This window comes from Malaclemys terrapin, chromosome 10, assembly GCF_027887155.1.
Source record: "Malaclemys terrapin pileata isolate rMalTer1 chromosome 10, rMalTer1.hap1, whole genome shotgun sequence".
Lineage (NCBI taxonomy): Eukaryota > Metazoa > Chordata > Testudines > Emydidae > Malaclemys > Malaclemys terrapin.
The window spans coordinates 52,245,828-52,686,794 of NC_071514.1; the positions used below are offsets into that span (position 1 = coordinate 52,245,828).

General features: G+C 49.6%; 4 protein-coding genes across 7 annotated transcripts; 2 read left to right on the forward strand and 2 right to left on the reverse strand.

Annotated features, from left to right (window-relative positions):
• The first annotated feature begins 37,553 nt into the window (after positions 1 to 37,553).
• Positions 37,554 to 121,902, forward strand: SBK1 (SH3 domain binding kinase 1). 2 transcript variants are annotated; one of them, XM_054042467.1, is made up of 4 exons: positions 37,554 to 37,934; positions 115,556 to 115,758; positions 117,175 to 117,377; positions 120,499 to 121,902. In XM_054042467.1, the coding sequence occupies exons 1-4, from the start codon at positions 37,873 to 37,875 to the stop codon at positions 121,285 to 121,287; spliced, it is 1,257 nt and encodes a 418-aa protein (XP_053898442.1). In that variant the 5' UTR covers positions 37,554 to 37,872; the 3' UTR covers positions 121,288 to 121,902. The 2 variants fall into 2 exon arrangements, with proteins under 2 accessions (XP_053898442.1, XP_053898441.1); XM_054042466.1 differs by lacking the exon at positions 37,554 to 37,934 and adding an exon at positions 75,134 to 75,693 and having other exon boundaries at positions 120,499 to 121,900.
• An 84,465-nt stretch (positions 121,903 to 206,367) lies between these two features.
• On the reverse strand, positions 206,368 to 358,402 carry DNAAF8 (dynein axonemal assembly factor 8). Its single transcript, XM_054043183.1, has 32 exons — positions 358,346 to 358,402; positions 355,385 to 355,586; positions 352,195 to 352,308; positions 350,866 to 350,982; positions 344,713 to 344,815; positions 337,375 to 337,516; positions 335,151 to 335,297; positions 333,963 to 334,058; positions 330,114 to 330,485; positions 329,658 to 329,817; positions 314,163 to 314,357; positions 311,599 to 311,754; positions 304,388 to 304,582; positions 290,178 to 290,294; positions 286,563 to 286,707; positions 283,020 to 283,335; positions 280,523 to 280,629; positions 274,954 to 275,108; positions 260,224 to 260,371; positions 252,958 to 253,089; positions 251,351 to 251,545; positions 249,311 to 249,637; positions 246,878 to 246,940; positions 243,934 to 243,987; positions 239,753 to 239,922; positions 233,218 to 233,413; positions 225,132 to 225,226; positions 216,389 to 216,509; positions 214,483 to 214,700; positions 212,851 to 212,933; positions 211,326 to 211,395; positions 206,368 to 206,574 (listed from the first exon to the last, which is right to left on the reverse strand). The coding sequence occupies exons 2-32, from the start codon at positions 355,529 to 355,531 to the stop codon at positions 206,497 to 206,499; spliced, it is 4,734 nt and encodes a 1,577-aa protein (XP_053899158.1). The 5' UTR covers positions 355,532 to 355,586; positions 358,346 to 358,402; the 3' UTR covers positions 206,368 to 206,496.
• A 581-nt stretch (positions 358,403 to 358,983) lies between these two features.
• On the forward strand, positions 358,984 to 394,790 carry ANKS3 (ankyrin repeat and sterile alpha motif domain containing 3). Of its 3 annotated transcripts, none has more exons than XM_054043012.1 (17): positions 358,984 to 359,058; positions 367,303 to 367,478; positions 367,881 to 368,079; positions 368,305 to 368,426; positions 370,231 to 370,312; positions 372,806 to 372,941; positions 373,456 to 373,617; positions 374,826 to 374,951; positions 375,606 to 375,721; positions 378,072 to 378,248; positions 383,645 to 383,769; positions 384,185 to 384,326; positions 384,890 to 385,062; positions 388,873 to 388,985; positions 389,935 to 390,018; positions 390,739 to 390,833; positions 391,156 to 394,790. In XM_054043012.1, exons 2-16 carry the CDS (start codon positions 367,306 to 367,308, stop codon positions 390,819 to 390,821), a joined length of 2,013 nt encoding a protein of 670 aa, XP_053898987.1. In that variant the 5' UTR covers positions 358,984 to 359,058; positions 367,303 to 367,305; the 3' UTR covers positions 390,822 to 390,833; positions 391,156 to 394,790. The 3 variants fall into 3 exon arrangements, with proteins under 3 accessions (XP_053898987.1, XP_053898989.1, XP_053898990.1); XM_054043014.1 differs by lacking the exon at positions 358,984 to 359,058 and adding an exon at positions 359,131 to 359,571; XM_054043015.1 differs by lacking the exons at positions 358,984 to 359,058; positions 367,303 to 367,478 and having other exon boundaries at positions 367,993 to 368,079; positions 368,228 to 368,426.
• Positions 394,791 to 397,934: 3,144 nt separating this feature from the next.
• Positions 397,935 to 436,374, reverse strand: LOC128843960 (glucagon receptor-like). Its single transcript, XM_054041125.1, has 14 exons — positions 436,035 to 436,374; positions 421,322 to 421,484; positions 418,865 to 418,961; positions 417,223 to 417,330; positions 409,834 to 409,955; positions 409,065 to 409,171; positions 408,556 to 408,712; positions 407,263 to 407,422; positions 406,463 to 406,523; positions 405,294 to 405,363; positions 404,312 to 404,400; positions 402,842 to 402,980; positions 401,884 to 401,925; positions 397,935 to 401,235 (listed from the first exon to the last, which is right to left on the reverse strand). Exons 2-14 carry the CDS (start codon positions 421,397 to 421,399, stop codon positions 401,164 to 401,166), a joined length of 1,302 nt encoding a protein of 433 aa, XP_053897100.1. The 5' UTR covers positions 421,400 to 421,484; positions 436,035 to 436,374; the 3' UTR covers positions 397,935 to 401,163.
• Positions 436,375 to 440,967: the final 4,593 nt, after the last annotated feature.

Below are 440,967 nucleotides of genomic sequence, written 5' to 3' on the forward strand. Positions count from 1 at the left end.
CACCTTAGAGACTAACAAATTTATTACAGCATAAGCTTTCGTGGACTACAGCCCACTTCTTCGGATGCATATAGAGTGGAATAAATATTGAGGAGATATATATACACACATACAGAGAGCATAAACAGGTGGGAGTTGTCTTACCAACTCTGAGAGGCCAATTAAGTAAGAGAAAAAAAAAACTTTTGAAGTGATAATCAAGATAGCCCAATACAGACAGTTTGATAAGAAGTGTGAGAATACTTACAAGGGGAGATAGATTCAATGTTTGTAATGGCTCAGCCATTCCCAGTCCTTATTCAATCCTGAGTTGATTGTGTCTAGTTTGCATATCAATTCCAGCTCAGCAGTCTCTCGTTGGAGTCTGTTTTTGAAGTTTTTCTGTTGTAAGATAGCCACCCGCAGGTCTGACATTGAATGGCCAGACAGGTTAAAGTGTTCTCCCACTGGTTTTTGAGTATTATGATTCCTGATGTCAGATTTGTGTCCATTAATTTTTTTGCATAGAGACTGTCCGGTTTGGCCAATGTACATGGCAGAGGGGCATTGCTGGCACATGATGGCATATATCACATTGGTAGATGTGCAGGTGAATGAGCCCCTGATGGTATGGCTGATGTGATTAGGTCCTATGATGATGTCACTTGAATAGATATATGTGGTCATTCAATGTCAGACCTGCGGGTGGCTATCTTACAACAGAAAAACTTCAAAAACAGACTCCAACGAGAGACTGCTGAGCTGGAATTGATATGCAAACTAGACACAATCAACTCAGGATTGAATAAGGACTGGGAATGGCTGAGCCATTACAAATATTGAATCTATCTCCCTTTGTAAGTATTCTCACACTTCTTATCAAACTGTCTGTACTGGGCTATCTTGATTATCACTTCAAAAGTTTTTTTTTTTTCTCTTACTTAATTGGCCTCTCAGAGTTGGTAAGACAACTCCCACCTGTTTATGCTCTCTGTATGTGTGTATATGTATCTCCTCAATATTTATTCCACTCTATATGCATCCGAAGAAGTGGGCTGTAGTCCACGAAAGCTTATGCTGTAATAAATTTGTTAGTCTCTAAGGTGCCACAAGTACTCCTGTTCTTTTTGCGGATACAGACTAACACGGCTGCTACTCTGAAACCTGAGGGAACTGGGATTATTTAGTCTGCAGAAGAGAAGAATGAGGAGGGATTTGATAGCTGCTTTCAACTACCTGAAAGGGGGTTCCAAAGAGGATGGATCTAGATTGGTGGTAGCAGATGACAGAACAAGGAGTAGTGGTCTCAAGTTGTAGTGGGGGAGGTTTAGGTTGGATATTAGGAAAATCTTTTTCACTTGGAGTGTGGTGAAGCACTGGAATGGGTTACCTAGGGAGATGGTGGAATCTCCTTCCTTAGAGGTTTTTAAGGTCAGGCTTGCCAAAACCCTGGCTGGGATGATTTAGTTGGGGATTGGTTCTGCTTTGAGTAGAGGGTTGGACTAGATGACCTCCTGAGGTCCCTTCCAATCCTGATATTCTATGATTCTTTGATTCTAAGCTCATAACACCTTCAGTTCAGGACAAGCACATCCATGCATAGGTTAGTTTTTCCATCTTACAGACCTGAGCCTTTGATCTTCAGGTTCTAGGATCAGGTAATCAGTAGACAATGGTCCCTTCTTTAGTGCATAGCTTCAAATGGCTGGGTTTTTGCATAACTGGGGTAAGGAGGAGTGTGGAATTTCCATTCACCTCCTAGCTAGTTCCCAGGAAATCCAACTTGCACATATTTGTCTAAAAGATTATTCTTGTCTGCCACATTGTTCAATATAGCACTTTGACCATCCCGGCCCACAATAATACCATAACTTTTGCATTTACTATAATGGACTCCAAAGATGATAAGGTTTTTCAAAGATATTGCAGGAAATTGCTACCGCTGTCACACCCCTCATGGCTGGTTATTCCACAATTGTCTACTCTGGGTTTTCTTGCACCTTCCTCTGAATCACCTGGTTTTGGCCACTGGTCAGCCAGAGTACTGGATTACCTAGATCACTGTCTTGATGCAGTATGGCATTTCCTGTGGCTACTAATATGAGTTCATTTTGCAGAATTTGGCCAGTTTTTGAAACTTATGCCTGGGCCACCACATGGCGCAGAGTAAGTGTGTTTAAGCCATGTAACCAGGAAGTGCATCTCAAACTGGTTCAAAAACATGATTGAGTCCCTGGTGTGGAAGGAGTCTTTGGGCCTTTAAGTGGCAGCAGAAAAAACACAGAAACCAGATTTTGTTATCATAATCAACCATGGCACAGCAAAGAGACTTGCCCCAACTGCAGCCATGCTCTTATGAAGGCATGGCTGAGCTGCATGTAAAAGAAATCCTTTAGCAGTATTCCTCATTTGCCAAAGAATTAATCTGTGTATTGCATGGCAGAATATTAGGATCCATTAAAGGTGAGGCTGAACTGAGCTGTGAACCATGTTTACAAGAGTATTTAATGGTCTGAATCACCTCAAGCTGCCATTTATTTCAATGATCATTAAATCAAGATATTATAGCAGCATTTTCAGAAGACAGGTTACCATGGTGACCATTAAAGGACTAATCTTATTTTCATAGTTTGTTATTCCAATTAGTTGTTTGTTTACAAGCGCTTCAGGTTGTATATTTCAGTCCACAGAAAACACTTCTTTCCAGTACAAATCTGTTTTACTCAGCACTCAGCTTCCAATTGCATGTTAGTCTGGGGAGCCATGGAAACCCTGTTGTTTTGGCATTGGGTTTGTCAAGGGTTTTGATTTTAGTGCCATGAAACAAGATAAAACTCAGCCCACTTGCACAAAATGTAAATGATTCAGTGTATCAAAAGCAGAAAGAAGGTCAGGGAGACCCAGCAGAAGAGACCAACATCAGCTGGTCATTAAAAATGACCTGCAAAGGAGAAAAAAAGAATGTATCCGTTTTTATGGTGCATGAAGAAAGCCTGAAAGATTTGTGGAGTTTCTCCTTTTTTTCCCTTCAACATCACCAATTTCAAGCCAGATCTTCCCTAATTTTGCTGGAAAGCCTCAGAGAAGTGGACCAAGAGCTCTCTCAGCCCTCAATCGAAGGAGTGAGGTAATGACTCTTTAGAGAGAGATTTTCTCCTAAGTGTTCCTTAGTCATTGGTGCTAAATGGGCACAAACAAAAACAATTTTGAAAGTCTGAATAAAAATCACTTCCCTTCATTTTTCTTCATTGGGATCTGTGATGTCAGTTCAACAGTCATCCACAGAGTCTTGTAGGTTAAATTACACTCCAGTTTCACCTGTAAAATACAAATAGAGAAAAAAAAAATCTTTTCAGTCCTTCATACATCATGAAGTAAAAAAAACACAAGTGCAGAACCCCCCTTTTTTGCTTTGCCTTTTACCTTTGAAGTCCAAACACTTGGGACAGCAGCATTCTTCTCTGAGGCAAAGGGCAGGGATGGTAGGAATAGGTTTTACTGTCACAAAGGGTCTGCCCCCGTTGCCATATGCATTATTAAGCGCCAGATAAATGACCTACTGAAAATAACTGACTTTTGTTAGTTTTGTCCAGGCCCATACATTGTCTACACTGTAAATATCTTAGTGATAACTAGGACTGTAGCAACAGAGGCTAGTCAACCATGTCTGCTCACCCTTGCAACAGAACCAAGGGACCTGCTCAGGGGCAAGGCTCATGACTTATTGCAGCTGCTACATGCAGAAGAGCTGCACCAGCTTCCTCCAGCCAAGCCCCCAGGTCCACTGGAAAACTGAAGTAGCAACAAGGCAGCTGTGGGGGAGGGGGCAGGGGAGGTCAACAAAAACATGTCTGAGCCTCTGGATTTTTCCTTCAGTTCTCCTGATGTCACAGCACCCATCTTTCAGCATCAGTCCCAACACGCTGCTAGCTCACTAATGCCACCTCTCTGTAATAGTTTTTAATACTTTCAGTTGTCTTTCCCTCATCTCCATTCTTCTGATCCTTACAATGCCCCCCACACTCTTCATCTCCCTGACTCTCCTGCTCTCCATCCTCTTGCTCCAATTCCCTCGTCATCCCTGGTTTGATTACCTTGGTGTATAAAGAACCCCAATAAAATTCTTAAACTATACACTAAATATATTTTTCAAAGAGGTTGTATGTGTGGATACCTATCTTGGGCACCCCTATTAACTTCAGGCCGTATGCATGGGAGCCAATTTAACTTCCAGGACTTCCCTCAGCAGATTAGGATGTAGGGAGCCATTATGGATCCTTCCTTGAGGCCTGTGCTGCTCCAATAATTCCCCACATCGGGAAGGGGAACTGCCCCTGGTCCACAACCAGTGGATTCCTCCGAGCCACGGAGAAAAGGTCAGGATTTGGCACTAAGGCCCAGATCCACAAAGGTATTTAAGCTCCTAACTTGCATGGAAATAGGAGTCTAAATACGTTCATGGATGTGGCAGAAGAGCCTTTACTAATGCTGGCAAGATGGAAATCCTGCTCCCCCAGTTTAGAAACAAACATCTGCTCCAAAGCAGGAAGACCTCCCCGTTCTATTTCACAACACATACTTGTAGGAAATTAAAGGCCTAATGCTTACCCCCATTGTTGCACAGGTGTAGGTCACAACACAGGTTACAAGGCAGCGGAGAATCAGGGTGGAATGACCTATGGGAAAACCTTTTCCTAGCACCCACTAGAATTCCTTCAGTTATAACTGGTGGACTCACGGGATTATCAGCACAATACTCATTCGCCCCTCTGCTGAAACTGGCCCTGTGAGGCCTCATCTTTGCAGTGATTTTGAAGAGAAAATGACGTCACAATTGTATTGCAAGAACTGTCTGTTTTTAAAGTTCACCAGGATGAGCAAATGTAGAGATAACTACAGGCAAGACTCAAACCACGCAAGCCTGTTATGTTGCATTGCTTTGTGTGCTGATGCAGCACGGGTTAATCATTTCCAGCATAGGTGCTGACTCCATGGGTGCTCTGGGGCTGGAGTACCCATGGAAAAAAAACAGTGGGTGCTGAGCACTCACCAACCACCCACCGATTAGCTGTTCTGTGGCAGGCAGAAGGCACTGGGAGGAGGGGACAGAGAGGGGGCAGGAAAAGGGGACGTGAGAGTGGGGCCTTGGGAGAAGGGACAGAGTGGGGGTGGGGCCTCGGGACAGAGTGGGGGTGGAGCACCCACCCAGAAAGAATAAAGTTGGCATCTGTGATTTCCATTCTTTCTTCCTATTGCTTTCTCTCTCTCTTGATCTAGCTGGTGCTTCTGGGTAGGTTAGAAACTTGTGAGTTTTGGCAAGGGAAAAGCTCTAGCACTGGAATAGCAGAGGTAGCTGCTGAGCAGGCTTCAGGGGCCTCAACAGGACTGGGTGGAGACCAGGGTGACCAGCTAGCAAATGTGAACAATTGGGCCAGCGGATGGGGGTTATAAGCACCTATATAAGACAAAGCCCCGAATAGCGAGACTGTCCCTATAAAATTGGGACATCTGGTCACCCTAAGGGGATCCCAGGACTAGGGTACATGAAGTTTCTGCAGGTTATGAACTAGGGGGGAATCGCACATTTCATTGCTTTTGTGGGCAATGCTTCTTGTTGTGCACTGCAGGGACAGCTTGCATCCCTCGTCCTCCCACACATGTTTCCTGTGCCACCGTCCCATCCCCCTCTAATTCAGGGATTTCCTGCAACCCATCCCTGCCCCCTTCCTTATGTCAGGGGTGGTGTGTCCCACATTCCCCTTTCCCAGCATGCTAGGGTCTCTGTGTGCCCCCTGTGCCAGGGGCTCTGTGTATGTCTCCATGCCTCCCCCCTACCTTTCTTATTCTCCTTCACTTTCTCTTTCTGGGTGGGATAGCTGAAATGCGGGATATCGTTACGCTGGAGGGTGTTGGGATTTTCTAGGCACCTAAAAGTTACGGCTTCGTGCTGCTTAGTGTTGCAATGCTAAGTCCATTTGTGGATCCCTCCCAATGGCCCATTACCAAAACCCTGAACCATCTAGTCTTTCCCTAGGGGTTAGTTGCAATCCAAGCAATAAGCCATGCCAGAGTGTGAATGAAGGGGCCGGAGGTGTGTGCGTGGGGGACATTTGGAGGCATAGACGGTGACACCAGGTACTGCTGTCACTGCATGCCCGGCTAGGAACAGCCCCACTCTTCAAGACCTAGTTAACAAGAGCCTGTTGTGGCTAGCACAGGTGCCTAAACCAGCCCTGTTTGCTTCTATAATGAATTCCTTGCTGACCTACTTTCTTATTCCTGTTGATCGGGTACAATCTGGTTCTGGGTAGCGTGTCTGACAGTGAGGGGGTTTCTCTTCCCTTGGCTTTTGCTCTCGTCTCACTTTAATAGCTGGATCAGAGGGATGCTGGCTTGGATTCATTGGTTACTACTGAGGTTTCGATGGTGTTTTCTTTTCCCCAACAACCTCCTTAGTACATTTCGTCATGTCACTCATTACACAAAGAGAGTCCATCAAATGCCAAGGCAGACAAAAAAGGAAGATGCTTGTTGACATTGCTTGTTATCAGAGAGGGAGAGAAGGTGCTTCTGTGTAGCTCCTTACACTGACACAAAGAAGACAAAGGAAAACAGCACAGGCAGAGAAAAGCAGAGGTGGAATCTATGGAATAATGAGGCTCAAGGGGACCAGAACAGCCTCCAGTAGGTAATAGTAATACTAGTGTCTCTTCTCCAGAAAGATCCCAAAGCCACTTACAAAGTGTTTAATTACAGGAATTCCTTTACACCCACCCCTGAAAGGTAGCCACTTCTAGTGTAGAACATAGCAACTCTATACACACTGGAACCAAATAAGAATATAGAGTAGCCAGTTGACAAAGCAAGGAGAATTTAGGTAGGATAATGGTAATTCTTCACATTTATTGTCTCACCAGTATTTGAAGGGTGATGCCTGTACATTCATCGTGTCACCTAATCACTGTCTCAAACAGCCTCAACACCTGCATCTGGAGAGTGATATAGGAGTTACACTCTGTCCTGGTCCCAAGAGGACTGACTAGTTAATTCTGGGGGAAGGGGGAGGGAGAGAGAGGAGCAAGAAGAGAGAAAGTGAGGGAAGAGGGATAATAATGCGGAGAGAGAAAATGCAAGATGAAGAAAGTAGAGGAGGAAGAAATACCAAACAAAGGAGATCTTGAATAGCAAAGAATTATGTCAATAAAAGGTGTTTTAAAACCAGTAAGACAATATAGAAAAGTTTGCTTGAGGGCAAGGATGGGCACTGGAAAAGACTGAAGAGAAGATGTTCCAAACTCAATGGAAAAGTGGAGAATGCTGCAGGAAGAGAAAAGAGGAGTGACACAAACATTGAGGTCACAGTAGTGTTTTGAATATGACCAAAAGTTCTCTTAACACAACATTTGGACTTATAGTCAGGAGTGATTTTGCCTATTTCTAGCAACAACAACAAATTTCAGACAAATTTTTGTACCCTTCTCTCCCCTCCCCCGTACACATTGCAGTGCTAGATTGCCTCTTGCTTCCTTTTGAAAAAGCGGTAGGCATGGTATAACCCTAGGGCACCAGGATTAACGCCATTGCTTTCATATAGCAATGCCCCCGATCACTCGCCAGAACCTGGGTTTGATATCTGCTCGGAAAGACAGCATCTTCCACAGCCCAGCACCTCCTTAGCACTGGGCTGGAGTTTGGGCCCAGGCTGCACTGACTCATGGGGAAGAGTGTTATCTACTGAGTCATCAGTGCCACTTCCTATCATAAGACCAGGCTTGTCCCTAGAAGACTCCCATTCAAATGGTAACTAGGTCTGGTTCTGCTCCTTTGGGATCTACCGGCTGGGACAGATCTGCAGCATTCCAGGAAAAGATAAACAGGCCCTGCCTTGGAATCATAGAATCCTTTGGGTTGGAAGGGTTCACACAAGCTGGGTCACCTTGTCTAATCCACATCCGTACACCTAGGCAGCAGTGCAACCATTTCCCACCAAATAACGTACTGGGCAACTCGGGTTTCTCTCTCCAGAGGTTAGTGAAAAGGCTCAGCCACCCTTCCTCCTCCCTTCACACTCACCTGATCACTGCAGCCTTCCAACCCTTTCAGTTAGTTTCCCACTATCATGATGGCATTTCATTGGCCACAACCAGCAGAGAGAAGCGAGTACTGGGAGGATCTGAAGGATTTGGCGTTCAGCTTACAGGCACCAGTTTAGCAAGCCCCAAACTCAACGCTGCCGTGTGAACAGCTGCAGCCCAGAAGAACCAATGTGTTACTCTTCTAAGCCAGCTGGGGGAGAATGTCCAGCCATATCCTTTTCTCTTCTGGCCACTGCCAGGATCCTGCAGCACAGTGGGTGACCCAATGACACCAAGTTAAACCTGCAATGTTGGGCTGTGGGTCTCCACAGATTGTCTGCAAATGTCTCTCTACTAACGGTTTGGTACTATTTAATGTCCTTCTGGTGCCTCATGTACAACAGCCTAACAGGAACCCCAATAAGGCAAGGGAGATTGTCATGTGAAATACAGGCTGCTGAGATACATTGAAAAGAAGGGATGAGACTGACCATTTTGGCAGCAACTTGGGAGACTATGAACTCTGCTTTCCAGGTGCCTTCCCAGGTGATAGTTACATACCTGGGCATGTTTTGCCCAGGCCCATACATTGTCTACGCTGTAAATATGTTAGTGATAACTAGGACTGTAGCAACAGAAGCTAGTCAACTGTGTCTGCTCATCCTTGCAACAGAACCAAGGGACCTGCTCAGGGGCAAGGGTCATGACTTATGGCAGCTGCCACATGCAGAAGAGCTGCACCAGCTTCCCCCAGCCAAGCTTTCACACTGCGTTTCACACTCAGTCACTCATGCAGCTGATCAAGGTGGGAAGAGCCAGAGAAGTTCAGGCATTGGTTTGCCTAATGACTCACAGGCAGGATCCATAGGTGTGACCAGGAACACGTCAGTTACACTGCGGTGGATATCTGTTAATTTCCTATGGGCACTGGTAGGATTTTTGTTCTACAGCCAGTCTTCTAGATCTTGGTCTACCAGCACCTACTTCATCTGCAACCGGGTACCATGTAATGGCACATCTGCCTTAGGCGTGACAGAGGTACTGCAGGCAAAGGTCAACACATCAGTGGCAGTGTGTGTGTAACCAATCCATGTACTTTAGACCACACACACACGTGACTGGAGTCCTGATCCTTCAGGCCAGAAAACATGGGTCTCTCCCACGCCTGTCAATAGTAATAGATCCAGCGTGCATGCACATATGTGTATGTTCACTACAGTCCAGGTGAGAGCTGCTCTCCCTTTAGTTGGAAGAGTCCCGTTTGTAAGTGGCTATTGCTCCGCTTTTCAGGAGAGCTCTTTCCGGTCTGTGTGCTCTGTTCCTGAAGGTGGGAAGGGACATGGAACAGAGGCTGCGCCTGCTCTCAGGTGTGGGGCAGCGGGGAATGAAATGATCAGTCCAGTATTAGATCTCTGTGTTAGTCTCATAGTTTAACATCCTGGGAAGGGAAGGAGAAGTCTCCCTCTGTCTTTGGGAACAGGCTGCATCCTTTGCTGTAGCCCTCTTTCCTCTTCTCCAGCCTCTCATCAGAGATTCAACATGAACCTGGGATTAACTCCAATAAGTCTGCCCCCCCACCTACCAGACTGTTGCCAAGGAGACAAGGAACAGGACAAGGAGGGAGGGAGGCAGATTTAAGGGGACTAGCACAGACCAATTTTTTTATCCCTGCTTGAAGTCCAGCCTCAGGGGTTTCCTTTCATTTGCAGTCAACCTGAAGCCTTCAGATCCTCTCATTTAGGAGAGTACAATACAGAGCTAACGTTCAGCCCCATGCAGGCTGAGGATGTGCTGCAGATCCAGCTGGGCTAGGGGGTCTGCACGTGATATCCCCTTTCTTTCTTTAAATGGCAGCCCCCGATTATGGCTCCACCGCTTTGCCCGCCTAATCAATAGGATCACATTTGCCCAATGCGTTGGGATCTTGCTGTTTTTCATCCTCATTCCGTAGCGAACCCCTCTCTAGAATCTGCTTCAGCTACTCAGTTCCCATCTATGCCCTGGGGTGAGGCAGCACATTACCCAGTAACAACAGCCCACCAGGAACTTTGCTAAACACTTTGCTAAATTACCTGGAGAGCAGTGGTGTCATTGCATGTGAATTACAAGGGACCATTACAGATCAATCCCGAGGCAGAGGTATTTCCTACATGTATTGTAATTATCTTTTTGATTTGCGTTTGTACAGTACCTAGCATAGTGGGACACTTGTCCCTGACTGTGGCTCCTAGACATACTATTTATGGGTACTACAGCAGCACTTAGAGAAGACCCCATTGTGTTAGGTTTTGCACAGACAGTCCTTCCACTGAAGTTCTTACAATCGATACAGACAAAGGGTGGGATGGGAAACTGAGGCAGAGACAGGGGGACTGATTTGCCCAAGGCCACAGAGCAAATTAGCGATGGAGGTAGGAATAGAGCCCAGGTCTCCTGACTCCCAGTTAGCTATCCTATCCTCTGGATCGCCCTGAAGCTCCTGTTGTCTAGTGGCCCAACATAGTATTGTGGCTTCCAGGAGGAAGTTTACAGCAAACACTTGTACTGTACATGTCACAGCATCACAACACAACAGGGGAATACAATGGTTGTCAGAATCTTAACTCACAAGAGGATCCTCACTCAGTGTCAGACACACGTCTGACCCAATTCCTTCCAGTCTCAGTCCCTGATTCCCTGGCACCAGCATTGACTAACTTGATTGTAGAGAAAGTTGATGACAATAAGGTACCAATGAGCTATATGGGGTGTGCATGCTATTTCTACAGGTTAGTGGCTTCTAGCAAACTTAGCATTGGCCACTACAATGCAGAGCGTAGACCAGACAGTCCAGGAGGGACTCTGCACTGCTATTATACTGGCACTTTCTGCCCATACTAGCCCTTAACGAGGACTGGCATGGCGAGGGCCGCATGGTGGTTGACTTTGCCCAGAGCAAGTCTACTCCAAATGGTGACATGAATGCCTGTGCACCCCTGGGAGACGTGTGTGTGGACACAGAGTGATTTATAGGCATGCCAGGGGCCTTAGGGGTGCACAGTCACATTTCTCCACTGCAGAGAAGGCCAAAGGCTGACCCTGAACCATATTTTAACTGTGTGTGGGGCGGCAATCATAGAAATTGTAACTGGTTTCACCTTTGTCCTCTTGTTTTGTTGACTGTCGTCCCACATGCATGGTGTCTAGTTTAGAAGAGAAACTCCACCTTGTCTTCTCAGTTTGTCTGCAAAGTGCTGGGCTGTCAGGGAACAGGGCGTGTGTGGGTGGTCCAGCCTTGTGATTGAAGCAGGAGTCAGGAGCCAGAAATAGAAGCCCAGGGTCAGAGGCAAAAGCCAAATGCCAGAGCCAGAGTGAGGAATCGCAGATGAAGGTTGGAGCTAGAGTTGCCAACTTTCTACTCACACAAAACCAAACACCCTTGCCCCATCCCTCCTCCAAGGCCCCGTTCATGCCTCACCCCTTCTCTGAGGCCTCACTCCCCACTCACTCCATCCTTCCTCCCTCTGTCACTCGCTCTCCCCACCCTCACTCACTCACTCACTCACTCACTCACTCATTTTCACTGGGCTGGCTCAGGGGCCTGGCATGTGGGAGGGGGTTCAAGGCTGAGGCAGTGGGTTGGGATGTGAGAGGGGGTGAGGGCTCTGGCTTGGGGTGCGGGCTCTGGGTTGGGGCCAGGGATGAGGGATTTGGGGTGCAGGAGGGGGCTCCGGGTTGGGGCTGAGGGGTTTGGAATGTGGGAGGGGGCTCTGGGATGGGGATGGGGGTTGGGGTGAGTGGGGGGGTGAGGGCTCTGACTGGGGGTGCAGGCTATGATGTGAGGCTGAGGATGAGGGATTTGAGGTGTAGGAGGGGGCTCTGGGCTGGGGGGTGGAGCCAAGAGATTCAGAGTATGGGAGGGGGCTCCGGGTGAGCAGGGGTTGGGGTGTGGGAGAAGGTACGGGCTCTGGGCTGGGGGTGCGGGTTCCAGGGTGGGGCCAGAAATGGGGGGTTCAGGGTGCAGAAGGAGGCTCCAGGATAGGGCAGGGGGTTGGGGTGTGGCGATGTGTTAGAGCTCTGACTGGGGTTGCAGATTCTGGGGTGGGGCTGGCGATGAGGAGTTTGGGGTGTAGGAGGATGCTCCGGGCTGGGACCGAGGAGTTCGGAGGGCAGGTGGGGGATCCAGCTGGGGCAGGGGGTTGGGGCCCAGGAGGGGATGAGGGGTGCAAGCGCTTACCTCAAGCAGCTCCTGGAAGCAGTGGCATGTCCCCCCTCCGGCTCCTACGTGGAGGTGCAGCCAGGTGGCTCTGTGTGCTGCCCTAGACTCAGGTGCCGCCCCCGCAGCTCCCATTGGCTGCAGGGGCAGCGTGCAGAGCCCCCTGGCTGCCCCTGTGTATAGTAGCCGGAGGGGGGACATGCTGGCTGCTTCCTGGGAGCTGGGTGGCACAGAGGCTAGCAGCCTCCCTTAGTCCCCCTGTGTGGTGCTGCCAACCGGACAGTCAATGGCCTGGTCAGTGGTGCTGACCAGAGCTGCCAGGTTCTCTTTTCGGCCGTGTGTTCCAGTCGAAAACTGGACACCTGGTCACCCTACCTTCCTGACCTTCTAGCAAGGAACTAACCAACCTCCCTCCCAAGGAGAAAGGAGAGATTCTCCCCTATTAGATGGGCCAACGGGATGGGCTTGCTGGGAAGGACTAGTTTAGGACTGTGACTTCTCTGTGTGCAGACAAATCTATGTGCTAGGTCATGAAACAGTCTGGGAGCTGAAATGGAAGGAGTGAGCAGGGGCTTAGGAGTGAGACTCCATGCCTGGTCCCGTCAGGAGGGCTTTGGCTTTTCTCCATAGAGGCAAATGCCTCTTTGTATGCCAGGCTGGCGTTGGGTCACAAACCATTTACTCAACTTGAATAGAAACATATGCGAGTGCAACAATGTTTAAAAACACTGGGTCACATTAAGGTTGTCATATGTCCAGTTTTTGACCAGAATGCCCAGTCAAAAAGTGACCCAGCCGGCTTCGGTCAGCACTGCTGATTGGGCCATTAAAAGTCGGGTCGGCGGTGCTGGAGGACTAAGGCAGGCTAGTCATAGAATCATAGAATCATAGAAGGTTGGGGTTGGAAGAGATCTATCTTGATATATCTTGACTTTAGCAAAGCTTTTGATATGGTCTCCCACAGTATTCTTGCCAGCAAGTTAAAAAGTATGGATTGGATGAATGAACTATAAGGTGGATAGAAAGCTGGCTAGATCGTCGGGCTCAATGGGTAGTGATCAACGGCTCGATATCTAGCTGGCAGCCGGTATCAAGAGGAGTGCCCCAGGGGTCAGTCCTGGGGCCGGTTTTGTTCAACATAGAATCATAGAATATTACGGTTGGAAGAGACCTCAGGTGATCATCTAGTCCAATCCCCTGCTCAAAGCAGGACCAACACCAATTAAATCATCCCAGCCAGGGCTTTGTCAAGCCGGGCATTAAAAACCTCTAAGGATGGAGATTCCACCACCTCCCAAGGTATTTTCATTAATGATCTGGATGATGGGATGGATTGCACCCTCAGCAAGTTTGCAGATGACACTAAGCTGAGGGAAGAGGTAGATACGTTGGAGGGTAGGATAGGGTCCAGAGTGACCTAGACAAATTGGAGGATTGGGCCAAAAGAAATCTGATGAGGTTCAACAAGGACAAGCGCAGAGTCCTGCACTTAGGACAGAAGAATCCCATGCACTGCTACAGGCTGGGGACTGACTGGCTAACACTGCTCTACAGCCAAAATGCTTCTGAAATAAATTTCAGAGTAACAGCCGTGTTAGTCTGTATCCGCAAAAAGAAGAACAGGAGTACTTGTGGCACCTTAGAGACTAACTAATTTATTAGAGCATAAGCTTTCGTGGACTACAGCCCACTTCTTCGGATGCATCCGAAGAAGTGGGCTGTAGTCCACGAAAGCTTATGCTCTAATAAATTAGTTAGTCTCTAAGGTGCCACAAGTACTCCTGTTCTTCTTTCTGAAATAAATGTAGTCAAACTTTACTAATTCTGGGTCACTGAGAACGAAAATGATACTTAAAATTGTTGATTGGCTCTAGTTTTCAAGATATGCTATTGGGTCAGTATATATGACCTTTGACTTGGGAATGGTGGAGGATAAGTGAGTTATAAAGGAAAGGAATCTCAATTTAAACCAGAAATGACTAAAATACATCTTTGACTGGATTTTTGAATAAATCTATGACTGGGTTTGGACAGTACTTGCTTTTTAGGCAAAACAATGAATGATGCAATCTGAAACTCGTATTGCGTCATACATGATAGGAATTGCATCATGTTATTCCTAGAAGTCATGGATGATGCAATCATAACAAAGCTTACATCGCTCTGCTGAACAAATTGCCCTATATCAACTCTAGAAATCATACAGTGTCGTGCTCTCTTATTTGTCAGTGTTTGATTATGCAAAGGGACACATTTCTGTTTAGCCAAAGTGAGCAGAGATGCCTCATACTTGTGTGAACAGTGCAGATAACTTCTGCTATGTTTGTGGTGAAGTGACTTTTGCATCACAAAAGCGCAGTATAACCACTATGGTTAAGAAAGCCTATTGCCTTTATTTTGGCTGCAAAATTGGAGATCAGGACAAGAGGTGGGCCCCACACATATGCTGCAACACTTGTGCAACAAATCTTCACCAGTGGTTGAACAGGAAAAGGAAATCTATGCCTTTTGCAGTGCCAATGATTTGGAGAGAGCCAACAGATCATACCAGCAATTGTTACTTCTGCATGGTGCCTCCAGTTGGGAAAGGTGTGTCAAAGAAGAAAAAGTGGACTGTGCATTATCCAAACATTCCATCAGCTATACGCCCAGTACCCCACGGAGAAGGACTGCCGGTTCCTGATGCACCAGAATCATTCTCACTTGAGTCAGATGAGGAAGAGGAAGAGGATGAAACTTCTGGTCCTGAACCATCAATGTCAGAGGACTCACATTTTCTCCCATCCTCCTTCTCTGAACCACACCTCATAACACAAGGTGAACTGAATGACCTTGTCAGGGATTTGGAACTACCCAAGAGTAAGTCAGAGCTGTTGGGCTCCAGACTACAGCAGTGGAATCTCGTGGCAGGTGATGTTAGGGTTTCCATGTTCCGTGACCGTCAAAAGGATCTTGTCCCATTCTTCTTCATGGAAGGTGATCTTGTAGCCTGCAACAACATCGATGGTGTGATGGCAGTCCTCAACATTGTTCACGATCCAGATGAGTGGAGACTGTTCATTGATTCATCGAAGACAAGTCTTAAAGCTGTTCTACTGCATAATGGCAATGTTTTGCCATCAATTCCAGTTGGTCGTGCAGTCCATATGAAGGAAACCTATGACAACATGAAACAACTTTTGAGGTGCATAAACTATGACCAACATTAGTGGCAGCTTTGTGGCGATTTGGAGGTTGTTGCTGTCTTGCTTGGTCTGCAGACTGGATACACAAAGTACTGCTGTTTTCTCTGCGAATGGGATAGAAGCACCGAAAAGACACTGAATAGGACTAAACTATGTACATAATAGTTTTTTGCCTTTTGTTTCATAATACATTTTATTTATATAACCCCTTTGCTGATTTTTAAAGTGTTACATACACAGGATAGGTGAAATATTATCATGTAAAGCAACCATAAACATATGAAAAGACCTAGGTTTACAATTTATGATTAAAACTCTACTATCTACACAATATACATAGACATAAAATGTAAAAACTTAAATATCTTAGAAACAGTAGCCAATCAGTTGTTTTAATTGTCATATTTGAATTCAGCACATCAAGATACATAATAAATAGCACATTTTATCTCTGAAGCAGACGACTTCTCAAAAATTGTAGACCAGTGTAAGTGGCAGTTCTGCAGAAAAGGATCTGGGGATTACAGTGGTCAAGAAGCTGCATATGAGTCAACAGTGTGTCTTTGGTGCCAAGAAGGCTAATGGCACATTGGGCTGCATTAGTAGGAGCATTGCCAGCAGATCGAGGGAAGTGATTATGCCCTCTATTTGGCACTGTTGAGGCCACATCTGGAGTATTGTGTTCAGTTTTGGGGCCCCCACTACAGAAAGGATGTGGACAAATTGGAGAGAGTCCAGCGGAGGGCAACAAAAATGATTAGGGGGCTGAGGCACATGACTTATGAGGAGAGGCTGAGGGAACTGGGTTTATTTAGTCTGCAGAAGAGAAGAGTGAGCGGGGATTTGATAGCAGTCTTCAACTCCCTGAAGGGGGGGTTCCAAAGAGGATGGAGCTCGGCTGTTCAAAGGGGTGGCAGATGACAGAACAAGGAGCAATGGTCTGAAGTTGCAGTGGGGGAGGTCTAGGTTGGATATTAGGAAAAACTATTTTAGTTGGAGGGTGGTGAAGCACTGGAATGGGTTACCTAGGGAAGAGGTGGACTCTCCGTCCTTAGAGGTTTTTAAGGCTTGGCTTGACAAAGTCCTGGCTGGGATGATTTAGTTGGTGTTGGTCCTGCTTTGAGCAAGGGGATTGGACTAGATAATCGCCTAAGGTCTCTTCCAACCGTAATATTCTATGATTCTATGTTGAACAAAACCGGCCCCAGGACTGACCCCTGGGGCACTCCGCTTGATACCGGCTGCCAGCTAGACATCGAGCCGTTGATCACTACCCATTGAGCCCGACGATCTAGCCAGCTTTCTATCCACCTTATAGTTCATTCATACAATCCATACTTTTTAACTCTGGGATGCATTAACAGGTGTGTTGTGAGCAAGACACGAGAAGTCATTCTTCCGCTCTACTCTGCTCTGGTTAGGCCTCAGCTGGAGTATTGTGTCCAGTTCTGGGCGCCGCATTTTAAAAAAGATGTGGAGAAATTGGAAAGGGTCCAAAGAAGAGCAACAAGAATGATTAAAGGTCTTGAGAACATGACCTATGAAGGAAGGCTGAAAGAACTGGGTTTGTTTAGTTTGGAAAAGAGAAGACTGAGAGGGGACATGATAGCAGTTTTCAGGTATCTAAAAGGGTGTCATAAGGAGGAGGGAGAGAACTTGTTCACCTTAGCCTCTAAGGATAGAACCAGAAACAATGGGTTTAAACTGCAGCAAGGGAGGTCTAGGTTGGACATTAGGAAAAAGTTCCTAACTGTCAGGGTGGTTAAACACTGGAACAAATTGCCTAGGGAGGTCTCTGGAGATATTTAAGAGTAGGTTAGATAAATGTCTATCAGGGATGGTCTAGACAGTATTTGGTCCTGCCATGCGAGCAGGGGACTGGACTCGATGACCTCTCGAGGTCCCTTCCAGTCCTATAATCTATGAATCTATGAATCTATAACTTGCTGGCAAGAATACTGTGGGAGGGGAGACCATATCAAAAGCTTTGCTGAAGTCAAGATATATCAAGTCCATTGCTTTCCCCATATCCACAGAGCCAGTTATCTCATCAAGGAAGGCAATCAGGTTGGTCAGGCATGACTTGACCTTGGTGAATCCATGTTGACTGTTCCTGATCACCTTCCACTCCTCCAAGTGCTTCAAAATGGATTCCTTGAGGACCTGCTCCATGATTTTTCCAGGGACTGAGGTGAGGCTGTAGTTCTGTAGTTCTGTAGTTCCCCGGATTCTCCTTCATCCCTTTTTTAAAGATGGGTACTACATTTGCCTTTTTCCAATTGTCCAGGACCTCCCCCAGTAGCCACGAGTTTTCAAAGATAATGGCCAGTGGCTCTGCAATCACATCAGCCAACTCCCTCAGCACCCTTGGATGCATTAGATCCGGACCTATGGACTTGTGCATGTCCAGCTTTTCTAAATAGTCCTTAACCTGTTCTTTCACCACTGAGGTCTGCTCACCTCCTCCCCATACTGTGCTGCCCAGTGCAGCAGTCTGAGAGGTGACCTTGTCTGTGAAGACCGAGGCAAAAAAAGCATTGAGTACTTCAGCTTTTTCCACATCATCTGTGCAGGGCTAGTCCCTACCTGTCCTGGTACTGCACTGCGCCCCAGAAGCGGCCAGCAGGTCTGACTCCTAGGCGGGGGGGGGGCCACGGGGCTCCATGTGCTGCCCCTACTTCAAGCACTGGCTCCACACTCCCCTTGACTGGGAACTGTGGCCAATGGGAGCTGGGAGGGATGTGGTGCCTGTGGGCGAGAGCAGCGCATGGAGCCTCCTGGCCACCCCACCTAGGAGCTGGACCTGCTGACTGCTTCGGGGGCGCAGCGTGGTTCCAGGACAGGTAGAGACAAGCCTGCCTTAGCCCTGCAGCACCGCTGACTGGGAGCCGCCCGAGGTAAGCCTGTGCCCGAATCCCCTGCTCCAGCCCTGAGCCCCCCCAAACCCAGACCCCTCTCCTGCACCTCAATCACCTGCCTCAACCCACAGACCCCTCCCACATTCCAAATCCTTCAGCCCCACCCCCCAGCCTGGAGCCCCCTCCTGCACCCCAACCCCTCATCCTCAGCCCCAGCCCAGAGCCCTCACCCCCAGCCAGAGCCCTCACCCCCTCCTGCACTCCAACTCCCTGTCCCAGCCCAGAGCCCCCTCCCTCATTCTGAACCCCTCATTTCTGGCCCCACCCCAGAGCCTGCACTCCCAGTTAGAGCCCTCACCTCCTCCCGCACCCCAACCTCCTGCCCCAGCCCAATGAAAGTGAGTGAGGGTGGGAGAGAGCGAGCCACCGAGAGAAGGGGAATGTAGTGAGTGGGGGGTGGTGCTTTGGGGCAGGGGCAGGGCAGAGGGCAGCACCTCAGGGGAAGGGGTGGGGCTAGGGTGTTTGGTTTTGTGCAATTAGAAATTTGGCAACCCTAGGCCACATTCAGGCCTGGCGTAAGCCCACGGAAGTCAATGGAGTTACACCAGGGATTACAGGGGCTAAATGAAGACTAGACAATTTCACCCACCTTCAGCTAAGGTCTCGCAAGGAGAAAGGCTGGTGCATTAGCTCACACCAGCACTTTGCCCCCTGGTTGGGAGCGGCCCAATCTCCCTATTATAACCAACTCAGGCCCCTTCCTTTGAAGGCCTTCCTCCTGCAAGAGGTTGCCTGGAGTCCTTTTAGTGCTGTTTCTTCCAGGCAGCAGTTAAGTATGAGATGCTGCTTGTCCGCAGGGGTTAAGCATCTTCTTCGCCCTTGTCTGCTTGGGAGTGAGCTCAGTACCCGAACCTGGACCCCTAGGTACTAGCAGATCAGCTCTACCAGTTGCTTTCTCAAAGCATTCCCTCTTGCTGTGCCCTCTGCTGGTTTTGTTAGTCCCATTTGGAATCCACCTTTCATCCCAAAGGACGCTGACACAGTGACATACATTGCCAACTTGGAAAAAAAATCACATTTCTGCCTGAAAACGTTGCAGCCACTCTAGCATCCAGGAACCTCAAAGATTCACTGAAAACAGTTTGCAAACCAATCAATCAACTCCTCTCTCTCTCTCATATCTGTATAGCTGTTTTTTCCATTTTGTTTACTTTGTGCATTTGCCAGTACTTTGTCTCTTGACAGTTTCACTGCATACCTTGTATAGGGAGGCCCTGATCCTGCAAACAATTAAACACATGCTTTGCTTTATGGGGGTATTCCCATAGACTTCAAAGGGACTAACCACATAAATAAAGTGAAGCAGGTTTCTGAGAATGAAGCCTTTGGTTGGGTTCTTCCTTGCTGAAATACCCTATAAATATCAACAGGGGAGTTCCTCCTCCAAGGATCTCACATTTTATCCAAGGATGCAGGCAGGGCCGGTTCTAGGATTTTTGCTGCCCAAAGCAAAAACAATTTTGGCCGCCCCCCCCCGCTTATTTAATTACCCCACACCCGGCCCCGCCTCAACTCCGCCCCTTCCCCAAATCCCCAGCCCTGCCTCCTCCCCCCAGGCTCTCAAGCCTAGGAGGGAGGAGGAGAAGCAGCGCCGCGCCGCGGCCACTTGGAGTCTCCCACTCCCTCTCAGGTTTGAGAGCCTGGGAGGGAGGGGGAGACTCCGAGTGGCCGCGGCGCGGGCGCCGCTTCTCCCCCTCCCTCCCAGGCGCCCAAGCCTGGGAGGGAGGGGGAGCAGCGGCGCGCGAAACGGCCGCTCGGGATCTCCCCCTCCCTCCGAGTTTTGAGAGCCTGGGAGGGAGGGCGAGTAGCGGCGCGTGAATCAGCTGTTTCGCGCGCCGTGGCAGCAGCAGCAGCAGAGGTGAGCTAGGGTGGCCGGGGCACATTTTTAGGGGCGGCATTCTGGTGCCAGTCATGCCACCCCTAAAAATGTGCCACCCCAAGCACCAGCTTGTTTTGCTGGTGCCTAGAGCCGGCCCTGGATGCAGGGGTGGTACCGTGCAATTAGCAAAGGCTGAAATTCTGTGCTGTGCCTGGAGGAGCTGCAATGCAGGATGAAGCAGCCCAGGGGAGTTGGGAAGGTGCCCTTGGGGTTCTGAGCAGCTCCTGGAGACACTACAACCCCCAGGCATAAATAAAACCAACCAAAGGGCTGCACCATAGCCCGTAGCAGCCCAAAATCTCCATAGCACCATGCATTTAGAGACTCATCCACCTGCCCTCTACTTTTGGGCTTGCCAAGCTACCACTATACGGTCATATCTTATATGGTCATATCTGGCAGCCATGCCTGTGCCTGGGGAATTTTTCCCCACTCCCTTGGGGCACAGTTCTGGCCTTATATGCCATTGTAGATGCCTATAGGCGCTGGGTCCCAAAGAGATTTCTACTGGTGTGCTTCACCGAACCAATTAGTTGTGAGAAGGGGATTGAAGAAGGCAGGTCTGGGTTTGGTGAGCAAATATAAAGTCTGATGTGAAAAATGGCACCAAGTTGGGACAGGGTGCAGATGATAGACGGGAAGAGTGGTCAGGGGAGGGACATACTTACAGGATGGGGGACTCTATCCTGGGAGGCAGTGACTCTGAAAAAGATTTGGGGGTCATGGTGGATAATCAGCTGAATACGAGCTCCCGGTGCGACACTGTGGCCAACAGAGCTAATGCGATCCTGGGATGCGTAAACAGGGGACTCTCTAGTAGGAGCAGAGAGATTATTGTACCTTGGTGTCTGGCACCGGAGAGATTACTGCTGGAACCCTGTGTCCAGCTCAGTCCCCCACAATGCAAAAAGGATGTTGATAAACTGGAGAGTGTTCATAGAAGAGCCACAAGAATGATTAAAGGATTAGAAAACCTGCCTTAGAGTGATGGACTTCAGGAGCTCAATCAAAGAGCTTTACAAAGAGAAGTTGAAGGAGTGACTTGATCACAGGTACCGCTAAGTGGGGAACAAATATTTGATAATGGGCTCTTTTATCGAGCAGACAAAGATCCAGTGGCTAGAAGTTGAAGCCAGACAAATTCAGACTGGAAATATGGGATACATTTTTAACGTTGAGAGTAATTGACCAATGGAACAATTTCCCAAGGGTCATGGTGGATTCTCCATCACTGGCAATCTGAAATCAAGGTCTGATTGTTTTCTGCTCTGGGGAAGGTCTCTGGCCTGTGTTACACGGGGGGTCACTCTGTTCACTTCCAGTCTTAGACTCTCTGACTCTTGAAGACACAGGGCTGCGGTGTGTGAGCAGCAGGTGTGAGGTAACAGAGAAGGCCAGAGGAAGCAGTCTGTAGCAGCTCCAGTAACACCACCTGGCTAGTGGGACCTGCCGGCTAATCCCTAATTGCCTTCCACTTCACGGTGGACTATAGGGGCAGCTAAGACACTAGGCTTGAAGAGCTCCATGGAAGAAGGCTACTCTTAGGCCAGATCAGGAACTTCTCTGCTTCTCTCTTACTGTAACCAAGCTCTTATGCCCAAGGTATTTGCGCCTTCTCTCTGCCAGCCCATGTGAATTATCCTTCTTTACTTACTGGGCATGTAATGGGAACCCACCCTGAGGTCCCATCTGTCAAGCCTACAGCACCTGTGTTACACTGCCCCCGAGTGGGTTGTCGGCCTTGGGGATTGAACTTGGCACATCTGGGTCTAAACACGTTGCCTGAACTAGGAGACCCCGCTCTCTTAGCCAAGGCCATAGCAGCCTCATCAATGTAGGCATGTAGCCCAGCCACCACTCAGTGGAACAGACCACAGCAGCAAGGGAGTTGTACCTGCCTCTGATCTCAGGGTGCACAGAGCACAATGGCGTATATTTACCAGGACCACACAGCACTCACAGGGATGGGGCCAAAGGGCCAGGACCGTCAAATTCCCTCTTTCCCTTCGAAAGTGCATCATGTGACCATAGTCTTTTCCCCTTTTGTTTATCCCCCAGCCTCATCACCCTACATTTCTCAGTGAGGAGTTATTGAGTACTGTATTGAGGAGTATAAGAATACTTATCTTATTGAGTTCTGACTTTGGAGCCAGCTTTCAATCAGTGTCTCCCTACTGTCTCAAAGGCTTAGCACTCCCATGCCATGTCATATTTGTCCACAGCTATGCCACTTCCCAGCTGTCACGGCTAGGTCATAGGCAGTTAGACCTAGTAGCCAGAGTACATGGTCACAAGACAGGAGTTTGGGAGTCAACTGGGTCAGGATACCAGGAGATCAGGAGACAAACTGGGGATCAGAACCATGAGCCAGGAACCAGAGTCAGGCTGGGTCAGAACCACAAATCAGATGCCAGGAAAGCAAGCAGCAGAAAGCATGCACTCCAGAGCAGGGTAAAGCCCAGCTGCTCAGACAGTATATTTATGGCTGCATCTGTAATTTTCACTCCATGCATCTGAAGAAGTGGGTTTTTTACTCACAAAGCTTATGCCCAAATAAATCTTTTAGCCTTAAAGGTGCCACCAGACTCCTCATTGTTTTTGAGGATACAGACTAATACGGCTACACCTCTGATGCTGTTCAGACAGCTTCTTGGGCCTGCTGCTGGCTTAAGTAGGGTCAGCCAGCCAATCAGCTGCTCCAGGACTCTGCCAATAGGACTGTAGGGGGCAGAGCCTCAAATGGGTTGGGGTTCATGGTTCCTGGGTATGCCAGCATCAGTAGGCTGCTAGATGAAGGGCTGGAGCTGCTCCTAGAAACCCTGCAGCCCCAGCTTTGAGACCTGTGGGTCATGATGCTAGCCTTTGTTAGCTGAAATCAACCAGGTTGCTCCCTGGAACACTCTCTCCTTCAAGCCACCCAGAGCTTCTCTTTTCCTTTTCAAACCAGGGAGGGGGCTGGAGGCAGTGTAAGCCCCCTGCCTGTGGAATACCCCAGCCCTGGACCTGGGCACGTTCTAGGATGGATCTGGGACAGGCGGGCACTTGGCTGGAGGGGGTCTGCACCCTAGTGATTCTGCACCCGTGCAAAGCCCCATCAGGGCCAGTGAAGCAGGGGTGCAACGTGAGGCTACCTGAATAAGGGTGGTGCAAGCTGCCTCCACTCTGCCAATGCACCTGCACAGGGAGGGATCTGCCCCTATGTGGGTAGCTACTCTGGGGCCCAGGGAGGACCGGGGCACTGTCTGTGCCCTGAATCCCCTTTGCACTCAGTGCCTCGTCCTCACTGCATGTGAAAGGCTCCCTTGGGGTCGATGGGCTCAAGGGGGTGCCAAGTGCTAACGACCATCCGTCATGCTGGGTTTGATGCAGGGCGAAGGAAGGAGACAGGAGGGGGACGCTGATCCTGAGCCACCAGCTACAGCCTATCCGGAGGGGGGCTCCTAGGAGCTGGAACAGTCCACCCCACACAGTGCAGATGCACTTCATCAGGGTATCCCCCAGGGGACCAGCCAAAGCCTGGTGAGGCGAGATAGCAACGACTGTGGCTTCCTGCGGACGTGTCTGGCTGCTCCTTCCCCAGTAGCCTCTGGGCTGGCAGGGTCTGAACTGCATCACTGCTGCCTGCTCCTGGATGCTGCTTTGCGTCTTCCATGGTAGCTTCCAGCATTGCGTTGCCACCAGCCTGAGCCCTCTCCCCGGACAGAGTGCCTTCTCCCATCTGCAGGGGCCCAGCAGGTAACCCCAGGGCTCTGCAGAGTCCCCCAAGAGCAGCACTGCCATGAGGGTGGCGTCTCCTGTTCGTCAGGAGTTTGTCTGAACGGGGACAGGGGCAGCCCCTTCAGAGTGTCCATCCTACACAGCCCTGCCTGAGCCTGTCTCTCCCACACAAACCCTCCCCCCGGGCCCATCCCCGTGGGGAAGCGCCCAGTGCCAGCTGAACCTCAATCCAATGTTTGGAAGCATCTCAGCACCTTGCCCCAACCCTGTGGGCTCTAGGGTTGTCTCCCCCAGCCTCCTCCTCAGTGCAACCCCCTCCCCCCAGCCTCTACCCCAGCAGCTAAGTTACCCGTAATTATGCCTGACTGGGCATGAGTAGAAGTTGTGCCCAGCCAGGCAAAACCACAGGCCTTTTCACCAACGGGTCATGATGCAACAGCATGGCCCAGCCTCTCCATGATTATTTTACCCAGCCTGCTTTGCCTGTCCCCAATTTACACAACACCCTGACTTGATGGTGTCATTTGAGACATCTCAGCTGAAATTCTCACCATATAATCCCGAGTAGCCACGAATGCAGCGTTAAAGGAACACCATGTCACTTACACTGCTCTCACCCAAACCCTTCACTAGTAAAGTGACAGTGCATGAAATGTGCTGGCGCAGAGCAAGGAACCATGCGACCAGCTATTACATCCCATGTCTCCTTGGAGGCTGTGCTAGAACCAATGGGTTTTTATTGAATTCGGCATGGTATTCATGCCAAGGGTGGGGCTGGGTTCAGCTGCTCCGGCGCCTGGCGTCAGATGGCAGGGCCCCTGTGCTGCACAGAGTGCTTCTTGGAAGAGTCTCCATTTTACATTCGCTAATCTGAAAAAAAATCACATCAGTTGACATAGAGCTTGCTGGATTTCTATCCCCTTAGATCTGTAGGGAAGGGGATGCTGCCTCTGAGCCCTCCCTCAGCCAACAACGCCGTTAGCCCTTCCCAGAACTCATTAGTTGTCTCCCAGGGGCTCCTGCTACATTCTTTTGTTCTCTTTGTTGGTAGACTCTTTTCCCCCAATTGCCGCCCAGATTTCTCTCCATTGCACTGCCTCCCATTGGCCCATTAGCTGACACATGAATTTTTAATATTTTGGTGCTCCCTTGACTGCCTGCGGCATGTGCCTGGGTGAGTGTCTTTCTGAATTGGTGCCAAGGGCTGGATCCAGCCGGCATGGCCAAGATGCAGGATGGGTACGGAACAAGAGAAGGAAGAGAGTAGCTGAGACGTGGCTCACCTAGCACCAAGTGCCCCAACTGGCTCCCCCGGATGGCTGTAGAGTGAGTATTAGCCCACATGGTGCACGTCCTATGAATGGCTTCCTGCTTTCTGGATGGACACTAAGCTCTTGATCTGGATAGATTTCCATGTCTCTGACTCTGATTGGTCCAGCCCTAGCTGCACACTCCTCACCTGGCTCAGCTGGAGGCTCTGATTCGCCATCGCTCTGCCCCCTGTAGTGCTTTTTGCACCAGCGCAAAGTAAGCATCAGGCCCTGCCATGTGATCTGGTGGGACTTCATACCCACAGGGCACTAGCTGCTCTAGAATTGGCGGCGATGCAGGATTCATAGAGCAGAAGTCCAGAAAGGACCACTGGGGTCATCTACTTGTTCCAATGGTTCATTACATGCACTGTTCAAAATCTGAACCTTATTTACACCCCAAGTGAAGGGCAACAGAGTAACAGGGTGCTGGGTTCCTTGGGACAGGCCCCCCACATACAGGGAAGTGGGGCCCCCCAGGGCTGTTTAGGATAAGTCCCCCCCCTCAATACAGGGCAATGGGGGCTGCCTGGGGCCAGCTGCCATAAGCCCCCCAAATATGGGGCAGTGAGCCCCCCAGATATGCACCCTTGGGGCTAGCTTGGACAAATCTTTCATTTTCTCTCTGCCTCCCACCTGCTCTGTTCCTCTCTCCCCTGCATATGCTCCCCTGGCACCTGGTTCATGGCTCTTTTCCTCTTGTCATACTGCATGGCTGCCTCTCCATCCCTGCTCCCCAGGACGTCCCTTTCCCCCAGTCACTGGAGGCTCCAGTTGCTGTTTCCTTTGCTCTTGGGGAGTAGCCGTTCCTGGTAGAGGCCAGGTCCTTCCTTCTACTGCTCCCAGTGCTTTCACAGACACACAGACTGTGCTTTGCGGCAAACAGCTTCTCACCTGGAGCACCCAGGAATGGGAAGGAGGAGTAGCTCTGGTCCTGTGACCAGCCAGCCCCACGCAGGCCACCTGTGCTCCTGGGCACGGCTGCTTTGGAGCATCGTTCCGGGATTGTTCTGCCCATTAAAATAAGGGACGTGGTGCTGTCATGGCAACAGCCTTCCCACATGTCACTGCGGGGGCCTCTGCCCAGTGGCCAACGGGCTACATCGGTCTCATGGGATCCTTCCATGTGGCCAGTGGTGTCGTTGTGTGGGTGGCTACTTTGCAGCCTGCTCCTCTTTCACCTGCCTTGGCAGCTCCTGCACTGTCCCTGCTAGGAATTGTTCTTAGGAGAGGAAGCCAGGAGAAGGGCTCCCAGTGAGGAGCCCATGTGGGCGGGGGGAAGGGACAGATGTAGAGGCAGGCGAGTGATGGAACGGGGCCAAGACCATGACAGCCCTTCCGCCCCGCCCTGAGCCAGCTAATGGAATAGCCATCAAGGCCTCAGCACGGCAGCTAATGGAGCAGCCAGCTCCCAAGTGGCCCATGCTGTCCTTGAGATGGTTGGCCCAGGTACCCAGAAAGCTTGGAGGCCTCTGAGCTCCCACATTGCAGCTAAGATTCATGACTGAACACAGCTTTGAAGCGATGGGCGGACTAATAACAATACTCACAACAACACTAGAGCACACAGGTGCTGGGCAAGTCTTCATACAAGTCTGAATGCCCCTTATCCCCAGCCGGCAGCCTCTGCTACAACCCACAGCTCCCATGCTTCTAACCCAGGGTCCCTGCTCAGCTCTGCAGATGCCCATCAGTCATGACCTGTAGCCCCTGCAGTTGGTTCTGGTTTGGGGCAAACATGACTGGGAATTTATCTCAAGGACATGCTTTTCTCCAGGTTACCTAGCTAGCCTGTTATTGCAGGAAAGCAAGTGCCAAGAGCTGGCTCTGAGTGTGAGACTTGCACCCATCAGTGACTTCTGAGGGAATGACAGTGCCCCAGACTCTGCTGCCACTGTTCATCTAGCCTTTCAGCTCTCTTTCCTCTAGGGTGACCAGATGTCCCGATTTTATAGGGACAGTCCCGATTTTGGGGTCTTTTTCTTATATAGGCACCTATTACCCCCCACCCCCTGTCCCGATTTTTCACACTTGCCCTCTGGTCACCCTACTTTCCTCACTCCTGGGTCTGTAAGGGCAGCACCCATCACAGATGTACAACCTAGTTTAATTGCTAGGGAACTTTCTATGACATGGAGAAACGGGGATTCCCCTCTCCTGGATACCACGCTCCACAGCTCTCTCTCCCCGGGATCAATCAACTCCCCCTTCCAGAGAAAGCCAGGGCTACTCAACTGCCTTGCAGGGAGAGAGGGGGGACCCAGGGTTCCTCTGCCGACAGCAGTGGAAATGGAGCTCATGGGGAGATGCCTGCAGGAGCGGCGCCAGGGTTTTTGGCGCCTTAGGCAGGGGTCCTTCTGCACCCCGGTCGTTGTCGGCAATTCTGCAGCGGGGGGGTCCTTCCGCGCTCCCGGTCTTTGGGGCACTTCGGCGGCGGGTCCTGGAGCAAGTGAAGGACCCGCCGCAGAATTGCCGCTGAAGACCCGGAACGCGGAAGGACCCCCCCGCCGCCGAATTGCTGCCAAAATTGCATTTTGCATTTTGCCGCCCCTCCCAAATCCTGGTGCCCTAGGCAACTGCCTAGGTCGCCTAAATGGAAGCGCCGGCCCTGGATGCCTGCCCTTCTCCATAGTGTCTGTGGACCCAGTTGTGTCTTGTCCCTGCCCTGGGAGGGGGAGCAATCGCAGTCCCCATGCTCTGCCGAGGGCACAAACTGCCCCAAAAGGGGTGGGGAGGAGACACTGCGCCCTAAGGACAGAAGTGGGAAGTGGCGCATATCTGCACTGCATGCCCAGCACAGCCAATTCCAGACACCCTCCATCAGCGTCCCCCATTGGTCCAATTGCACCGGACAACGAATGGGAATCTCCTATGAGCTGCAGCATTCTACCACCTGGCTTCACATTTCCCTTATTGATGCCGGAGAGTTAAAAATGTGAGATGAGAACAAGAGATCCTTGAACAGCCCAGTGATAATGCAGATGGCTTTACAGTATACGCCTGCAGAGTAAATGGCCTAAACGCCTGGAGAGGCCCTGGGTGATGTAATCTTTGAACTGCAATCTCTCTCACGATTCTGCAGTGCAGCTCTGGAGTCCTTGGTGGAGTTAGAGAATTGAACCATTGAATGTACACGTCCCAACCCCGTGTAGTTGCAGTGGGTAGGAGGGTGAATTCGGAGCAGGCAATTCAATGGCCCAAAGCTTCTTTAAGAGCTTTCTCATTCCACCAGTACCCTGTGGTGCATCCCGTAATGTCTACCCACATTGCTAAGAGCTAACTGGTCTTTTGGAATGGCTTTTTCTACCTTCTGGGAGAGCAGCATGATGCCTGATGGGCTGTTCACACAACAATCTAACACACAGTGACAGTGCCCAGCCTGTCCTAGCCCCAGCTTTGAAGGGCTGCATTTGAGTGAGGCCAGGGCACTGCACAATTAGGGGCTGGGTGCAGAGCAGACAGGACATTGTAGATAGTATTTGGTCCTGCCATGCGGGCAGGGGACTGGACTCGATGACCTCTTGAGGTCCCTTCCAGTCCTAGAATCTATGAATCTATGAATGAATTCCCCCGTAGTCAGAGAGCATGGTGGCAGCATAGGTGCCGACTCCGTGGGTGCTCCGGGGCTGAAGCACCCACAGGGAAAAATTGGTGGGTTCTCTGCACTCACCAGCAGCTCCCCGCCCTGCCCCAGCTCACCTCTGCCTCCGCCTCCACTTCCTCCCCTGAGCGCCCTGCTTCTCCCCTAGCTGGGGAAGAGGTGGGGCCGGGGTGGAGATTTGGGGAAGGAGACCAATAGGGGCAGGGAGGGGAAGGCGTTGGGGCGGGGACTTTGGGGAAGGGGTTGGAATGGGGGCGGGGCAGGGGCTGGGCATGGGTGGAGTCAGGGTGGGGCTGGGGCGGGGGGGGGCGCCTATGGGTGGCAGACATTGTCACATTCTGGAAAGAGATCCCTGGTGTTTAGCCTGGGTCAGCCCTAAGGGACGTACAGAGCTTGCTTATCATAGAAACCTCTATTATCTTTTGAAAGTTAAGACTATAATGCATTTGTGTGTATATGTTTACCTGCTTTAACCTGGTAAATAACGCTCTAATTTCCTTTTCCTACTTAATAAACCTTTAGCTAGTTTATTATAGGATTGGCTACAAGTGTCTATGGTGTGAGATCTAAGGTGCAACTGACTTGGAATAAATGACAGGGAGTAACCTGGATATTGTTGTGATTTTTGGTGTAAGGGCCCATCTATCACAGAGGAAGGCTTGCCTAGGTGACAAGGTAAAGCGGAGTACCCAAGGGGACTATCTGTGATTCCCTGTTAAGGCTGTTGTAGCGCCAGAGGAGTTTATGCTTAATACTTGGTTGGTGAAATCTCACTGTAGAACTCACAGCCCTCACAATATAGAACTCACAGCTTGTGCCCTGCCTTTTAGCAGTTTGCCCTGACATTGGCACTCATGGGCTCTGCCTGACAGCTTGCCCAATGTACGCTCAGTGCTTTGCTGATAAAAACAAAGCGCAGGTCTCTCAGTCCAATTCTTGGGGACAATACAATGAGGAAAGTTCTGGGGCCTGATTCTGCACTACATTGCACCCATATTACCACAGACACACACTAGGCACCCAACCCCCAAGGTGCAAGGCACAGGAGAATCACAAGCCCATAGGAAAGGCCAGGCTGGATCAGACCAATGCTCCATCTTGTCCAGTGTCCTGTCACTGACAACAGGGGCCAGGGCTTGACTTTAGCAAAGCTTTTGATATGGTCTCACAGTATTCTTGTCAGCAAGTTAAAGAAGTATGGATTGGATGAATGGACTATAAAGTGGATAGAAAGTTGGCTAGATCATCAGGCTCAACAGGTAGTGATCAATGGCTCAATGTCTAGTTGGCAGCCAGTATCAAGGAGACTGCCCCAGGGGTCAGTCCTGCGGCTGATTTTGTTCATCTTTATTAATGATCTGGACGATAGGATGGATTGTATCCTCAGCAAGTTTGCAGATGACAGTAAGCTAGGGGGAGAGGTAGATACGCTGGAGGGTGGGGATAGGGTCCAGAGTGACCTAGACAAATTGGGAGGATTGGGCCAAAAGAAATCTGAAGAGGACTTTTGTCAACAAGGACAAGTGCAGAGTCCTGCATTTTGAATGGAAGAATCCCATGCACCGCTACAGGCTGGGGACCAACTGGCTAAGCAGCAGTTCTGCAGAAAAGGACCTGGGGAATTACAATGGACGAGAAGCTGGATATGAGTCAGCAGTGTGCCCTTGTTGCCAAGAAGGCCAACAGCATATTGGGCTGTATTATTAGGAGCACTGCCAGCAGAATGACAGAAGTGATTATTCCCCTCTATTCGGCACTGGTGAGGCCACACCTGGAGTACTGTGTCCAGTTTTGGGGCCCCCACTACAGATGGGATGTGGACAAATTGGAGAGAGTCCAGTGGAGGGCAATTAAAATGATTAAGGGGCTGGGGCACATGACTTACAAGGAGAGGCTGAGGGAACTGGGGTTATTTAGTCTGCAGAAGAGAAGAGTGAGGAGAGATTTGATAGCAGTCTTCAACTCCCTGAAGGGGGGGTCCAAAGAGGATGGAGCTAGGCTGTTCTCAGTGGTGGCAGATGACAGAACAAGGAGCAATGGTCTCAAGTTGCAGTGGGGGAGGTCTAGGATGGATATTAGGAAACACCATTTCACTAGGAGGGTGGTGAAGCACTGGAATGGGTTACCTAGGGAGGTGGTGGAATTTCCATCCTTAGAGATTTTTAAGGCCCGGCTTGCCAAAGCCCTGGCTGGGATGATTTAGTTGGTGTTGGTCCTGCTTTGAGCAGGGGATTGGACTAGATGACCACCTGAGGTCTCTTCCAAACCTAATATTCTATGATTCTATGAAGGTACAGGAAACCCTGCAGGAGGCAATTACAGGATAACTGCCCCCTGACCCTGGGAAATTACCTCCTAATCCCCAATATCTAGAGGCTGGTTTGTACCCTGAAGACAGGATCCAGGAGTTCGGATTCTTGGTCCCCTAGACATACTGTTTCTGCATACATAGCCCACCGCTGCATCCCCGGGTTGGACAGTGGCAAGTTGATGTGAGTGGCCAACTCATTATGAATCAGTTAGAGAGGGCAAGGGTGGAGGAGGAAGGTAAAACATCCTGGACTGTATCCAAACCAAGTCCCTAGCTGGGCAGCACGCCTCCTCCCACTTTGCATGAGCTGTCCCCTGTATGCTGTCTCCCCTTCTGGGGAACAGCCGACTCTACAGCCTGGCGAGTGTTCTCAGCAAGCTGGCGCTGGGAGCCTTCCAGCCACTGTAAATTAAAAAGCTATTGATTTTTCCCCTTTGCCTGGGCAGAGCATTTCAAACAGAGTCATGCTAAATAATTCACAGGGAGAAATGACAACACCAGCGTTGGGGATGGGCCAGGAGCCTGCTGGCATGCCCCACCCAGCAGCCACTACAAGGACAGGGCTACCGCTCTCTCCCTAATTGAAGGCATCATGCGCACTAAATGGATCACATAGCGGGGCATGGGGCCTTCCCTCGCCAGCTACAGTCTGACGGCCCAGCTCTGCTCTCAGTTACAGACCCCATGTCTCCCTCAGCAGCACTCCCCATGCACAGCATGGTGACTCAGCCCTGGAGCTCCCATTGGCTGTGCTTCTCCGTTCCTGGCCAATGGGAGCTGTGGAGTCTGTGATGGGGGCGGGGGCAGCGTGAAGAGACCTCCTGGACCCTCCTGTGCCTAGGGGCCGCAGGGATGTGCCAGCTGCTTCCAGGAGCAGCTTGGAGCCAGGGCAGGTAGGGAGCCTGCCTTAGCCCTATTGCGCCGCTGGACTTTTAGCAGCCTAAAATCTCTCGGATTGACTTCAGTAGCCTCTGGGAGATCAAGCCCAATTCCAGGAGAATCCTGTCCAAACCAGGAGGGTTGGCAACCCTAGTGAGAGGTCCCTGTGCTCCCCACAGCTGGATCTCTAGGGAAACACCCTCAGCAGCTGCTCCCCATGTACAACAGGCCAGCTGGCTCAGTTATAGGAGAGAGGCCCCATGCCCGGACGTGCCTTCCAGGGGCTATCCCGGGATCAGGCAGATGGAGCAGGGAGCAGAATACAGAATTTGATGCTTGGCTTATACTGAGCATGTGCATATGGACAGAGCATGCTCAGTAACATCTGCTGAAACTGCTGCCCTTGCTATGCCCTTACTTGGGATTAAAAACTGCTGCCTGCTGTTCACAGGAGTTAAAAGGGGGCAAAGAGGTCAAGTCAAGAGGTGGGATGGGCAGAGTCTAGCACAGGGTGGAAACTGATTGCGCCGGGGAGGACAAACAGCCGTAGGCAGCAGGGGAAGGAGAGGGGCAAAATCAGGGAGAAGGGGTAGGAGCCAGGGTTAAGCCTAGGGGTGAGCAGCTGCCAGATGGTGAAAAAGGGCAAAACCCTGCACGGGGGGGTGGGGGGGCAGAGGGGGTAACAGATACCCCAGTGGGATGAGTCCCCTGCCCTGTTTGCAAAAATCGGGGGTGGGGGCAGGGGGGCTTTTTTATTTCCCCTCTCACATAACAGTACATCTTAGCACCCGCTTCCCAGGGCTGTGTCATTAAAGGCACAGGGCATCCCCATGCCTAGCTATGGCAGCTCTTCCCTATCTGGTACAACGTACTGAGGTGCTACAGGAGAAAATATTTTACATACACCCCCAAAAAAATACATGTCACACATCTGGAGTATTTAAAAGAATCCCTTAGCTGAGTCTTTGCTACCGCTGGATCAGAGGATGATAAAAGTGAGAGGTAGCAAACTGGGACAGGGCAGCAAAAAGAACCTCCCTAGAAGTCAGTAACTGCTACTGGCAGCAAAATCTGTTGGTAGTGGTTTTTGACATTACACCCTGGCAGCCTCAGAGTAGTGCCACAGAGCTGCCCTGTCCACAGCCAGGCCGTGTGGAGGGTTAGGCTGACAGCCAGGTCTGCGTGGGACTGGCTGGGAGGGAACACTCCCAGTGACTGGCATGTTCAGGTAAAGCCGACGAGCCCCAAAGCAGGAAGGGGTTCCCCCATGCTGAAGCCAGGATCCACGCCGCCCATACTGCCAAACACTCCCTTGGGCATCCACACTCAGCATAGCGCAGGGCTCAACCCCATGCTCCCCACATCAGCTGTAATCTCTGTACCTGGGACTGCGGGAGACACCCAGATTGTGAGAGCACCTATAGAGATCAAGTACTCTGAGGCTGATCCCCAATGGTTACCAGTGGCAGCGTACATTTTGAATGGCATCTCATGCTCAGCCAGCCCTATCCCAGAGGCTGGCAGTGCGGAGGCACATGGCTGCTGCTATTTATAGCCTGCCTTTGCTTAACCTCACAAAGAATTGCTAATTCACTGCCATATTTGCGCAGCAAACTCCAAGCCTGCATTTAATTAATCTATTGTTATTGTAGGGCCTACCTCAGATATAGATGTTTAAATTACAAGACTGTGGAGTGGCTGGCACAGAGTGTTTAGACTGAAGTCAGCAAGTGGCCCGGAAGGCCAAGCAGGAGTTTTCCAGCCTCTATGCTTATTTCACTCTAAGGACCCCCATAGTGTTCTCAAGTGGGTACTGAACACTCTCACCCCTGCTCTATTCCGATTTCATCAGAAACAATGGCTATGTCATGTTACGATGAGGCTGATGCTGAATTTATATTGTAGTGGTGCCTAGACACCAGCCAGGTCAAGGCTCCACTGTGCTAGGCGCTGTACAAACATATAGAAAGTGACAATTATACATGGGGTTTGCTTAGAACACTGCAGCAATGAATGTTGATGGTAGGTTCAACCTCTGGAATGGAAAAAAATGTGAACTGGTGCTCAGACACTAGGGTAATGGGTGCAGTATGTAGCAGGAATCATCACAGATTGATGGATAGATAGTTAGTGTAATGCTGATTTTTTTTTAAAAGGCTCCAGAGGCAATTCCAGCAATTACAGGCTGGTTAGCCTAACTTCAATACCAGGCAAATTGGTTCAAACTATAGCAAAAGAACAGAATTATCAGACACACAGATAAACACAATATATTGGGAAAGAGTCAACATTGCTTTTGTAAAGGGAAATCATGCCTCAGCAGTCTATTAGAATTCTTTGAGGGGCCAGCAAGCATGTGGACCAGGGGGATCCAGTGAATATAGTGTACTTGGACTTTCAGAAAACCTTTGACAAGGTCCCTCACCAAATGCTCTTAAGCAAAGTAAGCTGTCCTCGGATAAGAGGGAAGGTCCTCTCATGGATCAGTAACTGGTTAAAAGATAGGAAACAAAGGGTAGGAATAAATGGTCAGTTTTCACAAAGGAGAGAGGTAAATAGTGGGCATCCCAAGCATCTGTACTTGGACTAGTGCTGTGCAACATATTCATAAATGATTTGGAAAAGGGGGTGAACAATGAGGTGGCCAAATTTGCAGATGACACAAAGTTACTCAGGATAGTTAAGTCCAAAGCTGACTATGAAGAGTTATAAAGGGAACTCACAAAACTGGGTGACTGGGATACAAAATGGCAGATGAAATTCAGTGTTGATAAGTACAAAGTAGTGCACATTGGAAAAAATAATCCCAACTATACATATAAAATGATGGGCTCTAAATTAAGAGATCTTGGAATCATTGTGAAAAGTTCTCTGAAAACATCCACTCAATGTGCAGCAGCAGTCAAAAAAGTGAATTGAATGTTAGCAACCATTAGGAAAGGGATAGATAATAGAACTGACAATTTCATAACACCTCTATATAAATCCATGGTATGCTCACAGCCTGAATACTGCATGCAGTTCTGGTCATTCCAGCTCAAAAAACAAAATTAGAATTGGAAAAAGAAGAGAGAAGGGCAACAAAAATGATTAGGGATATGGAACAGCTTCCATATGAGGAGAGGTTAAAAAGACTGGAACTGCTCAATTTAGAAAAGAGATGACTAAAGGGGGTTATGATAGAGATCTATAAAATCATGAGTGGTGAAGAGAAAGTGAATAGGGAAGTGTTATTTTCCCCTTCACATAACACAAGAACTAGGGGTCATCTGATGAAATTAATAGGCAGCAGGTTTAAAACAAACAAGAGGAAGTGCTTCATAAAACACACGATCGACTCAGGGAACTCATTGCCAGGGGATATTGTGGAGACCAAAAATATAACTGGGTTAAAAAAATAATTAGATAAGTTCCTGGAGGATAGGTCCATTGATGACTGTTAGCCAAAATGGTCAGGGATGCAACCCCATGCTACAGGTGTCCCTATGCCTCCAACTGCCAGAAGCTGGGACTGGACAACAGGGAATGATCACTTTATATTTATCATGTTCTGCTCATTCCCTCTGAAGCATCTGGCATTGGACACTGTCAGAAGACAGGCTACTGGGCTAGGTGGACCATTGGTCTGACCCAGTCTGGCCGTTCTTATGTTCTAACTGGGTTCCTCTGCTCACCTGAAATGCCCAATCCTTGGGAGAAGTAGAACTGGAACTGGAGTCTTGGACCCCAGTAAGATCAAGGCACAGGTGTCACAAGGAATGATCTAAGGAGCTCTGACATGCGCATCTTCCCTGTTGGGCCTCCAGGAATGTGGACCCTCCTGCCTTCATCAGCTAACTCTAGTGGCCTCTCGGGGTGGGAGGAAGCTGCACGCTAGCCCATGGCCAGCCCTCTACAACAGAGTATGGCCAACAGGGAGATCTGGGATTGTTCTGTGCCAGGGACTAGGCTGCGTTTCCTCCACAGGAGTTTGTGGTAAGCTGTGTGGTTGATCCTGTGAATCTCCCTGCTAGCCCCACACATGAGGTGTCCCAAGGTCAGATAAGGTCACTGCCATACCCGCATTGCAGAGAAAGGAGGGGGAGCATGTCTAGTGCAGGAAGATGAGATTAATGTCCACCCCAGCTGAGTCCCCCATTTAATACAGAATGAAATCCAAGGTCCTGGCCCTGATCCTTAGAACCCCGATGAACTGGGGTCCATGTACCTAAGAGACCAGCTCTTCAGTTCTGACACCCACAGCAGCACTGCTGCAGAGGACAGAGCCCGAAGTGACACTGTGCAGGGGAGAGGAGCCCTGGGTGGTGGGACTCCATGCTGGAAGGAAACAGTTTGAGTCTGAGCTCAACCGATTTGCCCCAACCGTCCCCAATGACAGGGGCTGGCTTGCTAGCACAGAGGGAGAAAGGAGAGAGATTATCAACACTCTAGCAAAGGGAGGGCAGCTGGACTAAGAGCAGGGGGAGGCTAGGGCAAAGTCAAGCAGAGGGTCTGTGATGCTCAACTCTGTATGGGATCTGGACACCATGGGGAGGGAGGAACTAGAGCCATCCAGCTGGCTGGATGAACAGGGGGTGGCCGGGTGGGTGGTAGTGTGTCGTAGTTGGGCTGCGTTGGGAAGGAAGTTGTCTCAATGCAGTGGGCCTGTGATGCGGGACAGCCCTGACCACCTAAAGTCAAGCCAAAGGGGAACAGCCTGGGGCTGTAGCTGCTCAGCGCAACATCTCCTGTGTGAGTAAGGGCTGGGACTGGCAGCTAAAGAGTTAACCTTTCCGCATGAATCTGGAGCTATTAATACCCGCACACTGGTTTATCTGTCAGAGCGAGCTGGCTGCTCTGTCATCCAGACAAGCCCCGCAGAGCTGTGTCTCGGCAGGGCCAGAACTTTTCTTTGTGTGAGCTCGCGTGTACCCGCCAGCCCGGGCTGCTCCCCCACCCCTGGCTCCAAACGCTGTCACGGAGTTCCACTCCCCCACGCACACTGCTCCCCTCCCGCCCCATGGAGCCGCCGAGAACCACGGCTGATGCTGGCTGATGAGGAGATCGGAGGGAAGGGGAAACTTTCCCAAGGGCAGATCGTGCTGCAAAGTCCAGCTGAGGCTGAGCGCAGGGCACTGAGGATCTGCCTTTGGGCACCGGTGCCCTCCATGCTGGAACAGCGACAGCAGCTCCACTGATCCAGCAAGAGGATGAGATCCAGCACCAGCCCCTGGAGATGGGCGGCCAAGTTCCCACACTTCTGCCTTTGAGGAGCAGCGGGATGCTTTGGGGTCTCTGTGCTGGTGCGTCCTCCAAAATTCCTCAGCTCAGGTTCTTCCACCTCAGGCTACAGACTGAGCCCTCCTCGTCCTTCCCCAGCTGCCCAAGGAGGGAGTACTTCTAAGGGGCCAGCCCCATCTTGTCCCACAAAGAGAGCGCGACAGCAGTGGCCCCAAAGATGGCCATCAATGGGAGCGAGAGTGCAGGGTCCTGTCTGGCTGCTGAGTGAGGACGGCGTGGGACAGGAGTCACAACGGCTGGGTGGGATCGTGCTGTCCCAGCGCACACCCAGTCAGACGGGCCGAGGGCACAGGATCACCTCAGAGGGCGCGGGGCAGGGGGAGCCGCGACCTCTCCCTGTCAGAAGGAGCAACGGGTAATTTAGGAGACAAAACACACGATGACGCTTCCCGGCAACTGGTCCAGGAGACTGAGGACCTGCTGACTCTGGCTTCACTGGCCTCCAGGCAGACTGGTGAGGGGCAAGAGGATGCCAACACCTATGCAACGTGCCCAAGCCTGGAACTGCCCCCACTTTGGTGCACTGGCTGTGGGAGCAAGGAAATGGATACCTTCTGCTTCGTCTGCTTCCAGAAAGAGGAGCTACAGCCCTTGCAAATGAATAGGTCAGTTCAATACTGCCTGCTCTCCCTCCCTCCCTCCCAACACCCAGGGCCAGAGAGGGGCTGGGGCCTTGAGTCACTCAGAGTTTGGGCAGGGAAGGGCTTCCGGGCATTCTCTGAAGGAGGGGTGTGGGCCTACATGTGGGGAAAGCCAATGGGACTGCCCAGCTGATCTAGGGAGGGGATGCGTGAGTGTCCCGGGGGCAGCAAGGCCAGCTCACAGGGCGTTGCCCAGGAACAGGTCCATAAACCTCACTTTGTCAAAAGTTTCTCTCAAGCAAGTGCCCCGTCTTCCCTCAGGATGCGGCTTCAAGCAGCTGGGACCTGGGTACCTTTCCAGCTGGAACAGGGGAACCTGCAGCATAGGGGAGAGAAGGGAGAGGTGTGTATGTGTACACACGTCTGTGCAAGGGCATGTCAGAGTGCATGTGTGTGAACATCTCTGTGTGTGCGCACATCCAGGCTGTTTGTACAGAGCTGCCTGGGTGTGTCTGTCTCTGGGTGTGCCCTTTCCAGGCTGTCTGGGGGTACACAAGTGTACATCTGGGAGCACTCACGTTCAGGCATGCAGGAGTGTGTTTGTGGACAGGTACATCACTGTCTCGGTGCCCCTGTGTTTATCTACGCATCTGCTTGCCATGGGGTCAGATGTTGGAACAGGAGCCCAGCTCTGGGTGTGGCAAACTATGCAGGTCCTATGTAGAATTTATCTAATGCAACAAGTATCAGTGCGTGTCGCCTTTCCTGTGTGTGTCAACGCCTTTCCGGAGGCTGGGACAGTGATCCCTGTTCAGGGCCTGATCCTGGGGCATTCCTGGCAAAGTGGCACCTGGGTATTCAGAGGTCCTGAGCCAACCCCTTCTCAACCCAGGACTGTATCAGTTTCTCCTCCTGCCATTTGCAGTGCCCAGGCAGACAGACCTGAAACCAGGGGAAGGGCTCTGGCCAGCCCCTTCTCCTCCATGCAGGTTCCAGCAGTCTTGCATGGAACCTTTGCAGGGGTGACTGTGCCCGCTTGTTGATTAGACCCAACCCAGTGTTCCCCCGGCCTCACCCTTCCTCCACACTGAAGCCTATAGTCACTTTGGGATGTGCCTTTTCCCTGGGGGCAACTCCTGCAAAGCAGTGCCCACTGGGCTGTGCCACATGGCTCTGCTCCTCTACGCTGCAGCCTGGCTTCAGCACTGCCCCCTCTGCCAGTGATGCAGATGGCATTGTCTGCTCAGCCCCCTATGCCGCTCTCCAGCCTGCCCTGGAAGGTCCTGGCCTCAGACAGGGTCAGATGGGTTACTGAGGGAATGACTAGGTCTGTGGTGCCGGCTTGCTGACATAGCAGAAGTCAGGCTGTGTTTCCCAGGGTACTGTGGATGCATGTTATCTGCCAGGCTAAGTGTATTCCAGAAAGCTCCAGCCTTGGCTTCTCCAGGTGTGGTGGTTGCTCACTGTGGATTTACCTGGTGGCAGGTGCAGCTTGATAGGAGATGGGTGAAATGTAGCCTCCTCCAAGCTGGGATGCAGCAGCCCCTGTTTCACAGAGCACAGCCAGCTAGGACAGGAAGTGAAGAGACCATAATCATTTGCACCGGGCTTTTGGGAAGGTGGAGTGTAATCAGTCCCAATTAGATCTGGGCCAGGTTAACCCACTCTTCCCTTGTGAAAAGCGCCGCAGGACCCTTAACCACTGCATGTGACTGAGGCTGGAGTTTCCCATCTTACCCACAGTGCCCCATAGGTATTGGACCAGTACTGATTCAGGGGCAGGAATCCGCAACCCTTCTGATGCTCCTAGACTTTCCTCCGAGGTCTCCCATCTAAGGGCTGGGCAGGCCCTGCCCTCCATAGCAGGGGAGAGGGGAGGAGAGCCTTGCTCGAGGTGGCGAAGATAAAGCACCAAGCAGCAGAATGGAAACAAAGCTGGATAATTCACTGCTCTACAGCCAAAATGCTTCTGAAATAAATGTAGTCAAACTTTACTAATTCTGGGTCACTGAGAACGAAAATGATGCTTAAAATTGTTGATTGGCTCTAGTTTTCAAGATATGCTATTGGATCAGCATATACGACCCTTGACTTGGGAATGGCGGAGGATAAGTGAGTTATAAAGGGAAGGGATCTCAATTTAAACCAGAAATGACTAAAATACACCTTTGACTGGATCTATGAATAAATCTATGACTGGGTTTGGACAGTACTTGCTTTTTAGGCAAAACAATGAATGATGCAATCTGAAGTTGGTATTGCATCATACATGATAGGAATTGCATCATGTTATTCCTAGAAGTCATGGATGATGCAATCATAACGAAGCTTACATCGCTCTGCTGAACAAATTGCCCTATATCAGCTCTAGAAATCATACAGTGTCGTGCTCTCTTATTTGTCAGTGTTTGATTTTGCAAAGGGACACATTTCTGTTTAGCCAAAGAGAGCAGAGTTGCCTCGTACTTGTGTGAACAGTGCAGATAACTTCTGCTATGTTTGTGGTGAAGTGACTTTTGCAGCACAAAAGTGCAGTATAACCACTATGGTTAAGAAAGCCTATTGCCTTTATTTTGGCTGCAAAATTGGAGATCAGGACAAGAGGTGGGCCCCACACATATGCTGCAACACTTGTGCAACAAATCTTCGCCAGTGGTTGAACAGGAAAAGGAAATCTATGCTTTTTGCAGTGCCAATGATTTGGAGAGAGCCAACAGATCATACCAGCAATTGTTACTTCTGCATGGTGCCTCCAGTTGGGAAAGGTGTGTCAAAGAAGAAAAAGTGGACTGTGCATTATCCAAACATTCCATCAGCTCTACGCCCAGTACCCCACGGAGAAGGACTGCCGGTTCCTGATGCACCAGAATCATTCTCATTTGAGTCAGATGAGGAAGAGGAAGAGGATGAAACTTCTGGTCCTGAACCATCAATGTCAGAGGACCCACATTTTCTCCCATCCTCCTCCTCTGAACCACAGCTCATAACACAAGGTGAACTGAATGACCTTGTCAGGGATTTGGAACTACCCAAGAGTAAGGCAGAGCTGTTGAGCTCCAGACTACAGCAGTGGAATCTTGTGGCAGGTGATGTTAGGGTTTCCATGTTCCGTGACCGTCAAAAGGATCTTGTCGCATTCTTCTTCATGGAAGGTGATCTTGTAGCCTGCAACAACATCGATGGTGTGATGGCAGCCCTCAACATTGTTCACGATCCAGATGAGTGGCGACTGTTCATTGATTCATCGAAGACGAGTCTTAAAGCTGTTTTGCTGCATAATGGCAATGTTTTGCCCTCAATTCCAGTTGGTCATGCAGTGCATATGAAGGAAACCTATGATCACATGAAACAACTTTTGAGGTGCATAAACTATGACCAACATCAGTAGCAGCTTTGTGGCGATTTGAAGGTTGTTGCTGTCTTGCTTGGTCTGCAGACTGGATACACAAAGTACTGCTGTTTTCTCTGCAAATGGGATAGTTGTGCAAGAGTTTCCCACTACATCAAGAAATATTGGCCACTCCGACAGTCATTGGAGCCTGGGAGGAAAAGTGTTCAGCATCCACCACTTGTTGAATCAAGGAAGATTTTGTTACCACCCTTACACATCAAGCTGGGTCTGATGAAGAACTTTGTCAAGGCCATTGACAAAATACAAGCAGCTTTCAAGTATCTCCGTGGAAAATTTCCAAGGTTAAGTGAAGCTAAGATAAAGGAAGGTGTCTTTGTTGGTCCTCAGATTCGTGAACTTCTTCGAGATGATGCATTTGACCATGCACTGCTTGGCAAGGAAAAGACAGCATGGAAAGCCTTCCAGTTAGTGGCAATAAATTTTCTCGGAAACAACAAGGCAGACAACTACAGGTTGTTGGTGGAAAACCTCCTCAAGGCATACAAAAGCCTTGGTTGCAAGATGTCACTAAAGATACATTTTTTGCACTCTCATCTAGATTTTTTTCCACCCAACTGCGGAGCAGTGAGCGACGAGCACAGCGAGCGATTTCACCAGGACATTGCAACAATGGAGAAATGCTATCAGGGCTAGGGTTACCATATTCAAACATTTAAAAAAGAGGACACTCCACGGGGCCCTGGTCCTCTCCGGCCCCGCCCCAACTCCGCCCCTTCCCCGCCCCCTGGCCCCAAGCCAACCCCACCCCTACCATTCCAACCCATTCCCCAAAGTCCCTGCCCCAACTCTGCCCCCTCCTCTGAGCACCCCACATTTCCCCTCCTCCCTCCCACTTTGATCTTGGTTGAGGGTTGCTAAGTGCTTCCCTGCTCCCCACTGGCCCTGGAGCCCCTGCGCCCCCCCGTCCCTGCAGCCTCTATGCCCCTGCCTCCCCTGCTCCTCCTCACCCTGCAGCCTCTGCATTCCCCCCGCCTGCCCTGCTCCCCCGCTCACCCGGCAGCCTCTGCCTGGCGGGGGGCTTCGGATGCTCAGCGGCGACCGGGGCAGCGCGGGTCCCTGCAGCCCCGGCACACGCCGCACTCCTGCCCCATGCCACAGCCTTCTTCCTGCCATGCGGGGTGACGGGGCCACAGGAAGGGTCCCCCAGTGGCCGGTGAGTCCCGGCCCGTGAGGGAAGCCCGAGCCGCTGGCTGGGCCCGGCCTCCCCGTGGTCCTGCGGGCTCGGCTGGGGCGCGCAGTCCGCCCGGCCTCCGGGGGCAGCAGCGGCCCCTCCGCTGCCTTCTGTGGCTGCGCACCCTTCCTTCCCCCGCCCGAGCTCGCTACAATGTAGCCAGGCGGCTGGGCTGCGCTGCGGACCCGGCGGGTCCTGCTAGGGCCGGGTGGACCCTGACTTATGTTGCCTCCCTATTTCCCCGGACATGTCCGTTTTTTTGGCAATTCCCCCCGGACGGGGATTTGAGCACCAAAAAGCCGGACATGTCCGGGGAAATCTGGACGTATGGTAACCCTAATCAGGGCAAATGGAGCCCATCAATGCTTGCAGACTATTGCTGGACAGTGACAAGAGATGCTCCATTTAATGAATACAAGAGACAAGCCAAGAAGCGCCGAGTAGACACTGAATAGGACTAAACTATGTACATAATAGTTTTTTTGCCTTTTGTTTCATAATAAATTTTATTTATATAACCCTTTTGCTGATTTTTAAAGTGTTACATACACAGGACAGGGGAAATATTATCATGTAAAGCAACCATAAACACACAAAAAGACCTAGGTTTACAATTTATGATTAAAACTCTACTATCTACACAATATACATAGACATAAAATGTAAAAACTTAAATATCTTAGAAACAGTAGCCAGTTGTTTTAATTGTCATATTTGAATTCAGCACATCAAAATACATAATAAATAGCACATTTTATCTCTGAAGCAGACGACTTCTCAAAAATTGTAGACCAGTGTTATGGGTAGCAATTAGCATCCTGCCTCTGCAGGGGTTGGTGTCAGGACCTCTGTTCCATGCCTGCATGCACTGTGCTCCAGCAGGCCCCACTCTGTGTGCAAGGGGTCCTCAGGCTGCAGCACTAGGGGGTGGGGATCCTTCAGCGCACACAGCTGGACCCAAGAGTATAACCTGGCCCATCCCAGAAAACAGCACCCCCAACAGGCAGGGCCCCGGGATTCATGCCAGCCTGGAGGAGGGGGCAGGGCAGTCCAGGGAGAGGGCTGCTCCTGGCAAGACAGTGCTCAGGGGACAGAGGGAAGCAGGGCTAGCCGGCACTGTACTGCTCTGTGGCTGGGAGGAGGAATAAGGTCCTGCCAGGTCCATTGCCTACTCGGGTTGTTAGGGCTTACAGGTGACCTGCCCATCAGGCCTTGTGCTGTGGGGCCCAATCAGCAGGGACAGAGATGTTGGGCACAGAGGTGTTATCGTGCAGGTGCCGCTGCATATTCACAGGTGGCCTCTAATTATTGAGGCACCAATTTTCAGTGCCTATGCGAGACCCCTGGTTTTCAGAGGTGCTGAGTGCCCACAGGGCACATTGACTTCAGTGTGGGACCTGGAAGCTCAGGCCCTGGCCCCAGCCCCTCAGGCCCTGGGCACCCAGCACGCACCAGGCTGAGCCATCACAAAGACCGCACAGCCCCTGATAGAGTCAGCACACCCCTGCACAGGTACACAGCAAAGCTACAGCAAATGGAGTAGCCCCTCTCCCCGGGCAGCTCCAGGCCCCACCCAGCTTCTCCACAGGATGCATGCTGGGCCCACCGCTCAGGATCTGGAGTGGGCTGGCCACAGCTTTGGGGCTTCTAGAGTGAGTTAGCTGTAGATTGTATCCCCTCTGCTCCTCCTCCTCACCCGCTGCTCCCCCCAGCACAGAGACTGCACTGCTGGATGATAGCTGCTGTTCATTGTCATTGTCAGATTCCAGCAGTGCCCAGGGCTCCAGCTGAGATCAGTGCCGCACTGTGTTTGGTGCTGCGACAGAGTCCCTGCCCTGCCCTTACAATCTCAACAGACAAACCAAACGGAGGGGGCAGAAAGGAGGGGTTGTTATTCCCATTTCATGCTGGGGACCTGCAGCCCTGAGAGACTGGGGCTGTGTTTCTCTCCAGCCAACGGAACACCATTAACCTCCCCAGAGCTTCTCCCAATCTACGGCAGCATGACTGAGTCCTAAGTGACATGGCCAAGGTCAGGCAGGAAGTCTGGCCCCTGGTCTCCTGAGTCCTGGCTTCCCCACCAGCCTCAGCCGTTCCCTTCCCCACTCCTGGGCTGCATCCTCTCCAAAGCACTACCCCAGCTCCTCCCCCTCCCTAGGGTTACCTTCCCCTCCCTTGCCCAGGGTCACCGCCCACAGCTTTCCCTTTCCATCTCCCATGGGGCATAGTCTGATCCCCTGCCCACAATGCAATCAGAGGAGTTACTCTGGGTCAATTCCCGTGGCAATGAGATCAGAATCGGGCCCCGTTCACGTTAAGGTGGTGATAAATGGGGAGTGGAGGGGTGGAAGGAAAGCGCACACCTGGCTTTCTGGCCAGAACCCAGTTCTGCTCTCTGAGACGCTGCTGTTAACCCAGAATGAGTGAGGCTGCTCCAGACAGACCCAGGGTAGGTGTGTGGCTTCCTGGCCTTGCAGAGCTAGTCACAGGCTCGGGGGAGATCCCTGTGAGCAAGCGCTGGGCTTGGGGGTATCCCTTTCCCGGAGGCTCTGGCGCTCCCCTCCCTTGTACTTTCCACTCTGCTGCTTTGAGAATTGTTCTCCCCCCCCCCCCCCCCCCCCGACTGGCAGCCAAGCCACGTGCCCCAGCTCCCCAGTCCCCAAATTAGCGGACCAGATGGCAGGGATGCAAGGTGCGAACGCAGGCATATGCCTTCTCCAAGCTGCTCCTCCCAGGCAGCAAGACTCACTGACTGCCAGGAGCTGAGCAGGACCAGGTATATGTGGGGTGGGGGCATCCTTCCCTCCCCCCACCATGGGAGCTGGCCTACAGCCTGCCATTTCCCTTTAACTCCCCCACCCCAGCATGCCTGCTCCTCCCACAATGGTCTGCGGAGGGGACAGTCACTGAACCAAGGCTCACTTCTACCTGGGGGCAGCTGCAGTCTTTCTGCGTCCTTCAAATGACATTGGCCCCTCTCCAGTCTGCATGGGATTGGGGGCTGCATCTCTTTATTTTCATCACTTTGCTGCTCCATTTCCTCAGGCTCTTGGCTGTCATTCCCCCCCTCAACACCCCTCACTCCCCCCAACTAAGGAGGAGACTTTGTGCCCATAATGTTGGGGAGCTATTGGCACTGGCAGGAATCAGCACTTTCCCCCACCCATACCCCGCTCTGCCGGTGCCCCTCAATCCTGACCCGCAGCCTCCGGCTACTCCAGGCCTGCCTTCCCCACCCTCTCTTCTTCCAATGCTCCTCACTCCTGAGCTGCAGCCCCCTGCCTATCAACCCAGCACCTTTCACCACCATGACAAACCCTGGGCCTGGGAGAGCATCACTGCAGACCAGTAACACATCTCGTGCTCTGAGGTCATCTGCGGGGAAGGTCACTTGGCTCCGGTGCTGGGGCTCAGTGGGACTAAGCTGAGGGCAGCCAGCTCCCTGCCAGCTCATGCAGGAAATGGCACAGCAGTGGCAGGGCTGAGTCTGGACTGTTTGCTTGTTTCTGATGAGGTGCCAGAAGAAATGTTGAGCTCTGCGATGCAGGCGAGTGGAAGGGTCACATGCCCTCCGCTGCAGCCTTGGGTCCAGAGTCCTTGCTCCAGCAGGCAACTGCAGCCACCTTCACACTGCTCGCCCTGGCCTGTCCGCTGGGTGCCATGAGCTGACAGAGAGTTTCTGAAAGCTCCCCAAGGGCACCACTGTTAAGGGATTTGTTGGGCTCTTTAGACAGCAGGGGATGTAAAGAAACGTCTGCCCTTCTCCAGCGGCTTGATGCTGAGATGCCCAGCCCTGCTGGGAGATTCACACTCGGCGCAGGCTACAACCAGCCGGCTGCAACATTGGAAAAAGGGTCAGCTAGGCAGAATAATGGTGCTACTGCAGGCAATGTGCTCAGGGGCAGATCTAGGCAGTCCAGCAGGGTCCCTTGGCAGGGGGCAGTGGTGTGGTTCAGCTACAGAGAAGGGTGTGTGTGTATGGAGGGGGGGCAGAGCTGTGCAAAATCAGACATGGCATGGCTGGGAAATCTTCCCATCCCCACTACCAGCACAGGGAGGATATATGGGGCACACAAGGGCCTGTGGAGCAGCCCTGCCTCTGGCTTAGGATAGATTCTTCCCCTCCCCTGGCTACTCAGAACAGCCTCAAGGCTCCAGGCTTGGAGCCCAGCATTGCAGCCCATGAGGCATGCTGTAGAGGAGCAGACTCACCCCTGCGGTGCCCCCTACTGATTGCTTCAGGGGAATCAGCTCATCCACTGTCTGGAGCACCCTCTGCAGGCCAGTGAGCCACCTGTCCTCTTCTGGCCCCCATGTCCCTCCCAGGACCCAGTGCCCCTATTACTAGGATGCTGCCCCCTGGCAGTACCCCACAGATCTGGCTCTCCCCTCCCTGGGGAACCCCCACCCACTATCCCCACCTTGCCTCAGGATAAGGCCACTGCCAGTCACCAACTAGCCCCCACTCTCTGGGGCAGACTACAGTATAGGCCACTCATCATCAGCAAGGTTGGGTTTGGACCTGCTGCCTTGGCCTAGCCCTAGGCTGCCCTCTGCAACCCCCAGTAGCCCTTAGCCTTCTCCTAGGCTGCAGCCTGGGGCTTTCCAGGCCAGAGCACCCCAGCTATTCAGCCTTTCCCCTGCTCCACCCAGGTACTCTGTGTCTAGCTCCCTGCAGCCAGTCCCTTCTCTCTCTGAAGGCAGAGAGAGACTTCTGAGTGCCTGGCTCCCAGCCTCTTTATACAGGCCAGCTGGGCTCAGATTGGGGCATGGCCCAGGTGCAGCTACTTCCCCAATCAGCCCAGTAGTTGCTTCTCCCTGCCACAGCCTTCTCCCAGGGCTGTTTCAAACCCCTCAGGGCAGGAGAGGGTAACTATCCCGCTACACATGCACAGAGGAATTGGGCCATGGGAGGGGCCTGGTGAGGTGTTGGTCCCTAGCAGGCAGCGAGGAACCGCCGGCTGAGCTAAGCTGGGCTTAGCTATTTTCAGGCCTATCTCAGAGTCTCAGCAGCCAGCACTTCTCACCACCTCAGCTGCCACAACGCCACACTCAGCAGAACAGGTGCCGCTTCCCTCAAGGTCACGAGACCTAAAATTAGACCTGCCAGCTGCTCATTGGTACACGAGCCTGCCTGCCTGCAGCCCCATCCCCTCTGCTCCGATCATGTGAGCTGGGTGTGTGCTTTTGGAGGGGAAGGGGAATGTGCAGGCCCCCATGCCTGCCAGGGCTCTGGTGGCATGGGAAGGAGGCATATCTGCATACCATGCCTGCTCCGTGTGTGCCAGGACCAGTAGACCGTGAGGCTCCCTGGGGTTGGGTGGTGGAGCCAAGCTGTGGAGGAGGCTTTCATTCTTGGGGCGGTATGTGTGAAATTAATCACAATCAGGGGGCTTTTGAAAATCCCCATGGCTGCCCCTTCCACCAAGGAGCCCCAAGCATCTCTCAGCCTTTCATCAATCCTCCTCCCATGCATGTGTTCAGTGTAGCTGGGCAAGATCCTGGCCCCCGACTAAGGCTCCTGTATGAAAATATCTACAATGCCCCCCAGGGAATTCCTACAGGACAGAGACAATATAGGCAACCCTATGTCATCTATCAATCCATCCATCCCCACTGCTCATCCCATGGGATAGGTGGAAGGGCAGAGCCAGGGTGTGTTGGGGACTGGTTGGAGAAGGCAGCTGCCATTCTCTAGAGCAGCCTCCAGGCTGCTCTAACTTACATCCGGGGCTCTATCAGCCAACAGAGCAGTCCAGAATTAGGGAAGCATAAAGGTGACGCACAGCCCTCCCCTGTTCCACACCTGCTGGCATAGGCATGGACTCCGTAGATGCTCTGGGGCTGGAGCACCCACGGAAAAAATTGGTGAGTGCTCAGCACCCACCGGCAGCTCCCTATGGCTCCGCCCCCTGCTCCAGCTCACCTCCGCCTCCTCCGTGAGCCCGCCGCCGCTTCCTGCTTCTCCTCCCTCCCAGCACTTGCACTGCAACACAGCTGATTTGTGGGGCAGGGAAGGAGGGGGAACACGGTGCGCTGTGGGAAGAGGTGGGGCTGGGATTTGGGGAAGGGATCCAATAGGAGCAAGGAGGGGGCGGAGTTAGGGCAGGGATGGGGTTGGAATGGGAGCGGGGGCAGGGATGGGGTGGAGTCAGGGGGCGCAGGCACCCACCAGCACTGAGAAAGTTGGCGCCTATGCCTGCTGTGACATACAACACAGAATCTGGCCTTGCACCCTAGAGGCACGGACAGGGGAATGGCACCCGCCTGAGCTCATATAGCAGGTCAGTGGTTGAGCCAGGAATAGAACCCAGGCATCCTGTCTCATACTACAGTGATGAGTGCAGTATCCACCAGACCATGTATTTAGGGCTAGAGGTGCCCAGGGCATCTTGCCCTTGCATGCTCACTATCCTTTAGCGTTCCACACACTGTCAGCACACAATAATCCTGCCCAGACACTGAGAGCTTAGTGGCTTCTTTGCAGTAAAAGGCACAAGTGCCAGCTTGCCCAATAGTGGTGGGCCCATCATACCTTAAGCAGGAAGCCCCTATCCTGTTCTCTGTATCCCAGTGGCCCGCTCAGTCAACTTGCCAAGTGATCCACTATACCAGCCCTCCCTGCTCAGCCAACAGCTGCCTTCCCAAACAGCCCCCATCTTCCTCTGTGCACCCCCTGGTTTCACTGCAAGGAGGGCCTTGTGCCCATCCCATATGATCCTTTGAACCTGCAGCCCCGGGTACTTTCCCAAGATTGGCCAAGCTGTAAGTGGCTCACTGCACACTCCTTGCACCTAGCATCCTCCCTAGGCCCCTGGGAGGATGGCAAGTCCTCTCAGGGAAGTTACAGCTTCTTTGAAGCAGGTGAAGATGGAAGAGGCTGGGAGAACAGAGCAGCTGAGCATGGAGTCAGCAAGCCTGGGCTGGCTGCCTTCCCAGAATATAATGACTGATTATTCCAGGTTGGCACTGGGACCACCTCCCATACCTGGCAATGCTTTAAATTTCAACAGGCAGATGGAAGGGAAGCAGGGAGCAGCCAAGCCAGGCAGCGTTCAAACAGTGCAGGCTGAATGGGAAAGCCGGGCAGCCAGTCCCAGGCTGGGGGACCAGCCTCCCCCAGGTCACATCCAGACAGGAGCTGACTTTCCTCTAAAGGTCTCCACCCGCTTCAGACACTCACTCCTTTAGCCTTCTGCAAGGAGAGTTGGTATTGTTATCCCCAGAGTACAGATGGGGAAACTGAGGCACCGAGCAGCGGCGTGACCTGGCAAAGGTCGTCCAGCAGAGCCAAGAATTCAGAGTTCCCTGCTCTACCCAGTAAACCACACCCAGTGAAGGGCCCAATTCTGAACTGCAGTACAGCTGCACTCAGTGTGGCTCAGGGACCGTAGGGTCCTTCCTTTGTGACTCTGAATTCTGGGGCTACATGGAGAACAGTCCAGTTCCTGGCATTAGTCAGAGCAACCTCAGGATCACACCCCTTGCTGCTACCCCAGCTCTAGGCCACCTGGAGATTCCCCAACAGCTGGTTAAGCTGGGTTTCAGACGTCTTTGCACTAGGGTGACCAGATGTCCTGATAAAATTGGGACTGTCCCGATATTTAACTCTTTGTCCCATGTCCCAACCGATGTATGATCAGGACACCATTTATCCCGATATTGTAGGGTTGCTTGCCAGGTGTCCGGTTGGTGCAGGGCTGGCAGGCTTCCTACCCAGCTCGGCGCAGCTCCCCAGAAGTGGTGACAGCTCCTTCTGGGTCCTAGGCACAGGGACAGTCAGGGGGCTCTGCGTGCTTCCCTCGCCATGAGCACCTGCTCCGCAGCTCCCATTGGCAAGGAACTGTGGCCAATGGGAGCTGCGGGGCGGCGCCAACCTGGCTGCACCTCCCCATAGGACCCAGAGGGAGCTATCACCACTTCTGGGGAGCCACCTGAGTTAAGTCTCATGCGGAGCCCGCCCCCTCTCCCACTCCTCAAACCCCAGCCCTGAGCCTCCTCCCACACCCAAACTTCCTTCCGCACCCCAACCCCCATCCCAGCCCTGAGACACCCCCCCTTGCAGAAGGGGCCAGAGCCGGGGCCGTGCGCCTCTGACTGATCCGTGGCTTGTGGTGGGGGCTGAAGCTTGGGCCATGCACCCCCAACCAACCCACGACTTGCAGTGGGACTGTAGCTGGGGGCTGCAGCCAGGGCCATGCGTCCCTGATTTACCTGCAGTTTGTGGTGGGGGCCAGAGCCTGGGCTGTGCACCCCCAACCCACAGCTTCCTAGGACTGTGCACCCTGCCCCCCAACTTCAGTGGGGTCTGTGAGCCTGTGGCTGCCCCCCCCCCATGTGTCCCAATATTTTATTCTTGCAATCTGGTCACCCTAGTCATTACAGACAGTGCTATCTGTGTGTTGAGCCATGCCCCGCTCTGAGTGCTAGCCCCACCCCTGCTCTTCCTGGGTACCGTTTGCTGTTGGGCTTGCTCCTTTGTGTGTCTTCCTCCTAAGCATTAACAGAAATGGGAGGACCGTGTGAACAGAGCTCTTGTGGGGGTCTGTATCCACACCCTTCTCTCCTAGTCCCCACCTGCAGTCCAGACTCCCTGGGAAGCAGCGTTATTGATTGGGTGTTGTTTACTCCCCAGCTCGCTCTGTCCCCAGTGCTATGAAGGATGCTCAGAGCCCCTGTTATTGATAGGCATCTTGGAGCAGCCCAGCTCTGCGGTTGGCCCCATTAGCTCTGTTTGCTTTTGACAGCGTGGTAATTATGAATCTCTTCCTCGCCCCCTTCCCCGCTGCATTATTTACAGCTGTCTCGGTGCCGTTGGGCTGGGTGCTTGCGCTCGCCCAGCATCGCATCATTTCCCAGGAGATTTGTGCCTTATTTATAAAAACAACAGAACCTTGGCGCTTCGACTGTACCTTATTTACAGCCGGCCTCGTGTTCCACCCATTTGTTGTTCGCCAGCCCCAGGCTTCAATCTGCTGCAGCCGGTCCCCCCTTCCGCTAACCTGCCAAGACCCCACTGCAGGACTCAGCCCAGCTCAGGAAGCTGTGGGATTCGTTCCTTTAGTGTAAATCCCATTTTTTGGCGCCTTGATCGCCCTGAGTCACCGTTTGTGATGACAGTCCTGCCCAGGAATAAACACCCAGGTGGCTGTTTGCGTAGGACGGGGGCAGCGTCTCTCTAGAAGGAGGCAGGTGCTTCCTAAGCGAGGGCTGATTATAGAGACATGTGGGTCCCAGCACCCTTGTGGGATCTGGGGCTGAGCATTGTGGTTCAGGCCTGCCTCTGATCCTTGCTGCACCTAGGGTTGCCAATCCTCCAGGATTGGCCTGGAGTCTCCTGGAATTGGCAGCGATCTCCTGGTGACTATTGAAAGCAATCCAGGAGATTTTAATAGGATATTTTAAGAAAATGACATTACATCATGTTGGAAAAAAGTCTCTTGGAATAGCTTCAGTCAGAGTTGGCAACCCTAGCTGCATCCTGGGCCAGACACTCTTACCTGGATGGCTGCTTTCCCTTGGACTCAGATTACACGGTTAACTGACCAGCTTGGATGCTCTGAGCCTGGCCCTGGCCGCAAGGAACATGAGTTTGGTGTTCTGAGCCTGGGGAGGAGAGGACAGCCCACTTCCATGGAGCTGTGATGGCTAAGCTCTGAAGGGCTTAGGAGCCCAGGATCTTCCCTATGGGGAGGGGGTGGCCTGGATTATTGTGCTCAGCGAATGTTGCCTGTTTCCTCCTCTCTCTCATTTCTCTTTTCCCACGCTCTCTCACTCAGAGGCAGCAACTCCATGGGTGCTCCGGGGCTGGAGCACCCATGGAAAAAAAAAAAAAAAAAAAAAAAAGCACTCACCAGCAGCCAGCTCCCCCACAGTGCCTCCCTTCCGCTGGCAGCCCCGCCCATCAATTCCTCCCCCTCAGTGCCTCCCTGCTGCCGGCAGCGCCACCAATCAGCTCCTCTCCCTCCCTCCCAGCACCTCCCACCCACGGTCATCAGCTGTTCAGTGGTGGGGAGAGGGAGGAGCAGGGAAAGGAAGAGATGGGGGGAGGGAGCAGGAAGAGGTGGAGTGGGGGCTGGGCCTGTGGCAGAGCGGGGTGGCGGGGAGAAAGGTCAAGCACCCCGCAGGATTTGAGGAAGTCAGCACCTATGCTCTCACTCCTGGTGCCTTTCTAGAGGCCTCATGCGGTTCATTTCCCCTGCGTGTTTAATTCCAGTAAAACTCAGGCAACGGGCAGCTCTTCAGCCTCAAATTATTCATAGCACAGACCACCTCAACACGAGCGTCCACTCTGCCATGCCTTGGACCTTCCATTTCCAAGGCCAGTCGCTGTTGTGGCCCTTCTTTGTGGAGACTGCTAGCATGGGGGCTAACAGTGCGACCTCTGACCTGAACATGGGTCCCCCGCGACCTGGAGTAAAGCCACCACTGAGGCCAGGATCAGCTGTTGGATGTAAATGGATTTCAGCTGCTACTGGCCTGGGCTGGAGTTGTACTAGTTGTCCTTATACTCCCTCTTATTTAACCCCCCTTTAGCCCATTACCATTCTGGCCCCATCACTGGGGACTTGACTGTGTTTAATGGAGCTGAAGTGGATCCGCTTTTGTCTCCTTCCCCGTGCTCGTCCCCCAGCACCATCTATGCTGCCATCCCAGTTCTGCAGCCGTGCTGCGGCTTTTAGTTAAGTCCTTTCCACAGGGTGGCCGGAGAGATTAAGTTTGAAGAGGACCCAGGTTGCCACTGTGATGCCTGGTGAAATGGAGGGCAACAAGGCTCCGGTCCAGGGATTATCTGGTGCGTTGGGTTGCTCCCGACAGTATATTCCCCAGGGCTTTGTCCTGCCCAGGATAAATGTCTTACATGCTGGTGGTTCTGCGGTTTAACAGATCTCACTGGCAGATGAAGGTTCTGCTGCAGTCGGATCCATAGAACCCCTGTTGGGATCAGGCCAAGATCCTCACAGGAACGGCCCAGGCACTGAAGATATTTCTCTCCTCTCCTTGCTCTTCGCAGTGTTGCTCTCATGCGAGATAATCCCCTATCTGGGGATTGCAGGTGTCTAGGCAGGCCCAAGGCAGAGATTAGCTCCACACAGGCCACTGCCGCCTGTCATGCATGGATGTTCAATGAGACGCAAGCGCACATGCCTTGTCCTGCCCCCATGGCAGGTGGGCTTGGCTGTCTACCCAGCAGGCATGGGAGGTTGCATTTCCAGTCCTAGCAGAAGGTTTAGGAGAGTGCATCCTCCTCTGTTTAGTCCTGGCTCCTCCCTGTAAAGCAGTGATTCTCAAACTTTTGTACTGGTGACCCCTTTCACATAGCAGGCCTCTGAGTGCGGCCCCCCCTTATGAATTAAAAACACTTTTTTATATATTTAACACCATTATAAATGCTGGAGGCAAAATGGGGTTTGGGGTGGAAGCTGACAGCTCATGACCCCCCACATAATAACCTCATGACCCCCAAGGGGTCCCAACCCCCAGTTTGAGAACCCCTGCTGTAAAGGGATGGTGATCGTGTTTCCAAGGCCAGCTGCAAGGAAGCCCTCAGGGAATGGGGATGGATGGCCTTGCAGCTAAGGGTGCAAGTCACTGAGTGACCAACCCTCTCTATGCAGTGGGGCTATTCCTATGGCCTGACCATGGGTGATCCAGCAGGTGACACAATAGGCTATAAGTCAGGAAGAGCAGGTTCTAGGCCCCACTCTGCCACTGAGTGGCCTTGGGCCTATCACTTCATGCTCTGTGCTTCAGTTTGCTCACTGGTGGAAGGGGGATTGATTATGCTTCTCTGCCAATAAGTGCTACGTGGGTGTTGTTTGTTAGTATGTCTGTCCCTTTAAGTAGCCAAGGCCAAGCCAGGCTCTGATTGAGCCCCATATGCAGCAAGGGGCTTGCTTGCTTGGGAATAGAAGCCCAAGACATTATTACACATGATTAGAATTTGTAGATGGCCAGTTGTTTGCTCAGTGCTGTCCAGGACACAGAGACACAAGCTCTCTGCCCTGGACAGCTGGACACACCAAGCCCTGGGCACAGAGCGGTTAGAGAGCAGTGGATTTTGTTTTGACTAGAATAGATGTTGCAGAAGCAGGATGAAAGGTGGCACTAGGCATGCTGAATTAGGGAGATCCACAGCACAACAGCCCACAGCCAGGAATGGGATAGGATGGGGGCTGGTGAGCCATGCAGTGTAGTAAGCAACCCATTCCAGGCCAGACCCCAGCTGGTTGGGTAATTACTGTGAGAACCACGAGGTCTGTCTGTGTCCTGCAGCACCAGTAAAAAATCCTCATTAATCACCCCGGAGAAGTCCTGTCTCTTCTCCCCCACCAGGGGGCACTGGTGGAGCTAAGGAAATGAGCTGGGGAGTGGGAACAAAGGGGATTGGGGACATAGGCTGTGGCAGAGTCCTGGGGTGAGAGGCTTGAAGAGAGGGGAAGATGCTAGTACAGGGATGCAGCCCAAGCAACAGCAGCTGGATCTGGCAGAGAGCAGAGGCACTCCCTCCACTCTGGGCCCTGCAGCTGGGAAGGTGCAAGTGCCTGGCTATTTCTGGGCTGTGAAGTGATGCTTGCCACCTCTGTTGAAATAAAACACCACTTGTTAATGGGGCTTGAAACTAAGTTAAGCAGCTGTTTTCTCAGATCCTGTAACAGAGCCTCCAGGTGACTCACCATCTGCAATGCCTGCTCACAGCTCCACTCACACTCCAAGAATAGCTGGGGATTCCTGTTAAAAGGAGAAGCACTAAAACAGTTAACAGGGCTATCAGCATGAGGCCTCAGGGTGAACACCCCATTGAGCTGAACAGGAACAGCTCAGTACTCTCTCAGAGCTATTGTTTCAGGCTGCCTGCAGACTCAGGTCTAGCCTACAATGACAAGTTATGACAGCATAGCTACATATATGGAGATATACCTATCTCATAGACCTGGAAGGGACCCCAAAAGGTCACTGAGTCCAGCCCCTGGCTTCATTAACAGGACCAAGTACTGATTTTGCCCCAGATCCCTAAGTAGCCCCCTCAAGGGCTGAACTCCCAATGCTGGGTTTAGCAGGCCAATGCTCAAACCACTGAGCTATCCCTCCCCCCATCAGCCAGGGGTGTGAACACCCCCCCCCCCATGTCAGCCTGTGACCCCCCAGCTTAGGCACAGCTATGGCAATGGAAGAATGCTTCTGTTGAATTAGCTATTGTTGCTCAGGGAGGTTCCTACCCCACAGGATAGCCCTTCTGTCTGTGCAGGCTTCATCTACACTCCAGTGCTATGCAGGAAGAGCCTCCCTAGTGTAGCCACAGCCTCAGACAGGCAGAGCTGCAGGAGACCGGCAATGGGACAACACCCTCACACCCACCCCCTGGTGACCCTGAAGTTGCATTTCCCCAACCTCCCTCAGTGACTTATTCAGACCCAAGTACTTCAAGCAGAGACCCCCTTTTGTGGGGCTCTGATTTATGAACTCCCAGACAGAGTCTAAGCACCTCTTCTTCAGACCCTCAAGTCCCAGCTCCTCCAGAGTCCATGTCAGGGTTCGGTTCAGCTTCATAAGAACATAAGAATGGCAGTACCGGGTCAGACCAAAGGTCCATCTAGCCCAGTATCCTGTCTACCGACAGTGGCCAATGCCAGGTGCCCCAGAGGGAGTGAACCTGACAGGCAATGATCAAGTGATCTCTCTCCTGCCATCCATCTCCACCCTCTGACAGACAGAGGCTAGGGACACCATTCCTTACCCATCCTGGCTAATAGCCATTAATGGACTTAACCACCATGAATTTATCTAGTTCTCTTTTAAACGCTGTTATAGTCCTAGCCTTCACAACCTCCTCAGGTAAGGAGTTCCACAAGTTGACTGTGCACTGTGTGAAGAAGAACTTCCTTTTATTTGTTTTAAACCTGCTGCCTATTAATTTCATCTGATGACCCCTAGTTCTTGTATTATGGGAATAAGTAAATAACTTTTCCTTATCCTCTTTCTCCACATCACTCATGATTTTATATACTTCTATCATATCCCCCCTTAGTCTCCTCTTTTCCAAGCTGAAGAGTCCTAGCCTCTTTAATCTCTCCTCATATGGGACCCGTTCCAAACCCCTAATCATTTTAGTTGCCCTTTTCTGAACCTTTTCTAGTGCCAGTATATCTTTTTTGAGATGAGGAGACCACATCTGTACACAGTATTCGAGATGAGGGCGTACCATCGATTTATATAAGGGCAATAATATATTCTCAGTCTTATTCTCTATCCCCTTTTTAATGATTCCTAACATCCTGTTTGCTTTTTTGATCGCCTCTGCACACTGCGCGGACATTTTCAGAGAACTATCCACGATGACTCCAAGATCTTTTTCCTGACTTGTTGTAGCTAAATTAGCCCCCATCATATTGTATGTATAGTTGGGGTTATTTTTTCCAATGTGCATTACTTTACATTTATCCACATTAAATTTCATTTGCCATTTTGTTGCCCAATCACTTAGTTTTGTAAGATCTTTTTGAAGTTCTTCACAGTCTGCTTTGGACTTAACTATCTTTAGCAGTTTAGTATCATCTGCAAACTTTGCCACCTCACTGTTTACCCCTTTCTCCAGGTCATTTATAAATAAGTTGAATAGGATTGGTCCGAGGACTGACCCTTGGGGAACACCACTAGTTACCCCTCTCCATTCTGAGAATTTACCATTAATTCCTACCCTTTGTTCCCTGTCTTTTAACCAGTTCTCAATCCATGAAAGGACCTTCCCTTTTATCCCATGGCAGCTTAATTTACATAAGAGCCTTTGGTGAGGGACCTTGTCAAAGGCTTTCTGGAAATCTAAGTACACTGTGTCCACTGGATCCCCCTTGTCCACGTTTGTTGACCCCTTCAAAGAATTCTAATAGATTAGTAAGACACGATTTCCCTTTACAGAAACTATGTTGACTATTGCTCAACAGTTTATGTTTTTCTATGTGTCTGACAATTTTATTCTTAACTATTGTTTTGACTAATTTGCCCGGTACTGACGTTAGACTTACCGGTCTGTAATTGCCGGGATCACCTCTAGAGCCCTTTTTAAATATTGGCGTTACATTAGCTAACTTCCAGTCATTGGGTATAGAAGCCGATTTAAAGGACAGGTTACAAACCTTAGTTAACAGTTCCGCAACTTCACATTTGAGTTCTTTCAGAACTCTTGGGTGAATTCCATCTGGTCCTGGTGACTTATTAATGTTAAGTTTATCAATTAATTCCAAAACCTCCTCTCGTGACACTTCAATCCGTGACACTTCCTCAGGCCTTGGCTACACTTACCAGCTAGTTCGACGGCTGGAAATCGAAGTCTAGTCTGGACGCGATAAGTCGAACCCGGAAGTGCTTGCCGTCGACTGCGGTACTCCAGCTCGGCGAGAGGAGTACCGCGGAGTCGACGGGGGAGCCTGCCTGCCGCGTGTGGACCAAGGTAAGTTCGAACTAAGGTACTTCGACTTCAGCTACGTTATTCACGTAGCTGAAGTTGCGTACCTTAGTTCGAATTAGGGGGGGTAGTGTAGACCAAGCCTCAGATTTGTCACCTACAAAAGCCAGCTCAGGTTTGGGAATCTCCCTAACATCCTCAGCCGTGAAGACTGAAGCAAAGAATCCATTTAGTTTCTCCGCAATGACTTTATCGTATTTAAGCGCTCCTTTTGTATCTCGATCATCAAGGGGCCCCACAGGTTGTTTAGCAGGCTTCCTGCTTCTGATGTACTTAAAAAACATTTTGTTATTACCTTTGGAGTTTTTGGCTAGCCGTTCTTCAAGCTCCTCTTTGGCTTTTCTTATTACATTCTTGCACTTAATTTGGCAGCTTTTATGCTCCTTTCTATTTGCCTCACTAGGATTTGACTTCCACTTTTTAAAGGAAGTATTTTTATCTCTCACTGCTTCTTTTACATGGTTGTTAAGCCACGGTGGCTCTTTTTTAGCTCTTTTACCGTGTTTCTTAATTTGGGGTATTCATTGAAGTTGGGCCTCTATTATGGTGTCTTTAAAAAGCACCCATGCAGCTTGCAGGGATTTCACTTTAGTCACTGTACCTTGTAACTTCTGTTTAACTAACCCCCTCATTTTTGCATAGTTCCCCCTTTTGAAATTAAATGCCACAGTGTTGGGCTGTTGAGATGTTCTTCCCACCACAGGGATGTTGAATGCTATTGTATTATGGTCACTATTTCCAAGCGGTCCTGCTATAGTTACCTCTTGGACCAGCTCCTACGCTCCACTCAGGACTAAATCTAGAGTTGCCTCTCCCCTTGTGGGTTCCCATACCAGCTGCTCCATGAAGCAGTCATTTAAAATTTCTTGATACTTTATCTCTGCATTTCGTCCTGAAGTGAAATGTTCCCAGTCAATATGGGTATAATTGAAATCCCCCACTATTATTGAGTTCTTAATTTTGATAGCCTCTCTAATTTCCCTTAGCATTTCATCATCACTATCACCGTCCTGGTCAGGTGGTCGATAATAGATCCCTAATGTTATATTCTTATTAGAGTATGAAATTTCTATCCATAGAGATTCTATGGAACATGCGGATTTGCTTAAGATTTTTACTTCATTTGACTGTACATTTTCTTTCACATATAGTGCCACTCCCCCCCACACGACCTGTTCTGTCCTTCCAATATATTTTGTACCCCAGAATGATTGTGTCCCATTGATTGCTCTCAGTCCACCAGGTTTCTGTGATGCCTATTATATCAATATCCTCCTTTATCACAAGGCACTCTAGTTTACCCATCTTATTATTTAGACTTCTAGCATTTGTGTACAAGCACTTTAAAAACTTGTCACTGTTTATTTGTCTGCCCTTTTCTGATGTATCAGATTCTTTTTTATGTGAATGTTTATCATCTGATCTGGCCCCTACTTTATCCTCTTCCATCCTCTGCTCCTGACTATAACCTGGAGATTCTCTATCATTAGACTCTCCCCTAAGAGAAGTCTCTGTCCGATCCACATGCTCCTCTGCAGCAGTTGGCTTTCTCCCATCTCCTAGTTTAAAAACTGCTCTACAACCTTTTTAATGTTTAGTGCCAGCAGTCTGGTTCCACTTTGGTTTAGGTGGAGCCTATCCTTCCTGTATAGGCTCCCCCACATTCCAGAAGCTTCCCCAGTTCCTAATGAATGTAAACCCCTCCTCTCTACAGCATCGTCTCATCCACGCATTGAGACTTTGAAGCTCTGCCTGCGTACCTGGCCCTGCGCGTGGAACTGGGAGCATTTCTGAGAATGCCACCATAGAGGTCCTGGATTTCAGTCTCTTCCCTAGCAGCCTAAATTTGGCCTCCAGGACATCTCTCCTACCCTTCCCTATGTCATTGGTACCTACATGTACCACGACCACCGGCTCCTCCCCAGCTCTACACATAAGTCTGTCTAGATGCCTCGAGAGATCCGCAACCTTCGCACCAGGCAGGCAAGTCACCATACAGTTCTCCCAGTCATCACAAACCCAGCTATCTATGTTTCTAGCAGCTTTTTATCAAGACCAGGTGCTCATTAGTCAATTAGCTGCCAAGCAGACACCTAGGCAGTCAATTACTACAGGTAGGCCAAGATGGCCTTGTTCTCTCTCGCCCCCCCACGGCAGCGTTACATTTGGAACCAGCCCGTCCTGGCGGAGTCTGACCCAAGAGCCTCTGTCACATGAGGTGGGGGAGCCTTCCATGTGCAGAGCTCTGACTGCAGGACAGGGTCACAGTGTGTCATTCCGGTGCCACAAACTGCAACCCCATATGCCCATGAACCCCCTTCCTTCCCCGCCTGCCCACCTTCTGTAGGACAGCCCCTGTTACAGAGGGTTAAGCCCCTTGGTCCAAGGCTGAACTGGCAGATGGAGGGTTGTGGGCACGCAGATCTCACCCCTCCTTCAGAGCTCTGGGGAGCCCAGGGGCATCTGATCAGGGGTAAGGCCCCACCCTTTGCCCTGGGAACCCCTCCATGACTTCTCTAGGACTGGGATGAACTAGGACCCATGCATATGCCTGTGGGGATTGCCAGAGCCTTTCACCTGAGCTGGGAGGCAAGAATGCTGAGATCCTCCCCAGCCCAGGAGAGCAGGGCCTGGATAGTTTCTGGCTAGTGCTCTTCCCTGCATGCAGCAAAGCCTGCTATGGGAGGTGCTGCAGGCCCTGACCCAGGGGCATTGCAGAGCTGGAGAGAGGCAGGGCTGGAGCTGCCCAGAGTATGGGCAGAGCTGTGTGTGTGGTATTCAGGGAGGATGAAGCTCTCCTGTCACCTGTCTGTGCTAGGCCTGGCTTTCCTGAGCTGTCGCTCAGTGACCTAAGAGCCAAACTTTCCATAACTGCCGAATGTACAGCACAGAACAGGCCGGCTTTTGGCTGTAGGGACCAGGAGAGTTGGCTGAGCAGGCTGGGAGCACAAGGCCACATTGCTGCACGGCAGGATGCACACTAGAGGGCGCTTCAACCTCAAATTCCCACAGTAGGAGAAGTGGGGAGGAGCTGAGCACATGTTGCTTTACTGAAGGCATCTCCTCTGCCCACTCATTGGGGAAGGGTCAGTGGGTGCCCCAGCTCACCAGGAAGGGCCAGCTCATACCATGTCCTGGCAGAGGGTGATGAAGGCAAAAGCTCCTCCTGCCGGACCAGAGTGTTCTCCATTCCCAGAGCAACCCTCCATGCTGGCAGCCGGTGCTTCTTGCCTCTGGTGTTAGGAGCTGCCCTGGTGGGGGCAGCCTATGCATGGCAGGGGTGGGACAGTTTGAATATACCATATTTTGCACATGCACCATTCCGGCAGATACATCTGCTCTCTAAATGGTGATTGGCCCCTCCAGCTCTCTCCAAGCTCTTCACAGAGCAGGGACCTCTAGGCTGGCGGTGCATGGCGCATACAGACAAATGTCTCCCTGAAGGCCCAGCAATCCCCCGCCTGGCAAGCTCTCCAGGCACCGTGTTCTGTCCCAGACAAGCTGGGGGCTGTAACGGTCAGTATTGTGGCCTGCGGAATTGTAACACATCTAACCCATTTTATCCTTTGGCTGCTGGGGGTTCTTTTCCTTTGGAAAAAATTCTGCCAACAAGATGCAGAGCATTTGACTCCAGGAGTAGTGTAATAGAAATCAAGGGGGCTCGCTGTGGAGTAAGATGCCACTCGAGAGGTGTGAGCATGTCGGGATCTGGCCCTTCATTCACCTTCTAATCCTGTTCTGGGGCTAGACTGTCATGAGATTCTGTTCAGTTGTAAAGTGGCCTGGCATCTGAAGAGTTAACAGAAGGGCATTTGGGAACTAAAGGGGGCTCTAGCAATGGTAAGCAGCAGGCACAAACACAGGGCAAAGGGGCTAGTTTAACCCCTTAAATTCCCAGCATGGCACCATTCATCTGTAACCATCACAGCACTTTGCAAAGGTGAGAATCCCCATTGTATTGAAGGGGAAACTGAGGCACAAAGCAGCTACATGACTTTGCCTCACTTTGTGACCTTGGGAGAGAACTCAGATCTGTGACTCTCCAGCTGCCTAGCCCCCTGTCCCATGCACTGAGCCACCCTGCCTTACATCATTACTACCCATCAAGCCCGCTCAGCCTGTTCTCCCTTGAAACATGCAGGTTAGTGCGTCATTGCACTAAAAAAACCCCAATCAATCATTTCCCTTTAGCCAGGGCTGGTGCACCGATGTTTCACGCCCTAGGCAAAACTTCTACCTTGCCCCCAGCCCTGAAGCGCCGCCCCCGCGTCAGCTCCCCCCGCCCTGAGGCGCCCCCCCCCGCGTCAGCTCCCCAGCCTAGGGAGCTGTGTGGCAGCTCCCAACCCCAGCTCACCTCTGCTCTGTCCCCTCCCCGTGCCCTGCGGCAGGTCCCCACACACCCCCCTCCACCCTGAGGCACCTCCCCAGTGGCAGCTCCCCCCCACCCCAGCTCACCTCTGCTCTGCCCCCTCCCCTTGGAGATGGGCTGCCTTTTCGTGTGATGGGGAGAGTAGGACTGAGGCAAGGGGGAGGGGCACCCTGGTAGAGATAGGGGGAGTTAGTGGAATTCTGTAAAGGGCCCATTGTTTGTTTGGGGTTGGATCACTGAAGTGTTTCAGAGGTCTTTCTCAGCTCCCCCCGCCTCCCCTGTGATCTCAGGTGTGGATCCGGGCTGTAGCATGACCAGGCTGTGCTCCAGTCTGCTGTCCCCCACAGTTCCTACAAATTCCGCTCCACGGCCATCTACCAGTGGGGCTGAGCTGTCATCTGTAAGCCACTCCTGTGCTGCAGACTCATCACCTGCTGCTGCTTTCTGTGAGCGGGAGGCAGAAAACCAGGGTGAGTAATGGCCGGAATAGCAAAGCAAACCAGCTCAGTGCTGTCCTGGTCAGGGGGCTGCCCTCAGCCCACACACAGTCACATCCCAAGAGATGCTGTGGTGGATGGTTTGCGGCTCCAGCACCGCGACAGGTCAGACTGGTTTCTATTGAAGGGGCATAAACAGCTGCGAGATGGGATTTGGAGTTAGGCCCTCACATACAAGGCTCCACTGATCCCCCAGGGAATGTGGCCTCCTGCTGGAGGTCAGTGGCACTGTCCATGGGACACCGCCCTGCTCTGGAGGGCGAGTGAGTGACTCAGTGCTGAGGCCAGGGATAAGAAGGGCAGGGAGGCAGGTGATGAGTCAGCCTTAGCGAGGGGCATGCTAGGAGACATGGTGATTCATAGATTCCAAGGCCGGAAGGGTCAGTCTAGTCTGAGCCCTAGAGAACACAGGCCAGAGAACATCTCCAACACGTGCCTTGGAAGTGCTAAGGAGAGGAGGTAGCTAGATCTGACGTGAGCAGGGCCAGAAGGGGGCAGCTGGCTGTGATGCCCCAGGACACAGGATGTGAGCAAGCGAAAGCCCCCATCATCTCAGTGGGTGGAGCACATTGGGCTGGTGTCCAGTCACTCTTCTGCTCTGTTAGGCTGTGCGGGGGTGGGCTGCCAACACTGTATTTCAGAAACTGTTTTCTTAGCATCCCTGCTCCACCCCTCCCCTGATATTGTTATTATCATAGTTATTAATACTAATACCAATAAGCAGGACTCACCTATACTCACCAGGGCTATTTCTTGCAGCTTTCTGCAGCGCTCAGCCACTCCCGATCTTCCTGTATAGAGATGAAGGCATAAGAGACGTCCCTTGTAAGGGGTTGTTGGCCGCCCTAGTGCAGGGGGATTATTCAACTGGAGCTGGGCAGCCTGCAGCTCCTGGCTAGCACCTCCCGCCCAGTGCAGCAAATCAGGGGCCACCACACCCGAGCCCAGATCCCATCCCAGCAGCACCCTGGCAGGAGGAGTACCTGGTGCTCAGAGCAGGGGCCTGCCTCCTAACTTCCATTCCTGGGCTGCTAAGGACTCCCTGGGTAAGGGCAAGTCACCTGGAGCCTGCTTTGCAGTGGGGCGAGCCCCTGCAGCTCCCGTGAACTCTGACAGATTTAGGGTGCTCAGCACCCATGGAAACCAGACCCCTTTCCCCTCTCGATTCCTATGTCAGCAAAATGGGGGAAAAGGCACTCGCATCCCAGGGAGGCTGGGAAGTTACTGCAGGTTTGAGATCCTCAGAGAGGAGGATCCAAAGAAGGAAAGGCCGGTGAGCAGTAGGGACTGTTACAAAAGGCTGGGTGTGATGGCTGCCACCTCTGCTGGCACCAGGCACCTCCAGAGCTGAACGCACTAGTCTCTACTGCTTGCCCTGAAGCGCTACTCACAACCTCTACGGATCCAGCAGAGAGTAGGATGCATGACAAACACTGGCCAGTGGGTTCTATGCGTAACATGTGTAATCCCATGCTTGCTCAGAATGGTGCTCTGACCCCCGATAGTGATGGCTAGGCCCCCTAGAGGAGGGGAGGGCAAACTACAGCCTTGTGGGCAAGCTACAGCCCACCAGCCATTTTAATCCTGCCCTCGAGCTCCAGCCGGGGAAAAAGGGTAAGGGGCCGCTTCACATGGCTCCCGGAAGCAGTGGCATGGCCCCACTTCAGCTCCTATGTGTAGCTCTGCACGCTGCCCCCGCCCCAAGCGCTGCCCCCTGAAGCTTCCATTGGCCAGGAACTGCAGCCAATGCGAGCTGCAGGGGCAGCGCCTCAGATGGGGCAGCACGCAGAGCCACTTGGCCACGCCTCCGCATAGGAGCTGGAGAGGGGACATGTTGCTGCTTCCGGGAGCTGCTTGAGGTAAGTACCGCTTGGAGCCTGCACTCCTGAGCCACCCCGCTTTCTCCAAACCCCTCAGTCCCAGCCCGGAGAGCCCTCCTATACCCCAAACTCCTCATCCCCAGCCGGAGCCCTCACCCCCTCTGCACCCAACCCTCCCACCCCATCCCAGAGCCCCCTCCCTCATCCTGAACTCCCATTTCTGGCCCCACCCCAGAGCCCATACCCCCAATCATAGCCTTCACCCCAACCCCAATTTTGTGAGCATTCATGGTCCACCATAGAATTTCTATTCCCAGATGTGGCCCTTGGGACAAAAAGTTTTCCCCACCCCTGCCCTAGAGAATGATGAGCCTGCTACAGTCTTGGCTAACAGACATGTTTTTTTTATAGCTCATGCATTTAGCTCCAGGGGTCGCAGGTTTGATCCCTGCTGCTGACGCCCATGTGTGGGTTGGCATTACACATAGTTCTGATGTCTGGGCTCAGTTACCTTTAGAGGAAATTCCCACTGAAAGTTTCCAACAGGTTCCAGTTGGTCAGCTAAGTTTTGGGATAGAGCAATGGATCTATGGGGCTATTGGGGTTCCTGGTTCCGCTAACAGAGACCCACCGAAGGACCTTAATGGCACCTACTGGACTTTCCCTTGGGGTCTTTCTCCCATATGTTTCCCCTCTAATCAGTTTTAGTTTGTACAGCCTCTGCCAGCTCCCTTCCCAGTCCCACTCCTGGTCTGTGCCCATCCCCATCCATTTAAGGGGTAGCTATTCCTCAGCCAGGGGTACTGTAATATACCTAGCAGTTTTAAAATTCATTGCTAGAACAATGGATAGATTTATTCCAAGAGTAACATGCCTTCTATATTCCTTGGTACAGATTCACTCCGAAGTCATCTGTCTATTTCATTCCATGTCCCTGGGATACTGCCTGTGTTATTAGCAAGGCTGAGGTCACAACAACAGGTGCCAACTGACCAGCAAGATGCCTTTAGGTTCTGTCCATTCCTCCATGTCTTGAACCCTGATCAAAGCTTCAGGCACCTGTTTGCTAGTGCACGCCCTAACTATCAACAGCTAGGACCACTATTGCTAACACACTGTGGGCAGGAAGTTTCTTTAATAACTCTCCTGGCTGAAACTGCTGAGAGACTGTACTAGAGTCTGGGTTTTATAACATGGTTTAGGTGCAGCCTCAAACTGTGTTAGGTGGAAAATGTGTTTGAAACAGCACTGGTGAGAACATGGGCTTCATGATCAGGCCCCTTTCATCTCTTTGATCTTAATTAGTTAATGTTTGTAAAGTGCTTTGAAGATGGAGCGCTCTATGCGAATGTTAAGTGCTATTATTATTATTCAATCTATGCATGACCCACATGCCTGCTCCATAGCAAAGTACGTTGTGCAGGATGACAGCCCCAGCTGCTGCATGAGAGCTGCTCAGGGGAGAAATTGCTAAGCTGGTGGGGGCTGAGCTCCGGTTTAATTGCTCTAAATGAACTGCTTGGCTCTGCAACCAAGACTTAGCCACTTCCTGGAAAGATTCTGGTCCCAGGGAGAGGCAGCCTGCAAGGCCTTTGTCTGAAGAGGGGAACATGTCACTCAGCATGAGGGTTAGCCAGCCGGAGTGACACCAGGAGGGCTGGTGATGCAGGTGCAGAGGATTCACTATCTTAGATCAAACCATTAGTCTGGTAAAAGCAGGATCACTGGGCAGCTGGCTAGGCGCATGCTTGGCTTTGTTCACCGTCCTGTGTGCAGGGGAAAGATGCTTTCCTGACCTCTGTGGAGAGGAGTTTATGGCTATAATTACTCTGATCTTATCGTTGTTGTGACCAATATCACATGAACCAAGATCAAAGCTTCTTAGTACTCCATGCTGAACATGCCTAGTAAAGATCACTGCAGGCCCTGGGGAGCTCACAGGCTGAGTAGAGATAAGGCACAGAGAATCACAACTTGCCCGAGGTCACACAAGAAGTCTGGACAGAGCAGGAAATGAAATTTCCTGAGGGCCATTCTAGTACCTTCACCTCAAGGCTAGCTCTTTTTCCAGCATGCCTGTATACGCATCTACTCAGACCTGATCTAGAAACAACTAAACACTTTAAATGGGACATCTGGTGAACCAATCATAGCCACCCCTTGAAACACAGAGGAGGCGGCTTATGGCAGCACAGAAGGGGGGGGAACAATTATACAGATGTGGCTAAAAAAAAAAAGTGGGCCTATTCCCTTCTAGCTAGGGGTGTCTGGCACGTCTCTGTGCTGGGTCTAAAATGATTTGCTTTTTCCATTTGCTCTACAGAATGTTATTGTTTTCCTTCCAAGTAACAGACAGGATGATCTTGATTCAAATCAGTGGCTGGGAGGGGAGCTGAGAGGTTGGTTATCAGCAGAACGTTTATTGTCTTGTGATTAAGAGCAGGACCTCAAGGAAACCATTTTGAAGTACTTGGAGAAGAGGAAGGTGATCAGGAACAGTCAACATGGATTCATCAAGGGCAAGTCATGCCTGACCAACCTGATTGCCTTCTGTGACGAGATAACTGGTTATGGGGAAAGCAGTGGACGTGACAGATCTTGACTTTAGCAAAGCTTTTGATACAGTCTCCCACAGTATTCTTGCCAGCAAGTTAAAGAAGTATGGATTGGATAAATGAACTATAAGGTGGATAGAAAGCTGGCTAGATTGTTGGGCTCAACAGGTAGTGATCAATGGCTTGATGTCTAGTTGCCAGCCAGTATCAAGGAGAGTGCCCCAGGGGTCGGTTTTGTTCAACATCTTTATTAATGATCTGGAATGGATGATGGGATTAATTGCACCCTCAGCAAGTTCGTGGATGAAACTAAGGGGGGGGGGGGCGGGAGGTAGATATGCTGGAGGGTAGGGATAGGATACAGAGGGACCTAGACAAATTGGAGGATTTGGCCAAAAGAAGTATGGTGAGGTTCAACAAGGACAAGTGCAGAGTCCTGGATTTAGGATGGAAGAATCCCATGCACCGCTACAGGCTAGAGACTGACTAAGCAGCAGTTCAGCAGAAAAGGACCTGGGAGTAACAGTGGATGAGAAGCTGGATACGAGTCAGTGTGCCCTTGTTGCCAAGAAGGCTAATGGCATATTGGGCTGCATTAGTAGAAGCATTGCCAGCAGATGGAGGGAAGTGATTATTCCCCTCTATTCAGAACTGGTGAGGCCACACCTGGAGTATTGCGTCCAGTTTTGGGCCCTCCACTACAGAAAGGATGTGGACAAATTGGAGAGAGTCCAGCAGAGAGCAACGAAAGTGATCAGGGGGCTGTGGCACGACTTATGAGGAAACTGAGCTTGTTTAGTCTGCAGAAGAGAAGAGTGAAGGGGGATTTGATAGCAGCCTTCAACTACCTGAAGTGGGGGTTCCAAAGAAGATGGAGCTTGGCTGTTCTCAGTGGTGGCAAATGACAGAACAAGGAGCAATGGTCTCAAGTTGCAGTGGGGAAAGTCTAGGTTTGATATTAGGAAACATTATTTCACTAGGAGGGTGGTGAAGCACTGGAATAGGTTACCTAGGGAGGTGGTGGAATCTCAATCCTTAGAGGTTTTTAAGGCCTGGCTTGACAAAGCCCTGACTGGGATGATTTAGTTGGTGTTGGTCCTGCTTTGAACAGAGGATTGGACTAGATGACCTCCTGAGGTCTCTTCCAACCCTAATATTCTATGAAAGATGGTTTTGTGTGTGGGGGGGTGGGGGTGTCTTTGTGCTTCAAATTCCTTTAGTAGCTCCCTCAGGGAGGATCTGAGCATGGAGAGCATAAGGAAGGCTAGTGTGGTTTTACAAGCCCTTATCTTGTGTATATTTAAGTGCAGAGAATGTCTTCAGTGCCAAGCTGCCTTGCAATTTTGCCTGTCTATACAGAGGAACAGAAACAAGCATTTGATCTGCAGGGTGAAGCAAGTGTATGCGTTTGTTTCTGCTTCTGTTTAAGGTGCCTAGTCATTTGCCTGCTGTATGATGCTGCTCTTCTCTCATTCCCTAAATAGGAACAGTGCAGGAACAGATCCTTCTGCTGTTTGAGTTAATGTGAGTCAAGCATGGGCGGCACATGAAGTCCCTAGCCCTGCCCCTTCTGCCCGAGGCCCCTCCCCTTCTCCCCCACTCCTTTCATCCCCCTCTCCCGCCAGAGCCCTCAGCCCCCTACCGTGGCCGCCGGCTCCCCTGCCCCAGCTGACCCCAGCATTGGCCCCCGTCCTGGGCCGCAGGCCAGCCCCCCCTAGCCCCGGCCCACTTGGGGAAGAGGAGCAGCCTGCCTGGGGCCACGGAGAAAGCAGGAGGGGACCTCGGAGCATGGGTAGGGCCACGGGTGGCAGTTTGGGGAGGCTCAGCCTCCCCTGGCCTGCAATACCCTTCGCCCATGGAGTCAGGCCATGGAAATCAGTGGTGCTGGGATTTGGAGTCAAGACACAAATTAGATGGGTTTTATCCTATGTATGAATCACATTGGTATCCGAGCTAAGCCCATCTCTGCAGCAATAAGGGGGTAATCTTGGTTTGGTTGGAACCAGTTTCCAGTGGTGTGGGCAGAAATTTGGGCCAGAGTCCCAATCCCAATGTCCCTAAGATACCAACGCTACAAGGGCGAAGCCTAGAGTCACTCAGTCAAAACAACCAGCTGCTCTTAGCCCAGGTATGGCAGCCTGTCGGTGTGTGCTCCTGGGGGGGGTTGTGGCATTGCTCACCCTTACTTTGACCAGGATGGTCCTGAGGTTGAGGAAGAGGCATGGGCATGAGATGTGGGTTCAGTCCCTGGCTCTGCCACACACTCCCTGTGTGACCATGGGCAAGCTGTATAGTCTCTGTCATCTGTAACATTTCCGTTGTCCATGTCGATTGTAAGCGCCTCAGGGCCAGGGTGATCTCTGGCTAAGTGTCTATATAGTGCCTAGCACAACAGGGCCCTGATCTTGTTTGGTTCTTACAGATGCGACTGCCATAGAAATAATAATAACAGATGCCCATCAGTGTTGCTTGGAGCAGGGGACTGCATAGTGGGATGGAGTGAAGGGGACTGACTGAACCAGAGAAATCAGGAGGTTCCTGACTTCTCAGCTACATGGGGGCCAAACAATTGTAGCTCTTAGTTCACATGGGCCTGGGCTACAAGCCTCACCCCAGCACAAGCGCTGCATGGGGATGCCCAAGTGCTGAAAGCACCGAGTCATCCAAGAAATGGTTGGTTGGCAGCGCCTCTTTTACCTAGGCAGACAGGCCCTTGGTGTCATAGCAGTGCTTGGCAGTAAATTAAAGAGAAAACTGTCAGATCTTGATTCAGCCTCTTGGTTTAAAGTCACTCATAAAAAACTTAACTGCTCTGTGCACTAAACCAGACGCAGATTAGAGCCGAGGGAGAGATCTCCTGCAAGCTTCGAGTGCAGGAGGAGGTCCCAGCATGGGAAAGCACATGCCCCCAGGGTGGAGTTAGGGGGAGGTAAAGAGAAACTCCCGCCTCCCCTTCTCCAGCAGGGTCCTCCTCCTCCCCTTTTCAGGCTACTTCCCTTAATTCAGGAATGTCTATGGACATCGCAGGCCTTGCAACAGTGCATAGAACAGTGAACATTTTGGCTAAGAAACGGCTGAAGGGCCAGGCAATGAGAATGATAAAGGAACCCTGATTTGCACAATACATGTGCTGGGAGCCATCTGTTTCATTATTCACTGGAATTTGGAGGACAGGCAGAGGTCACAAAAAAATGTTCTCAAAGCCTGAGCATGTCAGCAGATTTTAACACCAGTGATGTTCCCAACCCTCCTGTGGCAAAGTGCATTATTAGTTATTGGCCATCCTCTTGCTTAAACTATTTCAATCATCCAATTGGGGAGGGAAAAACACCATGCACATTAGGGGCGGTCATCAACTCACCGTCCTGCAGCATCCCCCGTGACATGGTGTTTCAGCAATTCTGCCTTGCTCTCGTCCCCAGGACTTCAGTGGTGAGCTTGTCCTCCAGCAGGAAACACTGTGATTCTATCCCATTATCTGTGTTCCAAAATAATGGCAATCAACACAACTTCTGGATTATCACAGGGGGAGGGATAGCTCAGTGGTTTGAGCATTGGCCTGCTAAACCCAGGGTTGTGAGTTCAATCACTGAGGGGGCCATTTAGGGATCTGGGGCAAAAATCTGTCTGGGGATAGAGGACTTCCTGAGGTCCCTTCCAACCCTGATATTTTATGATTCTATCTTCAACTACTCCTCAGTCCCAGGCTTCTTCCAGGACACTGGCTAGTAGGTCCCTTGCAAAACCCCCAGATTAGATGAAATACAAATTAAGCAACTTTGACCCATCTCAGATTTGAGCCTTTCATCCATCTCACATTCCCCCCAGTTCTTGACTCTTCTACTGAACACTAACCCACAAGGCACCTTCCCTAGAACCTCACTCCTTTTTCAAGGCCCATCACAGCAGTTAATACTACTCCTATACATTTCTCCACAGCTCTTCCTCCAGCCAACTTCAGTCAGGTTCTTCCCATAGAGAAGGCACTCCTGAGTCTCCACCACCCAACTGCTCTCAGCTCCTTCCTTTTAACTCCTCCCTGAGCCTGACACACCCTCCAGGTGTAACAAGGTGCAGCTAATAGAGCTCTCAGGCCTTCTCAGGTGATGTGGGGTTTATATATCCCCCTAAGAGAGACCAACCACAGAATGTGAATAATGAATAGAAAATAGTTGGAATGAAGCATTTGTGGACAACACATGGCATGAAAATGGTTGGTCCAAATTTTTCAGCTAATACTTACAAAGAGTAAGCTTTCAAATGAGTTAAAACCAAACACAGGTCTGCATTTGTAACAGATCCATTGCCATGTTCTCAGCTGGGGGAAATCCATGCAGTTTAACTGACATCAGAGCAATGCCAGTTTAAACTAGTTGAGGATCTGGCCCATTATTTGTAATGAATAGTTTGACCAGATCGGTCAGTCATTCCAAGAATGGTAGGGTGGGAAGGAGACATAAAAGGAAAGAGAGGACTTGTCTAGGGCTGGCTCAGGAAGGAATACCTAACTGCCTTTCATCTAATCTGTTATCTACAGTTATAGGCAGAGCTTGTACTACCACCTCTAGTTAAGATTGCCTTTATAAAAGACCTTCTTGTTGGCTGTTTGAAAACATTACCAAACTTCAGCTGTTTGGACTGAAATTTTCCATGCTGGGTGTCTGCCTCAAGATGAATTTTCTTTTCAAGGTTCAGCTAAGATGTTCCAGTCATTTCTAAGAACAAAATTAGAGGAAGAGGTGTTGTTTTGCCATGTTAAAAAAAGTCTTTCAGCTGTTTGGTTGAGAAGCTTGAGAGGGTGGGTCACCTTTTTGCCATCCCTGCAAAAATCTGCCCAAATTTGGGCAAATTATGAATCTTTTTTGAAAAAACTCTCTTTGCACATGCTATGTAGAGACTCGTCAGACTCTCTGAAGAGTCTGTCTGCATTGAGCATGCTCCAGCCCAGGGATACAGCTATTGAGTAGGTCTCTCCCTGCAGTTGCTGCTCCCAGGTGCTGGGGTATGCTGTGGCACAAGAACTGGGAAACTGTCTTTCCTGTGCTCTCAATGCTCCCCATGCAAAGTGTGTCTCTCTTCCCCCTTTTAGTGCTGATTCATAGAAAGGATGACAATCTATTACTGCTGCAGATTACGCCTGTAGCTGAACTGGCAGAGATCTGTTTGGTGGATCTAAAAGTGATCATGTGATGAACTGTCAGCATCATTCTACATGATGGAATTTGTTCAGTTTGCTTTTTTAAAAACCTAGGAAATTACACACATAAAACTATATTGAAAAGCCACAAGTAAGGTGGCAAAATCAAGCACTCAAAAATTAGGAAATGCCAGAATTAAGGTAGCCTGTGCAACCTTAATACTGTCCCCTTGTGTGTATGTATTATGCTAAAGTCTTTAATGATGTGATCAGATACTATTTTTTCCACGGGCTCCCTGCCTCATTCAGAGCACAGGATGGACTGTGAATGTATCAGAACTAGGTAGTGTAGGAGGCTGCAATCTGTAGGACTCCTGTTCCTTTGTTGCAGAAGTTGGAAGATGTTTAGTGACTGAGGCAGGAGACTGTAGGAAGAGAAAGGAGGGCCTCATGGTTAAGGAACTTGAATCATAGAAATGTAGGGGTGGAAGGGACCTCAACAGGTCATCAAGTCCAACCCCCTGCACTGAGGCAGGACCAAGTAACCCTAGACCATCCCTGACACGTGTTTGTCGAGCCTGTTCTTAAAAAACACCAATGACGGGGATTCCACAACCTCCCTTGGAAGCCTATTCCAGAGCTTAACTCCCCTTATGGCTAGAAAGTTTTTCCTAATAGCTAACTTACATCTCTCTGGCTGCAGATTAAGCCCATTGCTTCTTGTCCTATCTTCAGGGGACATGGAGAACAATTGATCACTGGCCTCTTCATAATAGTCTTTAGCAGATGTGAAGATTATTAGGTCCCCGCCTCAGTTGTCTTCTATGAAGACTAAACATGTCCAGGTATTCAACCTTCCCTTATAGGTCAGGTTTAATAAACCTTGTTATCATTTTTGTTGCTCTCTTCTGGACTCTCTCCAATCAAGTATCGATTTTCTTCAAGTGTGGCGCCCAGAACTGGACACAGTACTGCAGCTGAGACCTCACCAGAGCTGAGCAGAGCAGGACAATTACTTCCCGGGTCTTACATACAACACTTCTGTTAATACACTGCAGAATATTAGCCGTTTTTGCAACTGCATCACATTGTTGTCTCATATCCAATTTGTGATACACTATAACACCCAGATCCTTTCCAGCAGTACTACTGTCCAGCAGGTTATTCCCCATTTTGCAGCTATGTGGTCAGGCTGGGTTTGCTTTAAATCAAATTAGTGATTTAAATCATGATTTAAATCACTAGTCAGGAAGACTCGATTTAATCATGGATTTCTATATAAAAGTGCATTCTTGTTGGTTGTTATAACCTTAATACATCTTCACAACTCAGAGATAGATGTAGTTTTCATTTTTAGAAAGTACATACTATACATTTTTAAAGTGATTTATTTTGAAAACTTTTCAGATTAGTTTTACAGCTATATGAGAAAATGAATGATTGTTTGGCTGTTTCATTTACCAAAGGTAATTGACCATTTACCAAAGGATATTTATGAAGTCATTGGGAGGTGAACTATCTCCAATTCAACAGGTTAATCATTAATATATGGAGGATTTTCTTGCCATGCTGTATTAGGAGGAGAACATCACCAGACAGACATTTAAATTGTTTTATTTAACTAAAACAACAAAATTATGTATTTTGGATTTTTTTCTTCAACAGCAAACATAATATTTTAACAAAATATGCATATGAATTTTTGAATTTAGTTAAACGTTCAAGTTTTTTAAAATCAGGGTTGTTTTTGTTAAAATTGTTTTTTACTAAAATAGATGAAATATTTAAAAAAACAAAACAAAAATTAAATCGACTATGTCAGCTAGGTCAACATGAGACACTTGAAATATTGGGGACAAAAGGGGCAGTGACGTTAAAGCCCTCTGCCCTAGGATGAATTCCATCAGGCCCTGCTGACTTGAATACATCTAACTTATCTAAATATTTTTAAACTGTTCTTTCCCTATTTTGGCTTGCATTCCTTGTCCCTTATGAATATTGTTTTGAGTATCTGGTCACCATAAACCTTTTTAGTGAAAACTAAAGCAAAATAAACATTAAACACCTCAGCCTTCTTAAAGTCATCAGTTATTAGTTCTCCTTCCCTGCTAAATGCAGGGCCTATACTGTCCTCAGTCTTTCTCTGGCTCCTAATGTATTTAAAGAACCTCTTCTTATTGTCGTTTTTGTCCCTTGCCAGCTGTAACTCACTTGGGGCCTTAGTCTTTCTGCTTTTGTCCCCAGGTGCTTGTGCTGTTCTTTGTACTCCTCCATAGCAATTCCTCCTTGTTTCCACTTTTTGTAGGGTTCCTTTCTGAATAACTGGCACCCCCAAATAACTTGAGTTCTGCCCCCCATCTCCTTTGAGCAGGAGACTGCACTGCCTGAGCTGCTCCTCCTGTTAGCCATTCGCAGCTGGGGTTGTGCTCACTACATCTGTCCAGGGACAGGGGAGCTGAGCGACTCTGCCCACACCAATGGGTGTCTCCTGCAGAGACAGCCAAGCTCATCTCACCCATGCTCTTGAGTCCTACAAGAGAGTGACACCGCTCCAGCCAAAACAAATCCAGCCGCCCCCAGATTAACTCCACCCCGTGAGCCGAGGCGAGCCCGGGCCTTTGGCAGCCTATCCAGGCGTGTGTGACCTACATACTCGGACGTGTGAGGTGAGACGAAGGCGGCGGCGCAGGAGCGCTAGGACCCGGCTGGCTCGGCCCGCCGGAGGAGGAGCCGGGGCGCGGCGAGGAAGGAGGCCAGTGGCTGAGCTCTCCAGGCAGAGACGGGGGGGACGTACCCAGACATACACACGCACCGAGCCAGGACAAAGCGGGGAGCTGGCTGTGCGGCTGGGGCGCACGGATCCCCGCGGGGCTGCTGGCCCAGAGGCGAGGCGGCTCTGGCTGCTCGGGGACCGTCCCTCCAGGGGCCGGGGGGCGCCGCGATGGAGCGGAGAGGTGGCGGCGGCGGCCGGGCTGCGCGGCGGCTGCTGTCCGGGGACAAGCGAGGACCCCGCCCGGCGCCGGCAGCTGTAGCAGCCCGGGGCGCTCGCCGCGCCTGAGCCGCCCCCTCCATCCCTGGCCCGCCCCGCGCTGCGGACCCGACCCGGCGGTAGCCCCTGCCCGGGGCCATGAGGACCAGACCCCCCTAGCGGAAGCCAGGCGAGCGGCGGAGGGGGGATGTCCCAGCCCCAGTCCTCCCGCGAAGTCAGGCGAGGCGGAGACCGAGCCCCGTCCGGGGGCCCCCCAGGGGCACAGGGAGCGAGCCTCGCCCGGGCACGCAGGGGCGATCGTCGGCGGGCGAGAAGAAGGGAAGGTGAACGTGTGTGAGGGAGCCGGGGGCTCGCCCCAGCCCCCACCCAGGTAAGGCCGGGCTCCGAGCCGCCCTGGGGCCCCGCAGATCTCCCCTTCGCGGCGTGGGTGCGGGTCCAGGTGGAGCCCAGCACAGCCGGACAATGCAGCGGCAGCCCCTCCCTCAGGGCCGCCGGGAGCCCCCAGCCCGGGCAGGGCCTTGCTAGGATAAGGAGGTCGCTGTGAGTCTGGAGACACCCCTCCCCCGGCCGATCTGTCTGTCCCCCATTGTGCAGCTACAGACGGATGCTCCGGGCGGAGGCAGGTGCAGGGAGGGCTGGGCTCTCCTTCCGCAGCTCGCTCCACTCCCCTGTTGTTCGTCTGAAGGCCCTTTCCTTTGTGTCTCTCCTGTGTGCAAAGCCTAGTCCCCCCTCCCCCCCTCAATCGCTCCCGGGGGGGCTGCATGCGCTCGGCGGTACCAGCCCCAACACAGCCATCCACAAGGGTCTGCATACACGCCCTAAATGCGCTAGATCGGGGCTTTGTATGGGGGGCGAAGCCTCCCCCTGATTGTCCTGCTCTGGACCCCCCCCCGCCCCCTTTGCTACTGGCATGGAAATTGACATGGTGGGGAGTGGCGGTGAAACAGGGATCCAACCTCTTTTTTTTTTATCAATGGATGTCAATCTCGTCTAATCCTGATTCCCCCCTTCACCCCAGGTGTCCCTCCCCCTGCCCTGTAATGGGTACTAGAGTAAATACACAGCAGTATCGGATATGGCTTGGTTCTGGCTGTGGTTCTGTCAGGCCCTTTCTCTGTGAACACAGAGGGATGTAAGTGAGCTGGTAGCAGCACCAGGAGCAAATTCTATTGTCCCTCCACCCCAGAGCTCTCCCAGAGTTGGCACAACCTCAGCGATTGAATTGATCTCATTCCATAGTACCTGTATCCAGGGGCCAGTGCTTGAGGTGACAATTTCCCAGCAGTGTCAAGATCCTACATATTCTGCACATCTGTCTCTCACAGCAGCCTTCTTCTTTGCCACCTGTACTTCCCCTATCAGTTTAGGGTCCTTCTAGCCAGTTCTTAGGTACTCTTTCCTCCCCTCCCTCCCCCCTTGTTGCCTTAAATCCTCACTCCTGTTCTAGGAGGGAAGCCTAGGGCTACTTATTTGATCCCTTGTTTACCTCCCTTCTGTGAATCGCTGAAACTTTCTGACAGATTGCTGCATGGATTTCAGGGCTTGGCTTTAGGCAGTATGGGGGCGGGAGAATGTGAAGAGCAGGAGGAGGGATTATATTTTGAAGTCCCATATATCATGCACTGCCTCCCCTGAGGCTTTCTAATGCTTTCAGAAGTGCTCCAATGTCATGGTGTTTGTGCTGTGAAACCCTCCTGGAAGAATCCTTTGCTATAGGCAACCCTGCTGGAAACACTGTCCCAAAGATGGCCTGTCCTCTACCCCCAGGTAGATAAGTGCCGAGGTAGCAATCTCTCTTGGGGGAGGAGTGCCGATTTTCAGAAGGTGGTGTATCCCCTCCCTCCATAGGCACAGAGCAATATCTCCATCATTACACATCTTGAGAACTGGCCAGGGCTATTTTCTCCTGGCAAACAACATGCTGTAAATACTAGTTAATGGAGCCATTTAACGGTGGCGGTCCTTGTGAGCTGAGGAGATAATATCTTGTCCTGCTGACATCTCCTGATGTCATTGGCCTTAAGGGCGGGGGGGGGGGGGGGCGATTCACCTGTCCTTTGGGCCTCCCAGCACCTTCTATAAGCATGGCAGGATGATCACCTCCTGGGACATGTGTCGTAGAGCTAGACAGTTCTTGGTCTCCTCTAACTTGGTTCTTAGGCTCAGCCTTTCCAGGTGGCCCAGCTATTCTGTTGCTTGGGGTAGCTGGTTAGACAGGGTGCGCAGCTGGTGTGGCTGTGACGTGCATGGCCATTTATTTTCATTTCTGCCTGATGGGCCTGCTGTTGCTGGAGTCTTCTCTTCTGGCCTGGGTGTGCTGCTTGTCATTCAGCTTTGCCTGTACCCTAGGGATGGCATCCCAGGTTGGGAGGGGACTAGAGCCCAGTTGCTTGATTGTGCTGTATTGTCAAGGAACCAAATGATCTCAGCAGGGATCAGTTCCTGCTGGTAGCTTATAGAAACTCTGAACCAGAGATGGAAACAGAGTGAGTCATGCTTGAAAGGAGTTGGAGCCTGAGTGGCAATGGAAATCCAGGGGTAAGGACTGGTGAAGAGTTTAGTGGGCTTTAGTTTTCCAAATGTGCCTTTTGAATAGTCACTGTGCAGCAGAGCCGCGAGGGAGAGCGTGGCTGTAATGGCTCCTGAGGACAGGAGAGTGATTTTGCTCTGGAGTGATTGATTGAGGGCTGTGAGTAGAGGTGACTCTGTTGACTTGACGAAATTGATTGCTGGGATAGAGCTGATGGATTGGGCTAGAAAAGGCAGGAAAAATAGAGGAAGCAAGAGGCCATCTCCAGCAGTGAGATCGGAAGCTAGGTAGTGGTGGGCCAAGTGGCAGGCAGTGGAGGGGTGAGCTGCCCACCTGAACTGGACAAATAGAGGGGAGTGGCAGGAAAGGTGAGAGCTGATTGGGTTTTGTTTTTAATCTTCATTCTTAGTGGGATGCAGTGGAAAGAACCTGTCATTGAGCTAGAGTCTAGGGCTATGGCTACACTGGCGCTTTATAGCGCTGCAACTTTCTCGCTCAGGTGTGGAAAAAACACCCCCCTGAGTGCAGCAAGTGACAGCGCTGTAAAGCGCCAGTGTAAACAGTGCCCCAGCGCGGGGAGCATGGCTCCCAGTGCTGTAAGCTAATTCCCTCGTGGAGGTGGAGTACCTGCAGCACTGGGAGAGCGATCTCCGAACACTGGCATGCGACCACACTCGCACTTCAAAGCGCTGCTGTGGGAGCGCTCCTGCGGCAGCGCTTTGGAGTGTCGAGTGTAGCCACAGCCTAGCTCAAGAATCAGCTATGCTTTAGGAAGGGTGAGCGTGACCCAGTTAAATACCCATTGACCACCTACTTACCATGTGGCCAAATTGTGTCTGCAGATGGTAGAAGCAACTCAAGGTGCCCTGAGGCCAGGGCTGCTGACCTACCAGATGGACAGCAGGGTGCATGATGTGCCTATATGGGGCTGGCTCCTCAGCTGCTATAAGTTGGCATAAGGCTTTTGTTCTGATTGCTATACTAGCTGAGAATCTGGTTCATGGCATCTAGAGACCTGCTGGAATGGGCCTGCCAATTACCTTTAGTTGAAGCCAGTGTTGGGATGGAAGGAGATCAAAGAAACATGAAGAGATGGGTCCAGGGAGCCACCATCTGGCATAGGCTGAGGAGGATAATAATTCCTCCTAGACTGAGCAAATCCCTCTGGGGGGAAGAGAAACAGTTTGTGCATTGGATGCATGTTGTTTTTACCAGGCGTAGAGAGAGCTGGGTGTGGGGTGATCAGAGGGGGGATGTTGGATCTCATGAGCTGTGTAGAGTCTCTTACAGAGACTTGAGACATTGGTGGGCACAGTAAATGGCAGCACTAGTGATAGGCACTAGCAGGAGATGGCACCTGGGATCTGCCTGTAGATGCTTAGAAACAAGGCTGAGGTTAGGGACTTTGGGCTCTGAGATTCTTCTAGTTCCACATGCAGGGGGATAGAAGAGCTGAAGTTTGTGGATGAGGGACCGAGTTTATTAGGCTGTGGGGAAAGGAGGGCTCTTAATCACTGCTGGCAATGACAGCAAAGAAGAGTTTGGAGGCTGTTTAAGAGGGTGGAGGGGAGGGGGAAAGCTGGCAGGTATAGAGACGCTCTCTAGTCAGACAATGGACATCATCTGCTGGGGACATCAGAGGTACAAGTTCCACTGCAGTATGTATCCAGTAGAATGGGCTAGGATTGCCCTGCGGAAGGGTAGGGTGAGGACAAGGAGGAATAATCCAATAAGGTATAACAAGAGTTTCAGGTAAAATGGGCTGTCCTGTTACAAATCACAGCTGCAGATCAGCGTGGGATGTTTGAGACATACCTGGGTGAGCTGGAAAGGCTGGGATTTGGGGAAGATCTTGACACCACTGGCATTTCCGTGGTGGGAAGGGAACAATTAGCGAGATGCTCTGACGAACTATACATGGGGGGAGCAAGGCGAATACCTATCATGGGGATACTCTTTACAGGTGGTGAAAGTGAGACATTGCCAGAGAAGATGGAAGAATTGAGGGCGGTGGGGTTGAAAGGAGACTAAAAGATGGAACAACTCAAATAATTAAGTTCCCATAAATCACCAGCACTGGAAGTCACTCTTCAGAGCGTGCTAAAGAATGGAGAAATGAGCTAGTAACAAAGATTCATAATTTATCATTAAAAAGTGCTGAGAAGCCGGAGGACTGGAAGGCAGCCAGTGCTGTGTCATCTTTGTAAAAAGGTGCCATGCTAAGGGTGTGCTTGGAAATAATAGGCCAGGGAAAACAGTAGAGAAAAACTATGGAAGAGAGAATTGCAAAGCATTGAAACGAGTGTAATAGTTTAGGGATGGCTTCCATAAGAAGAAAGCTGTTTGTCTCACCTGTTAGTACTGAATGATCAAACTAGTGGGTAGAGCAGAAATGGTGGAGATCAGTTATTTGCTCTTTCCAAAAGCTTCTGGGGAAGAGCCTCATAAGATGCTATTCAAGGTACCTGATAACCATACAGAGAATGGTGAAGCCCTGTCGCTGATTAATAGCTGACATGAGACATGACGGGATCTCATTGGGGGGGGAACATTACATATGACTGCCCTAAGGGTCTGTACCAGGACCCGTGTTCGATATATTTATTAACCTAGAAAGGGGGGCTGGGTACCGAAGTGGAAAAATTTGCACCCAACACAGAGCACGACTGAGAGCTCACATACACCTGTGTAATTGCATTAACTACAAAGAAGTCACACCAGATTTACAGCGATGTATGAACTGAATCAGGCCCTATATGGTTTAACTTAGTTCAGCAGCATTACGAGGCAGGCGCTCCAGAAGAATCTGGAAAAATCAGGTGACATGAAATTCAGCGTAGAAAAATGCCAAAGTTGTGCCCATTGGAAGGAACATAGGAAAGTGCCCTGCTATCACAGGCAACCTGTGATTCCTGTCAAGGGATCGTTGAAACTACTCGTCCACTCCTTGAGGATCTGAATTGGTTGTAACTTCTACAGAGAATTATTTAGGCATCATTGTGGATAACACAATGAAGCTGCCTGCTCAATGTGCAGCAGCCATGAAAATGGAGTGGATTAGGTGTTAACATGACATAGGAAGAGGATGGAGAATGATGCAGAAAATGTTATAACATCATTACCTTGAACAGCATCACATTCAGATTTAGTTTTGTCTAGTGAGCCACGTGCATGCTCCTAGTTCTTCATCACATGAGAACAAAAGGCCACTGGAAATTAAAAGGCAGCGTACTTAAAATGGATGAAGAGAGCTGCTTTTTGAGGGGAAGTTGTGGAACTCCCTGCTGCAGGATATCACGGAGGTAAACAGGCTAACAAGATTAAGGAATGATTAGACCTTTATACAGGGTGAGAAAGATGGTCTTGGAATGAGACTCAGTCACTGGATAGCAATCTGATTTCCGTTTATGGCTCTGCCACATGCTTCCTATGTGACCTTAGTCAATCACTTAATATTTTGGTGGCTCAATTTCCCATTTGTAAAATGGGCATAATATTTCCCTACCTCCCAGGGGTTTTTTGAGGATAAATCTTTTGAGCTGCTCAGATATGAGTGACAGGAGCCATATATGCACCAAAGCAGATAGAAGAAGAAGAATAGCAAAGGTTGTGACAGTGGTTATGAGGACTCTCAATCCAAATGCCTCATGACATCAGCTTGGGTTAGGAAGAAATATTGCCCTATGGGATATTGCGTCTGTAGATGCTCTCTTTGGGTAGTGATGGTTATACCTTCCTCTGAGTTACCTGATATTAGTGATATGGACCATTTGGCTGCCCCAGTGTGGCAATTCCTATGAATCGGCCCCTGTACAAATATTGAATCTCTGCTGAGATGCAGTCTAGTCATGTTATCTATATAACATGACCTGCCCTGGTGAGTTACTTTGCTGCCCACAGTACTGCTCATGACCAGCCAAGCTGGCAATTAGTATCCATGACATCTTACTGACCGGGCTTTCATGACACCATAATTATGAACTGAAGAGGTTTTTTCTCCTATGCTCCTAATCAGTTAATTAAGTACAATATCCATTGAATGCCTATGTTTTTCAGGGGCTATCCTGCAATATTTATGCTTATGGCTGTTTACACTACACACATTCTGATCTTTGAGGGTCTATTATGTAGCTGTTAATTTTTGCTTTTGGGATAAATCCTATGGTACAAAAGCCTTATTGGAAATTGCTTATGCTGATTCTGAGTTACCAGAGGAAGCAGTGTAGAAAATGGTATTGGCAAATGACAGGTAGAGATCCTATAATCCATGAGCAGGAATTGAACCCAGATACAGTGGCCAGGGAGCTAGCCTAGAACTCAAGGTATGTGGGTTAAATACCCTGCTCTGCCACAGACTTCCTGTGTGACCTTGGGGAGGACACTTAATCTCTCTGTGACTCATCTGCTATCTATAAAATGATGGCACTTCCCTCCTCACAAGGGTGCTGTGAGCATAAATACATTTAAAAATCGTGAGGTGCTCAGGTACTATGGTAAGGGGCCAGATCTGTACAAGAGACAGCTGGCATGGCCTACCCAGGGGTGGGTTAGAGCAGGATCTTTGAAATCAGGCTTGTGGTGGCCTCAGAGAGACCATATGGTAGGGAGTCAGTGAGAAACCAAGGGCCAAATATCCTGCTGGTTTAAATTGGTGGAGCTCCATTAACTCCCATCAAATTGTGACAGATTACAGCAGCTGAGACTTTTGTCCCCAGGAATCTGTCAGCATGGAGATGGGGCTGGAAGATTGAAATCAACGTGCCTGTTGGATAAGGATTTAGGGACAGAGAGGGACAGTCTCGGGGGTTTGGTGGCAGGACATAGTGTGCTGAATCTGTCTTAATTCCCTCCAGGAATTGCTCTCATGTAATTTTTGCAGATTACTAGATTATTATTGTCTGTATTACAATATTGCCTCGAGGTCTGCATTGAGATCGGGGCCCTGTCATGTCAACTAATGTACAAACATTTAGGCTACGGCTATGCTTTCAGTGGCATGTAGAGTACATACTCTGCAAACTCAGCTAGCACAGGTGTAAAGAGCAGAGTGGAGGGTGAGGCATGGCTTAGGCCAGTTAAGCAGAGGCCCTGCTTGCCCGAAGCCAAGGATATATACCCCACATGGCTCTCTGCATGCCCAAGCAATGCTTCCCATGTCTACACTTCTATTTTTAGCTACGTAGTGCCCCACTGTCTCAGCCTCTCCCTGCCATAGTGAAAGACTCCAGCAGTGGGGAAAGGCTCCGGCAGGTCCCTGCTGCTGGAGCCTTTCACTGCCGTGTGGACTCAGCCTGCCTTTCACTGCAGAGCATAGCTACCTGTCACCATGTGTAGGCAAGGCCTTATGGAGGGATGGTTCTTGCCCCAATGAGCTTGCAATCTAAATAGACAAGACAAAGGATAGGAGGGGGATATAGAGGCAGAGAAGTGATGTGACTTGCCCAAGGTCAGGCAGCAGGTCAGCAATCCCAGTACTCTAATCACAGACCACACTGCTTCCCTGATAGATGCATATAGTCCCTTTCTTCCCCACATTGTAATTTGTGTTGTTTTTTTCAACAAAGCAATCAACACTAAAGGTTATAGCTGCAGCCGTGGAAAAAAGAGGATGAAAGAAAAACACAAAGCATTATACAAAGAACAGATATGCTGAGGTGAACTAGAGTGAAGGTTGCTGCTGAAAAGGAAGATGGGGATGTGGTTTAACAAATGGAGTGGCCCAGCAGGACTCCTGGGCTCTGCTTCTGTTTCAGCTTGTGACTTTTATGAATGACTTTGCCACTCTGGGCCTCAGTTTCCCCATCTGAAAATTTAACCTAGCTATTGTGAGATTGAGTTAATTAATGTGTGTAATGAGCTGTCAGATGGAAGTTGCTAAGGAAGTGAAAAGTATAATTATTTATTTGTGGGGGGCGGGAAGGGAAACCCATATTTGTGGAGGGCTAAGTCAATTATCCATGTACAAACCTACCTAGCTACTGACTGCCCCTTAAGACAGAAAAGAGCCCAAGAATATCCATCAGTAAGAATATGAATATAACTAGTATTTACATGGAAAAATTAATAGAGCTGGTTGGGAAATTTTTCATCAAAATAGTTTTTTGACCAAAAAATGGGTTTTTTGGTTTGAAATCAAAGCATTTAGAAAACTGTATTCATTTCAGTGAAATATTGTTTAGAAAACAAAACAAAACATTTTGATAATAGCAAAACTCCTGTTCCATCCTTTTTTGGAACATGACATTTTGATATTTTTTTTTTGGTTACAAAACAAAATCAGGGTGTTTTTTTTTATATATATATATAAAAAGATTTTAAAAAGTTGAAATGTGTTGATCAACCTGAAATAAATTTTTTTCCCCAAAAACTTCAAAATTTCCTGCAAAACAAAATTCTGGGGAAAAAAATATATTTCAGTTTGATCCACACACACACACATACATACAAGCAACATTTCCCCCAGGAACACTTTCCCTAAATGAATTGTCGACATTCCCCATAATAGCAACAGTCGCTTAGGAGCAACATAGCAAAAGGGCACAGATATGTTTCTACTAATGAGCATCTACTGTATTTCCCATATTTCAGAGTGGTAGCCATGTTAGTCTGTATCAGCAAAAAGAACGAGGAGTACTTGTGGCACCTTAGAAACTAACATTTATTTGGGCATAAGCTTTTGTGGGCGAAAGCCCATTTCCTACTGTATTTTCCACTGTATTTTATATATATATTTCCCCATGCTAATTTCCCTAATTCTAATTCTGTATGTGTGTGTATATATAATATCTTCCTACTGTATTTTCCACTGCATGCATCTGATGAAGTGGGCTTTAGCCCACGAAAGCTTATGCCCAAATAAATTTGTTAGTCTCTAAGGTGCAACAAGTACTCCCTGTTCTTTTTATATTTCCCATATGCGACTGTTGCTGTTATGGGGAGTGTCGACAATTCATCTAGGGGAAACTGTTCCTGGGGGAAATGTTACTTGTAAGTGTTGGTTGCACTTACAAAGTGTTGCTGCAAACAAGCGTCAACTGTAATGGTATTTCCCATAAAGTGGAATATCCAGTTTTCACACAGTTTTAAAAACTAATGCTGGATCGACTGATTTGGATCAAACAAAGCTAAACTGAGGCAGGAGGATTGTAATTGGATTCAGGAGACCTGAGTTCTAATCCCATTTGTGCCTCAGATCTACAGTGTAACTTTGGGTAGGTCACTTTGCCTGGTCCTACTTCCATCATTTGTTTCTCTTGTCGGTTTAAACTGAAAGATCTTTGGCTCAGGAACCATCCCTTGTTGTTTGTTTGTCTGGTGTCTAGTGCCGTGGAGCCCTGATCTCATCTCAGACCTCTAGGAGTTTCTGTAATACAAACATATATTGATTATGTGTGTTGTGATGGCACCCAGGAGTTCTAGGCATGGCCTGCGACGCCCATTGTGCTAGGTGCTGTACAAACACAGAACAGACAGACAGTCCCTGCCTAGATAACGGAATCTGTTTGGAGGTTTGACATGGGTTATATTTTTTCCTTGTTTCATTTGTGCAGTTCTTGGTTCCAGCCAAGACCAAAATTTGAAATCTAATCTAATCTGGTCCCTTTGTCTAATCACTCTGTGGTCTGACTTCACTGGTTCCAGTCCTGTTCCATATAGACAAGCAGCCCCATAACTAAAACCAACATGCAGGCATTGGTACTGTTGAGCAGCTTTAAAGGAGCCCAAGAATGCTGTGGCTAATGGAGAATGACCGACCCCTTCTCATCCCAATGGCTGGTCCCTCTAGGTCAGGACTGAGGCACTGGCAGAGGCTGGTGTTGTGTGAAGTGTTCCCTGCACGTGTTGAGAGAGACTCCTCCAGACACTCCAGGGTGTTGCTCTGGCAGCTTTCCTGAACACTCAGTTCACACAGACACCCAAATTAAATACTGATTTACACAGCCCTGCTACCCTACAGAACAAGGACTCGTGCTCCAGGAGATGAGCTGTGTGATAAACTGTCCTCGGTCTTTCTCGTTTCAGCAGGAAGCGAAGGGAAATGTGCAGACAGCTCCGGGTGGGGGAGCACAGCTGGGAAGCTGGAAGGGCTGCCTGCTTTGCCTGTTATTTCTGTTACTGCTGGGCTCTGAGCACTAGGAGCTGTCCAAACCCAGCATAAGAGACAGCCCTAAATAGACAAAACAGAGGAGCAAAGCAACTTGCTTCAGATCACGCAGTGGGTCAGGGATCAAACTGGAACTAGAACTCACATCTGCAGAGTCCTAATCTAGTGTCCAACCCCCTAAGCTAGGCTATGCACTCCCTTCCCTGTCCCAGTGGGGTCTGAAGTTGTGCAGTAAATACCTTGTAGGTTCCCAGCTTTTGCTGGACTGGGTTCAGGTCAGTCAGTACAAGCAGATGCCCTGCCCGTGAGTAATTAGCACCTCAGAGGTGGGGCAGCTCTAGGAGGGTGCGTGAGGCTTGTATGCTCCTATCTCAGGTTTGCTAAGGGGAGTGGATCGCTTTACATAATCCCCTGCCTTTCAGATCCACCAGGTGGGGCTGCAAACCGGCACCTCTGGGGGTCAGGCTGATGGAGGAAAGCTGCTATCCAAGCCATGGTCATGGAGCAGCCTGATGCACAGCTGGTCTTATACAACAGGCAGGTGCTTTGTTTAGATCCCCCGCAGGGAGTGAAATTCATCCTGTGCAGAAGGCTAGCACGAGGCCTGGCCACTTGGAAGCTACCCAGACACTTCAGTGAGTACAGAATGGAGCTGCCCACCTCTGCCACTATTCCACTGCCCAGGCCCCAGAACAGTGTCATCATCTCCACTTGCATTTAAATACAAACCTATGGGGGACAATTTCAAAAGTGCCCTGGAGAGGTGGGGCACTGACCCATTGAAAGCCAAGGGGAGTTAGGCACCTGGCTCTAGTTTTCCACAGAACTCATCCCCAAGAGGTGTCACTTACTGCTCACCTTCAGAGCTTTCCTGCAGGCAACTTTCTGTACTCCCTCCTCTGTTCTCAGGCAGCTCTCCTGATGCTCTCTCTGCCGGTCTGTCTCACTTCTGGATGCCCAGATGAGATCTCTTAAGCCCAATTAGGGGGCAGATGATGAATCACAGGTGCACTGGTCCCTGCTGCCTTTTACAAGGGGTTAGTGACCCTAGCCCACAGGGTCATCTGCAAACATCACAAGAGCCAGCAAACCAGTTTAATGATGCTGAGGAACTCTGGGGTTCTGCTGTGGGGTCTGGTCGATAAGGCACCACCTACAGGCAATGTAACCAGGGACACAGCTCATTACACCAGCATCCAGGACTATGGACTAGCCAGAGATGCTCGTGGTTCTTCATAGAGCAGTATGTGTTCCAGGGTCCATTGATCTCAGGGACCCCTCACTCTCCCATGGCTGTGTCCGAACTAGGGTCCGTTTGCCATTCAGCTCCAGGGGCGGGAGCGTTGTCTTAACAGGGCTCTAAGGCAGCAGCCCTGCTCAAGGCAAGGCTACACAACACAGTGCCTAAACACCAGCCGCTGTCCAGAGCTCTGTCCAGTAGGACTTCCACCACTGCAGCTCCACCAGTGATGGCAACAGAGGGAGGTGGGAGCAAAGGGGTGCTGGTGCAGATGGAGCCTCATTCTCCTCCCCTCCCCCCAGCCACTGCAGTTAGCAATGGCACTTCTGCCATCAGCTTCCCTGGTGGACACGTGCGGCGCTCTAGAACTTGCACCTGCTGATGGGCCATCAGAGCCCAAGTCTTCAACAGTAGCTTTAGCATGGAGGCAGGGGCTGCTGATAGCAGAAGGCTCAGAAGATGCTGGTGGGAGGCTGTAGGAGCAGAGTTTTGCCTGGGGCTGCGGGCCCCCTGGAGCTGGCACAAGGGTGAGGCACAAGAGAGTCCATCTTTGGTCAGGCTGGCCCCTGATACAGCTGCTGCTATCCCTTGGGCCAATGGTCTCTGATGTTTCCCTGGCTTTGGGTGGGGTGACAAGGGATTGTGCTGCATGGCCTACCCTAGATAGACAGTGGACATGCTAGATTTCTTCATCGTGTGATCAGTGGGGAGCAATAGCCTACCTATAAAATAATTTCACCAGAGAGATAGATTAGCAGGAGGCCAAAGCATGGGACAAGGAACTGAGACCTCTGGGTTCTATTCCTGGCTCACGGTTCTATTCACTGCCTCACTGTGTGCTTTGCTAAAGTGCTTTGAGATCCTCAGACGGAAGGTGCGTGAGAATCACAGAGTATTTCATTATTGTTATTGCTTTGGGGATGGGCACCTAATAAGTGGGTGTAACAGAGACCGACCATGAGGTGAGTTCAGAGATGAAACCAAAACCCCACAGATGTTAAACAGAACGGGCCCGATCCTAGTGTAACCCATCCTCTGTTGACCCAATGGAGCTGCAGCAGTTCACACCAGCTAGGGCTCTGGCCCAGTTTCTGCCCCCTCCCACGGCACAAGCTATAATTCACACCGTCTGTAGCAGGTTTCCAAGGCAAGTGTTTTTTCCTTTCATTCCCTTCCCCAGGGAGCTCTCACCCCAGATGCAACGTCTGATTTAAGCAGCCAGGTTGTTGCCTTTAACCCAATTTTTTGACTGGATTGATTGAGGGCCGAAGAGCTCAGGCAATGTGGTGGTTGATTTATTTCCCCTTGCCCAAGGTCACCTGGCGAGGGTCTGGGCAGTGCCACCCTCATACAGCGAAGCCTCACTGAGATGTTTCCATTAGCATCTGCCTGCTCTGCTCATGTTCGATCCAGTTTTGAACCCATTGACTTTGACTCCATTTAACAATCAGGTTGTTTCCTGGCCTGTAATTTTTTGATTGGTACTGAGGTTCCCCCCTGTAATTGACAAGCAGACGCTCCGCCCCTCCCTGCTGGTGTCCTGGGGGGAGCTTTTGTCACAGGGTCTCCAGGGCTCTCAACGAGCTGTTAACGAGTTGCCAATTACTTATTGGCAGAGCTGAAATACTGTTGCACCTAGAGGTAAAAACCTGTCACCTCTGAATGCTGGGGAATTGATCCTTGGGGCTTAATGTCTGTCTCTAACCCACTGCCTCATCCTTCACACCAGCACCTTCTGTGGGAACCAAGCTGCTGTCCCCTGAAATGGAAAAGCCTATTAGGGAGTCCAGGCCATCTCTGTGGAAGGGATAACTCTCGGCCTGTGCCTCTGAGCTCTTGGGGATCTGAACCTGTGTGGGGTAGGTGGCCTTGCTGCCCAGGAGCAGGCTCCTAAATCCTGTTAACTATCCCAACAGCCTTCCTCACAGCCTTCTTTCCCAGGGCATCAGGGTGGGGGTGAGATGAATACAGTGCAGTGATGATAATGCAACAGGTGACAGGTGCACCTGGTGCTGGTCAGAAATGGTCAGCCCCAGACAGGTATCAAGTCTCAAGGCACAGATGAGCACAACAGGGCAAGACAAGGCAGAGAGTGGCCTGTGTAGGAGGTGGCAGGAGTCTTGATTTGTCCTTTGGCAGCCAGAGGCGTCGTTTTACTTCTATGTTTGTGGGGGCAGCTACAGCCAGGCCAATGGGATTGGGGGGGGGAGGGGGAGGGAAGTTCTGTGCCTCCCCAAGGCTTGCAGGGCTGGGCCCATTGTGGGGTCTCTGCTGGCCTGTTGGGCCGGGCACCTGCCCCGGTGTTTGTTTGGATCTTGCACAGAGACCTGTTTTTTTGTTGTTATCATTTTTCCACCCCTGTGGCTTTGCGCCCTGGGTGGCTGCCCTGCTCGCCCTGCCCTGGTTATGGCCTCATGCTTTCTCATCCTCCCTCACTCTGGGTTTGGCGAACAAAAGGCCTCATTTGTGTCTTTGTTTATGAATACTTAACTGGAGACTTACAAAATGTGGAAGGTGGGTGGGGGGTGGAGCCACATGGGTGAGTTATTCTTCCCACCATTCCTCATGTGAATCCCCCTTTCTGTAGCTGCTGCTGACTAGAGGTTGCGGGGAGTGGACTTTTTTTCAGAGTGGGGAGCCCTATGGACAATTTTCAAAGGAGAGTTTGTGTTTTCTAACACACAAGAAGACTGATTCAAGACTACAGAATGGCAGGGAGAGATGAAAGGGGCTTGTGGGGAAAGATTTGGTACTAACAAATACAAAACAGGGCTTCTAGCTTTCCCATGCTGTTCATTTCCACTGCTACCACAGAGCTCTGTACCGCAGCAGTGAAAGCAGCCAGTCTCCCAAGTTTCATTTGCTGCTGCTTGGGAAAACTCTGAGCAGCAGCTGGGGCTGTGATGCTCTCTGCAAACCCGGCATGACACCACTGCCTCACGTTTATATTTAGAACACTCCTCGCAACTGTAAAGGTTAGAAACATTGTAAAATTAAACAGCAGACAGGCGGAAACCATGCGGCCCCAGTTACTGAATTAAAGCAAGCTGATTTGGATCCTGTATCTTTAATAAGGCCTTTCCATGACTTCATGTAACCATGCTGCAGGGAATTAGTGGCAAGTGATCTGGGAAGGGAAGTGTTTGTGAGAGGCCCTCTCTTAAGCAGTCTACAATATGCACATGTTCGAAAACTATTTAAAGGCCACCTGTAGTTGGCAAATTATTTTTTCCCTTGGGCCCTTGGAAGACAGTTCAAAAAAGAACCACTTTGTGTCTGGATCCCAATTCTAATGCTATTACTTGCACTTAAATAGGACTTTTCATCAAGAAATATCCCAGGTCTTGACAAATTTCACATGTTATTCCCCTATTGCAGATGGGGTAACTGAGGCAGAGTTTCAGACAAAGCTTTAAAGAGTGATCAGCAGGGATCCTAGAAATCTGCTTGCCACAGAAAAACGTGGAATTAGCTTTTTTATAGGGGGTTTGGTTAATGTGGAGAGTCAGATAATGGAGGCTCAGATAAATGAGGTTCTGCTGTATATCAATAAAACATTGTGTTCAACTGACACCTCTAGATATTGTGGCCAGGGATCCAAAGTTCAGCATTTCATTTTAATCGTGGAAAAATGCAGAATGTTGTTGGTTTTTTAATTGGAGAATTTTGGATTTTTTTTATCATGGGAAAACTAGGATCCCTGGTGATCAGCCCTGGCCTGCGCGGGACACAGAGACTAGGAAAGACAGAGAGAGAGTGTGCGTGTAGCTGCTCCCATAGCTTTGTGCCCTGGGCTGCTGCCTCACCCGCCACCCTGCAGTTGGGGCGGGGAGCAATGTCCCCCGGCTCTTCAGGCTATGCCCATGTTGGCAGCCCCAGCTCAGTAACCAGCAGGGCTATGGGATAACCCCATAAAATGTACCTTTTGCAGATCCTCTGGAGAATTTGTAAGGAGAAATCTGGCTATGGAGCAAATAAAACTCCATTTCTTTGGGGGTGAATTTGGCTTCCACTCCAGGCAAACAGAAACACAGGCTGCGATGTCTTCTACCAGCAGGACATGCCAGCCAGGTAGAAGAACTGGGCACCTATGACTGCTAATTAGGGCTTTAGCTGGGTAAAAGAACATAAGAATGGCCATACTGGATCAGGTCCATCTAGCCTAGTATCCTGTCTTCCAACAGTGGCCAATTGCAGGTGCCCCAGAGGGAATGAACAGAACAGGTAATCATCAAGTGATCCATCCCCTGTTGCCCATTCCCAGCTTCTGGCAAAAGTTTTTCAACTGAAACTTTTTGCTTTGGTGAAAAATGCAGATTTGGCCCCACTGACATGGTTTGCAAATTTGTGGCAGCTTTGTCAAATGGTTTCAGTTGAGGGGAAAAAAACAACAAAACAAAATCTGAAAAAAAAAAAATTCAAAATGTTTTGTGACATTTTTTGAACAAGACTTTGATTTTTTTCAATTGAAAATGATTTTTTATTTTGAAATTTACTTTAATGCAGTTTAATTTTTTTGTAAAACATTAAAAAATGATCAAAATGGATATAAAATGTTTTGTTTGACCTGAAAAAGATTTTTTTTTTTATTTCCTTTTGGGGATGACCCCAAACAATTTTTTTTTTTTTTTTTTTTTAATTCTTCGGAATTGCCAATGACCTGGAAAATCTGTTATTTGCCTAGCTATGCTCAGTGCCCGTTCTCAGCAGCTCTGTGGGCTCACCAGCCTGAGATTAGCAACTTCCGCTCCCGCTTGGCCTGGAGTGTGGCTGGTGGTGACCTGAGCAGGCCAAGCTGCAGGGTGGGTATGCAGGAATGTCTGTGCAGGAGGCCCAGCATAGAGCTAGGGATGGGGAAAGTCCAAAGTCCCACCAATTTTCTTGTATCAATCTTGGCCACTGTGTGGGGGTTGGGACCAGGGGTGTCACTCATTTGATTGACCTGTATATAGCCTTTCTCTGGGGGTGCTCAGAGCAGTCACAAATTTGCCCTAGGCCCCTGCAGTTGGGGGTTGCTCTGATACCATGTGCCCATCTCTCATTACCCAGCTATGTTCCCTTCCGTCTCACACAGGCTCACTGTGGCCTGTCTCCGTTATGCATGTGCCTGGCTGTGACACTAAAATAGGGAGACCGCTCTGTCAGCTAGCAGTGGGCAGGTCTATCTATGGGGACAACAGGGGTGGGTGGGTCTTTCCTTTCTACTCTGCACTGGGGAGGCTGCTTCCAGGCTGCCATGGGGTAAAGTTGGGCACTACCAGAGAGAGCTGGATAACAGGGACAACGCCAAAGCAGCATTGGGAAATGTGACTCTTGGGGAGAGAAGAGACGGCTGCTGACAGGAGACAGTCACTGTCTATAAATACATACAGCAGCCATGGAGTGAGGAAGAAGTGGGTGGATTATCCTCCCTAGTCAATGAGAGAAATGATTCCTGTGCTTAAACAGAGAACAATTTCAGTCTGACTAGTAGGAAGCTCCAATCAAGCCATTGAGCCCACAGAGGGAGCTGCCACATGGGAGTTATAGGATCGCCATCGCTGGAGAGTGTGAAGGGGGTTAGCCACAGGCTTCAGAGCTGGGCTTTAAGGGTGACGTACGGCATTTGTCACTCACGTTCTGTGTATGTTGCCAGTTGCCCATTCTCAGCTGAGCTGGGATGGTATGATGGGGTGTGTACCCTGCACTAACTGTGAGAGACTTCACTTTTGGTGAATGGTTCCCCTGAATCTAAGAGAAACCCCTTCAGGCTGAAACTGGAGGGTTGATCTTTGAGCGTGGAGCAAAACTCAGGAGGAGAGATCGATTTGTGGTTAAGGCACTGGACAGGCACTCAGAGGTGGGTTTGATTTCTGGCTCTGCTGCACATTCTCTGTGCACCCTTGCAAGCTGCTTACTCTCCACCGCTCTTGGTTCCTCCTTGGTAAAGCGGGGCTACACTTCCTATTTCCATTGAGAGCTCTTTGGGGTAGGCGCTGTCTAGCACTATATGAGTGGCCAGACTCCAGCAAGAGCTTCCCAAGGAGAAGCTGTCTGGCTGTCAGCAGGCACAGGCGCTCTGTCCTGCTTCTTTTTGAGTCTGCTCCCGTGTTCCTTGCGTCCCAGTGAATGTGTCCATGGCTTGCTCGTTTTGCCAGCTAGAACCGTGGTACTGTCTCCAGCCGGTGAACAGTTCCCTTCATGTGTGTAGAACTCATTGCACCAGGGCCATGCTTTTCAGATGCGGTCTGTGATGTTAAGGGGCCTTATTTCCTGGGGGCTGAGGAACTGCTTCCCTCTTCGTTGGCAGTATGGTCTGGCAGCTAGTGCACTGGGCTCGGACTCGGCAGAACTGAGAACAGAACCTGGTCTCCAATAGATGTGGATTGGGGCAAGTCACTTCACCTTCCTGGGCGTCAGTTTCCTCATCTGTAAAACAGGGACGATGATTCTTCCATTCTTGGTAAAGCACTTTGAGGTCTGCTGATGACAAATGATGAGCCTGGAGCACTACCATTACATCTGAGGACTGCTCCAGTGGAAATATTCAATGGGGAGTGCCTAGAGTTGTCTTGAGGCTGGTTGGTGCAGTATCAATTTTGTCCCAGAATCCAGGCTCTTGGGCTTTCTTGGCAAGTTAGCCCGGGCTCCGTTTCCCCCATGTGCATCTCTGGCAGGTGATGTAGAAGGTTGCAGATGCCTCTAACCATAGTGGAAAGCTGAGCCTGGGTTAGTGGCATGCAGCTTGCCCACCAGGAGGCATTGCAAGAGGGTGGGAGTGCTGCCTGGAAGCTACTGTAGTACCTGTTACAGCCCACAGGAGGTGCTGCAGGCAATGGTGCAGAAGCAGCATAGCTGAGAGGATGCTCCTAGCTCCTGCTGTTCCACCTCTCCCAGCAGGAGGTGCTGTAGGGTCAGCTAGTGCTGCAGTAGTGCTGGCCCCACTTGTGATCTCAGGGAGAAGGTACAACAGTGAGGATTCAGGGAACAGCAGGAACGGATGGAGCTTGTGCTATTTTTAGCAAAGGACACGGGGACCGTAGACAGGTGCAGAGTTGCAGGCAGCTGCCGGGGCTGACGTATCCAGAGCAGGGAGATGGATGGGGCTTGTTCACTCTGCTCACCTTGCTTTTTGGAAAGTCATTAATTGTGGCATGGCAGCAGCACAGCACAGCCCCCTCCTCGCCCCCCTCCCCCAGCAGGAGATTCAGAAGGGATATTTGGATAGGGCCAGGTGAATGGATCCTGATCAGACCCAAGGTCTGGGGCCATTTGGAAACACCACCTTCCCTAGCTGGGCTGGGGCTGGTGGATTTACACCCAATTATTCACCTAGCCCCACTCTGCTGCAGCTGCCGAGGGGGCAACTCCTAGCTAGACAGGGAGCCTGGAAGCTAACCCAGGACTCCCTGCAAACCCCCCATGACAAAATGGGGACCGCTGGGACCCACTACTCCCCATAGCTCGGAATCCACATTCTCCCCACCCTACAGATGGGAGTGAAGCCTAGTGGTTAGAGCAGGGGACTGGGAGTCAGGACCAACGTTTTTTGACCCAAACTGTTTTTCAATGAAAAACTCAGATTGGTGACACTGAAACAGTTTGTGGCTTCGTGTTGCTTTCGGCAAGCTGGTTTGTTCGAAACCGCCCCCCCGGGCTCCCCCCAAAAAAACATTTTGACAAAATAGAACCTTTCAGTTTGACTTTTTGTTTGAGATTTCTTTTTAATTTTATTTTTAAAAAATTGCTCAAGAATAAAAAAAATGCTTTCGATCTCAGACAGTTCTCCCCCGAATTTTTGATTTGCTAAAAAAAAAAAAAAGTAATTGTTTTCTGTTTGACCTCAAATGAATTTTTCTTCCATTTTCTAGAATTGCCAATGAATGACAAAGTCCATTATTCGCCCAGCTCTGCTCAGGACTCCTGTGCTCTGCACCTAGCTCCGTCACTCACTCACAGCGTGACCTTGTGCAAATAATTTCACTTTTTGCGACTCAGGAGGTTCCCCCGTCTCTAAAACAAGGATAGCACTTCATACCCCATCGGAGGTGTGGGAGGGATTGTTAATCGTTGGCCCGAGGAAGCATGGCAGTGCACAGTATTCTAGCAGCCAGGAGTACCCATAGAGTCTGGTTTTTCTCTATGGATTGAGCTTTTATCCTCTGCAAGGCATTTGACACAGGGTTGCTAGTGACTAAGAACTTGCCAGGAATTTCACAACAGTAAATTGTCGGTCACTTACTCTATTACTTTAATAATTTTTCCCTCTAAGCCACTTTTCCTGAGATCATTCGAGTGTGAGACTTCAGCTGGGGTCGAGTAAAACCAGGGAAAGCACATTCCTTCCGCACATTAATAACTCAAAACTGGCAGAGCTTCCAAACTGCCCTCCAAAAGCAACCCATAGGCCCCCAGCCTGCAGTTGGGTCCGTGCGGGTGGATTCCTGCCCCGCCTGCAAGTACGTTTGGGCACCCGGGGTTAAGCAGTGCAGCTCTGATTGCAGGATTGGGGCCTCAAGCTGCAGCCAAGCTCCATGCAGTGCTGCAACACTCAAGGCAGCTTGTGGATAATGTGACAAATAAGGACCCACAATCAGTGGCAGAGCTAATAGCGGGGGAGGGCGGGGGGCAGCAGCAGCACCGTCCTCCCCAGTGGCCTTTAGGTACATGTCTGGCATCTTTTCAGTCCAACAGGTATAATTGAAAATGGCACCACCAGTGACCCATTGCCCTCCTGCCTGCACCCCTGCTCAAAACCTGGCTCTGCTGTTGCCCACAATGGTGGCCGCTCTCTGACTTGAGGGATGGTTGTGCAGAGCCTGGTTCGCCAGAGTGTTTCAGGGACCAGTCCTGGGAGGAAAGGCCTGCAGGCCCTGGTTGAACCACTGCAGAGCAGTGGCAGTGTTTACACTGGATCCAGAAGCAAAGATCTAATGGAAGTGTGTGTTCCTGAGCCTTTGGCCAAACCACGTTTCTCTCCCTTTGGGGGTGGAGGTGGGGTTGGGGGGTCAGTTCTGGGCTGCATTTGCCCGAGTCAGTCCAGTGGACATGGTGCAAAGCCATCTTTGCAGGCCTCCAATTTGGGGCTGTTCCAGGAGTGGGATCCCCAGTGCAACCTAGCCCTTGTCTACGTGCAAACTTGACTGGAAAACACACCTTTAGTAAACCACTGCAAGACTGTGTGTAGGTAAGACCTTGATCATCCCCGGGACTGCTCTAGGTTATGGCAGCCTTCCCAGGGCAGCCTATGTGCTCTGGCCCCCACTTCTCCCACTCCTTGCCCTACCCCAACATGACCCCTATACCGGGGCTTGTGGGACACTAGCCTAGACACCCTGGATCCAGTGAGTTCTCCCCCATCCCCTTGTGGGGTCTTCAAGCCCCTAGTGTTTTTGGAGTAGCACATAAGAGGTGGAATCTCTTGCCAAACCTGCCAAATGTCATGCATCTAATGTGACACTCATGCACGGTGAAGGCCTGTGCCGCGTTCCTGCAGAACCAATGAACTGTCCACACAATTGCTGTAAACAGGAGAGAGATGGTATTCTGATTTCATGGGCGGGGAGAGGGGTAAATATCTCCCCACGGCTCCTCTGGTCTGCGTCACTGCAGGCACTGCTGCATTCCTGTTCTCTGCCACCAGGGAGCCCATGGTTTGTCCCTTGTCACTTCACTGAGAGCTGCATTGTATCCATCCACTTAGCCATCCATCACTTGTGGAGAGTGTGGGATTCAAACACCTTGAGAGAGAGGCTTTGCAGAATTCTTAGTGAACTTTGTACAGCTCTTGTCTCATTACCCCTCCACAGAGGAAATACCATCGGGGATACAGAGACAATCCAGAAACCACCCCATGTGTCTCTTGTCCATACTATTTCTTCTTTGCCTTTTCACTGACCTGACAGAGCGCAGCAATGGCAGGAGACAGGTGTTTTTCAACAGAAAATCACTATTATTCACTTGATGGTAGTGGCCTAATTGAGATCAGGGCCCCATTGTGCCAGGTGTGGTACAGACACCTAGCGAGAGAGAGGCCTTGCCCCAATGAGCTTACAATCTAAACAGACAAGACAGACAAAAGGATTGTTACCTCTATTTTATGGATGGGGAAACTGAGGCACAGCGCGAGATTAGGGGGCTTTGCTAAGGTCACACAGAGAGTCAGTGGCAGAGCCAGGAGCTGAATCCAGATATGGATCAACCCAATCTTCTCAGAAGGACAGGAAAGTGTGAAGAGAGGAGGCTGGTGGGAGAGAAAAAGAAACGAAAGGAATGCCTGTGAATTCTTTGCTCTCCCCTCAGTTTTCTGTTCCAGCGTGACTCCGATTCTTTGCTGGGAGATAAGACAGTTCAAACACAGCTTAAAGCAGCCAGCCAATTTATGCTCATATTAGTGCTGGGCAGTCCAAAGAGCAAACATCAACAGTATTTCTGCATTAAGGTTCTTGCTTGTCAGATCTGAACTTCAGTGTGTGTAGCTCATTGGTGTTTATCACCTTGAAGCGGTATATCCCTCTTCCCCTGGCCTCAAGGCCCTGGCATGGCAGCTGCCATCTTTCCACCCCAGTAGAGACTGCGCGCAGCTGTATAGTGAAAGTGCAAGCATAATGGCTGCCCCTTGGCCAGCATGCTGAGGATTGAACCAGGGATTGCCAATGCAAAAAGGGTGAGTTGCTAAAGGTCTCCAGCTGGAGACTCAGATGCTCTGCGAGTCAGACACTGAGGGAGACCGTAACACACGCTGACCAGCACCACTTCTTCATCTGACATGCCCCCGCTCAATAAAACACAGCACTTCACCTGCGTCTCAGGATCTCAAAGTACTCCCCGTGCTTCCGCCGGGAGCCAGTTCCTAGCTCCCCTTCAGCCCACCCAACTGGCTGTCCTGGGGTCATGGCCCTGGAGGCTGGACTCCCAGGCTCCACAGCAGCAAAGCAGGCAGGTTTCTGTCAGAACTTGGCCTGGTTTGCTAGGTGAGGCAAACAAAGCAGAGCTGGGATTAGAATTCTGACTGTTCAATGCCCTGCCCAGGATTTAACTACTAGAAGGGACCCGCTGTCTCTGCAGGCAAAGTGGTTATGGACACTGTCATCTGGACCATTCCTAGGGCCCAGCCTGAGTGGGACCCACTCGGGGCCCTGCAGAGTGTGGCTAGTTGGAGTCCAGGCATGTCAGCAGCCTCTCAGACTGTAGCATCCCTATAGCCGGCTAAGAAGGGAGCCCAGCTTGACAATCAGACCCCACCTGAGCTGGCAATGATGGGAGACTGTCCCGGCTTGGGGTGAGGGGGTTGCACTGGTCCTGGGTCGGGGGATGGGGAGGTGGACTAAATGCCATATTGTTATTGCAATAGATTGCCCAGTGTATGTGTGCACTGCTGCCCTTTCCTGGGTGGAATCAGCTTAGCAATATGGCTTTGCCACGCATGCGCTAACAGCTAAGGGAGATTTGCCTTCCGCTTTTCCAGCAGGAGGCCCTGAGTTCTCACTGTGCTGTCGTTGACACTGGGTGTGCAGAATAGCACAAGGACAGCTATGAGGGAGTGAGAGACTGGTCCAGGGCCCTAGCCTAGGCCTTAGGAGATCTGGGTTCAATACTCTGCTCTGACACAGACCTCCTATATGACCTTGGGCAAGTCACTTAGCCTCTATGTGCCTCAGTTTCCCAGCTGTACAATGGGGGTGACTGCCCTGCCTCTCAGGGATGTGTGAGGATAAATCCATTGAAGATTGAGAAGAGTCCAGTTACTATGATGTACAAGAATCTAGACTTGGTCCAGGCGAGAAATGAAGAGGCAGAACAATGCAGCCCTTGCCTATGGAGATGAGGAGGGACATGAGGTCCCCAAGGCCCAGAAAAGGTTCCATTGCTGGGGCTGGCGGAAACGAGTGGCAGGACTTGCTGAGAGCCTGTGACTTCCCAAGCCCCCTCTGCCCCCCAGCCCTGTCTGTTTCATGGCCTCAGGTGCAGGTGGGCTGCCATGCCAGGCAGAGTATTCGGGACGAGACCCACATACTGCATAACTAAATATGCTCCAGATGAGCAGGCTGGGGCTGCAGCAAAAAGGCCCAGTTCCTAAGGGAAGCTCTTTCCCTCTCACACCAGCACCAGGCTTTAATATGTAGTGACAAGGAGCTGGCAGCTGCTGAGACAAGTGGAGCTATTAACCCTGCCAGCTCCGGCAGCCACCAGCCCTCAGAGGGGAGCGCAGCCCAGCAGGCATCTTGGCATACAAGCAGTCAATGAGGCATGGCCAGGCTGCTTGGGGCCCCAGCAACATACAATGGGTTTGTTGTGTGAGATTCTCTTCCCCCCCACCACACCCAAGGGGAGGGGACAGGGTAGGAGACTGAAGCCCTTTGTTCCCCCCCACTAGCTAGGTCAGCTATCTTGCTCTCCATTGTCCTGTGGGGCAGATTCCCCTTTCCACTGAATCACCAAAGGGAGCGACTCATAGGCACAGACTTCCCCTCTGCCGGGTGGGTGCTTGACCTCCCCAACTGTGCCTCGCCCTCGCCCCACCCCATTCCACCCCTTCCCCAAGTCCCCGCCCCTGCCCTGCCTCTTCCCCCGTCTCCTCCCCTGAGTGCGCCGCATCCCCGCTCCTCCCCCTCCCTCCCAGAAAGTCCTAAGCGCTGCGTTTGGCAGGAGGTGGGGGAAGGGGGAAGTGCTAGGAGGGAGTGGGGACACAGCGTGCTTGGGGAGGAGGGGAGAAGGAAGCGAGGAGGGGGGAGCTTGGCTGCCAGTGGGTGCAGAGCACCCACTAATTTTTCCCCGTGGGTGCTCCAGGTCCAGAGCACCCACGGAGTCGGCGCCTACGGCACAACTCTGCAGGGCTTCTGCCATCACTGCAGCCCCCAGGCCTGCTCGGCACTGGGTGAGCTGAGGCAGGGGGACTTAAGGAGCCCTATGCTGCTTGCTGAAAGCCAGTGACTTGGGGAACTGCTTGCCAGCAGCTAGCAGGTTAACCCTTTCCTGCTGGCCCCTCTCACCTGGCAGGCTTCGTTGCCCTTAGCGATGGCAGGCCTGGTGGGGGTCTGCCACAGACTTGCTGTGAAGCAGGGCTCAGTCCCTCAATTACTCTCAGGCTCCGTGTTCTGTTGGTAGAACAGGGATGCTCCCTTTGTCTTGTCTGTTTCGATGGCCAGCTCTGGGCAGGGGCTGGCTCACTCTGCGTCTCTACAGCACTTTGCACAAGGAGGCCCCGACCTCAGTCACAGCCCAAGCTATAAATAACGGTGATAACATTCGTGTAGATAACTGGACTCACCACTATAGCATCTCCTTGTGGCTGGGCATGGCATACCAGCTTCATCTTCTTTAGGGCCCCCTGCTGACGGGTGCTCGGGGCCTGCTGTGCTGCTCCTCTTCTTGCAGCTTGGCCCTCCGGCCAGGTGGTGTTTAAGCCCTGCCCCTTCTGGCTGGGGTAACAGAGTCCAACCCAACAATAAGCCCGATGTCCTTATGTCAGGTTTTCTGGCCCTGACTCTGGATCTCGTGGTCCTCACGCCCTTCTCCCAAAGTTCGGTCATCGTCATCCCTGTCCTTTGCGGGGGATCTCCCAGCCCCTTCCTTAGTGACTGGTGGCGGAGCCCAGGACCTTTCTCTCCTCTGGATTCCAGCCCAGGGACCCTGAAGCAAGTAGGAAAGGTCTGCCCATATTCAGACCCATCCCTTGCTTCCTCCCTAGGCTTCTGCTCCCATGAACCTGGCAGTAGGTTTCTCCAGAGCCTCCATCAGCTCACCCGGACTCCCAGAGCTCTCCTGGAATCCCCCCACTAAATCCCAGTGGGACATTATGAATTCAACCCTCTTCTCCCTCCTTAGCCTTGACCTTTCATCCCTCTCATGGGCCCCACCTGACTGCTTCCAAGCCCTCCCCTCTGGTGATAGGTCAGTGTCAATTATCCCCATCACACAGATGGGTAAACTGAAGTCAGAGAATTAAGTGACTTGCCCAAGATCACCCAGCTGACCAGCAGCAGAGGTGGGAGCAGAACCCAGGTCTCCTGGCTCCCAGTCTCCTGCTGTAACTACTCGGTGGCGCTCCCTCTCTCCTTTGCCATGCGACCACTGCTGTTTCCACCATGTGGCTGGGGCAGTAAGAGACAGTTGTCCTGCGGATGAAGGAAGGCTTTATTGCACCCAGTCCTGGTGTCTCTCGCTGCCATGGATTCCACTTATGCTGCAGTGTCTCAAAGAGGGCCTGGGTTAGCTGTTGGCAGGATGGTTAGTTTGGGATTTTAAAAAGTGACTAAAGTCCTTCTGGATCACCGTCCAGCAACCTTCAGTTCTAAAGCTCTGGCTCTGTTAAGCCCATTATTAGCATTAGACCTAACTTTTGGAACTCCCTGCTGCAGGATAGCTCTTAGAACCACTGCTGGGCTAACACTAAGGGCTCATATGTTGCAGGGTGTGCTTGGCTGAGCTTTTGTATTTTTCTTGAAAAACAAAGATTTAGAGAATGTGAAATTGGGCTCTGTAGTGGTGTGAAAACAGCTCTGTATGAATGTGACATCCCAGAAAAATCCTAGCATGGGATGGGATGGAGCATGGGACATTTCAGGAAGCTCAGTTTCATTCTGAGGAAGCAGCCCTATCTCTAGTAGTAAAGGAGAGCATTTTGGATTCATAGATTCCAAGGCCAGAAGGGACAACTGTGATCTTCTAATCTGACCTGGGTAACACAGGCCAGAGAACTGTCTCCAAATAATTCGTAGAGCAGATCTTTCAGAAAAAGAGCCAGGCTCTGTGGTTACCCTGGATAGAATGCACCTGACAAGGGCTCTCAACCATGTCTTCGGGCATGAGCTGATCACCAGATGGGATCAGGCGGAAGTATTCCCCCGGGGTGGAGCATTGCACACTTACGTGCATTATGAGTGTTTAGTGTCTTCCTCTGAACGGTCTGGCATTGGCTTCTGTTGAAGACAAGCTGGGCACAGATGGACCATTGGTCTGTGTCAGGGCGGTAATTCCTGCAGAGATGGAAACATCCTATTAGAGCAGAGCCTCTCCTGCCAATGCAGGATTTTCCCCTACATGGTATAACTGCTAATGTTTCACCCAGTCTAGTTTGACCTGGGCCAAGCCATGGGGTCTCCACCCGTTCCCTTGCAAAGCTTCATAGATCTCAGTTGGGACAGATTCTTGATCTTCAACCTAAATGTCCCACTACTCCTCCCTATACACCTTTGCTCTACTCTCCCCTTCTTGATGTTTGCACCCTGTTTGTCCCCCTGCTTAGCCATGCAATCTCATCAGCTTTCCTCATGTCAGTCCCTCTAGAACCCGGATGGTTTGTATTGTTGTTCATCAGTTTATCGATGTCTTTCTGATAACCAAGAACCAAACCCAGGATTTCAGGTGAGGTTGCGCCAAGTCCCATTGAGATGGACAGCTGTCTACTCGTCCTGGGAGTGCAACCCTAAAATTGCACTGATTGGCCACTCCTTTTGCCATAACACTCGTACCTAAATTGCTCTCTGGTATTGCCCCTAATTCTCTTTTACTGATCCCAGCTTCCTCCCTCCCATCCAGGATCCTGGACTTTGCACAATTTTAGGATATTAGCTGCATTTTTACAAGTGGGATTGCTTGCCCATGGCCCTGATCCCAGGATGGGATCCATGTGGACAGACCCTTGTATCAGAATGGATTGATTGCAGGATCGGGCCCATGTCAGTAACCTCTCTGGGTCCCTCTGTATTTATCAGCCCTCACTTATGGTCACAGCACCTCCTAGTTCAGTATCAGCTGCAGCTCATCCCTAGAGAGGAAGGATAGGCCAGTGGTAAGGGTAGAAGCCTAAAATGACTCTGAAGACCTAGGTTCAATTCCCTGAATTGCTAAAGGCCTTCTCTGTGACCATGGGCAAGTCACTGAGCAGCTCTGTGCCTCAGTTTTCCCCCTCTGTACAATGGGGACAATAGGCTTGCCTCACAGAAGTGTTGTGAGGGTAAATACATTAAGGACTGGGAAGAGCTCAGATATAGTGAGTGCCATGGAAGTGCCTTAGATATGTAGATTACTGTGTGGTGTCTGTGTGGCTTGCTGCCAGAGTGCCCCCTTATGGCTGTGCATTGCAAGACAATCCCCACAGCCTGGTGGGTCATTTCTTCTTGTGGCTCGGTCCTCTGGGCAGGTCACATACAGCCCCATGCCTTCTGGGGTAAACCAAGAGTCCAACAAACAATAGACAATTGACCTCCCCTTGGGATATCAGCCCAACTCCAGACTCCGTCGTCCTTGCCCCTGGTATCAGGGGGGTGCAAGGGTCCTTACCCTGGTGCCTCACCACCCCCCTCAATGGCCTTTTCTTTCCTCTGGCGTCCAGTCCAGGGATCCTCTAGTAAGCAGCCAAGGCCTATCTGCGCAGATCCCAACGGCCTCCCAGGACCACTTCCTGCCTCCACCTTTTGCACAGGCTTGGGGTGTATTGGCAGCTCTTTTTCTCCTCAGGCTCACTGTAGAGCTTCAGGGCACTTTCCGCCGCAGCCCAGCTGCAGGAGAGTTTTCTCTGCTCCCCTGGCAGGCCAGTCCCTGACCCAGCTGGAGTCTTCCTGCAGGCCCCTCCACCAGCACAGAGAATGCAGGGCCAGCTGCCTTCCCTCCAGCCTTTGTGTCTAACTGCAATTTTATAGCCCCACAAACCCAAGTCTCCCACAGTATTCTTGCCACCAAGTTAAAGAAGTATGGGCTGGATGAATGGACTGTAAGGTGGATAGAAAGCTGGCTAGATCGTCGGGCTCAACGGGTAGTGATCAATGGCTCCATGTCTAGTTGGCAGCCGGTTTCAAGTGGAGTGCCCCAAGGGTTGGTCCTGGGGCCGGTTTTGTTTAATATCTTTATTAATGATCTGGAGGATGGTGTGGACTGCACTCTCAGCAAGTTTGCAGATAACACTAAACTAGGAGGCGTGGTAGATACACTAGAGGGTAGGGATCGGATACAGAGGGACCTAGACAAATTAGAGGATTGGGCAGAAAAAAACCTGATGAGGTTCAACAAGGACAAGTGCAGAGTCCTGCACTTAGGATGGAAGAATCCCATGCACTGCTACAGACTAGGGACCGAATGGCTAGGTAGCAGTTCTGCTGAAAAGGACCTTGGGGGTCACAGTGGACGAGAAGCTGGATATGAGTCAACAGTGTGCTCTTGTTGCCAAGAAGGCTAACGGCATTGCCAGCAGATCGAGGAACGTGATCGTTCCCCTTTATTCGACATTGGTGAGGCCTCATCTGGAATACTGTGTCCAGTTTTGGGCCCCACACTACAAGAAGGATGTGGAAAAATTGGAAAGAGTCCAGCGGAGGGCAACAAAAATGATTAGGGGTCTGGAGCACATGACTTATGAGGAGAGGCTGAGAGAACTGGGATTGTTTAGTCTCCAGAAGAGAAGAATGAGGGGGGATTTGATAGCAGCCTTCAACTACCTGAAGGGGGGTTCCAAAGAGGATGGAGCTCGGCTGTTCTCAGTGGTGGCAGATGACAGAACAAGGAGCAATGGTCTCAAGTTGCGGTGGGGGAGGTCCAGGTTGGATATCAGGAAAAACTATTTCACTAGGAGGGTGGTGAAACACTGGAATGCGTTACCTAGGGAGGTGGTGGAGTCTCCTTCCTTGGAGGTTTTTAAGGCCCGGCTTGACAAAGCCCTGGCTGGGATGATTTAGCTGGGAATTGGTCCTGCTTTGAGCAGGGGGTTGGACTAGATGACCTCTTGAGGTCCCTTCCAACTCTGATATTCTATGATTCTATGATCTATAAGTCAGCTCTCCTGAGCCAGCTATGGGTGTTCTGTTGCAGCGTAGACGCGCACCCCTAGCTTCCCGCTTTAGCTCGGCTTCTCTCCCTGAGTGAGAACCGGTATCTGCTCTTCGCCCTCCCAGGACTGACTGTCCACAGGCTCTTGTTAACTCCTTCTTGCCCAGGGCGGGCTTTGTCCACCCCATCACATGTGGTTTATCCCTGGGGCACGGCAGCAGGCACTTCCCCACGATTTGTGGTTTTGCTATTTGTTACCCTTGGCTCTTTGCTGCTGTGATAACACTGGTCTACAATTTTTGAGAAGTCGTCTGCTTCAGAGATAAAATGTGCTATTTATTATGTATTTTGATGTGCTGAATTCAAATATGACAATTAAAACAACTGATTGGCTACTGTTTCTAAGATATTTAAGTTTTTACATTTTATGTCTATGTATATTGTGTAGATAGTAGAATTTTAATCATAAATTGTAAACCTAGGTCTTTTCATGTGTTTATGGTTGCTTTACATGATAATATTTCACCTGTCCTGTTTATGTAACACTTTAAAAATCAGCAAAAGGATTATATAAATAAAATGTATTATGAAACAAAAGGCAAAAAACTATTATGTACATAGTTTAGTCCTATTCAATGTCTACTCGGCGCTTCTTGGCTTGTCTCTTGTATTCATTAAATGGAGCATCTCTTGTCACTGTCCAGCAATAGTCTGCAAGCATTGATGGGCTCCATTTGCCCTGATAGCGTTTCTCCATTGTTGCAATGTCCCGGTGAAATCGCTCGCTGTGCTTGTCGCTCACTGCTCCGCAGTTGGGTGGAAAAAAATCTAGATGAGAGTGCAAAAAATGTATCTTTAGTGACATGTTGCAACCAAGGCTTTTGTATGCCTTGAGGAGGTTTTCCACCAACAACCTGTAGTTGTCTGCCTTGTTGTTTCCGAGAAAATTTATTGCCACTAACTGGAAGGCTTTCCATGCTGTCTTTTCCTTGCCACGCAGTGCATGGTCAAATGCATCATCTCGAAGAAGTTCATGAATCTGAGGACCAACAAAAACACCTTCCTTTATCTTAGCTTCACTTAACCTTGGAAATTTTCCACGGAGGTACTTGAAAGCTGCTTGTGTTTTGTCAATGGCCTTGACAAAGTTCTTCATCAGACCCAGCTTGATGTGTAAGGGTGGTAACAAAATCTTCCTTGATTCAACAAGTGGTGGATGCTGAACACTTTTCCTCCCAGGGTCCAATGACTATTGGAGTGGCCAATCATTCTTGATGTAGTGGGAATCTCTTGCACGACTATCCCATTCTCAGAGAAAACATCAGTACTTTGTGTATCCAGTCTGCAGACCAAACAAGAGAGCAACAACCTTCAAATCGCCACAAAGCTGCCACTGATGTTGGTCATAGTTTATGCACCTCAAAAGTTGTTTCATGTTGTCATAGGTTTCCTTCATATGGACTGCATGACCAACTGGAATTGAGGGCAAAACATTGCCATTATGCAGTAAAACAGCTTTAAGACTCGCCTTCGATGAATCAATGAACAGTCTCCACTCATCTGGATCGTGAATGACGTTGAGGGCTGCCATCACACCATCGATGTTGTTGCAGGCTACAAGATCACCTTCCATGAAGAAGAATGGGACAAGATGCTTTTGATGGTCACGGAACATGGAAACCCTAACATCACCTGCCAGGAGATTCCACTGCTGTAGTCTGGAGCCCAACAGCTCTGCCTTACTCTTGGGTAGTTCCAAATCCCTGACAAGGTCATTCAGTTCACCTTGTGTTATGAGATGTGGTTCAGAGGAGGAGGATGGGAGAAAATCTGGGTCCTGTGACATTGATGGTTCAGGACCAGAAGTTTCATCCTCTTCCTCTTCCTCGTCTGACTCAAGTGAGAATGATTCTGGTGCATCAGGAACCTGCAGTCCTTCTCCGTGTGGTACTGGGCGTATAGCTGATGGAATGTTTGGATAATGCACAGTCCACTTTTTCTTCTTTGACACACCTTTCCCAACTGGAGGCACCATGCAGAAGTAACAATTGCTGGTATGATCTGTTGGCTCTCTCCAAATCATTGGCACTGCAAAAGGCATAGATTTTCCTTTTCCTGTTCAACCACTGGCGAAGATTTGTTGCACAAGTGTTGCAGCATATGTGTGGGGCCCACCTCTTGTTCTGATCTCCAGTTTCGCAGCCAAAATAAAGGTGATAGGCTTTCTTAACCATAGTGGTTATACTGCGCTTTTGTGATGCAAAAGTCATTTCACAACAAACAGCAGAAGTTAATCTGCACTGTTCACACAAGTACGAGGCAACTCTGCTCACTTTGGCTAAACAGAAATGTGTCCCTTTGCAAAATCAAACACTGACAGATAAGAGAGCACGACACTGTATGATTTCTAGAGCTGATATAGGGCAATTTGTTCAGCAGAGTGATGTAAGCTTCGTTATGATTGCATCATCCATGACTTCTAGGACTAACATGATGCAATTCATATCATGTATGACGCAATACCAGCTTCAAATTGCATCATTCATTGTTTTGCCTAAAAAGCAAGTACTGTCCAAACCCAGTCATAGATTTATTCAAAGATCCAGTCAAAGATGTATTTTAGTCATTTCTGGTTTAAATTGAGATCCCTTCCCTTTATAACTCACTTATCCTCCGCTATTCCCAAGTCAAGGGTCGTATATACTGACCCAATAGCATATCTTGAAAACTAGAGCCAATCAACAATTTTAAGCATCATTTTCGTTCTCAGTGACCCAGAATTAGTAAAGTTTGACTACATTTATTTCAGAAGCATTTTGGCTGTAGAGCAGTGTAATGTAACCCTTAGCCTAGGGCCCTGTAGACCATTTTCCATCTACAAGACACTGTTTATATGCCAGCTAATTGGAATTAATGTTGAGAGATGTCGTGAGCCACTGTATTCACATCTAACTGTATAACAGCAACTGCTCTCCTCTTGCCCAGTGATTTTGGAAATCTTTTGCAAAAGAAAAGCCATCAGCCTTATCCGGGCAGATCTGTTCTTTGCAAACACCCAGTGCTAGTTGATTTTTGTGTTTCCATCCTGCCTTTGGGGTCTGATTGGCCATTGCACTAGTGAGACCATTTACAGCCATGCAGAACCAAAGTGGATGTGAAGCAGTACTGTTCAGAGTTGGGTAGCATTGTACACCCACTTGGGGACTACACATGGTGCAGGTCGATAGGGAGGGAGGCCTTGGATGCTTTACTATTTTTGTTTCATTATTTTACTTGAAAGCCAGGTGAGATGTAGGGGCCAATTATAGTCAGGACCGCTCTTCTTTTTGTTCTGAAGATTGCTACAGCATCTACTTTTCTGCAGTACTCTGGCACTGCCCTGGTTTCTCCCACCTGCTCTGCACACAGGTTTTGCGCCAGTCTAATTGTGTGTTAGGGTTGTGATTTTTGTTACGGCTATAATTATACCGGTTACAACTCCAAGTATAGCTGCAGTTGTACCAGTATGAAGCTGCCATATATCAATATAACTTATTCCCCTTCCCATGTGGGAATCGGCTATAAGCACCTTGATACCAATATAAGTGCATCCACACATGGGACTGGTACTACTCGAGCTGTTTTTGTTTCTAAACCAATATGGTGAAAGCAGTGCAAAAACTGTGTGTAGACCAAGCCCATCCATTTATTTGTTAATAGCTCTCCATCAGGGCTGTGTGGCTGTCCTGCCTTTCTGGGGTCGCTACTGCCCTGATATGGACTCAGAGCAGGACTTTGGAAACACCAATGAAGAAACAGTCCCCAGCAATCCATCTCAGGTTTGCTTTAAGAGCAAGTCAGCATTGGTAGGAGATTTTGGGCTAGCCATGTTGGATGGATCCATCCAGTGTGGTTTCATGTAGATGTCAGCTTGGTCTCAAGGCAAATTACAACTGCGTGACCTTCAAAGTGGTGCTTAGAAAGTCTTCCCTGCCCCAGCTGTGCATGAGATCCACTTGCTGCATGGATGCTTCATGGGCTTTTGTATCTTTTATATCCCAAGGCTGGCCTCCTATTGCCTGGTTGTATGGCTGGGACCATGCCAGTTAGATCCAAGCGGCCAGGAGGAAGGATGGGACTTAATTCCCTTTTGTATTTGGCATCGTTTCTTGAGGTTGCCCTGCAGTATGCATGTGGGGCTGCTGGGTGCCTATGTCACCCCAAGGAGTTGCCAGGACTGTGTGAAATCCTGCTGTCCCATCACAGTCGGTGATATAATATAGTGACTGTAATTATGCTGTAGTTGCACTACAGTCACAATGTAGTGGTGTGGTATTTATGCTGCAATGACAACGTAGTTACCTGTAGTTCTGCTGCAATCACTGTGCAGTCAAACTATAGCTACACTGTCAACACAGTGAAGTTATGCAACAGTTATACAGCAATCACTGAAGTTCTGTGGTTGTTGTGCTTTGTGTACCTTGAATTCTCACCAGTTCCTGTAACTGGAAGGCAGTTGCTACATGACAGAGTAATTCCAGTGTAAACTCTATGTAATCAATGTACCTGGATTCTAAAAATACATGTATTATGTATGAACAAGTGTAAGGTGGTCACTCTTAGCACTCCTTGTGGCCAGGCATGGCATAGCGGCTGTATCCCGTGTGGCGCCCCCTGCTGTTGCTTTATTGCTGTGGTGGTCTCTCCTCCACCAACTTGGCCCTCCAGCCAGGTCACAAGATTTATGTCTGCTCCTTTTGGGATAACAAAGTTCAACAAATAAAAGTCCCACAAATAATTTCTAGACCTTAAGTCAAGGCTCTGGTCCCAGACTCTGGGCTCATGGCACTTTCCCAATGGGTGGTAGGGGAACCCAAGCCCTACCTTTACACTGGTGTCCAGCCCAGGCACCCTGCAACTGGCAGCCAAGGTCTGCACAGTCCTACTTCTAGATGCTGTTTCCCTGGGCTTCTTTGTACTCAGCCTCTCACAGGCCTTCTTCCCCATAGCTTCTCTGGGTTGGCCCTTCTTTCAAGGCTAGACTTCCAGGGCTTATTCTCCTCCCAGGTTTCCTCCTCACCCGCTGTCAGTTCCCAGACAGTGACTGCAGATTCTCTCCTTGCAGCCCCCTTCTGCTCTCAGCTTCCTGGCTTTTTACTAACCAGCCTGCTCCTTCCCAGTTGGGCATCAAGATCAGTTAAACCTGGCTCCCCCTCCATGTGCAGCCACATAACATCATTGGCCTCCCAGGCCTCATTAACCCCTTCCGGGTCTGTGCGGGGTACACACCCCATCATGATCAGTAATTAAGTCCTGGAGTTCACCTGTCTGTTGTGTGAATGAGTAGCAATGGTAACTAGTCATCAGACAGCACAACCACAATGGGATAACAGTCCCCGTGAGATAACATGGAAGCTCACTATGGGGTGGGGAAAAGGGGGGGTAGTGAGAGGCGTAAGTTCCTCTCTCCACACCCTTCTCTTCTGTCCCAGTAAAAGTGCTGTCTAGTTCAGCTGGGCTGCCGAAGCTGGAGGTTTGGCTGGAGACAGATGTGCCTGGGGTGGATTATAATTGTGGTCACCTGTGTTCTTATAATGCCTAGAGGCCTTGGTTATGGATTGACACCCATTGTGCTTGGTACTGTACACACACATCATTAGGCTTGGGAGGATTGGATTTTTATCGGTAAATGTCCATTTCACCGTACACACCATACACACCCAAACCGACTAAAAATATTGCCATGGATAATAATTGAAATGTTCAGAGAGGCACAGTAAGAAAAACATGGCTTGAGAACTTATTAAAGTTTGATTGAAGGATCTTTATTTTGATATGTGATGTTGACAATGTGTTTTAATGGTCCTAAAGCTTTAATTTTTTGAATCTCAACATCTCCTATCATTAAATAATTATTGTATGACACCCCCCCCCCCCCAATTTCCCATGACTGTGAAAATTTAAATTGATTAAAAACATTTTAAATGCTTAAAAATTCACATACCTGTCATCTGTGGAAAGGGTAAAAAAATACAATTGAATTCTGCCCAGTCTGTATAATGAAGAGACAGCCCCTGCCACAAAGAGCACTCAGGGGAGAGGCACCCGGCCGCAGCGATGTACTCCAGCATCCAGAGCTCTCGGCAGTGGTGAGGGCAGAGCTGAAAGTCAGCGCAGAGCTTCACTGGGCATGTCGGTGCCTGGCGATGGAATCTCACTCGGTTGTTATGGAATGAGACAGCTTGGACATCCCCTGCCCCTTTGAGGCTTCTGGGCAGTGGTTCTGGTACTAGGCAACAGTGGCCGAGTGGCTGCCGAGGTGGAATGGTCTATTTGCGCCCATTGGGGATCAGTGTGTCTGCCTCACCTGCACGTAGGGCCTGTGGGAGACAGTTCCAGAATGCTGATGTCCCAGAAGGGTGCTCATGCCAGGCTGGCAAAGTGCAGGGGAGTACAACCTGAGGGGTCCAACATCAATAAACAATCCCAAGTGATCCCACCATGTTTATTATTTAGTATGTGTTTTGTAGTTGCACCTAGGAGCCCTAGTCATGGACCAGGCTCTCCTGGCGCTGGACGCTGTACATTTATTAGGTGTAATACAGTGGCACGTAGGAGCCCCCAACATGGCCCAAGACCCCGTTGTGCCGGGTGCTGCACAAACACAGAACAACCAGCGGGTCCCTGCCCCAAAGAGCTGACAATCTAATCTCAACATCCAGCCTGAATTTCTCCTCCGCCCATGCCCCTCTGTGCCCCAGACAATCCCCACCACTGCCTCAAAGCAGCATCAGAGCCTGGGAAGAGCAAGAAACAGCCTGGCAAACACCCCAGCACAGTGGTGGTTCCCAAGGCTTGATTCCCTTCCTGCGGAATACCAGTACTTCCTGCTGATGTCATCCCCTGGGGGTGAACTGGCCCCATGTTTGCCAATTGGACTTGGCCACTTCCTAGCCCGCTCTCGCTCCACAGAGCTCTAGAATGGCAGGGACCATACGGTACTACAGCAATCACAGGCAGCCCAGCCACTTAGGCCAAAGTGGCCACTGAGCTTGGTCACCTGACTTGTGATAGCTTGAGGCCTGATTTCCCAGGGGCTGAGCACCTAGCGTTGGTTTCTTCTGCCCAAATGCTGTTAACTAAAGCGATTTCCAGAGTGAATTCTGTGCAGTCGATGGGCACCCAGCCACAGGACAGTCCTGGAGCATGAAATGCTTGGATTATCCTCAGCAGCTGTACAACCCTCTCTGCAAACCACCCCTGTACCCGTTGCTCGGGCCAGGCAGTAGCTCCCTCTTCAGTCCTCATTTAACCTTTGGAGACCACCAAGAAGGGGGCAATCAGTGGTGGTTTTGTGATATGGGAGGAAGTGGCGGAGACCCCTCCTCAACCATTTCACGGGATAAGCACAGATCTGGGCTGGATTTGAACCAGTAACCCAGTAGTGAAAAATTCTACAGCCCATTACTAAATCCCTAAGCCAGCCAGTAAACTGAGAAAGCAGCTTTGTCACATTGTATACAGATGGGCCATGAGCTACAAAGCTGGCCCTGCAGGGGCTGATTGAGGTCTCCTGTAGCAGCAGCAGCACAGTATGTGTGGAGCGGGAAGGTCCATGGGACGGGGCACAGACTATTTTCCTTTATAGGAAGCACACCATAGCATCCAAAGTCTGCAGCACATCAACACTAGTCCTTGCTACACTCAAGCTGGTGAGAAAATCATTGTAGGTGATTGAGTATTTAATGCCGTGAGGCAGGATGGTCTAGTGGTGTGAGCACAGGCCTGGAAGCTGGGCAGTCTGGTTCTCTGTCTCACCCTCGGTGTGTGAATCCAGGCAGTTAACATCACCGATCTGTGCCTCGGTTTCACTGTGTGCAGAATGGGGATAAAAGATCCCATCCTGCTTCGGAGGGGTGATGTGAGGCTTAATTAGTCTCTCTTTGTCCGGTGCTATGAGATCATAGGCGGTACCAGCTGTCCTAGGGGAAGGGATTAGGATTGTGTTGGAGGCAGCTCTCTACATAATCAGGTCCTATCTTTCTGTGAATGAAAACCCGTTGGCATAGCAGGGGGGTTTTGCTCTTTAAAACTCCACGCACCAGCTGGCCTTCATCGTGCATTTGCTGCTGCACAAAGGCTCCCCGTTTATAACCCAGGATCTCCTGGATTTCAGATCCTGGCCAGCCCCAACTGGATCTGCCTGAATCAGCCCCCCTCAGAAATTGTCTGTGACTATGGGGGGGGGGGGGGGGGCAGCTTGGGCCTCCATGCCCTGACTTGCTTTCAGAACAGAAATGCCGCCAGTTTCGCGGGGATAAGTAACAGCATCTTGTTTTTTGCTGTGTGCTGCTGGCATCTGGATCCTCTCTGCCAGGGTGAGGGTAATGCGGTGTTATGGGAAGGCTAAAGAATTGGCAACGACAGCTAACCCAAATGACAAGCAGCAGAGCTGTAACTTTCTCCTGGTGCCTAGATCCTCTGGTATGTGGGCCTCTTAGGAATCCACCTCACTAGCCTGCCCTCCTCCCCAACGCCGGGCATCTTCCCCTCCACCCCCTTTGCCCCAGCAGAGATTGTATAGCAAATACTAGAATGATACTTAGCTCTTCTTCACACACAGATCTCCTAGTGCTCAGGAGGTACAATTACCCCTTTGACAGCTGGGGAAGTGAGGTGAGGAGATGTGCTCGAGGTCACACAGCAAGTCCGTGGCAGTGAGGAACACAGCTCGGGCCCCTTCAGCCCCACTCCAGCGAGCTTTCCCCTGCATCAGGGGGTCAAAGCTTGAGCCCATACAGCTACACAGTTCTTTCTAGTGCCACTGCACAGGCCTGAAAACCCAGGCTCTGAAACCCTCTGGTGTAGGCTGCTCCCTGCCTTACAGCTGTACCTTGTTTGGGTGGAGAACCGAGACACAGAGGGGTCAAAGGAGCTGCCCAAGGTCACCCAGGGAGCCCATGGCAGAGCAGGGAATTGAACTGCAATCTCCTGAGACCCAGTGCCAGACCTTAGCCACAAGAGCATCCATCCTGCTGGACAAGAGCATGGGTGTGGGCATGCACCACTGCCCCCTGCTAGATGGAATCAGACCTGCTCAGACAGCTGCTCTCTGTAGGCTACCCTTAGTAAAGATGCTCCTCTAGTGCTTACACCAATGCCTTTCCAGACAGCCTCATTGTGGTATCCCAACATTCACTGTTTGGTAAGCAGCCACCTCTTCCTCCCTGCTCTGTCCCACCTCAGCACAATGAGGGTGACAGTAGAGCATTGTGGGTGATGCTATGGAAATCCCCAGCCAGCTGAGACATTGCCACTGGTTGGGATTCTGCTCTCCCCTCTGCTAATAAGCTCTCCCTGACCCTCTGAGTTCCCCACTGTCTATGGCGTGGCTCACAGCGAGCCCCAGGGAGGGGGAGATGTGTGCAGAGTGATACCACAAGATGCAGACCCCAAGAGAAAGCCCTGTCACAAGGCACTTGCAACGTAGTCCACACTTCCAAACACAGCCAGGGAGGAGCTGACAGACTGAAAAGCCGAGGGGAGAGGGAAAGGGGTGTAACACACAGGCCGAGTGATCCCGGGACATGGCCGCTCACTTACAAGGGGTTGGGAGCTCTATAAAGTCAAACACACTGAACTCTTTGGGAGCAGGCACCACTGTTTTGTTCTGTGTTTGTACAGCACCTACACAATGGGGCCAGGGCTACTTGGTGCTACCATAATACCCCTAATAAATAATGTAAAGCACCCAGACAATGAGGCCAGGGCTCCACGGTGCTGCCGTCACACCCCTAATAAATAACATGGAGCACCTAGTACAATGGAGCCTGATCCATGATGGGGCTCCTCGGTGCTACTGTAATACCCCTAATAAATAATGTACAGCACCTAGCACAACAGGGTCCTGGGCACTACCACAATACACATCATATTACACACTTCAGCCCTCCTGTGCCCCCCACCCACCAGGAATTCCCTGTATCAGTCCTGGAATCCTAACTCCTCTCCCAGTGCTTGACCTTTCCCTCTGTGGAGGTGAGCGGTTGACTCACAACAAGTGCATTGGATATTGGCTACTGCCACGGCAGGCCCTGTGGGAGGAAGGGGGCCATTGGGGGCATTTAGAGAAGCTGGCCAACCTTGGTGCAGGGGGCGCTCCATGTATAGGGGGTGGCCTGGAAGGAAGCACGGCCACGGGGGATGCAGACGAAGAGGGCAATGGGGCACCATGGACAGAGCTGACGAGATGGCACCTGGGCAGATGAGCAGGGAGGGCAGAGCTCTGAAGCTCTGGAGCTGGCGATGGAGAAGGGGGAGCCAGCAAAGGGATTAGAGGGGTGAGAGTGATGGCAAAGACCAGTACTGCCACGGAGGGAGTGGGTGGGAATTTAGACTGATGACAGGAGGGCCTGTTTCTGTACAAGGTGGGTGGGGAATTATCCAGCACAGTGGGTGCCCTTCCCAGACCCCAAAGGACTCCCCTAGTGGTTCATGAGGCTCCCTGGGCAAGGCTCCCCTCTGCTCAGTGCCACACATGACAGCGAGTGCTTGGCTGGGGGCCAGGCAGTGTGCGTGGCAGGCCCCCGGGCGTGGCAGCATATGGCAATGCCCCTGATCACATCTCTGCCTTGCAGTGCGACAATGAGTGCTGGCTCGATCGAGCAGGAGCCGTCGCGCAAGCTGGCCTGCTGCGGGGTGCCCCTGATCACCGAGGACATGCAGTCGCTGGCCATCCGCACCCTCTCCGGGACCGACATCAATAAGCACTATGACCTCATCCGCGAGCTCGGCAAGGGCACCTACGGCAAGGTGGACCTGGTGTCCCACAAAAGCACAGGTGAGGCCAGCTCAGCTCCTAGTGGCCAGGCCTAGGCATTTGGGCAGGCAAGGCTTGTTGGCAGCTCAGCGAGCCACGGGGTGGGAGCAGCTGGATGGGGAGGGGAGAGACAGCTGGGGTGGAGGAACCGAGCAGCCATCTGAGGTTCAGCCCAGACCTGTTAGCAGGTCGGGGAGACTAAGATTCTTGTCCCTCTTGTTTGGCTTGATGCCTGTCTGCTGCAGGCTGACTGATGCCCACTGGGAGTGGCTCACCTCGGGGTATTTCCAGCCACGCCAGCTGCAGGAAGTGTCAGGCTCCTGTACCCTGGCTTGGGTTCAGCTCATGGAGGAGTCAGGAGTTGCTCAGACAGGGCCCCCTGAAGCAGGCTGGGTCTCGGCTCATTATCGCCACATCTCCAGTCTAAATCAAATGGTTTTGCTAGCAGAAATTGCACTGGCATGACGGGTGCACTCCCCAACCCACAGCCGGGGGCATCCAGCTACTGGGAGAGTAGCAGGAATGGCCTGTTGCTTGCCTCTTACCAGGGCCTGTGGCCTCAGGGATCCACTCTGTGTGCCATTCCACGGGCTATTCTCTGGCACACCCACAGTCCTCTGCCCCCGGTGAGCTGACAGGATAGGCGTGGAGGTCTCCATGGTGTGCTGAGGCTCTGGTGGTCCTTTCTGTACAGCTCCCAATGGACCAGGCTTGCTGCTTTGAGACTGTTCTGTAGTTCTGGGGGTGCAAAGCCCTTTAGAGAGAATGCCAGGTGCTCCTGTTAATGTTCCTGCCCAGCTACTGTCCCCGGCAGAGCTGGTCAGGAATTTGTCAATTAAATGTTTTTCATCCAAACGGATACGTTTCCTGGGAAAGGGGTGTCGTCGATGAACTTCTCCACTCAAAACGTTTTTGAAAAAAAGAGTTTAAAATTCGACATGAAAAATTCCACTTTTCTGGTTCAAAATGACTTTTTGTTTAGAAATTTAAGCTAATGAGAATTAAACAAAAATTGAGAAAATGGAAATGAAACGATTCCACTGACCTGAATCAGTTTTTTTTTCCAGATTTTCAGTTTGCACATTTTTTTGAAATTTCAAGTCTTTGTTCTGATTTGGGATGGGAATATTTTTTAAAATCTTGAAAATGGTCAAGGGACAGGAAAATCTCAGTCCTTGTGCTCAAAGGCCAGTGTCTTCTGCACAGGCCTCTCCAGAGGTCTAGTGGGTGTGGACCAGGCCCTGACGAGCCAAGTAGGGCTGGGTTGGTACGGAGAGCAGCACCTGCTGGGACCGCACTGCTAGGATGGGTGGTGCCTGAGCTGGGGGCCATGACTTTGGGAGCTCTTGGGAGAGCGTTGTGTCCGCCGCAACCTCCCCACTGGTCTGGGAGGAGTCCTATGTTGCTGAGCCTTCTCCTGAGCCTTTTCCTCTGTAGGCACCAAAATGGCATTGAAGTTCGTGAACAAGAGCAAGACGAAGCTGAAGAACTTCTTGCGGGAGTTCAGCATCACCAACACGCTCTCCTCCAGCCCCTTCGTCATCAAGGTCTTTGACGTGGTCTTTGAGACTGAGGATTGCTACGTCTTCGCTCAGGAGTACGCGCCTGGCGGGGACCTCTTTGACATCATCCCGCCACAGGTACCGGCTAGAAAGCTTCCCTGGACTGTCTCTCTCCTGCCCCCCAGAGTCTGAGCTTTAACACCCATGGCCCTCAACTGGGGCTGCCCCAGCTCCCCTGCACAATAGACCCCTTTCCTACATTAGAAGACCTTCTTCCCCATTGACCCCCGTCCCACCTCTGCTACTGAGAGACTTAAAGGCAGACTCTGTCCTCCAGCTGTGATCTCGTGTGCTAAGCAAGGGTGCTGACTGGAGTCAGCATACCAGGCTCAGGCCTGGGAGGTGCCTGAGTGCAATACCTCCACAGGAAAGCCCTGACATTCCCATATGAGAGCGCCTGGGTCTGGCTCTCCTCTTGCTAGCACCTTGTGGGTTCCTTTACACCTGGGCAAGGTGAGTGAGTGGAGAGCTCTGACTTGGGAGCATCCCGGGTGTTAGTGGCTCCTGCATATACAGGGTGTTCAGTAGGTGGTGTTCTTCCCTCAACTCTGCAATCAGACCTCACCCCTGGGGGCAGCATGCCTTAGATGAGACAAAGCTGAGCCCTTAGCCAATTGTGTCCTGTTAATGAGCCTGTAGCAATTTTCACAAGAGCAGGGCTGTTAAATGCTAACTGGGGTCACTACAACCTTCCTGCTTATGCTTGCCATGCAGTTGCAACTGGGTGCATTATGCATCACTTCCTGTCCTAAACCTTTGCCTAGTGATGCTGTGCGCTGTTAAACTGCTGGCATGTCCCACCCCAGAGGGGGCTGCATTTAAGTGATTCTTGTCTCCACCATTTGCAAAGTGCTTTGGGATCCTGAAAGATGCTAGATGAAAATAAGAAATTAATGACTATGATTCATTATCCTTACGAAAGCAGGGGGGGTTCAACAGTGACCAGGGGTTCATAGCCATCTCCTGGGGCGAGCTAGTCCAACGGCACACATAGTACTGCTTGCTCTGATCATAAAACATTTCCCCTCTCTGCACTGAATGAACAAGGCAAGGGGGGAGGGGAGGAATAAGCAGACAGAACTGAGAGAGAACCAAGGAGAAAGGATGACCAAAGAGGAGAAAGAGATCTCCCCAAATATAATTAGACATAATTGAATTGGAAGTGTAATGAAATCGTAATGTAAAGCGAATAAAGGAAAATGTGATTATACAGCTTCAGCGGGTGCTGTAGCAAAGACAAGAGACAGGGTGTACAAGAGACAAGTGTGTGTGTGTGGGGGGGGGCAGGGTGAGTCCTTGAAATGCCCTCCGCGTTGTGACCCAGGAAATTCTAGCCCCTGTGTGCCCCTCACCAGTTTGATCTTTGGGAGGCTGGCGTTGGTGTCTGCCATTGGCCCAGGGATTCAGACTAGCCTGAGCTCTGGCTAAGATCTCCACTGTGGGATGGGTTCTGGACTGGTTTCACCAGGCCTGCTCTGGTCTCCAAGGTGGTGGTGAGGGATAAGGAACTTGCCCCCTGGAGAAAAAGGGGAACTGTATCCCCACCCCTGCTGAACTTCACAGCCCTGCCCAAGTGGCTGTGAGCCACCCGATCGCCCCCTCAAACCCTTGGTGTGTGGGAGGGAGGGAGACAGTTTGTTGGCTGCCATTTCAGGATGATGACGGTTTCCAAATTTCCACCCAGCTTCTGTGTTGCACTTCTGTGTTGGATAGGGACCCAAGGCAACACTGCCATCAGAGATGCTAGAGGTGGAGAAGGCCTTTTAGGTCACCTAGTCCATCCCCTTCCCACCCAGGGGCCAGTGTTGGGTTGTTCTCCAGGACCCTGGCCCGTGCTAAATGGAGCTGCCACCACTTCCTGTAGGAGCTTATTGTATGTCCCTCTGGACCTCTCTGCCTTAGATATTTCTCCTGAAGCTCAGCCTAGACTTTCTTTTTGTCAGTCTCCTTCCTCTTACCGTGCCCAACCCCAGAGCACCTTAAGCAATTCCTCTCCCTGCTCCCACATGGGACACCACGACCTCCTCTCCTCCCTTTCACACCGCCTCGGCCAAGCACCCTTCATCTCGCCTCCTCAACCAGCCCCTCTAGCTCCATCGCTCTTCTCAGCCAGCTTCTTCCAGGCGTGGAGGATGCTCAACCCTCCGCTCCACCCCAGACCCTGCTCCCACCCCACCCCTTCCCCCAAGCCTCCATCGCCACCCTGCCCCTTCCCCGCCCCTTCCCCGCCTCTTCCCACCCAGTTCCACCCCCTCCCTCCCAGCGCCTCCTGTACCACGCGATTCTGTGAAACAGCTGATTGAGGCAGGCAGGAGGCGCTGGGAGGGCGGGGGAGGTGCTGATCGGCGGGGCAGCAGGCAGGTGGGAGGCGCTACAGAGGGGAGCTGGCTGCCAGTGGGTGCTGAGCACCCACTAATTTTTTTCCATGTGTGCTCCAGCCTTGGAGCACCCACGGAGTCAGCACCTATGCCCCCTCCCAGGGTGTCGCGGTCTGTTGGGGATTAACAGGCCCTAGAGAGAGACCCAGGAGGAGGAGAGGCTGAGGTGGATCTCCAGACTTAGCCTCTCTCAGGAGAAGGTCCTCAACTGAGATCCTGCTGCCAGTTGACTTCTGGGTCCAGCACTGGGAGAAGGGGACCGTACCTGGGATTGGAGGGTGACAGTGGATGGGGGATGTGCCCTCAGAGGAGAGCCATGGTTCCATGTCATGGAGCATGGTGCAGCCAGGTCTGGGCAGCTTGTTACCAGATACTGACCAGAGAAGAGATACATAGTGCGGCCAGGTCTGGGACAGAGCTCGGAGTGGGCGGTGATCTCCGCAGTGACCAGGGGCATGGGGCATGTGCCATGTCGGAGTGACACACTTCCATCTGTGTGAGGGCACATGGAGGCCTGGGGAAGGAGGAGCTTAAGCACTGATAAAGGAATTATGGTAGGACCTCCTTAATTCAAGCTCCTAAGGGGAGAGTCTTTGTGTGACCTGAAATGTGCCAACAGGACATGTCTGTGATGGGCCCCATACACCTTGTGAGCAGCCTGGCAGTCAGGGACAGTCCCCAGGAGAGCCAACCTGCTGTTAATCCATTCACTTCTGTTGTTCTGTGGCTTAACCCCCAGTGCCTGCCTGTCTGACTCCACGTGTGACCCCCTGCCCCTCATCCCCATGCCCGGTGCTAATATGCAGTATCTACCCTTATAGGTGGGCCTCCCCGAGGACATGGTGAAGCGCTGTGTGCAGCAGCTGGGCCTGGCCCTGGACTACATGCATAGCAAGAACTTGGTGCACCGGGACATCAAGCCGGAGAACGTGCTGCTCTTTGACCGCGACTGCCGCCGGGTGAAGCTGGCCGACTTCGGCATGACCCGCAAAGTGGGCTGCCGGGTGAAGCGCATCAGCGGCACCATACCCTACACGGCGCCCGAGGTGTGCCAGGCCGGCCGGGCCGAAGGCTTTGCCGTGGACACCAGCATCGATGTGTGGGCCTTCGGGGTGCTCATCTTCTGTGTCCTGACTGGCAACTTCCCCTGGGAGGCAGCCTCTGCCTCAGACACCTTCTTTGAGGAGTTTGTGCGGTGGCAGAAGGGGCGCCTGGCAGGTCTGCCATCCCAGTGGCGGCGCTTCACAGACAACGCCCTGCGCATGTTCCAGCGTCTCCTGGCCCTGGACCCCGAGAAGCGCTGCCCCGTCAAGGAGGTCTTCTACTTCATCAAGTATGACCTGATGTCAGAGGTGCGCCGCCGGCCCTCCTACCGCTCCCGCAAGCATGCCGGAGATAAGCTCTCTGCTGGCCCCCACCGCCATGAGACGCCCAGCTCCTGCACCCCTACCCCGCTCAAGAGAACCATCCTGACGGAAGGCAGTGGCCCCCGGCTCTCTGCCTCCGAGCCAGGCCTGCCCTCCCCTGGGGGAGCTAGCCGGACGGACGGGCGGCAGGACAAAGGCAAAGGGCAGATGGTCCTGGCCACAGCAATAGAGATTTGTGTCTGATGAGGGCTCAGTGGGAATGAGGGGACAGCTGGTCCTCACAACACCGCTCTGCTCCGTACAGCCTGCAACGATGATGTCAGCCCCCCCGTCTCCCCGCCCCACTGGTGAATGGGGGTCAAGGGGGGATGGGGATTCCTTTTTGTGTGAAAAGGGACCAGGAGCCGTGTCTCCCGAAGCAAAAAATACTCACACTGCTAGTACTCACTGATACTGAGGATGCGACGTACAGCTAAACCCTGGAGAAAAGGCCAGAGTGCAGACACAGCCAGGCAGAAAGGCCCCGGCTTGGTGGCCGGGAAGGACCATGTGTGTCATGGCGGCCCCTCCCCGTCACGTCTTCCATGATTGGGTTGGAGGCTGCTTCCCCTGGCACTCTGCACTGTGCCCCTGCTTTGTCAGTGGGGCCTGGGAGGAGCGCTGAGGCTCTTCCCATTGATGGGGGTGGGCTGGGACTTCACAGGGATGAGAGCAGGAAGCCACAGGAGGGAGGGAATCGGCACTGAGTCTTGGACACACGGATGGGTGACCATCTTGCGGGCAGCAGGGGCTCAGCAGGGATGTCACAGCCATTGGGTGTGTGGGGGTGGGGGGTAGGATGGGGTGGGGCTGCCAGTAATGAGTGGTTTGTAGTTAATAAGCAACAAGGATGGCCATCTTGCGAGCAGCAGGTGTGGGGCTCTGGGGTCATCGGGGGCCCCTATCACTGTCAAGGCTTGATATGCAAACTGGTGCATTGTTCCCTGGGGCAGGGTGGGCGCTGGGGCTCGGGATCTTGCTACAGGATCCCTGTGAGAGAGCATGGGGCCAGCACCATCCCAGCGGGCACTGCAGCAGCATTGCCCTCCAGCACTGCCCGCTGTCACTCTATTGTTCGCTCTTTGTGTCCGTGCTCAGACCCGGCGACTCTCCTGTGATTTCCCTGGAGGGAGGGCTGGCGGGGCGGACTCCTGGGGTTTGGGTGGAAGGCTCATGAGCCCAGTCCATGGAGGAGGCCTTTGGAGAGATTGGGGGGGCAGCGTGCACCAGCCTGTTTAATACCAAGCAGGCTATGGTTTGCCCCTTTTGCCCCATCCCCCACTGCCATCCTGCTTGGAGGACGGTCTGTGATGGGGAGCAGGAGATAAAGCGGAAGCCAGTAAGCCTGGTTGAGCCACTGGTCTGTCTGTAAAGGGGGTTTCCTCAGGGCCAGTTCTCTGACAGCCTGAGCCCAGCCATGTCCAGGGCACGTCCCCCAGGGGTGGGGACTTGGGCAGCCCCAGCTCCTGCTGCTCCCCTCCTTGCTGCGGGATCCTGAGGGCACTTCTCTCTGTACCAGTGGGGGAAGCAAGCGCTAAATGTAGCAAATGTCAGTGTGTTCCATGTGTCAGTGTGTGTCGAGCCGACTGGGCCCGGCTGTTGTCACCATCACCCTTCCCAAGGAACAGCCTCTCCCTGTCCCTGGCCCCAGTGGGCCAGCTGGGCACTGGGACCCATATGGGGAGCAAGAGGGCATAGCACATGATGCCTTGTGAGGAGCAGAGACTTAACCCATTTGGTCTTAACTGGAAGGACATGGGCAGCAGGAGAGCCGCCGTCAGGCTCCAGATCCCCTGCTCCGTGGGGTTTCTGGTGGCTGCATTGGTTAGGCTCTCATCAGCATGCAGTGTTAGGCCATATGCGGCTGGGGCTTGGATGGCAGGCAGGGGCCTGGGAAGGGGTGCTCACAGATACCCCTGATGGGCTTGGCCTGGCACCTGCTTCCTGGGCTGGATGGCTCTTGCTTGCGTCTGCCTCTGGGGAGGAGGTGCACACCAGTGGAAGGTGCAGGGGACAGGTGAAGCCAGCCCGAAACAGTCAGCTGGTGGGGTTGCCCAAGGCAAACCAGTAGGCATTGGCATGGGGGTTGGCACAGCACCCACCCATTAGATGGATGCGTTGGAGCCAACCCCCAAAGTGATGGCCAGAAGGGAAAGCTATTAACTGCCCCCAAAGTCTGGCCAGTTTCCATGACAAGCTGGAGGCAGCAGGGGGTGCTGGAGAGAAGAGACGGAAGGCGGTGGCGCTGTCAGGGCAGGCGAGAGCCCTGTGTCCAGGGTGTTCTGGATGACTCACCATGCACTGCAGCCATACTGCACTAAGAGCGGCGTGAAGGGCTGGGTGGGGCTGCAGGGAGGCAATGTCCTTGGTATACCAGGCGCTGCTGCGCCATGGACCCCTGGGGAGATGGGCTTTGCCGCTGAGCTGCCCTGGCCTCTAGAATGCATCCACTTAGACCCAGTCCAATCCAAGCTGCCGGCCAGCTCCCAGCCCTAACCCTCTGTGTCCCACCAGTGCCACGGTGAGCCCTGTTCAGCCACTGTCACACCCTGTGCAGCTAGCTCTCCCCTAGCCAGGGCTCTGCTGGGAGCCCACTCACTGCCAACAGATGCCCATGGCAAGGCTGTTTGATGGAGGCACAGACACCTCTAGGGCAGTAGCTTCAGTGGCTTGGGAACAGGCAGGTGGAAATGACCCCCCCAAGCCCTCTGACATGGTTGCCTCTTAATGTGAGCCTTCCACAGCCATGGGCTGAGTGGGGCAGGCGGCTGTGTTTCCCTGGCATGCTGGAGCTCGCTAGCACCCCACCCCCCAAAGCCTGTATATAGGCCAGTGATGGCAGATGGGCTTCATCTCCCAGCTGTGCTCAGCTGTTCGCTAGCTGTGGTATCAACCCCCCCACATACCTGCATTGCTGGGCTGTGTTGTGGCAGGAGCAGGAGGCTGACTGGCATCTGCTGACTCAGCTGGTCCCAGCTCGGTCACTGGCAGGCAAGGTTCGCAAACCCCGGTGTGGCCAAAGGATGGTGGGAAGTCCCCAGCCCTGTGGTAGTGGCAGGGTGCCACAGGCCGGCTCCAGGCACCAGCGCAGCAAGCAGGTGCTTGGGGCGGCCAACAGAAAGGGGCGGCACTTCCGGCTCTTCAGCGGCAATTCGGCGACGGGTCCCTCAGTCACTCTTGGAGGGAAGGACCTGCTGCCGAATTGCCGCTGAAGGATGAAGCAGCGGCGGTAGAGCTGCCGCCGAAGTGCTGCCGATCGCTTGGGGCAGCAAAAACGCTGGAGTTGGCCCTGGTAATAGGAGGTGGTGTGGGTGTGTTGGGGGGGGGTGTGAGCTGGGATATGTATGTGGGGTGTGTGCATGTAGTATGTGTGTGATGGGAGAGGTGTGTTTGTGTGTATGTGTGTAAGATAGACGGGAGGGTGTGTGCATGTGAGTGAGAAAGATGGGAGGGTGAAGGGGGGTGTGAGCTGGGATATGTATGTGTGTGTGTGTGTGAGAGAGAGAGATCTGGGGGTGGGAGGTGGGAGGGGTGTGTGTGAGAGAGAGAGAGATGGGAGTATGTGTGTAAGCGAGGGATGGGAGGGTGTGTGTGTGAGAGAGAGGTAGGAGTGTGTGTTTAAGCGAGCGACAGGAGCGAGAAAGATCGGAGGGTGTGTGTGAGCGAGAAAGAGATCGGAGTGTGTGTGTGTGTGTGAGATGGGAGTGTGTGTGAGAGAGATGGGCTGGTGTGTGTGAGGGGCAGGGTTGGATATAAGCACTTCTCTGGTCTCCTGTTGAATCAGACCTGGAGGCCGGAGTTGCCTTCTCCATGGGCAAGTTGGGGAAGGGCCTTAGCAGATCCAATCAGTAACTAACCCTTCCCTTCCCTTCTCCCCCCGCCCCCCGGCTGGCTCTGGAGCAAGGGGGCTGAACGCCCAGCCCAGGGCTGTGGCGGGGGATCGAATTAACACTTATGGGTGCTTCAGAGCCAGAGACGGTCCTGTGGGCATTAGGGGTGGTGAGGTGGGGAAGCAGTTCATTGCAGAGCCCTAGGCCATGCACAAACGGGACCCAGGCCCTGAGGGGGTGTCTGGGGCTCTGGCTTCTGCCAGGAGGTGCCCACAGGGTTGGCTCAGCTGCCTCCTCCAGACTCGCTTCTGCTGCCTCCCAGCTCTGGCCCTGAGCAGAGGGTACCCAGGGTACTGGAAGAGCAAGGCATATGGGCTCTTTCCCAATCAAGGGCATGCACCAAAGGGACTTCCTCCTGAGATCAGGGACTACAGATCCCTGCCATCCCACAGGGGGGCTTCACTTGTCCCCATGGTCTGCCATGCGCCTACCCCACCTGCACCTCAGGGCAGATCTTCCCTGCAGAGCTAACACGCGATAGGTGGGGTGTTCTCAGTGCCCAGATTCTAGCCCGATGTGAACAGCCACTGTGCAAAGCCAGATGCAGCTGCATCTGGTGCTGCGCTCGCTGTGTGTGTCGCTAGGACTTCTGGGGTGGCCCGTCCCATGGTGCTTTGCACTGCAGCGAGCTGAGCCACTGTCTATGATGCATTCCCAGTGAATTATGGGGAACCTGTCTGCCCTTCTGGGCACATGGCGGGGAGGGGATTGTGGGAAGGTCGTCAGAGGACTAGCAGAACATGAGTGGTTTAGGTGGCGTCCTCACTGCAAAGTGGGCAGGTTACCAGTCCAAGCATAATCAGCACCCGGGTTTTAGCTTATAGCCCAGGCCAGCTAGTGCAAGTGTAAAGCACCATCAGGCTTGTGTGGGGATGGGAAGGGAGGGTGATGCGAGTAGGCGCTTGGGTTAGCACTGCAGCAAAGACAGATCCCTGTCGAGCATCTGGCTCGGCCCCCTTGCCAGTGGCTTGCAGTGTGGGCACAGACATGGTCAGTCCTGCCACCCGGCTTGCTGTGGGCTGGGCACTGTTGGTGCTTTAGTGACACAGAGCTGTGCTGTCCACCCTTCTGCTCCCCCACCCCGCCCTGTCCCAGACTCCCCAGGGCTGGCTGTGCTCCCCAGGGGCCGTAGCAGGGGCCATTTCAGGGGAGGGGAGTTGGACTGGCTGAGTGGAGGTGTCGCACTGGCCAGCAGCTCCCGCCTCCCAGCCCCGGCCTCTGGGCACGGCCCAACTCACTCACTACTGCAAAAAGGGCTATCACGCTATTAAGCAGCAACAGCAGTTTACAAACAGACACCAGGTGGGCGGGCACGGTCTGAGCCCCGCACCCAACACGCAGGGGACACCCGACAGCCAGTGCCACTGGACTTCAGCAGAAAGCAAAGGTGTGTCTTCTGTATAACCATTGCCGACCATAGCACACACCCAGCCCTGGCTTCCTTCCCCACCATTGCCAGGGCACCAATGGTGACTCTCTAGAAACTCTGGGTACAGTATCCAAGGGGCACCATGTCTGATAGCCCATTGCTCCATCCCTTGGCAGGACTGATCCATCCAAACGACTACCTATCCATGGTGAGGAAGGGACAGCATCTGAGAGGCTTCTCCTACCCTTCAGACTAGCAGCCTGCTGACCCCTGAATCTCCTGACCTTCCTTGGCATCACCAATCCCATCCATTGGGCCTCTCCCCCCATCCCCAACATTACAACACCCAGCGTCGCCCCCTCCTCAGCAGTCCACGTTTTGGGTGAACGCAATCCGTTTGCCCTCCTGTTTAGGTGTCACCCTGTGCTCTGGGGAAAACCAGGGCTCGAGTATTTTTTAGAGGTAGCATTGCACAGATTTAGATAATAGAGTCGCAATTTCTCCTTTTTGCCTTAGGTCCCTCAATGTCCTTGATCTTTCGTGCAATAATGTAGATAAGGAATAAGAACACCACATAGAACTTTTTTTATTTTTCTGGTTGGTTTGTTGATTTTCAGGGTGTGTGTGTGTGTGTGTGATATTTTTTCTGTTGCATTGTTGTTATTAGGTTGTCGAGGGGGGTGGTAATTCCTTTGGCTGTCGGGTTGTGGATATTCTTCCTGTAGGAGAGGTTATAGTGTCACAGGTGTTACCTCAGTTCCTGTCACTGTTAAAAAGAAAAAACAAAAATTAAAAATGACAAAAAAACCCACAACAACATGGATATATTAAAAAAAAAAAAAAAAAAAAAAAGCAAAAACTCAATGGATGTGAAGGCCTTTTTTAAAAAAAAAAGAAAAAAATGGGATTCTCTGTTGTAACAATGCAGTGATGTTTCCCCCAGGGCTGTCCCATTTGAAGGGAGGGGGCTGGGTCTTTGCCAGCACAAAAAGCGCTGAATGTATTGGCTGCTTTCTGGAAGGGCTGGACCTTGTGTTTTGACTCTTGGTCCAAAAAAGGGCTGTGATTTTTATTTATTTAGCAAACATTTTGCCCTGGGTTTTTTTTCAGCGAAAGTTGAAATGTCAGCCAAAAAAGTTGAATTTTCCAACCAGCTCTTCTGACAACCTCCCTGAGTCTTGTTGTGGCATCACTCAGAGGAGAGTGGAATGAATGCATGTGCTGCAGAGAACAGACACTGTTACTACATATATTACACACCTGCCCATGCAGACCCTGGACTAGAATCCAATTCCTCAGCTCCACTGCACAGACCCCACTTGAGTTAGAGAAGGTCTCCCATGACTGGCAAATGACTAGCCGCTTATCCAGACTGGCCAGTGTCTGACCATCCAGCTAGAGGTGTCCCTGGAACAGTCTTTCTGGTCAGATTCCCAGTCCACCCCAAAATATCCCAAGAAGAGTTTATCCTTTGGCTCCCTTGCAGACTGAGTCCAGTACATGAGGCTGGCAGCCAGTAATTGGCCTGGTCTCACACCAGAGCAGCTCAATGGCCCATCTAGCCCTGCATTCTGGCTGCTAAAGTTCCAGATGCTTTGAAGCAAGGTGTCAGTCCCGCTTCCATAATGCACCTAGCTGTGCAGTCCTAGCGCACCAGGGGAAATTCTTCCTGACCCAAGCTGTTGTCCTAGAGCATGAGGATTGAGAGTCCTCGTTATTTCAGTGTGGGGGAAGGGTTTGTAGGGAGAAGGCAGCTTCCACTAGGACAGTCCATCCCTCCCCATATATGGGTTTCTCCGAGTCAGCACCCATTATCCCACCTGCTGTAAAGGTGGCCAAGCAGAGGATCAATCACTCCCTTCCCTAACCCCTGCTGCAGCCCTTATTGCAGTGCTCTGATTGGTGAGATGACAATAATCCAGAGGTCTTTGCTTCTTGTTTAGGCAACACCAAGATGAAGAAGGTGTCTCTTACTCTTCTCCCAGTCAGTGGGATAGTTCCACCCACTGTCCCTGGGCATCAGTGCTCCTAAGAGCTTGGATGTTCTCCGAGCTGAACCATCTTTGGAGCAGAAACCAGGCTGGGAATCTCCCACAAGCAGGCTGCCCCTGGTGAGAACCCCATTCCATCTGGTTGAGACTATGTTAGGGTGTCCAATTGGGATGAGGATGCGGGGTAATACGTGCCTCTATAAGACAAAGCCCTGAATATTGGGACTGTCCCTATAAAATTGGGACATCTGGTCATCCTAGACTATATGGATGCCATGGATACTTCCTTGGTGGGGGGTGGTTCAGCCCTTCACTTGGACAGCGAGCCTTGGAAAGTTGAGGAATTTTGCACAAAGGTTCATGACATTATTTGATCTGAACCTGTGAAAGAAATCCATGCATGGAACCCCTCAAACCCCTCCAGACATTCAGCATGCCAGCAACCACACCAGGAAACTCAGAGCAGGTAGGACAGTGACCTTGCTCCTTTTGAAGCCAACTGGTGTTTGGCCATTGGCTTCCATGGGAGCCGGATAAGGCCCTTGCATGTGTTAAATGGACACAACTTACTGAGCAAGACTGACAGATACAGATGGATGGATCAGGAGACGGTGAGAGTAGATGTGACAGGCTGGACATCCCGTTTTCCCCAACTGAATCTGAGCTGTACAGCAGCGTGGGCATCTCCTCCATCAGCTGTTTTTGTTGATCTCCCCATGAAGCATCACTGCATCCCGTTGGTTGTGTTTTGACTTAGCCTTGTGAACGGGTTGGGTGTATAGACTCCATGCTTGCACGGTGCGCTGGAGAGGGGCAGTCACTGAATGAAAATTATCAGACATGGCGCTGTTGTTGGATTTCTCCCGCCCCCTCCTGGAAAAGGGAAAACAAATAATCAAAAGAGAACACGTGGCTGTAAATTCTTTGGAGTTCTTTGACTTGTGAGCAGGAGATTTTTAAATGTGTTATTTAATTCTATATTGAGGACAATTGCTATAAAATAAAGCCAAGGGGAAAACACACCAACAATTCATCCCAATAAGTGTTTTGAGTTTTTCCTGGGTCAGGCGGGTTCTGTGGGGAGTGGGTGCATTCTGAGGGCATGGGGGTGCATATGTGTATGTATTGGACACATGGGCAAATGGCCTCTTCCCTGCCATATCGGAATGGACCATTTTAAAGGGTCAAATTGAAGGAAGAGTTTTTCTATGAACGAGAATGTTTCCTCTCTACTGGAATCATCGTCATTTATATTACAGCTATGCCTAGAGGCCTCACCTGAGCTCACTGCTCCAGGTGCTGCATGAACACAGGTTGAGAGATGGCCCTTACAGTCTAAACACACACAGGCAGGTTGGTTATCCCCGTTAGTATTGTCTCTGGAGGCCCAGAAAGATGCTGTGACTCGCCCATGGTCATCCAGGGACTGGGAAGTGAAACTACATCTCCCGATTCCCAGTCCCATCCCAGCACAAGACCATCCTTCCTCCCCCACGAGGGGACTGTGGCCCAGACCCTCCCAGGTAGTCAGGGAGTTAGGCACCTAAATACCTTCTAGAATCTGGGCTCATCATTCTTCCTGCTGCTCCCCCTCGCGTCTAGCTCTGTATTCCCAGAGCAGGTACAGGGCAGACAGTGGCTGTGTAGGTATCCCCGCTGGGCTTTAGCTTTGGCCCCAGGGAACCCCTAGCCTCCCTGCTGACTCGGCCAACCAGTCGCAGTGCAGATTCAGAAGGGCACGGACACCTGGACCGTCATCAAGCTAGACTGAGTCTAGCAGCCCATCTCACATAGCCCCTAGAGGGAGCTGCTGTCAGTCATTCCCACCCTGAGCTGGGATCTGAACCAGCGACCCAGCAGTGAAAGGTTCAGACCATCATCAGCCCCCATCGTACGAGGCACTGGTAACTCTGGCCCATGACAGAAAGGAGCAGTGAGGGGTGGAGGCAGAAGGCAGTGGGGTGGGAAGGCCTTACAGCCAATAGTTTATATTGCAGCTGGGACAACGTAGCAATGGCAATATAAGTTCTGCCACACATTCATGCCAACAAACCCAGAGACTGCTGGGTACCCGGGTGGTTTCCCATTACCACCCGAGACCCTGGCGTCAGGATTGTCCCATGGAAGGAATCACCCAAACTACGGGGAAGGCATCACCCAGCAGCTTGTCAGGCTCATTTGCCATTCGTCACTTCCTGTTTGATTCAAGTACATAGCGACAGAGGCGAATTCCTTCTCTGTGCAAGTCAGAACAGGCCAGAACCACAGCGGCAGAGGCACCTGGCTCACGTCCTGGGGCAGGTGGGTTCCCAAGCTGTGACATGCAGCACACTGGAAGAAGGGGACAGATGTGGCATCCTGCAATTCATTAATAAATAATGGGCCCAATGAATGATGACTGCTTGGAGCGCCTAGCATGCCTTTCATCCTGGGTCTCTCAGAGCCTTATTACCATTGATGAATTAACCCTTACTCACATGCCAGGACTCTGGGACAGGATCATTACAGAGAGGGAAACTGAGGCAGAGAGCAGGGAAGTGCGTGGCCCAAAGAAAAGCCAGGGGCAAAGAAGCAGGAGTAGGATCCTGGAGTCCTGGCAATAGCTCCAAGACTCGATTCCTCACTGCAGAGATGGCGTCTCTGTCTGAGCAGTCAGTACTCAACAACCTTCAGCAGCAATAAAAGACTTCACATTCAGGAGGCAATAGCATGAAGCACACAGCATACGAGCTCAGTTATCCTTCTGGTAACATGAGCAGCCCCCTAGGCATGCTATCAGTGGGGGGTGCTACCCGGCTTTAGGTAAATGGAGTAACCATAGCTGGGGACAGGGAACCAGGCTGGTCTTGTGGAATCATAGAATATCAGGGTTGGAAGGGACCTCAGGAGGTCATCTAGTCCAACCCCCTGCTCAAAGCAGGACCAACCCCAACTAAAGCAGGCTTGGGGGCACACACCTCCCACCTGGGTCCTTGCAGCTCCTTTCTCTGGCTACTTCTGCCCAATTTGGGGAGTAGAGCTGTGGCTTTGAGGTCTGGATTCAGCGCCTAGCCCTCAAAGCCCTGTACAGCTACCCTGATTACTCCAGTGCTCCTCCAGGCAGATGGCGTTTGCACTGTTGGAAGCACTGTTTGGGCCCTATTATCTCAGGAATCGGGGGGACTCATGGATTCTTGTGGCTTTTCAAAGTATTTGTCCCCGTGGAGATTATTGGTCCTTGCTGGGGGGTGGGAGAGGTCTAAGCTAATAGCTATCCCAGAACCAGTGATCCAACGCAAACAGCCTCTGCCAGCAGACTGCCAGTCACTCCAACCCATTCAACCCCCCCACCACCCTCGGAAGAACCAGTTTTGCTGAGCGCTCGAGCACTGCCAAGTGCCTTGGGCTACACTGGAGGTTAATAGAAAGCAGGAGCACACCACCACCACCACAAGGTTAGGACAAGTGCCAACATAAAAGACTACAAAGGGGCTGCACATTGGGAGTGAGGGGCACCGGCAGAGCGCTGTGGGAAGCCCAGGACCACAGGGAGGATGTAAATCAGGAGTGAGGGGCGCAGGCAGAGCTGGGGGGGAATCCAGGGCTGGAGGAGCAGGGGGGCTGCAGGTTGGGACTGATTGGTATCGGCAGAGCAGTACGGGGAGCCCAGTACTGGGATAGCAGGGGGGCTGTGGGCCAGGATTGAGGGGGACTGGCAGAGTTGTCGGGGGTCCCAGGGCACCTCCATACACAGCTACCCTACCCGGAACCAGCCGAGTGTGTCTGCCACGACTCAGCCCCCACATCATACCCCTCTGCCCTGCATAATGGGAATGATTGATAAAGCCTAAATGTATTCCAGCCACGTCCACAGGCTAATTTCAATTTCCTGGTAATTATGCAAATAAATGTGGATTTAATTAAGGGCAGATTTCATTAAAGGCTTCTTGGGAAAATGGAAACAGAGAAGGGGAGACGGAAAGAGAGAGGGGAAGGAGAGAGACAAAGGCTGTGTCAGCCCCGGAAGATAAATGATGGCCCGCATAATGAAGGGGATTGGCCAATCCCACACTCCAATTTGTGCTCACTTAATTGGGGGGGCTTCTTCCTAGGGGGGCATTCAGCTGAGGCTGAGATAGCATGGCAGCAGGTGACAAGATAAAGAGAAGCCTGAATTCCAATGAAGGCCCCTGCACTCCTTTTTGTGTCTGTCTCATTCCGGTCTTACTTCAAGACGCCTCCCTTCTTCTTTAGCATAAGTGCAGGCATCTGCTGTCTGTCCCTCTCTCCCCATCTCCCTGACAGGCATTTCCTGGGACCGTCCTGTCCCCGCCCCTCTTCTGCTCTAGCAGGAGCCATACAGCACAGCCTTGATGCTGCTTTGGCATCACATCATGGCTCTCGGATGCCAGGGCTCTGCCATTGCCTGTGTTTGAGCCTTCTGTCATGTGCACTATAGATCCGCCTGCACGCACAAGCATGCTATGCATTAAAGGTATATTATACACCTTACACTAGTGTAGTGTGTGCGCAGAAGTGTACATGCGTTACAGGCTAGATCCACATAGGGCATGGGCATTACAATGCCTAATGCCTAGGTACCCTGCTGCCTAGTGGAATTCACACCCCTGAGTTAGCCACCCAGGATCCCCCTACGCATAGAGACTGAGGCAGGGAAAGGCATTCTAAGGGGCTGCTGGGGCTGGGCAGGAGTGAAATGCAGAGAAAAGGGGTAGGGCTTAGGATCCAGATTCACAAAGGTGTTTAGGTGTCTAAGTCCCACTGATCTGGGCCTTGGGCACCTAACTGGTGGGCAGAAGGGACGTGCTCTCTCTACTCAGGCTTCTTGGCCAAGAACCCTCTCCTCGGGTTAGAGCTAACCAGCAAAAAAAAAAAAAAAAAAAAAAAGAGAGAGAATGAGACCCCATTATACCCAATAGGCCAGTAGTTGGGAAAGTCATCTGGGATGTGAGACCCAGATTCCAATCCCTGCTCTACTGGATTGGGAGCAAGGACTTGAAGCCAGGTCCCACCCCGCAGGTGAGCATGGTGACCACCTGGGCACGTGTGTAAGGGCGTCTCCTGCTGGAGCTGTTCCAGTTTGTCTAAATAAATTCAATGTTCATCGGGAGAAAGAGCAAGGCTAGCCCAGTGGTCACAGGGGCTGTGGGACAGTTAAGTTCACGACCCTACTCGCCGCTCCACTAACTATTTAATTAGCTCTGCCAAGTGCGATAGCTCCAACACGCCACACATGCATGTCTTTTATGGGGCCCGATCCCTGCCGGGAGACAGGCGAGGGAACACCTCGTTTGAGAATCCCTCTTCATGTCCGCTGGCCCTGCAGCTTGCACTAGGGCTGAGCAGGTCATTCCCTGGGGGCCAGGCAGCTGTGCACATGCCTGCCAGCAAAGGGCTAGGCAATACCTGAGAGGTGGCTTTGAAAATGTCATTGGAACTAGATGTTGGATGTAGGCTCCTAAAGAGGCAGTGAGGCACCAAAGTCGCTTTGTGGATCTACCTCCATATTAACCCCCCAACTCCCACCCTCAGACATGCTATGTTAAGAATCAGAGGGGTAGCCGTGTTAGTCTGAATCTGTAAAAAGCAACAGAGGGTCCTGTGGCACCTTTAAGACTAACAGAAGTATTGGGAGCATAAGCTTTCGTGGGTAAGAACCTCACTTCTTCAGATGCAAGTAATGGAAATTTCCAGAGGCAGGTATAAATCAGTATGGAGATAAAGAGGTTAGTTCAATGGCAGTCACGACTGGAACGCAGGTATGGAGGGGTATGCGCTGTTTAGGAAAGACCGGGATAAAGGTAAAGGTGGGGGGGTGGCATTGTATGTCAATAGTGAAATAAGCTGTAAAGAAATAATAGTGGATGGAATAGATAACACGGAGTCTGTCTGGGCAATACTCACACTGGGTAAAAGGACTACTAGAGCCTCTCCGGGGATAGTGCTTGGGGTGTGCTATAGACCGCCGGGATCGACCCAGGATATGGCTAAGGAACTATTTAATGTATTAAGGGAAGTAAATACTAATAGAAACTGTGTAATTATGGGGGACTTTAACTTCCCGGATATAGATTGGGGAACAAACGCTAGTAGCAATAATAGGGCTCAGATGTTCCTAGATGTGCTTGCGGATCAATTCCTTCATCAAGTGGTAGCTGAACCGACGAGGGGGGAGGCCATTTTAGATTTGATTCTGGTGAGTAGTGAGGACCTCGTTGAGGAAGTGGTAGTGGGGGACAACTTGGGCTCCAGTGATCATGAGCTAATTCGGTTTAAACTAAATGGAAGGAGTACCAGAATTAAGTCAAAGACTAGGGTTTATAATTTTAAAAAGGCCAACTTTAACAAATTAAGGGGACTGGTAAGGGAAGTGGATTGGGCAAACGTATTAAGGGATCTAAAGGCAGAAGAAGCCTGGGATTACTTTAAGTTAAAGATGCATGAGCTGTCAGAGGCCTGTATCCCCAAAAAGGGAAAAAGATTACTAAGCAAAAGATTTAGACTGAGCTGGATGAGCGACCGACTCAAAGGGGCGATTAGGAAAAAACAGAAAGCGTACAGAGTGGAAGAGGGGAGGGATCAGTAAGGAAACTTACCTTAGTGAAGTCAGAGAATGTAGAGATAGAGTGAGAAAGGCCAAAGGCCGTGTAGAGTTGGACCTAGCGAGGGGAATTAAAAGCAATAGTAAGAGGTTTTACAGCCATATAAATAGGAAGAAAGCAAAGAAAGAAGAAGTGGGACCGCTGAAGACTATAGCCAGAGAGGAGATTAAAGATAATCTAGGCATGGCGCAATATCTCAATGAATATTTTGCATCGGTGTTTAATGAGGCCAATGAAGGTATTAGGGATACTAGCACTGTTGCAGAGGGGCATACAGGATGGGGGATTACCGCATCCGAGGTAGAAACAAAACTTGAACGCCTTAATGGGACTAAGTCGGGAGGACCGGACGATCTTCATCCGAGAATATTGAAGGAATTGGCGCGGGAAATAGCAGGCCCGTTAGCGATAATATTTAATGAATCTGTAAACTCGGGGGTGGTCCTGTTAGACTGGAGAATAGCCAACGTGGTTCCTATTTTCAAGAAAGGGAAAAAAAGTGATCCGGGTAACTACAGGCCTGTTAGTTTAACATCTGTAGTGTGCAAGGTGCTGGAGAAGATTCTGAAAGAGAAACTAGTTGAGGACCTAGAGGTTAATGGCAATTGCGATAAATTACAACATGGTTTTACGAAGGGCAGATCGTGCCAAACGAATCTGATCTCCTTCTTTGAGAAAGTAACGGATTTATTAGATAAGGGAAATGCGGTGGACCTAATATACCTGGATTTCAGTAAAGCGTTTGATACTGTACCCCACGAGGAATTATTGGTTAAACTGGAAAACATGGGGATAGAAATGAAAATCCAGAGGTGGATAAGGAATTGGTTAATGGGGAGAATGCAGCGGGTCGTATTAAAGGGTGAACTGTCGGGTTGGAGGGAGGTTACTAGTGGAGTGCCTCAAGGTTCGGTTTTGGGACCCATTTTATTTAATCTATTTATAACTGACCTCGGAACCGATTGCAGGAGTGGGCTGATAAAGTTTGCGGATGATACGAAGGTGGGAGGAGTTGCAAATTCGGAGGAGGATAGGGATATTCTGCAGGGAGACTTGAATGAGCTTGTGAATTGGAGTATCAGAAATAAGATGAAATTTAATAGTGAAAAGTGTAAGGTGATGCACTTGGGGATGACTAATAACAATTTTAGTTACAAGATGGGGACGCATTGGTTAGAAGTAACGGAAGAGGAGAAGGACCTAGGGGTCCTTGTAGACCGCAGGATGACTATGAGTCGACAATGTGACGTGGCGGTGAAAAAAGCCAATGCGGTCTTGGGATGTATTAGGCGAGGTATATCTAGTAGGGATAAGGAGGTCCTGCTTCCGTTGTATAAGGCGCTGGTGAGACCTCATTTAGAGTACTGCGTGCAGTTCTGGTCTCCCATGTTTAAAAAAGATGAACTCAAATTGGAACGGGTGCAGAGAAGGGCGACTAGGATGATCAGAGGAATGGAAAACCTGTCGTATGAAAAGAGATTAGAGGAGCTTGGGTTGTTTAGTCTGACAAAACGAAGGCTGAGGGGGGATATGATTGCTATCTTTAAATATATCAGAGGGATAAATACAAGGGAGGGAGAGGAATTATTCCAGCTTAGTACTAATGTGGACACGAGAACGAATGGATATAAACTGGCCGTGGGGAAGTTTAGGCTTGAAATTAGACGAAGGTTTCTGACCGTCAGAGGGGTGAAATATTGGAACGGCCTTCCGAGGGAAACGGTGGGGGCGACGGACCTGTCTGGTTTTAAGATTAAGTTAGATAAGTTTATGGAGGGAATGGTTTAATGGTTAAACATAGTAGCCGAGGAAAACCAAGCAATGGTACGTAAATAGCATAATGGCCAACAAGGGCCAGGCTAGAGACTCTTGCCTACATGCTCGGGGTAGTACTGATCGCCATATTTGGGGTCGGGAAGGAATTTTCCTCCAGGGTAGATTGGCTGAGCCTCTGGAGGTTTTTCGCCTTCCTCCGCAGCATGGGGCAGGGATCACTAGCAGGAGGGTCTCTGCCGATTGAGGTCACTAAAACACAGGATTGGGGACTTCAATGGCAGAGTCCAGGGAAGGGTCATGTGGCCTGCAGCATGCAGGGGGTCAGACCAGATGATCATAATGGTCCCTTCTGACCTTGAAGTCTATGAGTCTATGAGTCTATGAGTCAATCAGGGAGGGTGAGGTGCTCTGCTAGCAGTTATGTTAAGAGAACATTAAGGTTGCAAGTCAAGTGTTCAACTTAGGAAATGCCAGAGTGAAGATTCCCCATCAGACCCGTGCATCAGCTTTCTGTAGAACACTTACAGCTCCTGGCCCGTGGTTCAGTATCCTGGAGGCTGCGTTCTAAACAGCCCTTAGCTCCCTCCCCCTGCTGGATATGCTGCTGACTTGTCCTTCTGGCTCCATGGGCTTCCTGTTCTAACTAATGGGATAACCGATGCTTCTATTCTCTCCTACTACCCATGGCTGTGCAGAGAGGGCTTGCAAGCCAAGCCTTCTATCCAGGGCTGGCTCTAGGTTTTTTGCCGCCCCAAGCAAAAAAAATTTTGGCTGCCCCCCGTCCCAGCCCTGGGCTCCTCACTGCACCCCCCTGCCACCCCAGCCCTGGGCTCTCCCCCCTCCACACACACACCCTGCCGCCCCAGATCTGGGCTCCCCCCTAGCCCCCCACCATTGCCCCCCACACACACACCTCCTGCTGCCCCAGCCCGGGGCTCTTCCCCCCCCCACCTGCACCCTCCTTCCGCCGCAGCCCTGGGTCACTGGTAACTCGCTCCCAGGGCAGGTCATTCAGCAGGAATTTTAGATGTGCACAGAACAGAGACAGGTTTGGTTCCCATATGGTTACAGAATTGCAGTGAAGTGGAACAATTTTCAGCTTGTGTGATTGGAGGATATCTGGATGCATATTATAAGACTGTCCTACATAAATGAGGAAAAGTTGAGGTGCCGTTTTTATTCTTTTCTTCCACTCTTTCTTTCTATGGGGAATTTGCCAATGCATATCACTGTCTTCCTTTTAAACAAACAAACAAACAAACAAACAAACAAACAAACAAACAAACAAACAAAAGGCAATGGCTGTTGAAAATAGCAATTCCAGTCCTAATAACCACAGGGAAGCATTTCTTGCTCAATTTTATCCTACTTTTTCTACAGCAAGTTACAGTGGATCAGTATATTTGATTTGGGAGAAATGAAGTAACAGCCGCACAAACTGAGCTTGAGCACTCCTGAATTTTGAGGTGTTCAAATCTGGAAGGCAGGTGCTGGGGGGGGGGGGGGGGGCTGTAGCTCCGCAGAGGAGCACGGCAGCATGTATGCAGCAGCGTGTCTGGCGCTGCGTGAAGCCAGACACGCTGGTCTGAGTGGCATGGTAAGGGGGCTGGGGGGTTGGAGAAGGGGTAGAGGGTTCGGGGGGGGCAGTCAAGGGACAGGGAGCAGGGGGGGTTGGATGGGGTGGAGGTTCGGGGAGGGCAGTCAGGGGCAGGGCGAAGGGGGGGTTAGATGGGGCAGGGGTTGGGGGGGGCAGTCAGAGGAACAGGCAGCAGTTGGATAGTCATGGGAGTCCCAGGGGTTTGTCAGGGGACAGGTAGGGGGTGGGGTCCTAAAGGGGAAGTTGGGGGGGTCTCAGGAGGGAGCAGTTGGGGACAAGGAGAAGGGAGGTTTAGATAGGGGGTAGGGTCCCGAGAGGGGGCAATCAGGGGACAAGGACCAGTGGGGCTTAGATAGGGGGTGGGGTCCTGGGGGGCAGTTGGGGCAAGGGTCGGATGGGTTGGGGTTTCTGTGGGAGGCAGTCGGAGGGAGTGGATGGTGGCAGGGTGGGGCTACCCTCCCTCCCCGTGGAGTGTCCTATTTTTTGAATGTTAAAATATGGTATCCCTACTCAACAGTGCAGCTCTCCATTCATAGCACGCTGCAGCATGAGGTCTCAGCTTCCTCACTCCCTCCCCCTTTCCTGTTGGTAGTGGCCAAGGGAATGCTGGGAAATGTAGTTCTTTCCCTGCTCCTGGGCTGGCTCTATAGGCAGGGAGCTAACCAAGGAACTACAGCTCCCAGGACCCCCTGTTGGGTCTCAGCTCCCATGCTGGATCCCTGCCGTCCCTGCAAATGGGCTGCCCCAAGCATGTGTTTGCCTTGCTGGTGCCTAGAGCCGCCCCTGCTTCTATCACTTCACTGCCTGCCCCGAACATCTTTGAAACCTGCAACTTGAACAGAGCAGCCACACACCACATCTTGTTCACAGCATGATATCCAACAGATGCTTAGGTATGTCTTAGGCATCCATCACCACAGGGCCACCCACAAACTGGCACTGAACCAATGAAATTGGGTTTAATTCCCACCCCTAGCCATTCTGGTGCAATGTGATGACGTAGAGTTACCATATCTAATAAATAAAAAAGAGGACCCTCCACGGGCCCTGCCCCCGCCCATTTCCCCACCCCTAACCCCTCCCCAACTCCGCCCCTTCCCCGCCCTAACTCCGCCCCCTCCTCCCTCCCACTCCCAGCCACGGGGAAAGGGCTGCCCCAGCGCTACCGGCTTCACGGTTTGCCGGGCAGCCCCCAGATCCTGTGCCCCCGGCCAGCGCTTCCCCAGTGCAGCTGGAGCCCGGGAGGGGAAGCGCCCAGCCGGGGGCGCAGGGTCTGGAGGCTGCCCAGCAAACCATGAAGCCAGTAGTGCTCGGGCTTTGGGCAGCCCCTATGCGTCCGGACCCTGCGCCCCCAGCCGGGCACTTCCCCTCCCGGGCTCCAGTGGCGCAGGGTCCGGAGGCACGGGGGCTGCCTGAAGCCGGTAGCGCTCGGGCAGCCCGGCTCTTAAACAGAGCCGAAGAGTCGGGGAGGAGCAGAGCCCCCGCGGCTGGAGGCTCTGCTCCTCTTTGGCTCTGTTTAAGAGCCGGGCTGCCTGAGCGCTACCGGCTTCGGGCAGCCCCCGTGCCTCCGGACCCTGCGCCGCCGGAGCCCGGGAGGGGAAGTGCCCGGCCGGCGGCTGGGGTCCGGAGGCAAGGGGGCTGCCTGAAGCCCATAGCGCTCGGGCAGCTCGGCTCTTAAACAGAGCCGAAGAGTCAGGGGAGGAGCAGAGCTGCCATTTTCCCGGACATGTTCGGCTTTTTGGCAATTCCCCCCGGACGGGGGTTTGACTGCCAAAAAGCCGGATATGTCCGGGAAAAAGAGGACCCTAGGTAACCCTAGATGGTGGCCATTTGGGCTGACACGCCAGTGACTGAACTCAATGCATGAGCTGCCAGGGCTCTGTGGGTAGGGGCCATCACAACTCCTGTTCTCTGTGAATCAGCACAGAGGGGGAATCGGTCACACAGAGTCACCAGAGGGTTCCACAAGGGCATGTGGACACTTTTGCTTCAGATTAAGAGTGATTTCATTCAATTACATTTAAACCACTTGTAATATGAAACAAAGCCATCTGTGCCCAGGTTTGTGCTGAAAGAACGCCGGGGTGAGTTCAAGCCACATTAGTTATTTCAGTGCTTGCCTGGGCGAAAACAAGTCCTAAAGAAGTGATTAGACAAAGAAATTAGATAGGTAGAAATTATACAGAGAGAGAGAGAGAGATTAAATGAAAGGGAGGGAGATCAGAGAGAGCAATTAGATATAGTGATCAGATAGCAAGAGAGTAGAAAGAGGGAGACAGGACACAACCCAATTTGCCATTTGCCTGTTTGGTGGCAGCTCTGCCTGGTTGACTCTGATTCCATTTATCATCTGCGTCAAGCACTGAAATGGGCTAGGCAATCACAACTGCCTGGCTTTGTAATCTATGACTCCATTTCTCCATCCCATGATTTATGCCATTAGAGGCACCCCCCCACCCCCATGCACTGCTCCCTCCAACCATCTTGTTTTCCTGATTTCTCATGAGCACCCATATGTTTTAATTATTGCCCAGCTCCCTAGCACACACGGCACTGTCCAATGCACGAGAAAGGGTGCGGGCTCTGCCCTGAGGTGACTGGCTAAATCAGACAAGCCCCCCGGGGTAATTTTCAAGCTACCTTACCCTGATCTCTCCCAGCTTCCCAGAGTCCGCAAATTTGATTAGGGCCATGGTTTGAAATGCAAGTGTTAAACCCATCTCAGCCCATAGCTCAAGCCTCTCTCATGCATGGAATCAGCTAAGTGAGCCTGGCTCGGCCAACACATTGCATATTAAGTGTTGGATATAAATGGAAGGGGTCAAGGCACCAGGGACCCATGATCAAAACTTTCTTCCGTCCTACAGTATAAGAACCTGTAAGAAACCCTGAAACCAGCTGCTAGGATGTTCCCACAGGACTAGAAAACCCTGCATATTCTTCATCTCATTTTGTGCTCTCCTGTAATCTTTCCATCAGTTTCCCCCTCCCTAAATTGACTGGGTTACAAGTGTCACTTGGATCCTTGGTAACACCGTGACCGTGATCATCCAGCTGGCTCTGAATCATACTCAGCCAATGCTTGTTCCAGGCTGGCTGCAGCTGTGCAGTTACTACCCCTGCCTCTCCCTTTGCAGGGGTGCAGGCATCTGATAGGTACCTCCCAGCTGTCCCTTTGGAAGGCATCTCCTCCATTGCCGGCAGAATGGCGGCCGTGACCTGGTTTGGATGAAATTGAAATAAGTAACAATGCCCTTAAATTTCTTACCCCGGAGAGAAGAGAAGCCGAGACTACATTTCCTTCAAGGCAACCTTTACCCATGGCTTTGTGCCTTTCATTTGCTTCTTTGTGATGAAGGGAGAAAGCCTGAAAGCTTTGGGAAACTAAATAGATTGAGCTCTTCGAGTCTATCACTATACGGCATATTTTCTAATCCTCTAATCATTCTCTCATGGCTCTTCTTTGAACCCTCTTGAATTTATCAACATCCTCTTTGAATTGTAGGCACCAGACTTGGACACAGGATTCCAGCGGCGGTCACACCAGTGCCAAATACAGAGATGAAATAACATCTCTACTCCTATTTGAGATTCCCCTGTTTATGCATGTCATGGACCAAGGCACAGGCAGCCAGGCCTAGTGGCAGGAGCCAGAACTAGGAACCAGAAATCAAAGCTGGGGTCAGGAACCAGGAGTCAGGACCAGAGCAGAGGAGCAGGTGTGGAGTCCTGGAACAGGACTGGGAACCAGGCCCAGTTTACCAACTGATCCAGATCGCTCAGTAGCAGTGACCTGTCCTCGTCATTATTTACCATGTCCCCAGGGTTTGGGTCAGTGATGATTTTATATTTATTTGCAGGTCACTGATGAAAAGGTTAAATAAAGTGTAGGGCCAAGAACTGATCCTTGTGGGACCCCACTAGAAACAAATCCATTTGACAATGATTTCCCATTTTCAGTTACATTTTGTGACCCATCAGTCAGACAGTTTTTAATCCATTTAATGTGGGGAATATTAATTTTGTGTCGTTCTAGTTTTTTAATAAAAATGTCATGCAGCACCAAGTCAAATGCCTTACAGAGGCCTAAGTCTATTACATCAACCCTGTTACCTTTATCAACCAAACTTTTAATCTCATCAAAAAATATATCAAGTTAGTTTGACAGAATTTATTTTCCATATGCCCATGTTGAGGGGCATTAATTATATTACACTCCTTTAAGTCTTGATTAATAAAGTCCCATATCAGCTGCTCCATTATCTTGCCTATGATCAATAACAGGCTTACAGGCCTAGAATTACCTGGGTCATCCTGTTTACCCTTTTTAAATATTAACATGTTAGCTTTCTTCTAGTCCTCTGGAACTTCCCTCATGCTCCAAGAGTTATTGAAAATCAGCATTAACTGTCCAACCATCTCTTTTTACCTTCTGTTTAGTAATAGCCTGGCGTAGGTGGCCAAAACAACTACACCTTTTGCAACTCTGTTGTGAGTCTGTGATGAAAGAGGCAGCCAAAAGCAATACCCTACCCAGCCCGCTGCTGCTGGTACAAGTTTGCCAGGTCTTGGAGTGGCTGATCAGACCGTGCGCTGGGCCCGTGTTTCTCCAGCGCTGAGGCTGCAAGTCAGAGCCAACATTCAAGACAGAAGCTGCATGTTCTGTCTTTGCTGTTCTTTTCTCTCCCCTTTTGGGTGTGTTTGCTGTGTTTTGTCTTAAAGGAAGCAGGATCAGACTTAAACAACAGCTCCAGACCATCTCGTCTAGTTTTTTCCTCCTCCCCCCACCCCAAAGGACAGTTATTATGTCTTTAATACCATCTAAATGACTGTCCAATGGTGGGGGGAGGAGGGGTCTCTATAAACACTTGCTGCTGCTGCTGCTAAAAGGAATATTGTTAAAATGAAAGACTTAATACTTGTTTGCAGTGTTGTTGTAGCTGTGTTGGTCCCAGGATATGATAGAGATGAGGTGGGTGAGGTAATATCGTTATTGGACCAACTTCTGTCGTGAAAGAGGCAAGCTTGTGAGCTCCATAGAGCTCTTCTTCAGCTCCGTGGGGCTCGAAAGCTTGTCTTTCACCAACAGAAGTTGGTCCAATAATGATATCTCACCCTCCTTGCCTCTTTACATTTCCAAGTCTTTAGCTGTTTTGCCTTCTTTTTCTGTATCTTTAATAAAAGGTTTCAAAGATTTTGAAGGATGTGTTTGCCAAGGGAGTGTGGACTGAGGTCTTTGTACTGGAAACTCTGAACCAGTGCTTAGTGTTGTACAGTGACAGGGTCATGTTAGCACCTTTGATTCTCGGGCCTATTTATGCCATCAAAATTAACACCAGTCCACACCCTACAGGCCTGGCTGTGCTGCAATGGTCCGGCAGCATCTGTGCCGCTGTCCTCTGCTGTCTTTCCACATAGCTTGCCTTTATTTTCCTGTTATTCCTGTCTGTTCTCTTGGTCCCTCCCTGCCCAGCATCAGAGCAGTAGAAGCCAAGCGCGCAAGGACCTCTGGTTTCAATGCTATTCCCCTGCCCTCCTATCCTTACGCCTCACGGAAGAATCCCTCCTGGACCGGCTACTGGAGTCTGTGGATACTGACTCCTGCCCCAGGATGGGGAACGAATCTTTCATAACCCCAACCCCTGTCAGCTGACTGGGGCTGGGAAATGAAAAACAGCACCTGGGGTGTCACATCCAGATGGCAGCCTCCATTTTTCCGCTCATGAGGATCCAGTCCCGTCTCCCATTGTATCAAGGCTGAAGGGAAAGGCCCTGGGCCGCAGCGCCCTGAGGTTCAGAGGCAGGAGAACAGGAGATCGCTGAGCACCTTCCCAGTCCCTTCCTGCAGCCATGCACAGCACAGGCAATGTCTGCCCCCATTTGCTGCTCAGCAACCCTCACGCTCTCCTCCGCTCCCTCACTCGCCCTCCGGTTCCCTCTGCCACAGCCCAGGGATGAATGGGTACAGGAGAGGAGGAAATGCGAGAGGACGGGAGACACGGATGGAGCAGGAGCAGGGAGAGAGAGACACACATGGGGAGAAGGCAGACCCTTGCAATCAATCAGAGATGGTAGGGGCTAGGGAGACAATGTGGTTGGCACAGGGGTGCCGGCCTCACAGAATGAACTAGGGCAGGTGCCGACCCAGAGTCTTACGGAGGCTGCAGGTCAGGAATGAGGGGCACTGGAATGGCAGGGGACTGTGGGCCTGCAGTGAGGGGCATCGGCAGAGCTATGGGGAGCACGTTTATTCTCACTCGGATATCCCAGCAGCTGGTCTTGTCCCAGAGCAAGCCTGCGAGATCCCTGTTCAGGACGTCTCTCTACTAGGGGCAGCAACAGGAGCTTGCTGGTGCGTAGGGAGATTATGGAGGGTTGGTGGCTGCACCGTTACAGAAGGCTCTGCATAGCCCTGGCTTCCAGCCCCCAGGCACCGATCCAGGCTGAGGACTATGCTCCCTGTGCTGGTCACATCTGCTCCGGCACACTGCCCGTCTGAGGAGAGCGAAGATGGGGAGGGCAGAGAGCACACACCACCCACTCTGACGGGGTCAGGGCATCAGAGAAGGGGTGGACAGCTGAGCTGGGCAGGCGAAGGGACAGCAGCCCCTGACTGGGCAGGAACAGACATTGCACTGAGGGAATGGTAATTTGGCTGGTGTCTGTCTGGCACCTCCTAGGCCCATCCCTGTCACAGCAGCTGCTGGTGCCCTCGGCTCTAATCACTTTGAATTTCCAGAGCCTCGCTGGATGGGATTAGATAACCCAAAGCAGCCCAGCCAAAGCAATGCCTCTCCCCAGCCACCTTCCCGCTCTGCTGACACTTCCCAAGGGGCCTGTACGGTGGCAGGTGCCTCTCAGGTCCCTTCCACAGGGCATCGCAGGGGGGCAGCCCCAGATTTAGGCAGCTGTGTGCCACACTCTGACTGGGCCCTGTAACTCCTCTAGCCTTAACCTTGCCCCTCTCCAGCAGGCGCTGGGGGATTTGCATTTCTGGGTTGATCTGGGCCAAGTTGAAGCTCTCTCTGGCCCCAGGTGACTTGCTCCCTTTCATTCAGGGGCATCTGTTCTTCAGCTCCTCCTCCGGATGATGGCCCGTCAGGCGCTTCACCTGCTGGAACCCCTCCAAGCCTGTCTCTGGGTAAGGTGGGGGGGAGGGGGTTGAGTGGATCTTCCTCCTGTCCCTTGTGTGAGAGACGGGCAGGGAATAGGGTGAGCCCAGATACTCCCAGTCTGCAGGTGACATAACTCCACATTGTCTTTCACTACACCCAGAGAAGGCAGGTCCTGGCTTCCCCACTGCCTGCTCCCAGGCAGGGGTGTGGATGAGCAGCTGAGGCTGAGTCCAGATAAGAAAAGGGATACTGGGAAGGATGAGGGGGATATTGTCCCTTCCTGACTCACCCTTCCTTAAGGGAAGTTGCTGTTTAGGAGGTGAGGCTGGGCCTCCTCCCCATGGCATTCGTGGGCAAACGTAGTTTTTTTTCATCCACGCTTAGCACTGTGGCCATTTCTCCCAGAGCTGGAGCTGGCTTCATGACCCAGGCCTCTGTCAGCTCCAGGATGAATTGCTGGGCTGGCTTCGCTGGGTGGAGTGACCTCACCACTGAGGGAGCATGTTGCACCAGCACCCCTGAGCCTGTACAGCTCGGTTTCCTACTATCCCTTTGGTCTATATGCTGGGTACCTGCTACCTGGGATCCCTGGATTAGGACATCGGGGGGCTGGGGTTAGGGCCATCTCCCATGAAACTCATTCCCCACCTGGTCCATGTGCCTGAGGTCTCCATCTTCACTGTTCATGGAGGCCTCTCTGTTTACTCTGGAGTTAGCCTGGGTCTGGTTGCTGGGGAAGGCTATGTCATGTCTTTGCATCTGAAGAAGTGAGGTTCTTACCCAAGAAAGCTTATGCTCCAATACTTCTTTTAGTCTTAAAGATGCCACAGGACCCTCTGTTTCTTTTTACAGATTCAGGCTAACACAGCTACCCCTCTGATACATGTCTTTGAGGATGGCTTTTGTGGCTGGCTGCGAATGCTGTCTCAGAATCTAGACTGCTCACTGTAGGAGTAGCTACCCTAGGTCCTGTATCCAGACAGGTGCGGGCTGTACAATGGTCCCAGGGGATTGCAGGTGTGGTAACTGTGGATGTGCTTGGAAGTTCAGGCAATGGTAGGGAGACCAGATAGCAAGTGTGAAAAATCGGGACAGGGAATGGGGGGGTAATAGGCACTTATATAAAAAAAAGCCCCAAATATCAGGACTGTCCCTATAAAATCAGGACATCTGGTCACCCTTGGCAATGGGCACGTGTGGTCTGTTTAACTGCAAACTTCAGGGCAATGCTCAGATTGGGTCACTTCACTCCCAGTGTCCTTGCAGTTCTGGCTGAGGGATGTCACATCCCCACCCTCCGTCAGCAGATGACGGTACAGGAGCACTCGCTGAGAGGGGAAGCATAGCCCCTCCTGCTGGCCTCTTCCACCAGGGGCGCTATGGAGAACAGTGGGCAGACACAGGAGGATAGCATTGGAGGAGGAAGGGAGGCAGGCAGGGCTGGAGACTCAGAAGCTCACATCTGCCCAGAATGACAGCAGACAAGAAGTTACCACAGCTGTAAAGCATGATAATAATAAGTGATACATATTTCCATGCCAAGTTCCCTTCAGGATGGGAATCTGGCTGGCTTCCTACAGGGCCGCCCTCAGGGGCCAGAGTTCTGAGGAGATCCTGGCTGTTTGGAGAAAGCTTTACACTATCCTCCATCTCCGATGGACTGTGGTGGTCCCTGAGGCCTCACTCAGTGATGGCAGCGTCCAGAAGGGCATCCAGTTCTGCCGTGATGAGCTGGCAAAAAACCTGCCCAGCCTCTCACAAAATGGCGAAGTCAAATGGCTGTCGCTGGACTTGTTTTTAGCCTCACGAGTTTTCTTGTTCCTTTTCCTGAGTGCTGTGCTCTATATACAGCGCTGGTCAGCGTCCTGGCTGTGACCCTTCCCAGCAATCTGCTTAGGGATGCCCGTGAACAGTTTCTGATTGCAGTGGTTGCTAACAAAAGCTTGCTGCACTGTCACGTCTCCCCAGATTGTAAGGAGAACAAAGATCTCTGCGTGTCTCCAAGCAGCTGTACGAGGCAGGGAGTAATATCACTGCAATACTGCTATATTTGAATCCGGAAGCAAAAGGGCCAATCCTGACCCCACGGCAGGATTTAAACAGTGGAGGCCACACAAGCAAAGAGTTAGGTCAGTCATGGAGGCCTGCAAAATAGTGTGGGATAGCAGCTGGAGAATTGCCAATGTAGCACACAGAAGCATTGCATGCAGTCGGACAACAGATGGCATTAACTCAAGTCGCAGTGACCTTACTCCACTTCAAAAGTGAAGTGCAGAATTTGCAGCAGATAGGCAGTTTGCGGGGTATCTACACACAGGCATTTTCAATGAGCACACTAGCTCCAGTAAGTGTGAACTAACGCCCCCATGTAGACAAGCCCAGACTCTCCCAGCAGGAGGCGCTGTAGGGATTGGTGCAGGAGCTGTGGCTGGAGGAAGCTCAGTATGAAAGAAGCCACTGGAGTCAGGAAATAAAGATGAGTCTCTTATCCCCATCTGCCAAGCGTTTGTTACAGAGTGTCAGAAGAAAACAAAATATTGGCAAAAAAAAGATGATCAAAACCTGAATTTCAAAGTAGATCCTGGAGCCAAGTGCAATATAGCACAAGATTAGTGACTCCCCAGTGCTGCAATACAAATTCAGCTCGTCTCACGTGGCAGGGACAAGAGCCCCGTGGCAGACCCATTCTGGCACCTCTGTATGAAGGCAGAACCGCTGGTTTGAAATAGTGCTACAGGAAGCGCGTGCTTGGGTTGAAGAGTCACCTGCAAATGCAGATGATCGAACAGGTGCATAACTTGCTTTCAGGTCAGGATGCAAACGATCTTCTTCAAGAATGTAATGAGCAGCTTAATGGATTGAGATGTATTCTGGACATAATACCAGGGCCGGCTCCAGGCACCAGCCGACCAAGCACGTGCTTGGGGCGGCACCTTGTAAGGGGCGGCCAATCTTCGGGTGGCAGGGCAGCGCTCAAGGCTTTTTTTTCCGTTTGTTTGTTTCAGCGGGGCAGGGCGGCGCTTGGGGGGTGGTGGGGGCGGGAAGGTTGTTACGGCGGAGTGCTGCTTTTTTTTTTTTTGGTATGTGCTTGGGGCGGCAAAAAAGTTAGAGCCGGCCCTGCATAATACAACACTTTGTTATAGATCCCAGGGCACCGTCAAAAATACATGCCCCACATAAAGTCTCATTAATGCTGAGAAATACAGTTAAAAATACTTGACCAAATGATAAAACTAGGTGTTATTGAGCTCATGCAGACATCAGCTGACTAGGTTAACAACATGGATACTAATAAAATCAAACAAGTTAAGGATTTGTAAAGATCCTAAAGATCTGAATTAGGCCTGCTATGAACCTCCCCATGAGATGGGGAGGGGGCACACACAGATTTCAAAAAAGAAGAGTATTATCAGTTTTGGATGCAAGTTAATGGTTTGGCAGCGCCAACCAGATAGACAAAATGTAAACTTACACCTTCAACTCCCCTTTTGGAGAGACACGTCTAAGCAACGTCCTGTCAGGATTATTTCAGCATCTGATGTGCCGCAGAGTATCAGGTCCCAGATCTTTCATAGATTTTTAAAGCCAAAAGGGACCATTCTGACTATCTAGACTGCCCTGCTGTATAGCACAAGCCAGAGAACCTCACTTGCTGATTTTTGTATCGTGAACTGGAGGATACCTACCTGCCGCAGAAAATTCAGCAGGCGATCGCCAACATGACCTGGCCTTCCAGCTAAGCTCTGAGTCCTACAGCCCCGAATGTCATCACTGCCTGGTGGGTCATGATGACCTGACTACCACAGAGAGTGCCATGGGGGAGGGCACCAGAAAGAACACAGGTAGAGCCCTGCAAATCTGCAGATATCCGCAGCCCATGTTTATGGATCGCACATGGATGTGGATCAAAATTTTATATCTAGAGCCATGCAAATCTGTGGACATCCACAGACCATGTTTGTAGATCACGGATTGGATGCAGATTCAAATTTTGTATCCGTGCAGGGCTCTAAACATATGAGTACTTATAAAAGAGTGGTTTAGTATTTAGTTTATCATCACCTCCACCCAAAGTCTTTAGTCCCATTTACCCATAAATTCTCTTACCTCTCAAGCAAGGGCAAAGTTTGCTAGGGAGGCAGGCCCCAGCCTGTGCCTACCTCCTCCCAAACTCAGTACCTTTCCCCCTGCTTCTCCTCCTGCCCCTTTCTAGAGAGGTTTTCTCTTGGCACGCCTTCAGCCTCCCAATCTTAACTGCTGCATCTCCTCCTCCCACCCTGTCCCTCTGGAATGAACTGGGTCTGGCTTATATAGCCCCCAGACCCCTCCTACTCCCAGCAGTTTCTGAGAGGAGTGGTTAATTGGAGTCATCTGTGTGGGGTTCCCCCCTCCCCATGTGACAGTTCCTAGTTAAAACGGTCACAGGCATCAAGCCCATTACTTCTGTTTGAGCTACAGCAGGTCTATTAGAAAGATATCCAGCGACAGAGAAGCCATCGCCTGCCTAGGTAAAACCTTTCAGGTTCTGGACGGGGTAGAACAATTGATAACGATCTACTTTGGAGCACAGCTTAGCAACAACAAATGAAAGTTCTGCTGCCGGCTAAACCAATAGCTCTTAATTTAAATTATTTTGAGATTAACATAGAACCTACGATCTCAGATGATGCACGAGCACATGGGCTGGGGACAGTCTTTCTGCAAGATGAGTGCCCAGTCACAGATATCTAAAGCACTGACTAAAACACCACAGACTGAAAAAGACAAGCAACATTTTTTGGTTGTGAGCACTTTCATGAATATGGCTACGAGCAGAAATCAGTTAAGTCAGTAGCTGTTGGAAGTTATATCACAGAAGCCCTTGCGCAAACATCGCCTAGACTTCAGAAGACGATGCCACAAAAGTACTCATTAAGCACACTTCTTATAGCTGACATGCTTTCAAGAATCCCCCAAAATAGTGAAAGCCAGGAAGAGGCATTTGAAGTAAATATGACTCACACATGACCCAGTTCTGAAACAAAAATCTGACAACCTCAGACACAAAATACAGAATGATCCAGCCTTACAAAAGCTTGAGTATAATTCTACAGAGATGTCTCCCCAGCCACTTCCACGCTTAAAAGCTGATTGGGACAACAGAGATGAAATTGCTGCATATGATGGTATTCTATAGAGGTCAGGGTGTTGGAATATGACAGCATTAGGTCATAAATGCTAAGCATATTCCAGCATGCTCATCTGGGTATTGAAAAGTGTAAGAACATGGCCTGAGAACACAGGCACAAATGCTAGCATTGAAGATAAGGTGTCCAACTCTGAAATTTGTGATAAACACAGAAAACAGATGGGGAAAGTACCACTGAAATTATGGGAGATTCCAGGTTGCCCTTGGCTCAAGGTTGATGCAGATCTAGAGTATCTGAATTAAACAGGAAAGATACTTTATTTAACCACCGTGGTTGCACAACACCTTGAGTAACAATGTAACAGCATATGGTAAATTGGAATTTGAACAACACAGGATTCCCAAAGGACTAATAAGAGGTAATGGTCCGCTATTCACAAGTGGCTCATTTCAGCCATTCTCTTTGAGATAGAAGTTCAAATGCCCCACCCTGTTTACTAAGCTTACTGAATGGGTAAGGACAAATAGCAAAGAACTTACTAACAAAAAAAATCCCTGGTGGATTCAGGGATGAATATTTAGCATTGTTACAGTTTATCAGCACACCTCTGTGTGCTAGTGTTAGACACCACACTTGAGAGATTTACAGGTAGAAGATCCATAACCTCAACACCTGGTAAGTTTTGGGGCCAGTACAATGAACTCTGAATTACACCTCTACCCCAATATAACGCGACCCGATATAACACGAATTAGGATATAACACGGTAAAGCAGTGCTCGGGGGGGAGAGGGGGGGCTGCGCACTCCAGCAGATCAAACCAAGTTCGATATAACATGGTTTCACCTACAACGCAGTACAATTTTTTGGCTCCCGAGGACAGCGTTATATCGAGATAGAGGTGTAGTTAAAAAAGAGTGAATGCTAGTGGGAAGGGGGTAGGTTTAGCGGATAAAATAAAAAAAGAACAAGTTAAACATCACTTAGAAAAGTTAGATGCCTGCAAGTCACCCGGGCCTGATGAAATGCATCCTAGAATACTCAAGGAGCTAATAGAGGAGGTATCTGAGCCTCTAGCTATTATCTTTGGAAAGTCATGGGAGACGGGAGAGATTCCAGAAGACTGGAAAAGGGCAAATATAGTGCCCATCTATAAAAAGGGAAATAAAAACAACCCAGGTAACTACAGACCAGTTAGTTTAACTTCTGTGCCAGGGAAGATAATGGAGCAAGTAATTAAGGAAATCATCTGCCAACACTTGGAAGGTGGTAAGGTGATAGGGAATAGCCAGCATGGATTTGTGAAGAACAAATCATGTCAAACCAATCTGATAGCTTTCTTTGATAGAATAACGAGCCTTGTGGATAAGGGTGAAGCGGTGGATGTGGTATACCTAGACTTTAGTAAGGCATTTGATACGGTCTCGCATGATATTCTTATCGATAAACTAGGCAAATACAAATTAGATGGGGCTACTATAAGGTGGGTGCATAACTGGCTGGATAATCGTACTCAGAGAGTTGTTATTAATGGTTCCCAATCCTGCTGGAAAGGCGTAACGAGTGGGGTACCGCAGGGGTCTGTTTTGGGACCGGCTCTGTTCAATATCTTCATCAGCGACTTAGATATTGGCATAGAAAGTACGCTTCTTAAGTTTGCGGATGATACCAAACTGGGAGGGATTGCAACTACTTTGGAGGACAGGGTCATAATTCAAAATGATCTGGACAAATTGGAGAAATGGTCTGAGTTAAACAGGATGAAGTTTAACAAAGACAAATGCAAAGTGCTCCACTTAGGAAGGAAAAATCAATTTCACACATACAGAATGGGAAAAGACTGTCTAGGAAGGAGTACGGCAGAAAGGGATCTAGGGGTTATAGTGGACCACAAGCTAAATATGAGTCAACAGTGTGATGCTGTTGCAAAAAAAGCAAACATGATTCTGGGATGCATTAACAGGTGTGTTGTGAGCAAGACACGAGAAGTCATTCTTCCGCTCTACTCTGCTCTGGTTAGGCCTCAGCTGGAGTATTGTGTCCAGTTCTGGGCGCCGCATTTTAAAAAAGATGTGGAGAAATTGGAAAGGGTCCAAAGAAGAGCAACAAGAATGATTAAAGGTCTTGAGAACATGACCTATGAAGGAAGGCTGAATGAATTGGGTTTGTTTAGTTTGGAAAAGAGAAGACTGAGAGGGGACATGATAGCAGTTTTCAGGTATATAAAAGGGTGTCATAAGGAGGAGGGAGAGAACTTGTTTACCTTAGCCTCTAAGGATAGAACCAGAAACAATGGGTTTAAACTGCAGCAAGGGAGGTCTAGATTGGACATTAGGAAAAAGTTCCTAACTGTCAGGGTGGTTAAACACTGGAACAAATTGCCTAGGGAGGTTGTGGAATCTCCGTCTCTGGAGATATTTAAGAGTAGGTTAGATAAATGTCTATTAGGGATGGTCTAGGCAGTATTTGGTCCTGCCATGCGGGCAGGGGACTGGACTCGATGACCTCTCGAGGTCCCTTCCAGTCCTATAATCTATGAATCTATAAGAGCTACAAGCCAGGAAGCTATAGCTGAAGAAACTAGTCACCCACATTGCAAGTGGGAGAAAATAACAGATTCTAACCAAAAAGTGTCTGGTAACCTACTAAATAACAGCTACCCCATCCACACAGTCCTGGGGGGGGGGGGGGGGAGGGGGACAGCAAACAGCTCAACATAACCAAGTAGGAGCATAGATAGCTCTGTTTCTTGAGGACATCCACAGTGCTTGTGCATGGACAGACGTGACATACACCCACTCAGTCAGTGACAACACCAGAAGAATAAGCACAGGCTCCATGACTAAACAGGCCATGTAAAAGCAACAAGAAGCGGCTTTGTGATCAGAAAGCCAGGGAGGATCAGAAATGGGGGTTACCGACAGAGGGCCAGTACTGTTAACTTCATCCTCCTGCATTGCCAACTCGCACTTTTTTTTAAATTCAAGTCTCACAATATTTGGGTCTTTTCATAAAGTCTGGATTTATGCGATTAGGAGGGAACCTCAGCTTTCCTTTTAAAATATAAACACATTTCCTCAGGGTTGTAGAGAAACGTTTAAAAATGTGAACCCTAACGGCTACAACACAAGCAAAGAAGAGAACCCGGAAGTTATTAGACTAGTTTTTCATCAGCACTTCTGTATGCCAGACATCCAGCCCCCATTGCCCCAGATGGAGGGCCAGCAGCGAACAGTATTGTAGGGCTGGCAGTGGGTGAAATTACAGCTCCTTCTCCCAGCAGGAGGCACTGTAGGGATTAATTAATTGCTATTATTATGGGTGTTGTGGTAAAACTTCAGAGCACCAGTCATGGGGCGGGACTACACTGTGCCAGGGGCTGTACAAACACAGAACAGCACAGGAGTAATGGCTGTGGGAAGCTCAGAGCTCCTCCTCCTGACCTTTCTCAATGGGAAGAAAGGTAGGGGATGGTGGAGGAGTAATGCCTGTATGGGGGAGGTCTCAGCTACTCCAGCCCCAGCTTCCCCCAGCAGGAAGTGCTATGGAGCATTGTAGAGGTGGATAATATGCCTCAAGCTCCGGGAGGGAGTTTGGGTACAGGAGGGGGTGCAGGCTCTGGGCTGGGGGTGCAACCCACACCCCCCTCTGGCAGCAGCTCCTAGGTGGGGGGGGCGGTAGGGTGACCAGACAGCAAATGTGAAAAATTGGGACGGGGTGGGGGTAATAGAATCCTATATAAGACAGACAAAACTTGGGACTGTCCCTATAAAATCAGGAAGGCAGTGAAGACAGGACATCTGGTCACCCTAGGGGGTGGGAGCGTCTCCGCGTGCCACCCCCACAGCTCCCATTTGCTGCAGTTCCCAGCCAATAGGAGCTGCGGAGTCAGCACTTGGGGCAGGGGCAGCATGCAGAAACACCCCCCACCCAAGGCTGTAGGGCTGTTCTGGCCACTTCTGGGAGTGGTGCGGAGCAAGGGCGGGCAGGAAGCTACCTTAGCCCTGCTATACTGCTGGTGGTGGCCGGGCCCTGGGTCCTTTTAAATTGCCTGGGGGCAGCAGGCGGGGCCGGGACATGCTCCAGGGGAGGCACGCTGGGGTAGCAGGCAGGGCTGGGGGAGAGACCCAGCCCCAAACATTGATGGAGCCGGGCCCTGAATTAGGGTTACCATATTTCCTCATTAAAAAAAAAAAAAAAAAAAAAAAGGACACTCCATGGGGCCCTGGCCTCGCCCCTTCCCTGCCCCACCTCCGCCCCCTCCCCTCAGTGCCCCGCATTCCCCCTCCTCCCTCCCAGCCACGAAACAGCTGCTCGAGCGCTACCGGCTTCATGGTTTGCCGGGCAGCCCCCCGACCTCCAGACCCTGCGCCCCCAGCTGGGCGCTTCCCCTCCTGGGCTCCAGCTGCGCTGGGGAAGCACCTGGCCGGCGGCACAGGGTCTGGAGGTCTGGGGGCTGCCAGCAAACCGTGAAGCCGGTAGCGCTCGGCAGCTCAGCTCTTCAGCTACACAGAGCTGAGGTGTCTGGGGGGAGCAGCAGCAGCCGCCATGGGGGAATCCGCCTGCAGCTCGCAGCCTGCGGGAGCCACAAGGTAAGCAGGGGACTGGGTCAGGGATGCCGGCAAAGCTATTTTCCTGGACATGTTCGGCTTTTTGGCAATTCCCCCGGACGGGGATTTGAGGACCAAAAAGCCAGACATGTCTGTGGAAAACCGGATGTATGGTAACCCTACCTAACTGCCCCCCAGGACTCCACCCCCTACCTAAGCCTCCCTGCTCCTTGTCCCCTGACTTCCCCCTCCTGAGACCTTCCCCCCATCTTAACTGGCCCCCTAGGAACCTACCCCCTACCTATCCCCTGACTGCCCCAACCCTTATCCACACCCCCATCCCCAGACAGACACCAGGGACTCCCATGCCCCATCCAACCACTCCCCCCCCAGACAGCCCCCCCAAACTCCCGACCCATCCAACCCTGCTCCCTGTCTTTTAACTGCCCCCTCCAGAACCTCTCTGCCCCTTCTCCGACCCCCTGGCCCCTTTACTGTGCCGCTCAGAACAGCGTGTCGGGCTCCTGACACGCTGCCGTGCTCCCCCACTGAGCGCATAGCCCGGTTCCTGCCCCTGCAGAGTGCTGCTGAGCAGCACGCTGGGCAGGGGGAGGAGCTCCAGACTGCTGGAGGCCCGAACGTCCAGTGATCTGGGAATGCAGGGAGGGAGGGAGTGATCTCAGCTGCAGGGGAGAGGAGGGGGAAGCGGAGGAGGGGCTCTCTCTGGCTGCCGGAGCCCAGTGCAAGTGGCACCGTCTGGCTGGCTGCCCTGTCAGCTGCATGCGTTCTGCATGAGGGGGAGGAAGTCCGGACATTTACAAATTCCCCCGGATGCTATTTTTAACTCAGAAAAGCCGGACATGTCCGGGGGAATCCGGACAAATGGTAACCCTACCCGAATATTCCCGGAGCATGGGCACCACAGGCCCATATAACTTGCCGCCCCCGGGGCATGCGTCTCACTGTGTCTCTTTCCTGTAGTCGGTGTGAGCGAAAGTCAGAGCAAATGTCTGCAGGCTGAGCTGGCTGCCTGAGCACTCGTGGGGAACAAACACCCCAGAGGAGACAGGTAAGGGAGGGCAAAAAATCCAACCCACTGTCATTCGCTAAAGGCCTTGGCTGGTCAAGAAGACTTCAGCTCGCTTTGCAGCTGGTGACCCAGGGGCAGGATGGGTGGGTGAACATTTGTGTGTGGAAGAACCTGGGTCATGCTAGTAAAAACCATCTTGTTTCACTCCTTGACTCTTATCAAATGCCACTGAACATCAGTATTTGGGACATTTTGGCCAGTTCTAAGAGAAAGCCCTATAGAAATGTGAGGGCTCATCAATAAAGGGAATGTGATGTTGTTTGGATCTAGGGGTTAACTCATTCCCAGCTGTTAACATTCAGAGGTCTTGGGCAACCTGCCTACCAGCATAGAGATTCTCCCTTAATACCCTGTGCCAGCCAGCTATACTGAGGGCAGCAGCCTGGAGGAGAAAGCTGCCTCTGTGGGGCAGCTGCATATCCCTCATGCATGTTGGTGGGGCATGGGCAAGAAGGGCTGGGGCCTGGGCCACACCCCCCAACATGCCAGCCTGCACAGCCACACCAGGATGCTGGGGGACCTTCCCTGCACCAGCTATAGGGCTGGCACAGGGGATGCCCCCTCATGCCCCACTGAAGCAGGAGGCAGATTGTGACCCCAAATCAGCTGTGTGCTGCCCCCTAAATGGGGCTTGTGGTAAAGCTAATTGCCCGTTAACTGATTGAATAATTACTTTATAGCAAGCTGGCCTGTCATGCTCATCAGGCTATTTTCTCCCCAGCTGTCTAGGAACAGTTGGATCCGGTCATTACTGTGTGGTTTAATCGCCTTTTAGATTTTAGCAAGTAGGAAATTAATCACCACCCAGACACTAACTTCAGAGCATGACAAATGGCCTCACCTTGCTCCCCCATTCTAAGAACTGATATGCTTACTCCCAGCTGAGGTCTGTGGCTCAGGGCTATATCTGGAGCTCTGGTTTGTCGTCACCATGGGTGTGTTGCTGGAGAAAGGTGCTGGGTTGAGAGTGTTGGAGATTAAGGCTCAGATTGTCAAAGGATTGAAAAACCTGATTCCTGTGACTTTGAGCAGCTGAATCCCCAGGGCAGCTTTGGCAATCTCAGCCTGATGCCATCTCCTCAAAGGCTGGGTACTGCTGGGGGAAGGGGTCCTGCAATTATCCTTCAGCCCACCCAATGACCCAGTCTCACCCCTTCCCTGAAGGGTTCTTGCTAAGGTGAGAGGAAAGGGTCAGTCTCCTGAGCCCATTCAACCCTTGGCTTCTCTGCTGAGGCTGCCAGCCTGGGGGCTCATTCATGCCATCTGTGAGGGTACTGTGTGCTCTCTGGGACACTCCCCTCTTGAGAGCTGAGCTCATACCATAGAGGTCACCTGCAATGGTGTGGGAACCACCTGTCACAAGTGCCCCTTTCTGGTCAAGTGTGTCTGCAGACAGTCCCAGCCCCCGTATCAGGCCAGCCCCCAGGGCTTCCTCCCTGGAGGCCATGGTTTCACCCTCTGGCTCTGTTCTGGCCCCAGCTGGGCTACCTGACAATTCAGTCCCCTTCTGGGGGGTTTACTGCTGTCCAATTATAGGGCCTTCCCTAGTGGCCTCAGGGGGGAGGGGAGAAAGAACCAAAGCCCACTCTCTATTCCAGGCTCCAGCCCGGGGACCCTAAGAACAGCAGCCATGTGCTACCATGTCCCCCTTCAGTTCTCTAGGCCACTTACCCATAGCCCCAGCATTCACTAATGCCTTATCCTTAGTTCAGGGCTCTTCTAAGCTCAGGCTCAGCAGCCAGCCAGGAGCCCTTCCTCACTCCCTTTGTCCCTACTAGCACTGAACTGTCCATTAGGCTGCAGTTCCCTTTAGCCAGACAGGAGCAACATCTGCCTATGCCCACCCAACGCCCCCTAGCTCCAGGAAGGAACTGCTAGTCTCTGTTGTGGGCGCTGCAGTTCCTTTTTATAGGGCCCCCCTGGGCCCTTATTGGCTGCTTCCCGCAGTCTCTCTCATTGGATGCTTCCCCTCAACCACTCTAGGATGCTTGGGGGACTTCTCTTCTGCTCCTCTCTGGGATGGGTGTGGCAGGACCCTGAGGCCTCCAGCAGGGAGCCTCTGGGCCTAGTCCACCCCATCACATCACCCAGGAGCAACCAGGTGGTAAGAATGTCTGATCATGACAACCACCAATCATTTCTACTCCTGGCACTGATCTGTGTAGAATAATGAAAGAAGATTCTGTAGAGATACTCCCACCTCTGCCAGTGCCCTATACTCCTGACCTGCACCCCCTGCTCTTCCAGTCCTAGGTGTCCCACACACAGTTCTGCTGATGCCCCTCAATCCTGACATGCAGCCCCCCCCCGCTATCCCACAGAGCTCCCCGGGACTTCCCCGCAGCTCTACACCCCAGCGCTTGTCGGTGATGACGGCATAGTTCAGACTGGTCCTACAGTGGGACATCTGATGTGAGAGCTGAGAATGAAGACATTCATTCCTGCCATGGCCAAGGCTGCAGTAGCACTGGGCTCCCACGCCAGGTGCCCTTGGTGCCTGGGCCTAGCCTTGGCTTGACACGGCCAGCGCTTTGAACGGATTCATTTTAATAGGATCTCCTGCTCCCATCCCGGTTACCATGACAACAGCAGCAGCAAAGCATTGGAAAGGAGCTGAGGTTTGCTTTCCCCACGCTCTGTCCGTCCTGGTCCTTCCAGGGCCTGGATCCCACACCTGGGGAAGAGAGGGGACTGGCCAGCTGGCTGGCTTGCTCTGGGTCAGATACCTTGGGACACCCTCAAGGTTTTTCCAACCAATGTTCCCCCTGCGGGGAAAGATGAAGAGGAATCTCCTTCATGCTGACTGCAGCCTGGCCAGATAGGACCCCCTTCCCCCGTCCCAGGCTGTGGCAATTTGGAGAGGCTTGGTCCTTCTCCGGGCCCAGTACCCAGTGACAGCAGGGTTGGATTTCAGCCTAAGAAATATATCTCCTCAATATATGTTCCATTCTATATGCATCCGAAGAAGTGGGCTGTAGTCCACGAAAGCTTATGCTCTAATAAATTTGTTAGTCTCTAAGGTGCCACAAGTACTCCTGTTCTTCTTTTTGCGGATACAGACTAACACGGCTGCTACTCTGAAGCCTAAGAGGGTTTTTTTTAGCTTCTGACAATCGACCATCTCCAGCCACAGAGGTTGCCCCCTTCAGCACATACCAGGAGCCCCCTGTTTTCATATCTGGGGCCACATCTGCTGCTCCCAAACTGATAACACTGCCCTACCATCCCCCTGCCTCCTGGCTCCCCCCACTCCATGTTTGGGTCTCAGTCCCTCTGCCAGGGAGGGGCTGTTCCCCACCTGTGCATAGCAGGGAGAGGCTGTGCAAGGATTAGTCAGACCTCCCCCACCCCCAACCATCCAAAATCACTTTGACAGGCCTGAGGCACTGGTCAGGAGGCATTATTTACCCTTTTTGATATTTTGGAGTGGGTGGAGAGTTTAAGGAGGCCTGAGGAGGGAAAACTGAGGCAGGATGCTGCAGAGCCACCCCAGGCCAGGAAGAGGCACTCTGGAGGCAGCAACCAAGCACAATCTCTCCTTCTCAGGACTCCTTAAACTCCCCACAGTCCAAGGAATTGAAAACAAGATTCTTGGGAGGGAGAGGGGGGCTAGTTTATTTAATCTGTCACATGGTTTCCAGCAGCCCTGTAGGGCCAAACCTTTTCCTCTTGACTAACGGAAATTCACAGCTCTCCTTCCAGGGCTTGGGACTCACCCTCCGCTGGTTCCACCCAGGCTGGCAACAAAGTCTTTCAAAACCAGTCTCCATGGTGTCTTTCCCCTGCTTGCCCCAGGCAGCCTTCACCCCAGCCCCATGAGCTTCCTCTGCCCCACCTGGGCAGGTGAGCTGTGTCACAGGTGGGGCTGGGCCCATCTCCCCTTAAAGGAGCCAGCCAGCCTGGAACAGGGGACAACAGTCCCATCAGGCTGGTGCTCATGTTGGTGCTCACAGGATTCTAGGGTTTGGTGTATCTCTGGCATAACTAGACTGTTCACAGGCTGCTGTAATTTATGGCAGCCTCCCAATGGCTGCCTGTAGGCAGATCTGGGGTCTGGAGCTGCCTAGAATCCCAGCCCCCAGCCTGCCCCCTGCACTGGGATTTGCAAGGAGAATAGTGGGGTCACCAAAAATATGGTAGCACCAGTGGTGCTAGTCAGCAGGGAGGATCTAGTTTGTGTGATAGCCACTAAATACATGGACACAGGGGATTTGGTGACCCTAGTCAAAGAAGGCATAATCTGGTGCCTGGGGATGTGGTGTCCCCAGCCAAGATGTCTAGGGAAAAATTAACCCATCACTGAAGTGCAGCTGCTTCTGAAGTGGAACGTGGCGGCTGTTTAACAGTGCACAGTAACACAGAGGGTGGTTTAAGAGATGTGTGGGGACTCCTGTATTCAGGGGGGTATCTGGCTCAGCAGGATGCTGTGTTTCAGAGTGGAATGGGATGTGGCTCTAGGATTAACACTGCTGCTTTTGCACACACATGCAAAAAAAGTGCCCCAGGCTCTGTGTTGATCACAGGGCTTTGGGCTATGTCCCAGCTGAAGGATATTACCACCAGCCCACAGTGGGCTTTGGCACAGGGCCCAGAGGGAAGAGCACCACCTACTGCATCACCGGTTCCACTTTCCTGTAGCAAATGTCTACACCACAGCGGAAAGCAAGCCTCCCGGTCTGGGCAGACACACTCTGTTACCCACACAAAATTCTCTGTTACTCGCACACTCTAGGGGCACCCTCCTTTACCCAGTTCCTAGGGCTCAAGGTGTAACACTCTTAATTTAGACACCCACTCTTACCCAATTCCTAGGGCTCAGGGCATACTCTTTGCAGGTCTGCAGGACCTTTTACCAGTGAAAGAGCCTTACACAGTAATATCCTTATCCTCTATTTATTAACAATTACCAAGCAGAATACACATGCTAAGCATACAGTGCTATTCTCACCAATCCTGATCAGGCAGGCAGACTTTCCCTGTTGGCCAGGCAAGGTCAGTCTCGTCTGGGTTCTAGTTGTTGCACGTCACGGTCATGCAGAGGATTCTTAGCAGTTCTGATCTTAGGCTGTGTCTTGGAGGTGAGTTCTTCTTCTTCCAGATCTTTTCTTCTTCTTCTGTTCCTTCTGCTGGTCTCCTTCTTGGACCCCAGTTTATATAGTGAAACTTGAGTCCTGCTTAGCTATACCTTAACCAATCATTTTACTAAAATTTTACTAACCAATCCTAACATATTGTAACAAAATTCTCTAACCAATCATACCCCACTACCTTAATTGATTTATGCCTAGCAAAATTAATTATGTAACAGACAGAAACAATCAAAGAACCAGACAGAGATCATACAGACAAACAATAGAGAAGTGGGGACCATAAAGATAAAACAATAATGAAATGAGGATTTCACAACCACAACTATTAATAAGTGATTTCTTGCCAGGCAGAATGCTATCAAACTAAGTTTTCTTTAACCATCTTAAGATCTGTTTCTTTATCTGGTGATAGTGGGTACTATTAGGACGGGGTCTCCTTCTTAACAGCCTGATTGGTTTAATGTAATTTAGATGGAATATGAGGATGTGACCTCCTGCTTCTTTGCTAATGTCTGCTGCTCTCTTAATATGGCTGCAGACAAAGGCCTTACTATAAGGCTACAGGAAAAGGCCTTGTCCTTACATCTCGCGCTAGCAGGGTTCCAGCTAGCGCGCCAGAAATAGCTATGTGGCTGTTGTGGCACCTGCAGAGGCTCTTGCCTAGCCACCCGACTCCTGAGTGGGGCCACACAGCTATTTTTAGTGTGATCGCATGAGCCCCACTACCACAAGTCTGTACTGCCTATCCAGTGAGGCCATGAGCAGGCCCAAACCTGCCTAGTGTGGATGAGCTACCAGCTCAAGGAGGGGTGGCACAGGCTAGACAGGGGAGGGAGGAGCATTCAGCTCTGCCCACCTCCCATTTGTGGTTGATTTGCCTTACTGGTGACGTTAACATTGGCATGAGACCCTGGGCTGAGAGCTGGATGCTCTGTATAATCAGGTGTCCCTAATTAGACAGCACATTAGAGCAGCCCGTCGAGCAGCGGCTCACGGCATATTGGAGGGCTTGGAGCAGCGCTCAGAGCTTATGTCCCAATTAGGGCTGAGTGGGGCTTTGATGTGTCTGAAGGGCCAGAGCCCAGGTGCAGAGAACAGAGGGGACAGCGTTTGCGATCCAAAGGGTGGAGAAGTATGTGAAGTGCCCGGGTTTGAGTGAGGAAGTGGTTCCAGTTAACCAGCAGCTGAGATGCAGGGGCAGCAGTGCGGGATTTGGGAATAGCTCTGGGGACTGGCTGGCACTGAGCCTGATTTGGAGCACACTCAAAAGCCAGGGAAGGAGAAAGGAACTGAGCAGGTGGGAATGGCTCCCCGAGCTGAGACCTGAAGGGCTGTCCAAGGCGATCCAGGACTGGTGTAGGATTGAGGTGCATTGGCTTGCCCCCAGAGTGCCCAGTTCCCCCTGCTGGCCAGCCTGTAGCGCTGCAGAAGCAAATGATCCCAGCAGCCAAGAACCAGGTCTGAGGATCCTGACAGCATGCAGGTTCCACTGGTGCTGCCACACCCCTGGCGTGGTGGCACTATGCACACCTGTGCTCCTCTGGCCATTCTCCCTCCCTGGGAAGTGGGGTTCCTGGTGCATGGTCAGCGCGGCAGAACAGCGACTCCCCTGCCTGCTGCACCTCTAGGGCCACGTGGAGCTGGTCACAGACGCAGGGGTTGGGGGATACTGCCCCCATGACTAGGGGTACCCTGTGATTTGGCTCTCCTCTGCCACGTAAGGAAGTGGGCAGCAGACGCCTCCTGGGAGAGAAGCAGCAACTTTCTCCGCCAGCACCGCCTGCTGGACTCTTCCTGCAACAGCCATTGGGGAGGGGAGTTCAGGGGGCCCCTGAGTGGAGGAGGGAAACAGCCTCCAGCCCCATGCTGTGTGGTGGGGCCAGGCTGCAGCAAGGCACAGGCAGCTGCAAGCAACATGAATGTATGGGAGTGAACTGGGGGGCAAAGGCCCCCTTCCTTCTGCCCCAGTAATGACATTGTTCAATTCTGAGCTCTCCCCACTGCTTCCAGTGAGGCTTCTGCTGCCCGCGGCTGGAGGCGGGAGGGGACTTGGAGCTCTTGCATCCAGAACCTGGACTGGGTTGGTGGCTACGGTGGTGAGATGAACGTCTCCCTCTGTCCCTGAATCTGCCTGTGTGTGGGGCTGGTACAGGCCAAGGGAGGGCAGAAGAAGGTGGCTGTGATCTGAACAGGACTGGAGATCCCACCATGCCTCTGCTTGCTGAGTCCTGAGTACAACGCCATAGGGCCGCTGCTGCTGTCACTGCCCATTGCCACCCGGCCTGGCTTATACAAACAGACATTGTCACGCTCTTCCCCTCACCTCCCCGCCCTCGCTGCCCCCTCACACCCCTCCTGCTACGCCCCAGCGCTTGTCGGTCATGGCGCTGTCAGGGCCCATCAGCTCAGCGGCAGATGGGTTGTCATGTCGGCATTGCCCTACTTTTCAGGGCTGATGCAAAGAGACAAGGTGAACAGAACTGCATACGTTGCGTTTCCACTCGCTCTGCGGATCACCCCAGAATGGGGAGGGGCAGGGATACTGGCTTTCTCTGTGCCTCCCCTCACCCAGGGCATTACCTGGCCACACTGGGATCCACCCTCCCCGCATGCCCCCCATCAGTGCTGGCCCAGTCATGGCAGCTATTAGACGGCACAGAGGTCATGCTGAGAACATAGGATTAGCCACAGCAGATCAGATCAGGTTGCTGGCCCATCTGGTCCAGCCTCCTTTCTCCCCAGGACCTTCGCCCCATGCGATTCCAGGCCTGCTGAGGTGATGACCCCAATGTTTACGGGCCAAGTGCTGGGCTATGGGAGAACGGTGCTGGTAGTGCTCTGCACAGCCCAGCATGTGCCCAGGTGCCATGCCGAGCAACTGCTCAGATGGCTCAAACACGGCAGATCTTAACAAGAACAGTCTCTGCTGGCTGGGAACCCTAGCAAGGAGATGAGCCAGGTGGGCAGGTACAGGGGCTCTAACTGCCGGGTGCACAGGGACTGGTACCTGCGCTATGGACCATGATCTCATGTACTGTGTCATTGGCTGTTCATGGTGCTGACATGCTGCCCTCCCCCCCCCACCCCCCCAGCCAGGCTCACCCTGACATCACTATGTGTCCCCATGCATGGCTGATGGGGCATGCCCAGGAAGGAGCCTTCACTCCCTGGCGGTGCATAGCATGCTGGGAGCCTGAACTGGGCCCATAACATTGCAGACGCAGGCAGCTACAGAGGCATTTCAGACAGTAGCCGGCAGCCTAGGTGAATCTAGGGAGTGTGACGTCTAGGTTGAGGGCTGAGAGCCCCCGTCATTATATCTCTGCTCCTGTCACTACAGAGATCCACACGCATATCAGATCCTTTCTTGAACCTCAGCTGTTCTTTGCCTCAGTAATGCCATACAGCAGTGAGTTCCACAGCTCAATTCCACATTACAGAAACTTCTTTCCTTTTAGTCACTGTAAGCTTGTTGCCTTTTACCAGTCACTTTTCCACTTCTAACACTTGCATCACCACCCCCAGCTCTGCCAAGCACCTTAATACAGACCTGCGTGATCCCTTATTCCATTTCTATCCCCTGGTCTACAGATCTGCCAGTGCCCTTCATTCTGGCATGCAGCATCCCTGAGCAGGCACAGTCACGAACCAGGATGGGGCAGTCAGGCCTAGTGGTCAGAGTAGGACCCAGAGCCAGGCCACACCTGCTCCTGCTGGGCTGAGACCAGAAGGACTGTGTCAGAAGGTTTTTATGAAGAGCTGTCAATCAAACCAACCACGCAAAGTGCAAGGGGAGGAGCTTATTTTTCCCAGAGCTCCTCCCATGCAGCTCCCCTGGCCGGGTGCAGAGCCATGACAAACTCCACCAATGGGGCTGAATCCAGAAGCACTGGATTATGCTGTGGTTGCTTCTTCACAGCCGATTAACTCTTTGTGCAGGGCCCTTCCACCCGCCGTCTCAACAAAACTCCCCGCCACACAGACCTGACAGCAACTGGGTCTATTGCCAGCTGTGCAGCTCCCATAACCCATGCCACGTATTTCAGAGTGCATTCAGCAACCCATCCATCCACCAGGAACTAGCATGGATAGGTGGGGTGGGAGCAAAGATCCTCCATTCCACCCTAGCCTCCTCCTCGTGCAGCCTCATGGCCTGGGCTCCCCTCCCAGCTTGTAAGACATGATTTGACCCTGGCCGTGCTCCCCAGCCATTCCCTCCTGCCAAGCCAGGGCACTGAGCCCGGTTTCAGTGCTGGGACAATTATTCACCTGGACTGGAGTTTTCAGCAGGAAGGCTGTGGCGCGTTGCAAATTCCATTAACGACTTCCAGCATCACTCGCTCCTGAGAGCAAAAAGCACCAGCTCCCAGGAGTGGGAGGGAGCTGGGGGAGGTTTCTTTCAGCTAATCCGCTTTGCTCTCGTTGGGGTGGAATATCCAGGGCACGCTGGTGGATTGAAGCTGCCCAGGAAAGGCAGCAGAGCATCCGCTCTGCCACGTCCCCAGGGGCTTGTCTTTCTGACCGCCACTTTCCAAGCAGAGCTGGTTCCATTTGATCGGCTGTAAATGCAGCTTCAAGGGGGCTCCTGGTGCATGGAGCCCGCGGCATGGTGCACCCAGGATTGAATCTGTCAAAGGAGCACCCTGCTTCCTGCCGGCTCAGAGATACAGATGAAGAATTTTTCTCTTATCCCCATCGGAATGGATGGGGAGGGGCAAAGCCTCCTCCCCCTTTCAGAGGGCAAAATCTGCGCCCCCTTCATATTGGCATTGATGCCTCATCCATGATACCATGGCACATGTCAGGGCAGGCGGGCTTTGGCCTGACGAGGGACCACCCTGGGAAGGGCATAACATGGCACACATTGTGCCCATACTTTGGGCTCCATTTCGATCCCAGCAGCCAGCCTTGCTGCCCAGGGGTGTTTAGCCTGCATCTCTGTGTTCAGCCGTGGGTTGCTTTCGGGAATGTGGAGGGCTGCATTTGGACCAGACATTCCTGTCTTGAACTACAGCACCCTCTGCAATTCCGGTCCTGAGGCCCAAATAGCTCTGCCAAGGCCCCTCAATCCCAACCCACAGTCCATCCTGCTGCTCCAGCCCCGGGGCCTCCCCCAACAGTTCTGCCAATCCCCCATAAGCCTGACCCACTGCCCCCTGCTAGTCCAGTGCTCAGCCTCTCCAGGACACCCTTCAGAACACCAACGGCGCAGACCTGCTCACTGAGGCGTGGCTTTGGGATGATACTGAACATCCCCTGGGAACCAGGCGGAGACAAAACCATTCCATGTCCCTTGGGACAGACAGCAGGACATGACCCCTCTCTGGGGCGGAGGGCGGGGGGCTGTGCCCTCAGTCCCTGTGCTCTGGTGCAGCAGCCCAGGCCGGTGTGCTCAGATTAGGTATCACAGGCAACCCTGTAACTGCTGCTGCTTTTTTCCCCCTTGGGCAACGAAGGCAGGGTCTGTTTAATCCTCTCTGTGTCAAACAAACTGTGGCTCAGGCTTTTGGCTGCTTTTCCATTGCCTTGTGTGGCTCTCCTGGCTATGAGCACAGCTTCCCTGCCCTAGCCCATTACACAGCATGTCACTCACCGTTAGGGCGCCCCCCAGGCCACTCTGGGGATTAGCTTTTTCCAGGGCCAGCGCCCCCTTTTGCCGCTCGCTGCGTGTCCTGCTGCCTCTTTCTCACTCTCTGTGACTCCGGGTGCTCTCCCTTCATGGCTTGGACCTCCGGCCACGTCACTGTTGTCCTTTCCTCCTTCCAGGGTACCAAAGTCTTTCCGAGCAAATTGTCTGAGGCAGTCTTCTCATTCACTGCCTGGCCGGTGTCACTTCCCCAGTGGCTAGTAGGGGAACCCAGCCCTGCCTTCTACTCCCAGTTCCAGCTCAGAGACCCTCTAATCAGCAGCCAGGGTTTGTACTATCTTAACCTGCTGCCATTTCCCTGAGCCTTTTCCTACACTTTCTCCCCTAGGTTTCCTCCCTTTCCTCTCTAATGTCAGAGAGTGGCTACAGGCTCCCTCCCTGCAGCTCCCTTCTGCAGCCAGCATCCTGACTCTATCTTAGCCCTGCCTCCCTGTTCCTTCTCAGCCAGGCTCCATCATCAGTCAAGGGTTTCTTAGGCCACATAATTCCCCTCAAGCTATGGTCTGTATGGCTAATTGGCCCCTTCTCTGCCTTACTAGCTCCTTCTAGGCTAGTGTGGGGGTGGACACCCCATCACATGTCCCATCCCTCTGTGGCAGAGGGTGGGGCTCAGACATGGCCCGAGGGAGTCAGGTTGCAGTGTTTCATGCTGGGAGATGGGGGTTTGGCAGACTACAGCCAAATTTGGAGATTGTGGGTGTGGCTTTGATGTAAAGGGAAGCACCACCCAATGGGCATGGCAGATTGATGAGGCCTGGGGCTGGGAGAGGGAGAGGTAGAGCCGAGCAGGAATCAGGGCCATTGGCAGGTGAGCTGCAGAGGGAACCCTGGACTGGAATAGCAGCTGTGGAAGGCTGTGTGTTGGGACTGAGCGGCACCAGCAGAGCTGGGGTGGGGGGGCACAGGGCTGGAATAGCCTTGGATGTGGGTCAGACCTGAGGGCCATGGGCAGAGCGGGGGGGAAGAGCTCCTCCCAACATTGCCATGTGTCCCTGCACCCCTCCCCCATCCCCATGTGTCCCTGGACCTCTTCCCCCTGTCCCCAAGTGTCCCTGGACCTCTTCCCCCTGTCCCCATGTGCATAGGCTCAAGCACCCATGGGAAAAAAATAAGGGGTGCTCAGCACCCACAAGCCACAGCTGTTCGGCATGACCCCAGGGCTGGCCACCAATCAGCTGTTCGGTGGCCATCAGGAGGCTCTCGGGGGAGGGCGGAGAGGAGCCAGTGGTGGACAGGGAGGTCCTAGAGGAAGGGGCTGAAAGGAGTGAGCGAAGGGGGGGCAGGGGAGCCTGGGAGAGGGGACAGAGCGGGGGTAGGAAGAGGCGGAGCGAGGCTGGAGCAGCTTCTCCAAGGAGGTGGACTGTGGTTAGTTAGAAGAGATGTCTTCTCCCGCAGAAGAAACCCCAGCGTTGTCCCCAGGGCTGGATCGCAGCCAAACCGGAGACTTGAAATCACCCCCACAAAGAGGGTCCCAGCAGGAGCTGGGGATCAGGTTACAGGTGCTGCGTGTCAGCCAGGCCACCTGCCTAGCGAGGATAGGGCCCAGCTGCCTGTCACCGACTGGGGGGGGGAGAGGGGAGCCCGGGTGTTAGTCACTCAGGGCAGGGCTATGCTTACAATGCTGCACCCGTGCAGTTGCGCCACTGTGGCACTCTAGGGAAGATGCTATTCCGGAGCGTCTCCTGTCGGCATAGCTAATCCAGCTTGGCAAGAGATGGTGACGGGAGATGCTCTCCTGGCGACATGGCACTGTCTGCACCGGGGTTAGGTAAGTACAACTTCATAGCACAGAGTTGTGGATATTTCACCCCCGGAGCAACGTAGCTATTCCAGTGTAAGTCTGTAGTGGAGACCTGGCCTTGGCTTCTAGTCTCCAATGCTCCCATCTGCCAGGCGCTCTGGCACTGCCGCTCCCCTGCCCGCCTTGGGCACTGCCGCTCTCCCTGTCCTGCCTAAGGAACTTGATTGCACAACTTGGCACCATTCCCAAACAAGCGGGTAGAGGCCAAAAGCCAATGCAGGCTGACAGTGGAATGCATTTGCTGGGGCTCAGCACTGCTCCTAGCAGTCAGGTCTCCACATGCAAGTCCCTGGGCAAGCAGCACTGACTGGCAGCCTCAGCAGAGAGACCCAGGCCTAACCAGACCACAGAGCCTGAACTCTCCATAGCTCCAGTGGGACAGTGAGGGGGAAATCTCCATGGGTCATCCCTGGTCTGTTGCAGAGTAGAGACCTTTGGTCTCCAGCGCTGCCCACCTGGCACCTTTCACAGCTCTAAATTCACTCACAAGCCCATGCCCTCAGTATCTTGCTGCTGCTGTGATTTTCCTCATGGAGCTGAAGCGCTCTCCAGTGCTGACCTGCATGGCTGCCCTGCATGGCTGTGTGTGGGCGACTGGGTGCTGTATTGGGTTCGGTCACAGAGACCCCCTTGGGATTGTCACCTGATGTGCTGAAATTACCTCTGAGCCCATTTCCCCTGCCAGCTTGGGACTCCAGAACCCTGCCTTGTTGAACCAGACATGCTAGTCTGCTGCAACACAGACCCAGGTCTGGTCCACACCCCCAAAGCTGCAGACTTTAACCAAAAACAGCTCAGCAGGTTACCTCTCCAGCACCCAGACACCCAGTTCCCAATGGGATCCAAACCCCAAATAAATCCGTTTTACTCTGTATAAAAGGTAAATTGTCCGCCCTCTGTAACACTGATAGAGAGATATGCACAGCTGTTTGCTCCCCAAGGTATTAATCACTTACTCTGGGTTTATTAATAAACAAAAATGATTTTATTAAGTATAAAAAGTAGGATTTAAGGTTTCAAGTAATAACAGACAGAACAAAGTAAGTCATCAAGCAAAATAAAGCAAAAACACGCAAGTCTAAGAAACTGATTACAGGTAATATCTCACCCTCAGAGATGTTCCAATAAGCTTCTTTCACAGACTGGACTCCTTTCTAGTATGGGCCCAATCCTTTCCCTGGTACAGTCCTTGTTAGTTCCAGCAGACATCTCAGGTGGTAAGCAGGGGTTTTCTCATGACTGGCCCCTTTTTGTCCTGCTCCACCCCCTTTTATAGCTTTGGCACAAGGCGGGAATCTTTTGTCTCTCTGTGTCCCCACCCCTCCTTCTAAATGGAAAAGTACCAGATTTAAGATGGATTTCAGTACCAGGTGACATGGTCATATGTCACTGTAAGACCCCTAGTCTCCATTCCCCATGGGCTGGCCCACATGTACACAGGAAGGTTTGCAAGTAAACAGAGCCATTTACAGTTCATTGATTCTGAAGCACTCTTAATGGCCTCCACTTAGTATGTTTACATCAGTAATACAAGTTTATATCTTATTCTCCTAACTCCTGACACAGAAATAATACATGCAAACAAATAGGATGAACACACTCAGTAGATTATAAGCTTTGTAATGATACCTTAACAAGAGACCTTTTGCATGAAGCATATTCCAGTTACATCATATTCACATTCATAAGCATATTTTCATAAAGCATATGGAGTACAATGTCACAGGGGCAACAGCCCTTCAGCAGCCAGTTGTGCCGTGAGGGCAGCATCAAGGGGGAGGAGGATGGTCTCATAGCCGCTGAAGACTCCTCCATACAGCAGCCCCACAGTACCCCGCATGCACATACTCTGAGCCACTCAAAAGGACGCTTCCTTTCTGTTCCTACCAAGGCCTGTGGCTCGGCTGAGCTCCTTCTCCTTCCCTGTTCCTGTATGTAACTGCCTGCCATTAAATGTCACCTGAAAGGTCACCTGCTAGAGGTGTATAAATAGAGTGCATACCATGGTAATAGAGCAACTAGCCTTTAAAGGGAGGGCTGCGGGCCAGAGCCAAAGCCTGTTCAGAGCCACGTTTCCCTGGGTGGTGTGGAGTTGCTTGGCCTGGCAGACACCTGTTTCCCTGTCCCCCCCCATGTGGGCTCTTTCCTGGGAGTGGGTCGCTCAGCTGGTGCAGTTATGCTAGGCCAGTTGCTTTCACACTGAGGGTCCTGATCTAGCACCATGCTGCTAGGGTTGGGTTCCCGATGCACCAGGGTCACTAGGCTCTGCGACTCCCCGACCTGTGGGGCAGGGCCCCTGCCCAGCCCATTAGGATGGGGCAGCTCTGGGAACAGGGAGAGGGGGGTGAGTAGGGGCTGAGCTAGCAGAGGGAGCTGCTCTGTGGATCTGCCTGGCTAGCCAAGGTGCTGCTGAAGATCAGCTGCCTCACCACACTTTGGCCCCCAGCGCCCTCTCCTACAGCACGCCTGGGAGTGCTCCTGTACCCGCTGACTGCCTGGGGCTTGGGTGTGCCTGCTTCCCACACTGGGCTCTGCAGCACGTCTGTGGCTGTGTGGCTGGTTGGGTGCCTGGTGGAGGAGCGAACGGTGGGGACACCAGGAGCAGGACCATACACCAAGCAGGAGCATTTGCTGGTGGGGCCAGCCCCATTTTCCACTCTTTGGCCCACCAGCAATAGTGTATTTGTGTGTGTGACAACACCAGGGTGGGGAGCAAGGGGATGCTAATTTCAGTCTGGAACCTGCCTCTTCGCAGGTTTTCTTTTCTTTATGGGGCTGGGCCAATGTCACCCCCACTACTCAAACAGGGTCTCCAGCAGCTGGTGTTTAGTGGGGGAGAACACTATGGGATCAGGCTGACTGCCCACACCAACAAAAGCACATCTGTCCTGCTCGGATGATGTCCAGGGTGGCTAGTGCAGATTGAATTCAGGGCTTGTGCATTCCCACGTGTGATCCCTGCATGTGTGAGCTTGGTGCACATTGCTGGTGCAGGCATCACAGGACACAGCGGATGCTTCCAGGAAGAGTTTTGGGGCATCGCGGCAAGTGAGCAAACTTTGTGAATTGCTCCACAAGTAGCATCGCCCTCTGCTGGCCATGGAGAGAACTGGGACAGACCAGAGATGGTGTGAGCCTGGGGCACATGGTGGCAGACAAGGAGAAAGAGAACCTCAGCAGAGGGTGGGGCATGAGCGCCTGGGGAACTGTCAGCACAAGGTGAGGATAAAACTATGGGAAGCTAAGCCAAGGGCTCTCCCTGTCGCCATCCCAAGCAAGGGGGCCCTTCCTCTGGGATGCCCATTACACATGGACTGGCCTGTGCCTCAGTTTCCCCCACTGTTCCTTAGGAAGGTGATTCTGACCTGCCTCCTGGGGGTTGGGAGGATGACTCTATTGATGTATGGTGAAAGGGGTGATTCATAAGCACAGAGGCAGCCTCTTTGCCAGCATAGCAGGGCCCTGGCCAACTCAGAGGCTGGACAATAAGCCACATACATGCCTTGGAGCCCATTCTCCTGCACATTGGGCTCCCAGCATCACCTGGGGCTGAACTTGCCACCCCTCCCAGTGCATACCACAGCCAAGCTGAGGTGTTCCCCTGCCCCAACCTCTGCAGGCTCTGGGGGCTGACCTGGGCTGTGGCATGCAATTGTCCTGCCAGAGGGTCTCCCCCCCTGCCTGGGGCACCACTGGCAGGGAAGCTCAGCTTCCCTTCCCAGTGCCCAGACCTGGGACACTTAGGGCTGTGCTGGCAGGTTGCCAGGGGCCTGTGGGTGAAGTGAAGCGGCTGCTAACACCCATCAGTGCAGTTTTTGCTGGGAAGGGGCAGATGAGCAGCTCATCCTGGTAGTCTGATTGCACCTGCAGCTGCTCAACTTTATCTTCCCCTTAGTTACAGGGAGAAGGTGGTTGAGGTCTGTCAGCATTGTGGTCAGCTCCTTCTGGACGGTGGACACCTGATAACCCGATGAAAGCTTCATTCCGCAGGGGGCTGCCAACCCAGCACCACTCCCTGAACTAGACCACCCACAAGAGGCAGACAGAGGAGTCTGCACCCGGCACGTGCCACCTAGATACCCACGGCGCTCTGCTCCCTACCCCTGTGCTGAGTGTCAGCATCTAGGCTGCCCCACCTCCCCCAGTGCTGCAGCTGCAGCTGGGTGTGTGGCATCCCCTCTGCGCAGAGACGCCAGGAGCGAGCGCCAATCAGGCCACTTCCCTGCAGAACAGGGAAAATATTTTGATCCTCTGTGATGTGATAAAAGGCACATCAGGGAGTGGCGGAATTAGCATAAGCTGTATTTATGTCACCCAGGGCTGGCATTAGCCTGCTGCAGCGGCATGAAGTCACCCCAGGTGCTGACATCTCCCCTAGCACCTCGACGTCGATTGCAACAGCGTTGGCACCCTGCCATGGACACCTAGGGGTCAGCCATGCCTTAGATAGCGTGGGGTAGATCTGGTGGCAGGGAACCCCAATCCAAGCCCTTCCAAATACTGGGGGGCTCAGAGGCTAATCCCCAGCTCTGGCTCCACTCCAGTGATCCTGCATTCGGGTCAGATCCAATCCCAGAGAGGGCTGTTTGGCAGGCCCTGCTCAGATGTGGCCCAAGGCAATGTTGGCTGATCTGGGGAGGTTCCCCCATTGGGGGCAGAGGGGAGTTGAGCTGCATCATGTCTGATCCTGAGCCTCAGCCTGCAGTTTTAACCTAGCACTGATCTGGATCTGAACCCAGGGGGCCAGTCCTGCTCTCAGGCCTTGGCTTCAGTCAGAGCAGAATCCAGGCCCCGCCTCCCCCCTGCCATCCTCAGCAATACCAATATCAGTATTTGATTCACCCCACCGCTGAATTGGCCTGGAATTGGACTTTCCCCTTCAGTCCTAATGACCAAGGGAGAGAGAGGCTCCACTCCTGCCTCATTCCCCAGGGATCTCACAGCCCCATTCAGTGGGGCATTGCAGCCCCTTCCCTGTGGGGTCTTGCAGCCCCATTCTGTGGGGTATCGCAACCTCAGTCCGTAAGGTCTCGCAACCCCGTTCCATGGGGTCGTGCAGTGAGCAGGGCCTGTGGCTCCTGATCCTGCTGGTCCAGCACAGAGCAGTTAGCTGCCCCTTGAATCAGGGCAGCAGCAGGGGCCTCTGGCACTCAGCAAAGGGGATGGCCAGCTCTGGCTTCCTCTCCCCCAGCCCACTGTGCCTGTGCAGCTGTTTGCATGGAGGGGGCTAAGCTTCACTTGTTTCCACCAGCGAGCAGGCCCGTAGCCTGGCCCTGCTGCCCTTTCCAGCCAAGCAGCTCCTAGGTTTCAGCCCAGCAGACCACACTGGGAGGAGGCCATCTCACACGCAAGCTCAGAGAGCTCCAAGCCCCGATGGGCAGGGGGATCTGAAAGCACCCTGGCCGCCTGCCTGCCAGCCCACCCACCCCAATCCAATCCTTGGGCATTTGGATCCCAAAGACAAAGCCTCTCTGAAGAACAGAGGCCCAGGAAGGATCCCAGATGGTACAGTGATGGGTGTAGATTATATATGAGGGCAGGAAGCAGAAATCCAGGGTGCCAGAGAAAACAGCCTGGACTGGCATCCTCCCAATTTCTAATGAAGAGATATTGCACACGGGTCCTGCATGCGAGTGACCTTAAATGACAACCTCCACTGGCCCCCATGGTCTGCTGGAGCGGATGTGGGCATGGCAGTCCCCATATCACACAACTAAACAGCAGAGTGAAGAAGACCCTTTTGCCAGATGGAAGGCTCAAAACCCAAGCTCCTCTGTCCAAGGGGAGAGCCCTTCCCAGCAGCAGAGAACATCACTCTTGGCAGCTGTCCTCAACAGGTGCCCAGAGACATATCACAGGGTTAGGGGCTGCCAATGCAAATCTGACAACAAAGAGGCAGCAAATGCATAGGCGCTGACTCCGTGGGTGCTCCAGGGCTGGACATGCTTGACATGAATACATGCGTTGTAAGTTGGCAACCGAAGCAAGAACTTAAGGTCAAGAACTATTAGAATTATTTGTGCAAAAACAATCATATTATGTTCTGGGAAAAATACGGAAAATGAGCAGAAAAGGAAACAACGCCAGCTCAACTGATATAAAATTGTATAAAAATTGGAGGAAATGGCACGCCTTGGATCATGGCGGCCCGCCCAGGATTGTCTCTTTGGAATTGTGTGGGTAGAAGGCCTAGTAAACAAAGGCAAAGAACCAATAATGCGATGGAATGGACTAGAAATGGTTGCCTATGATTTCTGCAAATCAGAGTTGTTTATTGATCCAGAGCCCCGTGTGGATATAGATGTGGTTTTCACCAGCTCCCTGCATCTTATGATTGGAAAGAATCTCAACTGGCCATTGGGATCATTCTGACTTTTGGACTCTGGTATAGTATGTTTGGGGTGTGAATGTGGAGTGAGTAAGGTTTGTTTTGTAATCAATAAAGAGCATCTAGAGTAATATATACCAACATTGTGTCCGGTATCTGCCTGCTCCCCATCCCATAGAAAAACCTCTATTGCGGGTCTAACCGAGCTGGGAGGGAGGGGGAGGAATGGGGCCGGGGCATGCTTGGGGGAAGGGGCAGGAAGAGGCACTGAGGGGGCAGACCAGGGGCGGGAAGAGGCGGGGTGGGGTTGGGGGCTTGGAGGAAGGAGTGGAGTTGGGGGTCAAGCACCCCCTGGGTAGAGAGAAAGTCGGCGCTTATGAGCAAATGGCAATGCAAGAAACACTAGGCATGGGACAAATGACAGCTGAAATCTGACAGCCCTGTGAGCCAGCGGCTGCTAGGGTTCACCTAACGCTCTGTTTACAACAGACAAGGGCAAACTGATTTAAACATGTCCTATGCCAGATGCAGCTCAGACATGGATCTTCGGCTACAATGATTCTGCACCACTTTATTACTCAGTGAAGGCACGTGACTGGGCCTTGGGAGACCTGGGCCCTGCTACAGGTGCCATGTGTGAGGCTGTCAATGTGCCTTCATCTCTCCGGGCCTCGGTTCTCTATCTGCACAGCTGGGACATTAACACTCCCTCTGTCTATTTAGACTGCAGGACCTTCAGGATAGGGACTGTTAGTATGGCTATGTCTACTCTACAAACTTGGGGTGTTAGCGTAGTTAGTATATCACTTGTGTGTGTGCATACTCGGATCCTTGTGTGGGTGCTGCATGTACTCACCAGGAAAGCTTATCTCGATGCCCAGTGCCATGCGCCATGTGTAGGTATCCCAGTGTGCAATCTGTTACTGTCCAGTGCACTGTCTTTTGGGAAGTTTTGGTGATACACGGCGGGGGCAAAATGAGTCGCACTGGGGTGACTGGGAGCAATGGGTCAACTTCCCAGTGTGCAACTGTCTCCATCCCATAATGTTATCTGTATCCCATCATTTTCACGCCTTTTTTTCAAAATCCCACAAATTGGCACGGCCCACCTCACTGTCCACCATCTCTGACAGAAGCATGGAGCCTGCACAGCCCTGCACTATTGTCACAAACGTTGCAGCACAGGATGTCTGATGCTCAGTTATTTGCAGAGCCTCAAGAAAAAACGAATCAGCAGGGAACACGACCAGTTCTTGGAGGACAGACTGCTGTGGGACATAGCGAGAATCAATTCAAGGTTGTTGGTGGGATTCATGGAGCAGCCGCAGATTGTGAAGTGCCGCTTCTGGGCATCAGAAAAGAGCACTGATGGGTGGGATCCTGTTGTAATGCAAGTTTGGGATAATGAACCGCAGCTGCAGAACTTTCAGATGCGCAAGGCCACATTCCTGGATCTATGTGTCGAGCTTGCCCCAGCCATCCAATGTAGGAGCAGCAAACTGAGAGCTGCACTGACAGTGGAGAAGCGAGTGGCAATCGCACTGTAGAAACTTGTAGCGCCAGATTGCTACTGGTCGGTGGGAAATCATGTTGGAGCTGTGAGGGCTCTTGTCATGGAATTATACAGGGCCATTAATCGCCCCGGCTACACGACTGTGACGCTTGGTGAGTTGGCAATGTACAGGACATAGTAGATGGATTTGCAGCAATGAGGTTCCTGAACTGTGGTGGAGCAATAGATGGCACATGTATCCCTATTTTGGCACCAGAGCACCTTACTACAGAGTACATCAACAGAAAGGGCTTCTTCTCTATGGTTATGCAAGCGCTGGTGGATCCCCGGGGATGCTTCACCAACATCAGTGTGGGCTGGCCAGTGAAGGTGCATGAACCTCGCATCTTTAAGAACATAGGGCTGTTCAGAAAGCTACAAGTAGGGACTTTCTTTCCTAACCAGCAGATTACCACTGGCAATGTTGAAAGACCAGCAGTGATCCTGGGGGATCCAGCCTACCCCTTGCTCAAGAAGCCATACACTGACCCCCTTGACAGTATCAAGGAAAGAGTCACCTACCTGCTCAGCAGTTGCAGAATAACAGTTGAATGTACTTTTAGTAGACTGAAGGGACGGTGGCACTGTTTACTCACAAAATTGGATCTCAGTGAGAAAAAACATCCCAGTGTTACAGCTGTCTGCCGTGTCCTGCATACTGTCTGAGAAGCAAAGGGGGGAAAATTGATGCCAGGGTGAAGGGCGGAGGTGGAGCAGCTGTTTGTTGAATTTGAACTGTCAGACACACAAATTATCAGCAGTGCTCAATGTGGAGCTATACAGCTCATGCAGGCTTTGAAAGAGCACTTTAACAGTGAGCTACAGTAATGTGTTGTGGTGTGCTGTGCTCAGGGCCAGCTCTGGCTTTTTTGCCGCCTCAGGCAAAAAAGCCTCCCGCCTCCCGCCGCCCCCCGCCCCCCAGTGGGGAGCAAGGCAGGGGAGGGCGCCGTGGCCCCGCTTTCCCCGGCCAGAGCGCCGCGGGGAGGGCGGCAAGCCCGGCCGGGGCCCCGCTCTCCCTGGCCAGCCGGAGCGCCAGGAGGAGAGCGGAGAGCCCAGTCGCAGCCCCGCTCTCCCCGGCCGGCCGGAGCGCCAGGGGAGGGCGGCAAGCCCGCCGCGGCTCCACTCTCCCCGGCGGCTGGAGTGCCGTGGGGAAGGCGGCGAGCCCGGCCGGGGCCCCGCTCTCCCTGACCAGCTGGAGCGCCAGGAGGAGGGCAGAGAGCCCGGTCACGGCCCCGCTCTCCCCAGCCAGCCGGAGCACCGGGGGAGGGCGGCAAGCCCGGCCGGGGTCCCGCTCTCCCCGACTGGCCGGAGCGCCGGAAGGAGGGCGGATAGCCCGGCCACAGCCCCGCTCTCCCCGGCCGGCCGGAGCGCTGCGGGGAGGGCGGCGAGCCCGGTCGTGGGCCCGCTCTCCCTGGCCGGCCGGAGCGCCAGGGGGCGGGCGGCAAGCCCAGTCGTGGCCCAGCTCTCAGGCCGGAGCACCGCCCCCTCCAGGTGCCGCCCCAAGCACATGCTTGGTAGGCTGGTGCCTGGAGTCGGCCCTGGCTGTGCTCTACCTGGCCCTGCAGTTTGGGGCCTGTTAGAAACAGTGTGGTGCTTGCTGTACATTTATGAATATCACTGTGAATGTACCTATTAATTTTGCAGTGCTTACTATGCATTCATAATTATTACACTATTTGTCACCGATCCTAGGAGTTGTGTCACACTGTACAGTAAAAAGTAACTGGTTGCTTTCAGAACTGCTAGGCACTCTGCAGCTTATGTTGTGAACTAATAAAGATGAATTATATTCTAAATAATAGAATTGTATTCTATAATAAAATCAGTGGAAAGAAAAATCCTTGCAATTTAAAAGCAAATACATTAAAAACTTAATAAATTAATAGAACAGTACTTGTGAAGGGGAAAAAGCTTTCATGTCCATTTTAGCTACACATATGCCAATTGTGGCTTTTACAGGTCAGTGTCAGACATGCCAAACCCATGAAAAAACACAGAAATTGGGCTTGTTTTTGGCTTAATTGGCTTGTGAGTTGCTTGTTGGCTAGCTTTTGGCTTGTAGCTTGTTGTAGGTTCTTGCTTCATTTGTTGATCGGCTCACGGCATGCAGGGGCAAGGTGGGGAGAGAGTCAGGGGTGCACAGCGGGCCCACCACAGTTCCAGACTACATGCCGGGGGGATCTAGTCACATAAAGTGTTGGGGTTTTTAGGAATTGGCTTCTTTTGGCTTTGTTTTGAAATGGGATTAGCTTGATTTTTGGCTTATTGTGAAAGTCAGAGTGCTTATTTACTGCGTGAAAGTTGGCAACTGTGGTCAGTATATGTGAAGCTGTGATTGCCTTTAATGTCCCCTCCTATGGAGTGGCAGGGGTAGGGACGTGGCCCCTGATGCTGTGTGGAATGTTGAGGGGGGTGTAGGAAGGTCCCACAGTGGAGTTCTCCATGGATTGTAGAGGGAAGTGAACCTGGAATTGTTGAATCTGTAGGTCCACAAGAGTCTGCAGCATTTGTGTTTACTGCCAGAGATGCCCCATTATGACCTGGTGCAGCTTCGTCTCCTTGTCCTGCTGGGACTCCTGGGCCGTTCTACTCTCCACTCTTTCCTTCTCCAGGCTGTCTGCAATATTCACCCTCCAGGCCCAGTGCTCATGGTCTGATGCAGCACTGGCTTGCAGGACCTCATTTAACATGTCACCTTGAATCCTATTCTTTGTCCTCTTTATCTGGCTCAGGCGTTCTGCAGGTGTGGAAGGGGAACCCCTCAGGGCCACAATGGCAGTAGCTACAGATAAAACACACAGAGGTACCATTGTTGGTACAGTCACCTCAAAATGGAAAGTGACACTTCAAATTCAGAACACCCTCTGTGACATACCAGGTACAAGCCAAACTGATGAATGGCTGTGTCACCCCTTACCTGAAACCTTGGGTGCTTTACAATGCCTTGCTGAAGTAGCTCCCACCAGGGTCGCTCACAAACAGCCTCCAGCAGGTAAGTCACACTCTGCGTGTCTTTGTGTAGCTACAGCCTGCCAGCCACACTTGGGTTACACTATGGCTCTCACCAGCATTGACTAAACTGCAGGGTGACCCCAACATAAACCAAGCCTTAAATTTCCCCCCAGAAATGTATGTCCCTTACTGCCCAGCCCTCTTCTGGACAATACAAGTTACATGAAGTCCGTTATTTCTTTAATAGAAATAAAATGCACACTGTTTCAAATAGTTATTCAGACACTTCAATTTAAGCACACCGGATTAGATAAAACAATAAAACAAGTTTATTAACTACACAGAAATAGATTTTAAGTGAGTGCAAGTTATGAGGCATAACAATCAGAAATGGTTACAAGAAAAATAAGGATAAAGCACTATTGGTGCCTAACTTCACAAACCATGCTAAATTCAAAGGAAAGTTCTCACCCCAGGCTTTCAGCAGTCTTACTGACCAAACTTCTTAGATCAGGACCCCTTCCCTAGTCCAATGTCTGCTTCCTTTGTCCCTTCAGATGCAGTGAATCAAAAATGGGAGTGGATGGTCCCTGGGAGTGTTTGTCCCTCCTTTTTATAGTTTCAGTTCCCCTCTTGAAAAACATTTCCAGCTGGGCACCAGGAGACAAAAAGTCTATGTGGAAGGATGTTCCCTGCTGTTTTTCCTCACCCGTTGGGGCTTCCTTTGTTTCCCTTCCTGCTTGATGACTCTGTTTACTGCTTAAATGCAAATGAAGCAGAGCCCATATTCCTGTTTGACAACTTCTTTTTGGAACATGTGTTAATAACACCACACAGAAGAATCTTATAACTTCACATACAATGTTGCCACGCATATTTTACCAGGACAATAATGACCAGCAAATTATGAGTTTTCAAATGATATCTTCCAAGAGATACTTTGTACAAAGGTTATTACAATAGATTATTGCTCCCCTAAAGTTTTAAAGAGACATGCTTCTTGGCACGTCTGGAGTGCTTGCACATGGTGCCAGTCACAGGCACAGCCATGGTGAGTGTGGCCTGCTAGTATGCTGCTAGTCTGGGTACTGCAATGGCACCTGCTGAAGTTATTGCTGACTGGTGTGGGAAAGCATCCTACTGCGGAGGAGGAAATAAGGCAGCCATCCCTAGAAACCTTCAGGAGAGAACTGCAGAGAACCTCCAGGAACGTTTCATTGAGATCTCTCAGGATGATTCAAGGGACATCCCTGTGCACATAAACAAACTGCTCCACGTGGCCACCCCGCCTAACTGTGCAGGGCAATGAAAAACAGATAACAGCTCTACCTTGCTTTGCTGTACCGCTACCTCTTCTAGTACGAGTACATGAATGAAACGTCAACAGCTGTATCCTGCTAAGTTGGGGGCGCCATCACTGTATGAGAAATACATTTACACACTTACTCAAGGTTCCTTCCCCTACTTGACTGCTGGGACTGACTGGACTGTGGTGGAATGTCGAACAGGTCCTGGCTTGCAGCCTCACTGGAGCCCCCTGGTCACATGTCCCTCATCCCCTTCCTCTTCCTCCTCCATGTCCTCCTCTTCCTTGCTGTTCCTGCCAGGGACCTGTGACTTGGACTCCTCAGAGGTATCCACGGTGGTGTGTGGGGTCATGGTGGGGTCTCAGCCAAGTACAGCACGCTGTTCTTTGTAAAAGTGGCAGGTGTGCGACGTGGCACTGGATTCACTGTTGGCCTCCCTGGACTTCTGATATGTCTGCAGCAGTTCCTTTGCTTTCACATGGCTCTGCTGCTGGTCCCTGTCATCTCCCCTCTCCTGTATCCCCCATGCAATCTGCTCATAGATGTCCATGTTTCTACAGCTGGTCTGTAGCTGTGCTTGCACAGCCTCTGCTCCCCACAGGCCCAGAAGATCCAATACCTCCTGTCTACTCCAGGCTGGAGCACATCTGGAGCATGTAGCTGGCATAGTCAGCTGGGCAGTTTTACACAACAATGGAAAGCAGCTAGATGTGCTTGCCAAGATGGACAACCAGGAAAAGGCATTTCAAACATTTGCGGGGCTTTAAAAGGGAGGGCGGGCCTTTTGGTCTCAGGGAGCAATGGGCAGTGGAGTTCACAACTGTGACCAGAGTGGTCAGTGTGGGGCATTGTGGGACATCTACTGGAGAATGGTTAGGACTGACATAGTTTACAGTCATGCTGTGTCGACCTCAGTACCTCAATCATGGCTCAATGCCACTCAGGGCAGTGGTGTTACTGCGTTGACATAACAGGGTGCTTACATTGATGGGAGACACGCACGAGGTCTACACAAGGTGGCTTACGTCACCCTAACTTTGTAGCACAGACCAGGCCTATGTGTCTGCACAGCACCGAGCACCATGGGGCCCTGATCTCAGTTGTGCCCTTTATGTGCTACTGTACCGTAAATGAGGCTGTTAACCTGACTTCAGCAAACACAACACCTGCCTATATACTTGTATAACAAAGCTATGCTGCAAGTCTCTTTGAATAGCTGATTGTACCTAGATTGTAATGTGCTTTCAACCGGGACAAAACAATATAGTGCCACTCACTGTAAAACCATATATAATACTGCAGTACCCGAAGAAATAGGGCCTCTACCCATCGGTTCAGTTCCCAGCTCTCCCACTGGCTGGGTAATTGTGGGCAAGTTACTCCCTGTGCCTCAGTTTCCCTACCTGTAAGATGGGGCTAATGACACTGACCTCCTTTGTGAAGCCCTTGGAGTTCTACAGATGGAAAGCACTAGGTCAGGGGTTCTCACAACAAATTGTTTGGTGGCCTCAGAGTGCAGCCACCAACTCTTTCTGGTGGCCGCTCTCACACTTTTTTCTAAAATACTTAATTAACTTTAGGAAAACAATAAATATGTACATAGACACATCCAAATCAGTGTCATTTATTGATGTAGGGTTTTTTTGCAGACTCAGTAATAAAAATAATGTACAGTTGTCTCTATTCTTTACTGGACCTAAACAGAATAGAAACAATTAAGGTACTTTGCATGTTCTTGTCTTTTTTTGTTTGTTTGTTTTTCTCTTTTTGCTGTTGTTTCTTTTACTTTTTGGCTGCCTCTTTTTTTCCTTCTTAGATTTATTAGCTAGTAAGTCTGTTACTGTGAAAAGTGATATTTCAGTGTTTACCACTTTCCACAGCAGCAGACTTGTTAGCTAGCTGGGAGACAGTGAAAAGTGATATTAACATACAAATGTCACTTTTCACAACAGACTTACTCAGCCCTGGCAAGCTGGAAGACAAATTAAGCCCTGGGTGGGGAGGTGGGGAGGAAGGCAGCGGGGCTAGGGCGATGTGTGTGTGTGTGTGTGTGATCCCAAGGACTGGAGCCCTGCAGCAATGCGACAGAGGCCGGAGGACGTAGTGGGGGCCAGGAGTGATGGGGGGGTGAGCCCGGGGCTGGCACCTGCTGTCGCATGGCTAGGGCCCGAAGCCCCATGACTGGGGGCCGGAGCCCACTGCTGCACGGCTGGAGCCTGCAGCCTGCCACCCCAGGGCTAAAGCCCAAGCCCCACTGCCCCTGGGAAGGTGGGAAACTCAAACCGGCTGCCTACTCCTCTGGCATTTGTGGCTCCAGAGGCGGGCAGGTCCCAACCCCTGCTGGTGGCCCTGGGGAGGGTCAACTGTTTTGCCCCCCCCGCCCCCCGTCACTGCCCAGGAGGCTCTGGCCACATGAAAAGCCCCGGGTGGTCGCATGTGGCCACAGTGGCTGCATTTGAGAAATGCTGCATTAGATAAGAGCTAGGTGTTATCATTATTGTTAATTACCTTTCCCCATATATCTACTTCTCTTTGTATGTGTGTATTGCCCTAGGCACCTGCTGTGCCATCAGATACAGGAAAAGGCCACTTCAGCCTAAAACAACATTTATTTATGACTAAGGGAAACCCCAAGGAAGATCAGCAGCATCAACCCCCAAAAATCTTGGGACTGGCTTAAAAATCACTCTGGCTATGCCAGGCCACATGTCAGCAGCTGTGCCCATGTGCTGGCAGCTATGCCCACTTGTCGGCAGCCGTGCCCGTGTGCAGGCCCTGCAAAGTGGGCCCTGACGCTCCTCACTGATGACCCCCACTCCACCCTTCAGAGGTGATTTTCCCTTCTGCAAAGCTGGGGCAGTGGCTGGCTTACTCCCGTGGGGTAAACTCCAGCCTGCCGAGGGGCACTACAAAGGCACCTTGCATGTCGCAGGGTGGGGATGGCTGCTCCCTTCTCTTCCAGGCCATGTGGGCTCATGGCCCGAGTTCTGCTTCGTGTCTGGGGTTTGAAAGAGCTCCAGACTGCAAAGCAAGTCTCATCCCAAATGCCCTGTTTCTAGTGTTGAAACAAGGCCAAGCCATCACTTTGCAGCAATTTCAGCATGAAGGCAAAACCAGCCCAGCCTCGCCCTGAAGGCTTCCAAACCTCAGCGGGGCTTTTGGTGAGCCAGGCACTAGTCTCCAGAAACCTGGGAAGCAGCAGGTGTCACTCTGCACTGCTGTGAATGTCCCTGCAGCCCCATAGCTGGGCCTCTGGCTTCTCATTAGTCTGCCCTCTGTGATGCAGGGAAGGAGTGGAGGTTAAGAAGGGGAGGCCAGCAGGCTCAGACCCAGGCGCAGCTCCTACAGCCATCTGTCCGGGCCAGTCTCTGACAGAGCTGAGAACTCCTGGGACAAAGGCCAAAGCGAACCTTGTGGTGCCACACAGGCAGGTTCTGTCTCCAGGGGATCTGAGGCTTCCTTCTCAGGCAAAGATCCACAGGAGCTGCTGACACCCGGAGATGACTCCATGGAGGTACTTTGTCAGGGTGAGGAGTCCTGACCACCTTGTCCTCCTTCCCGGTCACCCGAGAACCTCAGTGTCAGACAGAAACCAAGACCAAGGTGACTATGAACTTAGCCCTGGATAGATATGAGTGAAGCCAGTCCCTGACTAGCCCAACACAAACCCTGACGTGGCGGGCATGATGCTCCCCAGGGTTGTAAGGCCCCTCACTATTACCTGTCCTTAGTGTACATAAGAACAGCCATACTGGGTCAGACCAAAGGTCCATCTAGCCCAGTATCCTGTCTTCTGACAGTAGCCAATGCCAGGTGCTTCAGAGGGAATGAACAGAACAAGCAATCATTGAGTGGTCCATCTCCTGTCATCCAATCCCAGCTTCTGGCAGTCAGAGGCTTAGGAACACTCAGAGCATGGGGTTGCATCCCTGACCAACTTGGCTAATGGCCATTGATGGACTGGTCCTCCAGGAACAATCTCTGTGAAACAGCTTTGTTAACGCCGGCCGGAGTTCAGCTTCCTGAAACCAGCAGCCTCTGGCCACGCATGCCCTGCCTTCCCGGCCTCCACAGACCTGGTGCTCTCTACGCAGTCTAGTGCTTGGCACATGCCAATCCCTGAGTCCCCTTAGTTCGCTTGTGGCATCCACAGACATGAGCAGGCTAGCTACCCATAAGGGAGCATTATACGCACACTGCTTGACGAGTCCAACTCAGGATGAGGCCCTTTATAACATCACAGCACTGAGATATATCTAGAGTGAAACAATCATTTGTTTATCATGGAAGATTAAGATTTAAGAGCTGCCAGGTAAGGGAGATGGAAACCTAAATAGTTAGATATAAAACAAAAGGTTTAACATGCTTCTTAGAGTCTAAACTTAACTTTACCAGACAAAAATATTTGTCTAAAGCAGTTTCTCACCTAAAGCAACTTCCCAGTGTCTCCACCAACATGGCTGAGATCCACCGTCCACGAATGCGAAAAGTGCTGCTCTTTTTGCTGTCTCAGTGAAGGATCAACTAGCTGTCCTTTTGCCTGCCTCTTATTCTCAAAGACCATCGCTTTTGTCCCAGCATCAGGATCACCCCCGTGGCTCCTGCCCTGGGCTGCTGACTCCAAATTGTCTTTCAATGCAGACCAAGCTTCCATTGTGTTGGCTTACAAAGCGCAACCTACACACGAACCTAGGCAGACAGGTGAATCGCCATCCCGTTGTCTGGCAAAGCCTGTTTGACAGCCCAGCCTGGGACACAGACACTAAGACGTATTTTCAGTACCTACACATAGGTCCTTAAATACCTTCCAGACCTACATCTCGCAAGGATTGTGAGGATCAGAATGATGTAAGCTTTCTTTGGAGACATAGCATGAAGGCGATGTGTTAGGTACAGTGAGTTTGTCAGGCCTGAGAGGAGTTGCTGTTACAGAGAAGTGATCCCTTTGCCAGTTCTTAGGGTGACCGAGGGTCCCACATTTGCTTAGGTAATTGGAAAGAGAGTTGCTGAGGGACAGCTGGGCATGAGGGCTTTTATACCCATGGCTCTAGAACAGCGGGGCAACAGAGGGTGCACGTAGTCCCTGCTAGCTCTGTAGTGGCAGGGCATGTGATCTGCCAGTGGGGCTCTGCAGAAGTAATGGCATGGAGGAGAACAGATAGCTTGTCTGATTCTCCTGCTATCCCTGTGTCCGGCTGTGTGATTAATGCCATCAGCGGGTACTTGCGACTCATACTTTTGAAATAACAACATGCTGCCTATCGTCAACCCTGCCAGAGCACCTGCTGCTGGTGGGAAAATCAGAGCTCAATTCGTGAGTTACTGGCGTCAGTCGAATGCATTGGGCATCAGGTAAAGTGTTACAAAACTGATCAGGGAGCCGCTATCTTTGATCTGTCTAGAGCCCAGGCTGCTGGAGGTCAAAGCGCTAAGGAGTTGAATTAAATCTGCAGGATGAGATGCCCAGGGGGTCATCTGCTCAGTTCTTCTCCTGGGCTGCGAGTCTCTGGTGTTGACACTGAAGGCTGGATACTCAGCTGGTTTAAACTGATGTAGCTCCATTGACTTCAGCGTGGGCTGAGAATCAAGTTAACTCTGTGTGTGTGTGTACACACCTCTGGTGTGTCCATATGTGTGTGTATATAAACATGTGTATGCATGTGCATACGCCCATAGATTTGTGTGCGTCTGCATGTGTGTGTATAAACTTAAATCCCACCAGCCCAGCATTCATTCCACCTCACACTCTAAAAACTCTCTACAGATCTTACTTGTACCCACTTGTGCTGGGTCTGTTATTTCTCCAGGCTGTTTGTATTAGTAAAAAAAAAAAAAAAAAAAAATCCTTCTAACTATCTATAAAAGCAAACTCAGACCCAGCTTTCATGTGGCTGTCAGGCAGAATATTTGCAAGCCTGTCTGAACAGGGCGAAAATCTCCTTCTTCATAAAGTACAGGATGTCTGCTGGAAAGGGGCCTGTTTTGTTGGCTTTCCAGCTGGCTTTCCGTTGGGTCCTGTCCATTTCTGGATTCCCAGAACCCAGGCAATGGGAAATGGCGTCCCTCTGTGAGGCTGCACGGAGACTTTGGAACTCAGAGGCAGAGGTGGCAGTTCAAAACACTCTGCTCTGAAAGGACTATACACAGTAGATGCCACTTAATAGAAACCCGGATATTAACTAACTTCTGGGTAATAGCAACATTTTGCCCCAAACCATTCCCGTCCCATTGACTTTATCGTTAATGGGGTTTGGATATTGGCCATAGTATGCTGCTAACTGAGGCCTTTTTTTTTGGAAGAAAAGCCTGGCTGCAGGCAGGGAAGGAAGCCCAGGGATGAGCCTTCTCTAGCTGTAGCCCTGCAAATCTGCCTGCACCCAGGGACTGCACAGGAGCTGGGTAGGGCAGCGCAGCAGTGGGGAGATGCTGCAGTCCAGGTGCCAGGACTTTTGACAGGGGATGCTGGGGGCCCATGGAGCTGCACCACAGCTGCCCTGCCCAACAGGAGAGGGGCTTTGCAGCTCCACAGCCCCCCGCTCCCCTGCCCAGCACCTCCCCTCCCCTGGGCATCTGGGCTGCTGCCCCCTCCCCACTGCTGCCCTGCCCGTAGCCAGCTTTGCAGGGCTGCAGCCAGGGGGAGGCATGTCCCAGAGCAACCGCTCCCGGAGGCAGCCCTGCCCCACAAACCTGCCTTCTGCTCACTGACAATGCCAGTCAATGGCAAATTTTGCTGGCAACTGAGGGGCTGCTAATGAGCAGAATCTAGTGTATTGCTCAGTATAATGCATGGGGAAGAGGCTCATACCAGCCCTCCTTTGTGCTTCATCTGCAGCTCTCCAGGCCTAGTAAGGGCAGGCACTGGCCACCTGGCACTGCCCCGTGAGGCAGGGAAGTATCATTACCTCATTTTACAGCTCTGCACACCAAGGAGTTGCGATATCTTGCCAAAGACCATGCCAGAGCTGGGACTAGAACCCAGGAGTCCTGGCTCCCAGCCCCCTGCTCTAACAGGACTGACAGTTATCCCATCAAATGCAGCGCAAGATCTAGAAAAACCCCAGCAAATGTTGCGTGAGGGGCAGGGGCGGAAGAAACTGTCTGTAATCATGCAGTTAAAGACTGGCCTGTGCTTCGTGCGCCCAAGGGGGCTGTATTAAGGTAGCACAGGCAACCTTAACTCGGGCATTTCCTAACTTCGGCGTGCTTGACTTTGTAATTGTAATACTCTTTTCTTTTAACGTAGTTTTGTGTGTGTGTTTATATATGAAGGACACACACACAATGTTCACTGGGTTTCTATTGGTGCGGGAGCTGCATTTTATAAGGGGGAGTCACGGTCAAATTGTTTTCTGCATCCCCAATAGGGGCTCACTCTAGCATGACAAGGACAGATGTCGAGGTGAGCCATTCCTTCCTGCAACAGATCAGCTGTGAGCTCATCAGCGGGCCAATCGACCCCTCTCCCAGGAGAGGGAAGCATGTAACAGCACTGGGGGTGGGGGTCGGCGGGGGGAATGGCAAAGATTGATTCTCTCCATCTCTCCCGAGCAGGGAAGGGGGATGGATGGATTTGGCTGGCTCCCAGAAGCCAATGGGGCAGAACCGTCTTACCTCATCCGAGCTGAGTGGCTCTGCTTCGTGGCTCCGACACTTTCAATCACCCACATCCATCACTAGGCCGGGACCAGCAGCTTTTCATCACTATGACAATTAGCGGCAGGCTGACAGTGTCAGTAAATCACTGCTGGGGGGCTCACTCTTTGGCTCTCCCAGCACAGCCCAAACATTACAGGGGAAGGGATCACGGGGCAGCATTAGCCCTGGCAGAGCGATAAGAGGCTCCGTTTGTGCAGAGACAGATGTCGCTTTGTGGCTGGCCTGGGCAGGAGACAGCCTCCCATGATGGCTCTCTTCAGCTGCCTTGCTGGAGGCAGATGCCCATGCAGAGGGTTAGTCGGGCCAAAGGCGTGCTGAGCTGGCTGGGGAATTGGGCGAGATTTCACTGGGCTAGGTTGAGGGAGTTCCCAGCGCACTGGGTTCACAATGCAAGTTGCTCGTCAGTCAAGGATGACTTTTATAGCACAAGTTTCAGAGTAACAGCCGTGTTAGTCTGTATCCGCAAAAAGAAGAACAGGAGTACTTGTGGCACCTTAGAGACTAACAAATTTATTAGCGCATAAGCTTTCGTGGACTACAGCCCACTTCTTCGGATGCATATAGAATGGAACATATAATGAGGAGATATATATACACACATACAGAGAGAGCATAAACAGGTGGGAGTTGTCTTACCAACTCTGAGAGGCCAATTAATTAAGAAAAAAAAAAAAACAAAAAAAAAACTTTTGAAGTGATAATCAAGCTAGCCGAGTACAGACAGTGTGATAAGAAGTGTGAGAGTACTTACAAGGGGAGATAGTCAACGTTTGTAATGGCTCAGCCATTCCCAGTCCTTATTCAAACCGGAGTTGATTGTGTCTAGTTTGCATATCGATATGCAAACTAGACACAATCAACTCCGGTTTGAATAAGGACTGGGAATGGCTGAGCCATTACAAACGTTGACTATCTCCCCTTGTAAGTACTCTCACACTTCTTATCACACTGTCTGTACTCGGCTAGCTTGATTATCACTTCAAAAGTTTTTTTTTTTTTTTTTTTTTTTTTCTTAATTAATTGGCCTCTCAGAGTTGGTAAGACAACTCCCACCTGTTTATGCTCTCTCTGTATGTGTGTATATATATCTCCTCATTATATGTTCCATTCTATATGCATCCGAAGAAGTGGGCTGTAGTCCACGAAAGCTTATGCTCTAATAAATTTGTTAGTCTCTAAGGTGCCACAAGTACTCCTGTTCTTCTTTTTATAGCACAAGAGACCCAGCCACGTTCTCCCTCCAGCACAACAGCCTGCCTGCTCTGGAACAGGGGGAGAGGTGTAGGAATGGGGCAGTAGGGTGCCCCTGTCCTGGCTTGCCTGGGATGGTCCCTTCTCTTAGGTAGGTGTCCTGGGAAACCCATAAGTCTTCCTGGGACATTGAAAGTCCCAGGTTTTGCCAGTCACCCCTGCTGGCTTTAGCCCACAGTGACTGTAGCGAGGGGACCCGCAGGGCAGCAACACCTGTACCAGTAGGGCTCTGGCTCCAGTGTCGGGAAGCCACAGAGAAGGGGTGGCTCTGGAGCAGCAAGTGGCACAGGGGGGCAGCAGTGCCCAGTCAGCACCTGTAGGGGTGCTGCAGGGGTCACTGCTGGGTGGGAGCAGGGTGTCCTGCTCGGCGAGGTCAGTGCCCGGGGCAGCCCTGGGAGCAGGAGCCCACTGGGGCTGGTGCCCTCTCCTGGGGGTGGGATGGGGAGGTGCATGGCCGTTTTTTTTGTGCTTCAGAGCTGGCAACCCCAGAAGCCATCGGAAAAGCAGGAGTGGCAGCACCAGAATAACTGGGGGTGGAGGTGAAACAGGACTGAGGGGCATGGGCAGGAATAGACTAGGAAGGGATTGAGTGGGTCAGAGTTAAAGGGTGTCAGTGGGGCCATGAGGGTTAGGGCTTGAGGGGAGGTCAGTGGGGACACGTGGGTCAGGGCCAGGACGGGTAGTGGCGGGGGAGGGGGAGGAAAGAAGGTTGACAGGGCTGTACAGGACAGCTTCCCCAGCCCTCTAACTTGTAGCCGTGTTTTATTCCTCCCTCACTTTTCAGAGCATTACAATTCACAAGGGTTTGTAATGGTGTCTAGTAGTTGGGGCCTGGCTGGGATTGGCTCCCCTGGCACCTGGACTCAGGAGAGTCCCAGCAGGGTAGAGAAGCTGCCCTCAGACTGAAGGGCGCAGATGGAGCTGCAGCCAATGCAGGAGTGTACGAGGTGGAACAGGTGCCCGGTGGAGAATAGGACCCGCTCCAAGCTGGAATCTGTTCCATTTCCAGTATGAAATACTGGCCGTTGCACAAAGCAGCTGCACCCCCAGATCAAACAGCTGCTGCAGGTCTGATGCAATGAGGTTACCCAGCCCGTTAGCCGGATTTGCCCTTTACAGAACGGGAGATAATTCTGTTAGTGGTGGAAACAGCTGCTGCTTCACGTTTTGGGAATGTACCAAATCAACCTGTGGTAACTTTTTCATCTCAGCTACTGGGATGGGGGCATCTGCCTCCATTCTTGGTTTCTATTATCCGTAGGTGCCAAGCTGGCAGAAGTGCCAGCCTGACAGCCCTGGACTCCACTGGCCATGCCCATAGGAGGCACAGCATTGGCACCAGGCATGCAAGCTTCACCCCCACACCCCAGAGGCTAGACTGGTGGGAGAGCTCTGGCTCTAGGCTCTGTTTGGGACTAGGCTCTCTGATGAGAAGGATGCTGACAAGGATGCTCCTCCATGCCTCTTGTCTAGCAGAAACCGGACACAGACGCCCCAGCTCCAGTCACACAAGGCGTCCTCGCCTCCGAGGCAGCAGACTCCCTGGTGTGGTCCAGGCTCAGAAGAATGGCCCAGCCCCTCACAGGCCACTCACATGAATAGATTCATAGGCCAGAAGGGACCGCTGTGATCATCTATTCTAGTCTGACTTCCTGCGGAACCTGGGCTGCCCCGCCCCCCGTGCTAGAGCCCGGCTGCCTGAGAGGTCCCTCCAGTGAGCAGCAGCCACGGTGCAGGGGACCAGCTGGCTGCTGTGCAGGACAGAGCGAGCGATGGCATGCAACACATGGGGCTCTTAGTGCTCCCCTGGCAGCCATTACACATCTCTGCCACCGAGTGCTCCCTGCAGCGCCGGCTCTCGCTTGCTCCTGGCAGCGCCGAGTGAGAGGTGCTTAGTTGTCATTATTGCTACGGAGCAGCGTTTGGCCCACAGGGCAGATTGGGCCGGTGGCTATTCCAGGTCAACAGCTTCAGTCGGCTTTTCTTCCCTGCCACGTTGTCAGCAGCAGAGGCTGGAAGCTCCGCGGGATCCATGCAACGAGGCAGCTCCCTGATCACAGCCCGGGGCTGGAGGGCCCCAAGCTAATTCAGGTTCCCTGCCCAGTCAGACCTTTTGCAGCCTCCAAATAGAAAGTGCCAGTCATGGGGGTGGTTCCTGTAGTGTGGGCACCTGCCCTGAAGCCAAACTGACTTCACACCTCCAGCTAGGCCAGCTTAGCACTGCTGGCCTGGACACGAAAAGCTCCCCGGCTCCCCACCGAGCCCAGGAGCTGTCCCGTCTCCAAACAGCTAGCTCTGTATTCTGTGCTAATGGGGGGTGGGCTTGTTTCCCAGCTAAGTGATGGGGGAGGGGTGGGCTGTTAGCAAACCCAGCTGTGGTTCTCTGTGCTGGGCATCCCCATGTGGAACATGTCCATGAAGATGGAGCAACTTCAATCCCACCCCTCCAGTCCCTGGCCTTCCTGCCTGTCTCCACCACAGCCAGCAGCCACAGTGTTCCCGGACTCCGAGCTTCTGGTTCTGCATAGAGGGACCCAGGGCTGAAGCTGTGCTCGGGCTCTCTGAGCTGGTCACAGAGGCAGAGTTTTCAGCTCTGGGAAATAGGAGCAAGACACGTGCTCTGGTGGGCTTGTCTAGGAGCCGTGAAGGGGCCCCTCCCTGGCTGAGGAGCATCCCTGGGGCATGAGAGGTGGAGGAAGGAACCTTGTTAGAGAGAGAGGAAAGTGCTTAGTGTTTATAGCAATGCCAGCCCCAAGGTTCCCTCATGCAGCAGCAGGCTGCCTGGATAGCCAGTATCTGGGGAATGAGGTCCCCTGCAGAGGCCCCTGCTCACTCCTCATCAGAGCAAAACCAAAGGGTTTTCCCAAGCAGCTCACAGTTACTTTGATAGATGCACTCCAGCCCCAATGAACTGCTCCCATTGTTACTTCTGAGTATTAGAGAACAATGCCGAACAGCCCCGGAGAGCGGAGAGCTGAAGAGCTTAGGAGGAGCTCAGCCTGGAGGGCTCATGGATGGATCAGGAACCTGGCCAGAGGGATGGAAGAGGAGATGGAAACTATTCCCCACTTGCTATGCTGCTGCTTCTGGGACAAATGGGTGCAACGAAGGTACCTGGAGTGTCATTGTGCCTGACTGGGAATTCAGCAGGACACCATGGGGGTGAGCGCGGGTGGAAGGGTCACACATGCATAGAAGCTGACTTCTTCTGGTGCCTCTGTCCCTGCCCCCGCCCTGACTCCACCCCTGCCCCGCCCCCATTCCAACCCCTTCCCCAAAGTCCCTGTCCCAACTCCGCCCCCTCCCTGCCTCTCTTCCAACTCCTTCTCCCAAATCCCCACCCCTGGCCCCACCTCTTCCCCACCTCCTCCCCTGAGCATGCCACATGCCTGCTCCTCCCCCCTCCCTCCCCAAGCTTGTTACAGCTGTTTGGCGGAAGCAAGCACTGGGAGGTAGGCAGAGGAGCGGGGACACGGCACGCTCAGGGGAGGAGGCAGAGGCGGAGGAGGAGGTGAGCTGGGGTGGGGGGGGGGCGAGGTGGGGAGCTGCTGGTGGATGTAGAGCACCCACTAATTTTTCTCCGTGGGTGCTCCAGCCCCGGAGCTTATGCACACATGGACTCACATTCCCCTTAGGAGAGCCTGTGAGGAAAGGAACTGGGGGGAGAATTCAAGTGAAAAATAGTCTCTACACTCAGCCCCACCTCCCTTGGCTATGACAGAGTGTGTGTGGGGGGGTCTCTTCTACCTCTGACACAGAACGTAAGCCTCCACTCAACATGTACCCATACACTGGGAACAAAGTATGCAGGCTGTACTTATAGGTGTGGGACTGTCTCCTGGGGGTCATAGTGGATAGTCCACTGAACACGAGCTCCCAGTGCTACGCTGTGGCCAAAAGGGCTAATGCCATCCTTGGGTGTATTAATGGGTAGGGCTGACTTTAGGCTGATTCCCCCGAATCAGGCCCCGCGCCTAAGAGGGCCCCGCACCCTAAAGAAGAGCGCCTAACTTAGGCGCCTTTTTAATTTTTACTCACCCAGCGGCACTGCGGGTCTTCAGTGGCACTTCGGCGGTGGGTCCTTCACTCGCTCCGGGTCTTCGGCGGCATTTCGGCGGCAGGTCCTTCAGTGCCTCCAAAGACTCGGAGCGAGTGAAGGACTCGCCGCCGAAGTGCCACCGAAGACCCGGAGCGCCACGGGGTGAATCATCCCTGCTGGGGCCCTGTCGAAACTATTCAAATCGGGCCCCGCACTTCCTAAAGCCGGCCCTGTTAACGGGGGATCTCAAGGAGGAGCAGAGAGGTTATTTCACTTCTGTATTTGGCACTGGTGCGACCACTGCTGGAATCCCATGTCCAGTTCTGGAGCCCACAGTTCAAGAAGGATGTTGATAAATTAGAGAGGGGTCAGAGAAGAGCCATGAGAATGATTAAAGGATTAGAAAACCTGCCTCATATAAACTCCAGGAACTCAGTCTAGTTATCTTAACGAAGAGAAGTTAAGGGGTCACTATAACAGTCTACAAGTACCTACATGGGGAACAAATATTTAATAATGGGCTCTTCAATCTATCAGAGGAAGGTCTAACCTGATCCAGTGGCTGGAAGTTGAAGCCAGACAAATTCAGACTGGAAATAAGGAGTAAGTTTTTAGCAGTGAGAGTAATTGACCATTGGAACAATTTACCAAGGGTTGTGGTTGATTCTCCATCACTGGCAATTTTGAAACCCAGATTGGATTTTTTTTTTAACAGACCTGCTCTAGGAATTATTTGGGGGCAGTTCTCTGGCCTGTGTTACACAGAAGATCAGACTATATGGTCACAATGGTCCCTTCCTCCCTTGGAATCTATGAAAAAGCAAGTCAAATGTTTCTGAGAAGCCCAAATGCAGTCAGATCCCCAGCTGGTGTGTATCAGCGTCACCTCACTTGAGTCAGCAGGCCAGATTGAGCTGGTGTAATAATAGTGCTTTTCATCCATAGATCTCCAAGCACCTTACAAAGGAAGTCAGGATTGTTACCTCCAATTTACAGATGAGGAAACTGAGGCATAGATGCACATCAACGATGCGACTTTCCCAGGGTCATGCAGTAGGCCAGTGGGTGAGCCAGGAACAGGACTCCCAAATCCCACTCCAGTTCTCTGTCCACTAGGCCACACTGCCTCCCTGCCAATTCACACCAGCTGAGGATCTGAACCATCATTTGGAAAGACTTGCACATATTTAAGGCCCATGAGTTTTGTCCATCCATAGTGAAAAGCTAACAAGGCAAGGACCCTCTCCTGGCCCAGCTTCACCCAGAGTGACATACACTTCATTTAACAGTGCCAGGCCCAGAAAAGGCCTTACCGTACCATGGCCCAGCAAGAAGGCTCCGTACTTCCCGACGGGCAAGCTCGTCACAGGAGCCTTGTCTCCATCGATTCCTACGTGTTGCCACCAGTTCTCTGGCTGTGCCAGAGTTACCGTGAGCCAGCTTGAGACGCTGCTAGCAACAGGCTCCTGTCTGACCTAGTTACAGTCCTTCAAAGAGCTTCCAACACATAGCGCTGTTACTTCTGACCTGAACAAGTATAATTACCCACCTCTGAGTCATCACAGCCCTGTTTGATCAATGCTCACAGATGCTCATAATCTCCCTTTGCAGTTTCCTAGCTCCTTTCAGATAAGGACCGCTGAGTACTGATTAGCCTCACAACCCCCTGTGACAGAGATCTGCATTATGAGCTCCATTTTCCAGAGGAAACTGAGGCACAGAGAGGGGCTATCACTTGCTCCAGGGATCACAGTGAGTCAGTGGCAGAGCTGGGAGTAGAACCAAGGAGTCCTGATTCCCAGACACCCAACTTCTAAGAGCAGCAACAACCTTTAGGCTGAGCAATACAGCCCAAGAGCAGAGGTGAAAGTAAGCCGGTACTGACAAGAGCCGGTACGCCATGCTGGACTGGACCGTCTTCCCCAGGCTGGCAATTTAAAGGGCCTGGGGCTCCCGGCAGCATCCGGAGTCCCAGGCCCTTTAAATTGCCACCAGAGCCCCGCTGCCAGAGCCCCTAGGTGGCGGAGGCGGCCCAGGCGGCGATTTAAAGGGCCCTTTAAATCACTGCCAGAGCCCCCAGCTGCCACCGCTATGCCAGGAGCTCCGGCTGCAGGGCTTGGACAGTGATTTAAAGGGTCTGGGGCTCTAAAGGCCCTGTCTCTTCCGGTTGAGGACACATCTCTTCCGGTTGAGGCCACACCCCCTGCTCAGGACTCTGGCGTACTGGTAGGTCCTTTAAGTTACTTTCACCCCTGCTTCCACTGTAGCATACCAAGAGTTAATTTTGAGATTGCTGCTGCCCTGACCCCTGTCTGGGCAGGGTATAGCTGGGTTCTCCAAGCAGAGGTAGAACATTCATTCCCACATCACACCATGCCCCCAGTTGTATTGCAGGGATGCCCCAGAGGAAGCCAAATGTTGGCACCCGTACAGCTGGCAAGCTCTGTTACAATCAATAGGCCAGATCCTCTGAAGGTGTCAATGGGCTCTGGCCGTCTATCTCTCATTAGCATGCGCTTGGCAGTGCCCTGAGAGACACGATCTCCTTTTTGCGAGGGTGCCAGCCCCATGAGGGTATTGCTTTCTGAGCCCTGCCGGTGGCTGAATGAGGACTTGAATATCCAGGGCTGGCCTATGTCAGACATAGCCCCGCATAACCTCCCTGATCACAGACTCCTCCTCTCTCCTCCTGCCCCAACCAAGACTATTAGCAGCTTTGCAAGCTACAGGCAAAAATAATCCACCCTCCTGCTTCAGGGCCAAACCTGCTGGCTAATGGCCAGCAGGAGCAGAGACAAGCCGTTGCAACTGCACCACAGGGAGCAGGGGAAGTGGGACCCAGCCATGGTTACTCTCATGTCCCAGACCCAAGTGAGGAGGGCACTACGCAGCTTCCCCCCAGCCAGGGGAGCTTGGGAACTGCTGGGAGAATCCACCCACAGACTTGGCCTGGGATACCCCCCTCTTTCCTTCCTTCCCAGCCCAAGCCTCTGTCTGCAGCGTGGTTAGATTGTAAGTACTCGCTCTGTATGTGTGGTGTCATGCACAATGGCGCCCCAATAATGGCAATGCTGGACCTAGGGAGGGTCCCCCATTCGCCTGTATTGCCCTATGGGCCAGTTTAGTTTCCACCTGCCTTGGAAGTACCAGGCAGTGACCAGCCTGGTTCAGAAAGCCCCCTGTTCCTACTGCATGAGCCTAGCTCAGACTGTCCCTTCCCTCATGGCTGCGTTCATGCTGCTCACTCACTGGGAACAGGCTGTTCAGAGCCAGAGGCAAAAGCAGCTGCAGGAAGCTGAATGAATGGGACAGAAATGCAGCTGCCACATGCTCAGCACTCAGCAAACACTGGGCCTCAGCAGTCCCCTATCTGAGTCTCAGCCATCACAGCACAAAGCTTCTGCCCAGATTGTCCAGCCTGGGTCTGGCATCGCTTTGGACATTCCCTCTGCACAACGCTGCATCTGAGAGACCTTCAGTAACGCAGCGCCCAGTGGTGGGAACACAGAATTCACCAGCTGGCACATCGGAGCTGGGGCCGGGGAACACACGCATGAGAACCTGTAAACACCTGTGAACGTGTGCATGCATCTGGAAAAGGCATGTGCCATCCCCATGTACCCCCTTGTGGCCAGGTGTGGTACTGTAGGTGGGCTCCACCTTAATTCCCCCCAGTGGGGCATCCATAAGTTCACTTTAAAGAATCTGGGCAAGGGGAAGCCAAGCACAAACTAACAAAATTAGCATTGGCCCTGGAGGAAGGTCTCTGAGAATAAGCAGTGGTAACAGCAGCTCATAAAGCCCTTACCCCAGAGCTCCCTAACTTAAAGTCTGCAGAACAAAGGGTGTGAGACTGGTTAGGCTGCTCTCCTGGAGCCGGAGAAAGTAAAGCAAGGCCCAGGCTACCCATTGCAGCCTATATGGCTCCTAATTCCCCTCTTCCTTGCTCCGCTTCCTGTGCCTGTTTAAATAGCCCGGGGGGGGGGAGAAGGGGGAGTTCCTTTATTACACCCAGAGTGACTGACTTGGCCATAGATGCCAGACGTTCCTCTAGAGGATGGTATTCTCCTTTACAAACACTCCTTAACACTGTCTTTGGCTGGGGATCGTTGCATTGCATATCATAAAGATTCCCACCTGGCCTCTAACCAAGGACCATCCACCGTGAGCTCCTCCCCCCGTTCCCTCATTAATCCCCATAACATCTCGCCTTTGTAATGCTTTCGATGTAATATCTTGATGCTCCAGATGCCTTAGTGGATACAACTATCCCTGGAGATCCAGCAGCGATACCAGTTTCTGAACAGGTGAATGTGTTACCAAGCCCTGGTGGGGAAGACAAATGCAGTCTGAGATCCTAGGAGCTTTGGGCCAGGGAAAGACCAACTGGTAAAAATGACGATGACCTTTGAAATTACATCCTAGCCCTGCCTGCCTTCTACCCCATGTCTCTCGACCCCTGGCTTCTCCAGAAACAACTCTACGTATCTTGAGCTAAAGACTCAGGACCTGAGCCTCAGGACCAGACTCTGGCAGCCAGCACCACCTCAAGGGAGGGTGGAAGGGCTACATAGGAGGCTGAAGACCCGTTTGCAACTCCCTGGTCCTTGGGCCATTGGATCCAAGGAGTAATTCAGATCAGCCTCGGGGCTGAATTGGACCTACTCATCTGCACGAGCAGGGCAGAACCACCACAGGGCACCGTCATCACAGCCGGGAAAATTGGCAGCTGAGCTGAGCACTGGTCAGGCCCGGTGCCTCGCTGTGCATTTGGGAAGAGGCTTGGGTTGTCAGTCTGCCACCTTTCCTAACCAATTGCTTCACTAAAACTGAATGAACAGGATGGGTCTGAATTAAAGGACCTGTGTGCATGGGCCCACGGGGCAGCCTCTTCTGTCAGTTATCGTACCTAAAGCATCAGTGGTGTGATACAAGACACGGAGATATTTCCTACCCCAAGGAATTTATAGATGATGATCAGACCAGACCACACTCAGCGTCCTATGTGCTACATGTTCAATAAACAGGGCCCTAAGGAGTTAACACAAAAGACCAAAGTATTTTTACCCCTTCCTTTCCATTGAAATAGGCTCTAAATACGAAGAGTAAAATAATCCTAAATTCTGATTAGCTCTGTTTTTCCCAGCAAGGGAGGAGGCAAAAGAGGATGGGAATTTAATATCATTCGGCATAATTTTTAATCTAAATTCCATTTCTTTTTTTTCTGTAGGAAGCAAACAATCTAGGGGTTTTTGTGCTCAATTTCTTGCTTTCATAATCTAAATGAATTGTTTGCAAGTAGAAGCCAGCTGCAAAACTGACAATCCCTGATCAAATCTGCCTCCGCCCTAGTTCTCACAATCATTAATTGGCTCCTTGGCTCTGGCTAGCTAATCCCAACTGCCTGGTGGATAAGACAGTGTAAACTGCAGCTCAGTTACAACAGAGGTCTGACAGAGGGGCAATGGAAAGGTATTTGTAGGCGTTTACAACTGAACACACTAAAATGGTGTTCCTTTTTGCTGGCTTTCCAACAGGACGTCCGTTGTGCTGGCGATAAACGGCTGGGGTTGTTATTTATGGAATCCTGGCATTTTGTAAATATCAGAGGGTGACTTCCTTCCCCTGCTCCATGCAGGGTGTGCTACTTTTCTCTGCAGTTAGAAATTAATTAGCAGAGTTCTTTTTTAATCTAAGATATTTATATGGATATGGTCCCATTCCCTTAGTATATGAGCACCTCACAATCTTTAGTGTATTTATCCTCAACCCCCTGTGAGGTAGGGAAGTGCTGTTATCATTATTGTGCAAAGGGGAAACTTAGGCACAAAGGTCCAGCCCCAGAAAGGTATTTAGGCTCCTAATTTCCATTGAAATAATGGGCTACCTGAAATCAATGGATTTAGGGGCATAAATACCTTTGAGGATCTGATCCCAAGTGAGGCTGCGTCACCTTACACAGCTGACCGGGGCCCCTTTGATTTGTCACAGTGGAGCTGTGCCCCTGTCTGCCCCTGCCCCTCCCCTCCCCACCCACTATGATTGGAGTCGAAGTCGGCTCTGCCAGTTTTATGCCACTGAAGAGTCTCACCCTACCCCACCCCTGGCTCTAGCTCTCTTTGCAACTGTTTAGCATGGAGGTGGGGGGCCTGCAGTGTAGGGCATGCATCTGCTATGCCCATTCCCACCATGGCCCCGATCTCTGCGAGAGCCATGAGCAGCATAGACACGCCAGCAGGCAGCCATGAAGCATGCTCACTGAGAACAGCAATATTAAAACAATAGGCTGGCAATGCAAACACAATGGGCCACGGCTGGGACCCAGGGCCGGTGCTCAGGAGGGAATCCCTAGTGGGATCTCTAAACAATGCTTGGGCTGTTAGCCAGGCAGAGAGACGCTGAGGGGCTCTGTGCTGACCGCTCGGGTGGACGAGCTCTGCAGTGGGAGGGCTGCCTAGGAGTCTGCCTGCTGCAGCAGATGCTTTAGCTGCTATATCTTATTCATAAGATTCAGTCTGTCACAAGAGAAGCACTTCTCGTTTCTTTTTATAATACCAAGTTAAATGGCAGCCCCTGCAGGGAACCAGCACAGCAGCTTGCAGTGGGACAAGCTGGAGAGTCTAGAGAGAGGGGGCCACACTGCAAAGCAAGAGCAGGAAAGAGGATAGTCCAGTGAGGGTGGGAGAGCTGGAAACACAAACAGGAGCTGCCATGGCACGTGATTCATCAAGTGTTTCCTTCCACCCAGGCACAGATGTTCCAGAGTGTTCTCTGCCCCTCCACCCAGGCACAGACATTCCAGAGTGTTCTCTGCCCCTCCACCCAGGCCCAATTGTTCCAGAGTGTTCTCTGCCCCTCCACTCGGGTCCAACTGTTCCAGAAGGTTCTCTGCCCCTCCACCCAGGCACAGATGTTCTAGCGCATTCCCTACCTCCTGTCTAGGTCCTGACCTTCCATAGCCTTCCCTGCTCTTCTGTGCAGGTGCAGTTGTTTCAGGACGTTCTCTGTCCCTCCACAGATGTCCCTGAGTGTTCTCTGCCAAATCCCAGACATTCCCAGAGAGTTCTCTGCCCTTTCTCTCTAGGTGCTGTCTGCAGCTTCCTCCATAACGGTGCCCATTGACCCTGGTGAGTCCATATTGCAATCATTAGGGCTCAGCCTCATCAGACATGGCCCGGTGGCTGCTTCACATCTCTTACCCTTGGGGGGATCCTGGTACTGAGGGGGGGATATTGTAGGGTTACCATATTTTGTGCCTCCAAATGGAGGACACTCCACGGGGCCCCGGCCCCGCCCACAGCCCCGCCCCGCCCCAACTCCGCCCCCTCCCCAAAGTCTCCGCCCCCTCCCCTGCTTCCCGCGAACATTTAATTCGCGGGAAGCCTGAAGCAGGTAAGGGGGAGTGTGGGGGGAGGAGGCGCGGCCGAGGCTGGCCCCCTGGCGGCCCAGCGCACCCCCCGGCGGCTCGGCCCCGCGACCCCGGCCCCGCGACCCCGGACCGGCTCCCGGCCCCGCGGCCCAGCGCACCCCCCCCCCGCTACCCTGGACCGGCTCCCGGCCCCGCGGCCCAGCGCACCCCCCCCGCTACCCCGGACCGGCTCCCGGCCCCGCGGCCCAGCGCACCCCCCCGCTACCCCGGACCGGCTCCCGGCCCCGCGGCCCAGCGCACCCCCCCGGCGGCCCGGACCGGCTCCCGGCCCCGCGGCCCAGCGCACCCCCCGCTACCCCGGCCCAGCTCCCGGCCCCGCACCCCCGGCTCCCCGCCCGGCCCCGCGCCCGGCCTGGCACCATGCCCCCGGCCCCGCGACCCCGGCCCGGCCCCGCACCGGCCCCGGCCAAAGAGGCCCCGGCGGAGCCCTCCCTCCCGATTTTCCCGGACATGCCCGGCTTTTGGGGATTTCCCCCCGGACGGGGATTTGAGCCCCCAAAAGCCGGACATGTCCGGGAAAATCCGGACGTATGGTAACCCTAGGATATTGTTGAGTGTTTGTCTCTCTCTCACACACACACCCCCCCACATCCCACCCTTCAGGCCCTTGCTTTATTGTAAACTGCTTTTTAGTCCAGATCTCTCCTTTTTTCAATCACATTCCCCGAGTGCCCTGGGTGCATCCCCTTAATTGTCATTTGTTTCAAAGCTGTACGGGGCTTAGGAGCATGTCAGAGATGGGCCTGTAGCACAGGAAGCCTACTTATCGGTTGCAGGAACAGACAAGGTTTTCCAAGGGAATTGGCAGTCCAGATTCTACCTCCTTTCCATGGCATATAGCTCTAGTACACTGTACCCTCCAGTCAATACACGCTCTGCTACAGGCCTCTTGGACCTTACCTCTAAGCTACATTCCACATCAGTATAAAAATCCAAATACCATCCTGCTCAGGATAGCAGCTTTGTCTAGTGGTTAGAATAGTGAGCTAGAAAGCCATGTCCTAGTTCTGACACTGAATTGCTAGGTGACTTCCCTTTTCCATGCCTCAGTTTTCCTAGTTGGAAAATGAGAATAATAATTATGGTCAGTGCTTGAAGGTGACATGCGGGGGGGGGGGGGGGGGAGGAATTGGGGCCATGTCATTTTTGTTGTTGTTGTTGTTTCTTTATGGTTTATAAAGAAGGCCTGAGAAAGTTTGAAGTTTAAAAAATATGTAAGAAAGAGGGGGATTTTGCCAGCGTTTCTCCTTAGAAATATCAAGAATATCCAGTCATCTTCCCTTTGGTTTTGTTGGGAGACTTCCTGGATGATTCAGAGATGGGGTCTGGGAGGTCGATGTAGCTGCAACTGTCTTGAATCCTTAACAAAGAGCACTAGGGTTTGATGTCAGTGGGAGTGAACAAGACCCAAAGAGCTTTCAGCGGACAAGTACAAACTGCTTCACCTTCTCAGCAAATTAGCTTTCATTTCCTTGGTTTTATGATGTCACAAACCTACCCATTCCCCAGTCACCCACAGAGTGTCTGGGGGACAGAAGATCTGAATTTCTAATGTAAAATACAAACCAAGAGAATAATTGGACAGCCTTCTGTAAACACAGTAAAGAACCAAAGAAGGCCACAAGCCCAGTTGTTTTGCCTTCTGCAGGTCACCACAACAAATAACACACCAAGTAATGAAAAGACTATCTCGCCTCTCAGGGTTATGGGGGCACTGCTCTGAGATTCCCAGAAGAGAGTTGTTATCAACGTGCAATGTGTTATTCAGATATTTACTGTAGACAGTTGGTTCCCCAGGAGAGGACTGGAAGGAGGGCAAAGTGTACGTTAATTTCAGATGCCAGCAGGCTACTTTGGGAGAAACAGCGAAATGAACAGTGTGTGTTGATCTGTGAACTAGATGAGTGAGCCAGCTAGGGGGCAGATAATACATCCACCCCATTCTCCACAGCTGGAGACCAGGATTCACTCATTTTTCCTTTTATACAGTACCACTCTTAAGCTCCATGATGTAGGTGCCAACCCTCTGGCCATGCAGAAGTAGAAGAGAGTCTGCCATGCCAATTGTTAAACTGTCATAGATTTCAAGGCCAGGGAAGTCCGTTATGGTCACTTTAGCCTGAACTGCAAAACAGGGGCTGTAGAATGTCTCCTAGTGGTTCCTGCATCTAGTCCGTGACTTCTGGCAGAGGTAATGCTGCTGAGTGGGTATTGCATTTACCCCCGTAACTCGTGGAAACATGACTGACTATGGCACTCTGACGGCTTACTTCCTGTGACTGCTACGTGGTATCTATGTGTCATTTTTATAATGTTAGATAAATACTTTGAGGTAATAAAGAAGCAAAGATAAATAGCCAGATGTATTCCACATTCTACTGGCTAACTGAAGCCAACTGTATGGAGGGAGAGGTGAACCTAAGGACACATCTTCCAACAAAGATGCACAAGGTCTTAAGGGCAGAACAATCTGCCGTTGCACCTGATTATTAGAATAGGTCTACACCCAGACTCAAACTCAGGTTCAAGCCCAAGCCCCCATTCCATCCACATAGAAATTAGTCTGATGCAGGCCAACTTCTCTTGACTCAGGGCCATTGATGCTGCTAGTGGGTGGATCAGAGCCCAAGCACTTTGTAGTGTGGACGCAGCTCAAGTCTGGGTCTCGGGGCTGGAGAATCTGACACTATCCCACAATTCCCTGGGGCTGTGCTTCCCAGCCCTTCAATTCCAAAACTTGCCACTCAGTACCCAGGAACTGGAAGCAGCCTCCTCATACAAAAACAGCTGCTCGGTATTTAACTCTTCATTTCCACACGGAGTACTCAACTGGAATAGCAAACACAGTCAACGCTAATGTGTATTAGCTATGACCAGCAGTAAGATGCATAAGTAAGTAAGCATCAAGCACACTGCTAGCTGGCCACAGGAACACAGCTGGATTCTGGTTAACCTCTGGGGAAGGGCGAGCAAGACGTTTGACTTCAGCAAGAGCACAAGGAATGATCGTGTGTATGGAATAATATCTGAATGGCTGGCAGTGTTGGGGATTGACCGGACAGCAGATCAATGCAGAGAGTGGATCAAGCAGCTGAAGACAGACTACTGCAAAGTCAAGGATGCTAATGGCACCTCTGGGAACTCCCGTCTTCCCACCTCTTTTGTGAGGAATTTGACTGGGTAATGGGAACTTCACCAAGCACTGAGTCCCCTGTGGTGTCTGATCCTCTTCTGAGCAAGAGGGGACCTTATAACCCCCTATCACAGGCATCACCGGAGGAGAGAGCCAGCTGCCAGATGAAGGGCAAGAAGTGACCCTAGAGCTGAGGCTGGTAACTGAAGAGGCTATGCCACCAGAGCAGCCACAGGACATCCTGGGTCTACACTCAGAGGACCTTTTGGGGGATGGCTCTGGGAAGCAGCCCACTGCAGAACCAGCATCAGGACAAATGCTGGAGCTGGAAAGTTTCTGCCGCCCTGCTTCTTTTTATTAATATATGCATGGGAGGGATTTCTGGCTTACAGGCCTAAGAAGTTATTAATACACCCTGGGATTTTTGTGTGCTGTTCAGGGTGGACCCCCTGCCAGTAGATCAACAGCGCAAGCCAACAGGCATGATCAAAGGGCATTGCCAGTCACTATGAGCCAGATCACACACCAGTGAATTCAATGGGAGTTTTACCATGGACTTCAGTGGGAGCAGGAGCAGGGCCTATGTACCTTGCTTTGCTTGCAGACCATTTGTCCACATACAGCCAGAATCTGGTGTCCTTGCTAGATAGCTGCAGGAAGTGCAGTAAAACTTTACCCTCAGAAATACAAGTTGCACTAAATCCCAGCAAATAACTGTCCTCCTTTTATGTGCCATGATGCTGTGAGTTAGCACACTGGAATTGTCCTTGTTGTGTCCACAACAGGAGATTTAACCAGGTGTGCTTGTGTGCATGTGTATAAAGCTCAGCCTGACAAAGGAACATGAGGTCTCTTGGGCTGAGAAGAGAACATCTGGCAAGATTCTTCCCAAGAGGGGCTTGGGCTTGGCCAGCTGGCCCCCAGGAGACTGAGGGCCTTTGCAGAGGATGCAGGTGATAATGCAAAGAACTCATTGAAAGGACCAAGATAGTAAATGGCGAAGGAAGAGGAAACATGCTTTAGATCACAGGCTATTGGTAACGTTGAATGAATGGCAGGGGACTGTGTATTGGGAGCTGGAACAGAGAGAGATGTTAGTGTGAGGGCTGGAACAGAGGCAAGCAGACATTAAGCTATAGGACTTTTAAACCTGCTTAATCAATAGCTTTACCCAGGCTAGCGGGGTTTTGTAGAGCACTCAGCCTGCTCCCGTTTTATTCGGCTTCCCTTTTATTTACTGTGGTTCTCTCTCCATTCTCTAGCTCCTGGGTCAAATAAACCGACCGTGATTTATCCTCATTGCAATCGGTGAACGTTATTGAGAACAATCAATGGCAGGGCGTTCCTGAGAGAAGGGAAACAGAGTCCAGGTGAATGGGATTGGAAGTACCTGCCTGAGCTCTTGGTTAAAGACAGCTGAGGATAGCAACTGATCATACTCCTCTTGGTCTAATTCTCATTGCTTTCAATGGGAGCAGGACTGCATCGTAACCCTTACCCCAAGTGACTAAAATGACCCTATGGGAATCTTCAGACATTCAGAGTAATTATGAGAGGGCCTCAAATGATTAATTTTGCTGCAGTATAAGGCTGATTCCTCCCTATTCTTGCCACAGCCCATCTCCCCTGCCTGCAGCTGACCTTCGACCCACACAGGAAAGCAGCAGGCCCTTCCACAAGGGACAAGCTGGTGATTAGCAAAAACGGAGTCTTCTCCCAGTTTCCTTTGGGGAGAAGAAGATGGGTCCCATGTACCTGTTCAAATGGCTCCCGGGGAACAGACAGAATGACAAGCACAGAGAAAGTTTTACTCTTTGCATGTGCTCTGCCTCCAAAGTGTTCTCCAGATGGAGGAATGCTCTGTAATTTGCTTTGTGCAGCACAGACAAGTTCCCTTTCAAATCATACCCCTCGAAACCACGGCTCCAGTGTTGACTGATTATTTCTCTGATCACCCCCTACTTCAACTTAGTGATGCAAATACCACACTCTGGGCTTGACATTTTAATAACAAATGGTTACAAGGCTGTTCTACCAGTGGAGTCCCGAGGGCGTGCACCCGTGCTGATACCCGTGACGGGATTTGCAGTTGGGCTGGTCAGGAGAACAGAAAATCCTGGCTAGGAATCCTGGGTTTCGATGCGGTAGAAGCTGTCGGATGTCAAGGAGTCAAAAAGGCAACAGAGGAGCTCTTCAGCCTGGGGAGAAAAGAAAGCAGGGTGGGGCAGGCTAGCTTTTACTGTCTGTGTACCAGGTAATAAGTGTATCTGGTGCTGAATCCATCCTGATGCAGAGGCGTGGATTAGCCCAGCAGAAGGGAAACACCCTCCAGTTATTATTATGACATGGACACTTTCAGGGCTCATGTTTTCAATAAAAGAGAAACAAAAATGACATGCACAAGGTGCTGAGTGGGAAATCATCTAAATACATCCCCATGGCTCCTCCTCCTCCCACCCCTTCCTTCCAACCCCAACCTGGCTCTCCTGGTCTGGCTGGCTGCCGTGTGGGTTTGTTCCTAATGCTTCCCAAAGGAATGGAGAGGGACAGGTTGGGGGCAAACAATGCAGTCAGGTCACTGACACCAGGCAAGACCTGGGGGACAAGGCCCTGCTCACAAGTATGGGGACTGGGACAGAGGGAGCCTCTCACAACCCCAGTCTCCTTGCTTGCTAGTGTTTTTTCCCTTCTATTCCATGTCTGTTATAGAGTTTTTCTGATGCAGCTGAAGGGAGGGAGAAGCTAGACGGCCATCTTGGCTGCTGGCTAGCAGCAGGAAAACTCCCAGGGGGGTCGGGAGCCAGGCAGAGCTGGGGGATTAGAGCTGCCACTCAGAGGAGGCAGGTTTGCACATTCACTGTACAGTTACTGACATATGTATAATGCCCAAGCAAAGCTTCGCACTCTGACTGGCTAACAGCGGCTAGATCAGGGGGCAATGGGGCTCTTACCTGGCATACAGCTAATAGGAAATAACTGTCCGCGGTTATGCAAATCAGATGGCCAAATCAATCAGAGTGCACAGAAGTGCATAACCAAGGTATAGGTCATCCCAGCCCGACAATTCAATTTCAGTGCGATATAGACATACACGTAACTATGTGCTTTGTTAAACAGAAAAGGCAGCAGAATCCTATAGGGACATAGCAGGAAGCTGGGCATGCTCTCCCCACATATTCGAGTGAGTCTCATAAAACAAAGCAGCCACCACTCTCTTTTTGGAGCAGTGCAGTACAGCTGCCTGGCCTTGGTATACGATCTTAAAGGGTAACCTAATGATTCATAGTGCCTTACACAGAAGGCCCATCCACGACACTAGAGAGAATTCTTTCCTGGGTGTCTGGCTGGTGGCTCTTGCCTGCACGCTCAGGCTCTAACTGATCGCCCTGGGTGGGGTTCGGAAGGACATCGCCAGATCAGACTGGCAGAGATCCTGGGGTTTTTTCACCTTCCTCTGCAGTGTGGGACATTGGTCATTTACTGGTTTGAACTAGAGTAAATGGTGGATTTTCTGTAACTCGAAGTCTTGAGGACTTCAGTAACTCAGCCAGAGGTTATGGGCGTATTACAGGAGTGGTGGGCAAGGTTCTGTGGCCTGCACTATGCGGGAGGACAGACTGGATGATCATGATGGTTCCTTCTGTCAGTGCCAGGTTTACAATGGCGCCAGTGGCACCATGGACCAGGATCCATGCTCAGAAGGGGCTGGCCTGCTCCGCTTGTACTGCACCCTGAGATCCTGGCAGCCTGCTGCCCTCTCCCCCCCAACCACCCATCACTTGCTCCTCTCTGCCCCCTGGCCGACCTCAGTGCACCTCCAGCTCCGGGACAGTCTCTGCTTTCCACCACATGTGGGGGCCTGCCTGTCTCCCTGCAGCTGAGCCACATGGGACTGGTGCAGAAGCCTGGCCAATCTCGGCCAATTGGGGTGGGGGGGAGTGTGGGGGGTTAATCCAGGCAAGTGGGTCCCAAGGGAGCCCAGATTGTGCCACTCCCGAGGGGCCGGAGTGTTTCCCCGCCCTGGGACCACCCCTGGCTGCGCTGCCAGCTCAGCCTGGCAGACACAGTCACCTCCCAGCAGGGCCGGTGAGCAGGGCCACCCAGAGGATTCAGGGGCCCTGGGGCAAAGCAATTTCGGGGGCCCCTTCCATAAAAAAAAGTTGCAATACTATAGAATAGTATATGCCCCCCCTCTGGGCGGCCCTGCTGGTGAATGCGGCCGGAAGGCAGGATGTGGGGGAGTGGGTCTCTGAGAGGTCGGGGGGGGTGATGGGCTGTGAGTGGGCTGGGAAGATCTGTGTGTTGGGGCACTAGGGAGTGGGGGTTCTGTGTGGGGTGCTGGGCAGTTGTGGTGGGACTGTGGGCAGGGGGGCACTAGACAGGGGTGGTGTTGTGCAGGGCACTGTGCATTTGTGGAGGGGTGTCAGGGGGGGCGCTGGGCATATTGGGTCTGGGGGAGGCTCTGGCTATAGGGATTCAGGGGTGTGTGTGTTGCAGAGGTGCTGACTTTCTGATTTCCCTGGCGGTGCTTGACCCTGCTCTGCCCCAAGCCCTGCCCCCACTCCACCCTTTCCCCCAAGGTCCCATCCTGCCCCACCTCTTCCCGCCCCCGCTCCACCCATGCATCACCTCTTCCTGCTCCATTCCAACCTTCCCCTGAGCGTCCCCCACACCTTCGCTCCGCTTCTTCCTGCCCCTGCTCCTCTCCCTCCCGCCCCAGCACCTCCTGCCCACCGCTGAACAGCTCATCAGTGGCAGGCGGGAGGCACTGGGGGGAGAGGGAGAAACTGATTGGTGGGGCTGACTGTGGGTGCTCAGCACACACTATTTTTTTTCTGGGGGTGCTCTGTGGGGTGTCAGCGCCTATGGGGTGTTGAGCATGGGGGCTGCGTGGTATGGGCCCGCCCCCAAGGGGAAGGGGCATTGCTGGCAGCATGTAAATAGAGCCCTCGCACTGTGCTGGGCAGAGCTGGGCTGCCCCTGCCATGTCATGCCCCATTGCCCCTGGCTGGTCCCTCGCTCTAGGGACTGACCTCCCCACGCCATGCTCCATTGCCTCCATGGGGGCCCACACATATGTTTGACGCCGGGCCCACAAAAGGTTAATCCAGCCCTGCCTCCAGGCCTTTAAGTCTATGAGACATGAGCTAAACTGGCAATCCCTTTTCAGTACTGTCCATGGCTTAGTTCCACGATCGAAGGCTGCAGCTCTGCTCACGTGATCTGCTGCTGCAAATCTTAGCTCCTCTTATTTAGCCCTTTGCCTGACATCATATTGATTCTCATTAGCTCTGGCCTGGGAGGCCTGGCTGGCACTTCGTAAATTCATTAGCAAGGGACCAGAGGGTCAAACATGGTTCCCATGGACATCCTTTGAGGCACTTTAAACTAATTTTTCTAGGAGTTTGCTCCTTGGGTTTTGCTCGGTCATTTCTAAAGCTACCTGAGTAAAAGATCCCTTGACAATGGGAGACAATATTTCCCACTGTGCACCCCTATCCATCATGAAGGGGGCACTGTTTTCTGCATTGATTGCAAAATGCCGCATTTGCTCTTCTCAGGGCAAAGCTGAAGGCCTCATCGGTAAATTCCAGCAGGTCTGCTCCTGCTCCCACTGGAATCAATGGGAGTCTGATGCTTGCCTTCAGTGGAAATGAGATTGGGCCCAATATGCTGAGTGGTGGAGAGGCTGGGTTAGACACATGTATAGCAATGGAACTTGCCCCGGCACAGAAAGCATCCCAAGCTTCTTCATCATGGGCTCATTGCCCATTTATTGGCACAAGGCAGAAGAGATTTTATGTCAGACAACGACAACCAACATCGTTTCCCAAGCAAATCAGAGGGCATCCCAAAAACCAGTAGGCAGCCCAGAACTGTTGTCCTGGCACATTACATGGCAACAGTCGAGCACTATTGGCAGCAGCAGGTATTATGGTGTCATACACTCGTAGCTGGCTTCTAACGATGGGCTACCTAAGAGCTGGGGTTTGCAGACCTTCCCAGGCTTTGTATCGCACTCTCAGTGCAGCATCAGGGGACCTGCACTGCCTGTTAGGGGCAACACGGAAAATCTGGTGCTGGACACTACAGCTTTACAGCGCTGATTGTGGGAGCTCCCGCCTTGGTAAGAACACAGACCCAGGAGTGCCATCCCAGCTTAACCCTTAGGATGCTGGTGCTGAATGTTGATTTTGGGGAAAATCTGCCATCTGTTGTCAGCTCCAATGAGAGCTATGCCATGTGCCAACCCATCTGACAATCTCCCTTGCTTTCCCAGATGGGCTGATTTGCTGGCTACCATTTCTCATGAGATCCAAAATCTTTATACCCCTAACCCTCCTTGTTCAGCCAGCACCCTGCCTCCAAAGCTCTTGTCTGGTTTGGAGCTGCTTGACACAATCTCTCCCTGTTTGCAATGCACTGTTGAGAAAACAGCCAGCCAGCCCATCGTTTAAAGGGTTAATGAGCTCACTTCCCTTCCCCCACCTGGATCAGAGCGAGGGCTTCTAGTATTTTAATGCTGAGTGGACAATTTTCTATCAAAATTATTTTTCGATGGAAAATTAGGCTTTCAACCAAATGAAACTTTTCACGAAAAGTATTCAATTTATGTGAAAAAATGTGCTATTTTGCCCAAAGGACAAAATATTTCTATTCCAAATGGCAGCGCGGTACCTCATGGGAATTGTAGTTTGGGAGCCTTATGCTCCCATTCTCTTCCATGGACTGAGATCTCTGGCCAGACTACATCTCCCTTGATGCACCACTGCCAGAGACTCCTATGATGCACCTCTCCTTCCCTCATCAAGAGAAAGTTTAATTTTTGTTCAAATTTTCCACCAAAAATAAAAGCTGTTTTCTGACCAGCTCTACTTAATCTACAGCCAGCAGAACAAAATGGAAAGAAAAATGGCTATTTATGTGGACCAGGGCCTCCTCCACTTGCCTGTTTCTCCGTTTGGGGATACAGAAGATGCTGCTTGCAGTCCAGCACAGCCTGCTTCTGCCAGTGGCCACTGGAGAGAGAGAAAAAACAGCAAGGGAGAAGCAAGTGTTACTCTGCCGTCTAAGCTCTCAGAGCCTGCAAATGACCTAGCTGAGGGGAGGGGTATGTTCTTTGCCAGCAGCTCAGGCCATGTGCATCTGTTGCTGAACTTTTTTTACACAGATAAATCCGGGGTTTTACAAAGCTTTGTATAAATGGATTGGGGCTCTTAAAATATAATCTCTCAGACAAACAGTAATGACCAGTGATGTAACAGAGTCTCTGGGGCAGTGGGGGGAAAAGAGAAGCCCTCCGGCCCTGGGTATTTATCTCTGGTGGAAAGCAAAGATCTCACACGGGGAAATTCTAAACGACTTAGTTTTAGTTTTTTCCCCAAATACCCAGGCCCTCTGGAGCCACTCTCAGAACCAAGAGGCCTCCACTAGTCCTCGCTCCTCCCACTCTCACGCCCATCAAAGCCCGAATCAGCCAGAGAACAAGGACTAAAGGTGCTGGGTAAGAGTTTCAAAAGCACCTTGATTTAGGAGACTATGTCCCAGTGAAAATCAGTGAGGCTCCCTAAGTCACATGGGTGATTCCAAGTTCCCACAACTAGGTACTGAGCTTGGGTGACAACCTCTGACCTCCTTCATAGTTGGCCAATGTCTCCAAATGGCCTACCAATGTATTTTGAAAGATCTGATAGTTTTCCAGCATTCTTGTGTGTCCGTTCAATAAGAGCAGTATCCTGATGGTGTTATCCAAGGGGATGCCGCACAGCAGTGAGTTGGCCTGTTGTGCTGCATGATGACCCTCATGCATGGGCTCTGCCAAGTTCTTGGCACAGCAGAGCCATCAGAAGAAGCCAGGTGCATATAACTGCACACATCACATTGCAAAATATCAGCCTGTAGTGTTGAGAAACTCTGCATCCTGGGTTCAATGGGTTAATTGGTCTGATGATAATTCTGTTCCACTAATCAGTCCCCATGGGGGGTTCTGTTTGTTTTAGCACATTTATTCCTCTACCAGGCATTTGTGGTGATTTATTGAACAGGTTGAGTTTTTATTTCACTCTCTAATGTTTGTTTGAAATCAATTTTCCGTGGTAAATGCAGAATCTACACAGATTTTCTCCTAGGAGGTTTATTGATTCAGCAGGTTTATTCTCTAAGCGAGACTTTATTTTGGACAACTCCCTGTGTCTTTGCAAAATAAAATCTCAAAGCCATCCTTACCACATCCTTGAGAGACCCCATCACCTGGTTGGGGTGTTTAGGATGTGTGACTTCAGAAATTAAAAGCTCTCTAACATGCTGACGCATACGACTCCCCAATATAAATAATGACAAATGCGTGGCCTTTGCGAGGTACCTACCCTTAGGAGAGGCTAAACTGGAAATGAATTACAGAGAAGACAACCCAGCCCCATGTTCAGCTCAGGAGCTCTCTGGCATGTGGCTGATGTGGTGTTGTCCTTGCTTACCTGTCCAGCAGGGAGTCAAAGCAAATAACGGCATTGTCTCGCTGTGCTGCTACCACCAGACATGCCCCATCCAACAGGGAATGCTGCAAGGGAGGGAAGAACACCAGGCTGGTACTGAGACCCACTTAAGTAACTCTGTGATCGGCTGCTGACAGCACAAGGAACAGCTTGCGCGCTGCGTGGGGGGATGAAAGAGATGGGGCAGCACGCTCTTTGAAATGCCTGCTGCACCAGAGTTCAGTTGTTATTCATTACCTCTTTCCTAGTCATTTCCCTCTGGGCGAGAGGAAAACTGAGGTCTTGAAAAGAAAGTGTGGCCTCAGGTGTGTTACTCAGACTGCACTGGCAGGGGGAGAGTGACTGCTGTAATGACTCCCTTTGGCTCAGCACGATCAGACCTGTATGGAAATATACCAGCCCTGTCTAACTCTGTTTGAAAACATTCCTCTCTGATTGGGGAAAACGATTTCTGGGCTACACTTACTGGTGCTGCTTGGCTTCCATTATACTACCCACCCTTTTGTCCTTCCTATAATAGCTGGGGATCTTCCCTGGTGCATGAGGGACTGGTATCCTTGAGATAACCAAAGGGGAATTGCTCTTCTACACAGACGTACTTTAAAGGGATAGTGTCAGTTTAAAAATCACGCTTTGAAAATATCTTACCTGCTCTTGCTACAGTAATAACTAAGATCCCTCAAGCTTAAAGGTCAGAGGCAAAAATATTTGTCGGTATTTTCTCAGCTGGGTGACTGTGTGCATTTGACAGTCCTTTGTTTATAGCCACTTCTAGGAAAATCATTTCCCCCCACTGTTTGCTTTGTACATCTGACAGCACTTTCTTGTATAGTCGCTTCTCTGCTTCACCCTAGCCGGCTCCCTCTGTCTTTCACGCAGCAGCCAGGGAGGGGGTCAGATCCTCAGCTGGCATAAACAGGCATAGCTCCATGGACTTCAACAGCAAGCCTCACATGCGTAAGTTAAGCACGTGCTTAAGTGCTTTGTTAGAAGAGGGCTCGAGTTCTCAACCCTTTGCAGTATCGAGCTCCGAATAGCTGTGTGTGAACACACTGGACTATCCTGGAGATTACTATTGGGTACCTCAGCACCAGAAAGCTAGTGACAATCTGGAGGGAGTTCACAGATGAGAAACTAAAATGATTTGGGGTCTGGTTTCTGAGTAAAACCTATGAAACAGTTAAATATGCTTAGATTGGCTAAGTGAAAACTAGGCGGTGGGGGATAAAATCCCCTCCCAATAAGTCAAGAGTGTAATCACTAAGAAGAGAGAGGGATTAGTTAGCATAGCAAAAGGGGGATAGGGATTAATGGGGTGAAATTAACAACAGAGAAATAGAGGCTGTATATATCAGGGAAAATGTCCACCCTGAACCTGTGGCATAGACTCCCAAGAGAAATTGGGGATGCTCCTGTATTTATAATTAGCTTGGAATCAAGACTAGCAAGTGTAATAAGGAACTATTATGCACTGACAGGGGGATGTACTCGAAGGCCTAACAGGGATTTGCCATCTCAGGAGTCACAACTAAGTGAAATTAAGAACTGTATAGACTAGCAAATGGCTCTTCTTGTTTGGGGGGCAGAGGGAAGAGTAGCTCCATTGTTCCATACCATTGTCGAAACGTTGCACCTCTCAGTGCTCAGTGTCTCAGAGATGAGGTGAGCCTGTGATTTGTCCAGCACTGTGAGCCGTACCCCTGTCACTGTGAAATCTCTGCCAATCAGCTGGTCAAGCAGTCCAAGGTAAGGCGGGCGATCTGAACCCCGAAGGATTATCCCAGGAAGTATCAGGCAAGTGGTTTGGCAGAGTGTATCAAGCAATGACAGGTCTGATGGGAAAAGATCAAAATACAACAGATGGTTGTTTAATATTTTTTGTTAAAAAAAACCCTCTAAACACCCTCCCCTCCCCCAAACAAAATAGATAACACAAGGATCAGAGATTCATGCGATGTTATGTTGTTTAGTTGCTTGCAGATGTGATTGCTCATCCCAAGCTGCTGAACTGGTGTGTGTGTGTGTGTGTGTGTGTGTGTGTGTGGCGTGTAGATAGACAGTAGTAATGACCCCATTTTCAGAGACATTAGACCAGGACAGCGCTTGATTTACTACATGAGATACTATTCCATTTAATTTCTTCCAGGCAAAGAAATCTGTTAATCCATCTGGTTTTATAATCCAAACATGTAATTCTGATCAGCAGCTGTAAAGTTTGGTGTGTTTCATATTTTCCCTATGATAAATCTGTTTGTTTGTATAGGGAAAAGCTTTGTGGATTTGATGAATAGGAGCCAAAGGCCTTTCTGTGTGTGCAATAGAGCCCTCTAGTGTCCAAGATGATCTATAAAGTACTCCTGTTCTTTTTGTGGATACAGACTTACACGACTGCTACTCTGAAACCTATAAGTGGATGTGGCATCTGACTTACTAGAAACACTTACTGTAAGTGCCTGATGGTTTAGTGGCCACATGTCCTTGCCTTTTCAGGACAGTCCCACTCTGGAGACTGTCTCAGAAGCTGACGTATGGGTGTACTGTGTCAGTCCAGTATATTTCATTACTCTTCACTCTACTTAGACACCCTCAAAGTAAAGGTGTGACATTTACGAAACAGTACCCAGGAGCTAGCAGGACAGATTCCAGGATTTGATGTCAAGACTAGGAAACAAAGTGCTGCATGCAGCTTGCAAAGTATTCCCCCGTCTCCTCAGGGAGGTGTTTTACTTGCAATAGCTCTTTTAAATCAAGAAACAGATCAACAATTTGGGACCTGTGCTATAAACCTGGACCTTTCCTACTGTGCAACTACTCGGAAAAAGATTCTGCATGGGAAAGGGTTAGAAACTACTGTCAGGAAAGGCCTGGACTGGAGAGATAGTGATGGCCTCCTCTCACGCAGCCTTGTCTGATACGCCTTCGCATTTCCCATCTGCCTGAGCTGAAATGTTAGATGGAAAATAGTCACTGATTGAACTATCCCCAGGTGGGAAGGTCAGCAAGCAGCCAGCAGATAGCGGTGCATGGGGCCATCAGTTCCCCTAGCGTGCTCCCCCTTATGCACAGAGTTACCAATACCTTATTCCTGCAGTTCCTTGAGAACAATCTGGCACAAGTAGAAGTGACCTGTGGGAGTGAGTAAGGTTAAGGGCTAGGTCTAATCCTCCACACTGAGGGATAGTTAAAACCCATGCCTCTGTGCATCCTGTCCCTTACTTATTAATGTGCAAGGCAGTAAAATGGGCATGGCTGAGAAGATGTGGCCTTAAGTGTGCTCATCATGCTAATGAGGCACATAGGCCCTGATCCAAAGCCCATTGAAGTCTATGGAAAAGGCCTGGCATTCAAGGGGTTAACAGGCCTGAACTACTTTTGAGTAGTTCTTTCCAGCTCCGAACTGTCTCTGCTTTCTGAAAGGACATCAATACCGACTTTGGCTGCTACCAGATGGTTTGTTTTGCTGGCCAACTAATCAATAGCAGTTTGAGGCCTATAATGAGCAAGCTGTACATTTCCTTACCTAGACTATGCTGCTGCTCGGAGCCACGGAAATTGAGTTGCCTTCTTGTTTCATGTTTTACAATCCTGCGCCGCTTGCTGATTTCCGGTCTGACTATCGGGTCACATTTCATGTTACAAATCTGCAGGAGGGAAGGGGGAAAGGCATGTCATGTGACTGGTTTCCCACAGTATTCTTGCCAGCAAGTTAAAAAAGTATGGATTAGATAAATGGACTATAAGGTGGATAGAAAGCTGGCTAGATCGTTGGGCTCAATGGGTAGTGATCAACGGCTCCATGTCTAGCTGGCAGCCGGTATCAAGCGGAGTGCCCCAGGGGTCTGTCCTGGGGCTGGTTTTGTTCAACATCTTCATTAATGATCTGGATGATGGGATGGATTGCAACCTCAGCAAGTTTGTGGATGACACTAAGCTGGGGGGAGAGGTAGATACGCTGGAGGGTAGGGATAGGGTCCAGAGTGACCTAAATAAATTAGAGGATTGTGCCAAAAGAAAACTGATGCGGTTCAACAAGGACAAGTGCAGAGTCCTGTACTTAGGATGGAAGAATCTCATGCACTGCTAGAGGCTGGGGACCGACTGGCTAAGCGGCAGTTCTGCAGAAAAGGCCCTGGGGATTACAGTGGACGAGAAGCTGTACATGAGTCAACAATGTGTCCTTGCTGCCAAGAAGGCTAACGGCATATTGGGCTGCATTAGTAGGAGCATTGCCAGCAGATCGAGGGAAGTGATTATTCCCCTCTATTCAGCACTTGTGAGCCCATATCTGGAGTATTGTGTTCAGTTATGGGCCCCCCACTACAGAAAGGATGTGGACAAATTGGAGAGAGTCCAACGGAGGGCAACAAAAATGATTAAGGGGCTGGGGCACATGACTTATGAGGCGAGGCTGAGGGAACTGGTCTTATTTAGTCTGCAGAAGAGAAGAGTGAGGGGGGATTTGATAGCAGCCTTCAGCTACCTGAAGGGTGGTTCCAAAGAGGATGGAGCTAAGCTGTTCTAGGTGGTGGCAGATGACAGAATAAGGAACAATGGTCTCAAGTTGCAGTGGGGGAGGTCTAGGTTGGATATTAGGAAACACTATTTCACTAGGAGGGTGGTGAAGCACGGGAATGGGTTACCTCAGAAGATGGTGGAATCTCCATCCTTAGAGGTTTTTAAGGCCCGGCTTGACAAAGCCCTGGTTGGGATGATTAGTTGGGGTTGGTCCTGCTTTGAGCAAGGGGTTGGACTAGATGACCTCCTGAGGTCTCTTCCAACCCTAATCTTCTGCGATTCTGTAATCAGGAGGGGTGAAGCTTTGTGAATAGTGATTCAGTCAAGCTGTGAAGTGTTTTGTCAGGATGTTGCATACACCTGTAATTGCCAGCCTAGGAAAGGCCCTGTCATGTAGTCAGGAGCTGAAGGAGCGCTCTGCATGCATTACCCCTTCTTTGTGGTTAATTCAGGATGGCGCCCTGTTATTTTTTTTAAGATCCTACATCTAAAGTCCCTGCCCAGGCCAGACTCTCTAATCTCTAAGAATCAACCCACATATTCATGTCAAAGGCTCCTCTTCCTCTTGCATAATTGTAGCATTTCTAGCTCCCCAACTCTTTGGATGAGAGGATCATACTGGAAAATAAAATCAGAATAGCTACCAGGAAAGTAAAGGCTTCTCATTTCATTTTAGCTACAGGCAGCCTAAGTAGTTTTTCACTGGTGGATTAAGTTCCTGACAGCTTAAACCACCTAACCCTTGCAGTGCTGGTACATATGACAGGTACAAGGCCCCACTGTTTATGATGGTGCCATTATAGGAATAGCTTGCCTGGAGATATGTTGTATGTCCTAGGGATTGGTGCCATCCTTTTGCAGCTATAAGCAAAGAAAGGGTCCATCTAACACAGTCATTAAGCACTGGATTCTCCCTTCCTCCAACTTGCCTTTTCCTGCCTCTCAACCTTATGACACTGGCTAATTCCCAGGTGTGCATCACCTACAGGACTGATCTGGGGTTTGTGTGGGGCCCCCAGGATGGGGATGAGGGAGGGTTTGTGGTCATTGAGAGGCAGGTCATGTTAGGACTTTCATGAGGAGCTAATCTGGACATTCCTAACCAATCCACTCTCTTGATGTGACCTACCTGTCCCCAAGGCTGTGTCTGTGTGGCTCTTTCTGTCAGGCTGGGAAAGGGCAGGGCACAGGCAGGAAGTGGGAAGAGCCAGCATGGAGGCATAATGGGGATTTGGGGACAGTGGGGAAGCAGCAGGAGCTCCTGCTAGAAGAGGGGAGGGGTTGCTGATAAGTCTCTTTGTTCCCCATCACAGATTCATAGATTCCAAGGCCAGAAGGAACCATTGTGATCATCCAGTCTGGCCTCCTTGTCTAGCCTATCCCTCAGTAGCAGACACTAACAATGAGTTGTCTGTAATATTTTCAGGACAGATTAGGGTTACCATATCTCATAAATAAAAAAAGAGGACCCTCCACGGGCCCTGGCCCTGCCCATTTCCCCACCCCTAGCCCCGCCCAACCCCACCCCTTCCCCCACCCTAACTCCGCCCCCTCCTCCCTCCCACTCCCAGCCAGGGGGAAAGGGCTGCCCCAGTGCTACCAGCTTCACGGTTTCCCGGGCAGCCCCCAGACCCTGCGCCCCCAGCCGGCGCTTCCCCAGCGCAGCTGGAGCCCAGGAGGGGAAGCGCCCAGCTGGGGGCGCAGGGTCTGGAGGCTTCCCAGCAAACCGTGAAGCCGGTAGCGCTCAGGCTTTGGGCAGCCCCTATGCCTCCGGACCCTGCGCTCCCAGGCGGGCACTTTCCCTCCAGGGCTCCGGCGGCTCTGCATAACTTACACTGTATAAGTTACACAGAGCCGAAGAGGAGCAGAGCCCCCGCAGCTGGAGGCTCTGCTCCTCTTAGGCTCTGTTTAAGAGCCGGGCTGCCGGAGCGCTACTGGCTTCGGGCAGCCCCCGTGCCTCCAGACCCTGCGCCCCCAGCCGGGCACTTCCCCTCCCGGGCTCCGGCGGCGCAGGGTCTTGAGGCACGGGGCTGCCCGAAGCCGGTAGCTCTCGGGCAGCCCGGCTCTTAAACAGAGCCTCCAGCGGCTGGGGCTCTGTGTAACTGACACTGTGTCAGTTACACAGAGCCCAGCGGCTGGAGGCTTTGCTCCTCTTTGGCTCTGTGTAACTGACACTGGACGGGGGTTTGACTGCCGAAAAGCCGGACATGTCCGGGAAAAAGAGGACGTATGGTAACCCTAGGACAGATGCATTTGGGAGGAAGTGTTTTTTATGAAAGTGAAGGCCTAGCAGCTAGTCCCAGTCCACTGCACAAGTATACTATTACACCTCCTCCTGGCCAGCAGCCCTTTGTGATCCTCTGCTTCTCAGCCTGAGCCCCCTCACAGCTCTGCCAGCACACCTCACTCCTGACTTGCAGCCCCCTGGCTATTGCAGTCCTAAGATCTCACACAGCTGTGTCCGTGCATCTCAGTTTGGGCCCCAGCCCCCAGTGCTATTCTAGTGCAGGGCTTCCCACAGAGCTATTTCAGAGGCTGAAACTCTTCTGAGCAGAGACTGCAGATGATTGCAGACCGCATGGTGGATCTGGATAAATGCCCACGCCGGACAGAACCATCACATTGATTTTAATTTATTTCCTAAATCCCTTTGCTCTTGAGGTGGATGGTTAGTGCAACAATTCATTGTAAAACCTAACCCTTTGCTGCCTTGTTTTCCCATCTCCAAGCACTCCCCGAATAGGAAGTGTTCAAGCTAATCTCAGGGTAGGGGAGTCTCTGTCTGTGCATAGAGCTCTTGCTCTTCTATATTCCCCAAGGTACTTCTATGTCTTTCTTGAAGGTTTAGTGTCCCTCATTTCTCACTGCTTTATGTCCTTTACCCTTGAGGCCTTACATCACAGCTAACATCTTCCCAGCCAGGGAGGACTGGACAGGACTCCTTTTACAGCCCATCAGTTACACTCCTTAGTTGGTAGGCAAGGTTGCTCGAGTGGCATGGTTCACTCCTTTCCCCTGGGCCTGAATATAGCCTCTGGACAGGAGCTGGCAAGGATTTCTGAGGCACCTACAACCTTTGTATATAAGAGCAAACTAAGTGCATTGCCTCTGCAACACTCCCAGCTCCTCTCAATCTTGCCAGCAAGAGGCTGGGAGCAGAAAGATAGTTCACACAGGTGTTTTATTCTAAATACTCCATAGATGGAAAGGGAAGAAGGCTCTCCCATGTCATGTGCTGCATGCAATTTGAAGAAGCAGGGTTTCACCTGACTTTCAGTTGCTCCTTCCCCAATGCAAGCCTGGTTCTCCACCCATGTATTCAACATTGAATCTACTATGAAATGTAATGGGATCGGGACGACTGGGTTGCTGTTCTAGGATGAGCCTCCTTATCCCCCAGGTGTTATATATTTTAACAGGGGTCCTCCAGCAAAGTATTTCTTACCAAGTAAATTTTTACCAAGTATTTTTCTTCCCATCTGTTTTGCAAATGGGATTCTCTTGAAATTCATGTGGCTCAGGGAAAGCCCTGGGAAAAATCCTTCTTCCACATCATTCCCTGCAGCTTTCTGTGGCTCTGTGCAATTGTATGGTGATGGGGCAGGAGGATTGGGAGAATGCCAGACCAGTTCGATTAGGTTCCTCAGTATTGTGCCTCAAGAAAAGTCCTGGGGCATGATTTTCAGAAGTGCTGCACATCTCCATGTCTAACTCATGTCGATGGGAGCTGCAGATGCTTAGTGGCTTGGCAAATCAGACTCTTGTTTTCTACCCACTGAATGTCGGACATGCTAGATTGCTGCTGTCTGTGACTCCCGTTGCCAGTGAGCCACTTCAGAAACACCCCTGTCAACTCAGTTGGGGAATCCTGGTTCTAAAGCTTCAGGCCAAATCACACTTGGAGTTGCAGCTAGCAAGAGATATTAAGAGTAACAAGAAGGGTTTCTTCAGGTATGTTAGCAACAAGAAGAAAAAGTCAAGGAAAGCGTAGGCCCCTTACTGAATGAGGGAGGCAACCTAGTGACAGAGGATGTGGAAAAAGCTAATGTACTCAATGCTTTTTTTGCCTCTGTCTTCACGAACAAGGTCAGCTCCCAGACTACTGCACTGGGCAGCACAGTATGGGGAGAAGGTGACCAGCCCTCTGTGGAGAAAGAAGTGGTTCAGGCCTATTTAGAAAAGCTGGACGAGCACAAGTCGTTGGGGCCAGATGCGCTGCATCCAAGGGTGCTAAAGAAGTTGGTGGATGTGATTGCAGAGCCATTGGCCATTATCTTTGAAACTCATGGCGATCGGGGGAGGTCCCCGATGACTGGAAAAAGGCTAATGTAGTGCCCATCTTTAAAAAAGGGAAGAAGGAGGATCCGGGGAACTACAGACCAGTCAACCTCACCTCAGTCCCTGGAAAAATCATGGAGCAGGTCCTCAAGGAATCAATTCTGAAGTACTTAGAGGAGAGGAAAGTGATCAGGAATAGTCAGCATGGATTCACCAAGGGAAGTCATGTCTGACTAACCTAATTGCCTTCTATGACAAAATAACTGGCTCTGTGGATGAGGGGAAAACAGTGGACATGTTATTCCTTGACTTTAGCAAAGCTTTTGATACGGTCTCCCACAGTATTCTTGCCAGCAACTTAAAGAAGTATGGATTGGATGAATGGACTATAAGATGGATAGAAAGCTGGCTAAATCATCAGACTCAACGGGTAGTGATCAATGGCTCCATGTCTAGTTGGCAGCCAGTATCAAGCGGAGTGCCCCAAGGGTCAGTCCTGGGGCCGGTTTTGTTCAATATCTTCATTAATGATCTGGAGGATGGCGTGGACTGCACCCTCAGCAAGTTTGCAGATGACACTAAACTGGGAGGAGTGGTAGATATGCTGGAGGGTAAAGATAGCATACAGAGGGACCTAGACAAATTAGAGGATTGTGCCAAAAGAAAACTGATGCGGTTCAACAAGGACAAGTGCAGAGTCCTGTACTTAGGATGGAAGAATCCCATGCACATCTACAGACAAGGGACCGAATGGCTAGGAAGCAGTTCTGCAGAAAAGGACCTAGGAGGTACAGTGGACGAGAAGCTGGATATGAGTCAACAGTGTGCCCTTAGTGCCAAGAAGGCTAACGGCATTTTGGGCTGTATAAGTAGGGGCATTGCAAGCAGATCGAGGGACGTGATTGTTCCCCTTTATTCAACATTGGTGAGGCCTCATCTGGAGTACTGTGTCCAGTTTTGGGCCCCACACTACAAGAAGGATGAGGAAAATTGGAAAGAGTCCAGTGGAGGGCAACAAAAATGATTAGGGGACTGGAGCACATGACTTATGAGGCGAGGCTGAGGGAACTGGGATTGTTTAGTCTGCAGAAGAGAAGAATGAGGGGGGATGTGATAGCTGCTTTCAACTACCTGAAAGGGGATTCCAAAGAGGATGGATCTAGACTGTTCTCAGTGGTACCAGATGACAGAAAAAGCAGTAATGGTCTCAAGTTGCAGTGGGGGAGGTTTAGGTTGGATATTAGGAAAAACTTTTTCACTAGGAGGGTGGTGAAGCACTGGAATGGGTTACCTAGGGAGGTGGTGGAATCTCGTTCCTTAGAAGTTTTTAAGGTCAGGCTTGACAAAGCCCTGACTGGGATGATTTAGTTGGGGATTGGTTCTGCTTTGAGCAGGGGGTTGTACTAGATGACCTCCTGAGGTCCCTTCCAACCCTGATAGTTTATGATTCTATGACCAGAGCGCTTGTGTTTGCTCAGTGTAATTGGCCTCAAATCCAGTTTAGAAAAGCCAGTTAGATACTCTGGGTCAGATTATGTTAGCACTCTACGGCAGGAATTATGGAATCGGAGGACTGGAAGGGACCTCAAGAGGTCATCTAGTCCAGTCCCCTGCACTCATGACAGGACTAAGTATTATCTAGACCATCCCCGATAGGTGTTTGTCTAACCTGCTCTTAAAAATCTCCAATGATGGAGATTCCACAACCTCCCTAGGCAATTTATTCCAGTGCTTAACCACCCTGACAGTTAGGGAGTTTTTCCTAATGTCCAACCAAAACCTCCCTTGCTGCAATTTAAGCCCATTGTTTCTTGTCCTATCCTCAGAGATTAAGGAGAACATTTTTTCTCCCTCATCCTTGTAACCTTTTAAGTATTTGAAAACTGGTACCATGTCCCCCCTCAGTCTTCTCTTCTCCAGACTAAACAAACCCAGTTATTTAGATCTTTCCTCATAAGTCATATTTTCTAGACCTTTAATCATTTTTGTTGTTCTCCTCTGGGCTTTCTCCAATTTGTCCACATCTTTCCTGAAATGTGGCGCCCAGAACTGGACAAAATACTCATTGAGGTCTAACCAGTGCAGAGTAGAGCGGAAGAATTACTTCTTGTGTCTTGCTTACTGTTAATACGTCCCAGAATGTTTGCTTTTTTTGCAACAGTGTTACATTATTGACTCATATTTAGCTTGTGATCCAGTATGACCCCCAGATCCCTTTCTGCAGTATTCATTTCCCAGGCAGTCATTTCCCATTTTGTATGTGTGCAACTGATTGTTCCTTCCTAAATGGAGTACTTTGCATTTGTCCTTATTGAATTTCATTGTATTTACTTCAGAGCAGTTCTCCAGTTTGTCCAAATCATTTTGAATTTGAATCCTATCCTCCAAAGCACTTGCAACCCCTCCCAGTTTGGTATCATCCACAAACTTTACAAGTGTACTCTTTATGCCATTATCTAAATCATTGATGAAGATATTGAACCGAACCGGACCCAGGACCGAACCCTGCAGGACCCCACTTGTTATGCCCTTCCAGCTTCCCTGTGAACCACTGATAACTCCTCTCTGGGAACGGTTTTCCAACCAGTTATGCATCCACCTTATAGCAACTCCATTTAGGTTGTATTTCCCTAGTTTGTTTTTGAGAAGGTCATGTGAGACAGTATCAAAAGCCTTACTAAAGTCAATGCTTAGGGTAGACGGAAAAGGAACCCATAGGCAGGGGCGCCAGAACAGGGGGAGCCAGGAGACCATGGTCCCCCCCACTTTTTACTGGCTATAAGGATGAGCAACGGGGGAAGGGGCGGAGAGGAGCAAGCGGGGGGTGGAGTCTTGGGGGGAAGGGGCAGTGCGAGGGTGGGAGCTCAAGGGTAAGGGGCAGCACAAGGGTGGGAGTGAGGGCTCGGGGAGGAAGAAGCGGTTCGAGGGTGGGAGCTCAAGGGGAAGGGGCAGCACAAGGGCAGAAGCGAGGGCTTGGGGGAAAGGGGCGGTGTGAGCGTGGTTCCTTGGTGGGAAGGGGCAGCACGAGGGCGGGAGCTGAAGGGGAAGGGCAGCGCAAGGGTGGGAGTGAGGGCTCAGGGGGGAAGGAGCGGTGCGAGGGCAGGAGCTCGAGGGGAAAAGGCGGCACAAGGGCAGGAGCAAGGGCTCGGGGGAAAGGAGTGGTGTGAGGGCAGGGCCTCGGGGAAAGGGGCAACACGAGGGTGGGAGCTTGGGAGGAATGGGCAGTGCAAGGGCGGGAGCTTAGGGGGAAGGGGCGGAGCAAGGGCGAGGGAGGGGTGCAGGGGGAAGGGGTAGCGCAGGGGGGCAGCGACATGGTTCAGGTGTCTATGGCCACGCCACTCTTAGTGCACTTCCACTGCTCCTGCCCACAGGGAACATAAAGAGGAAGAGGCTCAGAGTTCTGGGGTAATAGGGCCACAATTATTGCTCTGATATAGGAGGACATTCTTCAGGCCAGGGCAGAATCCTACCTCTTCTTCCTTTAGCACCCGCCAATCGGCACAGCATAGCCCTTCTGGAAAAAACAACTTCGTATCTCGGACAGCAGCGTGATAGGATCTGGACCCTGACAGACAGACACAAGGAGAGGATTCTATCAGGCCAGGAATTAAAGATTCTTACTGAAGTAATTGCTTTAAAGGGCAGCTGTTATATACAGTCACAGCAAACATTTTAAACCATTATATTTACATTTGCTTCATTGTCTTCTTGGTATTTTGATTGGTGGCGAACAGCAGAGGCTAACAGCGGGAGTTTGCCTGGGAGTTCGCCTAGGGAGAGCGCACTGAGGCTTTCATCTGCAGGTTTCTCCGAGTAGTTCCTGCAACAGTTGAGGAAGCTCTTAGAAGGAAGGTGATATGGAAGGTGAGCGATCAGCTGTTGTAACCTGCACAGGTTGTGCCATGTTTGTCTTTCTTCCGCAGGACAGAAGCGACTTTGTCTGCACAAAGTGCAAGCTGGTCTCCATATTGGAGGAGAAGGTTCGAGGGCTGGAGAAACAAGTATCAACTCTGCGTTGCATAAGGGAAAATGAAGATTTCCTGGACAGACGTCAGGAGATGCTTCTACGGCCACAATGTTCTGAAGATTCAGAGCAGGCGCAGCAGGGACAGAAGGATTGTGAGGAGGTTTGGCAGCATGTGACCTCCAGAAGAAGAAAGAGGAGCGTCCATGCACCAGCAATGGAGATACAGGTGAGGAATCGTTTCCATGTTCTCTCTACAGGTGCTAATGCGGAGAGTGGACTAGATGGCCCATCTGAGGGAAGGGAGCAGAAGGAGACTCCACCGATTGGAAGGCAAAAGATGCACTGTCCTAGGGATGGGGGTTCCACGACCACCACTCCCAAGAGGAGGAGGAGGGTGGTGGTGGTCGGGGACTCCCTCCTCAGGGGGACTGAGTCATCTATCTGCCGCCCTGACCGGGAAAACCGAGAGGTCTGCTGCTTGCCAGGAGCTAGGATACACGATGTGACGGAGAGACTGCCGAGACTCATCAAGCCCTCGGATCGCTACCCCTTCCTGCTTCTCCACGTGGGCACCAATGATACTGCCAAGAATGACCTTGAGCGGATCACTGCAGACTACGTGGCTCTGGGAAGAAGGATAAAGGAGTTTGAGGCGCAAGTGGTGTTCTCGTCCATCCTCCCTGTGCAAGGAAAAGGCCGGGGTAGAGACCGTCGAATCGTGGAAGTCAACGAATGGCTACGCAGGTGGTGTCGGAGAGAAGGCTTTGGATTCTTCGACCATGGGATGGTGTTCCAAGAAGAAGGAGTGCTAGGCAGAGACGGGCTCCACCTAACGAAGAGAGGGAAGAGCATCTTCGCCAGCAGGCTGGCTAACCTAGTGAGGAGGGCTTTAAACTAGGTTCACCGGGGGAAGGAGACCAAAGCCCTGAGGTAAGTGGGGAAATGGGATCCTGGGAGGAAGCACAAGCAGGAGAGCGCAACAGGGGAGGACTCCTGTCTCATGCTGAGAAAGAGGGACGATCGTTGAGTTATCTTAAGTGCCTATACACAAATGCAAGAAGCCTGGGAAACAAGCAGGGAGAACTGGAAGTCCTGGCACAGTCAGGGAACTATGATGTGATTGGAATAACAGAGACTTGGTGGGATAACTCACATGACTGGAGTACGGTCATGGATGGATATAAACTGTTCAGGAAGGACAGGCAGGGCAGAAAAGGTGGGGGAGTTGCGTTGTATGTAAGAGAGGAGTATGACTGCTCAGAGCTCCGGTATGATACTGCAGAAAAACCTGAGAGTCTCTGGATAAAGTTGAGAAGTGTGAGCAACAAGGGTGATGTCGTGGTTGGAGTCTGCTATAGACCACCAGACCAGGGGGATGAGGTGGACGAGGCTTTCTTCTGGCAACTAGCAGAAGTTGCTAGATCACAGGCCCTGGTTCTCATGGGAGACTTTAATCACCCTGATATCTGCTGGGAGAGCAATACAGCGGTGCACAGGCAATCCAGGAAATTTTTGGAAAGTGTAGGGGACAATTTCCTGGTGCAAGTGCTGGAGGAACCAACTAGGGGCAAAGCTTTTCTTGACCTGCTGCTCACAAACAGGGAAGAACTAGTAGGGGAAGCAAAAGTGGATGGGAACCTGGGAGGCAGTGACCATGAGATGGTCGAGTTCAGGATCCTGACACAAGGAAGAAAGGAGAGCAGCAGAATATGGACCCTGGACTTCAGAAAAGCAGACTTTGACTCCCTCAGGGAACAGATGGGCAGGATCCCCTGGGAGAATAACATGAAGGGCAAAGGGGTCCAGGAGAGCTGGCTGTATTTTAAAGAATCCTTATTGAGGTTGCAGGAACAAACCATCCCGATGTGTAGAAAGAATAGTAAATATGGCAGGCGACCAGCTTGGCTAAACAGTGAAATCCTTGCTGATCTTAAACGCAAAAAAGAGGCTTATAAGGAGTGGAAGATTGGACAAATGACCAGGGAGGAGTATAAAAATATTGCTCAGGCGTGCAGGAGTGAAATCAGGAAGGCCAAATCACACTTGGAGTTGCAGTTAGCAAGAGATGTTAAGAGTAACAAGAAGGGTTTCTTCAGGTATGTTAGCAACAAGAAGAAAATCAAGGAAAGTGTGGGCCCCTTACTGAATGAGGGAGGCAACCTAGTGACCGAGGATGTGGAAAAAGCTAATGTACTCAATGATTTTTTTGCCTCTGTCTTCACGCACAAGGTCAGCTCCCAGATTGCTGCACTGGGCAGTACAGCATGGGGAGAAGGTGACCAACCCTCTGTGGAGAAAGAAGTGGTTCGGGACTATTTAGAAAAACTGGACGTGCACAAGTCCATGGGGCCGGATGCGCTGCATCCGAGGGTGCTAAAGGAGTTGGCGGGTGAGATTGCAGAGCCATTAGCCATTATTTTTGAAAACTCATGGCGATCGGGGGAGGTCCCAGATGACTGGAAAAAGGCTAATGTAGTGCCCATCTTTAAAAAAGGGAAGAAGGAGGATCCGGGGAACTACAGGCCAGTCAGCCTCACCTCAGTCCCTGGAAAAATCATGGAGCAGGTCCTCAAGGAATCAATTATGAAACATTTAGAGGAAAGGAAAGTGATCAGGAACAGTCAGCATGGATTCACGAAGGGGAAGTCGTGCCTGACTAACCTAATTGCCTTCTATGATGAGATAACTGGCTCTGTGGATGAGGGGAAAGCAGTGGATGTGTTATTTCTTGACTTTAGCAAAGCTTTTGATACTGTCTCCCACAGTATTCTTGCCACCAAGTTAAAGAAGTATGGGCTGGATGAATGGACTCTAAGGTGGATAGAAAGCTGGCTAGATCATCGGGCTCAACGGGTAGTGATCAATGGCTCCATGTCTAGTTGGCAGCCGGTTTCAAGTGGAGTGCCCCAAGGGTCGGTCCTGGGGCCGGTTTTGTTTAATATCTTTATTAATGATCTGGAGGATGGTGTGGACTGCACTCTCAGCAAGTTTGCAGATGACACTAAACTAGGAGGCGTGGTAGATACACTAGAGGGTAGGGATCGGATACAGAGGGACCTAGACAAATTAGAGGATTGGGCAGAAAAAAACCTGATGAGGTTCAACAAGGACAAGTGCAGAGTCCTGCACTTAGGACGGAAGAATCCCATGCACTGCTACAGACTAGGGACCGAATGGCTAGGTAGCAGTTCTGCTGAAAAGGACCTAGGGGTCACAGTGGATATGAAGCTGGATATGAGTCAACAGTGTGCTCTTGTTGCCAAGAAGGCTAACGGCATTTTGGGCTGTATAAGTAGGGGCATTGCCAGCAGATCGAGGAACGTGATCGTTCCCCTTTATTCGACATTGGTGAGGCCTCATCTGGAATACTGTGTCCAGTTTTGGTCCCCACACTACAAGAAGGATGTGGAAAAATTGGAAAGAGTCCAGCGGAGGGCAACAAAAATGATTAGGGGTCTGGAGCACATGACTTATGAGGAGAGGCTGAGAGAACTGGGATTGTTTAGTCTCCAGAAGAGAAGAATGAGGGGGGATTTGATAGCAGCCTTCAACTACCTGAAGGGGGGTTCCAAAGAGGATGGAGCTCGGCTGTTCTCAGTGGTGGCAGATGACAGAACAAGGAGCAATGGTCTCAAGTTGCAGTGGGGGAGGTCCAGGTTGGATATCAGGAAAAACTATTTCACTAGGAGGGTGGTGAAACACTGGAATGCGTTACCTAGGGAGGTGGTGGAGTCTCCTTCCTTGGAGGTTTTTAAGGCCCGGCTTGACAAAGCCCTGGCTGGGATGATTTAGCTGGGAATTGGTCCTGCTTTGAGCAGGGGGTTGGACTAGATGACCTCTTGAGGTCCCTTCCAACTCTGATATTCTATGATTCTATGATTCTATGATATTGCTCAATTATTTCTCAGCTTGTTCTTCATACAAAACAAGACTCCTTTCATTTCCTAGCACGGTAATAATGGGAATCATTGGAGGTAGTCAGTGAAACAGTTTACACTGCAGTGACAATCCACTGCCACGGCTCCCATGCTGTCTAGAAGATCACATCAGTCAGGTGTTATTGGATGGGAGGGAGCTACTAATGATCTCAGTAACACTGGTGGTGATAGTTTACAGTAGCATAACTGAGAACAGAATTTGGCCCTTTCTTTCCCTTTAAATATCAGCCACTCCCAGAAGGAATGAGTGTCATAGGTGTCGCCATCACAAGCACCACTACAACAGTTAGTTACTGGGAACATAGCTGAGATAGTCACTCTGTTATTGCTTTAGTGGCTCAGAATTTTCATCAATAGGTACAGCTCATACATGAGGCAAAATGTGTTGTTTAATCATGCCCCACTATATACCTCTGATGATATCAGGATTTTGGAGAGTGGGACAATATGGGTGGGGGGTACATAAGAGGAGGAGGATGGACTTTTGGTTAAACCACAAGCCTGGGAGGCAGGAGGTTTGGGTCCCAATCCTAGATGTACTTGTGGCACCTTAGAGACTAACAAATTTATTTGAGCATAAGCTTCCGTGGGCTACAGCCCACTTCTTTGGATGCATAGAATGGAACATATATTGAGGAGATATATATACACATACAGAGAGCATGAAAAGGTGGGAGTTGTCTTACCAACTCTGACAGGCCAATTAAGTAAGAGAAAAAAAACTTTAAAAAAACTTTTGAAGTGATAATCAAGATAGCCCAGTACAGACAGTTTGATAAGAAGTGTGAGAATACTTACAAGGTTGAATCTATCTCCCCTTGTAAGTATTCTCACACTTCTTATCAAACTGTCTGTACTGGGCTATCTTGATTATCACTTCAAAAGTTTTTTTCTCTTACTTAATTGGCCTCTCAGAGTTGGTAAGACAACTCCCACCTTTTCATGCTCTCTGTATGTGTATATATATCTCCTCAATATATGTTCCATTCTATGCATCCGAAGAAGTGGGCTGTAGCCCACGAAAGTTTATGCTCAAATAAATTTGTTAGTCTATAAGGTGCCACAAGTACTCATGTTCTTTTTGTGGATACAGACTAACACGGCTGCTACTCTGAATCCTAGATGTGACACTAACTGACTTGTGATGTGCTGGGAAAGTCATTTAACCACCACATGCCTCAGTTTTCCCTTCTGCAAAATAGGGATAATGAGATTTTCGTACAGCACAGGAGCATTGTGAGGCTGTATTTACACTGCTTGAAAGACACTAGAGAAAGAAACGTTATTCCCCTGGACTGGAATTCAAGCAGATTGTCGACGTGTCAGGGCAGATTCATGCTCCTGAGATGCAACAGTTCACTGCACCAAAGCCTGCTACCCTCTGGAGAATGCTCACCATTACAGGCTGCACACACTCAAAATATGAATATTAATTTGTGGTGCAATAGCTCCCGGAGACGTCAGTCAGTACAGACATAACGTGAGAGACAGCCCTGGCCCCTGCAGTTTATAATAGAATGATCACTGGTGCATAAATCATGCTGCCAGCTGCAGAGCCCTTAGGCCAGATTCGCCATTGCCCTACACCTTGTGAAAGTCATTTAAACCTCTGCAGAGTGGGTGTAAAATGCTCCCAAACCAGAGCAGGAGACTTTTCCAGCCCCTTTGCACAAGTGTAAATGATCACACAAGATGCAGGGCCACAGGGTATCAGACACCCAGGACCTTGGTGTGGAAAAAGAAGGTCCAGAAAAGAAGGAAGCGGTACAGGCTGGTCTACTGCTAGTATTAAAAACTGCATGGTTCAGTTTGGTGCTATCAGCAGAATTCTAGCCGTGCTTTGCTTGATTTTTCTTGACTACGCTAGGGACTGCTGCTATGGGAGGAAACCCACACAATTAGTGTCTGCTCCAGTTCAGTAAGAAGACATCTGGCAGGGAGACAGAAATTTGCCTTTGTCTGGAGCAAACATAAGGGCATTTGGTGTTTTTTCACATGGCAAAGAAATCTTCTTGGGTAATCGCCTCTTGATCACTGATCGGTCCATACTGAATGCTGCTCTTCCTGCTCAGTGTGTCTTCAAGTGCTTTTTCCTTGCTTGGAGTAGAGGCGTGATGAACTGATGAATGCCCCATTTCCAAAGATAGACTGCTTCTTGGCACAGCAGGCTGGACCCTGCCCTGCCTTGACAAATTACAGAGTACACTGTTAACAGCTGTATTGCCTTCCCTGGAACATGTGGAAGGAGGGTGTTGAGTGCCAGCCAAATTACTCTCAGCTCCAGTACACTGATGTGTAATCTGGTTTCCGCATGCAGGGGAACACCGATTGTGGGTGTTAACTAGCCCAGCTATGTGATGGAGGCAATGGATGGGACTAGTGACTCTAAGGGAACCCTTCTGCAGACATTGTGTGGGCTGTGTGACCTCTTGAGGAACAGGCACTCTGGGGCCAAACCATCAGCTAATGTAAGTCAGCATGAACTCCAGACTTCATAGGAGATACACTGATTCACAATGGTCCCTTCATGTCAACTCTTATTTTCTGAAATGCTTTGACCTCTTTCAACCATGCCTGGGGAGGTCTGATTCACAGAGTGTTCAGGATATGCAAATCTATCAACTTGTTAGGAACATGAGAAGTGGGGTTTTCAGGATGGGTTTAGGCCAATTAAACAGTCCTAAGTATTTCTTCAAATCCTTCAGGCAGGTAAACCCTAATCTTCAATTACTCCCATGGATGGGATCATCTGAGTGAACGTGGAGATGGATTTCTCTTGGTTTATCCATAAACCTAAGGATTGGAATAGAGAACAACTCTTGAAGGGCGAACTGCATTCCTTGTGGCATCCACACCTTCACTGACTATTCGTTGATGTAGGGGAAGATGTGGATTCTCTCTCTTTGCAAGGGAGCTGCTATCGGAATGAGGCAGTTGGTAAATACTGTGTATGTAACAGAAAGGCCAAACAATAGAACTCTGTACTGGCACAGATCCTGTTGGATACAGAAAAGATACTGCAGAAAAGAGAGCGGCAAGCCACCCTTATGAATTTAGAAAAGCTCTGAAGGAGACTGTCATCATCCTGACCTTGAACATGCAGATCAATCTGTTGAGTGCCCTCAAGTCCAGCAAAGAGGAATGGGGAAGGAGGGTGATTTGGTGATGTGGAGTGGAACTAAATAGAAAAACCTAACTAATCTAATGGGGCTGGAGAATGGTACCTATGGAACCAAAATCCATGTGCCATCTAAAGCTTACTGATTTATTTTAAAAACTACTAATTTGTCTAATAGCTGGTTCAGCAATTTGCATGACAACCAACTCCATACAAGGGAGAAAGATGAGAAGACCACCGAGTTGAAAGTCAAGGGCTCAAAGGGAATTATGACTTACCACTTTGGTGGCTTTGGCCAGAACCAAGGCTGCAATGGGGCCATGCCTGTTTATACATCTCTATCTAGAATTCTGCACAGCCACTACACAACAGCCAAAGCTTTCTACAGGCTTCTGGGCTTTGGTGCAGTGTGGAGGAGCCTCCCAAGGGTCACTCTAGACTGGCAACGCTTGAAGAAGTAATAGCAGTGCATATTTGTTTCCCCTGGCATATGTGAGTCCCTCAAACAATTTTTCCTTAACTTGGAGACCCACCGTAAAATCCATTTTGTATTGAGCTGACACCATACTGAGCCCTCCAAAGGCATGGGTCTAGTGTTTGAGCCAGCATAGGGTCCTCTGGCCCCAATAAATCTACCAGCTTCTTTACAGCATTCTCTCTGTGCAGGCACAACACAAGGGAGGAACCAGAGGTGAGGTAGCTGCAGTGAGCTTCTAAAATTGCAGGCTCCTGAAAAGAAAAGTGGGGAGAGAAACAAATTACACTGATTCATGTTGAGTATTAGATACACCTGGCAAACTTCCAATGGCTAACAACATCCATACCGTAAGCAAACACATTGGTCAATCTTCCCTGCTTCCTGCCCTCTGTACACTATAAATGGCCATGATCTCTCTAGACTGAGCTGCCACAATATCCCCCCAAGATCACCAAACCAGCACATGTGCACATGCAGCCCACTGGAGAGTGTATGTTACAGGGCCCACTCTACACCCAATCCTCAGAGAATCTGAGTCTGTTACAGCACCAGCTAGGGACCCTTGTCTGTTTAGCTCAAGCTGTAGCAGCTTTTGCTTTTAGCTCTGGAAGCCCCTGGTTCAATCCAACATGGCAGCTTTCAAAAACAGATACATACATAGATAGGTCTAGTGGTGTTTTAAGATAAATCCTTTGGAAGAACCAAAACAAAACCCATTTCCCCCCGAGAACATTATAATATTCCACTGTGGCATATGTGGTGCATGACTGCACACATCCCCGGTTTCAGGGAATATGGATAGGGAGAGAAGGAGTTCATTCACGGTTGGTAAGGAACACAGTTTGCTACAATGCAGCTTAGACATCATTCTCAACCCTTGTAAATATCTGGAGAAAACTCCCTGTCCAACTAATAGTGAGCATTCCCCAGGGGAAATGTAGTAAACAATTGTGTTGAGGCACGCGAAAGATCAGAATCCAGCTGTGTGTTGGCTCTACAGGCCTGGCAGGACTAAAAAGCAGCAAAACCTTTCCTCCCATCCCCAAAAGTCTGAATAGAGGATTCTGAATCTACACAAGGAATAGATATAATGAGTGAAGAGGTACAATTTGTGCATACTGTAGTCATTTGAGTGCAGAGCCACACCCATTGGGTTGGGGCTAAAATCTGAAGGAGAACTTCAGCTCTGTTGATTTGGCCTTCATGTTCATTTTTAGATTAACATTACTAATGATCCTGAATCTACAGCTAAAAAGTACTATTGTAACTAATGTGATTAGAAAACCACAGCAAACATTTATATCATGTGCCATGGGCCAACAGCTACTAAGAATGAAAGGTTACTCACCTGTCCAGTAACTGGAATTCCTCAAGATGGAGGCTGCATGAGAGAATGTGCACATCTATTTAGTCAGCAGTGCCCACAGGTCTGTGCCTGCACCCTTACAGCTCTTTGTGCTTCAGTACAAGGGCCTGCCACTGCTCCATTTCCCTCTCAACCTCAAAGCCCAGCAGGACTCAGAAGCTGAGGGGAAAGGAGAGCAGGTGGTGGAGTGGACAATACATCTCAAAGAACTCCAGTCACTGTAGAAGGTAAGTAACCTCTCTTCTTTGAGTTACTGCCCCTATGGGTGCTCCACATCAGGGAATTTATGAGTAGTACCTCAGCACAGAGGAGGGTGCTGAGCAGGTGATTCAGTACAGGCTGGAAAACAGCTTCACTAAAGCCTTTCATTAGGTCTTGAAAAGCCTTGAAATAATCTGTGTAGGATGGCAGAGGGGGCAGAGCTGCCTTGTCTGGACAGGAGGAGGAGGGTGGTGTCTTCTCCTCTACGCTTAAGTCCTGTTTCTCCAATTCTTCTTGAGGAAGAGAGTCCTGAAGTGCTGATGGCTATTCATCTTTGCAGGTCATTTTGCATGAGGGCACCTTGTAGAGCTGGTCATCATAAGGGGTTCAAGGGGTCCAAAAGGCCCACCGAGGGGAGGCATAAAGGAAAGGAGTGGGACCCAGGGTTTCTCCTATCAAAGGTGATGGGTCATATGTTGACTGGTTACAGGGGTCTTAAAGGAGGAGTCTGGAATTGGAAAGGGATGGAATCCTAAATGGAGGCTGAGTCCAAGGAAGTTTCCTCTTCTGTCTCCAGTGGAGAAGCTAAAGGCACCACTACTCATGCTCGGATGGGTACAGGGGACCGAGGAGAGACCGGCAGTCATGCTGGAACTGACAGATAAATCTTCGTATGAGTATGGGATAGCTGGAGGGTATGCCGGTTTTGGTGGGCACTGGTGGGAAATCCCCCGCATACTCTTCAACAGAGGGGATTAGGGCTCTTCCATAACCCAGAGATCCTCATGAGAGAGGAACCTGTATAGTACCAGAGACGATACAGATGATTGGTCTGTATGCTTTTGATAGCTATGGGTAGAGGGAAATGGTACCAGGTGGGGTGAAGACAACTTTTTTTGAAGAGTCCTTGCCCTTTCAGGCGTCCTTCAATTTGGAGGAATCTGATCCGATGAAGCTGCACATGGGGTTGCTTGCTGGAAGGCTTCACGGCAAGCAGCTTAGTAGTAGAAGACTTTCTTGGTGGTGCCAGCATCTTGGTTCCATGACAGCCTTGGCAGTACTCGCACTGGGACATGAGGTCTCCTTGCTCCCTGGTCTTAGTGGTGACTTTTCCCTCCTCTTGGTCTCTCTTAGGGGAGTAGGGTCTCTTACACTTAGAAGACTTCTGGGTGACCAAAGCTGTGCTATGGTCTCTGCTTGCCAGAGCTGAGGAAGCCACTGGAGTACTGTGAGTGACTGAGGCTGAAGTATGGAGGATGGGGAGTCAAGATACTGCTGGTCTCAGCACATCTTACACTTGGTTGGGATGTGAGACCCTCCAATGCAGCGGAGGCAGCTGGAGTGCCCATTACTGAGGGGAAGAGACCTGTGGCAAGTCTGGCAGAACTGGAATCCCAGATTATTGGGCATAACCTACCCGTAAAGACCACAGACTGGCAGGAGCCAAGAGCAGAAAGACCCTGATCGCAAAGAAAAAGGGAAAGGGCAATTCCCCCCTCCCAAAGACTATGCTATAAAGCATAGTATAAAGATAAGATAAAATAAAATAAAAAAATAAACCAGCTGTGTCAGCTAGCTAGTGGACATTGCAAACTCCATCTCAAACCAGAGTGGTTGGAAGGAACTAGTGGGGTGGTGGGTCAACCTCTTCCTATATGTCCTCATACCAGTGCCCGAGGAGGCATGGGATGCAGGCACGGAGCTGCAGGCACTGCTGACAAAACTCTTTGATCAAGAGTGCACAGGTGTGCACCACCTCTGGTGGAGCATTCATGGGGCTGTAACTCAAAGAAGCTGTTCTATGTTAGTATTTAAGATTACAAAGTCAGAATAGTGACCATGTTGCTGTAGATATTAGTTGGCATGTGTGTAACCAATACCTTAGAAAAAGGAAGGACACGCTAGTGGCTGTCATATTACTGGGAAAAAACGTCAAAATCTGATCTGCCTTCAAATAGTATGTATATGTCAGAATAAACCTAATGTCACCTATGGGCTTAATCCAAAACCCATAGGAGTCCTTCAGTGACTTCTGTGCACTTTGGATCAGGTCCCAAATGAGAAGGAGATGGGAGACCATGGACAGAACTTTTAGAAGGGTTCAGCACTTGCAGTCAGGACCAGGTTTTCAAGTGCTCAGCTTCCATTTAGTCACCAAAATTCATGGCCAGATTTTCAAAAGAACTCATCACATTGGCTGCACATGCTTTCCTAGGAGCTGCGGGGCGCTCGTCAATTGAAACATTTGGCCCTTTATTGGGGCCAGACTTACAAAGGTGCCCAGCTTCCATGCAGGCATTTAAAGAGGGCCAGAGCTGCAAAATAACTCAGCAGCCAGCAGCTCCCATTGTGACACTTAGCCAGATTTTCAGAAGAGTCCAGCACCCAAAATGTGCTTTTGAAAATCTACCCCTTTAATTGGGTGCCTAACTGGGAGCTGAGCTCTTGTGAAAGTCTGGCCCCAACTGTGGGTGCTGAGCCCTTGGAGATCTGACCCTGGTATCTTGTGAAAAACTGACTTCATGGCTGAAAGACTCTCCGACATTCTCTATGAATGGGAATCAGAACCTTGAACAGTATAGAGTACTTCCTGCTCCCCACTGCTACAGCCAGTCTATTATCTCCACTTTCTCACCTGCTGAAATAATAAAACCCGCTTTTTCCCATGAACAAACAAACAATACTCTGTAATTTTTAAACTCATTAGTCATCGGCTCTTTAAGGGAACTAAATCAATGCTCAGCAGCTGCTCTGGAGAGCTGGAAAAATACAAGAATAAGTCAAGAAGTTCAGATGAAACAACAGCTCTCTAAAGCTTCCCACCCCCTCCATCTCTGAGAGACACTGGATCTTTTTAAATAGCTGTCCAAATACGTGTATGTTTCTGGTGGTCAAAGAAAAATCACCCCCTCTTTATTTTTTTAATCTTATGATACACTCAAATTGTGTACAGCTCTCACCACCCACTCCCAATAACCCCACATTCTCCCTTAATGGTGACCTGCAAGGAGTTTTTTGTAAAAGATGGGTTTGTGTCTTTTTTCCCTTTGTTGCGATGCAGAAATAAAGGCTGAGAGTGTTCTTTATTTTCTTTAAAGAAAAGTCCCCTCCCCCCTCCTACTTGTTTGTTACTTTAGAACAGTGGTAGTCAATATGCAGACCACGGGCCAGACACTTTTGAACAGTCAGAGAAATCTTTTAATTTACTTATTATCATCATGATTGTTATTATTTTTGTATTATTTTCTCTGGACTCTGGACCTTGACTATACCTTGACAAAAAATAATTGATTTCCCCTGCTTTCGAATATAGCGACAGGGCAATCTGCTGCAATATCTCGGACAAACCTTATTGAATTAAGTTCAATCTTCCTGAATTAAGTTTAAGTATTTTAGGAGATCATTGTATTAAAAATGAAAATGTTTCTGTGTTATTGTGGGATTGGACGCAACGCCTGGGGGGGGAGACATGGCGGATGTAAACCCTGGAGGCGGTAATGAGCCCCAAAGCAAATGATTTTCCAGACAAGAATGAACTTTTGTTATGTGGGTTTCTCAAAATCTCTAGGGGGAGGTGTATGCAAATCTACCCTCTTTGGCTATGCAAGAACTCAACCATTTGAAGCTTTGCCCTGAGGGTGGGACCTTTGTCTGCTGATCATCTGTTACACAGGGACAGATCAGAGGCCCAAACTGTATAAAGGAGGGACTCATAGATGCAAGGGTGTGCTTGTTCTGAGCCATGGTGGTTATGTACACATAGCCACAGAAAAAACCTTTGGTGGGGTTTGAAGGACTGACTCCTGCCAGAGCTGTTGGAATTGGAATGATCTCTGGTAAGCTTATTAGCATGTGTGTAGGTTGTTTTATGGTTTTTAATATATTTTCCCTATAATGCTCTCACCTTGAGAATAAATGTGCTTGCTTAGAAAGAGCTGTGTGGTACCTTATAACTGTGGCCAAGTACATTGTTTATAGCCTCTTGAGGAGAAAGCAAAGCAGGCCTGCTTGGGCAGTCTGACTTGTTGGGGAATTCACAGGATAGGCAGGGAACTGTGCAGCATGGAAACACCCCAATCAGGAGTGAGTGAGACACGCCTCCATCCAAGAGAGGGACAGCCGGGGAGCTGGAAGCCTGAGTGTGGGTGCCCTAGGTAGACCACAGAGGGGAAATACAGGTGCAGTTGCCCTGAACAGTAACAAATCTCACCTCCAGATTTTTCTGTTTTTTTGCTGGAAGTCTCTCTTGGAAGTCTCAGAGGACAAGTATTGTGAGCTCTCTCACCTTAATGGAAGGGGCAAGAGTGTTGGATCTTTAACAAAGACTTTATCTATCCAAAATGTTATTAGACGGTGATGTTAAATAGATGTTAATGAAACCAATAAAATCCAAAGATTTTTAAAATAAAAATCCCTTCAGGTCTCATTTGCTCAACTTTTACTCTCCTGGCTCTTGTTATGTCATCATTTCACTAGCTCTCCAGTCAGCACAGAGTCTTCCAGGCTAGAGAGAATCTGAAATTCTAATGTTAAAAAAAAAAAAGCAAAAAAATAAATTCTCTCTTAACTGAAAAAACAGTTCAGGCCTCTTTATTATCAAGCAAAAAAGGACACGAGCCCAATTTTGTTTTACTTGCAGGTCATTTTTAAAGACTCTAGAACCTCAACAGTTGAGCTTTGATTGGAAATGTAATAGGACTCATTATGAATTAGGAAGTTTACTTAATAACTGATTCAATTCACGGGAGGTTTCCTCCTAAATGGCATATGCATGTCGCCCAAATGCTCAGAATTTTTCTTTCAGAGAAACCTGGTCTGTTTCTTTGTGCCATGTGATATAGCTCTCTTTCTATCTGACACCCAGTGCAGATTTAATTATTTTGTGGAGTCCACCTGTGATAACCATAGAGGAATCCTGGACTGGAGTTTTTGCTTTAACAGGAATGGATTCTATCAGCACAGTCTGCAGCTGGACCGTTTTAAGTGCTAGTGCAGTAGTAGATCTGTCTGTTTTTTAACAAACCTGTTTAGCTTCAGATGAGAGGAGTCCTAAGACAATGTCTGGTTTCAGGCTTATGTGTTTCATCCCAACAAGGCTGAATTTTTCTAGGTCTAGTTTTCGGAGGATTCTAGCAAGGCTACGGGCCCAGACACCAGGTTTGATCAGCAACACAGTACAAAGAAGCTGGGCTCCTGTAACAAAAAAGCATTACAGTGAAATCAAAGATGTTAGGTACTCACTCAGTAATTTTAAAGGCAAACAACGTAACCGTTTGTCAGCTAGGACAGGCATCTAAAGAACAAGGACTTTTAACAGCAGCTGGCATGTAGTCCACAGGACTCTACTGACAGAACCAAACAAGTACAGAATAAGGATGTGGGTATGGTTTAATATTTTAGTTTTAAAATATATCCAGACCAGCCCAAGGCCAGAAGGGTGATTTTATCTGATACCTGAATATCTGTGAGCACTACCTCCAGTTCCAAACATTTTATACCACAAGTTTGTAGATCCAGAATCAATTCATATAAGATCTTCCTGTGGGGTGCTATTTTTGCATATGTTAAACATGATAATCGAATCCCCTTTTCCATGTAATATAAGATCAGGCCAAAGTTACCACAGGGTATATGATGCAATCCTTATGGCAACCATTGAATCCTTATCATTCTTTATTTAGATCCCATATGTTTCTGTTTCCCTACTAGGACTATGTTATTTAGAAGGGCACTGTCAAATAGCTTAGGTCTAAAGGCTCAGATTCTTAAGGGTACTTAGGCACACAACTGCCACTGATTTTGGTGGGAGTTAGATGTCTAAATATCACTGAGGATCTAGGGTGACCAGATGTCCTGATTTTATAGGGACAGTCCTGATTTTTGGGTCTTTTTCTTATATAGGATCCTATTACCCCTCTATCCCCATCCCGATTTTTCACACTTGCTGTCTGGTCACTCTATGAGGATCTGAGCCAAAATCACTTTGCGTGTGACCCAACTTCCCTCTGCAGAGCTGAGAACTGAGCTCAGCATCACTGTGCATATGCCTGAGAGCCACTAAATGAAACTGACTAGAAATGGAAAGTGAAACGGATCAGGCTAGCTTCACTGTCCTCACTGGGTGAAATGCATAAAGCAAACAAACTGCGCAAATGTTGACATTTAAATAACTGCCATCAGTCTCCGTAATTGAAAGCACCATATTATTAGCAGCACAGTTATGATTTTTATCCTGATAACATCTTTTTAAGACTTGTTGGCAAAATGTAATGTCAGAAACCGTGAACTGGGACCCGTCAGCTCCTGGTGCCTAACCATGTCAGCTAGCATAAAGCATGTAATAATAAGTATTGCAGGCTGCTAATACTGTTACCATTATTATCTGTTTATGTACATCAGATGTCACTTTATGTTTTCTATGCACCATGTTACTGATTATACAGACGTCAATGCAATGAAGCATCAGTGATACTACATATAATTTGATGCATGGAGTTATTTTCAAATGGCAAGAGACATGTTATTGATTCATGACACAGAGCAATTTGGAGCCAGATAAATAATAACAACATGCCCCCCATTCTGTATATGTCTCAGTGAGATAAATTAACCCATTTTCTTCTGGGAGCTCTTACATTATAGGATCTTATATTTTCCATACAAAATCCTTGAACAGAAAGGTAAATGCCATAGCAACAGCTTGCTATGCAGAGGCAAACCTCCCTGCTACCCACAACTACTGGTGTATAGAATGGCAATCTAAATTACATATTGTTACATAAGTAGTCATTGTCCTCAAGATGTTTTACTCACCATCTGCTGTGTTTCGGGCAAACATTCCTATTCTTTCTGGTATGTGGTTAACTATATGTGCTGCATATTTATACATATGTATACAAATTATCCACACCTGAAGGTATGCACATGTTCTTACCTTCAGATGAGCCTGAGAAACTGACATCTTCAGATTCCCCTAAGAGCCGTACACTGTCCCAGATTCAATCAGTTAACTGCCCTCATATCAATGGGAACTCGCCATGCTGATCATGTGTTTGTAACGTGTCCTTTAAATTGGCTTCTGTACCCAATGACTGGAAGTTAGCTAATGTAACGCCAATATTTAAAAAGGGCTCTAGAGGTGATCCCGGCAATTACAGATTGGTAAGTCTAACGTCAGTACCGGGCAAATTAGTCGAAACAATAGTTAAGAATAAAAGTGTCAGACACATAGAAAACCATATACTGTTGAGCAATAGTCAACATGGTTTCTGTAAAGGGAAATCGTGCCTTACTAATCTATTAGAGTTCTTTGAAGGGGTCAACAAACATGTGAACAATGGGGATCCAGTGGACATAGTGTACTTAGATTTCCAGAAAGCCTTTGACAAGGTCCCACACCAAAGGCTCTTACGTAAATTAAGTTGTCAAGGGATAAAAGGGAAGGTCCTTTCGTGGATTGAGAACTGGTTAAAAGACCGGGAACAAAGGGTAGGAATTAATGGTAAATTCTCAGAATGGAGAGGGGTAACTAGTGGTGTTCCCCAAGGGTCAGTCCTCGGACCAATCCTATTCAACTTATTTATAAATGATCTGGAGAAAGGGGTAAACAGTGAGGTCTCAAAGTTTGCAGATGATACTAAACTGCTCAAGATAGTTAAGACCAAAGCAGACTGTGATGAACGTCAAAAAGATCTCACAAAACTAAGTGATTGGGCAACAAAATGGCAAATGAAATTTAATGTGGATAAATGTAAAGTAATGCACATTGGAAAAAATAACCCCAACTATACATACAATATGATGGGGGCTAATTTAGCTACAACAAGTCAGGAAAAAGATCTTGGAGTCATCGTGGACAGTTCTCTGAAAATGTCCGCGCAGTGTGCAGAGGCGGTCAAAAAAGCAAACAGGATGTTAGGAATCATTAAAAAGGAGATAGAGAATAAGACTGAGAATATATTATTGCCCTTATATAAATCGATGGTACGCCCACATCTCGAATACTGCGTACAGATGTGTTCGCCTCATCTTAAAAAAGATATACTGGCACTAGAAAAGGTTCAGAAAAGGGCAACTAAAATGATTAGGGGTTTGGAACGGGTCCCATATGAGGAGAGATTAAAGAGGCTAGGACTCTTCAGCTTGGAAAAGAGGAGACTAAGGGGGGATATGATAGAGGTATATAAAATCATGAGTGATGTGGAGAAAGTGGATAAGGAAAAGTTATTTACTTATTCCCATAATACAAGAACTAGGGGTCACCAAATGAAATTAATAGGCAGCAGGTTTAAAACAAATACAAGGAAGTTCTTCTTCATGCAGCGCACAGTCAACTTATGGAACTCCTTATCTGAGGAGGTTGTGAAGGCTAGGACTATAACAGCGTTTAAAAGAGAACTGGATAAATTCATGGTGGTTAAGTCCATTAATGGCTATTAGCCAGGATGGGTAAGGAATGGTGTCCCTAGCCTCTGTTTGTCAGAGGATGGAGATGGATGGCAGGAGAGAGATCACTTGATCATTGCCTGTTGGTCCACTCCTTCTGGGGCACCTGGCTTTGGCCACTGTCGGTAGACAGGATACTGGGCTAGATGGACCTTTGGTCTGACCCGGAACGGCCGTTCTTATGTTCTTAAGTTCTTATGTTACTATAGCCCTTAATATGTAGGCCTCTGGTCTCCCCAAAGGTCCTAGCTGATGTCCCCCATCACTATCTGGCTGTTCTCTGACCTTCCCAGGTTTTGCCATTGCTTTTCTAGCCTTTGTTACCTTTTCTGCTGTTCTGTGATACCCTCAGCTCCCATCCTGGTGGCCAAGATTTGGCCAAGTGTCTAAGTTGGTCTTGCTTTAAAGGGGGGTGAAGCCAAACTGCTGCACTGGCTTCATGTACACTCCTAAACTGGAGAAGTGTGTTTCTTTCCTTTGGGTGTGTGGGTGGTTTTAAATCAATACAGCCTCAAGAGAAGCAAATGTCAGGTTCCTGGGATGTGTAGACAAGAGTGTGTATGTCACTGTCTGTGTTCAAGCCCAGGGAAACATCTCGTGCAATTCCAACCCTCATCCTTTTTCTTGGCCCCTGTTGGTATCGATCCAAGCTGGCTCCACAAAGGCCTTGTCAAACCCACTTTCCCCCGGGGGATATTTGCTGAATAACAACTATGTGTAAGAGAGTGAGACAGACAGAGAGAACCCTGCTCTCCTCACCTGCTTGCATGTAGGTGAACAATGACTCTGCGTGGCCTCTCCGAGTCTCTCCCCCTATAGAAGAACAGTGAATTGACTTTAATAAATGAGCATTGCTTTGGGACAACAGTGGGAGTATTGTCATCTCTGCTGTACTGTGACATATGGCAGTTACACAGAGGCTCTTCATGATGTACGCTTTGTTTTCAAATATCACATCAGGACGTACATGGTTTGATTTCAGAAGTGCTGAACACCAACAAATCCCATCAAAGTCCACATACTCTGCTTACTGAATAGGGAGTATTCTCAGGGACAATTCCCACCCACTTTAGGGCCCCTTTACACTACCAGAGCAGTGTCAAGGGCCTTAGTATCACTGAGAGGCCCCCAAATGAGATCTTATGTACGAATGGTTTTCCTGTTTGACAGGGTACCTGTGATGGCCTACACTGGGCAGCTATGGGAAGCTTAAGGCATATGTGAACCAGGAGCAGCGGATGCTCTCTAAAAGTGTGTGGGGGCCATCAGCACCCAAACCGTGGCCCCACCCCCCTGCACAGCTCCTTCCCCCTGAGGCCCCGCCCTTGCACTGCCCATTCCCCCGAAGCCCCGCCCCTGCACTGCCCCTTCTTCCCATGCCCTCACCCTCATATTGCCCTTTTCCCTGAGGCCCTAACCCCATGCAACCCTCTTCCTAAGCCCCCACCCTCGCACTTCCACTTCCCCCAAGGCCCCGCTCCGCCTCTTCCCCCCAAGATCCTGCCCCCTGTTTGCTCCTCTCTGCCCCTCCACCCTCTGGCTCACCCTTACAGTTGGTAAAAAGTGATGGGGCCAGCTAATTGTCCCCCTTTACTGGCATTCTCAACAGAGGGGCCAGTGGAGTGAATGGGCCAAGGAGACTGAACTCCCTTCAGGCCCCTATAGAGCATCCCTCACCGTCATTGTTGGGATACGTTGCTGGGGAAGCTTGTGCTGCTGCTGCCTGTTTAGTAAAGTATAACTTTATACTTTTGTATAAATAAAGCCCTTCAGTCTCCCGGGCTTTCAATCTGGCTGCTTTAACAAGCATTACATTCGATTTAAAAAGCAAAAGCAGGAAATTCTGTTTGTTAGCAACAGACTAAGTCATTACACTCCTTTTGAATTATAGCATGGTTTCCATTTCCCACAGCCCTTTATCTGGGAGCTGCCTACCTGCTGGATCACTCTCCATGGCTATTTTTTGTTCTGGTAGAATAAGAAGCAGGACTAAGTGACAGATCTGTCCCTGAAGCTCTCTGGTAATCTCTCAGGGTATATCCACACTGCAGCTGGGAGGTGTGATTCCCAGCACGGACAGACAGTCTGGCACTAGCTCAGCTCGAGCTAGTGTGCTATAAACAACGGTGTGGACATCAGGGTATGCGGGGCGGTTCTAGCTAGGTCTGAGCTAGGTGGCTAGCCCATGCTGCTGACTATGCTACAATGTCCACACTGCTATTTTTCATGTGCTAGCTCAAGCTCTCTACCCACGCTGACAATCACATCTCCCAGCTGCAATGCAGACATACCCTTAGTGATCACATCCCCATAGCACCTTTTTTCTTTTTGAGTATTTAGGGAGCCTGACTGTTCTTCTTGGAACTGTGAGTTTTAGCCCTACATTCCTCGACAGCCCTAGATGGGACTGCCCCTCTGTCCAGGACAGGAGGAAGGATGTAGAGAGAAAGGATTATCCAGCAATTAGGGCACTAGCCAAGGAGTACGTCTATACTTACCTCTGGGTCCGGCGGTAAGCAATCGATCTTCTGGGATCGATCCTGGAAGTGCTCACTGTCAACGCTGGTACTCCTGCTCCGCGAGAGGAGTATGCGGAGTCGACGGGGGAGCCTGCCTGCCGCGTGTGGACCCGCGGTAAGTTCGAACTAAGATAGTTCGACTTCAGCTACGTGAATAACGTAGCTGAAGTTGCGTATCTTAGTTCGAAGTGGGGGGTTAGTGTGGACCAGCCCTAGGACTCGGGAGATCTGGGTTTAAATCCCTGCTCTGACACAGATTTCCTATGTGACCCTGGGCAAGTCACTTAGTTCCCCATCTGTGCAATGGGGATAATAGCACTGCCCTGCCTCACATGGAGGATGTGAGGATAAACATATTAAAGACTGTCAGGTGCTTAGATACTATGGTCTTGGGGACCGCACAATTATCAGAGCTGGACAGACAGGAGGGCTGGATGAGCTCCCACTAGAGACTGCCAGGGACCCTTCTGAACTGACTAGAGGGGCTCCTAGAGTCCAAGGTGTCCCCACCCTGTAATCAGTGAGCAAAGGACAGAGTCTGGACCTTGTGATCACCCATGTTGGTCACTTTCAGCACCATTTCATGGGTGAGCCTGAACTTGCACACAGATTGCCTTCCATGTTCTACTCCATCTGCAGAACCGATGGCTTATGCCCACTCCTGATGCTGGTCTATCGAAATGATATTGTAACAGAAATCAAGAGCAAGGATGCAAGTCACTGCCTGGCCCCCCAGTGAAAGCTAATGTGACCCAAGCTGCAGGCCCCTCATGCTGGCACCACCCAGTGAAGGGGTTGCAGTGATCAAATCACCCACACCGGGCCAGCAGCCTGAAGCCCACTAGCCCACAAAAGGGGGAGGGAAGGGTCATGGTTAAGGAGAGGGTGTCACTAGGGCACTGATTCAGCATACTCTCTGGCTGCCTCCACAGTAGGACTCCTATGGACCCTGACCTATTAATTAAAGCTGCTCCCATCATGGTACAACACCTTGCAGAGAATGACTGCGATGCTACCTGCTCCCACTCCTTCCTAAACACAGGGGATTGCAAACTGCAGACTGGGTCTAGTAATGCAGTGGTGATGGATATGACAAAAGGCTCCAGAATTATAATTTTTTCAATATTTATTTTAAGAATAGGGAATAATTTGAAAGCAAACCGAGCCCATATTTCTGGTCTTACCTTCAGCCCTGGAACCTTTGCTATATGGTGGCAGGTACTTCATAGCAGCGCGACGTTTGCAATCTGCAAAGGGAAAGAGATGTGCTTTTTATGACTAATCCTAGTGTGACAGTCACGACTGCTTGTTGAGATCAGGATTGTAACTATATGTACCATGGCAATAGGAGTGGGCTTTAAACAGCTGCAAACCACCCAAGGAAGAATTGTTCTTCAGAATAAAGACCCCCCGATGGAGAAAACAACAGGAGGAAAGAATTCAGAGTGACCCTGTAAAAGAGTTCCTGCTGGCTGCTGGAGTCATGGTTAATAGCAGTATGTGTGCTGCCTTTTTACCACTGACAATGGCCTATCTGGGCAAACTGGCATTGTAACCACCACCTTCCTGTGCAAGCTGATCTTACAGCCTTGCCTGAACCTTTCTTGCACAAGGACTTTAAGGCAGGTCAATGCCACATCAACTCACAGTGGCTTTTATACACTGTTTTGGGGAGATCTAACTTTGAGATGCTGACTTCCATTCCTTTACTGAAGACCCCCTTTTCATGCTCCTCCACTCTGAACACAGAACACCTGAACAGTTCATTTGCAGATCACCACAACAGCATGTGCCTATACTTTCTGACACCAACACAGCTCACGTCTGCTATTCTATTAGGCTGCTATTCTATTAGGCTGCACTACATAAGCACTGTGCATCTGACAGGAGCATATAAACTTGAGTTGGCAGCAATGCAGATGTGCAGAAACAGGAAGAAATAGAGGCGTTTATAAGGAATTTATAATGAGTTTATGGAACTCTGACACCTTCTCCTCATTCAATACACACAGTTCTCATGTGCCCATCTCTGGGTACCCAGAAAGTGGCATTTGATGTTACAGCATATGTGCATTATGGATTATTTACCCTTTGGTGCTGGGAGTCAGGATTTCTTAAGTGACGTGCTGATGGATTTCGTATTAGAGGTAACAGAGTGAGCTCCAGGTTTTGCTACTCCAAGGCATCAAATCTGAATAACACCACAGTTTGCAGAGTGATTTGGCTTAAGCAGGTCTGGCTGCACATTCCTTTCCATGGAAGGAAACCAGCAGGTTTACTACACAGATATGTGAGTGCCAGCATGTATCATTCATGTTTGGGGAGCACAACAGCACCATCCATTTTCCATGAGCTGCTTTTCCTTTTGTTCAGAAAGAAATCCTAAACAAAGGATTCAGTGCATCACTGAGTTAGTCCCTAAGGAGTCTGTCTGTATAGGGACACCAGGCACTGGACTGTATGTCTGTTACTTGACATGTTGTCAAACCCTATAGAGGGAGTTCATAGAATCATAGAATATCAGAGTTGGAAGGGACCTCAAGAGGTCATCTAGTCCAACCCCCTGCTCAAAGCAGGACCAATTCCCAGCTAAATCATCCCAGCCAGGGCTTTGTCAAGCCGGGCCTTAAAAACCTCCAAGGAAGGAGACTCCACCACCTCCCTAGGTAACGCATTCCAGTGTTTCACCACCCTCCTAGTGAAATAGTTTTTCCTGATATCCAACCTGGACCTCCCCCACTGCAACTTGAGACCATTGCTCCTTGTTCTGTCATCTGCCACCACTGAGAACAGCCGAGCTCCATCCTCTTTGGAACCCCCCTTCAGGTAGTTGAAGGCTGCTATCAAATCCCCCCTCATTCTTCTCTTCTGGAGACTAAACAATCCCAGTTCTCTCAGCCTCTCCTCATAAGTCATGTGCTCCAGACCCCTAATCATTTTTGTTGCCCTCCGCTGGACTCTTTCCAATTTTTCCACATCCTTCTTGTAGTGTGGGGACCAAAACTGGACACAGTATTCCAGATGAGTTATGGAATTGATGGCTACCACGTGTTCTGTCATGTGTCTCAAAGTGATCAATCATTATGCAGCATTTTATGAGATCACATGAATCCTTACAACTGTAGGCTGTGGAAGCTTGTCTAAGGGGTGTGGGAGTGGTCAGAACAAATGACTGGTTGTCATGATTCCTAGATTCTATTCCTGGCTTTGTTACTGTAAGCCCTTCAGCATGCCATTTAGGCTCTCTGCATCTCCATGTCTGCATATATAAACATGCAAAATGGCTATAATACTATTTACCTAGCACAACGGGTGTTGTAAGGGCTATTTAGTGCTTTGAGAACCTCAGATGAAAGGTGCAATGGGGGTACAAAGTTGTGTTAGACTATTAGGGCCAAAACCTACCTCCACGTTCACCCATATGGATCCCAGTGACTTTACTGGAGCCCCGCACATGCACCCAAGTGCAGAATTTGACCCTGAATTAATTTCATTTAATGTGTTTCTTATCCTGCTTGACTGGAACCCACAGCAAAAAGGCTCCTTTGTCTGTGCTCATTAAGCTGCCCACGGCCTGCCTAACTGCAAAGCCTGTTAACAGGAAGAACAACTCCTACCAGGTATGAACTCTTTCTCGGTGAAGAAGAGGACTGCCTGCCTGAAGGCCATCTCTGGGGTCAAGGCCATCACTCTCTGAAGGTCACTGGTGTTAATGCCTGGCTTGTCTCCCAGCAGCGTCAGCTTCTTCAGGGTCTCAGCAAGAACCCCAAAGGCATTGACCCTCCGCAGTGCACAGATGAGAGCTGGGCTGGACATCAGCATATTGATGCTTCTTTGCCAGGAGGTATCTCCCACCTCAAAAGGGGTTACCTCTTTGGCCTGACTCCGAGTGAGATGGGGCAACCACTTGAGGCTCAGAAGCTCAAACCCTGGGTCAAGTCCTTCTGCAAGAAAAGAGAAACCTGTTCATTACTAATTGGTAGCTTGTGTTTCCTAGAGGCTGTTCTCTGCTAGTGTCTTACATTCACACTGGTCTTATGATCTTCTTAGCAGACAGGAACTTCCAAACTTGTTTGGTCTCCATTCTCCCTCCCATCCAGCAGCAAGTGTGATGCAAGGTTTGGAATCACACTGGGCTAAAATTTAGTATATTCAAACAATACAACTTCTCAGAAGTTAAATGGCTAACAATTAGAGCCAGGAATGGGCTACCTAGGAAATAAAGAACCCTGTGCCACATCAACAGAGACACATGGAGATCAAGTGCCGCAGTCTGGTTAAAGAAAGGCGTTAATGTACAGCAGGTGAAAGGGATATGTTGGGAATACAATGATATTTAAGTGCTTTGACACAGCATAGTATATAATTATAGATACTGTAACTGCTCTGATAATGCTTCATTTTAAGGGATATTAATTATAGTAATAAACTCCATTGTAACATTGACTTGTCACTAGAATAACTTAACCATTGTTATGTTTGCAAACTAGGCTTGTTTCCTGTGTAGCAAGATGTTTGGAGGTTCAATACATAATTGTATGTCGCTGAGGTTACTATGGGCTAGATTCAGGAACCCATGCATGCAGTGAGTAGTATTATCTTCTGCGAGTACTCCCATGGTTTCAAGTCTACTTTCGGAGTAGGGTGCTACTCAGATGTACTATGTTAAGGAGTACTGTTTTCTACTTCATAACAATTTCGGTGCAATTAGTGCCAGTTAATAAAATAAAATAATCATACTATTTTGCTCATATATAGCACTTTTCAGGCATACATTTGAAAGCACTTTACAAAGGAGGTCAGTGTCATTATCTCCATTGTACCAATGGGGAAACTGAGGCACAAAACAGTGCAGTAATATGCCCATGGTCACATAGGAGGCCAGTGGCAGAGCTAGAGTAGAACTCAGATCTCCTGATTCCCCTGTTCTGTTCCCTATCCATAGAACCATCCTGCCTCCTAAATATGAGGGCTAGGCAAACTGGTTCGAATTACATATATGAGCTAGCCTGAACCTTAGCACATCTTTGAACTGATTCAAAACCCACTGCAGTCAAATGATGCCCATCCGGGGCAAGATCACTCACTAACATTCATAGACTCTTTAGGGAGATAAATAAACACATCTATCTACCTGACAGGGCCTGGGACAGAGTGTTAGGAGCTAGCAGGTGAGGCAGCACTCTGATCACTTATGCCTCAATCAGCTCCCCTGGAAAAGGCTGACTAGGAAGGTACAAGCTAATTTAGCTGCTCAGGCTGGAAGAGCTAATTAGTCCAGCAGTGGTGGCTATAAGAAGGACACAGGAAGGACATACTGGGGGAGGGAGGGAGTAACCAGGGCTAGCTGAGCCCAGTGCGTGCAGAGCTTTCAAGGAAGGGAGACTCCTGTTCCTCCCTGGCACTGTGGGAAAGAGCTAAAGGGAGAGAAGTGCTGTATATAATATTGCTGTATTAGTGTCAGTGATGGGAATGTAAATAAATCACTCAGCAGAGAGAGTCTGAGAGGTCATTGGGGCATTTAAGGATGGGGAGGAGCGGGCCCCATTAGAGGGCCCCTTTCACCACTTTTCCTAAATGAACCTGCTGAGTTGAGAATAGCTGGATATAATTTAGCTGGCCAAGGCCTACAAACCTTCCCCAAAAGCAGGAGTCACCTGGGTTTTGAGCTTGCTTCTGGAAGCCAGGGTGAAGGATTTGGCAAAGAAGATGGCCAGCACTCTTCATGGCTTCATTCCCAATCAGTGTCAGGATGACAACTTGTTCCATTTCAGGATCCAAGGCGTAGGTTCGGTGGCATAAAAGATCCAGAGGAACATTACATGAGTCTGGCACTGCACTGAGATTGCCTCCTGCTTAGGGAGAAGATCAAAACAACAAACCTAGTTATCCAGGGTAACAAACTTCCCCTTTCTCTTAACGTGGAGGGATTGACTCATCCTCCAGAGAATAACAGAGCATGGGTTCTAAGAGTAGCTTCCTCCCAGATACAAAAGTAGGACATAGGCAAGTGTCTGGTGACTGAGTCTCAACCTGGTCTAAAGTGAGGGGTTATCTGTAAAACATGAGCAGGTTTTGTTTCCAACAGTGAATCATTCTCCAGCCCTCAAATCATCAGAGCTAGAAAGTCTGGATTGTGTTTTTAACTGATGTCTAGATATTTATATTTGGTTAGGTCAGTGTCTTTTCTCTCCTAAAAATATCAGTGTCTATATATTTATTTTAACTATGAGCAGAAATTAGCTGGTTCATCAGATCACAAGGGAGACAAAACTCAATTCAGAGCAATGATGAAGGCTGCAGTAAACCGACTTCTGGTTACTCAGTAGCTCTGCAGCATGGAACATGTTTCCCATGGTTCAGCTAGGCATGACGAGGACGTGGATGACAGTCGGAAATCCCTTGAAAGGAACTTTGCTGCATTCCACTCCTATCACTATTCAGTTCTTAAATCCAATTGTTAAACAATTAGGACCAGTGTTGGTTTATCAGTTGCTGCTGGCACTAAGAGGCCAATTGCAGCAATTAGGGATTTCAGCCCAGATCTCAAAGCCTTTGAGTTCAATGGGAGACAGGGGCCTAACTACCTTTGAGGATCTGTCCCTTTATGTCTGCAAATTGGACTCAGAATCTCCCTTCAGAATTCTCCTGAGTGCACAATGGGTCAGTCTTGAAGCCCTTGTACTCTGGCAAAACACTTACTGAGTTCAATTGGAAGGACCAAACAAAGATTCCAGGATCTGGCTTAAGATTTGGTTTCGCTCACCATACCCTTCACTTTCATACCAAATCTATTATCCTCTCTAGCCTAATGCTGTTTAGAAATGGAATCCCCAGGAAAAATGTCCATTTCTTTCTCTCCTTTATGCTACTTATTAAGATTTTACAGCCTACAATATGGCATAAATCCGGATTGATAACACACACCTATTTTTTATTAGGAGAGCTTTTTGACTCCCTAAAGCCAATGTATATGGCCTAATTTCTGATACCCAGTACAAGTAAGGGTAACACCTTACTCCACTAGTTGTCCCACTGAAGTCACTAACCAGCATTAGGAAAAGGTCTCAGAGTACAGTGCTAAATATGTTATTATTGACAATAAATAAAATCCTGAGGTTCTTGTTTGGGAAAATTCCCAGTAAAGACTCCAGGATCTGGCCCTATAATAGGCAAATCCTGGGGTCTGGCCCTATAATAGGTAGACCTCAGGATCTTTCTCTGTAATCAGCAGAATCTTAGATTTTCCATCACTCTGACATACCCAGTGTCTGCAACAAGCTGTCAGTATAAGGAGCCACATGAATACACAATGCAGGTTCCAGTTCAGCACTGGGAGGCAAGTTGCTTCGTACCTCCCCAAGGAGGCCTTGTTCTGCCAGTTCATTCATCAGCCCTAGGAACAGAACAATAGATTGTGTACGAAACATCGTGCACGGCTATTTACGGTGCATTCTGTCAGAGCAAGACTCAGCAGGAATGCGCGCCATCCTGCCATCTATCCTTGGGTCGTATTTCCAGGCTTCTATTATGGAAATATTAATATGGGTTACGGTGAGTTCACCCAAGGAATATAAAACACATCGTCTTGCAGCCTTGCCAGCATGGTAAGCCACATTCATTTACAGCAGGATTAAGTAGCTGCTGGAAAAGGCTGGCTTGACCATTACTTTTCTTAGAAAGACTCTTAGCATTGTGGCCAACATCCTACATTTTCAATCGACACCGACCTCACATTATGAAAAGAAACCACTCCAAAGAGAAAGGATGAGTCTCTGTGTTCTGTTTCACCCATGACTGTCATTTGCTGTCTTAAACTAACTAGGATATATCATCAGGCATGGATGGGTTCTAGGAGTAGGACCCTAGTTAGCATGCCTTGGAAAGGGGAATAGTATTGGAGAAGGAAAGGATTATTCCTTAGCCACACTGGACTTCTTTGTGGGGTCCTTGTAGCCACCTTGGCATTTCCTGATGGCCAAAGGAAAGCTTATTTGATGAAACTGTCAGCTTTTCCACAGGTGGCTCAGGAATAAGCCACCGGTCCAGGTCAACTTAGAAGCCGAGAAGAGTAGCAGGCGTTAGGTTCTGCGAAAGATGGAAGGTAGGTCCACGAGGAGGTTGACACCTCTACACAGCTACCTGGCAGCTGTGATAGACCCTGTGGAGACAAACACCACAGGAAGGACCATCTCAGAAGGCCAGACTGACAGCTTCCCTCATGGTCCCTGATTGGTCCAGGCACCCTATTTAAGCCCAAGAGAAGTTTCAGGAAGTAACGTGCAACTAGGTGGATTCCCCAGCCAGCTGTAGTTTTGGACCTATCTCTTGTCTCACTCCCAGACCCCGACCTTGACTCGGACCCCGGGCTTCTGCCCTTGAACGCTAAATCCAATCCCAACCCCTGGCTTCGGTACTTGGATCCCTGGCTTTGGTATTTAGACTCTGAAATAGGTTTTTGACCTCTGGCTTTGGCATCTGACCCTCAATCCAGGCTCTTGGAGTCAGACACCAGCCCTGCCATAGGTCTGATCCTCCAAGCCTCGATTGTGACAGCACGGAAGAGATGTTTGCAAAGTTGGTCTAAGGATGAAAAGGATCCATTGTGATCAAATCTGGATGTTTTTCTAAAGGATCTGCTCTAGTTCAAACAGGAATTGTTTCAGGGAAGTTCTCTGGCCTGGGTTATGCAGGAGGTCAGATGAGAAAATCAGCCTTGATAGCAGCCTTCAACTACCTGAAGGAGGATTCCAAAGAGGATGGAGCTCGGCTGTTCTCAGTGGTGGCGGATGACAGAACAAGGAGCAATGGTCTCAAGTTGCAGTGGGGGAGGTCTAGGTTGGATATTAGGAAACACTATTTCACTAGGAGGGTGGTGAAGCACGGGAATGGGTTACCTAGGGAGGTGGTAGAATCTCCTTACTTAGAGGTTTTTAAGGTCAGGCTTGGCAAAGCCCTGCCTGGGATAATTTAGTTGGGGATTGGTCCTGCTTTGAGCAGGGGGTTGGACTAGATGACCTCCTGAGGTCTCTTCCAACCCTGATATTCTATGATTCTATGATCAAAATGGTCCCTTCTGAACTTTAGAATCTATGAATTTTTGAGTGGCAATCTTTTACCTTTCCTAAGTTTTCCTTTTGCCAGTTTCTGCTTTGATATATTAAAGCACTGTAAACACTGTACATATTCTCAGTGACATTCTCAAAGAGAACTATTTGCTCAAATTCTCTTAGAAAGACCAGGAACCATATTTCTTCAATGAGTAACTTTTCTAAGGAATTTAGGCAGAAAACAATTCAATGCTGTAATTAGTCTGCCATGATTAAGCAGTCATGCCTGGGCATGTTTTCAGGGAGTGTGTGTGATACTCACTGGAGAAAAGGGAAAGAACCTTCTGCATTATCAAATCATTCTGAACCTCTAAATGTCTTTCCTGTTGTAACATCTGTGATTTATGATTTTCCATTTTCAAGCATTATACTGTGCACTATAGAAAAGCAAAAAGAACAGGAGTACTTGTGGCACCTTAGAAACTAACAAATTTATTAGAGCATAAGCTTTCGTGGGCTACAGCCCACTTCTTCGGATGCATATAGAATGGAACATATATTGAGGAGATATATATACACACATGCAGAGAGCATGAACAGGTGGGAGTTGTCTTACCAACTCTGAGAGGCCAATTAAGTAAGAGAAAAAAAACTTTTGAAGTGATAATCAAGCTAGCCCAGTACAGACAGTTTGATAAGAAGTGTGAGAATACTTACAAGGGGAGATAGATTCAATGTTTGTAATGGCTCAGCCATTCCCAGTCCTTATTCAGTCCTAAGTGGATTGTATCTAGTTTGCATATCAATTCCAGCTCAGCAGTCTCTCGTTGGAGTCTGTTTTTGAAGTTTTTCTGTTGTGAAATAGCCACCCGCAGGTCTGTCATTGAATGACCAGACAGGTTAAAGTGTTCTCCCACTGGTTTTTGAGTATTATGATTCCCGATGTCAGATTTGTGTCTATTAATTCTTTTGCGTAGAGACTGTCCGGTTTGGCCAATGTATATGGCAGAGGGGCATTGCTGGCACATGATGGCATATATCACATTGGTAGATGTGCAGGGGAACGAGTCCCTGATGGTATGGCTGATGTGATTAGGTCCTATGATGATGTCACTTGAATAGATATGTGGACAGAGTTGGCATCGGGCTTTGTTACAAGGATAGGTTCCTGGGTCAGTGTTTTTGTTCAGTGATGTGTGGTTGCTGGTGAGTATTTGCTTTAGGTTGGGGGGTTGTCTGTAAGCGAGGACAGGTCTGTCTCCCAAGATCTGTGAGAGTGAGGGATCATCTTTCAGGATAGGTTGTAGATCTCTGATGATGCACTGGAAAAGTTTTAGTTGGGGGCTGAAGGTGACAGCTAGTGGTGTTCTGTTATTTTCTTTGTTGGGCCTGTATTGTAGGAGGTGACTTCTGGGTACTCGTCTGGCTCTGTCAATCTGTTTTTTTCACTTCAGCTGGTGGGTATTGTAGTTTTAAGAATGCTTGATAGAGATCTTGTAGGTGATTATCTCTGTCTGAGGGATTGGAGCAAATGCGGTTATATCTTAGAGCTTGGCTGTAGACAATGGATTGTGTGGTGTGTACTGGATGGAAGCTGGAGGCATGTAGGTAAGTGTAGCGGTCAGTAGGTTTCCGGTATAGGGTGGTATTTATGTGACCATCGCTTCTTAGCACAGTAGTGTCCAGGAAATGGACCACTTGAGTGGATTGATCTAGGCTTAGGTTGATGGGGGGATGGAAATTATTGAAATCATGGTGGAATTTCTCAAGGGCTTCTTTTCCATGGGTCCAGATGATGAAGATGTCATCAATGTAGCGCAAGTAGAGTAGGGGCGTTAGGGGATGAGAGGTAAGGAAGCGTTGTTCTAAGTCAGCCATAAAAATGTTGGCATATGTGGGGCCATGCGGGTACCCATAGCAGTGCCACTGACATGAAGGCATATATTGTCCCCAAATGTGAAATAGTTGTGGGTGAGGACAAAGTCACTACGCAAAAGAATTAATGGACACAAATCTGACATCAGGAATCATAATACTCAAAAACCAGTGGGAGAACACTTTAACCTGTCTGGTCACTCAATGACAGACTTGCGGGTGGCTATTTTACAGCAGAAAAACTTCAAAAATAGACTCCAACGAGAGACTGCTGAGCTGGAATTGATATGCAAACTAAATACAATCAATTTAGGATTGAATAAGCACTGGGAATGGCTGAGCCATTACAAACATTGAATCTCCCCTTGTAAGTATTCTCACACTTCTTATCAAACTGTCTGTACTGGGCTAGCTTGATTATCACTTCAAAAGTTTTTTTTCTCTTACTTAATTGGCCTCTCAGAGTTGGTAAGACAACTCCCACCTGTTCATGCTCTCTGTATGTGTGTATATATATCTCCTCAATATATGTTCCATTCTATATGCATCCAAAGAAGTGGGCTGTAGCCCACGAAAGCTTGTGCTCTAATACATTTGTTAGTCTCTAAGGTGCCACAAGTACTCCTGTTCTTTTTGCGGATACAGACTAACACGGCTGCTACTCTGAAACCTGTCATAGAAAAGCAAGGCACTAATGATAGGAAGAAGAATAATTCTCAAACTGGGATAGTTAGTGAGAGGACACTGTAAAGCACCCAAACCCCAAAGAATACAAGTACAGGGTCCAATCCTGCAGCTAAAAGGGAGTTCTGCCCAAGTGTGGGCTGGATGACTAGAGGATCACTATAGAGGACTAAAGGAGCAGTGAAGAATGGATGATGTGACTGAAACACAGGACTGAGTCGGGAGAACTGGATTCTATTTCCAGATTTATTATATGATTGTGCCCAAGACAGTTAGCTGCTCTCTGTCTCAGTTTCCCCATTTGTTAAATAGGGATAGTAAAGCTTTCCCTGAGGTTTAATTTGTGTTTGTAAAATACTTTGAGATCCTTGGGTAGATAATGCTAGAGAAGGGCACAGAGGGAAGTTATTATTTGCCACGTGGAAACTCAATTAACTGGCTTCCAGGGTTGCTGCCTGAAAAGAAATTGAAATGCTAATAAAGATAGAGACAAGTAAAGAACTTGCTGTGCACTGGACAAAGAGCCAGTCCTGATAGCCTGACCACTCAAAAACAAAGTGCCAGCTCCTCAGTTAGTGTAAATCAGCATAGCTGCAATGAAGGCAATGGAGCTATACTGATTGACATCAGCTGAGGATCTGGCCCAAAGCATATGCCTACCACTGCATACGTACACAAAGAAATACCTATGTGCTAAGAGACAGGTTTTTTTTAAAATAGGCACCTAGAGTTAGGCTATGTCTGCACTTAAACCACAATAGTGGCACAGCTGCACTGCTTCAGTGTAGACACTCACTACAGTGACGGGAGGGGTTCTCTGTAGTCAATCTTCCCCGACAGGCAGTAGCTAGAAGAATTTGGCCAAGGATTCTCTCCCGCTCTTTGGCCATGGGGCATACATCCCTTCTGTCTTTCTAGCTACTTATATGGCCCCATCACTATTCTATTCTATTCTATGTAAGTTCTTATACCACGCTCATCACCATACTACCTGAGCACCTTCAGCCATGCATTAAGCAAGATGACTAACATCTATCATGTCTGTTCCCTCAGCCTCTCCCCAGGGGGAGAAGCCTGTGCTGAGTCAGGAGAACTGGGTTTGGATTTTTTTACAGCAGATACATATTGCTCTGTGGTTATATTGGAGAAGGCAAAGGCAAAGAAATGCACTTGGAGCAGAAGGTCTGCAATGGTCCTTAGTTCGGGGGTGAGTTCATTCCACAGTCTGGGACTGGCCCCCGAGAATGCTGTCAGCAGAGTAACTGATACCCTCCCAAGGATTTAAAACTAGAAAAACAATAACAATCTCCCTCTTTCTTCTCAGCCTATAGAAGGAGCATCGGCATTGGTTTTTGCAGGTGGCCATGTGTCTGACGAGTGGGGACATGCACCTGTGCGAAAACCTTGCTGAAGGAAAGCCAACTCAAGTTTTGCATTTTGTTTTGAATATGCTGAGGTTCCTCAGCCTCTCCCTTTGCAGGAACAAGAGCTGTTGTCCAGGCCTAGATCGAGTGCAAGTTCTAGCTCCTATTCTCCCAATTTGTCAAAAGTTTAATTGTTCCATAGCTAAATAGATGTGGAACAACATGGTCACAGGGGGAGGAGTCTCTCTCATGGAGCTAAGGCCAATCCCTTGGAGGCCTTTAAATTCCAGGATAGAGACTGTGAACTGGACTCTGTGTGCCACTGCAGAGAACCAGACCAGTATGTTCACCTGTGCTCAATCTGTGTTGCTAAACAGAAGGGCTGCTGCATTTGCAGCAGTTGGAGCTTTTTAGGACATTTGGCTTCATGAATTCACAGCTGCTTCATATGAAGACAGAGAACCTAGAGTACCGAGCACGAAAGCAATGACTCAAATTAATTTAGGGGGCAAAGTGGACAAATAGCTGAACATGAGCTTGCAGTGTGACACAGCGGCAAAAATGGCCAATGTCATCCTTGGACGTATAGACAGTTGAGTAGGAGTACGGAAGTTATTTTCCCTCTGTATGTGGCATTGGTGAGGCCAATAGAGGAATATAGCATACAGTATTTTAGAAAGGAGGTTGGAAAATTGAAGTGGGTGCAGAGAAGAGCCACAGAACTGAGTCAAGGGTTGCAAAAGAAACCTTGCAGTGAAAGACTTAAGAAGCTCAATCTGTTTAGCTTATCAAAAAGAAAATTGAGAGGTGACTTGGTTACACTGTATCAATACCTTCAAGGGAAGAAAATACCACCTACTAATGGGCTCTGAAACTTAGTGCAGAAGACCGTAACAAGAGCCAATGGCTGGAAGTTAAAGCCAGACAAATTCAAATTAGAAACAAAGTACACATTTTTAACAGTGAGGTAATTAACCACTAGAACAAACAGCCAAGGGAAATGGTGGATTCTCCAGCTCTTGCAGTCTTCAGCTAAAGACTGGCTGCCTTCCTGGAAGAGATGCTTTAATCAAACACCAGTTATGAGGCGTTAAACTGGGTGAAATCTTCTGCCCTGTGTTATACAGACTAGATGATTTAATAGTCTCTCCTGTCCTTAAAATATGAATTCCTAGGTATAAAATAAGTTGAAATAAACAAGCCTGGGTGTCACAAATAGATGGATCACAAGGGCAGAGTCTGAATCTGATAGGAGGAGGGACTGTCTTCTGGCACCATGATTACCTGGGCAATGAGGAGTGTAAAGATTGAAGGCTAAAGACCAAATTACTGCATAGCTTGATTACCTGCTATACAGAATGTGGATCTAATGGAGGTGGCTGATTCATATACGAGCCTGGTGATGCATGCTACTTAGTGAAAGCTAAGGTCAGGCCCGGATATTTTGAAAGGGTTTGACTGCAACATGGTGCTGTTAAATGAATCTTTCTGGTCTGAGTGGTGCATGCCCAAATACCAACACTCTTCACTGAGGGACCTGGGAAAGACTGGCATTACCTTTCACGAATGCAGGAACATGATGGCCAGCATTCTCCTTTCTCAGCAGTAAAATCAGACAGTGCAAGCGTGGTTCAGCAGGAAGTTCTTCTCTTGAGGATCTCCTATCAGGGGGACTTGAAGTCTTGTTAGGGCAAAATACAGCCATCTGCAAATACATAGGCAAGCACTTTCAAACCTAGGAACCTAAAGCTAGACTCCTAAGTCCATATTTAGGTACCTATTTAAAAGTGATTTGATTTGCAGGGAAGCTGAGCATCCACAGAACCCATGAAGTCAAGGGGAGCTGCTGGTGCTCATCACCTCTGCAAATCAGGCCATTTGTATTTCAGTGCCGCCATGTGGATTTAGGAGCGTTACTTCATAAGCATTTTGGACATAGTGTCATTTTTTTATTTGGTAAAATGTTATGAAGAAGGAAGATGGTTCTTCTTCAGATCTGAAGAAAATCAGGTGGTAAACAAGCTCCTTGTGCAGAGTTTTCTAGGTGAACCAGGAAGTGCCCCACTCTGCAGTCTCAGCATCCTCACCCTGTGCAACACATGATTTACAAAGGGCTGTCTCCTTATGCAAGGAAAAGTCTCACTCATTTCACTGGCTGTTGTGCTGATGTGAGGAGTGCAGACCTAGGCTCATTCTTGTCTATCTCGGTTTGATTGGAAGCCCTGTTTTAATGATTATCTTGGTTTCCTTGGACTGAGATGTGGAAGGAAACAAGTCCTCACTCTGCATTTGTTAGCAACAAGTCAGAGACCGTTTATTAAGGGCAATTGCAAGGGAAGACTGCGGTCGGACAGGGGGTCCCCTGACCTTAGGCAGATCTTCCCCCTACAAGCAATATAAGATAAGTATTTATACTTTGCCGTTACATACATCAACAGCTAATGGTTATCCTTTGTTTATACAAATTCCCTCCAGATGCTACCTTATCTCAAGGTTTCTGCTTAAGTCAGCATTCCATCCTTATCAACTAAAAGCAAGGCGAGAACAGCATCTCTTACAACTCTCGTGTTGTTAGGGTTAGGGTTTCCTTTTGCTCAATCCTTAAATGGTCTAAAGACATCTACCCCCAGATCCTCCTTTTTCTCTTACTTTTCTGCTTCCAAAGAGATTTGACAATGCCAAATGCATACTCATTCAACTGTGTTGTTCATGTCCATTTCAATCGGGTGTGTGTGCGCGTGCATGCACGGCAGTTGGAAAACTTTTCCCCTAGCAGCATCCATTGGGTTGCCCTGGGCGCCCCCTGGAATCACGCCTTCATGACACTCAATATAGAGCCCTGCCCACCCGCCACCCTCTCAGTTCCGTCTTGCCGGCTACTCTGACAGATGGGTAGAAGGACGGATATTGGAATGGACATGAACAACACATCTCAGTTTTTGGAAAGTGTAGGGGACAATTTCCTGGTGCAAGTGCTGAAGGAACCAACTAGGGGCAGAGCTCTTCTTGACCTGCTGCTCACAAACAGGGAAGAATTAGTAGGGGAAGCAAAAGTGGATGGGAACCTGGGAGGCAGTGACCATGAGATGGTCGAGTTCAGGATCCTGACACAAGGAAGAAAGGAGAGCAGCAGAATATGGACCCTGGACTTCAGAAAAGCAGACTTTGACTCCCTCAGGGAACTGATGGACAGGATCCCTTGGGAGAATAACATGAGGGGGAAAGGACTCCAGGAGAGCTGGCTGTATTTTAAAGAATCCTTATTGAGGTTGCAGGAACAAACCATCCCGATGTGTAGAAAGAATAGTAAATATGGCAGGCGACCAACTTGGCTTAACAGTGAAATCCTTGCTGATCTTAAACACAAAAAAGGAAGTTTACAAGAAGTGGAAGAGTGGACAAATGACCAGGGAGAAGTACAAAAATATTGCTCAGGCATGCAGGAGTGAAACCAGGAAGGCCAAATCACACTTGGAGTTGCAGCTAACAAGAGATGTTCAGAGTAACAAGAAGGGTTTCTTCGGGTACATTAGCAACAAGAAGAAAGTCAAGGAAAGTGTGGGCCCCTTACTGAATGAGGGAGGCAACCTAGTGACAGAGGATGTGGAAAAAGCTCATGTACTCAATGCTTATTTTGCCTCTGTCTTCACGAACAAGGTCAGGTCCCAGACTACTGCACTGGGCAACACAGCATGGGGAGGAGGTGACCAGCCCTCTGTCGAGAAAGAAGTGGTTCAGGCCTATTTAGAAAAGCTGGACGAGCACAAGTCGTTGGGGCTGGATGCGCTGCATCCGAGGGTGCTAAAGGAGATGGCAGATGTGATTGCAGAGCCATTGGCTATTATCTTTAAAAACTCATGGCGATCGGGGGAGGTCCTGGATGACTGGAAAAAAGCTAATGTAGTGCCCATCTTTAAAAAAGGGAAGAAGGAGGATCTGGGGAACTCTAGTCCAGTCAGCCTCACCTCAATCCCTGGAAAAATCATGGAGCAGATTCTCAAGGAATCAATTCTGAAGCACTTAGAGCAAAGGAAAGTGATCAGGAACAGTCAGCATGGATTCACCAAGGGCAAGTCATGCCTGACTAACCTAATTGCCTTCTATGACGAGATAACTGGCTCTGTGGATGTGGGGAAAGCAATGGATATGTTATTCCTTGACTTTAGCAAAGCCTTTGATACGGTCTCCTACAGTATTCTTGCCGTCAAGTTAAAGAAGTATGGGCTGGATGAATGGACTATAAGGTGGATAGAAAGCTGGCTAGATCGTCGGGCTCAACGGGTAGTGATCAATGGCTCCATGTCTAGTCATGTCTGGTATCAAGCAGAGTGCCCCAAGGGTCGGTCCTGGGGCCGGTTTTGTTTAATATCTTCATTAATGATCTGGAGGATGGCGTGGACTGCACCCTCAGCAAGTTTGCAGATGACACTAAACTGGGAGGAGTGGTAGATACGCTGGAGGGTAGGGATAGGATACAGAGGGACCTAGACAAATTAGAGGATTGTCCCAAAAGAAACCTGATGAGGTTCAACAAGGACAAGTGCAGAGTCCTGCACTTAGGATGGAAGAATCCCATCCACTGCTACAAACTAGGGACCGAATGGCTAGGCAGCAGTTCTGCAGAAAAGGACCTAGGGGTTACAGTGGACAAGAAACTGGATATGAGTCAACAGTGTGCCCTTGTTGCCAAGAAGGCTAATGGCATTTTGGGCTGTATAAGTAGGGGCATTGCCAGCAGATCAAGGGACGTGATCATTCCCCTCTATTTGACATTGGTGAGGCCTCATCTGGAGTACTGTGTCCAGTTTTGGGCCCCACACTACAAGAAGGATGTGGAAAAATTGGAAAGAGTCCAGCGGAGGGCAACAAAAATGATTAGGGGCCTGGAGCACATGACTTATGAGGAGAGGCTGAGGGAACTGGGATTGTTTAGTCTGCAGAAGAGAAGAATGAGGGGGGATGTGGATAGCTGCTTTCAACTACCTGAAAGGGGATTCCAAAGAGGATGGATCTAGACTCTTCTCAGTGGTAGCAGATGACAGAACAAGAGTAATGGTCTCAAGTTGCAGTGGGAGAGGTTTAGGTTGGATATTAGGAAAAACTTTTTCACCAGGAGGGTGGTGAAGCACTGGAATGGGTTACCTAGGGAGGTGGTGGAATCTCCTTACTTAGAGGTTTTTAAGGTCAGGCTTGACACAGCCCTGTCTCGGATGATTTAGTTGGGGATTGGTTCTGCTTTGAGCAGAGGGTTGTACTAGATGACCTCCTGAGGTCCCTTCTAACCCTGGTATTCTATGATCTTGAAGAACAACAGTTACGAGAAGGTGAGTAACCGTTTTTTCTTCTTCGAGTGCTTGTTCATGTCCATTCCAAACAGGTGACTCACAAGCCCAAGTTCAGACGGTGGGGTCGGAGTCGTCCACTGATTGGAGCACTTCTCTACCAAAGGCTGCATCGTCTCTGGCCTGCTGGGTAATTGCATAGTGTGTGGTGGAAGTGTGTATCTATGGAGGATCACGTCGCTGCTCTGCAGATTTCCTGGGTGGGAACCTGCACCAGGAATGCTGTTGAAGAGGCCTGAGCCCTGGTGGGGTGGGTAGTGATCGGGGGAGCAGGCACACCTGCCAGCTTGTAGCACTCACGGATGCGGGACATGATCCATGATGAAATCTTTTGAGAAGAGTCAGGAAGATCCTTCATTCTGTTCACCACTGCCTCAAATAACTGGACGGACTTTCGGAATGGCTTCGTTCTCTTGATGTAGAAGGCTAGCGCTCTGCGGACATCCAATGAGTGAAGCCTTTGCTCCCTGCCACTCAAGTGCAGCTTAGGATAGAATACTGGGAGGAATATGTCCTGGTTGATGTGAAACTATGACACAACCTTCGGGAGGAAAGCCTGGTGAGACCTGAGCTGAATACAGTGTAAGGAGATTCTGATGTTAAGGCTTTCAGCTCAGACATCCTCCTGGATGAGGTTATCACTATCAGAAACGCCACCTTGTATGAGAGATAGAGCAGGGAACACATTGCCAAAGGTTCAAAGGGCGGACCCATGAGTCTGGAAAGGACTGGATTGAGATCCCAAGTGGGGATAGGCTGTCGGACATGTGGGAATAGCCTGTCGAGATCTTTAAGGAAGCGGCTGACCATAGAGTTAGCAAAGACGGAGCAGCCCTCTGCGCCTGGGTGGAAGAAGATGGTGGCCAAGTGGACCCTTATTGATGACATGGACAGTCCCTGCTGCTTGAGATGGAGAAGATAGTCCAGTATAAGCGGTACAGAGGTGAGCGTCGGGGACGAATGGTGCTGCGCAGACCAGACTGAAAATCTCTTCCACTTGGCAAGGTAAGTGTCCCTCGTGGAAGGTTTCCTACTGCCAAGAAGGACTTGTCTAACCGGATCCAAGCAGGAGAGCTCCCTCGGGTTCAGCCATGGAGTTTCCATGCTATAAGGTGTAGTGACTTGAGGTTTGAGTGTTGGAGATGGCCATGATCCTGTATTAGTAGGTCTGGGAAGAGCGGCAAGATGACTGGAGCTTCCACAGACATTTCCAGGAATACTGTGTACCAGTGCTGGTGGGGCCAGGCTGGAGCTATCAATATGATTGAGGCTTGCTCCCTCCGTACCTTGAGGAGCAGCTTCTGGATGAGAGGGATAGGTGGAAACACATATAGGAGATGGCCTCTCCATGGGAGGAGGAATGCGTCCGCGATGGAGCCCGGGCTGTGATTCAGGAAGGAGCAAAACTGCTGGCACTTCCTGTTGTGTTGCATGGCAAACAGATCTATCTGGGGAAAACCCCACTGATGGAAGATTGAGTTTGCAACATCCAGGTGAAGGGACCACTTATGGCCGTGGAATGACCTGCTGAGATAGTCCACCAACTCATTCTGTACTCCAGGGAGGTATGATGCTTGCAGATGTATCGAACGCTCTACATAGAAGTTCCACAGCATGAGAGCTTCCTGGCACGGGGGAGAGGAGCGCCCACCCCCCTGTTTGTTGATATAAAACATTGTCATGGTGTTGTCTGTCATAACCAATACACATCTCCCTGCTAAGTGAGCTCAGAAAGTCTGGCATGCAGGGCAGACTGCTCTCAACTCTCTGACATTGATGTGGAGAGTGAGTTCCGCCTGAGACCAGAGGCCCCGTGTCCTGAGGTCTCCCAAATGTGCTCCCCAGCCAGAGGCTGACACATCTGTCACTAGTGAGAGAGATGGCTGAGGGCCGGGGAAGGAGACCCCTGCACACACTACCTGTGGATCGAGACACCGCAGGAAGAAGTTGAGTACCGGGCGAGGCAGGGTTTACAATCTTATCCAAGCTGTCCCGGACTGGCGATACACTAAAGCCACGACTGTAGAGGTCGAAGTCTGAGTCTGGCATGCTGTACTATGTAGATACATGTGTCCCAGGAGTTTCAGGCAATTCCTTGCTGTAGTGGTGGGGAACTGCCTGAGACTTCGTATGATGTCACTGAGGGACTGAAACCTTGCTTCCGGCAGGTATGCCCTGGCTTGTGTCGAGTCCAGTACGGCCCCTATAAACTCTATCCTCTGAACAGGGGACAGAGTTGATTTCCCCTCATTCAGAAGAAGGCCCAGTTCGTTGAACATCATTCTTATGAAGTCATCCTGTGCCTCCACTTGAGACCTGGAGCAGCCCTTGATCAGCCAGTCATCGAGGTACGGGAACACCTGTACCTGTCGCTTGCGCAGGAACGTGGCCACGACTGCCATGCACTTGGTGAACACTCAAGGTGCCACTGACAGGCCAAATGTGAACTGATAGTGGTTGTTTTTCATCACAAACCTGAGGTATTTTCTGTGGGGGCAGAGTTACTGCTATGTGAAATTATGTGTCCTTCAAGTCGAGGGTGGCATATCAGTCTCCTTGATCTAATGAAGGGATGATGGAGGCCAAAGAGACCATGCGGAAGAAACGGTTACTCACCTTCTCGTAACGGTTGTTCTTCGAGATGTGTTGTTCATGTCCATTCCAAGCAGGTGTGTGCGCGCCGCATGCACGCCAGCCGGAAGATTTTACCATAGCAGCGTCCGTAGGGTCGGCTCCGGCGCCCCCTGGAGGGGCGCCTTCATGGCGCTGTATATAGGAGCCAGCCGACCCCCCCACCCCCTCAGTTCCTTCTTGCCGATACTCTGACAGAGGGGTAGGAGGGTGGGTATTGGAATGGACATGAACAACACATCTCGAAGAACAACCGTTACGAGAAGGTGAGTAACCGTTTCTTCTTCTTCGAGTGATTGTTCATGTCCATTCCAAGCAGGTGACTCACAAGCCCAAGTCTAGGTGGTGGGGTTGGAGGTCACTGCAGACTGGAGGACTGCGCGGCCAAATGCAGCATCCTCCCTGGCTTGGTGCGTAATGGCGTAGTGAGCCGTAAAGGTGTGGATTGAGGACCAGGTGGCCGCTCTACAAATTTCCTGTGTTGGGATGTGGGCCAGGAACACAGCTGAAGAGGCCTGCGCTCTTGTGGAGTGGGCCGTGATAGGCGGGCTGGTACATTGGCCCGAGTGTAGCACTCCTGGATGCAGGTTCTGATCCAAGCCGAGATCCTCTGTGATGTAACTGGGAGCCCCTTCCTACTGTCGGCCACAGCAACGAAAAGTTGGGTCGATTTCCTGAAGGGTCTCGTCCTTTCTATATAGAACGTGAAAACCCTGCGAACATCCAGAGAATGCAGCCTGTACTCCTTAGCCGAGGAGTGCGGTTTGGGATAAAACACAGGGAGAAAAATGTCTTGACCCATGTGAAATGGGGAAACCACCTTAGGTAGGAACGCAGGGTGCGGCCTGAGTTGGACCTTGTCCTTGTGGAAGATGGTGTATGGAGGCTCAGAAGTTAGAGCTCTGAGTTCCGATACTCTCCGTGTTGATGTGATAGCCACCAAGAACACAACCTTATATGAGAGGTATAACAGCGAGCATGAAGCCAGCGGCTCGAATGGGGGCCCCGTGAGGACAGACAGGACCAAATTGAGGTCCCAAGTAGGGACAGGTTGATGGATATGCAGGAACAATCTGTCGAGGCTGTTGAGGAATCATCCAACAAGTGGGTTTGCAAACACTGAGGTCCCCCCCTCTCCAGGGTGGAATGCGGAGATTGCAGCAAGGTGTACTCGAATCGATGAGAGAGTTAGTCCCAGGTGTCTCAGATGTAGCAAATAGTCCAAGATGAGAGGGATCGGGGCGAGCAAGGGGCCCTGACCGCATTATGTAACTCAGAGGGAGAAGCGCTTCCACTTGGCCAAATACGTAGACCTTGTCGAGGGCTTCCTGTTGCCCAACAGGACCCATCTGACCTGATGGGAGCATCGTAACTCCAGTGGGTTTAGCCATGGAGCATCCAAGCTGTAAGGTGGAGCGACTCCAAGTTTTGGTGAAGGAGGCGACCGTGATCGTGCGTGATCAAGTCCGGTAGTAGGGGCAACCTGATTGGAACCCTCGTAGACATGTGTAGGAGAGATGTGTACCAATGCTGGCGCAGCCACGCAGGAGCTATGAGGATGAGTCGAGCGTGATCTCTGCGAGCCTTGAGGATCACCTTGTGAATCAAGGGAATCGGGGGGAAGGCGTAAAGAAGCCCGTCTGCCCAAGAGAGGAGAAAAGCGTCTGATAGGGATCCCTGACTGCGTCCCATGAGGGAGCAGAATTGAAGACACTTCCTGTTCTCGTTGGAAGCAAACAAGTCCACCTGGGGATGACCCCAGAGACGGAAAATTGAGAGAACTACATCCCAGCGGATAAACCACTTGTGACCCTGGAAAGAGCGGCTGAGAGTGTCCGCGAGTGCGTTGTGCGTGCCGGGGAGGTAGGATGCTATCAGGTGAATTACGTTCTGTCCGCAAAAGTCCCATAATGCCTGGGCCTCCTGACAAAGGGGAGAAGAACGAGCACCACCCTGTCTGTTGATATAAAACATCGTTGGAGTATTGTCTGTGAGGACAGAAACGCACCTGCCCGCGAGCTGGGACTTGAATGCCATGCATGCGAGGCGTACCGCTCATAATTCCCTGACATTGATGTGCAGTGAAAGATCCTCCCTCAACCAAAGACCTTGGGTCCGGAGGTGGCCCAGATGTGCACCCCATCCCTGATCCGACGCGTCCGTTACCAGGGTCAGAGAGGGCTCTGGTTCGAGGAAAGGGACCCCCGCGCAGACCACCTGTGGGTCGAGCCACCAATGGAGGGAGTCTAACACCGGACGAGGTAACGTCACCACTAAGTCTAGGGAGTCCCTGACTGGCCGATAAACCCCTGCCAACCAAGATTGGAGAGGGCGCAGTCTGAGCCTGGCGTGTCTCACGACGTAGGTACATGCTGCCATGTGCCCTAGTAATTTGAGGCAGCTTCTTACTGTGGTGGTAGGGTAACTTTGGAGGCCGAGAATGATGTTGGACAAAGTTCGGAACCTGGCCTCTGGGAGATATGCTCTGGCTTGTGTCGAGTCCAGAAGTGCTCCTATGAACTCGATTCTTTGTGTGGAGAAAGAGTGGACTTGGCCTCGTTGATTAAGAGGCCGAGGGAGCTGAAGGTATGCCTGATGAAAACCACCTGAGCCTCCACGAGTGCCTTGGTCCTGCCCTTGATGAGCCAATCGTCCAGGTAAGGGAATACCTGGATCCCTTGCCTGCGGAGGAAGGCTGCCACGACTGCCATGCACTTTGTGAAGACCCTTGGGGCTGCTGATAGGCCGAAGGGTAGAACCGTGAACTGTAGATGAATGTTGCCGGCGAGAAACCTGAGGTAACGCCTGTGGCGAGGGATTATTGCGATATGGAAGTATGCATCCTGTAAGTCGAGGGCGGCATACCAGTCTCCTGGATCCAGGGAGGGAATGATGGAGGAGAGGGAGACCATGCGGAACTTGAGCTTCTTGACAAACTTGTTGAGGCGTCGCAAGTCCAGAATAGGTCTGAGGCCCCTTTTCACTTTCGGTATTAGGAAATATCGAGAATAGAAGCCCTTGCCCCGTAGTTCTCGAGGCACCTCCTCCACTGCCCCTGCTGTAAGGAGGGACTGAACTTCTTGAAGGAGAAGTTGCTCGTGAGAGGGGTCCCTGAAGAGGGACGGGGAGGGGAGCTAGTGGGGCGGGAGGGAGGAAAACTGGATAGAATATCCCTCCTCTACCGTGCGAAGCACCCAAGCGTCTGACGTGATCCGGGCCCACGCACGAAAGAAGAGGGACAGACGTGATGAAAAGGTAAGGATGGGAGGATCCAGAGATCTGACCGGTAGGCCGTCCTCGACCGAACCCTCAAAATGGTGGTCTAGGTCCCTGAGGAGGCCTTGGTTGGGTAGAAGACTGGCCGAAGGGCTGCTGTTGTTGCCTCCTCCTGCCAGTCCTCGGCCTTCTGCGCAAGGCATCACCCCGATTTTGAGGTTAGTACTGACATGGGGCCTACGGTAGCCTAAACTGCCTACGCTGAGTAACTGGGGTGTGTAGACCTAAAGAACGGAGGGTGGTCCGCGAGTCCTTTAGGCTATGCAGCCATTTGTCTGTCTTTTCTGAGAAAAGCGTGGGCCCTTCAAAGGGTAAGTCCTGGATAGTCTGTTGGACTTCGTGAGGAAGGCCAGAAACTTGAAGCCAGGCTCCGCGCCTCATGACCAGACCAGTAGCCAACGTGCGCGAGGCCGAATCGGCTGCGTCCAAGGCTGCCTGGAGGGAAGCTTGAGTAATCAATCTGCCCTCCTCAACAAGGGCCGAGAACTCGGTTTGTGAGTCCTGCGGGAGGAGATCCGTAAACCTAGACAAAGCCGAGCATGTGTTGTGTCCATACCGGCTCACTATGGCCTGCTGATTGGCAATACGCAACTGTCGGCCCCCTGTTGAATAGACCTTGTGTCCGAAGAGGTCCAACTTTTTCGCCTCTCTATTTTTAGATGTGGATTCCTGAAAACCTTGTCGCTCCCTCTGGTTGGCCACATCCACCACTAGGGAGTCCGGTGGGGGGTGCGTGTAAAGATATTCATAGCCCTTGGTTGGGACAAAATACCGCCTCTCAGTCTTTTTGGCTGTAGGGGCCAATGAGGCTGGAGTTTGCCATAAGGTGCGGGTTGTGTCCGCCATGGTTTTTATGAGGGGTAGGACTACCCTAGACGGGGTCAGGATATCAATTACGGGATCGGTGTCCACCTCGATCTGTTCCGTCTGTATCGAGAGGCTCTGGGCCGCTCGAGTAAGGAGCTGTTGGAGGAGTCTATTATCCTCTAAAGCCGGAGCAGCAGAAGTTCCCGCTACTGCCTCATCCGGAGATGAAGAGGAAGATGTCCCATGTAGCTGCCCTTCATCTACCACGTCTCCCTCTGTAAGGGCCTGCGGCACACGGTACTCAGGCTGCATGGCCGGTGCGGGCTCAAGATGCGGCACAGCGGCCGGTACCAGGATTGCCACCGAACGCCAAGGAGTGCTGGGCAATGCCTGTGCTGAAGGGAGCAAAGTCCCTGTCGGTGCCGTTGTTTGAGCTGGGGGTGCTGTAATGCCTTGTGGAACACTCCTGTCAGACGGCGGTGCCGGTGGCATTAGCTGCGGTGCTGCAGACGCTGAGGAGACGGAAGTGGTTCGTGAGCGGGGCCCGTACGCCTGACCCACCGACTGATGGTAGGCCCATGGTGTCCAGAACGGCCACTGTGGAGGTGGTTGCCACTCCTGCTGCTGATGCCACTGTGGCGGGTACGGTTGGGCACTCCTACGCGAGGACGATCTGCTCCTCGATCTGTTAGAACGGTAGTAGTCCGCCTCTGAGTCAGAAGTCTCTGGATATGAGGACAGCGGAGGAGCGGTACCCACTGTCGCTGGTGGGGGTGCTTGCGCCGGTGCCACTAATGTGGTGCTGCGTGGAGAGTGCGGTGAGCGCATTGCTGGTTTACCCTTAGAGTGATACTGGGGCCCGGTGGCAGCTGGAGGTTCTCTGCACCGGTGCGGCGATGCCAGCACCGAAAGGCTCAAGAGGTCTGATGCGGCCTTGAATGCCTCCGGCGTCGATGGGAGGCGGACCTCCTCCATCATGTCCGGGGATCTATGCCGTTCCGGACTCGACCTTGCCCTCTCTGGGGCGGGAGTCAACGGGATGGCTGGATGGGTCTGCGGCACGGGTTGTCCCGTAACACTCGTGGACTGCGCCCGACCTTTAGAGTCCCGGTGGGGACATTGTTCGGTCCGCGGCCTGTTCTTTTCAGCCGGCACCGGTGATGGAGAGCGGTGTCTTGTCGAAGACAATTTCTTATGCGCCGACTCTCTCCGGTGCCGGGGTCTTGGCCTCACGACCTATCTCCGGTGCCGGGGCACTGCGCACCGAGGATGAAGTGCTGGGTGCCGGCTCTGAAGGTCCGGGATCCGATTGCGGCCTCAAAGCCACCTCCATTAGGAGGACTTTAAGTCTCTGCTCTCTATCCTTGAGAGTCCTGGGGCGAAAAGCTCTGCAGATAGGACATCTGTCCCTTTGATGGGCCTCTCCGAGGCACCGTAAGCACGAAGAGTGCGGGTCACTTTTCGGCATAAACTTCCCGCAGTCCCGACAGAGTTTGGACCCTGTGGACGTGGGCATGCCCCAGCGGGGCGGCGAAAAGTTGGGGAACCCCCCCCCAACTGAAACCTAACTATCTAACACTAACAACTAACAACTAACTAATAAACTATTTACAAGAAATATAGAACACTGCCACGATTGCTAAAGAGCAAGAGAAGTTCCAGCTAGCCGTCACCGGCGGTAAGAAGGAACTGAGGGGGTGGGGGGCCGGCTGGCCCCTATATACAGCGCCAGGGGGCGCCGGAGCCGACCCTACGGACGCTGCTATGGTAAAATCTTCCGGCTGGTGTGCATGCGGAGCGCACACACCTGCTTGGAATGGACATGAACAATCACTCGAAGAAGAACTTGAGCTTCTTCACAAACTTGTTGAGTTCTCGCAGGTCTAGGATGGGTCTGAGCCCATCTTTGGCTTTTGGTATTAGGAAATACCAGGAATAAAAACCCTTGCCCTTTTGCTCTTAAGGAATGTTTTCCATTGCCCATAGCAAAAGGAGTGAGTGCACCTAAGGAGTTGCTCATGAGAAGGGTCCCTGTAGAAGGGAGCTGGAGCTCTCTGCCATGTTGGTCCAGAGAGGGTGAGGGTTCGGACTCAACTGGACCCCAGAGGGGGCAGGGGTCAATGAGACCCTGGGAGGCAGAGGGGCTGAGGTGACGTGGCCTGGTTCGGGTCTCCCTGCCGAAGGCTCCTTGGGCTTGGAAGGGGGAGAGCGACTCCTCTCTGGCCTTTTCTTTTTCTGGGGCACCAGGGACTGAGACCGGTGCCTCACAGAAGATTGTCTATGGGTGGAGCTGTGTCAGTGCCGTAACTTCTTGTGGTACTTTCTTGGTACTGGCTCACGCATCGTCGGTGCCGGAGCACTGCGCACCAATGAGGAGGTGCTGGGCGTGGGTTCTGCCAACCCCGGGTCGCATTGTGGCTGGAGTGCTGCCTCCATGAGAAGGATCTTGAGTCTTTGCTCCTGGTCTTTTAAGGTCCTAGAGGAAAACCCTTTGCAAATTCTGCTCCTCTTCTTCTGGTGGATCTCCCCGAGACACCACAGACAGGAAGAGTGCGGGTCGCTCTTAGGCATACATTTTCCACGGTCCTCGCAGAGTTTGAACCCTGGGGACCAGGGCATATCCTGGTGCCGGGGGAGTGTTGGTTGGGGGGAGGAACCCCAAAAGGAAACTTATGACCTAACTACTAATACTAAACTAACACTAGTAACTACTGAGAACTAACTATAAACACTAAGAGTGGACACTGCCCAAACGTGCTTGCAAAGCAAGAGCAACAGGTTGTTCCAGCTAGCCATCACTGGTGGCAAGAAGGAACTGAGGGGGTGGTGGGTTGGCAAGGCTCTATATTGAGTGCCTCCAGGGGGTGCCCAGGCCGACCCGACGGATGCTGCTAAGGGAAAAGTTTTCTGGCTGCCGTGCATGCACGCACGCACGCACACACCTGATTGGAATGGACATGAACAAGCACCAGAAGAAGAACTATGAAGTGATGCAGTCACATATGGCAAATGAGGAGTATCTTCCGATGACACATTAATTGATTAAAAATAATCTTACAGTGATTTTTACAGTTAGGGACCGATCCAGCTCCCATTGAAATCAATGGCAAAATTCATATTTAACTTTCACAATGGCACAATCTGGCTATTAGTATTCTCTGCTGCCAGGAAGAATGGGGCTTTAATGGGATTTTCCAGCACAAAGGAAACTCAGCTCTGAAAGCAACTGGAGGTGCCACTCATAGCAAAAGAAGATGATGTCAGAAGATGGGGAATCCTGGGTGCAGGCTAGCTGGCAAAAGGGTAACAAGCATGAGAAAACCACAAAGCAAAGTTCACCCAACGGTGAAGCATGCTCATCGCATAAAAAACATGACTTCCCTTAGTGAGTGCAAGCTAATCCGAGGCCCATTTGGCTTTGTGTGAACTAATAAAATGGCACAGCACATGTCTCTGTTCCGCCAGCCTGGTCCACCTCACAGAGCTGGATTCACCAGTGGCTGATTTGACCACTCTGCTGAGAAAGTCAGCATTGCTGACCATCTCTGGGATTCAAATAGCGTCAGGACAACGTGTGTGAATATTTGTCCCCTTTTCGGAGGAGATGCCATTATTAACGTAAAAGTAGACCCAGTTCTAAACTGGGATTACCAATGCAATCATTTCACATTGGGACCAGCTGTTGCAAAAGGCATATAAAGTAACACTGCTTCTTCATTATGAGTCTTTCATTGTTAACCTGAGGCCTGCAGGAGTGTGGCTTTAAAAACGTTGTTATCTGGGATGAAAATAGGGTAACCAGACAGCAAGTGTGAAAAATCGAGATGGGGGCAGGGGGTAAAAGGGGCCTATATAAGACAGTCCCTAATATTGGGACTCTCCCTATAAAATCGGAACATATGGTCACCGTAGATGAAAACGAGTTGACTGTAACATTTGCATCATGATATTCTGACCTTATCTCACCATGCGGCAGCATCATGACACAACATGTAAACATCATGACATAATCATATTGCACCAGCCACACAGATATTTTGAGGTGCTTTCAATATCCTGAGAGCCCGGCCTGCAAGATGTTGGACAGTCATGTCAAAATCAAAACCAAAACCATTGGGGTTGGAATCAGCCTAACCCATTGCAGCTACATTGTAGGTTTTAGCAGGAGCACTAATGGATATGCCATTCAGGATCTGGGAAAGCATTATTCTAATGACCCTCTGTCCCATACCTGACTTGTTGTCATGCTGAGCATGATGGCTCGCTTGGGAGAAAGTCGCAGCTGCCTGATTCCCTGCAGAGTAAAGCCTCTCTGAGTACAAGTTGAAATCACATCCCCGTATGCATGAGGAGGCACAGCAGGTGACACGACCAAAATGACGTCCCCTGGATCAAAGTGAAGATGAGAAGGGCATCAAATTATTTTCGTGGAAGCTGTTCCATCTCTGCAGGAAGCCTCATGAAATTGGCCAGCCCCAATTTCCAGACCAACCCAGATGGTGACACTACGTTCTGCAGTCAACATTAACCCTTATTTGGCCCATCACACCCACATATAGCTGTGGGCAGGATTCACACCATCAAAGATCTTCTTTAAAAAAACAATTATTCTAGAAAGTTTGGCTCAGGTCTATCTAGAAATCTGTGAATTCCTTCTCCATTTGCTGTACAGCTGGGTTTACTGAGGTATGGTTAGAGTGAGTCAGTGGTTCACCTCGGATTAGAATCCCAGACCTCTGTCCTCCTAGCCCTTTGCTGTAATCATGAAACAACCTGGCCTCTGTAACAGGCCAGGAGGAGGCTCTAGACAGGTTTTCTCTATACCGACCTGCTAATGTGCCCTGACTATGGAGGAATCATGGGTCAGAATGTAGTTTTGTCTTCATATCCCAGTTACTGCCTGGCTTTTCTGCTGAGATTACCAACAAGAAATGGCAATTGTGGTTCTAGATTTTGTGACATGAACATTTCCCCCCGAGGAGCTGGGCTGAGACCCAGCATTTGTTAGCCTTTGAACAGTCATCCGCTGGTATTTTAGTTCACCACTGGAGTCCACCAGATTTGCACCTGTACCTTGGAAGCAGAAGGCTCTGTATCCCATTGCGAGTCCCTTTGGTTTTCCAATATCCTTACCAATACTGTGAATATAAGTGTTCCAAAACAAATCAACACCAAGAGAGAAAGAAACAATAAGCTTGAAATGACAGCTGGAAGAAATGGGGTGGTTTGCACCAGGGCCGGCTTTAGCAGGTGCGGGGCCCCACGCCGGGACGCGAATTGTCTCGCGCCCCCCCCCAACTCCGCCCCCTCCCTGCCTCATTGGATCCCTCCCCAAATCTGCGCCCTGGCCCCGCATCTTCCCCAAGCACGCCGCATTCCTCCTCCTCACCCCTTCCTCCCAGGGAGGGGGGAGAAGCAGGACGCAGCTTTTTTTTTTTTCCCCGCTTTGCCGGCAGTCCCGGACGTTGCGGGGCCCTCTTAGGCGCGGGGCCCCATTCCGGGAAATCGGCCGAATCGGCTTAAATCCGGCCCTGGTTTGCACTTTGCAAAGTCTCAGTAAGGGTTAGTTTGTAGGATCAAAGCCAGTTTGGAGCTACTGTTGGGCCTGTTGTATCTGAACTGCCAAATTTCAGGGACGTGGGCAGTCCTGATAAGCTTCTGTCCAACGTCTAGTTAAAACAGTACCCTTTTTCATAAATAACCCCTATTTTGGAATGAGTATAGGACTGAAATTAACAAGCATATTTGCTATGGTTCAATATAGCCTGGACCTGAAGAAGTGATCTGTGTAGCTCGAAAGCTTGTCTCTTTCACCAATAAAAGATATTACCTCACCCAACTTGTCTCTCTCAGTTAATGTGACTGGCAGCTGCAATTGATGGTTGCACTGTCCATTCTGTATGGGGGTGTGACGGGGTGGTCTGCCCCTTAAAGGTGGTAGTACCTAGTGGTCAGCCCACTCCACCAAATGGAATGGCCCTTTAAGGGTTTAAAAGGTCTGATATAAGGATCAAAGGGGATATGGAGAGAGAAGAAGAAGAATGAATGGTGCGACCCTACAGCTGGCTAAATTACAAGGAGGGCTAGGCTTCTGCTATGTGGAGAGGGGGAGTGATTGTTTGAAGCACAACCCTGGCTCCAGGAAGAGGGCTGGGTTGTCTTTTGAATGAGGACAAAGAACTGACCAGGATTCTGCTAGGCCTCAGAGAAGGTGACCTGAGGCAACTAACAAAGTATGTCACCCACTGTAGAAACTGTAATAAATTAGACCCTATGAAGGGGGAGCATGTTCCTGGGCAGGGATTCTTCTACCTTCCCACCACCCCAAACTCGCTCCTCCCCCCAGTGGTCAACTAGTTACAGCAATGTTGCCAATTTAGTCATGTTCCAACTAGATCTAGATGTTTTAAAAAATTTCTAACTGGAAAATAATTCCATTTAGTTGTTGGTTGGAAATCTGAATTGAAATGGAAATATTACTTAAATATACACTTTAAAAGCAGATATATGATCAAATACTTGTACCTGAAAAAACATAATAGGTTTGAAAAGTCTGAGCAAAGATGAGCTTCCTCACACAGCTGTGTTTGTTCTGACAATATCAGCACGTTCATTTTGGCGATGTTGGCGATGTTAGCCAACCTAATAGTTTCAAATGATGATTTATAAACAACAATAAATCATCAGAAATTCAAATGCTGGTGGTTTATTGGTGTTTTCTGATGTTAAAACGTGGGGCCGAGAGGTAGCACCGAATTACCTTGCCGATGAAAACATATAAAAATTTAGCCTTTGCCCTCACAGTCTCACCCCTCAGCCCTCAACCCCCTGTAAATTCGAACACCCCCTCTAATTTCAGCTCCTGGGGAAAGCACTGTTCCTGAGCCAGCCTAAGGCTAATAGTGGATTGAAAGAACCAGAGGGAAGGTGTGGAGTCCAGTGGCTGAGCCTCAAGGGATGTGCTGGAGAGGATAACCCCTTGACAGGGTGTGACTAGCTTATTCCAAGGCAGGCTTCCAGAGAGCTCAGTAAGGGAGTACAGTGGCTCCTCTCTCCAATACTCCTGCATGCTGTCCCCTCCCAGAGAATATCTTCAGCTTCTCTTCCAGAAGGCATGATGCACCACCCATCCGTTTGAAGAGCAAAGGTTGGGTGCAACTTCCTGAGCCCAACAACCACAGATGGAACCACAGCAGGGGGGCAGCTCAGCAGCCCACATCGCACGTGAATCATCAGTGGCCATAAAAAAATAGGGAAACAGGAAATCTGGCTCAGTCCATCAGCAACAACCACCACCTGCCATCATCCTCACCCCCGAACGTACAGAGTGGAAGGGTGTCTGCCAGAGGAACTTGCTCAGATGCTAGCGTTAACATACATACTTACATTGAATGCATTTAAAAGGTAGGCCTCATCTTTTCTTGACTTTTATCTTCCTTCCTCTCATTCTCTCCCTCACTTTCCCTTCCTCTCTCATCTTTCTGGCTCCTGTTTCCATTCTCCCCTCCAATCCACTTTTCTTTGGCAAATTAATTTCCAATTCCTCTTTTCTATGCCAGAGCATCCTCCTCCTCCCCTGTCCTTACTGTCTTCTCACTGCTGGTTGGAGGGCTCCTATACCCCTCAGTTCCTCCCTGCAGGGCTATCCTTATTCCCAGGGAGCAGAGGTAGGTCAGCAGTGCTCTGGTAGCACAATCTCAAAACCACTCCTCCTTTGGAGAGGGCAGAAAGATTTGTTGTCCCTGACCCCACTAGAGGAGGCCACGGGGCCAATGGCTCATCTACCTCACACACTCTCCTCCTGAGCACAGATTTCCCAGGAAGGTGGGCTCTCTCTGTTCGCACTTCCTATATACTGTCACTCCTGTATATGCTGCTGGAGCAAGTTCTCAGCCAGCTCTTTAGGGGGAATACAGAAACTGGGAGCCTACACCTGCAAAGAGGAGAGGGGAATGTGGGAAGGGAGAGGAGCAATGCCAGAGCCAGTTAATAGTAGCTGCTCCCTTTGCATCTTTCCAGATGACTAGAAAGGCCAGGAACATGCATGTGGGGTTGTTTGAACCATTTAACTGCACTACCTATGTGATTATACCCCAGGCTGTGAAGAGGACAGGCAGATGGTCTGTAGCTAGGTAGACATGCAATTCAAGGACACTATTAACCCCCATAGAACTGTTCCTTCACTAAGTAAGCCCCAAGAATAAAAGGTTTCCTGTTTTAGAGTCCCTCAGGCATGGTCTAGGAGACCTGTTGTGACAATTGGACCTACAAAGTATATCCCTATGAGCTCAAATGTAAAAAGTATGTGAAAGTTCATAAGATGTTACAATAACCATGAAAAATAGATCAAATTGTTTACAACCCTGAATGTTGTAACAAGTGCAAGAGAACCAGACAAAGAAGCTGGATTAGATTAAACCAAAAAGTCCATGTTGATATAATCCAAGGACTGTTGAAATTATGCCTTGTAAAAATAGAAGAGGTGGACCCAGAAGTTAATAGACCAAAATTGGTGTAATGGATATTAGGCTTAATGGGTGGATAAAATAATGAGGGAGATGAATTATGATGCCTACTTTCCCCCTTTGTGGATTTTTTAAAAAGTGATTTTGAAAGAAGACATGTTCACATCAGTTCAGTTCAGCTCTCCCTCTCATATCCCATCCCACTTTGCAACCCAGCTCATCCCCAAAAGTGCCAGCACTTCAATTCATCTTGGCTCATCTAAAGGATTTTCTTCCTGAGAGGAAGGCCGGCTGGCCGTAGTGCTGTTCAAGGAACTTTGTTTTCAAGCACGTAAGATCCTGCATTGTTTTCCCTTCCCTTGTGCTATTTTCTGCTCCCCTCCCACTTTCTTTCCTATCTCTCACTCTCTTGGCTTTTCATCAAATCCTGAAGTCAACTATGCTGTATTCATCCAAGCCTGCCTTGTCTAAGAATAAAAGATCCGATTAGATGACGTCGCTGATCACATTGTAAACCAGGATCCAAGCATCAGGTGTTGTGGTCGACTTGCCAGCCAAAACCATCCACTCGTAACTAACCAGTAGTCCAGTGTTCGTTCCAAAAACACCAACTGGAGCTATATCTCACCCATCTTTTCTATTCTGTTTCACCTCCACCATGGGTCTGTCTGCTAGTTAAGAACAGGAAAAGTAAATGACCTGGATACCTCAGGACTGAGAGTAAAAAAAACCCTCTTGTTTTCACCAAAGAAAGGCTTTCTGAAAATAAGAGACACTGATATTTTGCCTCCAAAAGGAGAAAGGATTTAAAGGTTTTGACTAAGTTTGTTTTGCATAATCATTCAACCAAAGTTCCAATCTAAATGCCTGTTTTGATATCTTGTTCTTTCTAATCAATCAATAAATTTTTAATTTGAATGAACACTTTTGGGTGTTTGCCAAGTAACCAAGTAAAACCAAGGCCTACGTTTAAAATAACCTGAACCTTCCTATCATTGTTTAATGTTGGACAGTGAAAGAGTTTATAAACACTTTAACTCTTTAGGCCTTGAGATCAATATCCGTACAACAGCTACTAATAGCTACTCACATGGAGCGGACAGGGAAGGCCATGACATTCTACTGTTGCTTCACATTGGGCAAGAAGCACCACATGTTTCACAAACTAATTCCTGACTCTTGTCCCCCTGGCCAGGACCCGGCATTGAGGAGTGTAATGGGAGCAGGACCACATGAACATGTGGGACAGGAGTAAGATAACCAATAACACCCTCTGCTATAGTGAAGGAGCCTGGAACACATCTGAAACCTCAAGGTTTGCTCCTTAGAAATGACCTTTGGTGGTAGAGACCAGTGTTGCAGGAGGTCTGGACAGTGCCATGTCCTGGAGATCAGCCCTCTCTTGGTCAGCATTTGCTCTATTAGATGAAGGACTCTGAGGTCTAAGGAAAAACAACAGAAAGAGTGAAAGCTGTTAATATTAGACCCAGACATTGGCACTTCTTAGCTTTACCCACTAACCCCAAGGAGATGGAAGCTGCTTTTGTAAAACTGCTTTACTGCCACTTCAATCCCCTGTCTGTGACATCAGAGCATGGGCCACCTTAAGGGGTCTTGGGTTTGTACACAGACTGGATGTTTTTCTACATTGCAGCTTCTCTCTCCAGCTCTCTCTGTTCAATTAAAAGTGGCTAATGCAATGCGGTCAGCTTGGCACGAAAATTTAGGAACTGAGAAATGTCGGGCCATATCTCAAATGTTCTTCCCATCCTGTGATATTTCAAACCTGCTACTCACTAGTGAATATTTAATCAGACTGTAATTGGGGAGAAACGCTTTGCAAGCTATTATAAACTGGGCCTGGCAGTGATGCCCAAGGGCAGTGAAATATCCAATATTCCTTCATTCCAGAAGGGAACAAATTATAGCAGGATGAACCCAAATTGTGGTTTCAAAAGCCAAGGGACTGACAAAAATGCAAACTGTAATCTGGGAATCACGTGGCCAGGCCTGCTAAGCACAGACTGCTAATGCAAGCTTGCCTGCCTACTGCCTTCCTTTGAGACGTCTTGAATCCATAGGAGGATGACAATAAGAGCTGTTGGTTTTCTTGAGGAACTGAGCTTGGAGATGGAGTTTATACTCTTGCCAGCTACACCCTCCTATTGGACCAAACTCTTAGCATTGTTTCGCTATGTTACCCTAAAGTAACAGGGTTCCCTATTGGTAAGGGGGCGAAGGACCCCAATAAAAAAAACAAACTTTGTCAAAGGGAATTTTTTAAAGTCTTAAAGCCAGGCAACATTAATTCATTTCAGTGTTAAAGATCATGCAGAGATAACTCTGCCAAATAACATTACGGTAGAAATTAACCCTCAAGGAGCAAGGGAATTAACTCAGAGTGGCTGCAATTTGCCTCAATGCAGAAAGGCAGCACTAGGCCCATGTGCTGTCTAATCCCCATCCTGGTGCCACAGTGATAGCTCTACTTTCACAGCTTCAGAAGGGATCTTTCAGGGTTTACATGGGACTTCTGGAATCAGGGGAATCTCAGCACAGTGTAGTTCAGCAGGGTAACGTTAAAAGGAGCCAACTCACCCCTTGTATGGAGAAACCCAGGAAAGCGGCTGAAGGATGGGTGAGTTTCACATCCTAGCTGCTTGCTCTGTTGGTGGCTTCTCTGTGCCCCACTCTCCAAGGGACAATCAGAGGGATGTAGCTTCATGAGGCCATTGTGGAGATAGGGGACGTGCTCGGCTTCCCACCCCAGGACTGTTCTTAGTGACAGCGTTCTATGGGACTGACTCATGGTCATGATGTACTTAGCATGTCATGCCATTTAAACACACAGGACTGAAACTGCTTCCTCACCTCGGACTGTTTGTGTCTGAGACTTTGTCAGGGAATCTGAAGGACAGGGAGGGAAGTGGACATTTCAGGCTGGGAAACTGTATCCATCCTCATCAAAAGCAAAGGTGCAGAGATCACTGCGTGCTCAGGGAGGGTGCAGTGGCTGCAACCTCAACATTCTCTCCTCCCCCCTGCAGCAGCAGATATAATTTTGTGGAGGACCGGAGAGCAGGTTCCTCAGGGAGCAGAGCAGGATCCATTATCCTTTTTCTGTTCCAAGCTACTCTGCCAAATTGCTTCCCTTTCAGCAACTCTATTCTTCTAGGTAACAGATTGCAAGCTAACATCAGTGTTATGCACAAACTGAGCAGGAGAGGGCGTTTAAAGAACACCCTCATGCTCATGCAAACACCTGATCTGAGCTGGCCAAGGAACTTGGAGTCCTGAGATCTCTACTGAACCTGTGTGGGCCCAGTGCCATGTGGCACACTGTTTCTACACCATCAGGATAGGTACATTGAATCTAAGGTTGAATCCCTTTTGGAGTGGCCCTATTCTCCAGGGTAGAGTTTCCAGTGGGCCTCCTCTCACAATGTTTCCATCATCTCAAATAAGTCCCGGTCCCACTATCATGCATCTCCTCACACTAATCACCAAGGCTAAAGGCCTTCTCAGCCCCTCCGTTTTCATACACTCTTGTCAGTTGCAGAGGACACAGCATGGTGAGAGAAGGAACAGACCAATTTTGCAAACACTAATAGTAACACATTTTAAAATGCAGAAATAGACTAGTGCTCCCAACCAGCACTGCCTGTAGCTGGGCCTCTCTGCTGAGGACTGCACTGAAAAGACTGACAAAACTAGCTAATCTCCTGGGGACCCTTCAGTAGTGCAAGTCCTGCACCCCCCACCCCACTCCATCCCCACTCCCACCCCCACTAGAATCACAGGATCTCAAAAATGGGCAGTATGGGATTGTCACCTTGATTTGTTATATTTGCAGGCAGGATTCTGGACACCAACATGAAGCACCTCGTCACAGCATGCTCTCCCTCCGAACAAGAGGCACAGCTCCCTGTGCACCCGGCTGTCTGTGTGGGGCAGGTAGGCGAGGGGCTCAGCTTGGCTCCTGCAGTAGATGGCATTGATGGAGCCGCAGTCTGTCATGTTGGCCAGCTGTGGATCCGAGGGCCCTATGATATCTTGCAAGGCGCTACGTGCTTTTGGCCCTCTCAAGCCTAAAGCCAGCACAAGTGGTGCCTTGCCAGCCTCTGGAGCGTAAGTAGAAGGCAGCTTGTCTGTGAAAGATAAACACGTGTGACTAACGCATGGAATCACCCTTTCCAGGTTCATTCATTCCACTCAAGGTCTCTTCTCAGTTCATTACTCAGCCTAGATGACTGACAGTTTATCAGTGCTGTCTCTAGCTCCCCTTCCACATTTGCCAGGCTAACCGCTGTTTCTCATTGGGTCTCCGCCCATCTCTGGAGGCTCTTGCTTTGGCACTGCTGGTTACACTGGGAGATCAGAGCTGCGATCTCTTCCCCTTCGCAGGCAGGGTCTGGGTGCCTTGCAAATAACACACGAAAGCCCAGGTTCTCCCACTGGTTGGCAGCTCAGGGAGGGAGGAGAGAGGCGAGGAATGACCTTGAAGCAGCAGAAGGAGATGGGGTCCCTCTGTGGCCTGGTCCCCACTCCTGCTGAGCCCTCCACACAAACATGCCTAATTAGGGCTGGCTCCATGCGGTTTGTGGAGCCAGGGGCCATTGCTGCAGCAGCAGGCTCCTGTCAAATCCGGAGGGCCAGATCCTCAGCTAGTGCAAATTGGAACAGCTCCATTTAAGTCACTGATAATTTTCGCCAGTTGGGAATCTGCTCTGATAATTTTCCCAATGGAAACCATCATAGTAGTTAATGCTGCTAAGTCTGCATGATCACATGCTGGAGATTCTGCACAGATATGCAAGGCTGAGTGAGTGGCTCTCACTGAAAACCATCAAGCCCAAAAGTTCACACTTCACTCAGAGAGGGTTGGTGGGGTTGGAGGGTGGGAGAGCATTTGGGCCGGGGGACCAGGTTGTTTCCTGCTCCCTTCCTTAGCAATAGAAGAGCCAATGAGGGGACCTCAACTGGGAAACGTGAAAGCTTTGCCAAAACTCCATGCAAACTGTTTATTCTCCCTGGTCAGGATCTGTGCTGCGTGGGGAAGGAATGACAAGGAATGACATTTAAAAAAAATACTTGACCATCACTTCTTTCTTTCCCTGCTCTGGGTTCCCTTATTTCTTGCCACAGAGGAGGACCCACAGGAGAGCTCTCTCCTGCACTCTGTGGCAAATCCTTCTCCAAGCTCACAGTCTCACAGATGGATGGAGATCGCTAGGCGTGGGCAGGAATGAAATCCACTTTGCTTCTCCACTGAACCCACTGCTGCCATTGGGCAAGGAAGGGCTGGATACCACCTCCTCAGCACTGGGGTTTAGATGCATCTAGAGTCAATGTATGAGGCCAGAAGGGAGCACCAGATCATGTGGTCTGACCTCCTGCATGTCACCAGCCACTAAATCTCACCCAGTTACCCTGTTTTGCAGCCAATGAACTGGATTAGATTAAAGTATTATAGCCCTCTGGAGACTAAACTATTAGAATCACAGAACCATAGGATTAGAAGGGACTACAAGGGTCATCTACTCTAACTCCCTGCCAAGATGCAGGATCTGTTGTGTGCCACATGTAGAGAATAGGAGGGATCGAGGTGCACCAGTGTCCAAGGGCCCTATCATGGCAGGGAATTGAGTTGGTGAGATATACCCAGATGAACCTAGCAAGCAACTTGTGCCCCAGGCTGCAGCGGAAGGCAAAAAACTCCAAGGTCGTTGCCAATATGACCTGGGGGAAAATTCCTTCCCAACCTGAAATTCAGGATCAATTTGACCCTCAGCATGTGAACAAGACCCACCAGCCAGGCATCTAAGAAAGAGAATTCTCAGTACCATCTCAGAGCACCGGCCACTGTCCAGTGTCCCATTTCCAGCTATGGCCATCACTGATGCTGCTGAGGAAGGAAAAAAATAAAAACAAACCCAGAACACATTTTAGGGGAAAAATTCCTTCCTGACCCTTGCAGGAGACTGGCTGAAATCCTGAAGCATGAGATTTAGGACCTGATTACATGAATTCATGTAGATGAAATGGAATTGTGACCTCAGGCACTATAGAGCACATAAATAAAGGAGGAAGTGGCTGAAAATACTTTAAACCAGAAATATATTTGTATTTGTTTCAAGGTTCAAGCAAAGTTCAGTTTTCAGACCTGTGTTGTGGATCTCAACTCAAATACATCCTCCATCCATACACAGAGCACCTCCATAGCATGTGCAGAGAGCAAAGCATTGGGGGCAGATCTGCTGTATGGATCAGAAAGCAGAACTCTGCTCATCTTCTGTTATTGATTGATGATTTTATGGCTTTCTGATTCACTTACAAAGCTCTCCATTTGCTTGTACCAACATATTACATATCTACTGCTGAGACAACTGAAACAACAATCACAATTATGAGCCAGTCTGGACCCACTGTTTTCAAATGTGATAAGGCAGCAGGGAGACTGCAGAATTTTTCTCAGTGATTGAGCAGGTCTAGACTGAATTTCCACTGAGCTGAAAAGAACACATGTTTCTCTCCCTCTCAGTCTGCCAATATCCCAGCCTGATGTTACACACAGGACTTCTAGGAGAGCTAGCCTGTACAGAGGCAATCCCAGAACTTTGCAGTTATGTGATGGCTTCCATTCTAGGATCTTGAAGAGCTTAAGATGTAATTAAGACTCGCATGCTCCCTGGGAGGTGAGTTTTATTATGCCTGATTTACTAATGGGGAAACTGAGGCACTGAGCAGCTAAGGCTGATATTTACAAACATGGGTGCCTAATGCTATGGATTTAGCGCCAGATCCTCAAAAGTATTTATGCATCAACATCCCATTGAATTCAATCAGAATTAGGCACCTAAATACCTTTCAGGATCTGGGCCCAAGTGTCTAACTGCAGGCGTCCATGTTTGGCTTTACCGTTAGTGCCTCATTTTCTCTTCAGTGCCCTCCGAAGTTAAAAGATGTGGCAGAAGCCACTTGGCAAACCATGACATTCTAGATGGTGGGTCACCCTACAGAGCAGTTGGAGAAAGGCCAGGTAAGCAGCCCCAGATTTTGCAGTTTCCTGTCTCAGAGAGAAAAGTTGGGGCTGCCTTCTACAGAGAAATAAAGGCCAGAGAGAACAGCAGTGTGGTGACATGAAGAGTATCAGGGAGTAAAAATAGAGGAAATGGCAAAAACTTGCCAAAACTTAACACCGGGGACAGATAGAAGGGGACAGGGTATAATCTGACTCCAAAGGAGAAGAGAAAAGCTTGATTGTGGTTATGCTCATATCCCCCTTGAAGTCCTCTTCCTTTTGAGCAGGGATGTGCAGGTCTGTGAGCTGCTACAGTTAAATGGGTGCAACTTTTGTATGTAGATGAGGCCTTACCTGTGCTAGCGAGCAGCATGCTGTGCTGCGGATAGAGCAGGCGGAGCCCACAGATATCCAAACCAGAGCTGAGGATCAGCTGTAACATGTGATGGACAGCCAAAGGAGTTCGGAGTAGGGTTTCAAACAGCAACACCACAGCAACCTGAATAGTCAGGTAAAGAGTGCAATGGAGGAATGGGTCAAATAGCTTCAAACACTCTTAGTAACAATGGTGAGATTTCTCTCTCTAGAGCAGTGATACTCAGACCTCAGTGGTTCAGGAGGCAAATTAGCGATCAACATTACCCAAAAGAGCCACAGTACTGTGAATTCATTGTTTAATTTACTATAGTACTATATATTCATATTTAAACAGTATGATGGGGAAATATTTAGGGTTTATATATATATATATATATAATTCTTATAAACTACAATTGGTTAATGACATCATAAAAGCATCCTGATTAACCAATCTAAGTTATTATCCAATAATGAAATCACACAGTGTTTTAATATCATGTGTTGCAAAGAGCTGCAGAGACACATCAAAGAGCCACTTGCAGCTTGTGAGCTTCAGTCCGAGTATCACTGCTCTAGGGAGAACCAGCCATTCACGTCAAATGTACAGTGATATCTCTTCTCCTCTTCAATAATCCCCAGGCCTTAGGTTATGTTCACATACTTACAGTGGAGCATAGAGTACAGGAACCTATATGTGTAGCTACACACAGCAGTGAAAGGCTCCAGCAATGGGGAAAGGCTCTGGTAGCAAGGAGCTGCTGGAGTCCTTCCCTGCTGCCTTCCCCTACCAGATCCTCTTCTTTCTGCCAGAACTTTTCACTGCAGCATGGAAAGTCTCTGGCAGGGGGGAGGCAGTAGAGAAAGGCTTTGGCAGGGGAGAGGCAGCGCTGCCCCCACTGCCTCTCCCCTGCCAGAGCCTTTCACTGCAGTGGGGAAAGGCTCCAGCAGCCAGGAAGAGGTGGGACACTAGACAGCTAAAAATACCAGTATAGATGTTGGAGGCATGTAGAGAGCCATGTAGAGTACACACCCTGGGGGTTCAGGTGGGCAAGACCTTGCCTTTACCCTACTTGCCTAAGCCGTGCTATTTATACCCACATTAGCAGTGTCTGTACTCTACATGCTGCCGTAAGTGTAGATGGACCTTTACTTACATGGTAAAATCTTTGGAGCAGAGACTGTCTCTTTGTTCTGTATTTGTGCAGCACCTAGCACAATAGGTCCCTTTGGCATTTACATAATCAGAAATATTAATAACTAATTAATAACATAATGCTTTCTGTGATCTGAACTACTGTACTTTGTCTTGTATTAGTGTAGCGGGGTGATTACCCTGCTCCGGCCCTGGAAGGGTAAAAAGCAGCCCTAGAGAGTGCTGCAGCAGGGTAAGAGGGATTAAGAATGGCTGGGGAAGCTGAGTGGGTAGCTGACCACAGCTGTGGCTGGCTTAATGAGGGCCCAGCTGGCCCTTATAAGAGGGCTGTGGGCTAAAGGCCAAAAGACACTCTTTCTCTGTAGATGTTGAGAGGGATGGGCCTCTGTTGGGAGCTGAGCAGGGTACCTAAAGTGGAGCAGGGCTGGGGAAAGGCCAAAGGAGCTGGGGAGCTCTGGCCTGGAAAACCCTCAGGCTACAGGCCTTGTTAAAGGCCAAGAAGGTACTGGGGTTGCAATGGGGCAGCCCAAGGGTAGGCAGAGGCAGCAGATCCAAACCCTACTTGCCAATGATGAATGGTAATTATACTGAAGTCTGCCCCAGTGAGTGGAGGTTAGATGGTGACTAGCAGTAGCCCAAAACTGAGGTGAGGTGGGGATAGGGGGTTGGGAGTTCCCTGGGGAGGGGAGACCCAGTGAGACTGTGGGGTGCTGCAGGGGGCAGAACCCTGAGAGAAGAGGCATGGGGGCCAGCGGCAAGCAAGACACTGGCCTGTAGAGGGTGCTCCTGAGTGGATAGAGCTAATTCCCAGGATGACCAGCAGGAGGTGCCACTGGTGAGTCATTGCCCTGTTACAATTAAGTTGTAGATTCTTTGGGGCAACGAATTAAATTTATCTAAGGCACTCTTTACATTTTCAGTATTAAAGAAATATTTTCAAATAATATTAGACTAGATGGCTTTCTTCCTAGATTTTTAGAAATTATAAAATCCACACTAGAAGAGCATTCAAAAACAGGTACACCAGGTATCCTGTAATATATCTATATTTTAAAATCCTGTTTTCTAGATTAGTCCTATCCATCCCATTTTAGATTCAGAGTACTGAAAGACATCCAGCCTTGTACTGAATATACACATCTGTGTTTCTGAACAGGAAAGAAAATCATTCTGAATCCTCTTTCTTTTTTTGCTGTTGTTTGTCTTGTTCCAGTTCTGTATTCCCCTCTCCCATAAGGGGACATTTCTTGTTTCAAGGAGCACATACCTTAAATGTAAGAATCGGGGTTTTTCCTGAAATTCAGGGACATTGAAAGGTCTGGCTTGCGGCTGCATAGCCTAGCTATACCAGCCTACAGTTTGTTTACGGTTCCCCTTCTGTACGGAATTCTATCCCCAAGGAGGAGCTTTATTGCTCCAGTGAATGCCAATTTAATTGATCGTTACCAGTCACTTTAAATGAAGTGTTACCAAATGCTGTTCCCTCATAAACACATGGCAAAGCTTATAACATTATGATAAATGAAGTTATAAATCTAACTCAGTAATAAAAAAAAGTAGACAACTAGACAAAAGTTCTGTTTTCCCCACTGATTTTGTTATAATTCCCCTGATATTAACCCATTGCTCAGACTGGCTAATGAGTTTTCCTATAGCCTCCTGCCCTATAAAACCTCTAGCAATGACCTTGTGAGCAAGGAAGTTACTCCTTAGACTGGGTGGAAATGTGAGTAACTGAACAACTTTATGTAAAGCAGGGGAAGCTTCAAGAGTCATTCCATTTTGTCCTTTTCCCCTCTCAAGGTGCATCCTATTCACAGCCTCCTACCATGAAGATCTCTTTCCAGCACAAAAGCAGCTCCCTCTAGAAGCTCAACGGGCTCACTCCTGAACCAGCCACAAGAGTTGTTCTAGAGAGAGGCAAGTCAATCCCTGATCCTAAGTGCCCATTGGTGGACATCAAGCACCTTGCAGGATCAAGCCAGATGTGTGGAATCAAAATCATTCTAAGCAGCTTGTCCATCCAGCTGGAAGAAAGTCAAAACAGCAGCATCTTTAGATAAAGTTCAGGATGAAGCTTTAAAGCCTCCCCAAATGAATCAGACTTATTCAACTTTTTATTGTACAAGTTCTAAAAGCCAGACAAGGTCTATGGCAGATCAGTTTGCAGTCAAGCTGGTTTGGGTTTTCAAAATGTGTCTGCCACTGCAGATATGCACCTGACTGGCAGCGATTTCTCCAGCCCAGACACTTCAGAGTTTAATCTTTTCAGGCTCGCAGCAACAGGCACAGGAAAAATGATGACACCAAAGGCTAGGCTGACATATTTAGATTTGAGTGAAAAATGTTTAAAGTTTGATTATTTGTACCCATCACATGAATTCAAACATTTCATGCCAGTTTTGATCATCCCTCAGTTACCCACTTTATTCTGCAAGTCAGAAAGGAGCTCTTACCTCAGTGTCTATATCTGCACTGGCCCCAATGTCACTACTGTTAGGAAAGTATTTTTCATCAGTCTCTACTGTCTGCCAGTAGAACCCAGTTGGCATTGCAAATGCTTTCTCCACTGCCTGAAATGCACAAAAGACTGCTCTTATTTGTGAATTATCTTGATTCTTCAAAGTCAGGAACTGAAAAAGACAGCATGGTTAATGCTAAGGCTAGAGATCAGAAAAAGTGACGAAGGATTATACTCATTAGTCCCATATCATGGCATTTTTTGTTCTATCTGTCCCATTACGTGCAATAAAGACTATTTTAAATGACATCCAAAAGCACAGATCTGTTACAATTGTTATCTTGGGAGAATGAACATAATTAGGGACCAACCCAGCTACCATTCCATTTGCAGACCACCCACTGACTTCAATGGGTGTTATGTGCAATGGAGGATGGCAGGATCAGGCCTATATATAAGCCTGCAAGATGCTGAGCACTTCTGTGCCTTGCCTGTCACTGAGGGTTCTGAACATCTCACTGGAAAGGGCTATATGAGGAGAGGAATTTGATTAGCTGTTGAACATTGCAACCAGGTTAGGAACTGGCCAATTGTTACAAGAATGAAACCAAAGTCGGTTCATCAAAGCAACTCAAACACCCCACATTTCTGGAGGTCCTGTTATTTCAGATACAGTCACTACTCAGGCAGATGAGAGGCTGGCCTTTAGCCCCACATCGCAGCACCCTGGAGGCATTTCATTACCCAGCATAAACTACACATCTGACTTTGTATTATTACGTACACATTTTCTGTACAGCAAACCAAGCAAATGGGAAGAGTGCAGTTTGAGCCTCTATGTTTAAGGACTTGCCAGCTACTTCCCAGTCATAACAATTTGTTCTGGCTTGAAGATTAGCATGCAACGATACAGCCCAACAATTAATGTATCTACAGAACACGGGGGGAACTCTTACTGGCCAAGTTTTGGTTAATGGGACAAATTCTGCTCTCAGTTACTCCAGTGTAAATCTGGAGTCACTCCAGGAATATCAGTGGAATTACTTGGCATTTACACAGAGCAGAATTTAGCCCTCTGGAAAAAAAATCAATTCTCAGCCAGACCTTCAGCTGGTATAAATCAGTGTGGCTCCATTGACTTTTGTTGAACAACTCAAGTTTACACCAGCTGTGAATTTGACCCTAGAGATTAAGATGTCTTTTGAGCTCAGATGCCACCAGAGTGTATTCCATGGAAAAGAAATTAAATTTCACAAAGGCCTCATTAACATTTTTATTATAGATAGAGCCTGGGCTAATTACACACAAAACTGGCCATTCTGGCCTACAAAGTACATATAACACAGTTTATTTGTGTAAGCACGAGAGATTAGACAAATTAGAGGATTGGGCCAAAAAAAACCTGATGAGGTTCAACAAGGACAAGTGCAGAGTCCTGCACTTAGGACGGAAGAATCCCATGCACTGCTACAGACTAGGAACCGAATGGCTAGGTAGCAGTTCTGCAGAAAAGGACCTAGGTGTCACAGTGGACGAGAAGCTGGATATGAGTCAACAGTGTGCTCTTGTTGCCAAGAAGGCTAACGGCATTTTGGGCTGTATAAGTAGGGGCACTGCCAGCAGATCGAGGAACTTGATCGTTCCCCTTTATTCGACATTGGTGAGGCGTCATCTGGAATACTGTGTCCAGTTTTGGGCCCCACGCTACAAGAAGGATGTGGAAAAATTGGAAAGAGTCCAGCAGAGGGCAACAAAAATGATTAGGGGTCTCGAGCACGTGACTTATGAGGCGATGCTGAGGGAATGGGATTGTTTAGTCTTCAGAAGAGAAGAATGAGGGGGGATTTGATAGCAGCCTTCAACTACCTGAAGGGGGGTTCCAAAGAGGATGGAACTCGACTGTTGTCAGTGGTGGCAGATGACAGAACAAGGACCAATGGTCTCAAGTTGCAGTGGGGGAGGTCCAGGTTGGATATTAGGAAACACTATTTCACTAGGAGGGTGGTGAAGCACTGGAATGCGTTACTTAGGGAGGTGGTGGAGTCTCCTTCCTTGGAGGTTTTTAAGGCCCGGCTTGACAAAGCCCTGGCTGGGATGATTTTGTTGGGAATTGGTCCTGCTTTGAGCAGGGGGTTGGACTAGATGACCTCTTGAGGTCCCTTCCAACCCTGATATTCTATGATTCTATGAGATATTCTGCTCTGTCAGACAAATATGGACTTTGTCTTTCTATAAATGTTTAAAAACAACAACAACCAAACGTGATTCATTTGAGTAATGTTAAAACTGCACTGACACCTCCTGGCCCTGTGTTGCTGCAGCAGTTTGTTTTAATTTTATTATTATTAATTATTATTAACACTATGAGTCATTTGCATGGAAACAATTTTGGGGTCAGCTGGTGTCAACAGGCAGAACTCCATAGGGGCAGATCCCAGCTGCTGTAAATTGGCATGGCTCTGTTAAAGTCAACGGTGCTACCTCAATTTACACCAATGGAGGATCTGTCCTGTTGTTTCTGCAGCTCACTGTGCACTAGCTTCTGCCTGTGACATCACACTCCTTTGCTGTGGAAAATATGACAGTGATGAAAACAGAAGTGAGAAATCACCAACCTAAGGTAAAAAGACAATGACTCTGGTTCCAAAGGACCCTTGTCAGTTCCTCTGTGCTACGCAGATAGCAGTGCCATGCAGGCTGGGAAACCCCAGAGACCCCGATCTTGCAAATCCCTGGCAGCTGCTCAGTGGTCACTTCACTACTCACCAACCAAATGCAGCAGCAGCAAGGACCTCTCCAGCACATTGCTGCTCCTGTTGCTGTGGCCTTTTTCCCTTGCCCGTCTCCTGCCACACCACTCCTGCTTTTTAGCTCTGACCAGCAGATGGGAAAGTCCCGGTCAGCAGCCCTTGGGCAGGGTAACCATCTGGTGGCACAGTTACAGGAATGTCTATGTGCTGCAGCACCTGTGGTAATTGTGTCTGGGTGATCATACGGCTCCCTCAATCACTTGTGAGCACTCCATAGCACATGAGCCAAGTGTCTCTCAGAGAGAGACCTAACCAGCACCTTTGTGCAACTGGAAACCCTAGCTCTCCCTCTTTGCTGTTCACGATGTGCAAACCATCCTGTTTATTGTAGAAATCCCTTCTTCTTTCCCTCCCTATTCTCGCTCTACTTCCTTCCGTCCTTATGCCTAAGCCCACAAGATCTATGATGGCCCCACGAGCACTCTTGGTATTATCACATATCTGAACACAAACAGAGTGTTACTTGTACACGAGCTGTGGTGTTGCATGCATGCAGGCTGACCCTGGCACAAAATCTCACCCCCAGGAATATTCAAGAAGGTGGAAGAGAGAGGGCAAAAGTGATCAAACCAAACTTGATCCAGAATGTGGCCAAATCGCCTGTTCACACAGCTCTAGTTAGGACACAACCTAACATAGTTTAGGAAACTCGAGGAAAAGGCTGACTCTCAGTTTGCCCCATTGACACTCAAACTCCTACAATCTCCATTTCCCAGTTCTTGCATTATTTCACTACCTTTTTGTTACTTAAATCAAATGGGCCAAGCCCTGTCTCATTGACACCTCTGCAGCCTCAAGTAAGAAAGAAATTGTATGGTGGTAAATAAGGGCAGAATTCAGTTGAGATTACCTATTTCCCACTCACTAAAAGTGACACTAATCTCAGTAACATCAGGTTTAAGCTTATTGATTTCAGTGAAGTAACTCCTGCCACTGGAATCATAATCTGGCCCAAAGACCCTCTCATTGACATGCAGGAAGGGAATGAATTACAAATTATGGGCCATCTTATATTGCAATGACTGCGACTACAAAGATACACACCTGCACATAGGCCCTAGACTCCTTAGGTTTTGAAAATCAGGCCATTTATATATTTATCAGACACAGTAAAATCCCTATTGCTAGCTAGCAAATAAAGAAGTGATGTCTAATGGACATCATGGAATCAGAGGCCTCTATAAAGTGTACCCATGATATGTCAGATTGTATTGTCTGGCAGTTATCCCAAATATGATATTCAGAGTCTTTGAAAGTGGAGGTAGGAGGTCCTATTGGTTGATCTAGTCGACTCCTCTCCTCAGGGGTGAGTGCACCACTGGTGCCTACAATATATTAGCTAGTGTTTAGACCAGTTTAGTTTTAAATGTCTGAGAAGAGGGGCCCTCCAGCACTTCCCTCTTTCAGCATGCATTGTATAGAAATCTAGCCACATATTCGGGAAGAATCATGTAAACACAGATGGATAAAATCCTTGGATGAGACTTGCTTTTGGTACATAATGTACCATCCCCTGTTGGGCAGCTGAGTGATCCCACTGTTATCAGAAACTATGAATTATGTCAAAATCATTCAGGGCCCAGGGAAGCCCATTTATTTCTAATCCTTTCTGCCGCTCCCTTTCAGCACGAGGCAGTGATGGCTGGCTGGATACATGTTGGCGCACAAGAGGAGTGATGTTTTCATTTCTCTTGACCCAGGCCCTGTTTCCAGGCCTCTCTGAAATAACTTGTTTCAATAGGGGAGTTCAATCTCCTGTAGTCACCTTCCAGGCTCTAAATATAAACTCTGCCTTATCCTCTATTTTCTATCCATGTCTCTTTATATATATACACACACACACACACAACCCCCTGCTCTGCCAATGATGCCTCTTTACCAGGGCTGGTTGAAAATGTTCCATCAAAACTATTTTTGATGGAAAATTGGGTTTCTGGAAAAATGATTTTTTCACAAAAAGTGGCTGCTTTCCATGGAAATTTTTTATTTTTCTTTGAAAACCAAACACACAAAAACCAAAATATTTCTATTTAGACATAATGCTGCAGTCCCACATGGGAGATGTACTTCAGTTGACTAATATCCCCATTCTTCTCTAAGGGCTGGGCTCCCTGGCTGGACTACATCTCCCCTGAGGTACCCCTTCCCATCTCCAAGAGGGGAGATCATGGTGCATCATGGGAGCTCCACACAGCCAAGCTAAAGGTTCAAAGGACATACAGTATGTTAGGATCAAGGGTCAAACAGAAGGATGGATAAAGGGGTATAAGTGACATACACTGAGAGAGAGGCAGGAAGGAGGTGTAAGTTACATCAGCTTAGCCTCAGGACCTGATTTTCTTCTCACTTCCTCCACTAAAATGATCAGTGTTGCACCAGTGGAACAGAGGCATGAGAGCAGAATCAGGCCCAGAGGCCCCATTAAACCAGCTTACACATCATGACTAAAAGCCCCCCTTTAGGGAAAGTGGGAAAGAATCTCTGCCTATGTTCTAGCCACTTTGCACCACTCAGGGTATAAAGTGGCGGAAGCTGGCCTTCAGTGGCTGCTGAGAATTCCCCTAGTAGAAGAGCTCTCTGCTGGCACAAGGCAGCATAGTTAGCTCCTATGCCAACTGCCCCCAACACCCTGGCACATAGGGTGTGTCAGAAGTGAAACGGGACATAGTAGAACAATTGTCACTCATTGTATGGTCCCTTGGGGACTATGAGCAACTGACAGAAGTTACAGCAACCCCAAAGCTGCTCTGACTTATGCTGGGGCTGGAACAACCTGATAGTCTCCCTGACAGCCCCCTACAAAGCAGACCTTGGCACAGGAAAAAAGCTGGGCCCAAAATGTTATTTCCAAGAGGACTGGGGAGCCCCGTTCCTAGCTGGTGGCATCCTGTGTTTTTCTTTATAACTGACAATTCTCTTGGTTGCTGTTCAGGAGCCACACTGATTTCTGTCACCTGAAGGCACTGGAGAAGATTGCTCTGTGGCATAGCTGAGACTGAAAACAAACATTACTTTTTCTTAAAGAATCATTAAAAAGCAACCTGGAGCCATTGTTTTGTTTCAGACAAGATCGCAGAGATGAAGCCAGACACAGTTAGGAGAAGGGATTTCATAGCACAACAAAAATGGGTTGCAAAATACAGAGCAGAAACAATGAAAGTAGGAAGGTGAAGCACCAGGAGTAGTGCCAGGGTTTTTGGCACCCTAGGCGGGGGTCATTCCATGCTCCCAGTCTTCGGGGCACTTCGGTGGCGGGTCCTGGAGCGAGTGAAGGACCCGCCGCAGAATTGCCGCCGAAGACCCGGAGCGCAGAAGGACCCCCCGCCGCTGAATTGCCGCCCCCCCCAAAAATCCTGGTGTCCTAGGCGACCGCCTAGGTCACCTAAATAGAAGTGTCGGCCCTGGGAAGCACATTCTACAGGAGCCTGGCTACTCCAGCCGTCTCATAAGAATACAATGAGCTCTGACATTTCCCTTCTTGGAGGCAGCATATTCCCCTCAAGAGCTAAAGAAAAGGTTTGACCATCAAACTATCTCAAGAGAATCTCAAAATAATCTTTATATAGCAAATAGAATCTACTAGCCTGAGAAATGTTTCCCAACCAAAGCAGGAAGCCATATCAGGATTTGCGGGAGGGAACACTCTAGCTACTTCCTTATCTCATCCCCGGAGCCCTTGGTGCTTCCCAGCATAAGAGACGGAAAGAAAAGCTGTTCAAATCCCCCGTGAGAAAGTCATTGGCTTCTTCTCTATCTCCATAGAAGGATTGGGTGCCTCAGAGAACTCTCCTAGCTCCTTCGCATGATCCACATTAACAGGGTGAACTGTCTCCACCAGCTCATTTGGCATCTTCAGGTTTAAGCCAAGATGAGTGGCAGGGGCATTGACAAAGGAGCCGCCAACCTCACTTGTGCCAAAGCCATTGGCAGTGAGAGCATTAACAGCATTAAAGAAAGTGCCAGGGCCACAGGCACTGAAAGCTGGTGCACAGGTAGCAGTGGTGAGACATATTCAAGACCCAAGTCTGATGTAGCACAGCAGGGACTGTGTACTGAAGGGATTTCAGATTTATATGGCAAGGACCCCAGAATTAGGGACCTTTGATTTGGGGCATTGCTGCTAAATGCTCTCCCTTCTCTGCCACCATGTGGTCTAATCCCTTGTGTTATTTATTGTGATACTAAATTCCATTTGTTTTACAGAACTCCCAGAAATTTAACATGGGGCAGATTTTAGTATTGAAAATGCATGAATGCATTGTGCAATCAGCCTGGGGCATGTGGACGTTTGGATGGCAAGGGAGAGGGCAATTAGGGTTTCTGTCACCCAGGATGGTGGGGAGGGGAGCAGTTCTGGATACTGACATACACAAGGTAGTTGAGGATTTGGTGGGATGGGGATGTACCTTGGTTTCTCTTCTTCCCACTTTAGGGCAGGGACAGAGGTGATTTTAAGTGTAGGAGGAGGTAGGATTGAATTCCACATTCCTGTCCTTCAGCAAACGTTGACAGCAACTAGATACCCTACTGCATCCTCCTCCCCCAGTATGTACCACCACATCCAGCTATGATGGATAAGAATGTCAGCTGGATGGTTCTGTTAACCAATCATCTGTGGAATAGTTAACCGTGTTCACAGTTAATTTACAATCCTTAGGCTCCAGAGTGAACAAATCACTGTGATGAACTGGAGCAATTCACACCTCTCCAAGCTTGTTTCAGGCAAACATCATTGTGTTAGTTTACATTTGGGTCATATTCTGAAGGTCAGCTTTTCGACCATGAGTTTGCCAATGGCAAACTCCCATTGACTTCAACGGGGTCAGGATTTCATCATGTTTTTTCACTGTAAACTGGGATTCTGGAGTGTGGTAAGTCTGCAATTAGGCATCCATTTGTACAGCCACATTATCGCTGTATAGATGGAGTCCAGGGCATCTGAGTCACTGACAGGATGGTGAGTCAGCCCCAAGTGGACTCAGCACTGGGTGAGTGGTCTGACCAATCAGGTGAGATGTGAGGCATATATAAGCACTGCAGCCAAAGCAATGTAATGAGTTCATCAGGCTGTACAATAGGTGCAGGAATGCCTGGTAGCTGGCCTCTCAGTAACCAGCTCAAGAAGGGATGGAATAGTAGGAGGCCTTGACTTATCAAGGAGTGGTGAGGTGTAGCACTCCTTGATTAGGATTTTGATCTGTGCTTTGAGAGAGGTGGTGCCTTGGCCTTGCAGTCCAGCACCATCAAGGACAGGCATCAAGCATGCCAATCTCTCAGCATCCTCAAGTGACTCCAACTGGGACAGGCCGGTCACTCTGAAGATTCCAAAGCACTGTTGTGGAGGGTCGATCCTGTCAGACGTGCATTAAGGCAGAGTCCTAATGCCCAGCTCAGATGCTTGATAATGAAGCCCTTGAAGATTTGGCATCAGGCTTAACAGAAGCTTCAGAGGAGGCCAGCACAGCCCTGAGGCACACACTGGGACCTGAGAGCTCCCAGATCCCACAGCCAACCAAGTCACGGTGCACCCAAGGTATCTCAGGTAACTGTCATATCCACACATGAAGGACACGGTATGTCCACACCAGTGGCGTATCTTGAAGCCAGTAGACTGTTTCTCAGACTGTGTGAAAAGAAGAGAGAAAGAGATAGCACAGGCAGCAGTAAAAGAATAATAAAACATCTGAAGATCTGTGAGGCGCTGAGCCCAGACCACATTACTTAATGCAATTTTTATTTATTTGTTTGACAGACAACAGTTAGAGGTAGCAGCTCTGCAGCCAAGAACCTAAAGAGAATCAGGTGAAGATGATGAAATGCTGATGTGACAGTAGCAGCAATTGTGCAAGGGAGCTCCTCCATCAGCGGTGATGGTAAAAGAGCGGCTAGTAAGAGGCAGGTGCTGTTCCCCCTTACCAGGGTAAGTGCATGGTGCTTGTTGGTAAGACAATATAAGGCATTAAAACTCTACAGCTATAGGATTTGTCAGTCACATGCTAAGAGCAGAGATTCAGGAGTGGGGAGATATTATAATGCATATATCTGGAGAAGAGAATGAACATCACCAGGGCCAGCTCCAGGGTTTTGGCCACCCCAAGCAGCCAAACAAAAAACAAAACAAAACAAGCTGCAATCGCAATCGCGATCTGCGGCGGCAATTCGGCGGAAGTGGCCGAATTGCCGCCGAACAGCTGGAATGGCCCCTCTCCGGAGTGGCCGCACCAAGCACTTGCTTGGTAAGCTGGTGCCTGGAGCCGGCCCTGAACATCACATCTATAAGGCATTGCAAAACTCTAATGGTTCTTGTCAACTGTGTCATACAAATGCTGTTATTCAAATATCCCATTAATATATTCTCTGGGAAAGAGCTTCTTAAATTTTAATCAGAGAACAGCCCCAGGAGGTCATTCTGCTGATGCAAGATAGTTCCCCATCATACATTTTCTTGTGCTTTCTCTAGTCTAGTTTTAAATGTCCCAAGGGATGGGGGCTTTTAACCTCTTCCCTTGGGAAACTAAAGCCTAATTGATCGAATTCAGAATGTTCAGACTGAGAAATTCCCAAGTGGCTCCCCATTCTTCATGATCTTTAGAGACTATGTTCCCATAACATGAAGCACACTCTGGTATCATCCACATTGGACTGATGTATTTTGTTACAGCTAGAAGTTTATACCTATTATTAAACCAAAATGATCACATCTTTGAAAACTCAGACTCTACTTTGGTCATTTGTATGTATGGGAGTAGATCTCTTATGAGGCAGGTTGTTCACCACAAATTCTGGAGGCAGGTTGTTTTCTAGGGGGCTGTATCCGTATATTAACAGAGTGTGGAAATATTACAGCAATGAATTTTGTATGCCTTCAGTCTTCATATAGCCACCAAGGGCTCTTGTTACCCCATATTGTGCTGTGTTGTTATTTTTTGGACAACACTCATCCTCAGCTTCAATGGAGTTACACCCAGGAGAATTTGGACTGGGCCCAAAACTCCAATTATGGTCAATGGGAGTCTTGCCTGAGTAAAAAGTAAGGAACTCAGGGTGGGCCCATTTATTAATCAGAACTATTATATGAAAAAGGAAAACAACCCTTCACTTGTTGGTGGAAGTCAGCTGGGAACTAGTTAATTTCCAGGGGTATGGCAGAGCCACTGGAGGGACTCCACCATGGGCAAGTGAGGCAGAGCCAGTGCTTCACAGCTGAGCAAGTCCTGATCCACCTCCCCATAGCTCCCATCCTCTCTTGGCATTTGCTCCAGATATAATCCACCTCCCTGATTCTCACTGCAGGCTGGGAACTAGCACAGACTGGGAGCCCAGGGTGGCTCTGTGCAGAGTGGCCAAGAAAAAGCAGGCAGGGAGCATGAGACTGCTTGCCCACTAGTGCTCAGAGCACTCCTGGAGGTACTAAGGAGGTAAGTCTTGTTCACTTGGAACTAAGGAACAGGAGAGGGGAAGGAGGTTATCAGGACAAATACACAGCATCCCAAGGGTTAATATAAAGATGCAGTTAGTTGTATTTTATATTAAAATGAAGCAATCCCCTTTTTGCTGACATAGAACACTAATTGCTAACCTCCACAAGGATTATGTCACTCCTAACCTAACCTGGGGTTTTAATGATCCCCTTGTGAAATTGCTCTGGATATCCAAAATGAAATACCACAGATCGATATAATGTATAGCATTAATAATGGAGAATTTCAAAGTAAGGCACCAAGGGCAAAGTGATCTATTTTGGGACTCAGAATCTGCTGAGAAACTACTGGACCAACTGACTGAAAACTAAATGTTGTCTCTCTCTCTCTCTCTCTGACAAAGAATCTGTATAAAGATTAATGCTACTGACTGGTTACCTGCTGTGCACAGAGCAAGGCTGGACTAAGACATCCTATTACATTTTTTACCCCATTTTCCTCTCTCCCCACTCCTGTCCACTTGATTATTTCATCAATCTTTTTGCGACTTGTCTTTTAGACTGTAAGGTCTATGGGGCAGAGCTCTGTATTTATTAACCATGGGTCCAATGCTCTGCACTATGGGGTGCCAATCTAGTTAGGACTCTGGGCCCCACTGTGATATCAGTGATAAATAATAATGACCACTGGTGCTACACCAGAGTTTTCAAGCTGACAGGCCTGATTAAAGCTAACACTGAATTTCACATGTAAAACCGATATGATGCAAGCTTTTAGTAACTCTGGGACAGATTGTGCCCTGGTGTCAATCAGTATGACTCCAGTATAGTCAATAGTACCAGTCCCCATCAGCTGAAAATCTGGCCGATTCTAGCTTGCTTAGAGAGATCAGAATTTTAACTGAAAGCTTCACGTTTTAAAAGTAGGTTGGCCTGGTTACAGGGCCGTGATGTGATGTGGCCTTCACGTAATTAAGGGAGTGATCCCCAGGAGGTGCTGAGCACCTGAAATTGAGGGGGAAATCTGGCCTTTTATCTGATTTAATTTCTTCTAAGCAGGCAAGGCTGAGATAGATCCCTCACACAGAAAATGGGTTTGCTGCCTGGCTGTTCCATTTCTAATAATTTATAATTCCCCTAATAAGGGACAGACATAAAAGCTCTGCCTGATTTAAATGAGGCCTTATTCTATGCCTTACAAATAAGCATCAGATTTATCTTGTACAAATATATTGGGTAACTTTCAAGTGCTTGCCAGTACTTGAAGCTATGTTGGCTGCACATCAATGAGAGAGAAGCTGCCTTTTCAGTTAAGGAGGTGAAACATCATATAGGCAAAACTGTTAGTGCCTACCTCTTCATTGTATTGATTGGTGATGGTTAACTATTAACCCCTGAATCTGATTAGAATTATATAAGAGGTATTGTACTACATCAGTTTCAAAGGAATCGGCTCAGTCATGAAACAACATTGCAGTGTCCACTGATTCCTGGGATTGTGTATCTGTGCTTATATTGACCTGGGAATTATGGGAAAACAACACAACTGACAGATGATGCTGATGCTACGAGAAGGCAATGAGTGGGACACACTCAGTAGATAGGGAGTCCTTGTGGCACCTTAGGGACACTAAAATTTATATGGAGTGATGCATCTGATGAAGTTGGTTTTAGCCCACGAAAGCTTATGCCCAAATAAATGTGTTAGTCTCTAAGGTGCCACAAGGACTCCTCATTGTTTTTGCTGATACAGACTAACATGACTACCACTCTGAAATCAGTAAATAGGGTAAACAGCCTGGGGAGCAGTGGCTAAATGCATTATATCCGGGAAGGAAGAAGAAGGTCCTTGCTAGACCTTCAGGAAAAAGACCATTGCCGCCAATGCAACCACCTGGCTGTTTACCAATCTGTAAGCATCATGGCTTCACCTCTCCACAGCATAGCATCCTCTGTGGGCCTGAGCAGAGCTGGGAGCCCCCTGGCACTCGGGAAATGCAGGCAGCCACATTCTGACTGACTGCTGCAGGGAAATGCTAGGAGAACAAGAGACTCAGCACATCTGTCCTGTAGCAACCATAATTTGTCCCAGAGAACTGTTTCCTTGAACGCAGCTGTGACCATTCACAATTAGATAGAACAGGCCAGTCCTATGTAATGTCCAAGGTCCCTCAAGGAACCAGACATGTCCATTAAACCAGAAACACATGAACTCTTCTAGCATTTCATTCATTTGAGTAGATATTATGGAAGACTTGTACATCCTAGCAGCAGTGAAAGGGTTAATCTTTATGTTCCCTATGGATCATTAGACATGCCCATGTTTGGAACGAGTTTAATGCCTTCCCAGGCTTAGTTTAGTCAGATACATTTCTAAGGGCTTGATCCTAAGTGCTGAGCTCTCGTAATCCTCACTGGCTGAAGGATAGGTTCATCAATGGCTATTAGCCAGGATGGACAGGGATGCAAACCCATGCTCTGAAGTGTCTCTAGCCTCTGTTTGCCAGATGCTGGGAATAGGTGTGTGACAGGTTCAGTCACAGAGACCCCCTTGGGACTGTCACCTGATGTGCTGAAATTACCACTGAGCCCGTTTTCCCTGCCAGCGTGGGGCTCCAAAACCCTGCCTTGTTAAGCCAGACACACTAGCCTGCTGCAACACAGACTCAGGGTCTGAGCCATGCCCCCAAAGTTGCAGACTTTAACCAAAAACAGCTCAGCAGGTTACCTCTCCAGCACCCAGACACCCAGCTCCCAGTGGGATCCAAACCCTAAATAAATCAGCTTTACTCTGTATAAAGCTTATAGAGGGTAAATTCGTAAATTGTCCGCCCTCTATAACACTGATAGAGAGACGTGCATAGCTGTTTGTTCCCCCAGGTATTAATCACTTATTCTGGGCTTCTTAATACAATCACTTTTGTTTATTAATTATAAAAAGTAGGATTTAAGTGGTTTCAAGTAATAACAGACAGAACAAAGTAAGTCACCAAGCAAAATAAAACAAAACACGCAAGTCTAAGCCTAATACATTAAGAAACTGATTACAGGTACTATCTCACCCTCAAAAATGTTCTAATAAGCTTCTTTCGCAGACTGGACTCCTTCCTAGTGTGGGCCCAATCCTATCCCCTGGTACAGTCCTTGTAGTTCCAGCAGACATCTCAGGTGGTAAGCAGGGGTTTTCTCATGACTGGCCTCCTTTTGTCCTGCTCCACCCCCATTATAGCTTTGGCACAAGGCGAGAATCTTTTGTCTCTCTGGGTCCCCACCCCTCCTTCTAAATGGAAAAGTACCAGATTTAAGATGGATTTCATTATCAGGTGACATGGTCACATGTCACTGTAAGAATCCTAGTCTCCATTCTTTCTGGGCTGGCCCACATGTACACAGGAAGGTTTGCAAGTAAACAGAGCCATTTACAGTTCATTGATTCTGAAGCACTCTTAATGGCTTCCACTTAATATGTTTACATCAGTAATACAAGTTTATATCTTATTCTCCTAACTCCAGACATAGAAATAATACATGCAAACAAATAGGATGAATACACTCAGTAGACTATAAGCTTTGTAATGATATCTTACAAGAGACCTTTGGCATAAAGCATATTCCAGTTACATCATATTCACATTCATAAGCGTATTTTCATAAAACATATGAAGTGCAATGTCACAAGGTGACAGGGGATGGATCACTTGATGATTACCTGTTCTGTTCATTCCCTCTGAAGCACCTGGCATTGGCCACTGTCAGAAGACAGGATACTGTGCTAGATGGACTATTGGTCTGACCCAGTATGGCTGTTCTTATGTTCTTTCTGCAATGGGAGTTATGAGTACTAAGTAGGGCTTAGGATCAGGCCCTTAACCCTTACCTAGACCATGGGAAAAGATTCCTAATGGATGAAGGCCAACACCTGTTACTGGCCCTAGTCATGGTAGAACACAGAAACACACAGTTCACAGACAGTACCTTAGGGTCAGGGTTAATAGCGGTGATGCAGTTGAGCCGTACAGCGGGAATCTCCGGAAGGAGTGGGTATAGCTGGTTCTGGAGGCGACTGGTCAGTTCTTTGCTCCACCAGATAACATTTGGAAGCCATGTATGGGAGAGGTACGTAGAGATCTGCTGGTAAAAAATGGATGTTCCTCGAAGAGCTTCCTTAGCCTACAAACAGTGACATTTGATTAAAGGCCCGGCCTTCAAGTTAACAGCGCACTGCAAGAAAGCAGCACATATTCTTTACAAGCAGGGCTGGCTCCAGGGTTTTGGCCGCCCCAAGCAGCCCCCCCCCCTCCCCAAAAAAGCCGCGATCGCGATCTGCGGCAGCAATTCGGCGGGAGGTCCTTGGCTCTGAGGTGGAGTGAGGGACCATCCGCCGAATTGCCGCCAAATGCCTGGACGTGCCGCCCCCTCCGGAGCAGCTGCCCCAAGCACCTGCTTGACAAGCTGGTGCCTGGAGCCGGCCCTGTTTACAAGAAGCTTTTTATACACATGTTGCATAACTGGAGGTAAATGGGAGATGGAGGAGAGACTTTACCACAGTTCCCAATGCGCACCAGCAGTTATACATCCAGCTTTGCCCCTGATACTAGGCTGGCTATCTTCTCCTCACCTGTCAAACCCACCAGCAGCACAACCCCTTCCCTATTTAATGATTAAACACTTGCCCAGTGTTCTCTCCAATTCAGCTTTCTACGCCCTACCCAGCTTTGCATATAAGTACAGTACGACTAAATAGGAGGCAGGCAAGTTGGGGACTAGCATGGAGGTGAGACCCTAAATTCATCATTAAGGTAGAGAGGGGGTTGCTAGCTCCAGTTGAAGGGGGATGAAAAGGGCACAGACAGGCACAGACAAGTTCTTCATCTGCTGAAGTGATATGGATGCCCAAAAGCCTGGGAGCCCTGTGTGATGGATAGTATGCCTCAGTTATTTTATACCTGGACTTTACAGCCAATTGAAGTTGTTAACGCCAATGCTGCTCTCCATAATAAAGCTTTATAGCTAAGCCAGCTAATAATTTCAGTAGTTCTGGCCAAGGGGCAATGCTATGAATCTCATCAGTGTTCTACAACCAAGGGTGACCAGTAACTTTCTTTTGGCCAGGGGGCATTCCACTTGTTCTGCAGCCCAGGGGATGACTGCATTATATAAATCTTTGTGAAGGTGCACTATTTTTAATTATAACCAGATTCTGCCTTTCTGAAGCTTGGGGTGAGGGGGAACTATTTTATTAAGGAGACCATAAATCAGTCTAATGCTGTATAATATTCACTTAAGAAACCTTTCACGGGGCTATTTTGCAGGTCTGAACAGTGGTATTCATTTGATTTTTTAATAAGATTTGTTATTAAAAACACTGAAATCCAATCTTCGTTCTACACTTTTGGGAAGTTACAGATCTCTTTAGTTTCCTCTCTAAACTTGTTGAGAACCAATTTGGAGGTACAACTAGGGGTGCCAGAGAGAAGACTTTTCCCAAACGGGGTCCAGCCAATAGGGTCCAGTTTGTAAATGATCAGGATTAATGGTTATGCAAAATATCTTCTCTCTAGCATCTGTTCAGGTACCTTCAAACAAAAGCATAAACTGTAAAGATCTCAGACTCAATCCTCAGCTCATTCAATGACAAAAACTCCATGGAAGTTATTTTCATGCACCACAAAATTGTTTAGTCTTTGCAAGCGTATAGAAAACAACCAGGTTGCTTTGTTTACTGGTAGCCTGCCTAACTGGAATCACCATTTAAATTCTTAAGAAGCATGTGTCATAAAAATCTGATTCCCATCAGACATGCCTCTAAATGCATCTTGTTTATCAGGATGCAAAGGTTACAAGAGATAAATGTATAATCATTTGTTTTGACAACTCCAGGACCCTGATCCATATAAGGAATGGGTAAACTTGTCTCGTTTCAATCACTTGTTCGGAAGGGGGACAGGAACTGGCATTCCAAAAGCTACCAAAGCTGATGACAGAGGTGGATAAATTTTGAAGATTTGCTTGATTTATAGAAATAGATTTAAAAACAAAAGATGCTGTCATAGTTGAGCAATCGAAAGGTTGACCTGCCCAAGACAGCAGTTCCTTCCTTGAGGAGCCTGTTGTTATATTTTTATTAAGAAACCATTAGACCTTGGGCTAGAGAAATAAAATCTGACAACAACAAAAGACATGCAGCTGCCAATGAAATGCCCAGTAAACAGAAAGCAGAAGACTCAGGGGATTGGAATGGAGAGTGTGTCCTTTCTAGGTTGGTAGTGCCTGAAAAAAACCATTAGCATCCAATGGCCTATGTGAAATGAATAGGACAGGTCAGTCCAGTTCACAGTGGCCAAATGTCCACCTCTGCAGTCTGAGCTAACTACTATTATTATTACAAGTGTGGCAGGGCACCATCCTCAAGCACAACCCTTTGTGGCACGGTGTGGTCTTGCAGGTCCTCTGCCTGCTTGGACTCTCTCTCTTGCAGTCTTGCAATTGCAATGATTTTCTCCCAGTCCGGACAACTTAAATCAAGATTCCTCCTCTGGGGGGCTGATTTATTATTTTTCATGGTACAAACTCTTTAGCCCCTCAAGTCTACCCTTCCTCTGGGAGCTGGCTGCTAAGACCAATAAGCCTCCTCACCTAAGTTCAGGAGTCCCACAGGCCTTCTCCCAGTGCCTATGTTAATAATTCAGTCCTTCCAACCCTGCACTGAGAAAGATCAGCAGCAGTGATCTTCCTCATGGGCCTGTGTCTCTGGGAGCACCTCTTCTTCTGAGCCTCTTCTCTCTAGGAACAACCCTCTCAACTGAGCTATGGCAGCCTATTATCAGGCCAGATGCTCATTAGTCAATTAGCTGCCAACCAGCCATCTAGGCAGTTAATTACTACAGGTTGGCCAAGATGGGCTTGTTCTCCTTAAAGAAGGCCTCCATAGTTAGATTGGGCCCTGACTCCTCTTAAAGGAGCAGCCAACTGGTGACTCAAAGACTACTGTCACCACCATAGCTGGCCTCCTTGTTGGCAGTCAAGCCAAGGCGACAAGTAGGGTGACCAGATGTCCTGATTTTATAGGGACAGTCCTGATTTTTGGATCTTTTTCTTATATAGGCTCCTATTACCCCCCCACCCCCGTCCCGATTTTTCACACTTGCTGTCTGGTCACCCTAGCGACAAGAAATGCAAGGCCCAATGGGACTGAATGTCCTGCTCAACCAATGAGTGGTCCCACCATGTCACGGGTGGGGAATATTAGTGGGCGGGCTGAGGGAAGTTAACACTTGCTCTGTGGACTGAAATAGGTCTTCAGCTTCCGGGACCAGGAATCCACTGCCTTTCAACACTACATTCATGAAACAATATTAAAAGAAAAAAACATCACAGTCCACTATGGCTAACTTGATGTGAATCAGATACTACTGCTATGGGCTCAACAGACCGATACATAGACAGTCAGACATTTTCTCTTTGGTAACATGGGGGCACTAAGTGTATCCAATAGTTTGCACAGCCAGTCATGTGTCTGTTCGCCATACTGCTGGAAAGGCATAACAAGTGGGGTTCTGCAGGGATCTGTTTTGGGACCGGCTCTGTTCAATATCTTCATTAACGACTTAGATATTGGCATAGAAAGTACGCTTATTAAGTTTGCAGATGATACCAAACTGGGAGGGATTGCAACTGCTTTGGAGGACAGGGTCATAATTCAAAATGATCTGGACAAATTGGAGAAATGGTCTGAGGTAATCAGGATGAAGTTTAATAAAGACAAATGCAAAGTGCTCCACTTAGGAAGGAAAAATCAGTTTCACACATACAGAATGGGAAGAGACTGTCTAGGAAGGAGTACGGCAGAAAGGGATCTAGGGGTTATAGTGGACCACAAGCTAAATATGAGTCAACAGTGTGATGCTCTTGCAAAAAAAGCAAATGTGCTTCTGGCATGTATTAACAGGTGTGTTGTGAGCAAGACAGGAGAAGTCATTCTTCCGCTCTACTCTGCGCTGTTAGGCCTCAACTGGAGTATTGTGTCCAATTCTGGGCACCGCATTTCAAGAAAGATGTGGAGAAATTGGAGAGGGTCCAGAGAAGAGCAACAAGAATGATTAAAAGTCTTAAGAACATGACCTATGAAGGAAGGCTGAAAGAATTGAGTTTGTTTAGTTTGAAAAAGAGAAGACTGAAAGGGGACATTATAGCAGTTTTCAGGTATCTAAAAGAGTGTCATAAGGAGGAGGGAGAAAACTTGTTCACCTTAGTCTCTAAGGATAGAACAAGAAGCAATGAGCTTAAACTGCAGCAAGGGAGGTTTAGGTTGGACATTAGGAAAAAGTTCCTAACTGTCAGGGTGGTTAAACACTGGAATAAATTGCCTAGGGAGGGTGTGGAATCTCCATCTCTGGAGATATTTAAGAGTAGGTTAGATAAATGTCTATCAGGGATGGTCTAGACAGTATTTGGTCCTGCCATGAGGGCAGGGGACTGGACTCGATGACCTCTCGAGGTCCCTTCCAGTCCTAGAATCTATGAATCTACTAATAAAAGAACTATGGATTACTCAAGCTAAGAACATTAAAATGTTGAGCTGTCCGGGTGCTAGACTTTAATTTTGACCATGACCTTGTGCATTCTTTTGCAGATGATCTAAAAAATGTAACAGCTCATATTGTCCTTGAATCTCACAACCAACAAAGTCATTTCCCTGGACAACAGAGTGACCATAAGATTTTGCACACCAAATTAAGCTAAGCCCCTGTGACTGATTGCCATTGTTTCCATAAGAAACAACTAGAACGAGGAATGTTAACTGCTGCAAGAGAGGAATATTGTTATCTCATGTTGCCAGGTAAGATGCTACACATTAGCACTGCAGCAAGAGACTAGAGCTGACAGTTTGAACAGTGAAATCTGCCAGCTTTCTCTCCAGCAATAGCTGAGGTTGATAAGGAGAACAATAAGAGAGGCAGCAGTGAGTTGCTTTTGTTTTCATTGTCTCCACTGCGGCTGACATTTTAAAAAGATTTTAGTGGTTCCCATCAGCTTACATCGCTGACAAGGGAACCAAGAGCCGCTGTACATGTGTCTGAAGAAAGCAGGAATAACAAAGGCAGTGTTGTAGGGAAGGCATATGTTGGAGCCTCTGTAACAAGAGGAAACCTCTAATGAGAGGAAACATCAGTGGCACACAGGCCCAGTTTAAGGAACACCGGCCAGCTGGCTCATGTGTTCACCGCTGTGTGTATTAGCTGAACTGGGTTCCAATGGCAGTGCATGCAAGCAGGGTGGTAGGATTGGTCAGTGATTTATTTCTGTGCCTGGAAGCTCTATGCAGCACATTCAGGCAATGTGAGATAAAAATCAACCCCCTTCCCTGACCTCACCAAATGTTCGAAGCAGCCTAAGCCTGGAGTTTGCAAAATACATTCAATTATATGCAGAGGTGAAAGTAAGATGGTACGGTCAGGTATGGCATACCGGCAAGAGCCTGTATGCCGTGCCGGACTGCACTGGCTTCCGCGGTGGGGATTTAAAGGGCTCTGGCGGGGAGCCCAGAGCCCTTTAAATCCCACCTGCAGCTTGGCGCCCGGGCTGGGGCCGGGATTTAAAGGGCTCGGAGCTCCCTGCCACTGTGGGGAGCCCAGAGCCCTTTAAATCTTGAGAGGCCCTATCTCTTCCGGTTGAGGCCATGCCTCTTCCGGATGAGTCCACGCACCCCTCAGGACTCCAGCAGTACCGGTAAGTCCTGTAAGTTACTTTCACCCCGATTATATGACACCAGATGGGACTTTTGAGTTTGCTCAGTGTTAACTAATTTCAACACTCTGATCAGCTCCGTGGCTGGGGTGAACACATAGTATCAAGGCAAGGGGATGTGGGGGGAAGGGGGTAAGTCTCTTTACCACCCAGTTGTTTGTGTTTTAAAGCATTTATCTTGGATCCACTGGACCTAAGGCGGAAATCATTGTGATACCCTTAGGCAGTTTAGCAGCTGCATCTCCTCACCCACCCGGCTGCTTTTCCCCACAATGTCCAGGCATCACCAGGAGGGTTGCTTATTGTCTCTTGTGCAGTGTTTTAATCATGACATTAGTTGTCAGTGTCAATCACATATCTGTGAAGCTTTGCAGCTACAGCTGTCACATTCCAGTCTAACTTTATGATACTTCATGGGGAATTTAGTCTTCCCTGCTCACAGGCAGCCAGTTCCTCAGCTGTGGATGAGGAGCACTCACTCCATCTGAGCAGCGGAATGGCCACATTTGCACCCCCTCTCCTTTGATCCAGAGGTTGTGATGTGCCAGGCTGGATCTCCGGTGCAAGTTAGAACAGTGTGAGGGCTGCTCATGGTCATTCTGGCAGCCAGGGATTTCCAGGATCCAGCCATGGCCCCTTTTCCCTGGCTGCATCAGCAGCCACTAAGTGGGGTTGCGCAGAAGCTGTGACTGTGGCTCTGTGTCACTCAAGCACCCCCTGTGACTGAGGAATCTGCCACTGGCTAGCTACACCATCTTTATGGCTGCTTTGTGCCACCAGAGAGCCGCCAGTCCTCCCCTACCAAGGGTCAGTGCCTCAGCAGTGATATACAGAATGTTCATTCAAACATGTGGCCTTCAGGAGATAGGAGACACCATGGAAACGTGTGTTTCCCAAATGTTCTTGGTACATCATTCAGTAAGAAAATGGTTAAGAGGACTAGATTACCACCTAATATTGAACTAACCAGGAACAGAAGCCAGAATTTAACAGCAAGACAATATGCCCTCTTAAGCAACATTTTCACATAGTAAAAATACAACCACAAAACCATCCTTCAGGTCAAACAAGCTTTCCATCTTTGACTGCTGGATAAAGATTTCTACACTGGGTATTGACAGCCACTGGAGATATATTGGCCAGCTAATGTGCAGCAAACAGACAAAAGGTCATTGATGTATGGGGATGGATTCTGAGTTGCAGATTTCAAACTCGGCACAGGTGAGAAGAGCAGAGTGAGTAGAATAGAGTGGCTGTAAGTCACCTGTCTGCTCCCACAATCCTGAGCTGGCAGCCCCTTGAGTGATTTAGAGCAGCCTACGGACTGTTCTAAACTACGCTGGCTCCCAGGGGTCTCAGCTAGAGTTCGGATATTCAAATCTGGCTCTTAATAAATATTCATTTCTGGATAATGGACATGTCAAAGTGTTGCCACTCACTTTATGCTTCCGGATCTTGGTGCTGTTCTGTGCCGGAGATTCGTCTGCTGGAATTAGGCAAGCGTAGAGTGCCAGCCCATCCTCTCGCCAGACCTGCTGCAGACCCAACACCTGAAATGGGGCTTTGAGCCCACCTTTCACTTTCGAGGGAGGTACCTGTAAATTCATTTGAACAGATGCTTTCACGTTACACACAGCTGCATGATGGCCTTTTCGGAAAGGGAGTGACAATAGCCCTTCATCTCACTCAGCTGCTTTTGAGTGGAGACAGCTTGTACCTAGCTTGACAAATGGAATAGCTAAGGTTTAGCTAGCAGTAACTTTATAAAGGCCAAATTAAATAGGAATAGTAGATGGTGGTAGATCATGGAATTTATTTTCCCAGGAAGGACCCCCGTAACCTGCAAGCTCTGCACTCAGTCAGCTATGCAAGAGCAAGAGAGACGTGCTGCTTGTATTAGCTCCCTAGCCTAGCAAGAAATGAGAACAGAGAGTCCCTTACTTAGCCCACAGCAGCACTGTATGCTGCCTTTATTAATGATAACGAGATCAATACAATCTCTGCTCAAAATCAATGCTAAGTGATTATGCCATTATAAGGAGCTAGCACAAGGTTCTTTAATAAGCCTTCATATTCCCCAGTAATGATCAGTAATAGTCACAAATGCATCAGTCACTTTCCTGTTTTACTTAGAGCAAGGCTGTTTTTTTTTAAACAGATTATATTTTTTGTTGCAGAGGGAAATATTCTATTTTTTAACGTACAGATTTAATCTGAAATGAGAAGGACATAAAACCAGCCTGATAATGAACACCAGGTATCAAGAATATCAGTTTATTTCCAGAGACAGAGCTCTGGATTCATAAACCCCTTATTGGCCGAGGCAAGAGCGGTAAGGCTCATAAAATCCTGCTGAAGTATGATGAATTTCAGCACATGGATTGCAGTGAGAGACCTTGCTATTCACGGTGGGAAGGAGACAAAAAGGAGCCCTGACAGGGACATAATAACATAAGAACAGCCATACTGGGTGAGACCAATGGTCTGTCTAGCCCTGTGTCCTGTCCGCTGACAATAGCCAATGCCAGGTGCTTCAGTGAATGAATAGAACAGGGGCAATTATCAAGAGATCTATCCCCTTTCACCCAGCCCCTGTTTCTGGCAGGCAGAGGTTTAGGAACACCCAGAACATGGGGTTCCATCCCTGACCATCTTGGCTAATAGCCATTGATGGACCTGTCCTCCTTGAACTTATCCAATTATTTTTTTAACCCAGTTATGCTTTTGGTCTTCACAACATCACCTGGCAATGAGTTCCACAGGTTGACTGTGCATTGTGTGAAGAAATACTTCCTTTTGTTTTAAAACTTCTGCCTATTGATTTCATTGGGTGACCCCTAGTTCTTGTGTTATGTGAAGGGGTAAATAACACTTCCTTATTCACTTTCTCCACAGCAGTCATGATTTTATAGACCTCTATCACATCCCCCCTTATTCGTCTCTTTTCCAAGCTGAACAGTCCCAGGTTTTTAATCTCTCCTTGTATGGAAGCTGTTCCATATCCTTAATCATTTTTGTTGCCCTTCTGTGTATCTTTTCCAATTCTCATGAATCTTTTTTTTTGAGACAGGGTGACCAGAACTGGATGCAGTATTCAAAGTGTGGGAGTACCATGGATTTATATAGTGGCATTATGATATTTACTGTCTTATTGTCTATCCCCTTCCTAATGGTTATTAACATTCTGGAAAATGGAAAACACCAGGAAAGAGAGACAGCAGCAAGAGGAGGAAGCGGCAGCAGGAGACCTGAGAGCTTGGGCGTGGGGGAGAGGAGAGAGAAGGGAGACGCAATGGGAAAAAGACAGGGAGAGCAGCCACAGAAGGGAGTGGCAGCCTGGGCAAGGCCAGAGTCACTGACTTGGATCATGTACCATATGAGATGAAAAAAACAGTCAACTTTTGAATTATGAGGCTCTAATTCCATCTCTGGGCCCTGGTGACTTCACAAGCCGCTTACTTTATGTTCCCAGGGTTTATGCCATTGCTGGGATCTCTAGATGGATTTATAGACCCTGCTGCTTATTCCATGTGTAACATAAAGCTATTCCAAGTGACAGAAATGCCTTTAAAAATACACTCTCAATACAGAGCGTGGCCACATTTCCAACCCCCTGCGTGGAGTAGTTGCATCACTGGGAATAGCACTGCCCCTGCCTCCACCAAGGGAATTTCTGTAGCAGTCAGCTACTGGGGATTTTTTAAATGTGGAGGGCCAACATTTCAGTGTTCCTCCGATTTTCATTTTTGTTCCTGTTACATGCTCTTTGCAAACTCAGGGACTGATCCAGCTCCCACTGACTTCAATGGGAGTCTCTCCAATCACTTCAAGTTGAGCTGGATTGGGGCATGATTTTACCTTGTTTGGGTCAGCCATTGTCTGTGGTGTTAGAGGAAGGAGAAGTGTTAAGAGGATGATACATTTTTGCCCCCACCTTGATATTTTTCTGGTTGACAAAATGTGGGGAGCCCGATTCTGTAGCATTTCACACTGTGTAACTCACCAGGGAGAGAAGCCAGGTAACAAGAGCCTGGTAGATGCTGGCTGCTGTCAAGACAGTGTCTGGGAAGCGTCCACTGTGCTGACCACATGTGGCTACCTGTCCACAACTGGCAAGCCAAATCGTCATGAGAAGCTTCTCACCGTTAACGCTGTCTGCACTAGGCAATGTGTTAATTGCTGGCAAATAAGACACTTCCTGTTGAAGGAGAGTGGGAACATTAAACTAATTTGTATTATGAGGCCTGAAACAGAAAACTATATTCATGTTGATCAATACAACTGGCTGAATGCTACCATCAGAGGTGGCGGTAATAAATCTATAGGGACATGCATGTTTACAGCTTCACTTTTACATTTTATCCAAGAGACAGCACCTCTAGCAACCTAACGCCTCCTAGCTCCATGCTGGGGCATTGATTCTATACTGACTCAGAGTCCCTAGCGCCACTTCCTGTAGTATGCTGGGCTTTCCTTAGAGCTCTCTCATCCATGTCTGGAGTAGGCCTAACACTGCTTAGCCTGTGGAAGCTAATGAGATCAGCCAGAGGTAGTATGACTGGAGTCATTCAGTATTCATCATCAATGTTAAGTGTTAATTACTTATCAGGGAAATGCCCTTGAATCAAGCCTGATAAGAGTGATAGAGCTTGTATTACTGTCTGCTCTGCCTAACAAATCTCACTGATCTATCATGTACATTTAAGTGAACTTTCATCTCATCGCCTTGATTGTAACTGAGCACTGGTATTTTGTCAATTAGGGGAAGAATCCCTCCCCCACCCTTTTTTTTTTCAAATGCAATTCTCACACTTTTGCATTGGCCATTACCAGTTTTCCGGTAACATGCATTCAGTATGCTCTGAAACACTGCATCACTTAATTCCTTGCGACCTAACTAAAACACACAGGTAACTTTTAAACTGTCTACACTGCAACGTGTGGTGAACTTTACAGTGCAAGCTGAGCACACAATCGCAATGGCACTGTGCATTTTCATCCCCAGCTCTCTGGGCTTTGTGTCAGAGCTGGTTATCAATCCCATCAGGCTGAAGCTTAGTGGATACAAGTTTGTTGGCCAAGATGAACAATGCATTTCCAAGAAAATGGCTCTAACTGGTAAACGATGCTGTTTGTAGATAGTTCTTGGAAAGGAGAGTTGGCCTTTTTGTAAATTTCCTTTCAACAAGTCCATATATTGGATTGGTCAAACAGCTCTTGTTGCTCTAATATTGGCAGGTCCTGTTGAGATTTTTAGATGGTTGGATGTTATTGGGGGGGGATGGGGGCAGAATGGTTCACTGGTATACAGATCTGAGACCTTTCACCCCTAAGTAGACGGCTGGACTCCACTCTGGATTGGTAACAAATGAAAGTAGATACCAACTAATGGCTGTTAGGTAAATCCAGTGTATCCAGGGGTATAACACCATGATCACTTCTGGTACTCTCAGCACAATGCGAACTCACCTCTCGGTCCTTCTGGGGGTCTCTCCCAGTCAGGTGTGAGGCCCATTAGAGGAGGACTTTGTATAGCTGTATCTTTTATGTGGCTAAACAGAAGCTTTTGGACTCCAGGGCTCTCAATCCAGCATTAAATTCACACTAATGTTATGTAAAGAGGAAGCTAAATGTCAGATCCCGTTGTGATACAGTCTTAACAGTGTTAAACAGAGTTCATAGCAGTGAGGACTAAATTAGCGTGTACTCCACATTGAAGAGGAGGAAGAGGAGGAAGGTGGCTTCCTGATTAAAGAAATGAAGATGTATCCTTTATTTGTAGGGGTTGTGGATGGAAGAGGTCTTATTCCATACTGGCTGGAGGATTCATAAAACAGTTGTTTGCAGCCAAGTCTAAATTTATCTTTCTATGTCATCCTCCCTGCAGCCTGGATCATGGGGATTTAACAGGCAATCCCTGATGAGTGGCAAATTACCGACTGCAGAAATTGTCTGCCAAATGATGCATCAGCTGTACATTTGTAAATGTGAACTGATTTCTAGGTACTTTAGCAGCCTTGGCTAATTCCTCTAATGAAGTCTCTATTCTCTCCATGTTGAAATGGCTCCAGCCTTGCATGACCCTTTACGGTATGCAGTATTCATGCACAGAAAAAGGCAAGTGTGCAGAAGGCATTGCCATGTGTCTGTTTTCATAAGCCTGGAAACTGGATAGAGCTGTGCTTTAACCAGATAGGAAATGCAGTTGTTCCCCTTAGCAATCATGTTCATCTCTCCAATGAAATGCAGCTAACATTCTTTCATGGCTTCCTAAATTCTAGTGGTGGATGAAGACATATCAGAAATGTCAAGTGTTCGTTCTTTCCCATTCTTTGGGGAAAGGAAAAAATGATGGCAATACCATCTGTTAGTCAATTTCAAACTCCACATTAAATTGTGGAATAAATCCTGCAATCAGCCAGAGAACTGCTTTATCACTGCAGAATGGAAGCAATGGATAAGAATGAGAAATTGTCTGAATTTCCTGTATTAAACTGGCAGAACATAGTGTAATTAGGATGGCAACATTTAATAACGAAAAGAATAGTAAGATTGACATTAATGGTCTGAATGGTCTTTCTGTTAATGCACTTTAGCACTAGACTCATACTCGATAACAGGAGTGGTTTTCTGAATATTAACCATGCTGAGGTTACTGAGCTGAGAAATATGACTGTGTCAGGATGGTACGGAGATTTTCTGACCTGAACCATGCTTTAGATTGTTGAAACGGATGAGGTATAAACCTCCAAAGTAGATAATTCTAAAGCATTGCCAAAATAAGACTGCAGGAATGCAAGGATCTGAGAAACAAAAGCTTTATTTTCTGCTATCGTCCCTTTTACACAGCTCTCCAATTTGGTCCAGGCATTGCATATTGTGTTAGGTTGTTTAAATTGAAAGCAGACATTTCTTTGCTAGGAATAGCTTCATTTCTCTAAGATTATTCTCAGGCTCTAGCTTGAAGGAGATCATCTCTCCTGATTGGGAAATATGATAAGATTTGGAATCTGTGGGCTGTGGGAGCCTGAGAGGGCTAATGCCTGCCTGTGTCTATGCAGGTGCAGTAGAAGGGGAAAAGTCATATTGGAGTCAGCTCATTGTCAGCAATTATTGCCCTGTGAAGGTGCAGGTGGGATCTTGCTGTTGCACACAGCCATGCTCAGCACAGGACCCAGAGCAGGGGGGGAATGGTTTTATACGAGCTTCATGTTCCCCCAGTTATGGGGCCACGAGGGGCTGGGTCAACCCAGGTGCAATATACAGCAGCCTCCTCAGGGCTGCTATAACCCTAAGGGCTGATACACAAGCTGGGAATAGTTGGAGCATAGCAGTGCTCCATACACGTCCTTCTCCCGCTGGCCACTTCCTTGATATCCCCCCATGCTGGGGCTATGAAGGGGTGTGGTGTAGAGCCAGCTACACCGGCTCTATCCCACTTGAGGACTCACTCACCCCAGGGGAATCCTCAACTGCCCAGGCAGAGCAGTTTAATGGCTTCTTTGTGTCACCAAAGCAATGCAAAGAGACCAAGTCAGAGCCAAGGATCTGGCACAAAGTGTGCACTGGCACATATACACTGCTTGTGCCATTGGCTGTATACCTTGGCAACAGGGGTGTGGCTACAGGGTAAACGGATTTTGTTGGCCCCGAATTCAGCACACACTTCCTCTGCTATCTGCAGTAAACAAGATAGCTCCATTGCACTAAGCAATTGTTCCTGAGGACAGCAACCACATGCAGAGCCCCACTGCGTGTTACCTGGCCTGACCAGTGGTATCCTGTGCTGTCAGAAACCCTCCTTGCTGGATGCTGTTGATATGTGCCACTGCCCTTGCTGTGCTGTCTGTCTGATGTGTTGCCAGGATCTGGCTCAGCATGGGCTCTCGACACCATTTCTGGAAGCAAGAGTCCTGTTGGCCACTCCTGAGTTACTGGTTTTGAGAGACTTCTCACCCTCTGCCAGGATATTTCTAGTTGGACTCTGAGATGTTATGAATGGGTCGGAAGGACCGGCAGGGACTATTGATCAGCGAACCTCAAACAACATCTCCCAAATGTTCTGATGCTCTTCGGAATGATTTCCAAACCACGAGGATACAAAACCAGCCTGGGAAATCTCAGTGTATTTCCCGCTTTCAGCTGCTGTGAGAGTCCTCACTCTGATTGTTCTTCCATGCCCGCTGATCTGACGCAAAAGGGCCTCACTTAACACATCTTATCTTGAACATCTTTAGGTGAAAATTCCCATTTTTCAGGATCTTGCGCCCAACTAACACATAACGGGGCCTGATTCTTGTCTCCCTTACATGGGAGTAAATCAGGAGGAACTCCATCAAAGTCAATGCCGTCATGATGGTATAAACCAGTAGAAGTGGGAATAGAAGCAGGCCATTTGATTTAGTTTAATTTCTAGAATACAAGATGGAGAGCTCCTTTCCTGGGATAGTTATTTATTCTTCATATTACATTAGCACTGGAGAGGCCGAGCAGGGATCACAGCCCATTGTGCTGTGTGTTACACAAATGTGAAGCAAAAAGAGAGTCCTTGCCCAAGGAGCTTACAATCTTGGTTAGTGACAAGACACAATAAGTGGCTGAAACAAACAAACAGGTCAAATGACTTTGCCAACCATAAAGACCAGCCTCACCGCTTCCTTCCCTAAGACTGACACAACTTAATGATCTTTATCTCTTTGAAAATAAACAAACATGTATGGAAGAGATTTCTCTGCCCAACACACATTCTAGTGGGTGCACTAGAGGGCTTTACTCTGGGAGAGGTGATACAGTGATCTGAGCAGAGGACTGGGAACCAGGTACTCGGGTCCTAATCCTGGCTCTAAGACTGATTCCTTCTGTACACCACTTAACCTCTCTCCCTCCATCTCTCCACCTTTAAAATGGGGATAACACTCCTGACTTAGCTACCTGAGAGGAGGATTAAATAGCTAATGTCTATAAAGCACTCTGAAGATGGACAGCACAATATTAAGGAAAAAACACTGACATTTCGTCTCTTTCCTTCCTTTATACATTCCAGAAACAGAACTATTTCAAATCCACTATCGGCTGGGCAGCCTAAATAACACCTGGCTCCTTATAGTGCTTTGCATCTGAAGTTCTCAATGCACTATTCAAGCAAGGTCAGTAGCATCATCATTCCTATTTTACAGATGGGGAAACTGAGGCACAGACTGGGGAAATGACATGCCTAAGGTCACCCAGCAGGCCAGTGGCATAGCTTGGGATAAAACCCCTGTCTCCTGAGACCCAGTCGAGTGCCCTATTCAGTAGGCCCCACTGAAGCATATACTGAAGCATATACTGTCTTTAAATACTTCTCTTCTTCCATTTCAAACATGGCATCAGGTCAACACTATACGCAACTTGAAATACACCCTCAACCCTGGGTATATTCCAATATTTGTAGCTTTCACAATCACATTTTCCTGTTGAGTATATATATAGATCCTTCTCTTGTTGCTCTGTGAGAGACTCACACAAACGAAGGGGGAGAGTGACTGACTATACGATCTACTCACATGGCTCCCATAACTGGATACCTGAGCAGTTCACAATCTTTAATGTCTTTATCCTTGCAACACACCTGTGAGAAAGGGGAGGGCTATCCTCCCCATTGGACAGATGAGGAATTGAGTCTTGCTCAAGGTCACTCAGGGAGTCTGTGGCGGAGCAGGGTGAACCTGGCTCTCTAGAGAGGGAAACGGGGAAACTAAAGGGCTGTCAAATGCACAAAGTAAACACAGGTGAAAAAAAAGAAAGGACATTTTCCCCTTGATCTCTGTAGTCATAGGACCAGCTCCTCTCATGCAGTAAGGCCATGAAGCAGGGGCACCTGCCTTTGGGAGGATCACCCTTGTGCAGAGTCTGAGGCTCCCACAGCACCTCCCATCCCGCTGCAGAAAGGGGGCATGGTCAAGATCCCCTGCGCTGCACTGTTTTGACCACTTGGGCTGTTAGCAGCAATGCTGTAACTTATGCTGAAGTCCCAGCCCTGCACACAGCCAGCTCCAGGATTGGGGAGAGCAAAGGGGAGCTGGCCCATTACCTAGTTATGCGACACTTGTAGTGATGAAAGTAAAACATTTGCACAGAGGGGTCTGATTTTTAAGCTGACGGTATCCTTGCAAGAAAGACCAAGCCTGCTGTGAAGGGCGGGGCATTAAAAATGGAATGAGACGGTGTGGCCGTGGTACACACAGCCCTCCCTGTACCATTCACAGAGGGCTAGCTGGGTAAATGGGCCACCTTTAAAATTATGCTCCTCCAAGACAAAACAGGCTCAATTTGGAACGGTGTGGAACACTGCTGTGTGGTGTTAAGTGCCCTCAACTCCCACTGGTTTCACTGGGAGCTGAGGGCACTCAGCACTTTGCCAGAACAAGCCTTCTCTTGTTTTCAGCTGCAAGGGCCAATCTGTTGTATTGATTTTTCCAATGTGTCTTGACTTACTTAGGCTGTAAGCTCTTCAGGGTGGGGGAACATGACTTATCTCTGCACCTGATTTATATATGAAGATACACTTACCTCATAGAACTGGAAGGGACCCTGAAAGGTCATCAAGTCCAGCCCCCTGCCTTCACTAGCAGGACCAATTACTGATTTTTGCCTCAGATCCCTAAGTGGCCCCCTCAAGGATTGAACTCACAACCCTGGGTTTAGCAGGCCAATGCTCAAACCACAGCTATCCCTCCTCCCTCTGAGCCCCAGAGGTGCTGAGCACCTGTAATCACCAGTGACTTCTGAGGGAGTTGCTGGTGCTCACCGTGCAGTCTTACACAGCTATACTTTTTTAATAATCGTAATTGCAGGATTTTTCCACTTTGAAACCTCAATTAGACCATTTGAAATTCCTACAAACAGTGTTGCTGTTGCATATAGGACTTCTCTAGTTGAAATGATGATTTGTATTATGGTAGCACCTAGCGGTCCCAATCAAGATCACCACTGTACAAAAACCATAGCCCATACTGCTTCCCAGTATCAAAAAAGAAGTCACTGCAAAAGATCAGCTCCCAGTTCTGAGCAGAGAATCAGGAGATCTGAGTTCTATTTTGATCTCAGTGAAGCAAGAGGTCCTTCTCAGTGGAAGGTGATAGATTTTGGCCCATAGGTAACACATACTTCTGTAGTTTGTCAAAGAGCAACTGCCTTATGCAGACATAATTTCCTCCTCATCTGCCCCCTTGTAGATGGGAGATAGGGGTTATCTAATTAACGTTTTGCTTTATTGCCTGCTCTTCAAATCTATCTTGACAGTTCTGCTAATGTGAACGGAAAAGTATTTAGGGACCTCTACTGGCAGCAAGCTCTGTGTGTATACAATTCTGGAAACTATATTCATTTCACTTATACTAACCTTTCCCTTAAGCAAAAGCAACAAATGTTTCCATCTGTCAAGATCCGCCATAAGTATATTCAATAATGGACCAAAACTCATTTTAATCACTCCCAAGATGGGCCAAGGAATATAAAGGACTAAATATTTCATATCTTTCTAAGGCCATTTCAAATTCCAATTAGAGAAAATGGGACTGAAAACAACCACAGTCCTGGAAAGACATCAGATTTCACTCACTTCATGTCATGGCTGGAAAGTGGTATAGATAAAGCCAGGGGCTCCTGCAAAGGCATTCAGCTGGGCAAGGCTCAAGATTCAGAGGGTTTCTGCCCAGCCTGTTGAGAGCTAAAAATCACTAAGGGCTAGTCTACACTAGCAACGTTAAAGCGCTGCCACAGAGGAGCTTTATTGTGGCTTGTGTAGTCACTGCAGAGCGCTGGGAGAGTTCTAAAAAACCCACCTCCACGAGGGGCATAGCCGCGCTCCCAGCGCTGGTGCACTGTCTATACTGCCGCTTTACAGCAGTGAAACTTGCTGCACTCGGGGGAGGGAGGGGGATGTTCACACCCCTGAGCGAGAAAGTTGCAGCGCTGTAAAGTGCCAGTGTAGACAAGCTCTAAGAGACTGACCTACAGAGGTCACAGCAGAGAGGCAGGTGGCAGCAGAAGGTAACTGATGGGCGGCCAGCGAAAGTGGCAAGCAGTTGGCTGGCAGGGTGGCCAGGCAACAAGGAACCACATCTGGCCAGGTAGCTAGTGGAGAGGAACCATGGCTGATGGGGTAGCCAGCCAGAGCACGTGCTCAGATGGTGGAGCAAGTAAGGTTCCTTGGGTGGGAGGTGAACTCACACAGATGCACCTCTGAACCCTGGGTCCTCACTGACCAAGGACAACCACTGTGAGTGGGGTATGATGAGGGAGAAGATGGGGACACAGTAAAGGAGCTTTTGGTTGTAGAACTCAGGAACATAAGGCAGAATACTCTGCCCCATGCACACTGGGGTGGGTGTCCTGCTCAGTTTTATGATTATGAATCCTGCTTGTGGCATTTTCCCTAATTAATGTTGGGTGACTTCCCTCCTTTCATTAAAAGTTTATTTTCTACACTCAGGCTCTGTGCTTGCGAATGGGAAGTATTGCCTCTCAGAGGCGCCCAAGGATGGTGTATAATTTTCCCAGGTTACTGGGTGGGAATTTGAGCCAGTTCTGTGTTGTATTGTTGAAAAGGAATCCCTAGATATTGAACCTGGTTGCTGCCAGCTCCACCTGGCAGAAGGGTTATATTAAGATAAAGAAATTAAGGGCTGACAATCAGGCACAGTTTCCTAATGGTGAGAACAAGCTGACCTTGCATAGTCTCCCAAGCAGTGGGGCTCTCACCCTTCTTTAAGTCACCTAACATAACACTGGAGAAGGTACTGTAGGGAGTACCCAGAATTGTCAGCTGTGCACATGTAACTGGCTGTTGCTTTGAATGTGGAAAACTGGAGACAGAGAAAGAATAGTGCAGTGAGTCAGGTTGCTTGCCTGGGTCTAGGGAGAACTAGATTCAGTTCCTGCTCCACTTCAGATTTCCTATACGACCGCAGAAAAGTCATTTTGTCTCTGTGCCTCAGTTTCCCATCTATGAAATGGGAATACAGAACTTCCTCACCTCGCCTGGGTGTCATGAGGGGGAATTTGTTAAAGATTGTGTAGTGCTCAAATACCATGGCAATGGGCACCATAAATGTATAGTAGATTCCGCTTAATAGCAATGTTGATATTAGCAGCTTCTGCGTAATGGCAACATATTGCTGGGAACCAATCCCGTCCCATTCACAGCAGGATTAATGGGATTTGGATATTGGCAAAAGGCATGCCACTTATTAGCAACTTCTTTTTTTGGAACAAAGGCCCCAGCTGTAGGCAGGTTTGCAAGGCTGCAGCAAGGGAAGAAAGTGCTAGGATGTACCTTCTCTGGCTGCAGCCCTGCAAACCTGCCTGCGCACAGGGAGCACACAGGAGGTAAGGGACTGTAGGCTAGGAGGCAAGGCTGTAGACCAGGCAGTAGCAGGGAAGGTGGCTGCAGCCCAGTTGTTGGATCTGCATGGTGCCTCTCCCTCCCCTTTCCGGGCTGTGTCCTGTCAGGCGACTGCACGCAGGGAAAGAAACATTGGCATGTGCCTGAGCCCAGACCCATGGAGTGCACAGGGAGAGGTACAGTGTAGCCCCTGGGGCCTCCAGCATCCCTGCTCGCCATAGAAAGCCTCAGCATCCAGGCTGCAGTCCCCGCCCCAGTAGGTTTGCAGGCTGCAGCCAAGGAAGGCATGCCCCAGCGTTTCCTTCCCCAGCTGTAGCCTCACAAGCCTGCCTTCTTATTAGCAACTGCTGGACAATAGCAACTTTTTGCTGGCAACCAAAGGATTCTAATAAGTGGAATCTACTGTATCTAACATAAGAGAATCCTTCAGGGGATGGATTAGCTGGCTAAACTGATCTTTTCCACCTGCAATTTCAGTGATCTCCAGCTAGGTTCAGAGTTAAAATCCCATTGAGATAAATGGAGAAGTTCAGAGGTTTCTTAGGGACTGATCCAACCCCCAATGAAATCCATGGGACTCTTTCCCTTGGCTTCAATGCACATTAGGTCAGGCCTTAAAGCTCTAGTTTCAGGCTGTTTGTTGGCAGACTCAGGAAGACAACACTGCATCAACTCCTACTTGAAAGACTCCATAGAAAGCAGAAGGGTTAGAATCCTAATTTTTTAAATAAATCAAAGCCTATATTCTATAGAAATGGAATGGACTGCTGGCAGCCTGAAAGGAACTCTCCGTCCCATGGGTCCCGGACTGTGACCAGCTAGTGTAATTCATGTATTCTATTACTACCTGCACAGCACCCTACTGACAGTCAATGGAATTAAGGCTCTTAAGTGCCTCAGTCCCTCTTGACAATGAGATATAGGCTCCTCAATCAGTTGGGCATTGCAATGCTGAGCACAGCAACGCCTAAATACCTGTAAAAGTCTGGGCCTTAGTGTTTTGAAATGATAATTACGCGCCCTCTGGTTGAGGCGAGTGTCACCTCAGCAGTGTTTCTGCAAAACCTGGTCAAATGCCACATTAAAGCAGGACTATTGATGACTATTTTCGGCTCAGATACCATGGTGATGGGTGCAGTATAAGAACCTTTGACAGGAGTCAGTTGGATAATGAGATGTTGAAGGTCTTCTTGACTTGTGTTAATGCGTGCACTGACAGTTTACCAGTCTCCACGCTCCCGTAACTTACATTACTGTATGAACCCGAAGAGGAACAGAGCTAACTCCACAGCACTCTTTGCAGCTGGTTACCTTTACGGCCAAGAGTCTCTGCTTTGCCAGTTATGGCTTGCTGAATCTCAAGGGTGCAATCCTGAGCCCTGGCATAGGTTAGAGTAGCCTGGGGACTTCTCTAGTTTACTGCCCATGGTCCCTAAGGGATTATAAATCAGATGAACACAGCTGGAGCACAGCATAATAAATAATAATAAGCTGGCAAAAGGGCCAGATAGCTGGTGCAGTACCAGTGTAACATTTCCCCCACACCAAGAGAATTCGCAGCTGGCCAGATCCAGCTTGTTTCTAGACCCTTTGAACTGGCAGCACAAGAGAGAATATAGCCTTAAAGTTCTCGCACAATAGAATTAACTACGTCATCTTTAATTAACTTATCTTATTTTTAAGCCATTCTGGAGTTAGAGCAGTAGTAATTAATTTATTTTTTTCATTAAATAAGACATTTTAGTCTTGTTTCAGACAATTGGCAGATATTTTATTAGACAAAAGAGAAGTATTCAGGAGCCATCTGGTGGCTGTTTGATGTATCACTGCTACATATAATCCCAGCATAAACAGAGCAAAGAAATCTGATGGGAATCTGAAGAGTATACACAGGCTAAGTTCAGCACAGGAAGCATCTCGGGCCATTTTTACATATATGTGTTTCGGAACATAATCACGATTTAAATTAAAAAACTATGTTAAAATAACATTAAGGGCTAAATTCTGCATTCAGTTACTCCAGAATCACATTGGTGTGAGTAATACATGAACAGTATAAATGAAAACAGAATTGGGCCACGAGGATCTAATTTAAACTACAAATTCTGATTTAGAGACACAGCAACTAAAAAAATCGCACTTCGGTCGGAAAATGTTTCAGCTACTATTCCTACAAGCAGTCACATCAGATAAATATAACTGGAATACAAAAGAATTATTTTGTTCTATTTTTGTTTGTTTACTTTGTGCATTTGACAGTTTTGAATATAGTCAGTTTCACCTAGGTGAAAGGCCCTATGCACTAGTTAAGTGGGGGTGAATTTTATCTTGTTGCCCTGTTTAGTCAGGTAGGGCCTGATCTGGCAAAAAGACTGTACCCAGATGAGTAGCTTACTCACACGAGTAAAGTTACTCATCTGTGAAAATCTTTGAGGGATCAGGCTCTTAGTTCATTGGAAAATATCATTCAAGAGCACTGAAGTTGGCAGGCTACTCAGGGGTAGCTGGCATAGAAAGGGAGGATGATCCAGAGGTTAGGTTGCTAGCTTGGGACTCTGGACACCTGGGTTCAATGACCTGCACTGTGACCTTGAACAAACCACTTCATCTCTGTGTGTCCCAGTCCCCCATCCCAGATGTGTTGCAAGGACAACTGCATTAAAGAGCATGATGCAGTCAGATACTATGGCAATGGGACCATATAAGTACCTTATCTAGATTGGTGAATGATCAGAAACTTCATTTTTGAAATTATCTGATTTCAGGCTGTCTTTCACTCTGTCTTTAACTCAAGTAGTTCAGTAGTTCAAGGCTTTTTGCTTATATTTCGGGCCAAACTCTACTTTCAGTCACACTGTGTAAAGCAAGAATAACTTTCACTGAATTTGGCTCATTATAGATAATGCAATATGTTTAGTCACAAGGGCTACATTCAGCTATGGCATTATTGGCAGGTAAGTTCCAGGTCACGTGTCTGATCATGCTCTCCCTGACATCCATGACAGCTTTGCCACAGAATCCAATGGAATCAGGAGTGCAAGGGAGTCAGAAAGAGATGCAGTAGCATGAATGGTACTGATTTGACACTAGGGGTATGTCTACACTGCATCTGGGAGCATCCCTCCCAGTCTGGGTCCACATACTCATACTAGTGGGGCTTTCACTAGCATGCTAAAAATAGTTGTGTTGCAATGTCTAGCACTAGTCCCACTAACACTAGTCTGTGGACCCAGGCTGGGAGGCTGGCTCCCAGATGCAGGGTCAACATACCTACTAGGTCGACATAGCTAGGAGAGTATGCAAGATAAGTAACTTTAAAAGGCAGGTGCCGCTACTTTATCTTACATCTTCTTTTTAAATTGTTTTACCTGCAACCAACATACCTTCTTCACCACTGCACATAAGTTACACTTATTTCTGTCCATCTACTGAAACCAAATCTGTGAAACTTTATACTATGTTATTGCTTAAACCCCATATGTACCTTACAGAACTGTTTATGTCCCCACTCAATTAGACTTTCATGAATATTTCATCTACTTATGACAGATCCAAATCTGGCCCAACGGAACAAGGGTAACATTTTCAAAAGTGCCTACGTGACTTAGGAGCCTAAATCCCATTTTAAAAAGTGATCTAGGTATTTAGAAGTCTAAGTCTCAGTGAAAGTCAATAGGACTCAGACTCCTAAATGACAAAGTCATTTTTGAAAATTGGACTTAGGGGCAGATTTTTAAAGGTATTTAGGCACCTAACAATGCAGATAGGTGCTTAGTGATATTTTCAAACATTTAGGTGCCAAACTCTCGTTGATTTCAATGGGTGTTTTGAAAATCTCACTAGGCACCTATCTGCATCTTTAGGCACCTAATTACCTTTGAAAAACTGGTCCTTACTCTCATAAGTCACTTACGCATTTTTTAAAATGTTACCCCAGATCTAATGATTCTTGTTTATGCTATTGCCACTCTGCTGAAAGCAGAAACTGTGAACAGAGTTTGACTGAATTAGGTTAAGCTAAGGCGACAGTGATGAAATTAAGTCTGAATTTTGTTGCTTTCAAGAGCTGAAATGAAACCTTTTATGTAATCGTCACACAGTTTATAAAAACTCTGTATTACTTTCTAACAACTCTGTGCAGGGATTCTGAGCTTCTGTAATTATTATTCAATTCAATTACTGATGTACATTAGGATGGTCAGGAGTCCCATGTTCCAAATCTGAATGTCTATCGCTGCCAAAAAAAGTATGTAGAAAACAAATTTGATAGTGTGCTACCCTCTCAGAGACTCCAGTTTGTTATATATATATATATATATATATATATATATATATATATATATATATATTAAAAAAAAAAATTTGGTGTTAGATATTTTCATTTCCAAATCTCTGAGCAACACAGCTGCCAAATTATAGCTTCTTCAGTTTCAGATGTCAAAACAGTCTCAGTTTTTCTGCTTCTGTCTGTGCAAATAAAAAAAGAAAAGAAAGAAGAAGAAAGAAAAAACTGTTCTAATTTGAAGCCCAGAAATGCTGCTAACTGTCAAAGTGAATTTCAAATAATTCTAAGAAGGACAGTTGTCGCTGATGGATTATATGGACATATTTTTAATTTCTCTTTTTAATTTTAATAATGGATTTTCATGAACAAGAATTGGATAGAAGCTGCCCACAGATTGCATTCAGTGTGGGCTGTTCTCTGGTTGGCTCCACCACAGTGCATCGTGAATTTAGTTATAGTTGGGAGACTGGGTAGTTTATGAAATTAGCATTGGATTAGGGAGTCTTTTACCTTTATTACATGGGTTCAAATCTAACAAAGGTTGATAGTGATCAAAATATATCGCATCCTGACAATTGTTTGGTGCAATATAAGAAATTAGTTGGTGAGACTCAATCTATTTCCAAATGAACAAGTGCCCACATCTTAACCAACACTAACAGGAGCTCATTAACAGCTTCTGACAGGCCACAAACTCAACAGGTTTGAAGACTACAGATAAGAAATCCTTACAGAAGGTCCCTCTAGAACAAGAACTAAGCCCCTTAGTGGAATGCTATGTGAGAACTGTGCACTGCATTGCTCTTGCTGTCCCTCCTCTATAGACACAAAGGACTTCAGCTGGTAGGTTTGTCAATCCAACACCTTTCATCAGTGGTAAATCCAATGTTTTAAAAATGAATATTTAAGATGAAGAAATCCAATGAAGTCACATTTGTTTACAAATGCACAAACTTGAATGGACCATCCCCTGTCAAGTGCATTTAGACCACAAGACTTTAGCACTAAGTGAAATGTTTTCTATTGTTGCTAAGCCAAAGCGATTGCTACCAATGGACCTGGAGCAAATGTAGGGGGAAATCCTGCTTCACCACCACCCTCTGCGGGGATGGAGGGCACTGCCAGCAGCAAAATCAGTGCAGTGAGAAATCAGGACTCAATATGTAGATCTCATGGAAATGAGAAATGATCCCCTTCTCTGAGCCTTGTTTTAGGCTTCAGAGAGTTCAAATGGCTTTGTGATCCCTTAAGAACACTGTTGGCAAAGATCAAACACTGCAAGGAAAGAAACTAACTAAAATCACAATCCTCCTTTCACACCTGCTGCCTATCCAGATGTGGGTGCAGTACTGAAAGCCAAGACTCTGGGGACAGGAGGCCAAATTGAAGCTAGGAACTTATTTAAAACCATAAAAATAAACTTCATTTTTTAAAAAAAGCTACAAGAACTCTGGGTGAAATCCTGGCCCTACTAAAGTTAGTGGCAAAACTCCCACTGACTTTAATGTAGCCAGGATTCCACCCCACATCCCCAGCAGTGGGAGCCCCTTTGGGAAATGCAGGTGTTCTCCACAGGCACTGGTCTGGCAGTGGAAGGAGGTGCGTAAGTAAAGGAGAATAGCTCTCAAGATTGCTCTTATGGCCAGGCATGGCAGAACCATGAAGCTAGCCCACGAAAACAGAGCCATAACACAACCTTCAAGTATTAGAATGAAAAGGTCTTTTGGACTTTGAGGTCATGTCTAGATTCGTCCCAGAATTTTCAAAAGGGGATCAGCAGGAAGCAAGACACTCTAAAAGGAGCATTCCTACGCTGAGATACTAACCGGGTGAAACAAAACAGGAGTTTTCTCTGCCATGGGCTGCTTTCCAGTAACCGAGTGTTGAGGCTGCAATCGCTCCAGCTGCTCCTGGAGTCTCTGCCTCCTGTGCTTCTCTTTCATCTGCTTTTCCTTTACGGACAGCTCTCTCAGGCTTTCTTCTGCCCTGCAAAATATAACAAACATACAGATCCTCTCTAGCTAACTGAGCCAGACAACCTTGCACCCCTAGGTTGCAGCCAGTAATATGCTCTCTAGGTCAGTGGTTTTCAACCTGTTTTCATTTGCAAACCCCTAAAAAATTTTGAATGGAGGTGCTGACCCCTTTGGAAATCTCAGACACAATCTGCAGCCCCTCAGGGGTCCACGGACCACAGGTTGAAAACCACTGCTCTAGATGGATGCTTACAGGAATGGCATTCAGAATCACCACTGATGGCTTTACTCCAAACTCTCTAGTACCTTGGGGATTCTGCTGCTTTATTTAGAGGGGGTTCTGGAGCACTTCCTGAATGTAGTGTGTCTTCAGTCTCTTTCTGGTTTTCCCTTGAAGGATCAGCTCCATGTTTCACATGGTTTGGCAAGGCAGGACTGACCCTCTGAGAGTCTGAGTGCACCAGACACCTGGAAGTCACCTTGTTTGCTTCCCCTCTCACTCTTAGATAGCGTTTTCTCCTGATTTTCAGGGTGCCCATCTCTTCTGGGCTCTCAAGATCCTGGCTCTCTCCTTCATCTCTTAGCACCTGCTTAGAGACCTCATTAGCAAGAGGCTGAGATGCTTCTTTACGGAAGTTACGGAGTTGCTGCAACAGCAGGCTTTTCCCGGTGCAATCCCTGAAAATTAAAAATCAAATGGATTAAACCAACGTAGAGCATTATAATTAGCAGATCCTTACTGAGGAACCTAATTTGACTGCCAGCGCAAAGCAGGGCACAGAAGACCACCTGGATAATGGTTTTTGATGTCCTAACATTAGCTCAAAAATGATAGAATATGCCACCATGAGCCCACCTGGAATTCTTTGGGCATCCAGGTGGTTCAGTTAGACATTGCTGGATTGATCTAGGGTAGTAACACTATGAACATCGACAGCACTCATGAGGGTCTGGTGACATTGTCCTTTGTGATGGGACTAATTATTTGCCTCTGCAGAAGAAGAGAGAGAGGGGATGGCCAGTTACACTCTGACTTTTTACTGCAGTGGACTGTGATCTAGAGTGGTTTATGGTATGGACAGCTTCTGGCTCTAGAGATGGAGGGATAACATTTTCAAAGGCCCTTACATGACTCAGGAGCCTATGTCCCACTTCCAAAAGTGCCATATGCACTTTGGAGCCCAAGTCTCATTGAAAGACAATGGAATTTAGGAGCCAAGTCACTTTAGAAAATGGGACATGGGGGCCTTTGAAAAGTTTACCCTGGCCCTCTGTGCAGCTGTCCTGGGATAGATATTTGACCGGCATTTCACTCACTCTTCCTGGTTGTCAGACAGAGGAGCACAATGCCTGTCTCAGGAGCACTCAGGAAATGGACTGCTGGACTGGAAGTCAGAGTCCACAGCTCCCCCCATGGAACCCTTTTCCCATCCAGCAGTCAGTCAGGTAGGTATAAAGAGAGAGGATAAGATTCCCCCCCAATAATTCTTATCAGAGATAGAAGGGAGATGAAGGAGGCCTTCTCCCTCCCAGCACTTGAGGAAATGAGACTGTTGAATTATCAACATCACAATTCTGTGATTTCCCTGGGTCATGATGATGCAAAATTATGGCATCACATTGCAACACAACATCAGCACACAATTGTTTTGTGGCTGCGTATCATTTTGATGATGAAGGAGCTCCCAAGCTGTTTGGTAAAGGGTGAGGGCCACCAGTTTTTGGGCTGATTGCAGTGTCAGGAAAGGAGCATCACAGATGTCACTGTTCGTCAGGAAAGGAGCATCACAGATGTCACTGTTCGGTTCTGAAAGAGGCAGCTGAGAATTATCTGGACCCAGAGAAGTGGCTATGTGCTGTCTGAGTTTGATATTACAGTGTTCTGGCTCTGCAGAGTATACGCCTGCATGCTATTGTGAATTATTCAAACTAACCTTGTACTTTTCAGAACACAGAGTATTCTACAGCTAGGCTTCCCACTTCTATTTTCTTAAGGGTCTCCTCTTTTCTGTCTCTTATTAGGAATCACCACTTTAACCTGTGACCTCTTCTAGAGATGACAAGACTCTCCTGGACACCTGAAACCCCTGGTTACTGTAAGAATTGGACCATTAAGGAGAATGACTAAGCAGTGTGGGTTTGCTAACACCTCCCCTGCCAGATACCGAAAATAATGAATGTGAACTGAATGACATTCTCAGCATCCATAAGGCCAGGGCCTCAGATTCTAAATCTGTTGCCAGGTAAACTGTTAATGTAAGTGCAGAGTGATGATTGTTCATTCCTGACCTTGCCTCGACTGTGCATGGATAGCAGTGGCGCCAGGAGAATGCCTTGGTATAATAGACCTTGGACAATCATGAGTCATTTGCAAGAGCAAAGAGGGTAAGTTAGCAGTAAGGATTCTACTAACATATCACTATGTCCCTGCAGTGATTCTGATCGGATACTTATCTGTCTCCAGTAGGAATAGATGTGACAATTAAAGTACTTCTGTGCTTGCTTCTCCTCCTGGGAGGCAACTAGTGGGGTAGGGTGAAGACATTGGTGACCTAATCTGACCCTGCTCCATATGGAAATTTAGTGAATGAACCAAGTGGAGTTTGCTGGCCCTGCTAGGGAAATGAGGTGGGAAAGGTCAGGGGCCAGAGTACTGGTGGTGCATGAGTACAGAGATTTCTTACACGTGGCCCTGGGGATCTGCCAGGTTTGAGGGCACTTCTGTGTCTCTCTCAGGAGATCTTCAGAGATTTCTCCCTCCTGCAGGCTTTACCCTGGGAGGGGACCATCTAGATTCTAGCCCAGTGTAACTCAGGTGTAACTCCACCCAGATCAGTAGAGTGACAACAGCACAAGGCCCAAGTAAATGAGATCAGAATTCAGCCCAAGGGTTTTCTGCCTGCTCAGATGACCAGATTTCCTAACGTGGGAACAGGGAAACAGTAATATTTGTCAGGCATTTTATTTTAATTTTTGTGAGCAATTTTAAAACTAATCAAAATTGATTTGGCCAGGTTTTGCTTTATAGGACTCCAGATTTACACTGCTGTACCGCACAGTGATTTCAGTGGAGTTTCTCTGGATTGATACCAGCACAAATGAGAGCACCTAGTGTGCCTGATCACTCCTGCTTGGTTCTGGCTTCTGACTATTCTCAGCTGCTAAATCATTCTGAGTGGTTGGGCTCTGTTCCTTGGTGAATCATTTATTCTTTCAAAACTATTTTTAAAAATAAGAGTAATTGGGTCTACCAAAAACAGAACAAAACAGCATGTTCTGCTTGTTCCTTCTACTGCTCTAATTCAGGTATAAGTGCATCATTAAGAACCAGGAAACGGCTTCTAAAGATAACACCGAGCATACATGGGTGAAACGTTTAGGCCCTGACTCAGCAAGGTACTTAATCATATACATAACTTTAAGCATGTGAGCAGTAACTATTCATATGCTTAAAGTTACGCACATGCTTAACTACCTCGCTGAATCAGGTCCCAAGTCTGGCAATAGGGAGGTGTTGGCATCCCTGCATACAGAAGCATCTACAGTTCAGGAGTTCCTCGACTGTTCACATTATACCCAGACAAATAAGGAGATCTGAGAGTTTTTCTTCCCACATATTGCAATAATCATGCTAGATCAATGTCAATTTCTAGCTTCTGTTTGATCATTTTCCTAAAGAGGCTGGGTAGGAGTATATGCCCATAGTCTTTTAAAATGTTTGATTTGGAGTTATTTAAAAACAATTTTCTCAAGTTACTTAAAGTGGCTCAGAAAAAAAATAAGGCATTTTTCCTACTGTCTGTGTCTATTCTGCATGTGTCTTTTGAGCCATGTCTGTTTCATCTACTGACAACAAAAATGTTTTTTTACTCCTGATATCCCTATAGATTCCATATAGCTGCAAAAGAGCAAGGTGAATTCTATTCTGCCTCAAGCATCAACAAGTATGTTCTAACTCCAGCATCTTGATTGTGGCTGCAGCAGAAAGAACACAAAACTGATCCAGACTGAAACATTTTGTTTCAACTATTAAACTTAGCAGATTTGCTATGAGAATCACTGCTGGATAATATTTTAATAGGTGAGATCTCACTCTCAGTCTTTTTGGGGATCATTTCAATTTCATGAAAAGGGGAAGATTCATGTAGTTTGTACCGTGGTCCTTGGGAAGAATCTTGCATTCTCGCCTTTGTTTTCTGTTGGTCCTTAACTGTTGTATCCTCCTCGTCTTCAGTGGAGCTGTCATTCAAGCTATGAAGCAAAGAGATCCGATTACTGGACACCTCTGTTCATGGTCACAATATTAACAACCAGCCTGGGGGATTTATCCATAATGTGCTGTCTTAGTCATGCCTGAGATGCAAGTTTAAAACAATGGGATGCTAAAGAAAATATATGGAGTCAGATCTGCAGTTGATATCAACTGGCACAGCTCCACGGACTTCACTAGAGCTAGGTTTATACAAGCTGAGGATTTGGCCCATGATGCAATAATAATAAAAAATAAAATAAAATAATAATAATAAATCTTTTATTTCTTTAAAACTGCATGGAGACAGCTCCTCAGAGGTATCTTCCCAACAGCAAATACCCAATAACTGATACACACCGTTTGATGCCCTAACAACATAACTCATCCTGGGGTCATGAAGGACAATCTTATGCTTGTTTTTACTGGAACAACTTGCTTTTAGCTAAATTTAAGCCTGTAGTAAAATTTAACCTCCCTGTGAGTTAAATTAGAACTCCTTAATGAAATACATTTAGACCCAGGGGTGTTAGGTGAGTGCATCTAAAACATCTACTTGTCTTCATTATCTACAAGGTTTCTTCAGATTGCTGTTTTCTTCAAAGCCATTTTCTAGCCAGAACCATCGCTAAGCATCTCTGGGAAAAGAGTACAGAAGTCTCTACTTAGTTGTTGATAAATGTTGTCCACTCACCCTGTGGACATGCTATGTGTCCCTGCATCTTGGGGAGGAAGCAAATAGCTTTCTCAGACTCATTAGCTTTAGAGGAGACCCTCTGCCAGAGCTTTTGGAGTCTTTGGAAAGAGGCCAATCTCCCAGAACTCTCCTAGGCACCTCATAGTCTCACAGGAGACTGAAAAAGCAGAGCCAACAATCCCTTGGTTGCCCATCTATCCTGGATTTATAGTTTCCCTTCCAAATGCTCACTCACTCCACCAGAGGGCTACCCTTTCCAGACCAAGGGCAAGAGGAAGTGATACAGCAAAGAAAGCCTTTCATGGTACTGCTCACCACGGGCATGGGATTTGCAACAACCTTCAGGTTCGTGCCCTCGGTCCCTCGTTTTTCACTAACATCAGACCCCAGAAGTTACCTTTGATTTTCAACCGACGGTAATGCTGATTTGTGTGGTTTAGCGTCCCGTAAATCAATGTACACTGTTGGGGGCTCTGCTGTACACTGCAGTTCTGGCATGTCCATACTTCGACAGCTCTGGGGAGATGGCGGGAAGATGATTTCTCTGAGAATATAAATCATCGTTTCAAGATATTATTTATCTTCCTAGGAGAAGAGTTCCAACAGGACATACATTTGGAATGAAAATAGATCAAGAAAGGGACTGCACTCCTGACTATTACACAGGTTCCAACTCACGGTCTCTGCACATGGTAGAAGAACACTACCATAAATGCCAAGATTTAAACTTCAGAGCTGCTGAATTCAACAGACATGACATTACCCCATGAAATAGAGTTCAGATCTGCATCCACAGCACTGTAGTGACACAGGTCTGGGCTAGACAGGAGTTGAAATGCTAAAGATTTACAGTCTGTCTGTTTCCAAAAAGTCGACTGTACTGCATATCTTTGAGGAATCTCTGATTTTCAAACAATGACCTTGCTTAGTTAGAGGCACAGATAGCCATATAAAATCAACCTGACCAGACCGGGCAGAAAATAGAATTTTCTGATCCCCTCCGAGGAGATGCCTACACTTGACTGCTTAGAGACCTGATGGTGATGCTCTGATTTTTATCCCCAGCTGGAGGGGGAAAATCTTCTGACCTCTTAGGACCTCTTAGGACCTCTTGTCCCAGGGTTAACTATTATTTATTTCTCAAGCACTGATGGTGAAGTTGGCACTGTAGAATATAGAAAAAGACAGTTCCTGCCCTAAAGAGCTTACAATCTCAAAGACAGGCACAGGTTTGATTACTGTAACCTCCTCCTTAGGCTTCCCGGACAGTCCTCTCTCTCACTACCATGTGCACAAAGTGCAGTCACTAAGACCACATCGTATCATTCCTGTCTTTGAACACCTCCACTGGCTACCCCATCTTCACCGCATCATGTTCACATTTCTTGTCCTCCCCTTCAATATCCCCATAACTCTGCCCTTCCCTAATAATCTGCCTTTGTCGGTTATTGATTTGCCCCTGTCCTCCCTGCTCTGCCAATGATGCCATCCTTGATACCCAGTTTGTCTGCTTCTTTCGCTACCATTTCTTCCACACCACCCTCTATGCATAGAACATCCTCCATGAGTGCGTCTGAAAGGCCACTGCCTCTGTGCATTCAGATTCCTCCTCATGATCCTGTTCTATAGTGATGCCTGAAAGAAATTACACCCAGCTAATAATGGCGAGGTCAAGAGACCATTGAGAGAAAATACAAACCCCAAGCCCCCCATGGAATAATCAAAACATGGCCACTCATCAGCCTGATCACTTGGCTTGTCTGCTCAATCCCATTCTCCCACACTTCATCCATTTTTCTTTTTAGATTGCAAGCTCTTTTGTGCTCTACTGGAAGACATAAGCAAAGACAAATACTCTGGGAGAGCCAGAGAAAGGAGGTTGTGTTTGTGCCCTTCCCCCTCTCCAAGAATGCTGCATGGAAAGGCACCTTACTGAAGACAGTCAAACACTACGACATGGAGCACTGACCCTTAGTTTGCTCCTCATCTTGGCAAGCCCTGCACTGCCTTGGATGTGTCTCCATCTAGAGCTGGTCATTGTGGATTGAGTCAGCAAGGGGGTTGCTCACTTAAGGCCTGAGCCAGCACCCATGGAAGTCAATGGGAATCTTGACTTCAATGGGCACCTGATTGGGACCTTGTTACCACATGGCTGCACTGGGGTAGTTGGGGCACCGGTGAGTAGATTCAGATCATTCCGCTTTGGATTTTCAAAGGACCCTAATGGAGTTAGATGCCTAAATCCCATTGAATTCAATGCGAGTTAGGTACCTAACTCTCCTAGGGGCCTTTGCCAATCCCACCCTTTGAGTGTGACAGGCTCTATGAGCCCTTCACTGTTGCACAGATTGGCTGCATGCATCACAACCTTTTTCAATGGATTGGCCTGGGTAACTCTTGTTAGCTTTTCTTTTCAACACTACCATAAACACATGCAATTCCTCACCTTAAGAAAATAAAAATACTATGCCACATTCCTACTGTGCTATTAAATTCCTGCAAGGTACAGGGCTATGGAAAGGCACCCAAGTGAAATCATTAATTCCCATACATTCTTACTACAGTCCCAACCATAATCACCCAGTATGTGCAAAAATTAACTCCTAGAGAGCAGGACCTACTTCTGATCTCCTTGGTGTTCTTGAAAGTGAGCAAGTGTTGCCAATGGCTTCCTGTGGCGTGGAGACAATGCCTTGGACTGCTTGGCACACAACTCTTCTAGCTTTTCCATGAGTCTACTTTGGGATCTAGCAATCAAGGCCTCTATGGATCAACAGAGATGACAGAGAACTATTTACTACAGTCTTGCTGTTGTAAGAAGAGCCTCCAACTTCCCCTTTTGTGCCTTATCACTTTCTCTATGGAGTGTCACAGACACAGGAGTGGTAAGGAGTGTATTGCTAGGTAGCTGCAGTCAAAATCTGGTTTCACTTCAAAACCAGGCCAATAGTTTAATTTTTAAATAAACTTAAAAAAAAACTATGTGTAAGGTTCTAATGGTCTATCCTTCCTTTGCTCCTGACTGCCACCACTCAGCTTGTGCCACTACATTCCCTGGAAGCTGGCCTCTGGAGTGCTGATATAGCATGACAGGACAGATAAATAGGACCAGATTCATCAGGGAATATAAAGGAACATAAACCAGTTTAATTTACACCTTCTTCTGCCTCCTTGTCAAGCCATTTACACTGACCTACAGTCCCTTAGGTCAGTGTAAAGAAATGTAACTTACACCCATTTACCCTTCCACTTGGAATTTGGGCTATGGCATCCAGTAGGAAAGGCAGGATGGACTGTTACAATATTAATTGAAGAAGACTTAGAGAGGTAAACAGCAGGGAGACAGGACAGGGAGAAGGTAAAATTGGGGAGAGGAGAACTGATGGTATTTACTTGACTCCCTGAAAATATTCCCTGTAAGGAATAACATACCCACAGTTAGGGACCCACCCTGCTTGTTTCAGAGAGTGGAGCACAGAAACCTAACATGCCATTCTTCAAATATATAAGATTTTACACAAAATCCTACATTAAAAGAACACTAAGGTTGCAAAGTCAAGCACTCAAACGTTGAAAAATTCCAAAATTATGACTGACTATGCAATTTTAATTCAGCCCCGTTGTGCATATGCCTTATGAGACAGCCTTTAGTGACATGATCACGTTACTTTTTTTACAGGACCCCTGCCTCATTCAGCAATTGCAGGGAAAGTTCTATTAAGCACATGAAGTCAGGGATTACGGCATGCTCAGTCACACTGTGGGGATGGTGCATGCGCAGTATGCAGGAGTGGTGAGGAAATGGAGCATACCTAGCAAAGTTGGAATCTTCAGAGAATTTAGCGGCCAAACTCTAACAAGTCTCTACTGAGCATATGCAAATTGAAATTTTTCAAAGGCTTAGTCAAATTTGGCTGATGTTCTCTGGGACAGCAAAAGACATCCCTAACACCAGAGGGAGCCTCCCTCCAAATTTCAAGTCCTTGCTCCAAAGCATGGAAGTTCCAGTGCTTCTCAACAAAACAACTGCAAGAAATTTTTTTTAAACACAAACAAAACATATTTTCCCTAATCTCGTTCTTGGCAGCAGCTTAACCTTTTTTGATGAAATTAAAAAAAAAAAAAAAAAAAGAAAGAAAGAAATGTAGCCTAAGGCAAACCCCCAGCATGGGAAATTTCAGCCCAAATGCTTAAAGTCTGACAAAATTATAAATAACTGAAAACAGGGTCTTTTAATAGAAAACATCAGGCAACATTAACTACAGTGGCACTACCAGCTCCGTCTGTATTAGTAAGTTGCAATAATCAACCCTGAATGTCACAAATACATAGATCACCAAGATGGGTCTGAGTCTGACAGTATGTGGAGCAATCTTCTGGCCCAGTGGCAGATGGAAGTGTGCTGTTTTTTGTTGCCATGATTGGGTACTAATGTAACCTACTAAAACAAACACTTAGGGTATATCTACACTACACACTAAGCCTGAGAACCGGGTCCAGCAATTGTAAACCCAGCTTTACGATGCAGTATGGACACTCAAGCATGGGCTTGGAAACACCTAGTCCCACAAACCTGGGTTTACAATGCAGTTTAGACATACTCAATGATTCTGCATTAGCAATCCCAGGAGGGCACCTCCACAGCTATTTCCAAGTGATGTAAATAACAACTTCACTGCAGAATCTTCAAACAGAGATTTCAGCCCTGGGTTTCAAAGTGCAGTGGCCTAGCCCTGCGACTCCTCTCTTTGGATTTAGGTTTAATGATGAAGAACAGAAAGGGAATGATCCTGAGATGCAAGTGGAACTGCAACAGAAGAAACTGAATTTGTCTGAACTGCTCTCTTCATCTGTGAAGGGCAATGACACAATGAAAACTACAACTCAAAGTCTAATCAATGCACAAACCATTAGGTTGAGAGGTCTGGAGAGGGTGGAAACAGACAAGTGGGTCCCCCAAATGCTTAACCTTGAGATTTCTGCTGATTCTATTTACAGCAAGAGAGCACTGTATGTATTAAAGCAGCTGGATGCTAGCACTTACAGAACAATCATGTTTGAGGTCATGAACAATGCAGATAAGGGTCACATCTTAAATTATAGACCTATACAGTTATCCTCTTCCCATATTTTTAGTTCAGTTATTCAGGCAAAATGCTTTTTCCTCCTCCTCACCCTGAGAAGGATATCAATTTAACGTAACCAGAGCCTCCATTTTCTTTCCTACTAAGCTTTAGCTTTGCAATGGCATAAGAAGTACCTTTTCTAAATTCCTTTTGGAGGAACAATAATTTATGGTTCATTTGCAGACCTTAGGCCAGATCTACAAGGTACTTAGGCATATAAAGAAGCAGATAGGTGCTTTTCTCAATCCCACTAAGCACCTACCTGAAACGGATGCCTAATTCTTATTTGCTTTCAATAGAAGTTAGGCGCCTAACTCACACAGGTGCCTAACTCACACTTAGGTACTTGTTAGACACCTAGGGAGATTATCTGCATCTTTAAACACCTAAATACCTTTGCAAATCTGCCCGCTTGCAAATGGTGCTGGACGGTACAGAAACTTAAGGGCCCACAAGAATGATTCAATCAATCTTTCAAAAAAATAAAAATAAAAAATCAGACACCTTAAAGTTTGGAATGGAGAGGGTTTTGTTTTTTAATTGTTTCTGACACTTTTTAAAATTTTTAAAATGCCCCTAAGCAGCACTGTGTGCCAGGTCACAACACCCAGAGCAGGGAACCATGCCCAGTCCTGCAGGACAGGAGCCGCTGCTAAGCGGGGAGCGTGGGGTGAGCTTGTTTTCCAATCCCTGCCTCCCCCCACCTGTAGGCCTGCAACCCACCATTTGGGAAACACTGCTAACAAAATATTCCAGTTAAAATTCCCAACGAAATGTAAAAACCTCAAGTAACAGAAATATTATCAGCAGGAGTGGCACCTATCACCTCCTGGTTAGTGTGGAGGGGATATATTCGCCCTAGACTCTAAAGTTATGGTAACCTGACAGTTATGTGCCGTTGTTATAATAGGCGCCTTTAGAGAAAGTGTGTCAGAGCAATTGGTGGTGTGAGTTGTCATAGCTCCATGGAAGCTGATGGAGCTATGTTGATTTACACCAGTTAAGGACCAACTGGGCCAATAGGTTTCTCTTTTAAGATAATTAACAAGCTGGTTCTAGGCTGGCATCAAGAAAACTAACCTTTCACCTGCTACTATTTTTCATGTTGCTCCAAAAGGCCATAGCTGTTAGGAGTGAGTATAAATGAGCATACAGAGTAGGGGGACACAGAGGGAGTGTGATCGTGCTCCCCCTAGGAGATAATGGACACCCTAGTCCTAAAACAATTGCTACTGTGTTGGGTATGGACTGGGGCCCTCCCCCCCGGAGGGAAAAGGAAAGGTTCCCCAAAGAAGGGAACGGAGACCCCTAGACAGAGAAGCCCTAGTCAGGAAGAGGAGCAGGGTCCTTGGAGAAGCGAACACTGAAACCCTAGACAACAAAGCCCAGATAGGGTAGAAAGAGAGGGAGGAGGTGTGGGGGAGATGGCCAGCCCAAGCCCCTTAGTGGGAGAAAAGGGGCAACTGGAGCTCCCCACAATGCAACTCCCAGGAGAGGAGACGTGGACTCCACTTGGTGTCTTGGGAGAACCCGAGGCCCAGGGTGTCCTGGAGAAAGTCGTGATGGAGCCCGACCCCCTACCAGAAGAAAAGGAGATAAAGGTGAAGGGACGCCCACAGGGGTGCGACTGGTGTGCAGATCTGTGGGTGGTGGCAGAGCTATAGGGGCATCTACCCCCCACAGTGTACTTTCTGCAGGGGGGAGGGGGAGGAAGGAACCCCACAAAAAGGATGCTGGGGATCACCCAGAAGAAGGGGCGAGACTCCCTGAGCCAAATCCTACCGATAAGGGGCAGAGAGGATGAGGAAGGACGAACCTGGCAGTTCATAAGTGGGGGAGGTGTGTGCAGGGTGCTGACTAAGAAACTTTGAGCCAGGCCTCTATCACACCAGCTCCAATCAAGAAAGGGGAATTGGAGCTGGCTGAGTAAGCGTGAGTGGCGAATGAGGAACAGCTGCCGGCCACGTTAGCCAGGGCTACATAAAAGCTAGCAGGAAAGAAGGAAAGGGAGAAGCCAGGGAGTTGGAGCTCCTCCCTGCTGGCTGCAGGAGTTAGCAGTCCCTGGGGCTGTGATACTGAAGTTGTTTGTAACTAGAAGGTGATGGGAAAGTAGACTGAAATAAAGAGCATGGGTGATTGCACCAACGCAGAGGTCTCTGGCTGGTTTGTGGGTGCAGCAGGGGCAGAAACTAGAGGGACCCAGCTACACTTGTTACATCTGCAAAGAGTTTGGATCCCTTGAACAGTAGGTCTTCAACTGTCGACTGTACTGGTTTTGGGAATCCCGACAGATGGAGCCAGGAAGCCTTCCTCATAACCACTAGGGTCGCTATTGATCTTGCTGCTGAATCTGCAGAGTCAAGAGCAGCCTGGAGTTGTTCTTCCTCTTCAGCCCCCTGTTCTGAAGTTTCAAGTGGTCCCTGTGCTGTTGATAAGGGGGACTGGCTGTGTGCTAGCTCTGGGAAGGATGGCAGATCTATGTTGTGGTGGTGGATATGCTGTCCATTGGCTCCAAAATGGCCATTGGGGTGGGAAAGACACAGGCGGCATCCAGGGATGCCCATACCAGGGTTGGTTCTGAAGGTCCGCCAGGCAGGTCTTGCACGGAGGGGCAGGCGTGGTGGGAACAGCCACAGGGGAGGAATGTTGTGGAGAGTGTATGACAGTATCATCTCCATCTTCATCCTTGCTCGAGAATTGTGGAGCAGAAATAGGTGGAGAGCTGGGTTGACTAGGTACTGTGAGAACTGTTGGTGCCAAGGATGGGAGATTCCAGTATAGAGGAAACGGTGAGGTCTTTTTGGTGTAGGAATTGTTGCAAAGCGGATGCCATCGGTGTAGTAGGAATCGGTACCAGATGCTGAAACCTGCCAGTCAGTGCCGATGTGTGACTGGAGTGTGCAATGTCTGTACTTGGCAGTGCCATCAGCTGTGGGGGTGCTGAGTGTTTAGTCATCTCTGGCGGTACCACAGCCTGCGGTTTCATTTTCCCCTTGGTGCCTGTGTCCAAGCTCAGCCACTTGGCAACTTTCGTTTTCTTGGTACCAATGGTGCCAGAGGGTCCTGTTGTTTCGGCCATTGGAATGGTTGATGCAGTTGGTCCTGAGAGTTTGCCGCTAGAGGAATGCCTTTTCTTAGCCAACTCCAGAGTCGGGGTCGTGGTACCCCGTTTTTTTGCCGCCTCCTTGGTGGGTTGATCGGAAGCCTGGGCCGTGGAAGAAGGGCCCTTGTCAGAGGCTGTAGTCTGATCTCTGGCCAGGGGTGTGTATCTCAGGCTCAGACGCCGGACGGAGAGACTTCTCCATGAGGAGAAGTTTAAGTTGAAGATCTCTCGCCTTCTTGGTGTGGGCTTCGAGGTTGTGACAGTGAGAGCACTTCGCTGTCTCAGCGAGACACATATATCGCAGGACACACAGAGATATAGAAAGCCTGCAGGTAAGGCAGCATTTGAACCCTGGGGAGCCAGGCATGCCCCTTAGGGAACGTACTCTCCCCATAAGGGAGGTATGAATACTGTGCTACAGTGGTAAAAACAGAAACCTACAGTCCTATGAGGAAATTTTTTTTTCTTTTGAGAAAACAAAAGGACAGGGATAAAATAATAAAGATAACTAATCTAACTAGAAGAAAACCTAAAAGCTAGGGGAAACTATGCTACTCAGAAAGCTGAGAGGTGCTGCTAGTTGCTCCAACTCGAGCCAATCGCAGTAGAGAAGGAACTGAGGGAGGGCTGGTCGCACAGTGCCAGTTAATCCTCTGAAGCAGTGCAAGACGGCGACCGTGTATGTGTGACCCAGCCGGACACTGCTACAATAAATCTCTGATTGCAAGCACAGGGGTGCACAAACACCTAAAGTGGAACACCCATAGGGACATCACTCAAAGAACTACTCCAATTTCCAGTGACACTAAGTGTTTAAATGGCACTTACCAATTGATTGTATTTAGCTGTATCCCATGGGCCTACTACCCACCTTTACTCCCCAAGCATAGGGCCTGGTACCTTCTCAGAGTTTAGACACCTGATCCAATTTGGGCCTGGGTATTAAGTAAGAGGGCCTGTTTTCCATGTCTTCCAGCATGCCATAGCCCCAAGAGGGAATTCCCATCTCCCTAGGCAGCTAATGTATGGGGAACAGAAGGTGCTAGCTGGGTGCTCATGCTACTCCTTTCCAAAGGCTAAAATCTACCCAGATCTGCTGAAGTTGCACTGCAGGGGAAGTGGGAAGCTGAAGGATGACACTGCACAGTTGCTCCTAGAGACCTCCATCCTGTAGTTCTGGAGTGGGCAAGAAGGAGCAAGTCATAATTGATACACTACTTCTCCTTTAAAAAGCAGCAGGTGCCCCAGGAAATGTGTTGCACACTGTCCAGCTGCCTGAAAACACATATATATAACCACAACTCCTAGGCAATATGGCCCCACGTGGGATGGGCAGAAGTTAGCAGAGACATGACCCCAGTCTATAGGCTCAGTGGGACAAATTCAGCCTTGGTGTGTTTCTGTTTCAATCAATAGGCTTAGACCAGGGCTGCATCTGGCCCAGTACCTTTGACACCGAATAAGGAAGGAATTGTTCATTCTCAGAACATGGCCGGCTAAGAAGCAATGGTCTCACAGTAAAGGAAAGTTTAGGTTAGAAATAAAAATTCTTAAGTGCAGGAGAAGTTAAGCAGAGGGATAGATGTTCAAGGCACCATCAATGTAGACAGGCAAGGGGAAGTTAGAGAGAATGACATAGGCGAGAAGAGATGTCAGTTCTGGTGTGCCCTACTCTGAGTGGATTGTTTTTACACAGTTTCAGCTAGTTAACATTGGTTTTGTAATGTTACTATGATCCTTTGAAGGAAGAGCAGGCTCCTCTGAGTGAGTTCTACTGTCTTTCTGCTCCTCCAGGTCCTCAAGAATCTTGTCTAGATCCCACTTCTCGATATCCTGAAAGAATAAAACCAATGGTGAGGGAAAATTCATCCCCAAGAGGTTATTACAAAGATAAAAATCACAAAGGCCTATACTCTATGGGATAAGTTCTCCTGAGTACCTTCACCATGCAGAAGTACCTGAATGCATGAACAGCATATGGACACCTGCCTTCCTGAACTCCACCAGTGTCATGTTCCTGTCATTCCCCAAAAGAAGACCCTGTACTCCACTGGACACATGGGTTCTTCAGGATGGACCTACAAAACTGGATATGGCTATCTAGAAGAGGGAAGCTACTGCCTGGTGCCTCCCATTGCCTGCATTCCACTGTGATGACTGAACAGATCTGATGTGACCAAGTGCAGCCTAAGTGCTAAGAGAGCCTAGCTGGAGAGACTGATGCTCAACATAAGAGTGGAGGAGCTTCCTGCCCTATCTGAAGAAGCTGCTGAGTCTGGGATGGATGCGGTAATATGGACTGAATCAGCACCTCCTCAGGTCAGAAATACAAGACCCATCCCTCTAATATCCACATGACATCCCCCTCTGCTTACTGTCCCCCAACCTATAACTCGGTTCCAACAGCTAATCACATGCTGGAGTCCCTTCCTAACACCTGGTCCCTCATTCCCTCTCATGTCCATCAGCAACACCAGATCCAGCCCAAGTCTCAGTGAAATATTAACACCATGTTTCCTATCAGATAATGCATCTATCCCACTTCACACACCCACTTCTGCAGGGGGCTCCTCCTTTCAGGATCACTGACCCCTATAAAAATAGACTAGGAAAAAATCATGACTGCGGAGAGACAGTCAGGTGGATCAGGCCATCTTTTCTTCCAAGAGAAAGGATACAGAGCCTGATCCTAAGAGGTGCTGAGCACTTGTAACTTCCACTGATTTCAAAGGGAACTGTGGATCCTCAGCAACTTTCAGGATGAGGCATGTAGCCCCCTCCCTTGGTTTTCTCCCTGTTTTACGTTACTTAAAGGCAGATGGGTTCCTGACCTAGAAACATTATTTCTACATCACAGCCAGCAGCAAGCTGGGTCTCAGAATTGGCTGTCCAATAAGAAATTGGGATGACCTCAAATTATTCATCACCAAATATAATTAGCTATGTGCACTCTTCCCACAGTTCAGGTTGGAGAGGAGCTAGCTACTTGGAGCCAGAGGAGGAAGTTAGCAAAGCAGCAGGCCAGGCAGACCACCATCCTCTTCCTCTCCTTTTCAGTGAGGAGAGAGAGTTTTCAACTGCAACCTTAGATCAAATGTGCTGGTCAACCAATGCACCCAGAAGTTGTAAGTAGAGACCTGCAGCTTGGCAAGCAAACACTAAAGCCCAAAGGTGCCTAAACACCTATGAGGATCTGGGCCGAAATATTTACATACCCCTTCTTCAGACCAGGTTTGTGTTTTCCTGGGCTGCTAGACAGTAGGTTGTTTCCCAGCATGCAAACAGCCATCCCGGGTCTGCGCTGGAATTCATGGGATATCAGTGGTTCACTGAAGTTCAACATTCACAGCTCTTTACTTTATATACTGAGGAGAAACACCATCTGGTGGCTAAATATCAGGAAATGTCAGAATTTACCGACTCCTCTCAAAGCCTTCCCTGGGCTTAAAAATGCAAATACCAAAATACCCAACCTGCCCACAATGCTCGCTTTATTATATAACTTGTCATTTACAGAGAGCTTTTCATACAGAAGGCGTCTGTCCTGACTGTGACTTAAGGCACAACATTAATTAAAAATATACCCGCCTAAAGTAAAGACACTAGGCCTGGATCCTTCATTACGATCTACATGGGTACACCACTGCATCCATCCTATTGATATCAATGTGTGCCACTTGAGCATAATGAATTGCAGGATCCTAGACTAAATTGTATTTAAACTAATATATAAAAGAAGCCAAAAGCTGACTACTCCCTAATTATAAAACCAGGTCAGTATTTTGGAGACCCAACTTAGGTAACTATTTTTGAAAATTTTGTCCTTATACAGTTACTCGTTTATGGCATAAGAACATACTAATGCCCATTCTGTGTCAGACCAATGGTCCATCTAGCCCAGTATCCTGTCTTCCGACAGTGGCCAATACCAGGTGCTTCAGAGGGAATGAACAGAACAGGCAATCATTGAGTGATCCATCCCCCGTTATCCAGTCCCAGCTTCTGACAATCAGAGGATAGGGACACCCAGAGCATGGGGTTATATACCTTACCATCTTGGCTAATAGCCATTGATAGACCTATCCTTCATGAACTTATCTAATTCTGTTTTGAATTCGGTTATAGTTTTGGCCTTCACAACATCCCCTGACAACGAATTCCACAGGTTGACTGTGTGTTGTATGAAGTACTGCACTTCCTTGTTTGTTTTAAACCTGCTGCCTATTAATTTAATTAGGTGACCCCTAGGTCTTGTGTAATGTGAAGGGATAAATTACACTTCCTTATTCACTTTCTCCATATCCTTCATGATTTTATAGACCACTATCCGACCCTTTTCAGCATCTCTTTTCCACGCTAAAAAGGCCCAGTCTTTTTAATCTCTCCTCATATGGAAGCTGTTCCTTACCCCTATCATTTTTATTGCCCTTCTCTGTACCTTTTCTAATACTAATCATCTTTTTTTAGATGGGCTGACCAGAACTGCATGCAGTATTCAAGGTGTGGGCATACCATGGATTTATATAGTGACATTAGGATATTTTCTGTCATTTTATCTACCCTTTCCTAATGGTTCCTAACATTCTGTTAGCTTTTTTGACAGCCTGCACACTGAGTAGATGTTTTCAGAGAACTATCCACAATGACGCCAAGATCTCTTTCTGGAGTGGTAACAACTAATTTAAATCTTATTTTGTATGAGTAACAGGATCAGGCACTTAACAAAAAAGAACTTGCATACTGATTTTTCTCCTCCACTGAAACATTTTCAAATTTCATTTTTTAGTAAAAACATATCTGTCCAGCCCATAAAAATAATAGCATCAGGACAATGACTATTTAAAAATATTGATTTCACTTTGAAAAGGAAGTTGGCTTTCAGTTACATTGTAACTGCATTGCAATTACACCACACATACTAATTAGCTTCATTCTAATATTGCAGGTTGCTGCTAAAAGTCTGGTTAAGGACAAAAGTCTGATGATGGCTACAAACTGAAACTTGTGTCAGTGATATGAAGCTAGTCATGGCTCAGCAGCTCCTAGTGAGAATTCTTGCTCTGGAAAGAGTGAGGAGCATCTCTCAAGAGGGAGTGACAGACAGACAATGGAGGTTATTATAATGAGAACTGTGTTAGATGTCAGCACTGATACAGTTTTACCAAAGGATCTCAGTGAAAGCTCTGAATTTACATATTTGCTGTAATTATGGTGTAATTGGCAACCAGCTTCTTTTTAAATGATAATGCTAAATAAATATAAACACTGATCTATCATGTACATAATTATATTGTCAGGTCGACTCCCGCACATCCTTACTCACATGAGCAAAGACTACTATAGGGTGTCCTATAAGGCCCGGCAGCAAAGGAGCTAAGGGTTTGCAGGATTTGACTGATAATAAAAGAGATGACTTGTGAAAAAGTCAGTCTATTAGATATGCCTCTTTAAGTGAGTTACTATGGCCCCAAACCAAAGCACAGATTTAATTTTAAGCATGAGTAGTTCCATTGACTTCAATGGGGCTTCTCATGATTAAAGTGAGGCACGAACTTAACTACCTTTTAGGAGCTGGCGATTAAATAGGGACTTGTTTTCAAACCAGGTTGTAAACAGACAGTCACCTCCTGCACACCTCCTTGTGGCCAGGGATAGCTCTGCAACAGGATGGCCCTTCCTCAATTTTCCCCTCAAGGGCCTTCTTCAATAACTCACAAATCCTTTTGCCTTTCTCAGGTTCTCATTTATTAAATTAAATACTCAGAAGAGAAGTTCTCAAGTCCATCCGTTTACCCTCTTATCAGGTCACCCCCAGGCCTTTCATATCTGTAGTCTCACATTTCTCTGGTGGAGCCTACTTGCTCACAGTCACAGCAGCCTCTGTACTCCACTCAACTTCCCCATCTCCAAGCTTCCTGCTGCTGTTTACAGAGGAATCAGTTGATCTCTGCTTAGGTGTGCCTCCTTAGTAACTAGGGTCAGCTGATCCCAGGCTTCTACCGCTTAACACGCAAACCACCCTATTACACATGTGCATAAGCAGGGCTGGCTCCAACACTTTTGCCGCCCCAAGAAGCAGGGGCGGGGGAAAAAAAAAAAAAGAAAAGCCACGATCGGCACTTTTATTGCCACCGCTTCATTCTTCGGCGGCAGGCCCCTCGGTCCCTCTTGGAGGGAAGGATCTGCCGCCGAAGAGCGGGATGTGCCGCCCCTTTCCATTGGCTGCCCCGAGCACCTGCTTGCTGCGCTGGTGCCTGGAGCCAGCCCTATGCATAAGTTGTGTATACAAGGGCCTGATTCTGCTCTCTTACACCAAGGTAAAATCCACTGAGCCTGACTCTCCTTTCACTTACGCTGGTGCAAATCAAAAGTAACTCTACTGACATCAATGGGTTGTACTGGTGTAAAATGGATACTGAACAGAGAATTAGGTCCATTGACTTGAATGGAGCTACTCCTGAGAGCCACTGGTATGGCTAAGATCAGAATTAAGCCCAAAAATGCTTGGATAAGGTCTAAGCAGGGAATTGCTGGCTCCAGCTAGGCAGCTCAGTGCACAAAAATGCAAGTTAGTGTATACTGTGCATATGCAGTTACGGTTATGTTTTGAGAGTGCGGTTTCGATACTGATTTTTGTAAATTTGTCCTGTAAAGTTTGTGGCGTGTTGGGGAATCTGTACTTTGACCCCACTGAAGGCTCTGAACAGAAATCCAAAGGTTCTCATGGTAGTTAGCCACCAGGCAATGTATTTTAATTTATGAAATAAAGAACTGTTAATTTTCTATTGTAGCATACAGGTGGCTGTCTCATGAGTGCAACACTGATCCTGGGGAGCTGGTAGACCAGAAGAGCAGCAGCCAAGATCACGTCTCCCAGTCTGATTTCTCTCGCAGTCACCAAACAAGAAGTTTCTGTTCCACTGACATTAAAATTCCTCTCGGACAATCATATTTCATCTGCAATTCCATGACAGCAGCAGGTCACTGACCCCACTAATTAAGCTTCAAAAACTGGTACCGCAGTAAAAGAAATGGGGAAGTTCTCAACACTCTTGGTGCTACTGTCTGGCCATGACAAACATACCTCTCTTTACAATGTCAGAACTCTCTGCAACCAGACAGCTAGAAAGTTCACCACACATTGCATCCACATCAGAGATTCTGTGCTCGGTGTCCTTGGATGTGCCTGTTCTGATCAATGAGATTAACTTCCAACATGGCTTACTTGGACTGTAAACTCTTTAGGGCAGGACCTGCTTTTTTGTTCTGAGTTTGTACAACATCTAGTACAATGGGGCCCTGGCCATGACTGGAGGTCCTAGGTGCTACTGCAATATAAATTCATAATGAAATGGTGTGTGCAGAATTGGACATTCATGTCCTCTTATTGTCAATGAACATTCCGCATCTAATGTGTTGTCCACCATGCTAGACACCTAAGCAATCACTGCAGAAAACTATCCATTTGCCCCACCTACCTGCAATGAAAAGAGCATCAGCCCTCGAGGGTGTTCAGCTGAAGTGGCTCCTTGCTCATTTTCTGATTTAGTGATTCGGTCTAGATTGTCACTGATAGTCTCCAATGGTAATTTTGTTTTTAGCTCTGAATTGCCTCCATATCCAGACGGTGCCTCTAAGGTCACCTTAGAGAGAATTTTTGTTTCTATCATCTTTCGTCTATCTTCACTGTTGTTTGCATCTACAAAATATGGCCCTTTCATAGACACTACTTTATTAGTCCAAAAGCCTTCTGTTTCCCTGTCTTTTTCATTGCCCAGTTCTTTCCCTCTGAGAGTTTGATCTGTAGGATCTGCAAGGACTGCTCTCTGTTGGCTTGAAGTTTCTTCAGTCAGGTTAGCAAAAGCATGTGTCTGATCTCTTACCAATGGTACATTTTCTCTTCCCACAGCTTGGGTAACATCCATTTCTTTCTGAAGATTTGAACTTTCTAGGTCTCCATTGCAGGTCTCTCTGGAGTGTCCCACAGATTCTAATATTTGCTACAGATACAGAAAATGCACCTCAGAAGAGACAATCATTCCCCTCACCAAAGCAATAAAGAGACATACAATAAACCAAGTAGAACTGATTAGCTGATGGAGGTTCAAATTGAGTGGGCATCTAGTAACTGCCTGGGTCAGGTCTCACCCCTGAGATTTGTTACAAAACAGAATGAGATTCATTTTGTAAAAACAGTAACTTTAGGAAGTGCTGGATGCACCTGAAACCCATTTAGCCCTGTGCCTTGTTATCCTGGGTTATTGCTTACATACAGATCCCAGATCAATAAGAAAGGTGATACAAGAAGCTGGTGTCCCAAGGCCAAAATACCAGCGCTGGCCTGCTCCCCAGATAGCTTTCTATAATCAGCCAGTTTCATCACTCCAGGTGCAAAGTAATCCCTTTATCTGTGAACAGTTCTATGCCCAGATTTTAACATCATACAATTACTTCTTGATATACCCACCCTAACTATTTCCTCTCTAGTTTCTGTGTATGGAGTATGGTGATTGGAGATATTTTACACAGTGAAAGGCTTGCAAGTTAACCTGCTGCATAGCCTTACTGTTAATGCTTGGATGATATATGGCTTCACAGATCATCCTATGGGTAGGAGCTGGTCAGTGGCTGTGGAACAATTATCTATTGTAGAAAGGTTCATAGACTCAGTGTTCTACTTAACAAATCAGTGTCTCCTGCAATGCATATATCACAATTCCTGACAAGTACTCTGCTGCCTGCATCTCCACCTGTCAGCTACTACTGCCAGCATCAGCATCGAGCAGTAACTCATTCAAAACCAGGCTCATTTGATTTTGGGGATACTGAAGGGCTCCTTGGGAGAGAGCGGGACCAGGCCAGTGAGGGGAAGAAAGAGAGCCAGGTCCTTTGGGAGGGAGAGTGAGGATCCACACTACAAGCAGCTAAAGAAAGGACCCACCCTCCCAACAGACAGTGGGCAGAGAGTAAGGAGATAACCAGAGGAACTGCAAGAAGGTGGGGCAAAGAAAAGGGCCCAGATCCCAAGAATAGAGAGACAAAGTGAGACTACAAAAATAGATGAGGAATAGAGAGAGAGATGCAGACCCAAGATGAGAAAAAGGGCCCAGGCACTTATATCACGCAGTGCAACCTAAATCTGTACTGTAATATTAAGCAGCTGTACTGCCAACAACCACAGAAAATATGGCTGCAGTAGTACAGTCAGTAACCTGCATGTCTGGGTCTCCTGGAGAAAGATCTGTCAGTTCTTCCGACAAGTCAGGAATCAGATTGGGTAGATCTCGCTGGAAGATGAACAGCTCCCCATCTTCATCACAATCGGACTGCCATACAAAACAAACAAATGAAAGGAAGGGCCAGCACATTTATACAGAAGTTTCATGAGGGCATAAGTCATTTTACTTCTTTATCTCATAGTTGGCTATGGTGTTGAGGAATATCCTGCTGAGTCATGTCGTCAGTGGAGTGTCTACATCCAAAGGGTATGAGATAAACTCTCCCTTTGGTGATTTAGCACATTAACGGGCTTCAATAATAAGAGCTAGATAAAATATTGGCTACAAACCCATGCCCAGCGAGGTTAATGGCAAAAGTCTCATTGATATCAATGGGGACAAAACTAGGCAAGTATTGCAAAGCTTGAGAGGTACTGGGTATGTGCAAATCCTAGTGACTGCATCGCCCAGTGCAATATCTAGAATGTACAAGTAGAAACCATACTTTACAGCAAATGGAAGAATCAACACCCCCACATCAGGCAGGCAGGCACAAGCTTTCACTTTGCCTTTTATACCACAGTGCATATCATCTCCAGTAACTCTTTGTGCTGGCAAATCCTGACTGCCTGGTGAGATTATTTTTCCTCCCCTTGCACTGTATCAGTTTGCTCTAATCTTACTGAAATGCACATTAGGGGTGGCCAAAGTGCCCCCACTGATTGTATAACACAATCTGCCGCTGCCCTCTTCAATACAAGAACATACCACATCAAGATTACAGGTCTCAGGTGCAGTAGTGTCTCTTGTTGTGAGCAGACACGGTTCAGATCAAGATGGAGCATTGCAAGCTGTGACATGCGGTCTCGGTAGGCTGCAGTTTTGTATTAAATATAAGGGGTACTGCAATCAGCTCTACTTTATGTAAATTAAGGACCACGGTCAAACTCCAGAGAACACTTCAGTAAGATGCTTGCTCCAGATGCACAGAAACAAAGAATTTAGAGAATGTTTGTGTGTGAAAGAGACCTTGGACTGCCTTACTATGAAATTAATACATGGCACCATGGTACAAAAAGATCTTTTCAGTCATACTGTTATTAGTCATTTGTTTCAATAGCACCTAGAAGCCCTGACTGAGACAGTCCCTGCTCTAACGAGCTTACGGTCTAAATAGACATGAAAGACAAAAGGTGGGAAGGAAAACAGACACAGAGAAAGAAAGTAATTTACCCAAGATCACACAGCTTTTCGGAGACAGAACCAGGAATAGAAACCAGGTTACCCAAGTCCCAGTCCAGTGCCCTATCTCCTAGACCACATTACCTCTTATGAGTGTGATTAATGCCCAAGCTGAAAGTTCCCTCATCTGTGCTACTCACAAAATTATCTCTGTACAGGGCTGGCTCTAGAATTTTTGCCGCCCTAAGCAAAAACGATTTTGGCCGCCCCCCCGTTTTTTCTTACCCCACCCCTGACCCCTCCTCAACACCGCCCCTTACCCAAATCCCCAGCCCTGCCTCCTCCCCCAAGGCTCTCAAGCCTAGGAGGGAGGGGGAGAAGCAGCGTGCGCGCCGCGGCCACTCGGAGTCTCCCGCTCCCTCCCAGGCTCCCAAACCAGCCAGGTCACATTTTTAGGGGCGGCATTCTGGCGCCGGCCATGCCGCCCCTAAAAATGTGCCACCCCAAGCACCAGCTTGTTTTGCTGGTGCCTAGAGCCGGCCCTGTCTCTGTATCACTAAGCCACACCCTAAATCTGAATAAATAGTTTCCTTTGATGGTAAAATTATGCTTCCTTTACTGTTAAGTATGTTTGAAAACTATTATTACTTGTGTGTTCTCTAAAAATAGAGCTCTCACCTGGACAGAATCACCAATACTTACGCCAAGTCCCCACGGTCAAGGGATCACATCACAAAAGCCACTATAGTTCCTCCTTGCTGGTACTGTGCTGATTCAGGCCAGCTGCAGCCTTAAAGCAGCTTCTCCTAATTGGCCCCTTTGTACTTAATCCTTTCACTTGCTAGGCTGGGAGAGGTGAAGAAGCAATGTTCCTTCCCCTGTTGGAGTCTTCAGTTATGAGAGAGGAGGCAGACTATATACTACCTTCCTCCCAGTTAGCTGGGAGAGAGAGGATCTTTGCCCCATCCTGCACTACAAGTCTTCTGACCCCAGGCCTTTAAAGAAACAGTATGGTTCTTGCCAAGCATTAATTATTCCCCCAGGACCAACTTCTTCTCTCCCAACTGTACCTGCCCTTCCCTAAGCTTTCATCCACTCAGAAAGTCCCAGGAACATTAGGGGACACACCATGGAACAGGGCTAGATCCACAAAAGGCTTTAGGTTCCTAACATTCATTGATTTCAATGAATGGTAGGAGCCAAAATACCTTTGAGAATCTGGGCCCTAGTCCCTATTACCCTTAAAGTAGACAGTCACCCTGTTAGAAGTACTAAAGACATGCTTGGAAAATAATAATGCCACACAGCTCTTATGCAGCACTTTTCATCTGTCAGTCTCAATGAGCTTTACACAAAGGATGGTAAGTATTATTATTCCCACTTTACAGATGGGGAAACTAAGGTGCACTGGGTAGGGTGGGATGACTCTCTGACAGTCACACAGCGAGTCAGTGGCAGAGCAGCAAAGAGAACCCAGATTTTCTCTCTGCCAAGGATCATATTTCCATGATCTTCAGCCACAGAGAGGCATGTTCAGAGGCTTTCTGCCAGGCTCTGACAGTGCTACAGTTAATACCCCAGCAGAATGAAGTAGAAAAACAAAATAAATTCCATTTAAATGTGGTCATTTGCATATTTCATGGTGTGCTTTTTGTTAGACAAATGAACAACACAGGAGGCCTCATGCTGCAAGATGGCAGTGCCCTCCATGCCCACTGACTTCAACGAGAGTTGAGGATGCTCAGCACATTGTAGACTCAGGCCTGCGTTCAGTAGTGTTTGAGATGACTAGAACACAAGGGGGAGGATGGGCGCAGCATTCTGACAATTACAGAGCTCCTGGACTAATGCCCACTACAGCATTGCTCCCAGCAGATGAGCAGCCCATTGAGAGTAATGCTAGCTACTCAAGAGCTCCTCACTAATGAGGTGATCCTCAGATTCCATTCAGCGAGCCCTTTGTGGAACAGAGGGAGGAAGGATGCTGGACAGCAATGCTTACCGCGGAGGTGTCAGAGTCCAGAGATGGGATTTGGTCTTTCACTGCAGAGAGGATGGCTCCCCAGTGTAAGGTTCTGTTGCCCCGGAAAGGGGTTGTAAGATCCTCAGATGGATCCTCTCTTTCCTGACCTTGTCCTTCTGATGCCATTTGAAACAGCTCCCATATAACCAACTCACAGGCCAAAGGGCTTCAGCACATGCCACTAAAGAAAAAGAGGTAGCATCAGCACAGGGTAGGAATGGATCCCTTGTGCATTAAGCTTTAGCTTAATTCTTGGGAATCCTGTAATTCTGATTGTTATACGGTCAGCAATACCCCAGCACTGGACATGATCTGCAGTATAATGGATTATATGGAGCCTGTCTTTCCACCTCAGTCCAATGAGGCTGACATCTTTGTGCCCCTGGCATAATTTAGAACAGTCTGAGAGCTGTTCTAAATTGTGCTGGCTTCTAATAGCACCCTCACACATACCTCAGCTCACCCCTTACATTAGGAGAGGGTCAGGAAGGGGTGATGTAAAGTTAGTACTGCCAGCTCTATGCCAGTCAAAGGTTCCCCCATAACAAGGGAATGCTTTAAGTATGTTTTGGATTGCAATAATAGCACAAAGGAGATCCAAAGATCTGCCCTTTGGATTTTGACTTCTCGTTTTTATGGAGAGTGGGTTCTTTCCTGGCTTCTTCCTACAGTAGATTGAGAAAGGGTATTTCACAAGGGGCAGTGGAGGCTGCCTCCTTGCTCACTGCATAATTCATACTATTAGGGGACCTTTTCGTTTTCAATTTGTGATACAATCATGCAATTTCCACAGGAACTGAAAATGGGAGTAAAAATGTTTTAACTGGTAATAAAGGTTGGGAGGCTGCTATTGTATGGAGTTCAGTCACTGATTTAATTACGCTTATGATTATATTATACTTCTTAAATCACTTGTATTGCAGCAGGTTGACAGAGTGCTTTACATACAGAGCAAGGCTCATTCTCTGCCCAAGGAGCTTACAATTTAAGATACACAAGGTGAATAACGTGCCTGTGAATGCTTTGCATGTCATCTATCTAATGTGTCTCCTTTATCCATATCGGACAGTGTTGAGTTTGCATGGCATCTGATGCCTGACATGGGGCTGGATTTATGTGGTGAGATTAGCACAAGAATGACGTCACCTCTAGAGAATGAATGGGAGCTGCTGAATGCAAAGTTACTCCCATGAGGCTGGGATGAGTTGGTTACTGGGGTTACTCCCCCGCCAGTGCCTTTTCTGATCTACAGAGGCATGGAGTTCCCCATATGAAACCCAAGATCTCTGTCATAGGTGGAGACAGTAACAGGAAACATAGGAATAGCCTGGCTGGATCAGACCCAATGTCCATGTTGTCCACTGGCCAGCATCAGATGCTTCAGTGGAAGGTGCAACCACCCTTGCATTAGGTAGCAGTGAGATAATCTACCCTTAATTTTAGGTTTATTCCCCTCCTATCCCCTAATATCTAGAAATTGCATTAAAACCTGAATTATGATATTTAACATCTCTTCCAAAATTTGTTAGCATTAATTATTACAATTCTGTGATAGTCTTACTATCCTTATAAATAGCTTTTATCTAGTGCTTTTCAACAGTTAATCTCAAAGCACTTCACAAAGGCGGAGGAGGGTCAGTATCATTATCCCCCTTCTATGGTTGAGGAAACTGAGACACAGTGCAGTGAAGTGACCATGCTCACCCAGCAGGCAGTGCACCAGGGTTCCCTCTCTCCATTACACCACACTGCCTCTGTCCAATCCATATGGACAATCTTTTGTTAATCTTACTAAATTTTTGACCTCAGTGACATTCTGTGGCAGAGTTCCATGGATTAATTATGTGTTGTGTGAAAAAGTATTTCCTTATATCAGTTTTGAGTTTGCCACCTTGCAATTCCATTGTGTCCACTTGTTTTTATGTTAAGAGACAGGGAGAACAGAAGGTCCTGATCTACCTTCTTGATACCATTCATTATTTTATAGGCTTTCATCATGTCTCCTCTTATTAGTCTCCTTTCTAAAGTAACTATCCCAGTCTTTGCAATCTTTCTTATATGAGATTTTCCATTACCCTAACCACTTTAATCACCCTTCTGTGAACCCCTTGTAATATTGCAATATCCTGTTTGAGATGCAGTTATCAGTACTGCACACAGTATACTGCCACAACACTGATTCATAATGATGGCGTTATAATATTCTCTATTATTCTCCAGCCCATTCTTTATGCCACCTAACATCTTGCTTGCTTTTTTGAAAGCAGCTGCACACTGGGCAGAGATTTGAATTGAGCTGTTCACAATAATGCCCAGGCCCCTTTCCAGAACGGGCACCGTTAACATGGTACCCTGCCCCGGTGTAGGAATAGTTTAAATGTTCCCTTCTGACGTGCGCCACTTTGCAGTTATCGATCCTGTATTCCATCTGCCCTGTGGTGCCCTGCCCTGGGTGGGACCCTCTGGAGGTCCGCCTGGGTCCGCCTGAAGCTAAACAACTTGGCGTGAGCCGCAGTTTTTGCTCCCCGCACCTTCCCCGGCTCATTCCTGACTGGGCTGAACAGCGGATCCGGGAACACGCCCCCGTCCCAGCCCTGATCTGGGACAACACGCGGCCTCTCCCGCCAGGCTAGCAGCCGCGGCCCCTCTGCCCTGGCCCCGGCCCCGGCCCCGGGCCTCTGCACAGACCAACCACCGCCTGGGCCCCAACAGCTTCGAGCGGCCGCCGGGCTCGGCCCCAACCCCGCCCCCAGCCGCTCCCTGGCTCCGCCCCCGCGCTTCCTCCCGTTCCCATGGTAACCAGGCCAACCATCGCCAGCGCCCCTGCCCGCAAACCGTCTCCCCGACTCTGCCCCCCCCTCCCAGCCCCGTGTCCACCCCCACGGTCTCGCCACACAGCGGAGCGCTAACCCTCCTCCACCCACCCCACTCACATCACACCTCAGAGCCCCCTCGCCGCTTCCCGACCGCTTGCTCCGCCCCACTGCCGAGGTCCTGGCAGAATAAATTCTAGCTCACAAATACAAAGCAAAAAATAAAAAAACAAGGAGTGCGGTGGCACGTTAAAGCCTAACAGATTTATCTGGGCATAAGCTTTTGTGGGTAAAAAACCCACTCCTTAGGATGCATGGAGACTCCATGCACATGAGACGCCATGCATCTTAAGAAGTGGGTTTTTTACCCACGAAAGCTTATGCCCAAATAAATCTGTTAGGCTTTAAGTGCCACCGGACTCCTCATTGTTTTTGTGGCTACAGACTAACACGGCTACTCCTCTGATACTAAACACAAAGCCCTTTCCCAGAGCAAATAGCTAATTCTAATCCATTCCTTCCTTCCTACATCTCCCCTTCCTTATCGCAGACTGCTAATTCCTGCCTTTTCCCTGCCAGGACTTCACTCAACTTCCTCTTTCTCGTATCTCGTTGGTTAATTTGAGCCCAGCCTCATGGGAGTCTCATTCTCTATTGGTTGTTTAGCAGGATTGGGGAGTAGGCAACAAATTGCCGCGAGGTAGTGTGGGGTTTGTAGTTTCGCCACGGTTGGTCACAGGGAAAGAGCTGTAGGAGCTGCGCTCCCAGCGTTCTGGGCGCGCGAGGGACTTCCGGGAGCGGCGCTGAGCGAGGTGCCCGGCCCTGGCAGAGTGCGGCGAGGTGACGCGCGGGACGGCACGGGACGAGCGGGGGTGTCCAGGCTGCGACCTTCGCCTGGGGGTGCTGGGGCGGGGACCCCGCTGGGGCCGGCCGGCTCCAGCCGCCTGGTGCCAGGCAGCCGCGCTGAGGCGGGGATCCCGCTGGGGCCGGCCGGCTCCAGCCGCCCGGTGCCAGGCAGCCGCGCTGGGGTGGGGACACCGCTGGGGCCGACCGGTTTCTGCCGCTTTGGTGCCAGGCAGCCGCGCTGAGGCAGGTCCCCGTTGGGGCCGGCTGGCTCCAGCCGCTCGGTGCCCCGGGATGAGGCAGCTGCTGGCTTGCTGTGTGCAGTAGTCTAAAAGGCAGCTGGTGGACTGCAGGGCAAGCCACTGCCTAAAAACGGGAGTGACAGAGGCACCTCCCATCCCCACCCTCGGAGCACCTTGCACGGATGTTGCTCTGCGCCCGCAGAAACTGGCCACGTGTGTTTAAGGGACAGGCTGTGCCCAGGAGGCTTTTGCTCCGAAGGCTCCCAACGTGTGTAATCTCTCGGGGATGGCTATATTTCCTATGGAGTACAGCCGCAAGGCTGCACAGAAGCTCCTAGACTGGTTCATGATGGGGCAGTGGTGGTTCACAAACTCAGTGTGGAGGGAGAGCTCTATGTGGTATTATTTTTGAGAGGAGGGTTTGTTCTGTTTTAATCATCATGTAGGATCCAATGTAAAAGTTCATTTCCAGATGTAATATTTAGGCTTTGTTCTGTTGTTTATGTACAAATATAATCAGTGTAGCAAAAGATGCCTAAAGCAACAGATGATTACGCTAGGGTCTTCTTTAGGGCTGAATCTATTGAAAACCAGGTGTCCCATTTAGGAACAGAGGCTTTTTATATTTTTTTTTAAAAGGAGATTAAAAATGACAAACTGAATAAAAGTATTGGTTGCATTTGGTTTTTATTGCCAACCACCTGGTGTGATTTGGTTAAGGCAGCTGCTTGAACCCATGAGTAATTTTACACACATGAATACTCATTTACTTCCATGGGACTATAGCTACCTAAGGTATTTATTTACCACTGTCATAGTACCTGAGCACATGCCCATCTTTAATATAGTTATCCTTACAACTCCCTCCCACCATGATATAGGGCAGTGCTATTATCTCCATTTGACTGATGGAGAACTGAATCGCAGAAAGACTTAAGTGACTTGACCGAGATCACACAGGAAGTCTGTGATGGAGCAGGAAGTTGAACCTTGGTCTCCCAAGTCCCAGGCTGGTGCTCTAATCAGTGGACCATTGTTCTTCCTTGTATACTGCTGTGTGTTTACTGCATCAGAAGTGAAGAGCTCTATGCTGCAAAAACATGCTGCCAGACAGTGATTACAACCTTGAGTAGTCCCATTATCTTCAGTGAGACTACTGTGGTATTATTATTTGTTGTTTGTAATACAATAGTCATAACTTCCCCTCTGTTCTGCCCTTTTGTCCTGCTCACCTTTCCATTTAACTAATCCGCCTCCAAAAAGAGTTTTGGTATGAATGTGCCATTTATTGCCATCACATTGCTCGCTCTGTTTGTGTGTTATATCCTTTTCCCCTGAACTTTGGCTGTCTTGTCTATTTAGAGTGTAAGCTCTCCGGGGCAGAGACCGTCTACTTTTCTGTGTGTATGCTTCCTAGCACAATGGGGCCCTGATCTTGTTTGATTACTAGACACTACTGTAATAAACATGATTATTAATGATAATGACAACACAGAACTGAGGATGAAAGAAAGGAACAGTTGGGTGGGAAGCTTGAGCAGAGGGAAGGCAGTAGGAACACAACGCACAGTCAGTCTGTGGAACTCCTTGCCAGGTGGTGTTGTGAAGGCCAAGACCATAACAGGGTTAAAAAAAAGAGATGATTCATGGAGGATAAGTCCATCAATGGCTATTAGCCAGGATGGGCAGAGATGGTGTCCCTAGTCTCTGTTTGCTAGAAGCTAGGAATGAGTGACAGGGGATGGATCACTTGATGATTACCTGTTCTGTTCATTCCCTCTGGGGCATCTGGCACTGGCCACTGTCGGAAGACAGGATACTGGGCTAGATGGATCTTTGGTCTGACCCAGTAGGGCCGTTCTTATGTAAATGAGATGGAGGCAGAGGCACAGTTGTGGAGGGCCTTGAATGTTCTAATCTTTATTTAAATTTTAAAGGTACATTTGGAATGTCAAACTGTGGCTGCATCTTCACTGTGTAAAAAGGTGTGTTCGTACCTCAAGGGAAAATGTTAGCAAAGACAAGGCAGTTTGTTGTTTTCACACCAGTTAGCGAGTAAAGGTAAAGACACTCAGGGAGAACCTAGTTTTTAACCTGGATTGCTCATTTGTGTGAAAATGACAGACTGCCTTGTCTTCACCAGGATTTTACCTTGAGTTAAGGACACCACACCTCTTTTCTCCCAGTGAAGACGGACTTTTTAAGGTGTTTGTACATGGCATAGCACAGTGAGGCCCCCTTCTTGTTGGGACCTTTTGGCACTACTGTCATAGAAATAATCATACCATCATGCAAAATAAGTATCTTGGGAGTTATCCTAATAAAGCAACCGTCATGTACCAGTACATCCTGATTATGTAGAATAGATTGAATTCCATTTTTTTTTTTTTGTATTATAAAAGTGTATAGGTGTGTGGAAGAGAAGGGGTGGGTTTTGAGATAAATGAGTCTTTAATAGGTTACAAGAAAGAGAAATAATTATTGTCCCAAAACTCCAAATGATTAAGAAAATACAAATAAGACAGAAAACACTAGAGCCAGCTGTGTCAGCTGGCTTTATTAAAGAGCTGAGCAAATGTGTGATCCCATCTATAGGTTATTAACACATTCCCATCTCCCACAGTCTAGGGAAGGAAAATGGACCTTAACCTTTTAGGCAGTCATGAAATTATGCTACCCTTTGTAATTAAGTTACTGCATCCAGTCCAGTGGGCAAACTGCAAATCAACTGGCGGGTCCATTATTTATTTAAAATGTGTTTGAGCAATTTCCAAGATGCACAGAGGCAGGATTAAGCTGCTCCTGAAGTGCTGAGGAAATAAGCACTAATTTAGCAAGGTTGTTTCTGTAGGCCCTGAAGACGCATTAAAGGAGTCAGCTGCATTCAGGTGATGTTACTACTTTATTTTGAAAGGCAACTCAGCATTTGACACAGTTGTCATTACTAACATCCACCATTCAGTTTAAGCAGGGTTTTTCCTCTCTCTAGGGTTTTCCTACAGTTTCCCCTGTGCGTATTTTGTCTCTTTTGACTATAAACGGTTCACATGAGGAATCACTTCTCTCTTGTACAGTGCAGAGCGTGCTGTCAGCACTTAACAAACAGAATTTAATGCCTAATCTTGACAAGGGTTTTCAAATTCCATTTTAACCATATTTTGACTGGAGAGAGAATCATAGAATCGTAGGACTGGAAGGACCTCAAGAGGTCATCTAGTCCAGTCCCCTGCACTCACGGCAGGATGAAGTATTATCTGGACCATCCATGACAGGTGTTTATCTAACCTGATCTTAAAAATCTCAAATGATGGAGATTCCACAACCTCCCTAGGCAATTTATTCCAGTGCTTAACCACCCTGACAGGAAATTTTCCTAATGTCATAAGACCATAAGAATGGCCATACTGGGTCAGACCAAAGGTCCATCCACCCTGTATCCTGTCTACCGACAGTGACCAATGCCAGGTGTCCCAGAGGTAACAGGTAATGATCTCCTGCCATCCATCTCCACCCTCCGAAAACAGAGGCTAGGGACACCATTCCTTACCCATCCTGGCTAATAACTGTTAATGGACTTGACCTCCATGAATTTATCTAGTTCTCTTTTAAACCCTGTTATAGTCCTAGCCTTCACAACCTCCTCAGGCAAGGAGTTCCACAGGTTGACTGAGCGCTGTGTAAAGAAAAACTTCCTTTTATTTGTTTTAAACCTCCTGCCCATTAATTTCATTTGGTGGCCCCTAGTTCTTATATTATGGGAACAAGTAAATAACTTTTTCTTATTCACTTTCTCCACACCACTCGTGATTTTATATACCTCTATCATATCCCCCCTTAGTTCCCTCTTTTCCAAGCTGAAAAGTCCTAGCCTCTTTAATCTCTCCTCGTATGGGACCCGTTCCAAACCCCTAATCATTTTAGTTGCCCTTCTCTGAACCTTTTCTAATGCCAGTATATCTTTTTTGAGATGAGGAAACCACATCTGTATGCAGTATTCAAGATGTGGGCGTACCATGGATTTATATAAGGGCAATAAGATAGTCTCCATCTTACTCTCTATTCCTTTTTTAATGATTCCTAACATCCTACTTGCTTTTTTGACTACCGCTGCACACTGTGTGGACATCTTCAGAGAGCGATCCACGATAACACAAAGATCTCTTTCCTGATTAGTTGTAGCTAAATTAGCCCCCATCATATTGTGTATATATAGTTGGAGATATTTTTTTCCAATGTGCATTACTTTACATTTATCCACATTAAATTTCATTTACCATTTTGTTGCCCGATCACTTAGTTTTGGAAGATATTTCTGAAATTCTTCAGTCTGCTTTGGTCTTAACTATCTTGAGCAGTTTATTATCATCTGCAAACTTTGCCACCTCACTGTTTACCCCTTTCTCCAGGTCATTTATGAATAAGTTGAATAGGATTGGTCCTAGGACTGACCCTTGTGGAACACCATTAGTTTACCCCTCTCCATTCTGAAAATTTACCATTTATTCCTACCCTTTGTTCACTGTCTTTTAACCTGTTCTCAATCCATGAAAGGATCTTCCCTCTTATCCCATGACAACTTAATTTACGTAAGAGCCTTTGGTGAGGGACCTTGTCAAAGACTTTCTGGAAATCTAAGTACCCTATGTCCACTGGATCCCCCTTGTCCGCATGTTTGTTGACCCCTTCAAAGAACTCTAATAGATTAGTAAGACATGATTTCCCTTTACAGAAACCATGTTGACTTTTGACCAACAATTTGTTCTTCTATGTGTCTGACAATTTTATTCTTTATTGTTTCAACTAATTTGCCCGGTACTGACTTTAGACTTACCGGTCTGTAATTGCCGGGATCACCTCTAAAGCCATTTTTAAATATTGGTGTTACATTAGCTATCTTCCAGTCATTGGGTACAGAAGCTGATTTAAAGGACAGGTTACAAACCATAGTTAATAGTTCCGCAATTTCACATTTGAATTCTTTCAGAACTCTTGGGTGAATGCCATCTGGTCCTGGTGACTTGTTACTGTTAAATTTATCAATTAATTCCAAAACCTCCTCTAGTGACACTTCAATCTGTGACAATTCCTCAGATTTGTCACCTACAAAGGATGGCTCAGGTTTGGGAATCTCCCTAACATCCTCAGCTGTGAAGACTGAAGCAAAGAATTCGTTTAGTTTCTCTGCAATGACTTTATTGTCTTTAAGTGCTCCTTTTGTATCTCCATCATCCAGAGGCCGCACTGGTTGTTTAGCAGGCTTCCTGCTTCTGATGTACTTAAACATTTTATTATCTTTTGAGTTTTTGGCTAGCTGTTCTTTAAACTCCCTTTTGGCTTTTCTTATTACATTTTTACACTTAATTTGGCAGTGTTTATGCTCCTTTCTATTTACCTCACTAGGATTTGACTTCCACTTTTTATCTCTCACTGCTTCTTTCACATGGTTGTTAAGCCATGGTGGCTCTCTTTTAGTTCTTTTACTGTGTTTTTTAATTTGGTAAAGTGTCCATGCAGCTTGCAGGGATTTCACTCCAGTCACTGTACCTTTTAATTTCTGTTTAACTAACCTCCTCGTTTTTGCATAGTTCCCCTTTCTGAAATTAAATGCCATAGTGTTGGGCTGTTGAGGTGTTCTTCCCACCACAGGAATGTTAAATGTTGTTATATTATGGTTCCTATTTCCAAGTGGTCCTGTTATAGTTACCTCTTGGACCAGATCCTGCACTCCACTCAGGACTAAATAGAGAATTGCCTGTCCCCTTGTGGGTTCCTGTACCAGCTGCTCCAAGAAGCAGTCATTTAAAGTATCGAGAAATTTTGCCCACCCTAAACCGTTCCATCCTAAACCGCCCTTGCTGCAATTTAAGCCCATTGCTTCTTGTCTTATCCTCAGAGGTAAGGAGAAAAGTTGTTTTTTTTTTCCCCCCTCCTCCTTGTAACAACCTTTTATGTACTTGAAAACTGTTATCATGTCCCCTCTCAGTCTTCTCTTCGCCACACTAAATAAACCTAAATTTTTTCAATCTTTCCTTATGTTTTCTAGACTGTTAATGATTTTTTGTTGCACTTCTTTGGATTTTCTCCAATTTGTCCACATCTTTCTTGAAATAGGGTGCCCAGAACTGGACACAATACTCCAGTTGAGGCGGAGCAGAGTGCAAGGATTACTTCTTGTGTCTTGCTTACAACACTCCTGCTAATACATCCCAGAATTTTGTATGTATGTTTGTTTGTTTGCTTGTTTTTCCAACAGTGTTACACTGTTGACTCATATTTAGCTTGTGATCCACTATGACCCCCAGATCTCTTTCTGCAGTACTCCTTCCTAGGCAGTCATTTCCCATTTTGTATGAGTGCAACTGATTGTTCCTTCCTAAATGGAGTACTTTGTATTTGTCCTTGTTGAATTTCATCCTATTTTCTTCAGACCATTTCTCCAGTTTGTCCAGATCATTTTGAATTTTAATCCTATCCTCCAAAGCATTTGCAACTCCTCCCAACTTGGTATCATCCGCAAACTTTATAAGTGTACCTTCTATGCCATTATCTAAATCAGGGGTCAGCAAACTTTCAGAAGTGGTGTGCCGAGTCTTCGTTTATTCTCTCTAATTTAAGGTTTCTAATTTTAATGTTTTTAGAAGGTCTCTTTCTATAAGTCTATAGTATATAACTAAACTATTGTGGTATGTAAAGTAAATAAGGTTTTTAAAATGTTTAAGAAGCTTCATTTAAAATTAAATTAAAATACAGAGCCCCCCGGACAGGTGGCCAGGACCCGGGCAGTGTGAGTGCCACTGAAAATCAGCTCGCATGCCGCCTTCGGCACGCGTGCCATAGGTTGCCTACCCCTGATCTAAATCATTGATGAAGATATTGAACAGAACTGGACCCAGAACTGATCCTTGCAGGAAGGAACAAAACCATGGCTGCTAACAATCTTAAAATCAGTTTAAAAGATGATTTCTAGCATTGTTTGTTTTGTTGTTTGTAGAGTAGACAGGACCAAATGGTCTAGAACAGTGGTTCCCAAACTGGGGTTCGCGAAATGTTACAGGGGATTCTCAGGGAAAAAAATCCCTAATGGCGGACAGAGCTGTCCCTAGGGACCCGGACCCCAGGCACCATGGGGCCAGCAGCCCGGAGCCCCTGGACTTCCAAGAGCTAAGCAGACCAAAGCAAGCATATCTATCACACTGAGGAGATTTAAACTTCAAGACTTCTTATAAGAAATGGAAAGGGAGGTGGATATTTTTTGCTGTTTTTAAAATTAAATAGGCAGCTAGTATAGTTTTTAAAATTATGATGAAGAACAAGTTTAAGCTTTGTTGTAACGTGCATTGTTTGCCTGGACTGCTCAAGACCTGAATGCTTGTGTAGGAGAAACTCTTTAAGTTGGCTTCTTAAATACCTTCATGCTGGTTTCACATCTGATTACTCCTTGATGAAACATAGCAGTCTTGTCTTATAACAGGCTTATTCAAAGTGATACAAGCTACGAAAGTGAGCTCTTGGAAGAGTGTTGCCATTTTCATAATGTAATAAAAATACTGTAATGATTAATAATAATAGTGTGTAATAAGCATGGCATCAAAATAAATTTTATATTTCCAAGATCACTGCTTTTATAATTTATACTCGTGTAAAGGAGAAAATCCCTGGAAATATTCATTTTTAGGAGCGGGGTTCACGAGATTTGACATTTTAGTGAAAGGGGTTCATAGGTTGTTAAAGTTTGGGAACCACTGGTCTAGAACAACAGTAAAGGGCTGTCATGGAGGATCTGCAGCAACCACTTGTTGTTTCACAGGAGAGCTTTGTTGACCAAGGAAGGGGAGAGGAGGGGTTCAGTTTATGGGTAGGAATTCAGCATGACATATCTCTAAGAAGATCACACTTTCAAAGCTGAGGATGTCTCAGCTCCAGAGCCAAGTGGTCACACCACAGTACTATCAGATCCTGAAGTCGGAACTGAAAGTTCTGTTATGCTTTGGCTCTACAGGTCATGATGTCAGAGCTGAGTGATGAAGCCAGCGAATCGGAGCTCCTGAACCGCAGCCTGTCCATGTGGCATGGGGTAGGCCAGATGATCTGTCGAGAAGAGCTGGATGTTCCACTAGACCTACACACAGCGTCCTCCATTGGCCAGTATGAGGTGGTGCAGGAGTGCATTCAGCGGTAAGGAATGAGCAGAGTGTGACTAACACAGCTTTGTTGTTACTTATGCTGATTATATTTTTAAATGACAGCAGTACAGGGTCAGGCTGCACTAGGATAATGACCCTTTGCCAGTGAACTTCAGTGGTATCAGATCATTTGCTCAGTGTAAAGTGATTTGTGGACCATGTTTGGGATGGGGAAATTCACCCCCCCCCCAAATTCCCACTGATTCAGCTGAACTGGAGTTAGAGCTAATGGGGAGCCACAGTGTAGCAAGGCTCCAGTGCCTGACTTGTTTTTATTTTAACTACAAAGGTAAAAAAAGATGATGTTGACTACAAGAGTCTGTGCTGCAGCTGTGACCAGCTTTAGTATTGGTTCAGCTGATTTCTTTTTACTTACTTTATTTTTTTTTTAAAGTGGGGAACTGGATTTAAATAAGAGAAACTGTGGTGGCTGGACCCCACTGATGTACGCCTCCTACATCGGGCATGATACCATCGTGCATCTGCTGCTGGAGGCGGGAGTGAATGTGAACGTCCCGACGCCGGAAGGGCAGACCCCACTCATGCTGGCCTCCAGTTGTGGCAATGAGAGTGTTGCCTACTTCCTCCTCCAGGTGGGTGTTCAGGAATGGCTAGGAAAAGCTGCTATTGCAAAATTGAAATGCCTGAGGAGTGGAATCCTCCAGCAGTTCTGACAGAGAACCGTAAGCTCGGTGTGCTGCTGTAAATTCAGCTTCCTGACAGGGATTCAAACTTTCCCAGAATCACAGCTCAGAGGGCAATGGCTAACAGACGCAGGAGAGATGCTGCAGTAAAGAACATTCTCTGTTCTCTTGAAGCAAGGCGCAGAGCTGGAGATGAAGGACATTCATGGCTGGACTGCCCTCTTCCACTGCACCAGTGCTGGACACCAGCAGATGGTCAAATTCTTACTGGACAATGGGGCGAACGCCAACTGCAAGTAAGATAAAAAGATCTGGTATTTCTTTTCTGTCTCAAGGATTTCCACATGATTTCCAATGCAAAAGAAGCACATTAGCATAAGAAGTGCTCAAAGCATAAAGGAAGAAAATACATTCTGTCCCCTCCTTTTCCCTTGCAGTTTAAGGATATAAGATGTAATCCACTATCCCGGTGGGCCTTGGAGTTAATGTAGTGATCATAGTGCCATGTAAACTGAGGATTGGATTCTGCCCACGGTGCCACATTTAAACCAACATCACGTGAAATGAGGTTCTGTTTTGGCTGATCTCTGTGAAAGTGAAAGGGCATTACAGCCTGCTCCTGACCTCAGTTGCACTCTGCTGCCGACCCATTATAACTCAGTCAGTGCTCATGCATGGTTGCTTAACACATTGGCTGGCTTCCCATGCCTATGCTTCTAAGAACCTGCCATTGGTAGCATGCACATCAAACAACCTGCTATGGTATGTGTTGGTCGTGCTGTTTCTATTTTGTTAATGTCTAATGATATTGACTTCCAAAACTGAAAACCCCAGATACTTATTGGTGGAAGTCAGTGTAGCTCTGAAATCAGTGGAGCTAAACCAGTTTATACCTGCCAAGGATCTAGCCCTGAAACTCCATTGACAATCTTACTACTTGAAGCAGAATAGCTGACTCTCCTTCCCTAGTTACGGTGGCTTTGCAGGACCCAGAGCAGTAAAATCTTTGTGATCATAACCCTGTTTCCTTAATTTTTCCATGGGAAGAAATGCTTGTTATGTAAATGCATAAAATATTTATTGCAATAAATATGTATGTTCTTGAATTTTTGGCCTATTTGCAACATCATCAGTGACTAAATTGCGTGATACACAAAGAGCCATGTCACAGGAAAAAGATCCTTCCAGGCCCTTATATAACATAGTACTAGCTGTCTATTGGCTTTGGACAGTATATAGGGTAGGACATTAGTGTTCAGTTGAACCTCAGCTCATCTTCCTCAGAGTTCTGAAAAACTTCTTTTGCATACCAAGGATCAAGCGTAGCTTGAAGCTTATCCCCAGCAAACAAACACAGTTCAGAATTCATGTATGTAGAAAATGCATATTAAATACAGCCAAAGCAGAGAATGTGGTGTGCAAGACAGAAACGGGGATGTGTCTGGCAGGATTTGACCCCCTCCTGGAATTGCCTTTCCTGCTAACTACATTGGTGAAAGAGTGGTGGGTTTCAGCTGGAGGTGCCCTGGTGGGACATGCTATAATGTTGGCCCCGTCCTGCCTGGGATAGAGGGATTAAAATAGTGGTTCTCAAACTTTTGTACTGTACCCCTTTCACATAGCAATCCTCTGAGTGAGACCCCCCCCCCTTATAAACAATAAACACTGTTTTATATATTTAACACCATTATAAATGCTGGAGGCAAAGTGGGGTTTGGGGTGGAGGCTGACAGCTTGGGACCTTCTATGTAATAACCTCGTGACCCCCTGAGGGGTCCCGACCCCCAGTTTGAGAACCCCTGGATTAAAATGACACTTTAGTGGAGGTGCTTTCTTGAGTAATACATGGCTTCATGAATTCATTTGGTAATGAATTCAATTTAACTTTTTGTGCTGGTTAAAGGGGCCAGTTTGACAAGCTCTGGAAATTGAGATCTTTTGCGAAGGCTTGGCAAGCTGGGGTGTGGGTTCTGCTTCAGTATTCAGTGGGCGAGATTTGCTCTTTGGTTCTTTTTCTGTATGTGACCAGCAAACCATATTATATCTTTAATTTCACCTGTCCTGAGTCCAACCTACATGAGCTTTTTCTCTCTTACCCAGGGAGCCTGTGTATGGATATACACCTCTGATGGAAGCAGCTGCCTCTGGCCATGAGATAATTGTCCAGTATCTTCTCAATCATGTAAGTGTCTGCCCAATTCTAAATAAACCCTAGAATCTTTAGGGTCCAAACTTACTGTCAGGAGAACACAGGATTTGAGAGATCAGGCCTTCCAAAGGGTTATATTTCCAGGCTGTTGCTCTCCATTACAAGTCCCCTCTGGTGGTAGGTCACAGCCTCATTGAGTTGTTTTGGGGGGTTGAATGCCTATACATCTGTTATTTAATAAAGCAGAGAGATCCCAAATCCAAACTAACCTCTCTCCACAACATGTATCTCCCCTAACAGCCCCTGTATGTTTACAGCATAGAATCTCTGGTCTTTCCTTAAGTGTAATTGGATTTTTCCAAAGGGGATGAAATGCTCCTTTTTCTCTCCTTTCTAATTCATATTTTGTTGCTAAAGAAACCCAAAATAACTTCCAAATTCCCACAGCCTCTTTCTGACTCACTATGTGCCTCACCCTTTCCCTCATGGTCTAATCTATTAAAACACTAGCCCATTTCCAGGGCAAAATTTCCATCTCTGCTTTCCAGAGGTGGTCTCTTTTGTTTTTTTCTCCTTGCAATAGGTGTTGCATTGGACACATCCAACAAATGTAGCCAGGGATCTTGTGGTCAGCAGCGTTGGTTCCTTCTGGACACCCTGCTGCTGCGGGAGTGTTAGCTAGCTGTAGCTTTTAGCAAAAAATCTTTTTTACCTGAGATTGGCTAGGAGTTGGAGCCCCAACCCAGGGGATTGTGACCGGGCCGTGATGACTTACACTACATAAGTTCCAGGCTAGGTTGCTGCACCTTGCTATGCCTAGGAATAAGCACTTCAAATTTGATAGAAGCTTCAGTTTTTCCAAAATGCAGCAGCATCCTAGCGGTCTGCTCATACGCTGGTGCCCCACAGACTATCAGGTCAAGTTCAAAATCTCTGTCCTTCCTCATGCCCCCTCCATAGAATTAGCCCAAGACACTTTGAGAGCATGTAATGATGATCTCCTATCTCAGGTGTTTTTCTCAGGAACTAGAAAGCTATCATTCCAAGGATGGGTGGGGCAGAAGTTGGGACTTTCTCAACAATATAGCTAATTAGGCTTCAATGCTTATTAACAGAGGAGACGAGAGACCCCCAATCTCACTGTCTTGAGACCAAAAATCAGCAGTGAAGAAGAGCTCTCAAAATACACAGTGAGAATGGTTCTAGTAGGAGCAGTCGCAGAACCAGAGTGTGTGTAAAATAACTGTTAAATAAAATTAGCTCCTCTTGTTAGACACAATGGTGAGGAAATTCCCCCTTCCCTCTACAGTGTCGCTTACCTTAGAAGTGAAGCCATGCTCTGTTGCACCATGCGCCAAGGGCACTGTTTGTTTTAATTGCTGGACATGCTGTGCTGTGCTGCTCTCCAGCTCACAGACTAAAGAACACAGTCTGTGCTGCCATGTTCCCATGCAAACGTCTGTCTGAATCCTCGCTCAGATGAAACAATCGTGGAATGAATTGTGCCTACTCTCCTCTTTCTGTCCATCCTAGGAGAGGAGGAGCAATTTGTTCAATGACACTCTAACCTGAGCAGGATTGTCCCGATTGTTTTGGATTTGAAACTCTGAGCCAGGCAGGACTAAGCCTGTGGGGCTACCGTCCTGACAGGCTTCTGGAATGTTGATATAAGTGTTGGTAATGATATTAATGCCCCAATAGTTTGAGGGCTGGTCTACGCTACCGCTTCAGTTGATGTAACTTCTGTCGCTCAGAGGTGTGAAAGACACTCCCCTGAGCGGTGCAAGTTACAGTGACCTAAGCTCTGTCCACACTGGCCCTGTCAGTGGGAGACGCTCTCGCAGAGGTGGAGTAATTATGCTGATAGGAGAGCGCTCTCCTATCAGCATAGCATGTCTTCACCAGATATGCTACAGTGGCGCAGCTGTGCTGATGTAGCACCATAGTGTAGACTTGTCCCTGAAATGGTCTAGATACTCAGGGCAAGTCAGACTATTGAAACAGCCCTTGTTATTAGCCTTTTTGACTCAGACAAAGCGTGATGTCAGTTATACCTGATCCACCTCAGGAGATCCTATCTAGTGCTTGTAGGCATGTGTATTCTGTCTAGCAGGCATCTTCCACCTCCATACTAATGTCTGAATATTCAGTCCTCTTGGCTTCTAACCACAGTGAGCCCCTTTATAAAATTTAAATGTAATTTGCATAGTGACTTTGTTCAGAAAGATGAAGCAATGAAGAAATAATCGGCAGCAGATCAAGCAAGATTCTGGTGGTGATGCAGAAAAGTGAGATATTGGGCTATTGTGATGAGAGAGCAGACAGCAAATCATTAGGCGCAGTAGCATTGAGAAGAGACTCGTGGAATTTATCCACGGATCTCAAGGAGCCTTACACTTCCATTAAAAAGGCTGACAAGAAGAAGGGGATCTTGATGGAATATGAATGTTCTTTGTTTCTCTTGAACTGTGTGTGTGGTGTCCATTCAGAACACGCACGCCAGAAGTATGCATTGCCTTCCCACAGGGCGTGAAGGTGGATGTGAGAGAGAACACAGGAGCCACGGCACGGACTCTGGCCATGAAGTATGGACACATGAAGATCGTGGGGCTGATGGATCTACGTGCAGCCCCCATGCCCAAAGTCTTCTGCAGGGGCCCAGGTAACTGAGACACCTCCCTGTATGTGCACGTTAAGGGAAGGTGCTTGGGGAAGAGGCTGTTGCTGTTTTATAGTGCAGTGATTGTGGGAGTGATACTTCAGGTGTCTGCTGGAAATCCCTCTCCTTTAAACAGCAGTGGAGTCTTGGATGGTAGCCCTTGTTGGTGCGAGGTGTGCCTGGCAAAGCTTCTGCTCCAGTCAACCATTGTTTGCTCACCCTTTGATTTGTTTCACTGTTTTTCCCACTGCTTTTAAAGGGCCAGTAGCAAATCAAGGATGTAAGTACACCTCTACCCCGATATAGCATGAATTCGGATATAACGCGGTAAAGCAGTGCTCCGGGGGGGCGGGGCTGCGCACTCTGGTGGCTCAAAGCAAGTTCGATATAAAGCGGTTTCACCTATAACGCAGTAAGATTTTTTTTTTTTTTTTTTTGGCTCCCGAGGACAGTGTTATATTGGGGTAGAGGTGTAGCTGGAGGTACTGTGCAGCTAACTCTGTGCTTGGGACAACAGGAAAATACTGTGAAGATCTGAGCTCCTCGGATGAATCGTGCTCCACTCCCCAGAGACAGAGACCAGTCCGTAAGACCAAGGGCCCCAGTATCCATGAGGGGCCCCAGGCTTTGGCTAAGATAACAGCTGTTGGAATTGCAGGGAAGAAGCAGTCTCGCTGTGGTGAGTGTGGGTCCGGGAATCTAACCATGAGGCTACTTCGTGATCTCAGGGGTGCCACAGTACTGCTTTGCTGTTACTCCGGCGCCAGCACTTCCCTGCTTCTTTAGATTGGGCCTTCCTGCATGGCTCCTACAGCTGCCAGCACTGAGCAAACACCCATCATTCCAGGGGCTGAAAGCCAGCTCTAAAAACCATCTCCCAGCTGATCCATGATAGGCATGAATTTTTTACTTACCAGCTGAGAATGTCCTTCAGCATCATCTCAATCTCTGTTTGCTGTCTGGCTCTTGAGATTGGCCCCTCTTCCCTTCCCAAGATAGACTCGGGAGTCACAGAGACATTCACAAACCAGCAGGAGTGTTGGGGGTTTCAAGACAGGCCAAACAGCAGGAATGATTAAACTAATCTCCCAGCTTCAGGGCCAGGTGACCTGTATCTGCCTGAGCACTGGGAAACACTTCCTGTTGCAGTGGAAATTGGTGAGGTCGGCCATGTGATGGGCAGGGAGAAACATCAGCTGGGTTTAAACATTAACCCCTTGATGAATGTGATGGGCTTGCCTAAATATAGGGCGGGCATGAGCTTTGCCCTGTGTTGGATGCATGGCGCAGAGTGGTGATGACCAGTGAGTCTAGCCAGCTACCTGGTTATCTTGGATGGCCAAGAATATTGATTTGTATTGAAGGAAAAATACCAACCCTCAGATTCCCTTGAGCTTGAACTGACCTTATTTTAATGTTGTTCGGGCTAGTTAGGAAACCTGCAACTGCCTGGTACTTCCTATTGGTGTAGCCTGATGCTACTACTGGGAGGTGACTGTATTGAAATGCTCAAACCATCAGCTGCAGAACTTCACAGGGTGCTGCCTGTGTGCTGACCCAGAAACTCGGGGAAGGGAGGAAATACTCCAAGCTCAGTAAGCTGGAGGTGCGTCTGCTGCAAGGCTGGTTATGTGTGATTCTCTTAGATATAGGCATCTGGCTAGAGCATGGTCTGTGACCAACGTTGATCTGGCATGCAAAAGAAACTATTAGGCTTCCACGTTCCTGGTAATTTTGTTTGTCGTTCAAAGGGGAATGGAAGCTGGTTATTTTACAATGTGATTTCTTCCCCTGATTGTCTTCAGCTCCCTGGATGCTTGCCGGCAGCTGCTGCTCCCCATACTGCAGTCTGTCTGGTAACTTCCATTCTCATCTCTTTGCACACAGAGCAGGTCCCTCCACAGGGCTACGTTACGTTCAGTGACAATGGCAGCTTTGAAGGGGAGGATCTCCGGTTCCGGGATGTCACCTCTCCAATCAACGAGCAAGATGTGGAAAGTAGCAGCAGCAGGGGTAGGGCATGTCTCAGAGGAGGGTCTAGCTTCCAGTGTGAGTGATCTGGGATTGAGAACTGCTTCAGAACTTGCACGTTTCCTTTCTCATCTCCCCACCCCTTAGGTCTGAAGAGCTCCTAGGAAGGCATTTTTCCTGAGATTCAAGCAAGAAAGGGGGCACTCCATCAGTGCACAGGCGTCCTGTGTTGGATTGGCATAGATTCTGTCCTGCCATCCCAGAGGAGAGTGAAGTGCCATGATGGAAGGGGGAGAGAGGGGTAGAAGGAAAAATGAGTGCCATCCATCTGCACTGGCCTTATGTCAAGGACATTGGGAGACCTCTCCTGGGTGCTTAGGGACAAGAACACAGATTAGCTGGTAACCCCATGCCCTAAAACATACACCTGTTACCCATTACTGCAGTCAGTGATACTAAATGGCTATAAATCTGTCCACCAATGTATTGCACTGAAGCTACCTGACACCCACTGGCAGTGGTATGGGGAAGGACGGGTGCCCCTGTTCCAGACATGATACTCTCCACTCACTCCTCAGAGTAACCTCCTAATCTGAGCAGCTGCTGCACACAGACTCAGGCTGGATGTCTACGTGAGGTGAGAAGATCAAGGAGAAGAAGCAGGAACTCATTGTTTTCCTTTCTGCTCCCCTCCAGAAGAGAATGCTTTCTTCATCAACAACTTGGACATCATCAGGAGCAGCAGCAGCAGTAGCGAGTGTCTGCCCAAAGCCCTGGGGGTCAGCAGTGAGGGCTCCCTGGAAAGCAATGAGGTGGGGCTTTTGTTTCTTCTTGGTCACTGCTGTTGGTGGAACACAGGAACTCACAAATATGCCAGCCACTGGCCATAACTTTACATCTGCCACGAGACTGTAGGATCCAGGGACAGGAGGGGAGAACCTCCAGGGTAGAAGGAAAGCTGTAAACTCCGTTTAAATGTCTTAAGGCAGTGGTTCTCAACCAGGGGTAGGTGTACCCCTGGGGTATGCAGAGGTCTTCCACGGGGTACATCAACTCATCTAGATATTTGCCTAGTTTTACAACAGGCTACATAAAAAGCACTAGCGAAGTCAGTACAAACTAAAATTTCATACAAACAATGACTTGTTTGTACTGCTCTATATACTATACACTGAAATATAAGTATAATTATATTCCAATCAATTTATTTTATAATTATGTGGTAAAAATGAGAAAGTAAGACGTTTTTCAGTAATAACGTGCTGTGACACTTGGGTATTTTTATCTGATTTTGTAAGCAAGTAGTTTTTAAGTGAGGTGAAACTTGGGGTATGCAAGACAAATCAGACTCCTGAAAGGGGTACAGTAGTCTGGAGAGGTTGAGAAGTTGTCTCATTTGACATTGATCCGAGTATCTGAGCACCCTCCCTGCAGAGTGGTTTCCCGATGGGTAGATCAGTAACTCTCCAATCATAGCACTTTCCCTGTCCCAGGCATTCACTGCCCTCCCGACCAGAGAAGGCTCAGACCATGTGACCATTTGATTCAGGAGCTTTCTTGGAGCCTCTTACAAACAGCGGGGCAGTGAATACAAACAGCAAATTCTTGTCCTGAGATGAAACCCTTTCCATGATCATTTAGCCCCAGGGCAGTATAAATAGCCACTTTGTGGTCGACAGCATCCTGACAGGTGCCAGCAGGCTGGCTTGTTTTCTGAAGCAGACTCCCCTCCCTGCACTATGCTGGGCTCTAGCTGGTGATGTCTGTGCCCTTCCATGGTGAGCCCTAATGTTCACCATGGTTTTAAAGTCCATTCTTTCCCCAATCCCTGATCCCTTGCTCTGCTCGTGTGTGGCCCTGTCCCTAACCCACAATCTAGAAGGGAAGTCTCCCATACCCTAGCATTTGATAACTGTTGAATGAATTTGGCCAGATGACTGGATCAGGTCACTTGGATTTGTTGAAGTAGGATGGCACCACTGCTTCTAAGGTGATCCTGGCTTCTACAGGTTGGAATATGGGGAGGAAGTCTGGACTTGGAATCTATGTAAGTTACTCAGTGGTTCAAGTAACCACTTGCATTCTTAGACCAGGTTCTGGATTTGGTGTAGGTGTGCTGGATGGGTATGACATTGTTGGGCACTAGGAAGGCTCCCCGGTTCCCTGAACTGTTGCTCACAGGAATAACTACACGCTATCCTTCTGCTAGTCAGCGGGGTCAATGTTTCTCTGGGCTTGAAAGAATGCAGTACATGATGGCTGCTTTGTGGTGCTGGCACTCCAAGGATTAGCTCCAAAGCAAGGCCTCTCTATTGTAGTGCAGCATTCTGGAGATCCATCGAAGAGAACACTGCCCTGGACTCCAGCCTGGTCATTTGGCTTTCTCAGATAAGGAAGCAATGCTGCTCCCTCCCCCTCCCCCATTCTCCCCCAGTAGGCTTTGATGCCAAACCTCTGCAGCTCGTTCTAATACTCTTAAAATGGAGAGGCTGCTTTTACAGTGAAACTCCTGCTCAGGCATCGCTATTGCTCTGGTGGAACATTCCTGATCACTCCAGACCCAGTGCTTCTAACCTTGGCTCCTTAAACTTTCCTCCCAGCCCAGTGTAATTATTAGAGCAGGTTTTATTACTGTTTGTGTGGTGGTAGCACCTAGGAGCCTGTTTATGACCCTGGACTCCATTGTGCTTGGTGCTATACAAACACAGAACAAAGACAGGCTCTGCCCCAAGGAGCTTACAGTCCAGATAAGAATTATAATCCTGCCTGACACATTTCCATCCTACCTAAAACCCTCGGCATGGTGGATTGGGGAATCCTCTCCTTTGCTTGTCTCTCTGAGATTGGAGTCCCTGCAAGTTGCTCTTTGCTCAGGAATTCACCCTGGAAGTCCTCTTTAACAAGTGATTGCTTAGTCTTTACCACCCACACTTCCGGGTCTCTGCTCCATTTAGGAAACAGTTTCCTATTGGGGAATGTGGCTAAGACAGAGTATTCTGTTCCCACCCCAGTGCCTACAATGAGCTTGCCCAGACTCAGAGCCTGGGACTGAAGTAGCTGAGAGCTTCCACATGTTCCACACCCATGCGGTTCCCTGTGGTGATTCTGGTGACTTGGCAAGTTGACCCTGTGCCATTAAACAGGCCCCTTCTGTCTCTCCAGGACTCTGACCATGCAGAAAAGCTCTCTAGTCGGAAACAGGCTAAAAGCTATGTGAAGATCAAGACCCGGTACAGCAACTGTGACAGCCAGTGGTCTCAGAGCCCAGGCAAAGCTGGGGTGTCTAGTCAGCACTGTACGCTCCCTAACCCAGAGGCCACCACCTACACAGGACCCCAGGTAAGAGCTGCAAAGGAGAACAGAAAACTCATGTCCGTGATGGGGTGAAAACGTGTGTCAGTGCAAAGCTATTGGAGATCCCTCGAAGAGACTGCTGCCCCAGGACTCCAGCCTGGTCATTTGGCTTTCTCAGATAAGGAAGAAATGCTGCATCTCCCACCCCAACCCCCATCCCCGAGTGGACTTGGATGCTGAACCTCTGCAGCTCATTCTAATACTCTTAAAATGGAGAGGCTGCTTTTGCAGTGAAACTCCTGTTCCGGCATCGCTATTGCTCTGATGGAGCATTCCTGATCACTGCACCCCAGTGCTTCTAACCTTGGCTCCTTAAGCTGTCCGCCCAGCCCAGTGTAATTACCAAAGCAGATGCGACTTCCATGACTTCTGCAGTGGCCAGTGTGGCTGACCCTAGGGCCATTCAAGCAGCTAGCCCTGGGGACAGCCACACTAGCCACTGCTGGAGCGGCTCTGCAGCCATCCGCTCGGGCGGCCCTGCAGCCAGTTGCAGCAGCCGCTGCTGGAGCAGCCTCAGCCCTGGGGCCAGCCACACCGTCTGCAGCTCTAGAGGCCCCTGGCAGCTGGCCCTGGGGACTGCCCAAGCAGCAGCCAATGTGGCTGCCCCAGGGATCTCCTGAGAAGTGGTCCCAGGGGCAGCCAGAGCAGTTGCTGGCTCCCCGGGGCTCCTCCCTGGCTGCTGGTGCCGCAGGCTCCCCCCAGCAGCACCCCTCCTCCCCCGCCCTTAAGATTCAATCAGGGGTATTTATGGTATATGTCATTAACACAGTATCTTTATATTTTACATAATTCAAAACTTCATCCATACCCATTTCATTAACAGTTTCCTGGCTTTCCCTATCAATCTGGTTAGCAGGACAGGCATACAATGTACCTCTGGGATATGATGAATTTCACACAGACACTCAAAGGTAGATAGAGGAATTTCTATGTCCTCAGTATCTTTGTAAATGGGACAAATCCTTTCCCAGTTTTTGTTGTCATGAGGGGATGGATCTCCAGACTGTGGCATCTTTTTCTGCTGTTTCAAGAATTGGAGCTGAAGTCTGGCAGATTCCTGTTGCATCTGGTGAGCCTTCTCCTCAGCAGCCAGCCATTCCATAAGCCTTAAATGGGCTTCTTTTTCCATATCCGTTATCTTTTGCTTTTCCTGCAATCGAAGATCTATCCACTTTTGTTCATGTTCTAGTTGCTGCTGGTTTCTCACTGCAAGCATTTTCACTGGGTCTGCTTCCCTATCACTGGCCATTAACAGATTTTTCAGTTCTTGTTCTGGGGCCTTTTTCTTAAAAGACAACCCCCTCTGTAACCCCAATTCTTCAAGGGTTTTTCTGTCAGGCTCTTCAAATGATCCTGGCTCACTCATTGTAACTGATTTTTAACCCTTAAACTCTCCAATATCAAAATAAATTTTTGACAAGCATGTGGTTCTGATCCAAAAATCCAGTTAACCTGTGGTAATGTGTATCGTGCCAACTACGCCACTGTGACCAGAATCCCAGGGGAGCCAGCTGAGGTCAACTCAATTAGGATGAACTGCAAAGCATGGGGCAGACAGTCCCCAAAGCTGGTGGATATTCCAATACTTAGAGTTACCAACCAAGCACACATAGCTTCTGTATTACCTCACTGGTTGCCCAGAAGCCAACAACACATTTCCCTTAAAGTAACCCAGCCTCAGGCCTCCACCTAGATATCCAAATCAGGTATGATGAGGATTCCTGAAAATCTTATTCATCATATATAAAAGGTTCTACCAATCCCAAAGGATCAGACACATTACCTCCCAGGTTAATGAATATTCCAGACCTTTCCCAAATACATGCTTACAGCCAATTCTTACTAATTAAACTAACATTTATTAACAAAAGGAGAGAGAATTGGTTAAAAGATCAGTATACATACAGACACGAGTCAACTTTGAGATTCAGATTCATAGCATAGATGGTGAGCTTTGTAGATGCAGAGAGTTCTTTCAGAAATAGTCCATAGGTTATAGTCCAATATTTGTATTCAGGGTGATCCAGTCAGCACTGGGATCTCAGTCCTTATGGCTTAGGCTTCCGCTGTATGACGCCTCAAGCAGATCTGAGATGACAGGATCAGGATCCAAGCCATTTTTTATACAGTTTCAGGTCCTCTTGTGACAGCTCAGTCCCTCAACGAACAATAAACTCATTTTCTAAGCATCGCAGATAATTATTCATACAGATTAACATAAGGCAATTGCCTGTTTTTCCACCATTCGCAGATGACTTTCTATATGTTTCAAAGAGAGATGAATACAGCTATATCCTAGGTTTACAGTTCATTTAAATGTTAAGATGTTCTCTTGATCTCTGAATTAACAGAATACAGCATAGACAGGTACTGTTTGATTACATTGTTGATTTCGACCTTTTAAAAAAAAAGCCACAAACATCATCTCCCTGTATGTTTTTAAGGATTGAATTTGAGTCAGTTATCCTGCAGGATGCTTAACTCTTTCTGGTCATGTGTCACACCCCCAACGTGAGAGTGGTGTGGAAGGGAGAAACTAGAGCTCGTGGATACACCCTAAGGACCTTCCAACATTGATATGAGCGGTGTTTACATTGAATTCTTTGTAAGGCCAATTTATTGATGCATGCTTTGGGCCAAGTTAAAAACTTAGTCCATACTTTGTGAAACACTTCAGTGATTCCAGGGTTTGGTCTATGTGTTGACTTAACATGGCCATTAATGTTCTTCAGAGAGCATTTACTCTAGCATTCAGCCATGAAAGCTGTGAGGAGTTGTACCTCAGTTTCCCTTTGTGCACAGCAATTCAAGCTTGTAATGGTCTTTTTGCTGAGGAAAGTTTTAGGATTGTGTACAGACATTAGCTGTGAAACCTTAACATTATTAGGCTTTTTAATACAAAGTGTGTTCTTATTGAACAAACAGCATAATCATAAGGGTTTCTAGTATGTACCACTCTTAACATGTTCAAGAACATGCACATTGTACATTTTTACAATTTTTGGTATCAGCAACAAGTTAGTTACAATCATTAGCAATAACATCAGTTCTATCACAAGTGTGCATTTACAATTATCCTTGCCATGCCAAGCCTTTTGTTTAGATAAATTATTCTTTAGGTCAGCTTGTTCAATATCCCTTTTGAGTCTTTTTAGCTTTTTCTTTACTTTAGGGTTTTCCTTAACATAGATTTTTAGTTTAACCACTTCCTTAGGGTTTTGGTATCTTAGAGATGAGTGAGGCAAGTGTTTTTTTCCCCTCCAGTCAATCGGGTAATTTGCATTAACACAGACACTAGCCTGTTTACCAGTTTTCAGATTCTTAACCTTTACCAATTCCAAGGCTGGACTCTGTCTTAAAGAGATACCATCCATTTTCACTAGCCTGTTAGACTCAAGGTTCTTTTGTCCTTCCATTACCAACCTTTGCTTCCGCATTGAATCAGATGTCAAGTCCACTAAGACACTACAAGACATATCCAAAATATCTAGAGATGAGCGTTTAGCTGCCATCTCCTGTATTCTCAAGAGATCAACTGCACAACTGTTCTCCTGCTCTGCAGATTCAGCTATCCAGTTTTCCCTCTGAACCTGTGATACAGACGGTTTACTCAAAGAATCACTGTGGAGACGTTCCCGTCCCAACAACACTGTCTCCTCAACAAGCTGGTCAGAGCTGTTCATACTCCCTAACAGTTTTTATACCATCTGAAATCTTCTCAAAGCTGTCCACAATGGGTCTTTCTAAAGCAAATTCAGTGGATTCATTTTTACTTGAAAGACTCAGGCCTTGGCTACACTGGCGCTGTACAGCGCTGCAACTTGCTGCGCTCAGGGGTGTGAAAACGCCCCCCCCCCCCCCCCCGAGCGCAGTGCTGTAAAGCACCAGTGTGATCAGCGCTGCAGGCTATTCCCCTCGGAGAGGTGGAGTACATACAGCACTGCGAGAGCTCTCTCAGCGCTGGCGGCGCGACTACACTCGTGCGGCAGCGCTGTGAAGTCCCAAGTATAGCCAAGGCTATTAGTCACCAACACACTTTTCTCAGAAGACAAACTCTTTACTACCAACAATGGCCCATTAAGAGTCAATGGAAGTAATTCCTGATTACAATGTCATTATCCCTAGCAGACACAAACTTAGGAACATTTCCATCCTAGGCTTCAGTTAAATCCAGAATCAGCTCTGAGAAGACTGATACATTTTCAACCATCCTAGGCTGACAGGCTTCTTCTGTCTCTTTTACGGACAGAGAAGAGCTAGATACACACTGTTCCTTAACAGGCATGCTGCCGTTGCTCAAAACAGACAAACAATTGGAGAATTTTTTTCCTTTGTCCCAGCATGCCTGGCTGTTCAGGGACAATTGCTTGGAGAGTGAGACAGCTTCCTTAACAAGAAAGATGTCACTCCCAACAGACAAACTTCTGCTTTTTACAGACAGTGGCTCATACTGAGCTACTTTAAGCAAATTACTGTTACCTTGTCTAGGCTCGCTTTTACAAACTTCACTCACCAAGAACGTACCCCCTTCTTCCTCAATTAGGGCTTCAATGTGATCATCAACTTTTTAATCTGCTCTAGAGAAACATTTTCCTGATGAATGATTTTTCTCTCTGCTTTATGTAATTCCAGATTCACTTCTGAGATAGACAGATATTCAGAAACTTCTTTCACATGTAACCTGCTTTTCTGTACAGACAAACGGCCATCTTCCTCAGACAAAAATTTGAAGAAACCCTCCATAGGCAAATCATTGCCCCTAATAGACAGTTTCATGATATTAACCTGTCTGCACAAAGCTTTAAAATCATTCCCTATTAAAAGATCTGAAGGAATTGTATTCTTCGCTCCCACAACCATGGTGCCATCAAATCCCTTCCATTGAAGGTGGATTTTAGCCAAAGGCACTCTTACAAAATAGTCAGATAAGGCTACAACAGTTACACTTTCACCTGGAGAATAATCTTCCTCCTTGACACAGTTCTTTCCTACTTAACCTGCTTGCAGGGATGGTTTGGGGATAGGGTGACCAGAGAGCAAATGTGAAAAATCAGGACGGGGGTGGGGGGTAATAGGAGCCTATATAAGAGAGAGACCCAAAAATCGGGACTGTCCCTATAAAATCGGGACATCTGGCCATCCTATTTGGGGAATCCTCTCCTCAGCCTAGTGTAGTGCAGGGAATCTGAAGGAAGAGCTTTACAGTGTCTGGCTGCTACTAAGTACAAGCCAGGCCCCATTACAGCTTGTGGCTTTAGAGAGTGAACAGTGCAAAAAAAGTTAGGATAGCTCCAAAGTAGCTGTTAGCCTTTCATTCAAGGAGACAGGAGGGTCCAGTTCCTCGTGTGGGTACAAACATCTTTGCTTTGGATGGGCTGCAGGATCTGGCAACATTCCTGGAGCAGATCGGGTGTCTGAAGTACCTCCAGGTGTTTGAGGAGCAGGACATCGACCTCCGGATCTTCCTGACCCTCACAGAGAGTGATCTCAAGGAAATAGGCATCACGTGAGTCTCTGCGGCATAGCACCTTTCTCGTTGGGGCATACAAAGGGATCAGGAGAGTTCAGTCCTCTCTTCCAGCCCCCACTCCAGGTTTGCACGATTCTGCCACTACCTTTAGTCTTGCCCTCCAGCCTGGGGATCCCTCACAGATCTCTCAATGTGCCTTAATCCTGGTCTACAGCAAACGCTGGTCTTCCAGCCATCCCCCCCCCCCCCCCAATTCAGTCCCTGCCTGCAACTCTCCTGCAGCTGTTAGCAGAGCCTTGGAGGAGATGGATCGTGGTTTTCTGCTGTCCCTAATTACCCTTCCTGCTCATGCCTGGGGTTTTCATGGGCCTCAGTGGAAGAAGGGGCAGGAGTCTCTGAAGCAAGGTCCTGGCACAGTTTTGCTGCTAACTGCTTGCTGCTGTATCACCAGCCTGTTCGGGCCTAAGCGAAAGATGACCTCTGCCATTGCTCGATGGCACAGCAATGCCAGGCCTCCCAGCGATGCCCTAGAACTGGCCTATGCAGATCGGCTGGAGGCGGAAATGCAGGAGATGGCCATTCAGCTGCACAAGGTAACGAGCCTGGCTCTAACCCAATCACATATTTACTATGGCACCTCCTGGGGGTGGGGAAAGGCTCTTAAGGGAGGGAGCTGAGGTAGTTTGGAAGGGATGCAAAGGGGTAGGGTAAGTTAGGTAACCCCATGTTGCAGGTTCTGCCACACTCTAACCCTCGCTCTCTCATGCTGACAAGGCTTCTGTGTCTTTAGTTCAAACCCAGCTGGCCAGGATGCTGGGCTGGGGATATCTGCCATCCTGGTTAGGATCTGCTCATACTGAAATGGGGAAATCCGTGCAGAAATGTCTGTCAGCTTCGCAAACCCACTCTCCTGCATAGAAAGAAGGGGAATCCCTGAGATCCGAGCTGACCCTGTGTGGGACCCTTATCTAACTTCCTTCCCACCTGCATCTGGGCCTCGGATGGGTTTGGTGGGTGCATACAGAGCTCTCTGCAACCGCCCAGATCGTGATAACAGGAGGCTCCAGGGATGTTTCGTGAGCAGTCAAGTGTCTGAGATTGCAGCGTGCAGCACTCCCCATTTCAGTCCTTCCTCTCTCGCTCTCCCCCACTGCAGAGGTGTGAGGAAGTGGAAGTGATGAAGGGCCAGGTGTCCCAGGAGCAGGAGCTGCGGGCGGTGGTCGAGAGCTGCTTGATGGAGCGGGACGTGGCTTGGAATGATGTCCAGATCCAGTTGCGGGAGGCCCAGGCTATCACCAGGGACGCTGGGGTCCTGCTAGAGCAAATGAAGTAAGTTGCTCCAGGGGAAGTGGAAAATAGGGCCGCCCCAGCGTGTCTGTTGTCTGGCTGCAGGCGGCGTCCTTCTAGTGAGCTGTCCACACACAGTCATACCACAGCATCTGAACCCCATTCTAATCCTCCCCCAAAAGAGGACATTCCAACAGGATAAGCAGATACTGAAGCACTGTGGGTAGGGGCCTGGCTTTCCAGAGCTAGAGTTCTGAATGTTCAACCCCAGGGGGAACCAGGTGCTAAGTGACTTGCCCAGTGACTTAGGGAGTCAGTGGCAGAGTTGGGAAGAAAGCTCAGGAGCCCTCCCGCCACTAAAACCTGTAGTGTAGTGCTTCTCCACTGCAAGGGCACTCAAGCCTCACATTGATCACCAGCTGCAGTCAGGATGAAATTCACAGCCTCTAAATCATACAGCATTGCCCAGTGAGATACACTTCACTCTGTATTGACCTGTCCTAGATACTCTAGCCAGCAGGACAACTCTGTTTTTTCTGTTCTTCTGAAAAATCCCATATTCAGTGGTGGTTCTGCTCTGGGGGTTAAGCTGATACTTTCAGCTCATCAGTCCTGCTGTGTTGGCCAATAGATTAAAACCAGAAAATCTCTGTCCTTCACTCCAGGGGTGGAAGCAACGCTCTTGCCCCTGGAGAAAGGAGATGCAGCATCACTGAGTTCCCAAGGGACCTGTGTCCAGCCTGCCATAGCCAGAGGGGAGAGAACCCCTGCTGTAGGCCTTTGAGGACTTAGTGAAGAGAGGGAGTCCCAGAGGGGTCCCCCTGGAAAAATGAGAAAGGAGGCTGGTTTGAGAGAACAGCATAGTGTTCCCAGACAGGACTTGTGTTACTTCTGCCTGCGGCAGCTGGAGTTCAGTGACTTCTCCAACAGTTGGCCACAGTGCTCACATGTATGTAGCACATACAGTAAATAAGGGGAGGAGGGGGGAAGGGGCGTGCCTGCAGAGCTCAGCTGTGCAGAGGCAGTGGTCATAGTAGAGGGCCATCCACACACTCCAGAGCAGCATGTATTGCCTAACGAACGTAGTGGAGTGTGTGACGGGTTCAGTCACAGAGACCCCCCTTGGGACTGTCACCTGATGTGCTGAAATTACCTCTGAGCCCATTTTCCACAGCCAGTTTGGGACTCCAGAACCCTGCCTTGTTGAGCCAGACACACTAGATGCTGCAACACGGACCCAGGTCTGAACCACGCCCCCAAAGCTGCAGGCTTTAACTGAAAACCACTCAGCAGGTTACCTATCTCCAGCACCCAGACACCCAGTTCCTAATGGGATCCAAACCCCAAATAAAATCAGTTTTACTCTGTATAAAGCTTATACAGGGTAAACTCATAAATTGTCCACCCTCTATAACACTGATAGATATGCACAGCTGTTTGCTCCCACAGGTATTAATCACTTAATCTGAGTTTGTTAATAAACAAAAGGGATTTTATTAAGTATAAAAAGTAGGATTTAAGTGGTTCCAAGTAATAACAGACAGAACAAAGTAAGTTACCAAGTAGAATCAAACAAAACACGCATGTCTAAGCCTAATACATTAAGAAACTGAATACAGATAAATCTCACCCTCAGAGACGTTCCAATAAGCTTCTTTCACTGACTAGACTCTTTCCTAGTCTGGGCCCAGTCCTTTTCCCTGGTACAGTGCTCGTTAGTTACAGCTCAGGTGGTAACTAGAGGATTTCTCATGACTGCAGCCCCCTTTGTCCTGTTCCGCCCCCTTTTATGGCTTTGGCACAAGGCAGGAATCTTTTGTCTCTCTGGGTCCCCACCCCTCCTTCTAAATGGAAAAGCACCAGGTTTAAGATGGATTCCAGTACCAGGTGACATGGTCACATGTCCTGTGGGACCCCAAGCCTCCATTCTTCCTGGCCTGACTTACACAAACTCAGGAAGGCTTACAAGTAAACAGAGCCATTTACAACCAATTGTCCTGCTTAATGGGAACCATCAAGATTCCAAGCCATTATTAATGGCCCACACTTTGCATAGTTACAATAGGACTTTAGACTAATGCTTCACATTTCTACCTTCAGATACAAGAATGATACATACATACAAATAGGATGAACACATTCAGTAGATTATAAGCTTCGTAATGATACCTTACAAGAGACCTTTTGCATGAAGCATATGCCAGTTACATTATATTCACACTCATTAGCATATTTTCATAAAACACATGGAGTGCAACATCACAGAGGTTTTACCTATTAAGTGGCTATTTCACTTTTATCTGTAACAGTAAATCATTTTCTAAGATCCTTGTATACTACGTACTGGCTGAGAAGTCAGCCCTTTCTTAAAGCAGGCACTATTTTTATGGATTAAAAAGGACATTGTCGACTTAACCCCACATGTTTTGAAAATGATTTTTATCTGTATTACTGAATAACAGGTTAGGTTATTAATATGGGGAAATTCTTTACTCCCTCCCCCACTTCGTGCCACTTTGTTTTACACTTTGCATTTAGGGTGGACAGTGAAAAGAGACTAGTCGATTTCGCCTCTGTAACCAAATCAGCATCTAGTGAACTTCACTCCTGATACTCACTTGCTCCCACAATGCTGCCCGTTCTGGTCAATCTTCCTAAAAATGTGTGTTGCTGTCCCAGAGGCAGTTCCATTGGCCAAAGGTTTTGTAGGCTTGTGGCTCTGACAGCCTGTGTTTGGGGCTATATTTGCCCTGACAGTCCATGTCTCTTTATTAAAACCATGTGTCTGTGTGACATGCTTCAGCTTTTTGCATGCTGTGCCATTACTGTGCCGGCTCTGCTTCTTTGAAGGTGGGTGGAGGGATCTGGGATTTGTCCCATTAATGAAGCATGGAGCTGCTGTCTGCCTAGAGGAGGGATTTCAGACTAATTTGGTGCAGGGATCCAATTGCACTTTTCATTGTGGCATATGGGTCAGAATATAGGACTCTGTGTGCCCCTGTATCCACGGCAGAACTGGTGTTGGTGGCAATGGCAGGATTGCCCAGAGATCCAGAGTAAAATCTGGCCTGTGTATGGTGACTTACAGTTTAGTTATTGCTAACTTATTAGGAACTTCATTGTCCGCAGTGTAGTTGTAGCCATGTTGGTCCCAGGATATTAGAGACAAGGTGGAGGAGGTCATATCTTTTATTGGACCAAGTTCTGTTGTGGGGGAGTGAAGTTTTTGAGCCCCCACAGAAGCTGACTGCAGACTCAGGAAAGCAGCAGTTCACATGTGGAAGGTTTCCTTCACAATCTCAAGGCAAGACACGTAAATTCTCTCTTTTTAAATGAGAGTTGAGGTTGTTCAGAGTCCAGGCTAGTCCATACACTGAAACTGCACTGGTTTAACTAAAGATGTGATGTTAAACTGGTGCAGCTTTGTGTGTGGACCCTCTTGCTTCAGTTTAAACCTTCAAGTGCATTGATTTAGGTTGCATTTCTAAATTACAAGTGTGTAACTTTGGGTGTGGACCAGGCTTGAATGTCAGGTGGACCAGATCCAGCCTGAGGGGCATTTGTGTGAAACCCAGGCCTGGACCTTTCTCTGCCTTCTCCTTTTTCACTGACCGCTGCAGCTGTTCTGTGCACAGGGCAGGGATTGCTGTGGAAGGCACTCTGGGCTCTTGTCTCAGGCACATCTGCCTGTTCCTGGGAAGGGCAGTTTATAATCCCGTGAGCTGCTAGCCCCAAGAAGCATGTGATCCCTTGGCTGCCCAGGCAGGTATTTCTGGACACAGGAGGGCACTGGCAGGTGATTTCCCAGAAGTACACGTGCCTTGCTAATGGGTGTTTGGTCTCATTTGGTAGAGCCTGTCAGGTGGAGCTATGTTCCCGGCTGAAGCAAGGGCACCTGACTGGCAGGATGCTGGAGACCAAGGCATGGCTGGGAGCTGATGAGGACAGATGGCCCGAGGGAGAAGGTAAGAGCCAGGTGCTGCTGTGACTATGAATGGCCCAGGCTGCAGGGAAAAGGTAAGGCAGCAAACAATCAGACTGAATGAATGCAGCCGAAGGGGCATGAGAGGCACCAGAGAAAAAGCAGATGCTTTAATAGATGAAGAGGGTGAAACTAATGAGGCATCTGAAATGGCTGAGCTACCAAACAGATCCTTTAAAAACTGTCGTTAATGAGAGAGACTTAGAGTAAAGTTTTCAAAAGCATCTAATTCCATTGACTTTCAGTGGGACTTGGGCTCCTCGGTACCTTTGAAAATGGAATGTAAGTTCCTAACTCCCTTAGGTGCTTTTGAAGATTTTTACACCTGGACAAGTAGGAGGTGCTGGGGACCTTGCAGATGTCACCATTGACAAGAACTAGGCATGGGAGGGAATTCTTGGGAAAACATCCACATGTGCATACCAGTCGGCCTGTCTGAGTGTGTCACAGGCAATTTGCTACTGATCCGACTGCTCCACTGACAGCTGTTTATGAAGCACACTGGGGAGGTTGCAGAAATGAGAGGTCCATCTTCATTTCTTGTCTTCAAAACAGAAAATCCTGGCAATTACCATCCAGCAAGTCTACCTCCGTTTCCTTGAGATTCTCCTCGTATTTGACCTATTGAGCATCTCTAGGGTGACGAGGTCACAAACATTAAGCCAGGTTGCTTTATAAATAGCCAACTGTGCCACGCAAGCACAAGCCCTCTTTTGCGAGATTAGCGGACGGAGGGAACTTGCTGCTTGTCACACATTTGCATTGTAGGAACTCATTTGATACAAGATCTCAGTAAATCAAAACCAACCAATTCAAGCTGCTGTGGGCATGAAGGCTGTGAGGGGGACTGAGCCCCAAGCCCTCGCTTCTCTGCTCCTGCCATGGGGAAGCTGCAATGGTTGGTGAGAATCTCTCTGCTTTTAATCTCCCAGGTCTAGAAGGAGGGTCAGTTTCCTTGAAGTCCCTGAGTCTGCCTGAGCTGTCAGCTTTCCTGGAGGAGCGTGTGGGAGATATAGGTATGGCAGAGAGGGTCTCGGGGGGCCAAGTCACTAGGATTATCCCCAACTCCCTCTGAAATAAACCAAAGGACACTTGGTTTCTAAGACAGGTGATAACTGGAGAGTGGGCAAAAGATACCTGCCCCATGCAAAACATAACACGTCTTACTATGGCTCTCCCACTAGAGCCAGATCAGCCCTGGATCCTTGTGTGGGGGCTTGAACCCACGGCCATCTGGCCCAGCTGTACTAGTGAGCCACGCTGACACCTGTAGGCAGCAAGAGTAATTACTCTCTTCTCCAGCTGCTCTACAGTACAAATCCTCCCTCCTGTGCACCTCAGGGTGGCTCCTTCATTAGAATGAAGGACAGGAGCAGCCTTTCTCTGCTGCAATAGAAACCGGCTGGAGCAGAGCCTGGGGAGCCCTTGTTCTCTCTGTACTCCATCCCCTGCATATCTGCCCATTGTGAGGTGTGCTGGCCTCTTGCACTGGCCTTGCTCCAGCTCTGTGGCCAAGGAGCTGCCTTTGTGTGCCTCCAGCATTCGTGCCCCATTCTCCTGACTAGTGGAAGCTGGACCCAGTGGCAGGAAGCCAGCGAAGCAGTGGTTCAGAGGGCGGCAGGGTGTGGGGGAGAGAGAGACAGGAATGCAGCAACCCTACTGGCTGAGCCTTTCCCCTGCCCCTTGTCTTGTGGTGCCCTGGGCTGATAGCTAATGGGTTTTGCCTATGCCCTTAGGGAATGCCCTGCATTCTGTGACTCAGAACCTTGTGCGGCTACAGACCTCGGAGCGAGGCAAGCAGAGCTGGCCAGAGCCCTAATGAAGCAGGATGGTGAGTGGGGCGGGGCTGGGAAATACTGACCCATGTCAATGCCCATTAAAGCAGGGGCTGGCTAGAGGCATTGTAGCCATGCAGCTCCTTCCAGCTTCCTCCTCACATAGCTCTGCCTACACACCTCTGTCCTGCCCTGCCAAACTCCCAGGGGTTGCTATCAGTGGCGGCTTTTCCACGTAGGCCCCTTGATTAGAGAGTTGCTGATGGGAGCTACAGCGAGCTGCTGTTCAGTGACGTTCCTGCTGCCTCCAGCAAAGGGTTAATTTTCCAGTGAGCTGTGGGGGCTCTTGAACTCTGAGTGGCTCCTTCTCCCTTGCAGGAATTCTGACGTCGGGTGATGGTTCCACCCGGAAGCTGAGTGCCTGGGAGAACGAGCGCAAGGCTGGTCTGCCAGCACGGCTCCTCTGCTGAGAGCGCCAAGGAGGCAGGCGGGCGCCTGGAGAAGGGGGTCAGCCAGCTGGGGACGGCGGAGAACGAGGAGTCAAGTGGGCAGGCGGCCTCGGCTGGGCTGATCTCCGGGTTCCTGTCACAGACGGTTTGCTTTCCCTGTCCAAGGGTTAGAGTGTTAAGAGCTGAAGCATCGGGGCTAATTGGCCTCTAGCTGCCCATGGAGAGACTGCCTCAGTTTCACTTAATGCTGCCTGATATTTTTACAGAGCTCTTGTCTGTAGCAGTCAGATTCCCTTATGCCCCTCCCTGCCACAACCCCTCGTAACTTGTTCCCTCCATTTGGTCTCTGCCCGTGGGCTGACCCAGCAAACGTGTGACACACAGAGCAAAGGCCAGCACAGTGGTGGCTGGTGGAGTGAGATCCAGTGCTTTGGAAATGGGAGAGTCCTGCAGTTCAGTGGGCTGGGCCTCCCCTTTGAGACAGGATCAAACAGCCCCAAGCTGCAGCCCTCGGAGGATCTGGGAGATTGAATATAGCGGGCTCTGCAGCTCTAGCCTGTGGAGAGCTCCCCCTCCTGGCAGCCTGCAGCGGTTCAGCTGTTACCGGCTTCCGAGGAGGCAGGAGCTATGGGATCACTTGAGTGTCCTAACTATGCTCCTCTGTTTGGTTATGGGTGCAGACCCCCCATCAGCGCTGACTTGGCAGCTGGCCCTGATCCTTCCTGCAGTCCATGAATGCCCACATTAACCCCCCAGGGTAGCACATTTCAAAGGCCTTGCTTCTGCCGAGTCAGCGTGCTCCAGAAGCTTCTGCCGCAGGCAGCAGCTCCTGCTGGTGCAGCACTGGCCCCTTAGGACGAGGGAGCCAGGAGCCACGTGAGAGGAGGGTGTGTGCGGCTCTTGCCTGATGTGAGTTTATACTATCCCCAAGCACTTGTGTGTGAGCTACGTGCTCTGTGCTGCATGCAGGGCTTGGCCCTGCAATTGGTGCTATAAAACCTGCCCCCAGGGTAACACCTGACCATGAGCACCACATCCCTCCCCTCAGGTCTGCCCCTATGTGAAGGCAGGCATCTAAGACCAGGCGCCTGTTCCATGGGGGATCCTCTCCCCTGGGAACCCATTAGCTGGCTCCTCAGCCCCTAGCTCCTGTTCTTGCGTCCAAGCCTCTCTCCTTCAGACTTGAGCTTGGCACCTCTGCCCCCATGAATGGGCTTTCTGCCAGTCATTTCTAGATTCCTGCCCTTCCTGCATGGAGGCTGCTTGTCCCCAAGGCAGCGGGCAGGGCTGCCCTCTTCTCCCTGCACTCTTGGGGAGCAGAAGGGACCTCCTGTTTTCTCCACGGGATGGGCCTTTGAAGCTGCTGCATGGGAAGGGTCGGAACAAAGCTCAGCCCAAGGTGGCTCAGGCTGGGCATGTTTGGAAACCCTGGCTTCCATCTCTTGAGGGTTTTGTGAGGCACCCTTTCTCGTGGCATCCGTGGGCCTGAGTCAAACATGCTGCCAGGCAGCTGAGTCCTGCTCTCCTCTGGGCCACGGGCAACCAGGCACTAGGCGTTGCGTTTTCCTTGTGCTTCTCCATCCTCCTTTGCCATCTCCTCCCGCTAGGAGGTCCCCTGCCGGGCTGCTCATCCCTTCATTTAGTGGACTGAAGCTTCCTGTCCTTCCTTCCCTCGAAGAACCCGTACAGTTGAGAAATGATTCCATGCAGTCCTTAGCCCCCGCATTGGCCCCACAGCATGAGAATGCTGGGCGTTGGGGTTGGACTCTTAGATACTAGTGCCATGGGCTCTTGCAGGGTAACCAGGAGGAGGGCGTGTGTGGGGCACAAGGGGAAGCTGCAGAGGCCTTTACCCAGGCAGGCAGGCGAGGCGCTGTGGGTTGACAGCACAAGAATGAGATGGTGAATGGGGCTCTGTCAAGGCTCCTTCCCCGCTATGAACTTTAAGGTACAGATGTGGGGGCCTGCATGAAAACTTCTAAGCTTAACTACCAGCATAGATCTGGTCCGCTGCCACGACTCCCAATGTGCTAATTCCCTTCCCTGGGTAGCCTTGAGAGACTCTTCACCAATTCCCTGATGAATACAGATTCAAACCCCTTGGATCTTAAAACAAGGAGAAATTAACCATCCCCACTCCTCTCTCCCACCAACTCCTGATGGATCAAGATCCAACCCCCTTGGATCTAAAAAACAGGGGAAATCAATCAGGTTCTTAAAAAGAAGGCTTTTAACTAAAGAAAAAGGTAAAAATCATCTCTGTAAAATCAGGATGGAAAATAACTTTACAGGGTAATAAAACTTAAAGAGCCCAGAGGACCCCCCCTCTAGCCTTAGGTTCCAAGTTACAGCAAACAGAGGTAAACACCCTAGCAAAAGGTACATTTACAAGTTGAGAAAACAAAAATAAAACTAATATGCCTTGCCTGCTGTACTTACAAGTTTGAAATATGAAAGACTTGTTCAGAAAGATTTGGAGAGCCTGGATTGATGTCTGTCCCTCTTAGTCCCAAGAGCGAACTCCCACCAAAACAAAGAGCACCAACAAAAGCCTCCCCCCACCAAAGATTTGAAAGTATCTTGTCCCCTTATTGGTCCTTTGGGTCAGGTGTCAGCCAGGTTACCTGAGCTTCTTAACTCTTTACAGGTAAAAGGATTTTGGAGTCTCTGGCCAGGAGGGATTTTATAGTATTGTACTGTTGCCCTTCCCTTTATAGTTATGACAGGCTCTCCAGAGAGCTGAGTAAAAGAAACACACACACACCCCACCCCCCCACCCCCCAGCCTGCAACCTTAAATGCTGCAGGCCTCAGACACTTCCCACTTAGCTGCCGGGTGCTTTTGATGCCATTATCTGTATGTGGAAATGGGTCATCTTCAGCCTGTGTTCCTGCTCCAGCCTCCGGGAGCTGGAAGTGAGAGCTCCGGTAACAGGGGCTGCTGCAGACCAACTGTGGCGTGCATTGGCTCCTCACATACACTGCTCTAGCTCGTGGAGATGTCTTGGCCACTGGCTGCTCTGACCTGGTGCTGCTGCCCCTGGGAGCTCTCACAGGTAGTGTTCGCGTGGCTCAGGGTGCACTGTCCAAGTGACACGATTTCCAATTCTGTATAGTGATTTGGGGCAGCCTTAGTTCTTAGACAAAGACCGTGCCCCTGTGATGGGGGCTATGGTGAGCTGGGGAAACTACCTTTCTCTTTGCTGGTAAAGGGGAAAAAGCTGTATTTTATTTTTAGATCTTGACCACAAACCCCAAAGTGCAATACCTGCTGTGACTCCATCCTTGGAGCCAGGATCTCCCCTCTGCTCCGCTGCCCAATGCCAAAGAGACTGGGCCATGCAAATGGCCTGCAGAGTTAATCTCTGTGCCGGTGGAGCACTGAATTCGCTGTGCTTTGGTGTTTCCAAACCTTCCTGGTTCGGTTCTCAAAACAGCAAGGAGGGGGGTGAGTTTGCCACACCATACTCGGTTGCGTGGCTTTGTTTGTACTTCTGTTTTCTCTTACATGTGAGACCAAAATTAATGCACACCGTGTTTGGTGAATAAATCTGATTGGATCTGTCGGCACTAGTTTGGTCGGGTCGCCGGTTGCATGTTGAGCCGGGTGTGAGCAGGGCTCCCGCTGCTGTGGCTGTGGGGGAGGGCTTGGCACACTGAGGTTGTCCCTCTAGCGTCTCTAACTCCTCTGCTGGAGCAGTATCTCCATCACCTGCACGGAGAAGGGAATTGCTGGAGAGAGGTGGAAAAGCAGGAAGAGGTGGTGGGAGATGCTAACACATGGGGTGTGATTTTCTTCCGCTCATGCTCAGCTTGCACTTAGGAATGGGGCGAGGGTGCAAAAGTAGCTTTTAGGCCACCAGTTGAGCCTCCTCTAAGCCAGCTGGTCAGGGACCTGCATGGCCCTCAGAATAAGTTAGTCACCTCAGGGCTGCTCTGCCCTGCACTTGGCTGCCATGGCCCCCTAAGGCTAGTAGAGCATCACTGAGTTCAGCCACATTTTACACAGAGCAGCATAGAATGGAAAGACTATGGGGCTCTCTAGACAGTTGTCATTGAATCCAGACCCCCTTCTCCCCATTGGCCTGGTCCTTCACATGTCAGTAGTCTGTTCACTTCACCAGACCTCTCCATGGGAGAGTGGTTGCAGGGTCAGGTCTTAGGGTTTGTCTACACAGGGATATTGACTGACTTAGCTATAGTGAAGTAATTGATTTAGCATTAGGCTGGTCAGCGTCCCTCTGTAGACAAGCTCTTTTGCAGGTGTCTTCATCAGCATTCAGGGGTGAGAAGAGGCTGTGCAGGAGGCGGTACACACGTCCCCAGCTACCCACTAGCTCTTACTGTCTTGCAAAGAATGGGACTTTTCATTGTGATTTGTTAAACAAAATGCCAATCACTCAGCTTGATATGCAGCCCAGTGGCTAGTACCCACCCTCTGTGCTGGCTGTAGGGGCCTCTCTGGAGTATGGAGCAGCCAAACGGTGGGCTATGGAGCTGTGTTTTATAAGAGGCTGCACTGTGCAATAATCTTAGAGAGGTGAGGTGGGGGAGGTAATATCTTTTACTGGACCAGCTTCTGTTGGTGAGACAAATTTTTGAGGCACACACAGCTCTTCCTTCCCCACCTTGTCTCTCTACTATCCTGGGGCCAGCACAGCTACAGCATCTCTGCAACCACTGTTCTTATTATCTGTCACTTGGACTCAAATGGAAATAGCAAATCTTTGCAATTCTTCCCATAGACACACACTTCTAAGGGGCACATCTTTGGCACTGCCTGACATGCTGCATACTAGCTCTAGGCTGGTTCTGCAGCAGATGTGACAGCAGCATGTGGTGTGCATTGAGATGGGCTGGGGAGCAGGGGCTGACCCAACAAGGGAACTTCTGGGCTAAATTGTGCTGCCTCCCCCTCTCAGCCTGATCACTTGGGCCATTCCCCTCAGTCTGTTTGTGCCTTTGGCCACTTCCACTGTAAAAGCTGTGGGAAGAGAGCTGAGCATGTGGCAAAGTGCATTACAAATGGGTTTAGAAATGGTTTAAGGCAGCATGGGCTTGGCCTCAGCTCTGATTGCAGGCCAGAATTTAGGCCGTGAGTGTAGCTAGTGACCATGGCCTGATTCTCATCTCCGAACGGTCCAAATCCCGTATCAGACTGTAGCGGCTTTCACAAATCGCTCGCCTCAGCCTATAGCCCATCTGTGCAGAGATGATGCCAGGGAGAGTTGGCTTAAATCATTGTGTCTGGTTTTTAAAGTGGCTTGAGCTTAGTCTCTCTCCAGCCCAACTAAAGCTCCATGATCAGCATGTTCAGGCCTATATGCAGCTGTCCCACAGTGTGCTTGACAGTCGACCCTGCCTGTTCGTCTAGAGTTGGCCAGCACTATCCATGTGCCACAGAGCTTCCTGACTACTTTTTGCCTAGCTGAGAGCAGTGGCGGATTTAGAGTTAGGGGGGCCTGTGCGCAGCTTCCCCCCCTGGGACCCAGCCAAGAAAAAGAACATTCTCTCTTATCTCCCCTGGGCAGCGCAGCCTCCTGGGGGAGGCCTCTCTGTGTGCTGCTGTCCACAGGTGCTACCCCCATATCTCCCATTGGTAGCAGTTCCCGGCCAATGGGAGCTGTAGAGGCGGCTCTTGGGGTGGGGGCAGCACGTGAAGACAGCCCCCCCCCTCCCCAGGGGCAACAGGGACATGCTGGCCACTTCCAGGAGCGGCGCAGGCAGGCAGCTACCTTTGCGCTGCTGCTGGCACATCTCTGCCTGCCCTTTGTGGGGAGGAGGGCAGTGGTTCTGTGTGTGCTGCCTGGGGTGGGGACAGTGCGTAGAGCCCCGCCAGGGGCATGCAGAGACGTGCCAGCAGCCAGCCACTTCCGGGAGCAGCGTGGGGCCACCATCCACGGAATGCAGGTAGCCTGCCTGCCTGAGCCTTGCTGCGCTGCCGGCCGGCACGGGGGGGGGGGGGGGGAGGGCAGGTTGTCAGATGAGATTTGTCCTGCATTTTGGGGGGCCCCCGTCATTGGGGGCCCTGTGCCACCGCACTGTTCGTTTCATGGTAAATCTGCCTCTGGCTGGGAGGTGCTGGCTACCCAGCCATCAGCTGATTTCAGACACTACCCAGTAGCACCCGGGCAGAGTGCTGTGGAGGCCTTACGGCAGCTGAGCCCCATACAAATGTTTCTGTGAAACTGGGAGGGAAGAGGCCACGCAATGGAAGACGTTCATTGTGCTGGCCCCTTGGAGTTGGAGAATCGTTCCATGAACTGCAGTGCGCTTTGGCTCAGGCCCGAAAGAGACACAGACGTTGCAGCATCATGCTAGCATGGGGGAGAATCTGGCCAGCCCCATGGCTCAGTGGGGTGAGAAGCTGCCTCCTCTGAGGGTGTGGGCCCAGGTGAGTGAAATACAAAGCCAAGAAAGAGCTTGTGGTGTTTTGGATTCTTTGCAGGGGGTTATTAGTCACTCCCAGGGTCTGGGGGGTTTGGTTTTCACCTGCTGCTCTGGTTAACGAGTGAACATGGTGCTCTGTGCAGATGGAGGGGGGTGGGGTGCCCGCCTGAGCCCAGGAAGAAGCCAGTCAAACACTTGCCTCCTTGATTCAGGTATTCAATGCCCAGTTCATGCCCTGGAGCTGCTGCCCCTTTCCCTCTGTGCCCAGGTGGCTTTCCCCCCACTTAGCCCCCCAAAACAGCAGAGCACATTTCCTTGCTGAAAAAATAAACATTTATTTACATGTGAAAAGACAATGTGCAAAATGCTCTGGTGCTCCTTAGCAGCTGGCTAGCTGACGAGGGCTCCTGCAGATCTCCCTCCAGCCTCAAATCCAGGTGCAGCTGAGCCCAGAAACAGCAAGGATGGCTCCTTGCCAGCCTGTAAAAGCCCAAGAACAATCCCTCCCACAACTCCCTGGAGGGGTTGCATTATCTAGCCCCTCCACAGAGCACTGCATTGGCTGGGACAGACACTGCTTGCAACCAAGAGGTCACATTAGCAACTTGCCAGGAGCCTGAGGGACCACCTGGATCTAAATTGCATAAAGTGAGAGACTGGGGCAGCCTGCCTCCTCCCTGGGAGCTGTGGTCTGTTCTGCTGCTGCTGGGGCACTGCGTGGGAGGAGCCATGGTCCCTACAGTCTTCTGAAGGTGAGGGCAACTTCGGGCAGCCGTCTGGCTGCTGCTGACATCTGCCCCCCTGCCAGGAGTCACGTCCCTGCCCTTAGGGGAGAGGGCTCAGAACTCAAGTCAGGCAAGTGTAGCTCCAGCAGTTGGCAGCTGGTGGGCACGATGCTGCTCTTTATCCACCAGGACATGGGGACGTGAAGCCCTCTAAAGAAAGGTCTGTGCATAAACTGCATGGGCCTGAGGCACTTGGGCAGCAGCAGGCGATACCACCAGCGTGATTTACAGCAGAGCCCATAGGGTCTGGGGGGCTCAGGGCTGTGAAGATGAAATGAGGCTCCCGCCACTTCTAGAGCACCAGTTGTAATCTGCCGCAGACCAGAAGCTGTGCCCAGCGGAGGGCTCTGGAGTGATCTAGGAGAAATGCCTTGCTGGTCTCAGTCCACTTCCTAGCACCCCAGGATCCACATGACAGGAAGTGACCATTGGCTTCTCCCCAGTGCTTGCAGTAAGGACACAGAGGATTGGCTGGGCTATGGAGACTACACGCCCATAGTCCAGGGTAAGGAGGCCCCAAGCTGTGGATGAGCAGCAGACTGGACTGCAGCCCTGTCAATCTGGATTCAAGGTGTCTGGAGAAGAGCATATTCTGCACTTCCTCTGGGCATGTAGCTGACTACTGCCCCTGCCAGTCCATTGCCACCTGGGCTAGAAGCAGATCAGCTTGCAAATCCAACCCCTTGCTTGGCAAGCTCTGGAATCTCCCGCCCTTCCCTGTTGCCAGCGGCAGAGTTCCCGAGCACAGAGGATGGGTGAGCCTGCTGGACCGAAGCAGGCTGCCTGTTTAGCTGTACCAGCCTAGCAATTTCAGTTGCTGCAGCCATGGAAGAAAGAGGGGATGAGCACTAGCCAAGGCAGAGAGAGGAAGGCGTGCCCAGGGGTAGGGCACTAGCCTAGGACTCGAGCAGATCTGCTCAGGCCTAATGTTAAAGCTTGACCCAACCCAGCTAGATCACAGCCGACCCGAATCTGACCTGAGGGGGGCGAGATGGTGTCATGACTGATGCAACCCGACCTCAACACTCTCATCGGGTTACCAGGGTCTAACGTAGTCGGACCACTCAGTGTTAAGAGGCTGCGTGCCCCAAGCCTGCACGTATGCTATACAGGTTACCCGCCCCAAACCCGACACTTAGAGGTGGATGCGGCTCAGAGGACCAGCGTCTACGGGCGAGAGCCAGATTTAGTGCCCAGCACTGCCCCTGACTTCCTGCCTGACCTTGGGTCACTCACGTGCATCTCTCTAGCCTCAGTTCTTCATCTGTGAAAAGTGGGGACAGTACCAGTCCTGGGAGGCAGGGCCATGCTCAGAGGATAAATACATTAAAGAGGCTGAGGGGCTCAGAGGCTGTTGAGGGGGATCGGCTAAGACGGTTAGTTTTGGCCAGTTCAGCTGGGCAGAAGGAGGCTCTGAAGAGGACAGCAGGCTTTGTGGCTAGCTAGGCAGGGTGACGGGAAGGAGAGGAAGGCAGATGATGGATTGTTGACGTGGATCTACTATGGGCTGGGGGAAGGGGGCTGAAAGCCGAGGCCCAGTGTGCTGAAGAAGTTGAGTGATGCAAAGAAACTGGGTTTCTGAGCTCCCACCTCCCCCTGAGGCTGCCCTCACAAGGCTAGACAAGTCAGCTGAGCCGTGTTTCACCAACCACTCTGGCTTCCCTGCCACTCAGCTATGAGACATCCATGCCAGGCAGTCACAGCCAGCCTGCTGGTCCCGTATGGGCCAGTGACAGGCAGGCAACCTGCTCAAACCCACAATGGGGTTCCCTGGGGCTAAGCATACAGGCCTGTCCCAGCCCTCCAGCTTCTGAAATGTCTCCCCGGCTAACAGCGGGGGAGAGCAGTACCAGGAGAGGGAGCAGGGTGTCCCCGATTTACAGGGTGAGAGCTGCACCCCCATGGATCAGCTGTGTGAGCCTTCCAGCTCCCCGTGTGTAGGCCTGGATCAGTAGTGGCTAAGGGCTTAGCCACAGGCCTAGATCCACTTGCAGGTACGCCCTAACTGTTGTCCCATACCGCACAGCGATCACAGCAGCGTCTCATTGCTGCAGTCTGACCTGTCCTCGGACAGTCGTGACCCAGTCAGACTCCATCCCCGTGTGCTGAGATTTGCGTGTCTCACTCCAGCAGGGGGTCCGGCGACAGCAGTGCTGCTGGGGATGGAGGTTTGCTGGATGCAGTGCCATCTGATGAAGGGTGCATCCTGCAGAGGTAGATTTCAGGTGCTGCACCAGAGGGTCAGGTAGCAGAGGACATTAGCAGGAGTCGGGGGGGCTGTTTCCCCACACTCTCGGTGTCCTGTTCTGCAGTGCAGCATAAACAGCAGGGTCCCATCTCATGGCCTCCTGTGTCTTCTGAGGGTATCTCCACAGCCGTGTCCCCCTCGCCCCATCGGAGCCTCAGGAGTGGCTGTTCTGCTGCAGCGTAGGCCTGCAGGATCCCAGCTTCTGCGCCTCAGCTCAGGCAGTGCTTACACCAGCACCCGTGGCTCTCAGATGCAACTGTTTTGGAAACCGGTGCTTTGCCCTGCTGCAACTCCAGCTGGGCCCATTGTTCTCCATCCCTGGCCTTGCCCTCCACGGCATCTGGTGCACAGACAATCCCCAAGGCCCTCATCTGCAGAGATGCAGTACTAGGTACATCCCCTCCAGGGCTTGGGAGCATGGCAGGCCTCTTGGCCTACTTCCCCAGCCGTCAAGCTGGGGGAGGCCCTTCTGCGGCTTTCCCAGGCAGGTTGCCCCCGGAGGGGCAGTGCAGCCATCACTGTGTGCAGCAGAGCGCCGGATGGTCAAGCTTCCAGAGCTGCCATTTCTTCTTCATTTCTGACTTCACCTAGGAGGGAGGAAAGGAGCTTGTGAGCTACTCTTCTCCTTCACAGCCTCTTGGGAGGTTCACAGCTGCTGCCCCAGGCCTGTGTAGGGCTTACGTTCCATTAGCCCCAGAGGTGCCAGTCAGGATCAGGGCCCCAGAGGTGTGGGCCAAACTCAGCACAGGTACAAGGCCCTGGCTTCAGTGGAGTTGCTCCAGGGAGGGATTTGGCTCATGAATAGGAAGAGGCAGTTCCTGCCCCAAAGGACTGAAAAACAGCTCCACTGTGTTCCTATGTGAGCCCCAGGGCATGCTGGCCCATGGACCATGTGGCCACAGGGCATGGTATGGCCAGTTCTGCTATGATATGAGGCAGCCCCTGCCTGACCTAGGGTGGATGCATCCAATAAAACCGGTTTGTTTTTTAGCTCGACAGGCTCTTAGTAGAATCAAAGGCTCCTAACCACCCAGGATATCCAGTGGTGCATGGTCTCTGTATTCAGGACACAGCAAATCAGCAGTAGCTTGGCAGGAGAGTAATGAAGAGAAGCCCAAGAGAGAGACCCAGGGTTGGGCTACAGAGCACAACTCCGGGTTAGAGCCCTGACTGCAGGTGTTTCCAGGGCCAGAGAGCAACCCCCCCAGCAGGGAGCAGGACAAAGTGGCACCTACCTCTTTATTGGCAAAACAGTACAACACGGCAACCAGGAAACCCTGGGAAGAGAGCACAGGGGTGAGCCAGGCAGCACAGCAACCCTCCTGCCCATTGAGAAGATAGCTGGCAGGCCCTGGCAGCTGCTGTTCAGTGCATCCCACAGGGCCAGTTTCCGGGATGCAGCTGGCTTCAGCTAGAGGGGAAAACCCTCCCGCACCGTGATGCAGCGGCAACCCCTCCCGACATGCTCACCTAAGTCACAATCCCCCCAGCCAGTCCCGCTGCAGTGTTACAACAGGACAGGGAGGGTGCGGTTCCTGAGGGGCAGCCCTCGGCCCACAGGGGACAGGCCCTTGGCCTGTGCCTGCCATGACCACGCACTGCCCAAATGGGGTTCTCCCTCCAGTGCATGCGGATGCCATTGCCAGCCCAGCATGCAGGCATGTACACCTCTCTAACAGCAGGCAGGGATGGGCCTGCTATTTCCAGGCTGCTCCAGGTGATGGGATGAGGCGGGTAGAGCCCAGGAGCACCAGGCCAGCCATGCAGGGCTGTTACATGCTGAAAGGGGCGAGCCGAGCAGACACAGTCAGAGGTGATTGGAGTGTGGCATAGCGCGACACTTCAGCTGCCAGACGCTGATTTGCACCTCATCGCTGCCGGAACAGTTTCGCAGGGGCCATCAGTCCAGGACATGGCCCAGCCTGCCTCCAGCCCAAGGAATGCAGGTGACTGTGTGGGTCCTGGGGGCTCCTGAGCAGCAGCCCAGCTCGATGCCCCACTGCCCCACAACACCAGCAGTGGGGCCAGGGGAGGGGCTGCAGCTTGGCTAGCGGGGCTGATGGGCTAATGTGGACAGGCTGGAGAGAAAAGGGCCATGCTTTCCCCTGGGTGATGGTGGCACAAGGGAGGGGAAGAGGAGACAGGCTTTCTGCTCCTGCCTGAGGCGGGGCTGCCCCAGCGCTCCCGGCTCACCTGGAAAGAATTGAGGAACAGCGTGAAGAAGACTTTAATGTAACGCAGGATGCCTGTGGTCTGCTCATCCGTGGCAAAGATGAAGACCACCTCGTGGATCCCGAAGAGGGGGATGAGGGTCAGCGTGGCCTTGGCCAGCCTGAAAGAGGACAAGATCCCCCTCCCAGAGTTCATATGGAAGGGTCGGGGGGGCCCTATGTTCAGAGGGGCAGGAAAGCGGGGGTGGTATGTGAGGAGAAATATGGTAACATCTGTGCTGAGGGCCAGAGGAGATAGATGGAGTGCTAGTCCCAGCCTGGCCTAAGGGCCTGGGGTCTCACGTAGGGGTAATCGCTGCCTGCCCTGCCTGGGATTGGGGAGGATTCACGAGCTACCAGCCGTGTGGTGCTTTGGAGCTGGGAATCGTTACTGCCCAGGCTCAGCCTGAGCCCGCATGGGACAGCGGAGAGTTGGCTGTTGGCAAGCAGATGCTGCTTGGGGAGGAGCTGGGAGGCTTTGCTGGGGGGGGGGCTGCCCTGTGTGAAATGGGAAGAGATGTTCTTCCAGCCCCTACAGGGGTCAGTGAACCCACCCACCCAAACACCACCGTTGCCCCTGCCTGCAGCCACTCCTGCCCGAGAGGGCAACAGGTCCCAGCATGCCGTGCGGTCAGGCTGCTCAGCTGAGATGGAGCATGGCAAACTGGGATCGGTGCTTGGCATGGGCAACGGTGGCCACAATGAACTCCATTTGGTACCAATGATGGAGGAGCCACGGGCCACACCTCCACATTGATAATGAGACCCTCAAGTCAGGCAAGTGGGTGGTACAGCTTTGGCATCCTAGCCTGTAGGCGTATATGGGGGGAGGGAGTGTTCAGGGCCTGTGATACTGTGATACACAGGTCAGACTTGATCTGTTGTGCGCACGTACACAGACATGCACACACACAGACACACACCCTGTGCTAACAGCCACTTGCTAACACAACCTGCTGTAATGGCTGACAAAACCTCAGTCCTATTTGCATGACAGTGGGTTGCGTGGCAAGACCTCCGAGGGCACGTCTACACTGCATTGTGAACCTGGGCTCGGACTCTGATTTGAGCCCAACCCCCACTATGGTCCACACACAAATCTGTCCAACTCAGACAGCAAGCACTCAAGCCCTGAGTCCCACGAGGGGGTGGGTCTGAGCCTGCATCCCACTGGGACTGGGGTCCAAGCCCTATCATTTTGCAATGTGGACGGAGCTCAAGCCATAGACCTGGCTCAGACGGTCTGTGTAGTGCGGGATGGAGGTGCTAGCGGGTCCAGGCTTCCAATGCAGTGTGGACACAAGCGCAGGCAGGCTTGGACACACCGAGTCCACATGCGTGGGTCCCACCGACCTGGATTTACAATGCAGGGGAGCTAGATCCAGAATGGCCGGCGCAATAGGCACCCATTGGGAAGTCATTCCCAGCAGGCGCGCACACACAGACAGCTCACCGGAGCTTGTAGTCTGCATAGCCTTTCTGGTTGGCACGCAGCTTGGCCAGGATCACCTTCAGAATCCTCATGAAGATCAGCAGGTTGATCTGTGGGGGGAGGACGCGGAGGGTTACTTCTACATTTATCCAGGGGGCCCTGCATATTGTCTGGGCCAGCCTTGGGGGGTGTAGGCTGAGCACCCCCCTTTATCCTTCCTGGGCTCCCTGGGTCACTCTGACAGTGACGGCCTCTGAGGGCAGGGGCAGCTGAGCATGAAAGGAAGTGGGTCACGCTCAGCACCTCTGGAGGAATGAGGGGAAGGGACGTGCAGGGAGTAACAGTGAAGTCAGGAATATCTGTGGGGCAGGGAGCACCATGAACGTCCCCAGAGACTCAACAGCGAGCCCATCGGCACGGCCTGGGGAGCCACTCAGCCTCCACTAGACTCACACAGCCCTTTCCAAGCATGCACTGGGCTCAACAGAACATGTGGGATGGCGTCTCTGGGGTCCTGACTCTGCTTGCCCCAACATCCAGGTCAGGAATCTGGAGGGGCCGGGGCCAGGACCCCGGACCCCACATATGGGTGTTTCTCTTTTAATCAGAGGGGTTCAATTGGGTTAGTTACTTGGCGGGGACAAGTCTCCTTTCTTTGTCACCCCCTAGTGGTTAGACAAGGGGACTGCAAGCCAGGAGGTGTAGGCGCTTGCTCCTGACTGGCTGGGTGCTCCCCAGAGCCTCAGTTTCCCCAGCTGTTCAGTGGGATAATGATCCTGAGCTCCCTCGCAGGGCAGGCTCGTGGGAAAGTCGCTAGGGAAGGGTGCAGTGCTGTGGATTAGGGATGGTGATTTCTACAGCAGGAGCTGCTGCTGTCCTTGGGCCATGTTCAATCTCTGAGCTGAGCCAGACTATCAGTGACTGCAAGAGACTAATTGCTGTCATCTGAGAGACACCATGCCTCGTATGTGACCCCCGATCACAGACTTCTGAGATCACCTACCAGGGACGCCAGCAGGATGGGAATCCTGATGATCCACCAGTAGGCCATGTTCTCATTCAGAGCCCAGCACCTGTGGCACAAGAGAGGCATGCTGTTAAACACCGGGGAGCCAGCGGGCAGGAGAGCCGTGCTTCATACACACCAGAGCGGGGCCAGGTGAAAGCACTGCCACTGTATCACTGGGACATCCCGACCCATTGGACAGAGGCGCTGCCCCTCAGCACCGAAGGCCCAGGAATGACTATCACCAGCTGTGCCAGCCTGCCCATTTTCCAGGGGTTGGAATCCTTTCCCATCTCACCCACCCCCGGAGCTAAACTGTCTGCTTCCAGCAGGGGCCAGGGCAGGGACTGCAGGAGCCTGGTGAGCTGTGGGCTAGTGAAAGAATCTCTTTCCCTGCCCCACACTCTGGAGGGTGCCTCAGATTCTGCCGCAGCGGGAGCTTGGAAGGTCAGGCCTGTGTTTCCCTGATGGCTGGAGCTCGCTACCCCCAGGAGTCAGCCCACAAGTCCCACCGCCAGGCTAGGGATGGGCTTCTTTTTATGTCTCCTCCTGATGGTCTTGCCTGGGCTATTGAGGCTGAGAGCTTATCCCCAATAGCTCCATGGCTTGGAAGATGGAGCCGTTCACTCCTGGGCCCAGTTCCAGGGGCCCAGGTCAGCAGTGACCAGCCCCGTTTGGTGACCTGTGGGAGATCAGCTGGGTGGGTCTTTGCTCTGCTCCCACTATGCAGAGACCATCCCAGAAAGCACCTCCAAGCACAGCACTCATGACTAGGGTGACCAGATGTCACAATTTTATAGGGACAGTAACTATTTTTGAATATTTTTCTTATATAGGCTCCTATTACCACCCACCCCATCCCGATTTTTCACACTTGCTGTCTGGTCACCCTACTCATGACCAGCCCTGCCCCACCAGGGGGGCCAAGCACTGACCAAACCCTGAGGCTGAGCTCTTCCCCCACCCCTAGGAGAGTCACACCAGGCCGGGGTGGGCCATGGCAGTGGAGGAATCAGATGCCTCTCTCCCCAGCAGTCAATGCACGTTGGTTTCAGTGTAAGAGCTCTCCCTGCCTTTCCCATGGCTGCTCCGTACTAGAACCCAGGTGGTGCGAAGCATGGAGCCTGGCTTGCTGGGGGAGTGGAGTGAGGAGCGTCTGCACTTACTCTGCATTCTCCTTCAGGTACTTGGCCACCAGCCACGGCACCACGAACACCACGGGGGTTCCTGCAAGTCACACAGCAAACCCTGTGAAGTCCAAGCACCTGCCTGAGCTGAGACGGCAGCTCTCACAAACTGAGGGAATGTCCTACCCCCTCTCCCCTCCCTGATCCAGGCAGGGACCTGCTCCTGCCCTCCGGGGGATTCTCATCCCTGGGGGACTGAGGACAGGCCACAACCCCAAGCCTCCACTTTCCCCACCTAGCGAGGGTTTTCTGTGTCATGCATGCACCACTAGGGGTCACCACTCATCCATGTCACTAAGTTCTTAACCCTCCTGGTGAGGCGCTATCAGCGTTGAGCAGTGATCCTGCTTTAGGGGTATGAGCTGCTGTCTGATGGGCATATAGAACCGAATGGAAACCACTTGGGTGTCAGTCCATTGCCAAGTCGCCCAGGTGGGGAACCTGGTGGCTATTTGCCCACTTGGCCGAGTCTCTGCCCTCTTGGAGCGCCCCACATCCCCCTGTGCTCCCTGATACGTCCTCTGTAATTCTAGTACTCACTTCGGCAAACACCATACACACGTACCCCCAGACCCTTGCCCGCCCAGGCCCCCACGCCTGCCCGCACATGCTACCTGACCACACCACAGGCACACACCCAACTCACCCATGCCATATGCATCCCCACACTGCCTACCCGCACCTCATGCCCACACCCTCACCATGCTGCCTCCTCATGTGCACACACACACACACACGCCCAGGCCACCGTTCACACTCACTCCCATTCTCCTTCTCACCCCAGCCTAGGTACAGGTAGAGCGTGTAGTAGTTCTTCTCGGAAAACACTGCTCCAATCAGAAGCTTGTACAGGTAGATGGCTTCCACCAGAAACCAGTAGTGATTGGCTAGAATGCAGTATTGCATCACGACTTGAGCCACCCGGCAGCCAACTGCAGCCTGCGGAGAGGAGCCCCAGAGAGAGAGAGAAAGTGACTGTGCAGGAAGAGGAGACTAGGATGCTCTGAGCTGGGGACCTGGGACTAGAAGTGCAGCCAGTTGGGATATGCCTAGAGCACTGTCTATTCCCACCAGGGAGTCTCCATTAACCAGCACACTCTGTGCCCCCCATGACACAAGGCATGGCCCGCCACTGGGTAGGCTAACATGGATGTGACCAGGAGTCGCAGGGAGATCCAGGCTACATCACCCCACTGGAGGCCGCTCTCCCCTGCTGCTCTGGTGATCCTGTTCACATCCAGGGCTTCATCTCCCAGAGCAAAGTGCCCAACTCTCATCCCGTCAGAGACACGGCCAGGCAGGCTATTGGGGAGAAACGGGAGAGAAGGCACAGCGGATCTTGGCTAGCAGGGGAAACATCATCACTTGGCTCAGAGATAGGGTGTGGGAAGCATTTGCAGGGGGCAGGTCATTTGTTAATGAAATAACAACAACCAGTTCTATGGCACTTTTCTATCATGACCCCCATTTTACAGATGGGGAAACTGAGGCACAGAAAGGGGACACGATGTGCCCGAGATCACCCATTAGCAAAGCCAGGAAGAGAACCTGAGTCTCCTGAGTGCCAGGCCAGTGCTCCAGCCACTGAGCTGCCCCACCCTGAGGAAGGGGGAAGGGATCCATCAACTCAGGTTGTGGTAGGCCAGTGAAGAATTTTCCCTGCTTTGTTGGGTGGAGGTTTTTAAGCTCACATACATATTGTGGTGCTGATTTAGGATCCTCAACAGCTTTTAAAAATTCACCTGTGGGAGACTGGCAGAACCCCCCTCCGGCTGACACAATAGATGCACCTGTCCAGAGGGTCCTTCTGAGTGCTCCCAGGTCCACCTAGTGGTTGGGGATGGGGGTGCAATCCCTGGGTGCTGGTAGATCTGAGCGCTGACTGGCACTCAGATCCACCAGCACCCAAAGATCGCATCCCCAGCCCCAAGTCAAGCCTCCCTGCCCAGCTGTCAGGCTATGGACCTGGGCACAGCAGGTAGCCACCATGGCTAGCCAGGGAGGGGGGCGCAGGCATTGGCAGTTAGATTCCACCCCCACCCAAGGAGAATTTGGTTTCTTGGTGGGCTTGCCTTGTTGCTCAGCAGCGCTTCCCAGTCAGACACATGCAGGATTTCCATGCCCCACCGCTTCTCCAGCAGCGCATCTTTGACAATCACCGAAATGGCCCGCAGCCCAAAGGAGGCAAAGAGGTTTGCGTGTATGTAGTTGCGGGTGCAGCGGAGTTTCCTAGGCCCAGAGAGAGAGACGGCTTTCAGCGCTGGAGAGCTGAGAAAAAAGAATGTACCTTCTCCCTGCATCACGCACTGCAGGCCAGGGGGGAGAAGCACTGGCCGGGAGAAGCTCTCGGCTACTGCCATCCGACCCTCTCCAAGCAGGATTAGGGAAAGCAGCAGGAGGGCTAACTGTGCCAAACTCACAGCTCATTCACTGCCTGCTTGCCACAGCAGGAGGCACTGTAATGCCTGCAATGCTGGAGTCAGTTGCAGCAGCACTGCACACAGTGCCCCACTGGAGAGCCCCGCCGCATGCCCTGCCCGTGCAGCACACACAGCACCTGTGCCCCAGGTTCAGGCCCTACCTGAAGATGGTGAGGATGAGCAGGGCGGAGACCAGCGCCAGGAGCGACAGCGAGTATCCCACCGTGTAGAGCACCTTGAAACTCACCATCAGCTGGCGGGCCCCTTCCTGGCATGGGCAAAGGGGACCCGGTGAGGCAGACAGTCAGTTCTGCCACCCCCACCCCCACCCGCCTCCCCGCACGCCGAGTGCCCACCGGGGGACACACTAGCCCTGCTGAAACAGAGTCCCATGGGATGGTGGGCTTGGGTCCCTGGCCCCAGCTCAGCCTGACCTCACACCCTCCCCACCCCAGGGAGCTGAGTTCTGAGCTCCCCAGCTGGCGAGGGCCTCTGAATGGCCTCCACAATGACCCGGGAGTGGGGCTGAGGGGCTCAGTGGGAAGCTGTGACAACCCCAGCCCCAGCCAGACAATGGGATTCATTGGGGAGAGGAGAGCAGGGAGTGGGGGTTCAGCACCCCAAGAAGGGGTAGGCAGCATGTGACTGAGCAGAGGTGGGGAAGGAGCTGTGCACTTGTGTTTGCATTGAACTCTATTTCTGAATAGTCTCTCCTTCCCACCAGGTGTTATAACACATCCATCCCCACTCCCCTCCTCCTGTGCGTTATTACACCCCGCCACCACCTATCCCTCTTGTTTCAGGCTCCTGTGTCCCCCACTCCCCAACACCAACACTCCTCCCAGACCAACCCACCCCACGCCACTGGGATGTCAGGGGGCTGGCATGGACAGAGCTGGGGGCACCCCCCATCAGGAGCAGCAGCCTCACCTCCTCCATAGTGGACTCCATCTCCTCCTCGCACTGGGAGTAGTCCCTCCATGGCTGCGTGCCATTCACCATCGCCCATTGCCCATCCGGCCCACACTTGCGGCTCACTAGCCCGTGTTTCACTGCAGACACAGAGCGCACCAGGGTCACCTTTCAGGCTGACTGCCTTCCCCTCAGACAAAAGCCTGATCCCCCAGGCTCCCCACAACTGGCAATCCTGGGGACCATTATAATATGTATAATAAACCAGCCTCTAAGAGGAGTATGTCTGCAGTGTTGTAGCCATGTTGAGCTCAGATATTAGAGAGACAAGGTGGGTGAGATGGTATCTTTTACTGGACCAACTTCTCTTGGTGAGAGAGACAAGCTTTCCAGCTCCACAGAGCTCTGCTTCAGGCCTGGCAAAGAAGTCGGGGGAATAGGTAGATAGTTAAAGAAGGAAATGTATGGCTGTTCTAGAGTTGTGTTGTGCGTTGTTGGCAACTGTGGAGCTATTGCCAGGATAGATGAGTGTTGGCTGACTAAAGAGACCGTTAATACTCAAAGAAGTTGGAGTACATTTGGTTTAAGCCAGTGGTTCTCAAAGCCGGTCCGCCACTTGTTCAGGGAAAGCCCCTAGCGGGCCAGGTTGATTTGTTTACCTGCTGCGTCCGCAGGTTCGGCCGATCGCGGCTCCCACTGGCCGCGGTTCGCTGCTGCAAGCCAATGGGAGCTGCGGGAAGCGGCGCGGACTGAGGGATGTGCCAGCCACCCTTCCTGCAGCCCCGACTGATCTAGAGTGGCGAACCGCAGCCAGTGGGAGCTGCGATCGGCCGAACCTGCGGACGTGGCAGGTAAACAAACCGACCCGGCCCGCCAGGGGCTTTCCCTGAACAAGCGGCGGACCAGCTTTGAGAACCACTGGTTTAAGCTACAATCTATGGTGATGAGGTGGAGCCAACCCCTCAATGAAGACAAAAGGAAAGCGTGCGTTAGTATGTACGTTAGTATCCTCACAAACACCAGGGAAATGACTGCAACCTTTGGGACCATTTTACCATTTAATCCGCAAACTTGGGCAGAATACTGCAAAATATTATCTTATTTTGGCACTGCTAATGCTATGACAGATGAAGGTAAGCAGAAAGTTATCACATTCAGCAGTGTAGGGGCCTGTTAACCCCTGAAAAGCCTGTAGATAAAACTTTTGATGAGCTAGTAAATCTGTTAAAAAACCATTTCAACCCAACAGCCAGTGAAACAGGAGAACGATTTAAGTTTAACTCTCGGTCAAGGAAATCGGGGGAGACAGTAGGAGAATTTGTGGCAGGACTGAGGAGGCTCCCTCAAGATTGCAATTATGGTGTAACTCTGACACAGATGCCAAGAGACAGATTAGTTTGTGGCATTAATGATGCCAGAATGCAAAGGAGATTACTGTCTGGACACATTTGAAACAGCTCTGAAATCAGCCCAGGCTATGGAATCTGCAAAGAAAAACGTACAGGATTTACAAACACAAGTCACAGAAGCCTTCAGAAGAGCATTCAGGAAACACAAGGTACTGTGCACAAAATTGCCAGGCAACCTGGGAAAGTGATCCAATCAGTAGCAGGGAGTGTTATTGTGGAGGCAAACACACCCCAAATGTCTGCAGATTTAAACATAAAAAATGTCACATTTACAGATTGACTGGGCATGTTAGAAGACTGTGTCAAAATAAAACCAAGCAAGCAGAGGCATAAAACCATGATGAAAAGCAGCCTCATAGCCACAGTACCTTTCATGTACTGAAGAAAGCAATGAAAAAGAAGAGGAGGAAGTGACTAATCCTATCTATAGTATAACTGAAACAAATATTCCTAAAGTAGATCCCATTCATATTAGACTGACTGTAAGTGGGGGGGAAATGCACGGTTTGAACTCAAATACGGGATGTAGCATGACTATTATGAGCCAAGAAGCATGTGAGACCTTGTGGAAAGATAGCAAACCATCTCCAGTGCAGAAACGTAGGATAAAATGAAACACTGGAGAAGCAATAAAGATACTGGGAGCCACCAATGCAAAGGTTTCCCACCAGAGCCAAATAAGGCATCCACCATTGCTTGTGACTGAAGGCACTGACCCAAAGTTGCTCGGTCAAGGATGGTTGGATGACCTTTCACTGGACTGGAAGAGAAAAGTGCATCACTTGAAATCAGAAAATGATCTAGTTCTGGAAACTGTTTTAAATACATATAAGGAGTATTTAAAGATGAACAGGGCACCTTAAAAGGCATGACTGCTAAAAATCTACATAAATGTCACACCTTGTTATTTCAAACCCAGATCTGTACCCTCTGTTATAAAACAAAAAGTAGAAATTTAATTAAAAAAACTAGAGGCCACTGGTATTATTGAGCCTGTTCTTCTTTTGTATGGCATTTGAAAAGCAACAGTCTGGGATTATAACTGAATCTGGCGAATCAAAAGCCATTCTAATGCTTTGAGCCCGGTGGATCCCCCTTGTGCCACCACCATAACTGGGAATGGGACAGTTGTCCATAATGTGTTGCATGGTTTGTACCTCACCACAGTTACAATTCGGTGATTCTTTGATTTTTCCAAAAGTGAAGGAGATAGACACACTTTCCGCGTGTTGTCCGCATGAGGTTGAGCACAGTCTGCTGCCAATGGGGAAGGCATTCAATCAGGTCTTTGTTTGGGACATCACAAGCATCCCAGAATTTGAACCAGTGAGTGCTGGTGTCCTTTCCATTGGCCTTTAGCATTGTGGATCCAGAAAGTTTTCTGAATGGGCTGCACTAATAGTACCAGTGTTAAAGCCAGACGGCACCGTACGCATATTTGGAGACTGTAAATTGCCTGTAAAGAGGGTCTCACAATTAGAACAGTACTCAGTTCCAAAGCCTGTTTGCAGTTTTAGCAGGAGCTATGTTAGTCACTCCCTAGAGAGGAGGGGAGTTGGCTAGGTACAAGGAGGAGTTCTAGGGGGGAGTAAGCCCTGGAATCCTGCCTTGGACTGCAGACTCAGGCAAGAAGCCGAGAGGGGTGAAGTAATCATGGGGAGTGGAGATGGGCCAGAAAATAGAGAAAAGAGTTAGGAAAGAGGCCAAGGCATGGCAACAGGTTGGAGGTTGAGCAGACTGCAGTTGCTGGGCATAGGGTCCCTGGGCTGGAACCTGGAGTAGTGGGCAGGCTGGGTTCCCCTGCCAGCCACTTGGAAAGTGGCACAGACTTGGCAGTGGATCAGAAGACTGCCTGAGACAGTTGGTCCAGTGGGACTTTGATACCCTGGAAAGGGAGGACTATAGTGACCTGGCGGGGTCGAGTCATGAAGAGGGAACACCCCAAGTCCAGAGAGAGAGATTGCAGAGCTAGCAAATGAGCAATGGAAGGGGGGCACCAGACCAGATGAGAACTAACCCCCCATATGTAGCCACAAGGAGGCACCACAGCAGTGAGTGTACCCCACGGCAGGCAGTATATTTGGATAGCATACTAATGACAGATACCACTGACACAAAATAGTTACAACATTTAGCGAAAGTGCTAAACGGGCTAATGAAAGCAGGTGCGTGCCTAAAAAGGGATCAGTCTTCCTTCCTGGTACATGAAGTGATATGCTTGGGATATAACGTGGATGCCCTGGGACTACACCCAGTGAGAGATAAAGTCAAAGGAATTCAGTATGCCTCTGTACTTGGCATATATCAGAGCTGCAGTCCTCAGAAGTCCCGGTCCATTATCAACCTGCTAAAAAAACGTTCTTGACTTGTGATGCATCTCTTTATGGAATTGGAGCCGTTTTAGTTCACCAGATGGTGGATGAATCAGAGCAATCAATTGGATTTGTATCCCGGACTCTGTCTTCTGCTGAACATAATTATTCACAGCTATATTGAGAAGGATTAGCTATTATCTTTGGGGTGCAGAAGTCTCACAAATATATATATGAGGGCATAGGTTTATAATCTGCACCGATCACAACCCCCTCCTCTCCGGGTTTAATGAGACAAAGGCTGTGCCACAAATGGCATCTCCCAGAATCCAGCGGCGGGCGCTGACATTAAGAGCCTCTGAATATTCTGTTTTGTACAAAGCTGGTAAGAAGCTGGAAATGCAGATGCTTTAACCTGTTTGCCTTTACTGGAGAGACAAAAAAGACAGAAGTGAAGAGAGGGTGTTACTAATGCATTGTCTCCATATGCCTCCAGTGATAGTATACAGGTAAAATCAGGACTGGTGAAGATCCAGTACTCACAAGAGTTGGAGAGTTTGTGCTAGAGGATGGTCCCAGACCAAATCTGATCAGGAGCTCACACCTCATTATAAGTGACATAGTGAACGTAGTGTGCAAAATGGGTGGGTATTACAGGTCCTCATTCCAAAGCAAGGACATGATGTAAGAATGGGTGAACTCCACCAGACACCCCCAGGTATCACCAAATGAAAGGATCATACCATGCCATCCTTACTTCTGCGCTGCTGCTGGCGGCAGTTCTGCCTTCAGAGCTGAGCTCCCAGCCAGCAGCCGCCACTCTCCAGTTGCCCAGCTCTGAAGGCAGCACAGAAGTAAAGATGGCAATATTGTGACCCCCCTAAAATAACCTTGTGACCCCCCTGCAATTCCCTTTTGGGTCAGGACCCTCAATTTGAGAAACGCTGATCTCCCTCGTAAAATCTGTATTGTCTAGGGAAAAGCAAACAAAAGACCAGATTTCACAGGTGGAAACCAGATTTCACAGTCCATGACACAATTTTCATGGCTGTGAATTTGGTAGGGCCCTACACATGAAGGAGCTGCTCTCCTCTCAGCTGCTGATGCCTGACAGAGAGCAGTGGCTTGCTTCGGGACTGGGCTCCAAGAGGTAGGTGCTACTGCTCGGGCGGATGGGAGGACTCCTGTCTGCTCCCCTCCTTCTGCCCCCCATGCCCCGATTGCTACAGGGACGAATCCCTCCCTGCCATGGCCCCTTGCTCCGGGGACCGACCCCCGCTGTGCCCCGACTGGGCAGGTGGGCAGGCTCCATGTCAGCTCCTCCCAGCCTGACTGCAGGCAGCAGGTGTGTCCTGCGAGAGGAGGGACTGAGCGAAGGGGGTTGGAGAGTAAGCGGCGGAGGGAGGGGGGAGAGGAGTGAGCAGGGGCGGGGCCTCAAGGGAAGAGGCGGGGCAGGGCAAGGCAGTTCGGTTTTCAGCAATTAGAAAGTTGGCAACCCTACACTAGTGGGCATAGGTTGGGAGTGAAACAAGGAAACATGCGGTTGTTCTAAGGTTGTGTTGTGCATTGTTAGTGACTGAGGAAACGCCTGGGACCGTGAACCTTCAGTAACTCCTCGCTTAATGTTGTAGTTATGTTCCTAAAAAATGCTACTTTAAGCGAAACGATGTTAAGCGAATCCAATTTCTCCATAGGAATTAATGTAAATGGGGGGGTTAGATTCCAGGGAAATGTTTTTTGCCAGACAAAAGACTATATTTTGTGTATATATACACACATATACACAGTATAAGTTTTAAGCAAACAATGTAATACTGTACACAGCAATGATGATTGTGAAGCTTGGTTGAGGTGGTGGAGTCAGAGGGTGGAAGAGGGTGGAATATTTCTCAGGGAATGCCTTACTGCTAAATGATGAACTAGCACTCGACTGAACCCTCAAGGGTTAACACATTGTTGTTAATGTAGCCTCACATTCTACAAGGCAGCACGAATGGAGAGAGGGGAGACAGCATGGCAGAGACATACACTGTGTGTGTGAGAGAGACACGCATTGCCCCTTTAAGTACGCTGACTGCACTCTAAGTACATTGCCCTTTTAAGTAGATCAGCAAATTGAGACAGAAGCAGATGCCAGCAAGTGCCCTCCAGCCTGAGCCCTGTCGTATTCCCCCCCCCACTCTATGTAGCTGGGCTAAGTGGGGGGCACACTTCTTCCTCCCCCCCTCCTTCACAGCAAGCAGGAGGCTCCTGAGAGCAGCTCCAAGGCAGAGGGTAGGAGCAGCACACGGCAGTTGGGGGAGGGACAGCTGAACTGCCTGACAATCGATAGCTTGCTGGGCGGCTGCTGCACAGGAAACTTAGGGGAGCAGGGAGCTGATAGGGGGGCTGCCGGTCCACCCTGGTTCCAAGTCCCCATCAGCTAGCTCCAATGGGCTGCTCTTTCTGCAAACAGTGGACAAAGCAGGCAGCTGCCAAACAATGTTATAAGGGAGCATTGCACAACTTTAAATGAGCATGTTCTCTAATTGATCAGCAACGTAACAACGAAATAATGTTAACCAGGATGACTTTAAGTGAGGAGTTACTGTATTGCCAGGACGTGTGTGATGCCTGAATAAAAGTCTGTCGATACTCAAAGAACTATGGGTACATTTGGTTTATGCTACCACAGGGACGCCCTCTATTGGGGCGTATGGCTGGCTTAGTTTGTTGCCAACCCTCTCCAGTGATGGAGGAGCCCCAGAGGGTTGACAGCACCACCGCAACATTCAGATGCTTCTCCCAGCGTGGAGTGGATGAGCACAGCCCAGCACATGGCTCTGTAAGATCAGGCCACAAGGCCAGGCTGGCCCTTGAGACCCTTGGAGTCAGGCCAGGAGCGTCTTCATGACAGTCTCTCTCACTGTGTATTGGCTGCTGCTCTGGGCTCTCACTGGCAGAGGAAGAGATGCCCAAGAGTGGCAGGGGTGTGTGGTGGGGAAATGGTTACCCTGCACTGGGGGCTCGGCACAGAGCCTGTTTGCAGGGGATTCTGGCTGCAGAGGCAGGTGGATTCTCCTGTTTCCAAGCTGTTATCCCATCCCTCACAGACTCACCCTGGGTGATGAGGCTACAGGGCCTGGTGCAGGCTGTTGGGCCATCGTTTGCAGCTGATTGGGTTGGGTGAGTGGCCCATGAAGGCAACAGAGTCATGGGGCAAGCTGACCCAGGTGAGGGGAGTGCTATAGAGAGGGGCTCCTCCTGCCCCATGGCGGGGGGGGGGGGGCGGTGCAGGCGATGGGCCTCCTTCCCCCTATGCAAGCACAGCAAAAAGGCACCTCTGCATGTGAGCCTGCAGCCCTGGGGCTGAGTGCCTCTTCGGAGGTGCCAGGCACCTGATTCTAACCCCTTGTGCAGTCACTCACCCGTGCACAGCGAGCGTGAGACACTTCACTGTGGGAGACCTGGTCGTGTTTCACACCCACTCTGTGCAGGGGTGAGTGATGCCCTGAGGTGTGCAAAGCCCTGAGGGTTTAGGGAAAGTGAATCCCCAGGTCCTACTCACAGCCCTGCCACTGACTTGTGACCCTGAGCAAGTCAGTTCCCTGTGGTGTGCCTCAGTTTCCCCATCTCCACAGTGGAGAGGATTGTGACTCCCTGTGGAGTCAGATGCCAGACTCCAGAGCAGGGCACCGGGGCATTACCTTTCTCAAACCATGGCAGGTAGAAAGGACAGGACACGTTGATGGTGCTGCCCGGGCTCCCATCTGGCCAGCAAGCGTACATGTCGAACGTCCGGTTGCAGTAGAGCCCTTCGAAAGACAAAGGCAAAGCTCAGGAGGGAAGAGGCCAGCTGTCTGCGCAGTGCCTGGTCTGCACCATTCCCATCATCTGCTTACACAGGCCTTGCAAACAGCCTGGCCTAGGGAATTGCAGGTGGTCACACCTGTTAGCTGAGAGCATTCCTCATTCCTCTCCCCTGCCGACTCGCTCTGCACAGCGGGTTGGAACTCTCCACCTGCCGCCACCCAGAAGCCACTCTGCAAACAGCTCTCCAGCCATCCCAGCCAGCAGCTGCTGCTCTCAGGGAGAGCCTGATCCAATGTCCTGGGACTCACTTAGGCCCTGACTTCCCTGAGCTTCGGGTCACCTGCCCTTGTGGGGTGCTGCCAGCCTGTTGGCCATTCTCATGGTCACAGTGACCCAGGCTACTACTGGGAGCTCCTTGAATCAAAATGCTGAGACTTAGCTTTAAAACTGCGAGCTTCAGTGATTGTGTGCACACTCCCTGGGAACCTGCCCTACTTGATCTGTATATTGCTCTGTTCCATGTCTGCACAGCGCCTAGCACCATGGGACCCTGACCTCTGACTGGGGCCCCAAGGTACTACTGCAATGCAAAGGCTAGAGCCCAGCAACGCCTAGTGATAGCCAAACTCCCAGAATCCTGCCCGCCCTCGCACTGACCTGGGCCTGGGACCTTGGCAGCTGTCTCATGTGCCAGTCTGAGTGCCGGCTGTCGGCCTGGACCCTGGACAGGATTTCCCAGGGAGCAGGCAGCCCAGCTGAGTTGTCTCCTGGAGCCCTGCACCATGCTTTGCTTTTTCTCAGCACCCAGAGCTCCAAGTGCCACACTCTGGGGGCCATGCCACCTGCCACCCAAGTGCCTCAGGAACTCTCTGCAAACCTCTGCCCATATGTCTGTCTCGTCTCCTCTCGGCCTTTGATGAGACAGGCTCTGAGTTCCTCACCTTGGACGTGCAGCCAGTTGCCATGGTGGCATCACAATGGGTCGATGGTGGCTAACACAGTGCAAGCCGGGTAGATGCTGCCCATGGTCGCACAGATTAGGGGCCATAAATAGCTAGTCGGGATGGGCTTTTGAGCAGGCTGGTGAGTCAGCCATAGCAGGTGGCTCTTAGCTCAGACAGCAGGCCGGGGACTGGCTGGAGAGTGGAATGGCCATGAGGCAATCAGCACTGCGGGTCGTGGTATTAATGAACCATGGGGGGGGGGAGCCTCTGGCAGTTGTTGTGGGGGGGCAGAGTTGCAGGGACTGTCGTGTCCTGAAACATCCCAGCTCCTAGCCCTCATCCCCAGGAAAGGGCTGGCCTGTGGGAGTTTCTCTCCCCGCACTTGCAAAAGCGCAGGCACGCTTTGAGTGTCTCAGCTTCAGCCTGTCCATGCGCAGTCCCCCAGTCCAAGATTTCACTGTGGCCATCGCCGGTCTAAGCCGAAAGCAAGTAATACAACCCCTGCTGGGAGGGAGCTGCCCCTGCGGGAATGTGGCCATAGGCAGTAAATCCACTCCAACCCCCCCAGCACTGCCCCTGCAGGCTGCCCTACCTGTGGGGAATGGCTCATTTGCCAGCTTCTTCAAGCACTCGTCCCGGTATCTCATCCACTCCTCGAAGGTCTTCTCCAGAACTTTCGCTCTGCAGTGCTGGGAGGACAGATCTCAGGTTAGAGTCTCATGCCGGCCCAGGGCTCCGGTAGCCCTGCCTGGAGCACAGGGACCGCCAGGGAAAATGCAGCCCCTTCCCACTTGCTCAGCCAGATCAGCGTGCAGCACGAGGCAGAGGCTAGATCTGTGGGTGGGCCCAGGGCTGGAATGGCAGTGGGTGCAGGGCTGGATTGAAGGCCATTGGCACAGCTGTGGGTGGGGTAGGGTTGCCAACTGTCTAATCACACAAACCCAAACACCCTTGCTCCCACCTGTCCCCCTGCCCCAAGCCCCAGCCTCTGCCCTGCCCTTTCTCCGAGGCCCCACCCCCCGCTCACTCCAGCCCCCCTCCCTCCATCGCTCACTTTCTCCCACCGTCACTCACTTTCACCGGGCTGGGACAGAGGGTTGGGGTGCGGGATGGGGTGTGGGCTCTGGGCTGGAGGGTGGGGTCAAGGGGTTCAGAGTGTGGGTGAGGGTTCGGGTTCAAGGAGAATGTTTGAGTGAGGGATGGGGCTAACAGCTGTGGCAGGGGGTTGGGGTGCAGGAGGGGTTCGGCGTGCAGCCTCCAGGAGGGAGTTTGGGTGCTGGAGGGAACTGGGGCAGGGGGTTGAGGTGCGGGAAGAGGTTCGGGGTGCAGGCTTCAGCTGGGTGGCACTTAGCTCAGGTGGGTTCTGGATGTCTGGCAGCGGCTCCTAGGCTCACGGGCAGCTAGGCGGCTCTGCGCGCTGACACTGCCTGCAAACACCACTCGCGCAGCTCCCATTGGCCACGGTTCCCTGTTCCCAATGGGAGTCGGCACTCGGGGCGGGGGCAATGTGCTGAGACCCCCTAGCCGTGCCTCTTCCTAGGACCCATTGCCAGACATGCTGGCCATTTCCGGGAACAGCATGGAGCCAAGGCAGGCAGGGAGCCAGCCTTAGCCCTGCTGTGCCGCCGGACTTTTAGCGGCCTAAAATCTCCCAGTTTGGCTTCAGTAGCCTCCGGGAGATCAAGCCCGATTCTGGGAGACTCCTGGCCAAACCGGGAGGGTTGGCAATCCTAGGGTGGGGCCCAGGGCTGGAACGGCAGAGGGTGCAGGGCTGGATTGAGGGCCGTGGAAACAGCTGTGGGTGGGGCCCGGGAGTGGAACAGCAGAGGGTGCAGGGCTGGATTGAGGGCCATGGGCACAGCTGGGGCAGGGGGGTGAGGGCTGGATTGAGGGTCCTAGGCACAGCTGTGGGTGGGGCCCAGGGCAGGGGGTGGAGAGCGGTAGGGAACCCAATCTTGCTATAGTGGGGTGTTTGGGTCAGGATTAGGGGGCACTGGCAGCTGGGGGAAGGGTGCAGCAGGTCCTATCACCCTGAGAACATTAAGGGGTATCTGATGAAATTCCAGGAAAACCCTGTTGAGCATCCGAGTTGGGTCCTGGCCCCCGACAACCCACCGCTCTCCCTACGCACTGTCAGGGCAGAGGAGATCAGCTCGGTGTTCTCGCAAACGGGCCTCATCTGCGCTGAGACTCTTTCTGAGCTCTGGCAACCCTGGTGCTAGCCCTGGGGAGAGCTGGTGCAGCCCCCGGGGCTGGATGGTGACTGCGCTGTCACCAGCAGAGCGGCACTGGGTCTCTAGAGCAATGGCAGGAGCATTCCCAACCATTCTCTGGGCAGCTGCAGCCACTGGGCCAAGTTCACCCTGGTGTAACCATTGCTCCACAGGCTTCCATGGAGTGACACTACGGATGAACTTGGCCCACAGCACCTAGATCTAGACACTGGGGGCTGGGCATTCTCAGTGGAGGGGCCTCAGCTTTGGAACGCGCTTCCAGCTCTGTGGTCAGACAGCTCCAGTCTGCTGTGCTTCAGGCCACAACCTGAGGCCTGTCTCCTGCCCCGGGCGATACTCGTGTTACATGCAACGGCTGGGCCGGAATCTCCCCTGGATTAACTAGTTGTGAGCCGGGCTAGGGGATGTTTCTGAGATGGGCAGGGAACATCTTCCAGAACAGAACAATGACTGAGGGCAGAGTCATAGCAGAGTTATAACTTCCCAGGCCAGCTGTGACCATCTCATCTGATCTCCTGCATCACGCGGGCTGTAGAACTACCCCACAATAATTCTTTTTTGACTACAGCAAATCGGTTTAAAACAATACCAATCTTGATTTAAAAGTTGCCAATGATGGAGAATTTACCAGGATCCTTGGGAAATTATTTCCCCTCCCTATTAAACATTTCCATAGGGTGGGCTGGAAAGAGGAGGGGCCTGGAATCCCCCATCTGCCTCCTCAGGGTGGGCCCTGTGGGGAGGGCAGAGGCTCATGCCCAGCTTTGGGATCACCGTTGGTGCTGATGAGACCTGGCAGGTCCATGCACCCTTACCTGCATGGAGGAAAGGAGGCACATCCATGCAAGGTGAACAAGCATCCAGCTGTACAAGGAGCAGAACATGCCCCTCATGGCTCTCTGCTGGAGTCTGGGGGAGAGAAACCAGTTGCTGGCCCAGATGCGAGGGTTGCTGAGCTGAGCCGGGGTCCCTGGGCGTCTGGAAGAGAGAGGGAAGGGGAGTAGAAGCGATCACTTTGCAGTGGACTCAGGAGAGCACTAAGATTGCTGGTTGCAGCGTGGCTGCAGCTGCGCTTTGCCCCTTGGACTCTATCTCCCTATGTCACAGCTGGAGGAAAGCAGAGCCATCCTAGTGTGCGTATAGGAAGGTTGACCCACTGCCACAGAGAACTGAGACCAGCCAGAACATGGGCAGCAGCAGTGGGGCGAGGCAAACCGGTGCCCCAGCCCATGTGGGGCATCACTCAGAGCCAGAGTCTCCCCACAACGTCACGGCAGATCGCCTGAGTCCAGCTGGCAGCAGGGGCTGAGCATTTCACGAGGTTCCACAGGTGGGATGTGGATATCACCGATCTCCCAACTATCATAGAATCATAGGACTGGCAGGGACCTCGAGAGGGCATCTAGTCAGTCCCCTGCACTCATGGCAGGATTAAGTATTATCTAGACCATCCCTGACAGGTGTTTGTCTAAACTGCTCTTAAAAATCTCCAATGATGGAGATTCCACAACCTCCCTTGACAATTTATTCCAGTGCTTAACCACCCTGACAGTTAGGAAGTTTTTTCCTAATGTCCAACCTAAACCTTCCTTGCTGCAAATTAAACCCATTGCTTCTTGTCCTATCCTCAGAGGTTAAGAAAAACAATTTTTCTCCCTCCTCCTTGTAACAATCTTTTACGTACTCGAAAACTGTTATCATGTCCCCTCTCAGTCTTCTCTTCTCCAGACTAAACAAACCCAGTTTTTTCAATCTTCCCTCATAGGTCATGTTTTCTAGACCTTTAATCATTTTTCAGAGTAACAGCCGTGTTACTCTGTATCCGCAAAAAGAAGAACAGGAGTACTTGTGGCACCTTAGAGACTAACAAATTTATTAGAGCATAAGCTTTCGTGGACTACAGCCCACTTCTTCGGATGCATACTGGGCTGTAGTCCACGAAAGCTTATGCTCTAATAAATTTGTTAGTCTCTAAGGTGCCACAAGTACTCCTGTTCTTCTTTTAATCATTTTTGTTGCTCTTCTCTGGACTTTCTCCAATTTGTCCACATCTTGCCTGAAATGGGACACCCAGAACTGGATACATCACTGCAGTTGAGGCCTAATCAGCACAGTATGTCTACACTACGAAATTAGGTCGAATTTATAGAAGCCGGTTTTATAGAAATCGGTTGTATACAGCCGATTGTGTGTGTCCCCACATAAAATGCTCTAAGTGCTCTAATCGGCGGACCGCGTCCACAGTACCGAGGCTAGCGTCGACTTCCGGAGCATTGCACTATGGGTAGCTATCCCACAGTTCCCGCAGTCTCCGCCGCCCATTGGAATTCTGGGTTGAGATCCCAATGCCTGAATGATGCAAAACAGTGTCGCGGGGGGTTCTGGGTACATGTCATCAGGCGCCTCCCCCTCCGTCAGAGCACCGGCAGACAATAGATTGGCGCCTTTTTACCTGGGTTACCTGTGCAGACAACATACCACGGCAAGCATGGAGCCCGCTCAGATCAGCTCACCGTCACCATATGTCATCTGGGTGCCGGCAGACGTGGTACTGCATTGCTACACAGCAGCAGCTAACTGCCTTTTGGCGGTAGATGGTGCAGCATGACTGGTAGCCGTGGGGCTGGCAGCCCCTTGCCTTTTGGTAGAAGATGGTATATTACGATTGGTATCCGTTGTCATTGTACTGCAGTGGCTGTCAATCATGGACACCTGGGCAGACATGCAATTGTCTCGATGATGATGGTTATCAGTCGTAGTATGCTATTTTCTGCCCATTGCCCAGTATTTTCTGCTAAGCACCCAGAAGAGGCCAAGGGCGATCTGGGTGCTGGCAGATGTGGGGCTGGCAGACATGGGGCTCCATTGCTACACAGGAGCAGCCCCTTGCCTTTTGGCAGAAGATGGTATATTATGACTGGTATCCGTTGTCGTCGTACTGCAGTGGCTATCAGTCATGCTGCACCATCAGCTGCCAGCTTAAGATGTAAAAAATAGATTTGTTCTGTATTCATTTGCTTTCCCTCCCTCCGTGAAATCAACAGCCTGCTAAACCCAGGATTTTGAGTTTAATCTTTGGGGGGGGCCATTCTGTGTGACAGTTGTTTGTGTTTCTCCCTGATGCACAGCCACCTTTCTTGATTTTAATTCCCTGTACCTGTACGCCATGTCGTCACTTGGTCCTCCCTCCCTCCCTCCCTCCTTCCCCTGGTCCGTCAGATACTAGTTTCGCGCCTTTTTTCAGACCAGGCGCCATAGCTAGCACTGTGATCACGGAGCCCGCTCAGATCACCACGGCAATTATGAGCACTATGAACACCACGCGCATTGTCCTGGAGTATATGCTGAGCCAGGACATGCCAAAGCGAAACCCGGACCAGCCGAGGAGGCGATTGCAGCGCGGCAACGAGAGTGATGAGGAAATTGACATGGACATAGACCTCTCACAAGGCACAGGCCCCAGCAATGTGGAAATCATGGTGTTTCTGGGGCAGGTTCATGCCGTGGAACGCCGATTCTGGGCACGGGAAACAAGCACAGACTGTTGGGACTGCATCGTGCTGCAGGTGTGGGACGATTCCCAGTGGCTACGAAACTTTCGCATGCGTAAGGGCACTTTCATGGAACTTTGTGACTTGCTTTCCCCTGCCCTGAAGCGCCAGAATACCAGGATGAGAGCAGCCCTCACAGTTGAGAAGCGAGTGGCGATAGCCCTGTGGAAGCTTGCAACGCCAGACAGCTACCGGTCAGTCGGGAATCAATTTGGAGTGGGCAAATCTACTGTGGGGGCTGCTGTGATCCATGTTGCCAGGGCAATGAAAGACCTGGTGATATCAAGGGTAGTGACTCTGGGAAACGTGCAGGCCATAGTGGATGGCTTTGCTGCAATGGGATTCCCAAACTGTGGTGGGGCCATAAATGGAACCCATATCCCTATCTTGGCACCGGAGCACCAAGCCACCAACTACGTAAACCACAAGGGGTACTTTTCAATGCTGCTGCAAGCCCTGGTGGATCACAAGGGACGTTTCACCAACATCAACGTGGGATGGCCGGGAAAGGTACATGATGCTCGCGTCTTCAGGCACTCTGCTCTGTTTCGAAAGCTGGAGGAAGGGACTTTCTTCCCGGACCAGAAAGTAACCGTTGGGGATGTTGAAATGCCTATCGTGATCCTTGGGGACCCAGCCTACCCCTTAATGCCATGGCTCATGAAGCCGTACACAGGCAGCCTGGACAGGAGTCAGGACCTGTTCAACTACAGGCTGAGCAATATGCCGAATGGTGGTGGAATGTGCATTTGGACGTTTAAAAGCGCGCTGGCGCAGCTTACTGACTCGCTCAGACCTCAGCGAAAAGAATATCCCCATTGTTATTGCTGCTTGCTGTGCGCTCCACAATATCTGTGAGAGTAAGGGGGAGACATTTATGGCGGGGTGGGAGGTTGAGGCAAATCGCCTGGCCGCTGATTACGCGCAGCCAGACACCAGGGCGGTTAGAGGAGCACAGCAGGGCACAGTGCGCATCAGAGAAGCTTTGAAAACGAGTTTTGTGACTGGCCAGGCTATGGTGTGAAACTTCTGTTTGTTTCTCCTTGATGAACCCTCCGCCCCCCCCCACACAGTTCACTCTAGTTCCCTGTAAACCAACCACCCCACCGCACCCTCCCCTCCCCACTTCAAGCACCGCTTGCAGAGGCAATAAAGTCATTGTTACTTCACATTCATGCATTCTTTATTAATTCATCACACAACTAGGGGGATAGTTGCCAAGGTAGCCCGGGATGGGTGGGGGAGGAGGAAAGGAAAAGGACACACTGCATTTTAAAACTTTAACTCTTATTGAAGGCCAGCCTTCTGATGCTCGGGCAATCATCTGGGGTGGAGTGACTGGGTGGCCGGAGGCCCCCCCACCATGTTCTTGAGCATCTGGGTGAGGAGGCTATGGAACTTGGGGAGGAGGGCTGTTGGTTACACAGGGGCTGTAGCGGCGGTCTCTGCTCCTGCTGCCTTTCCTGCAGCTCAACCATATGCTGGAGCATATCAGAAACATTTGCAGCTGGTGGAGGAGAAGGGAGAGGTGGTTAAAAAAGACACATTTTAGAAAACAATGGGTACACTCTTTCACGTTAAATTTTGCTGTTCACATTACACAGCACATGTGCTTTCATTACAAGGTCGCATTTTTCCTCTTATAGTGAGGGCCTGCCGGTTTGGTGTGAGAGATCACTCACGCAGTGCCAGGCAACAGATTTCGGCTTGCAGGCAGCCATGGTAAGCCACAGTCTTTTGGCTTTTTTAACCTTCTTAACATGTGGGAATGGTTTCAAACAGCAGCGCCCTCATTTCCCATATCAAGCATGAATTGGGTTGGCCATTTAAAATGTGTTTGCAATGTAAAAGGAGGGGCTGCGGTTTCCGGGTTAACATGCAGCACAAACCCAACTAACTCCCCCTAACTCCCCTCCCCCCCCACACCCAATTCTCTGGGATGATCACTTCACCCCTCCCCCCACCGCGTGGCTAACAGCGGGGAACATTTCTGTTCAGCAGAGCAGGAATGGGCACCTCTGAATGTCCCCTTAATAAAATTGCCCCATTTCAACCAGGTGACCGTGAATGATATCACTCTCCTGAGGATAACAAAGAGTGATAAGGAATGGATGTTGTCTGCATGCCAGCAAACACCGGGACCATACGCTGCCATGCTTTGTTATGCAATGATTCCAGACTACGTGCTACTGGCCTGGTGTGGTAAAGTGTCCTACCATGGCGGACGGGATAAGGCAGCCCTCCCCAGAAACCTTTTGCAAAGGCTTTGGGAGTACATGAAGGAGAGCTTTCTGGAGATGTCCCTGGAGGATTTCCGCTCCATCCCCATACACGTTCACAGACTTTTCCAGTAGCCGTACTGGCCACGATTGACAGGGCAAATTAATCATTAATCATTAAACACGCTTGCTTTTAAACCATGTGTAATATTTACAAAGGTACACTCACCAGAGGTCCCCTGTGTGCCCTCAGGGTCTTGGGTGAGTTCAGGGGTTACTGGTTCCAGGTCCAGGGTGACAAACATATCCTGGCTGTTGGGGAAACCGGTTTCTCCGCTTCCTTGCTGCTGTGAGCTATCTACATTACCTCCATCCTCATCTTCCTCGTACCCTGAACCCTCTTCCCTGTGTGTTTCTCCAGTGAGGGAGTCATAGCACACGGTTGGGGTAGTGGTGGCTGCACCCCCTAGAATGGCATGCAGCTCCGTGTAGAAGCAGCAAGTTTGCGGCTCTGCCCCGGACTTCCGTTTGCTTCTCTGGCTTTGTGGTACGCTTGCTGTAGCTCCTTAATTTTCATGCGGCACTGCTGTTATGGCCTCTGTCCTTCATGGCCTTGGAGACCTTTTCTAATATTTTGCCATTTCTTTTACTGCTACGGAGTTCAGCTAGCACTGATTCATCTCCCCATATGGCGAGCAGATCCCGTACCTCCCGTTTGGTCCATGCTGGAGCTCTTTTGCGATCCTGGGACTCCATCACGGTTACCTGTGCTGATGAGCTCTGCGTGGTCACCTGTGCTCTCCACGCTGGGCAAACAGGAAATGAAATTCAAACGTACGCGGGGCTTTTCCTGTCTACCTGGTCAGTGCATCTGAGTTGAGAGTGCTGTCCAGAGCGGTCACAATGAAGCGCTGTGGGATGGCTCCCGGAGGCCAATAACGTCGAATTCCGTCCACACTACCCCAATTCTGACCCGCTAAGGCCAATTTTATCGCTAATCCCCTCGTCGGAGGTGGAGTAAAGAAACCGGTTTAAAGGGCCCCTTAAGTCGAAAGAAAGGGCTTCGTCGTGTGAACGTGTCCAGGCTTAATTCGATTTAACGCTGCTAAAGTCGACCTAAACTCATAGTGTAGACCAGGCCAGAGTAGAGTGGAAGAATTACTTCTCATGTCTTGCTTACAACACCGCTGCTAATACATCCCAGAATGATCGTTGTTGTTTTTTGGCAACAGCAGTTGACTCATATTTAGCTTGTGGTCCACTATCCCCAGATCCCTTTCCGCAGTACTCCTTCCTAGACAGTCATTTCCCGCAGAGGCCTGGGGCCACACACACCTCTGTGGAGGGACTGCGTAGGGCACCAAAATGGCTAGGGATGGCCCTGTGTGTATTTATACCCGCCTACTGTATTTTCCACTCCATGCATCTGATGAAGTGGGCTGTAGCCCATGAAAGTTTATGCTCAAATAAATGTATTAGTCTCTAAGGTGCCACGAAGACTCCTTGTTTTTTCTCTGGGAATGGTTTTCCAGCCAGTTATGTGCCCATCTTATAGCAGCTCCATCTAGGTTGTATTTCCCTAGTTTGTTTATGAGGTGGTCATGTGAGACAGTATCAAAAGCCTTACTAAAGTCAAGATACACCACATTTACCGCTTCCCCTCCCCCATCCACAAAGCTTGCTATCCTGTCAAAGAAAGCTATTAGGTTTGTCAAACACAATTTGTGCTCAACAAATCCATGCTGACTATCCTTATATCCTGCAGCACAGCCTGGGATGCTCCCTCCCCACAGCCCAGCTGGGACTGCTGCTCTCCTCCTGCAGTATTGCATGGACACAGGACTGTTCCCCACCCTTTGGCACAGCCTGGGAGGATTCACTGGGTCCACCCATCCCTTCTGCCTCTGCTCTTGCTCCTGCCAGCCATGGTGCAAAATGGGGCACCCTCTCTCTGATAACTAGAGCGAGCTGAGTCACTGCTACCAGCAGGCTCAGGGAAACATCTGCACCACAGACCAAATTCTCCCCTCCCTTTTGCCAGCCCAGCTGGGGGTCGGGTGGGGGAGGCAGTGTCCCAGAGGCACCAGAGTTCCTTGGGCAGCTCCATCACTCTCCCGGAGCAGGCCTAGGCTCAGCAGTGACATTACAGCAGCTGCAGCGCCTGGGTGTCTGTCTGGTGTCAGACTAGAAGGGGTTAAACGGCTCTCAGGCCATTGTTAAGGCAGAAGCAGCTCCCCACTTTGATGTGAACAACAGCTGCTCTTAACCCTTGCAGTGCTAGCTCCCGCTGCAGCCCCCGAGCCGTTAGGGGCAATGTCCCCTGGGATGCTGGCCCAGTGAAGGGGACATGCGTAGCATAGGGTGCAGCCGTGCAGGTGCAGGTGTTCCAAGAGCTCTGGGCTGCAGCCAAACAGCCAGGGGTCTGGTGAGCTAGCCAGTGAGTCTGCACTCAGCCTCCCTGCCGGAGCAAACCCCTTTGCAATCAGCAGGGCACAAAGCTATGTAACGGGGTGTCCTGCTCAGTCCAGGGGAACATAGGGAGGAGCTGGGCAGCCACCCCTTTGTTTCCCTGTCAATCAGTGCTTTCCACCCCCAGCAGGACCAGTCGGCAAAGAGCCTTTGGCCAAACCTGGCTCCAGAGACCCTAACCATTGGGGTGCTTGGAATCCGGAGCCAAATCTCCCCACCTTGAACCCACCTCTAACAGCCACCATCCTCCTGGGCACTGGGAAAGCAGCAGTGCTTCCAGGGCCCAGCTTTAATTGGAGCCCTCTCGGCCCTTAACAAGCGCAGCTGAGGGGTGAATCAGCCGTGGGTGCAGGACACCTCCCCACCCCACCCCCCGCATTAAGTCCCAGCGAGAAGCATGTCTGCTGCATTCAGCATGTAGGGCCCTCTCTGCTAGTGCATTTCACTGAGGACTGGCTGCGATTAGCAGCCTCTCCAGAGCTAAGGAAGGAAGACTCATCAGCTCACTCCAGGAAGGGCTTCTCCCTCTGTTGTTCCTTAGCTGGACAGGAGCGGATGCTGACTGGAGCCCAGCATGTGTTGGCCCACAGTCAGGGCCGGCTCCAGCATTTCTGCCGCCCTAAGCAAAAAAAAAAAAAAAAAAAAAGCCGCGATCGGCGGGAGTGAGGGACCTGCCACCCCCGAATTGCCGCAGGTGCCGCCCCTCTCCCTTGGCCACCCCAAGCACCTGCTTGTTAAGCTGGTGCCTGGAGCCGGCCCTGCCCACAGTCAGCAGGCTGAGCCTGTATGGGGGCTTGTATCACCTGTCCTGGGATTCACACAGTCTGCCAGTTGCTATTGGTGCTGTTTGGGGCCCTCAGGCACAGAGGGGGAACTGAGAAACAAAGGGACAGAGGGCAGAGAAATGAAGGGCCCCCTGATATCCAGGAGCCTGCAGGGGCCAAAGAAAGAGCCAGCGGGAGAGAGGTGAAGTAGGATGGTCTCAGGACATCAGGGAGCAGGAACCTGGGTGTGGTAACACAGTGAGAGACGGTGACCCCACGACCTCAGAGCAGGAGGCACCGCTAGCTCAGGGCTGGGCCAGCCAGCGGAGCTGGGGCGACTCATGATCTAACCTACACAGGAAGCAACCGGAAGGGAGGAAGTGGCTGGTCTTGATGTGATCTCCGAGTCTGCTCCTGCTGCAGGCCATGGGAGCTGTGCTGTCAGCTCCGGCTCTGTCTGTGCTGGCTGAGAGAGGAAGGTAAAGCTTAGGGGCGGGAGTTTCCGCTATGCTTCGTGATGGCCTAATTTGGCTCTCCCTGAAGCCAATAGGAGCAAAGTTGGAGCGATGCTGAGTGCTTGGGGCAATGCGAAGGGCAGCTCCCACAGATGCCACTGGCGCCAAGGTCGCGGCCCAGGCTGAGTGTCCTGGGATGCGCCCAGTTCCAGCGGCACCACCTCACATCCTGCAAGCCAGGCTCACAGGACTTTGGGAGCACTCTGAAATACCCTGGGCCTGTGCAATACCACCAGGAGACCGGACAGGGACTGGTGTGTGAGTGCCCTTCAGCCAGACAACTGGGCCACAGTCCTGCAGGCTGAGGTGTGCCCTGAAGTGTGGCTCTTGCTCCCCAGCTTCTGATTCCTGGGACAGACCACGTGATCCCAGTCTCTAGCATCTTCCCACTCCCGGTGTATCCTAGAGCCCAACTTTCAAGCCTGGGCCCATTGCACAGGAGGGCACAATGTTACTGCTAGAGCAGTAGGTGTGCCATAGCTGCCAGGGTTATTGGCAGTGGTTTATACACCTCCCTATGTCTGATAGGCTGTGATGGCGGTTGCCAACCCAGAGCAGCAGACCAGTGCTCTGCCAATCCAGTACCCTCTCTCTGACAGCTGCCAGCACCAGCTACTGCAGAGGAAGCTGCATATATCCCTGCCAGTGTGAGAAGTTTCTTCCTGACCCCACCCATTAGTGATTGGGTTATGCCCTGAAGCATGAGGATTTATATCAATTGTAAACGTTTTATCCCTCCAATGTAACTGTGACATTCAGAGCAGATTATCCCACATCCACAACTGTGGGGGGGGAGGGGGGTTGCACCTTCATCTGAAGCACTCGAGAGAGGGCGAGGAGCTGTGCCCACCTCCCACACTGCCCTGTGCTTTCTGCACATCACCTAGATGTCCCATGTCCCAGTCAGCTAGTACATATGTTGGCTGTGATATGCACAGCTGGGTGAGCATGTGACTCCTGAGAGGAGCAACAAGGTGTGCTCCCCACTGTCCCGGTACTGCCTAGCTGGCAGGATCTGAGGGGCAGTGGATACCCCTTCCATTGTCCCTGCTCCCATAAAAACACTGGCCATGGCAAGATATGTGTATGTATTTGTAATGGACATCCTGAAATCTTCTCAATATGTCAACATGTCCCTCTACAACACAAAAATTGCCCCGGTGTGTATTCAGTGCAGTCAATGGTGGGCGTTGTCCCCTGCATTGGGAGGGCTGGATGTGGGCCTGGCACCATTTCTCTGTGGGCTACTAAGATGTCACAAATCATTAGCCAAGAACAGCCGCATACTCGCACCCTGAGCACTGGTTGAGTCACAGCTGTTATTGCACTGCCCAGTAGGCAGCCGTCGGGAGGGAGGGCATATGAGATTGCAGCCAGAGAAGAAGAGGGATGCAAACGCGTTTCCATAACATCGAGGGATAATTCTAGCATAGGGGGTGCTGCTCTCCAGCCACATGTGTTCTGAGGAAGCAACACAAGTGCTGGAGCCGCGTCACCGAGTGCCTGGGGACGTATTCTGTCTAGCAGCAGGTTGGCTGCTGCAGTCCCACTGTGGAAGCCCATACTTCCCATGCACGTGGAGCTGTCTACACACCACAGAGAAGCTAGCAAACTGGAAATCTGATTGGCTGCTGAAGGCTCTTGTGAGCAGAAAGCCCTTCCCCACCAGGCACGGTGCAGTTAAAGAACTGTGGTCAGCATCAGCCCCAACCTGCAGCACCTGGGGGGCTCGTCAGGCCAGCCGTGGGCCCTGAAAAGGGAGGCACCCAGCCCTGTTGGGCTGGCACTCGAGTAGAGCTGGATTCCCCCCAGGGCACTGGGTTACTGGCTGGAGAACAGCTGTTTTAGCCCCAGGCCTCTGCCTACACACCTCAGCCCTGCACCTGCTGCTATGCTCCGAACCCCTTGGCCCTGTCCCTGAGCCCGGAGCCCCCTCCTGTACCCCACCCCAGAGCCCACACCCCCAGCTGGAGCCATCAACCCCTCCTGCACCCCAACCCCCTGAGCCAGCCCGATGAAAATGAACGAGTGAGTGAGTGAGGGTGGGAAGAGCGAGCAACAGGGGGGCGGGATGGAGTGAGCCGGGGGCGGGACCTCGGAGAAGGGGCGGGGCAAGGGTGTTCGGTTTTGTGCGAGTAGAAAGTTGGCAACCCTAACAGCCATGCTGGGGGCCTCCCCAAGATGTGGGGCGAGCCGAGGGATGCAGCTTGGAGGGATGCAGCTCACTCCCCTGCTATGTGGCCCACCAGCTGTGCCAGCCAGTGTGTAAAGGGGCAGAGGCACGTATCCAGGGGAGCAGGACTAGAGCCACCACTGGGCTCCCCTGAACACAGGTAGGCACTGGAATTCTTCCTGGCCTGGTGCACCAACTCCCTGTGCCCTCCCTGCTCTCTGTGCCCTGCCCCAGGTAAGGGTCAGGCAGAGTACTGCCCATGTGGGGCACTTGTGAGAGAGCCACCTTTCCCTGAGGCCTGGCAGAGGGGACTGCCTTCAGAGTCTCTTCCCTCATGCTCCAGACTAGGCTTGGATCTGAGCAAATCTTGCACGCCCACCTGTAGAAGCCAGGATGGGTGGAAAACAGGATCAGTGACTAGAATCATAGCAGTGAGAGACACAAGGTCCTGGTAGGTCCCAGCCACTCCATCGCCTGCTTGCTGACGGCTTTCCCTGGCTATGGCAAGGCTAGCACAGTGAGTGCTGCCAGCCTTCCAGGGCCCAGTCGATTGCATGCCCAGGAGATTTTCTCTGATACCCAGCCTGTATTCATTGTCACATTTGTAATTCCTGCACCTCCTCCAGATATCGGCAGCCTGTGATCCTGTCCCCCTGCCCCCACAGTCATCACTCAGCCACGCTGCACAGATTCATATTCTGCAGAACACTGTCATTCATTTTGCACCATTTCACGGGTAATTGGGCACTTGTGCTCAGCCCAGCATAGGAAGGGTTAACCCCAGCACAGCCTCAGCAGTGGGCCTGGTGCTGGGCCACAATGGGCTGTCAGAACTGAGCAGCACTGGACTGCACAGGCGGGACAAGCCCGGGCCCTGTTGTCCATCACTGACAGGGTCAGAAGGAATCAAAGGCGGCTCTCTTACCAGGAGAGGCGTGGGCTGCTGCTGAGTGCAACCAGCCAATAATCCAGGGCCCACATTCTCCACCAAGCCCCAGTGCCCGTCCAGCTCCTGCAGTCACTGCTCCAAGGGCTGCTGTTTAAAGGGCAAAGATTCGTGGAGCAGGATGGATAGCTGCCTGCAAGGGCTGAGCACTGCTGCCCCGGGGTTCAGCAATCAGCACTGCAGCAGCAACCAGATGCAAGGCCTGGGGCACGGAGGGGGGACCCAGAACAGGCACCATGCAGCTACTCCCTGTGATGGGGCCTAGATCTGGCCATAGGTGTCATATTGACACTGGGAAACGTCCTGCTGCCCAGCAGTCTAGCTGGGGGTAGAAAGGAAATAGAAGAATTAACCCAGGAGGTCTTTGCTGCCAGGCATCTTTGCTTTTCTCCTAGGTTCCATCCCGCTGTGGAAGGTAGGCACAGCTCTGGGAGTCGCCGCTGGCAGGACTGACACACCACTGAGCTGGAAGAAGACACAGGCTCCAGTCAGATAGGGGCTACTTTACCATACACATGCTCATGCCCTGCGGCGAGTCGCTTCTTCCTGTTGTGCTCCGCGGTGCGAGTTACATGAGCTCACTTGCTCTGAGACCTGGAGCAAGACTCAGGCGATGTGTAAGGCCCCAGCCATCTGGCAACTTTTTACCAGGCATCCAGCTGGTTAGGGAGATAGCTGGCTAAACACAGCTCGTGTCCACGGACTCAGTGAGTGCCCATAAATGACCAAGGTGTCCTGCCACGACTGGCCTGGCACACGCATCAGTTCCTGTAACTGGGCAGGTAAACGCATGTTTGGGATGTGGATAACTGCCAACAGGGCCGGCTCCAGGCACCAACCGACCAAGCACGTGCTTGGGGCGGCACCTTATAAGGGGTGGCCAATGTTGGGGTGGTGGGGGGCGCTCGCAGTGTTTTTGTTTTTGTTCATGGGGCGGCGCTCGAGGGTTTTGTTTTGTTTTTGTTCGGTGGCGCGGTGCTGGGGGGGTCAGGGGTGGGGCTTTCTTATAATGCCTATACTACTTCCCAACCCAAAGGATCCCAAAGCACATTGCAAACTCTGCAGCACTAAAATGCAGCCACCTCTGGGCAGCAGCCAGCTGGTACCCTGCACAGATATATGCTATAGTTCAACTACAGGAATTAATTCAAGGCCCTCCTATGTTCTGTATTATGAAGGATTTCAAACTAGATGATCACAGTGGTCCTTAAACATCTATGAATCACCCTGCCCAACTATGGGTGGGAGGGGACATTTAGGCCAAGGACACTGGGGCAAGCCACTAGCCTCGCAGCAAGTGGATCTTTGGTGTCTACACAGAACCAACAGGACCCCAGCCCTGAATTGATCCCGTGTGATGCACAGGTGGAGGGGATCAGCTGACAGGGCTAGATTAGCAACAGGGCTTTTCAGTGAGGCTAGACATTCAATCCGGCAAAGCCATCCCCTTCACTTTTCCTGTGCCAAGCCTTCCCTGGACTAGAACCACCCCTGGGGCACTACAACTGGGTCCCTCACCACTGTCATGTTCCTGTACCAGCTATGGACTGGCTACAGAGCTGCCTATATGCTCCAGATGTGTTCACTTTGAGATCCTTTAATGCTCTGCCAGGTCTGGCTGAGGTTAGCTTAAATAAAGTATGTCACACCCAGCGGCACCTCATGGCTGAACAGTACAATACAGTTTAGCATGCCATTACGACCACCATCCTGCAGATGCCTGGAGCTCCATTGGAAGTCACAGAACTAGCCCTCAGCCCTTCCCCACGTAGCCCGCCCAGTCAGTGCAAAGTCCTTTTGTTTGCCTTTTCCCCTCACTCCCATTCAGTATGGCCCCTGCACCTCCAGCTGACCCTCCAACCCTGCTAGCCAGCAGCACCAACACAGACTGGCATGTCACTGCTTTCTCCCAGGGCGCTGGTTTCTTTAACATCTTTTTTCTTTCAAATGCTCTGCTCTGACCACTTTGATGGTGTAAATTTGATGGCGTCTTGTTGAGCAGCTGTTAAATCCTGTCTGAGCTCATTTGGAGAACAAGGAATCCAGAACAATTTACGGGTGTCAATAATATCACACAAAGATTTCCCGGAAGGGAGAGAGAACCACACCAAGGTTCCAGGACAGAGCGAGAGGAGAGGTTTTATTTTGCAAGTTAAGAGGTTTAACACTCACATACTTGTTCATTTCATTCCTTTAAATAATTACTTCTTAAGGCTCTGGTTGCACCCATTCCATTGCAATGAAATATGACAGTCTAGTCAATGGGGCGTCCCTTCAGATAAGTCTTTGGCTGTATCCATACATTGCACACACTGCACTTAGAAACAAGAGGGTATAAATTTACAGTGTCCTTTGCCCTGGGTTACACAGAGTATCCCAGTCTATGGAAAATACCAATAGGCTAGAATACATTTTCTGGTCATAGTGTCTGTCCCTTTAAACCCTCCTCAAATAAACCTCTCAGCAAGCAGTCAAACTGATTAAAGAGTGAATTTGCAGGCGGTAAATCAAATCCGACTATCAGGACAGAATGCAATTGCAGAGAATGCTTTGTGGGAAACAAGATTATACTTAACACCAGCTTCTGGGCTTAGACTATAACTATGGACTTTAAACACATGCCGTACTTAGTAGCTGAAGCATGAGGGCACTGAAAGATGCATTATACACCAGATGTAGTAGATTGCAGAATGATCTCCCTGCTGTACCTCTGGTTACACAGTGATGCTTAGTCCCACTGCAAAATAACTCAGGCTTTCCCAGTTTCCTGACCTTCCACAGAGTTTAACTCACAGTCACTCTCTCAAACCTGAATAACCTGTGCACCTCCTCTGATATTTCCAGCTCCCTTCCCCATCCATTATTCTGAAATGATTTTGAATTTCACTTACCTTTCCAAACCCCAGCACTCTCCTGTCTCAGCCCAGGCTGCTGGTGGAAGGCAGTCCTGGGTCTCCACAGACGACTCGGCTGGCTGCCCAAGGAGCACTCTGCTTTGGACATAAATCCCCACAGCTAAGGAGAGAACTGCAGCCTGCCCGAGAAAGGGGTAGGAGAGTCCACTTCTCCACTCCTGCTTCCAGCCCGAGAACCTGGCACCTGGGAACCACAGGATGGAGATATTGCTGGGAGGGGAGTGAAGACAAGTTAGCTGTAGCCAGAGTCTAAAGTGTACCTACCTCCTTGGCAAACCGTGCCTCTAATTGCTAGGGCTATGTGAGCATCTGTGTGTATGAGAGAGCGAGCATGTGTGTGTGGCTGAGAGCTGTTACCACGCCACAGACTCTTACAAGCCTGCCTCCCACTCCCCTCCCAGCCTCTCACTGCACAGGGAGCTCCCGCTCAGACGTACATTCATTCCCGTCCAGTTCATCCTGTCCCATGGCAATTGTTCCCAACTTGAACTGACGCACTGCAGGGCACAGAGATCTGCCCTCTTTCTTGGGTGCTCGTCCTCCGCACTGTTTCCAGCACTTCCTCGCAGTTTGTTCTCCTGAGCGAAAGGCTGCCTGCAAAGGAAAGACACAAACCAGTTTGCACCCATATTTGAGTCTTCACATGGGGTAAAGAGAGCCAGGAATGGGTTGGGGATTTTTGTCTCCTGAAGTGTGTGGTTTTTAATGTTGGGGGATGGATGGATGGATGGATGATTATTATTAATGATATTGTCTGTCCTGTTTTCTCTGGAAGTCTCTAGGCTCCTGCTGTCGCAAACAGCAGAGCATGAAGTGTGAACTACCAAGGAGTGGCAAAGGGCCTGTTAGGCTGTTTAAAACCCGGGGGGTAGTTGGTTCTTTTTGTTAGCCTCTATTTAACTCAGATGGCTGAGAGAATGTTTCAAATCTACTAAGGGTTCCCGCTCCAGTTCTCTGGTCCTCCGAGGAGTCTTGCAATGGGAGAGGGAAGGCAAGACCTGGCTGATATTCCTGAAGGTTAAAAAGAAATGATGAGAAATTGTGATTTAAAACAATAAGCAAACCCAGAAAACTTTGCAGACCTTCATGCATCTTAAGGAAGCAAAGAAGTGTGTGAGGTGGAGGGAGAAGTCCTCTTGGCAGGGCATCAATGGGGCCCTACAACAGCAGAGCTTCACTAATAACTGGGAGGCCTCACCCATGACAAATTACTGGCATGCAGAAGTGTCAGCTCAATGCCTGCTTGGGCTCAAATGCATGTTTGCAGAAGCAGGGCCAAAATAAAAGTTTTAAAAGCAGGACTAACATGTGCAACAAGTCCTTTGCCCATTTGTTGTTACGTTCAGCTTGCCTGGTTTATCACACTGCATTAGAGCATCTTTCTCAATGTGCCATGATCTGTTCTGTGAAAGAGGCGATCTCTGCTCGTCAGCCATTCTGGAGCAACAGCGAGAGATTGGCTGTGCAGTGTAGGAAAGTGGTTCTGCTCTGTTTAGTTGAGCAGAATGAGAAAATATAGACGACGCCTGAGAACTTTCAAAGGAACCCAAGAGGAATGTAACAGGACATCCTGCCCCTTTAAGGGCCAGGAGGCCTGAGGTCAGTCAGCCCGTCCAGCCAGCCCTGCCCTGTTACACCTGCGTCAGGTGTGGGATTTAAAAGGAACCTGAGTGGGCGCCTAATGCTCTAGCTGGGAGGAGTGGGACTGCCAGGCAGGCAGATATAGCTAGATAGATAGATAGATGCCAGGGGAAACTGCAGTTGATGGAAGGAAGCAGGTGAATACTGCAGGGAATAAAGGGCCGGTCTGAATTGCACCTAGCTCTGGGAAGGAGCCGTGAGGCCTCCTGTTTCACAGGACGAAAGACATTGTACTGGGATGGGGCCTGAAGGGCCAATGTGTGGAAGAACTAAATAAATTGGACCCCAGAAGGGAGAGTGTTTTAATGACCATTGGACTGTGATGCAGAGTTCTTAAGTGGCCCTGACCAGAAGGGGAAACTGAGGCAAGGTCCAGCAGAGCCACCCCAGGCCATGAGGGAGCACTTGGGAGGTGCCCAGCCTGGTTACAAGGAAACTCCAAAGAGAAGTTATTAATTATACTACAAACAAAGCCAGGGTGTTAGCTTCATCAGCTACAGTCCAGTTACATTTTGTCTCCCTAAATTCCTCTGCTGCTCTTGAGAGCTATGCTACTTTTCTCTACTTCTTAAACCATTGCATAGTGTTGCTGTGAGCTAATAAGTAGCTGCTGCCTCCCATCTCAGAAGCAGCTGCATTTCTGTAAAGGGAGCCCTGCATCTATCTTGCGCGCACAGTATGATGTCTGCAAGAGACTTTTAAGAAGCCATTTATTTCACTCAACAGTCAAAACATGGCAACTTGTACATTTGTACAGGCTTTAAACAGGTAAAGCAATTCAGATCAATTAAGAGATGAATCTGTCAGAATACTGCTGGGCTGTTTATCTCAAATAAAACCCCCAATGGAGATTTTAAAAGAATTAAGCAGACCAGACCAGCCCAAAATAATGCGCTAAGAGGTAGATTCATCTCTCTTCTGGAGCACAGGATATTCCAGGTGTGCGTCATTTGGGGGCCTTGGTTTTCAGTCTGGGAAAACATTGCCCTCTGGCTTGCCCTTTTCGGCAGGATGAAGGATGGTGCTCTTGCATCTGACCTGGGATTTGTTCCTGGGTTGGGCTCTGCCCCCTAGCCTAGCTGGTGCCTCGCATGCAAGCGGATTATACAGCTTTCCCAGGGTTTGCTCGGCGCATTCGGAAAGGACGCTAAAAATAAAGCGCTTACGCAGGATTTAAAGAGCTGAGCTTCAGACAGTATCCTGAGAGATTTCAGAGGGATGCATACCTGCTCTGAGACTCCCATATCAGCCCTGGTTCTACTGGCCCATCAGAACCTCCCCTCAACCCAAATGTTCTCCATTCAAACAGCCCTGTGCCCAAAGAACTACTGAAACATCTCTCCACTTAGGATTTCTAACAGTACAAAAGCCCCTCAAGTAGAGGCCATGTGACAGACGATCTGGGACCGATTCCTTTCTAATCAGCTGAGCTGGGCTGATCAGGGCAATGCAATGCCCTGAGAGCGGAAGGGACACCTTTGTCTGCAAGAAATACACCATGATCATCAACTAACTCACACCCAAACTGCACCAGGGATGGAGCCCAGAACCCGCGGGACAAAGGGCTGTGGCTGAATGCTGGCTTAGCTGCAGCCGGCTTAGGACTGAGCTGCAGGCTGCGGCCATGGATTCTGGAACTAGGGGTGCTTGGGGGGTTGCCACACCCCGTGGCTTGAAGTGGTTTTCATCACCCACAGGCTTTACAGTTTGGTTCCATGGCTCTCAGCACCCTACTACACACCTTGTTTCAGCACCCCTGGCTATGGCCGATAAGAGGGCATTGCAGCTCCGTCCCAGGGCACTCTCTCCAGCAGAGGGCAGTGGTGCACACAGATGGGCCCAACCCTGCACTCCCCGAGCGCCCATTTAAACCCATAGGGGCGAGGAGGGCTGGGACGTGGGTACAGAACTGGGGTGTGAGAACGCTTTGTGGATTTTTGTGTCCTCCTCAGAGGGACCAGGCTCTATGTGTGAGCCACGTGATCCCAACAAGGAGCAGCTGAGGGCTGCGTCCTGCTAGCTGGCAGGAGTCCCTTGCAAAGTCTGCCACAGCTCTCATCCATGCAAGGCTGGGTTCCCCTGTGCTCCCTGCCCTGTCTTCGGGGGTGCCTATTAATGCAACTTTCCACAGCTACCAGGGGCAGGCTCGGGACTGAAATCTGCCTAGCTTGGCTAAGCTGTGACTAAGGGGTGAGGGGAATGACACAATAAGGCTGCAGATATTTGCTGTCATTTCAGTTATCTTCTATCCAGATCCCATTTTCATCTGGTACAGGTACCCACTTTACAGGGGGCACTTTGCACATACAGTTCTTCCTTAGCATGTGTATTAACTGCAGTCATCCCAGGGACGCAGGGCCACGCTCAGCACTGCTCTGGAAACATGGCCTCACCCACTCTGTCATGTACTTGCAAGAGAGGGATGGGCTTAGGTGGCATTTGTCCCCAGATGCCTGCATGGGCGAGCTGGGGTTGTTTGTCTAGTATCACATAAGTGGAAGGTGGGAGGAAAATAACTGATGTAGCTCAGATTCCCGGTGCCAACAGCACTGTTATACATGTCCCTGCCCACCCCCCGGGGCACATGTCTGCTCTGCCTCATCGTTTATTTAAAAGCCATGGCAGCTCCAGAGGCATCGATCTGATGCTCATCCCAGATGCTGCTTGGAGGCCAGTTTTCCTGTTCTGGGTGGGTTTTGTGTCTTGCTATTTTGCACTGAGCATCTCCTGATTTTATTGCTGCTTCTGGTCGGGAGACATCCCAACTCCGTCAACACTTGGCCCATGGGCGCTGCTCCTAGACTGCCCACAAGGGGTTGCTCTACAGCACTAAATGCAACCCTGCCCCTCTGGGGCTGAGCAAGTGGCAGGATCCCTGGTTTCTGCACCACCACCTGCAGGGTGTTTCTTTCCATGAGCCCAGAGCTGCCTCCAGATTTGTCCCGCTGCCCGGCCACTGCCGAGAGCAGACGCCACATCCCCTGAGCAGAGGCAATGCCCCCACCTGCCATGCCTCAAGGCTACGGTCCTGCCTCGTGCGGGAGGTTTCACACTCAGATCTTTATGGCAGTGCTGCCCCATAATCGGCCAGAGGGGGCACTGTTATGTAGCAGGGTGGCATTCCCCTCCCAAGCCTTTTTCCTCCTCCAGACTCTTTCCAGCTCCTCCTGGTCTTGACCTTGCAATAGCTTTCTGGCTATACAGGGAAAGCCCAGCACCCGCTAGGGAAGGGTGTTGATGCTGCAATCAGGGATGTTGCTATCTGAGT

Coding starts and splice junctions, on each gene's coding strand:
- SBK1 (XM_054042467.1), top strand. CDS start 37,873: ATGGATACCTTCTGCTTCGTCTGCTTCCAGAAAGAGGAGCTACAGCCC. Junction 115,759..117,174: donor GGTGTCCCACAAAAGCACAG/GTGAGGCCAGCT, acceptor TTTCCTCTGTAG/GCACCAAAATGGCATTGAAG. Junction 117,378..120,498: donor TTGACATCATCCCGCCACAG/GTACCGGCTAGA, acceptor CTACCCTTATAG/GTGGGCCTCCCCGAGGACAT.
- LOC128843960 (XM_054041125.1), bottom strand. CDS start 421,399: ATGAGGGGCATGTTCTGCTCCTTGTACAGCTGGATGCTTGTTCACCTT. Junction 418,962..421,321: donor GCCTCCTTTCCTCCATGCAG/GTAAGGGTGCAT, acceptor CTGTCCTCCCAG/CACTGCAGAGCGAAAGTTCT. Junction 401,236..401,883: donor ACTGTTTTGCCAATAAAGAG/GTAGGTGCCACT, acceptor CCTCCCTCCTAG/GTGAAGTCAGAAATGAAGAA.
- DNAAF8 (XM_054043183.1), bottom strand. CDS start 355,531: ATGGCATCAGAAGGACAAGGTCAGGAAAGAGAGGATCCATCTGAGGAT. Junction 249,638..251,350: donor GAAGCAAGCTCAAAACCCAG/GTGACTCCTGCT, acceptor CTTTTCTTGCAG/AAGGACTTGACCCAGGGTTT. Junction 206,575..211,325: donor ATCCCCAAACGGAGAAACAG/GCAAGTGGAGGA, acceptor TTTTCTCCCCAG/GCTGAAGAGCTCCTCTGTTG.
- ANKS3 (XM_054043012.1), top strand. CDS start 367,306: ATGATGTCAGAGCTGAGTGATGAAGCCAGCGAATCGGAGCTCCTGAAC. Junction 368,427..370,230: donor GGGGCGAACGCCAACTGCAA/GTAAGATAAAAA, acceptor TCTCTTACCCAG/GGAGCCTGTGTATGGATATA. Junction 384,327..384,889: donor TGGCCATTCAGCTGCACAAG/GTAACGAGCCTG, acceptor CCCCCACTGCAG/AGGTGTGAGGAAGTGGAAGT.